Genomic DNA, 555,882 nt, shown 5'->3' with positions numbered 1-555,882 from the left:
TGGAAATGCCTGATGTGTGTGAAAATCTGTACCAAAGAATGTGAGTAATGAGTAGATGTGTAATTGCCCACGTGCAGATGTTGTGTACCCAGGCCTCCCCTGAGCTGCACCGCCCCAACAGCTGACTGCTCAGGTGCCATATAGCAGTGAATTACAGGAGAAGGACAGACAGGTGAAGGCCAGGACCCCAGGGGCAAACATTTAAAAGAGAAGCTCTAATTACCTGGCAGGTGGCGTGGAAAGTTACTGAAAGAAGGAAACGGCCCCACCCGCATGGCTCCCGGAGGCCGCCTTGCCCTGTTCCACACTTAGGGCATCACATAAAAAGGGAGTTTCAACACCCGCTCTCTGCTTGGTTCCAGGCTGCCTGCCTCAGCCCGTTCCTCCCACTTCATGCCATCCTGGATTTTATCCTTCCAACGTGCGATCTTCCTGGGCATTCTTTCATGTTTCAATTGTGTTCAGAGGTAAGGTCCTTGTACATCTGACACTGGTTCCTTCAAACCATGATTCTGGTTCCACCACCACCTGCTAGCAAGCTTTGTTTGGGTCACTTCTCTGCTTTCACATGCCTTCAGGACCACCACAGCCCCTGCCCTGGAGGGCTCCCTCCCGGCACTCTCTTCTCATGCTGTTGGGTTCCATGCACTACCCAGACCCTGCTGGCATCTGTATCTTCTTCCAGCCCAGACCTCTCTGCTGGGTACCAGGCCCCCATTCCAGCCTGGAATTCCAAATGCAGCTCAGAGCCAGCAGTCCAGCTGAACCCGGTATCTCCCCTTTGGGTTGCACCTGCTCCAGTCCCTCATCCTGTGAGTGGTACCACCAAAGACCTAGGTCTTATGCCAGAAATGCAACCCTCCTGGGCTTGCCCTTACTTCTTTCCTCCCATCCAATCAGTCACCAAGTAGTTCTCAAATCCGTCCTTTCCTTCTGACCCCCCCTCCCTCCAGGGTCCTCAAATTCACTCCGGCAATCACTCCTCACTGACCTGAATCTTCCTTCTTTAACTCTGTGGCTCCCAGACTGTTCCTTCTCAGATGTTAACCTAACGAGGTCACTTCCTTATTTCAAACTCTAACTGGCTCCTGGAGCAAGGGATGCTACAACGTAACATTCCAGATCCATTCATTCATTTACTCATTCAGCACTTACTTACTGAGGTCCTACCATCTGACGGGCACTGGGCTAGCAGTAGGTACACACTGAGAAAGAGAACAGACCTAGTGATATAATATTCAGTGAAATTCAAGGTCATCTGTGAATGGCTCTTCCATTCAGGTCCAGTTTAATCTCTCAATGTATCCCTGCCTTGTACCATATAGTCCTACCCATGACCTTGCAGTTCCCCAAAAGCACAACACCTCTCTGCCTTTGGTGAGTTGCTTCCCAGACTTGTATAGGCTTCCCCATTTCTTTGGATAATTACATTCTTCTTAACTCAGTTGTGCTCTCAGCTCCTCTTGAAAGCTTTCACTAACACCTCCCCATCCAACCCCTCTGGATTGACCTGCCCTTCCTCTATGCTCCAGCACCTGTGTTTACCTCTGTAATTGTATTCACTACACAGTGTGGTGACATAATTTACTGGCCTCTATTCTCTTTCACACACATACACACACACACGCTCCTTAAGAGATAATAATTTTTATCACCCGCACCCAACAATGAGTGGTACATAGTCAGCATTTGGTAAATGAACACATACCTGTATAAAAATAACACATCATTCTTGTTGTTGAGTTAGTATCATGTTTAATGCATTTATTTATATAATTTGTAATAACTGCAGGTAACTATCTTGGTCACTTTGGATGCAACATTTAAGAAACCATTGAGAGAGTAGCATTAAGTTAATCTGTTCAGTGCTTACTGATCAAATTTTTGTTGAGTGCTTACTATGTGCTAGGCGTTATGTTAGTACCAGGGATATGGCCGTGAAAAAGTTAGACAAAATCCTTCTCCTCATGGAGCTTGTATTCTGGTGGGGAGAGGTAGACTATAAACACAGAAGCAATTAGAAATCTCAGAGAGTGACAAATGCCATGAAGAAAACACAAGAATAACGTGGAAGAGCTTTTGTGGAGACAAAAGAAGGGAGCTCCACGTTAGGGAGACTGTTTTGAAAGGACTCTCTTTATCTCAACTTCCTCATGTGGGAGCTGGGAATCATAAAAGCACCTCCAGTGTCAGGATGCTTGGAAGATCACATGAGAAAATATGGATGCAGAGCTGACATTTCATAAAACATATCTTTCTTGCAGGGTGTTAAGCCAGGGAGAGGTGATTTAAGTTACACCCTGAAAGGAGCAGGTGGAGAATGGATCACAGGGCCAGGAGGGGTAGCAGGGGGATCACCCAGGAGGCTGTCGCATAGAAAAATGAAGGCTCTGACTTCATGTTTCTGGAAGCATATCCTGCCATGTGTCCCTGTGTTTTACTGACACTCTAAAGGCAAATTTACATCTCTATCTCCTGGGCATGAAGAGCCTGTTTGTGCCTGATAGAATGTGTAAGAACATGCTGTGTTTCCTACAGCTCACAGTAATCACACATGTTTCCTGTATCAAGTTCTTCTGTGACTGTCACACTCAGCAGTCATTCATATCTGGGTACGATTGTGTTTCTCTCTTTCTACTATTCCTTGCCTGTCTTCTCGGGGTTTCCATTACTATGTCTATTTGATTCCTTAGTATTTCACCATTTCACCTACAGTTTCCCAGAGTTCCAAGAAGATGCTTAGCCGTTGTTATATTTTTAAGAAACGTAAAGATTTGAGGAACTGAATAAATGAGAACACATACAATTCTTAGATTACGTAATTAGAAATGCACACGGTTCTTATAAACATGATCTACCTGTCACCTGTTAATGGTGAAGTGTTTGAATGTTAACAGGGTGAGATTTTCACGCTATCATTCTGGACTGAAGCATGAAAACTCCAAACACGTCTACCTCAGGGAACACAATAATATACATGTTTGTTGATGGAGGGAGGGAGGGAGGGAGGGAGGAAGGAAGGAAGGAAGGAAGGAAGGAAGGAAGGAAGGAAGGAAGGAAGGAAGGAAGGAAGGAACTAATTCTTGAGACTTAGTAGAACAGTAGAAGTGGAACGAAATGTCTAGGAAATATTCCCAGTGAAGCTGCTCCAGACCATCTCCGTCGAGATCTTGGGTGGCTTGGTTCCAAATTCTCAGCTTGGTCCTCTCTGTCTCTCCCTCACTCACTCACTTCCTTCCTTCCTTTCTTCTTTTTTGTTTGTTTTAGTTATACAAAATCATACCTGTAGGCTCTCTCAATGGCACCCAGTCCTCTCCCTAGAGGTAACCACTGTTTTTAGATTGGAATGGATACTTCTGAAATTATTTCTTTATATGTCTATGCATATATGATTGTATATGGAAAATACATGGTATTGTTTTGTTTTGATATAAATGTATCACATTGTGTGCATCATTCTGCCAATTGTTTAGTTTTCTCAAAGGTAATAATATGTCTTCAAAAATTCCCCAGGGTCACTATGTATAAATCTACCTTATTTTTTTTATTTTTTTATAATAATTTTTTATTACATTATGTTAGTCACCATACAGTACATCCCTAGTTTTTGATGTAAAGTTCCATGATTCATTACTTGCGTATAACACCCAGTGCACCATGCAATACGTGCCCTCCTTACTACCCATCACCAGCCTATCCCATTCCCCACCCCCCTCCCCTCTGAGGCCCTCAGTTTGTTTCCCAAAGTCCATAGTCTCTCATGGTTCATTCCCCCTTCTGATTACCACCCTTTCTTCTTCCCTTTCTTCCCCTACCGATCTTCCTACTTCTTACGTTCCATAAATGAGTGAAACCATATGATAATTGTCTTTCTCTGCTTGACTTATTTCGCTTAGCATTATCTCCTCCAGTGCCGTCCATGTTGCTGCAAATGTTGAGAATTCGTTCTTTCTGATAGCTGAGTAATATTCCATTGTATATATGGACCACAACTTCTTAATCCAGTCATCTGTTGAAGGGCATCTCGGCTCCTTCCACGATTTAGCTATTGTGGACTACGCTGCTATGAACATTGGGGTGCATATGGCCCTTCTCTTCACTATGTCTGTATCTTTGGGGTAAATACCCAGTAGTGCAATTGCTGGATCATAGGGTAGCTCAATTTTTAACTTTTTAAGGGACCTCCACACTGTTTTCCAGAGTGGCTGTACCAACTTGCATTCCCACCAACAGTGTCAGAGGGCTCCCCTTTCTCCACATCCTCTCCAATACTTGTTGTTTCCTGCCTTGCCAATTTTTGCCATTCTAACTGGCATAAGGTGGTATCTCAATGTGGTTTTGATTTGACTTTCCCTGATGGCTAATGATGTTGAACATTTTTTCATGTTAGCCATTTGTATGTCTTCATTGGAAAAGTGTCTGTTCGTATCTTCTGCCCATTTTTTGATTTGATTATTTGTTTCCCATGTATTGAGTTTGAGAAGTTCTTTGTAGAACTGGAACAAACAGCCCTTAAATTTGTGTGGAATCAGAAAAGGCCCCGAATCGCCAAGGAATTGTTGAAAAGGAAAAACAAATCTGGGGGCATCACGTTGCCGGATTTCAAGCTATACTACAAAGCTGTGATCACAAAGACAGCATGGTACTGGCACAAAAACAGACACATAGACCAATGGAACAGAATAGAGAGCCCAGAAATGGACCCTGGGCTCTTTGGGCAGCTAATCTTTGACAAAGCAGGAAAAAACATCCGGTGGAAAAAAGACAGTCTCTTCAATAAATGGTGCTGGGAAAATTGGACAGCTACATGCAAAAGAATGAAACTTGACCACTCTCTCACACCATACACAAAGATAAACTCCAAATGGATGAAAGACCTCAATGTGAGACAGGAATCCATCAAAATCCTAGACAAGAACATAGGCTGCAACCTCTTTGACATCGGCCGCAGCAACTTTTTTCATGACACGTCTCCAAAGGCAAGAGAAACAAAAGAAAAAATGAACTTGTGGGACTTCAAGATAAAAAGCTTCTTCACAGCCAAGGAAACAATCAAAAAAACTAAGAGGCAGCCCACGGAATGGGAGAAGATATTTGCAAATGACACTACAGATAAAAGATTAGTATCCAAGATCTACTTTATTTTTTAAAACTGCTACTCAGCATCTCAACATGCCATAATTTATATGTATCTTGGTGTAGTTAATCATTCTGATTTTTTTTGTAATTAATTACTTGGTTTTATAATAACTCAGTATCCAGTACAGCAAATCCTTCTGTGTTACTGTTCTTCTTAAGAGTGTTTTGCTGGAAGAATAAACATTGTTAAAATGTCCATACTACCCAAAGCAACCTACAGAATTAATACAATCCCTATGAAAATACCAACAGCATTTTTCACAGAACTGGAACAAATAATCCTAAAATTTGTACAGACCACAAAAGACCCCGAATAGCCAAAGCAATCTTGAAAAAGAAAAACAAAGCTGGAGGTATCACAACTCCAGATTTCAATTTATACTACAAAGTCGTTGTCCTCAAAACAGTGTTATACTGACACAAAAATAGACACGTAGATCAATGGAACAGAATAGGAAGCCCAGAAATAAATCCATGATTATATGGTCAATTAATCTATGACAAAGGAGACAAGAATCTGCAACGGGAAAAAGACAGTCTCTTCAACAAATGGTGTTAGGAAAACTGGCTGGCTACTTGCAAAAAATTAAACTGGACTGCTTTCTTACACTATAAACAAACTCAAAATGGATTAAGGACCTAGATGTGAGACCTGAAACCAATAGAAAACCTATAAGAAAACACAGGCAGTAATGTCTCCAACATCAGCCATGACATTTTTCTAGATATGTCTCCTGAGAGAGGGAGGGAAAGGGAAACGAAAGCAAAAATAAACTATTGGGACTATATCAAAATAAAGAGCTCTGCACAGCAAAGGAAATGACCAACAAAACTAAAAGACAGCCTACTGAATGGAAGAAGACATTTGCAAATTACATATCTGATAACGGGTTAGTATCCAAAATATATAAGGAACTTATACAACTTAGCACCAAAAAAAAAAAAAAATCAATTAAAAAATGGGCAGAAGATGTGAATAGACATTTCTCCAAAGAAGATATACAGATGGCCAACAGACACATAAAAAGATACTCAACATCATTCATCATCAGGGAAATACAAATCAAAACCACAATGAGATATCACTTTATACCTGCTAGAATGACCAGAATGACTAAAATCAAAACATAAGAAACAACAGTGTTGGTGAGGATGTGGAGAAAAAGGAACCCTCAGGTATTGTTGGTGGGAATGCAAACTGGTGCAGCCACTGTGGAAGATGGTATGGAGGTTCCTCAAAAAATTAGAAATAGAACTACCCTACGGTCCAGTAATCACACTACCAGATATTTACCCAAAGAATGCGAAAACACCAATTCGAAAGGATATATGTACTCCTGTGGTTATTGCAGGATTATTTACCATAGCTAAATTACGGTATAGCTGCCCAAGTGTCCATCAATAGATGAATGGATAAAGAAGATGTGAGATATATATATTGGAATATTCAGTCATAAAAATGAAATCTGCCATTTGCAACAACATGGATGGATCTAGAGGGTATAGTGATAAGTGAAGAACGTCAGAGAAAGACAAATACCACATGATTTCACTCATATGTGGAATTTAGGAAACAAAACAAGTGAGCAAGGGAAAGAAAAGAAACAAATCAAAGAACAGACTCTTAACTATAGAAAACAAACTGATGGCCACCAGAGAGGAGGTAGGTGGGGAGATGGGTGAAATAGGTGAAGGGGATTAAGAGTACACTTATCTTGATGAGCCCTGAGTAATATACAGAATTGTTGAAACACTATATGGTACACCTGAAACTAATATAAGACTATTAAGTACACTGGAATTAAATTTTTTTAATTTAATTTAATTATTTAATTTAATTTAATTTAATTTAATTTAATTTAATTTAAAAAGAGTGCACTGCTATTCTTGGTCCTTTGCATTTCTATGTTTCTAGGTTTTTTTGGATATTTTACACATCTATGATATCATCTATGAATAATGAGAGGGTTATATTTTTCTTTCCAATTAATATATCTTTTATTTCCATGTCTTGCTTTTTTCATTGGCTAGGAGCTCCGGTACAATGTTGAATAGGAGTAAAAGTGGACATTTTTATCTTATTCCCACTTTCAAAGGGAAATCTTTCAACATTTCACCAATAAGAATGATATTTGCTATAGTTTTTTTTTTTTTTTTGTAGATAAAAGTCATCAGATTGAGGAAGTTCTCTTCCATTCCCAATTTCCTGAGAATATTTTGTATGGATGGTAACATTTTATTAAGTTTTTTATTTTAATTCCAGTATAGTTACCATTAGTGTTATATTAGTTTCAGGTGCACAATGTAGTGATGCAACATTTCTGTACATTACTCAGTGCTCATCATGAGAAGTGTACTCTTTAAATGGATGACAACATTTATCAAAAGATTTTTCTGCATCTCTGGGATAATCATAGTTTCATTTGTTCATGTGGTAAATTACATTGATTTCTTTTCAAATGCTGTTTTTGGAGCTAATTTAATTTGATCATGAAATTATCTTCTACATAATGCTGAATTTGATTGGCCAGTGTTTGGGATTTTTGCCTTTGGCTTCTGGAGCATGATTGACTTGAATTTTTGTCCTTGTAACACCCTTGTCAGGTTTTGGCATCAAGGTTATGCTTTCCTCAGGTAACAAGTGTGGGATTGTTTTTCCTTTTTCTATTTTCTGAGACCATTTGTGTAAGATTGGCGTTGTTCTCCAAATGTTTGTGTGAATTCACCATCAAAGGCCTCAGGGACTAGAGTTTTCCTTGAGAAGAGGTTTTAAACAATAGTCCAATTTCTCTGATATTATTCAGGTAATATGTTTTTCTTGAGTCCATTTTGATATGTGGAACTTTTCCAGGAATTTCCCATTTTGTTTTTGACATAAAGTTGTTTCAAAACCTTCTCTTAAAAAAATCCCCTCTTGCCCTACGTCAGGCTCCCTGCTCAGTGGGAAGTCTGCTTCTCCCTCTCCCTCTGCCACTTCCCCTGCTTGTGCTCTTTCTCAAATAAATAAATAAAATCTTTTTAAAAAACTCTCCTCTTTTTGATGCCTATGGGATCTGCAGTGATTAATTTCTGACTCTGTGGTCTACTGTAAATACAATCAAGCCTGGGTGTTTACCGTCACAGAAACACCATTTCCTTTGCTGTTCCTCTCATCTGGAAAGCCAGACTTCGCTTCTCTGTCTTTTCAAATGATGCTCCGCCATTAAGGCCCCATGCAAGTTTCACGGTCTCCACGTAGAATTCGATGAGTGTTCTCATCCTGCACTAATTTCTTTCTTCTCTGGACATCTATATATTTTTATCTCTAATCTCTAATTTTTATCTCCAATTTGTTCCTAATCATACACTTTTTCTGTTTTATTGTTTTGTGCCCTCTAACCAAACTGTCTGTTCTGAAGGTCAGAGCAAAGATATTTTCAAATTCCCCGTGGCATTCAGATGGTGATAATTATACAGAAGGGCTCAGTTTTAAAAAATATTGATTGCGAGACTCATCCTATAGTTTTGTAAACTCAATACTGCAGAAATGTCACAAAAGGACTTTAAGAAAACTTTTAGTGATAAAACAGTAAGATAACATACAAGAATAGGAAAAGTAAAAGCACAACTGAAACTGTTCATATGCCAACCCTTGAATAATAAGAGAAGAGCATCCCTCTTCTACACCAGGGTCCACTGTCACCTCTATTGTCATAAAAATTAGTCTGAACTTAATAAAACTTGCATAGTAAAAGTAAAACAATGAAATTACAATTCATTTAAAAATGTAGAGAGGCAAATGAGCAAAATAAAACTAAAATAGGGAAGAAAGCTACTTCTAACTGGAACTAAGAAAAGTCCCAACCTTTTATTACAAATTCTGATTAATATTATCCAGACATGATACAATGTGGATTAAATGGAAAGACAATTCCAGGAGCGACTATACAATTCCACAGTGCATTACCCTAGTGCAAAGGTACAGGTAAACCTGTTTGGAGAGCCATCAGAGAAGAAAGAACACGAAGACATTGGGAATACTACCCCATTAGAGAACTTCATAAGAAGTTCTAGTTTTCATCCTTGTCTTAGTCTGTTCAGGCTACTCTAACAAAAATACCATAGACTGGGTGGCTTATGAACACCAGGAATTATTTCTAACAATTCTTGGGAAGTCCAAGATCAACATGGCAGCAGATTCAGGGTCTGAGGAGGGGACTCTCCCTGGCTCATAGAAGGCTGACTTCTTGCTGAATTGTCACATGGTAAAAAACGCCAAGGAAGTTCTCTGGGGTCTCTTTTACGAGAACGTGAATTCCATTCATAGGGGCTCCACCCTCATGACCTAATCATCCTCCAAAGCTCCACCTGCAAATACTATCACACTGGGGACTTGGTTTCAACATATGAATCATGGGGTGACATACGCATGCAGTCTATAGCAATCTTCATTGATATTTGTGAAAAATTTACATCCGTAAAGCAAATTACTACAAAAATGGAGAAGATATCTGGAAATTAAAAAAAAAAAAGTACATTGGAATAGCTTTAATGGGGATGCTGAATAGCAAAAAGAAATTCAATGTATACATAATTTTAAAAATTCTCCAAAGATGAAAACCAAAGAAATGGACACTTTAAGACTAAGATATGAAATATGAGTAGAAATCTATGAGAGTCAGCCACTTAAATGAGTTCCAGTGGATAATTCACTTGGAGGAAAGCCCATAATCAAACAAAAAAACAACCAAACAAACAAAAAAATTCCCAATGCTAAAGAAAGACTTGGATCTTTCCATCAAAAAGACCCACCAAGGGATGCCTGGGTGGCTCAGGTCGTTAAGCATCTGCCTTCAGCTCAGGTCAAGATCCCAGGCTCCTGGGACCAAGTCCCACATTGGGCTCCTTGCTCAGCAGAGAGCCTGCTTCTCCCTCTGCCTGTGCTCCCTCTACTTGTGCTCTCTCTCTCTCTCTTTCTCTGGCAAATAAATAAAACCTTAAAAAAAACAAAGGACTCACCAAACACAAGGCAAGAGTATTAAAGAAAACAGTCAATTTAATCTGACGAGATGAGATTTCTTTTATTTTCCCCATATTTATTGAGATATAATTAACAAGTAAAAATCCTGCATATTTATGGCACATAACATGATTTGATATAAGTGTACATTGTGAACTGATTACCACAATCAAGCTAATTAATACATCCTCTACCTCACACAGTTACCTTTTCTGGTTTGCTTGTTTTTGGTGAGAACACTTAAGATCTACTCTCTCAGCACCTTTCAGCTATAACAGTACAGTATTATTAACTGTATTAGCTGTTAACTGTACAGTCACCATGCTGTACATTAGATCTCCGGAACTTATTCATCCTATAATTGAAATTTTGACCACATCTCCCATTTTCCCCACCTCCCAGCTCCTGTTAACCACGTTCTACTCTCTCTGTGAATTTGACTTCTAAAAAATTCCACATATAAATGAGACCATACAGTACTTGTCTTTCTGTGTCTGGCTTATTTCACTCAGCAGAGTATCCTCCAGTTCCATCCACATTATCACAAAGATGAAGATGAAAATCCTGCACACTTGCAAACAAAAACAAAAGGCTACTAATTGAAGACTAACACTGAAATTCTCATCTGCAGTTCTCAAATGCTGTAAGAGTGAAAAAACCTGATGGAATTCTAGAACTCTGTTCCCAGCCAAACTAGGATTCACATACGATCATAAAAAGAAGACAGGCTCGGACATACAAAGGTTCAAATTATACACCACCCCATATTCTTTTTGAAGAAGTTGTCTAATCCAGTGACAAGGGATCAGAATAAAGATGACAAGAAAGGGAAGATTTTGCCTACGCTAAATTTAATAGGTAATATTTATTGAGCACTTAATATGGGTCAAGAGACTTTTGGAATGCAGGAAAATAGAGCAATCATATCCCCTTACTGTTTCTGAGAAAATTACTTAAGACTATATCAAATAATTAAGAAGAATCCAAATAAAGACATCAGAAAAAAAAAAGCCTAGTGTATAAAAATAATAAGAGCCAAATTTTATTAAAAGTCTTACTCTGATTCCAGTACTATTCTAAACAACTTTACATATATCATCTCATTTAACTTTCCCAATATCTTCACAGGTATGAATTATTATTATCCCCATTATACAGATGAAGAAATTAAGACATAAGAAAAATTTGCCCAAGGTTTACAGTCAGAAGATTGGCAAAGCTGATCTTTGGACCCATGAGATTACCTACACAGCCACTGCTCTTACGTATCTTTTTTACTTTGATGGTAAAAAATAAAACCATCTATTCAATTATTCTACGTGCTAAAGATATAGGAGTAAACAAAATGAAGTACTTATCCTTATCATATCTGCACTCTTGTGAGCACAAAGTCAACAAACATATATGTGCTATGAAGAAATACAATGTAGGGTAAAGAGTGAATGGAAGAAGCTGATCTTATTGATCGTGGTGATCAGAGAGGGCGTCTCTGAGGAGACACTAGAGCAAAGACCAAATGAGGTGAGGAAGGCTGCCATGAGGATATTGTGGGGCAAGTGTTCCAAGCACCAAAAAGGCAGACGCAGTCTTGGGAAACTCAAGAAACAACAGGAGGCAAGTATGGCTGGAGTCAAGTGAACGGAAGAGAAGTGGGAAGTGAAGGGGCAGAGGTACCAAGAAATCAGATCACCTATGGACACTGAGAAACAAACTGAGGGCTTCAGAGGGGAGGGGGGTGGGGGACTGGGATAGGCTGGTGATGGGTAGTAAGGAGGGCACGTATTGCATGGAGCACTGGGTGTTATATGCAACTGATGAATCATGGAACTTTACATCAAAAACCAGGGATGTACTGTATGGTGACTAACATAATATAATAAAAAAATTATTATTAAAAAAAAGAAATCAGATCACCTAAGATCTATAGACCATGGGAAGAACTTTGGATTGTATTCTAGTGTGATGAGAAACCAGAGGAAAAAATCACTCTGTCTTTGGTTTAGAGATAAGATAGTAGAAAGGCAAAAGGGAAAAAATCAAGACAGTTAAGAATCTATTGTGATATGGGGTACCTGGGTGGCACAGTCGATTAAGTGTCCAACTCTTGGTTTCGGCTCTGGTCCTGATCTCAGGGTCATGGGATTGAGCCCCACGTTGGGCTCCACGCTCAGCGAGGAGTCTGCTTATGTTTCTCTCTCCCTCTCCCTCTGTTCCTCCCCACCCTGCTCTTGCTCTCAAATAAATAAATAAATAAATAAATAAATAAATAAATAAATATTTTTAAAAGGCTCTTTTATGATAATCCAGGAGAAATGTGATGTTGCTTTGGACCAGGATGATATTAGCAGAGGGACTGGAGATTTACTTTGAAGGTAGAACCAACAGAATTGGCTATTGGATTGAATGTGGGGACTATGAGAGAAAGAGGGGATTCAAGTTTGATTCAAACATTTTTGACCTAAGAGGGTTAATAGGTTGCAATTCACAGAGAAGGAGAATACCAGAAGAAGATCAAATGTGGGGAAAGAATTAACAGTTTAATTTTGGACATGTTAGATTTGACATGCCTATTGGACATCCAAGTGGAGGTGTCAAATTGGCGAGGGGAGTTTAGAGGTCAGGATTGGAGATACAAATTTGAGAATTATCTGGGAAAGATGAGAACATATGTTATCATTTCTTGGGTATGTTCCTGGGAGAGAAACTTCTGGGTCATACAGAAACTCTGTGTTTAACTTCCTGAGGAACTGTCAAACTCTTTTCTACAGCAACTGTATAATTTATATTGTGATCAGTAATGTACGAGGGTCAATTTTTCCACATGCCTGTCAACACTTCTTATTGTCTGTCTTAGGTTATAGCCATCCTAGAGGATGTGAGATAGTATTTTGTTGTGGTTTTGACTTGCATTTCCCTAATGACTAATGATATTGAGCATATTTTCATGTGCTTGTTAGCCATTTGCCTATCTTCATTGGAGAAATGTCTATTTAATTCTTTGCCCATTTTTAAATTGGGTTATTTGTCTTTTTATTGTTGAGTTGTGATGGTTCTTTATATTTTCTGGATACTATATTTTTATCAAATAAATGATCTGCAGATATTTTCTCCCATTCTGTGGCTCTTTTCACTTTCTTGATGGTCCTGAACTTACAAAGGTTTCCCTTCTTAAAGATGGTATGAAAGCAATATGCATCCAACAAAAACTACACTTCAGATTTCTAATTTTGATCTTTTCCTGGGCTAGTAATATGCATACGATAGTCTCTCATACCTATTTTTCCCCCTAAGAGTTTTATAGTTTTAATTCTTACATTTAGGTCTTTGAACCATTTTGAGTTAAATTTTAAATGCAGTGTAAGGTAGGGGGGGTCCACTTTCGTTTTTTACACATGTGGATATCCAGTTGTTCCAATACCATTTGTTGAAAAGATTACCTTTCCCCATTGGTTTGTCTTTGCAGTCTCGTTGAAAATAAATGTATGTCCATAAAGTATGGGTTTATCTTGGGATTCTCAGTTCTGTTCCATTGTCTATGTCTATCCTTATGCCTACACCACACTATCTTGATTACACAGCTTAGGTTTTGAAATTGGGAAATGTGAATCCTCAAACTTTTTACCTCTTTTTTTTTTTCCAAAATTGTTTTGGGTATTACTGATCTCTTGCGTTTCTATATGAATTTTAGGATCAACGTGTGAATTTCTGCAAAGAGCCACAGCTGGAATTTTGATAGGGATCGTGTTGAACCTGAAAATCAATTTAGGCAGAATTGCCTTTCTCTGATCCACAATACAGGATGTCTTCCTCCTAATGTAAGTCTTCTTTCATTTCTTCCGCCAATGTTGTAGAGTTTTCAGGGTGCAAGCTTTGTGCTTTTGTTGTTAAATTTATTCCTAAGTATTGTATGGATGCTGTTGTACATGGAATTATTTCCTTTTTTAAAAAAGGTTTTTGTTTATTTATTTGAGATAGAGAGAGAGTGCAAGTGGGGGAGAGGGGCAGAGGGAGAGGGACAAACACACTCCCCACTGAGCAGGGAGCCTAAGGCAGGTGATCCCAGGACCCTGAGATCATGACCCAAGCAAAGGCAGACGCTTAACCGACCAAGCCACCCAGGTGCCCTTGGAATTATTTTCTTAACTTCATTTTTGAATTGTTCATTGCTGGCGTATAGAAGTATAATTGATTTTTTTATATTGATCTTTTCTTTTTTTGCAAGTTCCTTAAGATTTTATAAATACAAGACTTTTTCCCCACTTAGTACTTTAGTCATGGTTCCCTTTAGTTGCGTCTTTCGTAAACATATTTAACATAGCTGATTTACTTTGTATAATAAGTTCAATTTCGGTGTCTCCTCAGAGACTATTTCTAGGGACAATTTTTTTTCTGGTGTATGGGACCTACTTTCTTGTTTCTTTGCATGTCTCAGTTTTTTGTTGAAGACTGGACATTTAGAATAATATAATGTAGCAACTCTGGAAATCAGATCACATCCCAGGTTTGTGGCTTGTTTTGTGTTTGTTTGTCTGTTTTTTGGATTTTCTGCACTGATTCTGTAAAATGTATATTCTTTATTGTATGAAGCCACTGAAGTCTCTTATCAGTTACCTTAGTGGTCAGTTAATGATTCAAAAGAGATGATTCCTTAGATGATTGGAACCAGTAAGACTCCCAGTCATTGCCAAAAAGTTCTCTGTGTGTTTTAGGAGACACATTCAACATTTAGCCAAACACCTTACAGCTCCATCTTAGCCAGTGGGGAGAACTAGGGACTTCTCAGGTCTTTCCTAAACTCTCATACAGCCCTGTGCAGCAACATAGTCCTACACATTTGCATGGTCTTCTACATTCCTAGGGAAATGCTGGAGATTTTCAAAGCCCCCGGTGGACATCCATTCCTCAGCTTTTCCTTTAAGTCTTTTGGTTAGCCTATTGTTTGTCCCAACTTTATCTGCCACTGAAAGCGGCGGTGATGTCCAATAGTTGCTTCTGATTCTTTTCAAGACACATGCCTGGGGAAAAGGCTGTTTGTGCTAGATGAGCTCTGAGTCAGATCAAATAAAGAGAGCCTTGCAAATGGGGTCTTCCAAGGAACCATCAGACAGGTCAAATAATAACAATTTTCTAAGAATGGGGCTTTGAAGGGGCTCCAACCCCATTCTGTACCCTCCACTCCCCAGTGGCTCCCAAGCTGCTGGTTTTCACTGGGACTGCCTCCAAGGCTCTGGGATTTCCAGGCTGTTGCAGTGCTGGGAGGGTATATGGGAACATGGCAAGTTAAAGTGACACAAAGCTCATTGTTCTTACCAAGATTCGGCTGTTTTTCTTGAATAAATGCTCCCCAGATTGCTGCAAGAGACTTTGGTTAATTTCCAGAGTTCTGAAAAAGTTGATTCTGAGATTATTTGCTGAAATTCTTGTTGCTTTTATGGAAGAGAATTTTTGGAGGTCCTTCACCATTTTTGCTAATGTCTTAGAACTTAATTTTGATGGAGATTTTCAAAGCTCTAGAAGTGTGTCAGCTACATGTGATTATTGAACCCTTGAAATGTGGCTAGTGCAAGTTGAGGTGGGCTATACATATAAAGTACATACCGGAATTTAAAGACAATACAACAAAAAAACTTTTTTTTACTATTTTCTTCATAATTTTTACTTTGAATATATTGATATGATAATATTTCGACTAGCTTGGATTAAATAACATATATTATTAAAATTAATTTCACTTTTCTTTACTCTTTTTAATGTGTGTGGTAGTCAGAATTCTAAGATGATCCCCAATGTCATGTCCTCTGTGGCTGCTAGAAAATTTTAAATTACATATGTGGCTCTCCTTATATTTCTATTGGACAATGTTTGTCTAGAAGGGAAAAAGTACAAAAAAATCAATCTAGTAAAATAAAACAAAATAAAAATTAGAAGGAAACAGTAAGAAAGAATAATAAACAGAAAATATAAAACTTTGCTCCCAATCATTGGGAGCCTGGGTGGCTCAGTCATCTGCCTTGGGCTCAAGTCATGATCCCAGCCTCCCCCACTCCGCCCCCCTCAAGCTCCCTGTTCAGTGGGGAATCTGCTTCTCCCTCTCCCTCTGCCCCTCTCCCCTGCTCATGCTCTCTCTCTCAAATAAATAAATAAATAAATAAATAAATAAAATCTTTAAAAAATATATAAAACAGGATTAAATGGAATGAGACTGAACCTATTTGTTTGTTAGATTCTGTCTAACAGAATACTCTGCAGATATTGGGAAGCTGTAGCATTGTTCCTGGGAGTGTTATCTGGGATGGAGGTTTGAAGGCTGGAGCTTTACTGGGAAATACCCTCAGGTACAACACCTGTACAGGAGTAAAAGCAGTAGGAGGGGACAGAAGTAGTTAAACTGAGATGTGTTTGGAACAGGGGTCCCAGCTAATCCCACATGAAACTCTGGAGCTGGGAAGGCTTCAGAGGGAAGGCTGAGCCTCTATACCCTGCACTGATGGGCCCCTGAATGGGAGCTGCCCCCTGGGAGAAGGTGTCACTTTGAACAAGGGGAAAGCCTAGTGGAGGACTTAGCTGTGATCTGTCACCAGTCAACTTCCTGACAGCTGGGGAAAGAGTGCCTCGACTCTGAAGCAGGATCTGGGGAGCATACTGTTCCATCCACTAGAGAAGTTGTCTGCCGTACATTAAGTGAAAAAAAAATGGGTTATAGATAGTATGCTTTATATGGGAAGCATTAAAATATATGTTTATATAGAGACATTAGAAAGATTAGGAAAGATATACATCAAACTATTGAGAGAGACTCTTTTGGGGAAGATGAAAGGAAGGGTTGGCGGTGGCTGGAGTGGGGAAAATATGTACTTTCAGGTACTCTAATTTTCTTTACAATGATTATGTATTACCAGGGAATGGTGGGGATAAACATATGAAAATTGATGAAAGATTTCCAGTATGGGTATGCCTTTGGTGATCAACTGTGACACAGGATTCAAATCTCTGAATTAGATTTGCTTTCTCAACTTTGCCTCCCACATTTCCAAAGATTCTACAAATAGACAACAACCCCAGGTAGTTCTGACATTAAAGAGAATAATCCCACCTTCATTGAATTCCTACTGGGCCAGATGGCATCTGCCTCATTGTATAAACTTCATCTTTTTTTAGGCCGCATGTCTGCTTATTTCATCCGGCTGAATTATTCCAGTGACTTTTTTAGTACAAAAAAAGAAAAAAAGAAAAAAAAAGAAAGAAAAGAAAAAAGCAGCAGACATAAATTCAGGTCCTTGCACCACAAGGATGGAGTGTCTTCTCCAAATTTGGTTTTCTCAATCACCTAAACAAAGATAGTGGTTAGGGCCTCTTTTCATCCCGAAAGAACCATTAAGAGTTTTCCAGGCAAGGGAAAGCGTGACACCTTCCACCACCTATGTGGGCAGGGATTTATTTTAATTGCCCTATAAGCCTAAGTGACAGCTATTGAACAATCGATGTAGTAACAGGGGTCTACCAGTGAGAATGGACATAGGCCCTTGGGGAGGTGGGGAAGTGTCCAGCTAATAGTTGGTTGGCAACCAGCATGAAAGTAGTTCACTATTTTAACAGATTGAGATGTACCTGCCAAATAGCGACCCTGGGCACAGGTGCAAATGCAGACACATGGAGGGAGGGCAGGTCTCAGAGCTTATTGGACGAATGAATGGCTCCACATCCAAACTGACCGAATGCTTCTTCTCACTCAAGCTCTGGAACACATCAGGTGGATATGAATGCACATGGCAAAGTCATTCAACTATGACTCACCCACTTCCTTCCCATGATCCAACCTGAGTCACCAGCATCTGTAGGTTTATCACAGCACTTCGCTTCAGCAAAGATAGAGGTGCACAAAATAAAGGACAAACAACACCCCCTTGATCGAAAGTCCGTGTGTGAGTGTGTGTGTGTGTGTGTGTGTGTGTGTGTGTGTGTGTGTGTGTGTGCTGCTGTCTCCAAAACACCAGGAGTGGGAGGCAGGAAGAGGAGGGTGGGTTTTTTATTACACTTTAAAATGCCACCGGACTTGTGGTAAATTGAAACATTGTTTCAAGGAATTGAAGGTATTTCCAGGCAGGAGAAATATGAGATCAGTTTGATCACAGTAATGTTGACTTTAATTTTAACTAGTGTTCCTTGGGCAGAAATCTAAAACCATTGTGGACAAATGGATGTTCTAAAACACCTAATCGTGGGCAGAACACTAAAGGTTTAGGACGTGATGTTGCTCTTTATTTCAATACAAATGGGAATAAAGAACTGCACAAACCCCTTCTTTGCATCTCATCTGACCTTGGCCATTAGACCCGTTTTACAGGCTAAATCAGGCCACGAACATCTCCCCACTGGTCCAGCCTCCCCCTGGGTATCATGCTCCTCTCTGAGTAAGAACCTTCTCATTGGGTATCATCCTTTTGACCAGGTGCCCTCCTGCCTGAGTACTAACCTCCTCTCTGGGTACCACCCGCGTCTCTGGTTGCTAATCTCCTCACTGGGAGGAGGTGAAAGTGGCATCCTCCATTTCACAGATGAGGACGTGAGGACTCAGCAAGAGTAAATGACTCCATTCAACCTGAAGAGGACAGCCATGTGCCCGTACCCCATACTGCTCGCACATTCCAGAACCACAGGGTGCGGGTTCTCGGGATGCCTAGTTTGGAAGGAGTGTTTCCCTACATAACTCCCAGGTGGGGTGAAAGGTAAAGAGATGAGGTAGGTCAAGCCTGTATTGACATGCTTGGCACAACAAATGGCTGATGTTGTTATGAATCCAATAGAGAAGATGCTCTGGGAGGAAAGTCTCATCGAAACCCTGCTTAGCACTTTCCACACCAAGGCAAGTTTACAGAGTTGTTCCACCTCTTCCTTGGCATTAAGCCTGGGGGGCCTGTCCAAATATCTTCCTTTGCAAGGCTGTGCACCATACTTCCCATGGGGCCTCTACTTTTGTGCAAACTCATGCCCATACCACATGCTGGGCTCACATTCCAGAACTCTTACAATGGCATGGCAGGGAGAGGACTTGTACCACCATATGCAAAGAGGGCTCCCAGGCCAACATCTAGCCCAGCCTGGCATCATAACCAGTCACTGTCACTGCCAAAGGACCATCTCTGAGCTCCAGGACTAACTTTTAGGATGGATCCACCCCACTGATATTATACAAGACTTCTTTGGCCCCCAGAGGGTCACAAATGACAGCCAGGCTCTTGAGTTCCCAACACTCTCAGTACAGCCAGCAGACCAGGATTTATACAGATATAAACTCATCAGTTCCAATGATGGGCTAAAACATACATGGGCTCACATGAAAGGTGTATGTTTGGAAGTTTATGTGCTATGCAAGTATCACTACATGGGTATTATAAATGGAAATAAATGAGAGAAGTATTTTAGCAAGCAGATGAACCATTTTTTAAAGATCCATGATCTGAACAAGTGTGAAGATTGTGGGGGATAAACCAGTGGACCCCCAAATTCCAGATCCTCTTTCAAGTGTCAAAACTTGACTCACCAAGATCACATCTGGAAAACAACTACCTCTTTGTTCTCCAGCTTAACCTCAGAAGGCTTCTGGAATCTAGAAGGATAAGGGTTGGCAGTGGCCCTGGCACATTTTCCTTAGGTGAAAAAAACAAAGAAAAAAAATAACAAAACAGTCCCCCACCCCCACCCTGTCCCCAGATAAAACCCAGAAACAGATCCAGCAGGTTTTCCCTCCCCTTCCCTGATCCCTTTTCTCTGAGTGTTTTATCAACTACTGTAGTGGGCGGCATCTGGGCTACTGGTGTTTTTCTACTTACAGGAGTAAGAAAATTCCATTAACTGAAGAATAATATGGTTGACTGCCCCAACGGGAAAGGCATTCGGCATGCTGCGTTCTTGTTTCCTGTGTCCCTCTCAGGACGTGAGGTCTAGACTTGCTGGCTCCTGCTCCCCAGGTTGTCCAGGCCTCTGGGGTTGTGACTCCCACCCACAGAGAAAGTACAGTGCGTGCTAATGGGGAGCACAGGGACAGAGGGAAGAGAAGAGAGGATGGGGGAAATTAAGCAGGTGAACTATTTCCTTTTCAGGAAAAGAAAATAAGGGGGGAAAAAAACACAGGCACAAATCTGCATTAGAGCTCATGTTGAAGACTCTGGAAATACAATCAGGGTCTGGAACCATCCAGAAAGGACTCAGGAATTGCACCCACCAATGGGGTGGGGTGAATGACTTTAGTCTTCTTACTTGTTTGTTTTAATAGGATCAGCTTGCATGCTTCATTGGTGTAAAATGGTACAATCACTGAAAGAAATGGAGTTTCTTACAAAGTTAAATACACAGCTACCCTATGCCCCAGCAATTTCATTCCTGGGTATATTTACCCAAGATAAATAAAACATATGTCCACACGAGGACATACATAAGAATGTTCCTAGCAGCTTTATTCAGAATAGCCCCAAACAACAAACAACCCAGATGCATCAAGAGGTGAGTGGATAAACAATTTGTGGTATAACTGTACGATGGAATTATATCCATTCCCTAGTGTCACTGTAACAAATTATCACAAACGTGGTGGCTCAAAACAGTACAACTTATCCTTTGACAGTTTTGGAGGGCAGAAGTCTGACATCAGTTCTCCTGGGTTAAAGTCAAGGTGTGGGCAGGGCTGGTTCCTTCCGGAGACGCCAGGAAAGAATCTGTTTCCTTGCCTTTTCCAGCTTCTGGTGGACTCTTGTATTCCTTGGCTCGTGGCCCCTTCAAAGTGCACCACCTGGATCTGTGCCTCTATGGTCAGGTTGCCTTGTCCTTCTCCGGAGTTAATTCTCCCTCCTTGTCCCTGTTCCTGTGATTATGTTTAGGATCCACCTGGATCATGCAAGCTAATCTTCCCATCCCAAGAGCCTTAGCTCAATCACACCTGCAAAGTCTCTTCTGCAACATAAAATAAGATTCATAGGTTTTGGGGATTAAGACCTGGATATGGTTGAGGCCATTACTCAGTCTATCACAGGACTATACTACCTAGAAATAAAAAGGGATGAGCTGCTAATACACCCAACATGGCTGGATCTTGAAAACTGTTGAGTTAAAGAAACAAGGCAAAAAAAGGAAAGGAAAGGAAAGGAAAGGAAAGGAAAGGAAAGGAAAGGAAAGGAAAGGAAAGGAAGGGAAGGGAAGGGAAGGGAAGGGAAGGGAAGGGAAGGGAAGGGAAGGGAAGGGAAGGGAAGGGAAGGGAGGGAAGGAAGGAAGGAAGGAAGGAAGGAAGGAAGGAAGGAAGGAAGGAAATGTCTCTGAGTCCAACTTATGAAGTTCTAGAACAGGTAAAAACTCATCCATGTTGATAGAAATCAGAACAGTGGTCACAGGAAAGCAAGAGGATTTACTAGAAATGGACACAGACAACTTTCTGAGGTGATGAAAATGTTCTAAATCTTGACTGGAGAGTTGACTGCATGGATGTGTACACTTACGAAATGCGTGGAACTGTATGCTTTAGATCTGTGCATTTAACTGTATCTAAATTGTTCCTCAATAGACAAGAGTATTGAGGGAAAATACATAGCAACAATGGGGGGGGGGGAAGAGGACAGGGACAGACAAGCAAAGCCCAGTCTATGTAGGGAACACATTTCTCTTCCTCATTATCACCAGGACAAGCTCCCTGGCATGGAAAGAGCTGGACACAGAGGAGGGGTGTCAGCTATCCTATAGCCCCTTCTAAGCTTTCATGGTGCCCAAAGCCATTAGACTACTTTAGAAAAACTTATAAGACAAGACACCCAATGGAAAACGCCAAATCTATTGAATGCTTCCCTCCTCTCACAGGAAGTGAGAAAGTAACCATATTTTTTATATATCAACTGTTTTCACTTTTTGCACTCCCTACTAGAATTTGTACATATTTTTCTACACCTTTTACATTGTTGTCATGGCAGAGGGATCATTTACCTTCTCCCTTTTTCACTCGACATCCTACAAGAAATGCTTCCGTCCTGCTAGAGAGCCTTCCTGAACGTCCCTTTTGATCATTGGATGATAATATTTCACTGAATTGCTTGATATTTCACCAAATAATTCACTTAGCCTTTTCTTCCTTATTAGACATTTAGGTTATTTCATTTTTTTCTCTGATGGAAAACTAATAGAGCACTGATTGCCTTTTTCTTCTTTTAAATTATTTAAGAAGTGAATATTGAGGTAAGAAATCAAGAAGAAGAGAAAGGAACAGCGAAGAAACCGCTAGCCCAGAAGTTAGAGCTCGAGGAACCCCCAGAATTCTCCGGTCTAAAATCCTAGTTTTCCAGAAGAGGAAACCAAGCGAGGCCATGGCAAAGGAAAGGCCAATGCCACACTGAGAGCTGAGACTCACCCTCGGCGCTTCTGACCTCGTGCAGCGCTCTTCAGTTCAAACAAAATCAGCTAGCCACCCTCTGTCTTGCCTCCACAGCAAGCGCTGACAGGGACGAATTTCTCCTGTCGAAACTTGTCATAAAATTGCCTCCTGGGTCAATAGTGAGAGAAGGAACAAACAAACAAAAAAAGAACAGTTGGTCAAAGCCCACAATGTTAGCATGAGATTAGCGTTTAAGCTACCTTTTAACTCATCCATAAAAGAGAAATACAACGGAAAATGGAGAGAAGATACTTTTCTTTGCATTTGTGTGCTTGGGAGATAGGTGCTCTGGGCACACGGCAGTTAAAAATAAGAGATCGTTGCCTCTCAATTACTGTACTAATAGCAGGAAACCCTGCCATGATCATACCAAATAGACTAATGCAAAAATAATTTGCAAATGCTTTACATAATTTCCTGGCAACCACATTCACCTTCATAATTGTGTTTACCATAAAACTTGTTTCTAGAATAGTCATCAATCGGAACATAGAGAGTGGCTTGATCATGCTAGGAGGAAGGGGAGGAAGGGGAGAATGGCTATTTACAGTGTGCCTGTTCTATGCCAGGCAATAAACTAGACTTTACATATTCTTCCTCGTGGATTTTCATCCCCAGGAAATAGGAAGCTGAGGCTCGGCTGGATTAAGTAACTTTCCCAAGGTCACCCAATTAGGCCAAAGTCAAGACTCCATTCCAGCACTGTCTGAAGTGGAGACCCACATGTTTTCAAATCTACCAGGAAAACCAGATCAAATTTTATTCAACAAATATTTATTTATGTGCCATTTATTTTTCAAATCCTGTTTGCTAGGTAACAAGGGTATAAAAATAAATAAGAGAAACACCACATGTGGGTAGTACACAATTCTAGCAGATAAGAGTCAATCACACACAGTAGGTCACACATAAATATTTGATAAATGAGGGAATGAAGCCTCTCAGAGAGGTTTGCGAGGCAGCTCGCATCCTTATGTCAATGATAGACTGTTTAAATGCCAATTGGCATAGCTACACTCTCGATTGTTTCTTAGAGAATGTGAATTTCATGCAAAAAATATTCAGCCCTACTCTAAGACAAGAAGTATTTTGATTCCCATCTCCCAAGGGGGCTGCAAAAAAAGGATTAAATAAGGTGAGTTTCCTGAAACCCAGGCCAGGCTTATTGTGTTCCACCTGTTTGCCTATAATGAATTATAATAACCTAAGGGTCATACTTGTCTAAATAACATAATTAAATTCATGATTTCTGAATGGGGATTTTTTGGTTGTAAGTAACAAAAAAAAAACCCATATCACCAATTCAAAACTGTTTGACAATAGGAAAAGTTTATTATTTCTCATTTAGAAAAATATCTAGAGAAAGCACAGCCCCAGGCTGATTAAATTGGCCGCTTTGTGACATCATCAAGGACCCCAATTTCTTCCATCTTCCCCCTCTTTTATCCTCAACCTGTCAGATTAATAGCCTTCATAGTGTGAGCATAGCTGCCATAATTCCAGGCATCACACCCTGGAGCTGAGACTTGCTATGCCCTGACTAGTTTCATTCTTCTATTTGGGCACACAGAAAGACTACATTTCCCAGCTTCCCTTGTTGTGAGCTGGGGACAACTGACTGGATTCTGGCCAATGGGATGTGGACCAAAGGGAGGAGCCTAGCCCCATGAGTAATCACCCAGCCTCTTGCTTCCCCATCTATCCCCAAGGAATAGATGTGACAGCATCGCAGGGTGGAAGGAACCTGGATCCCCGAGTCTACTCTTGAGGAGAGCCTCTGACTCATTGAACAAGATGTAAAGGAATATAAGATTAGGCCACTAAACTCTTGGGCTGGTTTGTTCTAGCAGTAATTACCCTAACCCTCATGCCAACTTAGTAATATCCAGCAGAAGGAGAGAGGCAGTATCTCTCCTGAGTGATGGGTTCCTGACACAAGGGCTCAGTCAGGAAGGAAAGGGGGTGGGTGGGAGAAGCAATCACAACCTCTGCTACACCCCACCTCCAGATGGGCTTTATATGGTGCCTAACAATCTTCTGTGTTCCTTGTCAGCCCTCTTGGTCTGCCCATCGGCTGTTGCCAGCCTTCTTCTCATGTCTCAAAACTCCCATTGGCCCTGCCCTGCCCTGCCTACCCTCAGGATGGCCCTGCACTCTGGCCCCTAGAGGCTACCTAGTAGCTTAAGTGGCTTCCTGCATCCAAACCTCCAGACCCACCCATGCCTTCACCGAACTCACTGGCCCTCTGCTCTGGATCTCCACACCTTGCCCATTTAGAGACCCTGCTCGTAACAAATTCTTCCCTATCCTGTATTTTCAGAAAAGGTTTTCCTCTCTAATGACTATTTCCATCAGCCCTTTAATATGATCACATTCTCAAATTCAAAATAAAATCTCATGAACACCTTGTAGCCACTGCCCTCTCTTTTCCTTCCCTCCCTACCAGACTTTTTGATAGAGTTGTCTATGCTCAGTCTCCACTCCCCAGTGTCTTTAGCTCCGCTGCCCCCTGCAGCCTAGGGCTCCTCACTGTTATACCCAACCTGCTCTCACCACAGTTTCTTACGACTTTCTTGTCACTAAATCTGGAGGACACATTCCTTTCTTGTATTAGTTTCTCAGGGGGCTGTAACACACTGCCACAAATTACAGGTGTCTTAAAACAACAGGAATTTAATCTCTCACAGTCCTGGAGGCTAGAGTCCAAAATCAAAGTGTCAGCGGGGCCAGACTCTTCTGAAGGCTCTAGAAAAAGATCCGTCTTTGCCTCTTCTAGCTTCTGGTGATTGCCAGCACTTTTGGGGGTTTGGCTAGTAGCTGCATCACCCCAGTCTCTGCCTCTGTCTTCATGAGGCCTTCCTTGTATTTCTTGGTGCACAGATTTCCCTCTTCTTATAAGAACACCAGTTCTTATATTGGATTAGGGCCCACCCTAAAATCTAGTATGACCTCATCTTAACCTGACTACATTTACAAAGACTCTACTTTCAAATAAGGTCAATTCACAGGGGGTTAAGGCTTCAACATATTTTGGGGGAGATACAATTCAAACCCACAACACTTTCAGATCTAACTTGACCTGGCAGCATCTCTTGTCTCCTTGAGACACCGTTTATTCCTGGTCTTCCTTGGACCTCTCTGAAGGTTTCTGTTTCTCACATTCTTCATAGTCTTCTCTTCCTGTGTCCATCCTTCTAAATTGGTATCTCTCAGGGCTTTCCATGGGCCCCCTCCTTTTCTCACTCACCTGGGAAATCCCAACCACTCCTATGACTCCAATGACCATGTTATAGACCTGCATACACATACAAATGCTCACAAAACCAAAACATGTTCGGTTGAAAGGCTCATCCCGAAAACTCATCATCTTCATCCAAAACCTGTTCTTCCCATCATCTCCCCCATCTCATCATGGCACCACCAGGCGTGAAGCTTCTTGAATGGCCCTCCATTCCTGAGCACTGAGTCTTCCCTCTCCCTCACTCCCCACTGCCATCCAACCATTGAGGCCTATCGATTCTACCTCCCAAATACCTCTCCCTACGTTGCAGTTGTCCTGGTCCAGGTCACCATCACCTTGCTCCCTGACCATCATTAGAGATTTCTCATAGTCTCCCTGTCTAAAGCTCTTACTAACATTCTCACGTTAAGTACTTCGATTGTCCTTATCGTCCTCAAAACAAATTCCAAACTCTTGACCTTGGCTTATAAGGCCCTTTATGATCTGGCCCTGCCTACTCCTAGACTCATCTCTGTATATTCTGCCCTCATATGTTAATACTGTTAATACTCTAACCCAAACAAATGTCATAGACTGAATATTTGTGTCCCCACCCCCCCAAGTACGAAATTCACATGTTTATACTTAATTCCCAAAGTGATGGTGTTTGGAGGTAGGGCCTTTGGGAGGTGACCAGGTCATAAAGCTGGAGCCTTGATGGATGGGATTGGTGTCCTTATAAAAGGGACCCCAGAGAGCTCCCTGCTCCCACTGCCATGTGAGGAACACCGCGAGAAGACAACCAGCTACGAGTCAGGGAGCGGGTACTCGCCATTCACCGAATGTGCTAGCACCTGGATCTCGGACTTCCAGCCACCAGAACGGTGAGAGATAAATGTCTGGTTTTCGTTAGCCACCCGGTGTGTGATATTCTCTTCTAGCGGCCTGAATGGACCAAGACTTCAAACCACCTGGTCTTCGTGTCCTTGTCTTTGCTTATGCATATTCCTCACCTGGAATATTCTTTCCTGCCCTTTTGGCTGCCCATATCACACTTAACATTTCCTGTTCATTCACTCAGTAAATATCTATTGAGTGCCTACTATGTGCCACAAGCTATTTAAGGCACTGAGGATAGAGTAGGAAAAAAAGAGAATAGAATCTAAATTTATGAGCTTATACTTTGGCTGAGGGAAACAGACAGGAAGCATAAAGAAGCAGACACTGTGGAGTGTGTCAGATGGTGATAAGTGCTCTAAAAAAATTAAGCAGGAGAAGGGGATAGGGGTACAAGAGGGTGGGGGTTAGGTTTTTAAATAAGGTGGCTACCTCTCCAAGAAGATGACAGTTAAGCTCCATGTGGACCTCACTTCCTCCTGTAAGCCTTCTGGAAGTTTTCCAAGTCCAGGTTAAGTGCCATTTTTATGAGCTTCCATGCAGTCTCCAGCTCCTCATCACAGCACTTAACACACTCTATTTTCCTACTGACTTGGGAGTATCGACTGCAAACGGTGGGGGCAGGGAACGAGTCTGTTATTTCTTGTATACCCCCCGCTCCTTGCAGATGTTTGTTATATGTTTATTGAACCAATAAATGAATTGACAATTTCATTATTTACAAGTCACATGAAGAATTCATATCCTATTTCTAGTCATGTTGTGTTTGACAAAGCGCTCTCTCACCTGCTGTCTCGTTTCAGACAGGCAGGTATCATTGTCATTGTCCCCTTTTAGCGGACACTCAGAAAGATTACGTTTCTTTCCCAAGGTGGCACAGTAAGAGGAAACTCCAGTTGAATCTCTAGAACCAATGTGATTTCAAGAAAAAACAAAAACAAAAAACCCACTGCCTTCCTCAGTCATGTTCTGCAAAAACACAAACCACTAATTCAAGTACATTAACACTCCTCGGCCAACGGACATTTTTTTTTTTTATCATGAAGGGACCTCTCCTCCTCCCTGGGTTCCCCTATCCCCATCTCCCCAGAAAACTCTCGCCAAATGCTAAAGCCAACACGTTAACCCAAAGATAAAACCTTCTGGGATTCCTCTAGGTAGCCACTGCCTGTCATGCCCCAGGTCCTCACACTATTTTCCAGAACATTTACTATCCTTCTGCAAGTACACATTTAGCAGATCCATTTGGACAACCACAGAGCGGGGATCAATTGAAGTATTCTCATCTCTGGCACTTTTGAGCTGATGTCGCCTTTTCGGTGTGTTCATGAAAACATGTGGGGTTCATAAAAGCTGCAGGCAGAATTGCAGGCTGGAGTCAATTAGCAATAATTAATATCCTCTATCCATTGCCTGCCCCCCAACGGATAAAGTGTCACTCCATTTGGACACAAGGAACAGAGAAGGGGATTGGGCAACAAAACTCACTGTTTAACAACAACTCTACTCTGTGAGAAGGGCGGGTCCCCTTAGAGTGGTTGAGTCTCGAAGGCTTGAAGGATCGCGTAGTGGGGAAGTGAACCTAAGCTACTTTCACTTCAGCGAGGTGACGGGAGCTGCAGGCGGGGTGGGCCGCTTCTTGGTAGTTTTCCACTTGCTGCTCACACGTTCTTACCCTCTTTGGTTCTTTGTCACTTGGCCCCATAAAACCGCCCACTTCGGGGAACTTAAATGCTTGCTCAGGCCACCCACCAACCCAGTGGCATGTGGGGATGAGGGTTAGAAGTTCACATACTCTTCCCCTTTGTTTTCTTCTGCTACTTTCTGCATAAGCACCTCTAAACAAGCCAAATGGTTATCGTTGTTTCCACAGAATTTTGTATTATTGGTTTCCTTCCATCCTCCCATTCTCAAGGGGAATGAGGATCGGGGGAGAGTTAACCATTTGAGAAAGGGTTCACAGAATGAGTAGGCGCAGACAACACAAGTAAGTCTGGATGATTTGAAATGAGCTGCTTTGTCATTGAAGGGCTCATTTCCGCCCTGAAATACTTCCTCACAGTTGAATAGATAGTGCAAAGCATAAACACTCGTCTTTCTAGGTGGAAAAATTGTTCTCTCAGGAAGCTGGAAAATTCTTCTGTAAGTGTAGACATTTAGAGAAAAACAAGAGATAAGTGCCCTAATTCTAGTAACTAGGGAGGCTCGATTGGCTCATATGTTCTCACCTCCATCCCTGCTCCTCTGGAAGGTTCGTGCTGCTTACATTCCACTCCTGTTCACTCTCAAGGAAGAAGATGCAACCCTTCAATCGCTCTCCCACTTCTGATGCAGATCGCTCAAGCAGCTGGACGCCTTTGCAAAAAGGACTTTCATCATGACAAAAACGTATTACTTGCAAACAGAGCTGAGAGAAAAGAAAAACATTTTCTGTGATAGCTTTTCCTTTGGGTTTCTGAAGAGTGAGGAAAGTTTTCATTTTAAAAAAAAAAGCCATAAAGTTGTCTTAGGATGCACTCAACATAGATGAGGGAAGACAGCCATTAAAAGAAATTACAGAATGATAAACCATTATGATCCTCCACTGTTTTCAGAAGGGTTTTTCTTCCCCCAGAAACTTTTAAAATATCTAATAAAAGCAAAATGTTTTAAGTTACGAGTGGCTTTTCAGGAAGGTATCCCTTTACCTCAAGTGTGACTAAAAAAAAAACAAGTGAGTAAGATAAATCTGAATAAAAGCAAAGAAGTGGACCAAAGTGAATTACTTTCCTTCTCAGCTAGAGATTAATCTCAAGGGTTGTGCTGATCCATCATTCTTGGTGATGGTGGACCGAAGTCTACGGGAGTGTAAGAGACCTCATCAAGACAGCAGGTGGCAGAATGCCTTGGAATCGGGTGCTGGGTTCAAATCCAGACTAAGTCATTTCCTCTTTGTGTGCTCTGGACGGAATTACTCAGTTTCTCCTCTCCGAGCTCGCTCGTCTATAGAATGGGAATAATAATAATAACTGCCTGGTCCATCACAGATGTTGAGAAGATTAAGAGATAAAATGCTTAGAGACACAAACTGCCTAGTATGGCACCTGGTGCCTTTTAAGCCATTGTTAAAAGATAATCACCATTGTTACTACCGTATGGAATAGTCAGGAAATTGACAACTGCTGCACAGCACACGCGGTTTTTCCTCCTGTGTGCCAAGACTTGATGCTAAAGCATGTCGTTCAAGGTATTCCCTGGGCCAAAAACCAGACTGAACAGTATTCGTAAAATCATCTCTCAAACTTTCAGGGTGTCAGGTCACATGGCATGGTGCTCGGGGATAGGGAGAGAGCACTGTGGATTGGATCTTGTCTACCCCCAAATTCACATGTGGAATCCCTGCCCTTCCAGTGTGAGTACATTTGGAGACAGGGCTTTTAGGAAGTAAAGTGAATGAAGTCATAAGGGTGGGGTCCTAAAATAACAAGGATCAGTGGCCTTCTAAGAGGAGGAGGAGAGCAATCTCTCTCTCCAAGGGCATGCACCAAGGAACCTGAACTTGAAAGGCCATGTGAAGATACAGCAAGAAGGCAGCCGTCCACAAGCCAGGAAGAGTTCTGGCCAGCACCTTAATCTTGGAATCCCCAGCCTCCAGAACTGAGAAATAGTTGCTTAAGTCACCCAAACCGTGGTACTTGGTTATGGGAGTCTGCAATGACTAAGAGAAGAAGATGCCACTTTTTTCTTTCCCTGCAACCAGAAAATTGAAAACATGCCTTCATGGACAGAGAATGCCTCATCCTAGTCTTGAGAGACAGCCAAGTGTGCATAAAATATATAATGGTTTCATCGAATTTTAAAGAAAATACACCCAATCGCATTTTCCAGGTTAAGTAACTTTCACATGGGGAAAACCCTTCACCTCCCATTGGAGAGCCATACTTTGCACAGCAGTCAGCTGGGGACTCTGTTTTGCTGCATAATTCAAACCTGTAGGCAAGTTTGAGTGAGAAATCTACCTCAATGACTTTTACACGAAAATTCCTTGAAACTCCTTGAAAGCTCAGTGCTCTCCTGACAAGCTCTTCTGCAAATGATTCACAAGTCTGAAGACAGATGTTATCCTCCGTGATTAACATAGTTTCCCCAAGGGAATGGGCAATGTCCCAAGAGAGATAAAAATGTAGACAGAGAATGAGTAAATTCTGAAACATTCTAGAAATTTCTGCGGAAATGAGGTTGATGGCCATGGTTTTCTTTCCTCGCCAGCCCTACCTTAAGCAAAATGCTACACAGCCCTCAAAGAGGCGGCCACTCAAAGGCACTAGGCTAGGATTCAGGAGATCTGGGGCAAATCCATTAGCTCACTACATATTCATTAAAGGCCCCGTTATGAATTACGGCAGCATTACGGTAGCATTACGGTAAAGTGGTGAGGATCAGAGACGAGAGCCAGACTATCAGGTCAAGTCCTGGCCCTGCCCTTCACCAGGAAGTGGCTTGGGTGAGTCACTCAGTCTTCCCATGCCTCAGTTTCTTCAGGCGATGGGCTGGACTGAGAACAGTATCAGCTTGTCCTAAGTGTGTGTTTGCAGTTGTCATTGCTGCTCCCTGGGCCAGGGTCTATCCCAGCTACTGCCATCAACTCCCTCCTTCTGATACTTCATAGTTCCATGTGACTTTCAACAAAACGCTGAACTTGTATGTGCTTCATTTTCCCCATCTGTAAAGCGGAGACAGCAGCATCTGCCTCATGGGATTATATGAACGAGTGACATAATATACGCAAAGTGCGTGGTATAAAATAATTGCTCAGGGAATGTTTTTCTTGTCAATAGTGGCTACTTTTCTTTTTTCTTTGACTTTCATCTCCTCCCCTTGCACCCACCACCACTTAAGTATTTACTATGGAAAACCCTTCTTGGCCCCGGCCACAGACAAACCCTAATAATGCTCATGGGTTAGAAAGATTGCTCTCTTCTCTCCACGCGGATTTTCTCTTTCATCATCTGTGGTCATGGTCTTACACACACAGCACATAGTGGAAGTCAAAATAATCATCTAAATCGGGAATCAGAAAACTTTCTCTGTAAAGGGCCAGATAGTAAATACTTCTGGCTTTGCCAGCCATATGGTCTCTGTCACAACTACTCAACTCGGCTGACACAGTGTGAAAGCAGCCGTAGACAATTCGTAAATGAACGAGTATGGCTGTGTTCCAATAAAACTTTATTTACAAAAACAGGCAGGGGGCTGGAATGGTCCCATGAGCTGTCACTTTGCTGACCCCGATCTAAATTCATCCACGCAACAGATACGTATGTGTGCCTCATTTGTGGCGGGCCCTGTCCTGCTTGCTGGGGACATAGCTGTCAACGAAATAAGCCCTTGCCAAAAGCGAGCTCCCATCATATTATAAAAGCATTTGTTACTATTTCCCACAGTGAAGAGACCAAGTGAAGACAGTTTTCCAAAAGGGAATGATCATTTGTGTGAGATACTGCCAACAGTTTGCATAAACTGAGGACTGAGAATTGGCCATTGGCTTTGGCAATGAAGAGGTCAACAGGTGATAAGAGCAGTTTCAGGAGAATGGTGGGGACAGAAATCTGCCTAGAGTGAATTCCAGTTGGACAGGAGGCAGGGGGATGGGAACCATGAGGACAGAGAAGGAGAAAAGCACAGAAGTGAAGTGGGAGGTGAAGGGGACTCAGACTCAGGCTCGAGGAAGGGTGTTGCGGCGGCTGCTGTTTTAAAATGAGGAGATCAAAGCATGTTTGCAGAGAGAACGATCCAGAAGAGAGGGACAGTTGGATGTTATGACACAGGACAGAAGGAGAAGTGGTGTTCTAGGGGGTTGTTCCAGAGCGACAAGAGGACGGGGTCCCCGGTGCCCAGGGGAGGGCGGGCCTCTGCAAGGCGCAGGTGTATTTCATCCCTGGTGACAGGAAGGAAGAGCAAAGGGTACAGACTCCGTTCTGGGAGAATGAGACAGTTCTTTATTTTTTTTTCCCCCACTCAAATCAGAAGTATTATCTTCAGATGAGAATGAGAAGGGAAGTTCTGAGGAGAGATAAGAACATCCGAAGCAGTCATCTCAAAGGGCAGGAGAGTACATGGAACCAGGGCACAGAATCGCTTGGCAGGAAGCACTGAGGCGTGACCAGCCAGCGGGCTGGTGTTTTTCTCCAGCCACGGCCCCTCACGGGCAGAGCTTTCCCACTAGATCCCTGCTAGGCTGCTGGCCAGCCTACAGAACGAGTCCCTTCAGGTTCGTTGTCTACCTGTGGTGCAATCGGCCAAGTCCCGGGGGATGGCCTCAGGGGCACGAATCATATAGCCTATTCTCTCCGCTAAGTCTGGCTCTGTAAGGGGCCGTATGTGGGGTGGGGGTAGTTTCCTTAGAGGGATCCACAGGCATCAACTCCCAGAAGGGGGCTGAGGGACCGAATAATGGGCTGTGTGGTTAGGACTGGGCAGATTCACTTGGCATCGGGTGACCTTGAATTTGATGTGCCAGTGACGTCCAGAATAATATTCAAAGTGTCCAAGACACAACGCGGCCAGATTCTACTCTACTTTCAAAAGTTCTTGCACATGACTCTGTGCCCCGTGTCTGTAAGTAGGAGGCAACGCTAGGCTTACACTACCATCTCCTAGTTCTTAGTATGTACAAAACACTATGCTAAAATGTCTTATTTCGAGTAACCCTTAAAACAATCCAGCGGTAGGCATTATTGTTGTACCTGAAGTATGTGAGGCAGTATACCCAAAGTCACACAGCAGAAAGTAGCCCTAGGTCTGCCCAAATAGCACTGGGATGGACTGCAAATACCTCTGATTCAGTTAGATGTTGCATTTGACAGCAAGTAACAGAAACTCCCAAAATACCAACTTAAACAAATTAAGTGGGTCTTTTTTTTCCTATTGTAAAAAAACCCAGAGGTAAGCAGTGCAGGACTGGTAGGACAACTGCACAACACCCTCTAAAACTGCCGTTTCCTCTAGCTTTCTGCTAGCCTAGCCTTTGTTCATTGTTACCTCTTGGCTACAAGATGATAGCGCCGCCTCCAGCATTGCATCAGCATTCCAAGCAGAAAAAAGGTAAAGACGAGGACAAAGGTGCTGTCTTTTAAAGAGCTTTCTTGGAAGCCCCACCACCCCACATCCACTTCCATCTCATTAGTCAGAACCATCGTAGGGCCACCTGTGGCTAAAAATATAGAATTTTAACTGGATCCACTTTAATCCTAAAAAAAATAAAATAAAATAATGCCACAACTTCCACTGTTTCTCTAGCAGACCTCTTTGCCAATATTGCTAAGATCTTCAAGATTAGAAGAGCCCGCTCTCCAAAGTCATTGGCCACGCAGGTCAGGGTGACCTGAGCCAGTGTTCTTGTGCCGAGATGCTTCAAAGTCTTGTTTAAAATGTTTGGATCTCCATGAAGCCCTACTATATCCAAGTTTAGGAGGAGATTTGGATAGGAAGAGGGTTGATGGGCTTTGGTGTTGATAAAATCAGGAGTGCTGATAGAAGAAGTAAAGCTTTGAAAGCTTTGAGTCCTGCACCTGCTCATGATCACCACTAAGCAGCTTTACCTGGAGTACACACCAAAGGCAACGTCAGCCTGGCTGTGAATTTCAGCAAGCTCTGTTAGATGGGAAGGAGCATGACTCCTTCGTGGCACGAATACATGTGCCTGTGGCAGGCGTCCCTGCCTGGGCCTGTGTCCCTCTGTCAGCTCCCCCGTGTGCCCATCCTACTCTGAATCGATCTTTGGAACACAACAGGTATAGTCAGAATCTCACTGAGCCATCCCATCCTTAGAAAACCAGAGGAACCGAAGAATAAATATCTTGATTATCATAGGAGTAGGGGATCAGATCTAGGCACTAACACTTCTGATGTTCAATAAATATTTGTTAAACAGAAAAAAAAAGATTAGAAGAGCCACATAGTTAATATTACTAGAATGTTTCTATGCGTGCAAAGTGTGGTTAGGTCATGGAGAAGCTTCGACTCTTCATCCTAAAGAAAACACCAAACTTCTTCAGAAGAGCTAATTGGGTTTTTTATTTAAATTCAATTAGCCAACTTATAGTACATCATTAGTTTCAGATGCAGTGTTCAGTAATTGATCAGTTGCGTATAACACCCAGTGGTCATCACATCACGTGACTTCCTTAATGCCCATCACCCAATTACCCCATCCCCCTACCCACCTTCCCTCCCGCAACCCTCAGTTTGTTTCCTAGAGTTAAGAGTGTCTCATGGCTTTTCTCCCTTTCTGATAACTTCACATTCAGTTTTCCCTCCCTTCCCCTATGGTCTTCTTCCTTGTTTCTTATATTCCACATATGAGTGAAACCATGTGATAATAGTCTTCTCCGATTGACTGATTTCACTCAGCATAATACCCTCCAGTTCCATCTTCTTCGATGTACATGGTAAGTGTTCATCCTTTCTGGTAGCTGAGTAATATTTCATTGTGTGTGTGTGTGTGTGTGTGTGTGTGTGTGTGTATCTCACATCTTCTTTATCCATTCATTTGTTGAGGACATCTTGGCTCTTTCCACAATTTGGCTATTGTAGACATTGCTGCTATGAACCTTGGGGTGCAGGTGACCCTTCGAATCACTACATTTGTATCTTTAGGGTAAATACCTAGTAGTGCAATTGCTGGGTCGTAGAGTAGCTCTATTTTTAACTTCTTGAGAAACCTCCATACTGTTTTCCAGAGTGGCTGCATTAGCTTGCATAGCCACCAACAGTGTAAGAGGGTTCTCCTTTCTCCACATCCTCGCCAACATTTGTGTTGTTTCCTGTCTTGTTAATTTTAGCCCTTCTGACTGGTGGGAGGTGGTATTTCATTGTGGTTTTGTTTTGTATTTCCCTGATACCAAGTGATGTGGAGTATTTTTTCATGTGTCTGTTGGCCATTTGTATGTCTTCTTTGGAGAAATGTCTGTTCATGTCTTCTGCCCACTTCTTGACTGGATTATTTGTTTTTTGGGTGTTGAGTTTGATAAGTTCTTTATAGATCTTGGATACTAGCCCTTTATCTGATAGGTCATTAGCAAATATCTTCTCCCATTCCGTAGATCACCTTCTAGTTTTGTTGACTGTTTCCTTTGCTGTGCAGAAGCCTCTTATCTTGATGAAGTCCCAATAGTTCATTTTTGCTTTTGTGTCCCTTGCCTTTGGAGACGTGTCTAGCAAGAAGTTGCTGCCGCCGAGGTCACAGAGGTTGCTGGGCCAAGGTCACAGAGTTTGCTACCTGTGTTCTTTTCTAGAATTTTGATGGATTCTTGTCTCACATTTAGGTCTTTCATCCATTTTGAGTTTATCTTTGTGTATGGTGTAAGAGAATGCTCCAGTTTCATTCTTCTGCATGTGGCTGTCCAATTTTCCCAGCACTGTTTATTGAAGAGACTGTCCTTTTTCCATTGGATATTCTTTCCTGCTTTGTTGAAGATTAGTTGACCATAGAGCTGAGGGTCCATTTCTGGGTTCTCAATTCTGTTCCATTGATCTATGTGTCTGTTTTTGTGCCAGTACCATACTGTCCTGATGATTACAGCTTTGTAATAGAGCTTGAAGTCCGACATTGTGATGCCACCAACTTTGGTTTTCTTTTTCAACATTCCTCTGGTTATTTGGGGTGTTTTCTGGTTCCATACAAATTTTAGGATTTTTGTTCCAGCTCTGTGAAAAATGTCAACAGTATTTTGATAGGGATTGCATTGAATGTGTAGATTGCTCTGGGTAGCATAGACATTTTAACAATATTTATGCTTCCAATCTATGAGCATGGAATATTTTTCCTTTTCTTTGCGTCTTCCTCAATTTCTTTCAAAAATGTTCTGTGGTTTTAAGAGTACAGATCCTTTACCTTTTTGGTTAGGTTTATTCCCAGGTATCTTATGGTTTTTGGTGCAAATGTAAATGAGATCAATTCCTTAATTTTTCTTTCTTCTGTCTCATTGTTAGTATATAGAAATGCAACTGATTTCTGTGCATTGGTTTTATATCCTGCTGAATTCCTGTGTGAGTTCTAGCAATTTTGGGGTAGAGCCTTTTGGGTTTTCCACATAAAGTATTATGTCATCTGTGAAGAGAGAGAGTTTGACTTCTTCTTTGCCAATTTGAATGCCTTTTATTTCTTTTTGCTGCCTGATTGCTGAGGCTAGGACTTCTAGTACTATGATGAACAACAGTGGTGAGGGTGGGCATCCCTGTTGTGTTCCTGGCCTTAGGGGGAGAGCTCTCAGTTTTTCCGCATTGAGAATGATATTTGCTGTGAGCTTTGTGTAGATGGCTTTTATGATATTGAGATATGTTCCTTCTATCCCTACACTATGGAGAGTTTTAAAACAATATCCCTGATGAACATGGATGCCAAAATTCTCACCAAGATACTAGCCAGTGGGATCCAACAGCACATTAAAAGGATTATTTACCACGACCAAGTGAGATTTATTCCTGGGCTGCAGGGGTGATTCAACATTCACAAATCAATCATTGTGATACATCACATTAATAAAAGAAAAGACAAGAACCATATGATCTTTCAATTGATGCAGAAAAAGAACGAATTCACCCCAGAACAAGCAGTACCCAAGGCCTTCATCTGCTACACAATGCAACTACCAAAATTTATCCACCAATTGCCCAAGCCGTTCCCCAAGGATCTGGAATTTCACAATGGGGACAAGCACAATTCCATCCAGAGCTCATTACACCACTACCCATAGGAGCTAGAAAGACACCTCTTCTTCCTCTTTCTTTTTGGAAAGAAGACCCCTCTTCTTCCAAGAGCTTTTGCTTCCAAAGAATCAAGATGCTTTTCAATCAGTTTGCTTATGTATCTGGTGGGCTAACTCCAGTGTGTGGGTTAGTAAGTCTTAGTGAGAGCATCTCGCATTTGTTATGATTGATGAGCCAATATTAATAAAATTATCATTAACTGAAGTCCACAGTTTACCTTAGGACTCATCTTTGTGTAGTATATTCTATGGGTTTGGACAAATATATAACGACATTTATCCACCATTATAGTATCATACAGAATAGTTTAACTGTCCTAAAAATTCCCTATGCTCCACCTACCTCCTTCCTCCCCCCAGACCCCTGACAACCACTGATCTTCTTACTGTCTCCATTGCTTTGCCTTTTCTAGAATGTCATAGAGTTGGAGTCATACAACATGCAGCCTTCTCAGATTAACTTTCTTCACTTAGCAATATGCATTTAGGTTTTTTCTATGTTTTTTCATGGTTTGATATCTAATTTCTTTTTATCACTTAATAATATTCTACTGTCTGGATGCACCAGAGTTAACTTATCCTTTCACCTCCTGAAGGATATCTTGGTTGCTTCTACTTGGCAAGTATGAGTAAAGCTCCTACAAACACCCGTGTGCAGGTTACTGTGTAGACATGAGTTTTCAACTCCTCTGGGGAAATGCCAAGGAGTGCAATTGCTGGGTTTTATGGTAAAGTTATGTTCAGTTTTATAAGAAACCGTCAAACTGACTTCCAAAACTGCTGTACAGTTTTGCATTGCAACCAGCGATGAATGAGAGTTTCTATCACTCCAATTCCTGGACAGCACTTGGTGCTGTCAGTGTCAGCATTTTTTAACTCATTCATCCAATAAATATTTAATCTGCACCTAATTAATGTCATACACAGAGACAGTCAATCTCTTAAGTTGCTTAGAGTTCAGAATACCTTTAGGTTTAAAGTAGAAAGGTTTGGAAAGTACCGAATCTTTTTGATCAATGATTCTTCAAATTTCGTTGACATCTGAATCACTTGGAGGGCTTGTTAAAACAGAGATTGTAGTGGGCAGAGGAGGGAGGCAGGGCTCACCTCCAGAGTTTCTGATTCAGTAGCTCTGGGATGGGACCCAAGAATTTGTCTTTCTAACAAGTTCCCAGATGCTGCTGCTGCTGTTGGTCCAGGGACCACACCTTGAGAATCACTGCTTCTCAGCGGAAAGAAAAACCTCAAATGAGACTGCCACACCCTCCCTCCGGTACCAAATAACACCAAATGGGACAATCCCAACCTCCATATTAAACTCTGTTTTAGGGCTTCTGAGATATACCTAACCCAAAGGGAAAATTCATGACATCTCTGTTTTGTCTGCTCATAAATGACCTCAAGCCTCTCTGAAGGGGTTTAGTTTAAATCCTGTAGGTAAACAGAATGGAAAACCATTTGTCATTGTCTAGGGGAGCAGCTCTGAGGTGGGTAAGCCTAGCATGAGGGTCCCTTCTGGAACTTCAAGCAGATGTTGTTGTTGGAGGCTGTATTAATGCATTTTGATAAGCATGAGTCACGGGGGGGGGGGGTTGCAGCAGATGCCTTACCTTCTCAAGCTAGAGCTTGTGCTGAGCCACCAAATACCAGATGACCCCAAGATGCTTATTATTTATAGTTTACTTCTCAAAGGCAACGTCATCTGCAGGACAGACCTGACTGTTACCCCAGGAGTCAGGCTATTCCGTTGCTACTTCTTGGCTTCTTCCTTTACAATTTGTATTAATTATAACCTCTTCCGAATCTGTCCTAGAAACCAGCTACCACTCCAAGACAATGTTGCCCCAAGAGGAACACTATCTGTCATTACTATTTTGTTTGCCAGCATTTGTTGCGCTTGACTGTGCCAGACGATGTGCCAGGAATGCCACATGTCTTCTCCTTAGTCTTCCCGAAGGCCTCTTCCTGTTGGCATCACCATCCCCAGTCTACAGATGAAGAAATCGAGACTCATTGCAGGTAAGCCACTCATCCCAGGTCATTTAGCTAATAAGTAGCAGGGCCAGAATTCAAACTCAGGCCAGGCTAATATTACAGACTCTCATACGGAAGGGTAGATATGAGCAGAGCAACTAAGATATGGACTTAGAAGATGGGAGGTAAAGTCTAGAATCAAAAACAAAGACTGGGGTGCCTGTCAGTTAAGTGGGGTGGCTCAGTCAGTTAAGCATCTGCCTTTGGCTCAGGTCATGATCTCGTCCTGGGATTGAGCCCCACATTGGGCTCCCTGCTCAGTGGGGAATCTGCTTCTTCCTCTCACTTTCCCACTCCCCCCCACCCCTCGTGCTCTCTCCCTATCTCTCTCTCAAATAAATAAGTAAAATCTCTTTTTAAAAGTTTCTTAAATAAAAAAAATTTTTTAAAGAACAAAGACTTCTGTGAAACATATGTCCAGTTGGAAGTCTCCTTCCACCTTCCAATTACCATGGAGCTCTATTTGTGTCCCATGGAAAGAAATTCTCTTGGACCGTGGATTAATAGAATCATTTGTATTTCATTAGTCTTGCCTGCTTCAGATTCTTGTCCAAATTTAGAGCTGAGAAAGGTGTATGTTTAGGAAAAGGTGGATGGATTAAAAGCAGCCAAACTGAACACATTTAGCTCATAGATCTTGGCTTCTTAAACTGTTCTCTAACATAAGGATCCAGCGATCCTTGGAGAAATGGCTGATTCTAGGACTGGAGCAGCAAGTATACAAGATGAGCCTGGCACATAGTATAGTGCCAGAAACTAAGAGAGTGTTCCCCCAGAAAAGAAGAAAAACAACCTCATTATGGTGGGGACTGTCAAAGGGACATAGGAACCAACTGAACGAGTCTCCACTGACCAAAGCTGGAGCAATTTGAGAAAGAAAATAAAGTAATATTAGACTATAAATCCAAAGAATAGAGTCAATATCCACGAGTTCATAGTGATATTAATAACTGGTTGAATAAGTAGAAAGATTAGACAAATCACCAATGCAGAAGAATCCCAGATAATTTGTGTAGATATTCTAACTCTCAAGGTGGTCAGGCATAACTTTCTACTCCTTGAGTGTGGGCTCCACATCCTGACTTCCTTCCAGAGAGGACAATATGGGAAGAAAGGGAAGAGAATAACATTATAGTGAAATCTGACGAACACTCTCTCAGGCAGGTGATTAAGATCAACATCGACAGGGGCGCCTGGGTGGCACAGCGGTTAAGCGTCTGCCTTCGGCTCAGGATGTGATCCCGGCGTTATGGGATCGAGCCCCACATCAGGCTCCTCTGCTATGAGCCTGCTTCTTCCTCTCCCACTCCCCCTGCTTGTGTTCCCTCTCTCGCTGGCTGTCTCTATCTCTGTCAAATAAATAAATAAAATCTTAAAAAAAAAAAAAAAGATCAACATCGACAATGATAAGTCAGGTTGATAGTACGTGCCCTGGACAAAGCTTGATAAAAATGACACTTTCCCTTTGTGCTCTTCCTCCCCCAAACCCATAACCCCAGTCTAATCATGAGAAAAAACATCAGGCAAATCCTGATTGAAAGACATGCCACAAAATACCTGACCAGTATTCCTCAAAACTGCCAAGGTCATCAAAAACCAAGGAAGCCTGAGAAACTGTCACGGCCAAGAAGAGCCTAGGGAGACACAATGACTAAATGTGGTATCCTGGATGGAATCCTGGAACAGAAAAAGGACATTAGGGGGGAAAAAACCCACAGGAATATAATAAAAAATCATTAAAAAAAAAAAAAAGAAAGAAAGAAAGAAAAAAAACCCACAGGAAATATTAATAAAGAATAGATTTTAATTAGTAATAACATATCAATATTGGTTTATTAATTGTACCAATTGTATTGTATTAGTAAAAGATATTAATAATAGAGGAAAGTGGGTGCAGGGTGTTAATAATAGAGGAAAGACATTAATAATAGAGAAAGGTGGATAAATGGGGACTCTCTGAACTATCTTTGCAATTTTTCTGTAAATTTAAAACTATTTTAAAACTTTAAAGTTTATGTTTTTGAAAGGCCGTATCATGCCCTTAAGTAGGTGGGATTCCAGATCAATTACTGTATGTATGGGGACAAGGGGAGCCGTATAGAAAATGCAAAGCAAAGCTATTTACAGTTCTCAACATGAATGGTCTTTCATTAAGGATGCATTTTACTCATAGATTGTTATTCTAATAATGATTGCTACGTTTTCTTGGCCACATGGGTCAGTCTATTAGCTGCATAGTAGAGCTTAGCACAACTATCCAAAAAGCATAGATTTTTTCCTTGGAAAGAGCCAGGAAAGCTTAATGAGGAGTCCCCATCTCAGTTTCACAAGACCATTCCAGAGGAGGATTTCTGAAAGGGGCTCTCAAAGGGCTTCTGGTCCCATTTCTAACCTCTAGCAGAGCCACAACCCTGTCCCAGGCAGCCACGGCAGGTAGATGGCCAGGCACAATGGTTTCTGATTAAGGACTTCACTTGCCTTATCTGTGTTTTGATAATCATGGCTTATCACACTCAACATTTTGTTGAAAAGATGCCCTACAGCAGGTGGTCAAAGCAATGGGCCAGAATTTCCATAGTTCCATGAGTTCCCTATTTGACAGCAAAGGGTCAGTCCTGCCATATTCCCAAGGAGGCTGTTTGTGGGTCAAATCCATCCCGCCTCCTTCCCTGCACTGATCACAGAGAAACTGATCCCTGCAGATTGTGGTTACCAGGCTTGCAGGTGAGTTAGGCTTAAGGGGCAGCATTGGCAGGGGACTGAAGAGCAGGAAGAAGGGAAAAGCCAGGATATCTCTCACCTTCTCTCTCTGCCTCCCGGGGCATCTCAGCAGGGGATACATCTCCTGCATGGCTCTAGCTCTCACCAGACACGCCCACCAGGGTTGCTGGGTGACCCAGCTCCCCACTCCAGTAACACCCATCCTCTCTCTGACTTCCCAGTCTAGGGGACTAGTGGCCTCCCACTGTTGCTGACTTCTGGATTCCTTCGCTGCCCTCTGTTTGGCTTCTCAGAGATTTCATCACCTGCATAACCAATTCCTTCTATTAAATACCCTCTATTTAATATACTTAGATTGGATTTTGATTTCCTGTTTAAACTCTGCAGTGTCTTAAGACCAGAATTTTTTTCATTCTCATCCAGAACAAGAAAAGGACACACACACACACACACACACACACACATATACTTTGAAAGCACTTTGCATCTTTCTTCCTTATTTTATATCATAACAGTTAATATTTATTAGGAGCAGTTTGCTGAGATTCCTATCACTATCATCAAGTAGGGAAGTTGTAGAGGACCTGAGAGAACGATCTAGAGAAGCTGGGATGAACTTCATGTGATCTTCTGGCCCAATAGCACCAGCAAAATCATTATATGCATCTTCTCTAAAACTAACAGATTGTTTGGCTGCACACTTGCAGCCTGTCCATGCTCACACAGTGAAGAAAGCAATGATCTTTGCTCACTGTGATGTCTAAGGGCTCCGTCCCCATATTTCTAGGTTAACTAGACGAACTGCAAAGAGCACTTCCTTCATGGCTAAAGAAGAAAGATGTTGTGGCTGTGGATTAATATTGGCATCTTCATCTGCTCTATTTGACTTCATGCGGCCCCTAGATGCAGTGGCTTGGGGTTTTTAGAGAGCTTGGGTTGTTTTCTAGTAATTAAGAACTATTTGGTCGAAGGCCCATTTGTTACTTTGGGGCAGGTTTGCTTTCATTTGTTTTCATTGCTGTCCAATGTAATAGATTTTGCCTAAGTTAACCAGATAGTTTAAAACTAAAAAGTTTAAAACTAAAAAGTTCACTTGGGCAGTGCCCTGGGGGGAGCAGTCAGTTAAGCCTCCGACTCTTGGTTTGGATTCAGATCGTGATCTCAGGGTTGTGAGATTGAGCCCGGCGTCGGGCTCTACACTCAGGGCAGAGTTGGCTTGAGAGTTTTTCTCTCCCTCTCTCTCTGCTTCTTCTGCTCCTGCTCTCTCTCTCTCTCTCCCTCCCAGTCTCTCTCTCTAAAATAAATAAATAAATCTTTTTCAAAAAATTCACTTAGTCCTAAAATAAAGCAATTTGGATCCACCCAAATTTACCCCAAAATGATCAGTGATTTATTGGACTCCTTGCTAAATTGATCTAACATCAGTGTCCTTTCAGCAGAAAACATCACTCCAGATTTATGCATAGGGTAAATTTCAGAAAGCATTTTCTTTGAGGACCAGGCAACTCTTGAACGATCAAGTACACAGGAATCAGTCTATGAATACACAAGTACATCTATATTCATGGAAGACCATGAACAGCTTCACTAAATTGCTTTTTTCACCACTGAAAAACTGTTTGCTTCAGAAAAATGAGAAGTGCCACCAAATGGGTTTTATTGTTTTTCTTTTGCTTTTATCAACATGCTGCAATCACATGCATTGAAGGACAAATCCTTCCCAGAAGACACCGAGAAGCAACTTCTTAGAAATGCTGTTCGTGGGCAGATGATAACCATAACTGCAAAAGGACAAGATACATGAATCAATCAACAAAAGCAAAGGCTTAAAGTAGTCCCCGTCTTAGGCAGTTCGAACTTTCTCTGCAATAAATAGACACACAGCGAAACAAGTTTCCATGGCCATTAGCAAAAGGTAACCCATCTTATTCCCCGCTGCCACAATGTGCTGTGATGGATCGAATATATATGAAGGCTTTTTTACATCGAGCTGGCTCACACCTCTGGGGGTCTATTGGGATTGCCTGGCAGCTTGATACAAAGCAAGTTCTTGGCTCTAGTTCCCACGTACTAGGTAGGTGGTTAGGAGACCAGAAATCTACAACTGAAGCAGGTCCCCTCGATTCTGATGCAGAAGGGTCTCCAGATCATGTTTTGAGAAATGCTGGATGGGGCACTACTCAGGAGAAGACACAGCCCCAACCCTTGAACATAATACGTTTGGCGTATTTGACTTCTAACTTGACAGGTGCCACCGGTTGTACTGTAGTGGGATTAGCTGATGGAGAGAAAAGTACCTAAGGGCTGGGACAAAACGTTCCTCCCTTGGTCCGTGAGTGGTGGTGGCTCCCCAGTGCCTTTGCTTGTGTGAACCTCTTGTGCGGGTCCCTCGAGCACATCAGGCACTTTCACTCCGTAGGCTCTTCCAAGGAAGGAAAGGTCACTCGAAGGACAGATCACTTGCCTTCCTCGCCAGCATCCCTGCGGAGATCAAACAAGTATTCTTTGGAGTGTGGCTGGCACTCTGAGCGGGCCCAGAGGTCTCCTCTAGCTGGTGCCTAGACAAGGTTTGGCACATGGGCCAAATCTGGAATGGGCTCCTGAAAGCCAATATTGGAACATTGGTGATTGTCAGGAATGTCTAATTCCTTCCCCGTGAAGGGCGGCAGTGTTTAAAGAAAAAACACGGGTCTGAAAGTTGAGACATTCCACGCGTTATCCATATTCGTTGAAACTAGAACAAAGCCCCAGGAAACGCAGACGCCTCCCATCCCCGACACTTCGCCTTTTTCCCCCTGGTTATTTCATACAAATGCCACGGAAGCTGTTCTATAAGGACATACCACACGGCGGCCTCTACCAGGCCACTGTCCCTTTTCTTCTTGTCCAGCCTGATGCTAGGCAGAGGGAGGGGAGGTGTGGGAGTGGCAAATTAAACAAAACCTTTAAAAACAAGATGCTGGCTGGGATTTCCACCACACAGATTACGAAGTGGATAGGCATTTTAGTTTGCTAAATGAAAGGGCTAGTTTATATCTTCCCTGGATCATTTTCTAACCTAACTGCAGTGGAAACATTCTCAGAAAGAAAGACTTTCTTGTTTGTTTGCCCTTCATGGTGCCACTGGTCATCCCACACGTCGAAGCTGGGCGGTGATCTCCTTCTGCTGGGCGACCAGGCCAGCTAGCCGACTTCGTGAGGGACTGACCCACACCAGTGTTTCATTAGGGTCACAGTCACCTCTGAAGCCCTTGGGAGCATCCTGTTTAAAGGCAGACCACATTCCAAGCCCCTCTTCTGTGGATAGAAATGGTTCATTTCCCTGGTTCCAGCAGGGAACTATAGCTAAATGCCTCAAATCTATAGATGGATTGTTTGTTTGAGGTTTTGTTTTTGCTGTTTAAGCACCTAGCAATTTCCCTCTGAGAGGAAGCCATGAGAAGATAGCTTCCCAAGAACCACAAGGAATGCCCCACCACTCGTCCATCATTGAGTCTCTAACTTCAGTTTCTTTCTCATCAAGGAAAGGTAAGGGGGTAGGGCGCGGCCAGTGCCTGCGTCTCTTGAGATCCAAGGAGGCCTAGGCTCTCACTCCCCTGTCTTCCTTCCTCCAGGACAGCTGTGTGCAGACACACACCAGCCCTGGGAAGCCTTCACTGCTCGGTTTGCTTCTACCCACGTGATTGCTGGCAAGTTTCTGAGCTATTCTGAGCCTCCTTTTCTCAGCTGATAAAATAGGCATAGATAATTCCTCCAAGAATATGGAGGTGAACCCGATGAGGGAGGGAACGTAAAAAGGGTCTAAAGCATGGCTCTTCCTTTTGGTTTTGTCTTTTTTTCTGTGGGAGGGGACAGAGTCGGGGATGGGAAGGAAGTGTGGTTGTTGGCTTGTTACTCGGAAAGTCTCTTCATTAGCAAGGCTTTCGGGTGTCCTCCTTCTACCCACATCTGTAGTGACGCTTCAGCTGCCTCGCTGCACAGATCTGACCATCTCGATCTGAGCGCCCTGCACGCAGTCCAGAGCTGACCTTCCACGCAGTCTCTTTCTTTGATGGTGGTGATGATGAAACCATTTCCTGTGGAGAAGAATACAACCATGGTTCTCACTGAGATGACCTAATTTCCCAGAAACAGTCTTGATATGTATTTTAAATGTAAATAAAAAGCAACCTTTAAAATAGTCTAAGAGGGAACTTTAAGGGGTCTACAATACCTCTGAAATCAGATGAACGTTTATGTGTCCTTGTGTGCAGAACAAGGTTTCCGAAGGGAGCCTCTGCGGCTGCCCTTCCTATAAAAATATAATATGAGCATGTATGCAATTTAAAATTTTCTAGTAGCTGCACTAAAAAAAGAATTCAGTTAATTCTAATAACATATTTTCTTTAACCCAATATATCCAAAATACTATTGTTTGAACATGTCATCGATATAAAAAATTGTGAGATATTTTACATTCTTTTCTCTTTTTTTACTCAGTTCACATTCTAGCGTGTGTCTCAGTTTAGACTAGCCTCATTTCAGGTGCTCAAAGGCCACATGTGGCTAGTGGCTCCTATCTTCGACAGTGTATATCTATAGCTTTTTTCAGATTTTCACAACCCATTGATAAAAAGTAATGTTAACAATGTCACAGTGAACAGCGAGAGAGATTATCCCTGAAAACTTTCAAAACCAAGTTCTTGGTAGTCCCAATAACAATCCAAAGATCTCCTTATGAACTCAAAAAGACTTTCAGATAAATTATCTCATCAGACCCTCCTGACAACCCATGACGTGGACAGGGCAGAGGTCATTTTCTAGCATTACCGCTGAGAAAACTAAGGCTTAAAAACATTAAGTAACTGGCCCAAAGTCAAACAGCTAGAGGTTGGTGGGTTGGGAACTTGAACTGGGTCTTGGGACTCTAAGTCTGAAGGTCTGGCCAAGAAAGAGGCAGCTGCTTCCCTCTGTCATCAGACAGAGTGACAAAGTGGCTCTCGTTTGCATTCCCCACCAAATAATCAGGCCCACCGCTGCATCGCCCATACCTAACACAGCCCTTGGCATGGAGCAGACCCATGGCTCCTACTTGGGGGATTAAATTCTCCTGAACCAGAAGAGTGAGCCACACCAGATGCCCTCACAGTCATCGCCAAACCCCTCCATCTCTGAAACTTTCGGTGAAGCCAAAACCACAAAAGCCACCTACATGCTGAGTTGTCTTCGTCCAGCCTTTGAGGCCCTCTCATTCCCCAGCACACAAAATAGATCTTAGGAGTTTTTGTCTGGGCAAATAATCTTTATCATGGCTCTGTTTCAAAGCTCGCTGGCGACTTTCTAATGGAAATATACACCTTCAGTGGAAAATGCACCTTGAAAGTAGATTTGGTCTGACTTGTGATTTGGATGCTAACCTCCACCCATCCAAGACCACCCAGAGGAGCCCAGGGACCACCCTGGGAGCCTGGTGAAGCTGCAGTAGCAGGGAAACACCTCATTGCCCCTCCACCTAGCCAGCTGGAGTGGGGTAAATCACATAGACCTGGGAGTGAGAAAAATCCCTGACAAGCGTTGTCAGAGGATGGCTTGAAACCTTGATGGAGACACAGGCCTGTTCCTAGCTTCCCCCGGCTCCGTCTTCGGCTGGCCCCTGGCATGCTTCGACCCCCTGTCAGCACTGGCCTCCTTCCCTGAGGCTTTCTTGCCTCCCTGTGTGGCGGCTGGCATCCCACATCTGGTTACCATGCCAGGGTTTTGCAGAGAGACTGGGCCAGGTGCTGAGAGCTGCTATCTGCTCAGAGGTGTTAGGAGGCTGCAGTGAGGCAGAAATCCAAGACCAATGCTTTCTGCCCCATGCCCTCGTCGGCTTCTCCTTGCCAGCTTGCCACTGGGCACCAAAGAGGAATTTAGTGCAGGGGGTACAAACAAAAGTGTCTTCTGAACTTTTTGTGCACTCCTCAAATCAGACTGGCAAACCTTCCATAGCTCAGGACCCCACATGTGCCCCTACAAATGCAAACTGGGGTCCAACTGAGTCTTGGGCTCTTTCTGTCAAATGTGTCATGTTTTCATAATGCTTCTCCGTGAATTAGTTTTTCTTGAGAACACCCAAAATTGCATTCACCCTTTGGCTGAAATAACAGTTTTTTAAATAAGCCAACTGAGCTAAGTGCTGTAAAACATTCAAGATTCAGCCAGTTAATAACCAAGTGCCTCCCATCCTGATGTGTCAGAGTTCTAGGCACTGGAGATACTGAGAGGAGTCATTTGTAGGGTCTCTTGTAGAGGTTACAATCTAGGGTTTGGGAGGTGGGGGTGGGTAATGAGGGGACAGAAGATAAACAGGAAGACAAGTCAAACAGATCATCCTAAGAATCCTAACTGCTATGAAGACATTAAAACAGGATAACAGGGCACAGAATTATGTTGGGATGTGGAAGTCCACTTAGGCGAGCTGAGAAGGCTTTTCAGAAGCGATAACACTGGGGCTGTGGAATGAATAACAAGGAGCAGCCGGGCACACGGAGATCCAGGGAAGACTGTGTTAAGCAGAAGGAACAGCCAAGGCAGGAGTGAGCTTGGCGGGATGGGAGAGGCCAACATGGCCGCAGTGCGGTGAGCAAGGGGAAAGTCGCAAGGAAGGGTGTCGGGAGTCTTTAGGGACCCTACAGTGACACGTATGGATTTGATTTTAAGCATCAAGCAAAGCCATCGGAGAGCACAGAGCAGGAGAGTAATGTGAGCTCACTGTGGCTTTTCAAGGTTCATAGAGGCTGCCGCTGGGGATGGATGGGGGAAGGGGCGAGAAGGAAAGCAGAGCGTTGTGGTGGTCTCTTTCAAGGACATCCCAGTCTAGAGAAGGAGCAGGCACAAAATACCTAGGACTCGGGTCAGGGTGATCAAATGGAGCTTTAAAGTAAGGCTGGGACAGCAGCCAGTGGTTCCAGCTGAGGAGATGGTGCTGCGGTGGGGCCAAGCCTCGGGCTTCGGGAAGGCCACATCTTGAGTTCAGTCCCTGACACTAAGAGTTGCCAGACTGCTTATTCTCAGATTATTCCATGAGAAAGAAAGAAAATTCTATCTTGTGTAAATCTCTTCTTGAAGTGGGTGAGTCCCTTTTGGTTTTATCTCCCTCATGACCCCCAGCACAGACTACTTCTGGCATTGAACCAAACTAAAGCAACGCACACCAGACGGACGCCAGGGAGAGAAGACATTGGTGAGGCTGACGGATGGGGAACCAGCCTTTGTCTTGCAGCAAAACCTCCAGATGCTGGTGGAGGCTTTGAAGGGAGGCCTGAATATGGTCAGACTTTTCTGCCAGTCAGTTCTGGGGCACTGATCAGGTACACGGCGCCTGGTGTGAGGCTCCCTGCCTGCCCCCAGCCCCACAGAGGGGGAAGAGCAGAGAAACAAAGAGGAACCAGAAGAGGAAACACATGTCCACTCACGTGAAGGAAGGGACAGCAGCTGGCAGAGGAGAGCAGCCATTACCTTAGAGGAGGCAGGCTCCTTGTACCAGAACTGTACTTGTTTTAAGATTGGGTTAGAGGGAGGAGTGCTCCTCTGTAGAAGTCACTCATGTCTGAAGGCAACAGGACACCCGGGAGGCAGGTGGCAAGTGTACGCCACAGTGGAAAACAGATCCCATTGTCAAAAATTGCTGAAGAGGGGCAGACACTAGACTGAGGAGAAATGAAGATGGTGAAGGACAGAGGAGAAAACCCTTCTGTGGTGACCTCTCCCAGGTCAAAGAGCCACCCTTATAGGATGCAGTCCGAGCTTGAACGTCCCTCCGGGGAGCCCCAGCACTGCACAAGAGCATACAGGAGTCCTTGTCAGGAATCCTAGAAGCACACAACACACCGAGTGGAAAAGTACCAGTCCTAATGGTTGCGCCATAGTTCCTTTCCAGGTATTTCCTCTGAGGACTGGTCTGCCCCATCCCCCACAGGGAAGGGGAGAAGCTGGAGATAAGCGGACTCCGAGGTCCAAGGGCATGGGCCTGCACAGCAAAGCCACAGCAGCTGAGGGCCTTGGTGCCTCCTCTTCTCGTTTCTGGATGCCTCTCTTACCACCTAGATCTTCTCTGCCTTGTCCCTCTCTTCCTTGCAGCAAGGCACCCAATGTGGTGGCCATGCTCCAAACCCCTTCCAGAACAGTCTTTCAGAGCCTTCCTGTGAACGTCCATACTCCATGCCATAAAGGCACACCAGTCCTACTGCATATCTGTAAAGGCAGCCTATTCAAAGCAGTTCACTCAGAGCCATGAAAAGTCCAGAGTAACTCCATCGTCCCAGGACTTTTAACAATTTAACATAGAACCCCAGGGAACACAAGTGGGCCCCCAAATCAGTGCCTCAACCCAGGTAAGCCCCTCGAATCCCCTGTGGGACTTTACAAAATGAGGATTTTGTATTTCCACTCCCCATCCAGGTAAACAGAATACCCAGGGAAGGGGGTGGGGTGGGGCCAGGAACGTGCAATTCTCAACCTTTTTTGGAGGGATTCTGATGCCTGCCAAGGCTGAGAACCAGGGTTCTGAGGCAATGTCCAACAGATGCTTCGGAGCTCCAAGTTCTCTCAATCACAAGGTGTAAAAAAGTAAAACTATACCAACATACACAGAATTCACATAAAGAATTCAAGCTGCTGTTCCTAATCTATTCCCCCATCTCCCAAGGCTCCCCGCTCCTCCCTCAGGCCACCTGGGTATGGAGTCCAGCCCTTCAGTTTGGAAAAGGCAGTAGGGAGAAGAGAAAGGACAAAAGAAAGATACCGCTGATGTCCTTCAAAGGCATCTGCACCTGCACCTCTCTGCAGCCTCTCCCTCCCCAGAGACTGGCAATAAATCACTACAAATAAGTAGCGGCTATTGATAATTTCCTTCCCAATTAGGGCCATGTTTAATCTCTTCCTGTCAACCAGAATGGTCTGTGGACAAAGGATTTCTGATTAATTATAGCCATTGCTACCTTAGTGTTAGTTCTCTTCAAAAACGGTGTTTTCATTTCATTTTTATTAGTGAGGGTCAGACTCTCGAATCTCTTGGCAAACCTAAACCCAATCGATATATTTATTATACTATTGTTCCCCAACCTCCAAGTCTTCAAAAACCCAACAAATTATGGTCCTGCCTCTAAAAGGCCTTAATTAATTTGTTAGCAGGCATTCCCTGTTTAAGGACGTGGTCCTGAACAAGCACACAGAAGTCACAGGCCTCATATGTAAGTGTCGTTGAGTTACTCCCTGAACCTGGCTATGGCCCCTATCATATCTCAAATTTAAATTAGAACCAGATTTCCCATCAAGGCTCTCCACCATCAGCCCTCCCCCGTCTAAGTCTTCTACTTGTGCCTCCTCCCCCGATTTGTGGCTTCCTTTCCGTCTTCCTGGAATCTCCTGATCTCGCTGTGCTACCTGGCACACTCTCATTCATCCTTTAAGATGGAGACCTACACCCTCTGCCCTTTCCAGGAAGCGTTCTGGACCTTCTGCAGCAGGGTTTGCATCTTCTTTCTCTAAGCCTGCCTCTGCCAGAGCTCAGACATAGTGTCCTGGAATCTCTGCACCTCCCTGCAACTCTTCAAGTGCCAGAGGTGGCGGTTGGAGATGCCTGTATCCCAATTGTCTTGCAAAAAACCTGCCCATGGTAAGTGGTCAATATATGCTGGATGAATTGAGTAAATGTACAAATGAGAAAAGCCCGCTCACACAACTCAGTATCTCCTCCATCTTTCTCCACTTTCCTTCTTTTGGCCGAGAGTACCTGAAAACCCCATATACCATGAGGGCAGGGGCGGTGTCCATTCTGTTCTCTGCTGCATCTGCAAGGGCCCAGAACGGAGCCCAGCATGTTGTAGATGCTCAATGGGTACCTGTTGACTCTATGGATCAATCCTTCAAGCTTATTGCTCTAAAACCACGTCCTCCGCCCAGCTCTCTCCATTCCCCAGAGGACAGTCTTCTCCTCCTGCTTCCACATCCCCACGGAATGACTAAGTCAAACATAACAGAAGAAGCAAGAGGACACAAAAACGCACATCTGGATAAATCAATCATTTCAGGAGCTTCCTGTCCAAAAGTAGATATGCTCTGTTAATTCATGGGACTACTGCTCCAGAAGACCAAGGTGGGTGTCAGAATGAAAGCCACTTTCTATAAATCCCCGTTCACCAATTATCCTAGATTGATTAGGAATTTTGGTGCAAATATACTGGTTTAGAGCTTAGGTAAATTCTTCCAAATGTGATGCAGTCCAGAAATTGACTATGTACTTATTTTTCCCTTAAGCACACACACACACACACAAAAATGGAGTCCGCTGTACAAAGTTTGTGGGTATGAGTAACTATTAGTTATTATTATTAATCAAGTAACTATTTGAGTAGGTGGAAGAACAGGGTATTCTGCTCTGTTAAACATTGTGGTTGATAGAGAATTGCTGTTTACATCACTCATCCATCCGTAAGTTTCCAAGAATTAGAACACAATGAAATACACTTCACAGTAAAAATCTATTGAACGAGATCCAATCTTTCTTTGATGGTTACATGGCCTCAGGATCATTATCAGCAGCAATATCTTTTTATAAAAGGTATAGAGGCATTGCAGTTTTTAAAAAATCCATTTGAAAGGGTGCTGTGTGTGTTGGCTGGGCACACACTGCCCCTCCACACACATTGGGTCAGTCTGTATCTCAGTGCCCACCCTGTAATGATTTCATGTCCACAAACTCCAGTGACCCCTCATTACTGGCCTGTTTGCTAATAAAACCAGCCACTGAACCACCCCTCCGGCCCTCCCACTCCCAGACTCCGTCTCCTTGCAAATTCCAGTGGGAAACTCAATTGTTTTATTTTATCTTAGCTTTTAGTTTCCTCCCCCTCTATTTCTTTTTCTGAAGATTAGAGCCATAAAGGACTTTGGGGACAGCCAACAAGCCCTAGAGGGCCAAGGTAATCCTTTTTAAGGTTTAGATTAGTCCTTTTTAAGGCACCTGCATTTTGAGGGGTCTATCAGGACACAGGTGAAAAGATGATTTGACCATCTGCGTGCGAGGAGACAGGTAAAAAACTGGAAGGTCAATCTACTCAGACCTTGTAGTTAGGCTTGGAGTCCATGATAGATTCATCACAGCATGACTATCATGATATTTCCAATAATAACATCAATACTACTACTACTACTGACTATCATTTTATGAGGTAGGTGTTATCATCCCTATTTTACAGATGAGAAAACTGAGGCTCAAACAGGTTGCATATTGTTAGGATTAAAAGATAACAAATTAGTTTGCTGGTACTCAGACCCACCTGTGCGATGCCTAAGTTCAATGTCTTAGCTACTCTTCTCCTCTGAGGTCATTTTCAGCCCCAGTCTGTAGGTATTCGTGCACACGCACATTTCCCAACATTAGAGGCCATCTGCGATTATTTTGGCTGCCCAGTATCCCTGCATTTGGGCAATGCTCCATCTTCTAGATGCATCTTGTGGGAGGCAATCTAGAATGTTCTAGCGCAAAAGCTGAAAATGCTGACTACTTCCTTTCCCAGCCAGTCTTGCTGTTAGGGCTCAGCCCATCCATAGTCTGACTCAGGAGTGGCAACAGTGAGAAGCAGGGTGAGCGGTGGTCAGCTGGGGTCCTGGCTACACTCTTTGCTTCCTTCTGTCCTGTCTGAAGACTTCTGTTTAGCTTCATGAGCTTGGCTTGCCACAGAAGCCTGGTGGATACGCCAGCTAAGGGCAAGCATTTGACGCAGAGTGTCAATGGCCTAATTGTGTCACATGGGTACCTGAGGGTGGAGGGAAGCTACCAACCAGTGAGCCACTCCCGCCTCCACCACGGGACTCCTGGACTCCACACGTGACCCATGGTGCAAACAGTGCTCAATGAACTTTCCAAGGAGGACAACCCCTTTGAGAATCTGTAGGTCTTCTCGGGCGGCCGTAACAAAATATCACAGACCTGGGGGCTTAAACAATGGACATTTATGTTCTCACAGCTGTGGAGGCTGGAAGTCCAAGATCAAGGTGTCCACATGGTTGGTTTCTCCTGAAGCCTCTCTCCTCAGCTTAGGGATGACCATCTTCTGGCCACGTCCTCATATTCTTCCCTCTGTGCCTCTCTGTGTTCGAATAACCTCTTCTTATAAGGACACCAGGCAGATTGAATGAAGGCCCGTTGCTACAACTTTAGTTTTTAACATAATCACCTCTTTAAGGGCCCTGTCCCCAAATACAGTCACCTTCTGAGCTACTGGGGTTAGGGCTTCAACATATGGACTTGGAAAGCGAACTCAATTCAGCCTGCAACAGTGATTAGTCATTTCGTGTGTCCTCATTATACTTCTGTATATGTTCAATGTTAGCATATGTTAAGTGGGGATTATTGAATAAAGATTTATTACTCAAACATTGAAATCAGTATTTCATTCATCCCAACACTCACATGCATTTGCAACTTGCACTCGAGAAAGTAGGAGGCACATCGGTGTATGGACAACACCGGGTACACAGCCTGGGTCAGCCCCTCACAATGCCCCTCGGCTCCCCAGGGCGTGGCACCCAGTGGCTAGGACCTAGTGTCTGGTCAAGGTAATGCTCCAAAGTCCAAGCTGACTGCTGCACAGGGAAGTGTCGGAGTGAAGAGCAGCACTTCTTCTCAGCCTACCTGGCTGGCCATCCTGTGTATCCCCAGCTCCTCACATTCACTTGGGTCCGTGGGCTCGGACCCCATGCTCACAGCCCAAGCTCATCGTGAAGTCAGCGGCTGCCTGGAGACAGACTCCATCTTGTTCTCCTGTAGAGGCCATGTGTGCAGACACACTCACCTGTCAGCAGGCTAGCCCCTCAGCCACGTCAAGGTTTTGTCTGTCACCTGAGCCTGTGCTTACATGGAAAGAAGTGATGCCAAAGGGGCTTCGCTTTAAACAAGAGAAACAATAAATACGTTTGAGGAAAGGTCTAGAGGACAATTGGTAAATATCCCCATAACTGATCCTCAGTGGAATCAATTACCTATTTCTAGAAGCCTTGTCTTTCTTCTTAGTTTTAAATACAAGACACAATCCTCTGATCTGAGGTTAAACAGCAGACATCACCTTTTTCCCCGGAAATATCAGTCATGGGAGAATTGCAGATCCCCACCCTCCTGGGACCTCTGATGCTCCTAGCAGGGCCAACCGTCTCCCTGTCTTTTGGCAAATCATGCCTCCATGGAGGGTTCCTCTGGAAGGACATCAGATGCATAATCTCTTAAGAAATTGCCTCCGTCCAGAGGCTGCATCGAGACCTGAACTTGAATGCAGGAGAGCTGCATTAGTCTCGCTCAAGCTTACTGACTGTGGGGCCTTGGGCACGTCATGAGGGCTCTTTTCCACGGCTCTGCAATGGCGACAATGGGATCTGCCCAGTCCTACAAGGAAGCTCTTCTCAGAAGCAGATGAGGTCACATATGGGAAAGCAGCTGGGAGCAGCATCAAGCTCCCCAGATGTCTGCAGCCTCCCCTCTCCTTCCACAAAGTGCATCTTGTGGATTTTTCCAAGGTCCTGCCTGTCCTACAAGGCCCATCTTAGCCCAAGGCAGTGGGCAGCAGAGAGCTGGGGGCCTGGGCTGTGCACAGAGAAGAGCCAGGCTTGCTCTGCTTTGGAAACAGTCCTCAAGATCAGACAGAGCCAGCCTGACCTGCAGACACAGCTGCAGGTCACTTTCCTCCAAGGGTTAGAGGGATACATTTGGGAACCCTGCTCAGCTATGCCAGGATCCAGAGCAGGGTTGACCCATGGGGGGAGGCGAGGGTGTCCTAATAGAACCCAAAGTGGATTGAGTCCCAGTTGGTGTCATTTGCTGTGTGTATTTGCATTAATTGATACATACCAAGGTTGTGGGGAGAATTTTGTTGAGGGAGGAGAGTTTACAGGAGGGTTGGTTCTCTTGGTCTCAAGGGCTGGCTTTGAGCCCCAGTGGAAAGAAAGCTGCAAGAGTTTCTATTTTTTAACAGATGGTGGGAAGCTGGAGAAAATGAGTGAGATACAGGTGACGATGGGTATCTTAATCCATTTGGGCTACTGAAACAAGATACCAGCCTGGGTGGCTCATTAACAATAGACATTTTTTTCTCATGGTTATGAAGGATAGAAGTCCAAGAACAGGGTGCCAGCATGGTCAGCCAAGGGCTCTTTTGAGGGCGGCAGACTTCTCAGTGGAAGGGGCAAGGGAGCTCCCTGGGGTCTCTTGTATAAGGGCACTAATCCCATTCATGAGGGCTCCATCCCCATGACCTGATCACTTGCCTGAGGCCCCACCTCCTAATGCCATCAAATTGGCCAATAGAATTTGAATATATGGATTTGGGGCCAGCACAAACATTCAGACACAGAGCTGGTGAGAAAACCCTGTCACCCAAGGACTGTGCAGCTTTGGTGCACCCTGGGCTCAGGGACACTTTTGTTAACAGCCCTATGCACATCAATGTCACTGCAATTAGAAAGCTCCCTTCTCCCTCAGATTTTAGCTAAGGCCTACCGCAGATGTCACATCCTTCATGAAGTCTTTCTGGATCCCCCAAAGATGAACCTCCATGAGCACCTTCACCCCCATGTGCTTGGTTCCACCTCCTGAGAAGGCCAAGCACAGAGTCTGAGGACCCAACTTCTGATTCCAACTAACAGCAAGATTTTTGCACACGTTACTTCTTTTTGGACATGGAGATAATAACTCTTGCCAGACTTGCGTCTCAAGGTTGTTAGTTGTGAGGCTCGAGTGGATAATAAGCATAAAAATGCTCTGCCAGCTATGATGCCTTGGGCAATTGTCAAGTTTTGTTATGACCAGGCTATACGTTTCTTGAGGGCCCAGGGACACACAGGTTTTGCTTATCTTTGCATTCTTCATAACAATGAGCACCTAACCTGCTCCAAGTCCTGAGCATCTTGTTTGGTTCCCAAGGTGTGTAGTCAAAAAGCCCTAAGTCTTGACTCTCAAGTCCAAAGCCCCAGAGGGCAGTGAGCCCTACTCAGCAGGTGAGCACCTGTATACCTGGTGTTACAGGCTGAATGGGGTCCTCCCAAATTCATGTGTTGGAGTTCTAACCCCCAGGACCTCAGAATGTGACCTTGTTTGGGAATAGGGTCATTGCAGATGTAGCTGGTTAGATGAAATCACTCTGGAGTAGGGAGGCCCTAATCCAATATGGCTGGTGTCCGTATATAAACGGGAAGTTTGGACACAGACACGCCCACTGGGAGAAAGGTGTGTGACGATGAGGGCAGAGACTGGGGTGATGTATCTACAAGGCAAGGGACTCTGAGGAATGCCAGCAAGCCGCCAGAAAGGCCTGGAACAGACTCCCCCTCACAACTCAGAAGGAGCCAACCTGCTGACACCTTGATCTCAGACATCTAGCCTCCAGAGCTGTGAGAGAATCAACTTCTGTTGTTTTAGTCACTCACTGTGTGGTACTTTGTTACACAGCCCTAGCAAACTGATGAGGCCTGGAAATCCTGCTCCAGGATTCCCCGTATTTGCCAGACATGTCACTGGCCACAGGGTGAGGAGAAGCCCAGGAAACTTGTATCCAGGCTGTTCTTCCAGGAGCGTGAGCTCTCCTGAAGAACTCCCTACACAGCCCCACAGCGTATGTGGTGTGTGTGTGTGTGTGTGTGTGTGTGTGACAGTGTGTGTGTGTGGTATGTGTGTGTTGTGTGGTGTGACGTTTATGTGTGTGGTATATGGTGTGTATGTGTATGTGTTGTGTGTGTGGTATGTGATATGTGGTGTGTGTTGTACATGTGGTGTGTGTATGGAATGTGTTTGTGTACATGATGGTGTGTAGTTGTGTGTGTGTGGTGCGGGGTGTGGTGTGGTATGTGGGATGTGTGTAGCATGTGGCATGGTGTGCGGCATGTGGTGTGTGGTATACGGTGTGTGTTGTGTGGTATGTGCATGATACATGTGTGGTATATGGTGTGTGTGGTGTATGTGGTATGGTGTGTGATGTATGTGTGTGTGGTGTGTGTGCTGTGTGTGATGTGTGTGATATATCCTGTGTGGTGTGTATGTGGTATGGTGTGGTGTGTGAGACGTGTGTAGTGTGTGGTGTGGTGGGCAGTGTGTGGTGTGTGGTATATGGTGTGTGTTGTGTATGTGGTTTGTGTGGTGTGTGATGCGTGTGGTATATGTGGTGTGCTGTGCGCTGTGTGTATGTGATGTGTTTGTGTACATGATGGTGTGTGTGTGTGTGTGTGTGGTGCAGTGTGTGGTGTGGTGTGTGATATGGGGCTGGGGAGGCGGTGCCATGCTTGTCAGGGGCAGGAGCAGGAGCAGGGGAGGGGCCTTGTAGCCCGGGAGAGCTCAGAGACAAAAGATTTCCCCTCAGGCCACCTCCACCCCACCAGCCTTCCACCCAGGGCCCATCAAGGCAGACTTCTTTTATTTACCTTCCCATTGGCCTAGAGCAAAGAGCTAAGGAGCGAGAGGGAAACAAATAGTAATCCTTCTAGGTTCCTCTCCATCTCCTGTGCCTCTCCCTCCTGCCCCTAAACGCCAATGCCAAATGTGGGGTTGAGGGGAGCTGACATTTTCTTAGCAAGCAGCTCAGTTCTGGGCCAGGCAGCAAAAACCAGACGTCTATCTTCTTCATTGGCTGAAAAAAAAAGTTGGCAAGACAAGACCACACACACGAGAAGTAAAAACAGAATACTATGCTGACCCTGCCACTATTTATGCCTCTTCCCTTCCCCAGATTAGTATCTTTAGGTATAAAATACTGTGGGGCCTCCCAGCCGCGCCCACAACACAGCTTCAGAGACGGAAACAGAATTTACGTGAAAATGAAGGACACACATTTTGGGGGTCTGAGCGGCACCAGCAATGTGTCCTTTGCCTCTGGGATCTTGAGCTCAGCACAGACACTGCAGGTGACAAAAAGGCCAAAAGCCAGGCCTGGAGGCTGCTTCTGAAACGGACAGCCAGGCTCTCACCAGGACTTCTAGGCAAGGGCCCGCGAAAATTATGCAGCCTCACGTGCCAAGTAGTATCGCTCGTGCACCTGCATATTTTGGGCCTTCCCTCAGCCCACGGGGACTGTTTGCATGGAATGACCTGGTGCCACTGGGCCAGGGACAACTTTGTTTTTGAAAACATCGTTTCCTGTAATAGTTGGTGAAGAACGAGAAACCAAAAATGAAATGCCTCCAGGCACCAGAAACCCTCTCCTACCATGTTCCCCAGTCCAAGATGATTCTTGTCATGCATCACTGTCTCGTCAGCCTCTTCCCAAGGCAGGCATCCAGCCCCAGTGCTTTGGGCCAGACCTCCACTTCCGGGATGGATGGCGTTCTTCAAAAGACATCCCACCATGAAGGGCAGTGGGTTGTTTGGTCATCCAAGGCAGTTGTGGTAAGGATGGTCCGGGATAAAACGCTGCCATGTTCAAGAGGGCACCCAGGTACGTACTCTCACTCCCCCCCTGATGTGATCTAGAAGTGCAGCTCTCCTGGGCATTTTATCCCCAGGTAAGAGGAGAGGAAATGCAGATGAGGGCCCCAAGGTCAACCACAGACTGAGGGATCCTTTGACCTCACATTCTTCCCATACCTCTAGAACATTGAGAAGAAATGATAGATTTTCTTAGATGACTCAATCAGGTTGGCTGCATATAGACGAGTTACTGTGGGTTGCATGTCAGTTCCGAATTCATGGCCGATCGTCTGACTATGAGCTGGGGAGCCTCTTCCTCTCCCCTAAGGGACAGGGAAATGTTCTTTAAAAACCAGAGAGCTATAAGAGCCAGCCCACTGTGCACTGGGAGAGTAAGGGGGAGTGGGGGGAAGGTGTCTAGGACAAGAGAAAACCTGGAGGGACTAGCAGGCCCAGCACAGAAGAGTATGGAGTCACCAGAAGATGTGGGTGGGAGCAAACAAAGCCCCAACTTGACTCCTCGACCAGCAGGGCCAGGCAGGAGGCAGTGAAAAAGGACACTTGATTCAGATCAAGTCCAGGAACCATGGGAATTGTCACCACCCTGGCCACAGTTGCGCTCTGCCCCCATGACTGCCCCAGATGTTCTGGTCGACTATACCTAATGTCCTCACTGCCAGGATCAGAACTATGGTTCTGGAAGACCTTCCCTTTTTTTTTTTTTTAATAATAATTTTTTATTATGTTATGTTAGTCACCATACAGTATATCCTTAGTTTTTGATGTAGTGTTCCATGATTCATTGTTTGTGTATAACACCCAGTGCTCTATGCAATACGTGCCCTCCTTACTACCCATCACTGGCCTACAAACTGAGGGCTTCAGAGGGGAGGTGAGGGGGACTGGAAGACCTTCCTGAAAAAGTGGCCATGAGTGACCCAGCAGGAAAAGTCAACAAGGGGATAGGAGCAGATGGCCCGCTGCCTGCTCCCAGGTTCTCTGGCCAGAGCAAAAGAGATAAAGAGCAAGCAGCCGGCTGGCCCAGGCTGCCCCAGACCTGACCCAGGAGGGCTTGTTGCACCTAATAAATCAAGTGTGAAAACATCATCCAGGACAGAGTGAAAGCCCCATTGCTTTAGGGTGCAAAATGCTGCAGCTGCGTGGAAAACAGTTCAGCAGCTCATCAGCTAGTTAAACATAGAATTACCAATGACCCAGCAATTCCACTCCAAGGTATATGCCCAAAAGAATTAAAAGTAGGTGTTCCAACAAAAATTCATCCGGGATCATTCATAGTAGCACTATTACAATAGCCAAAAGGGGGAAATAACCCGTAGGTTATAGATAAACAAAATGTGGCCTATCCACACAACGGAATATTGCTTGACCATTAAAAAGAATGAAGTACTGATATGTGCTATGACGTGAATGAAACTTGCGAACATGATGTTAAGTAAAAGAAACCAGACACAAAAAGCCACATGTTGTATGATTCCATTTATATGTAATGTCCAGAACAGCAAAGCCATAGAAACAGAAAACAGATTTGTGGGGGCCTGAGGCTGTGGGTGGCAGAAATGGTGAGTTACCATTTGATGGGTATAACCCTTCCGTTAGGTGTGATGGAAACTTCTGGAAATAGAGTGGACGTAATGCCACTGAATTACACACTTTGAAGCAATTACAATGACAAAGTTCATGTTGTGTGTATTTCAACACAACGGGGGGGAAAAGGAGACAAAAAAAAGTTATCCAGCCATTTTCCAAATTCACAAAATTTGATCCACAACAGATTAAATGTTAGATTTCAAGCTGTGAGTCATTCTGTGATGTCAGACTTGCCTCATCTGGAAACAACATCACGTTTTCAGGCTCCACTCTGGAGAGACTGGCGCCAAAGCAGGACGGACGGTCCTCGTGAGCCTCATCTGAATTGCAATCCAGCAAAATCCTTTAGCTTGCCAGGACTCAGATTCTCCCTCGTGCTCTGTAGGAGATGGGGCCCTGGCTCTTCCCCTCCTATAGGAGAAGAAAATGAGACTCCTGGGGATGAGGGGCCCTGACTTGTCAAAGGTCACACAGCCTCTTGACATGGCTTCTTGGTCCCCATGCCTTGAAATCCCTGGCAAAGAATCACTGCCCTAAACACACACTACTCCACAGCAGGGTGCCTGAGCTCAGTGGTGACGTCAGAGACACTGGTGTTACTCTTTCTCCAAACCTGCCAATGGTGAGGGAGCCAGTGTGCCCCACAGCAGGGGGGCAGTGGTAGGAAATGAAGTACAGCTCAGAATCTTAAAACCAATTCTGGGGATATTATATCTTTTTCTTTCCCCAAGATTAGTCACTCGATTGCGTCCTTTCGAAAAAAATCTCAAGAACCCAACAGCTCTCAGATTGAACCATGTGATATCTACGTGTGTATGGATAGAATTTTGTCTCCCCTAAAAATATGTTACAGTCCTAACCCCTGGAAGCAGTGAATGTGACAGGTTATTTGGAAATAGGGTCTTTGCAGATGCCATCACGTTAAAATGGGGTCGTACTGGATTAGGGTGGGCCTTTCCCAATGACTGGTGTCCTTAGAACAAGAAGGAAATTTAGACACAGGAGGAAGGCAGGTGCTGATAGAGACAGAGGTTGGAGCGATACAGTTCATGAGCTAGAGAACACCAGGGATTGCAACCAGCCATCAGAAGCTGGTAGCGTCAGTCTAGGATCCTTCCCTAGAGCCTTTGTCAGGAGCATAGCCCTGCTGACTTCCGACTTATATCCTCTAGAGCAATGAAAGAATAAATATCCATTGTTTTACCCCCAGTCAGTGGTAATTCGTTCTAGCAGCCCTAGGAAATGAAGAGGGTAAGGAACACATGATTGAAAGTCGGCTGTTTTACATGGCTCCAGCTAATGGTTGTGCCTATATGGGTCACTCCGACTTCACCATCCACAAGAGGCTAAGCTGGCCTTGGGACAGGAGGCAAGCTGTCCTGGCCTGCTGGGCCCCTGGACCTGGTTGCTCATGGAACAGGCACCATCTTGGCACACTTGACAGGCCCTGCCCAGGCCTCAATCCTGGCACATTTTCTCTTTCTTCCCTCCCTCCCTTCCTTACTGCTTAGAACAAGAAAGTGACCATAGACAATACAGAAAAGAATGAGCATAGCTGGGTTCTTATAAAACTTTATTTGTGGACACTGAAATTTGAATTTCATAGAATTTTCACATGTCACAAAAAATTATTCTTTTAAAAAATTTTTCCGACATTCAAACATGTGAAAAACTGTTCTTATCTGGCCAAAAGTATAAAAATACATACAAAACTAGGCAGAAGGCTAGATTTGGCCATGGGCCATAGTGTGCTGACCCCTGCCCTAGGCAATCTCATTGGGTCCCCAAGGCTGAACATGCCAAATCCCTCAAATCCCCAACTCCAGCCCAGCCTTCTCTCTCTGGGTTTCAGATACCTCAGTCTATGTCCACTCAAATCTCTAAAGTCTGGCTTTACAAATGTAACATATTTTAAATACAAGTTCTGATTTCCCTCTCTATTTGAAACCTATCCCACCCCACTAGTCCCCATCTCAGCTAAAGGAGTCAGTGTTCCTTATCAGGCCAAAAATCTGTAGTCATCCTTGACTCCTCTCCTCTCCTCAAACTTCACATCCAATCAGTTTTCAAAACTTGTCAACTCTACCTTCAGAGTGCAGACCTGACAATTCCCTACTTCCTCTGCTTTCATCCTTGTCCAAGCTGCCAGCCCCTCTCAATCCATCTCAGGGTCTCTCACCCTCTATTCTCCATGAGGTAACCGACGGAATCCTTTTGAGTCTGAACACGCTGCCCTCACCCTCAATCCTACCTCCAATCCTCTGAATCCTCCCGACTGCTCTTAGGATAAAACCCAATACCTGCAAATCAAAGCCATGTGGAGAAGTCACTTCCCATTAGGATGGCTCCTACCAGAATATCAGAAAATGACAAGTGCAGGAAAGCATGTAAAGTAATTGGAACCTTGGCTCACTGCTGGTGGGAATGTAAGATGTTACAGCAACTATGGAAAACAGTATGGTGGTCTTTCAAAAAAAATTTTTTTTAAGAACTACCATGTGATCCAGCAACTCTACCTTCTGGGTACATACCCAAAAGATTTAAAGCGGAGCCTCAAAGAGATATTTGCATGCCCGTGTTTAGAGCAGCATTATTCAAAATAGCCAAGAGATGGAAGCAACAACCCAAGTGTCCATCAACAGAGGAATGGATAAACAAAATGCGGCGTACGGTGAAATAGTATTCAGCCTTGAAAAGGAAGGAAATTCAGACACATGCTACAGCATGGATGGATGCTGAGGACGTTATGCTAAGTGAAAAAGAGCCAGACACCAGAGGACCTACAAATACAGCATGATTCCACGTATATGAGGAACCCGACTCTAAGGGAGTCAAATCCGTAGAGACAGAAAGTAGAAGGCTGGGGGCGCCTGGGTGGCTCGGTCGTTAAGCGTCTGCCTTCGGCTCAGGGCGTGATCCGAGCATTCTGGGATCGAGCCCCACATCAGGCTCCTCCGCTCTGAGCCTGCTTCTTCCTCTCCCACTCCCCCTGCTTGTGTTCCCTCTCTCGCTGGCTGTCTCTATCTCTGTCAAATAAACAAATAAACAAAATCTTTAAAAAAAAAAAAAAAAAAGAAAGAAAAATGAAAAAGAAAGTAGAATGCTGGTTCCCAGGGGCTGGGGGAGGGAGGATGGGAGTTGCTGTTTAATGGGGACTGGGTTTTAGTTTTGTAAGACAAAAAGAGTACTGGAGATTGGTTGCACAACAGTGTGGATATACTTAACACTATCGAACTGTACACTTAGAAAAGATTAAGATGGTAAGTTTTATGTTATTTGTTTCAAGTCCAGTCCCTTCCATGTTTTCTGCACACCAACTTGATCTGGCCGAACCCCACGTCTGACCTCATTCCCTACTGCTCTCTCCCTCCTCCCTCAGCTCTAGTCCTTTTGGCCTTCCAGCTGACACTCTTCCCTCCACCTGGAATGTTCTTCCTCCAGATGTGCTCATGACTTACCCACCTACCCACCCCCTGCCTGGGGGGACCTCTAAAATAGCAGCCTCCTGCATTTGATTTTTCTTCGTGGCTCTTCCCACACTTGGCATTATGTTACAAGGGCGACTGTTTGCTTGTTCATTGTTTCTATCCCCTTTGTGAGGGCGGGGACTTTTTCTGCTTTGCTCACCACCCTATCTCCAGCTCTTGGCACATAGTAGGTGCTCAATAAGTACGATGTCTGTGGAATGACTTGAGAGAATGAATGGGAGCCCTACAATGCAACACAAGATGAGGGCAGGGTCCCCAGGAGCCTTGAACTACCCACTTACTGCTCAATACATCCAATTTCCTCCTTGGACAATGGGATCCCTTCAGATGCCTCAGAGACTGAGATGGCAAATAATGGAATCCTATATGTAAAATACCGTGAGCTCTTAGAGGAAATAATTATAAAATGTGTCACAACATACACACAGCAATGCTAATTGTTTGGAGAATAAAGATCTTTGTCCTGGCATGATACAGAAATTCAAACACAAGCTGTTTTTCCATTTTCTCCAACCACAAATGAGGCTGTTGGTCTGAGGTCAGGACACCAGGATTCTAGCACCATGGCCACCATATACCTGCTGTGTGACCTTGGGCAAACCACTTTCCCTCTCTGGGTCTGTTTTCTTTCCTACAAAAGGACCAGGCTGATGTCCCACAGGTCCCTTCCTACTTGAACATTCAAGCAACTTTGAATAGTTGTAGTTCATCCTGTCTTCAAGATTTTTGAGATTTTAAGCTCATATCTCACCACTAATTAATCAAATTCCTTTTTATTTCTTTCATCAGTTAGCAATGCAATAACAGAAAGAAAAAAAAAAGCCAATTCTACCCAGGAGTAAAACCACAATGATTCATGACTTGTTAAACCTAAATTTAACAGGGGAGGGGAGGAAATACAGAAGACTAAGGAAATTTACTGATTCTTGGAATAAGGAGTTTTGACTCAAAACTGCATTATTCACAGTAACATCATTCATCATAACAAGCTGCTGTGTTTTTCATAAGGGTGTAATATGTAATCCCTCAGACATTGAGATGATATTAGAATGATGGAGTCCCATCCTATCACTAAAAAAGGAGTCGCCTCCATCTTTAGGGAGACTGGGCATGGGTCTCAAGGGAAGGGCGCAGAGAAGAGAACTCTTCTGGGAGCACTTCCGGGAACTGGGGCATCAGGTGCCCAGGGTCAGGAAGGGGTGCTGTGGGTGCCTCTGAGCCCTTCTTCCACGAGCTCACAGCTGACTCACGGTCCACTGAGGTGAAACAGGAAGCAGGGCAGGAGGCCTGGGGCACCACGTGCTCAGAGACTGGGAGGAAGGTGGCAGGGACTTTCAGAGTGCAGCTATAGGAAAGTTACCAAGCGAAACCTGGGGACTCGAAAGAGTTCCTGTGCCTTCCTGAAAAACAGCCAGAAGCCACGTAGACCAAAAATAGATGAGTGTGTGTGTGAGTGTGAGTGAACGCGAGCACGCACGCGTATGTGTGTTGCAGGTTCCTGGTGACTTATAAAGACAAGCTGTGCCTCCCCCCAACTCAAATCCGCCCCCTCCCATCCCCTACACCATGCCCCCACCCCGTCCTTGCATGTCTGAATATGTCTGGCAGAGTATGAAGTGAGCCCCCAGAAGCTAATTTGCATGGACCAAGCGGCTCAGGTGAGCACCTGAAAGGAAGGGAAAGTTAGGCTGACAAGCTTGGCCACCCCCTAAAAAAATAAATAATTTCTATTATCAAAGGGGAGGGACCTTTATATTTACTGTCTACTCTGATCCTTGTGACCAGAATTTGTCCCTATGGGATAAAGCCACACTAACTACAAGTGAAAATAAAAGAAGTTGTTTTCATCCAAAATATAAAATACCGGCTCAAGCAGCTTAGGGGCCCATTGTCACCACCACCTCCACCTGTCACTCTTGCCCAGATGGCTGTGTGACCTCAGTTTTCTGAGAACCTCAGAGGATGCAGAATCATTCTGGCCCTCTGAGAACTCCTCAGCATTTTGATACAACAAATAGGCGTGGTCTTGGTTGTCTGAGGAAGTGACAATGACCTGTAAGAATCAGATAATTTCACACAGTTCTGTAGATAACAGAGGACTTTCCTTGAATGTGACTAAGTGCTACCAGGACAGGAGAGGAAAACCATGGTGGATAACTGTGGAAAGGTTATGTTCATGAACCCATGTCATGTGTTTTCTGGGCATACCCAGAAATAACTGGAGTTGGCCATATTTAGAGATAACCAGACGTACAAGAAAACATGATACCATGAGTGGAGCCAAGGGACAAAAGAAATATCTAAAAGATTTTAGATATTTCAACTACTTAGACACAGGCTAAAACATTTCTGGCTACTACATTCAAAGAAAGAATCAAAAAGCTTAAAAATTTTTGCAAGGAACTAGAAACTATTAAAAGGGTCACAAATTATATTTTTTAAAAAGAACTCAGAAAAGTGTCTAGATGTGAAAAATAAATTCGTTAAAATTAAGGACCTAGTCGGTAGTTTAACCACACATTAGACATAGCTGAAGAGAGAATTTGTATGCTAAAACCAAAGCAGAAGAAGCTATCAAAATTACAACATTTGCAGCAACATGGACAGGACTGGAGGAGACTATGCTAAGTGAAATAAGTCAAGCAGAGAAAGACAATTATCATATGGTTTCACTCATTTATGGAACATAAGAAATAGCAGGGAGATTGGTAGGAGAAGGAAGGGAAGAATGAAGGGGGGGTAAAGAGAAGGGGGAATGAAGCATGAGAGACTATGGACTCTGGGAAACAAACTGAGGGCTTCAGAGAGGAGGGGGGTGGGGGACTGGGATAGACCGGTGATGGGTAGTAAGGAGGGCACGTATTGCATGGTGCACTGGGTGTTATATGCAAATAATGAATCATGGAACGTTACATCAAAAACTAAGGATGTACTGTATGGTGACCAACATAACATAATAAAATATTATAATATGGGGATACAAAAAGATTAAAAAGACAGAAGAGAGGATAATAGAGTATATAGTGAGTAAACCTAATATGCATTTAATTGAAGTATCAGAAGGAGTAAACAGACAGAAAGTCACAGGAAAAAATGTTTGAATATATAAAATGATAGTTATCCAGAACTGATGAGAAACACTCAAGAATCCACAGGATCAAGAAGACCAATGAATCCCAACCAAGCAGGACAATGAAAATGAAATCCTCATTTTCAGAAAAAAGAAAGAAGAAAAGAAAGAAAGGAAGAAAATAAAAGAGAGAGAGAGGGAAGGAGGGTGGAATGGAGGTTGGAAAAGAGATTGCCTTAGTGATCCAAAGGGGCACCCGTACCCCGTTGTTTACAGCAGCCATGTCCACAAGAGCCAAACTGTGGAAAGAGCCCAGATGTCCATCGACAGATGAATGGATAAAGAAGATGGGGAAAATGAAAAAAATTTTTTTTTCATTTTTTTGATGGCTGAGTAATATTTCATTATATATATTATATTATATAATTATATATTATATAATTATATATTATATATTATATTATATAATTATATATTATATAATTATATATTATATATTATATTATATAATTATATATAATATATTATATTATATAAAATATAATATATAATTATATAATATATATAATGAAATATTACTCAGCCATCAAAAAATGAAATATTACCATTTGCAATGACGTGGATGGAACTAGAGGGTATTAAGCTAAGCAAAATAAGTCAATCAGAGAAAGACAATTATCCTATCGTTTCACTCATATGTGGAATTTAAGAAACAAAACAGAGGCTCATAGGGGAAGGGAGGAAAAAATAAAATAAGATGAAATCAGAGAGGGAGACAAACCATAAGAGACTTTTAACTCTAAGAAACAAACTGAGGTCGTTGGAGGGAAGGTGGGTGAGGGGAAGGGGTAACGGAGGGATGGGCATTAAGGAGCACATGATGTAATGAGCACAGAATGTTATATGCAACTGATGAATCACTGAACTCTACCTCTGGAAATAATAATGCATTATATTAATTAATTGAATTTAAATAAAATAAAATTTTTAAAAAGAAAGAGATTGCCTCTAAAGAAGCCATAGATACAATCAAGTGGCTTCTCCAAAGCCACAATGATCAATTTGTCAAAAGAAAAACCTAGATCCTCTACCCATGGAAAATATTCTTCCAAAATGACAGTGAAACTAACAAAAAGCAAGGGCATTCACCACCAGCAGATCAGTATCAAAAAGCAAGAGAAAACTAACCCCAGATGGAAGAAGCGCAAGAAGGAAATGAGAATTGAAGAAGAATGAACATCTTCATGTGAAAAAGTGACTGGCTTTTCATCATGTCAGAAGTGTGTTTGGAGCAACCTTAGCTCAGGCTCCCTCGCACATGAGCAATGGACTTGTAGGAGCCCTGGGCGGACCTCAAAGAGATGATGCAAGCAGACATCCCCAGGGCAGCAGGAGCTGAGCCAGCGAGGTCCATGTGGCAACTGATCGGGCCGGGCGGGCCATTTCCGGTAAGGTCCACAGAAAGCAAACTGGGTTCCCAGATACGAACCAAAAAAGAAAAGTCACAAGGACATTTGCCATTGCAGACACGGGTTTGTAACAAAGGTGAGGCTCTCACGACACCATCCAGGGTGCCCCAGGGTGGGAAACCTTGAGGATCTGTTTATTCAACATTGTTAGTAATCACCTAATCTCCCAGTAATCAATGAAGAACACTCCTCCCAAAGGGAGGAAAAGTCTGTAAATTCATGCAAGTGGGAGAAGACATTGGTGCGGAGCAGGGTGGCGGCCGCCCACGCGGAGTGGGGCAGCCACGTGCAATTTGGAGGGAGACATAGATCAGCTACAAATGGAGAGAAAGTCATGGGTAGAGGGTGGGAGCCAAGGATTACTCGAAAAATCTACCTTGAGAGGTTTGAGGTGACTTTTACTGAGATGAAAAATACAAAGAAAGGAGCACTTTTTAAATTTTTTGGACAAGAGCGGGAGAACACAGATTTGAAATTTCCATTTTAGACTTTTAAATCAATCAGTGACGCCTGGGAGACCTTGAAGTGCAGATACTACACCTGCCACCAGAGCCCGGAAACGAGGTTCAGGCTGTAGACATAAACACAGGGATTAAGGCACGTTGGAGGTGGGATTTAAGGCAGTGTTATGGATGAGGTCATCTAACAAACGTGTAGAATTTTACAATTTTAAAATACAGCTAATTAAAAAGAAGAAAATAATAATCATCATCTATCCACAGAGATCCTTACTTATAATTAGATGTTTAGGCACTCTAGAATTTTGATTTTATATATATATCAGATGGCAGGACAATATTACTGAAATGAGAAACAATGGCTTACCCACAATTTCCTTGTACCTTTGGTCATCTTTTCTTCCCTTCAAACTTTAGAGGTAGCATTCAGTGCCCATTTCTCAGGGAAGGGATGCAATAAAAGAAAATCTTCTGGTTTATGGGTGCCTAGGTGGCTCAGTCAGTTAAGCAACCAGCTCTTGATTTCGGCTTGGATCATGATCTCAGGGTCATGATCTCAGGGTCGTGAGATCCAGCCCTGCGTGGGGCTCTGCACTCAGCAGGGAGTCTCCTTTCCCTCTCCCTCTGCCTCGCCCCCTGCTCTTGCTTATGCATGCTCTCTCGCTCTCTCTCAAATAAATAAATAAAGCAAGAAAGCAAGAAAGAAAGAGGGAGGGAGGGAGGATGGAAGGAAGGAGAGAAAGAAAGAAAGAGAAAGAAAGAAAGAAAGAAAGAAAGAAAGAAAGAAAGAAAGAAAGAAAGAAAGAAAGAAAGAAAGAAAGGGGGGCGCCTGGGTGGCACAGCGGTTAAGCGTCTGCCTTCAGCTCAGGGCGTGATCCCGGCGTTATGGGATGGAGCCCCACATCAGGCTCTTCTGCTATGAGCCTGCTTCTTCCTCTCCCACTCCCCCTGCTTGTGTTCCCTCTCTCGCTGGCTGTCTCTCTCTCTCTGTCGAATGAATAAATAAAATCTTTTAAAAAAGAAAGAAAGAAAGAAAGAAAGAAAGAAAGAAAGAAAGAAAGAAAGAAAGAAAGAAAGAAAGAAAGAAAGAAAAAGAAAATCTTCCAGTTTAGAGTTTCTAAGAGACACAGAAAGGGCCAATCCCTAGATGATAGATTTGGAAGAACACCCAGTGAACAAGCATGTCCACTAGGTAAATCCTGCTGGACTGGGAAGAGAGAAAGGGCAAAGGGAACCAAAAGGTCTTAGATGTTGGTGGGTCCCAATGAGAAGGGCCCCACCCCAGGACAAACGTCCTTGTGGAATCTGATAGCAGGGAAGTCCTGGGCCTCTTTGCCCAGATAGCGCTCAAGAAGGGGAACTCAGACCCCAGAGGAGGAAAAACTGCCAGGTGAAGGGGCCTCAGCCCCCACTGCAGGGCAGAAGCAGTAGCGGGCACCTACACATGGACAAGAAACACAGAGCAATGGACTGCACAGAACTTCCAGCAGGGGAGAGACCCCCGGCAACCCGGGTGGACCAGCGACCATGGGCATGGACATGGACATCTGCAAGAAACTGACGGACCCCCACCCATGTCTTGGCACATCAAAGCCCCCGCAACATATATAATCCCAGGGAAAACATGGGAACCCTAAAATGACATGGAACGATGGGGGCTCAAAACAGAAGTTAAATTCAGCTAAGGAAGAATGACATGAGTTCTACTTGTACATGTATAAATAAACAACTGGAGGTGAGCTTTGCAAAGGGGTTGAGGATTCTGCAAGAGCAGGTATGGGAAGAAGTGGAAGAGGTACCATAATTACACGGCAGTGTCCCTCCTGGGTGGTGATGGGGCTTGAGAATCAAGGAAGGAGGTGGGGAGAGGACGAAGGCAGAGGGAGACACCAGGCCCACTCCAGTTCCCGGTATCCCGATGGTAATATTGGAGAGAACACCTGCCATGCCTGCCTCGCTCAGCAGTAAGCATCTAATAAACATTTACGGAATGACCGAATGGTAGGAACACACGCATTATGTGCATTCTATCATATCCGTACATAGTCTGTTAAATGTAATGTCATCGGAGAACAAAATAGAAGACTAATTTTTAAATTTAAATTTTAATTCTCAATCCCACCATCCCCTGAAATCAAAGCACTGAATTTTTCTGTGTTCCCTCCTGTTGTCATTCTGGATAAAGGGGGGAGCAGAACATGCAGCCAAATTTGTTTTCCTGAAAACGTTTTCCTTCCCTCGCAATAAACATTTGCAGTGACGGCCATTCGCCTCCAAGGGCCAAGCGTCTGGTGCCGGTGTCCCCACTTTTGCCCACGCAGTGGGGCCACAGCCTCCTGCCCCTGCGGGCCTCAGGGCAGAGGCAGCCTGTGTCAGAAGGACCCATCCTGGTCCCGACGCTGGCAGCACCACCCCTCCATCTGCAGTCCGGCCTTCTCTCCCCGCTCTGCACGGATGATCTTGGAGACGCCTTCCAGCCTCCGTGTCTGATGATCCCGAGCTGCTTTGACCCAAGTGCTGATTGTCACGGGGGCTGATTCCAAGCGCATGCGTCAGCAATGACGCTGACGTGTGAAGAAGTCCTCTCTCTCCCCAGGACGGGAAGCCCAGGCATTACAAAGCTCTCTGGCCCCAGCCAACCAACCAGCCCTGAGCTTACAGTCCAAAACCCCTGGGCTTTCCAAAAACAGAGGAGAAAGTCCTGGTAGGAGACCAGAGGGCAAGAGGTAGGGAGAAGCCAGTGCGTTCCCTTCCCTGTGCCCAGCAGCGGGGTCTTCACCAGCGGCTGTGGCTCTTTCGTGGCTCCAACTTCCACAGTCCAGGCCTCCAGGGGCTCCGGCTTCTGACAGTGACCTCAACCCCTGGGTCCGGCGGCTCTACCTCCTCCCTTTGTCCCAGCAGCCAAGGGGCGGTCACCATGTCTGCTGTTGCTAAACTCAGAGTTGTGTGATGGGCCCTATTTGGCTTCTCAGTTTCCCCGCCGATTCCCTGCATGATATTCTGTCAGCTGGAAATACTTAGAGGGCCTTCTATTTTCCCAGATGAACCTTGACAGAACACAGGGCTGTGGAGCCACTAGAGAAACCCAGACACAGCCACGCTCCCCCCAAGTCCCCTTTGGCCAGGTGACTCTGTGCCACCGGGAGGCCTTACACAGGGCCACCAGCTCATCCTAATTTGCCCAGGATGTTCCCAGTTTTAGAACTGGAGGGGCGCCTGGGTGGCTCAGTGGTTAAGCATCTACCTTCGGCTCAGAGCGTGATCCCAGAGTCCTGGGATCGAGCCCTGCATCGGGCTCCTCCGCTGGGAGCCTGCTTCTTCCTCTCCCACTGCCCTTGCTTGTGTTCCCTCTCACTGGCTGTCTATCTTTCTGTCAGAAAAATAAATAAAATCTTGAAGAAGAAGAAGAAGGAGGAGGAGGAGGAGGAGGAGGAGGAGGAGGAGGAGGAGAAGGAGAAGAAGAATGATGGAACTGGAAATCCGGGGCGCCTGCATGGCTCAGTTGGTGAAGTGTCTGCCTTCAGCTCAGGTCATGATCTCAGGGTCATGGGATCGAGCCCTGCATCAGGCTCCCTGCTCAGGGGGAGTCTGCTTCTCCCTCTCCTCCCTGCTTGTGCTCTCTGTCTCTATCTCTGTCTCTCTTTCTCAAATAAATTAATAAAATCTTAAAAAAAAAAAAAAGAAGAAGAAGAAGGAATAAATCCATAAAAGAGGATCAGAAGCCAGCAAGTTCCTGGTGCTTGGTATCGTGACCAGAGCTCTGGATGCAGGCTGGCCACCTGCGGCGTGTGACTGAGCAGTCACTCGAGCTCTCTGGGCCTGGTTCCCGGAGAGCGCAGAGTAAGTACTCCTATGCTCCACTTCGGCCACCCACCCCACCCCACCCTGGCGTTACCAGGTGCATCAGAAGAAGAAAATCTTGGAAAGCACCTGGAAAGGCAAGGAGAGGTGGACTGTGACCGTGGCCTCCCCTTACTCTCCTACAGTGACCGAAAGAGTATCCGTTGGGCTCAAGCAGTTCTACAAATAATGAATGTCTCGTGCTCCTTCGGTACGAATGCGCAGGTAGGTACATCCGAGGGCCATTCCTTAGCTCCTGGCTGGACTTGGAGGACCTACAGAATTCCCTGGGAGAGCCCTTCCTTGGGCCGTGCCCCTCTCCTGGCTTCCCCTCCAGGAGCACACCTTCGCCTCTCCTGGGGGAGAGGCCAGAGGGAGGGTGGTGATTCGAGGCTGCACACACTGGCCCCACCCCTGCCCCAGGGATGCTGGGGACTAATCTCATTTCCAGGATAATAAAACTTTATGGGGAAAGGGGATGAAGGAGAGATTAGTAGCCCACTGAGCAGGTAACCTTACCGCTTTCGTAAAACAAAAGATATCTGTGTGTCTTCTCTTCCCTTGTAACATCACAACTGCCTGACGGTCCTCCAGCTCGAACAAAGGAAGATGATGTTTGCAGCTGTGGCTGTGGCTTGGGCCCCAAATGCATTAAGACTCTTGATGGGGGAGTTTGGCCTGCCACATCCTGGCGTTATGGGGTAACCAGGCGCTATCTGGACTCTAAGCAGTAAAAATAATAAGCTTCCCGCTTGGGAGACGCAAAACCAGATCACGCTCCAAGGGGAGGTCATAAAGCCCTGTCTTCCCTGATGATGAGCATCTGGGTCCCTTTCTAGAAGCACCTTCTGCCTTCCTCTGAGCCTGCTCCTGGAGTCATCCTCTGTCCAGGGCCACTGGCCCCTACAGCCACCTCAGCCCCCGAGCGTGCCCCAGCCCACATCATTCCAGGCTCTGTCGTTCTTCGTCGGGTCCATCCAGGGTAGACACCAGCCAACGGGAGGTCAACTCCTTCCTTTTCCAGACTCAGTGACATTTATTGACTTCCAGTCTGTGTACTTCCACAAATGTTATCTTTTTCAACTTTGGTGGCCTTTAGAAGAGGGATTACTATCTTCATTTAACAGATGAATACGGCAGGCTGAATAATGGCCCCCAAAGATGCCCAGGCCCTAAGCCCTGGAACATGTGAACATTTCTTTATATGGCAAAACAGACTTTGCAGATGTGATTATAGATCTTGTAATGAATCCTTAATCTGAAGTATCCGGATGGGCTCTGAACGCAATCACAAATGTTCTTACAAGAGGGAGGCAGAGGGAAGGAAGGCAATGTGAGCCCTGAAGCAAGATGCTATGCTCTTGGCGTCGAAGACAGAGGAAGGGGCCAAGCACCAAGAAATAGAAGGAATGCAGCATTCGAAGCTGGAAAAGCACAGGAAACCGACTCACCCTACAGGCCCCAGCGGAATCATGATTTTGGCCCAGTGAAGTTGATGTCTGACTTCTGACCTCTAGAATTATAGGAGAAGAAATGTGCATTGTTTTAAGGCAAGTTTATGATAATGTATTCCAATGGCAACAGGAAACTAATACAATGAGCAAACAGAGAGGTTTTCTTGGACTTGTTTCAAGCCACTCAGCAGGTGAGGGGAGCTAGAATTCACACTTGGCCTGCTCTAAACCTCACATTGTTTCTGCTACCTCACTGCTGCTTCTGAGATGGCCGCAGCTCAGGACGTAATCATTCCCCATTTAAAATTAGTAGGAAGAGAGAGAAGTGTGAGAAAGAGACGTATCCTTGAATAGTATTCATTCCTCAAACTATCCATTGGAAAATTGAGAAGCACCAAATAAAAACTGGATGAAGACGGGTCGTTTTTTAAAAGATTTATTTATTTATTTATTTATTTATTTATTTATTTATTTGAGAGAGAGAGAGAGAGAGAGCATGAGCAGGGGGAGGGGGAGAGGGAGAAGCAGACTCCCCGCTGAGCAGGGAGCCCGATGCGGAGCTCGATCCCAGGACCCCGGGGTCATGACCCGAGCCAAAGGCAGACGCTTAACCGACAGAGCCACCCATATGCCCCAGTGGATGCCTTTCCTAAAGGAGACCTGAAGGTCAGCACGTCCCTATGAGATGCTGCTTCGCAGGTGCTGGAGCCCATGCTTGAGACCCATTCGCCTGGCATGTGTTGAATTTTCCCTTTCATTTTTAGCTCCTCCGAAAACCCTAGAAAGGTAGACTAGGAAGGCATCTCACTGAACTTGACAAAGAACCTGAGACTCAGAGAGGTTAAGGAACAGCTCAAGTGCTACAGGTTACAAAACCTGATGGGTCGTTATTACTTGAAGGGGCGAGGGAAAGCTTTTCTTACTTTCTTAAATTGCCTGATGGAAGAGCTACAAGTATCCGTCCCTTTATCATCTTCTGAGAAAACATTTGATCACGAAATACTGTGACTATGCAATATTTTTTTTTACATATGAAAACTCCACTAGACCCTATGCCCTTTAATAGAGCTGTTTTGACCTTAGCTAGTTTTAATAGGCTATATGTTGACATACACATACATGTCTGGTTAGATGCGTACTGCTTGGACATGATGCCGTCGTGTTATCGGAGGGATCACAGCACATCCTGTACCCTGGGTTGAAAGAGAGAAATAAAAGCAAAGACCCCCTAGCCAGAAGCTGACAGCATGTCAAAGCTTAACGTTGGGGACATTTCTGGTTTTGGCACCCTTACCTTAGGCAAAGTTCCCATGCCGCAAACACTGGGAAATGTAAGTTGGGAAGGTCCCTCTAGTTGATTAAACTCTCTCATTCTTTTCCAAGGCTCCCCCCCCCCAAATACTCTGAAATCCCCTTATCAGCTCTCATAACGACAACAGAAGGAAGCAAGCATTTTCTAAGCCCTTAATTCTATTCCTACCTAACCTCCCTCACTGTGTCAGGCTTCCTGTTTCTTTAACTCAATCCTCACCCCTGGTTGAAAAGCCACCAACACCTCCATCGATGCCAGGAATTCTCTGGGGCTGGGACTCACCTGGCTTGGTGTAATTAGGGGGTCGGGGAGGGGGGCCGTCTGAAGCCCACCTTGGGGTACCAGTGAGAAATCAGAGTAAAAGATTATTTATGGCACAGGTGGCCATCCTCCCCGCAGACAGGGTCCTGCCGATGTTGCTGCATGGCTCGGCTCACCGAGCCTCAAGGCCAAGATGTTCTTGTGAAATCTTTGCTCAGGCCTTGCACCTTTCACTCGGCAAATCCTTGCAGATGCCGATCGCACACCCAACAGACAAGAAGGTAGGAGTTTAAATAGCATGGCAGAGGAAATCTGGGGCCATCCGTAAACTTGAATTCCCTGAACCAGGAGACTCTGCCGAGGGAAACCTGCTTCTTTCATCACTGACTTCTCCTGGCAGAGAGCTCGCAGCCCAAGGAGGCAGTGGGAGTCCTACAGGCAAGAGAAGTCATCAGTTACTTTAGCGTCCCCGGTCTCTGTCCACAGGCAACAGTTGGAGGACATTAGACATCGTCTTCTACAACTTCTTCTACATCCTTGCCTTTCTGTTTCAAGTTGTTCTCTTGGGAAACACTGATCAAATTTTGATGAGCTCAAAGTACACACCACCTTAAACCCAGCTAAAATGCAGACATTCCCAGGTTTGCTTTGAGGAATCCACTGGACTGATGGTGACTTGTTTAAAATTCGGCAGCTATTCTATTTGGTTAAATTCAACAAATGCGTTGCCGAGGGGCCCTGTGGCCAGGCTCTGCAGAGCCCAGAGTCTACTGGTTGCCTCTGACCTCACGGAGCTCCCCATCTAGCTGGGAAGACATCACACGTGAGACGAGCTTTACAGCACGCGCTATAAATAGCAAGGGGATTAAAGGTAATCTAAGGGCCCGCTGCTGGTGCCGTTGCTGCCACTGCAGCAAACCGAAGCCAGAAAGAGAACCAAAGAAAATGCAGGAAATGTTCCTTGAAAAAAAAATAAATAATAGCATGGTGGCCACACACAATGGTGCCCAAGTTTTTTTTCCAAGTTCCAGCGAAACATCCATTCATTTTTATTTTGTGAGATTGAAGCAGTAATAGCTGGGTGTACAAAGAATTTCCTGTAGATTAATATGAAGCTGGAAAGAGTTGATAGACTGCAGGCAGCGATTTGGGCTATTAATCCAGCCAGTCACTCATTAACCCTCAGGAAGTTTTCTGTGCCAAAGTCATTATTATTATTATAAACTAAACCCCAAGCCCCAAATGGGTGTATGGCTACTTTTCTCTCCAGGATGCTCAGTGTCTGAGTCAGCCAGGGAGCCTGAATCATTTCCTAAACTCCCCTCTGGTACATGGGGACTTGGCTTCGCACAAAGCACTGCTGCTGCGGGAACCCAGCAAAGAGACCTTTCGAGACGTAACTACCGCTGTTGTATTTTTTATGAGGTCCTGAGCAGCCACGGCAGGTTGCTGGTTGTCCCCAAATTTCTGTCCCTCTACCCGGCTCTAGTGTTAACATTGCAGCCGCCAACATGGCTGCCTTGCTCAAGACTACATTTCCCAGCCCCCTTTGCAGTAGATGTGGTCATGTGACTAGGTAACTTTAGCAGAAGTGATGGGGGGGAGGGGGGTCCACACCTTGACCTTGCCCTCCAAAAATTGGAAGTGTAATTCCCTCCCTTCCCATTCCCAGTCCCTTTCCCCCTTGTCACAGCTGACAGGAGGCAACAAGAACTGGAGCAGAGAGACACAGTGATGAGAGGCACTCACTGAGGATGCAGAACTGACCTAGCAGTCTTGACCTGCTGACCTCTACACTGTTGCCTGGGGAAGAGATCAACTTCTAGTTTGGTCAGTCTTCTGCCTTGGTACTTGGGAATGTCTTTGTTCCAGCACCTAAGCCTGGACTCCTACAAATACAGTGACTACCGAGCCTGCCGTGTGGCCTCAGGTCAGGCCCCATCCCAAAGCCTAAGTCATGTTCTCATTCTTCCAGACAGTGGCTTTTATTCTAGCAAATATACTGTGGGGCACATGCCATGTAATGAATTATGTTTTCTGGGTTTTGTGGGGGTTTTTTTAGCATCATCTCATTGAATTCTCTTAAAAGCCTGATGTGGTGGGCATCACTGCTGCCCTACTTTAAACATGAGGAACCGAGGATGCAAATATATGAAGAAACTCGCCCCATGTTTTCACAAGCAAGTAGGTAGTGGAGTCAGGATTCAAGCCCAGGCGGTTACCTCCACCTCTTCCCTGTGCTGCCTCTAACCAGTGAGATGGCACGTTCACATAAACATTCCCTCTGGGGTCCAGATAAACATGCATCCCAGGTTAAACAAGTCCAGAACACGGTGGAACATTTGCTCCATGTGCATGGAACCCACACCCTCTTGCTCTTCTAAAGGCACCATTGATCAGTCACGCTCAAAACTCTTCCTGGTGGTTCCTCTGTTCTGCTGATTGAATTCCTATTGTGTCCCAGGCATTGAGTTTGACACTGGGGACATAAAAATGAATAATATGGGGGCACCTGGGTGGCTCAGTTGGTTAAGAATCTGCCTTCAGCTCAGGTCACGATCCCAGAGTCCTGGGATCAGGCCCCGCATTGGGCTCCCTGCTCATCAGAGAGCCTGCTTCTCCCCCTGCCCCTCACCCTGCTTGTGCTCGCTCTCTCTCTTGCTCTCTCTCAAATAAATAAATAAAATCTTTTTAAAAAATGGATAATATGATCCAGGTTTCAAGGAAATTGTCCTTCTGGAAAAGAAAAAGACTTGAATGGGTTATTTCAGTACAATGAATGTGGCAAATGAGAGTATGCATAGAGTGTCCCTGCGAACGATCACATTTTGCTCCTCCAGGGCCTCTCAAGCGGTAAAGAATCACGCACTTGGTACTTGGAGGGGAAGGTAAATAAAAGAACACCTGCTGAAACCCTGTGCTATTTCCTAATACACGTTATTTGATTCTTACCCTGAAACTAGGGGTATAATTTTATCCCCATTTTACAGGTGAGAAAAGTGAGGCCAACAGAACGTAAGGAATGTTCCCAAGTTCCTACACCGTGCGGCAGAGGCAGGATTGAAATCTAGGTTTGTCTGACTCCGGAGCCCACAGGTTGTTTTGTTTCGTTGGTTTTTGCTTTATTTTGTTTTGTTTTTAATTGAGGTACCATTGACATGGAACATGATCATTTCAGGGGTACAGCACGATGATTTGCTGTTTGTATATATTGTGAAGTGGTAGCATAGCAAGTCTAGTTAACATCGATTACCATACATAGTTATAAATTCTTTTTCCTTGCGATGAGAACTTTTAAGATCCATTCCCTCAGCAACTTCCAAATACGCGTGATAGTATTATTATCTATAGTCACTGTGCTGTATAGCACATCCCCACGACTTACTTATTTTACAAATGGAAGTTCATCCCTTTTGACCCCCTTCCCCCATCTCACCCTCTCCCCACCCCTTGCTTCTGACAACCACCAGACTGTTCTCTGTAGCCATGAGCTTGGTTTTTTGTTTCTTTGCTTTGCTTTTTAGATCCCACAAATCAGTGAGACCTTACAATATTTGTTTTCCTCTGCCCGACTTACTTCACTTAAGGTAATACCCTCAAGGTCCCATCCATATTGTCACAAATGGCAAGACTTCCTTTTCATGGCTGAGTAACGTCCCATTGCCTATCTAGGCCAAGTTTCTTCACCCATTCATCTGTCGGGAGACACCCGGGTTGCTTCCATACCTTGGTGATTATAAATAATGCCGCAGTGCACATGGGGGTCCGTATATCTTTTTGAATTCATGTTTTCATTTTCTTCGGATAAGTACCCAGAAGTGGAATTGCTGGATCATCTGGCAGTTGAATTTGTAATTTTCCAAGGAGCCCCCCTACTGTTTTCCACGGTGGCTACACCAATTTACAACCCTGCCCACGGCGCACAAGGGCTCCCTTTTCTCCACGTCCTCACCAAGTCTTGTTATTTCTTGTCTTTTTGATAAATAGCCATTCTGACAGGTGTGAGGTGATATCTCACCATGGTTTTGATTTGCATTTCCCTGATGATGAGGGATGTTTGGCACCTTTCATGTACCTTTCGGCCATCTGTATGGCTTCTATGGAAAAATGTCCCTTGAGATCCTCTGGCCATTTTTATTTTCTTTCTCTCTCTTCATCCCCCACCACCACCCCTCACCCACCGGATTTATTCAGATACAACTGACACCTAACATTGTGTACGTTTAAGGTGTGCAATGTGTTATCTGATACATTCAATATATCGAAAAATGATCGCCGCCATCGTTTTAGCTCGCACCTGCTTCCCAGCACATAACCTGTGGCCATTTTTCAAGCAGATTATTTTTTGTGATTGAGTTGGCGGAGTTCTTTATGTATTGTGGATGTTAGCCCCTTATCAGAGATATAATTTGCAAATGTGTTCTCCCCCTCAGCCAGCCGTCTTCTCATTTTGTTGATGGTTCCCTTTGCTGTGTAGGATCTTTGTAGTTTAATGCTAGAGCCTGTGTTTTCTCGAATGCTCCCGGAATAAGATATCCGTTGGTCCTCAGATCGGGGAATTTTTCTTCTCTCCAGTCTTCTGACTGGAACCCAAAAGGCCCAGAATATGGAAACAGCTAGGAGAAAGAGCTTTATAAAACATTCTTTAGAAAATGGGGCTTTGTATCAGTCTCAGAGAGAAAATGTCTCTTGTTAGCATGAGGAAAAAAGCCAAGATTATGGGCGATTGTTGTTTGCCCTCCCTGTTCCTCTGACGAGCCGCTTCGCCCAAGCCGATGTTGTTCTAGGGGGGCTGAGTCGCGGCGCCTTGCCCTCCGAGGGGGAGGTGACAATGGCTCAGGCCTTGGCCAATCGCAGTACCCTGTCACTCCTGCCAACCTGGAAGGCTGAGGAGCATGTGACCGAGCTGGGCCACCCAGCTCACCCACGGATCAACACGACGCTGCTAGGAGAAGGAGAAGCTCCCCTGCCAGTCTGGGCATCGAGCCATGGAGGCCTAGGGGTGAGGCCCCGCGTTCCTCTGGCAGGAGGACAGAGAAGCTGCAGCCGGAGCTGGAAGGAGTGATGCCTGGGAGAGCCAACCTGTGGTAACAGAGGAGAGGTGGAGAGACTCCCGGCCCGCTCATTCCTGAACCCACTCCCTGACTTTTCTAATGAAAGAAGCAACAAATATAAAACATCAAATTCTCTAGTGTCCTAAGTTGTGCTGGGTTCAGTTCCTTTTACTTGCCAACAAAAGCGTTCTTTTTTTTTTAGGATTTTATTTATTTATTGGATAGAGAGCAGGAGTGAGAGAGATCACAGAGGGAGAGGGAGAGGGAGAAGCAGACTCCCCGCTGAGCAGAGAGCCCAACGCGGAGCTCGATCCCAGGACCCTGAGATCACAACCTGAGCCAAAGGCACATGCTTAACCAAAGGAGCTACCCAGGCGCCCCCAAAAGTGTTCTAATACAATAGGGAAGGTGGGGCTGGGTGCCAAAAGCAAGCTCACAATAGAATTCAAGTATTTATTTTATTTATTTATTTCATATGTTATATTCTTACATTATATATTTATTATTACTTGTATTTATTTTTACCCTATATATAAAATATATGTTGGATATATTATTATCATATTATGTTACATATTATATCTTATGTTATATATGTTTCTTACATTTCCACTTTTAATATGTAGAGTTTTATAAATTCTGAAAATTTCAGGCAAACATACACACACACACACACACACGCGCGCGCGCCGTTTTTAAATGAAACCACAAAGACAAATGCCAAGGGCAAATATCTGGAACTGCCATCTTTTTATCTGGCTCCTATAGACTCAGTCTTTCCTGTATGTCCAATGTCTGGCCCGGGTTTTCAGCATGTAAGTGTCAGGGATACAAAAAGTAACTTCTGACTTAGTCTGCCAGCCCCGGCCCCCTGAGATGTCAGCTGTGTATACTTCAGAGTGTGAGATTCGTGTTTCCTGCTGAATTGCCATTTTTGTCTAAAAAACCCTCATTCTGTGATTCAAGACTTTTATTTTTTTTACTGAAGTATAATTGACATATCATATACTCGTTTCAGGTGTACGACATAGTGATTCGACAATTATATTCATTATGCACTGCGCACCATGAGAAATGCAGCTCCCGTCTGTCACCATACAGATCATGACAGCATTAGTGACTGTACTACCTATGTTGTCTGATGACCTGCGTTTACGTCCCTCTTCCTTCATAGAAAAGGTGTGACTCAAAATGGATTTCCTCAGCACGTCATAGTTCTCTAGAATCTGTGACCAGAGGTGGGACTGTTTTTCCGTTTCTATACCCGGGGCCTGGCTTACTGGGTACTCAACATCACGTGATGTTGTAATTCTCAAAGTACTTCAAGTCTGTGGAAGGTGAGTGACCATGATACGTGAGACTTGCTACCAGTGCACAAAAATCTTAATTCCAGTCCCTTCAGATAATTTTTGTGGAACGCTGGAATGACACACGGGGTGAATGAATGAGCAAGCGAACGAATGATCAACTCCCATTCCGATCAGTCAGTCGATCAGCAACCATTCACATTACCATCTGCTTTGCGAGCCCGCACATTCAACATTCCCTGAGCTATTAATTGAGTGCCTACTACGTGCCTGGCAGTCAGGACCGGCTCCATAATTTGGGGAGGGGGGGTCCCAGTGTAAAATGAAAACGGGGGGAGAGGCTTCTTCAAAAGTTATTAAGGATTTCAAGATACCAAGAGCACAGCATTAAACCAAGTGCGGGGCCCTCGGAGCACAGGGCGCGATGTGACTGCTCGGGCTGCCGCTGCAGCTGGCCCGGGAACTGGGGACACAAGGAGGACAAAACAAACAAACACTCCTACCCTCACGGAGTTCACATTCTAGCAAGAAGAGATAGACAATAGGCAAAATAAACAAGAAAACACTATATGGTAAAGAGGATCATTGGTGCTATGGGGGAAATGGCTGAGGAAGGTGGGAAGGGGGTCAGGAAAGGGGTTCTTTGCTATGTTAATTAGGATGATCCTGCAGGTGTGCAGTGAGGGAGGGCAGAGCAGCAGGAGGGGACACCAGAGGCGAAGCACCTGCAGGAGTCCATCTGAGCTCTTGTGATTACCCGAGTGACCTGCGGGTGGTGGCTTGAAGCAGGTGGGATGGGGACATGGGGAGAAATGGTCAGATTCCAGATGTATTTGAAAGGCAGAGCCCAAAGGACTGGCTGACAGACTCCATCTGGTGTGTGAGAGAGGAATCAGGGATGACTCCACTCTTTTTGGCTTCAATCATGAGAATAAAGTTGCCATCAACTGGGAGGCGAGACTGTGGGAAGGAGCAGTTGGGGCAGGAGAGGAGAGGTGAGGAGCTCAGTCTTGGACAAGTTACATCTGAGATACCTGTTCATTGTTCCAACGGAAGTACTGAGTATACAGTCGGAAATACGAATTTTGGTGTCGGGGGCGGGTGCAAGTGGGAGATACCAGCTTGTGCGTCTTCAGAAGCAGTGTTGCACGTTAAGAGGAGAGGACCCTGCAAGAGCTTCAGGCCACTTGGACAGGTAAGACACACACAGAAGCTTCTACCAGTACTGGAGTGCATGTGACTAGAGCAGGAAAGGGGCAAGACAATAATACAAGAAGAATTTGAAGTCAATCATCAGAAAATGAGCTCAGAATGTAGAAAGTGGCCATGGCCAGGCGTGGAGGGAGGAGGATGAGGAAATGAGACAGGTTGGCCTAGAACAAGTGACAAGAATTGTGAAGCCCAAGGGGCAGAGCTTGTAGGGCCCCAGGGCCTCTCCCTGAAAGCGTGCCTGCCCCCTCTCAGCCATTGGCAGTCCCATGATTATGATTCCACCTCCAAAACACCTCACAAATCAACCTATGTCTTTTCGTCTCCGTCACCAGCACCCCAGGCTCAGGGCTGCAGAACAACCACAAACTCACGTCTCTTACTCCCTCCCAATGCTTCCTCTCTTCAGGAGTACCTGGTCTTAGAATATAAATCACATTTTGTCACTCCCTGGCTTAAAATCTACTTATACATGGCTTCCCATAGCATTTCCACTGTAGACAACGCTCTTTCCCATAACCTACAAAGTCCCACGTGCTCAGGCCCCTGCCAGCATCGCAGACCACCTCCCCCTGGTCCTCTGTGCTGTGGCCACACTGGCATTCTCTGGTTCCTCGAAACAGGGCGGGTACAGGGAGGTGGAGACAAGTGATCCAGTGTGGATATATTAGGAAGGTAGAACCAAAAGGACTTGCTGAGAGACTGAATACTTGAAACTTGAGACTCCAAGAGTCTTTTCATGTAGGGTTCCCAGAGCCTGGAACATTCCCCATACTGTTCTCGTCATGTGGCTGGCTCTTTCTCACACTTCTGGTTTCACCAAGGTCTCTCCCACCACCTGTGTTTCTCTCACTCTCATCCCTGCACCCCACCATCTATCTCCCTTACGTCACTTTGTACCACTTGAAATGCTAGATGTACTTGCTTGTTGTTGACTTATCTTTTGTCTCCCACACTGGTCTGTAGACTCCATGAGGGCAAGGGCTATGTCGCTGTGTGCTGAGCTTCCCTACCCTGTGCTTGGCAAACTAACACATGATATACAGTTATATATACAGATATACTCTCTTACTTGCTACAATGTATTTGTAACCCCCAAATCAGTACTCAAGTGCCTTTATAGTCATTCAGGGATGTGCATGTGCTCTAAGCAATGAAAAATTTGAATCTCCTATGCACACATTCCCAGATGAGGCTGAACGAGGCGACATTTTCTTGTTTCCGCTCTTCTACTGTAAACAGTGTCCTTTTCCCGCTCTATTCTGTCCGGAAATATTTTCACATTTGGGATTTTTGTTGACAATCTCACTGTTTAAAATGGCCCCCAGCACCGTGCTGATGTGCTGTCTTGTGGCCCTAAGTACAGGAAGACTGGGATGCGCCTTATGGAGAAAATATGCCGTTAGAGGAGCTTCCTTCAGGCATGTGTTACTCTGTTGACTGTGAGGTCAATAATGAATCAACAATATATATTAAATCAAATCTCTTTAAACAGAAACACACATAAAACAAAGTTACATACTGGGTTGACAAAAATGTGACCAGAGGCTCTCAGGAACCTAACCCTGTTTTTCTCCTGGGGCCATGATTCAGTATTCACTAATTCCGTGTTTGCAAATGATGAGAATGGCTGGCATGTGTACTGAATGGTTATAACAAAGGAATGGATGGATGTCCTGGGCCTGTTCTAGGGAAGTGAGGCAAGGACCACCCTTAATATGGTCAATATGGGAGCAAGCAGGAAGGAACTAACTAAGCATTAATTCTTTGGTGGCTATGCTAGTGTCCTGAGAGACTCCTATACACCCATGCTGGACCCTGAGGGTCTATAATGCCTGTTACTGGAGTCAGAGCACAAGATGGGGGCTGGATCACAGAATAAGGTAGAAACCTAGCTAGGAAATCTGGAACACAAGGCCTGAGGTTTACTCTATGTCCCCAGAACTATTTCTGTGGCATTTCTGAAACTACCCCACAATGAAGACAGGTTTGATCCTAGTCAGAACTGGCAGCCCGTAACAATGAGGATCACGTGAAAACTTCTCAAAAGAAGTGGGTGTTAAGTAGGCCTTGATAATCCACTGGAGAGGAGCAGAGAGCTCACTATCCCAGGCCAAATGAATCATGGAAACTAGTGTTTCTCAAGCCTCTTGAGGCCAAAACCCACAGGAAGGACTACATTTTATACCCAGACACTGAAACAATACTTACCCTAACTACACACAACTCACTTTTTAAAAATTCTATTCTGTTCCATTCACTTCCATAGCGTTCCATCCCATTCTATTCTATTCTATATCATTTTATTCCAGTTTTAAAAAAAAAATGCTGGTCATAATCAATTCAGCTGATCTTACCACTTGTTAATAGGTAGCAAGCTGCAGTTTGGCAGTAAGAAAAGGCAGGGAAATAAGACGATGTACAGTCTGGTTTTGAACACCAGGTAAATCAATGTGGTCAATAATGGCTAACACTTACTGAATAATTCCTATGTGCCAAGCATTATGCGAAGTACTTTGGTATGATATTACCTTAATTCTTCAAAATAAATTCCTACAGTTAGGTAATGTTTTATCTACTTTACAGTTGAAGCCTTCTGAGATTTAAAAGAGTTAAGTTCTTTGTCCATGCTCAGCAGGTAGGACGTGGAATTTGAGATCTGGCTGCCTAATTCCAGATCCTAGGCTCTCGGCCTCTACACTTGTCTAGTTATATAGGGAGCTAGAGGGAAATAAGATGGGACAGTCAGATGGGGGCCAGACATCTTAAGATCTTTTATGAATTTGAGGCAAAAGGGAGGTTATGGAGATAATGTATTTTTCCAATTTCCTTTTATATTATAAATACATCAAACATATAGAGTATAATAGCAAGTAATAAAATTAAGTCACAGGTACCTATCATCTGATTCTACCATTTTATCATATTTCCTTTATATCTTTTCCCTTTTTTGAACCTATGTTATTATATTTAAACTGGGTTTTTTGTAAACAGCTTATATTTCGGTCTTCTTTTTATCCAACTGAAAATCTCTGTTTTTTTATTGGTATGTTTAGATCATTTACATTAATTGTAATTATCAGTATAGTTGGACTTAGGGCTATAATTGTAGTATTTGTTTTTCTTTTGTCCCCTCTGTTTTTGGTTCTGTTCCTTCTTTCCTGTCTTCTTTTAGATTATTTGAATCTTTTAGTATTCCACTTTATCTGTTCTCCTTTTTAGCTATATCTCTTCATATTAATTTTTTAAAGATTTTATTTATTTATTTATTTATTTATTTGAGAGAGAGAAAGAGAGAGAGAGAGCATGAGCAGGCGAGAGATAGAGGGGGAGGAACAGAGAAATAGGGAGAAGCAGACTCCCTGCTGAGCAGGAGGCCCCACATGGGGCTTGATCCCAGGACCCTGGGATCATGACCTGAGCTGAAGGCAGACGCTTATCCAACTGAGCCACCCAGGCACCCCTCTTTGTTTTAATTTTTTTTTTTAGTGGCTGTTCTAGACACTATGATATACCCCTAAACTTTCAAAGTCGACTTCAAGTTATTATTTCATAAGAAAATGTAGAAGCCTTACAATCATATACATCTTGTTTCTCTCCCCCTTTTCTATTATAACTGTTAAATGTATTATTTCTAAATATATTAAGAATCCCACTAATGTTATAATTTTTGCTTTATAGCATATTTAAAGAACTTAGAAAGAGGAAAAACAGTCTATTATACTTACCCAGATATTTACCATTTCCCTTGCTCTTCCTTGGTTCCTGAAGTTCCAAGTTTCCCTCTGGTAACACTTACCTTAAGCCTATAGGACTCCCTTTAGCATTTATTTTAGAGCAGGTCTGATGGCAAAGAATTCTCTTACTTTTTCTTAATCTGAGAATGTCTTTATTTTACCATCATTTCTAAAGAATCTTTTCTTTAGATGTAGAATTCTAGTTTAACAGTTCTTTTCTTTAAGCACTTTGAAGATGTTATTCTACTATCTTCAGGCCTTCATGGTTTCTGGTGAGAAATCCTCACTCATGTGAGTCATTGTTCCCTTATATATAATGTGTTACTTATCTCTGTCTGCTTTCAAGTTTTTTCCACTATATTTGTTTTTCAATGGTTTGATTAGATGTGTTTAGGTGTGATTCCCTCCTTGTTTATCCTGTTTAAGGTTTGCAGAGCTTCTGGAGACTACAAATATATATTTTTCACCAAATTTGAGATGTTTCGGTGATTAATTCTTCAAACACTTTGATTGTGCTCTAATCTCTTGCATCTCTCCATCTGGTGCTCTAACAACAGGGTGTTAGACTTTTTGATCTTGTCCCATAGTCCTCTGAGACACTGCTAATTTTTCAATAACTTTTCTCTCCTTCGGATTGGGTCATTTTTATTGATCTGTCTTCCAGTTCACTGACTCCATTCTGCTGTTAAACTCACTCAATTAGCTTTTTCATTTCAGATATTATCATTTTCCTTTCTAAAATTTCCACTGGGTTCTTCTTTTTACAGTTTTTGTTTCTCTGTTGACCAATTCTATCTTTCCATTTGACGGTGTTTACCTTTGTCTTATGGGCATGATTCTATCAGCTACCTTAAAGTATTTGTCTGGTAATTCCAACATGTGGGCCATCTCAGGATTTACATCATTGATTGTCTTTTCCCTTGAGAAATGGCCTCATTTTCTGGTTCTTTTTGTGTCAAGTAAGTTTGCTTTGTATCATGTATATTTTAAATCTATTTGCTGTAAGACTATGCTATAAGATTCAAAATCCTGTTTTAAAAAAAAAACTCTGCAGACTATTGATTTTGTTTTGTTTTGCTTTGTTTCTTGTTTTGTTTTCTTTTGTTTTAGCAGACAATCCACTCAGTTGAGTTCAGATCATAACTGCTGTCTTACCTTCTGTTTATGGGGTTCCAGGGCCAGGTCAGTCATCAAAGCCTTTGCAGTGCTACATTTGGGTTTGTCCTGGGCCTATGCAACTCTGGCCAAGCCCAGGGCTGGTGTTGGTTCACACACAGAATTGGAGGGTCTCCTTCTCCTGTCTCCAGACAAATTCTCTTCTCCAGAATTTGTCCACTTGCTTGTTTCTGGGACCCCTTTTCTCAGTCTTCTAGCCAGAAGGTGTAGTTTTTATCAGAGTTTTGGTCCGCAATGAGGCTTCCTTCAGATAAAAGTTGGGACATAAAAGGGGGGAAAGGAGAAATTCACCCCTGAATGGATCATTCTTCAAGTTTTGACTCCCCTCCTCAATCTGCCTGCTATTACTTTTCAGAATCCTCAGGTAGTCAGTTGCTCCTTTGTCCAGAGTTTCAGATGTAATTAGCAGGAGAGGTAGGCTTAGATTGTAAAGTCCATCTGGATGAAGACCAGGAACTGATCTTTCCTTTTAAGTAATTTTTTAAAAGCACTTCAGATACTGTTGAGGACTCTCTCATCCCCTTTTCTTCCTTCCAAGTCCAGAAAAACCCACAGCCTGAATTTGTGATTTATTTCTCCTGTGTGTTTTATGCTTTTAGTGTGTATATTATCCACAAATATTATACAGTACAGTTTTATAAGTTTTTAAACTTTACATAAACTGGCTTCATCATATAAATATTTAGTATATAGTCAACTTCTGTAAATTTTCCATATCTGCTTAAAAAGAATGTATCAGCTCTATAATTGAGTGAGGAATTACATGTATGAGTAGTGCTCAAGATTATGCATTGTGTTCAAATCTTCTACACCCCTACTAATCTTCTGTCTTCTTGTTTTGTCAATTACTATGGAAGGTTTGTTACAATCTCTCACTATAAATATAGAGAAATATTTGTCAATAGTTCCCCATAATTACGGAAGTTTTTGATATATATTTTTTTAAGGTGATCTCGTTAAGTCAATCCAGGTGGATGTATGTTAATGAACTGTTGCTTTAAATTGGTACAGCCACTCTGGAAAACAGTATGGAGTTTCCTCAGAAAGTTGAAAATAGAGCTACTCTATGATCCAGCAATTGCACAACTAGGTATTTATCAAAGGATACAAACATAGTGATTCGAAGGGGCACCTTCATCCCAATGTTTATAGCAGCAATGTCCACAATAGCCAAACTATGGAAAGAGCCCAGAAGTCCATCAACAGATGGATGGATAAAGAAGATGTGGTATAAATATACGATGGAATATTACTCAGCCATCAAAAAGTATGAGATCTTGCCATTTTTAATGACATGGATGGAACTAGAGGGTATTATGCTAAGCAAAGTAAGTCAATCAGAGAAAGAAAAATATCCTATGAGTTCACTCATACATGGAATTTAAGAAACAGAACAGATGAACACAAGGGAAGGGAGTGAAAAATAAAATAAGATGAAATCAGAGAGGTGGACAAACCATGAGAGACTCTAAACTCTAGGAAACAAACTGAAGGTTGCTGGGAGGGGGAAGTGGAAAGGGAGATGGGGTAATTGGGTGATGGGCATTAAGGAGAGCACTTGATAGAAAAAGCACTGGGTTTTGTATGCAACCAATGAATCACTAAACTCTACCTCTGAAACTAATAAATACAGTATGCGTTAATTAATTGATTTTAAATAAAATAATTTTTTTAAATGAACTGTTGCTTTTATCATATGTAGTGACCTTGCTTCTCCCTAATAGTGCTTTTATAATTAAAGACTATTTTGTCTGATATTGTTATAGCCATACTAGCTTTGTTTTAATTAGCATTCTCCTATTGTGTATTTCCTCATTATTTTATTTGCCGAGAGGTTGGGTCTGGGAAAGTCATGCCCACCTTTGGCTCAGCCCCAGTATTTCATCTGGGTTCCCCTTCAGAGTCACACCTCTCTGATGGGAGGACCAGTATAACCATGGGGTGCAGCTTGCACTTTTTGTGTCCTAATTTTCAAATAGCCCATGAGGACCCAGTGCTGTGCTCAGAGCCACCCAAAAGAAGGAAATTGTCATTGGCAGCCTGGGAAAACAGTTTTTTTTTTCCAGGGAGCTGGACTGGGCCCTGACGAGGCCATGCTGGTACGTTTTCTGCAGACGACTTCTCTGTGGTTGAGTGAAAAGGCTTTCACATTCTGGGATAGAATTGGGGCTTCTCTAAACTGGGACTAAAGAACAAGTGTGAATCAATGGCTTCTCTTCCTGAGAGATGCTCAAGCCATAACAACAAAAAGAGTTCATTGTTCTAGACTCTTCTGCGTGTCAGGCATTGTACATGGTGCTTTATGTAGATTATCTCATTTATTCTCAAAACAACCCTCAAGCATATATTCTTATCCCCATTTCTGATGAAGAGACTGAGGCTCCAAGGGCATATGACTTGCTTGAAGTGGCACAGCTGGGTGATAAAGCCAGGACTGAAACCCAGTACGTCTGACTCATGTCCTTGACCCAGTTTTCTAGATGTGAGTATTTTGTCACTGATCCTGGACGTTGAGTCACCTCTAGTGCACACCATGTCCTGCCTTTGGAGGTAGGCTTCCCACCTCTTCACGGTTTGGTGCCCCCATGGACCATTAGTGGGGAGAGGAGTCAGAGATGGATTGACAGAGAACCTCCCTGGTAAGATCTCCTCACTCACTTCCCTCTTCTTGGCCACTGATGCATCCCTCCCACTCCTTGTAACCAGGGTCTCCCAAGCACACTGGCCTGTCTGTCTCCTTCAAATTTACTTTGCTCATTGGTCTTCTCCCCCCACCTTTGACCTGCAGTAAACCTAGACCGATCCTTTGTTCCTCTTCCCAGGCTCCTAGAAGGAGTGGCACACCCAACTGGACCAACATGGCTTCCTTGGGCTCAAGATGAGGGCTGCCCGCTTGGCTCTTTCTGCACTGGGAATACCAGACCAGGAAGGCCTCCGCTTTCCTTCAGGGGAGATGGTTTCTCTAAGAGAGAACGGTATAGATTTGGGGGGGGAAAGGGTGGTACTTTAAATGTATAAAGTAGCAATTTGTACTAACTGAGAATATACAGCTCTTGCTTCATAGCTTTGGAGCAGAGGTAGCATAAAGCATGATGGAGTTGTCAGAGGAAAACCCAGTAAAGTCATCCTTCTGGGCTCCTGGGGCACATCCTTCATCTTTGCCAGGTCTCCAGTCAAATTCCAGGTTTTGATCACCACCAAAATCCTATAGTTTGTCAAAAGTTCCTACCATTAAGCCTTGAACAAGTTATAAGGAGGGACATCAGTCCATTGTAAGGCCCCGAGATAACTTTAAGGAAGGCAATAGGTACCATAACGGACCCAGAAGAAAGACCACTGGGGCCAGGAGTTTGAGAATTTATAACCCAATCCTATCACCAAGGGTCAACTCGGTGTAGCCTTTGGCAATCCACCTGCAGCCTGCCCCGCTTATCCACTGGGAGACGCGGGGGAACTATAATCTCTTACTGAACTACATGACGTCTAAAACGCCCTTCCAACTGGGAATCATCGGTGATTCACGCCATCCTTGTACTACCTGCCATTTCATAAACACTGTGGGCCAGGCGTATTGCTGCATTATCACACTCGGCCCTCCCCCAACAACCCACGAGGTAGTTTTCATTATCGTCCTTTTCAGCACCGGGGAGAGTAAGGTGCCAAGGTGCCAGAGCCGGCTGGGAGGAGGAAGGATTTGGATCTAGCACCAAAGCGGATACTCTTTCTTGTCCGTCACTCGGCCCCTGGCACTTTACCAGTTTACTCAGCTTGCTCCCCCTCGGAAGAAAGTGAAAGGCACAGACAGATGTACGCAGGTGGAAACCCTGCCCAGAAAATGGGCCCTTCCGCAGCAAATCTGCCATAGTGACTGGCCTGGCCAACAGCAGCCTCCAACCAGTGAGCACAGGGCCATCTCCGATCTAGAAAGAGGCTCCCTTTTGTCCACAAAGCGCTCCACAGAAACAATAATGCGATCACCCAGGAGACCACAGAACAAAGGGAAGGAGATAGAAACGGACAGAACAGGGTATAACTAAGACGCTGTACGGACGGAGAGGGAAAATGATTTAAAGGCAGAACACGCTAGGATATTTGACGTGCAGGCTTTTAAATTATGCCCACACTCCTTATATGAGGTGGGTACACAAATGAGTCTGTATTTTCACCTACGTCACATGTCCTGCTTTGCGACCAAGAACAATATTTGTGCTTCATGGGCTGCTCTGTGGTGTTTTATACACAGAATCACCTGGCACTGCTCCTGTCCCCAAGATGCAAATTAACGTTTTCACGGGGAGTGGGGGGGGGGTCGTGCAAGGGGAGCCTGGGGGAGGGGAGCAAGCGTGCTCTGCAGGCCACACTCCGGTGCTGACATTGCTGGGCATGATGGATGCTGCCAGCGCTGTTGCCTAGCAACCCAATACCCTTCAAGAAAATCCAGCAGTCTCGCTGGCTCGCAGAAGCAAGCCGGGCTGGTGCATCATGGCATCGGGCACGGAAAGATAATAATGGTTTTGTTCCAGTTATTAATAATCACTCCTCCTGACTTCCTGTATGGATCAACACACCTGAGGGTACCCAGAGCCGTGCATCAGGTTGGGGCTGGAAAAAGCCCAGGGTTTTTAAATTACCTCCAAATGGGCTTCAGAGAGTAGTGGAATTTTACTGGCTGGTCCCATGATGCTCCTTCAATCCCGGGCCCTTTCCACAACATAAAGGCAGATCTCCACAGCGTGAGTCACCAGCATACCTCCAGATAGTTGTTTGTCAGCCCTGTCATGAGTCATGCTTTCTTCAGCTTTCTTTTTTTCTCAAAACTGAAACACTTGACATTTTAGAATGGGGTTGGGGGAAGGCTTTTAAAAAATTTTTTGTCACTCTGTGGCTTTGTGTGCAAGCGTGGGGGTGTGTGGGAAGAGGTGAGTAATGGCTGCCTGAACAGGTAAACATGAGTGAGGTTCTCCACACCGTCAGTCGCCTGGGAAGCGATGGGAGTCTGAGGATGCAGTCATCTGTGTCACGGAGGAATGGGAACGCCCCTGGGCTAGATCCTAGGAGGGGACGATGCCCTGGTCGTCATGGTGCCTTGCACCCCTTCCTTTCCAGCAACCTGCTTTCTCGCTGCCTCCCCCAAGAAGAAAGAGGTCTGCTTCGTTTTGTGCGGCACAGATAACAGGACCATTGTAAGGCTTTAAGAAAAATCCTGCAGGAGATAACAAGCAACAAGGAAAATCAAGATTTCAGAGGAAAAAAAGAGAAGTACAAAACCAACACAGAAATTGTGTCAGACCAGGCAGATGGCAAGATCCCTGGGTTTGGGTTAATTGGTGAATTCCCTGATTCTGACGTTAATTGGGTGTGTGATGAACTTCTGCTTCTTTTGCATGGCCCAGTAAAGTCTCATCGTCTCTACGAAGTCCTCAGCCTCTTGGTCTTATTCACTTAGCATACTGTTTTCTCTCCTAAAAGGTGAACGCCTCAAAGTCAAGCACCCTTTTATGCATCTCTGTATCACGTCCACCTGGAGCCACATCCAATCTGTAGTAGATGCTCAATACATCTGCCCGTTCGTAGGAGAGACAGATAAACGAAAGAAGTCATTAACCAGTCCAGTAACTACATCCAATTAACCTCGCGGAGCCCCTGTTTGCTCACATGCTTAACGATATGCACTGTCTACTCACAGGAAAGTAACAAGGGTCTAGGAAACATTTTGAATGCCATACAATGCCAAGTCATTATAAAGCATTATTAGAAAAGAAAAGGTAGAGGCGCCTGGGTGGCTCAGTCTGTTAAGTGTCTGCCTTCAGCTCAGGTCATGATCCCGGAATCCTGGGATGGAGCCCTGAATCAGGCTCTCTGCTCCGTGGGGAGCCTGCTTCTCCCTCTGCCTCTGTCTGACGCTCCCCCTGCTTGTGCACTCTCTCTCTCTCTGTGTCAAATAAATAAATAAAAATCTTAAGAACAAAAAAAAAAGAAGAGGTAGTGATTATCAGAAGTGTCCCCAAAGTCAGGGATCAGGACCAATTCTACACACAGGTAAACTGGGGAAGGAGAAAGCTTGAGCTGATACAAAATACTTCCCCCATCAGGCTGGGGTGATGCTTGAAATTTCCAAAGCATTCACTTCTTTGGATTGAGACATCGCAGGTCCTTGCTAAAAATGTAAATGTTGTCTTGCAGCAACCGCATATTAACCCATTATTAACCTCGAGTGCTTCAGCTAAACTTATTAAGTCCACTTGCAGAGTGAAAGGGACGTGAGACAGGTAATTACTTTTTACTCTTTATTAGGAAAATGTTTAAACATACAAAACCAGAGACAATCATATAATAAACCCTATGTGTTCGTAGCCAGCTTCAACAATTATCGTCCTAAAACCCATCTTGTTTCATCCACTGCCCTCCCCAAACTGGATTATTTTGAAGCAAGTCCAAAACCTCTTCACATTTCACGTGTGCTTATTTCAGTACAAAGCTCTAAAATAGAAACACTGTTAACATTACCAAATGTAAGTATCATACCTTAAAAAAAAAGAGAGAGAGAGAGAGAGAAAAAGAAAGAAAAAAGAAAAACCACCACCGACAACAACAACAAAATAGAAAGAAACAATAATTCCTTAACATCATCAAATATCCGGTCAGGAGTTAGCATTCAAATAGCCCCAAGAGAACAGTTCAGTGTTGAGGTAAAAGTAGTGTTAGGTCCAGAATATGGCAGGGGCTGGGTCTAGGGCTCCCAGGGGAAGAAGGGGCCATGACGTGACTATCATCCGTTTCACTGTTTGTTTTGTTTTCCAGTTTCCCAACTGCCAAGATCCACGTAGGGGAAAGGACATGGAGGTGTAAGCCAAAATATGAATTACTCTCCCTATCAGCCAATGACACTCACTAGCTTCCCCCAGCTGTTATAAAAATAATTAAGAGTTAGGTTGCTTAACCCGGCTGGACGAGGGCTTGAGTAGTTAATCCCATTGTCAATTTCACCTGATTATAGATAAGCCAGCGGTACTTGCCTGAGCCTCGGTTTCCTTGCACAATGGAGGCAATAACAGGACGTACCACACAGGGCTCTTCAGAGAATTAAAGAAGATAATGTATGTAAAGCACTTAGAAAAGCTCCTGGCACAATAAACCCATAAGGAACACGAACTATTATATTGTTATTCGCCAGTCTCCTTGGAAACCAAAGCTTGGGCAAGCCGATGCTTGATGAAGAACCTCACGGCCTTATCATGGCCGCCGCCTCTGCATGACAAAACACTAAATCCGAAATATTTTTAAGCTAGTGTGCCTCAAAGTGTGCTCTTCACACCACCTGCCTCACTACCACCCCGAGATGATTATTTCAAGGTAGATTGCTAAACCTTCGGCTATTTTTAGGGACACTGAAGTTTGAGAACTTCTGCCTTAAGTTTGCCTGAGTGCTTGTACAGTAACTTTTCCGACCAGAGAAAAAATGGGGTGCCCGAAAGACAGTGCAGTGCGGCAGACGGGACCCGGGGCCTGGAATTAGGAGGCCAGCAGAGGAACTTGGCCATCCATTTACCTGCAGAATGGAACTGGTAACATCTTCCTACTGGGGCCACAGAGAGAGCCAACTGGGATCCTAAGGATGGGAAAACACTTCCCATTAATCAATGTGTGCTGTTACTTACTTATATTATTATCCCAATTCCGAGAACCTAAATACAGAATTCCTATTTGGGGCTTCCAAAAGCAGACCATGTGGTCTAAGGATGTTCATGACAAAGGACATCATTCATGGCAGTCTCATTCATTCATTCATTAATAAATATTTATTGAGTGACAATTCTTTGCCAGACACCGTGCTGGCATAAACCAGGGGAAAAACCGTCGCATTCCCTGCCTTCTAAGCACGTAGAGGGCTCTGAAGTACCCAAGGACAAAGAACAGTCAGGGAGAAACTTAAAGCTCACGAAAGTCAAGAGCTAGAAAAGGACCTTCATGGACACAGTTCTTTCACAGAACTGGGGGGGAGACAGAGACCCAGAGAGGGGAAGTGGCTCCACGCCCCCCAGGGAGAAGGTAGCTAGAAAGGCACTCATTTCTTAGTTCTCAGAACTGTCCCTCCTCTGTTTTACCCTTTCCTGCACCAAGAAAAGCAAAGAAGCAAAACAAATATTGAGTTGTTCTTTCTCCATGTCATCAGAATGAATCATTAGAGTTGACAGCAACAAAATTCTTCCCACTTAATGCAGTACTATTACATTTTCATTTTTTCATTTAATGTAAAAGCGGGTTACAAAACAGCATGCAGAATAGCATCTCGTTTTTGTGAACAAGGTGTCTGTGGCATACACAGAAAAATGGCTCTACAGATCAAAGATTATCAATAGCTATTCCCTAGGGGCTAAGATTATGGGTGCTTTTTATTTTCTTCCTTATATTCCTGGAACTTTCTCAGAATTTTCTTAAATCCTCTACAAGGAACACAAATTACTTCTGAAACAAATAAAAATGTTATTTCAAAAATAACACTGGGTTCTTTTTTTTTTCTTTTTTAAGTCCATGTGTTTTGCCTTTTGGAAACTAAATCTCATCTCATGAGAGGTTTCTAGAATCTTTTTGTCCAGATTACCTCCAAAAATTAAATGCAGTCTTCATTGTCCAATAAAAGAGATGTGATATAAAACAGTCACCTGTTGCCAGACCTCCTCTAAGATATGCCTTGGATTTATCCTGGCAAAGACTCATCGTAGTCTTGAATTTGGAATCAACTCATCTACAAATATTTCTTGAACCCTACCAAGTTCAAGAAACTGCATTGCCCCCTGTTCTCAGAGGTCACAGATGCACAAAACATGATGGGAGTCTTCAAGAAATTTGGGATTTCGCTGAGGAGGGAAGACATAAAAATATACAAAGTTTAGTAACAAAATGTGGTATTGAACAAAGGCGTGATGTTGAAAAGCTCACTGTGTGCTGGAATGGCAAAGACAGTCCGTCTAGGGAGCCGTGGGAGTCAAGTGGCAAACAGGAGATGGAGGGCAATGGGGAGCCATTGAGGGGTCTTTTTTAGCAGAGAGGTAACCTAAGATCTGTGTTTCAAGAAAATTAAGGTCTGTAGAATGTACAATCATATTTGAGCAGAGAAAGAGGAAAACAGCTGTAATGTATGTCAAGTGGAAAGAATGCGAGGTTTTAGGTCCAGTTCAGCCACCAACAAGGCAACTTTGAACCTGTCGTTTCTACTGCCTACGACTAGTTCCCTCACCTGACAAGTGGGAGAATGGATTAGAATCTCTAAGGTCCTTCCCAGCTGTCAAAAGTCTTTAGTTCCATGATCCATGCAAGACTTGCAGTGGTGAGGAGAGGAATGGTCTTATTCTAGGCCGTGCCTCTCAGACAGAGCTGCTAAGTCATCTCAGGCACAAACAAAATAAGGTCAGATGTTCCCCTCTTCCTCTTATTTTTAACCCCTTGGGTGGCTTTGCAGGAAATATTTTCTCCTTATGTTTTTTAATGAGATATAACTTACATACCATAAAATTCACCCTTTTAAAATAGACAATTTAGCAGTTTTTCGCATATTCATAAAGTCATACAAACATCACCACTATCTAAGTCCAGAACATTTTCATCACCTCAAAAAAGAAATCCCGTGCCCGTTAACAGTCACTCTCCACCCCACCCCCAGCCTTTGGCGACCACCACTCTACTTTCTGTCTCTGTCTATTTGCCTTTTTGTGGACATTTCATATAAATGGAATCATACGATCTGTGGCCTTCTGTGTCTGGCTTCGTTCACTTCTTTCATTCTGTTATCAAGGTCTATCCGTGCGATAGCATGTGTCAGTTGTTTCTTTTTATGGCTGAATAATATTCCATTGAATGGACAGACCACATCTTTCTGTTCATCCATCAATGGACATCTGGGTTTTCTCCACTTTTCAGCAGTGCATTAATGTCATGCTCTTGTTTTTCAAAGGAAAAGCTGTCACAAGAGCTGCCATTATTTGAATTTAAAAAGAAGTGGAAATTTGGGATGGGGGAGGGTGGTCACTCCCGGACAGCAACAAAACCATTTTCATCTGCAGTAACCGCTATAGACATTCGTTCTGACACCTTTTTCCACAGATACTACAGGGGTAAACAAAATAATTGTATCTCCAAAGAGTGTGTGACTTTAAGTGAAAATTTTTGAGCAGCAAAGCCCATTCCATGGATTAAAAAATGCCACAGGATTAGGGGATAATCTTTAGCTTTCATGTTCTGCCAATGAGAGAGAATTGAGTTTGTAGATTCCCAGGCATGACGGAAGTAGCGTCTCAGCCTATGTGTGACCTGCTTTTCACTCTGTAAACAACCAATTCAGACCCAGGCATTTCAGAGTTTCAGCATTTCTTCTCCTTTTCCCACAGTCCAGGCTGTTAATTTCCTCACTGTATTTTTAGGAGCAGAAAAAACATGAAATATTACTGACTTGTCAATATTCGTGTCACAGTATAAGACCCAAGATGACCTTGCATTTTCCTAAATCAAACTGAATGAAAAATAAGGCCAATAAAACATTTATCCCATTGACATGAGATCTCTGAATTCAGGCCTTCCTAAGTGTGGGGGGCTGGAGGGATGGGAAAAAAAATAAAACCCAGCTGTATGTTTTCTTCTTGTGGTCCTTTAATATAATTTCAAAATTATCATACTGATCAGAAAGAGAGTAGAGAGTTTGAGAGCTTTATCACCAAGGACAAACATGCACTAAGCACCTGTTTTGTGCCAAGAAGAGTGAGGAGTTCCATGGTCTCTTGTAATCTAATCGAAAGAGAGAAGATCTAGCCATTAAAAATCATCACAGTTTGCCAGTGGCTCTGGGGAGGAGAGAATGGGGAGTAACTGCTAATGGGCAGGGCGTTTCTTGTTGGCCTGATGGACTGTTCTTGAATTAGGCAGTGGTAATAGTAGCAAAACCTTGTGAATATAATAACCACGGAAACGCACATTTTAAAAGAGTATGCAAAGATATGGTATGTGAATTTTATCTCAATAAAATAAAAAATTGAAATCATGATAATGACACAACATACTATTTTTTTAAAAGATTTTATTTATTTATTTGTCAGAGAGAGAGAGAGAGAGAGAGAAAGAGCATGAGCAGGGAGAGTGGCAGGCAGAGGGAGAGGGAGAAGCAGGCTCCCTGCTGAGCAAGGAGCCCGACGCAGGACTGCATCCCAGGACCCCCGGGATCATGACCTGAGCCGGAGGCAGACACTTAACCGACTGAGCCACCCAAGTGTCCCGACACATCATACAATTAACAAAAAGAGTGAAAAAATATGTCTGGAGATAGGGTACAAGATAGGTCTTCTTTCAATCTTGGGTTTGGCTACTGAGCAAAAACTGTAGTAAATCTCCCTGCATTTGGCAAAGGCCTCCCCAGGCTGTTCCCACAGGGCCCAGGCCTCCCGCAGTTCTCAGCTTGTCCTGGCTCAACGGATGCCCCTGCCCACTGACTCAGTGGAAGGTCTCTTAACTACTTTGCCCCCAAGGATGTGTTTCGAGAGAATGCTGCCTGGCTTACAACGTGATTTGGAAATACGCTGCTGGCTGTGTTTTATGCATTTTATCAAGTGCTTTTAACTTTGTACTAGCTGGAACCATGAAGGGCACAGTGTTAGAAGGTTGAAGTTAAATAATAATTTCACACCAGAAAACGTTCAGCTGGGGCCACCGAGCACAGGCCGCCTGGGTGGTCAATATTCTTGAGCCCTGGAGGTGGCTTCACATCAGAAGACTGCTTTGTGGCCACTTGGAAAGTTGGGGGCTGGATAATGGAGCAGTTGAGCCCATGGACTCTTGGGAACAAGCCAACTGACTGGCCATGTAAGCTTCTACGTGTTAATTAACCTCACTAAGCCTCAGTTTCCTCTTCTGTAAAACAGGGATGATTGTATCTATAGGTAACCCATAGGTTTTTAAAGTAAATGAGTCTTCAGTGCTTGGAGGCATGGCTGGCATGCACTGGCCACTTAATAAATGGTGGTTGCTATTAGGATTATTACTACTTCTTGTGCTATTGCTCTCTGACAGTCCTTAAGGAAGGAAGGTGTTTGCTACATCTAATGTCCTTTGAGGAGGCTGGCAAACTGATTGCATACATTTTGATTGTCATTCCGCTTAAACCGTTGCATTCTAAAATAAGACAGTGTGGCTAAGGAGCGGGGGTCCAAGGAAGTTAAGTGGGGGAACTTAAGTGGAATTCCATGATGGGACCAACAAACCAGATTGTCACATTCTGACATTTTTCATCAGCTTCAGACTTTAAACTGTTTAAGCCCAAGTGCGCACTCCTCACAGGTTCTCCAAGGCCGGTCCGGGATGGTCTGTGTCAGAACCACCTGGGGTGCACTTGTTTAAAATAGGAAATTCCCAGGCCCTACCTAGAACTACTTCCCCAGAAGGCTCAAGGGAAGGACTCTGCATTTGAAGGAGCTCTTCACAGCCTCTTGGGCATACTGGAGGGTGAGAGCCACAGCCCTGGACTTGCCTTTGCAGCCCAAGTGCCTCAAACTATCAGTGCCAGGCACACGGAGGATGCTTAAGCCATCTTTGTCTTAATAAATAGAAAAAAAAAAGACAAAATAAAATTAATGAAAAAATGTAAGACTAAATAAAAATCATGAAAAAATAAACAGATGGATAGATGATGGATGGATGGATGGATGGATGGATGGATGGATGAATGGATGGATGAATGGATGGGTAATGGATGAATGAATAGATGGGTGATGGATGGATGAATGGATTAATGGATGGGTAATGGATGAATGAATAGATGGATGGATGGATGGATGGATGGATGGATGATGTATAGATGGATGAATGGATGGATGGATGATTGGATGGATGGATGAATGGGTGGGTAATGGATGAATGAATAGATGGGTGATGGATGGATGATGGATGGATGCATGCATGCATGGACAGATGAAGCAGCCACATGTATCTAGTTTCTTTGCTCCTGAATATCATGTTGTTCCTGAAGAGGAAACCATTAACATTTATTGAGAGAATTTTTCTCAGTGTAAAAGCAACATATGACTGATGCTTAACACTTAGAAAACATAGAAAAGCAAAAGAAAAGACAAACAAAAATCACCGCTCAGAGGTTACTACCCTCGACATGTTTGTGTAGTTGCTTCTGGTCTTCTGTATGATGCATATAAACACAGGACTGCTTAACAAAAATATCATCCTATTATACACCCAATACTCTTTGAGCCTGCTTTTTTTAATGTTTTTTTATTATATTATGTTAGTCACCATACAGTACATCCCTGGTTTCTGATGTAAAGTTCCATGATTCATTACTTGCGTATAACACCCAGTGCACCATGCAATATGTGCCCTCCTTACTACCCATCACCAGTCTATCCCATTCCCCCACCCCCCTCCCCTCTGAAGCCCTCAGTTTGTTTCTCAGAGTCCATAGTCTCTCATGCTTCATTCCCCCTTCTGATTACCCCCCTTTCTTTATCCCTTTCTTCCCCTACCGATCTTCCTAGTTCTTATGCTCCATAGATGAGAGAAATCATATGATAACTGTCTTTCTCTGCTTGACTTATTTCACTTAGCATTATCTCCTCCAGTGCCGTCCATGTTGCAGCAAATGTTGAGAACTCGTTCTTTCTGATAGCTGAGTCATATTCCATTGTATATATGGACCACAACTTCTTAATCCAGTCATCTGTTGAAGGGCATCTCGGTTCCTTCCACGATTTAGCTATTGTGGACAACGCTGCTATGAACATTGGGGTGCATATGGCCCTTCTCTTCACTACGTCTGTATCTTTGGGGTAAATACCCAGTAGTGCAATGGCTGGGTCATAGGGTAGTTCAATTTTTAACTTTTTAAGGGACCTCCACACTGTTTTTCAGAGTGGCTGTACCAACTTACATTCCCACCAACAATGTAGGAGGGATCCCCTTTTTCCACATCCTCTCCAGAAATTGTTGTTTCTTGCCTTGTCAATTTTTGCCATTCTAACTGGCGTAAGGTGGTATCTTAGTGTGGTTTTGATTTGAATTTCCCTGATGGCTAATGATGTTGAACATTTTTTCATGTGTCTGTTAGCCATTTATATATCATCATTGGGAAAGTGTCTGTTCATATCTTCTGCCCATTTTATGATTTGTTTATTTGTTTCCCATGCATTGAGTTTGAGAAGTTCTTTGTAGATCTTGGATACCAGTCTTTTATCTGTAGCATCATTTGCAAATATATTCTCCCATTCCGTGGACTGCCTCTTAGTTTTTTTTACTGTTTCCTTGGCTGTGCAGAAGCTTTTTATCTTGATGAAGTCCCACAAGTTCATTTTATCTTTTGTTTCTCTTGCCTTTGGAGATGTGTCATGAAAAAGGTTGCTTTGGCCTGCTTTTGTTTAACTTAACAATGCATTATGAATATTTTCTCAACTCGGGAAATTCTTCCTCACCATAATTTTATTTATTTATTTCTTTTTAAAGATTTTATTTATCTATCTGACAGAGAGAGAGACAGCCAGCGAGAGAGGGAACACAAGCAGGGGGAGTGGGAGAGGAAGAAGCAGGCTCACAGCAGAGGAGCCTGATGTGGGGCTCGATCCCAGAACGCCGGGATCATGCCCTGAGCCGAAGGCAGATGCCTAACCGCTGCGCCACCCAGGCGCCCCATCTCACCATAATTTTAGATGGCAGCATAGGATTCCATCACTGACATGCTATGATTTATTTCATCCCCATCCAGTCACTGAATGTTTAAGCTCAGTAATTAATTAAAAATGAAATGTACATGTAGATTCTAAGTCATGTCTTCAGTGGACAACTGTATGTTTTTAAGCTCCACAATTGATTTCAATCAGTAGCCAGGATTGATGGCTATTGCCCATAAAAGTCTACTTCTAGAATGTTCTCAGGAAACTTTTGGAGTTAAGACACAAATAAGGAAAATTGTCATACCTCAAGAATGTCAGCAGACCTGGATTATATAAACCCTGTTGATTCCAGGGTGCACAGCATTGTCACAGATGACAAGAGGAAAGAGCAGGTTCTATTGTCATCATCACAAGGGGACCAATGTGATTCAGTGCCTCCAAGATGGTACCAACTTCATTTCTGATGAACAACCGCTTGGAGAACGACACAGCGATGCTCTGCCAACTGGAATGATTTATTTTTATCATTTCTTTCCCTTTCATTACTTCAATTAGTTGCCAAGATATGACAGGAGGAGCTTGCTGCCTCTTTGGGGCTCAGATGTAGAAGAAACTCTTATAAATTTTAAGACTCAAAGATTAAAGAAAGCCCAGAGTTTATAAAATTATGTGCAATTCTGTGCTTTGGATTTTTAAACAAACACCTGTACCAGTTTCTTCTGGAATATAACAAAGGAAAGGTGACTTTTAAAAGTTAAAAACTGATTCGGAGGGAATTGGCAACACACCCTGGAAGGCAGGATCCGTCTTGGTTACCCTCATTCCCTGCAGCTCAGTGAATGGTTGTTAAATGAATTAATGCTTGAGTGAATGAATGAATCAAGGGATGGTCCTCTATTCCATTTTAAGCCACACAATAGATGGTCTGAACTACTCTGTTTTCCTGCAGCTTTGGTGTTAATTTCCAAAGACCAGCCCACTAATAACTCCCTTATTGCCTAAAAACACAAAATAAGCAGTGCTTTTATCCAGCCTTGCAATCTTATGCACAGGATCAAAATCCACAGAAATATGTCACCTGCCCATCTCTCCCCCACGGAGGTACTCAGTTAGCAAAATGAGAATCTTCAGGATCTCTTACCACTTCTGGGTCAAGGGGCCATCTGCAAGGTCTCATTAATTCGTTCCCTACAGGAACTGTGGCTGCCTTTAAACCCAGGGGTGGAAAAAGCTTCCTTTATACTCAAGTCACCTTGCCTGTAAGGTTCCCAGCCCCACGGGGTCGGCTGCAGCCACCGGGCCCACTGGTGTTCTTCTCCGTCTTCCTTGCACTAAACTGCACAGCCCCACATGGAGCCCCAGCCTAATCTACCAGGAACCTCAAAGCAAGCATTCCTCTCTGGGTGCTTCTTCACTGCGAAAAACAACAAATGGCCGCTCTAGCACCAAGTCTGATCAACACTCTGTTGGGCGGTACCTCCCACTGTGGGATCCAGAAAGATCACAGCTCTCCCCTGGGCGGTTCAGTATCCCGCTGTGCCCCACGTCTGCCCCTTCCAGTGTGTGTGCATTCCTTGCCCTGACTTTTACTTTCACTTTTACTACGGCCAAATAATTGTGCAAAGAAAAAAAATGGGTAATTTCCCCTTTTTTTATCATATAATTTCCCGTTTCCCACCAAGGTCCAACAAAGCCTCTACTGTTCGCACATTTTTATTTGCACCAAATATACATATACTCTTTTTTTTCTTTTTAAGTAAATGGTGTTCATTGCTTTCTTGTTTACCAGTATGTCCTGAGAGCTGACTGTCGCTGCAGGAAGTGTGAGGGCTGAGGGGGCCCGGTGAGGAGCTGAAGGAGCATTAGAGGGGCGAGCTTCCGTGGGTTCTAAGACCGGCTCCCACCCTGAGGTGTGTGGTGGGAACAAGAAACGGTACCTGCCTGAGCCCCGAAACACACGCAGCCTGCAGGAGAGCATCTCCCGGGGCCTGTTCTGTTGGTCTCACAATACTCTGATTCTCGCTGGCTGCGCGAGCACGGACACTGAGGTTTGAACAGGGAAAGCTCTAGAAAGAAATTGATTCTGAGGCCAGAGGCTGCGCCTGCAACGTGAGGAGATGGCTCCCCCCAGTGTCCATATGATTCTTCGGGAACCCGGCCGAGGCTAAGCCAGAGCAGTGACCTTGAACGCGGAGTTGTTGACCGCTTCAAGGTGGCCTGATCTACAGGCTTGGAGAAGAAGGGGAAGGAGGAGGCCGGTGCCCAGCGTGGGGGGCCAGTTCCCCCAGAGCCTGTCCTCCCTCTGTCACCTTCAGATTCTGGTGGTCAATGCTGCAGACCAGCTTTCTTCCAAACACAGCTTTCTCCAAAGACTCAAAAGGCCACCAAGCCTTTTTTTTTTTAATATGTTTTATTTGCTCTTTTCCTCCATAGCAGACGCACCAAACCCTAAAGATAAACAGTTAAAGTCATATAGTCACAGTACCTGGAATCCCATTGTCTATTTTTCTCAACATCTTTTCTTGTTCAAAGCCTGATCCTTTCCAGCCCAGAGGCCTCCTGCTGATTGCCAGGACCTCCCTAATACCCCCTTTAATGGGGAAATGCCCCAGACCTAAGTAGAAAGCTGCCAGCATCATTTTCCTGTTCTTAGGGTTAAATGCAAAGCTAGGCTACCTATGAAGTTCGAAAGCTGGGCTGCCAGCCTGTGGCCCTGAGAAAGCACGCGGCTCTGGTCTGCTACAAGGGATCCGTGCGTAGTTCTCAAAATAAATTCACTGGAGAAGAGAACAAAAAGAAAGAGAAAATTGATGCAGAATTCGGTCCAAGATAAAAAAAAAATACACGAATAATGGAAATATTTCCTAAGTCCTTTCAATGTAATAAAATGTGGGGGGAAATCGTATTACCATCCTTTGCCCTGAAGATACAAGCCTCAGTCTGCATTCTGCAAAGCTAAAGAAAATGGCCCGAGGCTGGTGGAGTCAATGCTGAAGAGAAACTTGGAAAGAAACCTTGGGAGTGCGCTGGTCCAACTTTGGAGGCTGGTCCTTCATGAAGCGTGTCCACTTCAAGCCATTCCCCTTCATGTCAGAAGCTGAGTGTTACCAGAAACTAGGACAGATGTATCTCTCCTTTATGGGGCACATAGGTAAGTGACAAGATCCTAGCATATCCCTTTTTTCTTTTCTGATAACGGTAATGACACATGCTCATGATAGAAAAATACAAAATGTAGTTTGTAATTTTTTCCCTCGGTGTCATTAAATGTTTTCCAATGTCATGAAATACTTTTTGAAAATCTCATTGTAACAGCTGCATGATGTTCCACTTTTAAAACCATTCTTTTATGCTAAGACGTGTTTCCTTTTTGTTCTGTTTTGTTTTGTTTTGTTTTAAAGTGAAACAAAATAGATGAACATACAGGAAAGGAAAAAAAAAAAAGAGAGAGAGGGAGGGATGGAGGCAAACCATAAAAGACTCTTAACTGTAGGAAACAAACAGGGTTGCTGGAGGGGGTAGGGAGATGGGGTAACTGGGGGATGGGCATTAAGGAGGGCACGTGATGCAGTGAGTACCGGGTGTTGTATGTAACTGATGAATCCCTGGATTCTACTCCTAAAACTAAGATTACACTATGTGTTAACTGACTAAAATTTAAATAAAAACTTGAAATACTTTTTAAACAGTTAGTATAGTGAACATTTTGCACATTAACCCTCATTCAGATTTCGGAGTTTCTGGGTCAAGGGGAAAGTCACTTCATTTGTTGAAACATGCAGTGGAGGGTCTCATGACCCCATGCGGCTGTTTTCCATGCCAGCATCCGGAGCCTTTGTCGAGGAACTAAAACTGTGAAACTATTTGTTTTGAATTGAAAGTCAGCGTAAAATAAAAAAGTCGAGATTTGACATTAAGGTTTTGCTACCACCGCGGCCGGGCCTAGAGCCTTGGGCAACTCCCTTTGACTCTATGGGCCACACCTACATTAATAATTTTTAAATAATTCAAGGCTATACAGAGGGAATGTATTATAAAAGCAGTATGCTAAGTCTTTTCCCTTCTTCAATGGAATAACAATTTTTTTTCCTTTCCAAATTCTCTGTTCTTTCATAGCAGAAAGTATGGCAGTCACACAGCCGGGAAACTGAGGCTGGCTGATGGTTCGCCAGGGTTTGCATCTGGGACCCTGGCCTGTTGCTGCAGTGTTTTGCCTGTGGTGAGAGTCCAGCAGACACCCATCAATCCAAGAGCAGGTGGAAGGGAGGTTTAAATGCAGAGACATCAGGCTTCAGGGCTTCTTCTGTGTTTCTCCCATACTCCAAATCACCGAGATGGAAGCAGTATACACTGATCAGAATCCCACGCTCAGAAATACATCCTGAGACCCCAAACTGTCATTTCCTCCATGAGCTGCTTGAACAGGATCCGAGAAGTTTCCACACCTACGAAATGGGGGGCTACCAGACTACCTACCTGAGACTCAACACGAAAATGAAACCATATATGTGGTTTAAATGAACCCTAAAACTCAAATAATTGCATTAAATAAAGCAGTAAATAAACTAACCATTAAGTAAACCCTAAAACTCAAATAATCACAAACTACTACTATGGTGACATCCAAGGGGCTGGAGGGCAGTGGGGGTAAATACAAAGACAGGAGAGGGCATCTCCCTGCTATTATGCAACCTTACAGTCTACTTACAATGATCAGTACAACTGAGGGTCTAGAATTTTCCAAGTATATTTGGCCCCAAAACTTTTGCTTTATATTACATCTAATAACACCCACACATTAGGAAACATGGGATTTGCGGTTTGATTTCACATAGAATGTAAGGTCTACAAAGGCAAGCACTTTGTCTTGTACCCTGCTGTATCTGCAGGGCATAGAAGAGATGGCTGCACATAATACATGCTCAATAAAATTTATATTCATTGCATAATGAATATATTCCCCTTTAAGCTAATTTGAAAATAGCCTCTGAAAATAGTTTGCACAGTAAAGTGAAACATGGGCTTTTATGCTCTGCTGGGAAAAGTGAAATAGGTTAAAACTTTTGAAAAGCAGAAAGTATGGTGAAAAGCAGCCCAGTGAAGAACTTTTAAAATGCTCTTACCCTCTCACCAAGTTGTGCTGCTTCTAGAAATCGATTTGGAGGTCATTCTAAGTATGAAAAAAAAAGTTTGCATTTAAGATGCTCAGGAGATGTAGTATTGTTTAAAATGGAAAAAAAAACACCTGAAAAACATCTGAATTATGTTCAAAAATCATTAAATAATTAAGATACAGAGTATCCACTTGATGGGTTATTCTGCAGCCACAATATGCTTATGAAAATTATATAACTTAGAAATAATTATATATTGTAAGCATGCATTCACAAACCACATATAACTTAGAATCCTTTTTTTCTTGCATTAAGGAAAAAGGCAAGAAACTAAATTATATACGAACTGTAATCCATATACGTAATAAAGACAAATGCAAAATAAAGAACTAACATTGAGTGCCACTCTGTCAGGCAATTGTTCTAAATACTTTACATACTTCTAAGTTCTTTATTTTCCTAATAATCTATAAGTCAGGTACTATTATAACACTTGTTATAATACTGAAAAAATGCTGGGAGAGAACACACCCGAATATTGACAACAGTTGCCTCTGAGTGATCGAAAAAAAAATTCGTTCCTAGCATTTTTACAAGTTTTTCGTAATTGTGAGAAAACTGCACTCTAAAAGGGTAAATTGATGAATTAATCTGTATTCCTATAATATATCTAAACATGAAAAAACTTTTTAATGGACCACAGGACCCCTTTATTTCAACCAGGGAACTCCGACCCGTGCTCTGCTTGCCAGTTCTCCGCTATAGAGGAGGGAAAAATAAGAGTAAACTCCATTTATGGTGAAATAGGTTAAAAATCGGCTGTTTTTATGAATGCAGAGAAACTGGCCAAGGCTACTGTTGAGTTTTCAGTTTCAATGTCACACTTGATCAAACCCCAAGATAATCTCAGATAATCACTCTGCCCTACCCAGAATCAAGAATTTAGGCACCAGAATCTCACACGCCCTGGCAAACCAACTAGTCAGTGGTGAGATGGGGGGTAGGGGGTGTGGAGGTAAAGGAGCAGTCAGGGCCCAGGCACTGGGCAGCAAGAGTTCGCAGCTGGAGCCGGAATACTCGTTTCTTTTTACACAGCGCAAGGAACTGCCCTCGATACATCCTTTGACGCAGTAGAAAAAAGGGGTAAACGATGCTAATAAAGCTAGTAATTAATGTGAAATTGACCATATGCCACCTATTTATCTAAATGGAAATTTAAAAACTAGGGACAATAAACCCAACCTCCAGTAAGAACCATTCAGTAACTCAAGGACTTCATCTTAAGGCGCGGTCCGAGCGCACTAGCTCAATGAGTCCAACCCTTAACACCTGCTTCTAAAAACCACAAATCCCAGCCTGACGGAGATCCCTGCGCCTGCGACGTGACGACCTACGCCTACATTTCCCAGCGGGCCGAGCGGCTACGCTGACGCACGCGTGCGCCTTGCGTCTCTCCCTCTAAGTCGGGTTTGACCTACAGCCACCCGGAGAAGATGGCCGCCCCAGCAGTGTCCGGGCTGTCCCGGCAGGTGAGAGAACGGAGGTCCTGAAAACTAGCGAGAGGATCCTTCCTAGGGTGAAACTTACCAGATCGCTAAGGGCCATGGGGTGAGGCCATAGCTGGGGAAGCGTGGCCGCCGTTCAGCGTTATAGGGCCCTGCGAGTGGAGGCGACGCAAAGCAGTTCAGGCGGCCCTGTCTCCACTCTGTGGACGCCCGCGGGGCAGGGGGCGCAGGGTGACGCGCGCCTGACCTTGGCGACCCCCGAGCACAGCCTCGGGAAGCACGTAGCTTGAGGAGCAAGGGAGAGGGAGGCCGGGCTTCCCTGGACCGCGAGGAAACGACACAGCCCACCCCCCAAGTCATTTAACTTTGTCGTTGTGGTTAAACCTGACAGGGGTCACCAATAATGCTAAGGGTTATTTGTAACATTTTTATAAAGACAATGAGACGGAAAAGTTTAAATGACTAGTCCTTGGCAGCTCAGCCAGTAAGGGGTAGGTAGGGCTGCGATTCGAACCCGCACAGTCACACAGAAGATGGAGTTGGAAAGAAAATTCGTGCTCTTTGTATTACATAACAACACTATGCTTGGCATATCATGACACCTTGCAATTTAGGTAAGTTTTCTATAAGTGACAAAGTCTTTTAATCCCCACAACCAGTTGGTATAATAGTACACAACAGAACTGAAATTATTTAAAGGTGACCTGTGCCCTTGCAGACTTTTTAGACAGTGGGTTCCGACTCTGCTCCTTGGCAGACAAGATACCATTTCTCAGAGCTAGGACCTGCGCTCACATCAGAGTGCCGCAATACTCCGGATTAATCTTTATTTTCCTATAGCATTTGGATTCAAAGAAAGTACATCTCTTGCACATCATGATGGGAATCTTCCCACTTTTTATTAAAATCCTTCCTCACGGGTGGTAATATAAATGCCAAAAATCTTGGGTTTTTTTGAAACCTGTATTTCAGCCAGATTTGTGTTTTCTCTCTTACACTCATGTGCTAGCTTCACCCTGTTCCTAGCAAATGAAGAAGTTGGTGGGAAAGCAAATTACCCAGGCAGCTAGGGATGATTCTCAGTGGGGAAATTTACTCCTAGATAATAAAGAGCAGCTCGTGTAGATTATGTGATGATACTCAGAAACTAATCATTTAAAATGTTTTATTATTGTTTTAAAGGTGCGATGCTTTAGTACATCTGTGGTCAGGCCGTTTTCCAAGCTCGTGCAGGTATGTCAGTTTTTGTTATTAATTGTAAAATAGATGAAACTGTGAGTCAAACAGCAGTACTTTTGTATAAGTACTACCTAAACCTTTCTGCATGATTTGTGGTTTCCAAAATGTGATGTATGCATGGGAGTAGAGAATGGAATAAGTTGAATGCCTGGTGTGTGACAGGCCCGTGCATAATCCTTGTGAGAATTTCTTAAAACCCCATTACAGTGATGGAAAGTAGCTGGTCCTCCTGTTTACAAAAGAGGAAACAGACTCTGGGAAAACCTGCCCAAGGTTACTCAGTTTGGTCTTAGAGCCGTACTGGAACTAAATCTTTCTCATTCAAAGCCTAAGCTTTCCCACTACAACCATATAGCACCGCCAAGCATATGTAGTCATATATTGATGATAGTGTGTGGGGAAAAAGCCTGTAGTTTTTTGTGAAAAATAATTCAAGCATCAGGCATCCAGTAAGTTGCTAAAGAGCTCTATTAAACTGAACAGTGATAAGGAGGCACTGTAGGGGAAATTTATAATGTTACTATGAAATATATAAAAATATACTTGTATATGTTTCATAAATACCTGATTTCTTGGTTCTAATGTACAAAACTGGCTTCCATCAGTGTTTAAAATCTCCAGTACTTGGAACTGATTAGTTACTGAGTTCAAAGGAAGCATAAGCTCATCTCAGAATTGACGTATCTGATTTATATAGAGCTGAAAGGGACACCCTGTTTCCTCAGCACCTCATTTTAAGATGAAAAATCAGAAGCTCAAAGATGGAGCGACCTCGCCAAGGAAACAGCCCTGATTTGTTTGAGAATTGCCATTCAGAATAGCTCTTTGATGACATATTTAAACTGTTTTGTGCTATAAATGATGTCATTTTTTTTAATATAAATACTTAATCTTCCTATTGGCAGTATGATGTTGTCTTAACTGATTTTCCTTTCCTCTTCCTCCCCTGCCCCATCCTTTTTTTAAAGCCACCTGTTCAGGTATATGGTATTGAAGGTCGTTATGCCACCGCTCTTTATTCTGCTGCATCTAAACAGAATAAACTGGAACAAGTAGAGAAGGAATTGTTGAGAGTGGCAGTAAGTAGCTTTTCTGTTCATTACTTACTAAATTTCCGTCGTCTGTGTTTTGCTTTAATTATTTGGCCACGTATCCCTAATGACGTATATCCTAAGAGAAAATGGACTACCAAAAAAAAGAAAAAAAACCTGTTTTCTGTAATCATGTTGATAGTGATAGTAGTGGGTCTTGTTATTCTGAACCTACTGTAATAGGTACAGGTGGGTACATATCAGGATATTAATATTAGGAACCAAGATTTGGGGCTAAGAGAAGAAATAGAAGTCACCTTTGAAAATCTGTGTTTGTATTTCAGATATTTCCGAAATAGTCTTTAGAATGTATTATAACATGGTTTACTAGGAATTTATTTTACGAATCCTTTCCTCTGTTTCAATTTTTATTTTATTCCCAAGATGTGAGAAGAAAATGACCAAGCAGAGCACGCTGGGCAGCAAAATTAGGAAAGGTCTGTGATGGTATAAGAGAACTGATAAATCATGAAGCTTACAGAGGAAAGTTTATTTTTACATTTTTATTAACATAAAAAGAATAAATTAATTGAATTAACAAAAGTCTACTATGTAACTTAAAGAGGAGAATCTCTGCTGTAATTTTAACTCCGTTTTCTAATTAACAAGTTCCTGCCCATTTTGTTGCTTGCCCTTCTCTTTTTGCTTTGTAGTTGGTCACCTCCACCAATAAGTTCTGGATTAAAGAAGGAGAGTCTAGTGTATACTCTCTCCAGAAAGAGTTTGGCTCTTTTTTTGGTTTTATGTTTTAAGAAGTTCTTGTATTTTTAATCCACTTATTTCTAAAGATTTTTTTATCTTACTGTTCGGAAGAAAAAAACCCTCACCGGCTAGTCATAAAGGATAATACTTACATATTTTGTTCATTTTTCATTTTAAGCTTTTTATCGGAACTTTTGTCCGAGCAGACAATAATGTTAGCTCTCTGTCCTGTCTTTGTCTAGTTATCTGTGCAGATCGCGCTTGCGGTCTCAGTTGGTGTGATTATGAGCCACACAGAGCCAACAGCCTTACTGTTGGAGACACTTGGGACAGGGGTGCAAGAGCAGGCAGGCTCTCACACAGGCATTTTTGGAGGTGATAATTATTGCCCGCTACTTGTCATTTATGCCCATTTTAAAACTGAACAGGGGTGTTCATAGTGGAGAGCATGACCTGGATTGTGGTCATTAGAATGGGATTTGACTAAAACCTGGAAATCAGTTAAGATGTGGAGACATAGAAAGGAGGCAGTTACCTTAAAACGCTATAAAAGACGAGCCGTGTTTTGGTCCTGAGAGAAAAGTGTGACGCTGCACAGATGCCCCAAGCTGCCCCTGGGTGATGCAGCAGAAAAAGATAAGAAACCTGGAAAACTGCATTCCCCTCACCCCAGAATGCTTTTCGTTTGTGTAAGTTTTTAGGGGAACATGTTGTTTCTACGGAGTCAATCAAATTGAAGTTTTAGCCTGACAAGTCACCTGATTAGAGACAGAATTCTGGCCAGGAGCCTGGGAGAAGAGGCTACCGGAGGTATTGAACTGAAAGGTGTGCAAATGGAAACAGCCGTTGTAGGTTCATTGAACTCTGGCCCGATACTAAGGGGAGCAAGGTGCTGGAAGCTCCCCTGGGTCACTGAAAACAGACATTTATGAAGTAACAAAATGGAGACACATGGTGTCTCTCCTGGTAGCTGCACACCCACTGTTTGTCCGCTCTCCCTCCCAGACTGACTGGGGCACCTCTGGAAACACCAGAGGTCTCACAGGGCTCTGTAAGAGGCAGGACAGAGTCAGGATCGGTCTGAGACGGAGAGGCCCCCAGAAAGGGCATGACGAGCAGTCCTCCTTTGCCTTTCGAGCACCTTTTTAGGTCCACACCTGAGTGTTGGCATCACTGGCCGCCTCATAGTATGTGAAAATCTATAAGTATTACCTGTATTAAATACGTTAACCTGTGCCGTTCATTGAATCTTTTGGCTGCTTCATTTTTTTATAATCTCTCCTAAAAAGCAAAAATAATTTAAGAAACTTTATAAAGTGTTTTTAAATTTTTTCAAGAAATATGATTATACCCTGTGTAAAATCAAGGTAACAGCGTATTCTAAAAGGCAATGAAAATTACTTGATTGTAAACTTCTCTTCATATGTGCCTGAGTGCTGATTTAATTAATGAAGTACATGATTCATAAGAAGGTATGTTGTGGCAGTTAGGATCATTTATGCTTTAAAGAGTTAAAGAAAATTTTTTTCTTTTTTGGTACTTTCAGCAAATCTTGAAGGAACCCAAAATGGCTGCTTCCATTATGAATCCGTATATAAAGCGTTCCGTGAAAGTGAAAAGCCTAAATGACATGAGTGCGAAAGAGAGGTTCTCTCCCCTCACATCCAACCTGATCAGTAAGTATTAGATCTTTTCCACCAAAGTCCCTGAAAATCTGCTGCTGGAAGTGTGGTCCATGGACCAGGCCCATCAGCCTCCCCTGTGTCTTGGCAGTGAAGCCGCTCAGGACGTAGCCGGCCCGCAAAATCAGTCTGCGTCTGAACCAGCTCCCCAAGTGAATTGTTTGTGCATTCAGGTTTGAGGAGCACTGTCTGAAGGTTATTAAGATGTAAGAAAGTAAAAATTAAAAAAAAAAAAGGTGTAAGAAAGTAACTGCAGTCAGTACGTTCAACTTGTGGAGAAGACCCCTGGGATTCATACCAAGGAAATGGTTTGTAGCCAGTGGTGGTACCGCCGTCCTTGAAGACGTTTGCATTCTTTGGTGCTTCTGGCTGGCTTTTGAAGTCCCTTGGTCAAGCAGAATACGAGCTCCAAAGAATATGTGTTCATGTCGTCATCTTTGAATATTGATACATGTTAATTTGCGGTTAGATTCCATCCAGACGTAGGAGATTCTCCTACAGGCTGCGATGAAGACAGCTGTTGCAGACCCGTGAGACCTCCCCCCATAGCCACCTTACTGATTGACATGCGAATCGGTGCTGGTTCTTTAAAACGCCGGATATGCTTTTTAAAATAACAAGTGGCATCTTTATTCACATTCCTGAAGGATGTTGAATGTGGCATGTTAAGGCCACAAATCTGAGTTTGCTTTTGAGGTGAATACAATACCTCATGAATAACCTGTTCTGAGTGAGTTTCATGTTGAGACCTTCCCTTTCCCAGATTTGCTTGCTGAGAATGGTCGCTTGGACAATACCCCTGGAGTCATTTCTGCCTTTTCGACCATAATGAGTGTCCACCGTGGAGAAGTGCCGTGCACGGTGACCACTGCTTCTGTAAGTGACAGCTTGTTGCCGCTGGATTTGCTTCGACACTCCATGCGTCACATATTGCATAATGAAAAGAAAAAAACAGGCTGAAATGCAGGAATTGGTAAAGGTGACTTGTCACTTAAGAGGTTTGATTCGGTTCTTAATTCCGCTCTGGAAGGGCCAGTGTGTATCTTCTTAGTGCCTCCCTCACCAGGGACTACTCAGAAGGACCAGACTGGGGTGAATGTGTCAGGACGTAGTGGTTTGAGTCATTTTGTAAATACCTTAGTGAGTGGGCTCCTGAAACTCGAGTGTCTCTTCTGTGGCGGTGCATAGGCGCGTAGGACACATAGGCCCTTTGATCTTGTTGCATTGTTGAAATGGGCTGTAATAACGGACACCATTCTTTTTTGAACCCTACTATATGCTAGGTACTTTATTATTTTAATATCAGAGTTCCATGTGAGGTAGAATTATCCTTATTTTATAGATGAGGAAACCCAAGGAAATGAAGTTGCTTGCCCAGGGTGACAAAACATGGAATCGGGATTTGAACATAGGCCTCTCTTTCAGAAGTGCGTGTTCTTTAAGCTGCACTACGTCCCCAGAATTAATTTTGTTGGTGTCTTAAATACCTGTTTCCTTCCTTCCTCCTCACAGCCTGTGGGGCTTAATTAACAGTAGAGGATGGTAGATTGGCTTGGAGTACGCAGCCCCTGACCTCGTCTAGATCAGTATTTCTGGTGTGTAAAAGATACTCTGATTTTCCAAAAGAGCACAGTTTCAGAGAGACATTTTAGCACGTAATAGCATTTGCACATGTATAGTTCCGTAGTTGGTGCCAGCGAAGCATGTAACTGGCCGAGAAGCATCACAGCTCAGGCCTTCATCCGAGCCCACGGGGACCGCACCAGCTCTCCCTGACGGGAGCCCAGACAGGGCTTCACTCGGCCGATGGTCACTCCGTCCCCGTGGCTAAGCTCTGGTACAGGTGATCAGAGATTACAAGGACATGATTTTTTTAAAGGGTGCATATTTTTGTAAAAGTTTTTTAGAACCAACTGTTGCTAATGTTTTTGATGTTGAAATTCCTTGGGTAAATAAGTTTCCACTGTTTAAAAACAAAAAAATTACTCCTTGATTAATGACTAAGGGCACAGACTATAGAAACAGACTAATTGCAAATATTGGAGCAAGTGGGACATCAGGTGAGTTTCTTAGCCACTCCAAGCGTCCGCTCTCCTACAGAAAATGAGAGAACGGCTAGCTGCCCAGAGTCGTGCAGATTCCAGGAGATAGCGGGTGTAAAATGCCTGGCACCTAGTACCTGTCTCAGCGGACGGTGTGCACATACTTCCAAGTTCTCTAGCCTGGGGACTGAGCAAATAATGTTTTGATTAAACACTAATAGACTTGGGACTCCTGGTGGCTCAATCAGTTAAGCGTCCAACTCTCGGGTCATGACCTCAGGCTTGTACAAGGCCCTGCTTTGGGCTCCACGCTCAGCGGGCAGTCGTCTTGTCCCTTTTCCTCTGCTTCTCTCCCCTGCCGCACATGCTCTCTCTCAAATAAGTAAAATCTTAAAAAACAAAACACTGATAGATTTTTACAGCACCACCCCCCCACAAGAGACATTGTTCTGTCTTTGCAAAGGCGGAACGCTTTTCTGCTAGCTTTTGGACTCCTGGACGTGGGGATGGGGAGCTCGGCTTGGTGACGGGTGAGAGGCCTCTACATCCTCACCCCCCCAGGAGTAAGAGTGGGGTCAGGAGGAGCGAACACAGGCTGGATGGCGGGGTGCTGGTGCTGTCAGTGTAGAGTACAGAGCTGGGCGCCCGGGCTCTCCCAGAGGCTCTGAGAGGGCGGGGCTGTGCCTCGGAGCTCCTGCCAACCGTGGGGCCTAAACGTTCTAGGACCAGGTTAACCTGCAGCTTTCAATCCAGGGAAATAGTAGCCTTGTGCCAGGCCCTCGGGGCTGCACAGAGAAGAGGCCTGTGTCCTCAAGCATTGTTCACTTCAGGGTTTTCCTCCTTCCTCCTGTCTAAGCGGTACTGCTCTTGCCGGGCAGCAGAGACGGGAGGGAGTGGCGTTTACGGGCATCGGCGAGGTGTTCCTGTGCGACAGGGCCCTGGCCGCCCCCCGATGGCTCCACGCGGAGATTCACCAGGCCAGTCTTGTCGGTGTGTGCTGGCGGATTTTCTTCCTTTTCTTTTACTATGGAAAGTTTCTGTTGTGCTTTATCTAAATTTAAAGGATGGTTTTGTCCCTTTTTAGCCTTTAGATGAAGCCACTCTTACTGAATTAAAAACGGTCCTGAAGAGCTTCCTAAGTAAAGGCCAAGTCTTGAAATTGGAAGTTAAGGTAGGTTTTTAATTATGTCTGGTGTGTCTCCTCAGGTTGTCTGACTCTGTCGAATGGCTATAGAAAGTGAGAAATTAAATCTGATGATATACTCAATTGCTTGCAGTAGGAATTTTACATTTTTGACTTAAATGATTATGGATTGCATTCACAATTTGACTTCTGCTTTTCTCTAGACGTAATTGTAACACCTTAATTTGTGCAATATGTAGACTTTTCAAAGCACTTTTTCATCTTTCTGTTTATCGATGAAATGTCCATGCTTTTTCACGTTTCCAACCTTTTTTCTTTTCTAGACTGATCCGTCAATCATGGGTGGAATGATTGTCCGTATTGGAGAGAGATATGCTGATATGTCTGCAAAAACCAAGATTCAGAAGCTGAGCAGGGCCATGCGGGAGGTTTTCTGAAAGTGTTGATTTTGTCAGTGAAGATTCCTAAACTTGGAGCAACAATAAAATGCTCCCTGAACAGAACACATTGTCTACTATCTTTTCTGAAGTGGAAATACAGGGAGCCTTCTTTTTATATTTTTCTCTCAGAATCCCCCTGGTTGAAAGGTTAAAGTTCCCATTGTTTGGAGATCTTAGTTTGTGTAGATTATTCTTAGGAATTTATGGAAGCTTGTATCATGAGGGAAAACAGTTAAGGGGCGCCTGGGTGGCTCAGATGGTTAAGTGTCTGCCTTCAGTCAAGTCGTGATCTCTGTCCTGGAATCGAGTCCCACGCTGGGCTCGTGGCTCAGCAGGGAAATCTGCTGCTCCCTCTCCCTCTGCCTCTCCCCCCTGCTTTCGCACTCTCATTCTCTCTCTCAGATGAATAAAATGTTAAAAAAAAAAAAAGAAGAAACCGGTTAACATTTATTGAGGCCTTTTATGCCAGGCACTATTAAGTCCTTAATGTATCTTATCTTACCTCATGTCCTTGGCCTCTGAGCCCAGAGCCTGGGAGGGGCTGACCCTGCAGGGGAGTTAAGGCACCAGCAAACCAGGCCCGTCACTGTCCTAGAGTTTCCATTGTCTGTGCCCATGTCCAGTCAAAGATACTGAAAGTGGTCCTCTGAGCCCCCAGATTCTGTGCCAGTCAGGACATGGGTACCACGCTCTCCTTCATGCTTACGGCTGCTGCCGAGCATGGACCAGCACCTGTTGCTGTGTCCTAAGGACCCGCGTCTGTCCGGTGGATTGGGTCCGCATGAGGTACTTGAGACAGGGCCAGCTTGTGCTCCTCTGATGATCCTAACAAGTACTTAAGTCCTGTACAGCTTGTTTTGACCCTAAAGTGATTCACCTATAAGGTGTTACTATCCTATTAAATATACAGGCATTAATGCTTTCTATAAAGGCTTTCAGATTCTGGCCGAAAAGATGTCTTCATTCTAGAATCTACTAGAAGAACGCCATTAATCTGCTAACAGGCATTCATCCCTCAATCCTCCTGGGGGCAGAGGGCCAGATGAAGGCCGGACACTCCGCAGAAGAAGCCAGCAGAATAGCCATCTCAACCCCTGTGAATGTCCTCAACCAAGGAATGGCCAGCAGTTTCGGCCCGGAGTAGGAAATCGGGGTGTTCTCTCCCGCTGAAAGCCGCTGTGCAGTGGTGGCGATACCGGTCACTGAAGCCACGGCTCTGGCTGAACTTCTGCCGATTCTCAAAGGCCTTTCCAGCCAACCATCAGCCATACGCGATAAATGTTAGTAGAGTCCTGTTTGCACAAAGGCGGTGGTAACACTTCTGCTTCTCTGTTGGTCATAGTTAACCTGTGAGGGTTGTCCAAAGGGATTCCTCGGAGACATACCTTTCCACGTGCAGCCATCACACTTCGGGTTGTGAAGTAGATCCTGACGGACTAGAACCTTTGGAGTACCTGGTGTGGGCCAGGCACAGCAATTTTCACTATGCCCCCACCACCAGAAAGTTCCATAAAGAAGGGGATAGGTCACCACCTACAGTTAAAGCTCACGATGTGGACTGCGGCCCTGCACCCTGGGACAGTAACCGGGTGGCTGGGAACATGTCCTGGGGCCACCCGGGGGTGTGCGTGCAAGGCTGCCCTGCTGCTCCCAACCTCGGGGGCACCCCAGCTTCTCCAAGCCTCGGTCTCCCCCCCCACACACACACAGGAGCGACAATGCCCACTCCCAGAGTAGCTGCAAGAGGGAAGCAAGACGACCAAGAATTGAGTAGAGGGCCTCAGAGACGTAAAGATGTCCGTAAACGTTAATTACTGGCTCCACCACCTCCAACTTCCCTGGGTCATCTGACCCCAGGGCTTGATGGATGAAACAGCACTCACCTGACTTGTGGTCATGTGACAAAGTCCATCTGGTACCTCCTGTGAAGGTCTCAGGGCCTCAAGGGCTTGTCCAGCGCTCCTGGTTCCTAACAGAGCATTAGGATAACTCTTGCTCCATCGGTCCTCCAGGGAGGCCTCTCCCCAGTAAAATACCCTTGGTCCTGGCCTACCCCCTCCCCCACATAGGGTGCAGCTTCGGAGATCACATATCTTACAATTTATAACAAACTTGTGATACAGGTGGGATAGACATCATCCTACTTTCAAATGAGGAAAGAGGTTGAGGGGCCCTGGGGTGTGCTCAGTGTCATGTTCTTGACCAGCTGGTGGATCAAGTCCCCGAGCCCAGGTCTTTCACCCCCATTTCGTGCTGGCCCACCACGTCCCTGACCTAAGCTTGCTTGGCACATGGCCTTCCATCACTGGAGCCACCAGGCAAAGCAAATCTTAGTTGAGTCCGTGTCCTTTCCCACTCTGAGAGGCTCTTGATTCACCCCTTAATCCAGGTCAGATCTTCCCTACATTTTCCCTCCTGTTGGCCTTCTAGAGAGAAAAGTTCTCCAGACACCAGTATCTCAGGTGCCTGTTCCTCGGTGCCCCTCCAAGAGAGTTCGGACAGCAAACTGATCGCCTCCCTAGAGCTACGCCCTGGTGGGCAGAGGCCCGACGACTGCAGCTCGGAAGTCCTGCAGGCCATGACGTGACCCGGGGCCATCCTGCACCCTCATGCTGGGACCCATGTGCCCTCCAGCTGGCACGACACTGCCCTCTTGGCGATCCTGCTCGTCTGAAAGTCTGGCTTCCTCCTGGCCACCCAGCTACATAATCACCTGATAGCGGACAGACACTGCTCTGAGGCCTCTTGGTACTTTCCCAGAACCTCCACATCCAGTCTCCAAACTTTGAGCTGGGCATAGGGCCACCCAGCTGGGGACTACATTTACTAGTGTCCCTTGCAGTATCTGACCAGGGAATGAAGTTCCAGCAGATAAGTGAGGGGAAGAAGTGATGTGTGGGTCTTCCTGGAGCGACCTCAAGAGGAACCAGCATGCAGTCCTCTCAAGAGGTCCCCTTTCCCTCTGGCTACGGGCAGACGACAAGGTGGGAGCTGGAGCGACCACACCCCAAGATAGAGCCTAGTGATTTAGAGCCCGGCCAGACCTCGGATCTCTGGGTTGTTAACAAGAGGGAGAAATAAACCTCTCTTGTTGAAGCCATGGGATGTTGGGTCTAAGTGCCAGCAGCTGAGTCTGTAACCTGGCCAGTACCCCCAGTTCCCCAAGCCCTGTCTGCCTTCGTCTGAGCTTGCCTCCTGACTGCAGCCAGCCCCACACAGCACTAGACAGAGCATCACACATGGAAATCACTCTAAAACCATAAGCTTCTAAGACACGTGGCAGCCAATGGACAAAATATCTTGGGGAGAACCTTTTGCTGTAACACTGCCCAAATCCTTCAGAGCAAATCCAACAACCTTCCTCCTGGTTAAGCACAGAGCAACAGGGGAAATGATGAAATGCTTCAAATACTGCCCTATGTGATCTTCAGGTCATCCGTGGATGACTCTACCCACAGATCTGTGTACTATGGTATTCAAACAAGGGGAAAATTGTAAAGCAACCCAAAGATGTAACTCTTCGGGATTGTTTAAATAAATTAGGATACATTCAGACAATGAGATTCTATGCAGTCCTTAAAAATCAAGTTGTGGAAGAATATATATATACACATGACTTAAAAGAAAGCAATCAATAAAATAGTAAAAAGAGTTATATAAATTATGTACTTGAACATTGCCTTGCATAAGGGAAGTGCTCGATGAATATTAGCTATTAAGTAGCATAAGAGCATCTTGGGGCACCTGGGTGGCTCAGTTGGTTAAGCATCCGACTCTTGATCTCAGCCCAGGTCCTGATCTCAGGGTTGTGAGTTTGAACCCTGTGTTGGGCTCGGCGCTGGGCATGGAGCCTACGTTAAAAACAAAAACAAAAAGAGCAAAAAACAAAAAGCACACAGAGCAAGAAAATACAGGAATGATGAGCATCAAAATGTTAACATTTATTTTTGTGTGGAAGAATATCTCCATTAACTGATTTTATTTCCTTTGTACTTTTCTGTGTTTGCTGAATTTTCAGCATTAACAAATATTTCTTCTATAATTAGGGGAAAAACAATAAATATTCTAGAATAAAATATTTCCTTGGTTATGCTGGCTCCTAAATTGGGTTAAATAGGTATCTATTCAATATGTTTTATACCAGTGATTCCTTCCACCCTCTGAGCTGTGCAAGGGGGACCTTGTCAATCTCAGAACTAAGTGTAGTTTGGAAAAGAAATGCATGTTTTCTTTGTTTATAATGAGATTTAATTTATTTTTTAAACCTCAAGAAACCAAGGGGAGAGCGTAGGATTTTTATGTTTATCAAAAACGGGGCCTCCTGGCTTAAAAGGGGTGAAGACACGCTATTTGAGTGTGCAAATTCTTTTTAGCGTGCTGTAACAATTCAACTGGTGTTCAAGCCAACCAGAGAGCTTAAAGGACTGGTTCGTATTCAGAGAAATCAATGATGAAATAGGGAAGAATTCCCTTAAAACCAGATCAGAAGAAAATCTATAAATCATACTGTAAAATTCAGATAACAACAAAATTCAGTGTTGGGTTTGCTAATGGCGTCCAGAGTTAAAACTCAAGGTTCTGAACACAGAGTTTTTTGTGCAGGAAACTTCTCGGAAAGCCAGAGTAATCCTCTGAAAATCTTTGTCAGACAATCTTAGCTTTATGCTCCCCTGTCAGCACCCTTCGTGTTTCTTCCCCTACATCTCACAGACTTCTCAAATTCTCAGAAGTAGTCAGTACTGGAAAATGGAGTTCTACTTGGTACTAACATCTGTCTGAAGAAAGTGTGGGAAGGGTTGTTAGTTTGGTCTGGTTTTTTAAGTTTGTTTTTGCATAGTTTTCCTTCCACGACTACGACCTTACCTGTGGGAGAAGGAAGTGCACAGGAAAAGAAGCCATTTGCAGAGCTATCTTGTTTCCTGTCTGCTCAGAAAGGAGGTGGGGCAGAAAGAACCCAAAATAATCCACCGTGACAGGGTTGGCTTTCTCATTTTATTCATGAACCATGTGAATTTAAACCATCCAGGTCAAAATGAACACAGAGTTGTTTTGAAGAGATTGTTCTTTTTAGGTTCAAGATACACAGGAATCGCAATCTGTACTGATTTTGCTACTGGTTTAAGAAAAAAAAATCAGTTACCATAGTCTGAATCAGTAAAATTTAACATTTCATACATAATAAGGTGCCAAAGGAACACTCAAACAGTAGAACTCACCTCATCTTCTTTGAAACAAACAAAAAAAGCAACCTCATGTTTTGGCCCTGCTTCATCAAACCTTAGCCAGATACATAATTCTACAATTTATACTAGAGTCTAATAATGTTTAGAACTCCATGGACATGACATATCAGACAATATAGTCTCCTTTTCGTGGAAAATTAAACAGTACCATTATTTGGCAACAGAAGTATATTACAGTCAACAGGACATCCATGGTGGGGTGGGGGGTGGCCCAGTCTCAGCCCCACCCCCACTCCCCACCAGGGAAGGGTTGTGAGGGGAGTGATATGCCACCAGCACTGTGACCCATTTGTCATTAGAAACACAAGGGACTCGTGTCGGACTGATACATTCTTTCCCAAACAGGTAAAGGCTAACCGGAGTGGCTTGTGAACACTGCTGGACAGGACCCTCGTGCTCTGGCTTTTTCTGTCCCCCGAATTTTCAAGACAACTGGGGCCCAAGAAGCAGCTGGCTGACTCATTCCCACTCACAGCCCTATTGCTGCCCCAGCCAAGAGGGCATGGTGCCGAGAAAGGTCAGCACCTGCGCTGGGCGGATGGACCAGAGCTTGTCTGGTTCTGTTGGCTGCCCTGGGATGGCCTCCCCAGGCCGAGCTTGAACAAGGAGATCTCTGAACAACTCCATCTTTGGGAATAGAGTTAGTTACATCCACATAGTTCCTCAAGGTGATTTGCAGGTTCCTTGTATGACTCAACAGATTCCAGGAAACTTCCAGAAATCACAGCTTCCCACCCTTGAAGTCCAAGAAATCACGTGGACTCCAGTGTTCCCCAATCTCAGGCTTATCAGAAAGGGACTCCAACTGCTGGTTTGCAGCATCAAGAAGCACACAGCTAACTGTTGCAAGACATGCTGAAAACCCAAGGCTCACACTCCCCGCAAATCCCTGCAAGCCATCGGCCCTACGGTTTCCACGGCAGGGACCCATACACAGGGACCCCCGTCTTCCCAGAAACTGGCTATTTTCTCTGCTGCGTCACTTCTGGTCTGTCAGGGGAGGCCGGATCCCCAGCTTGCCGCCTCCTGAAATGACTTCCAAATGCATTTCTCAGGGGCTTAGACATTGCGTTTTATGGGATTGTGTATTCCACCTTCCCACAGGGTGCCTGCAGGGACATTCCCGGTGGCCACTCTCTGCCCCAGAAGCAGCCTGGACTTCTGACCCTTTTCTAGAAAGGGGAAGGGGAGGAAGACCTCTTGTCCCTGGGATCTCCGTGAGGGACACAGGCATCTAAGAAGGCTGCTCTGCACTGCCTGTGTTGTGTGCCCAGAAGCAGCTTAACCCAGAAACTCCATCCTTCATTCTTCAACCCACCCAGCTATGCGACAGGTGGAGATGGTGAAGACGCCCCAGGAAATTTCATTGACTATGTGAACACCAAAGGGATATGCCGAATCTCTCCAGAGAGAAAGCTGTAGAGGGTGATCTGGAAGTCGGGGGGTGGGGGGGCTCCCTTCATGTTCTGAACTCTCTAGAAGGGTGTTTGGTTCAGTCTTGAATTCCTGACCAATGTGCCAGAACTCATGGGAGCTTCTGTGGCAAGTGGATCTGATGGGAAACAGGCTCTCAATCCTCTTGTCCTTCCTGACACAACCACCCTCCAGAATGTTACCTGTTCAAATCAGTTTTTAATGAAACACCAAGGTCCCATCTGAGGTCATGGCTACAGGATGCTTGTCATTTTTTCACACCACCCATTTCATTTCCATTAATCATATTCTCTGCCCCCAAAATGACTTCTTTGAATTTCTAACATATGCAACTTGGATTTTCTTTTGAATCTAAGAAATTTAGTTGGGCTGAACCCAAGTAATCTGATTAAGCATTTTCTACTCCTGGAATAGGTTTTTAATTTTTTTTCTTCTATAGTTCTATGCACTTAAATTAGATTCCTAAAATACTCTCATATACATACAGAAAAATAATCTCTCAATGACAAATCACATTTTACAATAACAAGTTAAATATTTCGACTACAGAATCCGTGTTAGTTTATGCAACATTGACCAGCGTAGCCTCTTGCATACCATATGTACATTTAGTCGGGGAGATTCCCAGAAACACACAGCAAACATTTCAAGACAAACCTTTTGAAGAGCATAACTTTTTCACATTATGTAGTGGAATTCTGCATTTTTCCTAGCTGGAAACTGTATCAAATGCAGAAAACCAGATGCCAAGGGCTGATTATCATACACAGGACATTTTTTTTGTTGTAGATTTCTCATCTATATACACGTATTTACACATATGTCGACCACCTATAGATGTGAGGGTACAAAGCTAATGCAGCTAAGGCAATACAACATGAATGAAATGATTGCCAACTTCCCCATCTACGCAGGGCTATGAAGGGTAGGAAGAAGGGGGACGGGAGGGTATAGACTTCAGCTAGCTGGGTTTCAGCTGACATCATCCGAAATTGGCTTCACAGTTCAAAGACACTTGGGCTATTGGCAATGTGTGTTTAAACGCATGTGTAAAAATAAATATCATTGCCAAAGATCCTGCCAGAATATCTGCTTTCTGACACAGTGACTACTTAGCAGATGACACTTAAAGGATGCTGATTTGTAAAATGCCCATCAAAATGTTCGTTCGTGAAAAATAATGCCAGCACAATGTTAATTAAATGCCTCCTGAAAATGTTTTCTGCGTTTTCAGTAGTGTGGAGGATTGCATTACATGGAGAAACAAAGCTATAGTTTGCTATTTCAGTCAAAGTGAGGCAGTCTGGTCCACAGAGATGAATTTTTGGAATGTCTGTGCAACTTTCCATCAGCATGTTTACTTAGCAAGCTTTATAATCCCAGAGGGACCTGGGAAACAGAGAGGATTATTGCTCTGTGTGTGTAGAAATGAGACTGATGTGCCAAGAGCCAGCAGAACTGCAAAGGTTTTTGGAGCGTCCCGCCCAGTGCAAGAAAAAGAAACAAGAAGTTGCCTTGTGAAAGCAAGCGCCAGCCAGCGCCGGGAGGGCGAATCAATTCCAAGATGGCTGCCTCCAGGAGCTGGGGTCTTCTACACGGCGGGGTGGGGGTGGGGGGGTCTTCTTTCCTGACCTCGCCCAGCTCCAAAGCCATCCAGGTGACCCTACAGGGAGAGCACAGCTGGGAAGCCCTGCCTCACAGAGGCCTGGGGACCCACAGCTCCCTCTCCAGAGAGTGGCCATGGACCAAGCAGCGTCCAGACCCCAGGGAAGGGACACGATCCCTTCTCCCAGCCTCCCTGCTTCTCCTGACTGTCCCCTGGTTGGTCCTTTGAAGGTAGAGGCTCCAAAAGCCTCCCTGTCATGCCAGGAAAGGGGAGAAAGGTCTTCAGTGGTCAACTGAAGGACGAAAGGAACGGTTTTATTTCAAATTAGTGGGTTATAGGCTCCAAGGCCTCTGGGCGCCTTGTGGCACGTCCTGGCAGAGCGGCCAAGAGGTGGGCAGGTGACTCCCGCTCTGGCCCTGGGGCACAGCTGGGGCCTGTACCCTCTGGTTTGTCTAGACCATTTGTGCTTCTATGAAATAAAAGCAGACATCTTAAAAAGTATTAGCAGCCCAGCTCTCCACAGCCTGCCAGGAGATTTCACAAAGAAGACAGAAGATGAAGCCCTACCTGCTTCAAGGACCAACTGAAAATACAGCGGGCCCAGGGCCAGCTTCCTGGGTGAATGATCTGTGCCATCACACGGGACCATGTGCTTACAAGGGCCCACGCTTAGTTTGATTCTCTGCTGCCACCACCTCCAAATTCTTAATAATTTTCAATAAGGGGCCTCAAATTGCCATTTTGTAGTGGGGACTGAGTGCAACCATGGGAATGTCAGACCTATCTGTTTCCTTGTTCAATCCACATATCTTCATTTCTCCTGGTGCACACACAAACACCAGACCACACACACACACACACACACCACAGTCACACACTCATACTATCCTCTCACATACCACACACTCATACCATACACACTCATACTCGCACACACACCACACTCTTGCACACATTCTCAACACACCACACACACTCTCACATACACACCACACACATTTACACACACACACCACACAGTCACACTCACACTCATACTCTCCTCTCACAGACTACACACAAAACACACACACACACACACACCACACACGCTCTCACACACCACAGATACTGTCATACACTCACACTCATACTCTCCTCACACACCACACACACCCCGTAGACATTCACACACATACCACATACACCACAGACCACACACTCTCTCACACACATACCATACTCACACCACACACACTCCCACACATATACCACATTCGCACACACCACATTCACACTCTTACACACACCATATACATACACATTCACACCACACACACTCATACCCTCACACACATACCCCACACACCCCACACAATGAGCTGCTGTGTCCCCCACCAGTTCCCTGCATCTGAAATTCAGGAAGTCCTAGTCTCCCTGGAGACTTTTATCCAATCCAAGTAGAGAAGACCTGACTCCTAGAACCCTTGTGGGACAGGGCGCCTCCTTGGGGAGGGGAGACGGGCAGTGGAGAACACCTCCAACTTACACCCGAGACCCCGGGGGGAGGGGGGCGCGGGGCGGCTGAATCTCAGGAGCTTTCACAAAGCAGATGCAGGAAAAGTGGGAAGGCTGAAGCCTCCGACCAGCCCCAGCCCCAGCAGCAGGGAGGGCAAAGGGTCACTAGGTACCCCCGGGAGCGCTGAGTTCCCGGCCCACGCCTGCCTCCAACGTCCTGCCCTCTCCCTCCTCCAGTCTCAACACCCTCGGGCTGGCCCCGGGATTTTCTTGAGAGCTCGGTCCCGGAGCCTCAGTAGGTGGAGCCAGCACCCCGGGATCCACCCGCAGAAACCCGCAGGTTTCCAGCAGGGAGGTCGCCCCCTGGTGGCGACAGTGGGTAGAAGGGTAGCCGCGGGCTCCTCCACCAGGCGCCGCCAAGCCACCGCGCCCCTTTCTCTGGTTCCCCCATCACCCTCCCTTCTTTTTAGATAGAGAAACAGGAGGAAGTCATTTGAGCATAAGAGGAGAAATGCAAAGGAACAGAGTTTTAGAAACACAACGACACAGGAATGTTATTTTTTTAAATGATAAAAGTACAAAACCAGTGTTCTAGAAGAAAGAAACCGCTATTCCTCCCACTGCATAAAAAGAAACCCTGGTTACTGGTTAGTTCTCAGGAAATATCAGAGAAATGCTCCATTTTTTTTTTACGGTTGACCAAATGAGCCCACTTCTGAACACAGTTTTACTCGGTGGGCTTTGAATACTAAAATAGTCACACTATTCAGATGATAGTAACAATAGAAGCTGGTAGAGAAAGTAGAACAGAATCCTGTTAGAAACAACTCACAAAACCCCTGACATACAGTAGGCGCAAATTTACCCTGCAATACAACAACAGCACATGGTCCCAAAAAATCCCTCTGTTATGTGTGTGTTATCTGGTCCCCAAGGCCAGAGTAATGAGGGTTCCTCTTCACGGAGGAACTACTCTGCCTGTCACTGATATAATTATTTAGAGGTGGAGATGAATTTTTACAAGCATTGGGTGTTATTTAAATAGCGTAAAATCAGATCCACAACTAGGCCACGAAACCACAGAGGCAGGCCCCCCCTGTCCACCTCCCAGTCCCTAGGACAGCGGCCTGAGATGGGGACTCCCCGAATGAACAGTATACTATTAGCATTACTGACCCTGTTACTAAGAGATCACAACCCAGAGATAAGACTTTCCAACGTGTTGGCATCTGGGTTTTAATGCTCCCAAGAGAGAGCTGTTAGACATTTCTAGCCTTCCTGAGGAGTAAGATTTCCACGCTTATCGGGAATAGATTCTGGCTTTTACAGATATCAGGTGATGTTCCTTAACTGAACTGGATGACCTACAAACACATTCTGGATCTGACACCAGTGAGGTGTGGGGAGTTCTAGAACTTTCCTTTCCTCTCGCTCAAATAAAGGGCTGTTTTCCAAGTACGATCAACATGCCGACTTGCTTTACAGGCTATGAAATGGCCCCCACACAACATGGCTCAGGGCACTGCCAGGAGAGTCTTGGCCGCTGACCCGGGCCATTCCCAGCAGGAAGGGGGATGTCGGCACCTCAGGTTAGGAAGAGAAGGAGGTGTGACTTTGACCAAACACCTCATAGGGCAGCTCTGACCACAGCGCCTGAGGGCTTCACCAGTCACTGGTTTCTGGTGCTGCCAACCATGTGTTTCCCCGGTAGGAACTCAGGTTCTTACACCGGAAAGCAAAGAAGGAACATCCAGGATCCTTTGTTTTCCTCACCCCACCTTCCAGCACAGGAGGCTCTAAATTAGCGAGCACGTGCACCTGGAGAAAGCAGACCCTCGGCCAACCTCACATTCACCTCAAGTCGGAAATGACCCCGCTACCTCTAAACTATGCGTGTGTCCTGTTTGAAGTGCTCCTGTCTGCAGGAATGTTCATCGCCAGCCTCTAAAAGAGAAGGCAGTCCACATAAAATAAAAGGAAAAAAGCACGTGAAATAAAATTTAAAAACCTACCAGCCGCTCCTGATGGAAATTCAAGTTGTTCTACACAAAATCGAATTTTGTTCTTATGAACCAAAAAGTCCACCCAACTCGAAAAAGCTGATTGGAGTAGAGATAGAGAAGGCTTTTTCTCCTCCTACAAAGCAGTGGCAAGCTCTAAAATATATCCCCAAATCTCCAACCTTTCTAGTAAAACCAGAAGCACTTCATCCATTCCTCCCGTGTTCTCCAACCCCATTGGATTCTAGAACGGTCAGTGGCTTATGGCTGCACCAGCCAGCGCCTAGAGAGACAGCCACCCGCCTGGTCTTGGACGGCAGACCTGCAATCACCTTTCCCCGGCGGTTCCAGCAGTTCATCCCCTGGCCCCAGTTTCTCAGACATCCCTGGTGACCCTCGCCTAGAAGAGTCCCCCTTCCAGAGTCAGGCCAGCCTGCGGTCTGAATGCACAACACCCTCCAGGCTCTCCTGGTTACAGCAGACCTAGTTCCAGGAGATGCTGCTGCCTGCCTGTCTGCCAGGGGACACAGTATTGGCCAGAGACACCCTGCTCCAAAGGGACTGGGATATGGTTTGTCCCTTCTGGACAGCTAGCCTACAAAAAGCCTGGTCCAAGGGCTCCTCAGCTCAGCACACAGCCTGTGAGCAGAAAAGCCCTTTGCTGGGCTAGAGGAGGTCAGAATGCGACTCAGAGAAGAGAAGCTTGCAGGGGCATCTGGAAGGCTGGGGTCAAGATGCCAGGATACAGTGGCCTACAGACACCCTGCATTTGGAAGCAAAGAGCTAGGAAACAGATCGCTTCTTGGAAAGAGACTTTTCATCTCTATGAAATGTAGCCCAGGCAGCCAAAAAGGCAGAAGGAGAAGAACAGAGGTCAAAGAGACCCCATGCGCTTGTCTACATGTCTCTATCCCCCCAACACAACTACTGGGGGCCAGAGGAACTCATCCATATGTAGGCTTGGTCGCAGTCCAGATTGCACCAGGGAGGACAAGGACAGCAATCCGGAATTACTACCCTGGGGGAACATCTCAGGGATACTCAGTAGAGTCACTTGGGGAAAAGACTCACATACTGCATTTTCATGCTACATGAATTCTGATCATGGGACTCTGGGAGTGGGGGACCTCACAGACCTAAAAGGGTTACAAGATGCTTGTCACTGTTCACATCACATTCTACCTGCGTCAACAGTGATGACCACCAGCACGACACCCGAAGAAAGCCAATGAAGAGAAGGTCTCCCTCCCAGAAGGAAAGGGATCAGAATAATGATCCAATACCACCCTGTTTACCCATCGCACACATTTTTTTCTCTACCATAGAACACGTCCTTCGTAAGTAGACTGCACAAACTGGATTGGTTATAGAAATAGGAAAGCGTGAGTTGTATGTCGATTTATAGATTTAATTTCACACAGTTTCTTGATAACGTCAGAAAATATAAACTTAAGTATTCTATATTTTCTTCTGGGGAGTGGTAAGCAAACGCATGCTTGAAGTTAAACTGGGTCTGTTAATAGTAGTGCTCAGTTGAAAGTTTCTAACTAAAGGGTGTGTCTGTTTGTCTTAAAAAATACTTGTCTGTTGTTCTCGATACAAAATTCTACGCTATCTTCAATAAATAAATAATAAAGTGTTTCTTCAAAGTATGAAATGTAAACTTTGTTGCCCTTTCTAACACACACTCTTTTAAAAATTGCTTGAAATACGTCAGGGCTCTTACAGGAAATGATGACACTATGCATTCGGTTCCCAGCAAAGTGGAGACCTGGCCACTATGTTGATGCTACCCTTTGTAAAGCACTTCTACAACCCTAGTGAAAGTCTAAGGACCTACAGTCAAAGAGTGCACCATCTAACACAGGAAAGCTAGCCTCCAGTACGAAGAGAACATGCAAAGAAGTTTCATGACCACGACAAACTGGGATTAGGAGGACATTCACATGCGAACAAAATACAACCCACACTTTTCATTAGCAAATCAAGTGATTATCTAGTTAACCAGCCTATCTCCCGGTGTTGAAGGGGGGAAAAAATCAAAGAACTCAAACCAAACAGCTTGGCACATGGTCATACACTCCCAACTCTGACAACAAGCACATGTATTTCCATTACTGAGAGGTTGGTTGTGTGTGGAAGAGGATGGGAGAGAGTCTTAGGTCTTCCTCCCCTGATTTGTGAGGCTTGGGTGCTCCTAGAGCCTTTCCACCACCACACAATGGCGTTCCTTCCCCTCTTTCCACCCCACTTCCAGACTGTCATTTTCCTTTTTCATGTCTTGGGGACGTCTTTCTTGGGAACATAGCAAAGACAGCTGCTGGAATTTTCCATGACAATCCAGATTCAACACATTCTAGTGAAAATAGGCTCAGAGCTGGTCACCAGCAATTACTCTTGTCACGAAACATCATAGGACCTCCAAGCCAAAGAGAATTTTCCAACCGGGCTGGCAACCAGGACCCAATGACATTGTAAAGTAGCCTTTCCAGGTGACCTGTGGTGATGTAATCCAGCAGAGTCTCACTTCATAGATAACAAGCTTTCTTAGCCATCTTCCAAGCGTGTTGGAAATCAAAACGGAATCACCTGATGGTAGCTAGTGATAGTTTTCATTGACATCTATCAATAAAAGACCTGGAGGGGACTGGAATGGCTCTAACAATGGCCCTACTAGAATCTTCCAGCTCTTCAAAGAGCTAGCACACTGTCTGATCAGAAGACCATCTCCCCGAGTGATCCTATCCAGGGCAGCATTTCAAACAAGGTCCCAGTGGGGGAATGAGATTCTGGAGCAGCGGCAGGACCCTCATAATTATTTCCAAACACACGAAGGACTGGGCGTTACAGATCAAGGGGCCTATTCGGGGACTGGTGGAGTTAAGAAATAGGAGCGTTACATGAGTTCTCCAAAAATACAGACATTGCATTTATAAATCTATTTTACAGTAACCAGACCCACACCTCAGGCCCAGGGATGGACCAGACTCCCAACTGAATCTAACTGGGGGCTACGGGATTTCAAAGCCCCTACAAGCCATGATGAGACCAGCAGTGAGGACAAAGGAAGACATCGTTTTGTTTCATAAAATGGGAAATTGTTTGGGGGCGGGGGAAGGATTGTCAAGAATTACTCCTAGAATTTTTGAGGGGCCTGTCTTCACTGTCCCATTGCCCTGTGGCTGAACGTCAAATGGTGGTCTTAGGTAAGCCACACCATGTCCAGATTGCACCTGCCGCCGCGGCCTGGAACGCTGCAAGCACACCCTGGGCCCACTCCCTATGGCTCATCAAACAACTGCAGGTCCAAGCGGACCACAATCTCTCCTGTGGGAACTTCGTGTAGCAGGAGACACTTTGTAACTGGACCCTTGGAACCCTGGTCCTTCTTGATGTCGGCCACACGGATCTCTGTCCGACCCAAAAAATCTGCAAGGAGAGAAAACACCCTGCTCAAAGAGAGAATTCCTTTACTTCAAGGCATGTGTTTGGCGTATTAGGAATTTCTCAGTGAATTGTTATATTCGCCCTTCTTCCAAAAGGGAATTAGTCTGTTTATAGGAATCCATGAACTACAATGACAGAGCATAATTTTTAAAAAGAGTACAAGGCAAAAAAAAAAAAAAAAGAGTGGGGACAGAGGTGAGCTAGAAGGAGGTAAAAACGCGGACTATGACTTTCCCCATACCTGGGGACCTCCAAAGGGCTATAAGCTTCCCGAGAGGCAATGCAACATCGGACATCCTGTCAGCTGCACAAAGATTGGAAAGTAATACCTCCCTGGGTTCAGAGGCCACTTTGTGATGTCACATCCTTTTCAGAAAAGTCAAGGATGGTGAGTGAGGGCTGGTCCTTCCTCTGCCTCCTGCACGTGCCAGAGAGCAAATGCGAGGTGTGCGAGAGGAGGACGCAGGCTGGGCGCTGCACGTGCTCCCAGAACTATCTTGACACCACTTTCCATCAAATATTGAGCGTCAGTAGAAGAGCAGATGTGAATATATTTGAACAGGTTTTAAATGGTAGGCAATTACAGGATGGTGTTAAATGGTCCTTCAGAGCACAATTCTTTCATTTATTCATTTAGGAATTATTTATTGGAATATACTACATACACTCCTGTACAGGAAACAGCCTTCTTTCAGGGTCCCATTTAAAACATGGGAATTGGGGGCACCTGGCTGGCTCAGTTGGAAAAGCATGCAACTCTTGACCTTGGGGTCATGAGTTCGAGCCCCACGTTGGGTGTAGAGATTGCTAAATAATAATAATAATAATAATAATAATAATAATAATAATAATAAAGCTTTAAAAAATAATTAAAAAGATAAGATGTGGGAATTTTTTCTGGTGGACAGATACCACTTTATTTTGTCCCTCTGCTCATTTTGTGGAAATAATTGCGGATGTAAAAACAGCACTAGGATTTTCAATTTATACCCTGTATAAGTCGATTCTATGTCATGATATTTCATTATTTAAAACAACTGTAACAACCATCCAAACCTTCACTTACCAGAATAAAAACTGACAGTGAAACACAGTAGGAGCCCAGACGTGAGAGACTGTTCTGGACTATGCTCTAACATTTAGCCAGCTACGTGCCTGTGTCTGGACCGCAAATACAGGTGCCTGACTCACAATGAGATAATTCATACAGAAGCATGAAAAGCCAAAAGTCACGTGGAGCAATTGAAGCCTTGCACAGATCATGCCGGCAGTAACCCCTCACTCCTCCCACTTAACTGCACTCTTTGAATATTATTAAATTGAGACGGTCATCTTTAAATGCACTGTCTGATTTTTATTGGGTGAGGAAGAGAGAGTTTCTTGGAATCGTTGGCCAGACCCCTGCTCTTCCAGGCTCACGGCAGAAACAGGAAGCTGGTTGGAGGAAAATGCATCCAGCGTGCCTCCAGTCCTTGGGTTAACCAGACCTGTCACCCAAAGGGCCCCGACTGATTCTTGCCACACCCATTGTGGGCTGATGTGCTTCTCGCTCAACCGGCTACTTTTATCCATTATCACTGCGGCTTTTGGCCAAGAACTCAAGGACTGGGCTGAGACTTTGGGGGATAGCCTTTGTTGGAGTCGCTTGCTTTGGGGAAGCATGGGGACATGATGGTCATTGTGTAGGGCAGCCGGGCCCCTCTAGACCAAGCACACTCTGTCCACCTTCTCCGAGAGGCCGCAGCATCGTGAAGGCCTCTTTCTAGGAGAAGCTGAGTCTTGTCTTATGTCAACCTCATCTCTCTGGAGGGAAGCCAAAAAATCCTGGGCACCAAGTGCCCAGATAGAAAGCAATTTACCCACGAAAGCTGAGCGACAGGGAAGGAGGAAGGACACCTCAGGGGGCCGTTGTCTACTCACCGTCTGGCGAGAACTGGTCCCTCTCAAACACAGTGATGCAGAGGACCTCCTGCTCCAGGTCTTTGATGAAGAACTGGCAGTTGGAATTCCACTTGGGATTCAGAGTGTCCTGGATGGTCTTGGTGATGTGACACTGGGAGCCCATGGTCACCTCACAGTACGGGTTACTCTTTCCTGAAGTGGAGAGAGTCTGCTCGACTTCTGCCTGGCAGCAGGGTCTCCTGGGCAATGCATGGCAGGGTCCTCGCCACGGTGGGCAGCAATTTCCCGTCATGCCCCTCATTTTTGCCCCCCCATTGCCACATTTGATAAATGGCATAAAATGGAGAATCTGGGGGCGCCTGGGTGACTCAGTCAGTGAAGCGTCTGCCTTCAGCTCAGGTCATGATCCCGGGGTCCTGGGATCCATCCCCATGTCTGGCTCCCTGCTCAGTGGGGAGTCTGCTTCTCCCTCTGCCTCTGCTGCTCCCCCTGCTTATGCTCTCTCTCTCTCTCTCTCTCAAATAAATAAATAAATAAATAAATAAATAAATAAAATCTTTTAAAAATGGAGAATTTGAGCAAAAACTCCTACCATCCAGCATCACACTTCAACTATGATACTCAAATATTTATAACACTTAAATCATTAGATCAATGGGCTTTAAAACTAGGCCTTTCCAGTCTCCTTGCTACAGCCCTAGACTGCATCACACCCACCGTGAAACGGCAACCACTCAGATCTCTCTGAAAAACAAAATGGTGGGACGGATTAAATTAAGAAAGAAAAAAAAAACACTCTAGGTTTTTTTAACAAGCGTTAGAAAAACCAATTCCGGAAGGAAATTTAGGGTCATGGAAATAGCCCATTTGACGTAAAGCTGGCTGGGGGGCTTACAGAAAAGGCTTCCACCACGACCCCCTGCTGGAGGGAATTTGGGGTCCTTACCGTGTGACCGACAGGGTTTCAGCTCAATGCCTTCAACAACGTTCACCATCAACCTTCCGATACCCGTAGCCCTTTGGGAGCGGACTGTGATGGTAGAAGAACGACACAGGGTGCCTTCGCTGAAACACCTGTCCCCTCCCTGTTTGCCTCAGAGCCCTTGGGTGTACCTGCCCCGCCCCGTCTCCCCTTACACACTGGCTTCCTGGCTCCTGGAATGTACTCTCCACCCTCACCCTGCACCCTGCTCTCCCTCTCCCCGACTGCCATCCCTTCTCAGGCCCCCTCCCCCTCCAGGCCCATCTTTCCAGCTCTAAGGACTCGGGGCCCAACCTTCGGTGCCCCAGCTTGGCCGGACACACAGGCCGTGCCGTGGAGCGATGCCTACCCAGGTATGCCTTCTCCCGCTTCTTCTTCTCAGTCTCTATATAGAGTTCGGAAGCAGCTTTGATTTTCTGCACCCAGGCAGTCCTTGGGAAGAGAAAGACAGAAAGGTGCCAAACAGAACTCAGGAAGAAGGTTTCAGGGCTGTTCCAGTTCCGTCTCCAGGATCCTGCCTGCTTTGTTCCTTTGCTCTTAACAACAAAGGCTGGGAAAGAAAGTCTGGTTTTGTGTCAAACGGTGCTAATGATTATTCCTTCCATTAATAAGGAAGGGATGAGTGACTTTTTTATTGATGAACTTGACACCTGCCTTGCCCTTGGCGTCCCCCACCCCCTTGGAAGAGAGATACTGTCCTGGAGATGTTGGCATGTAACTCCCTCCTCCCTTATTGAAAAGCATCCCATATTTGCCTACCCGAAGAAGGCCAGAAGGATCTCTCTCACTAAACCATCCCAGGGAAGGACAAAACATTTCGCAGAGAGGGAAGCACTTTACATGGAAAAGCAAACACACTCTGGGAGAAGCACTTTGGCATAATGCTTTCTCCTTCGTTCTTCAGAGACCCATCTGCAGGATAACTTGGGCCAAATTTCTTGCTTGGCACAAAGGTTCTTTGGAATGTTGTTGGCCTTGTGTCAGGTTCACCCTCAGAAAAGATCTATTTCATTTGGCTCTAGGGCAGAGTCTCGAATACACGATTGAAGCAAAATACACCCCTGCTCTGAGATCCAGAGCATCTGTCCAAGTGAGCCAGCTGAGGACGGGGTCAGGCTTGGGGGGGTCCTATCAATCCCCAAATCGCCTTCCCATTGGCTTCTGCCACCTGGGAAACCTTGGGAAACGTGATCTCAAAAAATGATGAAAATGTCTTTTAAAGAAATTTGCAAGCAGAATTAGTTTCAATTCCTTTTATTTTGAAAAACTCACGCCATGTGTTAAGCTTTTGAGAAGCTCTAGAGAAAAGTATGAAGACCTTCCTCCTACCCCCTCCAGCCAGAGGTTATGGTACTGCAACTCAAGAAGTGTTGGGACCTGCTGATGAATTAAATGTCCTATGTGTGTCCAGTACCCGGTGGGGCCCCGGGCGCCCGGGGCTGGGGAGGGGGTGGGTCTTACCTTTCATTTATGCTCTCGGCTCGGAGGGTGTAGACTCGGTCAATGTGGGAGATGTGGAAGATGGGCTCATCTCCAGAAGGGTCAGTGGGTAATTTTACTAGGACCTCATTCAGGAAAATCGGCTGAAAAACAATGCACAGGTGTTATAAAACCAGACTGGGACTCTGCGTGGTTCAGTGAACGATGAGTGCGTGTGAGCTTACATACGCACGTTCCAGTAAACTAAACTGAGTGTGTGTGTGTGTGTGTGCAGTTTTCAGTACGCTGGAAAGAGGAGGTGTGTGTGTCTGTGTGCGTGTGTGTGTGTGTGCGTGCACGTTCCAGTAAACTCTACTAGAAAAATGATTTTGTATTAATATCAACTTCATGTATTACAAACTATAAATAGGGATTTTTGCCTCCTCCATTTTGCAGGTGTTTTTTAGGTCCTTCAGGAGAAGAGCTGACCGGTCTGTTTTGGCCATAGCAAATCCTAATCAGCAGTCTCCCTAACTTCACCTCCAGCCAAGCCTCTGAAGACTCGCATACAAAGCTGCTAGTGATCCACGTTGTTCTTTTCCCCCCACAATCAGGCTAACTGCTGCTTCAGAGAAAATTCTTCTGTAAAAACACCCCCACACAGACAAATTTAGGAAAACAGTAGCCCGCGACATGAAGACACACAAACACAGCCCTGTACATAGAAGCAGACCAAACAAACAGCAGAGGGAAATTCTCCACACATTGACTGTTTAGACTGGCTTTTGCTGGAAAAGGTGAGGGGCACAGATGTTTCAAGCTATCCTGAGAAGTCTGGAGGCGGATCTCGGAATGTTTGGAAGGTGGGCGCTGGACGTCTAGTTTGGAGCTTTCCCACGCCGGCCTCATCCATAACCCTAGACCTTGAGCCCCGCCAACCCGGGGCGTGCCTTCACCTGGGGACCCATAGTGGCCATCTGGAAGCCAATGATGTTTTGTCAGTCGAGTTGAACATTGTTTCTCTTCTGAGAGTCCTGGAACTGCGTTGCCTTAGTTACCCTAAATCCCGGCTCTCCCCTCTGCCTTCTCCTCCATGGCATAGCCCCCAAACCCTGTTAAGACTGTGACTCCTTTTGGGAACTTTCTAGTCCCCCAAACATCAACCCTGATATTGCAAACTGGAATCGAACTTACTGTTTTGTACATTTTATACTGCAGGTTAGATTTGGGACTGAAGACTTTGTCAGTGCCAGAAGAGCCCAAGGGCTTTATGATTTGGGTCAGCAGAAGGAAGTCGTTGAAGAGGAAGCCATACAGCTCCTTGTTGCTCTTGGCCTTGTAGAGTTTCCCACTGTGCAGAAACTTGCGCGGCCCCAAGCAGTTGGTCACTGAATTGAACACAAGTTGCTGAGAAAGGAAAAACAAAACCCAAAGAAGACACGATGAAGTGAGGTTATTTTTTTGATTTTTTGTTCTTCTGCATCTGAAAGCCCAGGCCCCGTCAGAATCTGAGGCTGGGCCCCAGCAGGACTGCATCTGAGCCTCAAGTCAAGGACTGCTCTGAAGACGTCAGGCAGTGCCTTTCAGAGCCAAGGAGTCAACGTCAGTCAAAGACCCAGTTCTGGGGATCCCAAGTGTCCAGATGAGTCTTGAGTATAATTCCTACTGTGTTCTCCCTAGGGGTCTACTAGTGTCTCAGGGTGATTGATATGCCCCTCTCCCTCTTATTTATTGGGAAAGGGGATGCAGGAAGAAAATTCTGGGCCCTCTGCCACCTTGATGAGTATCTAGTGTGTCCCCAATGGGGGCAGAACCTGCTCCAGGGATGACTCCACACAGGCTCCAACAGTCCCTTGAGCTTCTGGAAAGTACCAACTACTCTCTCTACAATTCTACAGGACACATGCTACTTTCCAAGGTGTGGCCAGAGTCCGGGCCCCTAGCACGTGGGTGACTGCCAAACTCAGGGGCACTGAGTGACGCCTCAAAGCCTAGCAGAGCAGACACAGAGCCGGTGCACATCGAACCTCAGCCAACTTCCTTGGCCTGAAAATGGGAAAGGGACGCTCTTTTCCTGCCACGTCCCAAACCTTGGAGATGGCTCCAAGGGCTGCTGAAAGCCGGCTCCATCACCCCATTGGGCTCTATCACCTCATGTGAGCGGTTTCTAAAGGGGAAGAGGGAGACTGAGGCAGGAAAACGACCCCATAAAGACCCCCTTTCTTGGCAGCAGGAGGAGAGACTGAAGCAGGGAAAGGGCACAGCTGTGCCCAGGCAGCCATATGATCCTGGCAAGTGTCAGACCCCTCCCGGCCCCCACCTGCCCACACGTGGGCCCCAGGGGGAAGCTGCACCAGCAGCCTTCAAGGCCAATACTCCCCAGAGCCACAAACCCTGTAGATCTCCCTGAGGAGGGTATTTGTGAAGAAGTGACAGGGTTCACACCGCCTGTCCCCCAAGAGATGTTGGTGGCCAGCATCTCCCGCCATCGTGGGGGAAAGAATCAGCAGCGCCTCTGTGACTGGAGACCTACAGGCATCAGGAAGGGCGACCATTCCCCTCCACTCTTGGGTACAAGGAGGGAGGGGGGCCTCTAATCTCCCACCGAGGCTCTGAGAGAGCCCCAAAGACTGAAGGTGACACCCACAAGGGAGCCTACAGAGGTATTCTTTACCCTTTGCACTCTGAACAGGAGTCTGGAGATCCATTTTGCTCGCCAAGAGAGTTCAGGCTACTTGGGGACGGATGATGAATCCAGAGAAGGTGGCCTGAATGACGTCATCATAATTGACGTAAAGATGATGTCGTTTATTTGTCCACCTCCAAGTGTGGGGCCTCCATGAGGCCAGTCTAGCACTGAATATAGATGAATTGGGAACGGTCTTTACATTTCTCTATCTTAGGACAAGAATGCCAAAGACAGTATGTATTTGAAACTTAATCATGGGGATGAGTCCAGATCTGGGCCGGGAGACTTCTAGAAGCCAACACAGCCCCTGTCCCTGACTGCATGGTGAACACCAGACAGACAAGACAAAAGCTGGTGCACAAAGCTGAGGAAGACTGATCAGGAGGAAGGAAAACCCTCTATCTCCAAGAGGGTACACAAGCCACAAAACTCAAATGTTAAGAGCTTATTTTACACTTAATGTTTTCAGATGAAGACCCAGGCTTCGCCGAGTCTGCCTGATGGCGGCTGTGAGACCTGGGGAAGGGCCCCTTTCCAAAGAGCACAACCCCGAGTCCCGCTGCCCGGATTCAGGCAGGTGCGCGGTCTGCAGGATCGAGTTGAAGCTCCTCGGTGCTTGCTCGCCCTGCCTTCAACTCGCCCTAAAGCCCTAGCATCTCTCGCTCTACGGATGCCGGCTCAGGATGTGCCCTCCACCGGGAGGCCCGGCCCCTCGACTCCTTCCTGGACAGATATCTTCACCCTTCACACAGCCACGTGTCTCCTTCTCCAATGCTTCCCTGAATCTCCCTGTGACTGTCCCCTCCTCCCCAACTTGTGTTTCCACAGCACCCACACCTCGTTCTGCCTTCCCACTCCTTATACTTTGTTGTAAACACGGGGTTAGCCACCCCCACCTCATCTAGAACCCGAGGGAGGGCAGAGGTCACATCTTACCGATGTTCATGTCCTTCCTGTTTAGGACCGAGCCATGGCACTCGGGCAGGTGCTCGAGAAATGTTTATTGAGTGGACGAACGGATGAAAGCATAAGTGGGCCAACCAACCAATGAATGCCCCTGGATTGCGTATCAACACAGAATTCCAAACTGCATTTCCACAGGGCCGCTCCCACAGCTCCGTTTATCGCACACGTAATGCTGAAGACTGACAAGGCGGTGAGGTGGGCAAGGAACCCATGGGGTGGCTTCCTCTGCTAGAGACTGCCTTTGAAGCATTGGAAGAAGGAGGAAGCCACAGGGAGGGTGGATGAGGGGGACACATTCTGCCTGGGCATTTTGATAAACCCTAGTGAGTGTGTGCGTGTGTATGTGTGCACGTGTGCACGCACACACACATTCATGCAGAGGCAGAGAGAGAGGGAAAACAGGCAGAAAGAATCAATGAAACTAAAGGAAGGGTAAGTGACAAGAAAAGAATTAAATATTAGAAGAGAAACTCCTGTTTCTGGCAGTACGGTGGACTAGATACTCTGACACATCCCGCGAAAATTTTAAAAACTGAGTGAAACACAAAAATGCACTTTTTAAATGCAAGCAAAGTGATAAAATTATATAAAAAGTAAAAAAATGTGCAGAGGCCAAAAACAGAATGAAAATGTGAACTCCAGAAGATAAGCAAACCCCAAAGCCGGCTTCAGCCCAGAGAGTCTCTCTTAAATCTGGTGACCTTGAGCTTCCACTTCAAAGGTCACGTGGAGTGGGGGAGACGAGCGATGTGTGGAGGGCCCACTTGAGCGGAGGGATCTAACAGGAGACAGCCACAGAAAAACTGACTCCCAGAGGAAGGATGACAAGTAAACTCAAGCACAGAAGGGAGGAACAAGACTTACTTGTTTTTGACCTTGGCCTAAGTGGAATGAAAAAAAAAAATGCCCCTGAGAGTTTGCAGCCCTCACCCAAGTCCGCAACTACAATTCACACGGCAGTATGATCCCCAAACCCCTCTACATTTAATTTAGGGTGATGCTGGTAGCAATCCTCTCGGGAGGAACGCAACTCCAGATCTCAGAGGTCCCACAGATAAAGCTCCGAGGAACACGGAACTCACAACCAAAAATCACAGCACAAACAGAGAAGCGGGCATGCGCAGTGCCGGCTAGCAGACCCAACAGAGAGGAGCGAGCTCCCGGTTAACTGTAGATGCCGGAATTACCTGGTAGGGAATATGTTTAAAATGTATTCGCAAGAAAGATGAAAAGTAGGGCCACTTGTGCAAGAGCAAGACACGAGAGAGAAACCAGCGGATCTGACAACAGGAACGGAAATTGGGGAAATGGAAACGAAAATATAAGTCAGTGGACAGGTGCAGGGGCGGATAGGGGTCTGTGGGAGAGAGAAAGCGCACGCAGTGGCCTGGAGAGAACCACGCATGATCCCGCTCGCCCTCCTCCCCCCTGCTGGCTGCCCGAGGCTCAGCTTGGGATTGGGGGGCCGCCCGGGTCCCAGCCGGCGGGCAGCTACCTCCGACAGGCCTTCACACTGCACGTGCGCTTGGATCCACTCCAGCCGGTCCGAGTTCTCCTTCTCCCGCACCCCTTCGTTCACCTGCGAGCACAGCTCTTCCGCCTTCTCCAGGGCGTGCTTCAAGTGGCTGTGGTCAGGGTGGTTTTCGGGGGTGTTTTCCAGGATCTACGGAGGAGAACACAAGACAGCAGCCTCAGGCGGTGCGGGTGGGTCCCCCAGGGGGGCGCGGTTCTGGAGAGCCCAGCAGAGGCAGGGCACCTTTCCTGATGGGTGCCCACAGGGGGAGGGGCCGCTCTGGGCGCCCAGCTGCAGCCAAGACAGGAGCAAGACGCCCCCCTCCCTTGTTGGCCGGGTCCCCTGGGGAGGCAGGGGAATGCCACATTATTTAGACCTAGGGTTTTGTGAGGGCAGTGGCTGCAGCCAGGGTAACAAGGCGCCCTCAGGGATTTTCCCCTAGAAAATGCCTCTTTCCCTAGCTCGGTGCGAGCGTCAGGCTTCTGCGCAGCTCTGGAACAGCGTGCAAAGGGGTGGATCTGAGCTCGCGTGCGTTTTTCTGCACAGAACCCTGGAAGCCAGCGGTGACACCTGCTGCACTACCATCTGGGCTCTGCCGGGGAGCAGCGGTGCGTGGGCCAGTCCCCTAAATGTTCGGAGCCTCAGTTTCCTTATATGAAAAGTGGGGATGCTCCCTAGTACCTCCTTTATAAGGTTATCTGGAGGACTAAATGATTTGATATAGTAAAGCGCTTGGCAAAGTACCCGGCCCTTAGAAGGTGCTCAGTGAATGAGAGCCATGACCATCGGATTCTCGAAGGACTTTGGGGGCATTAAAAGCAGCGATGAAGAAAGGCCCCGAGCCAGTTTGAGAATGCACCGGGGGATGTGAGCAGTGCACCTGCCCAGGCCTTGTCCACACACAGATAATTCAAGTGGACCTAACCTTGAGTGATATCTCACCTCAAAGGTACCCTTTGGCTTAAAGTCCTAGGGAAGCACCTAAATTGACAAAAAGGCCCATTCTGGTCCTGCGTCCACCAGTCATCAACAGCCCCGCCCACGGGCCAATCCTGGCTGTACTTAAGATCCCTTTGGAAACTCCTGAGGCCTCATCCCTGACCATATCCCTCGGGGTGGGACTCCGGTATAGGAACTTTCTAGAATACTCCAGGTGATTCTAAGGTACAGCCAAGTCTAAGGACTATAGCTCTAGACTGGGAGCCCACACAGCTGGCTTGTGCAAATTCATTAGTTTTTGTTTTGGTTTGGTTTTGCTTTCTTTTTTCCCCTCAATTTATTTAAACTAAGAACAAAAAATACAAAAATCATTTACCCATTTATGCCACCCCCTACCCCTGCCTCTGGCAACTACTAATCTGTTGTCTGCATCTATGAGCTTGGAGGTTTTCTTTAATTAATTGTTTTTAAGATGCCAAATATAAGAAAGATCATACGCTATTTATCTTTCTATGTCTGAGTTATATCACTTAGGATAGTGCCCTCAAGGTCCATCCGTGTTGACACAAGTGGCAAGAGCTCACTGGTTGTTGGTTTTTTTTATGTCTGAACAATATTCTATTATATATTATACTATATACATACAACATATACATATATATATACATACACATATCACAATGTCTATCCATCAGTGGACAGTTAGGTTGTTTCCATGTCTTGGCTATTATAGATAATGCTGCAGTGAACATGGGGGTGCATGTGTCTTTTTGAATTAGTGTTCTTATTTTCTTCAGGTAAATACCAAGAAGTGGAATAGCTGGATTGTATATGGTAGTTCCATTTTTAATTTTTTGAGAAATCTACTTACTGTTTTCTAGAGTGGCTGCATCAATTTATATTCTTACCAACACTGGACAAGGATTCCTTTATTCTCCACATCCTTATCAACACTTGTTATTTCTAGTCTTTTTTTTTTTAAGATTTCATTTATGTATTTGAGAGAGAAATATTGAGAGAGAGGATGAGTGGGGGGGAGGTGCAGAGGGAGAAGCAGGCTCCCCGCTGAACACAGAGCCCAATGTGGGGCTCCATCCCAGGAGCCTGGGACCATGACCTGAGCCGAAGGCAGATGCTCAAAGAACTGAGCCACCCAGGCGCCCCTCTAGTCTTTTTTATACTAGTGATTCTGACAAGTGTGAGGTGATACTTCATTGTGGTTTTGATCTGCATTTCCCCGATGGTTAATTACAGAGAGCACCTCGTAAGCACTGTGTTGTCTTTAGAACAATGCCTAGTCAGATCCTCTGCCCATTTTTAAATCAGATTGTTGGGTTTTTTGCTATTGTATGAGTTGTATAAGTTCTTTATATATTTTAGATGTTAGCCCCTTATCAGATATACGATCTGCAAGTATTTTCTCTCATTCAGTGGGTTACCTTTTCATGATGTGACAGTTTCCTTTGCTTGCAGAAACTTTTTAGTTTGATGTAGTTTGTCTGTTTATTTTTGTTTTTGTTGCTTTAGTTTTTGGTGTCAGATTTGTAAAAAATCATTCAAGACTCTTGCTCTTGCATCCACTTTGAGTTAATTTTTGTGTACGGTGGTCTGGTTTCATTCTTTTGTATGTGGCTGTCTGGTAAAGAGACTGTTCTGTCCCGATTGTATATTCTTGGCTCCTTTATTGTAAACAAATTGGCCGTATAGGCATGGGTTTATTTCTCGGCTCTCTATGCCGTTCCACTGATCTATGTGTCTGTTTCTATGCCAGTATCATACTGTTTCAATTAGTATAGCTTTGTAATATAGTCTGCAATCAGGGAGTGTGATGCTTCCAGCTTTGTTCTTCTTCTTCAAGATTGCTTTGGCTAGTTGGGATCTTTTATGGTTTGTACAAATTTTAGGATTGTTCTATTTCTGTGAAAAATGTCATTGGAATTTTGAATGGGACTGCATTGAATCTGTAGATTGCTCTGTGCAGTATGCACAGTTTAAACTACATTAATTCTTCTAGTCCATGAGCACGAATATCTTTCCATTTCTTTGTGTCTTCCATAGTTTCTTTCACGAATGACTTGTAGATTTAAATACACAGGTCTTTCGCCTCCTTGATTAAATTTATTTCTAAGTATTTTATTCTCTTTGATGCAATTGTATGGGACCGTTTTCTTAATTTCTCTTTCTGATGGTTCATTATTAGTGTATAGAAATGCAACAGATGTTTGTGTATTGATTTTGTATCCTGCAACTTTACTGAATTGTGTATTAGTTCTAACAGTTTGCTTTGTTCTGTTTCAAAATGAAAATGGGTTTGTTGAGTTTTCTAATTGTAAGAATAATATTGTACAATATTCAATATTCAGAAAATTCAGAAAGTTATAAAGATCCTAAAAATCACCCATAATCTCCCCACCTGGAGAGAGCGTCTATGTCTTAGTCAAATACTCTGCCTACACACGCACACACACACGCACACACACACACACAATTTTTAGAGAATAATAACTGAATCATACTACCACACTACACTGCACAATTTTGCACACTGTTTTTCCCCACTTCGTAACAGTTTTGTCACATCATTTGATGTCCATTTCATGTGGACCTATGCCATCATTTTTAAGGATTCTACAATGTATCATTGTAAGATGAACTACAAGGCATTTCAATACTTCCCTTCCCATAAAACTTCATGTTGGTCCTAATTTTTCAATATTTCTTGGATTTTTTTTTTCAATAAATTCCTAGAGGTAGAAGTGTTGAGCCAAAGGGAATCAGCAGTCTGATCTGTCCGTCACCCTCCAAAAGGCTGACCCACTCTACCTTCGGCCAGCATCTTTGCCCACACTGGGGACCTACACTCTTTCCAATATATGCCTCTCTGGCAAGCCCAAAACAAGGCATTTTTCTTGTTTTATGTGTCTCTTTTATTACTAGTTAATTTAAGCTTTTTGTACATGTAGGGCATAAGTGTACTAAAGGGTAAAGCTAACATTTGTAAACGGCTCGGTAGGAGCCAGTACTTTAACATACACCACACAACCCTTTGCAGTAGGTACTAGTAGTGTCCCTAATTTACAGAGAAGGAAACTGACGCCCAGAGAGGTTAAGTAACTTAACCCAAGGGCACACAGCAGCAGTACTGGGATTCTGACCAAGTGTTATTTTATCCTGGAAACAACCTAGATATTAAGTAGAACAAATAAATTGTGGTAGATCCGTACTCTGAAAATATTTTTAAAAACAGACAGAGACCTCAGGGGCGCCTGGGTGGCTCAGTCAGTTAAGCGTCTGCCTTCAGCTCAGGTCATGATCCTGGGGTCCTGGGATGAGCCCTGCAGCCTGGCTCCTGACCAAGTGTTCTTTCCCGCTACTCGACACTGCCTCCCGGAAACATCTAGTTGTATATTTCACCTATTTTCCCATTGAAGTATTTATCTTTTTCTTTTTGAGCTGTAAGTTGCCTCACATAGATGATACATAGATACATAGCTATAGATAGATAATCTAGGGATATTTCAGTACCTACTTACCTGCAGTCTAAAGTGTGTTAACCCAGTTTATATCTATCATTTGTCTTTCATTGCTGTTCATTATATTTTGTCACACAGAAATTTTTAAGAGAAATGTTTATGCAAATAATATATTGACACATTTTTGATCTGATCTGAACAATACAGAAGTACACAGAGCAGGGGCGCCTGGGTGGCACAGCGGTTAAGCGTCTGCCTTCGGCTCAGGGCGTGATCCTGGCGTTAGGGGTTCGAGCCCCACATCAGGCTCCTCTGCTATGAGCCTGCTTCTTCCTCTCCCACTCCCCCTGCTTGTGTTCCCTCTCTCGCTGGCTGTCTCTATCTCTGTAGAATGAATAAATAAAAAATCTTTAAAAAAAAAAAAAAAAGAACTACATAGAGCAAATGTGAACATTCCCTTTCACTATCCTCCCCAGAGGTAACCATGCCAACAAACCAAAGGCCACCCCTTGAACTCCTTTTAGATGCCAGCTTTTTCTGTTTTACAAAATGAACTACACCGTAAGATTGCTCGTGAGGGTTTTTTTTTTTTAACTCAGTGGTATTTACTGGATGTAATTCCATGCTAATACATAGAAGTCTCTGTTTTTGTTTTTTAAGATTTTGTTTATTTATATGACAGAGAGAGGAAGCACAAGCAGGGGGACAGCAGAGGCAGAGGGAGAAGCAGGCTCCGTGTTGAGCAGGGAGCCTGATGCAGGGCTCATCCCAGGACCCCAGGATCATGACCTGAGCTGAAGGCGGACGCTTAACTGACTGAGCCACCCAGGCGCCCCTGAGGTCTCTGTCTGTTTTTAAAAATATTTTCAGAGTACGGATCTACCACAATTTATTTGTTCTACTTAATATCTAGGTTGTTTCCAGGATAAAATATTTTTTTAGTTATTACAATTCTAAATCTTTTAAATTTCTGTCCTTACTGCCATGTTATTCTGTCCTTACTGCCATGCTAAGAATTTCCCCACCTCAGCATCATAAACAATATTTCATCTTAGTACTTTTATGGTTTTTCACATGTATCTTATAACTGGCCACCTTTTAAAATTCTCTTCTTTGTTCCACTATTTTTCAGTTCATTCTCAGGTCCTCTAAAAGGCAGCAATCATGTTTCTGCAAGTAATGATAATTTGTTTTTTCCTTTTTAATATTTTTGACTCTCAGTTCTTTCCTTGTCCCCCCTCCTTTCCTCCCCCCGCCATTGGCTAGATCCAGAACACCTATTTTAAAAGCTTGTTTCCAGGGGCGCCTGGGTGGCACAGCGGTTAAGCGTCTGCCTTCGGCTCAGGGAGTGATCCTGGCGTTAAGGGATCGAGCCCCACATCAGGCTCCTCCGCTATGAGCCTGCTTCTTCCTCTCCCACTCTCCCTGCTTGTGTTCCCTCTCTCGCTGGCTTGGCTGTCTCTATCTCTGTCAAATAAATAAATAAATTCTTTAAAAAAAATAATAAAATAAAATAAAATAAAAGCTTGTTTCCAGCTCCAATGTGCAATTAAATATTGGGGGGTGGGAGAAATATTGAGCCAGTTAAATAGTAACTGTCAAGTTGGAAGAGGGGAAACAGTAGGTTGAAAGCCTGATTCAAAACTAATTTAACTCAGTCAAGGTGGCCACAGGGTACTTTGTTTTTTGTTTCTTTTTTTAAGATTTTACTTATTTATTTGACAGAGAGAGAGACAGTCAGCGAGAGAGGGAACACAAGCAGGGGGAGTGGGAGAGGAAGAAGCAGGCTCCCAGCAGAGTAGGGAGCCCGATGTGGGGCTTGATCCCAGGACCCTGGGATCATGCCCCAAGCCGAAGGCAGACGCTTAACGACTGAGCCACCCAGGCGCCCCCACAGTGTACTTTGTGGGACTGAGCTGGGGTTGGATGGAGGAGATGGCTTACGTGGAGGGGGACAGGTTACTATAAGGGGTCTGAGCAAATCAGTAAATGTATTGACAATAATGAGAGGCAGGTTTCTCATAGAAAAGAACCTATAAGTACAGAAAGGGGGAAGGCTAGAATCAATTCTGTGGTATAAGATTAGAACAGGAGGTATCTGTGTGAACTCATGGGTTTTAGTATGCATTATTATCTACACAGATGGATCTAGAAATAAATATAAATGTATACGTGTACACTTACATATATGTAAGTATGTGCATATGAATTTAACATACATACATGTATTTCCTGACTCTGCCACTGAGAGACCCACAGGGCAGTAACGCCCCAACAGCCATGAGCACACCAGCACCCAGATCTGGGTTTCTCAAGCCTCCATTAGAGGAAACCAGATCTAAAACCTCTCTCCAGGAGCCCCCCTGTGGTTATATAATCGCGGGCTCAGAGGCTATCTGAGTCTGCTCACTCATATTACAGGTAGAAACACTGAAACCCTATTTTTTTTTCTTTTGGTATTGGTTCCACGATGGCTTTTTGAAGATGGGTGGGAGGCCTGACATTTCCTTCTCTTTCTTGCTGGGAAGATTGAGGCCTGAAGGTATTATACCTCTGTTAGGAAAAGAACCGAAGAACTGAGCTTTCATTTTCCAACTTACGAGGGAAAAGCCACTTGGTCACATGGCTGAAGACTGTATATTACTAGCTCTTTTCACAATAAACAGCTTTCCTTTCTCAGTGACCAAGCGGATGCTTCCAACACCGCCCCGGCGTATGAGTCTACACAACAGATACCAGGTGCGTTGGTGGGAGAACGTGCCTGGGACCCCAGATCCCTGAAATGCTGAGAAAGCGTTCCTCTGCTTGAAAAGGCAAGACGGGTACTTACATTTTTAATGATCAGTGGGTATCTTGTTACCCGTTGCATAGGCTTCAGTATAAAACTAGACAGTGGCATCCCTTTACATCGAGGGTCCATCGCCAGCCTCTGAAATTCGAGAGTTTTTTAAATGTACTTAAGAAATCTGCAAAATCCAGTTAGTGACATCCACTCCCTGCCCATCACGTTGTCTCATTTATCTGGATAAGAGCGGAGGAGCCTGGAGTTGGAAGGGCCTGACCCGTGATCCTGGTCCAGGACGATGGAGATTGGAGACCCACCCCATCCCTGGGAAACACAGTCCCTTCCCTCCAGAGACGAGATTCTGGCTCTGCAGAGAATATTTCTTCTGGCCATCTGCCAGACCTTTTTACAGTCCCAAGTGTAAGAAGAGACACGAGATTGTAGAATTAGAATAAAAATTCCCCTTAAGTCCTAGAGATGCCAGAAGGACTGAATCTCGTTGTCTAGTTCGGATGGAGCCGGCACCTGCCCATGGGAGCCCCAGGCAGGTGGGGACGGTGGCACTGAGATGGGGGGGGGGAGGAACACCTCAAGTCCTGCAGGTTGTCCCCACCATAGACCACCTGTCGCTTTTGTGAACTTGACTGGAGGAAAGAGTCCTATCCCAAAAGATGATCCTGTCCTTAAGTCACAGGGACTATGGTGACTCAGCTCTCAAAGGCGCTGGCCAGGTTTAATGCCTTAGACATGGGCAGCGGCCAGAACCTTGGCCCCAGGTCCCGGGAAGTGTCAGCCCCCAAACCTGCTGCAGCCCTGAACATCATCATTCCAGGGACACCTCATACCTGGCAAAGGAGTGTCAAACCCCCACAGGGATGAGGTGAGGAGAGGTGATGAGGGAGGGGAAACAAGCCCTCTGTCCTGGGTGGTGTCAGCACTTCCCTCAAGTTCAAGTGCATCCAGTGATGAATTCATCCTGCCTTGTGCCTGGGGGTGGACCAGCCCTTGGCTGAAACCCCAGGTGGCAAAGCATTTAATGTTGAGAAACACCAGGGGGAAAGGAAAGAACAAGCATGTGGGGACGCTACGGTCAAGGAGAGACCTCACAATGATGATTCCACAAACGTGATTATTGGGGAGGAGGGAATGGCCCGCCCCCAAACGCACGAGGTGCAAAGAGAACCCTGCTGTTAGTATTATTGGTCTATTCACCAAAATACAACTGATGCTCAGCAAAAGTTATTTGATTCTTTTCCTGTTTTTCTTTCCTCTGGGCGATGTGGAGGCTGTTGGAGTGGACCAGTAGGGCCAGCGGGGTATCGCCCTGGCCAAGGCCAAGTCCCAGGGCCTGCAGCCTCCAGCAGCACGGGACCCGCCTCCTCAGATGTCCCTTGGGGGACACATGGCTCTCGAGACCCCTGTTATCCCCCGCGGCAGAGGTCCTGGCCTCCCACACTCACCCCCACACGCTTCCTAGAGCTTGAGGCCAACGACGAGAACCAACTGGGAAAGGAACAAAGGGCCCCTTGGGATTCCTGGCCATTCTCTCTGCAGGAAAGAATGGGGGGCGGTTGCTCAGACCTAACAGAATGGGGCTCCTGAGATGCACCAGCCTTGCTGGGCCTGACGAATCAGATGGAAGATTTAAATCTGCATCCAAATAACACGGCTAACACCCGGACCACACATCAGAGTTTCTGGGTGCAAACTGGCCCCTCCTCTCCAAGCCCGCCTCTTTGGTCACAGCCCCACCTGTCCGCGCCTCGCAGCCCCCAGGGCTGGGTCAAGACCTTGGTCCTGTTGGCTGTTTTTAGCGGGAATCCGCTCGCAGGCTTGAACGCGCTCCTCACACACCCACCGCCCTGCGTCAGCCACGGAGCGGCAGGGGCTTGGCTCAGCCTGCGCTCCTTACCTTGACAAAGTCCTTGAAGTCCGGGGCCTCGTCCGTCTTCTGCTGGATCAGGGCAGCCCCGTTGAGCTGACAACTGCAGAAGCGGATGTAAGGCTGCATGTGGGGCAGCTGGGCCGTCAGAATGTCCCCGATCATCTTCACGGGCATCTTCTCCCCCGACATCTTCTTGCGGACTCGCAGCGCTCTGCACGGGGACACGGGCAGTGAGCCCCTGCCTGCACAGCAGCCGGTGCAACGGGGCACACTTCTCGGTCGTACAGACAAGAATGTGTGTGAGGGGCACAGACCCAGGGCCGCTAAAGGATCTACTGGGGGACACAAGGGACAGAAGAGTAACACGTCTGGTGCTACAGAGGGGTTATCAGTGGGACACTTTTCTTCGGCATACTGGCTGTTGGCGGGTGCTGGGGAATCACGACCTCCCAAAGAAATCTTTGCTGAACGAGTCAGCATGAAAGATTACTTTTTTTTCTTATGGAGAAATAGGGAATTGTTTCTTTCGTAACTCAGACGAGGTCCCTGTGTCGACGTCTCACTCTATGGATTATCTGTGGGGAAAGTCCCAGGCCAGGATGGCCCCAGCATTGAGTCTGTTCCAGGCCAATGTCACCCGAGGGAAGCTACTGTTGCCAAGGGACATGGAGATTCATTTTCAGACGAAACAGAAGATAATTAAGAGGGTAAATCAACGGCCACAGAAAAATAATCTCATTATGTTCACCAACACCAGGTATAAATGGTTGTCTGTGCAGTTCCCTGCTTCTTCTCTGTGGCTAATTGGAAGTTGACTGGATTACAGAGTTCTGAAGAGAGAAGCCTATTTATATGATAATGGACCGACAAACCCAAACAATTCATCTCCTGGAAGCTGGGAAGAGACTGAAGGGGCTGAGAAGTGTTTGTTCTGGGATCCAGCTGCCGTCCGAGTGTTGAGGGCCGCCGTGAGAGCCAATTCTGTGCATCCCACCCTTCCAGCTCCAATACGTGAACTCCTAACGCCAGCCCCTAGAAGGGCACATCACTGAGTCTCTACGCAGCAAGGAGGGCAATGCGCTCTGAGGGCAGGACAACAACACTGGAGGCCATGAGTGTGCTCTGCCTCCCCCAGTAATGGTGGGTGGATGGATGGGTGGATGGATGGAAGGATGATGGGTGGATGGAAGGACGATGGATGGATAGATGGATGGATGGATGGACTGATGGATGGATGGGTGGTTGGATGGAACAGAATGGTATGTTATATGATTTTAACATAAGGTGGGGAGGTTGTTACTATAAATCCCTTTGGCTTTCACAGCCATGTTGGAGAAGCCCTGAGGTAAGGATATGGCTCTCTAAGAATTCCAAGGAAGCTTGTAATATTAGCATTACTAAAAACTTCAGACCACTTTGCCGTCTTTCTCCTACGTTTTTGACTAAAAAAATCCTTGGACTGGGCAAACAAGTCAAGGAGAGAAATTTTAGGAACAGTAAGTTATGTGGTCTGAACAGTTAGGAATTCCACCGCAAGCAGATGCCCTTGTAGGGAGAGACGCTGGTCAGCACTGGGCTTGGTATGTGAGGGCAGCAGCTTGATACCCTCAGGATGGCCAAATGGCCACCGCTCATTGAGGGGGTTGGTACAGAGTATCTCCCAACATGTAGAAATCTGCTCAAGGGTGATGTCACCCCCAATTCTGGGGGACCAGAGCCCTGCATAATCATGTTAGAAACTTGCTATGGATGGAAACAGGAAGAAATTCCAGCATTCTATCATTTTTGTATGAGGAGGAACAAAATAATCTTTCCCTAAGGGAATACAAGTACCACCACCCCTCTCCCCCACTTTTAAAAAACCATGGAGGAGACGAGGAAAAGAAGAAAGAGCACATGCAGGTGGCCATTGTCTTGAAGAGGCTAAACCAGGGCCTGGGTTCTGGAAGAACTTGCCCGGAACACACTCAACTTGTCCAACCAGGGGACAGGCCTGCAATCCGGCCCCGACTACGGACCAGGCACCTGTCAGGGCTGGGTCGCCGCCCCCTGGGATGTTCTACTGCATAGGCAGGACTTACAAGGACTGGGTCCTCATGGGTTTGAAAGGAGGGTGTCACTGGGCTCAGGGGTCACGTGACTCTGTCGCCGCAGCTCTAATCTCATCTGAAGTTTTCCCGGGTCAAGGCCCTGACCTGCCACAGTATCAATCAGCTAATGAACATTTCAAAGAGCGCTCAGTTGTTTGCTGGATGAGTGAGAGCTCCTGATCCCCAGAAGCCCACCGAGCACGAGCTGGCGTGTCTTAATAGGTCCTATGTGTCAAACCCTCTTTTGCACACATTGCTTATTCTCCCTATGGGCTGCTGGCATCCCCGAGGTGCAGAAACCGAGTGACTTGACCAAACTCACACAGCTGAGACTGACAGAGGCCATTCTCGAACCCAGGCGGTGTGACCCCAGAGCTCTGTAAGCACAGAGCTCAGGACAACAACAGGCCCAGCGCCCAAGCCCGCCTCCACGCCCCAGCTGCTCCCCACAGGCCCTGTCCTGCCTCCAGAAGTGGCTCCTGCCATCTTGACTTCTCGCTGCCGCTTCCGTGACCCTCTGCCCCTCTCCCTGCCACCACTGCTGGCATGTCCTCCGTGCCCGGCCTTTCCCTCCCGCCCCCTGGGCCCAAAGTTCCTGTCAGGAGAAGACAGGAACCTCCTGTCTCCCCACGCTGTCTCTGCCCCCGACAGAGGTCTGTTACTCTTTATTTTTGTTTTCTGCTTAAAATAAAATTATATCTATCTTGAGTTAAAAAGAAGGTCAAATACTTAGTTTAAGAACTTTTTCTTTTTTTTTGAGAAGTTCCTTCATTTTCCTCCAAGTAAGGAGGCAAGAAAGGATGTTGATTAAACACAAATAGTTCCCAGCACCTGGGTTTGCGCGGCCCTGTGTCTGGTCTGCGTCCCTCCTGCTATCATGGCCCGCAGCTGCTCTTAATGTGAAAAGGTTCTAGATCTTTCTGCCCTCCTCTGCTTCTTAAAAGCAAATTTCACAGCTCTCCACTCACCAGGAAGAACGAATCGTCCATTCTAACCCCCAACCATAGTAGGAAGTCCCTATGCCCAGTTAGCACCCCTTTATTTTCATTTATCTATTTCTTCTTTATTTCCAAAATCCCATGTCCCCACCCACCCACCCAAGTGCAAGGAGTCGCTGGCCCTTGGATCAGGATTGGCAGATAGATGGCTGCTCACCAGTGACCTTCAGGGGGACCTGCCTTAACTCCTCTTTACCCGAAAACACCTTCCTCTTTCAGCCTGCAAGGAGCCCTCAAATCTCCCTACCGTTGGGGTGATTCCTTGGCATGAGGAGGTTAAGTCTATGCAACAAAGGGATGTAGCGAAGTGTTTCCTGTACAATCTACAATGTGGGGGCTCACCCTATAATCCTTTTCATTTTTCTGTATGTTTAAAACTGTTCATAATAACATATTGACAAGAAAAAAAAAAAAAGAAATGGGGTCCCCGGGAGGCTCCTATTAAATATTGTATCTCGAATATGAAGACATGAGACAGTTCACCCGAACGAACTGATCAGGTCATCAGGGGAGTGGGCCGGAGCTCAGGGACACTGTCCTGGAAGACGGGCTCTGCCGGGAGGTTTGATGTGACCACGGTTGGCCTCCTCACTCCTCAGAATAACCCTGCACGCTCAACAAGGCGGGCACCATGACTGCAATTTTACAGGCCCCAAAACAAGGGGTCTGAGAGTTCATCTGCCCAAGGAAACCGCCTAGAACAAGTTAGAAGGTGCTGGAACCTGGACAAAAACTTAGGACATTTGCCTCCTGGTTCCACGTTCTTTCCATCGGGGGCAGGACTGGCTGGAACCTCCAGGGGGACAACCACAGAGCCGCCCAGGGCACAAGCTTGCCTGCTGTGTGACTTCAACAAGTCACTCACCCTCTCTGAGCCTGGCTTCCCCAGCTGAAACAGCACTGCGGATCCCACCTCTCCACGCCAGCAGGAGGAAGGAGCCCCCCAGCCTGGCCATGACCGAGCTCAAGGGAGGGGCTTCTGCTTCCCTGACAGGACGTGGGGAGGGTGGAATGAGGGGACAGCAGGAAGGTATGGGGAACACTGAAGCAGCACTTTCACTCGGGCCTCTGGAACATCGGACACACTTCCCCCCTCCCCAACCCCACCCCAAATGGCCCCCCAAGGAGAGGAGGGGTATATTTTCAACAGAAAACTCTTGTGTCTATTTCGAAACAACTAGGTCTTCAGCACGTGTAGCACAGGGCTTAACCAGGCCCCTTGCCCCCGGTGATAGGACAGCCCCTCTCCAAGGCCAGGGGGCTGAGCCCAGCACTTGGTATGGCCAGGCACGTGTCATCTAAAGACCCCCCAGTAATCACCGTATGCAGGAGGTATGCTTATCATCCCCATTTCACAGATGAGGACACTGAGGCCCAGAGACTGCAAGTGACTCGCCCAAAGACACAGCCAGCAGGGCAAGAGCAGGTGTGAGCCCAAGCGTGTGACCCATAGCTACACTCAAAAGCTTCCACAGCACCGTGCTCAAGGAGGAGGATGGAAATACTTTCTCAAAGCACCCCTGGGGGTCATCGCTGAGTATTTGCTTTCCAGAACATAAAGGAAGCAGATCTTGTATTTTTACTTCACCTTCACCCCTCTGTCCATCCCCCAACTGCTCCCGAACACACACTCAGGAAAGTGGAGACCTGAAATTACTTTATAAGAACAAGGCTCATATTTAGGAAAGAGCCCCTTCCTAGTTACATGAAGGTAGAGCTCGGGAACGGATGCCAACTCCCCCAGGCCGCGCTGCACTCTTGGGCCTGGCAGAGGGTGGCCGGTCTTCCCTGCTGGCTGGATCCCTGTGGACCTACTGTGCGTTCTTAGCAAGTCATGTTCCAAAGTACGGCCTGCTGGGCCCAAATCTGGAGGGTTCTGTTTAGAACGGGAAGGGGCCATGGTGAGGACATAATCTAATACCCTCACTTGACAGCTGGGAACAGAGGCTCAAAGAGGTAGGGCGAGGAGCTGGGCTCCAAACCCAGGTCTCCTGACTCCCGGCCCACACCTCCTCCCTGGCCCTGTGGCCGCCTCTGGACACTGAAGTGGGAATAGAATATCGACAGCTCCAGGCCAGCTTCTTGGAGTGTGAACATGAGGAAATGTTGGCCATGGGGGGCAAATGCTCCAACTGTTTTCCATCCTTGGGAGCCAAGAATGTCCCGAGAGAACAACGTGCACCCCAAGGTCTGCAGGTGGGCAAGTGGGGAGCTGGCCCGGGCCCCCGAGAGGGAGCCAGGACCGGGGGAGCCCCCCCACCCTGGAGACTCTAGACCCACAGTGACAGCAGGAACTTGGCGATGGACTGGGGGGTGTTTCCACGATGACAGACTGGGGGTGTTTCCGGAAAGCATCAGGGCAACAAGGAGCCATGGTGCTCGTGAGTGGAAATGAGCAGAAGAGGCAGAAGAAAGAAACATAGGGCGGCATGCATGGAGGACATGCGGACCAAGCCACACAGAGATGCTAGTGTGTGAGAGCCCAGGTTGGGGGGGGGGAGCAAGGCTGGGGTTAGGGGCAAGAGGCTTACTTCAGTAGTTTGATATTACACATAATCAGCTCCTTCCAGTTAACAAAAACCATAGCACCCTCTTTCTCTGTCAGCAGCTCAGACTCCATCAGGGGTTTCTGAAAGATCTACAGGTGCAGAAAACGAAGCGGTTCAGAAAGCAAACAGTTAGCTCACAACTCAAACACAATGCACGCAGCTCTGTTCTGAGCATGGAAGGGCCAGCGGGTGGCTGTGCCTTTGCGGGCTTCCCGCCTTCCCACAGCTTCTGCAGCAAACGACCCCTCCTCCGCCTGAGCCGCGGGCGGGGGGGGGGGCAGTCCCCATCAGGTCTGCCCTGTTTGACGAGGGAGGCCAAGCTGAACTCTAGAGGATGGGCCCTAACTCCAGCAGGACAAAGCTAAGAGGCCTGGGCAAAGTCACACATACTCTTCCTTCCCCATGGTGGAGGGTGGACATGGCTGGGAAAAGTGGGGGCTTCAAGATGCATGTGGGTTGGGGTGCCTGGGTGGCTCAGTCGTGAAGCGTCTGCCTTCGGCTCAGGTCATGATCCCAGGGTCCTGGGATTGAGCCCCACATGCTCAGCAAGGAGCCTCCTTCCCCCTTTCCTTCTACCTGCTGCTCCCCCTACTTGTGCTCGCTCTCTGTCAAATAAATAAATAAAATCTTAAAAAAAAAAAAAAAAGATGCACTGTGGGTGTGGGTGGCTCCTTCACGCTCGCCTGCAGCATCTGCTGCCTAGACAAGCCTCGGGCATCCCGAGGGGAGCAGCTGCAGGCAGCCAGCCCTCCAACAGGGAGCCTAGTGGGGGCTTCTGGCACTCCGCCTGGGCTGGGCTGGGCATAGGGACGGGCTGTGGGAAAGAAAGGAGCCTGCCCAGGCTCCAAGCTCTGTGTGGTTGGGTGACTCATGGTAAATCACAGCTTTCCGCCCAGCCCACCATGGGGAGACCCGGCCTCCAAAGGGGTCATTATCTACCACTGGAGGCAGGGTGTGCTTCTGAAGGTTCTTTAGAGATGACACAGCCTATCGTCGACATAAACGTGGCCGGGCTCACACTGTTCCCTGGGAGCCCTATTCTTTGTGAGCTCCTAAGCCGACGTTGAACCTGGCATATGCTGACCACTGCATAGAAGTGCCCCGTCTAAGGGGACAACACTCAAATCCTAGACCTCTGAGATTGTACATTTAGTGACAGTCAAGCATCTTGAGGAAGGGGCACCTTTTTTGAGTGAGTGCTAACACTTCCTAGGCATGAATGGTGGCCTCCTGGACCCGTAACCTATCCTGCCTTCCGTACCCATTCAACATGGGGCATCTGAGCGGTGACTGTCCTGGGTGTAAAGACTGTCCAAGGAGATGGTTGCACAGCTGTTAGGTGGTGCGAGGTGGGGCGGAGAAGGAGTTTTAAAACTATCACAGTACTTTTCGAACTGTAGAGTGACCCTGACATCCCGCTCTGTAAACCCCTGTCTGCCAATATGGCAGCTTCCCATGAGTATGGGCAAAAGGCTTCCTGGAAAGCAGGGGTTCCCAACTCTGCATCTCCCCATCCTTCTAGGCCGAGTGGCCCAGGCCTTTTGATAACTACTTGGGAGGAGAGACAAAATGAGGTGTTATCCAGGACAAGGGAGTGCAAGGGGACCTGCAGGGAAACATCTTCATCCTCAGCAACAGATTTTCCTCAGCGGTAATATGGACCGCTAGGAATAACTTGAGATATCGGCCAGATTGGTGGCCATTTTCAGATGGCAACCCTGAGGGCCGGGAGACCATGGGACCTGCTCTATGGCATCAACTAGTTGGTGGCTGAGCCACTGCTTCTCTGAGTAGTCTAGACTCTCAATCCCTGCCCATGTGTCTCCTTCCATACACCTCCTCTCGGACTCATTCATCCCTTGGCATGAGCCATCTCTGTCCCTCTATAGGGATGATTCAGAGGGCCACGGGTGGGAGTCGAGCCGTCTTCTCTTGGGTATGAATCTCCCATGTGATTTATCATCCAGATGCTCCCCACACGTCAGAAAATTTCTCAGGCTGAGAATCAGGGTGCTGTCCTCCTTCACAGAGCCCCTCCTCCTCTCCACCCTCTGCCCGTGCCCCCCGGCACACCCAGCACCCACCACTGCCGTTACCTCTGTGACCAGCTGGAGGTCATTGACGTAGTTCTCCTCTGTGACAATGAGTTCATGGATGTATCCTTGTCGCTTTCTCTCGGTTGGGGTCAACATATCCAAGAGGTGTAAGTCTGAACACCCTGGAAAACACAACCAGTGGGATGTTTCAGTCCAAGTCTAGGGAGGACCATACAGCTTCGCAGTAAAGAGCCCCAGGGCCTCGTGCCTGCTGGCCCCTGTGCTCTCACTCTAGCTGGGCAGTGGTAGGGGTTGAATTGTGTCCCTTAAAAATACACATGCAAGTCCTTACCCTCGGTACCTGTGAATGTGACCTTATTTGGAAATAGGGTTTCTGCAGATATAATCAAATTAGGATAAAGTCATACTCAATTAAGGTGGGCCCTAATCCAATATGACTGGTGTCCTTATAAGAAGATATCCAGGGGCACCTGGGTGGCTCAGTCAGTTAAGCTGGTTTCGGCTCAGGTCATGATCTCAGGGTGGTGAGATCGAGCCCCACCTCAGCCTCCGTGCTCAGCGCAGAATCTGCTTAAAATTCTCTCTCCCTCTCCTTCTGCCCCTCCCCCCTGCTTGCTCTCTTTCTCTCTAAAATAAAATAAAATCTTTACAAAAGAAGAAGAAGACATACAGAGACAGACAGAAAGAAGGCCATGTGGCGACACAGGCAAGGACTGGGGTGAAGCATCTACCAGCCAAGGAACACCAAGGGTGCTGGCAGCCATCAGAAGCTATGAGAAACACATGGGAAAAAATCACCCCTAAATCCTCCCAAGGAACAGGGCTCTGCCAGCACCTTGATTTTGGACTTCTCTCCAAAACTGAGAACATAAATTTCCGTTGTTGTAAGCCACCCAGTTTGTGGCCACTTGTTACAGCAGCCCCAGCAAACTCATACAGGCGGCAGGCTCCTGCTTCCTCCAAACTGCTAAAATAACTTAGTGTTCGAGAGAACACTAAGCAGCAATTGGCCGATATGTCCTGGGGCTGACACCATGCCAGGCGCTGTCCAAGGAGCTGTGCTTAAGGCTCACAGAGATACTATAATCATCACCATTTTACAGACAGGTTGACTCACCCAAGAGGCCTCAGCCGGGCGGGGGCGGGAGCCAAGAGTCGAACCCAACACTTTGACACCAGAAACTGGGCTGTACCCCAGAAACTGCTACTGTTGGGGCCAAGCTATAGGAGGGCCTCGGGTTATCCTGAGGTTGGATTTTGGAGAATGAAGTGGCTGTGCTGAGGCTCCTCACGGGCTTGGGGACAGGGCGGGTAGGTGTGGAGTGCATTCGGACAGCGCCTCGCAAACTCTGAGCCAGGTTGCGGCCCTGCACCCGTAGGGCTGAGCATCAAGCCTGCAGACACACAGGGAAACCCCTCCAGCGGCAGGCAGATGAGCACCACTGTGGCCCCAGGTGCCCGAGGGAATGGGCTCTGCTGACCCTACAGGGGGCACACACAGGAGATGGGCCTGCCCTTGCCTCTGCTCACCTAGCTGGTCATTTCGGGTTTTGTTTGCATCAAATGTTCTCAGGTTATCAGCAGAAGCTGCTTCATGACACAGGCACACTGGGATGAAGGGTGGGAAGCTCCGTTCTCGGGGGCACCCCTCATACAGGCCTGGACCCCCCTATCCAGGCCAGTAGGCTCTCCTCTCCTTTTTATGAGGGGTTCTTCGTGTAATCACAAAAAAACAGATTTGTCAAATAGACTGAGAGGTGGCCTGGGCATGAGAGGGAGTGAGAGCACGGAGTCCCATTCACTTGCTGTTCTCATACCATCTCCCCACAAGGGGGCGCGATGGAGCACGATGTGAAAACCCGGCCGCCCGTGGTTCTCAGAGTCCCCACACCAGCCCCGGAGGCGGGCAGCACCAGGGACCTCGTTAGAAACCTAATCACCAGGCTCTTGCGGAATGGACGACCTGGAGTTGGGGCCCTGGAATCCGACGCAACAAGCTCTCCAGATGATTTTTTTAGGCAAACTAAAACTTCGGAATCTTGCTCTAGACCGTCAGGGGTTTGTCAGAGTTTCCATCTCCCCCCTCGGTAGTTATTTGGGCTCATGACCCAGTCAATATGCTGGAAGCTTCTGCAAATAGAATGATCCCTCCGGGGCGAATGATATCACTGACTTCTTAGCAAAGGTTTTACTGTGCCAGAGATTAACTCCAAGGCTGGGTGCTTCCACAGCTCAGTCTTGTCCCCTCCCCTGGCTGAAGGCCCTTTCTAGAATGCCGCAGCTTCTCTTCCTGGAACAGGACAATTCCAGGATGGGCAGGCAGATGGATGCTGGGAAAGCAGCAGGGATGAGCCATCCTTATGTTAATACCCTCCACGCCCATCCGTCTAAGACCTCCCTGAAAGCCACCACAGCGTGGCCAAGCTGTCATTCCAGGGGGCCACAAGTGGAGCATCCGCCACTGGGCGGGTCTGCAAATGAATCTGGAACCTGGACCCTCTGCTCAGCCCCCCGCCCGGCCCAGCTGTTCTTTGTGGCTTGGGGCGTTGGCTGTGCTTTATTAAAACAACTGCTTCAACCATGAACTCTCGGGAAGGAAGCAAGTCCCGATGGCCCACTCTGTTCCCTGCGGCCAGCCTCTGCCCAGCCACCGTGCGAGCTTTGGCTTCTAGGAAGCAGCGTGATGCCGCCAATGTCTTTGGCTTTCATGAGCAAAGCCACCTGGGAACCACTCCTCAGTTCGGGAGGGAACATCTCCTGCGTGCCCTGTTCTCACCCAACCTTCCTGTGAGTGAGTCAAGGAGCCCAGGGGTGAGGCCATTTCTCCTTACAGGGCAGAAAGCCGTCCTTGCATGGCAGGGACTTGGATGAGCTCTCACGGAGCAGAGTCTCCCCTCGAATTTTCAGGACATTCCTTTCTGTGGGGATATTCGAATATTGTTTAGAGCTGCAGTTCTAAGACTCATCCCACAAACCCTGGGTAGCGCGGTTTGCCGGGATACAAACATCAGGCTCTGGACCCCGGCTGGCTCAGTCTTCTGAACATCCCCTTAGGTCACAGCTTCCCTTGGAAGATATCATGGATGCTGTACACTCTGAGCCCAGAAAACCCATGTGTACGACACACGCAACATACACACACATTTGGCAGACAATTTTATAAGGTTCACAGGCCCTCCTGAAGCTCGTTCGGGAACCTCATTCACTCATTCGACAAATATTGACTGAGGTCCTATGGTGAATTGGGCACTAGCTGGTGGGTGCTGAGGATTCGCCATGGAAGAGGAGCAAAGCCTGCCCGCCAGAGCACACAGCTGAAAACCTTGGGGTCCTCGGCGGGGGGTGGTACTTCTCCCCACAGGCTGAAGGTGGGACACCCCTCCCACCCAGCAGGCTGAGGGTGGTACTGACGCCCCCCACAGGCTGAAGGTGGTCCTGACCCCCGCCAAGTTGAGGCTGGGACCGCATTCACCCCCACCCCCAGGCTGAGAGTGCCATTCTTGGTTGTCCTAAGGACACCGGAGGGGATGGCTGGGATTGGGTGGGGCTGGACCAGGGCTGCTAGACGCCCTGCAACATACAGGACAGGGAATTGCCTGCCCCGATGGCAGGAGCCCCCCACTGAGAAACACTGGCGTTACTGGAAACTGACAACCGGACCAGGGCTACCCGCCGCAGCGCCGGTGGTGCGAGGGACCAGCAGGCACATTTAGAATCACTGAGGAATCGGAAATGAGGATCCAGGAAGAAACATAACAGGAAACGGCTTGCTTTGGATTTCAGAAGTTCTCCTGAGTCTTCAAGTTTTACGTGGTCTGGTTTTGAAGAAGCTCAGAGCCAAGCAACAGCAACAGCAGGGCTAGGGCGGACTGAGGCCGTAGGTCCAAGAATCCCAGGTGGTGGGGCCAGTTTGGGGTGCACTGGAGGTCTGTTGCACGTGGGAGGGTGGGGGGCAAGAGGAGCCCGCATGGCTTCCTACTCTGGGCAGCCCCGGCCTTCTGATCCATCCACCCGGCAGACCCATGTCAGAGCCGATGGAGCCCAGAGAAGCTGTGTGACTCTGGGCTGCTTGTCCCAACAAATGCCATCCCACGTCGTCCACCTATCAGCCTGCCTGGAGACCAGAGGAGGGCTCAGTTGGCCTCTCCAGGCCCCAGCACGCAATGAAAAGCAAAGATTTTGTGGGGAGATTCGTCTCACCACTGTAAGCCAACAATGTTGGCTTTGAATCGTCTTTTTAGCTACTGAACTGACCCGTACGATGCTATTTTAAAAATTCTTGTGGGTGGATGCCAGACCAAGAGAACCATTACAGACCTGAAACAGGCACTTTGAACTAAAAAATATCCTTTCTTTGAAAATTTAATATTTAGAAAAACAAACGAGTTTAAAAACTCCATTATTCAGAGCAGGGTAAATGGAAAAGACATTTCAAATAAAAGAGTTTTCTTTAAGGGTGGAGGGATATGGTCCTTCTCTCCTTTGGGAACCAGGATAAACATGGTTTGCTGGCTCCCTTTCCCGGTGAAAAATGAGAGGATAAAGTACAGCAAATAACTTTTCATGGGCATCTCGGCGTGATGAAGGGATTCTTATAACTAACTATAATCCACTCACAGCTGAAATAATATTGCAAGTGACTCCAGGCAGCTAAAAATGATCCCCAATTAGAGCCCACATAGAATTCCAAATCCATGTGCTGTCCCTTGTAATTTTGTGTAGTTAGACACATTTACAAAATGGAGAGAGCCGTGATACCCCCTTGGAAGGATTTGAGTCTGGGGCACTGGAGAGAATATGGGAAAGTCTTCCCCAGAAAAGCATGGTCTAAATAAATTGCTTTATTACAAAAGTAATACATAAACACAGGCTTCATGGAAACAGTTCAAAGGATACAGAAATACTCAGGGTAAAACCTGAGAATCACCCCTCTCCATACCCCCAACCATTCTACTTCCTTTCCCAACAAGGTCCATAATTTTAAAAAGCCAAACCAGCCCCCACGGCAAGCTGGCCACTGAGCAAAGCAAATAAGCAGGCTTTGCTCCTATTATGAACAGGCCAAGATACACTATAAGATGGTCAATAAATATTTATTAAGTTCCTATGAAGTCCAAGAGACACAGAAATGAGCAAGATCATGTCCTTGTCCTCAAGGAAACTCACAGCCCGGATGGAGAATCGACATGAAAATTAAAGTTAAAATAGCAGGCAACGGAGCCCGGGCCTGTAGGCTGCGAGGATGCTGGAGTCCGTAGGACTCAGAGAAGTAGACGCTCTTCGCTCCTCATCCTGAGTGAGGAAGGCTCCTGGAGGAGGGGGTGGGGGGAGGGTCTGTATCAGGGAGGATGGGGCCATTATTTTGGGGGTGTCAGGCCAGCACTCCAGGTAAACGCAGAGACACTTGGGAGATAAGGTGGGAAATGGAAGGGGATGAGGTGATGGGAAGAGGGAAGGGATAGGTGGAATGAGGGATAGAGACCAGGTGGGGAGTGGGAAGGGGATAGGTGGGAAGCACATTACATTACAAAGGTCATAATGCCAGAGGGACCGCGTGAGAAATCTGGGTACCACTCAGCAATACGGAAACTCAGGCAATGGTTTTTCATCTTTAAGGGAAAGGCTATACCAACGTCTCTGGGGACATCCCACCCAAATCCTCTGGCTAAGTGGCCCCGCTCCCCAGGATACACATTGGAGCTGGAGCTCCCAACTCTCCCGAAGGCTTCTTCAGGCTTGGCCTGAATGTAGGACACGGGAACCTCATGAGCCTGGTGTCTCCTGCCAGGTGAGCCCACACCCCCCAAGGCTACACTGTATTTTCCCGGGAAAATGAAGCTACTTGGGCTGCCTTCAACCCTTGAACAGAATGGCACACGTGGGATGGCTCGTCATATAGGAAGGCCACAGCGGATGTGCCATAAAGGAGGTCTCTCTGGTCAGAGCACATAGTCGCGCACCTGCAGCTGATGTCTGACCGCCCCCCCCCCACCCCATTCTCTCAGCTGTGAACTTGTCTGTTCCCGCCGTGCGGCTCTACCTGGAGCTGGGACTTGGTGATGAATGAGGCGAGCGGGGTCCTTGTCCTCGGGGAGCCTTGGTCTACTGGAGGCTCAGCATCCCATCCAGATGCCGGCTCTTCCGAAGTACGGCTTCCTTGCAGAGGCACCACTGCAAGCTGCCAGCCCCTGAGACCTCGGAGTGGAAGTCCCTGAGGCTGGATTTTCATGGGGGTCTAGAGTAGCTGGGGGGAGGGGCGCATGGAAACCTGTAGGGGGAGGTAGGGGAGGGCCCATGATGGCACCAAAGCCCAGGCCGCCTTGTCCAGCCTGTCCTGGGGACTCAGCAGCTCCCTCTGGGGCTTTCCACTCAGCCACACCAGGTAGTAACCCAGGAGCTTCAAAAGTCCCAACGTGGCTTCCAGATAAAGCGTTCTCCCAAGAAGGGGGCTCCGGTCTACGTGGGCTGCCAGGTAGTTTCGTGACGACTGAGAATTGGCAAAAATCAAATTACTCTCAGGGTTCAGTTCTTTCATAATTTGCCATTGATAAGAATATTGGTAACTTTGTCACGAAAGGCATAACACTCGTGGCTTTCTAGCGGACGCTGGAATCCCTCACGCGGCGCCAGAGGCCCTGCAGTATGCACTTGTTAGCTCCTTCCTGGCCCCGGTTCTGTTAGCACCTTTGTAGTCCCTCCTTCCTGAGCTCCTGCTTTCTTGTTTTCTTTTTTGTTTGGTTTTGTCCTGGCTTTTTTTAGATTTTACTTTTAAGTAATCTCCACGCCCACATGGGGGGCTCGAACTCACAACCCCGAGGTCAAGAGTCGCACGCTCCACCGGCTGAGCCGGCCGCCCACCCCCTGAGCTCCCGCTTTCGATGTGTGCTATCCCGCAGCATCTCAGGGATCCTTAGCAGCGGTCATAAACAGATCCGTTGGGTACACAAGGCAAACTGGGGCGTTACAAGAACAGACACATCTTTATTGGAATGTGAGGCAGTAGTTTGGACGAGAGGGACCAGGGAATATGTTCCAAAGGAGCAGGAATTTGACTTGGACTCCATCAGGCACATGTCAGGGTGGGAAGAAGTCATGAGGGAGCCAAGCAGAGGGAGTGGGCCAAGGAAAGGGGAGGCAGAGCAGAGTGCCTGGAGCCCCGGACCCAGGGGAGGGAGGGGGGAGCAGAGGCAGGGGTAACAGGGACGAAGGAAAGTCACGCTGAACGCTCCCACGGGCCCCACGCTTCCAAGCACTGCATGTGCGGGAACTCACGAGTCCTCACCAACAATCCTGTGTGGTAGGGCCTGCTGTTAGTCTTCCATTGAACAGACAGGGCAACTGAGGCACAGAGAAGTAACTTGCCAAAGCCTTGGCTAAACAACAGCAGGGGGAGTCCTACCCTGGACTTACTGCTCTGGGCCACCATGCCTCCTGCCTCGCTGGGAAGGTGACGTACTCAGCTAGAGCTGCTGTAACAACGTTCCAGGGACTGGGGGGCTCAGACGAGAGAAATGGAGTCTCACAGCTCCGGAGGCGGCAAGTCCAAGATCAAGGCACCCGCAGGGCTGATTTCTTCTGAGGCCTCTCTCCTTTTGCGGACACATGGCCATCTTCTCCTCACATGGCCTTTCCGCAGTACACAGTCGTCCCCTGGTGACTCTCTGGGTCCAAATCTCCTTTTCTCGGTAAGGACACCAGTCAGATTGGAGTGGGGCCCACCCTAAGAGCCTCACCTTACCCTGATGACCTCATGAAGGGTCTGTCTCCAAATACAGTCGTATTCTGAGGTCCTGGGGGTAAGGGGCTTCACCATGTCAATCTGGGGGTGGGGGACGCAGTTGAGCCCACGTGGGGAAGTACCGTCAAGGAGTCTGACCACCGGAGTGAGACGTGGACACTTCGGTCTTTGGCGGCAGAGCCGGGAGAGGCTCGGGCTGTTTTGGAAGGATCACGGCGGCAGCTGCGCGGAGTGGGGGTGAGGGGCTGTGGCCCTGGAGCCTGGCCGCACAGGGAGTCACCTGAGTGGCTTTTATCAACCAAGCGCCCCTGCGGGACCCCGGACCAACAGACCCGCCTGGCCAGGTGCGGCCTGGGCGTCTGTGATCCGTGAAGCTTCCAGACAGCTCCGACGTGCTACCCAGAGCGAGGACGACTGCATCGGAGGGAAGGTAGCCCGGAAATCAAGACAGCTGGTGGGAAAAGGGAGCGAGATTCAGAAACTAGATCTGTCCAGGCTCCCGTAGCGCGAGAGTTGTCACAACGGCTGAGGCGGGTCACTCGAGCAACTCGTCCAAAGGGAAATGATGGCTGTGACCCGGAATGCCGTCCCTCCGTCCAGGGTCCGGATGCCACCGTGTTCCTGGAGGCCACGCTCCACCACCTGACCCCCCACGCTCGGACCAGAGCTCGGAAAGTAGCTCTGCTCAGTGCCCCTGTTGTGTTGATGGGACAGCGGAGTCCAGAGAGGCACGTGACTTCTGCTAGCAGGAATACAGCCTGCGCTCTCGCTGTCCCGGGCGACGGAGACTCACAAGGAAACCAGCAGCTTCTCAAAGACTGGGCCCAAGGGCGGCCCATCCCGTTCCTCTCCCAGTGCATTCCTGCCACACCCGGCTGTGAGGACGCGCTTGTCCTTGGTGCCCGGGGCTGTGCGGGGCGGGCGGCAGCCAGGCTGGGGTCCAGGCGGCTGTGTCTCCTCTGAAAAGGACCCTCGGCTGACCAGTCCCGGGACCCAGCTCTGGAGATCCAGAGGGCCAGGCGGGCTCCTCATCCCAATGGAACTTTCTTCTCGAGGCTCTAAGAGCCCGGTCCCCTGCAGTCTCTCCTAACTTGGCAAACTGACCCCGTGGAACACAAGAGACCACCTGCGCCTGGGACATTTCCTGCTCATTGTCAGCAACTGCATAGATGTGCTCGGGTCCCTGCTTTCCCGGAGCCTCCATTCTAGTGGGGGAGACAGAAAACCAGATACACGCATCAATACATCATAGGGCGCTTACAAGAACGATGAATGACAATTCTTACGACTGATAAGCTCACGGCCGGGCCTCGGGTCTTCTCGTGGGAATTTATCTTGGAAGCCACGGTGCCTCCCCAAGCAAGGCCTTCGAGCCGCACGCAGCCCGGGGACTGAACGCCGATGGGTCCTCTCCTCAAAGCCTCATTGGGGAGGAAGGTGTGAGCCTGCAGGACAAGGGGCCGGTCCGTCACAGCTCCGGAGCGGCCGCCATGGGCTTGGCACCCCGGGGGCTACGCAAGTGTGCACGGCAGACCCTGCCCTCTGGTTTGGAAGCTGTGGGGGGGGACGGGGCATCCGCAAAAATCAACTACAAGGGGAGCTACCATCGCTACTCCTTAGTGCTGTTCCTGTGTCAGTCTTCGTGGGGTGCGGCCTGGTCCCCGGGGATCTCACAGTCTCGCGCAGGGGTGAGTATCCGTGTGTCTGGGCATCGGCCTCCACGCACTCTGCTTCACATGTGAGAAGTAACTAGCAGTTCGGCAAAGGGCTGAGTCGTGGTGAGTCGTGGAGCTGGGCTGGGCGGTGGGGAAGGGAGGAGGGTAGAGGTGGGAGGACGGAGGTGGGGCAGATGGGGCGGGCTGGGACCCACTCGTGGCTTCAGCGTGACCAAGGACCCTGCAAGGTGGTGATGGAGGGGAGGTGTTAGTTGGGTAAGACGAGACAGGCAGTGTGGGGTGGACAATGGGGGGTCCATGGACCCGAGCCCTGGGGGAGGGGGGAGATGAGGCTCTGGGAGGTTGAGTCACACGATCTCTAAGGTGGGGAAAGGCCCTGCGTCCATGCTGTCTGCACACGGCTCACCTCCTCCCCACCACAGGCCCAGCATGTGGGGACCAGTGATGAAAGTGGGCATCTCCACCAAGTGGTTTGGAGGTCAGAGGGGACAGTTTTCAAGAGGGCCACTTGGAAAGCCACTGGATCTCTGTTGGGAGCCATCATGGTTACTCGAAGGTGGCCGAAAGAATGTTAGCTCGGGATGCTAGCAACCAGCTCTGTAAGGGGCTCAGCCCGGGGCTTCACCTCATCAAGCATCAACGTCGCCTCCTGCAAACTAGAGGCCCATGTCCCCTGCACCTGCCACATATTCAGGTGATAGAAACCTGGAAAGTGTTTGGATGACAGCAGCCATCTATGGGTTTTCCATCAGCAACTCGGAGAGGAAGGCGCCGGCCAGGGAAGGCTTCCTTGAACAAGTGATGACGGAGCTACGCTAAAAATTGAGCAATGGGAAGGGGGCAGATCAGGCAGGGCCTTACAGCCCAACTACAAGATTTGAGGCATTAGCACCCAAGGACTGGGAACCCCGGGGTGATTGTGAGCAGAGCAGTTCCATTTTTAAAATAGCTCTCTGCCCACGGGGTGGAGAAGAGGCTGGAAGACAGGGAGCCTGGAGCAGGGACCGGTTAGCAGCTTAGTGGTCCTGACAGGAGGGGAAGAGACTCAGTCACTCTCAGGGCCTTTGCACCTGCTATTCCTTAAGCTTAAGACACTTTTCTCCCTGACCTTTGCAGACCTCCACCCCCATGTCACTTCTCTAGAGAGGCCTTCCGGGCCACCCCATCTGCCATGGCCCTGGCCTTCAGTCCCACCCTGGCCCATGCCATCCAGCACTAGCTGAAATGACTGCTATCTGTCTGCTGGTGGTTTCCTCTGGCTCCTACGAGCTCCATGAGAGCAGGCACCTTGTCTGCTCGTGTTTCCCTGAGCACAGCCCTGTCACCTGGCTCCATGTTCCTTGGCCTCGACCGTCAAGGAGTGGCCAGGAGATGCAGGGCGGCTGGGTCCCTCCTGGTCTCCCAGCAGCTGCTCCGGCCCCTGACTCAGCAGGGTGGAGGGGAGGGGCAGGGGAGAGAGGGGAAGAGGACGGGCAGGGGTACTTCTGCCTCTTGAGGGCGGGGTGGGGTGAGGGTTCCTACCACGAGGGTTCCTACCCTCCACTATGACAGTGGAGGGTCGTGCTGACGACTCAGACGTGTGGGATCTCCCCACAGTGGCCTCCGAACAAGGTCATGCCCCACAGGAGAGGGGTGTCCTGGCTTCACCTCCTCTGCCGCGACAGATTATAGGGTTCGAGGCGTGCTGGAGGCCTGGCACATGGAGCAGGCGCAGCCCAGACAGAAAGCTCTGGACCCTGAGCAGTCCCTCAGGGCGTCCGCGACGGGGCAGGAGAGAACTAATATCCCAGTCTTCGAGCATGCGGGGGGGTGGCTGCTCTGGAGACGGCGTTTTGGGGTGGCACCCCCTTGTGACACATGTCCCTTATCCAAGCTGTATGGTTGCTTAAAAACAAACAAAAGGACAAAAGAACGAGCTCCTGGCATGTTTTGGGGCTGAACGTTCCAGTCTTTGCTGGTGAGAGAACACAAGGCCCCAGAAGGCAGTGATGAGAAAGAAAGGATCCAGCGACCCAAGGCATCTGTGAGAGGTTTACTGTGGGGCGCTGCATGGGCCTGCCAGCACGGTCCACAGGCGTGACATTTAGAAGCCTCGCACATTCCATTTGCTCCGTTGGCCTCCCCGCCGCCAGCCATGTGAAACACAGGACAGCTTTTCCCGTTTGCCAAGAGTCTGCGGATGAGACCGTGTGCATGGCGCGTTTAGGGAACGTGAGGAAGGTGGTGATAAAGCTGCTTGCTTCAACACAGGTGGGCCTCCCACTGGTGGAGGAAAGGGGCTTTGATGTGTGCACGAATGAATGAGATGTCCGAAGGTTGTAAGGAAGCCGTCCAATCTTCTCTCTGAAATCCCTAATCTGCAAAACCACATTTTCCGTAACGTCTTCAAATGCACGCAACCCTCCACTGCCTAGATTTCTTGCAGGAAGCCAGTAACATGGACTCCTTCGTGCTCAGGGACCAGGTGCAAATGCCTTTTCTCTCCAGTGAGAATGAGCAGAAGGCTACGATCTGTGGGGGGCTTACTGTCTGTTTGGGGCTCTGACTGTCCCTCCATATGTACACGAGGAGCCTGAAGCACAAAGAGGTTAAGTGACTTGCCCACAATCACACAACTAGTAAGGGGCAGAGCTGGGATTTGAACCCATGCTCTGAACCACCACCCTGTATCCCTTCCTAGCGTCTCTAAGAGCCGAGGATACAGTTATGTTGACCCCTCCGGCTCCACTCTCTGCCCACAGAAAAAGAAAATATTCCAAAGTCTTCAGAGAAATGGAAGGAAATATCACAGTGAACTTGTACATTAGCTGTGTTGATATCTCTGGCGCCATGTTTTTCTGGCAGAGGCCATGAGCGCAAGCGGAGACGCTGTGGCCACCGCTCTCGGGCTGGCACCGAGGGCATCTCTGGCAAGGCCGTGTCTTGGGAAAACCCTGCTGGCGGGGTGGGAGGACTAGAAAGGTGGAGGAGGCTGTGCCCCGAGCAGCTGCCACAAAGTGCTGGAATCCAGCACCAGCCCCCACTGCCAGCGGGGGGGGCGAACCACGTGCGGGAAGAGGAACCTAGTCTCCATCTTTCCACAGCGGCAGCAGTGATACGCCGGGCAGCTGGCTCGGAGGGGCTGCTGTGGTCACGCGGTACAAGCCGGGGGGTGGGGGGGGGGTGGGGGGTGGGGGGGGTCTGGGAGCCGCCTTCGAGAGCGTCACTGTAGCTCCCAGAGCCTCAGGAGGGCCCACCATTCTCCGAGATCTGGACTTCAGGAACAATCCAGGGGAGCAGCTCTGCGCGCGCGAGCACACACACACACACACACACACACACACACACACACACCCTGTGCACAGCTTAAAATAACGATCTGAGGGAGTGTGTTTAGCCCCATTTTGCCCTGATACAGTCTTACAGCTGATCCTCACTTTTTACAAACAAAACCTTTATATATATTTTTGTGATTCAAATCCTATCAATTAAAAATGCCGGGGGAGTATTTAATTTAAAGGATCAAACTTTCTCCTGAGAGGTAAAGGAATAGCTACACCCCAGGAAACAGTCTGGAAATCTGGTTTTTCATGAGTGGAGTTTCCTTAAAGAAAGGCCCAAGAGCACTCTGGTTGATGTGAAATAGTCACATAAAGCTACCATGAACTTTGACCTTACTATGTTCCCCTATCCCACCAGATCCAAAACATCAGACATTTCGAAGAAGACGCTTTTTTTCCCTTTCTCTGTGCATTTTAGGACTGCTGGCAGTCAATGTAGTTTCCGTAAAAATTCTCTTGGGTATTTTTGGAACTAAAAAGAATAAATAGGATTAACGAATTTTGCTAGAAGAAAAAAAAATGAATATTCACTCTCGGAAATAATTTTCAACTGGCCAGGAAGCAGGGCTGTGATCGGGTAGGCCCGTTCGCAGCTGTCATCTGGGTGGATGCCACCCCCCACCCCATTTCGGGGGTAGACCTGGCCGGGACGAAGGTCGCCACACCCTGGTATCCCAGGTCCTTAGCCACCTTCCTAGACCAGATGAGCAAGACCCCAGGGGCAGCCCCCTTGCAAGGACACCTTTTGGGACGCTCACAGCTAAAGGGAAGGAAACCGCAGATGAACTCTGGTGTCCTTTCTGGGGGTGACGTGGTGTACCGAGAACGGAACCCCAGTGCTTCCCTCTTGTTCATTGCTCAACCCACTCATTCAAACAGCATTTCTGAGAACCCAACCCACTCCAAGCCAAGGTGATCGTACAGTGTACTGAACACGAATTGCTGTTTTATGGGTGAGAAACAGGAATACTGCGATTTCCTATGTTTCAATCTACTATTTAGAGGGTTTTCTTGAGCTGGTAATACCATGTTTGTTTTTTTCTTTTTCTTCAGATGGGATCAATGAAGGCATAGAGAGCCCAGTCACCATCTGCTCTGGGAGTCTGGATCTGCCCGATTCCCTTCCAGAAACAGGGCAGACACCAGTTTCCACCGTATGTGTAATGATGCAGTATTTTTTTTTACTTTACAAAGGAATGAATCCTTGCTTTAGATCAGCTTCTCCTGGACACCCTTTCATGCACAGGCGGTCTGGGCTTCGGCCCATCGGCCACCACTCTGTTCCCGCAGCTCCCTGGGCCCTGCTCTGTGCGGTGCGGAGAGGCGGCTGGCCTCAGGAGGGCAACGCAAAGCCGCAAAAGGAAGGTGATCTCATTTGTCCCCTTCCTGCCCGTGCCACTGCACCAAAAGTTCATTCATATGACAAATCAACACCAATTATGAAATGAAATGATTTAAGGGCCAGTTATTTTGGTTTAACAAACAACACACACACACACAAAATCTGCCATCTTTAAACTCTGGGGCCAAAGAAGATCCCCGGCATGACTTCGCTAATTTAATTAAAAGATGCCTTCCCTCTCTTTTATCCAACTTTTTGTTAACCAGATTCTCTGAGAACAGGACTGAAGTACTTTAGACCAAATTGCACGGTTTGGGGAATAGCCAAGAAGAATAAGATCAAGTCTAAAATATAGAACTAAGATTCTGGGATACTTTTTATGCTACAAATACAGAGCATGAACTTATTAAATGATTACATTTACTCAACAGTAGTTACCGAACAAATACGCAATGGCCAGTGGGTGGGACCAGGGTTTCTCAACCTCGGTACTGGTGACATCTGGGGCCAGATAAGCCTCTGGTGTCGGGGGGGGGGGGTGACACCACGCATCGTAGCACAGTTAACCGCGTCCCCAGCCTCCATCCACTAGATGCCAGCAGCACTCCCCCTGGTTGCAAAGCACTGGGTCACACGGATACTCTCCAATCAAATACAAACTGTATGGTTTGGGTGGGGAAAGAGCAGTGTCTTAGGGAACAACGTGTGTCAGCTTCGCAAGGCAGAAGGAAGCCTACAGAACGATCGACGGAGAGGGTCCTGTGGAGAGAGTTCACGGTGTGAGCAGCATTACCCACCTTGACAATGGGTCACTTCTAGCCAAACTCAAAGCTGGAGAAGAAACATTGGCTTATATGGGCGAAGGGGTCCTGGGCAAAAGATGGGGCTCGCTGCCGTGATCCTTGCTCCACGAGTGGGGGGGGGATGGTTGGAGATTTCTCCACCCACCTTTTTGACCTTTGCATCAAAGTCCTGACATCTGTACCCAGAACAGCCACTTCTCTTCCCGGCTGCATCTGGCCCCTACTGCTTTTAGGTCTCAGCTTAAGTATCACTTCCTCCCGGAAGGCTTCTCTGCCCCAGTCCCTGCTGCCGCCCTCCCTGCCCCATCTGCTCTGGGTGTCCTGCTCAGGGGTGATTTGCGTCCATTCCTCTGGCAAAGAACTTAGCACCTGACCACACTCACCCCACCAATGTGTACGTGGCCTGCAGTAGTTGGGTTTCTCCTTGTTAGAACACGGACTCCAAGAGGACAGGGACCCTGTCTCTACTGAGAACCCAGTGGGGCACCTCCCCCCAAATATTTGCTGAACTGAAGAAGGAAGTCACTCTTCAACTGAATGGCTGAGGAGGATGGGTAAGCAAAGCTCACGGTGGGACTCATCGCAAAGAGTTTCGTCGACGTGCACCCTGGTTATTTCTGCAAAGGCGACGAGACTGGCGTGTGTGAGGCAGAAACGGACGGCGACAGCGGTATGGAGGGCGTGAAGGTTCCCATCTCCACCCACATGTGCTGTCGGATGTTCAACAGACCCTGAGTACGATCCATTTTCAGAAAAATGTTTTATGCCCTGAGTCCACTCACGCACCTGTCAATGGATCAATGACGCATACTGAAAGCCCGAGGAGACAGTTAACCACTCCGCTGAGTGGCCGTTCTAGTCTTCAAAACCCGTCTTGTAAGGGGTAATCCTCTACTCCTTGACTGGGGAGGGGTGGGCAGCAAGGTGAGAGGGAGGGCCGTTCAGAGAAGACTCGGTGAGGAGCGGACGGGCTCTGTGTCTCAAAGCCCGAGCGTCCTAAGGGACACGCGGCCCGCTGGCCCCCTGCTGACATCTAGTCTGCCTGGTCCCCCCATCACCACCGGCAGGTTCCAACATCAAAACACAGAGACATTTCCGTCTAACTTTTACATGAAGAATTTAATTATCTATACACGGAACTAATTCAAAAGGGTGTATTACAGTTGTAAAAGCCGCAGGTTTATATATTTATATATCTTACATTCATATCCATGAAAATACTGAAGGGCGAGGAAACGAGGAGCAGCCCTCACCCCTGCACACGGGACTGGAGGAGGGCCTCACACACTTGCCAGCACAGACAGCTGCTCCCAAGGGAGATGTAAAAACAGAAGGTAACTGCAGGTTACAGAGGCATTAGTGGAAACTGGGAGACTGTGCTCGAGGCTTCCCCTACCCGGTCTCCTGTGCTGTCGGCAAATGGGCACGTTTATTGAGAGCTTCCAACTAGTGTTTAAAAAAGACACACACGGCTACAACACATCAAACACAGACACAGACCAGGAGCTCCGTTTCGTATTAATCTGCAGAAATCCCACAGTCTAGTTAAAAAATGTAAACATTGGAAATTAATTGCAGGGAGGCTTCTATACATTCTTTCTTGTCAAGAAAATTACTTGTTCGAAATAGGTCATTCCGTGAAAAGGAACGGGAATAAAAACGTCACATGACAGAGACTGAGACGAGATTGTGGGTGTTGTGGATTGTAACAACCTCAATGGTGTCGTCTACTGCTTTTCTGGTATGAAAACACGCCAAGTTAAAAACCCAAAACAGAAAACACCAACTCAACCAGATAAATCTGAGACCGAACAAAAACACAGGTGCTTTCTCATGGGGCTACAGGGTCACTGTGCAAAATCAAATTAACGCCGTATGATTAGAGCATCGTACAAGGTAGTGGCTTCTGCCGTGGAAAGAGCGAACTTCTTATGTACAGGATGTATTATTACATGCTCAGCAAGGTACATCTGATAGACGCAAACAAGCACAAACACCTTGTTTAATTGGGGTCGTTCTACATGTCTTTAAAAACAGATCTACTGAATTCCTCTGTATGTCTACTGCAGGGGGGGACACCCAAACTACACAATTTAGTTGATAACACTGGACAAAATGAAAAAAAAAATACATCAAGTCTCAGATTTATGGACATTTGGAACATTTTTTTAATAGCACATGCAGCATTCCTTGATAGTGGGTCTTTTTGCAAAACCGAAATAGCAAAGGAGTAATTTATTGATTTTTATTAAAAGGCTAAAATATATTTTTTAAAAAACACTTTTAAGACTATTGAAAGCACCTGTGCAAAGGTGGGGGGGACGTCAATTTGAGTCACTAGGAAAGCCACGAAAGGACCCACTACCCTGTGTATTTTTGTAAGGTTCGCTTCTATCTCTGTAAGTAATAGCCCCACATCGTCATCACATGCGACTAAGGTAAACTGAGGTAAACTGCTCTGCAGTGAGTTCTTCTACTCAGAAGGCAGTAGGTGATCATGCTGGAAGTCACATGATCAAGGCTGCATCTCCCATCATCCCTCTGGGCAGTGATATGGGATAGTGGGTCTCTTTGAGGACTTTCAAGCCTGAGGGGGGGATGGACAACATATGATTCCTAGAAAAAGGAGGAAAACAACACATAAGCAAAACAAAACAATGAGCAAAATTCAAGCTAGGAAAATGAGTCAGGCATGTAAACAGCATGGTGCCAAAATGATTAAAAGAAAAAAAAAAAGGAAAAAGTGGGGAGGGGAGGGAGGGGGCATGCTACAGAAGGAATGAAAAAAAAAAGAAACAAAACAAAAACCAAAAAAACAAAAAACAACCCCACAAGATCAAGTCTTGCATTACAGAAGGTCTTCAAAGAGACTGTCGTGAATGCGGCAATGGTCTGGCTTCCTGCCCTGCAAACATGGCTCAGCAGAATCAGAGCACTGCCGCACGTGTGACCGTGAGAAACCAGAGGGGGAGGCAGCGCTGCCGCCAGGGCACTTACATTGCTGGCTTGGGTCCGTGTCCGCGGTCAGCTTCACATAGTTGGAGGGGAAGAGCCCCACCTGGCCATTGACTTCTCCTCTCCACCAGTCGGGGTCATCCTTGTTGAGGACGTTGATGATCTGGCCCTTGCTGAAGGCCAGTTCGTCGTCGTTCTGGGCGCTGTAGTCGTACACGCCGATCACTTGGCACACTGAGGGAGACAGGGCCGGGTGAGGGCCGCGGGGCGCACACAATGGGCGGCCCGGGCTCCTTACACACTGCTGCGCGCTAGGGTCGCTTTCTCGGGATGGGACACCATTAAGTGGGTTGGCTCTGATGGGCTTTTGCAAAGCGAGGGCGAGGGCATAAAAACCAAGGCGACAGCAGGATTTCACACTAGGTCTGTAGCTGGTGTGATCCCTTCCTCTTTCTGATGTGTGCGCGTCAGCAGAAAATCTACAATGACGGCTGAATGCTCTCGAATCGCTTCTGTGTGAGCGGAGGGCCGCGCCCCTGGAATGCTGACTGCACAGGACAGCAGTGTATCCTGGGGACGCAGCCACACGGTTCCGCTTCCTTCCTTCTCCCCTCCCCGCCCCACTTTTTAAAAAGTGGGAGGCAATTAATCAGCTGATTGACCCCCACCCAAATCCAAATCTTACTGAAAAGTAAAATCAGTATTTTCTTCTGCTGTTATCTTTGTGGCTCACAATTTGGTCTCAAAGGAAGAAATCGCCCTGCTCACGAACGAATTTTCCTCTTCTCACTTTCCCTCAAACCTGTGGGAGGTTAAACTGCTTTCGTTTCCCGGCCTTGGCACACTTTAGATAAGTCCGCACAGGCAGGCTGGGCCTCTCATTAATCTTCCTCAACTAAGCTATCTATGGGGTTAGGCTTTTCACTGAAATCCTGAATCACTCTGGCAAATTATTTCTGTGGGTTTCAACCAACCTGATGAAGGGGCTCCCGCCAGGCCCCCCCGAGGGCAAGGAGGTCCGGCTGGCACCACCCCCTCCGCCCACAGCAGGCCGCAGTGCAGGCAGAGGCCCAGCTGGGGCTGGGAACAGTCCCGCTTTGCCAATCCCTTCATTTCTTGCAAAGACTGCCAAGTTTTAATCGTATTTCACTGGGGATGTATAGCACAGACATGAACGAAAATTCCACATTTTCCACAAATGCCACCCAAGAACCGGTGGCTTGAAGCCCTGAGGGCAGATTCCTGCTCCCCTAACCTCGCCCATCTCGAATATTACCCAAGCATCTAATTTGGTCTCCTCAGTCAGAAAATAGCCAACCGGCTCAGGCGCAGCGCCCTCTGTTCTTTCGAGTCCTTTAGGAGAGCGTGGGCAACATCCTGCCCATTCAGCGAAGCCCCCTCTGTTCGCAGGAAATGTCACAGGGAGTTATTTTAGTCTTCAGTGAGCGCACATTACAACCAACAGACCCCCGTGGCCTCCAGCTCCATCTCCTGACCTATTTAGACCCCGGACATTTATTTTTAGGAGTCCCTTTTTGTCCCCTCACCCCCTAGCCCAAATCCCAATTTAAATAGCTGGAAGGAAATCAAGAGAAAAATCTGGCTTTAATGCCATAGCATTCATGACTCCTTTAGGAAGACAGTTCCAACAAGGGCTCTGTTGTACCCAGAACAGCAAAGCTGCTTAGATACTTGGTCCTTTTGAAAAACATATCCCATATCACATCAGCTGGGGATCGGTCCCCGGCAAGTACAAGAAGTGTTTACAGCAGACATGAGAACCACTCTAAGACACTCCATGAGAAAGCCGAGTGGAAACACTACGGGGACCCGTGGGCCATTTCCAAGGAGAGTTCGTACGCTGCCTACCTGCTGGGAATGCCGTCGGCTTAGGCGGCTCCGTTGGAGTGATTTTGCTCGTCCCAGGGCTTAAAAGTTTTACGTAATTAGCGGGGAACCAGCCTATCTGGCGCTTCTTCCCACGTGCCTGGTAAGACAATAATGACATCAAAATGCTTAGAGGGTTCATGATCATTCAGGAGACAGGCTGCTTTGCAACACAGCACTTACACGGGTGTACGTAAAACTGAGAACCATCTGGTACGAACAGCAGAACCTCTGAGCTCCTATATTACACACTGAAAACAATCCAGCCAAGCCTGGGATGTGTTTGCACGGGCTGGACTGTGTGGGTCCCAGTTCGGTGTAACATGATATATCTAGCACAGAGCACCCACTCGAGTGGCACCAGCTCTCATGTGTGACTTCCAGGTGACATGGAGATGACGGCGAATGCCAACATTACATATGGATTTGAGCGTAACAGTGATGACAATGGTAATCAAATCCTATTAATAATAGCAGGTGACGCGTCCTGGGTGCTTCTGACGAGTCAGGCCCTGCACCCCGCATCCCACGTGTCTTTACGTGCACAATTGCAGAGGGAGAATACTAGGGCTACTCCCGTTTCCCAGATAAAGTGAGGCCCAGAAAAGTCCAGTGACGGTTCTGGGTTACAAGCCAGTTAGTGGAAGCCAATATTCACACTCGCGCCTGCACTCTTCTTATGGAAAACACGAGATAACACGCACGCAGTACATACGCAACACGGGGGGTCTAAACCTGACATTGTTTTCAAAGGGGCTGGGCTGAGACCTGCGATTCTCTGAGGTGGACGAGTCCAACTGGGAATCATGGGAAGCGCTATGAGCACCTAACTATGTCAACGGGAACAGAGAACTCACACACACACACACACACCCACACACACACACACACAGCAGCTCTAGAAGCAAGACTCCGGTCAGAACAGTTGCCTTCGAGGACAGTGGTGGGAGGGAGACCGTTCTCATCCCCCTTGGCTCACTTTTGAATTTTAAACCCTGGGAGTATATTACATATCCCCAAAATAAGAAAATAAAACTAAAAGAAAAGAAGACTTCCTCTACCTTAACTCTGCCCCCCCACCTGCCAAATTACGGAGAAGGAGCCATCTGGGTTACTTTTAGAACATGGATCAAGGTTCCCTTTCCTTGTGGTCTGACAGACTTCATGCCCTTGGCTCAATGACTAAAGCTTTTATTTTTACAGTGAATCCGCCCACGACTGCAGCCTCTCATTGGCGAGTCCCCACGTGCTCCTCTATCTAGTAGGCCACCATATGGTTTGCGATGACTTCACAAGGGCAGAACACAGAGCTCACTGACAATTTCTTCGTTTGCGTATCCACAATGAGAGAGCCTCTGGTTAAGGCACCGGAAGCCTGCCCGCACCTGGCAATACACCCATTTTCCTGTGGATTGTGAGAACTGTTCAAAACTCTCTTTTGAGCAAGGTGCTAGGAGGGTGAGGACAAAAAAAAATATGGTTACCGCCTTCAAAAAGTTGATAAACTGCATGCAGACGTAACAAATGTGTGTGAAAAGCTAGTGATATCAACATCAATATTAGACACCAAGAGTGGTGTGGGCATCGGGACCACCATGGCTCAGGGGAAGAAGATGTCACTTCTGGAAGAAGTGGGATGTGGCCAGTTCTGGTGGTGTAGCTTGGGAGGGGGGGGGCGGTGGGAGACAACCACTGGGGAGGCATGTTACTTCCAGTGAGGCTCTAGAGTCTGGGGGAGGGCTTGTTTTCAAGCGAGAGCAAATCACGGAATGAAATGAGGCTGGAGCGGAGAGGTCAGCGATGGCTGGTAAGACTAGCAAGCTCGGGGCTGAGAAGGGAAGAGGGGCATCTGTGGGCAGCCCCAGGGGACGACGCCAGCACAGGAGGACCAACAGGAAGTGGGTCCCAGGACCCCGGAGGTCAGATGCTTGAGCCAGGAAGGTGAATCTGGTCAGCCCCGCCAGCAAGCTGCCCAAGACAAGTTCAATCTCCGCCCACACTCTAGACTGTGCTGTCCATTCTAGCCAAGACACATTTCTGTAGTCCACTGGCTGGCCTCACGCCCTGCTGGCTCTTTATTTTTTAACTAGCTGCCCCACGTGCACAGAGAGGTACTTACTCTTCAGCTCACTACAGTATCCATCTTCCCTCCTTGACCAAGGTTTGCCTCGACAAAATGGTGAACTGAGGACATGGACGGAGACACACACACACACACACACACACACACACACACACACGAGAACTAAGCATGTTGTGATGCACAGACGTGGCTTTCGTACCACACCGTATAATTAACAACGGCACGCTCTGCTTCTATAATGCCATGACACGTGAGGACACTGCAGGCGTCCCCCATCATGACTTCTCCCTCTCCCAACACTCACTCTCAAGGCAGGAGTCAAGCAAATTTGATTCATCTTTTGAGAATCCTTAGCTCTCACAATTCTGCTACTGGCTGTCCGAAGCTTAGGGAACAAACACACAGATTCAGATGATGTGGCATCGCTCGCTCTCCAAGCACAGGACTAGGTGGTGCGGGGTTATGTTGTCCTTCGCAATGAAATCATAGCCCTTTGAGATTTCACATGTTCCAACAGGGACAGAAAATTTTAAACAAACAGAAAAGACACTAACTTGCAGCTCTCCTTCCCACCAACCGCCTGGGTTCTTTTTTCGGATCAAAATCAGCTGACCAGGGGCCAGGGTAAGCTGCTCGGGACCGGTAGCAGTGTAGCAGGCGATAACCTGCGCGATTTCTGGAAAACAAGATCAAACATCGAGGCGCAGTGTTACGGTCAGGAGAAGAAATTCGAGCAAGACGCAGCCACCTCCCGGGTTCACCGATGAAGGTCATCAAAGCCACTGCCCTGGGCTGGTCTTCTACTAAGTGAAGACGGCCCACTCAGTGGCCCCTGTTCCACGACCTACCATCCGGATGCGGCAGTCAAGGGCTCGGGGGATCTTCTGGTTCTGCTCTAGGACTTCCTCATCATCTCTCAGAACTTATTCACCAAACTTCCCTCCATGAACCCCATTCTTGCCCCCAATTCCCACACCTTCTGTCCCAGCCCCTCCCCCAACCGCTGCCAACGCCCTGCTGCCCACACACGCAGGGGTGGGTAAGTGAATAAAGGAACTCGAGGGGACCTTTCCCACCTGCCAAGTAAGTAGAAAGAGGAATTCTATCTTCTCCAGAAACTTTCGGGCACGTGGCGCTAGCTGATTTAGATGTGGCTTTAGACTCTCAGGCCCACCCACGTGACCATTTTTTCTGTGGCTCACATTTTGAGGGGGATCCTTGACTATCAGGTGGGAATCACGTAAATGCACATTTACTTTCATTTCAAGTTAAAAAAAAAGGATTGGGAGTTAAGAAGAGAATTTTATGCAAAAACAGTACAGTATAGGGGGAACAAAAAACGTAAACAGTTCTGTACTTTCCCTAAATGTTAAAAATCTCATAGGAAGAATTCCATCAGTACCACAGACTAGGCTCTGAAAAGTACATTTCTACTGGCACAGGAGGTCGAGTACGAAAAAACAAAATCCTTCTCTGAATTCTGGCATATCCGCGGTGACTGCTTTCAGAACTTCTAGAAGCAATACGGAACGAACTGTTCCAGTCCTCCACACTCTCTCCTCAGCATAACAGATCTTGAAAGAAAGAAGGAATGAGGGACAGAAAGCAAGAAAGAAAAGAGGTAAAAAGGCCCCCTGTACTTCCTCCTGCAAAGCACATTAGCAACCCCCTCTGACCCTGTTCTGCCATCAGCCGCGGGCCACCACACTAGGCGCGCCAGGCTGTCGGGGGGCAGGCCCGACCCTGCCAGAGGCTTTGGGGAGGTCAGGGGAAGCAAGAAAGAGGCCAGCTTACATACACCTTGGCCCTACTGGGAGCCCTCCCTGGGAAATCTGTGCTGGGGGTAAGAATTCTTCCCTCACGCGCCAAGGACTAGCTCTAGATTCCAAGAGTTTTTCGTCTGGAGAGAGTCCAAATGAGTGTCCTATTTGGCCTCAGATTTCCCCGCTCCTCAAAGGACCTGGCACGCACAGCCAGCAATCTGCCCCCAGCATTCTTTTCTGTCTTTTGTGTCCCTGAGCAGCTTGCTGGTTTCAGTACAAAGTTAAGCCCATCTGGACCCTTTGGAACGACAATTCAAAATGTAAAACACTCACAGTTAAAACAGAGATGGGACCCAGGGGTTCCAGCGGTCTGGAGTCTGACTAAAATCCTACAACAACCCAAGAACCCGCTTTTCCTTGTCAGGTAAGCCCACCTGGAGCTGAGCACCAGACCCAGAAACACCAGCCCCTTCTGCAAGCCTGCTGGGGACGCCCCCATCTACTGTCTCCTACAGACATGACAGCAAAAATGCTCAAATGACCTAGAGGAGGGGGACGTGCCATATAAACCATATTATTTCACATCTGCGTCTTTCCCCTTGCGTTCATGGTACTATTTGTAGAACATGTGATTTTGTTTCAATCAACTACAGCACTGAATTCAGAGGGAGGACTGTAATTTCGTACCTTCACTGGGTACCTGAGGAAAACCACCCCGTGGCTTCTAATTTAATGGAAACTCTACTTTGTCGCTCTTTGAAGCCCCGCCACTATTTCTGTCCTGGGACTGAACTGTGCTGTCAGGAAAGGAAATGAGCTTCCTGGACCTCCCATGAGGATAAGGATGCCGCGGCTACACCCCAATCTTAGAGCTCCATGCGTTATAACTTGCCACCACCTTGCCTGACTTACTTCTTCGCAACCCACGAGAACATTCTGTCTAGCGATGTCCTCACTCCCCATGTGTGAAGCAACAGCTAGAGTTCATAACCATGTACACACTATTAATGGATTCCAAGAAAAGGACAAACTCCAACCCCTCTTAAGAAAGATTCTGTTGTCTTCCTTTTAGGCGTCCGGCCCTCATGAACAAAGATTGGGAGCAACTGTCAATTAAATTCAAAACAGTGAAAAATAAGCATCAGGGTTTGTAACTTACCAGGTTTTTTTCCTAAACTCCCTGTTTTCCCAGCAGTTCCAGAGCCCTTAAAACAGAGCAAAAGGTCTCATTTGCACACTGCAGAGTTTTGGTCATGCAACTTAAAACATGATCAATGATGAAATGACGACACGAGCCCGCCCGAGCCCCCGGGGTCCCCTGCTCGTTCTGGGGAAACACAGCAGCACTGTATCTGCTGCCATCACATGGGGGTCAGGAAAACGTGGGGCAAAATAAGTACTTTAAACACACAGCTTTATCCTCTTCTTTAGAGAAAAGTGAGCAAAGGATGTGGCCCTGTAGCATCCCAGAGGGCTCAGGTGCAGCCTGTCCCTGGGTCAACCCCAATAGGGGGTGCCAGGCGAGGGACACTCTTGGTCTAGGTCCTGAACACTGAGCTCCTGCGTATGTTCACAAGGCTATTAAATATTTCACATATAAAAACTCCATGAGCCCAACACCCAGATTTACTACATAAAATATTAATATTTTGCTACATTTGCTTTAGCGCTTTCTTCTTCTTCTTTTTTTTTTAAATAACAGAAATAGCAGAGTGGCAATTCAAACATGCCTCCCCCCATCCTGTTCACCTCTTTATCCAGAGGCAGCCACTCTCCTGTGTATCCTTTCCGCCCAAATCTTACACTGTTAAAACACTGAAATTCCTCTACTCATGCCGGATGCACAATCCACAGAAGCAGACCATAGTTGTGGTGGGTATTTTTTTTTTTTTTTTGGCAACTATTAACCTCTCCAAAAGTGCTCTGGGGTTGAATTCCTTTATGGATACTCATGGAATTTTAAACCAGCCAAACAGGACAATAGGGGCTTGGGGCAGGACAGGGGCCAGACTGTAATCTGTCTTTACTTTTCTGAACTGATTTTCATTATTGAGTCCCTGTCTGGCAGTAAATTAAGTATTCCAATCAAGACAAAACAAAACGCTTAATAACGTAAATGACAGTTACTGTAAGAATAAGAACATGTCATTTATCTAACTTATCACAGTCCCTTTATTTTGGTTATGGAAATTTAATAAGCATTGCCCAGGGAAAGTTCGAGTTACAGCTTTTACTCTGATTACGATTTCTGTATTAACAAAATATATAATACCCAACTCCCTTGCTATTTTTAGGCTACATATCAAAATAAAGGAAAGCTGATGAAACGAGATTCCAAATGACCAGTTAACTTTCCCAGTATGGACGGAGAACACACTCCCTATAGTTCATAAAAGGAACAGGGCATTTGGCACCACACCCCATGATAGAGTCCACATAGCTTTAGTGTGTTCCCGCTTTCTTTTTAAGCAGGCTCTATGCCCAACGTGGGGCTTGAACTCACGACCCCGAGATCAAGAGTCACATGCTCTACCGACTGAGCCAGCCAGGTGCCCCAGTGTGCTCCTTTTTTAACACCAGAGCCAGCACATAAACTAAGACATACTCAGAGGGCCAGGTTCTGTCCTGGCACCCCTCAGGAACGCGGCGCAAAGGCTGCCGCAGGGTCTGTGCCACGGAACTTCTCCTACAGAGAAGGGAAGCCAGGACAGGACAACCTCTCCCATACCCAGAGGGGCAATTCTGCTATCGGAGGCTGAGTCTGGTTTTAGCAGGAAGTTTTCCTTATACACTGAACTCTTTATCCAAGGAGAATGAAAGAGCTGACTTTTGAGATTTTTTCATCATTGTGAAATACTGTAGCTAAATGTTTGTCCAAAATCTTTAGCACTGTTGATTCTTCTGTGGCTTGTATTTTAAGACCATGGTTGAAAAGCACCGTATAACTCGGCTTACCTTTAAAAGTGTCAGGTTTTTTTTTTAACGTACTGATTTCAGATGGGTTTAATAGAAAACTATAATTTATCAAAATACAATGTAAGTAATGGGTTTTGTCTTCATGCCTAGTAGTAAAAATTGAGTTTAGTTTTCGTTTTTCCCCTGTGCTCCTGAAATATCATCTGTAGGATTCTTACTGGATCCGACTGGATTCCTGGAGAAAAGCCCAATTCTCCCCTCTCTGCGTCTGCAGAGGACAATTCGCTGGCTGTCCTACCGGAGAGAAGCACTTTCTACCAGGCTTCTGCCAAATTCTCTAAGGGTAATAAGCAGACTCATGCAAAACCTTCCCTGGGCTGCTCTCAAGACCACAGCAAGGGAAAACAAAACAAAACAAAACAACCCCAAAAAACCAAAACAGCTACAATGACACTCCCTAAAAAAACAAAACCCAAGCAAAAGAAAAACTGCTCCTGGGGACTGCAGGGAAGGTGAGAAGGGAAGGGGAAGCACTGCAGCGTGGGGCCAGGCTCCAGGTCCCCATGCTGCAGGTACTGGGGCCTGGGACCCAGCCCAAGGTCCAATGAGAGAGGGAGCTCTGTCCCCCTGGCTTACACCTGAGAAAGCCAGTGTTTCAAAGAAACAGAAAAGAAAAGAAAAAAGAAAAAAAAAAAAAAAGAAAGCCAATTCTTGTTGGTTTATTTATGTGCAATGGGTCTGTTAAATGACTACACTGATTTACCCTGAAATTCTCCACTAACTGGAAATTAGCCACTATGGGACAGGCTCCCAATACTCTGGGGGTGGGGACACCCCACTGTTTCATTAAGCTCACACCACCTCAAGACCACTTGGACCAACTGGATTTTTAGGGCCCCATTTCTGATTTATAAGCATAACAGCATTTAGAATAAATTCAGGCCCTGATCAATGGGCCTGAGATACTAAGGCCTGGCCCAAAGTGTTAATCGATCTCTTAAATCTTAAGTCTTCTTAATGTGTAGGCAAAAATGTAAGTTTTAGAAACTCTCTACTACCCAATGTTCTGGGTCCCGTATCACCAAAATTCTTTTGTTTACATGGGCGAAATACTGCTGTGGGCCTTTCTGTGGGTATCCCAGATCAGTGACCCTGAAGAACTCATCAAGCACATTCACTCCAAATTCTAAGTCAGTCACATGCAGGGACAGAGATGAATACTGAACATTAACCCAGGTGACGCAGACCAGCCTCCACTCCAGCCCCAGGGAGTTCTTCTGCTTGTGGGAAGCCAAGGCTTACCCTACGGCATCAAATGACAAGTTCAAACAATTACAGGTCACTCTGTATTTGCTGTCAAGTTCCCAGAACTTAGCCAAACCCACCAAAGCGTTCCACCATCAAATACTGTGACTCCCCGCAAAGAGAATCACCACACAGAAAGGGAGAGGAAACAGTTAATGTGGGTTTACCTCTGAGTCTTTAAGCCTCACATAGTTAGAAGGGAAGACTCCGGACTTGTCGCCCACTGTTCCTGTCCACCAGTCACCATCTTTCTTGGTAACCAAAATCACATCCCCTTGCTGAAAGGTTAAATCGCCTTGCTCAGAACTCTCGTAAGTGTACATGGCAATAAATTCTGGTGGGGAGAAATATTGAGATACGGAGAGAGCTTGATTGTTTACAGAAATCCCAGACAGCTTTGCAAACGCAAGTTTATGAAAAAGGAAGTTAGGATAAGATCCATTCAAGAGAAAGGCTTGTCACAGATAAAACCGAATTGTAGGACACCCTGGGCTCCAAATTCCCCAACTGCACATAAACGTTCAGTAACTGCAGACAGGGGGACAATTCCTGTGAAGACCCAGCCATGGGAACAAAAAAGGCCAACTGCGGGTCTACCAACACTGAGTGCCAGGAGTGAGCTATAATTTAATGTCATGATTTCCTTTTAAGTGAAAATGGCTTTTACATTTACTTTTAACTAACATTTACCAAGCAGTCATGCTGAGCACTGATTCAGAGGCACTGACACACAGGGTCTTGTACCTACATCACATATCTGTATTTCCATTTTAAGGGCACCAAGTCACAATTTTGGGAAAGTTTTAGAGGTATAACCTTTATGTAAATTAGACACTGTTCATTATTCAAGTGCCCGAGTGAAAACTCATGCCCTTTTGTGCCATATACACAGATGGTCAGAAGCTGTTAAAACACAAAATAAAAGATACACGCTATTTAGTTAAAAATGGGCATCTTCTCTCTTGCTGTCTCTGCCAAATAAATAAATAAATAAATCTTAAAAAAAAACAAAAAACAAAAAACGGGCATCTACCTGCCATTCAGGTATACAAACAGGAAGCGTGGACTGATAATAAAAGTAATGTCTACTCGATCCCAGAAAATAAGCAAACCTTTCTGAACAAGTTGAAAAGAGATCTCAATTTCTTACATTTTATTATTCACGTCTTAAAGGATGAGAACTAAGGTTCCTTACACCTTGCATGGGAAGGGTGTGCGTTCCAGGGGAAGATTTTCTTTTTAATTACAAAGGGTCGATTTTACTTAGGCTCAGAAACCAAATCACACTCTCTGAAAGATCACTAGACACAAAATTCTAGACACTATACTACGTTCAGGATAAAAGATTTACAGCAAGAAGAACCTAGGTTTCTTGTTTCCACCTTTTCTCCATTTTATCCTAGACCTTTGGGTATTTTTAAAAAATAATTAAAAAAAAAATCACCATGTACCTACCCAGAAAGTTCATTTTTATGATGGATGATGCTTGTTTCTGGCTAAAACTTCAGATGGAACCCTTAAATTCAGAGCCTAATGTTAATTAACAGGCAGATTTAGTATGGAGGAATCCTTTTGGCTCATTTTAAGAGCCTCTGCAGGGGGTACTAATGAAAGCTAAAACAAACACAAAAAACCCCACAAAGCCCCCTAATGCGTGTGCTAATGTGGGCAGCTCCACCTCCTGGGAGAGCCCTCCAAGGCTTGAGGCAGCTTCAGCAGTGCCAGCCGGCAGGCTGGTGCCAGGAGCAACTGCTGGGGAGAGCGGACCCCACGGCAGACACAAGGTCATCCGACGAGCGAGAACAGAAGCCCCTCTGTCTCGAGTCTTCCAGCACGGCTGGCGCACACCTCCACGGTTCAAACTGGAAAAATGATTTCCCACACACGGAAATCAATCTGGCGGTTTTGCTAAGGACATTCTTTTTTCATTAATATATTCCTTTTCCTGATTTCTCCGTACTCTGACCCTTCCCTTTCGGTGTTGCTCTGTTACTTGCCCCTTAGCTCGAGTTCGGCCAATTAAGACAGGATCCTTGGCAGATCGAGACTTTTCCCAGTGATTCCTGCACTGAAAAGTCAGTTTCTCAAAAATGGATCCAAATGTTGAAATAACTTTCAAAATGGTTAAGAAACTTCAGAAGCGTGAACTCTGGCTGAACCTACGGCTGCACTGTAAGATACCAAGGAGACTGGAAAAGACTGTGGCTTTGCTTGCCCTGCTATGCATACAGGCATCTTCGAGGCTGCTGGACTCAGTGGGGACTGAGTGCGAACCAGGACATGGGACGAGGGACCCGCGGTGGCACTCAGACCCGCCTCCGAGACATTTACCACCGGGCACTGGCCATTCCCAGGCTGGCATTCTAAGACAAATCTATTTAATCTGGCGTATGGTTTACTTTAAATGTGACCGCCTTTAATGCAGTATGAATAAGGGGCTCATGAAAGTATGTAGACAGCTTTTCTCTGAACGTCAGCTGCCAAGCTCTCCCACGCCACTCCGGAAGGCCAGCGATCTCTGTCCTAGTGTTTCCTAATATTCCTAAATCATCTGACAATGGATGTAATAAATGTCAGGGGGGATTAGAATCTCTCTCTGTTACCCAACTTTAAACATGCGTGTGGTTCACCTGTGACCTCTGTAGTGAGGCCTCAAGGGACATGTTTCAAAACAAATCAGCATTCATCAGCACTGCTCCTCGATGAGAATGCTCCCCGTGCTAGGAAACGAAACGAAGGGGAAAGCAGACGCTCACTGACCTTTCTCTTAAACGCTTGACACAGACTCTCTGATAATCCTTTGTACTAACTTCCTACCTGAAGGGATGGTCTGTATGCCCACTTTACAGATGAGGAAGTGAAGGCATGATCAAGAGTACGTGGCTACTAGGTGAGAGCCAGGGTATAAACTTCGGCCCTCCGAGGAGACTTAACTGGACATAATACACTGAATTTGGGCAGAATCGTAAAATTTGCTTTATACAAAATTGACCACCCATGCTGTGTTTTTTTTAGAGTTTTTTGCCTCGTTCTGCTAACAGTGGATAAAACACTCATTCAGATGACTGATAAGAGTGTATAAACAGAACTCCGCTAATGATCGTTTTGGTGGGAACAGCAAAAACGGCATCCAATAAAATGCTGGATTTGTTTGGCAGTGATGAGGTTTTTATAGCTGTACCTATCAACTACAAAAATTTTTGCTTCTCAAATTCCTTTTGGAGAAGTAATTGTGTTACCGTGAGTCTGAAAGACCACTGAACCTTAATCCTTGCTGTCTCCACTGAAACAACGGTTTTCATACTTCTGTCTTTCACAAGGCATGCTGAGGAATTCAACACTCTCATGATGACAAACAAACTAAATCAAACACGCTATCTTCACAGAATTTACTTGAGGAACCCACGAAAAATTAGCACATAACTGGGTAGACCTCTGTTAGCTAGGAGCACGGACCAGACTTCTGGTGGAAAGCCCGTCAGCTTCGGGTGCTCTCGTCAATCAGATGAGAATGGCTAGGCTGAAGGCAGAGAAGACGGAGATTTTTACCACTAGAGCCTGGAATTGTGTGGGTTTCGTTCATTCTAAACCCCACACCATGTATCGGCATAAGTAATCCTCAGAATTATGTGACGAAGTAAAGACCAGGAAATAAAGCAATTCATTATTTGTGTCATAAACACTCCAAATGACCTCTTGAGGCCTAAACCATCTGGTGTGGTTATTTACCAGGAACTGAAAAACTGAGCTTTGAGGTGGCAGAGACGGCAGAGATCACCGGGACAGCTTTACTCGACTGCTGTCGTTACAGTTTTAACAAAACACTGATGTACGGGTCAGGGGAGAACCGGCCCTACTAATAGGGGAAGCAACGACCACAATTCAGCCACAGAGATGCTCTCAAAACTGGATCCCTGGCGACGCTGACGTGCCTGTTTCAAAAGCCAAAGGGCTTATGACCAACTCTCGTGACAAGATTCAGTGTTTAGGATCAATGTACGTGATCCTGTTTTGAAAGTCTCCGTGAAGTAGTCTGCTTCTGTGAGGATGGGACCGTTCATTTTACCTCAGAGCGGAGCACACCGAGCGTCCATCAGCATAGTTTAGTTTAAAGTGAAATCCCATCTCATCTCAAACATTTACTGTTTATGTGACGTGATCCCCTCCACCCTCCGGAAGAACATCATTTGACTCAGGTTCTCTCACCTTCTCCCGAAATGGCCGGCTTGGCTGCAGGCGAAGCGACTCTCTTCAGACTAGCGGGACTTTCTGACGAACCAGAGTCCATGCTGGAAGAGGTGGGAAGAGAAAGTACTTTAATTTTTATCTTCAAAGAAATGAATACAAATGACATTGACTTTCCTTTTTTTTTTTTTAAGCTGCTTAATGTTTAAAACTCTGAAGCATCCACAGCAGAAACAGGTGCACTTGGCTAAGTTAAAACACGGAACGTGCAACAGAGGCAGGATTCTGAGCTTGCGTTGTCTCTCAGCACCTGCGATGCTGGGTACGTGGCCTACGTACTGGTCTATTTCCAAGCATGAAGGATAGATGCTCATCCGCTATTTTTCTCTCTTGAAGCCCATAATTTGTTACAAGCACCTACATGATTGCAATAATTGAACTATAACCTTTAGGTTCAAGGGTCCATGCTCTAAGGTTCCTAACAAAAGAGAGAATGTGTTCTTCCCATTATTTCCCCAAATGCTTGGGGCCTCTAAGTCTTCCTCTGTATTTGGCATAGTACTGGGTACTAGACATGAAGAGAGGAATCCTCTCCAACAGATCCACAAGAACGTTCCAGGTCTCAGAGTAGAATTCCCCCTTACAACAAGTCACTGAAAAACAAGATATGCAGCCTTCCACAAGTGAAGGGAAAAAAATGACCACTTATTTGTCAGAGGCTGCCTTCTGCTGGCACGTACCCTAAGTTTTGCAGTTAGAGGAGCGGGAAGACAAAATTATCCTGCAGTCCCATCTGTGACTCTTAACCAATGCAAGCAATATATGTTAATGCCTAACATTGTTTTCATCTAATAGAAGCAGATAAACACAAAAATACCTTGTAGATTTCCTTATGGGCCCTGAAATGAGTTTCACGTAAGACTTGGGGAACCAACCCTTCTGACCTTGAACTTCTCCAAACCACCACATGTCTTGCTGTTCCAGGACGGTGATGACATCATTTTTGTTAAAATTTAAGTGGTTGTCTTTTTTGGCTCTCCAAGGATACAGGGCTTGGGCTTGTAGTCCCTCCACCTTCTCGCCCTTGTGTGGAAACACATAAAGGACCTCTCGTTACTCCGTGATCCGTTACGAACCCAGGTGACATCAGCGCCGGCACGACCGCTCCATTGCAGCAAATGCACACGGGCACACACACACACACACACACACAGCCACAAAGAGCTCTGCCTCGGTGCACCATGGGTGCTGGATCCGTCCCTTAGTAATCGCTTCTTTACAAAAGGAGAGGCAAAAACCTACCAGCCTATTCACAAGGCCATTGTCTGGCCATCTCAAACACCCCCTTTAAACAAACCAGAAGGTCGTATTTATTTTGTGGCACCCCTCCCCCATTTCCAAACGGATTTGGACATTTGGTGGAAGATTAATACTGGAGCAGAAATCTTATGGCATCTCAGAGGATAATGAACGGATGTCTGAGTTTAGGTGGACACAGGAAAATATGCCCTGCGTTGGACTCTGCTTGTTTTAGCTCCTTTTTAGAGACACGAGGTGTAAATCCATTGTGATCCACTGCAAACATCTGTATGCAACGGCAACGTGGGGTTACAGAGAGGAACGGAACGTCCCCTCTGCCTCCTCAAAATAATTTAGGTTAAAAGACTTTATTAACCATAAAGCCCCATAAAAAGGGACAGTACAATATTCTCAGCAAAGATTTCACAACTGATGGGGAAGAAAGAGGTACACACAATGACCTGTACCACCTGGAAGAATGAAGTCTACTACAAACAGGCTCCAACTAGTCACTGTGGGAACAGACAGAAAAGAGGAATGAATTCTGCCCGAGGGCAACAGGGACAATTTCGCAGAGGAGGCAGCACTGGAGTCGGGCCTTGAAGGGCGAGGAGGACTGTGAGAGCTAGGGCTTCCGAAGAAGAGGACTCCAGGCCGAGGGCACGGCACAGGCAAAGGGTCCAGGAAGAGGAGCACAGTCCGGGGGTGCGTGGAGCCTAGTTTCATGGAGGGGTGTAGTAGGAGATGAGGCTGGAAAGGCAGGGTGAGGCATTTATCATCTTTTTAAAAACTGTAACATGAAACCATTACAATATCTTAAGATAAATACGAAAAAAATACGTCAACATTCAATCATACGTGAAAATGGACAGAAACAAACGATAACGCCCAAAGACAGCTCATTCAGAACCAAGGTGTACTTGTCTTTAGAAGACTTTTTCCTATCGACGCTCGATTGTGAGTATTTATGTCAGGTCAAATAGCCCCAGGTGCCATGTTGTCACCTCTCCACCCCGGTCTTCTTGGGTCCTCACCTTAAACCTACGACCCCTCCTCTCTTCCATCTTGGCGGCATACCTCCTTCAAATCCCACAGATTCTCTGCCTCTCATTTTCCTCCCTTGGGCTCGCAGGAGCCCCCTGTCCTCACAGCCCACTGGCTTGTGGCTCTTCTGTGCTGTCTAGTCCTCCCAGCTGCTTCCATTCACTCCTCTGCCAAGCCAGGGCCCCAGGGTCAGCCATTTCGACTGGGTGGGCCCTCACTGGCGTCTCATAAACTCTCGCCCTGAGTCGCCTTCCCTGTGTCTGCCTTGTCAATGCTTCGGCAAGGACACATCTAAATAATCCAGCCTGGACTCAGCGTTGGAACCCTATGCGTGTCACTTACTAATTCGTGACTTGGACAACTGTTTCATCTCCCTAGGCCTCAGTCTCCACATTATAAACCAGAAACACTTTCTCTTAAAGGTTAAGAAAGTTTAATGCATCTATCCATGGTACTGCCGTGATAGTAATAATTATCGTCGTAGTAGCTTCTCTTTCTAGTCCCGGACTGTAAAGTTATGGCTGCAGGAGCTGAGACAGTGTAGGGGTGACCAGTTACAGATTCAGGTTAAATCCAGCCCAGAAATCCTTCACTCTTCTTGGCTGATTTTGAGAACTTGGCAGCCCTTACTGTCCCCTCCCAAGAGCACGGCCACACAGTACCACCTGGACTCCTTTCTCTCCCTTATCCTCCTCCAGTCTCTCTTCATCCTCCCTCTCCCAGAAGAAGAATCCTGTCTTCTCTCTGCACCCTGCATGTGGTTCCCACCCCCAACCATTACGTTCTTGGTGCCTGACTCGGTGGTCCCTTTCTCCCTGGTGCCCTCCCTCCGTGGTCACAAACCTCTCCACTCGCTCACTCTCTTTGCTCCCCTGTCCTTCGCGATCCCTTTATCCTACTCCTTCCCAGGTCACAGGTACACTCTTCTTGCCACACTGACTGCTCTCTGCCCTGGTCACCACCCCCTTTCTGCAAACAACCAAGCCGGGACAGAAGCAAAGAGCAAAGGGAAGGAACCCCTCGGGTAGCTTCTCCTCCTCTCCTGGGTCAGAGAACACACACACTCTGCCTATTTTCCACTTTCTTGCTCTGTTCTCTCTTTTTTGAAGCTCTCACATGTGGCCTTGGAGCTGATCTACGTTCCCACCTTAAACTGAACACATCTGCAATCGAGCTCCTCCCTCCAATTATCAATCACTTTCTCTCTGTGCCCCCATTTCTCTTTGAAGTCAAATCCTTTACTCAATCCCAGAGCGTTTTCCTTCCCTTTGGCTCCAACAGGAGTGTGACTCAGTCCTGTTTAGCGGTTGCTGCTGCCCCATGTCCTGTGCTTGCACCCCCGCCCCCCACGAACCTGTTCCAGGTCAGAAACTGTCCCCCGCCCCCAAATGCCTGCTCTGTTTGACTATTTACAGACATGTCATTCCTTTACCTTTACTGTATTAAGTCAACTACTGCTTTACTGTATAGAGTAATAATATTCATAAAAACTACTTTATCCTTTCAGAAACACTTCCTCAGTAGGGCATTTAAGAGCTTCCCATTCACCCGTAATCAGCCAATCTTTTCCGATATATACTCACTGGTCTCCCCAAATTGACTGGCCGGCCCAAGCTTTTCCTGAGACACTCGGCTCTCCTACCTTCGAGCCTCTCCTCACAGTATCTGCTGGCTGATAGGCCAGGCCGCTCCACTTCCGAATAAAATCTACCCAGGGCAAGATGCCATTCAAATGCCACCTCCTTGGTGAAGCTTTCCTGGTCAACTTGTGCAGGAGATGACCCTCCTCTCAACTCTCCAGGCTCCTTAACGCTACTGGGAAAACTCGAACTGAATCCACACTGCCACCTGACCCAGAGACATATAAATAACACTGTCCAGAAGCACTTGCCAAACGTGCTGGTACTGGGTACAGCGGGCTAGGTCTTCGCACTCCCACGGACTGCCTTTACCTGGCCTAAAACAGGAGACGGAGAGGACCCGGTGGCCGTGGCTGGAGTAAATGCTGATCTCTGCCGTAGCTGGCCGGCACTTGGGACAGTGAGCGAGGGCTGGGCGGCCCAGGCGTCCCAGTTGTCCGTCTCTGGCTTCTCATTCGTGCTGGTGGGCCACCTGGAAGGAAACATATTCCACCATGAGAAGTTAGTCCTTCCTACGTGCCAGCTTTTCGCCCACGGCAGGCGGAGACCCAGTACGTTTATGGGGCTTTCTAACGTTCAAAAACAAGACGGGGAGGAAAGAGCTTCCGACGTGGGCTTGAGTCTGGGCTTCACACCCTAGTGACGAACCTCAGGCAAATGACAGTAGTCTCTCCAAGTCTTCATTTCCTCATCGATAAAATGGGAACAATATTCTGCCACTCTGGTTCACGGTGAGGGTCCCATGACATATGGGACAGGGTCTCTCTGCAACTCAAGCACCAGAGAGGCAGCCTTGCATGATCACTACGGCCATTTGTAAAAGCGCCAGCGAGGCCAGCAAAAGAGAAGGTCTACAGCACGTGCGAAGCCAGCTTTGCAGCCGGCGCTTAACGCCGTCTCTCTGTCCCATCCACCCTGCGGTGAGTACCCGGCCACGTGCCCAGCCACCAGGGCAACGACAAGTGGTATCCTTACAGCAAACAGTCATGCTGGATCTCAGGGACAGTTTTAATTTTGTGATTTTTACAATGTTAAATAAATACATCTGTGTGAACATGAATCCAAATGTAATTTACTTTTTACATCTTTATAAGACATAAGGACATTTGCAAATCAAAAAAATTCCTTTGGGGGTGCCAGGGTGGCTCAGTCGATTAAGCGTCTGACTCTTGATTTCGGCTCAGGTCAGGGTCTCACAGCCGTGGAATCGAGCCCTGTTCTGGGCCCTGCATTGGGTGTGGAGCCTGCTTAAGATTTTCTCTCTCTCTCCCTCTCTAATAAAAATTAAAAAAAAAAAAATTCCTTTGTTAGACTGCACACCCTGATGCTGGGTGCCCATAATTACAGCAGGAGAACTGCACACCACCCATGTATCACAATGACTGGGTCCACAGCAAAACGAAATCCTAGAAAACACGGTATTTGTCTTCTATGTTAGCCTAGGCTTTAGTTTAAAGAAAGTCGGAACTTTTCAATCAAGATCAGGACAGGAAGGGAGAGTTTCAACTTGGAATCATGCTTAATGGGAGGCGACTTTTTAGTAGAGATTAGACAGGGAGGACCCTTCTGCACCTGCAACCTTTTACATGAAAATAAGAGGATGAAAACCTTGCTATTCCTTACATCCTTCCCTCCACTTACTCCACCCTGGTCACCATGCTCCTTTCTCCCCTCTGTTTGAGCCATCTGGTCTTTCTCTAGCATTACGTCTGGACTCCTGGCCTTCCATGTTTCTTCTGAAAGATGATTAGACTTGAAAAAAAAAATTAAGATACTTCTTACTCAGATCACTCCTACTTGACTGCTTGTCTAAAATACTTTTCGGGGGCGCCTGGGTGGCTCAGTCGTTAAGCGTCTGCCTTCAGCTCAGGGCGTGATCCCGGTGTTCTGGGATCGAGCCCCGCATCAGGCTCCTCCACTGGGAGCCTGCTTCTTCCTCTCGCACTCCCCCTGCTTGTGTTCCCTCTCTCGCTGGCTGTCTCTCCCTATGTCAAATAAATAAAATCTTTAAAAATAAATAAATAAATGAATAAATAAAATACTTTTCGACAACTGCACACGCAGATCATGGTCCTCTAACTGTGAGCATGGACAGCAGTTTCCTCCATCATTTCAAACCTCTGCTTACACACGTCTTTGAAGGCCATTTCCCGATGACCAAGGGCACCGCCCCGACAGCAGCCCAGAGCACATGTCGCTTCGCTCCCCGGTACGTGTGTACCAGACCGATGACAAAGGAAAGCTTTAGAGGAAACAGCTTTCTAGCTTGTCCAAAACCACATGACTGAATTCAATTTCTGTTTCTGACCAGCAAAGAAGGGCTGCTTACATGCAGGAAATGACTCTATGTGCTGACTGACCTGGATGTCAGATCATTAGGAAACGGTATTTCTCCATTTCTTCCACAAGAAGGAAAGACACAGACGAATTACTGAGCGCAGTGAGATGATAGGCTTGATGTCGCGTGTACCAAGACAAATGACTTTGGAGCGATGAGACCATCGGATCCAGGTCAGAGACCGGAATCCACGGTTTGCTAGCAGAGCGGTCAGAGAAAGGGGTACTGAAAATAAGCCCTATCCTTTCCGCAGAGGTACAGCCCAAAACTATGAAAAGGATTACTGAGCGAGGAGGTGAACACTCCTCAGAAAGAGCGTGTCTACACGTACGTGGAGCTGAAGTCAGCCCAGTTGTTGGGGGTCGTGGAGGGCTCTGGAGCGGTCACTGCCACAGGCGCGGGGGTCTCACGCACGGCCAGTTTGGGTGCAGGGGTGGAGGTCGGGTCAGGCCCGGGTTTGACTGGAGCGGGAACCTCATTTTCTGGGATTTTCTCTGCATAGTTTGCAGGGAACCATCCTGTCTTTCCTTTTAATTCTCCGCCAAGCCAGCCCGGTTCTCCAGTTTGGCTTTCATCCACCTGCAGGAAGAGTTACAACGTTTAACTAAAGTGGAGATAAATCAACCCGTAAAGACACCAAGCACCCTTCCAGGCCCAAGCCCTAAGCCTCCGTCCAAGTCGGATGGACACACCACACACGGATGCCTCTTCACCCTATTCTCGTCTCCTGAACAAACAGCATGTATTGTAATTCAAGTTCTCATTCTTTCTGCCTTTTTTTTTTTTTACCCCCCCCCCCAACTTTTCTAGCAATGGCAGTTAAGATAATGTGCCTGAAGTCCTCAGGCCCATAGTTGAAATTTTTAGAGTTACCCTGAATTGGAAAGTGATCTGACAGACTTCATCACTCAGGAGGTCATGTAATTATTAAAAAATAATCTGACTTGGGTTTAGGATTTAAAACTGAAAGCAAAGGGTGCAATCAACATTAATCAGTACTCTAAAAATCTCTAATAACTAAGTGGTATTTGTTCAGCACAGGGATAAGAAAGATAAAAACATGGTCTTAGATGGTTTCCACAGGAAGCAAAGCTGACGTTAAGCCATTTAAAAGCACTTCTTTAATTTTCTCATCATATATCTCATTTAAATTAAATTAAAGAGATTATTCATGGCAACGGTCAATTTTATTAAGGTCCTATGTTTTTCTTTTATATAAATTTAACTTCAATATCATAAAAGTGCACCTGAGAACACAGAATTCTGCTGTTTAAAATTCTCACAGAGGCTATTATATCAAGTGCTTTTAATGTTTGCATTTTAATTCTAACTTAAAAGGATCATTCAAAATCACCAGGATGGTTCTACCTATCTTTAGGAGTTACCCCCACTATTTTATGAGCAACAGGAGAACGACTTTGGAGGAAAATTACGTTCACTATTAGAAAACTATTTTCATTACTAAAAAAGGGTCTATCAGAGACCTTATCTTATTTTTATCCCTTAATATATACTGCCCGAGGAGGTAAAACATTGAACACTTCATCAGACATTAATGTTGCTTTTTAGAAATCACAGACATGAGTAGGTAGGATCGTAACAATGATTCTGGAAAAACAGAAAAAATACCAGTTTTCTAACTCATTCAAATATACAGTAAAAATATTAATATAAAATGAAGCCCCAAACTATGGAACCAAACATCTACTACTTGCATTCAGTGCAGAGTAACTGGAACGTTTATTAGCATACTTGAATTTTAAACATGCTTGGGATGGGGTGGAAAAAGTAGAAGTACATGGCTTACGACTTAACTCTACATCTTACTTATAAAACTTTCAGTAAGTGGAAGATGCTGGCACTCTGCTCCACCTTAAGGAGCCCTTACTGTCAGGGGTAAAAGCAATTTTTAAAACCAAGAAGTCTCCAAAAAGGAGTTCCCCAAGATAAAGAGCGATATTGCTTCAGAGGTTCTCTTTTTTGCTTTACAGTTCTGATATTCTTGCTAACGCTTACATCAGATGTGAACACATTAGCCACTTTTCATTCAACTCCCCCACACTGTTGTGTGCTTACGTTCCTTTTTCTGGGCAGCCCCAACTGTTTCTCTAGATGAGGATTTAAGATGACATTTTTTTCCACTTGGATTTTATGTGAAATGCAAATGGCTAAACGCCTTTCCTTCTTCATTTATATTTATTGGTGATATTATGACACATTTAAACATCACTACAGCTTTGCAATGGAAACACCTGTTTCTGGGCCAGATTGTGCCAGGGGCTCCCCAACTCCTCGGCAGGTTCAACAGTCAAGCTCCACCTCCTTCCACTTATTCTAGGACTACAGGTGATGTCAGGCAGGAGTGAGTGAGGAATGAACTTGAGCCTAAGACAGCGAAAGGTCTGATCAAGAGCAGGGCTCTGCAATTAGACTGGCCCCAATTTAAATACTAGTTCTACCAATTATTAACCAGGTGACTTTGGGCAACTTCCATCTCTTGGTGCCTCAAGTTCTTCATGTATCAAATTGGGATAATAGTACCTGTCTCATTATGGTGGCTACGAGAATTGTGAAATATTTAAAATACTGCCTGGTATATGAGAAGTGTTTTAAAAGCCACCTCTCCTGTTGTCCCACTCTAAATCTGTACTGAAGCTCTCTCATTTGGTCTTTTGTCCTGTTCTAAGGGCCTGGTCTTTACCCTCACTTCAGGGAACCAGTCCTGGTTTCCTGTATGGGGGCGCTCTCTGCTCTAGAAAGCTGCCTGGGACCCCGGGCCCTCTGTGTTTGCCTTATTGCCAGCAGCAATCCTTTAGGGGCTGGAGTTCAATCCTGGATCATGGCCTACCTGGAACTTCTACTGGTCTGTCCAAATAGGACCTCCTCAAATGTTCACTGCTTTACTCAATTATGTCCTATGTTTTACTGTCATTCCCTTGACACACAGGGTCTTATATGGTTAACAGGACTTTTGGGACTGACATCTGGAACTGGATCTGAAGCCCCATGGGGAGATCTAGCTTGTATCCCAGGTAGCTGATCACACCCAGCCCTGTTTCCCTGATAAGACAGAAAGCATGAGTCACTGCTGCAAGATGGTTTGTATAGTTAGGAAGCAGAGAAGGTACCACATCATTCTCTTATCTGTGCCAACAAGAGTTTCTCCATCCTTCAGGGTAATAATGAAATCAGTTTTGCCCTTTTAACCAAGGAAATTCACTGGTCAGCTTTGACCAAACAATAGTCTCAATTAGCCTGATTTGTTCTTATACGAATCCATTAATTTTAACAAATAACTTAATTTTAAGATTCTGAGGATAGAAGAAAAATTCATTCTTAACGTTAAACTAACCACTCAGAAAAAGCACAAAGTTTGTCAAAAGGAGAAACATTTCTTCCTGGATTTGGGAACCCTGGCCCAAAATGCCAATCCAATGATGGAAAAACAGTGTGTACAATCAGAACAGAACAAGAGTTCAGCATATAAACTTTTCAACAGGGCTGGCTATAATGTGGAGTTTAATGTATGTCAAGTAGATCCATCTATGGGAGGCTCTAAGTCAGGGGGATCTGAAATACTAACAACATTGGCCTTAATACACTTTCATTTCACCAGCCCCACTGCATTTGAGGTCATTCTGGTGGAACATCAGCAAAGAGGGAAACACAAACCTCAGATACTGCGTACGTGTCTCAAATGTTACCGATCTAGTCTACAGAATGTTAATATCCACCGTATGCTGCAGGGCTTGACTGCAACAGTCAAATGCACATGGCAGCTATGAGGTTCAAGTACATATGGCTAAGCCTGATAATACTCTTTTCTCAAGGTTTCTATGCTTCACGGCTGCCAAATACATCAGGTAGCGTAAGTATTCCTGAAATCTCTGACCTTGTCGCAAAGAGGGGAAAAAGAAATTCCCTCTCCCCTCACAAGCATGACACAGAACAAGGACAGCAAGGAGATTTAAACTGTGTACAGACTCAGGCCAGGTGGTGGGGCTGCCTGGGATGTGCTGAGGAGTACGGGGAGCAAGACACGGTTCATGCATTTGCTAGCTTGGAAATGCAAGGTTTTCCCCAAAACTTTTGGGTTAGAATACTGAAATTGTTCTCTAAAGCCCTAATCTAGAGTTCGTCAAATTTTTCCTCTGTTCTAACTACTCAACTCTGCTCTTGCAGCACAAAAGCAGCTGTAGGCAGTATGCAAATGAATGAGTCCAGCTATGCTCCAATAAAACTTTATTACAAAACAAGCAGGGGGCTGCACTTGGCCCACTCCTGGAATCGGATGTGTACTGGTCCCTCCGAACAGTAATGATACTATGACCAACTGTGACTAAACAAGCCAACCACCTCAAATGTTAAGGTTACAGAAATCAAAGGAAGGCAGGAAAGGAAAGATACTGACTATATTAAAAAAAAAAAAAATCTCCATCAAGAGAAAACAAGGAGAAACAATGAGTTTACTGTTACACGATTAACATCAAATTAGAAGATGAACAATTTTCAGAATGAATTGAACTGGTTGATGGCTGACAACCGCTAACAAAGTGTCCTTTTCTGGGATATGTTTCAGAAAGGACTTCGAATTAGTCTTGACAGGAAAAAGGCATTAGGTTAGACTGGTGGTTCCCAAAAGTGACTGTTTAACACAACTACCTGGAGAAGATACTGAATCCTGAATATGGAGAAAAGTGCCCAGAGTCTCTAGGGGTGAGCTCTGGGTCACATATCTCTTCTAAGCTCCCTGAACAGTTCTAATGTCCTCAGTCCTTCACCACCCAGACCTGCTGAGTCAGATGATTGGCCTGTGCTCTTAAGACAAACTTCAACAAAATGGCAGTGAGCAAAAGCCTTCTGATTTTTTTTTTTAAAGTAAGCTCTACACCCAACATGGGGCTTGAACTCATCACCCCGAGATCAAGACTCACATGCTCTTCTGACTGAGCCAGCCATGAGGCCCTCTTCTAATTTCTTAGGCTATTCCAATACACTATGGATGTCAAATTTGATCTATTCACCCTCCAAATATTGGGACCTCAGGATCAGAAGATAGGCCATCAATGTTCACAGTATTTAAGTCTTAGCTGTCAAGGTCAAACTCAATGACGAAGCTTCCATTAAGAAGTTCTTCTCTGAGTATATCGGTCCATTCTGATTCCTTTCTTCTTAAATTCCTAGCAGAGCTAGTAAGCATGCATGGAGAACTTCATCAGACGTTGGCTTTTTCATGTGCTTCTCCCTACTTTTCTAAAAAGATTTTAAACATCTGAATGGCAGATGTCATCTTCGATTTCTTTATATTATAAACAATATTTAGAATAGGACTATATACAAGATACCACTTTAACTTTGTTAACCGTGGGAAAAAATATTTTTTGGAGAAAACTGGACTGATAGTTAACTTCCTTCAAAAACAAGACTTTCTAAAGCTCCCGCCAAGACTGCTGATGTTAAAAAAGGAAACGTTTGACTTCTGAAATCTAACCAGGAATAGTCCGCTAATGTACAAAGAAGTCTGAGAAATGTGAGAATCTGATGACTATCGTGCTCACAAAAATAAGTGAAATCCTAATTATTCAACCAAGAGATTGATAGTAACGTTCTACTACCTATTTTCATGATCATATTTCTTTCTTTCTTTTTTTTTTTTTTTAAAGATTTTATTTATTTATTTGACAGAGATAGAGACAGCCAGCGAGAGAGGGAACACAAGCAGGGGGAGTGGGAGAGGAAGAAGCAGGCTCCTAGCAGAAGAGCGTGATGTGGGGCTCGATCCCATAACGCCGGGATCACGCCCTGAGCCGAAGGCAGACGCTTAACCGCTGTGCCACCCAGGCGCCCCTCATGATCATATTTCTTAACCTCAAACTTCAGAGAATAAAAAAATTGTTACTATCACATGTCAATTTCCCTTGGGTTTTTTTGCGCTGATTGTTAACCCCACGAAGATAATACAGTTGAATGCCATTTGGGGTGTAATGTTGCACCGTGCAGAAGACGACACTGCTGCTGTTCCCTCAGCAAACCAGTAAATTATGCTAAGCTGTATATTCCATCCTTCATGACATATCTGGCATGTCTGAGAAAAAGCAAACACCATTCCAGACCTGGATACTCATTCTGTTATACTTGTCAAAGTTGGATTTATTTTTAGTTGAGACACTTGTAAATATGAAAATAATAAAAAAGTACAAAAAAATTAAACATGAAAGCCGCCTCTTTACTGCCCAGCAGTAACCGATGTTGACGGTTTCATGTTTGTATTTCAAGAATTTAACCACACACATAAAAACATTCACATATACACACACACAGATTTTTATTTAACCAAAATACAATTATACTGTACATATTGTTTCTGCCTTTTTCTTCTTTTTTTACTGGTGAGCTTATCTGTATGTGAACTGGTTTTTTTTTTTTTTTTTTTCACATCTTAAATCTTCCTGCTCAGCTATACCATAATTTATTTAAACCATTCCCTTACTTATACGGGGCTATTCCTTTTTTGTTTTTACCAACAATGCTGCAGGCAACATTCGTCTACACATGTATTTGTGCATATGCCAAAATACCATCTAGAGGAGGGAGAAAAGCAGAATTTCTGGGTCAAGGGGAATAAGAATTTTAAATTTAAATAGGTATGGTCAAATTGCTTTTAAAATAGCTTGGCCAATGCATACAACCATGCTGACAGTGTGTATTTCATCTACTTTCCTGCACTCTTGATAAAGCTGGATATACCAAACCTTTAAACTTGCTCAGGTGAGAAATGAAAAATGTGATCTGGTTTTTTTAACTTGCATTTCCTGATCACCAATGAGATAAAGCCTCTTTTTGTGTATTTTTAATATCATATACTTTTCTTCATGTGTGAATATCTCTTCAGATCCTTGGACAAGTTTTGTAAGTTTTGGGTTTCTTTCATGTTAACTTTTGGGAGTCTATACATAATATGGATGTGTTCTGCAATATAGAAGTTTTAATTATTTTCTGTTGTCAAATCTGTCCATTTTTACCATTTATGGCTTCTGGTTTTAACTCAGAAAGGTATTTCTTTGCCAGGAAATTATTTCCATAGTCTCCTTTAAAATTTTTTTTTTGAAGAAATTTAACTTTTAAAGTTTAAACTACTTGGAACTTATTTTTGTCTGTAGCCGGAGATGGAGACTTAACCTTATAATTTGCCAAATACACAGCCTTTAAGTTAGTCCTTAAATGGAATTTAGCAAAGAGAAATCCGGTACACAAACTTTTATACCTTTTTTTTTTTTTAAAGCAAAACCTACCACACAAACTCAAAACATATTTTTACTGCCACGACAACACCCAAAGATATGTGTACTTACACAGAATCAGTGATTTAAAAGAAGGAAACATTTAATAAGATGCAGACTTCCTGACAGTTACACAGACTTACCCATTCCCCTTTAACCTCCACCAGGAAAGCAAAGGTTTGAAAGCAAGGCAAAATATGTTTAATGAATGTTTTAGTTTTACAGCACATCTCAACTCTATTCATCTAGTCAAGCTGGTGGTTAACTAGCCAGTTTGAGGAATAATATCATTTTAACAGGACTATGTTTCCAAAAAATAGCAATTATTTCTCGCTAAAGCACAGACCATCTAGAACACTTCCTTATTGTAACATCTGTAACACTTCCTTATCTCAAGAAGAGAACACTACTTTTCTGTACCTTGTGTTGCGACAAAACCCAGTTTCAAAACCATTAGGCTCTTTTTTTTTTTGTTTCAGTGTAAAGACACAACTTTGTAATGAGGTCCTCTCTGATGTCACATTGTACTTTCACAAGTTTTTTAGAGTCCCAGTATGGTATTCTTATATATTTTAACAATTCATACACTTTAAAAGCCACGATAGTTCAAAGACGAGGCAGTACGAGTGAAGTGCGTCAGGCCATTAGAAAACAGGGTGGGAAAGAGTCAGTGGTGAAGGAGATGCCTTGCACCACTGGAGCACTGTGCCCACGCCACAGAGAAACCAGCCGCTCTTTCTGTAAAGAGCAAGTGAGGCCGCACGCAGGCCGCACACACTGTTTGCTGAACGAAGGCTGCACTTTTTTTGAAGAGGGTTTGTTATTGTTACGGAGATTTTGCCTTCTAGAGAATCTGATATTTGGCCCTGACTCCCTTATTTGAAGCCCATGAGAATTTGAGAAAAAACTGTCCAAAATAAAGGGGAGAAAGGATTGAGATCTCTGAAGACCGAACACGTTGTTCTTTCTATATATTTTGGCTCATTAAGGATCGTATATTCTCCACACAGAGACCTGATCTATACACGCAAGATGAACGCGTGAGTGACAGTGCAATGATCTGTGCATTACCCTTGAACTTCAAAGATACCTACCGCTGGTACCACAACCACGTTGGTCTCAGTAAGAGTTCTTTTACAATTTGGAACCATTCCCATCTTTAAACAAACAAAAAATGCCAAGAGTAATGCAAAGTTTGACTACTTCTACAACTCTTAATTCTGAAGTTACTAACTAGATGGAAGAACTACTGTTTTCTTTTAGAAAATAATTTAGGTTAACCGCCTGGTTTTATTCTTTCCTAAACTGGTTACTACAGTTTGAGTTACAATCACACGATTATATTTAACTATTAGTATAATTAAAGGAAATCAACTATGACAAAGCAAAATTCTGAACTCTTTTATTTGCTCATTTATAGAGTAAGAAGACAGATTAACTGTATGTAATTCATGACTCTTCACACAATTCAAAGATCACAAAATTAAAGGGGAAAAAAGATGCACTGACCCAAAGATACAAAAGTGATCACTGGCAATTGTGAAAGTGATGATAAAACATTCTGCATTTAAAACTATTTCTTAAAGACTATTCATAGTATTTAAGTAGCAATTTAAACTCTGAAATTACCAGACCTTTACAGATCTAGAAACACGCTAAGGCTGTGAAAACAACCCATTTTCTTTAACACCTCTATCTTAAAGTGATGCTAGGATCCATTTCTAAATATCATCTTTCATTCTAATAGAAAAGGAAGATTGAGCCCATAATTCAAAAACCCTGGATTTCACACTCGGCAACAATTTCACGCTGTCAAATAAAGTGCAAGAGGAAGACAGATGCTTATCATCAAGAGAAAATTACACTTTGACCGGAGTCTTTCTTACCATTACTATATCTCCGGGCTGGATCGTGATCTCATCGTGACTTCTGGATTCAAACGGATAGAGCGCACGGTAATACACCACCTTTACGTTCTCCTGTGCAGAAATTGTAAGTGGGCCTTTTTCTATTTACAAAACAGTGGGGAGAAGGGAACAAAAATAAAGCATTACACGGGACACATATGCATGACAACAAGCCAAACAAATGACCTCTCTCCTCTGCTGTTGACCTGAACATCTGAACTCTTTCCATCTATTCAAGGAATTTCTGAAGCACACACTTCGTGCCAAAGGAGAGCCAAATCTGACGTCAGCAACTCAGATCCATCAGCGTTCACTGGCTGCGGCTCTCTGAACAAAGGCCATCCCAATGCTGACGGCAGTGAGGCTGTCTTGTTTTAGGTCCCCGAAGAACTGCCTCCTGGCTGAGGCTCCAGCTGTACACATCTGTAAAGCACCAGGACCCCTCTCCCCCACCTGGGCTGCCGAGTACAATGCAGCAGTTAGAATGTGACCCCCAATCTGAATCAGCCAAGAAGAAACCTCCTTTGGCAGGAAGCAAAGCAGCACAACTTTCCACGTTAAAAGACTTGTAAATGTTGCTATCTTTGGCTGCTGACTTCACCAATGATGATTATTACTGATAATCCCCAGGGAAGTTAAGTCTTCCTCTACATCTCCCAGGGGTGGGGAAATGAGCCTAATGACAGACCTTATAGGAAAATAATTTAGATTTTAAATAAAAATTTTTAAAAATGCACGCAAGTAGAAGACATTTTGACCTCTGATTCACTTGACAGTACCTAATCAGGGCCCTCTGAACTGTTTTATCCTAGTAATGTAGGTATTTAGCCACACATCTATTTTCTCTGAAAAGCAGGGAGGGCAAGGTATTATCTTCATGGAATCTGGGGCTGGATGAGGTGCAACACTTCCCACTGACCACAGGAAGAAGAAATCCTCATTTTATACTACGAGGAAACATAAGGAATCTAATTGCCCAAGATCGAGTACTGGTGAAATTATTTTCATATCAAAGAAAGCATTAAAACATAAATTTGCTTGCCAGCCTTTCTCCCTGGACTGCAGCCATCTGGATGTGGGGCCCGACTCCGAACCCCACCCCCATCTCTGCCCACGGTAAACAGGAAACAAACCTTACGGAACAGTGTGCTTCTTTCTTTCCTTTCTGTATACCAATAAAAAGCACACGGATAATCGGACAAATCAAATCGATATAACTTGCCATACAAAGGAAAAGGCAATCACTTTCTTCAATCACTTTCTTCAGCTGAGTACTATCTGCAAAGCTGCCCAGTATCATAGAGCCACATGGGAATCTTGAAAATACATCCTAGGTTGCATCTGACATAAGAGATAATGTTTTCTAGCGATTTCAAAGGCCTTCATTTTCCATATTTAAAGAGGCAACTTATGATCAAAGGGCAAAAAGAAAAAAAAAAAAGTCACAGTTTTCAAAAGGTCAAAAACACGGCTTCATGTAGCATCGGCTGAAGACAGATCAGTGTGGGCAAGGGTGCCCGAAACAGCACAGTAATTCCCAGAGAAAACAGCCAACTGGAGACACAACAGGTTCTTTCCAGATCTGGGATACAGATTTCTGGATGGGGCTTGGTAAGGAAGCTAATGCCATTTTTGTCTGCAAAGGCTCTGGATGCCAGCGTGAGAGGGACCAAAGGCTGGCAGGGTGGTGAAGGATTAAACAGGCATTTCATGAGCCTCGAGAATGAACATCTGCACTGTCTGAAAAAAGGACACTGGCCTTCTCACCCATCTCTGTGAAAGGAGCCAAGACAGGGCCTGCCTACACACGGGAATTCCTCAGGACGATCTGGCAGAGGAAACGTATTTGCTAGAATGACTTCCGCCCCTACTACCTGTGGTGGACCAGGGTGCCTGGACAGCTGGCTTGGCTGGTTCCTGATGCTGATGGAAAAGCCGGCTCATCTTGTCTTGCGAGTCCGGTTTGCTTTTTTCCTCACTGTCCTTCTTCTTGACGCTCTCCTCCCTTCTGAGCTTTTCTTCATCGTGGATCTTCCTTGGCCGCTGATGTGCATCGTCCTGCTGCGCGTGCTCGATCCACTGCTTGTCCCTCTCCTGAGCTCGTCTGTCAACGAAATGCTTGATTACAGCCAGGAAGCGACTCCCGCTTAACACTGCTGTGGGCGCTCTTCACAGAACCCAGAAAAACACAGGAAGAAGATTTCTGATGTGTTTTACCAAGTGGTTAGAAGACTAACAAAGAGACTTCTTGATGCTAAAACTGGTACTTCACTGCAAAAAGCTGTTAACACACACAGGAACGATGAGAGCACGCACCTAGACGAACACACACGTGGTTCCCCAAAACTGAAGGCGAAAGCAACAGAATCGTCTGAACCCTTTAGGTAGCGGCCATCCTGTTACTAAACATTAGTCTCTGTGCATTTTCCTGAACCTGAAAACTTCGTATTTGTCAAAGCAGCTGATGCGAAGGGACAAGTGCAATTAAATCTAGGCCCTGAAATCTAAGACGACCTCAATTGGAAGCCCACAGGACAGGACTGGGGTGATTTTGCTCTCACTGCACGATAGTCTGTAATATCAGAAAACACTTTAAAGAAACCCACGTGCAAAAGTAAAAAATACAGTGATAGTAATAACTAGTCCTCCCCCAACATGAACTCTATTACCCTTCACATCAGGGGAGTAGGTCCTATTAATGTCCCCATTTCTACATGGGAGAAAAATGAGGCAGAGATTTAAAAGGCCTGTCCAAGGCCACATGGCCACACCCGCCTGGGGTTCAATCCCAGGCAGCCCGGTTCTAGGCTCCACACCCTGAACTGCTATCCTGTGACATGGCCAACACACAGAGGTCATCTCCTGGAATTAGGAAACTGCCAAAGGAATATAATATAAACAAAGAAAGCTTGTATTAGCCATTTAAAAAATATGGTATTTATGTCTACCCTGTATGTATGTGAAAATTTAGTGGAATAAAATTCTTTAGCTTAAATCGTTAACATTTTACTTACTTTCAAAATATCTTTTAAGAAAGCACAAAAAAGTTTTTTGGAAGGGATCCCCTACCTCTGTCGTCATTTGTAACAACAACAACAAAAACACACAATAGAATTTGCTTAATATTTGCTACTAATAAAAGTCATCAGGTATAGTGTATAGCCATGTAATTTCTGAAATTAATTTTTGGATACTATTTATATGATTGAAAGCAGGAAAGCTACCCTTTTTTGTATTATGGTATTTGGAGTTGATTTCTACTCCACAGAAATGTTTAAGCTCAGTGCAGCACAGTGTTTTATCAACTTTGAAGGTTAAGGAAAGGATAGAGTTAGGGTTAATCAGCACATCCAAGAAATGAACCCTTGAGCCATAGCCCAAGAAAACCACAGAACAGTCCTCTAAATCGGTTAGAGACTCTACCCACCTGTCCACTGGTCAACTGTGCAGGTCCACTTGTACGGGGATAACTGACAGTACGGTGCTCTGAATGTATTTTCTCTTCCTTATGATTTTAACATTTTCTTCCTCTAGCTCGCCTTATCGTAAGAACACAGTATACAACACACATAACAGACAAAATGTGTTCATCGACTGGTTATGTTTCTGTAGGCTTCCTTCCAGTCAACAGGAGGCTGTTAGTAGTTAAGTTTTGGGGGAGTCAAAAGTTATACTCAGATTTCCACCTGAGCAGGCGGTCTGTGCCCCTAAGCCCCTTGTTGTTCGAGGGTCAACTGTATTACACACACCCACAACAAAATGTGCACTGCTCTGGGGAGCTGCACTGAGCTCGGCCCACTGAAGTCAATGCCTTCCTCGAGTTACGTTTCTTCATCTTTTTATTCTAATTTCAATAACCAATTTTTACATTTACAGTGCATCACTGAAATATTTGGTCATTTTTGTTTCCTGGAGTCAAAAATTAATTGAACTTTAACAAGCAAATATCCAGTAACAAAATCAGACACACCGAAAGTTAACAAATAAATTTCTACGACTCATGACAGAAAGTTACCAGTGAAAGTTACAAACCACAAACACAAATATTCAAACAAAGATGAATAAAAAAAAGTGTCTGGATCCTAAGCAGCAGCAAATTTTCTCGTTTTGTACTCAAGTTTAACTTGCAGTTAAGAAAAGAAGAAAGAAGTCGGAGTGGCACACTGTCAGTCCTACTGGAGAAAGCCTGTGCGGCGAGCACTCAGGGGCTTTGATTTCAAACCCAGCGCTCGGACAGCCACTGTTATTAAAAGGCTGTGAACTGGAAACGTATTTTGGTCATTGGCATGCAAACGAGCATACCAAGTGTCCTAATTTCCTTGTATAATTCCATTTATCTACATAGTAGTAGCTTGGGAGAGCTCTGGAAACTAACCAAAAACTTCAGGGGGTACTTATATATGCAAAGATTTATATACACATGTATTTGTGCTTGCGCGCACGCACACACACACACACTCCAAAGACTGAAGGCTCTTTCTGGTTAGTAGGTACTTGCAGAAGCCCTGCAAAGAATAATAAATACTAAAAGTTCCTTCCGGATGGGTCCACGATCCACAGTAAAAGACTCACCTTTGGGCTTCTTCTTTTTGTTTTTCTAATTCTATGATCTTTCGCTCTTGTTCCTTCTGTTTTAGACGTTCAGCCTCTATGGACTTTTGTTTCTGGAGCTGTTGCTTATTATGTATTTCTCTTAGTTCCTACAAATAATCAGGAAACAGTTCACATAAGGACACGAGGTGACAGGCATTTCCACTGTTTATCACAGGCAACATTTCATAGTGGGGAAGTCCAGACATTTAGGAGACTAACATCTCAGATTTGGAAAACCGAAAATCACTCCACATTTTGACATGACTGATCTCCAAGAGTTGTTCCAGGTTATATCTTAGTGAGTCGTAAAACATTACACCATCTCCCATTACATGCTTTAGAAGGAGCTTGCTAGCGACGGGTATTAGAGAAGCTACGTGGTTCAAGACTCGGCAACAGAAATGGATTTAACCAGCTTTAAGGTACAGTGATGATCAATAAAGCCCCAAGGGGCTTCGGGTAATGAAGCAACACCTGCCTCTACTGGCTTGGAAAATACACACCGCCTCCATCCAAACCTGACCTTCTTATGCTATGCTGCCTTAGAACAGATGGCCATCCCTCTGCTCCACAACCTGGACTGTCCCCACCAGGGTCTGTCTGTCTTCAAATCACACCCTTCCGGAACATCTTCTCTTGTGAAATCCAAGTGTGAAGCTGTCGACTTCCCCACACTAACCCATCAGTCAGGTTGAAAATAAATGTGATAATATGACAGTCACCATGTTGAACCCAACTTCCTCATTTGATATCAGTCCCCAGGAAAAACAGGGATTTCCTTAGCAGACGACTGAAAACAAAATGCATTTTATGATATTTATTTATTTTTTTTTTTAAAGAATTTATTTATTTATTTGACAGAGAGACAGCCAGCGAGAGAGGGAACACAAGCAGAGGGAGTGGGAGAGGAAGAAGCAGGCTCATAGCAGAGGAGCCTGATGTGGGGCTCGATCCCATAACGCCGGGATCACGCCCTGAGCCGAAGGCAGACGCTTAACCGCTGTGCCACCCAGGCGCCCCCATTTTATGATATTTAAAGTACTCGAGTCAGAACTTTAAACATCCCAAGTATAAATAAAGAAATGCCTGTTGAGCGAGAACTCATATAGGTTCCATACAGGAACCCAATGGTCACTAACAGATTCAGTCACCGAGATGCCTCCTGCTTGTGTCAACAATAAATCGGATGAGTCAGTATCCAGGAGAGCCAAGGATGCATTTCATTTTTTTTTTTTTTTTTTTTTTTTTTGGTCTGTAAGGGTACATTTCCAGTTGACTTCTTCGACTGGGTAACTAGGGTGAGTCCCCCGAGGTGGCAGCCCTGGGGTCTTTTTGGTGAGATACAAGAATTGAAGTAAGGTTTGCCCTGTCTTCTTCATCTTGTCCACTGGTTAAGCCCAAATGGGTAGGTTTCCTCCTGCCTTAAACTCCTACCTTTAGATTCATTCAGAGATGGAACAAAGGTAGAGCATTGTCTATAGAAGATCGGTGTTTAAATGCACTTATTCCTAGAGAAAAGCCCTAAGCATTACGTTAACCTTTTTCTGCTAGCTAGCCTGTTCTCAGGATAAAGTAAGAATGCAAAAACGAGTGTTTTATAAACCAGAAGTGACTTTGAGAGGTCCTAAGAGGGATCAGTGAGATAAAAGGAAAAGTTTTTAGGAATCAGGAGTTAGGAGGAGATGGTACTGAGGAGGGTGCTGGGGTGACAACTGGGGGAAGCAGGCACTGGAAAAGCAGGGAAGGAAGGAAGGGACTTCGGTGGGGTATCAGCAGATGAGACTGGGAATATCTAGGCAGGAGGCAGCAGAAAGAAGCAACGCTGTATACAGGGCATGCACTGGTGGACTGTACTCTATGGCAGATGCCTGGGAACGCGACTTGGATTTGATATTTTAGAGACAAATGGAAAACTGGGGCCACTTCCTATTGTTAGAGTAATTTGTACTTTTGGCTCCAGTTAATATCTCTATGTGAAAAGGAAAACTGCAGTGGGAGGATATGAAATCAATCTCTAAAGTCCTAAGAGAGGGACCCAAAAGTTGGGTCCTGCAGAGACAGCGATGGCCCTCTCCATCATTAGCCCAATGACTGAGGCCCTTTAAAAGGAAGAGGAAAAAGGGACTGAAATGTTTCCTTTTTTCCTTACTTTAAAATTTCATCTTCAATTGCATAAAATTCTTAAATAGGTTTAAAAAGAATAATTCATGGCAATAGACAATAATCAAAAGTACTGAACTGGGAACAAAGAAACCTGGATTGTGATCTCACGTCCCTGACATGGGCCAACAGCTAAATTAGAGTGGATGGCCCTTAGGTTTTCCACTTTAAGATCTGTTAAATTCTTTGACACTGTTGATCACATAAAAAAATTACTCCTTATTTATTTCAGTGTCTCTTATATTTAGGGTTTTATTCTTCCTACAGGAGTAAACCAGAAAGGCATAACTAGTAAGCAAAATAACCAAGCCGAAATTAAATACAGAGGAGTTAAGAAATGGCAGGGGAAGAGTGACATTTTAGTTTGGCGTTCAGGAGCCTGATTACATATTAAAATAGAAAAGCTGTTACTTTACCCAGGAAAAATGTATTTATAGGCAGAGTGATATTCAAAATATTTAACAACAGATACTGCACAAGCACTGGCCAAGTGGAATGAACACCGCCCGTGATATACCAATACACCCATGAAAAATGGCTTTACACTTTACCAAAGAATTACAATGCACATTTCCTTTCCATACAGAGCTCTACTGATTGAATGGTAACTTACAGATCATTAACTACCAAAGTCAAGACAGACAGCAGTAAAGCTAGGAACATTTTTGGAGGTACAATAAAATAAAAAGCAATAAGAAGTGAATTTAAAGAATCTATAGAAAGAAAATCACCTTCTTAAGACAATTTTTTTTAAAGATTTTATTTATTTATTTATTCAACAGGATAGAGACAGCCAGCGAGAGAGGGAACACAAGCAGGGGGAATGGGAGAGGAAGAAGCAGGCTCATAGCGGAGGAGCCTGATGTGGGGCTTGATCCCATAACGCCGGGATCACGCCCTGAGCCAAAGGCAGACGCTTAACCGCTATGCCACCCAGGCGCCCCTTAAGACAATTTTTAAAAACAATTTTTAAATTTACCAAATATACACGAAGGAAGATATTAAATTTCAAAGAAATTTTAAAAGCGCATTTATTTTTGAGGACAGCAGCATGCCAGGCCAGGCTGAAACCAACCCTAACTGTACAAATAAGCTACAGCTTCAAGTATCTCCAAGGAACTGGAACTTGAAAGGAGCCATAAAATCACAGATGTCAAATAAGGTCACAGAAGGCCCTGGCATCTCATGATCTAGACTTGACAGTTGCAAAGTTTTTCTATCGTTTCCTTTATCCAATTCAAATACTGCTGAGCACACCACTGCACAAAAATCAACACGCTGCAAACACGCAGGAATTCCAGGCCTTTCTCTCTTTCCTTGGACTTGGGAGTTTAAGATAAAGCAGAAAATTCATGATTCTGAAGCTTGATAAAGTCTGTTTTAAAAAGCTGAACTTCTGGAAAGGCGATCTACAGAATGAAGGACTATCTGAGCATGACGGGGGCCTTGTGAGGCAGAGTCCCTTCACGTGGGGGACAGAGGGTCTTGTACTGCTCTGTCGTTCTCTTTCAACACTACTGTTTAAGAGACTCGAGTGCAGTCACAGTTATTTAAAAGTACCCTTTTAATTCCTTCAGGGAAAAATTTCTAAGGGGACAAAGAACTCTAGTGTCATTAAATTATTTCTTTAGGAAATGACAGAACCATTGGGAAAAGTAGCTGCGAAAAAGCTTCGCGACATGACCTGTGTCAGCTTTTCCTGGTGGTCGACCTCATCAAAGTGACCCTGCACGTTCTGTTATGTCCTGTCACAGTTATTTCTCTATGATAATGAAGATAAAAATAGAACAAACAAGAAATTATTGAAACCCCAAATTACTGTTGTCTATAATCAATAACCCTACTACAGTTATGTATTTATTGGCTGGATATCCGTCTAGCAATATGGTATTGAGTACACAACTTTGTTCATTTCTCTTCTGTGAGTTCTACTCAAGGGTATGAGATGTTTTAGACAGATACAGTGTATGGTAATTTGATATTCTCTCCTAATACAGTATAATGCCTTTCTTAATAAAGAAGAAATAAACATGCATTGAAGAAGTTTGAGCTATGTGTCACAAATACCTAAGAAAAATAAAACTATAGAATGTGTAGTGAATGTAAATTAAAAAGATAAGATCTTTATTACTAATAATATCTCTAGAATTTGAAGATGTAACAAAGTTTCTTCGCTAGGGTCTGTGAATAAGCTTTGGCTCTGGGAACACTACAAGACAGCATGCAAACTGGGCAATACAGGCATTTTTCTTGCAGAGAAGGCTCAGAGTTTTTATTGCATTCTGAAAGGGGTCTTTGATCAAACACAGATTATGAACCACAATAGGGAGATAACTGGAAAATAAAAATTCTGTCACGTATCAACAAAGATAAATGAAAATAAGCTTGCTTTTAACTTTCTTCCTTCAACACATGGGGAAAAAAAATCACTTATTTCCCCTAAAGAATTAAGATATTTGTATCATAAAACATCTTTGGAAACCCTATGGCATACAGCCAAAGTATTTCAAAAGCAATATGCTGGACAAATTGAATACTCCAGAAGATTCAACTTGTTTAGCCCTAAGAAAAATGGCTCACTTTCAAATTTACTAATGACTGTTGTTTTATTGCTATGCAAGGGGCGCGGAATCACTTGACTTAAAAACTTTTGACTGTTTCTCCTTTATTTGGACTTAGAAACACTCAAAAATAAGTGTACTATGTGAAGTGGCATTACTGGAAATACAGAGAAGTGTCCACCAGAACAATATGTATGGGATGCCTTTTCATAAACATTACTTTCCATAAATGCTTCTGAAGAGACCAAAAAATTAACTAGCAATAGGAGCAGGAAAGGCTAGTAGTTAATGGAAATTTATGGCTAATCTGGTCATTTAATTTTTTTGAAGGATTACTCTGCTTCTTGATTTTACCTCAGGCTGTCTCTTGGAAACATGAGACAAAACAAACACACTTTAATTACTTGAAATTCATGAACTCAAGATTTTAAATAAAAATAAAACTGTTCAGGAAACATCTCTTATGTTTATAATAATCTTCATTCTATTAATATGAAATGGACCTAGGAAACTGATCTAGAGGCCAGCATCAAAAATGTCAAGGATTTGTTTTATCTCAACCTAATATACAGAAAGTCAAAAGCAGAAGTGCTCTTATATAAATAAATGTCACTTTATTTTTCACCCAGGGATATTATGTAGCACACAATATCAGAATTTTTAAAAAGCTTTTTGAGTTTTAAAATATCCCAAGTTGGGGCGCCTGAGTGGCTCAGTCGTTAAGCATCTGCCTTCGGCTCAGGGCGTGATCCCGGGGTCCTGGGATCGAGCCCCACATCAGGCTCCTCCACTGGGAGCCTGCTTCTTCCTCTCCCTCTCCCCTGCTTGTGTTCCCTCTCTCGCTGGCTATCTCTCTCTCTGTCAAACAAATAAATAAAATCTTTAAAAAAATAAAATAAAATAAAATATCCCAAGTAAGTGGTTGTGAAACAGACTGAAAGCCATTAAAGAAAGCCAATCAACAAACCCAGTGAGGACAGGGGAAATTGTATCTGCCTGGAAAAATCTGAAAAGTATTTCAAAACATAGAAACTGTACCCAAATCAAAGTAATCTAATAGTCTCTTCATCACAAAATTATAAAAAGTATTCCCTCTTGATGTATTAAAATGTGTGGAATACAAAGAAAAGTATTGATCAGTTATTTGAATTCTGAGAGGGGTATATTAATGTTTAAAAACGTATTTAAGTATTATTCTAAACCTGAAATCATTATTCAAATAGGAATTCCAGTTCCCCATGGAACAGTTGGTAGTCAGTCTTTCTAAGTGCTACTACGGGAGAGCCAGAGAGAATGCACTGGGACGTGTGTGCGTGTACAAGAGCGTGTGTGTGTGTGTGTGTGTGTGTGTGTGTGTGTGTGTGTGAAGGGGTGAGAAGAGAGGTGGACAGAAGTGGGGAGAAGAGCTAGAAAATCCTGCCCTCTCTGTAGGAAGAGCTAATTAAGAATCTTCACCCATGTCTCCCAAGAGGCTTTGGTATCTACCCTGCTGTTACCAAGAAGAGAAAATGGACTGTTTTGTCCTGAAAATCTGAGTTTTCCCAAAATGTCTCAGCTTCATCTTATAAATCAATAACCCATTATTTTAAATACAAGTTATTCTAAAGGATAAAACGGTCAAAGGCTGTGGCTAAACAAGAGAATAAAGAAAGAAAATGTTTTTTCAAAAGATTGAATTCTGCTTTTCTCCCTTTCCCAAATCACCTTTTGTTAAATATATTTTTTTAAGACCTCAAAAGAAAAATCCACACTATGAAAAAAGCCTCAACCAACCAAGCCTATGGGTGTGGCATAGAGTCTGGTACATACAACACCTGTTAATTATTTTGAGTCTCAGGCATGTTCTAATTATTTTTCTATATTCAAGGAATCTACATAAAGTTTCCACAATCACAAGTACATTGAATGAGAGAGTTTTATTACTTCTGTGCTGAACAGGTCTTTTTCAAAAGGATCATACACATAAAAAGAAAATTTAATCACGAACAAAATCAGGGACCAAACCATGAAACAGCCAAACATTATTCTATTAAAGCAATGTTGTTATTTTATTTGAGTTTACACCTATTTCTCTTGCTGTGTCTGTATCTCCTCTTTCTGAGTCTTTTTTCTTTCCTTCATTGTTTCCCCTCACATGCATTTTTTCCCCTGACGTCTCATTCTGTTCTGCAGTTTGTTCTCCAGCTCTTTTCTTTTTCTCCCTGGTTGCTAAACATTCTGCCTTTCACTGCCTTCGTAATGAATGAGCCTGCCAAGAAAGCAAGTGTCTGAAACCAAGAGCATAAAAGCCTCAGTTAAAGCAAAAACCTTATTTTCTATAACTGGTATTCTCATTTCAACATCAATTCAGTTCTCAGGAGCAACTTTTAAGACAGGTATCATATGGGTAGAATTTATATCTCTAACAGCCTCTTGTGGTCTAATTTAAGAAGTCTGGATTTCCCAAATATATTTAAAAAATACAATTCGTAATTCTGAATTAGTCCTACTAAATTTTGCTAAGAAATAAAATACTGTCTCCTTTCAGAATAGTTATTACTGACTATAATACGGTCTCCCATAGGATGGAAATATGCATGTAGAACCAAATCACGACTGAGTTGTCTTACAAAATTTTGCGGCCATGTGGCCAATTCAATGACCTATCATACTTGCTATAAAGACAAGACTACAGTATACAGTATCTTATCCAACTTGTAGTTCAGAATTTCCACCACCACACATATAATTTGTCAAGAGCAAAGACTCACCCATACCCCCACGATGTATAGTAACTAATCACTGACTTTGACAAGGAAGGCTTAGCACTTCATGGGAAACTCTATCTTAGACACTGAGCACTCATCTGAGCAGGGGAAACTGAAGCACAGAGGTGGAGACAGTTCATCACTCTTAGTGTGAGAAGGATGTGCATTGCCTGAGTAGGGCATGGAGACCTTTAGGAAGGAGTCTAAGTGGATGGCGCAGGCCAGGAGAACTGCCAGGCCCTGCAACGCTGCCACCTCCATTGCCAAGGACTGGAAGAAAGAAATGCTCTAATGTAAACGCCATTCACATTAGGACTTGTCCAGCACAGTGACTAGATGGGAACCAACAAGGACTCAAACTTTTCAGCGTGAAACAACGTCCAGCCTCTCGAGTGCTGGGTTCTCTTACGCAGCACACACCTGAAGCCTTGAAAACTAAACTACACATTACACTGCTGTCCTGTATCACAGCTAAGATATGAAAATATGGAATAGTAGGCTGTCCGTGCCAAAGAAAACTGGTACAGTAACTATCAACATTGCCAAGGGCAAGGAGAAGTCAAGTGCTTCTATCTGAAAAGTCCCTATAGGTAATGTTATGGACGCTTGCCAGAACCATAATTTTATACTTACAGGTAACGTATTGTATGTAAGAAAAACAATGATCAGAATGTCTCTATGTGCCCTTTAGGTACATAGCTTCTTCAAAAAATGTTAAGAGTTTTTGATTTTCATGTAAAATGAAATAAAAAGAGAAATTCACAGAGAATAATGTTTAAATTGATGTTTCTAGAAAATGAATATGAGAGGACTACTGATTTCTTAGTATGAAAAAATACTTGTTGCATACAGAGTACATTCTAAAAGCAGAAAAGTATGGTAAACAAATTGTGATCCACTGAATTAAAACTACTTTAAGAAGTACTAACTCTTGCTAACAACAATTACAAACAAAATCAATTATTCATGATTAAATCCCTGGTCAAATATTTCATTTCATCATCAGAAAGCTGAAATTCACTGTTAATATAAAAGGCAGCATAAATACAAAGGCTGCCAATCAGGGAATTTCTAGCACAAGAGAGTCAGTATCTCAGTGTGCTACCATTTCTACCCACTCCCCCCGCCACCGCTGCCCCCAAGCCCTTTCCCGTGGCCTTGCTACACTGAGATTCCTCTGCTCTTTTGTCAAATAATTCTTGGTTTGGGGTGATAAATTAGAAAGACGGTTATGTCTTGGGATTATTTTTCAAATATATAAATGTCACATCTATTAGGTAAATGTCTATAAAAATACATGGAAAAAAGGCCTTGTCTGAAAGGAAAGAATGAGCCCCTCAATTTCCAGATCGGGTAGAAGACTCTAGAGACCTTATGTTTCATATCCCTGAATCCGGAGCTGTTTAAAACACAACTGTAATTGTAAATATGCTTTACTGTTTTCAATATGTTGCTACCTGTATAAAACATATACCTGTTAACCTGACTGCAAAAGTAATCTTTTTCCTCTTTCATTAATGACTTGAGAACTTCCATCATTGGTTAACGGGTCTTAGGTAAGGAAGTAGGAATGTAATTCTTCCTCAAGTGAAGAAAAAAGAGAGACTCATAAAAGAAGAATGAATCTGAACTAGCCACTTGGTAGAAAGGACTAAATCAGACTGTATGTTTAAAAAAAAAGAGGGTGGGGGGGATGATAAAACATACCCACTCTCTAAACTCTTCTACAAAGAAACTAAATACATTTAAGACATCCTGATCACGGTCTTATACCCCCAGAATCTGGGGACTAGACATGACTTTGAGTTTGCATCAAAAGAAGCCAGTAACTTATTACAAGTAGTTGTCTACCAAAGAAACACGGAACTGATATTTGTTAACTGGAATCCTCGTTTGTGGAGCCAGCCACCAAATATAGCTTTAATGCCCTGGTCAACTCACTTTAAAATTCTGCATGCCGTAAGGTCCTTCTACCGTGTCACCACACTAGCCGATAATGAGTGAATTACAGCTTTCTCTCGGGGAACAATCTACATGAATATAAAATAAAACTGCCAAGTCCTACTTTTTCTTCTGTCCTCTCCTGCTGGTCTCCTTCTGGGAGGGGGAGGTTTTGGGTGTAGCAAGTTCACACCATCAGATAAGATGTGTGAAATGACTGGGCAATCGCCAAGGTTTCACTCCCAGCAAGACAGAAGTAATTCTTGCATCATCAGTGCGAATGCTGTAAAGGCACTGATATATATCAAGAGAGGCACTGAGGAAACCCCAGGGGTCAGAATGCTGGTTCTCCTGGTCTGTCTCATCATACGAGAATGATAGTTACTGATGAATGCGCGCTCTAAAGTCAGGGGGAAAATGCCTCCTATTTTCCAACGTGACTACAACAAAGGAAAGGAGGCAGGACATACTCGAGAGACTAAATCTTAAATCTGCCTCTAGAGTTGTCTCGATCAAATTATAAATTTTTCGATGCTTCAATTTAACCATTTCTGCTTTTGTTTCACCAGACAGGAGAGAAATACTAGAAATAATCACTGTAAGGCACTAAAACGTATTTGTTAAGGCCTCCAAATCGGCTGTTAAATAAAACAATAAAGCTGTACTGGCTCATCATTTTTCATTCTCTATATTAAACTTAAAGTTAATAATGGAAAACCAAAATAAAAATGAAGACAGACAGCAATGTTCTTATTTAAAAATGAGTACACTTGGGGAAAGGAATAAAGTGGAAGGATGGGCTGACGTAGCCTTTGTGTCAGCAGCTCTAAGTCGAGGCAGCATGACACACAGGAAGAGGGACTCACGCCACCTCGGCAGGGAGTTCTCTTCGGCAATGGCAACAGCATTCCAACAGGCCAAACGTTCCATAAATAGGCTAGGCATTTGGGAAAAATCACCCACGGCAGTGTCATCCTCTAATACATGAACTTTGCTTTGAGAGTCAAATTGCAAGAAAATGGAATCTTAAGATTAGGGCAGAAATCTGGGCTACTGCCTGGGTTCAGAAGAGAGCCCAATATTTAACCGTTTGTGCTCCAAGGGACTACTAAAAAGCACTGTGATCATGTTCTTCTTGCTTGAGACAGTGACAAGTCACAGTGAGAGTTAATGTGAGCATTTTTACTGTGTTTAGTCTTGAGATAGAGAACTCACAGCTCTACTTCCAGGACTCACATATCTCATATAATCAAGTATGTACAAGTGTGGGGCGTACCTATGTGCACACACACACACACTCACACACTCTCACACACACACACACGAACATAGATTCCGTGTAAGAATGAAAGCAAAGAAAAGCACTAAGTTGGCTCAAATAATATGTCCCCTAAGAACACTTGCCTGGTATTGTACAATTGAGAAAATTTCATTACCTATCACTCTGGGGGGAAAAACAAGCAAAAATAACTCAAACTCAGATGTCTGAACAATTTGGCCTAGAATCTCAATTCAAAGGCCAACTAAAAATCACAAATATGCTTTCCAATCTTTTCCTATTTTTAATAATAAAGGGATTTTCCTTTTTCCAGTGCCAAAAGCAAAATTAGCCAGAGTTAAGTATAAAGGATTTTGAGATGGAAAATGAAACAGTATTTGAAAAAAAGTGGGAAGGCCATTTCTTATTAAGAACATAACTGATTAAAAACTCCTATATTTACTTAAATCGACAGTGCACGTGCTCACTGTTAGTAGGACATTAACTGCTTGCATTCTGGTTCTATTGTAAGAGTCAACGGTCTTAAGATGGTCAAGTTGTGAGGTTAAATCAAAGGCACCAAACCCAAAGGAAGCTGCCATAACCACTTTCACATTCCCTAGGAGCGCTGGCATTTTCCTGAATTTTACCACGTAAATGTGACAAAACCATACACCACTTTTGTCACTGAGACAAAAGCGATACTCCATTAAACAATAACATTTTAAAATGTGAGGTAACAAAATAAAGATTTACCTTCGAGAACAATCTTAAAGGTCAGAAGTGGCAGAAAATTCTTAGTTTTAAAAGAGAGAAAACAATCCCTTTTTATCAGTCTTCAAAGAATAAAAGACAGACTCTTTGGGAGCCTTGCTTTCGGACTTCAACTTGATGTAGTTACCAACAGACAAAAGGATGGAGATGTAGAAAAATGCCATTCCGGTTAAAGACGGACATCGTGTGGGGGCCACTCACTCACTTTGATTTACAGATGCCAAATTCACCTTTAGATGTTTAAGAGAAAAGTGCAATTTGGACTGTGTACTATTCATTTGTACGTATGAAGGTCTGCAGGAAGGCTGACAAGCCAGCCTCATACAGTTTTCTCCCCGGAATTAAGTAACAAAACTCATCATCTGGCCAGTAGAAAAACTAAAGGGTAGGACGTATATGTGGGAACGCAGAGAATGGTTACCTTCAGCTGATTATTGAAAATATCAATCTCCTGTAGTTTCGATCTGGTTTCTTTCTCAACTTCATCCAGTTGGTCTCGTAGCTGCTGCCGACCTAGTTCTTTTGCTTCTAAGGCTCTTTTGAGTGTGAGAAGTGAATCTCCTGTTTTAGAAAAACATTGCAAGATGAGAAAAGCAAACTGGCAAGGAGGAAAATGGTTTTTAATGTTCTCATTTCACGGAAGGAAAGTTGGGCCAAATGAAAAGGAAAAGGCCAACTTTAAAGCAAACACCTACTGTGCAAACTGTTCTGTTGAACTTGCTTGAGCTGGTCATTGAGTATCTGTTTTTCTGGAATAAGTCTTCCGAGCATTTGCTGAGCCTCCTAGGAGAGAAGGAGGAAAACAACAATGAAGTGACAGGGAAAACTACCATGTCTGCATTCCACATACAGGCTGACAGAAGTCCGTTTTCTCGTCCGTCAAAGACTCATCCCATCTCATCCCAAATCCTATATGTAGAAACTGCATTTAATCACCAGTCAGGTACTTCTTGCTTTTTTTGACAAGCAATTAACTATTTGCCAAATGCTTTTCATCGAAATGAAGTTAAGACAGTTATAGCTCCCTTGAGATTTCATAAATTTTTTTTGACTTGCTGCCTATTTATAAGCTTTCAAAAATGTACTTTAAGTACAACTCAGCAGAGAAAACCGAAAGTATCGATCTCTCCCTTGCACTTACGTTTGAAAGGATCAAATGTAAATGCAGTGACTCTGTTGTTCGTATACCAACTGCGTAGTTTGCATAGGAACTACTCTACTCTGAACTGCGATACATAATAGGACTGAACTGAGGTTTACCACACACCTGAAGATGGAAAGAGAAATCAAGACGAGATTTCTAACGACAGAATCTTGGCTGCCATATATGTTTTTCCACCACTGAGAATGGACCTATAATTTTAAACAGGTACACAAAAGTCTTGAACCAACAGTTTTTTACCTGATATAAGAAAAAAACTAACCCACACTGTGAAAGGCTATCTGGAGTTTTCATGGATGACCTGTCAAGCACTGTATTTGCTTAAGTTCAGCTGAGATTATCCTATACAGTTTCTACATAGTTCGGAAAAATGACAGCCTTTCCAGCTGAGAATAACTTGACTTTCATTTTTACCTTGATTTAAAAAAATCTCATTAAGGGGGCACCTGTGATGAGCACTGGGTGTTGTATGTGATGAATCCCTAAATTCTACACCTGAAACTAATAAGCATTGTATGTTAACTAAGTGGAATTTAAATAAAAACTTGAAAAAAATCTCTATGCATTGGTTTTTGGTTTGAGAAAATAAAAATGCCTTAATTGAAAATTTTTATCAGAGGCTAAGAAGTGGTCTTTTTTGGAACAACCATCCTTAGATTCAGACTGGCTTGTATGCAATAAAGCTTTGTGTGCCACAAGTCTGAATAGGAGAGAGATAGAGCTCAACAGAGAAGATCTGGAAGCATCTTCTCATATGAATAATCCACACCACACCCGTTTCCCCAAATCTGGATAAAACAGAATATACAATTCAGCTTGTTTCCCCAAAAAGGCCCAGCCAACTGAGCTTCTCCTAGTCTCCTCCCTAAATTAAGGAAAGGCCTCTTACCCAACCCCAAAGTTTCTTTCCTTTACCAAGACAAACAATGACACATCAAGATGAAACCTAGCTCAGATCACTGAGACTATTTAACTTATATAAACATCACTTTTAAATGCAAATCTTAAGTTTCTAAAATAAGTTATAAACCAACATGAAGGGTTACCTGACTCATCTGCACAGTAAGTATCTGCTAATAACAGTAAGGGAAAGGAACCAGTATCTCATAGCCTATGATATACCTGGCCTTCTTCAAACCATGTATTATTTTTCACTTCACTACTTTGTCAGGAACCCTAATTTGTATTTTATTATCAATAAGTGAACATACTAAGTATCAATCTTAAATAATAAAAAATGTGGTCATAGTGCATTCAATGAGATAATAAACACGTGGCCTTCACTCCTAAATTTTCCAAGAGAATATTTTATGAAACTTCTCATAGTTAATGAAAGACATATAAAAAAATTACCATATAGAAGAATATACTTTAAAAGGTATATGCACTTTTTAATACGTTCAAACAATTTCTAGCAGTGAACATCTGATACTATTTACAGTATAGGTCATATCCTAATATCTCAAATTGATTAGGACTTCAAAGCGAATGAAACAATAACTGACAGAACTGGAAGGAAAAAGGAAAAATTTACAATGATAGGGCTTTCAACATCCTCTGGCAGCAGCTGGAAGAGGTCACAAAATCAGTAAGGACATAGGAAACACAAAAAACACCATGAATCAATTTGCTCTGATATTTATGAGACACTCCACCCAACTACAACAGAGTACATATTCTTTACAAGTGCACATAAAATAGTCACCAACAATCATATTCTAAGCCATAAAATAAGTCTCAGTAAACTTACAAAGATTAAAAATAATTGAAATCATACAGAGTATGCTCACAGCTTGTAACATAAATCAGAAATCAGCAAGATATGGAAAACAATCAAAATATTTAGAAACTAAGTAGCATAATTCTAAATAACCCATCAAAGAAGAAATGACCAAGAAAATAAAAAAGATTTTGAACTGAATGGATATGAAAACACATTAAAAAGTTGTGCAGGGGCGCCTGGGTGGCTCAGCGGTTGAGCGTCTGCCTTCGGCTCAGGGCGTGATCCCCGCGTTCTGGGATCGAGCCCCACATCAGGCTCCTCTGCTATGAGCCTGCTTCTTCCTCTCCCACTCCCCCTGCTTGTGTTCCCTCTCTTGCTGGCTGTCTCGCTCTGTCAAATAAATAAATAAATAAAATCTTAAAAAAAAAAAAAGTTGTGCAATATGGCTATGAAAATGCTTAGAAGGAAATTTATACCTTAATAAAATGTTTACATCATAAAATTAAAAAAGGTCCAAATTCAATAATCTAACCTTCCTTTTTATGAAGGTAGAAAAAAGCAAATTAAATTCAAAATTAGTAGATGGAAGGAAATAATAAAGAGCATAAGTAAATGAAATAGCAAACAGATATACCATAGAGAAAAATCAATACAACCAAAAGCTTATTTAAAAAAAAATTAATGAAATCAATAAACTTCTAGCTAGATTGATGGAGAAGAGGAAGAGGGGAAAGGAGAGGAAGGGAAAAAGGAGGTAAAGTTGAAGGGGGAGAGAAGATACAGATTCCCATGATCAGGAATGAAAGAAGTGACATCACTACAGATACTACAGACTTGCAAAGAATTAACAGAATATTGCAAACAACTCTATACAAATAAATTTGACAATTTAGATGAAATGAAAAAATTCAAAGATACAAATCATCAGACTCAAGAAGAAACAGAAAATCTAAACACCTCTGTATCTACTAACTACACTTTGCTATTAAAATCCTACCACAAAAAAGACTCTAGGCCCAGATGGCTTCACTGATGAATGAAAATTTAAAGGAAAAATACCATTTCAACACAAACACTTTTAGAAAATGGAGAAGGAAGGAATACTCTCCAGCGATTGTCTTATTTATTACCCTGATACCAAAACAGGATAAAGACATTACAAGAAAACTATAAACCAATACCTTTCAAGAATTTAAATTAAAAGATATTTAAAAATAGCATACTGGATCAAGTAAAATATTTTTTTAAACGGTAATACACCATGACTAAGTATGGCTTATCTAAGGAATGGGAAGTTGGCTTAACATTCAAGTTTTAATCAACGTAAATCACCATATGAACAAAATAAAGAGAAAAAAACATGTAAACATCTCAGTAGATGTGAAAAAAAAATTATGACCCGATTTAGCACCCATTTCATAATTTAAAAAACCCTCAGCAAAAAAGGAACAGGAGAAAAATCCCTAACTTGAAAAAGGACATCTTAAAAAAAAATAAATCTATAGTTAACATCATACTTAATGGTCAGAAATTGAATGCTTTCCCCTTAAGATCAAGACTCTTACCATTTCTATTCAACATAGTACTGAAGCACTCACACACTGCTGGGGAGAATGTAAAATGGTACAACCAGTTTGACAGTTTCCTATAGGGTTAAGCATATATTTATGTGACACATTAATGCCACTCCTAAAATTAAACCAAGAGAAATAAAACATATTTCCACATCAAGACTTGTAATTAAATACTCATTGCAGTTTAACACAAAAGAGTCTCAAAGTGGAAAGAACCTAAATGTCAATCAAATGTCGGGTGAATGGATAAACAGGGAAATACGACTCAGTGATGAAATGGAACAAACTATTGATTTGCTCAGAAATATGGATAAATCTCAACATCATCAGGCTGAGAAAAATCACAAACTTCAAAAATGGTCATCTTTCATGATGATACACAGAACAGTATCTACATGAATCTGAGCCCCTCCCCCAGCTCAACAAGTTGAAACTGAGCCAGGTGATATAATGGCAACTCGGTGGTCAACTTTGGATACATAATAAAATGAAAGTAGAACTGTGTATAGCATTCCATTATGTTACCAACTATTTGCTATCCATCTATCTCTGGAACTCCCCCTAGAATACTGAACTGCACCTCCTTATTGTGACAATCACAGTAAAGCCAGTCTCATGAGTGAACTACAGGTCCTACATAATCCAATCCCCGCCAGCTGCAACCACAGTGGTCTCCTTGCTATAACCACATCCCAAACACAGGTACAACGTCACAATGGTCACACTGCTGTCTCCCCACCCTCAGCTTGCTCTGCCAGACAGCCATAAAACATCGCTGCTTCTCTTTCAAGTCTTTGCTCAGATGGGACCCTCACCGAGAAGCCTGTCCTCACCACCTAATTTAAAATACTGCACTCAATGGGGGTCCTGGGGGGCTCAGTCTGTTGAGCATCCAAAACTCATGGTTCTGGCTCAGATCATGATCTTGGGGTCATGAGATCAAGCCCTGTGTCAGGCATTGTGCTCAGTGCGGAGTCTGCTTGAGATTCTTACCCTGTCTCTCCCCAAATGAATGAATGAATGAATACATAAATAAATCTTAAAAAAAATAAAATAGAAATACTGCCCTTGGGGCACCTGGCTGGCTAAGTCAGTGGAGTGTGCAACTCTTCAGGGTTATGAGTTCAAGCCCTACGTTGGGTGTCGAGATTACTTAAAAACAAAATATTAAAAACAAACAAAACTACTATCCTCCTTCTCCCCAGGACTCTTTTCCTCGTCACTCTCTGGGGCACTTTTCATAATAGAGTACACACCTGACTTTTTTTGTTAGTGTCCGTCTGCCCTGCAAATAAAAGGCTCCATGAAGGCAGGGTTCTCATCTTTCCTGTTTACTGCTGGACCCTCAGTGCTTCTGAGAGCCCCTGGCCTGGCACTCAGCAGTGCTCAGCAAACATGTATTGAGTTTGTTTACTTGACAGCCTACTTTTCAGACTTTTGTCTACTTCATCTTCGACTCCCAGCACCTAATACATGGTAGATGCTGGATGCTTGTAGGAATAAATGAGTGAAATGAATGAGAGGAAAAGCAGGGCTTGTAAGCCTAAAAGCATTTAAGGGATATATTTGCTCACCTGTAATTGTTGCTGTAGGTGGGTGATTTCAGCAATTCTCAACTCTCTGGATTTGTTTGTACTCTCAATTTCTTGCCTTTGCGTGGTCAGTCGACACCTGATATCTTGAAGTTTTCCTTCTAGTTGATGCTTTTTATCATTCTTTACCAAATGAAAAATTATTATTGTTATTACCAGTTTTAATGGTTCAGGGTTAGAAGACAGTCGACCCTTGAACAACACGAGTTTGAACCACACGGGTCCACTTACACATGGATTTTTTTCAATAAATAACAGTGCAGTACTGTCAATGTATGTTCGCTTCTTTATGACTTGAATAATAACTTCTTACTTCTAACTTACTTTATTGTAAGAAAACAGTATATGACACATATGTGTCAACTAACTGTTTATGTTATCAGTAAGGCTTCTGGTCCACAGTAGGCTATGAGAGTTAAGTATTAGGGGAGTCAAAAGTTATACAAAGTGCTCTGACTGCATAGGTTCTGCACCCATAAGCCCCATGTTGTTCAAGGGTCAACTGTATTTCCAAAGCATAATCAAACTTGACTCACTAGAGCTTCTAATTCAAATTCCAGAGTCTTTTTCTTTGCTTTCAGTACAACTATGTCTTCTTGTTCTTTGTTTCTTTGATTGAGTAGTTCTTGTCTTCGATTCCGTTCCCATTCAAGTTGTCGTTGCCTTTCAAGTTCTCGCTTTGCAGCCTGTGGCATTTACAAACAGACAACTTATTAATTTTTTAGTCCTGACATGATACAATGTCTCTTAATAAATGTAACATCCAGGAAGTCTTTTCTTTTAGGGATAAAATGTTACACACGTTGCAAGAACTTCTTTTTTTTTTTTTTTTTTAAAGATTTTATTTATTTATTTGACAGAGATAGAGACAGCCAGCGAGAGAGGGAACACAAGCAGGGGGAGTGGGAGAGGAAGAAGCAGGCTCATAGCGGAGGAGCCTGATGTGGGGCTCGATCCCATAACGCCGGGATCACGCCCTGAGCCGAAGGCAGACGCCCAACCTCTGTGCCACCCAGGCGCCCCAAGAACTTCTATTACAAAACAGCAAAAACAAAATTTATACAAATATAGTATTCCTTCTATGGGAAAAAGGGAATATTTAGAAAAGCTATTATAGTTAGATAAGATGAGGACACACAGGATTCATTTCATCATTGGAATTCGATTGTTTATGCCTTCAAGAATGTTTGAAGTGATAAAAAAAAAACCAACTTTCTCATTTACTGACTCATAAAGAGCAAGAAAAATGTCTTTAATCTAGTAAAGTCAAACTAAGGCCCCTAGAACAACACCAAAAAAAAAAAAAAAAAGACTTAAAAAAACAGCCCCCCAAACAAAAACTTTCTTCTATGAGAAATTACTTATCTCAAGTTTTAAAAGTTTGCAGCTCCCCACCCCCGCATCATTCATTTTCTTTTAACACAGAAGCTTCCATAATTTCTGTGGGAATGTCCACTCTCTTCATTTTTTTAAAAGATTTCATTTATTTATTTGACAGAGAGAGAGAGAGCACAAGCAGAGTGAGGAGCAGGCAGAGGGAGAGGGAGAAGCAGGCTCCCCACTGAGCAAGGAGCCTGACGTGGGACTCTGGGATCATGACATGAGCCAAAGGTAGCTGCTTAAATGACAGCCACCCAGGCGTCCCTGTCCTCTCTTTAAAACTGATTCTGATGGCCGCGGGGTAAAAACACATCCAGAGCACCTGGCACTCTTTACTATAATTGCTTCTTAGGTACCTGTCCTCCAACTACCCTTTGGGCCTGGAGGACAGGTGAAGTTCCTAATCCACAACCACTCTAGAGACTACCGATGCCTGGCACATGGTAAATGACTACTGAGTAATTCTGAATAAATATTCTAAAGTGTCTTTACAAAAACAAAGCAAAACATCGAGAAAGGGAAAGTGGTCTATCTTTTGGCCGTCTGTTCTGGAAATTAAAACCCTGTTAGTATCTGTTTGTGTCTTCCTGAATAAAGAGCGGCTTATTGCTCTAAGTTTTCTGACGCCATAACAGAAGATGAAACCAAAGTATTGTGTTTTTATAAAGAAAAATCTCCCATATATAATATATTTCATTCACACAAAAGAATCATGGCACTGCTTCTGCAACAATATGCTAAAGTTGGAAATTCAGACGAAAGATTGGCTTAGCTCCTATCCTGGTGTGGCGCCAAATTTATGAGGCCTTCCATCAAATATAGTGACTATTTCCTACACTTTTTAAAGTGGAAAAAAAAGGGCACAGAACAATTAGTATAAGCCCACTACAGGGGTTAAAAAAAAATTGCACTAAACCCCCACTGTCTCCACCATATAACCTTTAATATTTCTACATACCTATATAAATGTAGAGAAAAAATTCTGAAAAATTCTTAACTAATATCAGTGGATTGTTACGAGACTGTATTATCAAAAGCCTGACCATGAATGTTCTTAGCAACATTATTCATAATAGTCAAGAATGTCCAAAACAACTCAAACATCCATCAATGGATGAATGGATAAATACAATGTGGTACATTTGTGTAATGGATTATTATTCAGTCAGCAAAAGGAATAAAGTATTGATTCATGCTACAGCTTGGGACTTGAAAACATGCTAAGTGGAAACGAGACACAAAAGGTCACATACTGTACGATTCCACGTATATGAAATGTTCACCAGAGGCCAACCTATAGAGACAGGAAGTCAATCAGTGGCTGCTGAGCACTGGGAGGAGAAGGGGTGGGGAGTAACTGCTTTATGGGTAAGAAGTTGCTTTTTGAGGGAGGAAAATGCTCTGGAATTAGACAGTGGTGCTTGTCACACAACTTTGTGAATAAACGAAAACTACTGAACTATAATATAAAAAGAAAAAAAAAAGACTGCATTCATCGATCACTTGAGTAACTAAGAAAGAAGGGGAGCAAGAGTACATGTGCTCATGGTTGGCTCCATAGCTACTGACCTCTCGTCTCTCGATTTCTTTCCTCCTCTCCTCCTCTCTCTGACGTTCTAGTTCCCGTTGCTTTTCCAGTTGCTTCTCTAACTCCAGTTGCCGTTTGCGCTCCTGCTCCTGGCGCTCCCGCTCTTTGCGCTCCTGCTCGGCGCGCTCCAGCTGCGCCAGGCGCTCTTGCTCTTTGCGCTGCTGCTCCAAGAGCGCTTGTCTCCGTTTCTCCAGTTCCAGATTGCCACGTTCGAAATTCTCACGCTTCTTATCTTCAAATGTTACTTGAAAAATGAGAAACAGAAAAACGTTGAAAAGTCCTGATCTGCAACATACTATTTCAAAGGAAAATTCAATGGCACATTTGAAAGGTGTAGTATAAACGCCAACCAGAACTCCCCAAGCTTCTGTCCTGCCTGTGCCTCGTGGATAAGCAGAACGACACCAAAAAACTATTTTTTTGACACCAGAAATCTTTTAGAAGAAATACTTCAGTAAAACTGCAGGATACAACATCAATATACAGAAATTGGTTACATTTCTATAGACTAATAATGAACTCGCAGAAGGAGAATTAAGAAAACAATCCCACTTACGATGGCATCAGAAAGAATACCTAGGAATAAATTTAACCAAGATGGGGAAAGACCGGTACACTGAAAACTATAAGACGCTGATGAAAGAAAATGAAGACATAATTAAATGGAAAAGTATTCCATGATCAGAACTGGACTGGAAGAATTAATATTGTTAAGGGACACCTGGGTGGTTCAGTCGGTTAAGCGTCTGCCTTCGGCTCAGGTCATGATCCCAGGGTCCTGGGATTGAGCCCCGCATCGGCTCCTGCTCAGTGGGGAGCCCGCTTCTCCCTCTCCTTCTGCTTGCTACTCCCCCTGCTTGTGCGCGCTCTCTCTCTCTACCAAATAAACAAATTTTTTTAAAAAAAGAATTAATATTGTTAAAATGTCCACACTAACCAGAGCAAACTATAAATTCAATGCAGCTCCTATCAAAATTCCAATGGCATTTTTCACAGAATTAAAATAATTTTAAAATTTATATAGAACCACAAAAGACCACAAATAGCCAAAGCAGTCCTGAGAGAAAGAAGAACAAACCTAGAGCTATCATGCTCCTGATTTCAAACTATACTAAAAAGCTATAGTAATCAAAACATTATTATTGGTATAAAAACAGACACAGATCAATGGAACAGATTAGACAGCCCAGAAACTAACCCATGCTTAAATGGTCAATTAATTTACAATAAATAAGGCAAGAAAATACAACGGGGAAAGGAAAGTCTTTGCAATAAATGGTGCCAGGCACCTACCACATGCAGAAGAATGACACTGGACCACTTTCTTCTCGCACCAACACAAAAATTAGCTCAAAACAGATTAACGATGTGAATGTTAGACCTAAACCATAAGACTCCTAGAAGAAAACATAGGCAGTAAACTCACTGACGGTGCTCGTGGAACACTGCTTTTTGGAAAGGACTCCAAAGGCAGTAACAATAAAAATAAACACATGGGATTATGTCAAAGTATAAAGCTTCTGCATAGTGAAGGAAATCATCAACAAAAGAAGAAGGCAACCTTCTGAAGGGAGAAGAAATATGCAAATCATATATCTGATAACAGGCTAATATCCAAAATATATTTTAAAAAAAGCTCATACAACTCAACAAAAAACAATCTGGTTAAAATATGGGCAGAGGCTGGGGCACCCGGCCGGCTCAGAGGAGCATGCAATGAGTTCGAGCCCCACACTAGACACGAGATTACTTAAATAAATTTTAAAAACTTAAATAAATAAATAAATAAATGGGCAGAGGATCTGAACAGACATTTTTGCAAAGAGGCCATACAGACAGCTAACAGGCATGAAAAGATGCTCAACATCACTCATCATCAGGCAAATGCAAATCAAAATCACAATGAGATGTCGTCTCACACCTGTCAGAACGACTATTACCAAAAAGACAAGAAATAACAAGTGTTGTTGAGGCTGTGGAGAAAAGGGGGCCCTCCCACAGTTAGGAATGTAAACTGGTGCAGCCCCAACAGAAGAACAGAAAAACAGTAGAGAAGTCCCTAAAAATATTAAACAAACAAACAAACAAAAACTGCCGTAAGACCCACCTACCACCTACTCTACTTCTGGGTATTTACCCGAAGAAAATAAACGTATTAATTCCAAAAGATATCATTACAGCATTGTTTACAATAGCCAAGACATGGAAACAACCTAAGTATGAATCGATGGATGACTGGATAAAGAAAACGTGGTATATATACATGCATTATTACTCAGCCATAAAAAAGAAGGAAATCTTGCCATTGAGACAACATGGATGAACTCTGAGGGTATTATGCTAAATAAAATAAGTCAAACAGACAAAGCCATATACAATATGATTTCACTTACATATGGAATCTAAAAAACAAAACGCAGACACAGAAACAAAATGGTGGTTATCAGAGGGAAAGGGAGTTTGAGGGTGGGTGGAGAGGGTGAAGGGGGTCAACTGTATGGTGACCACAGTAACACCAGACTTAACTGTAGCGATCATTCTGCAGTGTGTGCAACATTGAATTATGTTGTACACCTGAAACTAATACTATATACCAATTCTATCTCACTTTCAAAAAATCCTAAATTCATTGCTAACATACTCTCCCCTCAACTTATAATCTTTCTAGAACAGCAGCTCTGCATCACCACCAACCTCCTTTCCTTCGATATTACTCTATGCTTTTCCTTCTCCATCACCCTGATGAAGCAACTGACCCCCATCTCTCCCTCCCTCCCTCTCTCCTCTTAGCTGGTAAATAAGACGATTTTGGCAAGCAGAGGTAGGAAGGTGAGCATCCTGTGCTCCATAATGAAGAACAAACTGTGTCCTAATCAGTATGGAGATACCATTCCGTAAATTATTTTTTCTAATCCATTTTTCAGTTTCCTTCTTTGAGAACACCGATTATGAATTTTTGCCTTATTTCCCAGGCCAATCCTTTTTTCTCTAACCCTTGTTAGCATTCTGTTTACAACCATTTAATTTTCCTTTTAAAAGAAAAAAAAATCCAAGGGCTCCTTCTTGGGTGGCACAGTCGGTTGAACTCCAACTCTTGATTTCAGCTCAGGTCATGATCTCAGGTTCGTGGGGTCAAGACCTGTGTCAGGCTCCACACTCCGTGCCAGTCTCCTTGAGATTCACTCTCTTCCTCTGCACCACCACCACCCTGCAGCTCACACATGCACCCACTTGCTCTTGCTCTCTCCCCTTCTCAAAATAAATAAATAAATAAAAATTTAAAAAAAATCCCACCCTCCATGTCCCTTATGTTTTCAGCGTGTCTCTCCAATTTCGTGTTTGCGTCACATGCTTCTCCTTGGAACCAACCCCAGACAAGAGAATCTCTCATCGCCCGCCTGTGTAGCACGTCATTCCCATTGTTCTCTATTTCAAGAACTGTCACTTCACTTTGTCTTGAGATCCGTGGCTGTGAGCATCCTTTCTTGGCTTCCCCCTACATTCCCCGTTTGGCCTTCAAGCTTTAGAAAGACGTTCCTCACACATTACAGTCATGGAGGAGAGATCAAACATGGCAAGCGTATTTTGGTTTTCTTGTCCTTCTTGCTCCTTTAGTGATTGCACAGAAGGCAGCATCCGTTTTACTCCGCCATCTTAAAACTCAAAGTCCCCCCAACCACAGAAAGGACTGAAGTAATGATACACGCTAGCTACGCTGTGGGTGAATCTCAAAAAGAGGAAGAGAGAACTTTCTCTACTTCTCTCTTCCCAGGTACACACATCAAGGAAAAGTGATATGAGGACATAAAAGAAGGCTGCCATCTGCATGCCAGAAAGAGAGCCTCACCAGGAACCAAACTGGGTGGCACCCTAATATAGACTTAATGGCCTCCAGAATTGTGAGAAATTCATTTCTGCTATTCAAGCCACCGAGACTACTGTATGTTATTATGGCAGCCCAAACTAAGCCACTGAATTGCGTATTTTTAATGATCAATTTTCTGCTATGTGAATTTTACCTCAATTAGAAAATATCTGGAAGTCCCTACACATCTTAGTTCCAATACCTGGCCCTATTTCTGCTACATAGGAGGCAAATAATAAATGGCTACTGAAAGAAGGAATGAATGAACAAAAATCTCTGATGATGTCACTTCCTGTTCAGAACGCTAAATGAATGTTTAACACCAAGAGGAAAAGCAAATCACAAATTCAAAGGATTCTGTCCTTATTTGCCTGAGACTTCATTCCCATTCATTCCCATTATGATCATCCTGAAATGTTCTTCCTTTCCAATTGTAATGACCCTATTCATCTTCAGTCTCAACACAACTGTGACGTCCTCCACAGAGATCCATACCTCGTGCCTTTCCAGTCTATGCCAACCAGCATCAGTACACTCTGCTCTCCATCTATAACACTGTCTTTAGGGATTTATTGCACTTATATTCTGCTTTGATGATTGTTTGTTTGGATGCCCTAAATCCTCAATCATATTATAACCTTCTAGAGGGTAAGGGCCACGTTTTTAATATTTAAATTCTTCACTGTACTCAACACACTGCTTTGCATAAAGAACATATTTTTTTTAAAGATTTATTTTTTTTGAGAGAGAGAGAGAGAGTGAAAAAGCAGTGAGAGGGACAGAGGGAGAGAATCTCAAGCAGACTCCCCACTGAGCGCAGAGCCTGATGCGGGGCTCAATCCCACAACCCATGAGATCATGACCTGAGCCAAAACCAAGAGCTGGACGCTCAACACCCCGAGACACCCAGGCACCCCCAAGAACATTTTCAATAAGAAGTTTATCAGAGAACAAAAACTAATTTAGTTTGAAGAGGAAACTGGAAGAGCTAGTGTCCTGAGCAGGTCAATTAACCACTGAGCACTTCAAATGCAGCGACATGACACTGACAAGGTATTTAATAAAAAGAGTCTCCATAATAAATTTCATTTGCTTCTTAGTATCAATTATCATCTCATCATTAATAATTCTAGCCACCTTAGAATATTTTAATAGTGTGATGGGTTTATTATTGTAAATGAGGGCTTTTAAAAATAGGTTCATATTAAATTTAAAATAGCTTTCTGTCATTAAGGAGTTTCCAATTCTCTTATAACAACGTGAGAAAACACTGTAAGCAATTTCACATTCTATTTCTACACAGCTGATTGAGCAAGTACTATTAAGGTTACCAATTTTGAGTGTTTTATAAATAACATTTATGAAATTTTTGTTTAGTGGTAAATAATCAGATTTCAATTTAAAAGTTAGAATAAGGGTACATTAGCAAAGTACGTAGTGTTCATATTTCTCTACATATATTCGAATCCCAAAGCATAGTAAGAGTGTCTCCTTTCGGACTAAGGTCAGTTAAAGGAACACAGCAAGAATGTCAGAAGCTAAATTTATTTTTACCTCCATCTTTGCCTCAGAGGTAGAACATCTCTACTATGATGTAACTCAAACATAAAGACGGCCTTACCAGGTAATTTCTTTTCTAGCTGTTGTTGTTCATCTTCTAAAACTGGTTCCTCTGGTAACCTCTGATCGACTGCAGTCGAGCTGATGACAGATATGCCACTGCCGGATCGAACTCGTCTGAAATTGTGGAAAAAAAGAAAAAAAAAGATTCATATAAAGCTGCCTTGGTGGAACTGAGCAAACTATGGAAAACAACTGTTAAAGAGTATGCCACATCATGGAGTAAATTTCATTTATAGTGAGGAAAAGATAAAGATTTGGTCCTCCTTATTTACAAAGAGTTTTTAAAAAATGAATAGGTGAATGTCCTCAGACTCTTGAGTGCCAAGCTTGTTCAAATGTTTAGAATCACCCCCCAGATCAGGGCAATTCCAAAGGACTGAATTAATGCATAATCATCATGTGCTCTAGAACAGTGCCTGGGTCACAGTCAAGTGCTCCCTGTTGTCACCCCTGCCCTCTTGCGGAACAAGAAATCCTCCGAGAGAAGATGAGCAGCTCAGCTGAATGAGAGCACCTCTTTTCCCTTTACAAAGTCTTTCTATCCATTTTATCTCATAATAAACACATGAAATATTACACTTTCCAGTCCCTAAAACGAATCACTTAGTTTACTGGTTAGTTTCACCTTAAGCCTTGCTCTTTTGAAACGATCTACCTTTTTGTTAATGCTTTTTTATCAGCTTGCAGTCTTGTGTCTCTTGGAGTGATTCGTGCAGCTGTCAGACTCTGCAGACAAACTGCCCAGCTACGGTTTCCTCTGACAGCCACAGATTTCTCGGCTCGCTCCATGTATGCACTGACAGCCATGGCACCGTTTCTCTTACTTTTATGGGGATCTATGCACCCCACCTCCCTACCAGTCTTTGAGGAAGCAGGACAGAAATTCTTCTTTGTGTTTCTTTTTCTGTTTTTTGTGCTTGTAAGATTTCATATTTGTCTTTTAAAGTTAAAGCCTTGAGACATCATTGTCTTGGCAGGGAGGTGTGTGTGCTGTGTCAATGTAGAGGATAGCAGTCATGTACATTCCCCCCAACTGGACCTTGGTCTATTCTCTTGACAACTCCACTGAAACTGTGTTTTTGCGGAACTTTGATGAGATAGAGTGGTACAAATATCGACAACCTTTTGATGTTTTACTAATAGACTATTACTACCTTAAAGAACAGAACAGGCTCCAGATTCACACAGGACCTAGATCAGTAGGTTTTCTTGAATTCATGGATATTTCATTTACTGGCCAGGAATAAAAATGACTCACAGATACACAGCCAACAAAGCCCAGTTTGAAATTCACATACCAAATACACAACTTCTTATAAGAGCCAAACGTTCCTTACCTAAAGGAAGGTGGAATGTACTCTGGAGGCAGGACAGGTGGTAGGGGTTGGCCGGACATAGCGACATCGATTAGGTGCATAGCCAAGATAAATTCTTCTGCTGTGAGTTTTCCATCTTGATCAATGTCAGAAAGATTCCTATTCAACAAAAAAGTTAACCATATTCTAGTTTCATTCTAGTTTCATGAAAATGCATGTGTGTTACTATTCACAAGTGATTGAAATGTTCTGTTTCCTTATTCTGACTCTAGGCCAGTTGAGTCTCTCTGTGCCTCGGTTTATAAAAATAGTACCTATTTCATAGTACTGCTGCAAAGATAAAATGAGACAATCCAAGTTGTTGGGATGGTGTTCACCATTCAGCAAATGTTAACTATGGTTATAATTATAGTCTTCTCAAGCCTTGCCAGCCCATTTAGAACATATCATACTCACATTCTATGTGTCTTTAAACACTGCGCTCGGCAAACTATCGGGTCAGATAGTAAACATCCAAGCTTAACAAGACATGGTCTCTATTGCACTGAATTCTGCCCTTTTGGCAGGAAAGCAGCCATAGATACATAAATAAACGGGCGTAAAACCTCATTTGCAAAAACAGGTGCAGGCCAAGTTCTACTCATTTAGGTTAGCTGGCCAACTGCTGATGTAGACCTACAGGGTGGATCTTTCTGGACTTTAGCCAGACTTAAGATGTTTGCTGCTCCTTAGTCTCAAGATTCAGTGGCTACCATTCCTCATCATCAACTTGCCCTAGTAGCTAATGGGAGTAAACAGATTTTTCGAGCAAGTCTAAGAATGGGATTTTACTTAATCACTTCTGGACACCAAGAGAATGCAAGATAACAAAGCTGTTCACCAGAATGCCAACAGGACAGCTCCACTGGGAAACTGGCTTTGCTGACAGCATAAATCAAGAAATTCCTCTTAAATCTGAAATTTCCTTCGGTGGCATAAACCAGTTTTTACTAACAGTATAATGTCTATGCAATGACATCTGCCCTTTCTAGAGTACAGTTCTGCAAGTTTTGATGGATTCAGTTGTGTAATTGAATTCCGTTGTGTATCACAATATTTAGAACAGTTCCATCACCACGCAAAATTGCCCTGCATTTCTTAGTCACCCTCTTGCCTTGCCCACAACCCCTGGCAACCAATGATCTCTTTTCTGTCCCTCAAGCTTTGCATTTCCCAGATGCCTGTTCTTCCTCACCCTCTCCTCCTTCCCATCCCCCATTACAGCTACTCCCCGGCAAATTCAATTAGAAGGCAGGTGGAATTCTTTTCCCCTCTATACTTGTCTAAATAGTGGTTGTAAACATTTAATTAAAATATCTTTTTATTGTATAGAAAGGGAATATAATAACATTCTAGTAGGAGAAGACTCAAGTATTTTTTTCAAAGAGGGCAGGTTATAAATGAGATACTTAAGCATTTCAATATACTCTAGTGTCATGAGAACACCAAAAAACTACCAATCAACCTCCATAAATGTTAGATCTCAAGTTTACATTTCAGAGGGCCCTAGGATGCTGGTACATACCCAGACTTAAAGACATCTGGATGTGTCATATTAACTGCTCTATTATGTTTATTACCTGATTAGTTATTATTATTCTATTTCAAAGGAAGACCCTTTAATACAAAGCAGAAGGGACCAGGATGGGTGAAGGGACTAGCACCAGAGTGTGACCACTTATGAAGCAACCATATCAACGGGCCCTTTGGCAAAATCATGAACCTCAAATCATGCAATTAAAGTAATCAAAAGCTATTAAAAATTCTTAAAAAATAGGGGCACCTGGGTAGTAGCTCAGTCAGTTAAGTGTCCGACTTTTGATATTGGCTCAGGTCATGATCTCAGGGTTGTGAAATCGATCCCCACGTTGGGGTGTGTGCTGAATCTGGAGCCTTTTAAGATTCCATCTCTCCCTCTGTCCCTCTGTCCCTCCCTCACCCTCCCTTCCTCCTTCACTCTTTAAAAAAAAAAAAAATGCTTGGGGCTCCTGGGTGGCACAGCGGTTAAGCGTCTGCCTTGGGCTCAGGGCGTGATCCCGGCGATCTGGGATCGAGCCCCCCATCAGGCTCCTCCGCTATGAGCCTGCTTCTTCCTCTCCCACTCCCCCTACTTGTGTTCCCTCTCTCGCTGGCTGTCTCTATCTCTGTCGAATAAATAAAATCTTTAAAAAAAAATAAAATAAATAAATAAATAAATAAATAAATAAATAAATAAATAAAAATGCAAAATAGAGATGTTTATGTGCCTTCTGATGAAAGTACACTGTAATATCTCTGATATAGCCTTGCCAAAAAAATCAAACTTGAATCTGATGAGTGGTTCTCATGAGTGGGATGACTTTGTACCCCAAGGGCCATTTGTCAATACATGGAGACATCTCTGACTGTCACAACGGGGGTAGGGTCACGTTGCTGGCATCTAGTAGGTGGAGGCCAAAGACACTACTAAACAACCTGCAATACACAGAACAGCCCCCACAACAAAAGTTATCGGGCCCAAAGGGTCAGTAGTGTTGAGTGGACAAACCTTGCTCAAGATCCAATTACTGATCTACAGGAAACACAGGAATAAATTAACACAAGGATGCAACCACCAAAAGACAGACTAGAAGAAACTACAGGATAAACAATCTGGGTTTTTCTTTTTGGGGAGGGGGGGCAGTAGGGAACAAGGGGGAGTATATAGAACACTTAAAAGATGTGTCAACCAACTGATGCAAAATGTAGATTTATTTTCATCTGATCTGAACAAATCAACTACAAAAAATTATGAGCCAATCTAACGAATCTGATCACTATCTGATTAACTTAATGATAAGAATTACTATTAAAAATTTTTGGTGGGGGGCGCCTGGGTGGCACAGCGGTTAAGCGTCTGCCTTCGGCTCAGGGCGTGATCCCGGCGTTATGGGATCGAGCCCCACATCAGGCTCCTCCGCTATGAGCCTGCTTCTTCCTCTCCCACTCCCCCTGCTTGTGTTCCCTCTCTCGCTGGTTGTCTCTATCTCTGTCGAATAAATAAAATCTTAAAAAAAAAAATTTTTTTTTGGTGGACTACTGGTATTACAGTCCTCTTGAAAAAAAATCCCTATCTCTTTTGGAAATACAAGCTAAAATATTTGCAGATGGAAATGATATAATCACTGAGATCTGGCTTAAAATAATCAGGAAGGAGGAGGGGAGAACCAGGACTAGTCACAAGTTGAGACTTACTTTAAACTGTGTTATGAGTTCTAGAGAATTCATTAATCTCTCTGCTTTTGTATGTTTCAAAATCAAAAAGGGGAAAGAATAAGAGAGGTAATCATCACAGATCATTGGAAAATTAAGCACAATTCCTACACATCCCCACCTTTAAATACTGTATTAATCTGAAGACCCAAGAAGCCATACCAATTTAAGCCACTTTATACAAACCAAGGAACTTTTCATTCCTTACCATATCGAAGCCAGCTGAGCCTGTGGCAAACTTGATTGCATAAGAATAGTTCTTGCTTGGGGACCTAAACAGAAAGGGGCGGGGGGGAGAGAATATAAAGATGAATCAGCAAATCTTCACTGTCCAGGAAGACCAGTGTTGTGCACATAGAGCACTATGCAATCTCATGCAATCACAGTGCTTTAAACAATATTTGCTACTACCCAAGGGGCTTTTTCAAAAGGAAATTAAGCCCCAATGAAAAGGGAAAAAAAACAAAGCACACCACAGCATCTGGCACATACTCAATAAATTCTTGTTAAATGGATGTTTCATGAAAAAAGAGTATGTAAAAGATGAGCATTTCAAAACGTAACCTGCCCTTTTCTCCAGATTATCATCTCTATTTGTATCAGGCTTCTATTTACAAAGCTCAAACTTATTGTCTCTGAACTCAGCATCTTCTGCCGCCGCCTGCTGCCTCCACCAGGACCACGATCAGAGAAGAGTCAGAGAATCTTAGAGGAGAAAGGACCTTAAGAGAGGACAACTCCTGTAACCGTTTCATTACAGACTTAAAAAAAAAAAAGGCGGGGGCGGGGGGGGGGTCTTGCTCAAGGCTGCACAAATGGCTTTTATCACAATCATTTCTTATGTTAGCAATAAAGAATGCCTGGAATTTCAACTCTGCTCTCCAAATCACCTCTCGTTTCTTAAAGTACTTGTAAATATCTTCACCTCTGGCATGAAACTGGGCTTGGCTAACAGATAAAGTTTATAGTGGGAAATTTTGAGTGTTGAAATAAACCAGTGTTAGGGAGAGAGACAAATATGTCTTCTATCCATCACTGACCCTCAAGGTGTGGTCCCAGGATGACCGATGGACCAAGGAATGAAGAGTTGTAACAGTTTTGTTGGGAAGATTGTCATGTATAAATTTTTGCTTTTAGCTATTTGATTTTTCAAATGGCACCTCATCAAAAGACACAAAAGTGGATGTGTTTTTGCATAGCAAGCAGTATCTGAGAATCACCCCCCAATGTGTCAGCACAGGAAGTGCCCAAGAACTTGCCACGAGACTCGGGCAAGCAGTTTCCTCATTAGTTGGACCGTTTTCTCCTTTCAGATGTCCTTTTCAAATTTACAAGTCTGTGCTCCATCAGATAAGGAAGTATAACATGGAGTTTAACATAGGGCTAGCACATAAAAAATGCTACATTAATGGTAGTTAATATTATACACAATATTCAAACTTTGATTTGAGAGTCAGAAGCAGCTAAACCAGCGGAGCCACCCAGGTTCCCGAGCTCCAGCTCCCTTCTAATCATCCCCCTGACCAAGTGCACCCCAACTTCTAACAGCACAGTGTGCCCTTGTTAAGTATGGCTTATTTTGTTCCACATACTGCATGTAGTTGTAGGACATTAACCCTAACTGCTGTGTGGTATATCATTTTGTGACTATGTAACAATCTATGTATCCATTCTGTTGATGGGCATTCGGACAGGTTTCAGTTTGGGGCTATTATGAACAATGAACCTTCTAGGTTTTGGCAAACATCATATACACATTCCTGAGGAATGAGTGTGTGTATGTGTGTGTGTGTCTGTGTATTGGGAGTCTCTAAGAAGCAATCTTTTTTAAAGTACTGTGGAAGCTCTCCAAGTTCTGTGGTATACTGGAATGAGGAAAGTCCACTGATCATTTTGTTCAGTCTCTAATATTGTACGTAGCATGTCGGAACATTAAAGCAGAATTAGCAAAACTTTAGTGAATGCTTTAACTGATACTCCTCACAATTCTCTCCACTTCAGAACTACATAAAAGGAGGTTAGTATTTCACCTACGACCAATAAAAAGTGTAATAATAACCAAAAAAACTAGTCCTGGACCTGGATGGGCAGCAGGAGATTTGGATTCCAGTCCGGACTCTTCCTACTCCCTATGGCTTCTGACATTAACAAAAGTACTTTCACTCTCTAAGAGTAAGTTCCTTCCTCTCTAAGTGAGGGAAATGATGTGGAACAGTGACCGGTAAGCCACGGCCACAGGCCATACCTGCTCCCGCTTCTGTTTTGTAAATAAAGTTTTCTTGAAACACCACCATGCCCATCATTTGAGCTGCTTTTGTACTAGCATGGCGCAGTTGAGTAGCTGTGACAGACAAAATGTAAGCCTAATATGTTTATGGTTTTGTTCTTTATAGAAGAAGTTTGTTAACTACCACATTAGAAGACCACAACTGTCATTTGCAATTCTAATACTTGACTCTGTACATCCTAAGACAAGGTTGTGAAACATCAAAATAGATCACCAACACCTAAGATGGCCTCTTAGCATAACAGAACAGCATAAAATTGAACTCTTGAGTACAGAAGCCTACATCCATAAAGAGGTATCAGTTTTGGGGTATTGGCTTTTATGGAAACATGGGGATAAACAGAAATCCCAAGTTCATAAGCCCTACTATGGGCATCCATGTTTTCATAGGGAAGCACACACGGGAAAGACAGAAATAATTACGTGAAGTAAATGCTTTATCTCAAACAATGCCTAACACTTTAGCTTTTGTCATTAATATATGACTAACCAAAGAGCATATTCATTGTTTCAGAATGCGAGATTAATAAAATGCCTCTTTGAGGAGAAGGCTAGCAGTGATAAGACTGCCAGAATTCTACAGCTACTTACATAATCTTGATTAAAGAATGGGCTCTATGTTTTTACAACTGTCTAAGAGCGTGTAATAGCATACACATCAAGTTGTGAAGGAACGAGGGGGTACCCACCTAAACAGGTGTATCAGCTAAATGAACCCAGGTAATCAGGGGGGCAAAATGTGCCACTGCTAGGTTGGCTTCACTTCCCACAGTGGACAAGCTCGTATCACAAGCTCTGACAGTAAGTACACAGAGAAACATGAGCAAAATCTGCTTTTTCAACTATATTTCAAATTTTACTGTCTACCTCACATATTAAAAGTTGTAAATATTTAAGTGCTTGCATCATTATCTTTGGGAAAAAGACACTGTACTTCACTTATAAAACACAGATCCTACCAAGAAAGAGGACTGCTACATCAATATCACATCTGAATACTATTTTAATTAATTCACAGCAAACACCAACAATGCTTGGAAGAATTGTTTTCAGATTTACTGACAGTGTAGCTCTGGGTCTGATGGAGCTTTGGCGTGAAACAGACCATGCTGAATTATACTTAAACCTATACTCCTGAATATTCCTTCGGTGCCTGTATAAGCTGGACTGGTTTCCCATGGTATGGATAAAAATGACAGCTATGTTTTAGCACAGAGTGTGGCGTGGCATTTGAAAATTTGTGTTTAAGTACAATTTGCTCCCTCAGACATAAATATATACTTATTCGAGAAGACTGCTAAGATCCCTTATTAGGGATAAGGCTCAAGATTAGATCAGACCCTTCCAAATCTCACCCAACCCTGATATTTTTTAACAGATGAACTTTTCTTTTGAAAGTAAAATACTGCAATTGTAAGTGAAAGCACAAAAAAAAAGATAGTAAGAGTCAGAAATTTAAAGCATCTTTCTCCACTTCTGGAAAACTCACTCCTCCTTCCTCTGTACTTGTTAAAGGGCAGTCACATTTTTTCCCTTCTCAATGTTCAAATCAGAGGTCTCTATTCTCCTTATTAAAATTATACTTTTCTTTCTAATTCTCTCATCAATTTTGAGCGTTTAACCCTCATCAGAAACGCTTCTGAATAGTATTCTAAAATCCTTTCTACTGATACAGGTAACAGAATCTTTTTTTTTTTTCTTTTTTAAATCCCTGGAGTTCATATAACTTAACTCTGACCTCTTGCACAAGAAATAAGATCTAACTAGGTAAAGTGACCTCCAGCTAGTTAAAGTGGCAGAGGCAGGTTCAAAACTCTCCAACCAATTACCTTCACCCCGCAAACTGCCTTAAACACGGGCTCTTTGAGCCGACAGTTCCAAGTTCATGTACAAAGCTGGACTTCAGAACCTGAACCGGTTTGGGTTTACAGCAGTGTTTCTTTGCTAGGCTCTGATTTGCATACTAGTGGCGTCCAATGTTCAGAAGTTCCATTTACCAAGAAGGTCAAAGCCTGAGGCACCAGGGAAGAAACTAACTGTGGCTTATCAGGAAATGAGAACTCAAGATAAGAAACACAACGAAAACCCTGTTTGGAAAAAAAGCAAGGCATTTGGAGACTATCTGTGGTCCAACATCTGGAAGCAATCTGCATTTGGAATCAAAATCGTATTTCATGAAATTAATTCTCATTTGTAAATACCTGTTAAGTGTCCACTCATAGTTTTGTCATGACTATTGAATAACTGTCTGTATTTCAGTCTGGATGACTGAGGGACAGCCCACTCTGCCACCGGAGGGACACTGTGGGGAAAAAGGATGAACAATGAGGAACACATTTAAATCCTTTAACAGCAGTAAACTAAGAACTTCCCTAGTAGACAGCTTTAACATTTTATTCACTTTCTAATCAGTACTTCTGGATTTTCTGTAATGAGTATTTCCGTATTTTAAGGTTAGACTCATTTCTCTCAAAACAGACATGCTGGTTATTTTTCCAGAATCAAGGGTAAACACAGCAGACCAAGTGACTGCTCCAAGTGATAGATACGATTCATAATTTAAAGGTTCTACAAAATATGGAAAAATCTCCTTGTCCCTGAAGTGAAAGACTAACGCCCAGGCTTTTCCAAACTTCTAGAACAGTTCTCTTTCAGCTTAAAAAGCAATGCTGATACAAACAGATAACTGCCTTTAAAGGTATTCATTCTTTAATATTTATAACTTTCTATTTAGCAAAATACATTAACTCCTTAATGAAGGGAAATCATTTCATTCTGTCAAGTTTCAGTTCCCACAAATGGAGAGAGAACAGAACACGTCCAGGGTCATGGCAAATCAGGGGAACGATAATGGAAGGAGCTTTGCTTTCTTGCGTGTAATCCCATGCTGACCTTTCCCTGCCAATGTGTAGCAACTCTGACTCAAGGAAACCGATACCAGCAGTCAGTGGGGTCTACGCCTCCTTAGTGACCAGGTCTCAGGGTAGTTCCACACAACTATCACACTGGTACCTATGGCTTCTTAGAGCCTGGTGTCTAAACAGGGCAATTTAAAACACAAGGGCTAAGCTCTCAGTAAAATCGGCATTCCACTTCAGGACAGATTACAACTAATGTCCCATTTGCCATTTCCTTGGATTTCAATAAAAATATTTCATGTGTAAAAGCAAAATTTTAATTATAAATTAAACCTCTTAGTCATTATTTATATATGTTATCTATGCACTTATACTCACAATACACACTTCGTAAAGTATAGGAAACAGCTCCCAAAGACTTGGAAAGTATCTAATTAAATTCACCTTTTCAAATTATTATAAATTTCTTAGTAAAAAACACTTACCAGGGTCGATTCTGCTGTGAGTAACTCTGCAACCCTCTCATTTTAAACTAACTAATATTTTGCTGATTCCAACTCTTGCCTACTTGTCAAAAGCTAATTATCTTTCTCTCGCACCCCAGGAATATAGGGTGTTACACACAGAAGCTGCTTCAGATTATACTTATCAAGTCAAAGTTTTCTGCTGAGACTTTCCTGAAAATTTAAATGCACTAAAAACCTCATTAACAGGTAACCAAAAATTAGATGACACATTCTAAAAATTTGCTGGAAATTTAAATTATTAAAAAGACGCGTACCAAAACAACCCCCCAAACCAGCTGTCTTAATCGCAATAATGTTTGCTAATACTGATTATTTATTCATTCTTATGTCACAAATCAATTTTAAGGCAGATCGGAAAATCTCTTGTGGAGAAGCACAGAAAACTCAAAACTTCAGCATGGTAAAAGAGAAAGACTGAGAAATAAGGAATTCAGTGTTAGTTTACATCTCAGCTCTAAAATGTAAACCGTGAGGATTCTAACCTCTCGGGGTTTTCTCCCTCATTCACAATTCTGAGACAGTATCTGCTGTGGTTCTGGGGGCTGAGTGGGATTAATGAGGTGTTTGGCAAATAGATGCTCATTAATGTTCCTGAATCTTAGGAGCAAAACCTTAATTGAGTGGAACACAAGTATCTGTATACCATTAACTCAAGTTTCTAGAGCACACTTCCTGGTTAGGAACTCAAGCCTTAAAATCAGAAAGAACTCAGTTCAACTCCTGGCTCTGTCACTTCTGAGTTAGGCTATTTTGGGCAAATTACTAATGTCTCTGAGCTTCCTCCTTATCTACAACACAGAGAGAAGAATCAGTCATCTTCTAGGGAAGATGGTGAGTATTCCAAGAGCTAATGTGCATAAATCAGCATCTGGCATGGTGTTCTTCAGTTTCCGATTTCCTTTAAATTATTTTATAAAGGGTTATAAATTGTTCAATTATATTCAACACACTCTTTTCTTGAAAGTGGGAAAATGACTCGATTCACTTAGGAAAGAATTCTAATGAGGAATGAAACAAGAAAAGATGGAACCATCTTCATTAACATCCCCTTTTAACTGCAAAAGTTTTGAGATGGCTTACAAAGAGACAACTTTTCATCCTAGTGCAGCAGTAAGGAAGGGGGAAATCAGAGGTAAAAAATAAAAATAAGAAAATATGACACCAAGATTGGTCAAAACATAAGCAGTAAGGTCATATCAGCTTTGCCAAAACTGGGCCATATATTTGATTAGTAATGACTGTCCACTAATCTGAATAATTCATTTCCTAAAAGGTGGTTTTAAATAAGGTTTCAGTAACAATTCAGATTCCATGAGGTTATCTGAGAAAGAATAAAAAATAAGGCAAATTGTGGCTCTAATCTTCATCTAAAAAATTTTATATATAAACTTTTAAATGATTAATACAAGAGTTCATTTTCCCCTCCTACCTGGAGTTTGATTTCAATACTTTTTTTTTTTAAAGATTTTATTTATTTATGTGACAGAGACACAGCCAGCGAGAGAGGGAACACAAGCAGAGAGAGTGGGAGAGGAAGAAGCAGGCTCCCAGCAGAGGAGCCCGATGTGGGACTCGATCCCGGAAAGCCAGGATCACGCCCTGAGCCGAAGGCAGACGCTTTAACGACTGCGCTACCCAGGCGCCCTGATTTCAATATTTTTAAACATTACTAAAACTGGTACCTATTTGTTTTCCCCATTTAAAAAACAACACCCAAAGCTTTTTGAGAAAATGTCATTTTCTTTATTTATCATCTCTGTAACATGTAAGTGATAAAACCTGGTAACATTACCCAAAACTAATTATTGGCATCCTACAAAATAGAAGATAACAAAGAAGTAGCTAATTCATTTTCAGTTTTAGGAGTTAATCAGATAATGGCTTTAACTCAAGCACACTTACCTAGCCACATCGAATGACTGTGCCTTCTGTAATTTAGTGTTTAACTGGGACCCGGGACCAGATCTACTAAAGGAAGAGCTCTTTGGCAACGTGGCTGCTGTAAAAATAAATGTTGAATAATTTTAATTCTACAAAGAAAAGAAACATTTCCCTACTAACGAAAATGAGAAAACATAGTCACCAAACCTGAGGCAGAAATCATTCTTCCCTTATCACCCAGGACTCAAAAAGAGTTATTCCCTCTTCGCTCCCTGGCCCTTGCCAAAAAATTTTCCAGATTTTCTCATTCCTGCTGAAAATCACCTTCCTGCATAGAAATATGTACAATCCATGGATTTAACTCTTTGTTAAATGTTTCATTATCACATTTTATGGATCTATCCCGACAGTTAAAGAAACAACAGCTTAAATACATAGGATATGGCATTTCCTTAACTGTGCTGAAGGAGCGGAAGTATTAGTTCCAGATGGAAGAGCATGGAAGTCAGAGCCTTGCAGTCCTGGCCACACAACATGGGATGCTAGGGAGGGTCAGCCATTACGCCTGATTCTCATTCGGGCTGGATAGCAGTGTGCCAGGAAAAAACTCTGAGTCTTAGCCCCAGCCCCCTCATTCCTGCCTACTGTCTTGCAACATTTGCCATCAGCCACAAAAGAAAACAAGGCAGAGCACGAGGATTCACAGATACTACTGGAAAAGCAACTGCAACAACTTTCTCAGCTGTCATCACATCTGTGGACATGGTCACGAATGAAAGGTGAACTACATGGGACAAGAAAATCTTAAAAAAAAAAAAATTGTGGCACATTTAGATTCTTTGGCTATAACTTAAGATCCTGATAGATATAATAAATGCACATAGCTGGGCAGAGAAATAATGATTCAAATATAATCATTACCCATGGCTAAAACCGAGGCCATTCTCACTACTGAATTATGCAGACACATCCAAAGTACTTATAGGAAAAAAAAAAAAAAAAACTTCCTCGGGGGGAACCTGGGTGGCTCAGTCAGTTAGGCATCTGACTCCATTTGGGCTCAGGTCCTGATGTCAGGGTCGTGGGATGGAGCCCCAAATCAGGCTCCACGCTCAGCACGGAGTCTGCTTGTGCCCCTCCCTCTGCTCCTTCCCCTGCTCTCTCTCAAATAAATAAAATCTTTAAAAAAAATACTTCCCCCATTGGATAAGAATTTACTAAGATTTGTAGACCATATTTACAGTTTATGCTTTCTTTTTTTTTTCTAAAGCTTTTATTTATTTATTTGACAGAGATAGAGACAGCCAGTGAGAGAGGGAACACAAGCAGGGGGAGTGGGAGAGGAAGAAGCAGGCTCATATTGGAGGAGCCTGATGTGGGGCTCGATCCCATAACGCCGGGATCATGCCCTGAGCCGAAGGCAGACGCTTAACCATTGTGCCACCCAGGCGCCCCTACAGTTTACGCTTTTCACTAAAGGGAAAAGGTTTCAAGTTAAGTCTCAAAATAAAATTAACTACACCAGGAAATTTTTGATCCTTCCCTTCAATGAAGCAAGCAGGTAATACTCCATCCTTAATGTATCTAACCATTTAATAAATTTCCTTTCCTGTTCCGCCTGATTCACTATGCCTCAAAAATATAAATAAATAAATAAACAAACAAACAAACAAACAAACAAAAAGGAACACGCAACTTTCCTTTTTCTCCCCAACATAATCCTACTTCTAAGGGAATGGCTTGTTTATCAGCAATTCATAGCAGCTGAAGAAAAGTAGTAACTGACACATGGGAAATAGGAAATGTTCAAATACTGCTCAAACTTGACTTGCTCTTGTCAAGCCCTGGAAAGGAAATTACGCTCTTGGTTTTAGCTGCTGAGTTCACCTTTGCCCATGATGGTACCAGAGCTCCATCATTTCATTCTCCTTTACTTCTCCCTGGCCTAGCACAGCCCACTTAATATGTCGGAAAAAAGGAGATGTTAAATTTGAAAAAGGAAGATACTTTCCTCTGGAACAAAATGCCACTCAAATATAATCAGAAAGTGAAGACAGAAGATTTAGCAAGAAGGAAGAGTAAAACACACGTTGTAAAAATTCAGTCTGTCGATTCAGCAGGTCACGTACCAGGATGAGCAAATGCAGACAGAGGTTGTATGACAGGGGGAGCCCCGTTAGCCAGGGGAGGCACTGCTGCTGTAGGAACAGAAGATACTAGAGGTGGAGACATTCCCACAACTGGAATGGATCCCATTGGCACTGGAGCAACGGCTGTAAGTGGTGGCATGCTGGCGATACCTCCTATACCTAGGAAGGAAAAATCCCAACAAAATTCACATGGAATCACTTGTCCACTTTCAATGATAACGAATCCAAGAGTGTTTAAAGAAGCAAATCACTTCCCAGTTGTCATATAGTTCCATTTAAAATATAAATTCAGAAAAAAATATGTATATACATTCAGATTAATCATTTTGGAGAATACTAAAAATTATGTCAAGGATCAGATCATAGGGGCACAAGACCCAACTCGAAGAGAGACCTACGGGCCAAAGTTGAGGATCAGTAAGAATAACTGTAATGAATGAAAGCCACTAAAGGGAATTAAATTTATGAATTCATATTGATATTTTAAAACAAACAAAAATCCTAACTGGCCATCACAGGTAATAAATTTATTCTGAAAACTAGTATAAATAAAGGAGGAAGAGAAATCAAACATCCACCCTGCCTTTCCTTTACATACTGAACCTTAGAGTCACCAAACATTTGATGGGCAAATTTCTCTATACAGAAGTATTCTAACCAGAGGGAAGAAAAGATAGAATTAAATAAATATTTCCTTCCTTTTTTGTTTCTTTGTCTGAACCTGTGATATTGTGACCTAATAAGAAATACGTATCTGGTCTTTGTCCCTGGTTCCTGGTTCCTGGCAGAGCTCCTAAAACCCTTGTGATTTCCTGACTGTCAGGAACATCTTTTGTTACAACATTTGGTCTTTGCCCCTGGTTCCTGACATAGGAGCTTCTAAGACCCCTAGAATCTCTGGAGTGGTAGAGTGTCTTTCTGTATTCAGATAAGGTGCCTTGGTGGCTGGGGGCCCCTAAACAGATGCAGGACAGGAGGTAGTCAAGGGAATGACCACGGCATTGTTCGTGGGGTGCAACTATCGATCCCATCCCCCCCTCCCCACCTCCACAGAGACCTCAGGGGAGGGTAGACGGGCTGGAGATTGAGCTAATCAATGGCCAAGGAAAGATGTAATCAAGCACACCTATGTAATGAAGCCTCCATGAAAATTCCTACACTATAGGGTTTGGCGAGCTTTCAGGCTGGAAAACACATCCACGTGATGGGAGGGTGGCACACGCCAACTCCATGGGGACAGAAGCTCTTACACTCAGGACCTTTAGGGGCCTCTCCCTCATACACTCCTTCATGTGCCTGCGCATCTGTATGTATCCTTCGTCACATCCTTTATAACGAACTGATAAACCTAAGTGAATGTTTCCCTGAGTTTTGTGAGCTGTTCTAGCAAATTACAGAAAGGGGAAGCAGGGTGTGGGGGAGCCTCAGACTTTGTAGTCAAGTCGGACAGAAGTATGGATACCCTGGGGACCGAGTACTGGTGACACAAGTGTGAAGCGAGGGCAGTGCAGTGGGACTGGGCCCTTCCACCCTCAGAATCTGACGCTCATTCTAGTAGTTACCATCAGAGCTGAGTTTAATTATAAGATAATAAGTTGGTGTCCAGAAAATTGGAAAATTGGGTGGTGTGGTTCTTCTGGACACAAAATTCTAGGCTTAGTCTTTCCTTGATAATCCTAAATATGTCACTCCATTTTCTTCTGAGATACACCACTACTGTAGCAAAGTCTGAAGATATTCTAATTTTCTTCCCCTTGTAAGTCATGTGCTTCCTTTTTCTACATACCCCCAATTTTTTTTGTTTTACTAGAATTTATCTTAGTTCTGGTTTCTCCAGACCGATATTCTCGAGCACATGATATCCTCTTTCAAGTACAGTTTCAAATCCTTTATTTCCAGGAAGTTGTCTTCAACTAGTCTTTACCCTTTGTTCTCTTCCCTTGCTTTGGTTTCCTTCTTTAGGGACTCCAACTACCTTATATTCAATTTCCTTTCCCTTTAATATTGGTCACTTTTTCTCAAATCCTTATTATCTCTTGTTAATTTTGTTTTTATTCTTGACATCTTCCTCTTTTCACCTTCTGTTTCTCTTCTGATAGCATCTCTTGTAGCTTGGTCTCCATTTCTGAATTGACTTTTTCTTTTTTTCTCCTTTCCTGAGTTCTGTCGCCTTATTTCTGAGGCTTTAAAATTCTGATCGTGTTGGTCCTTCATGACTTGTGTCATTTTCTTAGTATTTTTTAGCTTGTTTTGAAATCGTAGATCACTGGGGTGCCGTCATTAATCACAGGGGCATTATTTAGCTCTTTATTCTCCTTTTTCTAATAAAAACTTTGTGTGGGATTTGACCATGCCTGATACTGTCTGTCGCTCATTTTTATGTGAGCCTTGCTTCCTGGGATTTCCAGCCTCTGTTCTCCACCCCCACGCTGGTCTGGACCTTCTCCTCCTTTTGTGTCTGTGTCGCTGCCCTGCTCAATTTTGATTCCACTCCCAGTCATTTCTCCTCAGTGTGGGGATCTGTCACAAGTGGAAGCCTTGTTGGGCCAGCTTTTAAATAGCTGCTACGAAGATCATCATCCTCTTACCAACTGACTACCTGTCCTCAATGAATATTTTCTAAATATTTCTAAAGAAATGCATCTACTGGAGGCTGTTTTGGATACCACCTCTCTTGACTATGCTAAGTCTTAACTCCTGAAATTTTCCCACCTCTCTTCAACCATTGGGTTCTCCCTCTTCTCTAAAAATGCAGGGGCACTTCCCATCCTAAACACACCAGTCTTCAGCTGACTTGCTCCTCCAGCTTTTTCTCCCCCTCACAGTAAAACTCCTTCCTCTTCCAAGCCTCCAAACAGGCTTTTGTCTCTGCCATTCCAAGGAAACTGCTTTTCAAGGTCATCTTATCAAATTCAATCACTTTTCTGTCCTATTCTTCCTCAATCTCTCCCAAGCAACTCAAACAATAGAATGCTCCCTCCTTGAAAAAAGTTTTCTTAGCTGCTAGGACACCAACCTTTCTCTTGCTTCCTCCCTTTTATTACACCTTTAAATGTCACAGCGTGGCAAGGCTTGGTCCCAAGTCTTCTGCCTGCTCTTGCTACACATCCTATATTCAAATTCTCCCAGAGCTAAAGGATCCCTCCTCTGAAATCCAGACCCATGGATTCATATGCCTCCTTGGAAATCCACTAAACCCCTCACACTTAACAAGACCAAAGCCTGATTTACTTTTCCTCCAAAATACAGGATATGATGAATCTAATCCTAGCCCATCCTCCACATTGATTATTACCACCCAGATCTAAATCTCCATTACCTCTTGCCCATAGCAAAAACCTCCTTACTGTTTCCCCTGATTCTTCTTTGGTCCCCCTGCAATCCAGTCTTCAGATAACAAAGATTATGCTTTCTAAATGTCTGTAAACCATGTAAACCCCTACCAATAAGCTCTCTGTAGCTTTCCACTGAACTTAGAAAACAATTCGAACTCCACAGTTGTTTTATTAGGCTCTAAATCATCTGGTTCTTGCCCTACCTCCTCATTTGTAAGGCCTACCAATACCTCAGCTACCGGTGCTCTCATTTTTGTTTCTTGCCCAAATCAACTTCATTTTTGCCTTAGGACCTTTGTTAATTGCTGTTTCATTAGCCCAGAATGTTCCTCCCTTAAGGTCTTCACATGGCTCTCATCTCTAAGTCAGCTCAAAGTCATCTCTCCAAAGAGAATTCTGCCCCGATAACTTTCTCCCATCAGTGTCTTTATCATATTACCATTTTACAGAATTCATTGTACTTATCTTGCCTTGAAACTGTTCATCTACTTGCTTACTTTCCCCAACTTAACAAGAAGCTTCATAGTTGCAGGAGCCATGATGTCTTGACTTACCAATGCATTCCCAGCAATGAGGACACACAGTTGGGGTTTAAAAATAATGGTTTAATCTGCAGCGCCTGGGAGGCTCAGTTGGTTAGGAGTTAGACTTTAGATTTCAACTCAGGTTATGATCTCAGGGTTGTAAGACTGAGGCCTGTGTCAGACTCCGCATGGGGCATGGGGCCTACTTAAGATTCTCTCTTTAGGGGCACCTCGGTGGCTCAGTCGTTAAGCGTCTTCCTTCGGCTCAGGGCGTGATCCCAGAGTCCTGGGATCGAGCCCCGCATCAGGCTCCCTGCTCAGTGAGTAGCCTGCTTCTTCCTCTCCCACTCCCCCTACTTGTGTTCCCTCTCTCGCTGGCTGTCTCTCTCTCTGTCAAATAAATAAAGTAAAATAAAATCTTAGGAGAAAAAAAAAAGATTCTCTCTTTAGCTCTCCCTTTGCCCCTCCCCACTCTAAAAAAGTAAATAATAATAATAATAATAATAATGTTTTAATCTAATAAAACCATGGGATCTGGCAAAAATAAAAAAAAATTAAACAAAAGACAAACTCCCCCTGAAACAGCTGGATTCATAGTCAAAAAGGAATTATTCTGTGTGTAAACACACTGAAGGAAAAAGATACAGGCACACTCACAGAATTTCCTGGAATACAGCTGACTGCCCTTAGGCAAGTCATACTATCACTCACTACATCCCCTTTTCCTCTCCTTCACAGAGGAAAGTTGAACAAAATAGTTGCTCAACCCCCAGCTAGCCTAAATTCCCTGTGTTAACACGTGCCTCAGCACCCACGGAGACCAGAAACCGTGGAACAGTCACGCTCCATGCCACCCACATGGTTTGATGAGAATGAAGGTGGGAAGAGAGAAGGTAGTAAGGAAACCAAGAGCCTTTGAAAAACTATTATGTCTGGCCAGGCTGGACCTCCCTTTTAAGGAATATGGTCTTAAGCAAACCGTTCACCTTCTTGGAATCTCGGTTCTCTCATTTGTGTTAACAGAGCTCCTAATTTCTATGGCTTTTAGGGTTATTGTTGTGACCAGATAAAATACAATACATGAAGGTATAATATGAAAAAGGGCTAGGAAATGCATGGTCAGAGAATTTTTACTAATAACTATAAAATAATGATCCTAGTAACCAATGATTTTCTTCTCAAGCAGCCACAAAAGAAGTGTAAAAAAAAAAAAATTATCTTGGGTTGAGCTGAGAGGTGGAACTAGAAATACTAGCAAAGGTCAGATGTTTGAGCAAAGCTAAGCAAACCTGGTTAGGACACAACGTACTTTAACTTCTCTCATGTTCTGGTATTCCCTGGTGATTCGCCTCTTGAAAATAATTTACTGAGGATGTTGATGTGATGAAAAGGAGGGGGGAGGAAAGGCAGTGGAGAAGCCCCGGGGAAGGAGTTCAGGACTGACTGGCAGAATGGTGACTCAGAAATCCCAGGTTCCCTTGGAGGCAGGGGCAGCTGACTTAAGCAGCAGTAAAACCCCCTGGGTAAGCGAGGCCGCAACCTCAAGGAAATAAATCAGCAGTGACTCTAGCGTTGAAAGTCTTGTTGCAGAATGGAACAAGAGAAGACATATTAAATGTTAGATGAAGAATCACTGAGCCCCCGGGTTTGAGGGGAAAAGAGGAAATGGGATGCCTCTGGTTATTTGACGCTCTGTCGTGCCCCCCCCCCCCCCCGCCACGTATCTTCTTGCAGCACCGGAAGGGAAGCCAAAAGAAAACCAAATACCCTTTAGCTCTTTTAACCCAGGAGTCCTGACCAAAGGTTGGCTACAGGGACCTTCAGAGATTCAGAGCCACTTGCACTTAAATAAGATGACTAACTAAGGGCGGAGGGCTGGGAACACACAATGGACAAAGCTGACCAGGGCCCTGGTCACGTGGAGCGGACTGTACGTACTCTTCACCTCCGCTCTTCCTAGCCTTTGCTCCTGCGTGATTCCCTGAGTTTCTCTTTTCTGATCACTACCCTTCTTGCCTGACCCCAAAACTGCACCCTTCCCCTTATGACCACAAGTCTTGTGGCGAAACCTCACCAAAATAAAGGCAATGCATAGTTTTTAACAGTAAATCTATTAAGTAAAACCACAGCATTTATTTATCTCAGCTTATCATTAATTGTATCAGAGACAACCTGCATTACTATTCACTGCCCCCTCCCAAACCTACTTCACCTTATCACCTGTCATCAGATCCATCAGGAGGAAGAAAGGGGAACTCTAGCCACAATTTCTGTGTTTTGTGAAAACTGTCTAAGAACTTTCTCATGAATCAGATATTAGATCTGCTACTGTAATCTTCCAATCAACCTAAATCATTAAAGTCTAGGGTTAGAACACAGAAGAAATCAGAACTGATCTTAATCAACTAATTACTGATTAGTTTTTAAGAAAAACATCTGGCTAAAAGGTCTCTTTTCATGGAATTGTGTTTCTAACTGAGATAACGTTTATTTTTTTCCTGCTTCATCTTTGTTCCAAGACAGAATCTAATGTGGCCAGTTGTCTCAAAACTATGAATTTAAAAATATATTGCTAGATACCATTATCCAGAGGAGCTATTTATGCGCAGGGGGAAATAAAGAGGCTATGGAAACAGAAAGCCAAAAGGAAGCATGTGGCACTGCAAAGGGTCCTGGATGCAGGAAGAGCAATAAAAAGACCGAAGATGCAGGAGCAGACTGTAAGTGTATTCCGTTTACCCTGACAGTCTGGACCTTTGCTTTCACTTGATTACTAGCATCTGTTAAAAAGAAAACCACAGGACCCAAATGGTGTCACTTGGGCCAAGTCACCAAACCTGGGGCTCGATACCCAAGCTAATGGCAGAGTCAACCTCCCCTAGCAACACTGCCTTAAGCAGTCACAGGGATTTTCGGATCAGCACCAGTGAGGTCATCTGGCCCATGGGCCCTCTCCATCCCCCAGAGGAAGATGAGATAATTAACCTGACAAAAACCCCTGGCCTTCCACTCCAGGGCAAGTGAGTGATCTTGCCAGGTACAATCCTTTCTTTTCTTTCGCTAACAATTTTCTTGCCCCACCGACCTTCCTGTAAAAACCTCCTATTTCCCACAACTCCTCTGAGCTCCCCTCCACTTGCTCCATGCGAAGTTGCCCAATTCAAGAACTGCCTAATAAAGCCAATTACAATTTCAAATTTACTCAGGTGAATTTTTGTTCTTTAACACATGCTAGGGTGCGAATGTGAACATGGTCTTCTCCTCCAGCACTAAGTGCCTGCACAGGGCCAGGACCATCATTTTTTGGACAGAACTGCCTCCTAGAATATCACAAGGCTACAAACAGAAAAGGGGAAAAATTATTTCTAAGATCTACAACGAAATATAGGAACCAAGTCCTTTTCAAACTTACCAAAGGCTGGTGCACTAGAAATAGCGACGGGTTGCTGTTTCATGACAGGGGGAAGTGCGGAAGGGAGTTGATATCCTTGCAGCTTCAGTTTGATGAGTTTCATAGCTATGGAAAACTCCACTTGATCCATTCGTCCATCATTGTTCATATCAGCTAGCGCCCTGCAAACCAACATCGAGGGCGAGGAATGACTCTGACCATAAAACCACCTAAACCACCCCTCCCACCCACACTAGTCAGCTCCCTTCATCCTGGGGCAAACAAAAGAGAAGAAAACCAAGTAAACCAAACCAAACCAAACCAAAACTTGTTTACCAAGCTGTAGGGAGTAACCTAGGATTACTGACAAGGTTTTGTATGAAAGTAAAATACTCTCTATTGTGTTATTCTTTACTTATAGGACCCATGAGGTAATTTTCAGTCTGAATGGCAGGACATGCACTTTGGATATCAAACAGGATTCTTTTTGAGGTGGGGAAAAATGTTCTAAAATGGTATAGTGGCCATGATTGCACGACTCTATGAACACACTAAAAACCAGTGAATTATACATTTAAAAGGGTGAATTTTATTGTGTGAATTATGTCATAATAAAGATGTTAGGGGAAGGGGCACCTGGCCGGCTCAGGGTCGTGAGTTCAAGTCCCATGTTTCCTCTAAAAAGATGTTAGGGAGATAAAAGTAGGAAAAGAGAGTTTATTTCTATAGATACTTGACTAGATGGCACCAAGTCTTCTGAGGGGTTCTACGAACCGCACCATGGAGACATGACACGTTAGGCTACGATATAGTTCTATTACCTTTAAACCTGTGAAAATTAATTAAATGAGCTTGCACAGGTAAAAATGGTAGTCAGACATAAATGGTCAAGTGTAACTTGCAATGACTGTCTCCCTCCCCAGGTTTTCATTTTTATTTTTCCTTTCTTTTTTTTTAATTGAAGTAGATTTGATGACGTTACATTAGTTTCAGGTGCAATGAGCTTTAATGCATATTCTCTCAAAGAAGCTTAATAAGCAAAAGAAAACGTTTGCAAGTGGAAACGACTTTATGCAAACCACAACTGTGCATATTCACATTTAACCTCTTTTTCAATTTTTTTATTTTTTAAATTAACATATAATGTATTATTTGTTTCAGGGGTACAGGTCTGTGATTCATCAGTCTTACACAACATCCAGCGCTCACCACAACACATACCCTCCCCAATGTCTATCACCCAGCCACCCCATATCCCCCCCCCCCCCCCAGCAACCCTCAGTTTGTTTCCTAAGATTAAGAGTCTCTTTGGTTTGTCTCCCTCTCTGGTTTCATCTTGTTTCATTTTTCACCTCTTCTGCATGAAAAATGTTCATCCCTTGGGGTGCCTGGGTGGCTCAGTCAGGTAAGTGTCTGTCTTTGGCTCAGGTCATGATTTCAGGGTCCTGGGATCAAGCCCCATAATGGGGTCCCTGTTCAGTGGGGAGCCTGCTTCTCCCTCTCCTTCCTGCTCATGCTCTCTCTCTTGCTATCTCTGTCTCTCTCTCAAATGAAGTCTTAAAAAAAAAAATGTTCATCCAGATTTCATTTCTTTTAGTCTAGATATTAAAAATGTTAAGATGATTTATTTTTTTAAACCAATTTATTTTATTTGAAACAACAAATGATAAGACCAGCTACTCCAATTAAATTACTATGACCAGCCGTCTTTTAAATGAGCCACATCTAGGTAGTGTCCAAAAAAGACAATTAGGTTTCAGAGAAAATTATCCTATATTGCTGGAGTTAACTCAAGGAAAGAAAACATAAAACACAATGACAAGCATGACACACAACAAAGAGGAAAAATCTCTAAAAGCTGTGAGTCAACACTATCCGTTTAGAGAGTAAGAAAAAGTCTTCAAGTGAGAGATGGGCTACAGAAACCACGGCTGTGCCTCAGGAGGAACAGACCACGGCTTTCCCGCAGTCGAGGATCCCCCTCAGCAAACACCAGTGGAGTCTGAATTCCACTCACCAATAGTGAGCCTGAGGGTCACTCTGCATATGGATCTTGGTCACTTGAATTCATACAAGAATTGCTCATTCACATCCTCTGCTAATAAGTTTTCTGATGGACTACGTGTCTTTTTCTTGTCAGTTTATAAGAGATCTTTACTGTTTACCTGTCAATTGTTGATTTTTAAAAAATTTATCATTGGTCTGTGCATAATTTCTTGTAAGAAATTCTACATTTTGATACCATATGATTTCACTTACATGTGGAATCCAAAAAACCAAAACAAACAAAATAAAACAGAAACAGACTCATAAATGTCAAGCACTGTTATACACTTGAAACTAATACAATACGATTTGTATTAACTAATCCAGCCTCTTCTCACAGAACTAAAAAATATTTTTGCTGTATATTAAATGTTCATATAAAGTGATACCTATTTCTGGATTACCTAGTCTGAACAATTCCCAGTTCAATACGACAGTGATCTGATCACACTGGCTCCAAGGTACGTTCTGGTAACTGGCAAGACTTGACTTTTCTTAGGCCGCCTGGGTGGCTCAGTCGGTTAAGTGTCCGACTCTTGATTTTGGCTCAGGTCATAATCTCAGGGTTGAGAGGTGGCGTGCCATGTCAGGCTCCCTACTCAGCACAGGTCTGCTTGTCCCTCTCCCTCTGCTCCTCCCCCCACTTGCTCTCTCACCCTCTCGCTCTGTCTCTCCAAATAAATAAATAAAATAAATAAATAAAAGCTTAAAAAAAAGACTTCTTTTTCTTAAATTTTCTTTGGTTATTCACAGATATTTTTTATGTTCCCTATGAATTTTAAGATCATTTATCTACTCTACAAACAACCCTACTGCGATCCAAGCTGCAACTGCATTAAATAGCCCACCAAAGACAACAGCATGTCTGTCCATCTGTTCAACGTTACAAATACTTCTCTTTCATAAGATTAGATCACTTTTGGGGCACCTGGATGGCTAAGTTGCTTAACAGTTGTTTAAACATCGGACTCTTGATTTCAGCTCAGGTCGTGATCTCAGGGTTATGGGATCGAGCCCCCCAGCGAGACTCCCCACTTAGCAGGGAGTCTGTTTGAGATTCTCTCTCTCTCTCTCAAACTCCCTCTGCCCCTGAATACCCCCTACTCTCTGTCTCTCTTTCTCTCTCTAAAATAAATGAAAAAGAAATATATTTTTAAATTAGATCACTTTATGTAAGTAATTACTTTTCTTTTTAAAGAATTTTTTAAAGATATTATTTATTTATTTATTGAGAGAGAGAGAACTCAAGGAGGGGAAGGGGCAGAGACAGAAGGAAAGAGAGAATCTCAAGGAGGCTCCAACTGAGCCCGGAGCCCGATGTAGGGCTCGATCCCACGACCCTGAGAGAACATGAGCTGATCAGAAACCAAGAGTCGGACACTTAACCAACTGAGCCACCCAGGCGCCCCAGTTACTTTTCTTATGAAATGTATTCTTAGGAGTTTTATCATTTCCATCACTATTTTAAATGCAACATTTCCCTGTTTCCATCTTTCGGTGTTTATTTCAAGCATAGAGAAAAGTTTTGCTTTTAATAATCATTTATGCAATATTCAGCTATCTTACCAAACTTCTATAAATATTATTTTTTTAACCTAAAATCTCTTAGGTTTGTTAAGTATACTATTACACAACTAGCAAAAAGGAGTTAACTTTCGTTTATAATATTTATACACTTCCTCTTTTTTATTGGTCTTACTGCCTCTAAGACATCATTGAATGTGTGAGCACTCCGCTAAGTTCTGGGTTTCAAAGAAAGAGCTGCAGTGTTTCATTGTTTAGAATAATATTTGGTAGGGGCGCCTGGGTGGCACAGCAGTTAGGCGTCTGCCTTCGGCTCAGGGCGTGATCCCGGCGTTATGGGATCGAGCCCCACATCAGGCTCCTCCGCTATGAGCCTGCTTCTTCCTCTCCCACTCCCCCTGCTTGTGTTCCCTCTCTCACTGGCTGTCTCTATCCTGTCGAATAAATAAATAAATAAAATCGTTAAAAAAAAAAAAAGAATAATATTTGGTAGTGATCTTTAGAAAGTAACCTGACATATTTAGAAAGTTTCCTTTTTACATATTAGAAATGGTTACTATATATATATATGTGTGTGTGTGTGTGTATATATATATATATATATATTTTTTTTTTTTTTTTTAATCAAATGCCTAGTCGGCATCTGCTGATTTGATCACACTTCCTTTTATCTGTTGCTGTAATACTGAGACAATGCCTTGACTCTGAACCAAACTTGCACTCCTGGCATAAACTCAAGTTGGTCATAGTTTTAAAAATATTGTCGAATTTTATTTGATAAGATTTTGTTTTGATATTTGCATCTATATTCATAAATGAGACTGGTCTCTGGTTGTTTTATTTTTGTAACTATCAGGTTTTACAAAGGAAGTTAAATAAGTAAAATGAGAGGGTCAACTTTCCGTCCTTTGCTAAGTTTTTCTAAAAAGATATTCAGCTATATCAAATGGTTCTCAGGGAAAAAAAACTTTCCAACAATCAACATCAACATGCATACTTAAAAAAAAAATCAAACAGATAGGTTTCCACCCCCTATTTCCAACATCACTGCCCCACCCCCAAAACACATTTTCTAATGAGAAACAAATATCCAATGTGGGATAATGACTAGTTGGGGGAGAAGAGACTTTCTAGTACTGTAAGAGTTCAATTAGAAGAATTTCATATTTCTAAAAACCTTCCACTGAAGCGTCTCAGTGGGAGAGGAGAGGAGACATGTAATTCTCAAGTTCCAGGTGCTTGACTTTAAGCCACCCACCACAATCCCATATTTTTTTGAGAATTTTGCATGATCTTTCTTAAAACTTTTTTTTCTTCAACTAACAGAACGTAAGTGCTGGGACTCATTGGTAGTGATATCTCAAAGGACTTTATGCAAATACAGTAGCTATTGCTACAAAGCTCATTTCTCCCTACTCCCCTCTTCCAATGAAAAAGCTGCAACTCTAGAAGAACTGAAATTCTATTTCTCAAGGTTTCCCTGAAAAACAAAAACAAAAAAAAGACCTCAGCTCTACAATACACTTTCATCTCCCATTTACAGTTTACTCATTTCTAATAATCCCCCCAAAAGATGAATCTAAAAGCCCAGGAATCCAAAATTAAATTCACTGAACTTCCAAAGTGAAAAAACACATATGCAAAAAACAAGCTTAAGTCAAACAATTCTTGTATACAACTCTTACAAACAAACTAGTCTTAAATACATAGCGCACATACATAGCAACTGGCAGGGCTGAGATGAGAAGGGGACCACGGGGATGCCGAAATCTTAAGGGACAGATAACCCATGTATCCCTCTCATGCACTGTAGGTAGGGAAAAGTGCTGCAACTCCAAATGAAGGGAAATCTGGCAACATCTACAGAACGACCTATGCATTTACTCTTTGACCTAGCAAATCCACTCATAGGAATTTACCCTGAAGATACAGCAACGATATAAAAATATTTATGCTTTAGCTCATTCATTGCTACATTATTAGAAATAACTGTAATGCACACACACAGAAGACAGCTTAAATATACTGAGGTGTATCTTCTATAATGAGTACTATGTAACTGAAGGAAAAAAGAGAGAAAGACATCTCTATGGAATGATACCAGTGATTTCCAGAATGTGCTGTGAAGTGACAAAAGCACAGAACAAAAGAACATTTAAAGGCGGTAAACTTTAAAAAGAAGGAAGAGGAAATAATTAAAATACAGATACACATGATATATTATTAAGCTTTTTTTCCCCACAAAAATAAACAAAGGAAGGACAATAAGAAACTAATTCAGTAGATGAGCACAGGCACGAGGGGACAGCATGGGGAGTGACACTTCTCTCTGCATTCCCTTTCTGGTACAGTGTTGGCTTTTGGAACCTGTTAATGTGTGACGTATTCAGAAATAAAATTAAGTCCACAGACAAAGGAGACGCCTAAACTGAATAAAAACAAAAACAAATCAACCCAAGCATATTTTAAGTAAATCGCATATGCACACGGGAGGCATGGCAGACTACTTCATGTATCCTCAGTCTAAAACCAACCAGCAGCATGAATTCCCGGGATGGTGTGGGCAGCCGACCTGAATGTGGCAACGCTGAAGGGACTCTGTGTTCTACGATTAAAGGACAAGACCCAGGCTCCGCTCATGCACCTCATACCCTGCACTGCAGCTGAAAGCCTGTGGGTCTTCAGAGGCCATCTAACCACAGAGGCTGCCCTCAGGACACTCATGTCTGACTGTAGGATCAATCCAGCCTACGCGCTCATTCATTCATTCACATTCGTTTGTTTTTTAATTCATCCAACAAATAATTTTTGAGGGGGGCACCTACTAAAGTCTACGCCCTTTCTAGGAATTGGTGTGAGTACTGTGAAAAAGACAGAGAAGGTTCCTGCCCTCACAGAGCTCATATTTTAGGACAAGCAAAACTAATCGAATTCTTGCCCATAACGGTTAGTGCTGTTCAGAAATAAAATGAGGTAGTGGGAAAGAGAAGACAATGGGTAGGAGCAGGTGGGCCGAGGGAACTACTCTAGATGAATGGTCAGGAAGTACTTCTCTGAAACCAGAAGGATCATCGGCCAGCTAGCTGTGTGAGGACCTCAACGACTGGCATTACAGATCACAGGAAGAGGAAATGGCAAGTGCAATGCCCCAGAGGCGAGAAGGAGTCTGGCCCATTTCAATAGAGAGAAGGTCAGTGAAACTGGAATACAGAAATTAGGGAGGAGAGGGGTGCAAAATAAGAGAAGATGAAAAAAGGCAAGAACCAGCTCGGGTTGGGCCTTGGAGCCTAGACAGGACTTGGGGTTTTCTTCTCAATGGGGAGTTTAAAATGGATTTACTTTTTCCAAAGAGAGTGTGGGTACTGTATGGAGAATGAAATCTAAAGGGGCAAGTGTGAGAAAGACTCCAAAGGAAATGCTGACGGGTGGGCCCAGGTGGGATGACAAATGAGGACAGTAGCAACGGAGACAGAAAGAAATGGCCAGAATGGGGAGAAAGTCTGTAAATGCAACCAAAAGAATGCGCTGATGGACTGAACGCATAGGGTAAGGAAAAGAGAGGAATCATGTGTGGCTCCCAGCAGCTGGACAGATGCTCAGCCATGAACGGAGGAGGGCAGGGATGAGGGATGGGGGAGAGGGGAACAAGAGTCCAGGATGCCCTTTGTGTGTGTGTGAGTTTAGCAAATTGATCTTGTTGGGGGCTGAAGGTTCTTCTGACATATACACAGAAGCGTCCTAAGAAACTAGATGTTATACAGCTGTTGGCCCTGCCCTACTCCCCACCCTTGAACAGATCACCAAGCTGTTCTCGTATTTGCGTTTATGTCTCTGGCCTTCTCTCTCAGGTCCCACACCCAGGTGGGCCTCCCTTCCCCTCATTTCTCTCCTTAGAAGCCTCTAATCTCCATTTCTGTGGCTCGTACTACCTCTGATGCCAAAGCCTTCTTCATTCAGCCTCTTTTTATTTCCTGGACCATCGAGGCTCCTGTCCACCCCCTTCTGCTTTCTTCTCTTCCCTCTGTACACCAGGCCAAGGTTGGAACAACTTCAAGTATCCATAGTTGCCAAAAGGATACAGGATATTTGCCAGTTTCCCTCCAGTTCCTTATTAGTCAGACAATTTCTAGGAAGCTATACCATCTTTGGCCAGTTACACTTTGGTATTACACACACTGACTTGACTCCATCCTCTGAGAAATCAGGTTTTCTTGTATTATTAATTGGAAATTGGATTGGATAGATAAGTAGCCCCAAACTATCAGCAGGTTACAGTTTAAAAGTTCACAAGCTAGGGGAGCCTGGGTGGCTTAGTTGGTTAAGCATCCGACTCTTGATCTCTGCTCAGGTCTTGATCTCAGAGCAGTGAGTTCAAGCCCTGCATGGGGCTCCGTGCTGGGCATGGAGCCTACTTAAAAAAACTGATAGATAGATAGATAGATAGATAGATAGATAGATAGATAGATAGACAGACACATGTTCACAAACCAGCTAAATGGAATATAGTTTCTACCTGGACCCAAAATTGTACAGGTGTGCAACACATATCCCCCAGGAGTCCCTATCACTCATGTATTCGCACCGAGGTCCACAGCAAAGAAAGTAAGGCCCAGAGAGACCGAAACTATTATAGTTCCTAACTCTCAATCCCAAATTCTCTTCTTGCCCACATGACCGACGAAGGGACTGCCCAAACCTTCAGACTCAAACCCGTTCCTCTTTCTACCAAAAGGGGCACTGGCCTTCCCTGGGACCCCACCAGAAAAACAGTAAGAGAACACAAGATTAGCATAGAGACAGGGAGTGAACACTATTTCATTAGATCAACTGTTATTATTTATACATTTTAAACCTAACTCTGAAGAGGTGAAATACTGCTCAGGGTTACTAAGTGAGTAAGTATCAGAGGTAGAGCTGAAAGACAGATCATACTCATAATTTTCACTACACTATTCCATCATCTTAGCAGGACCTCTGTGGTTCATGAAATCTATGATTCCTCAAAGATATTTCTTTTGGGAAAAGATACTTAGAGGCGTGCTTCCTTCCCTGCAATAACAATTCTTGATAAAAGGAAAACACGCCATCACAAATTTATTTAAGAAAATGTCAGAAAAAATTAAAGACAAAGAACAGTTTTGACTCAAGCAAGACTGCCAATTCATCACCTTTGTTGTTAATAAAAATTTTCACTATAAAAATAATAAGTTGGAAAGATGACCTTAATATGCTTAGCTAAAAACTGTCTGGAAAGCTGACAACTAGCTTAATTGAAAAAAGTGAAATTTACTAGATGATACGTTCTTTCTCCATTACGCTTATTACCATGTGACAATTTTTATACTGCTATTAACTATATCCCTTCACCAGACTCCAATGTCTATGAAAGCACAGGTTTTGTCTATTCTGTTCACTGCTGCATCCCAAGCACCTATAATAGTCATTGACCCACAGAAGACATTCAATAAATATTATTCCACTGTTGAATGAATAAACGTAAAGTGAGATTTTCTTGCAGCAGATATGCGTCATAAAACTGCTTCTTGAATGAACACTCATAAATTGGGACTAGGACATAAAAGCAGCATTCAATGGAAGAAGTTATGCCTGGGTAAGGAAGGCTGTAGTGAGTGACCTTGACTGCTGGTGCAAAATACAATCATAGACCAGAACACATACCAAAAGAAAGCTTCTCACGGTTAACACAGATGTCACGTGTCTCTCGAACTTAAACTCAGTCACTTAACTCCCATGTCAGTGCCCCTGTGCTCACATGAGCATGAGTTCTTGCTCTCCCCTCCACCTCCCCACCCCTAGCAAACCTTTGACTTTATTTTAAAAGCAATTCCAAAAACCTGGGTTACGTGACTTTCCCAGCTCAACATGGATCAGAAATAAAAGCTAGAAGGGCATCATAGGAGGCGGCCCCCCAACTGGAAGAGACGGTCTGGCAGCCAGTATGCTGACAACCAGGAAAAAGAACAAAAAGCCAACACCAAAAAGAAGCGCAGGAATGTGGTATCATTTAGTTTCAATTCAAATTTACCCCACACACACACACGTGTGTGTGTGTGTGTGTGTGTGTGTGTGTGTGTGTGTATTTCCCAAGAGAGTTTTGTTATTCAGAACACAGTAAAGGATTTTCATACTGATGACACTGGTAATCAAGCTTGGACAACATTCTGCAGACTCTGCTTGAAGGCCCCAAGGGACTATGTCAATCTTTATTAATTTCCATTCAATTGTAAGAAAGGTTGATCATTTTGGGAGACAAGCAATTAACTGGACAATTTAGTTATGGGGATTACCCAGTCCCTGATGATGACAGCAGGTACTGTTTTGGGTTTTGTTTGGAGGGCCCCAGACTAAGTCCTTTATATACAGTCCTTTATATACTCCTAATTTTCTCAACAATCCTGTCAGGAATATACATCTGCCCATTTTCTAGACTAAAAGACAGAGGTCAGAGAGGATGAATATATGTTCAAATCATAAAGACCGAACGTAGTGCAACTGGGATTCCAACACAGGTGTATGACTACAAATCCTGTCCTCTTTCTACTACACAGCGAGCCACCCCCACAACACTAATAAACCCTGGAAATGAAGTATTAATTGCAAGAACCACACGGTGTGAGCAAAACGTGACTTCTTGGCAACAGACCTCAGCATGGCAAGACCAAAGTCATAATCCAAAAATCCAAAATTATATTTCCCACTCTTTTATGTATATGTCCCTTTGTCTCCTATAGGTTCAAAAGACTGAATGCTTATTTGTGATAATCAAGGAATTCAACAGTATTTATCGCGCCTTCACCTCGTACAACACTGTAATAAACACAAGCTATTTCACTATTCCGCGGGCTGTTTCAGTACTAGCCCTCAAATATTTTCCTTACCTCGTGGTCAGTGAAAGATACAGAACGTTGCATTATAGAGCAAGAATTGTGGGACATTCACAGATGAGTATGGGGGATGCGGATGAAGCTACAACAAATTAATGAGAAAATCTCAAAATACAGATTTCTCCACTAGAAATTCAGTTTTTTGACAGTGTTATCCTACAAATGTCACCACTTTTTCTTTTTTTTCTTTTAATGTTCTACATCGAAAGATACTTTTCAGAAGTATTCTCTGGTAAGGAGTAGTAAAGTATTTCAGTCTAGAAATTTATGTTCACCTCCGAGATCTTAAGAAATCATATTACTAGAATATTTTACCTCCTTCTGCTTCTGTGAAGTCCCAACTTACCATATCTGTGCTAAAACAGGCTGAGGTAACCCAGATTGAAAAAAAAAGTTTCTAGCTTGATCACCTGTAAATTAAATGGAAAAAGTTTTAGAAAAAACAGCTGACAGAGAAGAAATCTTCTTAGGCAAAATTGCAAACAAAGGAGACTAGTAATTCTGCAAATACTGACTTAAATATACGATAAAAGCCAAATGGTAAGTCTCTAGGCAACAGTAAAATGAACCCATCAGATTCACTGACGAATTCACTGACTTTAGAACTTAACACTTTAAAAATTCATCTCAAAAAACAGCCTATCATGCGCATGGGTAGACTGTCCACTTTAATCAATCAGCTATTAAGTAAGAGAGGAACAGCTACACATATGACAAAGCACATCTATGGGAACCCTCAACTGATGACCCATACTTCTACTTTTTTAAGTTTTCTGCTACTCCTAATACCTACACTTCAAACTGTCAGTGCTTTGACTACACTAATGGGGAAAAAGTGACAATGATTACAAGATTCACATCAACAACTAAGAATTAATAATTTAAAGAGAATTGTGATACACACACACACACACACATACACACACACACACAAACAAGTCCCCAGGAAATCTAGATCCCATTTTCTCTAAAGCTATCTCCTAAAGAATAACCAAACGGAAAAGATAATAGAAAAGTCAGGGGCACCTGGGAGGGCTCAGTCGGTTTAGCAACGGACTCTTGGTTTCAGCTGGGGTCATGATCTTGGGGTCCTGGGATCAGCCCCCACGTCAGGCTCAGTGCTCAGCGCAGAGTCTGCTTGTCCCACTCCCTCCTCCTCTCACCACCCTCCCTCATCAGCATGCGCTCGCTCACTCTCTCTCTCACAAATGAATAAATAAATAAATAAATCCTCAAAAAAAAAAAAAAAAAAGGCAAAGTACAAAAGGAACTTTAGGGATACAGCAATAAGAGAATTCTGTGTTTTGTTTTGTTTTAATATTCAGAATCTGTTCATTTATTTACATTTCCCAAACCAGTTCAAGATCAGAATTAAAGAAGCATTTTAGCTCAAGGACCACAGTCCATTGGTTTACTACCTAAAGAATGTGGTCCACTGACCTTTACCAATTCCCATCAGTGATATGTCCAAAACAAGTGGCCTGACATCCATGAAGGGATGGAAACAGGTTTGAATGCAGTATAGGAAAAGCGACCGATAAAATACAGGCTCAAGGCTAAGGCAGATGTCTCCCTGGGTCATATGTACCCACCTTAGCTCTGCGTAATAGATTTTCCACAGATCTATGCATTACCGATAAGTAAAAATATAAAAATACTGATTCCAATTACCAGTAATAAATCCAGATATTGGCTTTAAACTATGGAACTGTTGATCATGCTTTGCTCTTTCCTCTACAGTTATGGCCCAGATATCCAGGCTGCCTATAACCCAAAGAAAAGACAAATTATTCAATGCAAAAAGAATAACAAAGTGCTCACATGTACTATTTCCCTAGTACTTTCAGATTCTTTTGTTATGTTATCAATTCCTTGATTAATTAACACCTGTTGGTCCTTGGAAGTTATATATATAAGTTAGAAGATAAAGTTAGAAAATTAAAAGTAAAACAGACCAAAATAAGAAAGATACTGGCACAAATTCTTTTTTTAAAAAACTTGTCGATAATCTTATAGTTAGGAGGAGAGTATAGAGACATAAGTTAATAGCCATTTATTTACGTAAACTCAAGCAACAAACCAATTTAAAATTATATTCTCAGGTGTTTTAAATGTCACAGGAGAAAGTTATGAATGAAGCAGAGTTTCACAATTCGTATCACAGGTGAGTCCATGAAAATCTTTTTAGAGTCACAAAAATATTGAAATACTGGATTGTAGTGATGATTACACAACTCTATAAAGTTACTAAAAGTCACTTAACTGTACAGTTTAAACTGGTGAATTTTATGGTATGTGAACTATACCTCAATAAAGATGTGTAATGGGTATCCTGTAAAATGGGTATCCTGGGAAAGGGAAAGGCAAACCAAAGAGAATGGGATTTGGGTTCTCCTGCAGTTTCAGTTCTAAGACTAACCAGATGTCCCCTCACTTCTGAGATCTTCCTCGCTTTCATCCTAAGCCTCCTCAGTGTCATCAAAATAATTTTAGATTACGTAGATGGAAGACCTTCAAAAGTTCAGATACTCCCCGAAAAGGTGGCAACAGGCAGTGTGGTATGTTTCATACAAAATGCGAATGTGACCAGCACAAAAGCAAAATGTCTGAATGTCACACCTCCCCTCTCTACGTTGTCTGGTCAGACAGTGACAGGAAGGGTGGATTCAGTCAGTTGCTGGAAATGTATTTACTGGCTGCCTCGTACGTGCCAGGCACTGTGTCGGACATCAGAGACACCACAGCGTCTGAAACAGAGAGCATCTCTTTACTCAGAGGCCTCGTAATCCCACAACTTCTACTGCCCTGTTGAAATTCGTCCCTAGAATGATAAACTAAAGCAAAAGCAAAAACGCAGCAAAACAACAAAACACAAACCTGCTCAGTAACTAAAAAGAGGGACAAAAATAAAACAATAATGCTCATGGCTGTGGAAAGTTTGCAGGGTTCTGTACTGGAATTCCACAGGGACTTCAAAAGATGTTAAATCAGAGGGTGGTGATCTGTGCCTCACTCTCCTCATGACTGGAGTAGACAGTTGCCAAAAGGCAGCCATAATAACGGCACCCTCTCTTTAAAAAAAAAAAAAAACTTGGCCAGTAAGCACAACTAGTATTTAACACTTCCATCATAATATTAGGAAAAAATACCTGAAAAAAAAAACATTTTATGCAGATTTATATGTTTTAAGCAGATGGAGGTAAAACAAACAAAAATGTCCTGCTTCCAATTCAGGCTTCGGGAAAAGTAGAGAATAAATGACTCAGTCACTTCAACAAATACAATGTGAAGAGAAAACAGTGAAAGGCAGAGGAGACACGTGAACTGAGAGCAATGTCTGGACCCTAATTTGAACCGACAAACCATAACAAAAAAAGGTCTGAAGACCATCAGGGAAATCCTAACACTGACTTGACAGCTGAGGATATTAAAGAATTACTGTGAATTTTGTAGGTATGACAATGGTATCATAGTTATGTCTTTAAGAGTGTTCACATCTCCCAGAAACACATGCTAACATATTTGTGGGTGAAATGAAATGGTGCCTGGGAGTTGCTTCCAAGGAATCCAGATGAAACAAATTAAAAAACAGGGTTCAGAGGGGCGCCTAGCTGGCTCAGTCAGTCAAGCATCTGCCTTGGACTCAGGTCATGATCCCGGGGTCCTGGGGGTTCCTAGAATCGAGCCCCGAGTCAAGCTCCTTGCTCTGCGGGGAGGCTGTTTCTCTCTCTGCTCCTCCCTCCTGCATGTTCTCTCTCTCTATCCCTCTCTCAAATAAATAATCTCTTAAAAAAGGGGGGGGGATGCTTAGGGTGCCTGCCTGGCTCACTCCGTAGAGCATGCAACTCTTGATCTCAGGGTCACTGGGCATGAAGCCTACTTAAAAAAAAAGAATAAAGGAAGGAAGGAAGGGGGAAGGAAGGGGGGAAGGAAGGAAGGAAAGAAAGAAAGAAAGAAAAAGGTCTCGAATATATTAAAAAAGGAAAATCTTTGAACTTACCTCCAAAAGGTGTTGGAAACTGAGCCATGGTTCTGTCGCTTTTACCTTGCTAATCGACGCCTGTAATTGAAATACAACATTTAAGTTTCTGAAATCTTCATTTCCTATTTACTTACGAACACACTAACATGCTGTCTTTAATGACCAGACACTGAGAGCAGTGCCAGCGCTAGGGAACAGCTCTACAAATCTAAGTCAGAACCGAGGGGTTCATTCATTCATTCATTGTCTGCACCTTCTTAGCGCCAGGTACCATGACAGGCACTGGGGACCGTTGATACAAGACTCTCCGGAAACAAGAGGCTTTCAGACTGGTGAGTGACACTATTAGCTCATGACAGCCTGTTAGATCACTACTGCTGTATTTCTTACTCTTTAAATACGTGCGTTTCTGCGCCATCTACATATACCAGCCCATCTGCCTGGTGGTTTGAACAGTGGCTTCTTTAAATGAGCACGTAGTACAGGCTGCACGCTGTTGTAGGTGCCTTACAGCCCCTGTGCCTTCATCGTCACAACCCTACGAGACACAAGGTATTTCCATCCCCTTACTGCAGAGGAGGAAAATGAGAATGAGATAAAGTGATTTGAGCAACATCACACATTTGGTGGCGGAGCTGGACTTGAGCAGGCCCAGCAAACCCCACAGCCTGTGTTCCATCCCTGAACAACACTGTCGGCCAATTTTACGAAAGGCCGTAAACAATGCATACGGTACTAACGTCTGTCCAGAATACCAAATATCAACCCAATGCTCCAAAATCCCCATGAGGCATTACTCGTTCATGAACAGCCAATGTAAAACCAACCCCATCTTCTTACCCAACAAAAAAAAATCCAAAAGTAATGAGTATCATCCTTACACTTAACAACATGGTAGATGCACACAGTTAAAAATGAGTACTAAATATTCATACACTGAACAATTTAGATCCATTTCGATTGATAGTCTCCTGCCCTGATACTCTTCAATTTCATATTCTAATCTGTCCGTGGATTTTTTTTTCCAATTATCACATTTTTAAACTTCCAAGAGCTCTTTCTTGTTCTCAACTCTTTATTCCTACCATGCTGTCTTTTCTTTTAATGGACACATCATCTTTTACTCTCCTGTTTTGTTTTGTTTTTTTTTTTTACCGGGGGAGGGGAGTGGGGAGGGAGTATTTTTCTTTTTCATTTTTTTCTGTTTCCTTCATCATTTGATTCCTTTTCTGTTTGTTGGCTGATTGTTTTGGGTCTTTCTCACTTTTGAGGCTTTCCTCATATATCTGGTGATCCCTGGCTGCTCCTTCATATTTACGAGTAAGGCACTAAAAAAAAATGGGCATGGATGGGCTTCTGCGTACTATGTGGTCAGATGTGCCCAGTCACATTTCATTGAGAGACTTCCAAACATCAGCATGCAGAGGTCTCTTTGCTGAAACTGCTTACTTTTCCCAGAGAGAAGTATACAGGAGGATGCTGGGTTTGGGGGAGGAACAGACAAGAAAGGAAGATGTGAAGGGGCCTACACTTCCATGTGTATACGAGCACATGCGCTGTTTATCTTCAGCCTCCAGCTTCACCCTTCTGGTCAGCACTGTCTCTGGTTCTAGGAAAAATGGGACTGAAGAAGTCACCTGTCTGCTGGGGATGCAGGAGAAGACATACCAAAAGATCTCAATATAAGAAAAAAACCAAAAGATTTTTAAAGAACTTCCATGTCACAGCTGTAAAACTGACCTCTGTTTTTGACCCCTACCAAACACTCTGAAGCCTGTTCAAGACATTCCTGGGGCCAGCTGTCTTGTCCCCCTTCTTTATCGGCCCTCTGTAGGCACTTGGTTGCACCTTTCTCTGAACTCAGTTACCATTCCATTCACTCTCTGATTCCAGAAAATTCTTAAAAACTTTTGCTCACTGTCTTCTCCACTGTTATCTTTCTCCCTGTGAGTTAACAGCTGCTATGCTTCCTTTGTGATCACTGCAGACTTTATGGAAGAAGAAGAGAAAACATATGTGGTCAAGCAGCGTATTTAAGTCGGGGGGGGGGGGTCCTCTGGCTCTAGTTCTGAAGTAGATTACTTCTCACTGCCAGTTCTCTTTAGAAACTATAACTGCTATTCTCTTCTTCCACTATTTCTCACTCAATGCACTGTGTACGGAAGCTTGATAATTTTCCAAAAAATTTTTGTAAGATTTTATTTATTTATTTGAGAGAAAGAAAGAGAGTGGGAGGAGGAACAGAGGAAGAGGGACAAGCAGACTCCCCGCTGAGCATGGAGCCTGACTTGGGGCTTAATCCCAGGATCCTGAGATCATGACCTGAGCCAAAATCAAGAGTCGGACTCTCAACTGACAGAGCCACCCAGGCGCCCTGATAATTTTCCAGAAAATTTTAATGTCTTTCATCTCACTTCATCTTCATAACACTCTTTAAACTGACAGATCATACCTGCTTTTTGTTGAGCTTTACAAAAGCAGTAAGCTCTTAGTTTTAAAACCATAGTAAGGCAAGTATTTCATATACATAACATGAGAAAACATTCTGTTCTGTTCTACTTCCCTTCTTTACTATTTATTGCAAAATAAAGAAAAGTAATTGATTTATTGATCTTCTTGGTACCCAGCCACTTTACCACATTTTCTTATTGGTGCTAAGTGTCTCAAGATGAGTCTTTCCAGTATTCTAGATCCCTCTCTGGGAACAAGGAATTTAAGCTTACATTTTATGTCCAAACCAATAAAGCTAAGCTATACAATACCTGGGACAGCAGGAACTTTTATATTGCCCCTGACTTTCATGCTGATGGTTTTGGTATTTCATAACCAATGAAACAGGTTAGGAATAGTTATGTTCACTATTGTGTTTTGGTAAATAGCTTTCCCCACATTTGGCAGTTTCCTTTTATTCTCAGTTGATTTAAAATTTTCATTAGAAATGGCTGCTAAATTTGTTCAGAGTTTTTTTTTTTTATTATTTAATAAGTTGATCATGTATTTCTTTTTTAAGTAGCATACTAAATTATAGTGATATATTTCCTAATACAAATTATCCTAGAATTTATGCAATAAACCCAACTCAGATATGCATGTTACTCTTTTACTACATAACTAGATCCAATTTGCTCATATTTTCTTCAGAATTTCTGCTTAAGAAAATGTTATGCATAATTCTATGCAACACAGAATCGAGAGAAAATGGATATATTTCTACCTTACTATAAATTTCCACAATGATCTTTTAAAAAGGTATAATACATTTAATAGACCAAGAAATAAATGGAAATGTAAAGATTTAACAGTAAAAAGATCCAAAGAAAAAAATAATTTTAGGGGTGTGTTTGAACTAACCTTCAAGGAACAAATAATTCCTTTTACTAAAACCATTCCACAGGGGAGCCTGGGTGGCTTAGTTGGTTAAGCATCTGCCTTAGGCTCAGGTAGTGATCTTGGATTCCCAGGATCTAGCCCCACAATGGGCTCCCTGCTCAGCAGGGAGTTTGCTTCTCCCTCTGCCCCTCACCCAACTTGTGTTCTCACTCTCTGTCTCTCTCGCAAATAAATAAATAAAATCTTTTAAAAACTAAAAACTAAAACCATTCCACAGAGAAAGATCAACTAGTCCTCAATTCAGATTATGAAATTAGCATCATCAATACTAAACTATAATCATGAAAGCATAGACTATTATCACTTTCCTGTAGATATAATTATATACCTCACTTTAAATCTTTTACAGCTATTTTGAGAGACTCACAGTCGGACAAAGTAGAACAACTCCTATGGTCCAAAGTATATTTTAATCATCAGCAGCTCCTTGGCAAAGCATTTAAGAGTATTTGCTGTTCACCACCCTTCCTAGAATTCAGGAAATAATTCCCCACCCTCTGTGAACCTCTTCCGCAAAAGCTTTCACCTATTAAGAGCAAAGCTGGACAAAATTTGTCTTCTGACCCTTCTAACCTCCCTCTGACTCCCCTTTATCTCACATCCATTAGTGACAAAGGAATGCACTGCAACCCCAGCCTGTGTCCTGCACTTGTAAACTAATGCCCTTCTGTCTCTTTCCTCCTAGTTAAAGCCCTGCTCCCTAACTGTCACTGGTCTCAGCGAGAGATGGGGAAGGAATGGACCAAATAAAAACTAAGCCACTTTGAGGTATGAAGATGTACCTTCCAGACTTATTTACTAACACAGAAGTCCAAATGCTGGTTTAAGGATAAGATCGGAATAGTCCCACATACATTTCTTTTAACCACAGGGACTTCAAATACCATTCACGACTAGGTTCTCCTCAGCTCCTAGGGAACCCCAGACAAAGGTAGTAACACAGAGATGAAGCAAACAGACCAAACCTTGCAATACCACCTTCTTTTCAGTTCTATGCTACACAGACAAACCATGGTGATAAAATCCTGGTTCAAGGTATTTTGTTCCTACTTTTATATATATTGGTTTACATATTATTATAATTTGAAAAAATAAAATAATTTATTTAAAAAAATATCACATACCCAAGATTTCGAAATGTCAAAAACCAGAGTTCTAGTTTGGCTAAAATAGTATATGCCCACTACAGTCCCTCTGTTCCACTTAAAACTAAAAACGGGGCAAAACTTTAAAAAGTAGGGGCACCTGGGTGGCTCAGTCGTTAGGCGTCTGCCTTCAGCTCAGGGCATGATCCTGGCATTCTGGGATCGAGCCCCACATCAGGCTCCTCCGCTGGAAGCCTGCATCTTCCTCTCCCACTCCCCCTGTTTGTGTTCCCTCTCTCGCTGGCTGTCTCTATCTCTGTCAAATGAATAAATAAAATCTTTAAAAAAAAAAACTTTAAAAAGTAACTCCCTGAGGACAATAAGAAAAAAAAGTAGACAGATCTTAGAAGAGAGTCAAAACCGGGGCACCTGGGTGGCTCAGTCGTTAAGCGTCTGCCTTCAGCTCAGGTCATGATCCCAGAGTCCTGGCATCGAGCCCCATGTCCAGCTCCCTGCTTCTCCCTCTCCCACTCCCCCTGCTTGTGTTCCCTCTCTCGCTGTCTCTCTCTGTCAAATAAATAAAATCTTTAAAAAAAAAAAAAAAAGAATAAGAATAAGAAGAGAGTCAAAAGCTACCCCCATTTTTGTTCACTTTTCTTTAGCAGCTCTGACCCAAGGGTGGGCCCAGACACGGAGTTAACACAGTGAAGCGGAGGACAAAGAGTAAAACTCTGATAGAAACCCAGTCTTTGTGGCCAAAAGAACAAATAAAAATGGCCTTTATGGGCACCAGAGTGTAAGGATCACATATTTCTAAAAAATGAACTCACACAAGACTCGGGCTCACACCTGAGCTGCAGGACAAAACAAAAGGAGCCCAGCAAAAAAGTCCTGAAAACTGATCTGACAATGGAACCTGTGTGTGCAGAGAGCACACAGAACTTGTAGTTTGAACCTAATCAGGATGAACACCTGCTAAAACAAACAACGGCATTGTGCAGCGGATTAACACAGCGCCCAGAACCTAACGAGAAATTCACAACATCCAGGATGTAATCCAGAAGTACTCGACATATAAAGAACTAGGAAAATCTCACAAATTCTCAAAGAAAGGAAAGCCTGTAATCAACAGATCCCAAATCCTAGATGATACAAACAGTGAAATTATCACAAAGACTTTTTAGAGCAGCTACTATCCCGATGTTCCATGAGGTAAAGGTAAACACAAATGAAATAACTGAAAATACGCAAGGTCTCAGCAGAGGAGAAAAAACTAGTTTGAAAAGAATCAAATGGAAACTTTAGAGAGAAACTTAGACCTTCAAGAATGAAGGAAGAGCAACAAATGGTAAATATCTGGGTAAATATAAAATTATATTCTTTCTATAATTTTCCTTAAGATATGCAGACTGTTGAAAGAAAATATTGTAATACTGTCTACTATGGCTTTCAATGTATATAAATGTAATACCTATGACAACCTTAATATAAAGGTCCATGGGGTAAAAGTAAGGGACTTACATGGTTGCAAGATTTCCGCATTTTATTTGAAGTAATATGATATTACCTATAAGGAGACTATGAAAGTTAGATAAATACATTTAATCCCTGGAGCGACTACTTAGAAAAATAAAAATAAAAAACAAAGGAATATAGCCCAAAAGTCAACAGATAAATGAAAATAGAATGTTAAAAATTACTCAAATAATTTTAAAAAGGCAGAAAAAGAGGAGTAGAAGAACAAAAAACAGGACAAGCAATAAGATGGCAGATCTATTTCTAACATACCAATAATTACATTAAATGTTAATGGTCTAAATACTAAAGAAGATGATAGCTGAGGGAAAGAAAGCAATGTAAACAGGTGCGCCTGGGTGGCTCAGTCGTTAAGCATCTGCCTTCTGCTCAGGGCGTGATCCAGGTGTTCTGGGATCGAGCCCTACATCAGGCTCCTCCTCTGGAAGCCTGCTTCTTCCTCTCCCACTCCCCCTGCTTGTGTTCCCTCTCTTGCTGGCTGTCTCTCTGTCAAATGAATAAATAAAATCTTAAAAAAAAAAAAAAGCAATGTAAACAAGTAGAAGGAAGGAAATAATAAAAGATACAGGCATATATAAAAGAAAGTTTTTTTTTTAAAGATTTTATTTATCCATTTGACAGAGAGAGACAGCCAGCGAGAGAGGGAACACAAGCAGGGGGAGTGGAAGAGGAAGAAGCAGCCTCCCAGCAGAGCAGGGAGCCAGATGCGGGGCTTGATCCCAGGACCCTGGCAGACGCTTAATGACTGAGCCACCCAGGCACCCCTAAAAGAAAGCTTTTAAAAGACAGACAATAGAGAAAAATTAATGAAACCAAAATCTGGTTCCTTGAAAAAAAATAATAATAACCCTGAGACTGATTAAAAGAGAGAACAGAAAATCAGATCAGAATTACTGTTAATCCTAAACACATTAAAATGGTAAGAAATACTAAAAACTTTATGCCTACAAATTTGACAATGTGGATGAACACATTTCTTGGAAAATAAAACTTACTAAAATTGATTCAAGGAGAAACAGAATATCCATATATTCCTATGCTTATTAAAGGAACTGATTTTATTAATAGAACCCTTACCAGAAAAGAAAACTGCATTCTCAGATGGTTTCATTGGTGAATTCTATCAAACATTCAAGGAAAAAATACAAAAACTATGCAAACTTTTTCAAACAGAGGGATCAGTGCCCAATTCATGTTTTGAATTGCCAGAATAAATGACAGATATTACCTCCAAAAAATTATAAGACAAGATCCTAAGGAATATAGATGCCAAAATCGTTAAGAAGGTATTAAAAATTTAATCTTAATAATATACAAAAAGGATAATAAAACATGACCAAGTAGGGTTTATCCCAGAAATGCAAGATTTCTTACCATTTGATAATCAGTTAATGTAATTTACCATATCAAAAGAATAAAGCAAAAAACCCCAATATGATCATTTCAATAAATGTGGGAAAAAAGCTTTTGACAAAAATTCAAACCCAATAATGATAAAAACTCACAGAAAACTAGGATTAGTAGGAAACTTCCTCAGATACAGGGCATCTATGAAAACCTACAGCTAACATCATAGTTAATGGCTTAAGACTGAATTTCTTCCCATGAGATAGAAAGAAGGCAGGGATATCTGCTTTTACCACTCCTATTTAACACTGTTCTGGAGGTTCTAGCCACTGAAATAAGGTAAGAAAAACAGAAAAATAATAGCTAAAAAGACTGTTAAAGAACAAAATGAAACTCTCCCTACTTACAGAAAACCCCAAGGAATCTACTAAATATATTAAGTAAATTGGGCAAATTCTGATTTTGCAAAGTGATGTAGCAAAATTGAAAGATAAAAGGTTAGTAACATATTAAAAAGCAACTGAATTCTCACATACTGGAAACAAATAATTGGAAAGTGAAATTAGACAATCAATCCCATTTACAGTAGTGCCAAAAAAGGTAAAAGTCCTAGGTATAAATTTAACAAAAGACATCCAGGGGTGCCTGGCTGGCTCAGCCTGTAAAGCTTGCAACTCTTGATCTCAGGGTCCTGAGTTCAAGCCCCACATTGGGTATAGAGCTTACTTTAAAAAGCAAACAAAGAAAAGACATCCAAGGCCTCCACACTGAACACTATAAAATACCAGGGGGGAGGGGATTAAAGAAGACCTCCATAAATGGAGAGATATACTAAGTTCATGGATTGGAAAATTTAATATTGTTAAAATGGCAATTCTCTCCAAATGGTTCTGTATATTCAATGCAATTCTAATCAAAACTGCAGCAGGCTTTTTAGTATAAACTAAATAAGCTCATATTAAATTTACATGGAAATGCAAAGGACCTAGAATAACCAGAGCAGTTTTTAAAAAGAACAAAATTGGAGGACTTACCCTACCTGATTTCAAGATTTACTATGAAGCAACAGTCATCAAGACCTTTGGAACTGGTGTACAGGGAGACATACCAGATCAATGGAGCAGAAAACAAGAGTTCAGAAATAGACTTAACACAAGCTTGGTGAATTCATTTTTAGTAAAGTAGCAAAGGCAGATCACTGGAGGGAAGAAAAGGCTTTTCAACAAACAGAAGTGGATCAACTGGATACCCATGTGGAAAAAAATTTAAAAACACTGATCCTAACTTCATATTATACACAAAAATTAACTCAAAATGAGTCAAAATTTTAAAATTTAAATTTGAACTAATTTAAAACCATACGGTTTAACATTAAAATTCTAAAAGAAGGGAGAACACCTTCATGACCCTGGGCTAGACAATAATGTCTTAGGGCACAAATAAGTATGATTTATTTACCAAAAAAACAGGGTGGGTGGGGGGTGGGCTTCATCAAAATTAAAAGTTAGCTCTTCAAAAGTACCATTAAAAAGACAAAAAGGCAAGCCATAAAGCAGGAAAAAAAAATTTGCAACACAATCATCAGACAAAGAAACTATATTCAGAATACATAAGGAACTCTTACAACTTAAAAATAAGAAGATACATTTGCCTATGGTTCACCATAGCTTGCTTATCCTGAATTGTAATTCTGCTATCTCCAAATAAGCACTTTTTTTAACTTAAAAAAAAAAAAGTCAAACAACTCAGTGAGGAAATGGTCAAAAGATGTGAACAGACACTTCACAAATTAATTTACAGAAACAGCCAACAAATACATGGAAAGATGCTCAACATTATGAGCCATTAGCAAAAAAAAATTTTTTTTTAAAGATTTTATTTATTTATTTGACAGAGACAGACAGCCAGTGAAAGAGAGAACACAAGCAGGGGGAGTGGGAGAGGAAGAAGCAGGCTCCTAGCGGAGGAGCCCGATGTGGGGCTCGATCCCATAATGCCGGGATCACGCCCTGAGCCGAAGGCAGACGCTTAACGACTGGGCCACCCAGCAACCCTGAGCCATTAGCAAAATTAAACTGCAATGACATGCCAATGTATTTCCACTGGGATGGTAAACCTGAAAAAGACTGACCATACCAAGTGCTAGCACGTACTGCTGACAGCAATGTAAGATGTCACAACGTCATGGAAAAATATACTTTTCTTAAAAAGTTGTGCAGGGGTGCTTGGGTGGCTCAAATGCTTATAAGTCTGACTCTTCATCTCAGCTGGAGTCTTGATCTCAGGGTCATGAATTCAAGCCCTGCACTGGGCTCCACACTAGGTGTGGAGACTACTTAAGAGGGGGGAAAAAGTTGTACAGATCCATTTGGATCTAGCCACTCTAAATATTTAGTTAAAAGAAATGAAAATTTATGTCCACACAAATATTTCTATACATTCATATCAGCTTCATTTTTAAGAGCCAGAACTAGAAACCCAAAAGTCAATCAACTGATGAATGGATAAGCAACTTACAAATAAAAAGGAACCAACTGGTGGTACAACCCTAACATGCACGAATGTCAAATTATTATCCTATGCAAAAAAAGCCAGGGGTGTGTGTGCGTGTACAGTATGACTCCATTTTTGTAAAAATTCTAGAAAATATAAACTAATCTATAGTGACAGAAAACCAGTCAGTACTTGCCAGGAGATGGGAGTAGAGGAAGGGACAGATTACAGAAGTACAAAGAAGCACAAGGAAACTTTGGGGAACGGTGATGTTTTCACAGGTACATGCATATGTCAAAACTGATCAAATAACACACACGTAGTTTAGTGTAGTTCAATTATATCTTGATAAAGTTGAAAAAAGTCACAAACCACAGGTACAAAATCCCCTATGAATAAAAGCCAAGAGTTCTGCAATCCTAGCAGCTTGATACAAATTAGAATATCTATGCTGACTATCATGTGAGAGAAGTACCCATTCCCAACAACTCCCAACAAGCATCTTATAATTAAAACAACAAAAAGGCAACTTTAAGCCCTATTTAAAAACTTACTTGAAGAGACAGAACAGATGATGAACAATAAGGCTTTTGAGCAACAATGTTTAATATAATTAAATGGCAGGTCTATAATTGTGATTATGAATCCTTAATAACATTATTTAGTAAGGATGACAGAGAAATTTTATTTTTAAAAAGTTTTTTTTTCTTTCTTTCTTTTTTTTTTTTTTTTAAAGATGTGGGGTGGGATGGGGCATGGTCTATGCTGAATGAAACCAAGATGCTTTACTAGAAAATAGGAAATACTCATCTTAATTTCACTATATCCAGCGTATTTTGTAATGAATGCCCTTTACTAAATACACAAAGACTAGTGGGTTTTCCAAATAACTTTATGACCAAATAATAAATACATGTAACAGCTATATTCTGATTTTCAATTTCACTGAAGTGGGGATAAAAATTTAGAAGTATAGAATAAAAACTAGGTATTCTTAAAAATGCCACCAATTAAAACCTGGTCCATCTCTGTAAACACAGATCAAATTCTGCATATACCCTAAGGCAGATTAAGTGAAAAAATATGAACAAAGTATCCTTAAGTATATAAACAAAATGTGAATACAATGTAAGAAAAGATATGAAGGCTCACAGAATCACCATTTGGTTTGTGTGAGGAAAATATATATACCCCTAGAGGCAAATTAGAAAGGCTTTTCAGGAAAAAATTAAAACTGCATTCACTGCATAACTCTAAAAATAAACTAAAATATATAGTTAAAACACAAATTTAGAATGATGAGAGAGACGTAAACTTCAGTCCCTCCATCTCTAAAGTAACAGCATTTGGCTAGATATTTTATGAAGGCCTCTTCATTCGTATTTCCAGAGCACAAATCCTTTTTAGATGTAGCCAAATTTTCAAATATTAAGATAACTGAAAAAGCAGTCATTTTTTTTTATTGTCATGTCTGAGCATTAGGGTATTTAATATTTTCACACGCATTTTTGATCAGATAATCATTCCTATTTAGATCTTACTTGAAAATAAGCCTTTATACCTTTTAAAGACTTCCTCTCCAAAGTCTTACTCATTTACTCAGGAAAAGATTTTCTTCCCATGGACAACATAAAGCAATATACTGACCCAACACATAAACGACAGGCTTGTGTCAGTAATTTTTATCTTCTTATTGGGGCATTTCAAGATTGTCTTAAAAGAGCTGATTTCTTAAATGCTTTTTTCATTCAAATGACATCATAAAGCTCTACTCCCAGAATCAGAGATAATGGTCTACACGTTACCCCAAAATTATGGAGTCGGCTTAGGTGAGGAATTATTAGTATGATCCTTGCTATTAAGAAGTTAACAGGGGCGCCTGAGTAGCTCAGTCAGTTAAGTATCTGACTCTTGGTTTTGCTCAGGTCGTGGTCTCAAGGTCGTGGGATGGATCCCCGCGTCAGACTCTGCACTCAACTCCAAGTCTACTTTGGATTTTCTCCCTTTCCCTCTGCCCGTCCTCACTCGCTTGCTCTAAAATAAATTTTAAAAAATCTTAAAAAAAAAAAAAATAAGTAGTTTACAATTGGGGCGCCTGGGTGCTCAGTTGGTTGAACATCTGACTCGATTTCGACTCAGGTCATGATCTCAAGGTCCTGGGATCGAATCCAATGTCAGGGTCTAGGCTCAATGGGGAGTCCACTGAGGTGTCTCTCTCCCTCCCTCTCCCTCTGCCTCTGCCCTTCGCCCCACTCACACACGTGCACACTCTCTCTCTAGTAAATAAATAAATCTTAAAAAAAAGTCTACAATTAACTCCTACAACTCAATAGCAAAAACACAAATAATTCAATTAAAAAATTAAGCAATCTACAGATTCAATGCAACCCCCATTAAAATATCAACAGCATTTTTCACAGAACTAGCACAAATAATACCAAAATTTGTATGGAACCATGAGAGACCCCAAATAGCCAAAACAATCTTAAGAAAGAAGAAGAAAACTGGAGGTATCATAATCCTCGATTTCAAGATATACTACAAAGCTGCAGTAATCAAAAAAGTATGGTACTGACAAAAAAAAAAAAAAAAAAAAAAGACACATAGATCAATAGAACAGAGAGCCCAGAAATAACCTCATACTTATATGGTCAATTAATCTACAACAAAGGAGGCAAGACTGGGGAAAAGACAGTCTCTTTAATAAATGGTGCTAGGAAAACTGGACAGCTACATACAAAAGAATGAAACTGGACCACTTTCTCACACCATACCCAAAAATATACTCAAAATGGATTAAAGACCTACATGTAACATCTGAAACCACAGAACTCCTAGAAAAACACATAGGCAGCAATCTCTCTGACGTCAGCCTTAGCAACATTTTTCTAGATATGTCTCCTCAGGCAAGGGAAACAAAAGCAAAAATAAACTGTTGGGACTACACCAGAATAAAAGGCTTTTGTACAGCACAGGAAACCAACAAAACGCAGGCAACCTACTGAATAGGAAGATATTAGCAAATGACATACCCAAAATATATTTTAAAAATATATATACAACTCAACACCAAAAAAATCTGATTAAAAAACGGGCAGAGGGTCTGAATACACATTTTCCTAAAGACATAAGACAGCCAACAGACACATGAAAAGATGTTCAACATTACTAATCATCAGAGAAACGCAAATCGAAAAAATGAGATATAACTTTATACCTGTCAGACTGACTGGAATCAAAAAGACAAATCACAAGTGTTGGTGAAGATGTGGATAAAAAGGAACGCTTCCGTACTGTTGGCAGAAATATAAACTGGTGCAGCCACTACAGAAAACAGTAAGGAGGTGCCGCAAAAAATTAAAAACAGACATACCGCATGATCTGTAATTCCACTTACTGGGTATTGACCCAGAGAAACTGAAAACACTAATTTGAAAAGACACACACCCTTGTATTTACAGCAGCATTATAATAGCCAAGATATGGAAGCAACCCAAATGTCCATCCACAGATGAATGGATAAAGAAGATGGGGGGTGTCTTACAAACACACACACACACACACACACACACACACACTGAAATATAATTCAGCCATAAAAAGAAATCCATTTATGATAACATGGATGGACCCTTGAGGACAATATGATAAGTGAACTAAGTCAAAGAAGGACAAATACCACATGACTTCCCCTGCATGTGGAATCTAAAAAAACAAATGAACAAACAAACTCTGTTAAATATAGAGAATAAATTGGTGTTTGCCAGAGGGAAGGTAGATGGGAGGGATGGGTATAATAGATAAAAGGGATTTAAAAGACACAAACTTCCAGGGGCGCCTGGGTGGCACAGCGGTTAAGCGTCTGCCTTCGGCTCAGGGCGTGATCCCGGCGTTATGGGATCGAGCCCCATATCGGGCTCCTCCGCTATGAGCCTGCTTCTCCCTCTCCCACTCCCCCTGCTTGTGTTCCCTCTCTCGCTGGCTGTCTCTATCTCTGTCAAATAAATAAATAAATAAATCTTTAAAAAAAAAAAAAAATAAAAAAAAAATAAAAGACACAAACTTCCAGTTATAAAACAAATACATCACAAAGATGAAAAGTATAGCATAGGGAATACAGTCAACAATACTGTAATAACATTGTATGATGACATGATGGTAATGACACTTATTGTGGGAAGCAATGAATAATGTATAGAGTTGTTGAATTAATATATTATACACCTGAAACTAATATGACATTGTATGTTAAAAACAACAAAAAATGGGCAAAGGACCTGAATAGGCATTTTTCCACGGAAGATATACAGATGGCCAACAGACATATGAAAAGATACTCAACCTCACTCATCATCAGGGATATGCAAATCAAAACCACATAAGATAGGACAGCTATTAACAAAAAGAGAAGAGAGAACAAATGTTAGCAAGGATGTGGAGAAGAGAGAACCTTTGTGCACTATTGGGGGGAATGTGAATTTGTAGATCCATTATGGCAAACATATGCAGTCTCCTCAAAAAATTGAAAACAGAACTAGTATTATAATCCAGCAATCCCACTACTGAGTATATACCCAAAGGAATGAAATCAGTGTCCCAAAGAGATGTATGAACTTCCATGTTTACTGCAGCATTATTCACAATAACCAAGATATGGGAAACAATCCAAACGTCTGTCAGTGGATAAATACAGAATGTGGTATATATATGTTCATACGTGAGTATGTGTATATTATATTATATACACACACAGACACACAATGTAAAATTATTCAACCGTTTAAAAAAGGGAGGAAATCCTGCTATTTCAACATGGATGAAACCGAGAGACATTTTGCTAAGTGAAATAAGCCAGACATGGAAAGACAAATACCATATAATCTCACTTACATGTGGAATCTGAAAAAGCCAACCTCATAGAACCAGCAAGTAAAATGGTGCTTGCCAAGAGGGAAGGAGAAGATGCTTGTCAAAGGATAGAAACTTTCAGTTATCAAACGAGTTAAGTTCTGGGGATCTAATATATAGTACGGTGACTATGGCTAATAATACTGTATTCTACACTTTAAATTTGCTAAGAGAATAGATCTTAAGTGTTCTCACCACACACACACACACAGAGTTAACTATGAGGTGTGGATGTGTTTAATTAGTTCAACTGTGGTAATCACTTCACAATGTACATGCATATTAAATCATCACATTGTATCCCCAAAAGATATACTACCTCAATAAAGTTGGGGGGGAAAAGGAGTTTACAATTAAATAGGGGATGGAAAATATACATCAAAAATCTGTGTGTGTGTGTGTGTGTGTGTGTGTGTGTGTGTGTGTGTATGTATACAGAGAGAGATGTAAGCAACATGTAATAATTAACTAAAACTTTGTTAAATGCTTATGAATACATATGATCTGTATTAGCCAACTTCATCTTATGAACAGCTCTATGGGTTAAATAACATTGCTCTCCCATCTTACAGATGTAGAAACTAAGGCAACAGTATATACAAGTAGGAAATGGAAGAAAAGGGAGTCAATTTGGTTTTAGGGCACATGATCCTAACCTCATTTCTTCAGGATTATGAACTTACTGGAACAACCATGAAGTCGTTAGCCTGGTAAACCAAACAGGGTGGAGCTGGGAGGTGGGGAGTAAGGGGATACTGTTCCAAGCAATAAAAGCACTAGAAAACAAAAAGGAGGCAGAAAGGGAAACCAACTGTTTGTTTTTTTTAAAGTGTCAGAGCAGACCACAGAGGAAACTGAATGGGAGAAATACGTCTGACAGAATTTTGCCATATAAGTCCAAGGAGCTTTTACTTCTTCTATAAAAATGCAAAGCTTCCTGAAGTGTAAACATTTCTCACACAGAAGCCTGAAGTTATGTGTGTGTGGGGGGGGGGGGTGGGTGTATGTATAAAATATAACAGAAAGCCCAGAGCAGCAACAACAGAAAGAAAGAAAGAAAGAAAGAAAGAAAGAAAGAAAGAAAGAAAGAAAGAAAGAAAGAAAGAAAGAAAGAAAGAAAGAAAAGAGAAGAGAAAAGATAAAAGAAAAGAAAAGAAAAGAAAAGAAAAGAAAAGAAAAGAAAAGAAAAGAAAAGAGAAAACCAAACAAAAAATGAGGGAAGGCAGTAGTTCTATCCATAGGATAGGATTTCAGTGGCGTTCCTCAACAGAAAAGCAGGCACCTACCTAGGGCAAAGCAGAGAAGGGCGTGCTTCTGTCTAAGTGTCTGGCCTACTGCCTGGGAAACAGCAGGCAGGACTGTTGGCCTTGGAGGGCACAAAGCTCACTCACCAGCACAGCACTAGCTAAGGCAGTGGGTAAAGCACCTGCACTTCTTACAGGCACAGGGGAGACCACTACATAGACAAATATGGCCTGTACTGTCCTACATTATCAACAGCCTCAATTTATATTTCCTTTTAGTCCTTTCCCTATAAAGATACAATTGTTCCCTTCTTTTCCCGCTTTACATTATAATATATGCTTTACCCAAGTTATTTTAAAGCCTTTCATAAACATGTTGCTAGAATTACACAGTAATTTTCAGAGTGAGGCAAACACTCCTATATTTACATATAAAAAATAGAAAAACACGCAGACTAAATACTGAGCAATCAAGAAATAGGTAAAAAGTCATTTTTTAAAAGTTCGGATGAATGTTAGGATGGTTAAGCCAAGGGCTAGAATATGTTTGAGCAGAGTCTTTAACCTTTCTTCATTTCAGCTTCAGAAAGAGTGAATTATTGAAAGCTAAAGGAATAAATACCGAACCTTAATTTCAGTATTCACATTAAAATCTCAAATGTTGACATACTTAAAGTAGAAGACCTCTACAAATGTGTATTTATAAAATAGGAAGACCATTCTTAAAACATTTATTAAATGTCATTTCACATGGAAAAGAATTATATTGAAAGAGGTTTGGTATTTGATTTCCAATGTTTTATTATCATAAAGGGAGACTATTCAGAAAATATGAAACGATTTCAAAAAAATTTAAAAACATACTAACAAATACTAAAATCAGCAGTTTAAAAAAGGCTAAATTTAACAAGAGAAATAATATTTTTTGAGAAATAAAATTTCTAAAGTCTAAATTATTGGCATAATTTAAAATGTTACTTTATACTAAATAATTTATCTGAAACATCTTTAAAAATAGGTATGTTATACAATTCTTTCAGATTTCCTGAAGATTTGAAAATATTTTAAGGTTTTTTTTTTTTATGTTCTAACGTTTTTTTAAATTAAAGAGGGGAAGGGCATGAATGAAAACAAGTATGGGAGATGAAATGAGGCAATTAAAATAGACACTCATGGGGCGCCTGGGTGGCACAGCGGTTAAGCGTCTGCCTTCGGCTCAGGGCGTGATCCTGGCGTTATGGGATCGAGCCCCACATCAGGCTCCTCCGCTATGAGCCTGCTTCTTCCTCCCCCACTCCCCCTGCTTGTGTTCCCTCTCTCGCTGGTTGTCTCTATCTCTGTCCAATAAATAAATAAAATCTTTAAAAAAAAAAAATAGACACTCATTCACAGAAACAGGAATCTTCACAATTATGTAATTCAAATAATCAGCAGATTTCTAATATACCAAAACAGGGCTAATTTAGGATTTAATGACCTAAAGAGCAAAAGGAGATTATGAACATACAGTATCAGTTTTTCACTTAATTACTGACCACTGCCTCACAAAAATCTTGTAATCCTCTTACATAAATAAGGAAAGGTTACAGGAGGGGTGAGGGAGGGGTCAGGCAGAGGCCTGGGTGGTGCCACAAACACTCCACTGACCTAGGTTACTGGATTCATAACCCAAAAAACACCTGGTCTCAGTATTTTAAAATGTACTCTTGGTAGCGAAGGTATTTTACATAATGGAACATTTTTAAGTCAATCAGCCTCACCCCTCCTATTCCTTAAATTTACAATACTCCAGCAGTCCTAGGTTGTGGATAGCCACATTTTGCTGCCAGAGAAAGGCAAGCTGGTTGGAAGGTATCAGGCTAGAGAGGTAAGGCAACAAGAGAACTATTCTTTTCTCATATTTAAAAATTTTGGCTTGCATTTTAACAGGTCTATTGTCTACATTCAGTTCAATGAGTTCTTTCCCAATATGCAGCTAATTTACTTGAAATAGATTTTCATGGTACTAAGGTAGTGAACTTTAAATTCATTTCTTATAAAGAAAATTTTTTTTAATTTTGTTTGAAATCTGTTCAAAAGGGGGCACCTGGCTGGCTCAGTCACTGAAACATCCTACTCTTGATCTCAGGATCATGAGTTCAAGGCCCACGGTGGGTGTAGAGATTACTTTAAAAAAAAATTAAAATAAATAAAAATGTTAAAAAAGAAAGCTGCTCAAACGATTTAGTTTTAGGTTAAAGGGCTACAGGATGGAAAGGTACAGAATAGAAATTTTAAATTTCTAGAAATTCGGCATCAAGGAAATATTGAAAAGAAAGGAAAAACATCAAAATGTAAGAAAAGAATGAAAAAATAAAGGTATTTTAAACACCTTTAAAGGGTATAAAAATATCCTCAGGAACATAAAAAAATATGTAACTTACACTCTACTCATATTATGATACTATCTAGTATTTGAGTTATGAACAATCTGGTTTTAGGTATTTTTCTATGCACCTTTATCCCTCATCTAGAATAATAAAAATTAAAAGGACTCACTGAAAACTGTTGTCCCCACATCTTTTCCTTTTGGAGGTTTTTATATCTCCAAAAATTAAAAATTTAGAAACCCTTAAAAAAAAAATCAAAGGAAATCTTTCTCTTATTTAAAAAAAAAAAGTCTGCAATGAATGGAAACTAGAAGAGCCCACACCCATGTTCTATAGGGAGTCTTACAACAAATCCCACTCCTGTGAAAAGTGTTTGAGCAGGAGATGAACACAAAGCAGGAGCTGCCCTATAAGATTACACATAAAGGCAGGATGTACACAAAGCCCTTTTGAAACATACAGAAAAGGTACTGAAAGCCAAACAATAAACAGACAAAGGAACTGACAAATCCCAAACATATAGCCAACCTGATCAATGCCAAATTGTCATGTCTCAAGTCATGGGCCTCAAATGGGGCTTCTACATGTGCTGCTGTTTCAAGTAGCACGGGATGACCCATAAGGGACGTCTCGCTGGTAAGATTTTAAGACCGCACGAAGGGTAAAGAACCTGATAAAAAGGAGAACCTTATTACTAAGTTCAAAGAGACCTTGTCAACTTTCTGTCTGAAAAGCTGTAGTGAATATTCATGCTGTTCTCTAAAAAGGGAATAGGCATGCATCCCAGATTTTTGTTGTTGGGGGAGGCGGTGGTGGCAGGGGACAGAGGTGAGAAGGGGACAGGTCAGGAGTGACCAGTGGTGAGGAATCACTGTCAGGCCCAGCTGTCAGCACATTACTTGGCAACACTCACTGGCATTTCAGACTATTTGTCCATTTATTCCAGCTTACTTTCCACAAAGAGAAATGCCCCAGTAGCTGGCCTTTAGAGCTTCAGTCAACAGATTTTAACCTCTATTCTTCTAAATTATCCTTACGTTAATATTGGCAATGGGAGAGAATTCATCCCAGAGTAATAAAACCAAAACCTAGCTACAAAGTTAAAAAACAAAGGGCAGGAAACAAAAAGCCTTGAGAAAGGAATTTAAGAGATAAATGGAAGATAACTGACCCCTCCTGGATGCTTATTTCCACCTTTTGACCACCAACTAACTGCAGAGTAACCTCTGAAAAGTAAGTCATTAACCATAGCTTGTCTTTTTAAAGAAATCAGATTCTAGAGCACTACAGCTGCAGATAGAATAACCATTCATAAGGGTTCAATACAATAAATGAGCGACTTCATTTATTCCAGAAGGTTCTACATTCAAGAGGATCAATAAGAAAAAAAAATATTTCAAGGTACTGAAAGCTAAAAAAGTAATTCCTGGAAGAAGCATATAACGCAAAACTAAACAACAAACAATAGTGCTAAGAAACAGGAGTGGGAGAAAAGCATTTCAGATCAAACTTTTATTTTAAATACAAAACACGGAATTACAAGATGATCAGCCAAATAAATGAGATTATGCAAATTTAACTTATTTTGAACTCACATACTTTTCAGTACCCTCTCAAATAGAAATTAATAAGGACCCCAAAAAAGGAAATTTCACAGGTAATTATAAACATTTTGTCACATGGAAAAAATGTAATGATCCAGGTTAAACGGAGAACAAAATGTTGTCATCTGCATCATGTGGAAGTATACTGTCACTCAAAAAGAAACAATCTAAAGTCTTAGTTTTCTTCCAAATAAAAACTTTAGCTTCCACACATTACAGGCACACGCTCCCTTAAAAGAAAACATTAAAATAATGTTTCCATTATTTTATTTCTTCCACGCTGCAGCACATGAACTGGTATCACACTTGTCTTTAAGTCAACACACTGTACTGGTTTACCACTCTCACCTTTATCTCTAGGTAATTAACTTGTACACCTCTAAACACAGCCAGCAACCAAGCCTTGGTATTATCAGTTCACCTGCGGGAACAGTGGAAGGCTAAAGCAAAGGAAAGGTTTAGAGAGAGCCTTCAGCTTAAGGAAAAAAGTCAAGAAACCACCCAGAAAGCGCCAATGGTGCAAAATAACATTGCAACGCTGAACAGAGCAAGAAAGCACGAAGGCCTCCTGCCAGATTTTTAAGCCTGCTTCAACAAAAATAGTGCACCAGCTGCATCTGGATAAATTAAATATGGGTTTATAGATCATAGTAAAAGCAGAAATGAAACCTATGCATGCTGTGTTAAAAAAAAAAAAAACCAGCTGCTAGTATTTATAAAATGCTCTACATCTGAATGTATTCATCAACACTGAATTGGCTACATGGAAGCCTTGATAATGAAAACAACTGAGAACCCAGCAAACATTTCACATCTTTGACATCTTCACGGATGTACTGCCACAATGGATGGCAATATCAATTAGACCCTCCCGTCCAACACAACTAATTCCCGATGCCAGCAAGTGGAAAACTCAATGGAGATGCGTTTTAATCCCTTAAAGAGTGTTTTGCTAAGAACAGTTAAAGCGTTTGCCCGATCAGGAGATAAAGGAAATCTGCACAGGGACATATTGCTAATCTGATCCACACAGAGATGCTGGCTGCCTCCCGCTATAGTTGGAGCTTATTTACCAATGTGTAAAGAATGGGCAAAGTCCAAATGAAAAAGCCTGACCGCAACATCAATGAAAAGTCACTGAGTGTCATGAATGAGAGCAAAGGACAATGCGGTCACTAATAAAACCAACTGCGCCCTGCTAGGTGACCCAGGACTTCTAATGCAGGATAAGATTTATCACCACTAGGAAGTTTTAGGACTAAAAAACCGTTCAATAACATTAGCATCACTAAAACACTAAACAGACTGTAGCTAACAGAAAACCAGACCGTTTTAGAAGGCAACAGATCCATGATTCAAAACTAATTTCACTTCACTTGACTGAGATACACTGAAATATATTTAAGCCTTTCTCAAAGGCTGAAAAGAGTCGTGGTCATCATTTGCTGAAGATTTCACTAATTTCTTTAAGTAGATCCAGCTGTACCACTTAAGTACAGAGAGGATGTTTGGAAGTTTCTGTTAGAAAGAATCACAAATACAATGTGATGTGGAATAAAGCTGCAAAAGAAGAAAATCCCAGATTTTCTCAGTTTCACATTCCCTTTAAAAAGATTCAACTTCTACTTATAATATGAAAAACTTGGTAGAAGCCAATTTTATAGTCAAAATGTGGATCGCAGTTCATCTAGAATTCCAATTTAGGCACGTCTGCACGCTTAAAGTTGACTGTATTTAATTTCAATGTTGCGAAATCCAGTAGTGCTACTGAGCTCTATAATTCCAAACAACATTCAAAAGATTTTGAAAAGATAACTATTGTTACTGAGGAAAGAAAAGTTAATTCATTCAATATGCACTTCACTGAATAACATTCCTCTAGATGTGGACATTATAAAACTAACCCTTCATTCCCTCTCCAACAAAGCTTTTCTTATTTTCTGGACATCCCAACTTTTAAACGGATCTTACACAGTTTCTGTCTAAGGGAAATTTTACTTGAGAATGTGAGCCAATTTACTTAAGGTCAACTCAGCTTGGAAACTCACCACAAAGGAATGAAGAAAAGCCTCAAAATAAATAAGTATATTATTGCAGATTTCCAATATTATTAGCCATATAGCAAAGAGAGACCTGTCTCACACTGCTGGTGGGAGGGTGAACCCTAACAACTCCTCTGGAAAGGAATGTGACAACATATGCATCAAGAGGGGGAAAAATGTTCTTACCCCTGTACCCAATAATTCAATTTCTGGGAATCTGCCCTAAGGAAATTATCCAAAATGCAAAGATAGATATCCAAAAGGTGTTCGCTGTGACTTTATTTTGAACAATTAAAATCTGAAATAATCTTAAATGTCTGATAGTATAGGAACATTATTAATAGTATAGGTAAATTGTGATGTTATAACGAATCTATGGAATGAAATATGTGATCATTAAATTAAAAATGCTCATCAAAAAAAAAGTTTAGAACTTTAGACATATTATTATGTCCACCGTGTTGTTCTTTTCCAAAAATGCTCTGAGAGAAGAAAATATACCAAAAAATTAAAAGTTGGATTAAAAGTTGTAAATAGGGGTGCCTGGGTGGCTCAGTGGGTTAAGTATCTGCCTTCGGCTGGTGTCATGATCTCGGGGTCCTAGGATCAAGACCCAAGGAGGGCTCCCTGCTCAGCAGGGAGTCTGCTTCCCCCTCACCCTCTGCCCTGCCCGCAGTTCCTACTCTCACTGGCTCTCTCCCTCTTTCATGAATACATAAAAAATCTTAAGGGGCGCCTGGGTGGCACAGCGGTTAAGTGTCTGCCTTCGGCTCAGGGCGTGATCCCAGAGTTCTAGGATCGAGTCCCACATCGGGCTCCTCCGCTGGGAGCCTGCTTCTTCCTCTCCCACTCCCCCTGCTTGTGTTCCCTCTCTCGCTGGCTGTCTCTATCTCTGTCGAATAAATAAATAAAATCTTAAAAAAAAAATCTTAAAAAAGAAAAGAAAACTAAGTGAAATCACACGAAAATGGTCATGTTTCACTTACTAGCATGTTGAAAGCAGCTGATTCATAAAGCTTCCAGGATAACTCACCCATTTTTTACGAGCTTTGCAGAGAAATACTTGACCAATTAATGTTTAAAATCACCTTTTATGTTCAGAACATCTAAAATCCTATTTTTTATATTTTCTTCCTGTGTGGCTATATTTCAATAGGTAAGATCCAGAAATCTAACTGAAAATGTTACTGTACTGAACAGAATAGAAAACAGAAATGTATACAGTCACCCCATCTATCTGAAATTCTAATAAAGCTGCTCAGCATTAAATGTCACTCTGTATTACAAGCTGAGTATGTTGCTTCAGTGGGCTCCGCAACAGCACTGGCAGCAGTGAGACCACAAGTCATTCTAAAATAAAAGCAAACCTCTATTGATTCTCACAACAGGTTAGCAAAAATTCACTGAGCGGTCACCAAGCAGGGCACAGAGGCCAGAAGACAGATGATCGACAGTTTAAAGCCATCAGATGGAAAGCATCCAGGGAGCACCCAGCTCTGGGACTTACTGCTTCTGGGCCTTTTGTGAGTTGCTCTGGCTACTTCTGAGCCTTAGATTCTTTATCCATAAAATGCACGTCACAATAGCACCTAACCGAAAAGGCTCCTAATGACGAAGAAACTCTCCCTACCACATTTTAATGAGGTTCCTCCAAGCCCTCTCTTGCCTAGGCCTTGGCTTTGGCCCCGTCCTGTCTTCAGTCTGCCTAGCTCAATTTTAGCAAGAATCCTGCTAAGTCAGTTTCATGAGAACCCCTCTCCCCCGATATTTGATCACACCCAGGATGTGATCAACTTCCTCATCCCCAACCTTTGATGGGTGAGTTTTTGGCCTGTCTGTAGCCAGAATCCCCCCCTTGATGTCTCTCTCCTCTTAGTAATTTTCCCTCCACTGACCCTCTTCGCTCGGCTCCCTGGCTATAAACCCCCACTTGTCCCTGTGTTCAGAGGTGAACCCAATCTCTCTCCTCTATTACAATAGTCTTGAATAAAGTCTTCCTTACAATTTTAGTAAATGTCAGAATAAATAAGGAGGATTCAGTAAGTTTTAATGTAAGTAAAAGGCTTAAAACAATGTTTTATGCACTTTTGTTCAGTGACAATTGTCAGACAGTAAACGTAGCACAATAACTACCTGTTTTAATGTTACACTGCTCTGCTTAAATAAAATGACTATTTATTACATGACAGTTATGTGATAAACATAAAAATCCAAAGACAGAAAGATATAGGTCCTGCCTCAAAGAGCTCACATTTCAAGCAGGAACAGAGAGCAAACAAATAATTCTGGCACCGTGTGCTTCACACAACAACGGACAGCAGGTCAGGGTACAAAGGCAGCAGAGAAGAGAAAATGATGAACGGAGCATGGTAGAAAGGTCAGCAGCCAGCAGATAGGCTTTGGAGAATGGAGATAAGTTTGCAGAATCACTGCCTAGGTTGAGAGTGAACACTCGGGAAGGAAGCGATCCCAAGGACAAGGGTTAAGGGTGGAGCTGGCACTAGACCCTGTCCCACTGACAGACCTGGACAAGACAGGTACTTAAAGATTTCACAGGAATGTGTCAGGACCAGATTTACCTTTTCTAATTTACTTTGCTCCCTCCCCACCAGGTAACAAAGCTACTGGATTTGGGGAGGGGCCAACTGAAACCCAAATAGGCGCACATTACAGAACTGGCAGGAGAAAAGTAGACAGTACACATGGAGTACAAAACTGAAAAGGGAAAAAATTGAGCCTGAACAGTTTGTAGAAACACATCAAGCAAAGACATCCAAAATTAATGTCAACATTAGGCAACCATGAGTATTTTATTTATTGCACAACTACTACAGATTGGTAACTATTTACTAGTGAACTATTCTTACCAAAGAATTGAATTTACCTACCATCTGCAGATTTCTGCCCATGCTGCCTCTCTGTCCTCCCTTGCCCTGGCTAATAACTCTTGCCATTCTAAACTTGGGCCCCCTGTCTTGTTTAAACCCTAGAATGGTTTAACTGAATCTCTGCTCTCGTTTCTTTTGCCCACTCTTAGCTTAGGACTGATTCATGTTAATTGCTTGTTTACCATCTGTTTCTTACATCTGTTACATGGTTTGGCTTACATAAAAGGCATACAATGTCCAGTGAATGAATGGGTTTTAGAATGAATGAAGTAAATACTGAGAATTCCATGTGATCACCCTTCTATCTTCACGGGTTACCTGCATAGATTGAGAACTAAACAAGGAGTCTTTCCCCAGGGAGCTTCCTGCTAGAGTGTAGTACTGCAAATGTTCAGGAACCAATTTCAATTCAAAAAACACACACAAAGAAAAAAACAAACAAAAACAAAAAGAGAGATAATTTTAAAAGCTGACTCTGACTCCAAATAATGTTTCAAGGAATTCAACAGAAGTGAACTACTATTTTCCTAAACTTCACAGGATTATATTAGTCATGTAATTTTCTAGTCAGCGATCTGGAGTTCTGACAGAAATATGTAAAATATAGTCCAACTAATGAAGCAGATGCTTAAACATATGTCTTTTTGAGTAAAAAAAGTCTATGAATTAGAACATTGATGACTTTTTTTACTTTAATAACATACACAAGGTGGCTTTTTTTTTTTTTTTTTTTTTTTTTTTTAGATAAACTAGGTAATCATATTCCAGAAATGTGGTATTTTGGGGGCAACAATAAAAATGCTTAGGAGTTGTTCTTTATCTACACCCAGCACAGATTTTTCTTAGAAACAGTCTTTATTTCTTTGGCCTTAAAAATCAAACAAGTTCAGTTTAACATCAGAGGCTTCCCTGTTTATTTACTCAGAACCAAAGTAGGTTATCACTGTTTTTTAAGAACCTTTTAAAATAAAGGCGGTTGTCACAGCATGCCAATTCAAGTTGTATGATATAATGAGGGCTACTGAATAACATTTCATAATCCACTGACAACTGTCCCTATCTACATATCTGGAATGCTGTCCTGAGCAAGTCATCTCATCTGTTCTTAAAAGTTACTCGTTTCCAGCTGGAACTGATACTAACCCTTTGAGTTGGTAAACATAACAATGTAACAGAAGAGACCACCCTGTGAGAAAAAATCAGTCCTGTTCCCCGGAAAAACTACCAGCCCTACTCCAAGTTCTACAAATTAGAAAAAAATCAAAACTTAAATATATCACAGATTATCTCATACTAAAAAGGAATCAGTCCCTATAAGCATCCCAACGAAGGAAAGAAATTGTTTAATTACTAAGGTTAAAAGTCTTTAAACTTAACTAAGTATAAGACTGACCAGCTATTGTTAAAAGAAAGTGAGTATTCTGTAAAATATACATGAAGCATGTCCAAATGGTGCTGAAAAATCAGCCATATTGGCCACTGACAAAACAACCCAAATGAGCTAAAGAGAACAACTTTACCCATAAACACACAATGAGAGTCTAGGAAAACTGGAGAGTCTAGTGGCTGGCTCTAGGGTCAGATCTGCTCACTTATTAGTTCTAGGACTCTCTAATTCATTCCCCCTATGTGAATAATCTCATTCCGATTTTATTAGACAGCACTCATCTTCCCTGTAGTAGTTAACAACCAGATCATCCATCCTGAAATTTAAGATACAAAATAGAAAGAGGGAAATGAAACAAAATTTGAGTTCAAGGCAGTCAGGCAACAGGCAAATGGATTCAGACTTCCCAGTCCCAGAGAGCAAAACGTGTCACTGTAAACAGTAACTCTACCCTGAAAGTGGAGAGGCCAGAAAGATAGGCAGGCAAGCACTTAGCACAGTTCAATTGCCTTGCCATTAACTTAGCCATCTATCCAGACTCATCACTGTGTACTAAAATTAGGACCCAAGAATGCTTTTATAGCATACCAGCTGCTAAGAACATTAAGAGAACAAATTTCAAAATATGTATCAGAACCTGAACCCAAAAAGAGAAAAAGCAATGTATGTTTCTAGTGTCAAAAGCACAAACCAAGAAAAATGAGATGTTAATAACACCTTGCTTTTATATAGCACCTATCTGTGAAGCAGCTCAAATATTTTTGCAAATTAAAAAAATATCTAATTATAGTACTTCTAACAACATCTCTGTGAAATAGGTAAAATGTAAATATACTTCTGTTTAGCTACTGAAGAAAAGTAGAGGCATATTTAATCACTCTGAAAATTAGATTCCTGATCGAGCTGAGTCCAGTACTTCCAGCATCCCAAGTCAAAAGCACTCTATAATGCTAACAATGTAAAATATAAAAGTGAACCCCACAGTTACCTGTGTTCAAGAACTCAACTCTAAGAATCAACAGGGCAAAACTGGCTTTAGTTTTAGAAGGAAAACATTTTATTTAATCTGTTGAATCTATTTTTTTTTAGGAGTAAATTGAGAAACTATCATTATTATTATTAAAGCCACTTGACATTTTTCAGAAATCACAGAAAAAGTTAAAATTCTACTTTCACACTAACCAATATAAACTGAAGCTTTATGTCTCATTCAAAGGACAAAAGGAATTTAGTTTAAAGTGCAAGGTCAGGGGCGTCTGGGTGGCTCAGTCATTAAGCGTCTGCCTTGGACTCAGGGCGGGATCCCAGGATCCTGGGATTGAGCCCCACATCAGGCTCTTCCGCTGGGAGCCTGCTTCTTCCTCTCCCACTCCCCCTGCCTGTGTTCCCTCTCTCGCTGGCTGTCTCTCTCTGTTAAATAAATAAATAAAATCTTTTAATAAATAAATAAATAAATAAATAAATAAATAAATAAATAAATAAATAAAGTGCAAGGTCAACATACAGGAAAAGCACACTGGCCTGGGAAACGATGAGTCAACTAATACTTGCAGATCTCAGGTACTTGAAAGAAAATTTTATTTTGCCTCAAAAAAGGAATTAAATTGTCTCACTATTTGGCAAGGACAAAAGATCACCTGTAAGTGTTTTATTTATACTTTTTAAGAGCCATTATTATGGGGTACCTTTAAAAGCCGGTATATGATTACAACATTAAGGCCACTTCCTTAATATACTGAATATATCTAACTCCTCTCGAAGCCAACTCTTGGTGAAATAATTCTTTCTTCCCTTCAATACTATTTAGATAAGGAACAGCCAAAACAGTACAGGATGACTAAACCTGAACTTGCTACAGGAATTTCCAAACAGATAAGAACTTAAGAACTTTGCAAATACACCCCTATTTGAAAGACAAGAGAAACTTGGAGAAAGTAGCCAATGAAAGTATGAGCTCCTTTCTTAAAAGGTAAACTCTTCAATGCTAAGTCTGTCTTATAAATTCTATTCAGCCCTTGGCGTCTGTGGTAACGCCAAGAGGGAAAATGGCTTCGTCTGTCGCTATCCAAAGCAACTCACTTTAATGAAATGATATGATGTCTAGAATTTGCTTCAAAAGGATCTGGAGTGGGGCCTGGAGGGACAGATGGAACAAAATGGGCCAAGAGTTAACAGCCACTGCAGCTGGATAATGGATATGGTTCATGGGGGTTAAACTCCCCCCACTTTTGTAGGTGTTGGAATTTTTCATAATGAAAGGTTAAACGGAGAAAGAGAAGAAAGCTGGTTTTTTAAGAAAGTGTCTCTGAACCAGCCGATTTTTGTAAGCCACCAGCTCAGGAGTTACTCACCTGAGAATTCAAAAGGAAAGAATATAACTAGCATGTAAAAAATTCTTTAGAGTTATAAAACAATCGAAATAACCCTGTAGTTTTCTGTTCACACCAGAGTAAAAAGTGGACTTAAGAAATCACCTGTCTCTAGCTTGGTAAGTTTTCTCCCGTTTATGTCACTGCAATTAAGTGTGATTTAAGAGAATGACCGGTTATTTTTTTATTTCATCCTAACAGACACTTTTTCTGAAATTTAATCAAAGGGAATGATGGGATACCCTACAGAAATTGTTTCTACCCACAAATCCAGACTTTAAATAAAGCTTAGCAAATTTTAAACCATCCTTCTCATCCGTTTCTAGGAGCTTACCTTAGACCAAACTAAATAAAGCTCATTTTTTAACATATTACCTATATCTTAATAAATATTCTCATAAATCATGCTATTCCATCTTTGGAAAACTTCATTCTTTTGGATCCTGCTAAGAACTGCAACACAAAAGAGACCAAAGTCCTGACTGCCTTTTATTCAGCAGACTCGGTAATTCAGATGAGAGCCATCAAGATCTCTTTAGTCTCCATAAATGACTGGAGACACTTGACAGTGAAGATTAACGTCTGACCTGTGAGTTGACCTTAACAATGGACACTTTTCTTAAAGGAGATACATGCCAGATTAGATAAGTAGCCACATGGAAACTCAAAGTTATTACTGAGTCACATTTCTTTAGGAAGTTATCAGTGTGCTACTAACACAGAACTAATCCAAATCCTTTATCAGAACAGAGAAAATTAAAATCTCGATGGGAAACAAAGAATAACTCGAAGGGCTCTCATCAGTCTCTAACAGCTATTACATGGGGACTCTTTCTCTCTTTGATCCAGGCAGCCTTACTTAGAGGCATCTGCTTCAACAGCAAACACGCACATTATTTAAGCTGTCACTCTGCACACACTCCTAACCTCTTTGGCAGAGTGAACGATTCTAAAGTGGATAGCAACCGGAACAACTTAAATAGAGAAATTCATCAAAACTCAAAAACTGGCCACTGAGCTGAGTCTACACTCAGTATTTCAAAATATTTGGAAATTACATTAAGTACCAGGAGTAATTCCAAAGAGTTTAATAGGTTAATTCATGTCATCTGCACGGTAACTTTTACAGCCCCAATCAGCGCTCTTTATAAACAGACACAAAAAGTACCTTTTAGTAACATAGAAAGAATGCAATCTGTGCATTACAGGAGACAAACCAGTTCTCCGATCTGTACTGAGACAACAAATATTTCATGCATTCACCTCAGCAGGGAGGATTTCCCTTGCATTGGGAAGGGCCAAATAGCTCAAGATTCAGCCGCGTTGCCTGAGCTCAGAGGGAAGATGATTAATGATTCAGAAGAACAAGGAATGGTGAATGTGTTCGGTGGCTTGCCTACAAAAGATCAGCTGCCGCCTAAAAATGCTTCAACCTTAGATAAAGCAGGCACTTGAGACATAGGTTCAGGCAGGGGCTAAGTTCTTGAATGACTCACATTAAACTTCTCCAGGGTATCAGTCACAAAAAGATGATAGGACTAAAACCAATTTATTATCAAGTTCTTGACTTTCAGGTCATTCAAAAGACAGTGCAAATTCCAAGACAGGAACAAGTGATCTCTGAGCAACAGAAAACGAAAAAAGGAAAAAGGGAGGGGGGGAAAAAAAGTAAAAGAGCTTCATTCTCCAGGAGCTGGAGTCTGAGAATCACGTCCGTCCCTTAGTTTTCAGGCCTACACCTTTCACCACTCTTCTGCTTGTTTCCGTTCTTGCTGTGGTCAGAGAGGGGACAGAAAGAGGGGGTAACGTTTGTGACTGAGTGAACAGCTCATATGGAGGAGTCCAGACTGGAGAAAAGAGAAAGAGAACAAGGAAAATTACAATTCATCTTCTATTACTTATCTGTGTCACCTACGCCCCATAGAATTGTTGGTTCACAACACTGGAAGTGAAGGAAGAGATAACGGCGAAAAGGAGAAAAATAAGTGATTGCAGTAGAACTATCAACATGGCACTGTTCAAAAACTACATGGAGAAAAGAAAGAAGGAAAAGGAATTATAGTAGGGTATATAATAAACATGATCAGTAGTGTTCCTGAGTAGCCAGACAGAAGATGATCTCTGCCTTGCTTGTATTTAATACACATTTTTCAAATTTTCTAGGAAGATCATTAAAAAAAATTTTTTTACAGCAAAAATTATCACCCAAAAGCAGTTTTTCATTTAATATAAGCAAGGTGCTATTTATAGGAACTACTCTATAAAATGGTCTCAAGAGAAGCTACAGAAGGCATTACAATGAAAAGAACTACTTTATTATTGTTAGAAGTCTTTGCCCACTAATTCAATAAACGTTTGTTAAGAAGCTATCATGTATTTGATCCACTATCGGCTGAGGTCCCAAAAATGGTAATAAAGACATTCACTAGTCAGTTCTCATTTCAAGGGGCTTGAGAGCACAGGCTGCAAACCTTCCTGCCCCACTTCCAACTCTGAACACCCCTCAAAGTAGGAAACCTTTCTGTAATGTCACTATATCCAAAAATATACTCCAACAGACAATATTATTATCAAAATATTTGTTGCTCTTCCCTTAACAAATCCTTCCCTACCTGCCCATCCCCCCAAGGGAGTACACCTCTTGTCCACTGAGGCCATGCTTGACCAAGTGACTTGCTCTGGCAATCAAGTGTGAGTAGCAGTGGCATATGCCACTTTTGAGCGGAAGCGTTGGGAACCTTGGGGAGGTTCTATCATGGCTCTTTTCACTCCTTCATACCGGGTCCTGGAATGAAGCCCACAAAGGGCATTAACGTGAAATTACGTAAAGTTTTGTTGTTGTAGTTTACGGAGATTCAGGATTGTTACCATAGAGTAATTTAGCAAAAGAGGACTAATTCATATGCCCCTGACAAAACTTCTGACACACAGAAGAAAGCCACACCCCAATGGGCAGGAGGTAGAAGAAAATAACCTTCTCCCTAGCTGTGCCCACTCCGCAGTTTATAACTTAATCTTGTAAGAGACAAATGATAACACTTTGGCCCCTACACTGAGCAGTCACTTGCCCACTGCTTATTTTGTTTTGCTTCATTTTCTCCCCAAAAGTCTGGGCAGGCCAACCTGCTGCACTTTAAGTATGTGGAGACCACCTCTCATTCAACCCTTAGACATATGAAATTCCCTTCCTTGAAAAAACCCTCAAAAAATGGCGCCAATGAAAATACTCCACAGGACACAAGCTAGCAAGAAATGTCCAGAGGAATGAAATCTACCCCTTCCCTTTGAAATAAATGGACTCTAAGAATCATTATGTTCTACACCTGAACCTGATATAACATTATGTGTCAATTATATCTCACTGTTTAAAAATTAACTGTTATTTTTTAAATTAGAAGATTATCTGCTTTAGAAACAAAATGCAAAAGAATATTATATCTATTAAACAACAGGCTGCTGTGAGGACAGCAGGCCAAGCTAACTAGAACGCGCCTAAAATAAAGAGATTCAAGTATGAATAAAGATCCACCATAAAACACAAAAAGGAAGAGTCACTAAATTAATAAAGCACCATTTCAAGGAAAAAGCTACATGTGATATAAAAAAAATTTATTTTCATAAGATGTATAATCCACAATGAAAACAACAGTTGTAAAACTTCACACTCCCCATACTATAACATGAAAACACATATAGCAAAAACAAAAGGCAACCTCCTTGTACTTACTGGTTACAATGCAGAAAGTAATAAACCTTAAAACACAACTAAGAGGAGTTCCTAATTAACACAGTAGCCAAACTACACGTGAACTGCCATAGGACAAGTGTCACAAAAACCTATTCGCTTAGGCAGCAGCAACCTGGTACACACCAGAATTCCAGGGCAGTGCGGAGTTAAAAAGGAAGCAGAGTTAAGTCATAAACTCGAGTGTTTACAATTTAATGGGGAAAAAGAAAACACAAAAATACTATGCATCTACATATATATCAAGGGGAACATACACTTATATGAATAACACACCTGGAACACAAATATTTACACAATAAAGCTATATAAATGCTTTGGCTTGGGATTCAGGAAGCACTCTAAAAAGAGTAAACATAAGAGGATAAAATCTCATAATCTTCCTAATTATAGGATAAAAATAATCTATGGTATGCAATTTGGTAGGTAAAGAAAAAGTACTCTTGGGCAAGAAATGTTTAAAATCATATGCTGTTCTCATGTTCACCCCTTCAGGAATCATACACCAACATATTTAAGAAACAAATGGAATACTCTGACAAACGTCAAATTAAAAACCTTTTTTAAAAAATTTAAATTCAATTTAATTAACATATAGTGCATTATTAATTTCAGAGGTAGAATTTGGCGATTTACCAGCTGCACTAAGCCCTGTGCTCATTCTAAGGCGTGCCCTCCTTAATGCCCATCCCCCTGTTACCCCATTCCCCACCCTCCTCCCCTCCAGCAACCCTCAGTTTGTTTCCTAGAGTTAAAAGAGTCTCTTATGGTTTGTCGCCCTCTGTTTTTGTCTTATTTTTCCTTCCCTTCCCCTATGTTCATCTGTTTTGTTTCTTAAATTCCATAAAATCTTTTCTTTTTCCTATATCCTTAAATTCCTATCTTCTAAGGAAATTATCTTCAAATTTTTGTTAACCTAGAAAATGTTCTGTAAACAAAACCTCACACGAGCTCAAGATATAAAAGCTAAGCTGCTCTAAGTGTAGGTTGGGCCACAGGAAGACAGCAGTTCCACAAATGGTTACCCAGTACCAATGACCAGTACCATGAGCCAGGCACAGGGCTATGGGTAGGGAATTTGAGAAGGGAACAAAACAGAGTCCATGCTCTTAGGGAGCTTATATTCTAGGATGCGGAGACAGCTAATAAATAAGTAAACAAATAAATATGATCATTTCACATACACAGACCCACTCCAAAGAAAATGAGGTAGGTGATGACCTGAGGTGGTATCTGGGGTTTCTTCATGAGCCTGGGTTGTCAAGGAAAGTCTCTCTAAGAAGACACTGGGGTATTTTCTCGGTGGCTCCAGAGAATGTTCAGCCAATGCAAAGATCCAAAGAAAGAAAGAAAAGAAGCTGTTCAAGGAATAGAAAGAGGCCAGGTTAGCTGGTAGAAAGTAAATGAGGGCAGTGTAGAAAGGAAATTGGAGAGGCAAGAGAGGCCAGACCGCAAGGAACTCTTAAAGTGAGGTTTGGATTTTAAGTGTGGGAAGTCTTTGAAAGGTTTTAAGCGACAGAAGAACATGATCTGATTTATGCTGTGAAGTTACTGTGGGGAACAGACTGCAGGTAAACAGGAGTGGAATCAAAAAAACCAGCGAGGAGGTCATGGCAGATACTCATGTGAGACTGTGGTGGTGGCCGGGACTAATGTTTTAACTGTGGAAGGGATGAGGAGGGGTCAGATTCAGGATGTATTTCAGCCAGAAAGCCTACAGAACCTAACAATGGAGTTAGACAGAAAGTGAGTGGAAGAGAGGAATAAAGGACAGCTGTGACACTTCTGTGCTACACACCTGCATGGCTAATGGCACCACTTAGTAAGATGAGAAAGGCCTGGGGTATACAGATTAGGGTAGGGACAGTATTAAGAATTCTGTTTTGGGGCACCCGACTAGCTCAGTGAGTGGAGTATGCGACTACTGATCTTGGGATGGTAGGTCTGAGCTGCACCTTGGGTGTGGACATGACCTAAAAATAAAATCTTAAAAAAAAAAAAAAAAAAAGAACTGTTTTGACCATGTTAATTTTGAATGGCCTATTATTAGCTACTCGAGATCTGCCTAGCAGGTGCCCGGCTGACCATCTAAGTCTGTAGTTATAGGGGGAAGTTGGAGCTATAAACGCCCACATACTTGCCCAGCTCTTCCCTACTCTCCCACTTCTATATTCCCATGGCAAACCCTTTAAAAGCCTTCCTGGAATTCCCAGTGCTCTTCAGAGCAGTGTGAAAACTTAATGCTTATCTCCAACTTGCTACCTAAATTTGCCTGTTTGCATAGTGTGACCAGAATAATTAAATGTTAAGAAAATGTATTACCTAACAAAACAGCAAAAACGAAAAAAAACAAACAAACGTAAATCACATTTGCTCACACCAAAACGAATTACAGATGGTTTAAAGATTCCAGTGAAAAAATGAAACCATGAAAGTGTATTAGGAGAAAATCAGGGTTAACATTTTTAAATCGTGGAATTTTCTTGTTTAACATCATGGGAAAGAAATCCTTACAAATGGAAAATAATGATGGATGAGGGGTTTAAACACTTCTATAAAAGAACAATCCCACAAATTTTAATAGCAAAAATGAAATTGGTCAAAGTATCTGAAGCATTTGACATAGGGAATTAAAATCCCGAAGTATAAGGAGCTCACATAAATTAATAAAAAAGATTAAGTCCAGAAGAAAGCATGGCAAGGACAAGGGCAAAAATTCAAAAGAGAAGAAATATAAATGAGCAATTAACATAGGAAAAAAAGTGCTAAGCTTCTTATAGTCAAAAGAACGGAATTAAAACGAGGAGATACTGTATTTCACCTATCAAGCTGGCAAATATTAAAATGGCAATGAGCGTAGACGTGGAGCCTGGGCAGTAATTACCAAGCCCTTTCTGAAGGTAATTTGGTAAAGTGTATCAGGAGTCTTACATTTTACATACTCTTTGACCTACCAATTCCACTTCAAGGAATTCAGGGGCTATTTGAAAGATTTAGTTATAAATTATGCTTATCGGATTAGGATTCTCTGTACCTAAAAAAAGTTGCTTCAGAATTACATCTGATGACACAAAAAGATACTGCATAAAAAACTTAGGTAATAAAACCCTATGGTCAGGATAATATGTATCAAAGTATCTTTGTATCAGGAGATCTCTAATAGTAAAATTGCAGGATGCTAACAGAGGTTGTGTCTGGAAAGATTAAGGGTTCTTTATGATCTTCTTCTTTTGTTATAATGAGCACATATTGTTAGATAATCAAAACTTTGAGGGAAAACAAAATCAAAAGTCCTAAGCATAAAAGAGATATTGAATGGAAATTACCAAAAAAATTAACAGAGTATCTTCATATGATAAAATTATAATTTAAGGAAATTTCTCTTTGAGAACAGAAAATTTTCTGTATTTATCAACTTTCCATTGTGAACATGTATTACATTACTCTTATTTTTTACTTATTTTTTAAAAGGTAAAACAAACTTTTAAAAACTAAATTATTCCCAATCCTCTTTCACTACTTAATTTTAACAACCATTACAACTACCACAGGGTATTTTTAAGGATTTATGACCATGTTTTCCTTCTCTTCTATTGTAAGTTTTTCTTTCTTATTGTAATATCTTCAGGGAACACAAACACGCTGGGCCCCATCATCTCCCTCCATATTCTCGCCTGTAGTTGACCGAAAACACTTCAGCCCAGTGGTTCCCAAAGTCTGGTCCCTGACCTTCCTCATCAGCATACACAGCAGGCTAGCTGGACATGCAAATCTTGGCCCCACCCCAGACCTAGTGACTAAGAAACCAGGTGGGCACCAGCAACCTGTTTTACCATAGTTCTCCAGGTAATTCGGATGTACGCTAATGGCTGAGAACTACTGTTTCTGCCTCTACGCTTTGGGCCTTTCAGAATTCAGAAACTCTCCTAAGAGAACAGTCCAGGCGCGCCTGGGTGGCACAGCGGTTAAGTGTCTGCCTTCGGCTCAGGGCGTGATCCAGGCGTTACGGGATCGAGCCCCACATCAGGCTCTTCTGCTATGAGCCTGCTTCTTCCTCTCCCACTCCCCCTGCTTGTGTTCCCTCTCTCGCTGGCTGTCTCTATCTCTGTCAAATAAATAAATAAAATCTTAAAAAAAAAAGAGAGAGAGAACAGTCCAAATCATTTTTCAAATTAAATTATTCAGAATTCCAATAGTAACACATTAAAACATTCAAGGGGACTGAACTGTTAAATCTAATATCTTAACGGCTAAAAACAAAATTTTCAAAGAAAAAAAAATCCACAATGGAAGAAAATCATACCTGTAACGATGTCTTAAAGGTACCAACGAGTCCTAAAGACATGGCTTCAAGGCTTCAACAGCCTCTGAGGTAAACACACCTGGCTTAAGGAACACTCTACATGCAAACTCATTTAATTACACGTGTCAAAGGCAGGGCTGCATAATCAGACAATTACCCAAAATACTGAGTAATAACAACATTCAAGCCATATCTAAATACAACAATCAGGTGTGCCCAGAACTGCAGAAACATCTTTATCCTGAACTAATGAATGACCCCATTTGAGGTAAGATCTACTGAGGTTTGAGATGGTAATTAATACAGTCATTCTCCTGTGATGGAGGTATAAGCATAACCATGACAGAAAAAAAAGTTTATTCACAGTCAGATGGGGTGACAAATTTTTGCCACATCCATTTGTTCGATGGATTAAGAGTCCTGAGCTAACTTGAGACAAAAAAGGGTGTGTAGGATACCCGTCCTGCCCTCCAGAAGCCTGCAGTCCACTTGGATCAGCAGGGGCCAAATACCAGACAGGGATCTCCCTCTACCCTGGGGCAGGAACTTTAAGGACATTACCTCTAATTCCTGTCAGAGACAAGAAACTGGGAGTTTGAGAAGTCAGTCACCTTTCAAGGCCACCCAACTCCCTACAAATCCAGGCTCTGTTCTGACCCCTCCATCCTTGTCCTAAGGTTAGCACCACTTTCAATGTCAAAAGGAGACAAGAGTATGCACTGTTTGCACCTTACAAGTGATTATGCTAATTTTACAATCCAATCAAGAATAAACATGATGTTATGAATTTAAAAGAGAAGTACGAATTAGGTAAAATCAAGCAGCATCAGCCAAGTAAAAAATAGTTTCTAAATGATTCCGCTTTTGAATGGGAAAAATTACCTATAGAAGCATCAGAAAAGGCAAGACAAAAATGGAACAAAATATTAATACTGATTATATTGGGTGGTGAAACTCCAGACATTTACTCTTTCTTTTTAAAATTCTTTTATAATGTAAGTTATTTTTAAAATGATGATCCAACATTTAAAAAAAATTTTTTAAACCCTGCCAAGATTCCATTAATTGGTGGTTCTCAATAGGTGTGTACCATTCTGCAGTGGAGGTTGGGAAATGTGTAGTATTTTTGGTTGTCACATTCACTGGAAGACGCCACTGGAATTTAATGGGCTGCTCAGGGGCGCCTGGATGGCTCAATCAGTTAAGAGTCTGCCTTCAGCTCAAGTCATCATCCTGGGGTCCTAGGATAGAGCCCCCCACTCCCCCCGGGGAGTCTGCTTCCCTCTCTCCCTCTGCCGCCACACTCGTGCTCGCACTCTCAAATAAATAAATAAATTCTTAAACAAAAAAAAAGGAATAGGCTGCTCAGAACAGTCCCCATGCAATGAATCATCCCACGTAACTTACTAATGTCTCTAGACATTCCTGTAGGGGGGTATATCCATTTATAATTATCTGATCCTAGAACCAAATTCCATTTTACATATAAACACACAAGACTTTGTCCAAGGTTTTACCATACATTCAATCTGCTAAGAGTATAATTCAAGAGAACACCGTTTTGAGTTTTGCCAAACATTGGCAATTCCAGCAAAGTCGGGTCATTACCTGTGATGCCTTTCTGCACATCTAAATCACCTCCCTAGCATGCATCTGCAGCAGGTGCGTCTGCAGTAGGCATCCCACCCTCTGTGTCTTCTGGTGGAGTCAGGCCTGAGCGAGGGCACACTCAAACAGCATCAATTACTTTGATTTCTCTTTATAAAAAAATTAGGGCGGGGACGCCTGGGTGGCTCAGTTGATTAAGTGGGAAACTTGGTTTTGGCTCGGGTCACAACCTCAGGTCCTGAGATCTAACTTTGCCTAGGGCTCTGCACTCAGCGGGGAGTCGACTTGAGACTCTCTTTTTCCCTTTCCCTCTGCCCCTCCCTGCTGCTCATGCACTCTCTCTTTTTTAAAAAAGGTAGTTAGGGCATTACACTAATGGTTTTGAAACTGTGTATATTCAATTTCATGAGAATAACAGAGGCATCAGGAAAAGGGAGTGCTGGGTCTGACAAGGTTGAGAGTTTGCTGCCATGAACACAGGAATGTACGCAGTGAATGAGAATCCAGGGGGACTTCTCTTATGCCAGGCATTAAAGAAATCTGCAAAACTGCAAAACAATTCCACTTTTCTCACGGTGAGTCTTTGCTTTGAAAATTAAAGTTACTGCCATTAAAAATGTATGCTAACTTGTAATGAGTTTATTCATTTTAAATGAATTCATGAATGAAAAGGTTAAAAATGAGTAGTTTCTCAGGTTTAATTTTAATGTGGGAAATCTCAATAAACAGAAGCTATGTAAACAAAAGCTCCTTGGGGGTCTTCAGTTGTATGAAGGGGTCCTAAGAGGAAACAGCTTGAAAGCTACTGCTCCAGTGGAAAAAGAGGTGGGAAGGGGGGCGGCAAAGGCTGGGGCAGGATCTCAGGATCGGGGAAGCAAGTACTAAGCCGGATCAGTAGTGTGTGATCACAAGGGGTTTAAGGAATTCAGGATGAGGGATAAGCTTTTGACTCGGGCAGCTGAGTAACTAGGAAGCCACTCGGATTTTAATACCATAAACATGTTATCTTGTGCAATAAAAAAATTAAAAGATAGAAAATAAATCCACGAACATGAAAGCTTAGATGAAAATACTGCCAACAAACCACCTTTTTCAGGCAGATATAATAATAGTTAAAAAATATCTCCTTCTCTCCCTGCTTCTGATCTATACAAACAACCTATAACTGTATTGCACTCCCCGGCCACCAAGGATGGAAAAGGAGCCTTGAGAGGGAACGTGGGCTCTCCTCCCTCCCATTGCCGGGCCCCCTCCAATCAGCATCTTCAGGATTCCAAGCAGTATTATTTTTAAGGATTCAGCTCCAAAAACTTTTTTAAAGTTTTAAAGTTTAAAGCAGCAGGAAGGAGGGACCATCTAGGGCCCCCTCCCACATTTCTGCTGGAACTCCAGCGCAGGCCCTGGCTCTCTGGGCTCCACTGGGAGGATCCAGGCCTGCCTCCCGCAGAGCTATGCTTCACCCACCAGGGGTTCAGGACAGAGTAACGGATATGGCTACACAGGGAAGAAAATCTTTTACTGGAAGTACAACTGGAAAGGAAAAGTACCGTAACGCCCAATCGTTAACACTAACAGAGCATCCCCTTCACACAAACTGTGTGGAACACCCCCGGGCCCCATCCCAGTATGGCTCTTGGTGCTGGAAAGGGACCCTGTGGTATTAAGACTGATAATAGGAAGTGAAGACCAAAGAGGTAGGAGGGCAGACACATCCTCTATTCCCAGTGCAGATTCTTGTCGACAGACATTCTCCCCTTCCGGTGCTAGGCTAGAGGCCTGGCTTATTGCTCTTGGCAAAACGTCTACCCAGCCCCAGAGAAGACAAGCCTGAAGGGGCCCGCACCAAGGCCAAGTTACCATCATAGAGAGGTACCTTGATTATTTGAATCCCAAAGGCCCCTAGCAGCGCCAACATTTGTTCCTATTTAGTTCTAAGTTCCTTAAAGAAAAAAAAAAGGTTTGAGAGAGAGAGGCACTGAGAGCAGGGAAGGGGCAGATGGAGAGGGAGAAGCAGACTCCACACTGATCAGGGAGCCCAACCTAGGGCTCAATCCCAGGACCTGAGCCAAAGGCAGCCGCTTAACCGACTGAGCCACCCAGGCGCCCCAAGTTACTTTTCTAAAAGGGTATCTTTTAATATCCTCCTCACTTCAACTTTTTCCTCATTTCTAGTTGGTAGTAAAAGCCCTCAGAGAAGTTCCAATGGAGTAAGTGCTTACCTCAAAAACAAGAGACTAGGAGAAAACTGTTAAAATCTCTTTTGTTCCAAAGGGCTACAGAAAAGGGAAGAGACGCTCTTAAGAGGCCATAAGCTGAGCCAATCTCTAAGAAAAGAAATGTCAACTACAAAACTGGACCAGAAGCACTCTGGGCATGAATTTGCCTCCCCCCCCCCCCAGCTCCCCAGCTCTCCTCCAACTACATCTTTGCTGGAGCCCTTGCCTTAGGCACCAAACCCAGGACCCCTCCCAATTCCACCAACACTATCATGCAATACAACTGACCAGAAAACAACAGGGTTGGAACTGCATGGGTCCACTTATATGTGGATTTTTTTCCCATACAGTACAATACCATAAATTATTTTCTCCTCTATGATTTTCTCAGTAACATTTTGTTTCCTCTAGCTGATTTAAGAATACAGTATATAATATATATATAACATACAAAATATGTGTTACTAGTCTCTTTATATTATCAGTAAGACTTCCAATCAACAATAGGCTATTCCTAGTTAACTTTTCGGGGAGTCAAAAATCATACGTGGATTTTCTACTATGCACGGATTGGCACTCCTAAGCCCCTCTTTGTTCATGTTGGGTCAACTGTACTACAAAGAGGTAGAACTGTGAGCCCTCCAAGTGGGAACTTCCTACGTGCATTCCCAGAGAGCTAGTACTATACACAGCACCCGGAGATGAGAGAGCATACAGCATAATGATTAACAGTGCAGACTCCAGCCAGACTGCATGGGTCCTAATACCGGATCTGCCACGTTCAGGTTGTGGGATCATAGGTAAGCTAACTAACCATTCTAACAATACCTATTCTGCAGGGTTGTTGGGAGGATTCAGTGAGTCATTACATGGGAAAACACCTAGAACACTGCACGTAGTAAGCACTCAGTAAACATCGGTTGTTATCATTCTTCGAATGTATCACAGATTATAAAAGTTTGGGGGAGGGGACGCCTGGGTGGCTCAGTTGGTTGGGCGGCTGCCTTCGACTCAGGTCATAATCCCGGGGTCTTGGGAGCAAGCCCTGCCTCAGGCTCCCTGCTCAGCGGGGAGTCAGCTTCTCCCTCAGACCCTCCCCCTGCTTGCGCTCTCTCCCTCTCTCAAATAAATAAACAAAATCTTTTAAAAAATAAAAAAATAAAAGTTTGAGGGAACCAAATATGATAAAGTTAATCACCATATGGAATATCATTCCTATTGTAAAAGGTGTTCAAATAAAAAAACCATAAACTAAAGCAGTCACTGAGATCCTTTTCCTAAACTGGACACTTACAGTGTCCCGAAAAGAATACCCTCGTTCCAGACCTAATAATCTCTTGAGCAATAAAGACATAAAACCACCACACGCTAAAAAAAAAAAAAAAAAAAAAAAAGTCACTTGGCTATCTTCTCTCCATTTTCAAAAATGCATAACACAGGCACTTCACACATAATTTTTTGTTATCAGCACATAACATTTTCACTAAGACACTGGTTCTCTAAATTTCTGACCTCAGGACTCTTTTATATCCTTTAAAACTTGAGGATCCCAAAGAGTTTACCTTAGAATCTTTTAAGAAACAGACACATACAAGCACATAACCCATTAGCCACTGAAGAGACGATGTCATAAACACCGTACAGCTATTGGAAACCTACACTGTACACTCACAGGAGAGGAGAATAAAAAGGAGAAATAACATCTTACCTATCACCATGAAAAAACCTGAACTTGCAGACCCTTTAAAAGTGTCTCAACGAGAGCCAGGCGCTCCAGACTACACTCCGAGAACGTCTGCACTAGGGAAAGAATGGATATCAAAATTCTCCCGGCTCTCGTCTTCTACCTCTTCTAGATCCACACAAAAATAATGATACATTTCACTGAACTATACATGAACTGAAAATGATCCCATCCTAAAATTACAGAAAAAATGGTTTAAGAAAATATTCTGACAAAACTGCCACTAAGGTAAACTAAATGTTACATCTAATTTCTTTCCATTTTTAAAATTATAAATAGAGGAACGCCTGGCTGCCATGCAGTTTCTTCATCTCAGGGTTGTGAGTTCAAGCCCCACGTTGGACATAAGAACTTGCTTAAAAATAAATTAAAATAGGGGCGCCTGGGTGGCACAGTGGTTAAGCGTCTGCCTTCGGCTCAGGGCGTGATCCCGGCGTTATGGGATCGAGCCCCGCATCAGGCTCCTCCGGTATGAGCCTGCTTCTTCCTCTCCCACTCCCCCTGCTGTGTTCCCTCTCTCACTGGCTGTCTCTATCTCTGTTGAATAAATAAATAAAATCTTTTAAAAAATAATTAATTAATTAATTAAAATAGTGAATACATATAACAAAATTACCATTTTAACCACTTTGAAGTGTATAATTCAGTGACATTTAGTACATTCACCATTTAATACATTAATACCATCACCATCTAGTACTGGAACGTATCCATCATCCCAAAAGAAAAACCACATATTCTACCCCCAGCAACTACACATCTGCTTTGTCCCTACAGATTTGCTTATTATGAGTATTTCATCTAAACGTAATCATACAGTACATGGTCTTTTGTGTCTAGTTTCTTTCACTTACCATAACGTTTTCAAGGTTCATCCATTTTATTGAAGGTATCATTCATTCCTTTTTATGATCGAATAATATTCTGGTGTATGCATATACCACAATTTGTCCACTGAGAAACAAAAGCTGATTGACATTTGGGAGGGTTTCCACCTTTTGGCTCTTGTGAGTGATGATGAACATTCATCTACAAGCTCTTGTTTGACAGCTGTTTTCAATTCTCCAGGGTATATACTTAAGAATGGAATTGCCAGGCCATATGATAACTCTATATTTAGCTTACTGAGGAACTATAAAACTGTTTTCCACTGCAACAGCACCATTTCACATTCCCACCAATCACATATAAGGCTTCCAGTTTCTCCATCTTCTTGCCAACACTTGTCATTTTCCTTTTTTTTTTTTTTTTATGATAGCCATCCTAATGTGTGTGAGGTGGCATCTCAGTTTTGATTTCTATTTCCCTAATGACTAAATGCATTGTTGGCCATTTGTATGTCTTCTTTGGAGAAATGCTTATTGATGTCCTTTGCCCATTTTAAAAATTGGGTTGTTTCTTTTTGTTGTTGGATTTTAAGAGTTCTTACATCTAATTATATTTCGTAAGTGCATGAAAGCACTTTAAACCGACCATGCATCCAGTCCTCCTCTCTCTACCAAGCTTTAAGACAAATGCCAACCTTCCACATGACAAAAAGAGTGACTAAGAAATTAAAAGAGGTCACAGAATCAACTGGCAACGAGGCTATAAAACACCTTCATTTTTGTCTTAAATTATAAATCCAGGACTGGATCACAGATGATGATAACGACGGTAGGGGCGCCTGGGTGGCTCAGTTGGATAAGTGTCTGCCTTCTGCTCAGGTCGGGATCGCAGAGCCCTGGGATCAAGTCCCACATAGCTCCTGCTCAGTGGGGAGCCTGCTTCTCCCTCTCCCTGCCACTCCCCATTTGTGCTGTCAGATCAATGAAATTAAAAAAAAAAAATGATGGGGGCGCCTGGGTGGCTCAGTCGTTAGGCGTCTGCCTTCGGCTCAGGTCATGATCCTAGAATCCTGGGATCCAGCCTCGCATCTGTCTGCTTCTCCCTCTCCCACTCCCCCTGCTTGTGTTCCCTTTCTAGCTGTCTCTCTCTTTGTCAAATGAATAAGTAAAATCTTAGAAAAATAATAAATAATGATGGTAATAGTCCTTTCTTATAAAGCGCTTACTATTTAGCAAGGCACGGTGCCAGATTTTCACATCCTCCCAACCACCCAATAAGGCAAGAACTATAATCCACCCCATCTCACAGATGAGGAAACAGAGGTGCAGAAAAGTGAAATCGCTGCCTTGTGGTTATGCAGTCAACAGCTGAGCAGTTTTGCTTCAGAATCTGTGCTCTTAATCGGTTTGCTATCCTGCCTCTCAATCATGAAATACCAATAAATCTTGCTCAATGACCTAACTCAGGACTCTAAACAAAAATGCTAGTAGCTACATTTTGATATGTCACTTTCAAGTTCCAACCCCCACCGTCTGCACAAATCTTTTAAGTAACTCTTGGTTCTAGAACTTGCCTCTTAATCAGGTTTAGGAATGGCACGAAGAAGTAAACCCCAAATCAGATGGGTGAATGCCATCTTATCACTCCAACTGGGATCCTTTCTAACATGTCTGAAACCGACAAAAGACTACTCACGATATTGTGACTCAGTTGTCTATTTCCAAGAGTGTCTGCAATGCCTTTTGATAGGAATTATAAGAGGTTACAGTTACCAGCAAAGGCAGGGATTAAAGGCCCATCTAATTCAAAACCATAACTTACCATATAATTATATATCAGTTAATGGTTTTGTAAACTACATCTCAAACTTGAGAAGAAATCTAGAAGGTAATGTATTTCATAACAAAACCAACATGAACACAATTACAGGCATAACTGCTTGATAAATCCAGCATTGCTACAACTGTCTAGAGGTACGGGACCTCAGTATGTGAAAGAACTTTAGGCCCGATCTAAACAATCCTTTACAAACAATTCCTGCTCCTTCTAGAATTAAAAGGCAGACTAAAAGCCCTGATATATGCCTACATGATAAATGCTCATTTATACCAAATTTCATTTCATAATGTTATAATACTCCTATTTCTGTGGTAATTCAAGAATTTCTTATTTAAGTTCAGCTACGTAATATGTCATTTGTAATATGTTTTCGTTACGATAAATGATAGCAAACGTGAAGGTTCTGTTTTCTCATCTGTAACATAATGGTATTTACCATATCTCAAAGAATTACAGAAAATAAATTTAGGTAGGACATGTCAAAGTCTCTTGCAAAATACATGAGACATGACAGGTACTCAGTAAACATTCCTGTGTCTGTGTGAAGTCATGGGAGTGAGTTAGATAATACCAGAAGCCATTCTAAAGCAAACTCTACATAAGCTAAGGGCAACTTTGATTACTTATCTAAAGGTCACTTATCTGATGAACTCTACCGCAGAGAACCCAGAATCTAGGTGATACCAGGAGAGCCTCCTGAATAGGAAAATAGGTATCATTTGTACAGTTATAAAGGAAATCAGGGGGTGCCTGGGTGGCTCAGTTGATTAAGCGTCTGCGTTTGGCTTAGGTGATGATACCAGGGTCTGAGATCAATCCCCACCTTGGGCTCTCTGCTCAGCGGGGAGCCTGTTTTCCGTCTCCCTCTGCTGGCTGCTGATCCTGCCTGTGTGCTGTCAAATAAATAAATAAAATCTTGAAAAAAAATAGAGGCAATCAGTTTATTCCTTGGGCTAGACCTAATGTCACTTCTGATGGCAGAAGGCTCTGTGGCGCTCTCTCTGTATAACCTACCACCTATTCTCTGAAATGTCTCATTGAATTAGGGCTGTGAAGGTTCAACATGCAAAGCACACAAACATGAATACACTTAAGTCACAAGAGAAATGTAAAATACTCTTACCGCGGGATTGGGAAGTTAAGAATTGCAAACCAGAGAGACTTAGAAAAAGGATGGAAAGAGGTAGTGTCAAAAGTCTGGGAGCAGGGTGGGACTCAAAGGGAAAAGGACTAAGAGCTGGGGCAGGGCATCCTCCTGCCTGAGCCCCAGTCTGGCCCAGAAGGATAAGCCAGAGACGAATGGCAAGAGGCAGAAGGAAGAGGGAAGAGCAACATGCTAGGCTGACGGAAATGAAATGTGAAGGAAGGGAAGTGCATGTGACAAAAGGACCACACTAGGAGGTGCAGGTGGCCAAAGTCAGGAAAGGTAGGGTATATAGATGGAAAATACGAGCAAGACACTAGAAAGGTCAACAGGGATGGAGCATGAAGCACCGTTAGACTGGGTGCAAAGGTTTAGATTTTCTCCTATAACACAGCAATTCTCAGTGTGGCCCCTGGATCCCTGGACTTCCCAAGACCCTTTCAAAGGGGACCGGAAGGTCAAAACTACTATCTTAATAGTGCTCAGACATTATTTTCCCATTTCGTGGTGTTTATATTCGTAGCGATACAAGGCTGGGTTAGCTGCTACTGCCACCTTAGCAGTGCCACCAAACTGTCATGTGCCTGGGGAAGCTGCTGCTGCCACCTTAGCAGTGCCACCAAACCTGTGGTCATGCTGTCCGCATTGCCACACACGTTAAAAAAAAAAATCAGTTTCACTTCAGAATGTCCTAGAGAAGTCATTAGAAATTATTACTTTATTAAACCTCAGCCCTTGAATAAATGTGTTTAATACGTATGCAACTAAAAGGGAAGTAATCATAAAGCACTCCTATGGCACACAGGCAATGACCGACGTCTCAGAAAAAAAACACACTTGTGCAAACTTGTTGTAAACTGAACTAGACATGTTTTCATGGAACACAATTTTTACTTGGCAGAACAACAACAGAAAAACTATACTTATTCAGACTTAAGTGTTCAGCAGATGATTTCTCAAAAATGAAGCGAACCTACTGCTTTGCGGAAAAACAGTTGTTGCTAATGATAAAAGTTGAGCTTCTGGGCAAAAATGTTTTCATTTGGAAAACTAGTATCGGGCATTTGCCAACATTTCAAGAATTTTCTATTAAGATGGGTGCTAATATCTTTTTTAAGATTTTACTTATTTAGGGGCGCCTGGGTGGCGCAGTCTGTTCAGTGTCTCCCTTGGGCTCAGGTCCAGATCCCAGGGTCCTGGGATGGAGCCCCATGTTGGGCTCCCTGCCCAGCGGGGAGCCTGCTTGTCCCTCTGCCTGCCCCTCTCCCTGCTCCTGCTCTCTGTCAAATAAATAAAATCTTTAAAAAAATAAAAGGTTTTATTTATTTATTTGAGAGAGAGAGAGAGAATGAGTGGTGGGGAGGGGCAGAAGGAGAGAGAGAGAGGGAAGCAGACTCCCTGCTGAGCAGGAAGCCCTATGGGGGGAGCAGGGGGGGGGGTTAGTCCCTGGACCCAGAGATCATGAACTGAGCTAAAGGCAGACACTTAACCAACTGAGAGCCACCCAGGCACCCCAAGATGGGCGCTAGTATTAACAAATGGGATGCTGTGGTATTGTTTAATGAAACATATCAACATTTGAAAGATCTACATAACTCAGTGAAGTAATATTTTCCAAATGAACAATACATGATGTTACAAAATCACATAGGAGTAAAATACCCATCCAAATTGCAAGATGAACTAATGGATTTTTTTGTAAGGCAGTATGAAAAGTTCACTAACATAATTTCAGATTCCGCATTGCAACTAACCCTGAAGAACCTACCAGTGTCAAATTTTGGTTTAGTATCAAAGAATAACCACAGTTTTCTGAAAATGCCATCAAAAGACTCCTCGTTTTTCCAACTACATATCTGTGTGAGGCCAGATTTCTTTCAACTACTTCAACCAAAACATTTCGCAACTGACTGCAGGAACAGATATGAGAACCCAGCTGTCTTCTATTAAGCCAGACGTTCAAAGAGGTTTGCAAAAATGTAGAACGATGCACTCTTCTCACTAAATGTTTTTGTTTTGTGAAACAGTTTCCCTAAGTCTGTTATTTGTGTAGGAACGTAATGGGTTTATTACAGATATTTTCAATAAATTAATAAAATACTTGGTAAATCTCTCAGTTTTAATTTCTAATCTGGCAAATAGTGACAGATTAAAAAAAAAAAAAACCCGCCAAAAGAAAAGCTCCTCGAGGTCCTCGATAACTTGTCAGAGCATACAAAGGTCCTCATACCAAATTTCGAAACCTGCCAACACAGCCGATGAACACACAGGGAAAGATGTTCTCCCGAGGCAGCAGGTGGACAAACATACTGCTCTGGCAAAAATGGGTGGGTTCACACTGAACGGGTTAAGCCCAGACCAACCAGCAAAAGCAAAGTGGTAACGTGAAAAATAATGAAATTTAGGGCTAAGACAACAGCAATGGACACAGAGGGAAAGAGATGAATTCAAAATGATGGGGTTCTGGAATATTGGTGAGGTTCGGTGGGGTGAGGTCCAGGTCCGACCACCAAGAAAGAATTCTTGAGACCTCTTTGGTGCAAAAGGTGGTTTATTTAAACACAAGGACAGGACCTGTGGGCAGAAAGAGCTGCTGCCCTGGGTTATGAGGGGTGGCTGATTATATATTATGGGGGTGGGGGAGGTGAGGAAAAAGGGAGGTTTCAAAAGGATTTTCATGTTAAAGAAGACTCACAGGATACCAGAGGCCTTGCCACTGTCAAGTTATGGTTGTTATTCCCTGTAGAAAGGAATTAACATGAAGATAGTCAGGAGCTTCCTGGACGAACTCTGCCCCATTCAATTATCTGTCAGTGGGCTATAGGTCAGAAGGACATTTAATTGTATCTACATTTCTTTCTGGAAGCTAGGTTATTGATAATAATCCTTTGTTCTTGGGGCGCCTGGGTGGCGCAGTCGTTGAGCGTCTGCCTTTGGCTCAGGGTGTGATCCCGGCCTTCTCGGATCGAGCCCCACATCAGGCTTCTCCGCTGGGAGCCTGCTTCTTCCTCTCCCACTCCCCCTGCTTGTGTTCCCCCTCTCGCTGGCTGTCTCTGTCAAATAAATAAATAAAATCTTAAAAAAAAAAAAAAAAAAAAGGAAAGAAATCCTTTGTTCTTGTAGATCACTAAGACATTTGTCAACTGAGGGAGACTCTGTCTTGCAGGATTGTGATCTCCGTAAAGTTAACTCTTTTTCCTTTCCTTAGCTTTAAGGCAACCTGGAGTGCCTGAGGAATGTCACATATATCCCATCTGGGGTTGGGGGGGGTGTTGTGGGGTTAGGTCCTCAGCTTGCCTTCTGTTCCTTCATCAAAAATATGTTTCGGAGGGGGCGCCTGGGTGGCTCAGTCAGTTGGGCGTCTGCCTTCTGCTCAGGTCTTAGTCCTAGGGTCCTGGGATTGAGACTCATGCGCTCTAATAAATAAATAAATATCTTAACAACAACAACAAAAAAGATGTTTGAGGCAGGAGAATTGACAGAATCTAGCAACCAACCTCAGAATCAGACAGAAAAAGTCCAGGCTACCGGCTTGCACGGCTAACTTGCAACTGCCTGTCCACATATTTGGTTTACAGACAGGTACCAGAGAGATCTAAATACTGTAGTAGTCTGACGGTCAGTTTTAACAGCTCTCTGACACCAACTGAGTGTCTTACAATTCATTTCTGATACTATCTCCCTGGAGTTAGTACAGACCCCACAAGTGAAGGGCTCAGTCCCACTTCAGTCACCTGGCTCAAGTCTTCGGTACCCCCCGAAACCACCAGTACTTCTGGGGGCAGCCTATAAATTCGGGGATTCCCACAATCGCCACCCTCCCCCAGGCTCGGCAAGTCACTGGAACTACTCACCAACTCGGGAAAGCACTATACTTGTAATTAGCTTTATTATAAAGGATACAACTCTGCAACAACTGAATTCAAGAGACGCACAGGGAAAGCATGGGGGAGCGCCCTCTCTTCTTCAGGCAACTGTGGTGCCCACCTGGTGTCGTTTTGGAAAGTTGGGGAGGCTGGGGTCCGGAGCGGATGGCCAAGAATTCGTGAGACGTCTTTGGTGCAAAAAGGTGATTTTACTGAAGCACAGGAACAGAGCCCGTAGACAGAACAGCGGCAGCAACCAAGGTTGTGAGCGCAGACTGGTTATATACTTGGGAGTTGGGGGCGGTAAGGACTTTCATATGCTAAAGAAGACCCTCAGGATATTGGAGGCCTTGCCATTGTCAAGATAAGGTCTTTTCTCCCTCTAGCAAAGCATTAGAGTTTGCAGGAAGAAACTGCCTCAAGTATTTGTCGATGGGCTGCAGGTTATGAGGAGATTTTATTTTATTTACATTCCCTCTACCTTTGTTTCCCACCGGCAGTATGGAGGGAAGGGTGATGGCAGGGCTCCAGGAAACTGAGTCTTTGGGTTTCCGGAAGTTAGGTTATTGATAAGAATACTTTTTCTTGTAAATCACTAAGAAATCTGTAAACTGAGGGAGACTCAAGTCCTGCAGGACTGTAATCTCTGTTAGCTAACCATTTAGTTTTTTCTTTCCCTTAGTTTTAGGAAAGCCAGGAGTGCCTGAGGAGAGTCACACGTATCTCCCCTGGGGGAGGAGGAGTTTGTGGGGTGTCGGCCTGTGCTTTGTCCTCAGGTTGCCTTCTGCTCCCCCATCACACCTACCCACACATCCAAATGTTCACCACACCAGGAGATGCCCAAACCTCACCATTCTAGGAATTTTATACGGGGCTTCATCAGATAGGCACGACTGATTAAATCACAGCCCCCCCCCCCCCCCCCCGTGAAACTCAATCTCCAGTCCCCCTCCCTTTTTGGGAGGAGGGGGCTAGAAGTCACTTCATTAGCATAAACTCTGGTCAGGTTAAAAGGGACTCATTTTGAATAACAAAAAACCCTCCTACCACTCAGGAAATTCCAAAGGTTTCAAGAGCTGTGTGTCAGGAACCAGGCACAGAAATCTCGCTTTTTTTTTTTTATTATTATACCAAAGAGTACCTGACATAGTTATTGATATTTAGTAGGTACTCAATAAATAATTGCTGTAGATAAAGGGTTAGAACTCAGAAGAAAAGACAGAACTCCAGGTATACACAGAAAACAGAATTTTATTCGTGGTAGCTAAAAGTCTAAAGAGCGGAGATAACAGTCCTGGAAGAGGGTAGAAATAACAGCTCTAGAGAGAGCAACATAACAAGGTAAGGAGCCCGCAAAGGAGAGAAGTCCTAGATGTAAGAGAGAGGAAAATACACAGAGCATAAGGCAGGGAAAACCAAAGTAGAAGAGTGTTTCTAAAAGAAGAAATGTGTGGAGGGGTGCCCGGCTGACTCAATCAGAAGAGCATGCGACTTTTGATCTTGGGGTGGTGAGCTTGAGCCCCATGTTGGGTGTGGAGATTATGTAAATAAATAAAACTTTAAAAAAAAAAAGATACGAGATAAAGAGACGAGTCAAAAGTCAGAGGAAGGTCAAGAAAGCGAATGGACGGAAACTTGTGCACAAGATTCAACAATGGAGGGGCAGAAGCCCAGTATGACCAGTAACAGAAACAAAGTAAAGACACCCAACAGAAAACTACTCTTCCAAGAAACATGGCTGTCAGAGGACGACATGAGACACCAACAGGTAGAGAGAGTACAGAATCAAGGGCAAGAACCTGTGAAGGATGGGGCAAAGGAGGCAGAGAACAAGCTTAATTCAGACACCAAACCCTGTTATACGTGCCTTCAAGGCCCTGCTCAGTCTGGCCTTGTAATCGGGAGCATGTGAAATAAATTACAATAGAGCATCTTAAACATACGTGCAATGTATTTTTCGAGATATCATCAGTTCTTGCCACTTATTGTAATCAGTCTCTTAAACAACAACAACTCTCCATGTTCCTGCTGGCAGCCATGGTGGCCTCCTTCTCAAATGTGCTGTGCTCCTTCATGGCATGGGCCCTGCTCCCACGCTGGTTCCTCGGCCTGGGAAACAACTTCTTTTCCCTTCCCTGATTAACTCTTGTGCCTAACTCAGACCCCCAAGTACAGGTCACATCTTCCCTGGACTTTAGACTGGATCCGGTCCTCCTGAACGCTTTCTTTATAGCACTTACGACAGCTGGAAATCATTTATTTATGCAGGGTGGTGGTGTGGGGGGTTGCTTTTTTGTTTTTTCGGTTTTGTTTTGTTTTGTTTTGTTTTTTGGTATGTATATCTGTCCCAGTAAAATATAAATAGATTGAGGACAGGGAGCTGTCACTACTGTCCTCCTTGCTCCTACCTCAGCACCTGGCACCCAGCAGTCAAGCAGGACATAGCTGTGAAGGAAACAAGAGAAAGAGAATGGCACGAAGTCTCAGAGGAAACAGAAAAGAACAGCACCCAGAACCCAGGGAAGGGAAGGGGACACCCAGCTCTTCCTTCTCCCTCTTATCGCAAGAAGCAAAGAGTAAGCGTGAGTCAGACAGATTTACAAGAGCTACTTGGGAAGTGGGCAGCAGTCCCAAACAGGAGGCAGAATTACTCCTGAAAATGAAGGTTCAGATGCCCCGGGGAGGGAAGCTTGAGGGAAAGGGCAAATTTGTAAGGAAGGGAGAGAAAGCTGAGAAAGACTACTTCGCAGGTCACAGCTGGGTGGGGAAGGAAGTCCACAAGTTTGTATGCTTCTCTTCAGCCAACCAACTGTCCGCGGCACAAACACAGGAAACAGAGCACAGATAGCTGGGTTGGTCTAGTGATGGGGGTCTGCAGGGTAGAAATGACAGAAGGACAACAGGACGAGGGAATCGCTGACTTGACACGCTCAGAGTTCCAGGTGCACAGAGAAGGAACTGAAATCAGGAGGAAATGAACAACCTGAAATAAAGGGAAGAAGGACCAGGAACTAGAGTTTCTGGATGGAACTGTGGTAATCGGGAGCATGTGAAATAAATTATAATAGAGCATCTTAAACATACGTGCAATGTATTTTTCGAGATATCATCAGTTCTTGCCACTTATTGTAATCAGTCTCTTAAACAACAACAACAAATCTCAAAAATAGGCCCATCCCGTTCTAACAAAGGTCAAGTTGCTATCTTTCCTGAAGTCTAACGAAAAAAAAAAACACAGATGACTGAAGAAAGGATATCCCTTTCCAGCTCCAAATTTTCCATAGTAGATACATGTTTTTCCAGCAGTTCCAGATGAGAAGTTTAAAAAGCCTCCGAGTATGAGCCAAGACAGAATGCTAACATACCTTAGGCGCTGAGAAAATCTGCAATTACAGAAGCTGCCAAAGTGGTGACAATAATGCCCACAGTTCTAAATTTAAGGTGATCTAACCAGACTATAGATGAGTCTTCCAAACTTCACTCTATTCAGAGAAATCACAGAATAGTAAAATATATTTAGTTCTAAAATGAATGAGAAACAACACAAATTCTGAAGGCAGTACACTGACCATTTAAATTTAAAAAGCAAACTTTATTGAGAAGAATGCTCATATATACTTTTGGTTACTTTGATGTCTTTGTATCATTTTATTAAAGGCGATCACTTAAAAGAAGAAAAGGGGTCACCATCAGCCCCCTACCATATGCTGTTTATGATGAGCGTGTTGGGCATGTGTTTGCCTGCTCAGCACTTTCTTTTCCCAACTGATCCCATTTTCCCTCCTGTTAATTCCAGGAGTTTCGGTACCGACCTCACCAAACAGTACAAAAGATGGACCCAAAAGCCCAGGACAGCCAATGAGAGCCTGAACTCCCCTGCCGGAGGACTGGTTCAGGCACGTGTTCAAGCCAGGCCAGTCAGAAACTTTGGACTTGACAGGTATGTGACTCAACACATTTTCCTTTTTTTCTTAAGACAGTTGGCAAATAAAAAAGTTCAGACAAATATCGTTATAAAGAAGGAATATTATAGCACTGAATTTTGTCTTCCTTCTACTACAATCCTTTTCTTCTCTTCCCTTCACTTTTCTGTTTTCCCTCCCCACCCAAATCCTTCAGATAACGGACTACGAAAACTAAGCACTGAGTTTTTAGGATATCACCATGAGGCAGAAAGCTAATCTAAGAGAATAAACCTAGTCGCAGGTAAATTAAGCTGTGACTCGATTTCTTGGTATTTAGACAATAAAGAGTCTGGTTTCAGTGGCTTGAACAGAACACACTTCAAACTCGTTCCCTACATGGACACAATACTGTATGCACACTGCGAATATCTCTAGTATCATTTTTTTGCATGAGGCCACAATGTTCCATGTATGTGAAGGGAAATAACACCACTGAAATTCTAGGACATTTGGAAGTACATTCCAAATCTCTTCCTTCCTGTTTTCTCTCAGCTGGAGATCTGAACTGGTTTAAAAGAGGTGAAAAGTGGCGTCCATATTTGCAAAATGGCCTTTCTAATAAAATCATGATTACGGAATTAAACTGTGTACTTCTGTGTTTCTTGCAATCCCTAATTTTCCATGTTATTATTACATGGAAAAAATAATGAAAAATCCATAACTTCCTCAGAAGAAATGTAAGAGACAAGGTAGTATTATAAAAAGAATTCAGTGCTGAGAATGAGGATGTCAATGGCCGTTAACAGTAACCCACCTCAACTGGCTTAAACCAAAAGGACCAGGAACAGAAATGCAGCCAGCCCCAGAAATGAATGAAGAGAAGGTTTAAAGCTTTCAGACTCAGGTAGTGTTCTCTCTTTCTGCGTCTCTCCAGATACGTGCTTTATGCTCTCCACCTATAAACCACCTTTCTCTGTCCCCAAACACAACAGTGGAACATAACTACCTTGAAGTCCCAAGTATTTACCCCATGGCCATGGGCATGTGAAGCTCCAACCCCTCTGTCCAGGGCCCAATTTCAAATTTCCAGGAAAGGAACACTGATGGGGCCAAACCTGGTTCAATCCTCTGTGTCTTCTACGGGGAGGAAGAAGTCGGGGGGGAGTGGGTGTGTAGGTTAAAAGACAGTTAAACGATTTGGGTTGGGTCAGACACTCCAAACATCCCCATCACACAGTCCCAGCTTTGTACTTGTTTTTATCATCATCTAAGGTCCACCTTAGACTTTTGCTAAGAGTCTAGAGCTTAAAAGAACTTAAGAGAATTAAAATTGAATTTAAGGGATCAGAGGGTAAGGAGCATTCACCATGGTTTTGGGAGTTCACGTCAATAATAGAAGCTAAAAATAAATTATACATTCTAGAAATAAAAACTGTCTTTTAGAAATATGATGGTCTATGTGGAAAACCCGAGAGAAATGAAAAAAGCCATAAGGTCTTAGAGGGCTGAGGTTCTGTCTTGGTTCAAGGTTGGACATCTAGAGCAATGCCTGACGTAGAGCACATGCTCACGTTCACTGAGCCGCTGACCAAACTCAAAACTTCCCAACTACCGAACGTCCAAATGGGTCACAGGTGTGCTCAGGGTAGTGCTACCCTCCATTAGTGCTAATTACCAGTACTAATGTGGTATCAGCTGTATAGGATATTAAAAAGGTTGAGAACCACTGAATAAATGACCAAAAGACTCCTGGAACTCAGAGTTCTAGCAAGGTGGCTGGTTACCAGGAAATCTGTATAAGGCCAAGACGTATTCAATAAATGTTCAAACTCATTGGTAGTAGCAAAAAATGCAAGTTAAAACAAACAAAACTAAGATTTTTCTTAAATGGGATTACCCAATCGTGGTGAGGGAACACAAAATAGGTACACACCGCCAGGGGAACACAGTGGAGAGAGGCCGTGGGCTACTGAGGCTTGGAATATATTCCAACATATTAAGTGAAAAACACAGGCTACACAACTGTATGTACTGAGATTATAAACTGGTAAGGCAACAAAGACTGAATTCAGCCCTTGGGTATGCTCTGTTTGAAGCCCAGTGTGTTTATAAAAATTGTGGCCCACATAAAAATTGGGAGATTTCATATTAAATCCGTATTGCTGGATTTCCAGCTTCTCTTGAAGAACTAGAAGGTAATAGTAACACCAACATGCATCCTCCCAGGGCCACGAATAAGTAGGCTGACCGGCCCCAGGTTGCCCCAGCCATGGACCATCTCCAGTGCCCAGGTCCCTAACACACACCCCGCCCCCAGACTGAGAAGCTCACACACCCAACTTGCTGAGAAATTTGAGCAGGCTCACCCCTCACAGCGTATGAACAGTCATTATCGCTGGATAGTGACAGTCTAGGTCCACTTTTTTCTTCCCTCATCTATATTTTCAAAAGTTTCCTTCAATAAACACGTATTGCTTTTGGAGTGAGGAAAAAAAACACGTTATTTGTTAAATTACCAAATCACAACTGCAATATCACTTCATCTAATGAGACTGAAACAACCAAAGATAACAGAAAATGACTGTGGTTTAAAACTAACTGAACTAAGGAAGTAATGTAAGGTTACAATTACAGCAGTATTTCCCTCCCTTTGATACTAATTAAAACACCAGCTTGGACAGACAATACCAGCGTTTACAAATTACATCTTCCTCAAAGTTTACAGCTTCCACAGATACTCGAGTCACAAAACACCTATTTTAAGGATTCATTTTCCTATATTTAAAGTTTCTTTTGCCAACAAACATAAACAATTTTTATTGGAAATCTGTCAATTAACTTAATGTGTAAAAAGTTAAATAATTCCTGACCTTTATTTTACATTACTTGATTTGGTTTGATCAATAGTAACAGTAGTTTCATGAGAACTTCAAAAAGTTTCTACTAATCACCATTCATCGCACCCCATCTCTGAAACCTCAAAGAGTATCTTCATGGTAAAGAAAAACTACAAGGCTACGTAGAAATGTCAACATCCACAGATGACAAAGTAGAGCCAATTCAACATTTCTCTGTTCATCTCCTACAAGGCACTCCCACGCCCGTGACATCCAGAGTGATCTTTTTAAACAAAAGCAAATCATGGGACTCCCCTGCTTAAAACTTACCTTAGCTTCCTACTTGCACCAACTGAATAAAATCCAAACCAGTCCCTGTCTCCTTTATTCCTCACCCGTCTCTCCAGTGCTCACCGAACTCAGGTGACCCTGGCCTCTAGACAATCAGGTCCTTGAACACTAATCTACTCAACATGCCAACAAGCAACGTCCATGGTGCACCAGGCACTGTTCTAGATCCTGGGGATAAAGCAGTGAGCAACACAGACAAAACTCCCCGCCCTCCTGAAGCTTACATTCTAGTAACCTCTCTACCACCTTTACTTCCTCCTCAATTTCTGTAATCACTTGAAGAATTTTAAAACAATTAAAATGACTGTGTTAAAGGTATCTGGAAATAAGCAGTACTACCTATAATAATTTTAGTATCATTTACTGACTTTGTTTAATAGTAATTATTTATCGTAAGCAAAGGAGAGAAGAGAAATAAAAGAGTGGGACCTTTACTCAGTGAAATGGTATATACCAGGAATGGGACTGATTTGTCAATTTTTCAAGCTTTCTCTCATACTAGCTATACAGCTAAACTAGCTGTTATATGTCAGTGACCAAAAGGTAATATTTCAATTCTGCCAGAATGGAGCAGTTGAATTTAAACAATTCCAGAAACTGAAAGACTACTTGTTTTCAAAATCTTTTATCTTAAGTTTACAGAAGTGGATTTTTATAAAACAGTGGAGCCACAATGAACAGACTCTTACTACAGATAACATACAGAAATGGTGTGTGTGTGTTTCTACAATGACTTATAATACAAAACACTGCCCTTGTTAGAACAATGTAACCGCTCAGGAAATTTGCCTCAGAGAAAAGTAATTAGCCCTAGACACATGCACACACACAAAGACAAAACAAATGGATCCCACAAACAACGTGTTTCCAATGCTTTTATCATAAGAATCAGTGCCCTCCTTGGGGCACCTGAGTGGCTCAGTTGATTGAGGCTCCGATTCTTGGTTTCAGCTCAGGTTATGGTCTCAGGGTCCTGAGATTGAGCCCCACGGCGGGCTCCCCGCTCTGCGTGGAGTCTGCTTGGAATTCTCTCTCCCTCTCCCTCTGCCTCTCCCCCACCTCTCCCCTCAAATAAATAAATAAAATCTTTAAAATTCAGTGTCCTCCTTAACTAGGATGGTTAAAGCATCGCACTAAAAGCCACTTGGCTGCATTCACTTCCACGAGCTACATCCATGTCTTGCAAATCCGTGATGAACAAGACCATCACTGACAGAGACACAAGGCAAATGTCCATTAAAGCAAGAGGATCGAAAGCACTGCCCTCCTGTAATAAGGAGAGGACGTTTCATTTTAACCACCAAGGATAAAAAAACAACAACTACTGACCAACTGCTACGACCTTGTTATTTTCACAGTCCTATTCAGCTGAATCCAAAACTCCATCACACCCCTCAGTTCAACTCCTGGCTCTACCACTCAGCCAAGAGTGAAGGGTACTCGGTACTATTCCCACACCACCTCGGTGGAGCCCCACACTACGCAATAGTGAGAACGGGTTTTAGCGACCAGCTTAAAACGGAGCTGTGGCAGTCCTCCCTCAGTACAAGCAAACTCAGGCCAGAGAGCTAAAGCCCAAACAATTTCACCAATGCTCTCTCTGGGCAGTAAGCTAGTAAGATAAGCGGCCGATTATTCATTCTACTAGAAAAAGGTCCAAAGAGCACTAATGAATTCAAATAGATTCTCCTGTTTCAAATTCACCTTGTTAGAGGGCCACAAAATGTTAATGATATTCCACCATCATATTTATTAATAGAACGGTTGTGTTTTGTTTTGTTTTGTTTTGTTGAACAATCTCCCCAATGGATCCGTGACATCTCTCTCTCAGTGAGGCCTTCACATTCCTGAAGTGAACTTCCACAGGCCGCTTCAAATCTCCAAACTGGCCAATGCGGGAATGTTTGGACAGACTCCCAGCTGTCTCCCTGATCATACATCTACATGTAGTCCTTTCCAAGGCAAGGCCACGCATTACAAGTGAACCGTCTTTTCAAATTTCACTAGTCTTCTCTGGGACTCTAACCCTGCTTTTCATCAGGGGCACTTTCGGAAAACCACCACATTGGAAAGGATAACAAGGATAACATGCTCCGAGAGATGAACGTTAGACAGTAGACAAGGCTTATTTGTGAGCTAACTTACACAACTCACTTTTCAATGAGAGGGACTCAAATCTTTAAATTAATACACATCAGGGAACCTCTAGGTTATTCCAAAACTGAAATCAGAAATGTAAAAATACCCTAATGTCTATAAATCGTGTCCAGGGAACAGGCAGTCCAGCGCTGTGACTGAAAGTCTGGGCTCCGGAAGTACACACCTGGGCGGCCACTTGCTGGCTCTTTACGTTCCTTCACTGCTGGTACCTCAGTTTCCAAGGCATATTCATCTAAAAAAGGATGGTTTTGTGAAGATTGAGTGAGTTAGTGTTTATCAAATGACGTAAAAGGACTTGCTAAATGTTAGCTGTCACTGTTATTGGTGTACAAATTTTCTGACTTTCCAGATCACACTCCTGAACACATCACATTAACATCCCTTTCTTCCTCCTAAAAATAATAATTCACTAGGTTTGTCACTGGTTAAGTCATTCCCAAAAAAAAGGAGGGAAGAAAACAGAACTCTCAATCAGGACGGTAGAGACGTAAATTGCTACAACCTTTCTAAGTGGCAATATGTATCAAAAAATCTTAAAGTTAGCATATACTGTACTTTGATTCAGCAAATCCACTTCTAGAAACTTATGCTACAGAAAAAAATCTCACAGGTATACACAACGGTGTATGGAATAGTCACTGCAGAGTTACAACAGTGGGGGGAAAAGGAAACAAACTAATAATGTCTGATAAAAATTAATTGGTTAAATTATCACCGTTGTATGAAATGGAATCTTCAGTTATTATTACTATTATAACTGACAATATAGACATGGAAAGATTCACGATAACATATTAAGCCAAAAAAAAAGTTACAAAATAATCATGTATAGCAAGATCCCATATTTGCTACCAAAAATTGTATATAAAAAGCCACATGAACACAAAAAAAGAGGTTTTGGAGAGATACATGCCAAGGTAGTGGATTTATGAGTATTTTATAGTTTTTACTTTTCTGTATTTCAATTTTTCTACCATAAAGATGCAACTCTTTACAAGGGATATGAACTGATAAGCAGTTTGGTTCTGAAATAGACAATGAAGCTAAAAGTGATGACAAGTTATCTTTATTTAGAAAAAAACTTAAATTTACATAATACTTGATGGTCTATTAGATACTTTTAATGGCTAGTTATCCAATTAAAAATTATACATATTTAGTATCAAGAAATTAGCAAGAGACTTCAAGCGATGGATTTCTACAATCAAGTACAGCAGTACAAAAATTAAATGGGTTAGTTTTTAAGTTTTATATATTTTTAAATACCCCAATTCCTTATCATCATCATAATTATCATTTATTAAATGAACATATCTTAAGAACTTATGTAAGCACTCGTAAGTATTTAAACTTAACCTACTATTATCATTCCCATTCAGCCGAAAAAACTGAGACATTGAAATGTTAAGGGACTAGATCAAAGTCATAGACTATGCAGTCAAACCCAATATCCTCTAGAAATTTTATTCCTAACTGTTCAGCACTTTCAACTATATAACAGAAACTGTTATTTATGCGGCCCTACACTGGATTCTGAAAGAAAGGAATGAAGGTCATATTTTATTAGCCTGAAAAATGAAATTGGAAAGCATACTAATTTTCTGTATTTTTTGTAAACCAATTTTTACAGCATTATTTGGGCTTATCATTGCTTACAAAACGGTATTTTGAGATAGTGATAACATACTAATTTACCACTACACTGTGACTTAAAATTTTGAGTCTCTTAGCAGTATTTTGATAGGAGCCTTCTTTCCAGTTTGATCTCCTTGAGCAGTCTATGCTGGGAAAGGTTCTCTCATTTCAGAGCCAACCAAACTTACAGAAATGACTGGGCATAGTACATGTGGCTCCTAATTTATAAAATCAGTGACTAAGTAATAAGATTTATTTTACAAGAAAAGGTTTTCAAATGTGGTCTCATTGCCATGTTATTCACTCATAAATATTTAATGGCGTTCCTCCAGGCACTATTCTAGGCGCTGGAGATAGAATGATGTGCCGAAATCTCTGCTTTTCTGAAACCTTTATTATAGGTGAATTATCTATCTGAAGGTCGTAGTCAGTTTTTCATTAACAGCCTAAGGTATAAAACTTGGTCTGTTACTTAAAATATCTGCTGTCTACTTCAGGAGATGGTCCTAGGAGATGCTCAGAGAGAAGGAAGCAGAGCGTCAGCTGTTCTCCAACTAGACTATCCCAGGAGAAATTCCTGCAGAACTTGTTTAAAAAACCGATTCCAGGGGCGCCTGGGTGGCACAGCGGTTGGGCGCCTGCCTTCGACTCAGGGCGTGATCCCGGCGTTATGGGATTGAGCCCCACATCAGGCTCCTCTGCTGTGAGCCTGCTTCTTCCTCTCCCACTCCCCCTGCTTGTGTTCCCTCTCTCACTGGCTGTCTCTATCTCTGTCAAATAAATAAATAAAATCTTAAAAAAAAAAAAAAAAACGATTCCAGGGCCCCACCTCCAAGAGTTTGATTCTAAGGTGAGGTGACAAAAAAACCTCTGTTTAAACAAGAACCTCACATAATGCTGATCTAAGTGATCTGAGCTCCGGTCTTTGAGAAACCCACCAGTAAGTGGAGCCATTCAGAAGGAAATGATCATTCAGAAGAGAATAGCTCTATGGCAGTGGAATTTGAACTGAGTAACATAAACCCAACCCTCATGTAATTAGTTCTGTATAATTCACAAATCCAGCAAATTAAAAAGATGAGTAAGAATGGAGCAATTTACCAGCACCTCCTCCTTAATGTCTTATGAGATTTGAATTTGCCTCAATGTAGGCATTTGATGCAAAGATGAACTTCAGTTCTACCAACAGAAGAGATAAGCATTAAGAAAAAGGAAATTTCTAGTCAACTGCAAAAAAAAAAAAAAAAATGCTAAGAGGGACAAACATTTCACAGAACTTGCTACCACTCATTTTATGCCCTATTTCACAATGCTTAGTATCTGAACAATCCACAGGGTTCCAAAGTACATCAAAAATTTGTTCATTTCCTCTCCTACTCAGGCAGAATAATAATAATAGAGTATTGTGAAGGTGCCATGTGCCTCAGCAATTTCAACAGATACATTCTTAGATAAAGAAATACCATTTTTTAAAAAATCTATCAGAAATGCTCCTTAGTGGAGCTACTTCAAATAGTTTTAAATAGTTTTAATGCCACCACTAAATTAGCGTCCCTCATTTCCAATTTAGATTACTTAAAAGTTCCTCGGTTCTTTACCAACCTGCTACAGAAAAAATTCCCTTCCATTTTAGAAATACGTGCATTTTTAGTTATAACAAGCAAACACCCATCAGTACAACATAAATATGTCATGTAAACCAGAAAAAAAAATTTAAGGAAAAACAGCATCTTGTTCTGAGAGATCGGTAGAAATCCTCACCTTGAGGGAGGGTTTTAAGTTTCTGCACCTTAAATCATCTAAAAATAAAGGTACCCAGACAAATACATCCCTCCCATTTTAGAGGTTAAGAGTAGCACTTCACAAACCAGCTGGCCTGCTGGGTCCTGGCCCCAGTTCCTAACCTCAGATCCTGTCCACTACCTACCTAATCCATGAGAGATCCCTGAGCCTGTTCTTCATCCGTTCAAAGGGATTAGTAACATTGCCTCTCCGTTAACCGAATTGAGATTTTCCAGATGCATCTGTTTGTATGGTATTTGTTTTTATTATCTGTTCTTTTTATTGTACTTGCTTATACTATTTGTACGTTTGACCACGGAAATAGCAAGAGGAGGATGCCAGGAGATAAGCACAAAGAAACGCATCTGTCCGGAGTTCGCATATATTTAAAATTTCAGGCTGGTGCTGCCTTCAGAATAGCACTGATGATGACAAAGTTCTAAAGGAAACTTTCATATTAAGAGGCTATCAAAAATCTCCACAGCCTCCCACCCAACAGAAAAAGACGCTAATTTATTTCTTCAAAAGCAAAGCCTTCTTCAGTCTGAATCACAACAAAAGATGCCCATAGGAAATATTATCTGCGAAGTTGTTTTCTAATCCAAAGGCAAACAGAAGTAAAGGAAGGTGCAACGCATTCCTCGTCGGTTTCCTTTTCCTGGGGATTCTGATTACATTTCCTCGTTCAAGCAAGAAGAGACCGCAATTGTGCCCTGGGTCCACACCATAAGACCGTGTCTGTGCGTAAAGAAGGGAAGGAGAAGCAGCAGACCCCGGGGACGCGCTCCCACCGAAAGGAGAGCCGCTTTCTGTTAAATACCATCAGAGTCAGCCCCGGCGGGACGACTTAGGGCCAAACGGCATTGACTGCCCTTCACTGACAGGGATTTTGCAGGCACACGACAGAGAAAAAGAGATGAGCCGGAGACTCGAGGCCCGAGAGAGAGGCGGGCGGCGCGATGCCGCTCCCCGCGAGCTCCGGATCCCCGAGAGGCTGGCGGGGAGGCGAGGCTCGGCCAACCCGCCACGCTCAGGCGGCCGAGGGCAGCGAGGTCAGCCCTGGAAGGGCCGGCCGCCCCCACGCCCCCTGGGGAGGGAGGGACCCCGCTCGGCCGGCCAGGGCTGCGGACGCGCATTCAGCCCGAAGCCCGTCCAGCGGCCGCCACCCCCTCGGCCCGCCGCGGCGTCCTGGCCTCCCGGCGCCGGCCAGCCGGCCGCCCCGCCGCCACCCCCGGGAGGATGGGGAAGGACGAGGCGCAGGAGCGGCCGGTGCCGCGCCTCCCCGGCGCGCGGCAAAGGCTGAAGGGCGGCCCGAGGGACGCGCGCCGGCCCGAGGGACGGGCTCCCGGGGCGGCCATCGCGCCGACCCCCGCCCCCGCCACCTCCCCGTCCAGGCCGCCGCCGTCAAGCCCGCTCCTCACCTCATCTCCAGGCGGGTCCGCGCTGCCGCCCCAGGGACAAATCAGTGCAGCTCACTCGCCGCGGGGAGGGACGCAGGAGCCGCAGCCCCGCACACCATCCCCGCCCGCCTGCCCGCCTGTCCGTGCGTCCCGGAGCCCGCTTGGGATTCTCCCTCGCGAGCCGCCGTACTACGGAGCAACCAAGCTGCGCTCCCTCCCCTCTCCTCCGCTCTTCTCTACCTCCTTCGCTCCCTCCCTCGCTCCCTCGCTCCCACCTATCTCCTCATCTCCCTCCGCTGCCTCTCCCGCCCCCATCCACCCCTCCATCTCCGCCCACAGATGGGTGGGAACGGACAGTCCTCCAATCGGAAGAAGGGGTCCGCACCTCCTCGCCGCCCCCTACCGCTACCCCCGCCCACCGCGGGAACGAGGGAGGAGGTAATTCAAAAAAAAGGAAGAGGATGGAGTGACAGCCAAATCAACCAATCAGTAAGCGCAAAGGGGGTAGGACTAGAACTGCCTTTTCTCCCCGCCCCCTTCCCAGAAGGCGTAACCTAAAGCTTCTTGCGGGGGGATTTCCCAGGTGGGGCTTATGGAGATTTTGTTCCACGGTTTTGGTGCATCTCTCCGTTGTCGTGAGAGGCATTAGTTAGGATGCACTCAACTAAATTAGTTACAAAAGGTTTTAAACGAGAGAACAGCGTAGAAGCGAAAAAGAGGCGGGTTACAGTCCAGGGAAGGCGATAGGGCACACGGTTGGAATGAGGAAGGGTGTGGTCTTTAATGAAAATTTGCATAAAACGGAACCTATCCGGGAGATTACCATTTCGCCCATTTATTGGTAGCCCCTGGCGCGACGCTTCTCCTGGCGGAGCATTCCGGGAGATGTAGTTCCGAGTTCGGTTGCTATGGCGTTCTCCACAGCCTCCGGTCGAAGAGTGACGAGAAGCCTGACCAATGGGAGCAGCGCCTGGGCCAGCGGGGACGGGGCCCTCTCCAAAAGGACTCCAAGGTGGCGGTGGCGAAGGCGCAGGCCGTTGGGGCGGCTCGGAGGCAGGTGAGCCCCGGGACCCCGGTTCTGTGTCTTGGGAAGCGGGGCTTTGTGCTTTGGACGCCTCGAGGAACCGTGCAACCCTGGGGTGAATGGTGGTTGGTGCTGCGCCCCAACCCCAGACCTCCTCGGGCCCAGGCCTAGCTTAGCGGGGGCCGCTGAGGGGCGGGAAAGACTTGACAATTTCCTGGTCCTTACAGGTTTTGATTGTAGGTTTTATCTCAGTTTGCATCTCCCTCCCTTTATAGAAGCAAAAGTCAAAGGTCCCTTTCAGTGAATCTCCCAGGTTGGATTTTTGCCCCCAGCTTTCTTTTTGTTCCTATAATTTGCGTTTCTTTTTCTTTCTCCCGTACTCCTCTGCCACCGCTCTTTCCTCCTTCACTTTCCTTTTTCGGTGAACAATTACCTAAAGCAAGTGTATTCTCATTTACGTGATTATACGGCCGGCTTTGCCGTCTTAAGAGAAGCAGCGAAAAACCCTGGAGCTGTGCGTGAGAATCACCTCAGAAACATGTTGAAGTGCAGATGCTGAATTTGTAGGTCTGGGCGGGGCCTGAGACTCTGCATTTCTCACAAACTCCCGAGTACTGCTAGTCCACGTTCTGAGTAACGGGGAGTTCTACATCAGCTCTGTTCGATACAGACATAACGCGAGGCGCTTAATTTTAAATTTTCTGGTAACCACATTAAAAAACATGAAAAGAAACACGTGAAATTAATTTTAACAACGTTTCGTTTAACCCAGTATATCCAAAATTTATCATTTCAACCCATAATCAAATACTTTAAAATTGAAATATTATAAATTCTTGTATTTGTTATACTCTACGCCCAACGTGGAGCTTGAACTCACAACCCCGAGATCAAGAGTCGCTTGATCTACGGACTGAGCCAGCCAGGCGTCCCAGTTCTTTTTTTTTTTTTTTTTTTTTTTAAGTGTCTTTGAAATCTAATGTGTGTTTTACCTTGACGACACGTCTCAGTTCTGATTAGACACAGTTCAAATGTTCCTTAGCCACCTGTGGACTAGTGGCCACTGTTACTGGACTGCGCAGGTCCAGGAGGTATAGGTGTCCCCTGCAGAAATTAAAAGGTGTTAAAGCTCAAACGGTTGCATGTAACCAAACCCTTTGTTGCTCTGCGAGATGGGCCTGGGAACTACTTTAGAGAGGCTCTCTGCCCAATTTGCAGAAATAATAGTAAAAATAGCCAACACTTACCGAACGGTTATTTTGTGACAGGTGTTGTACTGAGTGCTTTGCTGGTATTGCTTCTTTACAACAACCCTTGTAGGTAACTACTGCTATATTTTGTAGATGTGGAATCTAAGATCTAGAAGGTTGAGATTGAGTAGCCTAAAGCCATACAGCCAGCAATTCAACCAGGATTCAAACTTGGGTCAGTTTTGACTTCTAAATCCTGTCAACCACTGCAGTGTATGATTATTATTTTTTAATCAATAATTTTACTTCATTGATGCCTCTGCTCCAGTTTATGGCTGATGAAATGCTCAAGTTGAAACAGAGAGGGTTTCTTCATGCAAGGTCAATTTGCCTATCAGTTGGAGTGACATACTTTGGTAGTATTATAAATATTCCATGCTATATATATATGTATATTTTTTTTTTCAGTAAGCTCTCGCCCTACATGGGGCGTGAATTCAGGACCCTGAGATCAAGAGTTGCATGTTCTAGGGGTACCTAGGGGTCTTGGTTGAGTGTCCAACTCTTGATTTGGCTTGGGTTGTGGTCTCAGAGTGGTGGAATGGAGCCCGGGGTTGGGCTCTGCACTCGGCACAGAGTCTGCTTGTCCCTCTCCCCCTGCTCATGCTCTCTCTCTATTTAGCTCTAAAATAAATAAATAGTCTTTTTTTGAAAAATTTGCATGCTCTACCGACTGAGCCATCTCCATGCTGTATTATAAATCTTTCTTTAAAAAAAATTTTTTTTTTTATTTATGAGAGACAGAGCGCGTGCACACATGTGGAGAGAAGCAGAGGAAGAGGGACAAGCAGACTCTGTGCTGAGCGCAGAGCCCGACTCAGGGGCTCGATCTCACGACCCCAAGATTATGACCTGAGCTGAAACCAAGGGTCGGAGGCTTAACCACTTGAGCAACCCAGGTGCCCCTCCATGCTGTATTATAAATAATATAAGATACTATTTCCCCAGTACTGTATCCTGGGCAGTAATGTCTTGATTCATTTGTGTACCACTCTGAAGAAAGAGGAATGGGAAAGCTTGGAAATTTCTAAAATACTTCACTGTGGTGTCACAGTGTTTTTTTGGTTTTTTTTTTTTTTTTTGTGGTTACATCTTTTTATTATTATTATTAAAAATAATGCTTACTCCTGTGAACTTTACACTGAATATTTCAAAGACAACATTATGATTTTTCTAGGCCTGCTGAATGGTACTGTGCTGAGCTAAGGTGAGTTTTATGGTTAGAAGAGCAAAAATACACATATCTACACATGCTAAAATACAATATTTTGCAAAATAATTTTTCCTATTTTTACACATTGTTAAGAAAGACACACCTTGTAAATTATTTTCTCTTCATTGTGGATTTATTAGTAAATATTTAATCAAAATCACAATTTCTTTTTTGCTTCTGAAGCAAGAAATGGTTTCTTAAAGATTCTGTAGTAGATTGGAGAATTAAATAAGCATTTACAAACTGCAGGAATGTTAGTTAAAAAATGATTGTTGAAATCAATTGGAGAAGGGAGAGTGTGCTAGAGATTTAGAAAGGACCCCTCCATTGCTTATATCCCTCATCACCCCCTGCATTGTCCCAGTGTCCCATGACTAAGCTAGCGTAAAGAGGAAAAGGTCATTCATCGCATCACACCATTGCCATAATCAGAAGAGGCTGTAGCTTTAATATGGTCATCATATCCCCCATCCTCTTCAACTGATGCTTGGATCCTGTTTATGAAGCCGCTGTAAATGTGTATCCAGCCTCTGTTTAAATCCCTCTAGTGATAGGGACCATGCAACTTTCATGAATTTTCCAAAGTTTTAAATTAAATACCTAAAATGTGAAAGTAGAAAGTTCTTGGGGCACCTGGGCAGCTCACTTAGTTAAACATCCAACTCTTGGGGCTCCTGGGTGGCTCATTCGTTAAGCGTCTGCCTTCGGCTCAGGGCGTGATCCCGGTGTTCTGGGATCGAGCCCCACATCGGGCTTCTCCGCTGGGAGCCTGCTTCTTCCTCTCTCACTCCCCCTGCTTGTGTTCCCTTTCTCACTGGCCGTCTCTCTGTCAAATAAATAAAATTTTTAAAAATCTAAAAAAAAACAAAAAACATCCAACTCTTGATTTGGGCTCAGATCATAATCTCAGGTGGCGAGATCAAGCCGGTGTCCAGCTCCACTGGGCACAGAGCCTACTTGGGATTCACTCTCTCCCTCTCCCTCAGCCCCTCTCCCCCTCCCCAAAGAGAGTTCTTATAACACCTGTTATTAGCTAGAAAAGCTTTTCAGGGTGTAGCCAGGTGTGAGCCCTATCACAGTGTCTTCTGTTCCCATCTTGTCAGGAGTTTTATGCAGTTAATGCAGTTGTATGCAGCAAAATGCCTGTGTACTAACTGTTTATGCGGAGTGTCCTTAGAATACACAGATTCCTAGAGACCGTTGCCTACACAGTGAAGAGTTGTCCTCCAATTGTTACAACCATGCATTTACCTCCCTCTTTAAGAAGCAGAGGGAGCTGGGGCACATGGGTGGCCCAGTGGGTTAAGCATCTGCCTTCGGCTCAGGATGGAGCCCTGCTCAATGAGGAGTCTGTTTCTCCCTCTCCCTCCCCCTAATCATGCTTTCTCTCACTCTCTCTCTCAAACAAATAAATAAAATCTTGAAGGAAAAAAAGCAGAGGGAACTTACCTAGTTAGGACTACCATTCTCCACAACCTGCAACATAATGACTTGAACCAAAGCTCCAGCTAGTTACTTTGATTATGCTAACCAAAAATTTTAACCAAATAGTTGAGCATGTCGTTTGACATATTTCTTTATCTGATATGTGGATACTTATGAAAATTCTCACAGATTAAGAACATTGTTAAAACTTAATATTAAATCACCTCTTCAATGTAACTTAAGAGTTACCCCCTCACAGTCCAGCTGGCTAGTATAATAATGTTGTGCACCAGTCCTGACACGATGATGAACATATGGGGCCAAATTTTGTTGAATTCATGTTTTTTCTGTAGCCTACTGCTTGACAATATATCCTTGATTTCCTTAAAAAGAGGGTTGGTTAGAAATACTGTAACTGGGGGGCGCCTGGGTGGCACAGCGGTTAAGCATCTGCCTTCGGCTCAGGGCGTGATCCTGGCGTTATGGGATCGAGCCCCACATCAGGCTCTTCCGCTATGAGCCTGCTTCTTCCTCTCCCACTCCCCCTGCTTGTGTTCCCTCTCTCGCTGGCTGTCTCTATCTCTGTCGAATAAATAAATAAAATCTTTAAAAAAAAAAAAAAGAAAAGAAAAAAAAAGAAATACTGTAACTGAATCCTGACCCCAAGTGGCCACAATATTGCAAAGTTTGTATTGGGGACTAATAGGAATGTGAGCATATAAGAGTTTGGACTTTCAGGAATTAAGATTTCCATAGATGGATTGAATGAGGGGAGAAAATGAAGCCACCCAGCAGTGTGTGGCCATCGTTGAGGCTTGAGGCATTTCAATGTTAGCACATCCCTTGTGCTAACACCCATCAAAACCAAAAATGAACAGGTGAGCCAGGACATCATAAAGGAAAAGGAAATTTGGGTCAATAACCTAATACAGAGGGAGGAGTTATGATAGGCTCTAAAATATCCCTGATGACTGAAGATTAGTACCACAAAGTGTTGTTTTGGGAAAAGATGACTCCAGTTTTGTTTTGTTTTGTTTTTAAAGATTTTATTTATTGCATACCTGGGTGGCTCAGTGGGTTAAGTGCCTGCCTTCAGCTCAGGTCATGATCCCGGGATCGTGATCCCAGGGTCCTGGGATCGAGTCCTACGTCAGGCTCTCTGCTCAGTGGGGAGCCTGCTTCTCCCTGTGCCCCTCCTCTTCCCTCTGTCCCTCCTCCCTGCTTGTGCTCTCTCTCTCAAATAAATAAAAATCTTTAAAAAAAAAAAAAAGGATTTTATTTATTTTTAGAGAGATTGGGGGGGAGGAGCAGAGGGAGAGGGACAAGCAGACTCCAAGGAGCACAGAGCCAGGTGTGGGGCTCGATCCCACAACCCCAGATCGTGACCTGAGCTGAAATCAAGAGTCAGTCGCCAGGGCCACCCAGGTGTCCCAAGATGACTCGAGTTTTATGTCTGTTGAATTTGAGCTAGACCTGATACTCTCAGAACACTTTTGGTCTGAAAGTGTAGATAAGGAATAATCTGTAGAGGTTTTGTTTACAAGTATTAATAGATGAGCTCCTTGAGAAATGAAGTGTAGTAGAAGACCAAATGGAGTCCACGCCGCTGTTATAATGAAGATGAAACCATTCAAAGTTTCTTTCCATTGGCTTTTTAGAAATCCCTTTAAAGATCAGTATTTTTATTAACTGCTTTCTTGAAGCATTATATTCAAGTGTTTGCACCAAAAATTATTTAAAATAAGTGTCTTTGGGTGCCTGGGTGGCTCAGTTGGTTAAGTGTCTGCCTTTGGCTCAGGTCATGATCCTGGGGTCCTGGGATGGAGCCCTACACGGGGCTTCCCTGCTCAGCCTGGAGTCTGCTTCACCTCGTCTGCCCCTCCCCACCACTCATGTGCTCTCTGTCTCTCAGATAAATAAATTTAAAAAAAAAAAAAAAGGTATCTTTTAAGATTTTTTGTTAGGATTTTATTTTTAAGTAATCTCTACACCCAACATGGGGCTTGAACTCACAGTCCCAAGATCAGGAGTCACGTGCTCCACCGACTGAGCCAGCCAGGTGCCCCAAAACAGGTGTCTTGATACTTGCTTCTCCAGATTTTTTAATAGGTTTAATGTGTGACCATTATAAAAATTTAAAGTATTAAAAACATAATTCTCAATTTGTGGACTTATGTCAAATATATTTAAAATCTGATGTACCTGAAAAAAATATAAAATCTATGCTTTTTATAGGGCATATTAGCCTATGTTTTTAAACAGGTTTATTTTCATTTAAAAGTTTTATGTAGCACTTTTCACAAAGTTTACAGAACATATAATTTTGAAGTTTTGCATGACATTCATTCTTGGAAATGGCGCAAGTATTATATATCTCAATTTATATTTTTATTTTATAAAATATTCAGCTATTTCGGGGCACCTGGATGGCTCAGTCAGTTAAGCATCTTGATTTCAGCTCAGGTCATGATCTCAAGGTTGTGGGATCGAGCCCGGCATCACTGCTAAAGATTCTCTCTCTCTCTCTCTGCCCCTCCCCTTCCCTCTCTCTCTCCCTCTGTAAAAAAATTAAAAAAAAAAAAATACTCAGCTATTTTATTTTCTGTGTGCAAATATCTTCACATTCGATAAAAATTTTACTAAATAGTAGACTAAGTGTTCCATTTAATCTAGACCAGCGCCTGAGAAACTATACTGTCCATTCTACCATTTTCTTAATGTTAAGAATTCAGTATTCCTTTTGGTGTTCTGCAAAACAAGTAAATAACATTTCCTCAATTTTCTCCTAGCCACTTTTCTAAAAACACTTTTCTTTCTTCACTTTGTAACTTTGAGGATATTTTTGTTCCCACGTGGTTTTTTATTGGACCAACTAAACTACTTTTTTTCCTACTAATCAGGCCTATTTTATTTTATTTTTTAAGATTTTATTTATTTATTTGACAGAGAGAGAGAGACAGCCAGCGAGAGAGGGAACACAGAAGGGGGAGTGGGAGAGGAAGAAGCAGGCTCCCAGCAGAGGAGCCTGATGCGGGGCTCAATCCCAAGAACCCCGGATCACGCCCTGAGCCGAAGGCAGACGTTTAATGACTGAGCCACCCAGGTGCCCCTAATCAGGCCAATTTTAACTTAATTTGGAGGAACCATTTAGGCCAATTTGACTAAAAATGTTGACATTATTGTGTATATAATATTTGCTTTAGGGGGCACTGGGGATACAAACAAGCCTTATCTTCTAGAGTCTTTGAAATTGGAGCACATGCTGTATGAGGTTCATGTGAATGGTAATCTGGGAAACATGCTATATGTTTTAAGATGCATTGCACAGGGGCGCCTGCCTGGCTGGCTCAGTCAGAGGAGCATGCGACTCTTGATCTCTAGGTTTTGAGTTCGAACCCCATGTTCGGTAAAGAGATTACTAAAAGAAGTAAATAAACTTTAAAAAAAAAAGAAAAAAAAGATGCATTGGGCAGAGAAGACAGTGGCTTCCAGAATTACTTTGAAATCAAGGTGTTGATGCAATCGTTTCATTTTTCAAAAAGGAACTACTAGTAGCTCCAGACTGGAAGGAGCAGTGATTTCTTTATTTAATAATAATAGATATTGATTCTTCCAAGCAATGGCTGGGAAAACCTTCTAGTTAGTAAGCAAATAAAGTACGGTTTTGTTTGTTGGTATGTAACGAAATCTGGAAGCATGGAACAGATACGGTAGATTGCGTGTCGCTGGGTGTGATTTCAGAGAAGGAGTAGGACTTGAGTTGTATTCAGTTGGCAGAATCTGTAGAGTAAGTTTGGCACAGTCTCAGAGAAAAAGCAATGCCTGGAAGTCCTGAGACCGGGATGACCAGATGGTGTGAGGTCACACTGACCAGCTCAGAAAGAGAACGTGTGTTAGAAAGACAGGGGAGTAAAGTAGGTTAGAGACAGTGAGTATGCATTTTAGACAGCCTTGAAAACCAAGCAGAAGAGGTTGGATTTAAAGTTGTAAGGAGGGGCGACTGGCTGGCTCAAGTTGGTAGAACTGCAACTTTTGATCTCAAGAGTTGTGAGTTTGAGCCCCACATTGGGTGTGGAGATTACTTAGAAAAATAAAATAAAATCTTAAAAAAAGAATTGTAGGGAATACATAGCTGCTGTATCTATGCTTAGATCTTTCCCCTCTCCCCTGCCACCGCAGCCAACACTGACGTACACACACCTGCAACCAAACAGATAGAATTAATATCGGACCTACCTCTACCTCTGAAACTCATAATACGCTATATGTTAATTAATCTAAATAAAATTAAATTAAAAAAAATAAATGTCCAAGAAAAAAAGAATGTTCTTAATAAGATAGTTTGTAAAAGACCCAAACTAGAAACAATCAAATGTTTAGTGGAATGGGTAAATAATGATTTAATCACAAAATAGAATATAGCATAACAAGGGTGAGAATGAACCACAATACAGGAAACAACATAGATGATGCTCACAAATGTAATATTGAGAGAAAGAAACCAGACATGAAGGAGTATGATTTCACTTGTATAAAGTCAAAAACAGACAAAACTAATCTGTTTGAAACTTGGGATGTTGAGTATCCTTCACAGGGGAAGGTGGTGACTATAAGGGGAATGAGGAAACTTCTGGAGTTCTAGTGATGCCATTTCCTTGCTGTGACATGGCCATATTCACTTTGCAATATGCAGTGAGCTATACATTTAGGATCCATGAACTTGGCTGTGTATATTTTATTCTTCTATAAAATTTATATTTAAAAAAATAGTCTTGCCATCTACATTGTTGGTGGGAATGCAAGTTGGTACAGCCACTCTGGAAAACAGTGTGGAGGGCCCTTAAAAAGTTAAAAATTGAGCTACCCTGTGATCCAGCCATTGCACTACTGGGTGTTTACCCCAAAGATACAGACATAGTGAAGAGAAGGGCCATATGCACCCCAATATTCATAGCAGCGTTGTCCACAATAGCTAAATCGTGGAAGGAGCCAAGATGCCCTTCAACAGATGACTGGATTAAGAAGTTGTGGTCCATATATACAATGGAATATTACTCAGCTATCAGAAAGAACGAATTCTCAACATTTGCTGCAACTTGGATGGCACTGGAGGAGATAATGCTAAGTGAAATAAGTCAAGCAGAGAAAGACAACTATCATATGATTTCTCTCATCTATGGAACATAAGAACTAGGAAGATCGGTAGGGGAAGGAAGGGATAAAGAAGGGGGGTAATCAGAAGGGGGAATGAAACATGAGAGACTATGGACTCTGAGAAACAAACTGAGGGCCTCAGAGGGGAGGGGGGTGGGGGAATGGGATAGGCTGGTGATGGGTAGTAAGGAGGGCACGTATTGCATGGTGCACTGGGTGTTATACGCAACTAATGAATCATCGAGCTTTACATCAGAAACCGGGGATGTACTGTATGGTGACTAACATAATATAATAAATCATTTAAAAAAATAAAAATAAAATAAAATAAAAAAATAGTCTTGCCATAGAATTATAGTTGACCCCTGAACAAGTCTGGGATTAGGAGAACCAACCTTCCAAATGGTTGAAAATCTGCAGATAACTTTTGACTCCCCAGAAACTTAACTACTAATAGCCTACAGTCGACTGGAAGCCTTATTGGTAACAGCACATATTTTCTATGTTATATGTATTATATTCTGTATGCTTACAATAAAGTAAGCTACCGAAAAGAAAATCTTATTAAGAAAATCATAAGGAGGGCCTCAGTCGGGTAGGCGTCTGCCTTCCCTGCTCAGTAAGAAGTCTGCTCCTCCCTCTCCCTCAGCCCCTCCCCTTGCTCGTGTTCTCTGTCACTCTCATTCACTCTGTCTCTCAAATAAATAAATACAATCATTTAAAAGAAAAAGAAAAAAAATCATAAGGAAGAGAAAATACATTTACAGTACTGTACTATAAAAAAAAAATCCATGTATAAGTGGACCTGTGCAGGTTGAACTTGTGTTGCTTAAGAGTCAGCTATATTATGAAAATTAAACAATTATGGAATCCTTAGAGATGCTTCAAGAAGTTCACAGAATACAGGGGCACCTGGGTAGCGCAGTCGTTAAAGCATCTGCCTTCGGCTCAGGGCGTGATCCTGGCGTTCCAGGATCCAGTCCCACATCGGGCTCCTCCGCTGGGAGCCTGCTTCTTCCTCTCCCACTCCCCCTGCTGTGTTCCCTCTCTCGCTGACTGTCTCTCTGTCACATAAATAAATAAAATCTTTTAAAAAAAAATATCTTAAGAAGTTCACAGAATACAGGTTTAATACTTCCATTAAATGGTTTATAAACTGATACAGAAGAATCAGGGGTATGATTTTAGTGAGTGTCTTGACTGTTCACTTTTTCTTTTTAATGGTCTTTTTTAAGATTTTGAAAGCCCTGGGGCGCCTGAGTGGCTCAGTTGGTTAAGCATCTGACTCTTGATTTCCGCTCAGGTCCTGACCTCAGGGTCTTGATCTCAGGGTAATGAAGTCCAGCCACGTAGGGCTCTGGGCTCAGCAGGGTGTCCACTTGAGATCCTGTCCCTCTGCCTCTTCCCCAGCTTGTGTGTGTGCGTGTCCCTGCGTGCCCACGCACTCTCTCTCTCCCTCCCAAATAAATAAATAAATCTTAAAAAAAAAAAAAAAAAAGCCTTGAAAGCCCTTTAAATGCCACCTTTGGTAATTAAAATTGAGGTCTGTGGCCCTCGTAAAAAAATATTTAAGTACAACTTGTAATTTTTATTGAATAGCAAAGTGAAATGAAGCACCAGCTCACCTTGGTGTGAAAGGTTGAACTGTAAGCCCATTCTTAATAAGACATGTACTCAGAGATTGTTGCATATTCTCTTGTTTGACCACTTTCAAGAATTATTATCTAAAGTTTTTGTTTGAAAACTACATTTATAGTTGTCGTTTTATCCTTTGTCAGCATTATTTTTCAATTTTTGCTTTCATTTTAGTCTGGAAGAACATTTTATTTCATGTTTATATATATGTGTATGAATTTTTTTTAGGTGACTATGAAAGGCTTATATTTTCAGAAGAGTTCTACAAATGAAGAAATAACATTTGTATTTCAAGAAAGGGTAAGAAAAATGGTTTAATTATTAAATGAAAAAGGTAGTTTATTTTCTATATGTAATAGAACCAGTTTTAAATACCTATTGTATGTTATTTTGAGTGGAACCGAGTAAAAATTACTTAAATGAAACTTACAAACTCCTTTAATCTTATGTGGAAATGGTGCTCCATATTATAGTATTAGCTATTTTTTTTAAAGAGTTTTTAGTTCCTCAGGGTGGTGGTATAAAACATATTAGGAAAACAGAATAACCTTGATAGTCTTACATGCTGTCAAATTAACCCAGCATATTCAGAATACCACAGTAAAGTGACTATTCAGATTGTAGCCATATTTCAGAAAATATTTCTCCCATGTTGTAAAATGGAAGAGGTGGAAAATCATTGTTTTCCACACTAAATTCTGAGCTTTCCAAAATTATCTCATTTGCTAAACTCTAAATTATCTCTTGTTTTTGCCCACTTTAAGAACAGGTAGTAGAATTTTCATATAGTGGTGATCATTTGAAAGGTTCGTGGCAAGCCAAAATCATTCCACTGTTAACTTAGGACCCAAAACTGAGTGCTGTATTTATTTCATGGTAGTAATAAGAATTTCTGAATCATGAACACAATCCAGTTTTTCTGTTATCTTTTACTAACTCCAAAATTAGGTCAGGAGTCGAAATCTCAGACAGCTTGTCTTCTACCACTGAATCAAGATGAAGGTCTCAGAGGTTTGATTGGGTCTTGGGAAGAATCATGTACAGGTTCATACGATCATGAGTAAAATCCACACATTTATCGATAATATTGAAGATCTCTATAATATCACCAAATACTATCAAATCTGAAACTTTTAAAAAGAGATACTCCCAGACTATTGTATTCAAGTCAAATAAAACAGTGATCTCTTTGACAGGTTGTAAGAGGGACTACAAAAGTAGCTATTCTTACCCAGCTTTTGATCTCATTTTTGGGCATCAGGAGTTGAGGGGAATATTTTAATTATTGGCACCAGGATATGGTTATTTGGCAGAAGTGATACTATATTTAATAAATAGTACAGGTGGGTGACATTGAGTGCCTGAGTGTGAATGATTCTTTGCCTTTGAAGTTATATCTAGCTGTGGAATAGTGGGGTAATTAAGATCCATTAAGTTTGTATTTTGACCCCAAAATCCCATGGGGCATGCTGAAATGTCTAAGACAGATGTTAAATAAGGTAAGTTAAATAAGAGAGACACAGGTAACACCAAGCAACTTCATTTATAGCTTAAGAAAATTCCAAAATCATTGAAGGCTATATGTCATGCATATAAGGATATCCCTGTATGTGTGAAGATTTGATGCTTTGAGATTGTTTAGATTGAAATAAAGTACAGTATTTGATGCTCTCCTTTTTACCCCAAAAATTTATTGCCTACACATATATCCATGTCGGTATCTATGCATCTTTAAAATAACTACTGTAAGGCTTTTTAGACATTTTACCCCAAAATTCCCCTTCTATTTTCTTTATTATATACTATGGAATAATTATTTGTGGCTTTTTCAGTTAGCTGTAAGATTTGGGGTCTGTTTAGTTTTATTCAATTATGTATTCAATTATGTTTTCACAAAAGAAAGGCATGTTCTCAAAGGAGTGTATTATTTGGTTCTAGGAAAATCTTCCTGTTATAGAAGATAACTATGTGAAACTTCAAGTTAAAGCTTGTGCTCTGAGCCAGATAAATACGAAGGTATGATGCTTTTATTTTGACCAAAAGTCAAATGAGAGTTTCCTGGTATATTTAGTGTACAAATATATAATGATAACTGACTTCTGACTGCCAAAAAATTAGCATCCTTAGAAGACTAAAATAGCGGGGCACCTGGGTGGCTCAGTCGGTTAAGCGTCTGCCTTCCGCTTGGGTCATGATCTCAGGTCCTGGGATCCAGGTCCCTGCTCAGTGAGGAGCCTGCTTCTTCCTCTTTCTCTGCCTGCTGCCCCCCTACTTGTGTGCTCTGTCAAGTAAATAAATAAAAATCTTAAAAAAAAAAAAAAAGAAGAAGAACAAGACTTATAAAATAGCTAGGGAAAAAAATGTAATGTCAATTTGTGTGTTTCTGTATTACTATCTAACTGAAGTCAGACATTTTATATTATATGAAAATATTTTATAAACTCCTTTACATTGTGAAAGACTAAGAATTTATAATTACTAAGGCCTATTAATCAAGGAAGAAATTACTTTTTTTTTTTTAGATTTTATTTATTTGAGAGAGCACAAGCAGGGAAGGGGCAGAAGTGGAGGGAGAAGCAGATTCCCCACTAAGCAGGAAGCCTGACATGGGGCTTGATCCCAGGACCCTGGGATCATGACCTGAGCCAAAGGCAGACACTTAATTGACTGAGCCACCGAGGCGCCGCAAGGAAGAAATTACTTTCATAAATATAGTAAAAATAAATCTAGAAATCTAATCAGTGATCTATTAACTATTCTGTAGGTATTTCTAGTTAATGTCTTTAGAAAGGGTTCATATTCTTGTTGTCATTTCTCTTATTCTCTCTCTTGCTCACACTTACACATCCCCGTGCTCATACCACCTCACAGTAATCGTCCATTAGTGACAGGAAGTACATGAAAAGTCTTCAAATAGTAAATAAAGTGTGGTTAAGTGTGTCATGATAAATAAAGCAGGTCCATTTACTCAGTTTTGTAAAAATTAATGCTGTAGTTTTATTAGACCCTTAACTTCCTGGATTATAATGTCATCATAATTTCTAGGAATCTAAAACTTTTCTGCGATAGTCACATTTAGGAAAATTACAGAACAAGGTCGTAGGTTTCCATTGGACAACATGAGCATGACTTGAGAGGCAATTAGTCAGATGCCTTGAAATCCTTTCACCAGAAGTGCTAGTACTTACTACTCCTTGTGTGCCAAGTTGTATGTTCAGACCATCCAAGGTGTTGTTTTTAAAACTATGAAAAATTCATCGACATCCCCAGTCTCGGAAAATTATCTCCACTTCTAACAGAAAGAAAGTAAGTTAGAGTAAAATCAATTTAATGAAATATTGCCCAACTAGGAAACATAATGGTTATAAAAACTGTGTAGTAATGTAAGAAAATGCTTGTGTTGGGTGAAGGATGCAGGATGCAGTTGTTTTGTTTTTTTAAGATTTTATTTATTTATTTGACAGCAAGAGAGCACAAGCAGTGGGAGGGGCAAAGAGAGAGGGGGAAGCAGGCTCCCTGCTGAACAGAGAGCCTGATGTGGGGCTCCATCCCAAAACCCTGAGATCATGACCAAAGGATGCAATTGTGACATGACTAAAGCTCTGTAAAAGTCTGCATGAAAGAAATTGTAGAACACCCCATATTTCCATTGCTATGTCATAGGAACATCTTAGGAAAAACATAAAGTTCCACATTGAAAGAGAGACTTTTCTGGCAATCACATATATACAGGAGATCAGAAAATTTTTAAATAAAGGAAATATACAAAAGAATTACTTCAATTTATTTTTGTTGTGGTTCCTACAATCCTCTATCTTAAATGTGCCTAGCATCTTTAGTATTATTATAAAAGCATAAGTGGCAGGAACTTAAACTATAGGTCTTTGTACACCCTGCCACTTTAAATGTCAAGTACGTAATTGGTTCGGAATCCAATGAAATACCTCTTAAAAAATAATTTATCCTGGGGTGCCTGGGTGGCACAGTTGGACCGGCATTCGACTCTTGGTTTCAGCTCAGGTCCTGATCTCAGGGTCGTGAGATCAAGCCCCACGTCAGGCTCCACGCTCAGCACAGAGTCTACTTGAGATTCTTTCTCTCCCTCTCCCTCTGCCCCTCTCTCTCTCAAAAAATAAATATTTAAAAAATAATAATCTATCCTTTAAAAAAAAGAAACTTCAATCTGAAATTATATGGCAGTTTCCCTTATGTTATCTCCATCACTTTTTCCTTCTCTTACCAAAGACTTGTGAGAAACACTGAGATGATGTTCAAAGATGTGGGAATGGAGAACTTTTTGTTCTCACTGGCTACATCCCCTTTATTCAACAATGTCCTCTCCAAACTCCCTTCACCCCACAAGAATGAAGTGACTGGTAAAAAGTATTTAGTCAACCAAGCAGAGTTTTGGCCATAATTTCCCTTCATATATGGCGAGTAAAAATGCTAAACAAAGGATATTAATGGTGATTTGAATAATAAGACTGATACCTAAATTCTACAGATCAACTAATTGATCAGCAAACTCTTGGTTTCCTACTATAAAGAGAAACTTACTTTGTGAAGTTATTTGCTTTGTCTTAACTCCATAAATTAAATCATACTTGCTTTTTCTGTGGTCTGATTTTTGCTCTTGCCTTCCTTATGAGAAGAAGCTAGGATTTATTCTTAACAATAAACAAATCTTTTTCATGATTTAGCTTCTGGCAGAAATGAAGATGGAGAAAGATTTTTTTCCTGTTGGGAGAGAAATTGCTGGAATTGTGTTAGATGGTAAGTTTATAGATGTAAATATCTGTACTTATTTTCTAAGATGAAAGAATTAAATGGTAGCTAATTGGTTTACCACGACATAAAATTATGTACACTTCCTCAAATGTGAAATTTAATTATACAGAAATGTTTCCATTTTTTAATTAAAAAGAAAAGTGGAACTCAATTCGTGTTTTTTTTAATTTTTATTTATATATTTTTTAATTGGTGTTTTATAATTAAAAAGCTTACTAGAGTTTAGTAGATATTTGGGGATTATGTGTTTAAATCCATGAGTAATCATATTCAATGGAATGACCAATGTTGTTCTTTTTATAATGTTTACAAACCATAAATTACTTGTGTAGGTTGGCTTTGGGCCAGAATTTAAATAGTAACTACATTCATACTCAATTTTTTAAGTTTGCCTAAAATTAAGCACTTAAAAGCAGTCTGCTCATGCAAAAATGGGTCCTGGAGAGAAATAAGTGGTAAGATTTTATGATGGCCTTAAGTAAAAAAAAATTTTTTAAGTTTTATTTAGTAAATAATGGTCTTAACATGCAAGACAGTAAGCCTAAGTATTGGAGATAATTTGTTTCTATATAGACCTACTTACACAGTCGGTGCTTTTAGGTAGTTCATGATCAGTCAGTGTATTTGCTCTTTCTGCATATGTGAATGAATGAATGAGTAGGCAGGGTGGGTTAGACTGAGTTTTACCTGTGATTTTAATCTAATATATTTGACTCTTTCTCAGTGTTTTCTTCAGATACAGCTAAATTATACTTTCATTTCTTCTTTCTTATGCTCAGACTGAAGGAAAATAAAAATAAGAATTCTAATAGAACATGATCATTGTCATGTCATTTAATTCATTCATTTGTTTATTTACACCACATTTAATGAGCACTTGCTAAATGCTTGGAATATTAAATGAGACAAAGTCCCAGCCCTCAAAGAATTTTACTATCTAGGGAAAAGACAGATATATCCACATGAGCAGATAATTATGAGAGCTCAGAAGAGAGCTACCCAGCCCAGCCAGAAGAAACAGGAAAGCCTTCTTGGGTACAATAACCAGACACTAAGGAGAATCATACTCAGCACAGAGGATATCATGAACAAAGACCAAAGCAAGTAATAATGTGATGTATTGTAAGAATTACAGAGTTTGGTGTTGGCCAGAGCAAAAGCAAAGTTCTGGGCAGGAGTCAGAGGCAAGATACTTGACAGCAGAGAAACATTTTGTCAAGAAAATTCTCCTTCAAAAACAGCAGAATAAAAGATAACAAACAAAATATTTTAATGATATGAACACTGATTCCTTACCTCCAAAATATGAGGCAGGAGGGTAGACAAGGGCCAGAGCCATAATGAGCCTCATATATCAGATTGGGTTTTAGGCACTTTTGAGGCTGTCGGCAAGAGGACTGGTCGGGTCATAGATTAACAGGCAAGAGATAACAAAGTCCATAACCTAGATAGCAATGGCAAGGGTGTGTGTTGAAGAAATACTAAGGAAGTCAAATCATCAGGACCGAATAATTAACTAAAACAGGAAAGTAAAAGCAGGTTTAAGAACCCGGAGTGATTTACCTGATTCTGGTTAAGGAATGAATTGATGCCACTAATTGAGAAGGGAAAGGGGTCTGATTTGGAGGAAAACGGTGACTTTAGATTCATACTTGTTGAGTTCAGGGTACGTGAGTGACATCTCACTGGAGAGTCTATTAAGCAATTGTATGAGTTTAAGCTCAAAGGTAAGAGAGTTCTTGTTAAAAATGTATATATTTGAGAATTGTCCGCATGTCATTTGTATTTGAAATCAGAATTGATGAGCTCACTCAGGGAGAGAGTAGAAATAGAGGAGTCCACTCTTTGGGGGACAACTGAAAGGAGTGTGAAGGAAGCCAATTGAAAAGGATCAGAGTGATCCCAGGAAGACCGGGGTCAACAGCTGAAGGGAAAGGGAAAAGCACAATGCATCAGCAGCCAAAATTATTGGGGCATGGTGGTGCAGGAGGGATCCAAAGAAAGAGCAAACTGTGAAAAGAGGATTTGGAAGTAGGAATATCAAACTTAGAGTTGCTTGAGGAGTACCAATAGATGAGCTCTGGAACCATCTTGCCCATAGCCAGCCAAAGAGGCCACTTCCAGATTCCCGGCTTCCATCTTCCTTCATTACGTTACCTTAGTTTCATTGTCTGTTAAATAGGAATAATAATACCTACATCACGGGTTAAATGTGAGGAAGATCAAATGTGATATAGCAAGTAGGCACTCAAAAATGTTTGAGTTTTTCCTTTCCTTTCTTCTTGTTACTATTTGAACAAAAATATTCTAAAGAATTGGCTGATGGTGGAGGCTCTTCCTCTGCATGTGCAGAGAAAATGTAACCATCATTTCTGTGTAGTTCCAAGAAAATTCTTGACACTGGTCTGCATATATTACTATAATCCCAAATCAAAGTAATTCTATGCATGACTCTTACCAGAATCTGCCATTGTATGTCTGAGGTTCTATACCTAAAATAATGATAGGAAATTGGGCTCACCACAGGAAGGGTGGAAAGCAGTGTAATCATCGTAAGAGCTGGAGAGTGGATTATTTTCCTTTATTCCTTCATCCTTAGCTAAATAGATATCCTCCTCTGTGGTGTCAACAGCCACATGGCCCAGATTTGAAGTGATCTATCCCAGAGTCTTTATTATTGACTATCAAAATGTCCTAGAAATTCTTGGCCTTTTCTCTGAGTTAGTGACCTTTTTATAAACCCATGCATTTATTTTAATAGTTAAGTAACGGTGGTATTAAATAACCTCACAATACGAATTGTTAATTTTCTTCCCTCTTTAAGTTGGAAGCAAGGTATCATTCTTTCAACCAGATGATGAAGTCGTCGGTAAGTTATGATTTATAAGCCTGTTGCAAGTCATCTGTTTTGCTGTCATCTCTTCTTTTTCTAAAACAATGATTCATGTTTATTGTGTGCTTTGTATAGAAGGATACATGTATCCTGATTTTTATAATTTGCTCATAAATATCCATTGATGAAGAAAATTGGGAGTTTAATCTCAATAGCAGAATATTTAAACTTTCTAATATTTGACTATTGAACAATATTGTAGATAGAAAGATGACCATAGTTGTTACTGTGGTTGGTGCAGCCCTTTCCTGACAGGACCCCAGTCTATAACTAGACTGTGGATTCTGGAAGGCGCAGTCGCAGGTCACCTGCTTGAAGACCACTGACTGGCTCAGCTGTGCGGAAACTCCACTCTCCATATCCAGCTTGCATTTCACAGAGCTGCTCCCTCTCATAATACCACTCTCATAAAACCAAAAATTTACTGGAAACCCTTAGTTTATTGGTTATTTTAAAAATCCATAGTGAATACTATTCTGCAAATACATATATCTATACTATTATATCCTAAACAGTCACACAAACATAAAATATGACTTTAGTAGTAGTCTTGAAAATTACCATTTTTGTTATGGAAAATATTCATAGGAAGACACTTAAACTTAGAAAATATTTACTTTATGGTATGCTTGAAGTTGTTAAGAACAGATTTGTAAGAAGGTTTTCATCAGCTTTTTATGGTATTGCCTTTGACTCATGTATTTTTTTGGAGAATTTATTATTTCTGTCTTTCTTATCTTTTTTATTCATCCAAGACATCAATGACACTGTGTTACACAAGTGGCCAAAAATAAAATCAGACTAGCATAGAGGAAAATGGGATTTTACTGGAAGCATCTTATAGAACCAAACTATGGGAAGGTAGCTGTGCATCAAGGACAATTTTAATGAGGAACCCAGGTGCCCCCAAGACTCTGACTTGGCTCTGTACATCGGACACCATCTTTACCGTCACTCAGAGGTGATAGAAGAGGGAGAAAAAGAAAGATAGTATAGGCGATACAGCGTTCGTGACAAAATGAACTGTCCACTTCCCTTCCATACTTTTGAGGTCTCTCCCTTCCCCACACCAGTAATTACTGGAATCTTCCTCAAAACTCGAGTGAACAAAATGTAGACTAATACTTAGTGGCAACTCATTAGGAATGAATTCATTATGGGATTATTTCCCTTAAGTTTCTCCTGTTAATTTCTAGGAATTCTGCCCCTGGATTCTGAAGACCCTGGACTTTGTGAAGTTGTTAGAGTGCACGAGCATTACTTGGGTACGTGCCAGTCTTTTGCAGCTCACGTAAGTCTTGCATCATTGATGTGTGTGGTGTTTCGTAACATCGCGATGTTTTTGCATCCACCTTGCGTAATAAATGTTGGCTGGTCACATGAACACGGCCAGCTTATATTTAGTATCCATAAAATTCATACTCAGACCAAACAGCGTATAGACCTTTAAGTTCCACTTCTACTGCAGTGGTAAGAGGTTTGAAAAGTGGTTTCTTCCTTGGCTCTGAAATCATATCCCTGATCAGAATTTTTTTTTAAATTGAAGGACAGTTTGGCATACAATATTACATTAGTTTCAGGTGGAGAATTTTTTTTTTACTTTTTATTCTTGGTTATTAGTTGAAACTAAAAATGTATAAAATCTAGATAATATGTGTAGAGTCTGAGACAGGAAAGCATCAGAAACACTTTCCTTTGGTTTCTATTGCTAATATATTTCGACCCGTTGTTTAGTTTAACTAAATATTAATTTTTAATTTTTCCTATGGTAATTTACTTCTTGAATACTTAAAATAAATATGAACATACACACTCTTCAGGAAACCATAGTGAAAAGATGCTGCATCTCCTTAGTAATCAGGGAAAGGCAAATTAAATTAACCACCTCGGGATACCATTAAGCATCCACATGACTGACAAACTCTGTAAAGTCTAACCGCCCCAAGTGTTGGCAAGGGTGTGAAGCCGCGGAACCTTTTATGCGCCAGGAGTGTAAATTGATTCAAATGCTTTAGAGAAGAGGGTACCTGGCTAGCTCGTCAGTACAGCGTTTGACTTCTGATCTCAGGGTTGTAAGTTGGAGCCCAATGCTGGGTGTAGAGATTACTTAAAAATAAATAAATAAATAGGGGCGCCTGGGTGGCACAGCGGTTAAGCGTCTGCCTTCAGCTCAGGGCGTGATCCCGGTGTTCCGGGATCGAGCCCCACATCAGGCTCTTCCGCTATGAGCCTGCTTCTTCCTCTCCCACTCCCTCTGCTTGTGTTCCCTCTCTCGCTGGCTGTCTCTATCTCTGTCGAATAAATAAATAAAATCTTAAAAAAAATAAAATAAAATAAAATAAAAATAAAAATAAATAAATAAAATCTTAAAAAAAAAAGATAATTTAGTATTATCTAAATAAAGGTAATGATGTATATACTCTAGGCCTAATAATTCTACTGGTAGTTTTGTACCTCCCAGAAACTCGATATGGCCCAGTAGATAGGCACAAGAGTTCCTAATACCATAGTTTATAACTGTGGAATAAAAATGGAGAAAACCTGAATAAATATTCTTCACCAGGAAAATGGATAACTAAAGATATTCCTAGATTGTAATTCAACTTAGCAGTGAAAGCCAGTAACAGCCAGACATCAAGATGGACGAATCTCATAAACTGTTGAGTAAAGGAAGCAAGTTGCAGAAGAATACAATGTGTTACCATACATTTCTATAAAGTTCAAAAACATAAAAAGTTAAACATATCTTATTTAAGGATATAAAGAAAACAGGGATGAAAAGTCAGGTGTAGGCTTACCTTTGGGGGCAGAAGAAGAGGATGTGATCAGAGTGGATCCACGGGACTCTGGTGGTGCTACCAATCAGCTGTTTCTTATGCCAGGATTTATGTTACTCTTCATACCTTATCAGTAGGTCAACATGTACTCTTTTGTATTCTTGAACTATTTCATTAAAATTTTTCCTGAGTTTATTCTTAAATGATATAATCCCTAATCAGACTTTGTGGTAACAGAAAGCCAAATTGGATTTTGGACTATTAAAAATAGTTAATTTATACATTTGAGTCTGTACAGTAATTTGAACTAGGCTAGCAAATCTGTGGCATTTTATTTCTAAAATTGCAAACTGTAAATCGTTTATATTTAACTTAATGACTATGTCTAATATTCCCAAGTAATACTATATTATAAAATACTATATTATAAAATAATATAAAATACTATATTATAAAATACTATTTTATAAAAAAAAATTGATTTCAGGGGCATCTGGCTGGCTCAGTCGGTAAAGCATGCAACTCTTGATCTTGCGGTCATGAGTTCAAGCCCCATGTTGGGGATAGAGTTTACTTAAAATTAATTTCAAAAAGGCATTTTTCTGGAAATCTGAGATCTGTGTATATTAAACCTAGCAATGGAGCCAAACACATGTCTTCCTTTGAAAGATAAAGCTCACTTTCAAATACCATGCTGTGAAAGTTCGCTGATCCATAGTTATTTTGATATTACACATTTTGAAAATTGAGGACCACCACTGGCTTTTTTACAGGTAACTACTATTTTTGACCCCAGAATATATCCTTGGGCCTTATTTCACCTATTCTTTTGAGAACCTTGTAACTGTGGAGTCAACTGAAACCTTTCATTTGGATTCCCAGGCTTGAATTTTGACTAACTCTCCCAAACTAAATTGTTATAGAACATTAACTATTGAAAAAACAAACCAAAAAAGGCCCAATCTATCTTTCTTTCTTTCTTTTGTTCTTTCTTTCTTTCTTTCTTTCTTTCTTTTTTTGCCCCCCCCCCCCAGATTTGGCATAATTTATACACATTTCCATCATGTATTTACCAATTGTTTTTTACTAACAGCTTCATTGAGATATCATTTACATACCACAAAATTCACCTTTGTAAATCATACAATTCAGTCATTTTTAGTATATTCACAAAGTTGATCGACCCTTACCACTAATTTTAGAACATTTCATCACTCCAAAAAGAACTTCATTCCCACTGGCAGTTATTCTCCATTTTCCCTCCTCAGCTTCTCAAAACCACAAATATACTTTCTCCTTCTATTGATTTGCTTATTCTGGACATTTCATATACATTAATCTTGCAATATGTGGTCTTTTGTAATTGTCTTAATTCATTTAGGTCATGTTTTCAAAGCTCATGCATTGTAACATCTATTCATATTTCATCACTTTCAATGGTTGAATAATACTTTATTGTATGAGCATACCACATTTTGTTTTTCCATTCATCTATGATTAGATATCAAGGTTGTCTCCCCTTTTTTTTGGCTATTATGAATAATGCTGATCTGAACATTGGTACAGATTTTTGTGTGGATATATGTTTTTATTTCTCTTGGGTATATACCTAGCAATAGAATTATTGAGTCATATAATAACTCTACATTTGGCATTTTGAGAAACTGACAAACCCTTTTCAAAATGGCTGCAACATTTATAATTCAACTAACAGTGAATGAGTGTCCCAATTGCTCCTCATCCTCACTACTGCTTGTCATTTTCTGCCTTTTTAATTTTAGGCATCCTAAAAGTAATATCTTGTTGTGATTTTGATTTGTATTTCCCTAATGACTAATGATGTTGAAAAATTTTCATACTTCACTGGACATTTGTATATCTTCTTTGGAGAAATGTCTGTTCAGATCCTGTGCCCAGTTTTCAAATTGGGTTGTCTTTTTTATTGGTAAGTTGTAAGAGTTCCTTACATAGTCTAGATATAAGTTGCTTGTCAGATACAATGATTGTAAATATTTTCTCCTATTCTAAAGGTTGCCATTTCATTTTCTTAATGGTATCCTTTAAAGCACAAAGTTTTTAAAATATTGATGGATTCCAGATTATTCATATTTTCTTTTGTCTTGTGCTTTTAGTATTATTTCTAAGAACCCATTGCCTAAGCTAAGTTTACAAGTATTTACACCTATGATTTCTTCTAAGAATGTTATAGATTTAGCTCTTATGTTTACCTCTATGATCCATTTTGAGTTAATTTTTGTATATGGTGTGAAATAAAGGTCCAACTTTGTTCTTTTTTTGCATGTAGATATCTAGAGTCCCAGAACCATTTGTTGAAAAGACTCTTCTATACCCACTGAATTGTTTTGACACTCTTGTTCAAAATCAATTGACCATAGATGTATAGATTTATTTCTGGACTCAGTCCTATTCAGGGGATCTATATCTATTTTTATGCCAGTCAAAATTGCCTTGATTACAGTAGCTTGGGAATAAGTTCCTTTTCCTTTTTTTATTTTATTTTATTTTATTTACTTATTTGACAGAGATAGAGACAGCCAGCGAGAGAGGGAACACAAGCAGGGGGAGTGGGAGAGGAAGAAGCAGGCTCATAGCAGAGGAGCCTGATGTGGGGCTCGATCCCACAACGCCGGGATCACGCCCTGAGCCGAAGGCAGACGCTTAACCGCTGTGCCACCCAGGCGCCCCTCCTTTTCCTTTTTTTAAATTTAAATTCAATTAACATATAATGTATTATTAGTTTCAGAGGAAGAGTTTAGTGATTCATCAGTCTTATATAATACCCAGTGCTCATTACATCACATGCCCTCCTTAATGTCCATCACCCAGTTTCCCTATATCCCTTCCCTTCCCCTCCAGTGACCCTCAATTTGTTTCCTATGATAAAGAGTCTCTTATGGTTTGTCTCCCTCTTCAATTTCATCTTGTTTTATTTTTTCCTCCCTTCCCCTATGATCCTCTGTTTTCTTTCTTAAATTTCACATATCAGTGAGATCATATGATAATTGTCTTTCTCTTATTACTTATTTTGCTTAGCATAATACCCTCTAGTTCCATCCATGTTGTTGCAAATGGCAAGATTTCATTTTTTTGATGGCCGAGTAGTATTCCATTGTATATGTATACCACATCTTCTTTACCCATTCATCTGTCAATGGACACCTGGGCTCTTTCCATAGTTTGGTTACTGTGGACATTACCGCTATAATCATTGGGGTGCAGGTGCCCTTTTGGATCACTACATTTATATCTTTGGAGTATATACCTATAAAGAACTTATCAAACTTAACACCCAGAGAACAAAATCCAGTCAAGAAATGGGCAGATGGGGCGCCTGGGTAGCGCAGTCGTTGAGGCGTCTGCCTTCGGCTCAGGGCGTGATCCTGACGTGCCGGGATCGAGTCCCACATCGGCCTCCTCCGCTGTGAGCCTGCTTCTTCCTCTCCCACTCCCCCTGCTGTGTTCCCTCTCTCACTGGCTGTCTCTCTGTCACATAAATAAATAAAATCTTTAAAAAAGAAAAAGAAAAAAGAAATGGGCAGAAGACATGAACAGAGATTTCTCCAAAGAAGACATACAAATGGCCAACAGACACATGAAAAAATGCTCAACATCACTCAGCATCAGGGAAATACAAATTACAACCACAATGAGATACCACCTCACACCCATCAGGATGGCTAAAATTAAGAAGTCAGGAAACGACAGATGTTGGTGAAGATGTGGAGAAAGGGGAACCCTCTTATACTGTTGGTAGGAATGGTACAGCCACTCTGGAAAACAGTATGGAGGTTCCTCAAAAAGTTGAAAAAGTTACTGTGACCACTTGCCTTTAGGCAAGACACTGGGCATGTTCCAACTACAAAGCTTCTAAGCCCTGTTGTAGCTCCAACATTTTGTAAAAGAGGAAATCATTTCAGTACGTTCCCTGAAGATTTGCAGAAGGAAATATTCAGTTTAGCCCAACTCTAGTTTAGTTTCTATTAATTCTTCAGTGATTTAAGATTTTATTTATTTATCAGAGAGAACAAGCAGGGTAAGCGGCAGGCAGAGGGAGAAGAAGGCTTCTTGCTGAACAGGGAGGCCGATGCAAGACTGGATCCCGGGGCTCTGGAATCATGAGCTGAACAAGGGCAGATGCTTAACTGACTTAACCATCCAGGTGTCCCTCGTTAATGATTTTTTAAATGGACGTTGAGCACTCATCACCTTCAGATAAGTCTCTTCTTTCACCAAACCAAACAATGAGGTTCCAAACAACTTCCCCAAAAATGTCTTATTAATCCTGCCACAGAATATTAAAGATAAAGTTAAGAAGTTGAGTGAATCGGGGGCGCCTGGGTGGCTCAGTCGTTGGGCATCTGCCTTTGGCTCAGGGCGTGATCCCGGAGTTCTGGGATCGAGCCCCACGTCAGGCTCTTCTGCTGGGAGCCTGCTTCTTCCTCTCCCACTCCCCCTGCTTGTGTTCCCTCTCTCGCTGGCTGTCTCTCTCTCTGTCAAATAAATAAATAAAATCTTTAAAAATAAATAAATAAATAATTAAATAAATAAAATAAAAACCAATTGCTTCTCATTAAAAAAAAAAAGAAGTTGAGTGAATCGTCAGGTTCTTTTGTGCCTTCAGTTCTTAAGCCATTTATGTCAAACATAAAAATAATTTTTTCGTTCAAAATTTCATACACATTTTCAGCATGATTTTTTTGGGCCTAAGGAAGAAAGAATTAAAATTGTAATGCTTGGGTTTGGTGTGCTGTTATTATGATCCCTACCTGGCTCTTTTATTTATATTTCAAGTTTTTTATAACATAATAAACTCTGGTGGACCACCTAACACAAAAGCAGGGATCTCAACATTAAACCACATGTTACCATGCAATGTTAGAGCCTTTGCTGTCTAAGTGTAGTTTTATCACTGTTAGCTTTCTTTAAAGGACTACCTGTTCGCGTTGTGTGGGTTTTTTTTTTTTTAAGACTTATTTATTTATTTTATAGGGGTGAGGGGCAGAGGGAAAGAAAAAATCCTGAAGCACACTGCTGAGCACAGAGCCCATTGGCGGGGCTCGATCCCACAACCCCAATATCACATCTGGAGCCAAAACCAAGAGTCAGACGCTTAACTGACTGTGCCACCCAGGCGCCCCTACATGTTTGATTTCTTAATGAAAATATAGGTAGTCCCAGTTCTTGTAACGGAACATGTTCCCCCCAAGATATAAGTAAACTGTAGGTGCCTTGAATGTGCACTGCTAGAGAAGTGCTTTACAGTCAGACATTCAAATTTATTAGCTATGTGAACCCAGACAAATTAATTACCCTGAGTCACATTTTATAATCAAGAAAATTGGGAAAATAGCTATCTTAAAGAGTTTGGTAAAGAATAAAGTACCATGTGTGAGTGACATCACCTGGTACTCTATTTTAATGACTCGCTTGTCTGAACATTTTCAACATACATGCATGTGTGCGCTCTCGCCCTCTAGATGGCACCAGTTAGTTGGTACATGCAATGCTGACTGTCCTGGACTACACCATCTCAACTTCAGAGGGAAAATATTTGAAAGAGCTGGTCAAGACTACAAAAGTGTAGTGAAGTTGATTTTAGGGAAAAAGAGAAAGGATTGCTTTTACTGGGAAAAAATCACAGTGTACAAAATGAAAACCTAAAAATTAAATAATTAAATGTATTAAGGAATAGCTTAATGGTCAGATCAGATAGAGCTCTTTAAGCTATATTAGAAGTTTGCTTTTGTTTCAAGTGCAGTGGAAACCCATTGATGAACTGAGCCAACGTCAAGAGTCAGTTGACTGAGACACCCTGGCGCCCCGCCATTGGAACTTTAAACAGAGAATTGTTAGCATGTTATGTGTATTTTTAAAGATCATTCTGGGGGCGCCTGGGTGACTCAGTCAATTAAGCATCCGACTCTTGATCTCAGCTCACGTCTTCATCTCAGGGTCTTAAGTTTAAGCCCCGCATTGGGCTCCATGCTGGGCATGGTGCCTACTTAAAAAAAAAAAAAAAAAAAAGATTCTGACACTTCTGTTTTCAAAAAACACCATTAGGGAGATTGAAAAGAGAAAATAATATTTTAATACATGAGCAATTCATCTAGAATATATTTTTAAATTCCTATAAATCAAAAAAAGACAACACAACAGAAAAATTGATAAAACACTTGAACAGTCTTTCACAAAAGGAATTCCAGGTGGCCAGCAAACACAGAAGGGTGCTCAACATTAGCAGTCGTGAGGGAAAAGCAAGTTAAAATCACAGTAAGAAACCATTACACACTCCAATGATTAGTAAGAATGTATAATCATGCTGGGGTTGACAAGGATATTCACAGTAACAGGAGCTCTGTTACACAGCTCTGGGAGAAGGAATTCACACAGCCACTTGGGGAATATGTAGTCAAGTCGAAGGTTGTACATCTGCGACCTGGGATTTCCATTTACAAGTACTGCCCTAGAGAAAACCCGTTTGACAGCATAACACTGTCTTTTATATGCGAGCATTCTTATTACGGGCACAAACTGGAAACAACACACATCCTTGACTGGAGAGCGTATCACCAAATGAAAGTGTTCTCACATAGTGGAATGCCATAAAACACCAGAAAAGGCACAACATCCACGTTTACAAAACAGGTGTGTCTTAAAAACAATGTTGAAGGAGAAAAAGCAAGGTAGAAAAGAGTGCATGTTGCATGATTCCATTTAGATAAAGTTGCAAAACAGGCAAAACTCAATTACATTGTGTGGGAATGCATGTGTGGGTCATAAACGATGAAGGTGAACAGGAACTGAAGTTAGCATGGTAGTGACCTTGGGTGGCAGAGAAGAGGCTGGGGGCGGGGGGCTGTGCGTGCACTCTCTTGACCAGGATGGGGATTACTTGAATATTTGCTTTGTATTTATCCACCCATCTGTACTACTGTTACATGTACTTTTCTGCATGTGTTTTATTTCACAGTATAATGTTTAAAAAATGCACACACACACCAGCACCTAGGCTGAGGGTGCATTATGTGTGGGCAAGAATGGAATTAAGGAAACCAAAATATAGGCAAAAGTAACAGGAGTAGTGGCTTGGACCAGGGCCACAGTGGGAGCGGAGGTGGCGAGAGAGATCCAGGAGGCAGGAGTAGTAGGACTTGCTAATTGGTTGCTCCCTCTTGTTCTTTGTGACAGTTCACAAACCAGAAAAGGTTAAATGGACAGAAGCCGCTGGAACCATTCGGGATGGAGTACGAGCGTATACAGCTCTGCATTATCTTTCTCATGTCTGTCCTGGAAAATCCGTGCTGATCATGGATGGAGCAAGTGTAGGTGCTAATCGTTCTGCTAAGACATGGATCAGAATCCACTAGACTTGGAAATAGGCCATCCGTTTGCTAACATAAATCTTTGCCAATAGCTTATTCACTGCCATTTTGTTAAAACAGGCAGCTTTTATTAATAGGAGATAAAAGTGAGACTTAAATGTGTCTAGTTTCTTACTACTTTGAATCTGTTTATACATTAAAAAAGCAGACAAGCCATATTTTTATGCCTGTTACACAAAGCCTGAAATAGCTCATGAAATCTTTGAGGCCGTGCCCCAAAACTCCCTACCAATTTTGTGTATCCCTCACATTTACATTTATGTTGATGAGGTGTTGCAGTTATAGACAGGTCACATAAGATAAAAAAATGTGCTACTGTCAACACATGACATGTGTCAGCAAAAAAATAGTTCAAGACACTAAAAATACATAAAAATAGATAATAATCTAAACATGTTACAAAACTTGGGGTGAATTTTTGTAGTTTTATTTCCTGTGTGGCTGTTGATGAAAATGCTTTTATTGCCTGCTTTTCTTTGCAAACAAAGGCAGAACTGTCTTTGGCATTGGCTTCAACCTGATGTCCAGCATCAGGATAGTAGTGTTTCCCTGAACTTAGCCCTCAGGTCAGCAAAAGGATGGAGCTTTTGAGAGTGCTTTGATCTTTAAAGAGAGATAGCTGGACTCACACATGTATGTGAAATTGGCTTAGAACATGATGCTGACAAGGCCCTTAAAAGCCCATTTTTCCCTTTCTGAGGCCAAGTTTCTGAATGCAGCCCTCCATCTTGAAATTATGCTCAACAGTCAGACTGGGTGAGAGCACAGGTGGTACGTACACCTTTCTGCCACCACTTCTGATCAAGAAAGTCAGTCAAATGTCTCAACCTGGTCCATATATTTTTTCTTTTTCTATCAGATAATACTTAAAAATATAGGAAAGTAGCACTAAACTATGACACTTTATTAAATAGCCTATAAACCAAGTTAGATATGGCCTCTGCCTTATATCTGTAAACCCATTGTGTATTTTTTTCTACACAGGCACTTGGTATGATAGCTATTCAATTAGCACACCACAGAGGAGCCAAAGTGATTTCAACAGCAGGCAGCCTCGAAGACAAGCAATGCCTCGAAAGACTTAGGCCTTCTGTAGGTGGGTAATACTACTCAACAGACTTTACAACAGCAAATTGTGAAGAGAGATCACCTTAAAGACTGTCCTCATAAAACAAAGTACAAAATCCCAAATGAGAGTCACTGTTAAGATGCACTTAGTATCCATGCCAAGTCCAAGTTTACCTAAGTGATAGTCTTAATTGTTATTCTTTTTAAACCTGCATTTCTCAGTGTTTTTTTCTTTTTTTGCCCTGTTGTTATCAACTTACCCAAGTTTGAATTAGCTGAACTATGACACAGTTTAACAATACCTGATGCCTCTTTGGTTTTATTCAATAAATCAACATATGTTTGCATCACTCTGTAGGTTTCTCAACCTCTTTTACTCAGTGATATACCTCTAAAGTTGTCTATTTTCTGTGATATGCTAAGAAGGGAGATGATCCACTTAAACAGAAAACACAGGTCAGATATAGTTTATGATGAACAGGATATGGTGGAGACTGGGGAGACCTTGAAAAGATTGAACCTAAGGACCTAAATGTCAGACCTGAAACTATAAAAATCTTAGAAAAGAGCACAGGCTGTAATTTCCCCGACATTGGACACAGCAACTTTTTTCTAGGTGTCTCCTGAGGCAAGGGAAATAAAAGCAAAAATAAACTATTGAGACTACATCAAAATAAAAAGTTTCTGCAGAGCAAAGGAAACAAATCAACAAAACTATAAGACAACCTACTAAATGAGAGAAGATATTTGCAAATGATATCACTGATAAAGGGTTAATATCCAAAATACATAAAGAACTTCTACAACTCAACACTCAGAAAACTATCCAATTAAAAATGGGCAGAAGACATGAACAGATACTTCTCCAAAGAAGACATACAGGTGGCCAACAGACACATGAAAAGATGCTCACCATCACTCATCATCAGGGAAACACAAATCAAAACTACAATGAGGTATCCTCTCACACCTGTCATATGGCTAAAATCAAAAACACAAGAAGCAAGAAGTGTTGGCAAGGATGTGGAGAGATAGGAACCCTCATGCACTGTTGGTGGGAATGCAAACTGGTGCAGCCAGTGTGGAAAACAGTATGGAGGTTCCTCAAAAAGTTAGAAATGGAACTACCCTCTGATTGAATAATTTATCCAAAAAATATGAAACAATAATTCAAAGCGATACATGCACCCCTTTGTTTATTGCAGCATTAATATTTATAATAGCCAAGTAATGGAAGGAGCCCAGATGTCTATCAACTGACGAATGGATAAAGAAGGTGTGGTACATATATACGTGGAATATTATTCAACCATAAAAAATGAAATCTTGCCATTTGCAACAACATGCTAGAGAGTATAAAGCTCAGCAAAATAAGCTAGTCAGAGAAAGAAATACCATATGATTTCACTCATGTGGAACTTAAGAAATGAAACAAATGCACAAAGAAAAGGAGAGAGAGAGAGAGACCAAGGAACAGACTCTTAACTGTAGAGAACAAATGGATGGTCACCAAAGGGGAGATGGGTGGGGGAATGGGGGATCTTGATGAGCCCTGAGTAATGTATGGAACCTCTGAATCTCACTATATTGTACACCTGAAACTAATATAACACTATGTTAACTATACTGGAATTTTCTTTTTAATTAATAAAAAAAAAATGCTCAACAAAAAGTGAAAAGATTGAACCTATCCAAACAACAACACAAATGGAAAGGAAAAAGAAAAGAAACTGAAAAAAGTGACCAAGAAGAGGAGAAAGAGGAATGGAGAAACTGACAAATGAAGAGACAAGAGGCTGAGCCAGAGTGTAAGTGAGGGCAAGCAGGAAGGAGAGGCAGGCTCGTTGAGTGTTAATATGAATGATCTGCCCTGAAGTCCTCAACAACCCTGTGTCAGCAAACCAGGGAGCAGCATCTGGAGGATTTAACCAGCTTGTCCAAGGAACTATAACTAGATTGGAGTGGCATTTGAACCCAAGCCTGCCTTACATTAAAGCCCATGTTACTTCCATTGTTATCTTATGCCTCTGGCAGAGATAACCAAGACATGGAAGAAAGGTTAAGGCAGGGACTGGAGAAGGAGGAAAAAATGGAAGAGATGAGAAATGGAATGGAGAACTGGGAAAAAAGCATGAATAGTATTGTTGAAGGGAGAGGTTTCTTACTGGTTAACCCTGCCCTTCCGAAGTGCTTCAGTCCCCTTTCCCTTGTGTCCTCCCCACTTCCACCCTGCCCCCCACATCTTAGATCACTGTTGTTCTGCACTACCAATCTTAGCCTGGCTGAGAGGAATTCTCTTTTACAAGAAGGTGCTAAAAGCTATGAAAATGAATTATAAACGTGAGTCTTCATTTGCCAGTTCAGATGCTGAGATTTTTTTTTTTTAATCTCATTGGCTGCTTCTATTGCGATAATACTCTAGAAATAGTATAGTTTTCACTAACTGCTCAAAGTAATGTTTTTCCCTTAACCTTCAGGATTTTTCTTCATTTTGGGGAGCAAGCGGGGAAGGGAGCAGGGGGATTTCTATGACTGAAAAAGGATAAAACAGCCTCTAATAGAGATAGAAGTACCATATCACACAAGTACATTTTTTTACATTTTAGCTCTAAACTATTAAATCTAAACATACTTAAGAAATTGCTTAATCAGGGTGCCTGGGTGGCTCAGCCACTAAGTGTCTGTCTTTGGCTCAGGTCATGATCCCAGGGTACTGGGATCGGGCTCCCTGCTCAGCGGCAAGCCTGCTTCTCCCTCCACACTCCCCCTGCTTGTGTTCCCTCTCTTGCTGTCTCTCTCTCTCTGTCAAATAAATAAATATAACCAAAAAAAAAAAGAAATTGCTTGATCTTTCAGTTTATGCCTTAGTATATATGTATCTCTGTGGTTTACAGATTCTCTGTTCTGACTATATATCTTTTAGCAATAGGGAACAGTCCTCTTTTTCAGTAGACCAGCCTTGGAACGCATCATCCACAAAATGTTCAATATTTTTATTTTATTGAATATACCAGTCCCTTCCTTTAAATTGATCCTTAATACTACTGAGTTAGAAAAAGTAAAATTTAGATCCAGTAATTGTTTGAACCACTCCATACGTTTCAGAGAACAGATATTTATTTGCTTTTCTTTTTCTTCTTCTCCGATTTGTTTGTGTTGATCACATAGAGAACAGTACAATTGCCTGACTTCCTGTCCTTTACAGCCCGAGTCATCGATGTTTCTAATGGGAAAGCCCACGTTGCTGAAAGCTGTTTAGAAGAAACAGGAGGCCTGGGAGTAGATATTGTCCTAGATGCTGGAGGTGGGTACTTTACTAGACCAGTAGTCTGGGTCATTTTTGTAGTGTGATGGATGCATTTAAAAAAAATATATATATATATATATACCAGGTAATAATTATTACCGTATTTATTAAATTGATGTCATGTTTTGTTTTTAACCTTTCTATTTAAACTGGAGCTTCTTGAATCCCACAGTAAACACTGTCTGGAAGAGAGAGCATGCTTACCTTTAAAACACAGGCACCGGAGTTTAAATGATTGTGCACAAATGAACAAACATCATCATCTCAGTGGTTCCCAGATGATACACATTTGTTCAGCTCTCAGCCAAATGCTTAGTTCTGCTGTGTCTGGCTGCCCTCTCTTGGGTGGCTGACTTCTGCAATCTGTGTTTGGAAAAAGCACAGAATTTTGTTCCATTTTTACCTTCCTTGACCTTTTGTTATTTAAGCAGTATCTATTTAACACCTAATCTGTACACACGTAGGTAGTGCCATTGCACGGAAAGCATAGGATTCACAAGCCTGCAAAGGGATTCTGTTCGTACTTCGTTACGATTTCTCTTCTGTGATGGGAATCATAGGAATACAGCTGTGACCATCTTAATGTGTTTCTTTTTAACCTGTATTTTCAGGACTTGAAATTAACTCAGAAAATCACTTCTTGGCCTGTTGGCTAAGATCAACTGTGAAAATTAACTCAGAAAAATCTTTCAGTGGAAGTGAATGTGTTCTTCATTAACTTTTCAAGTATACATTTCAATAGTTAGTGTATGACTTTCTTGAGTCTGTGAGTTCCTTAATCAGAAGTCAACGTTTCCCAAAGAATTAAGCTATCAATGTTAGGATTAAAACTATCAATCTTAGTTATGTGTTATGTTACCTTACCTGGTTTTCAAATGAAAATAAACTTTTGTCCTTTGTTATTTCACTTATAATTGAATCCAGAGTAAATTTTATGACCAGTTTTAATGCAAAAAGTATATTTTAAGGTATCTGAATACATTGTGTTATTTTTTTCTAAGAAAAATGCTTCCTCATTCCTATATTAAAAAGTAAAGAGGACTAGTTTGAAGAATAAATTTTTGCCAGATTACTATAAAATATATTTCTTGTCTCTCTCTCTCTCTTTTTTTTAAACTATTCCCTTGTAAGTGAGATTATATAGTAAAGATGATGAACCAGCTGTAAAATTACAACTACTACCACATAAACATGACATCATCACACTTCTTGGTGTTGGAGGCCATTGGGTAACAACAGAAGAAAACCTGCAGGTATTATCAGAAACAATAAACCATTACTATTACACCGAAAGGATATAATTAACAAAGAATAATGCCTAAGCCTTTTGAGGCAAGATGTGAAGAAATTGTAAATTCTGAATTATACCTTTTTCTAAAGAAATGTAGCTTTCTTTTTTACTTTAGATACATGTTGGCCAAAATGTAGAAAATAGTGCCTAATAGAGGAGTTATTCAACTTTTATTTAGTGGTTTGAAAGAAGTGACTTCTGAATTTTTTAGTAGTATTTCCAATAAGATTTTTTTTCTTAGTAACAAACATTGTTGACATATACTTAAGCAAAATATTTCTATACAAAATTATGACAATTTCCCATTCACATTGGAATTTATTACATTTCTCAACAGAATTCCAATTTTCTTATCATGGTTCATATGCAAATACCATAATCCTCATATATCAATCTTCACTAATTTTCTAACATCCTCATGAAGATAACTGGTGAGTAACAGCCAGAAATCTCACTCTCACACACACGCACACACTTGTGCACACAGACACGCACGCACACTCATGCACTCATGCACACACATACACACACGTGCGTGCACACAGGCTACCACTCCATCACCTCTACGTAAGGCCCTGCATCTGACCTTGCTGTTTCATCATTTTGGACAATGAATTAGAAAAGAAAACGTTACAGTTTACAATATTGTTATTAAAGTTTGTATACTGTTTATTCGTGATTTGGATATTTAATTTGCATAGAAGTTTTTCTGGCTCAAGATACCAATCATCTGTCTGCTATTAAGCTCACAGTCATTGATCAGTCTTTGTGCATTCTATCCAAGTTGGATCCTCCAGATAGCCATTGCCTTTTCCTCAAGGGAGCAACGGTGGCTTTCCTTAATGATGAAGTTTGGAATTTATCAAATGCGCAACAGGGAAAATATCTTTATATCCTTTTTATCTAGTAACTTGAGTTTCCGGCTTGAAATTTACCATGTTCTCTCATTAAGTTCTTTAATTATGATAATTGATAATAATAATAATAATAGCTAACTTTCATTGAGCATGCCAAACAGTGTTCCAAGTGCTTTGTAGGTATTAATGTATTTAAACATTAAAACAGCCCTATGAGGTGTGAGTACTGTCATTATCTCTGTCTCACAGGTGAAGAAACTGAAGCATAGAAAAGTTAATACATGTCCCAGGATGCAGCTAAAAAGGGGTGGGACAGGAATTACCCAGGCAGTCATGCTCATTTGTGAATAGGGAGATAAACCACAGGATACATGTAAAATTTTGTTTCATTTTCAACTTGGCATTACAGAAATTACACATCCCCTTGAAAGGCTTAATCCTTACTCTAAACTGTGATGGTTGCTATTACGTAAGACATTGCAGAATGCTCATCTGCATTTAAGAGTTTGTGGGTTGTTGTAAAATTAACAGTGCTAGAAAATCTTCAACAAGTGAAGATGGGTTTGATTTTTTTTTTTAATGGAATTCATTCAGAGAAAAATCTGGCGAATGAAGGCAAATCATTCCAGTTTTGGTGAAAGTAACAAAATCTTGTCTTGAAAATGTGAAAGCAGTTCCAAAAGAGTGGTCCAAACCTCTTTAGAGCAGGGTCAAACTTACAAATAAAACTTTTTTTGCTAAGATAACTGTTTTGAAGGCAGTTGCCCCTGCTAAAAATTTTAGTATATTGGATAAAACATAAGTTCATGTTATTCAATAGAGTATATCTGTGTGAAGAAAGAAACTTGCTAGCCTTAAGTTTGTCTCCACTGAATATCATACTTTGCTTTTGTTAAACGTGTGTAGTTTTATACACATGATACTTACAAAGGCCCACCTCCTCTAAAAGCAATGATCGAATTAATTCAGAGCTTTCAAATAGGAGTATTTCATTAGTATCCTGCATACATTGAGTTGTAAAAAGTACGTTTCAAAACCAGAACATCCCCTTCATGTAATGAATGTGTGAGTTGAAAGTATTTCTGAATAAATATTTTTCTTTAAATTTGGAAAACAGACTTAATCTTTAACTTTCTAGAAGAATTCTTTAGATTTAAATTTTAAGCAACTTAATTGCCCACTGACATTGTCATTATCAAGAATCTCATGGGACGTTAACAGCAGAGAACACCATGTGTTAAGAGTAACACTAGATAGGGGCGCCTGGGTGGCTCAGTTGTTAAACGTCTGCCTTCCGCTCAGGGTGTGATCCCGGCGTTATGGGATCGAGCCCCACATCAGGCTCCTCCGCTGGAAGCCTGCTTCTTCCTCTCCCATTCCCCCTGCTTGTGTTCCCTCTCTCGCTGGCTATCTCTCTCTGTCAAATAAATAAATAAAATCTTAAAAAAAAAAAAAAAGTAACACTAGATAGTGTGTGTTGAATCTTACATGTCAGGAGCTAGGCTGGCTCCTTTGCCTACGTTACTTAATTCCCTCCACACACACACACACTCCTAGAGTTTCAGTTGGCATTTTCACTTAACAGAAGTAGAAAGTGGATTTGCAGTATGTAGAATATTCTTTAGGTCCTCTTTAAGAAAATCTTTAAAATGGCTTATGTATCTACTTTCTAATTTACATTTTCTAAAGTCCTGAATTCTCAAGTCCCAAATCAGACTCTAGTCCTCACTTGTGCTAAGCCCCCCTCAGTCAGTTCACATGTGAGCCAGTTGCTGCTTGTGATTTAACAGACCTCCTTCCAACTGTGTGATTATATGCCGTATGTCATTCTCTAGTACTTGCAATTACATAGACTCTCAGTCCTAAAACTGTCATTGCAATTAAATGACTCAATTTTTTTCTTAATTTTACACTTATTTTTTGATTCTCTTAGTGACAAACTACAGTTTGTTAACTTTTCTGCACACAAATTTTGAGCCAGTTAACAGCCAGTTTAGTGAATAAATGTGCACCTAACATAAGAGATACAAGTGCTAACATTGTTTTTAACTAAAAATATCATACATAGTGCTAGAAGGAAAACCTGACACCACTGCACTCCTACCCGCTTGGGATAACACTAGTCATTACTTAGTACGAGGCATGAGGCTTGCTGTTTCTGCCATTTGTCCTAACTTAGAAGTGTAGGCTCTGTTATGTTTCCACTCCTCTCACATCTGTTCCCCATTTCCCTGTTTTCGAGGTAAACGTCACAGCTTATAGAATTTCTATAACTTGAATTCTCAATTTCTGAGAGTGCTGGACTTATATAGGTGTCCTGCCTAACATCGGCTATTTATTGACTGGTTTTGTTCAATTCTCTCTGTTACATTGCCACCTTAACAATCTTTCCAGCTACGTATCTTAAAAGATGTGATGGAGAAGCTATCAACTGGAGTCTTTAGGTATGCTAAGTAACCAAATCATTGTTTATTTTTTCTATTCTCAAGGAGGTAAGGCAAGCATTTCCACTTGTTTCAGTTTTCGCAGCATACCTGTTGCCTCCGTATTTTGTTTGGAGAAATAGCTGCTCTTTAGTATTTGTCAAAGTTTATCTTGTGATACACCAGTAAGTATTCCCTAAGATAGAAGTGGCTCATGAGTTCTCCTTAACCCATTCCACACCACGCCACACCACCTTTGCTTTTCTCATCACCCTTCCCAAAGTGATGTGAAATAACCCGTAGCTTGAGAAGAGGGAAAAGTACAGTTTTGTTTAAGTTGGATCTGGGAGTGGATAGTCATTTTTCCCCATCAAAACCTAACCGCTTTTAACAGTGGAAATACTAATGGACAAGTTTGTTTGGATTATTTAAAATAATAGGATTGAGGCACCTGGGTTCCTCAGTCGATTGGGCAGCTGACTTCAGCTCAGGTCATGATCTCCAGGTCCTGGGATAGAGCCCCAGGTTGGACTTCCTGCTCGGTGGGGAGTCTGCTTCTCTTTTTCCCTCTCTCTTTGCCCTTCCCCCTGCTCTTGTACTCTCTCTCTCTGTCTCTTAAATAAATAAATAAATAAAATCTTTAAAAAATAATAGAATTGAACTATAGCAATTGTCACTTACCATCCTGTTGTTCTACTCATCTTTACCTTGTCCTAACTTTATAATAATTTCATTCTTCCTCAGGCCTCAGCTGGATGAACCCATTCCACTATATGAGGCGAAAGTTTCCATGGAAGTTGTTCAGAAAAATCAAGGAAGAAAAAAGCAAGTTGTTCAATTTTAATTTTGTTCTTTGTCAGACCGCAGTTGGATAAACCCCTTCCAGTACTTGAAGCCAGAGTTTCCTTGGGAATTTTTTAAAAAGTCAAGGAAGATAAAAGCAAATTGTTCAGTTTTCCTGCTATGAGTCAAGACGCTCAGTTAAAGTTTTTAAGAAGTATTTGAAAAATTATTGTACAAATGGTCAATTCCGTAATTAATATTTAAAGGGAATATTCTGAAAATCTTTTCTGCTTGTTTCTATACATTTGCCTCTGTTATAAAATTCTTCCCGTGAAGAAAATTGCTTTCAGGAAAAGTCACGCTGCTCTACTGATAAAGTTGTTAGTCTTTTGGTTTGCCGAAATACCGTTATTTCTTTTGTATCAACTCCGTTCTCAATATCTTCCTTCCTTAACAAGCCTTTGCTATCATAATTTAATCATTTGAGTTAATATTTTCAAGTCTCAAAGGATTTAGTCCATAGACACTTTAAAATTTTTTCAAGCATTCATTTATTTCAGGGTTTCCTCGGGATCAAACAGGACCATCACCGTAACTTGCCAGCGGCAGCAGCTGCAGCGTGTGCGGGGTGGAGAGGATTGGGGGGCTGCAGTGGCGATTCGTGGGCAGGGGTCTCGGAGGCTGCACTTGCTGATTTCCTGCCGGGATTCTCTATTTTCGGTCAGGGGTTGGAGGCGAAGGCCCCTCCCGTCAGCTCTAGACCTCGCCACTGCCCTCTGTAAGCTTAAGAAGCAGCAGCTCAAGTGTGACGTCTCCTTTTCATCCAAGCGCCACGTCCTGGGCTCATTACCTCTGTGCTACAGCTCTGAATAGCGGTCAGCTATTTCGGTGCCAGACTGGGCAGTGCACATCTGTGCCCCGGACCGGGGGTTTCCCCAGCCACTCGGCACCCAGGACCCAGGGGCAGCGCGGGGCAGCAGACGGGACTGGACCAGACCGAGGGGTGGGGGCGGGGCCTCGCGTGCAGCCAGCGTCGCTTGCGCTTGCAGCGCCTCAGGGGCGGGGCCACGTCGGGGGCGGGGCCGGCGCGCGCGGGAAGCGCCGGCGGGGAGGCCGGCCGCCCCCTCTGCGTGAGCCGCGCGTTATGGCCCTTTCGGTGCCTGGCTACTCGCCCAGTTTCAGGAAGCCTCCCGAGACTTTGCGGCTCCGAAGGAAAAGGGTCGGGAGCCTCGGGGCGGCTGCCTCACCCGGCGAGCAGCCCGAGCCGGCGCCCCGCCGCGCCGCTCTGGCGGCCGGGCTGCTCCTTCGCCCGTTCCCGGCGGCGGCGGGCAGAGGCGGTGGCGGGGGCCCGACCGCGGCCCGCAGGAACCCCTTCGCCCGCCTGGACAACCGGCCGCCGGCCGCCGCGGAGCCCCCCGACGGGCCGCCCCGCGGCCAGCAGGAGGCGCAGGGCCCGGTGAGTGTCTCGGGCCCGGCAGGCGAGGGGCTCTCTCAGTGCGGGAACTCGGCTGTGAATTAGGGCAAGTTCTCGCTGTGGAAGGGAAATGGGCGCGGGGAGTCGTAGCCGTCGCGGTCGAAGGGCCCCGAGCATTGGGAGGGGCTGCTCTGAAAGGTGGGCTTTGTGTGGAGTGCGCCCCGCGAGCGGCTCCGTCGGCCCGTCCTGAGGGAAGCGTAGGGAACTGGGGAGCGCCTCGGCGGTCCAGCCCGAGGGGCCGGGTCGGAGGAGCTTGGGCCGCGGCCCCCTGGGGTTAGAGACCTGTGGGAAGACGGTCCGAGAAATCCTGGAACGACTCATCCAGGAAGTCCCTGGGAAAATTACAGGAGACCCTCCTTCCCTGCGTGATTCAGAGCCTCCCTTTTCACGCGCTCGAAAATATTCTGGAGATGGAGGAATGCTGAGGAGTCCTGGGGTCCGAATTTCCTAGCATTTTCTTACCCCAAAGCCTTTTGAACTTTTGAGATTTCTACATCAGTTATTAGACGCACAGATCAGCGGCCTTACCCCGCCCACAGACCAATAGTTCTTTGATGGTAAAGTTCCGACACAAAGCTGAAACACTGATCTAGTGATTTGCATGTGAATTCCTGCACTTGGCATTTATTGAAGAACTTGCTTGCCGGTGAGGCTCTGTACGTATTTAACGCAAACTCCAGCATCACTTAGGATTAAAAAAGCACCGTTGTTTCCCCTCAGTTTTTAGATTCTAATCAGGAAAATGATTTGCTGTGGGAAGAGAAGTTTCCTGAAAGAACAACCGTTACTGAATTACTCCAGGTAATAGTTTTTAAATGTTATTAGAATGTATATTCTTATAATCTAAATTCATACCGCTCAAACATTTACTTGGAAAATCGTTTTGCCAAGAGTGTTGAGGGAGTGAGCATTTCTGCCAGGGTTGAAAAGATGGCATCAGCACCCTAATGGACTTTATATGATATAAAAATGATGTTTCTGATGTTTCCAACGCTGGAGTTGGTGTAGATAAAGGTTCTCCTTCTACCTCCAACTGTTTTTACACTGCTCCTCTGTGGGTGGTCACAGCTCCAGCTCATCACTTCACACTCAGCTGCATTTTGAACTTAGTCTTTTTTTTTTTCTTTCTTTTTTTTTTTTTTTTAATTTGACACAGAGAGAGACAGCGAGACAGGGAACACAAGAGTGGGAGAGGAAGGAGCAGGCTCCCAGCAGAGCAGGGAGCCTGATGCGGGGCTCAATCCCAGGACCCTTGGATCATGCCCTGAGCCAAAGGCAGACGCTTAACGACTGAGCCACCGAGGTGCCCCTTGAGCTTAGTCCTTAACTGAATCTTCAAACAAAATCCCCAAATTACCTCCACAGGTTGTGGCATATCACTGAACCCTGCTGACACCACCACAACACGCACTCTTGCTACCATTCCTAGGGTATTCCTGTTGCGATAGTTTAACAGAAACATAGTTTGTCCTAACAGGAGCAGGCTGGTAGAGCTCTCTAAGGCCCACTCTCCTTTTCATGTAAATAGACAGCTTTCACAGGGTCTGTGAGAAATACTTCCCCCCCAGGGCTGCCTGGGTGGCTCAGTTGGTTAAGCGACTGCCTTCGGCTCAGGTCATGATCCCAAGGTCTAGGTGCCCCGCTCATCAGGGAGCCTGCTTGCCCCTCTTCTGCTCCCCCTGCTTGTGTACTCTCTCTCTTTCTCTCTGTCAAATAAATAAAATCTTTAAAAAAAAGAAAAGAAAAAAGAAATAGTTCCCCCTTACTTGTTATTTTTTTATGATGTCACCTCAAAGAATCACAGTAAAGTGGAAAAAATTTATTTGAAAGGACAGCAAAACAGTTCGGAAGGAAATTTTGAGATCAGGAAATGCCTTTTACATATGGTCTCTTAAGATCCCTGCCTAAGTTACCTGCAGGAGCTGCTTAGCCTAAACTCTGGTTCCAGAGTTTGAGAGGCTTAGAAGGTGCTTTTTAAAATACTTGGGGGGCCCCTGAGTGGCTCAGTCTATTAAGTGTTTGACTCCTGATTTGAGTTCAGGTCATGATCTCAGGGTGGAAAGATTGAGCCCCGGAGTCAGGCTCCTCGCTCAGCAGGGAGTCTGCTTGAGGTTCTCCCCCTCTCCTCCTGCTCCTCCCCCACAAAAATAAATAAATCTTTTAAAAAATAATAAAACATTTGGAAGGTTTTTACTTTGACAGCAAGATCAATAGTAGATTTTAGGGTTTTTTTAATTATGATCGTGGAAATAGTACATGCTTCCTGTAACTAAACTATATAGAACTATATGTAAACTAAAAGGTAAAATGGGCCCTCCACCGCTACCACCCATAACAACAATAAATCCCAGCTTCCCGGAGAAAACCACTCAACAGTAGTGTAACTCTTTCTGGAATGTTTCATCGTGTGTAGTATATTTTCAGTGTTATTTACACAGTTTATAAAATTTTGACATTTCAGTGATCATGCTAGTTGATCAAAGGGTTTTGTTTTGTTTTTGATACTGTACTAATTTTTGTGTTCTTTGTTTTCTAAAAGACTCCACAAGTATCATTCTCCGAATCTGATATTCCATCCTCAGAAAGTACTGAGTTACCTGTGGACTGGAGTATTAAAACTCGACTCCTTTTCACCTCTTCTCAACCCTTTACTTGGGCAGATCATTTGAAAGCCCAGGAAGAGGCTCACGGTGTCATCCAGCATTGTAGGGCAACAGAAGTTACTTTGCCTCAAAGTATACAGGTAATTCTGAAGGAAAATGGTTATGTTTTAAAGTAACAATTGTAAAACATACTTCCTTACAAAATGTCACAGATACTTCGTCCTATTAAGTTTTTGTACTGACATTTAGAGACACAAAGACTTGGGAAATTTTGTATTTCCTAAATGGTGCTTTCATGCATTTTTTTCTGTCAGATTCAGTAACTGCCCATTAAATTTAGAGACCTGTCCTGCAAATTAGTTCATGTTATAGGCAGGAATTGTTTTGAACTAAACCATTCTTCTAAGGCCTTTTGAGAAAGAAAATGGAAAGATACGAAAGGCAATTGAAAAGGCAGATTGGTTATTCTACTGATTTTCGGATATAATGTGTATTCTTTTTTTATACACACTAATTCTTGCTACCTGGTTGATAGTTTGTTGTAAATATGGTAGTAGAGTTAATAAGTTCTAGAATGGTTTTGGAGAGATGTCATTGCCATGTTCTCAAGCAGCTCATCAACTCAAACTAGGTTAAAAGTGATTACCTAAAAGAGGCCTTGGTACATCTTTTTTAATAAATAAATCAGGATGATTTTTAATTCACATTACCCATTTTTACTGGCTACTATTGAAACAGTTGTGAAGGGAGAGGGGTTGAACATAGTATTACCTACATACAATATAAATCCCCACCCAAACCACCCCCCACCGTAACAACATCGTCCTTGTTCTCAGGAGAGCTGAATGTGCCCATCTGTATTCAAGTCTGCCTTCTGCTGTGCGTAACAAACAATAAATGCTGGCAAGAATAAACTACATTTTAGCCCCTGTAACAGTTATTAATACTTTCCTATAGGAAGCAGTAAAAATTCTGAGAATAAGTGGTATGTTCAGTGCTTTTTAATGAAATTTTATACTTCTAATGTGCAAAAACTGTTCAATATCATCTCTGGATCTTAGGATCCCAAACTCTCCACGGAGCTCCGTTGCGCCTTCCAGCAGAGCCTTATCTACTGGCTCCACCCTGCCTTTCCTTGGCTCCCACTGTTCCCTCGCATTGGAGCTGATAGAAAAATGGCTGGAAAGATAAACCCTTGGTCAAATGATGAAACCTTGCAACACATTTTAATGAGTGACTGGTAAGATTAAAAACTTGTGTATCCTAATAGTGAATTTTCATTTTATCAGTGTTTTCTCCTTACCTTATTTTCGATGTGGAAATGTGTAGTGGTAAAAGGATCTCTGTGTCCTTCTGACTTATTTTTTCTAAACTGTTAATAACCAACATTTAAATTGTTCCCTTTTTTTTTTAACTCTTATTCACTCTTCATGCAATTGTGGAATTACGTGTAAATGTTACATAAATATATACAGACATTGTCTTATGTTATTTCTTCTCAGTGGCTGCTTCCTTTCTCATCAGCAGAAGCTGCTCAGAGGAAAGTCAGCAGCCAGTTATCAATTGTGTTTTGTTTAAAGAAAAAACGTTTAGTGTTTAAGTGGTAAACACTATTCGTTAAAGTATTCAGAAGTCATCAGTGAGTCTCATGACCAGTTTTCGTCCTGTAAAAGCCAAGTTATTTATGTAGTGGCAGAAATTAGAACCATTATCTGTAATATTTGTGTTGTGTTTTCAATCAAGTGAGTATCAAACCGAATTATAAAAAACTAAATTTTAGATGTTAAGCTAAATACGTAAAAAATCTAAAGAAAATTTTGCTGCTTCATAGGTCTGTGAGCTTCACTTCTCTCTATAATCTGCTGAAGACAAAACTTTGCCCATATTTCTACGTTTGTACCTATCAGTTTACTATCCTGTTCCGCGCAGCAGGATTAGCAGGAAATGATGTAATCACAGCTCTCATATCTCCTACAACTAGAGGCATAAGAGAAGCAATGAAAAATGAAGGTAAAACCGTTGGGTTAAAATGAGAATACCATACTGTATATTAATTACTCTCCTTAAGAGCTAAAATTTGAATTGTCTTTGTACCAGTTGAATTGTCTTTTACCAGTTTTACCTGTATTTTTTAAGTAACATCTTCTTTATTTCTGATTTTTTCCCGGCAGTGACTTAAGCTGTCCCTTATGCATAGCTTTAAGTTAATGGTATTCCCTTCTCTGATCTGACAAACACATGTTGAGCTGTAAGGTTCCTATCTGAATATACTCCTCTGGAAAGTCCATGATAGTACAAATTACCCCCTTTAATAACGATTTTCCAACTGTCTCAACCATTAATGATCATGAAATCTATTTAGTAGGCTCAGTCAGCACTTTAGGAAAGAGTACCACATGTAGTGAGAGTATGTATTGTTTCCTGAACCTTTTGTTTGAAGCGGGGGGGAGGGGGGTGTGGGGGTGTGTGCGTGTGTGTGTGTGTGTGTGTGTTTGTTTTGTGGGCTACTGTCAAGAAAGCTTGAAAGCTACTGCTTTAATCAAGTGTAAAAGCTCCAATCTTCAGATTTCCTACTCTATAAAAGTAGGGCACACTCGTTAAGTTCTTCTAGATTATATTAAAGAAAACTCAGTTATATATTTTTTTTCTCACGTAGGTATTGAATTTTCTCTGCCACTAATAAAAGAAAATGCCCATGAGAAGAAAAAAGCATCTGGAACAAGCCTGGAACAGAGGGAGTACGTGACTAAAATCAGCTTTTACGTCACCTAAGGCCTTATGGACTCAGTGTAGTTTTTTTATAGAGGGAACAGTTTTATGAAATGGAAACTCTAACTCTAACAATCTTCTAGGGAACAAGTAATCAGTGATGAGGATGAAGATGAAAGTTTTTCCTGGCTGGAAGAGATGGGTGTGCAAGATAAAATTAAAAAACCAGACATACTCTCTATCAAGCTGTATCCTTTCAGTTGTGTTACCTACAGCTGGTTTTCATTGAATTAAGTTAGTGAGCTATGTATGTAATATTGACTGACAGTTTTGACTATAATCTTAAATTATCTTAAGATCATATTTAAACTAATTCTCCATCATGACATTAAATAAACTCCCTAAGTACCAGTAAACCATGAACAATTATTACTGAACTATTTTTTAAAAATGAAAACATTCCATATAGAGCATGTTTTTGACTAGAGAAGAAACTAGTTTTTGTTAGGTATCAACTTCTAGCAAATTCAGATGGTCAAAGAGAAATCATTTTGATTTAAACAGATGAGTTATAATTGCAGCAGAGTGGGGTAGCAAGAGCTTTTCCAGTTCGGAATGGGAAGAAAGGGTCCCAGGTGATTCAGAATCAAGATGACTTTTCCATTGGTATTGGATTTAAATTTGCAAGTTCCTTGATTGTCATTTTCAGACGTAAAGAGAAACATGAAGTGCGAATGGATCACAGACCTGAGTCTGTTGTGTTGGTGAAGGGAATGAATACCCTTACGTTGCTGAATTTTTTGATCAACTCTAAGAGTTTAATTGCTAGCTCCGGTCCACAGGCAGGACTTCCACCAACCCTCTTATCGCCTATAGCTTTCCGAGGTGCCACAATGCAAATGCTTAAGGTAATGAAAAGGAAAAAAGAAAAATTCTACACTAATCCTCATAAGCTAGCCTTTTAAGAAGAAATCAAGAACAAAGTCTTGATTTGTTTTTAATAACTCCTATCATTTTGTATGGTGCAGATTTTGTCTTTGTTTTCCTCCCAGTAAAAAAATTCGTTGATACGAAGGTACATCAAAAGAATTACATGAAAATATAGTAATTATATGAAATGTTTTAATTTGATTTGCATTAAAATAATTTTTTCTGACTGCATAAATGGCAACAAAAGCATTTTGCCATATGGAAAAGTTGCTTAATCTCCTTTTGTCTCATTTCTTAACCATTGAAAGAACCTAGCCAAGATTGTTATGTTAAATTATTAATCTCAAAACCTGAATCATGGATAAGTGAAAAGAATAGCTGTATATCCATAGTGTTGAAAAAAATTATGCGTGTAAATACAAAATACATAATGTTACTAGCAATAGAATTTTTATTTACTTTTAAAAATAGAATTTATTCTTATATTTATTTGCCCAATATTCTGCATTGAAATATATTACTGAATTGGGATGGGAGGTGGGTAAAAAGGGGTGAAGGGGAGTGGGAGGTACGTGCTTCCAGTTTTGAAATAGAGTAAGTCAGGGGAATGGAAGTTAGCGCCTAGAGAATACAGTCAACGGTACTATAATGGCTTGTACGGTGAAGGATGGGAGCTACGCTTGCAAGCACAGCATAATGGATAGAGTTGTAGAATCACTGTTGTACACCTGAAAGTAATGTAACATTGTGTGTCAACTCTACTTCCATTAAAAAAATTTTTAATAGGGGAACCTGGGTGTCTCAGTTAAGCGTCTGGTTCAGCTCACGTCTTGATCTTGGTCGTGAGTTCAAGCCCTGAATTGGGCTCCACTCTGGGTATGGAGCCTGCTTAAAAAAAATTTTTTAATAAAGTGTATTACTAAATCAGGATACCATATGAAAAATTATATTCTCTAGAACATGCTTAAAACTGAGTCATAATTTGGAGATGTGCTACAGGTGGAGAATTAACCCTTTTACTCCTATAGCATTCTTTCGGTGTCTTGTGAACTACTTCATGCTGTGATCTCAAGTGTAGTAGCCGCTGTCCCCGTACAGCGCTGTTACAGTACCACTGACTGCATTCGCTCTGTGCTGTACCTCGTAGTCCATAACCGGTGAAGAGGAAAGCCCAAGTGAAGTTACTGAACAAGTCTTTAGCTGGGGACAAAAGCTTGAGAGATGGTGACCATAATTTTTTCTTTAAATTTTCTTGAAGGCACGAAGTGTAAACGTGAAGACACAAGCTGTTTCTGGATACAAAGATCAGTTTAGTTTGGAGATTACGGGTCCTATCATGCCTCATTCTCTACATTCTGTAACGATGCTACTCAAATCTTCACAGAAGGGATCATTTTCTGCTGGCCTGTATACACACGAGCCAACTGCTGTATTTAATATCTGCCTGCCAGTGGATCAAGTACTGGATAAGGTAAGTAGACGCTGTAAGCATTCATTGTAGCTGGTTTCCTCAGATGGAATTAAGTGATTTACAATGAGCCAAACTTGTGTCTCAGGTTATTAAACTGTACTATTTATCAATCCGAATTACGAAGATGAAGGGATAAGACTTGGATTTTTTTTTAGGTAAATTTTATGAATTTAGGTTGTTGTACTCAACAATGACTAAAGAACTTCCCAAAAAGGCAAGTTATGTTCACGGCCGTCTCAGATCCAGAACTTAATAGTACCTGATTCTTTCATTATAAACAACTATGGGTATTTAACCAGTATTTGCCTTTAATTTTGGACATAGTTAGGTTTTTATTTACAGGTATTAAGACCTTTAAAATTGCCTCATGCTTTTATCATTTGCCAGACTTCTGGCAATAACCAAATTTATTTGTGGATGCTGTTGTTATATGTGAAAACTTTTTAGAGTCAGCTTCTGTTGTCAATGAATTGCCTTCCCCTATAAACAAATGAGTAAGGCAGGTATTTCTCAAAAGTTCCAGTGGTAATTATTAAAATCTGAGTGTTCACGGGTGCCCCGCTGACTCGGTAGAGCATGCGACTCTTGTATCAGGGTTGGGAGTTCAAGCCCACACTGGACATGGAGCCTACTTTAAAATATAAAGGGGAACCTAGCTGGTTGAGCCAGAAGAGCATGCAACGCTTTCCAGGGTCGTGAATTCGAGCCCCACGCTGGGTATAGACATTACTAAAAAAAAAAAAAAAAACTTTTAAAATATTTTTAAAAAAGTAAAATCTGAGTGTTCGAAGACTGATGTGCTTTTTAACTAGAGTACAAATTTCCACAGGAGACTGTTCATGAGGAACTTGCTAACTGTGGGTTGCATCCTAAGACTCTGGACCAACTTAGTCAAACACCAATACTGGGAAAGTCATCTTTAAGGCATGTGGAAATGAGTGACTACGTTTATAATTGGAGATCCTGAACACCAAAGTAAGCCTAAAAGGAATCTTTGAGGAAAAAGCCTTCTAGCAAGGAAATTCAAGATTGTTATCCCTTTGGCTCTAAAGTTCATTTTGGAAGTTAAAGGAATATATAACTATCTTTTAAAGTATCAAATGTTTATAATCGTTAACCTTTTACATTAATTTTTATTACATGTGTTAAGCAGGATTGATTTTGAATCAGCATTTTTTAATATTCTGATTAGATTGTTCAGATACGAAGATAACTCCCCACTTTTTAAAAACATCAGTAACTTGAATGAGACTTCTAGACCCTTACAACCTAATCATAAACTTAGTAGAAAATGGAATGTCATGAGTGTGTTTCCTTGCAAATGGGAAATTGAAGCTAAATTCCCATCAGTTACCTCCTGGCATTGTGACTGATGGTATCAGGGCAGAACTATTTGATGAATCACCTACAACTATACGCAGGTTCTAGCTTTATGAAGGTACAAATGTAGACAATAAGTGCTGAGCTGATGATTATTTGTCTACCTTAGCTGCTGTTTTCCTTCTGATTTATAATTTTATTCTCAAGTATATTAAATTTGGTTTTTTAATGCATGTTAATTCAGATAGGGGTATTTTGTATTCCACATAGAATAGTGTTAATAATTGTAATGTATGCTCAGCTGTCGTGGTGTAGTACTTAATGCTCCTGTAGGTGTGTGGGTGTGTGTGGGTGTGTGTGTGTGGATGTGTAATTCAAATTTTCTTAAAAATAAAAGTACTTAGAAATCAAAAGCATTGGGTAAAGAAATAACAGTATTTAGCGAAGAAGTATGTGTTTACTTTATGATCCAAAAAATAAAACACCACATTTATTCCAGAGAAGTTTATATTTGGGCCTTAAGCTTTTGAAAATAAAGTTTAGAGACATAGCATTATGAATACCACTGTAATACACATGAAATATTCTATCAGACCCTAAAAATTAACATAAACTTAAACTTTCTCATAGTCAACAAAATAGTGGCTGGGTGCCGATTTTATTAGATAAGTTGGTTACAGCATTTTAATTATCATTTAACGTCTATCTAGGTGTAGCTGAAATTCAAAATGCACATCAAAGTAAAACTATATCACAACTCAATGCCATACTAAATGTACTTGGCCTCTGCAGTAAATTCTAATCGGACTTCATTTTGACTCCCTTCTCATGGCCCAAGTGGCTTTGATGGGAACGCAGGACTTAGTGCAGATCATCACACAACATAGCACTTTCTTTTTATAACCTCTACAAAACTTTAAGGGGAGATGGTGGCATTAGCCCTGTGGAACAGATCTTGCTTGATTACCTCAATAACACTGGCCCAGTATCTGTCCAGCAGAACCCATTGTGAACTAGTACAAGGTGCACAGCCCTTCACTGATTACAGGCAAGTGTTACAGCAGCCTAGCCATAAGGAAGGGAGGTTACATCATAGTACAAAATACAGTATAAAAGCGTTATTTAACATTCCACACTGAAGATTACGGATGCCTTCAAACAATCGTTTGGATGTTAGCCACTTAAACAAATACATCACTAAGGTAAACAATATAAACATACCAAAACCCTGTATGGTTAAATACAATTTCCATGGTACAAAAATCAAAGCCTGGAGATGTTTGTACAGATTGCTTTTTACACAATGTCTTAAATTGCCAAATATTTACAACATTAAAGAGGAAATACATTTTGATGCAGAGTAAAATTATCTGAAATGATTAATATAAAACCTCAATCTATCTACGTGAGGCACTCCTGAAGCAAGTGGCATTAGCCATGAGGTCCTTTGGTACAAGGCCCATTGCTTGAAGAACCACAGTAGCTGCTGTGGCTTTAGCATGCTTCTTATTAGGGCTGGCAAAGCTGGGCTGGTAAGCGCTTCCATTTATCAATACCTATTCAAGAAAAACATACAATTGGGCTGGTAAGGGCTTCCATTTCTCAATACCTATTCAAGAAAAACATACAATAAGAACAGCATCAAACTTTAATATCTATTAGCTTTGTATTTTTTCACTAAATGCTAGAAAAATAATTTACAAAAATATAAAACCCACACTATGTAAGTCAAATTAATCTCAACCCAGAAGAAGCAAATCATTTGGAAAAAGGGACTGCAAATTAAGAGCAGGTCTCCAAATGGGACGGGGGGGGGGGCAGGGAATGGAGAAATCTCTGATAAAACTACTAAATTAATTCCCCATGTTCCATTAGAAAATGTCAACAAATTGTTCACCAGATTTTGCCCACATCTTTCCCTCCAACATTTTTGAAAAGCAGGATATTAACAGGTCATATTAAAGTATACTTAAATATTTAAAAACCCCAAAACCCTACCACTTCTACCCACACACATATATTCACTCCCAACCCACAATGTATCAATCCTGTGACCATACAATGCTTATCCCTCACCCTCTAAGTCATCAAATTAATAAGGGTATACAATTAATGCAGAAATTCATATTTACCCTAAAGAGAAAATGTTTGCGATGATCTGGGCCACTATCATGGACCAAGAGAAATTCTGGTGGTTGCCACCTTCTCTTATTACAGATTTCCATCAAAGCAGACACAGGATGTTTGCCTGCAGAGAAAAAAATAACCATTTGTTAATTATTTCCACTATCTGTGGCAACAAATTACGAATTCAAGGTGGGGATGGGACAAGAGGAAATTAAAATGTACTCTCACCTGACAGATCTTTCATTGCAGCAGAGAAGTTTCCGGACCTCTTTTGTGCTCTTTCTCCTACTGCAACAAGACCTTTAAAATAAAAAGCCAATGTTCACTGAATAAACTCCAAAGCATCATTTTAAATTATAATATACAATGATTCCCTCTGTAGGAACCTATGCCTTCCAATAAAATATTCAACTCCCACTACCCGATTTTCATATAATTTGATTTGTCTTCCTGTGTTTCAATATATAAACCTATATACTTATACGTTCATATACCTTGGTATTAGAAATTGTATAAAAAATCAATGTTCAGAAAACACAAAAACCTAACATATGAATATATCTATAAATTAAGTGCCACAGTTAACATGCCCAGGACTGTTTCTTCAGAAGTTTAAAAAGTAGTGGCTATTTATTACAAGCGATTTCTAAAGGCTTCCCATCCCTTAAACACTGCTCAGTTAATTAAGTTCCCCAAAAGGTGAGGATTTTAGGTCACACACCCCAATTAAAAGTGAGAGGGTGTCTCTATAAATGGGAGCAAACAACCCCTTTCTGACTTATCAAATGAAGATTGCTCACAGAAGACAGACGATCTCACTTTTCTTCCAACCAATCACCTTTTATGACACAAAAAAATCTATTCAACTTGTGTAAGACAATGTCAATGTGACATCAGTACAATGTCCTTTTCTAATTTAATCTAGAGTTTGAATTAATGCTAACAGCACAGGATGATTCTCATGCTGTTTCCAGCCTACTGGACCACCATTACAATAAATCCCTCCAATTTGAAAAAAAAAAAAAACAAATGGCATCACAGTATTCTATGTGAATGACAATACAGAAATTCCGATGCAAGACATTTTACAAGACACACAATTTGGTCCAAGCTGGTTGGTTTCCAAATTCATTGATACAAAATAATTTAACAATAGTATTAACTCCAACTTGCCTTTCTGATTGCAAAGATAAGGAAACTTCCAGTTCCGAACTTTCCAGTTCTTAAAAATGAGACTTATACAAGCTATAGCAATCACACTGAGCTGACAGCCCAGTCCCATCTGATTCTATGGAAGACATTATTCCAAGGAAAGAAATTATTTAAAAGTACCAATTGGCTGTTACCAATGAGCACTAAGTGTATACATACATATGTGTATATATGGTTTTTGTTTTTTTTGTTTTTACGTGACGGAGCAACAGAGGAGGAGAGAGAATCCCCAAGCAGGCTCCACACCTAGTGCTACGCCTAATGCTAAGCCTAATGCAGGGCTTGATCTCACAACCCTGAGGATCACAACCTGAGCCAAAATCAAGAGTCAGATGCTTAACCAACTGAGCCATCCAAGCACCCCTCTAAGTATGTTTTTAATACTTAGCAACTGCATGCAGGCTATGTATACTGATCTCCATCTGAGTAACAAAGTACTAGGAAAGATAAAAAGTTCCAAGGTGCCCCAAGCACAAGGTAATAGGAAGAGCTGACACTGCTGTCAGCAACTGGTCTACTATTCTCCAGCCCCACCCAAGAAAACTCAATTACGGAGCTTAAGAGGGACATGCCAAACGGGTTTATAAAATGAAGACAAAACAGCACTCTTAGAAATAAGGAGAATGTATGGGATAAAATATCAAAGAAAGGAAAAAAATACAACCTAGAAACAAAGACAAGTATATATTCCCTGTTGAGAGAAAACAAAATGGGGATACCATTTACTAACACTGAAATCCAGTTGGAATTTCAATGACACTGATAATCTGCACATTTCCATAATATTTAGCAACTAACATAAGACCACCTTTTAGCTCAAATTAGTGACTCCATCTATATCTACAAAAGCTGCCACAAATGGGTAAAACTTTTGTTTCCTAACAAAAAGCTGTAGATACGCTCTAGTTAAGCATCATGGACATCGATATGTAGGAGGGTTACTTTGGGGGGGAAAAATAAAATTTATTTTAAACAGGAGCCTGGCTGGCTCTGTCGGAGCATATGACTTATCTCAGGGTTGTGAGTTCAAGCCCACACTAGGCAAGGAGCTTACTTAAAAAAAAAAGCAGGATGGTGATGAAACCCTAAATATTAAAGGAGGTATAATCAACATTCCCGAAACAATGTGTTACCTTTTCGGTCTGTCTTAAAATCAACTAGGATAGGTTCCTTATTTCCTTCTTTGTTTTTTCCTAATCCTTCTCCTTCTCTCCAGCCCATCTTTCTCATCAACACGGCTCCCATTCCTCCAGTTACCGGGGCTGCTCTTAAGAACTGATCCTATCCAAAGAAAGAAAGGTAAAATGTCCCCATTTCACAGTTAGAATTTGACTACAAACTCAGTGTAACTTAAAAAAAAATCTTATTTTACTTCTAGGTCTGATACAACAATTAAATTTAAATTTCTATACTTATATACATACTGTAGTGTGGATGTTCTAATTATTTTCACATTAACATAATAGTATTTTGAAAGTCAAATAAGGCAAATAAATGGCAGTTTAAAACAGTGGCCCTCATGCCCCCCTCCAAAAAAAAAATATTAGAACACTCCTGTTTTCGTCCACTATTTAGGTTCACTGGTATCTCTTCTTAGCTTGCAAAATAAAAAGAAGGCAATGTTAAAACAGTCAATAATATTAATTGTCCCAGGTGTACCTAGTTAATGAATAAAGCCCAGAAATCATTTAGAAATTGTTTGGACACTGAAGAAGCATACTGTTAACGTCCCAAGTTTTCTTCCCCATTCTACCATATAGCAAGTAAAAATATTTTACTTAGAAAATCCCTATGAAGCAAAAGGTAACTATTTATATTTACACAGTAAGAAATGGACAGTCACATAAAATACCCTGTCATTAAACCAAACTGAAACTGAATTCTTTTAAAACCTAGCGTGATGTTAAAAGACTTGTAAAAAACTCCTTAAGCGTTTACATACCTAGGCCTCGGTGGCAGCAGTGTTGTGAATAGTAGGGCTGGCACTGACCGGGGCAAGAAGACAGCTACAAGGATTTGGCCCTGAAACAAGTTTCCATACAGAGGGGTGAAAGTTCACAGGTTATTCTGTGAACAGTCATCTCTCTTGTATCCAACCCACTGAACCATAATTTCCATCAAAGCAGCAAACCACTTAATGTCACAAGATGCACAACTCTATACATTAGCATGGTCAACAGTCATTTTCACACATTAAGAAATAAATGGGCGATGCCTCTATTTTAAAGGACATCCATGTACACAAAACAAATGAATTCTACTGTTGATCTTTATGGCCATTTTTTTTTTTAATTTGTAACATCTCCAAATCCTGCTTTACTTCCCCTTGTTATTAAATTTTAGATTTACATTCTCTAGCAAATATATAGCAAAAGTCATTAACTTATCAACAGAGGGAGTCAAAACTTTTGGCAGCTCTGGAGAGAGTATGCATTGTTTCCTGTATTGATAAGTTAATACTAAATTTTTAAAATCTTGTTTTTACACACAGTAGTAAAACATGTGTATCATCTTATTTTTTTTCCCCAGCTTTGTAAATTATATGCTGGGGAGAAAGCATGCCAATGATGTGTGACTAGACATTAAGTTCAACAAGGTGCTCTGATGGAAGGAGGCAGCTGTGGAGGTAAAAACATACCCCTGGTTCAGTTCCTTATTTGGTGCAGGCCATGCAGTGTTGATGTATAAAGAGAAAAGTTAGCTGATGCTTGGATATCAACTGCCTTGTTGCTACACACCTAGAATGACTTTTACTTACTTCCAGGTTCATCCGCCCCTCTTTTCCAGGCAACACTCCTAAAAAAAAGGGCAACTGTGCAGATAGTATAATGCAAATCCCCAAATAACCCAGGCTTCCAACTCGGTTTCCACTCTCTACTATCTTCATGTTTCTTTACCCCAGTGTGTTTACAGTTCACCAAAAAGCTGCTTAATCTAATGAAACTATAATAGTAAACAATACCCATAGGGTCATTGTCCAAATCATTTAATTCTAGAAAATAAAGGTTCTTTGAAATCAATTACCAGTTAAAAATGTTTTACTGACAAACAGTAATAATGGTAAAACTCTCATTCTTTTTCATCTAAGAATATGCTGCAACAAACTAAAAAGAATACGGAGAATGCTGGCATTCCATGGGGTTTTTATCATAAAAGAGAGTGTTGGGCTACAGCAAGGCAAGAAAAGCTGTATGATCACTGAAGAAGTTTTCTAAACGCAATAAACAGACATTCTGTGATATTTGACAGTGAAGACAAATGTTAAATTTTCAGCTAATGACTTTTCCACATTTTTATAAATGTTCCTTTCATATCAAATGCAATGGTTCTTCTGTTAACATATAAATGGGAGTTTTTCTGAAAGCACAGCTTTCTTATTAAAAACTTCTCTGATGAACACATCTCATATTTATCAAAATGACTTACATAACATTTAACATGATGTGAATTATTTAAAACCTGTCAACTGCCTACAAGACTGAAGTAAAAAAAAAAAATTAAGGGAAAGTTTGCAGGGAACTAATTTAATCATTAAGAGATTAATTTTTGCCAGTTATATTAACATGATTTTTAGAACTATATAAGCATTATGGATCAATACTTCATTATACAAATGAAGTCCAAAATTTTGCAATGGAATAGCATTCAGAAGTTTCTACCTAACAATGTACAAGACTAATTTTTATGTGCCTAAACATCCACATAGAGCTTCCAGTCTAACTTCCTGAAATACTGAGCAGTCAGCTTCAAGATTAAATTTTATTAAAGGATTAAAACTATTCAAATAGGTGTATAATTATAATTCTTCCCAATGAGATGAGAGCCTTTTTCAAATACTACGCAAATTTTTAAACACTGTAATATAGTTAAGTCCAAAATGAACTCAACATTTAAATTATTCTGCTAGATTTTCATTTTTTCCAACACCAATCCCTAGTAAATTACAAACAAGTTGTAAATTTTTCATAAATCTGACCATATACTCACTATACACCTATTATTGCAACTATCTCCCCCCCCAAATGGCAGGCAAACTGAGGGTGTATCATGTTTTATATTAATTTGTTAATAAAAGGGTCATCAGAGATAATGCTATCAAAACTGAAATACCATGAGATTAAAAGATCCAAAGCAACCAAAATCTCATTTTGCCAAAATTCAGTTCATTTCCTGGCAATCATAGCAATTCTTCATAGGTGCCCGTCACGCTACTGATTACCACCCTGTGAAGCAGTAATAAGGACTTGTCTTCTCATGACACTTGGAGACTGAAATTCCAAGTAATTACTTGCCCATGATCACAAAAGCAGTCAGGAGCACAGCGGGATAAAGAAACCTTCCCAATCCTTTAGACCACGAAGCCTCCCAGTTTCAGCACTGCCATGCTGCCAGTACTCCTGAAACAAATTTCCCATCACCCATCCAACCAAACCACATCCCTTCACCAGAAGGCATTTCTTTAGAAAGCCCTTCTTAACCACCTAAGACTCCCCCGACAATGAGGCAGCCGTAGGTGGAGTTCACAGGTCTCATTGCAGGAAGCTGAAACCAGGAGCACCTACATCTTCACAGCACGAGGCGTCCGTCCTCTCCCTTGAATTTAGGTCTTATTATATCCTGTTTTTTTCATGAGATCAGTGGTTCTCAAATTGAGCCTGTGGATCACCAGAGGCCACCAGGGCCTAAATGGTGGTCCACAGATAATATCCTCTGTCCCCACCCCACCCCCTTCACCACCGCTTTAGCACTGCCCACCCCCCTCCCCATACACACTCCAGCCCTCCTCCCCAGCCTTCCAGTCCCATGGCAAAATCACCACATGCAGTGCTAATACTGGGGCCTCCCAACCAACTTGCTGTAACCGGCAGCTGACAACCATAGGGCTCGGGGGCTGGAGATCACCAGAGAGGTGAGGAATAAGGGCCAAGAGAGCTTACAAGAGGGCACAGGCACTAAGGAAGGGGAAAGAAGGACAGAGGAATAGAGAAATGGAAAAACTGGGATGGTAAGAGGGCTCTTGGGGGCAGTGATCCACCAAAAATAAACCTGTAATAAAGTATCCCATGATGAGAAAAAATTTGAGAACCACTGCTTCGAAATCATTAGATTAGTAGTCCAACAGGAACTGTGGAACATTCTGAACAGCACCTGAGATACACTGTTAGCATTCAAAACAGTTTTAAAAAACCACCCCCCAAAAAACCAGCAGCAGCAATACAGAAATAACTTGAGGATATAAACTGAGCGGCTCTTAAGCCGTATTTATACATTTGCCATTGTCTCACAAATCAGGTCCATCTTCAGTGTCCATCCTAGAGTATGCACACATAGCAAATTTACTCACGAACTTTGGTTAGTCACTGGCCTCTTCGTGAATTTTTAATACAACATTTTCTTAAAAAAAATCTTAACTTTGTACTTGGCCACTTTCACATGTGCATTATGTCGTGTACCTTTTTAATCCAGGCCTGGGCACCAGTATTAGCCAACTGTTCTTGTGTCAGAACCTGTACTCCCGTACTTCCGGTGAACTGACCAGGAATGGAATTCAGCTGAGCCCAGGCATCAATCTGAAGAAAAAAAAGATGCCTCAATGAACTAAGTATAATTACTTACCTGTCAAAATCCCACTGTTTTATTTCACTACATGAAATGGAAATTTATTTCATTCTTGAAAAGGCTAAGTAAGACTTAAAACTTCAACTTTTAAACCAGTATGCTGAATTTACACATATTTAAAAATGTTTTCTTAAAACAGTCCACAGAAGTATTTTGGTAACATTCAGTGGGTCCCACTAACAAGATCTGAGATGTATTTCTAACAACTAAAAAGCATAACTGTAATATTCATTCTTCAAAATACCACAGGGATACATGAACATAGAAAACAGTTCATACAGCAAAAGATCCCCGCCCTCTGCTTATGTATCATAATCACCTGAATTTTTAACTACCTTCTTTGTGGAATTAGAAATCCAGAATAAATTCAAGAGACAGGTTGGAGTAATAAATACAGGAAATTGTTCAAACACGTAAAACAGCTTTCTTTAATAATTGAGCACTACATTAATCACTAACATTTATTGCGATGGTTAAAGAATTAGCTGTCAGTTCTTCAAAGTAGATTTACTGCACTGGTATTGTCAGGCAGTGTATTTCCTTATCTGTCTGAACGTATATTTACTGTTTCTATACAGATCTACCAAAGGAATGTGAAGACAAATGGAAAAGCTGTCCACTGTTAAAAAAGTACAGACTCTGGACTTGGACTGCCTAATCACTTTTTTAAATTTTAATTACACTGTAGTTAACGTATAGCATCATATTCGTTTCAGGTTGACTAACCAACCACCCTTTAGTCAAGTTTCCTCCGCCAGGAATTGGGAAATCATAATAGTACCTACATCTCACAGGGCTACTATGGGCACATAGCTACTTTTATACACCAGATTACAAACTCTATTTAAGGGCAGGGAATTTTTTCTATTTTACTCTCCTAAACAGTTCCTGCCACATAGTACACAATAAATACTTACTAAATGCATGATCATGCCCCAAATCACTTTCATTTAAAATAAACTAATAATGCCAAATTATTTATTTCCTTGGATTTTTAAGATAAGGACCTACATTTCAATAGCATGCCACACACTTTGCTTATGTCACAACTACCTAATTAAATTCTCATTTAGACATTTGAACTGCTACATACCCGTTCCTGCGCTCGATTTAACATGCTCATGGCTTCAAGGTCAAATGCATTCTCACTGAGTCTTTTCTGAGCAAGTGCCCGCTCACTCATTGCTGTTGAGATGTCCACAGGCTAAGAAAGAAAACATAGATAATTATCTCAAATTACGATAGACCCCCTAAATTCTAAAAACTGCTATCTTTAGCTGCTACATGTCAAAAATAAAATAGCAGTCTTACAAATTAATAATCTTGCAAAGTACAGAAAAGATGCCAAAAAGTAAAGGAACCTTGGAAAGTAGACAAGGATTTAAGATAAGTTACAAAGTATCAAAGGCAGCAGTTGAACCCAACCCAAAATTTCCTATTTTCTACTTTATCAAATTAAAATCACAGAAAACTGCAAAGAACTTAAAACTCTCTAGCCTTCACTAACAAGTCATTTACAAAAAATTGAGAAATTCGAAATTTTGAACTATATTTTTGAACTGTTAATTTTATATGTATTAGCAGTTTTCATTTTACCTTACTTATCAGCATAATGTTCAGAAGCAATAAGCAAGGTTCTTGAATAAGAGAGCAGAAAACCACTATCGTTATCAGTGGTCTCTCCTTCACTCATCCACACACATCTTTTCACCTTCTTGCAGATGCTCAGGGATAATTTGGTCTTAAGAACTCCACTTCTTCAAAAAATATTAAATAAATGATATTTTTGTTTTCAGTTTATATACATTAATGACTCAAATTAAAATACTTCTGTAGGGGTACAGAACATGAACAAAAACACTTAAAATGAGGTATGTCTGAATGCCTTAGGTCTTCCTTTTCAAAGCTCACACCCTACCCGTAAAAACGTCGTGCTAAAGAGGTGACTTTATGGTTTAACTTTTTTAAATGTTTCATAATGTCCAGGAAAATTCTTAAAGGGTAATCTTTAGAGCAAATTCCCAATTTATCAAATCTGTGGAAGGCTCAACTATAAAAGGAAAATCAAGTATTTGATGTTCTTTGTTCTAATGTTAAGAGCTCACACTGACTTTTATCAACTCACCAATTCTTAATACTTTTCTTCTAACACAACTTAACCCATTAGTATTTCCCAGTGATTGCACCCAAGAAAATTCGTTTTCGGAAAATGTTTATTTGACATGGGAAGGTTTTCCTATATTCATTTACAAAGAACGATTATAGGTACTGGATGGGTAAGACAAACATAAGGAAGTCAGTAAGTTAACAGCTAAGGATTTTTCTTAAAAAGCTAAGTAAAGGCCACCTGTAGTTTAACTGTGTACTGCCTATGAAATACTTCTTCTAAAATAAAGACCTATGTTGTAGAGAAAGATATGTGACCATGAGAGAATAATTCTATCTCAGGCATAAGGATTACTAATCTTCCTTCCCCTACCTTCAGAACCGCTTATTCTTCTATCATTCTTAGTTATCTTGCTGAGTCACCTCATAATACTCTTCTAGCAAAATTAAATTTTTTCTTCCATATTCTTATGTATTACCTTCTTAAAACGAAAGCAAAACCAATCTGAACTCATCCTGTAATTGTACTGTTTACCGAACTCACAAATGAAGGATCTTTATTTCTTAGTCAATACAGTAAATTACCCACACTAATTAGAATACGTCTGGGGTCTATAAAAAATAATCTAAGCAAAGTCACAATTAAACACTAAAAACTTTAGTGTCTTCACTTTTTACTTCAATTATAGTTCTGATCAACTGCTAGCACTTTAAATGGGAACCCAGATATTTTAGGCTGAAATGTACATTCCTTTAGCCCATCTTAGAAGTTTCCTAAAATTGTTAAGTAGGATTACGGATGTAATTTGAAGGCCCACCAGATACATCTCAAATACTGTTCATTAAGCTTGCCTGAATTACTTTGGGTAGAAGTCTATGAATTTTTGAGGATGTTTAGGTATAAATGGGTTTTCATTCCATAAAGTCTACGCTTATAGGAGATAATGTGGAAAATCTATCTACCCATCACCCCAAGCCCTGATTCCCAATTTCCACCTATTTCTAGAATAACATTTTCCTAGAATAAAATTCTTCCCAACTGGAAAGCAAATGAATTCGCCTTTGAATCTGTCCTTCTAAAAACCTATCTTCATACTTTTTTCTTCTTAGGTCTTTACTGAGTAAGCAGATAACCTAATTGTCTCGTCATTTTTCCCCCACGATGAAACTTCATTCAGATCTCAGTAATAGTTTGTTTACATCTCATGCTAAAATTTTAATATAGCAACCTTGATGTTTAATATAAATTTACTTTAGATAAAATTACAACTGTTTTTTTCCTGAAGTAACACAATTTCATTTACTCAACAGGCTTACCAAGTGAGCTGCAAGTTCATGTCAAAACCTTATTACCAGATAGTAATCCATTAATTTTCTATTCATATTTTTAAATGTGAAGAAATAAAATGAACCGGGATTATCTTAACCTCTTAAGGATCCTCAAGAGTATGAATCAAAAAGCATGTCTCCAGGTTTTCAAGGTAATCCAAGATATACAAGAATGCACAAAAAGCCAAATATAACCCCCAAAGCATTAATACTCAAGGACTAGACCAAATGTTACATGTCAGTATTAAAATTCTCATAAAATATCAGAGCTATTCTCTACAACACTGACCAACATTATTTTGTACAATGACAGCTAATGAGCACTTGAGAGCGCCCAGGGCAATTAAGAAACTGATTTTTCTTACGTGGCCAGTGACTACCACACTGGACTATATGGTGTGCTTGCGTATGTGTCTATAAACAGTATACAGTGGATTTAGTGGATAAGGTGAACTATAGAGCCTTAACCATCTTTTAATGTTGCTCAAAAATAGGAATATGTGAAAGGTACCACTATGATGCTTTTTAAAAAGCCCTTCTAAAAACGAGGGGGGAAAATATTTACATCTCATAGAATACTATTGTCAAGTTGTCATCAACAAGCCTTGTTTCCCGATACACTACAGATTATAAAGTCTAATTATGATACTACAGTAATATTCTAAGTATTATAATGGGGGAAATGTTTAATTTCCTTTAGGCTAGGATTTATTCTAAGAAGTAAAATCTACATAAAAGTATTCTGAATTATAATTCCAGTTTTCATCTTAATAAAAACCTATCCAAGTTATTTCATCTCTCTACTACAGCAACACAGCAGACCACTTCTTCCATAATCCAAAAAAGTGTCAGGAACAATGAAATTCATAATATAACATGCATTTCATAGCCCAAGTTATAACTGTGTACCTTCTGTATGTTCCTCATTCAAAAAACCCTAAGTCAAAAAGGAAAAAAAAACTCCTAAGTCAATTTACTTCCCCCTTTTGTCAACTCAATTGTTTACATAAATAGAATAATTATCTTAGGTATTTCTTAGGAAGTCAATGAAAGGATATAAAAGGGCTAAAAAGAATTACTAGGAGGGGTCAGTCATATACGGAAAATAAGCCCTGTAATATGAAAAATTATTTTCTACAAACATAATTTGCAGGTATCTTAAAAGACAGTATAAAAGGAAACTTTTAATTTTAAGAACACGGAACCAAGAAAATGCATCTGACTTGTATGTAAAATAGGATTTTAAAATACTTAGCAAAAATTAAGAAGTTACAAAGAGGTTCATATAGTAAAGAAGATGACAACTACAAAAACAAAAGCCACACGAAATACAGAATATCTCAGTTGTCATGTGTTGGTTTTTAAACCATGAATTATGAATCTTTTTATTACATCAAATAGAATTCTCTAGTATAACTCTTATACATTTAATCTGAATAAACTACAATAAGAAAACAAATAGATAACCTATTATATGGTTCAAAGAAATTCAGTGTTAATTACCGAGGAGAATCTAAGGAAAGAATGAATGAATGAATAACAAGGCTGTATTTAACCATTGTAGCACTGCCAGGACCCGTGTGTTTAATTTTCAATTAAAACTTACATCATACCCCAAGAACTAAGCTTTCCTAAACTATAAATTTAGAAATTCTACACTTAAGAGAACTGTAGCTCCAATGGGATGTGGAAGTATTTTTCAATAAAACAAACCAGGCACACTGCCTACCTCTGGACCTCTAAACATTTATGATTAATAGTAAACCCAAGGAAATTTTACGTCAAAGATTACATTTAAATCTTCTACCCAATAAGCCTCTAATTTGATTACCAAGAATTAATGCCCCCAAGGACAATTTTTTAAATATTAGTGTTCCAACATTTTTGATTTCACTGTTTATGTATCAAATTCACACAAATATGGTCAAAGTTCTGTAGTCACTCCTTACTGAGGATGCTGCTGGCTGGCTTCTGGGTAGGAAGACGATGCTATGGCAGTAAGGCACAGTCTGATGAGCTGATATTCCATAAGACACAGATTTATGTTGATCCATCCACATCTATCCACTCACGCTTATGTCAAAGAGCACTCATGTGCAAGACAATTGGTGGGGTTAAGGATTACAGCAAAGCAGAGATCAAATCTGTGATCTTTGCTTAAATGTTTTACGCTCAAAACTAAAAAACCACAAACTCCATTTATATTTATTAAAATGAAAAAGACTGATAGGTTAAAAAAAATACTATTCATTTAAAACAGTGACCATTTGAAAGAACTTTCTTTTTACTCTATAAAAGCCTTTATTTCAACCCCGACAGGGAATCAAAAGGGTCAATGATCCCATAAAATGTCACCAATAGTATTCCACAAACGTTGGTATATAGAACATAATCTTACAAATATATTTGGCAAGATACAGCTAAATAACTAGAACTAAAACATTTTATACTGTGACCATTTCCTTGAGATGTTTATTACGGTTGTTGGGTAAAAGTAGAGACCTAAAGCAAAACAAAACCCTACTTTTTCCTCTTCTAAAATTTTGGGATTGTATCTGCTTAAAATTAAAGTTAACCTACACTTTTTTTTTCAGTCTGATCTTCTAAGAAACTAGCTCAAAGAGTTCTGATATCAAATAGTTGTATATGTACCCTCCCATAGGAGAAATCCACTGCGTTAAGCCCTCTGAACTTTTTCTCCTGCTTTCACGAAAGACTGCTTAATATAAAATTCGAATACCCAACTTTCCCCCTGGATTTCTTTGGAATAATTCCCCCCAACTTTTAAAACCTGACAACCACTTTGGATGACAGACAAGGCTAAGGCACCACATTGTCAGTGTTAAGAGTGAAAATGGCAGAGTACTGAACTTCAGATATATATATAAATACATATACATAGTCTCAATCAAAAAGAAACATTCATCAGGATGCACTAAACACTTTCCCCATATTCAACTAAGGTTAAAATAGTTATGATCACTTCTTTTCTCAGATAATCCCTTGGAATTTTTCAACATTTATAGGGCTTCACTCAGCTGAAAATTTTTTCTCATATAAATATTATGTTTTTCCCAACTCTGTTAAATGCTTCATCTGCAAATTACTAAAAGCATATGTATCAAAATTTCTAAGTAAGTCTGTCTGGCCCTCTTATCATGATTTATACTCAGCTACTACAAGATTTAAGTCAATTGCAAATGTCAGTTAACCTTTCCCTCTTGAGATGTGCAGGCAGCCTGATTTGGGGATTAGCAACTGAGCTAATCAACTGATTTTACTAAAATATTGTCCAAACCTACAATCCCTTTCTCACTGGTGATATAACTTGCTTCAACTGCTGAATCCCATGTAAATATAAATCATCACTGGGGACTTTAAGTTGCACTAAGCTAATTATCATGTCCGGCTTCATCCTATAGAACCTGCTCTCTCTTAAAATGCCACAGGTCAAAAAACACAGTGAAAATGTCACCTGTGAATAGCTCAGGGGAAAAAATATACTATCAAAAGATTTCTGATTTGGGTTCTGTTCACTTTCTGATTTTATAAACAAGAGGATTTGTTTATTTGTAATAACGGAGGTGTTTAGTGGAAGATGATATGGCCAATGAAGGGAACCTGAGTTGGAGAGAACAGGTCTCTCTGACCTACGTATTCCAGAACTGCAAGAAAAGAAGTGGGGAAGAAGTCCCACATTGTAAGGGCATCATATTATCTAGTCCAGTTCTTGGACAAATGTCTGGGCTTTGGAACCAAGGGCAAGAGGTGATAACTAGTCTATAGTATCATTCAAAACTCCCACCCCCCCTAGTCAGTCTCCACCCTCCCAGATCCCCCAAGCGTGATTTTGCACAACAAGTTAAATAAAAGTAAACTGTTTATTAAAAGATACAGCAAAGGTACAGATACAGAGATACATACAAAGATACAGATATATATATATATATATTTACATATATATACAGTCTTGCTGTTTTCATGTGCACTATACTTAGCAGCACATTATTTAATCAGGCAGCATTTTAATGGGGTTGTTTTGACACTTGGCGTTATTACTGCGTCACTTTGACAAGATACAACTATAGCCTCATGGAAATTTCAAAGTGTGAATTCCACTTCTCCAACTTTTAATAGTAGCAAAGAGGGGAAGGAGAAGGGAAATGGAGTACCAAGGCTGAGCATTAGGTTAAACACAAGAATTCCAAAGGGCCAAGGTAGCACAGGGAAGGGAAAATGATTAAAGGCTATCTGACAAACAACCCAGAGAAATCATTATTTAAGGGCAATGGGCTATGTATCCAAGATGCTCACACATCAGCCTACAATGACCTTTTCCAATCCAGTTCTTGTGTTGAACCTGAGGATCTGCCTCTCTCTGCTCAATCCCTCCACCCAGTAAACTTGCTACCACCAAAATCTAGAGCTATAGAGCCTTGAAGCAAAACGGGAAGCTAAATAGTTGTACCTTGGGCTACCTTCCCATAAGTGCAAGGAGGGCCCAATGTTGGGTAGGGATGTGATAACACTGTTCTCTGAAATTCGATGCTTTTCACTTTGTGGCTTGGTTCCACAAAGTGAATTGCATCGAGTTACTGTCAAATGAGAAGCTGCGGGTTGTTTCATCTGTCGTCTAACCCGGCCCTGCCGTTTAACCCGGCCCTAAGAAGAGTGAAACAGAATCCAAATCAGATATAAAGTAACAATAAAATGGGAGATTCAGGTATTAAAAAACAAAAAAACAAAAAACACGATATTCCTCTTACTTACCTCAGAGGGCAAATTGCTGCTGAAAACATTATCATCATCTTTGTTTTCTTCACCATTTTTCTCTACAGGAACCCATTCTCCATAAACACTATCTGCTTCTTTTTTTCGATGCTGAGATCCAGATGACACAGGAAACTCTTTTGTTAATGTTACCTGGCTTTTTGGTGGAGTTGGCTTTGCTGCAGCAATCTAAAAAATAATGTACTTCCTTAATTAAAGCTCAAATGATTTTCAACGTAATCTGAAAATAGTTTTGTTCATTATTTCTCACAGTATTTAATCCAAAAATTAAAATATTAAATTCCATTTGAGTTTTATTTAAATAGTCCCTATGCTCTTTCACCAAACCATAAACACTAATACTCACATTCAAATTGAAAAAAATGGGTTTGGGTTCACTGAGTTTAAAGGGATGATGATAAAAAGGAGGTTCTTCTTCCTCTTCATCCGAAACATGAGGCTTATTCACTATTACATCATCATCTTCTTTACTCTGTGCGATCTGTTTGCATTTCTTAAAAAATAAAAACAAAAAATAAATCTTACACTTTATATGGAATAATATGCAAGTTTTTTAAAAAATCAAAACCACATAAAATCAACTTTCAAAAATAAAACAAGCTTAACAACAGGTTGAAGATAAGTAACTTATTAGCTATTATTTAAACACACTCTAGCTGGTCAGTCAGTCAACAACATTTATTGAGCACCTACTATGTGCAGAGCACTGTACTGGGCACTGTCCAGGGAATACAAAAAAAAAAAAAAAAAAAAAGAAGAAGAAGAAGACATGGTCCCTGCTCCCAAGGAGCTTACAATCTAGATCAAGAAACAGAATTACATACACATGAAATAATTGAGGAACGCTTTTACAGAGCAACACAATTAACAAGTGCAAACTGATATAATACAAACTGAGTACATAAGTGCTGAAAGAACAAAAGCTTAAGAGAAAACAGAATCAGGCAGAATTTGATAATCAAGGGCTATTCCTTGAAGAGTTCTAAGCCAGATTTTTATAGTTAAGAACAAGGATTGGCAGGAAAAGAAAAAGAGAGTCATCCTAGTTAGATGGTGATAAAAAGGTGAGAAACTTATTGGAGGAACAAGAGGGCTGAAAATGAGGCTTAAAAACATATAGGGAAACACTACGCGTTCACAAGGCTTTAGATAAGGAGCTTAGAGCTGATAAGCAAGTAACAGAAGCCTTTGCTAAGTCCTTAAATTAAAAAAGTTGTAATTCATATTGCAATAAAGAAAACAGATTAAGAAACTATATGAACCCCTAAATGCATGGCAAAATAAAAAATCTGAAACTTCTGCAACTGGGTTAGATGGTAATTGTCTCTCCATAAATGTTTTGTAGGCTGAGTCTCTAAAGGAACAAAATTCAAGAATGAAAAATAAGGCATGATGGAGAGGGTGTTAACTGATGAGGTCTGACACATAAAGCAAAGTCCATTCCTTCCTGAGAAGCTAAGGAATAGACTCCATTACCTGGCTTTATAAAAAGGTCAGAATAAATTTGGGTGGACTTGTCTATACAACCAGTAGAATTTGTCATATCCATCATCAATTGAAAATGTTACAATAGGATAAAAAGCTCAATTGGCCAAAAAACAGAGTATATACCAAGCTTGTAACCAAGGGGAACAGAATATATTGACAGTGGAAGGCTGGCATAAGGCTAGCCAATAACAAGTTTCAATATATGAAACAGTGTGATATTTCTGGATCCTAGCAGCAATATTTCAGCGTCCTCCCCCCCCAAAAAAAAACCAATAATAATAATAAAAATAATATTAACAAAACAAAGCCAAAAAAAGCCTCAATTGAAAAGATCAAATTCTTAAAAACAAAAATAAGTGTGTTTAAAATATATGTTACTGCCAAAACCCGAACCGCAGGAAGAACTGATAATGGCCGGCCATTATCACCAATGGCTGGTACCAAACAGCCAAAACCCGAAATGTTGATGCGTAAGAAGTTCCTTTCAGGCAATGGCCAGCTATTCTCATTAATTTCCAAGCTCCGGTGGCAAAAGATCATTTCTGAAGATTGTCTGTGTCTTTGCGTATATGCAGTATACTCGTGGCGATCAGTGAACACGTCGTGAATGGAAACGAAACTGTAGGCGAGCTTCTGCGTGTTGCTCACTCAACACCTCCTCCATTCAAACGAACCGTCCCACTCCTCAGTCAGTTTGGCTTCTAAAACTGGAAAGCAAAAGTAATGGGAAGTAACTTTTAGCTAGCGGAGCTTAGCCATCCCGGATAATGGCCTGCTAAACAGAGCTTCTGCCGCTGCCACATCTGTATTTCGGGTTTTGGCCACTCGGTGCCAGCCATTATCAGTTCAGCCCACAATTCGGGTTTTGGCACGCTCCAGAGTCAACATCACTGAAATAATCCATTTAAGAATGTAAACAAATTCTGTCTAGCTTACCTCAGTTAATTCTTCTATAGTAGCTCCTCCTGACTTTTTAGCAACTTTCTCTTCTATTGTAGGTGGAGGTGCAGGCTTTAGGTTTGGCGGTAAAGGAACACCAGCCTTAGCACACATGGCAGCTGCATTAGCTTTGGCTATTTCAAGTAATTGAGCCTTATCTGAAAGAGGAAAAATATAAGCAGTTTTCCTATAGGCTAAACACATGTTGTATTATCTAAAATCTTATGTGGTAACAAAATTAAAGGCATCAATTTTCTGCCCTAACATATAGCTGTGATCAAATCACTCCTTGGCTAAGTTTAAGTAAATGACTCCAATAAATTGACATTTAACTTCCCATTCAAATACTATACAAAATAGCTAAATTATACAACAACAATCACTCTACTACATACACACACACACACACACACACACACACACACAAATGGCAGAGCCCTCTTTATTTTCCAAAATTATGATGCCCTTAAAATTACTTTCCTTCTAATCTCTGACATTTTAAATCACTCTTTAAGCCCAAGTTCAAGTGCCAACTCTTCTAATAGGCCTTAAGTCAGAATTTAACACTTCTCCAATGTGCTCCCCAAAGTGCCTTACCTATACCAGTACTTATATCACATTCTACTTTTTTCGGAAAGTTACTATTTGGTAAAAGAGACATATATTTTGTTTTTGTATCTTTATGTTTTTATCTTCTCATTTTATCCATGTCTCCTCTACCAACTTGTAATCACTTCAAAGATGTAATTCAATGAATAAAAAAAGAACTCAATTTTTGTTGAACTGAATGCATTTTCCCTTATTGTTCTGTTAGGGCCTTCTTCAGACAATCCTGACCTAGAAATGTCCAATCTACTAAGATAATGATAAATTATCCATTACTACTGCCAGGTAGTCATGCACTTGATCAAGTTTTAATCATCCCTGCACACTTAAATCAAGAGGAACTAGAGCACTATACTTTTAAAGGCAGATTATTAAAATACTAAAATCATTTTAACAAATTTAACTGTTTTGCTAGTACCACCCACCCAGCTAAAAAATAACTCCCCATGTGCAAAATTCCCTACTCACTTCCGTTCTTTATCCATTGTACCAATCAGAATAACCTTCACACAGATTTAACAGTTCTGTGTTGCCATTTTCAAACATGTAACTTACTTAAAAAGAGACACTGTAATTTTAGGCTTATTTGCAAGAATCTATGTTGGAATATATATATATGTTGGAAATCTATGTTGGAAATACATACAATAAAACAATCTGAGCACATACCAGCCTTGTCGTTAACTTGTACTATCTCTAGTTACGGAAGATGACTGAAGCAAACTAAAACTCTGAGTATGAAAACACCTTGGTTCTAATACGCTCCAAATACAGGTCTTTTAAACTCTAATTATAAATGTACTTATCCCTACACAATTTCCAAACACAAGCAAATCTAATTACCGTTGACCCTTGAACAACGAGAAGGGTTAAAGGCGCTGGCTGACCCCTGTAGTTGAAAGCTTCATGTAACTTTTGACTACCCAAAAACTAATAAGTCTGTTGACTAGAAGCCTTACGGATAACATAAACAGATTAACACATATTTTGTATATGTATTACACGCTATGTGCTAAAGGAAAAAAAATTTAAATAAGGAAAATACACTTACAACACTACTACCTTATTTATCAAAAAAATCCACATATAAGAAGACCCATCCAGTTCAAACCCATGTTACCCAGGAGTCAACTACAGAAACTTAAAGACAGAAATACTTATTGTAAACCAATAACCCAAAATATTCCACCTGACTCAAAGATCAGAAGAAAAATTAAGTCATTCTCTACTACAATGCCATTAAATTTTAAAATGACTTACTCAAATCTGTCAGACGTTTAGGTGATCTGCCTCTTTCAGAAGACCTGGATCGTTTACGACGGATGGGAGATCTGCTAAACCTTCTTCTCAAGGGTGTTCGTGATCTCCTCAATCTTACTGGTGAGATACTAAAGCTTCGTCTCCTTACCACAGACCTTGATCTTCTCCGGCGGCTAGGGGTACGGCTCCGGCGGCTTGGGGTGCGGCTCCGGCGGCTAGGGGTGCGGCTCCGGCGGCTAGGGGTGCGGCTCCGGCGGCTTGGGGTGCGGCTCCGGCGGCTTGGGGTGCGGCTCCGGCGGCTTGGGGAAATACTAAAGCTCCTCCTCCCCACAGATCTAGATCTTCTTCGACGACTAGGAGTGTGACTCCGACTCCGACGACTTGGGGTACGACTGCGAGCTCTAACTGTTTTCCGGTTATCCCTGGAACTTGATCTTTTTCTTTTTCTTTCCCTGGACTTCGACCTGTGCTTTGGAGATCTTTTACGCTTCTCTTTTGATACAGATCGCCTTCCCCTGGACTTTGACCTTGACCTGCTGCTCCTCCGCCTGCGTCTTGAACGGGACCTTGAACGCGTTTGAGAGCGATGAGACTTGGACTTAGATGATCTCTTCCTCGCCCTAGAACGAGATTCGCTGGTACGCTTGCGTGATTTGTGTTCAGAAGACTTGGAACGCTTGCTTCGAGATCTTAATGAAGAGTCTCTTTTCTTCTCTTTCTCACCCTTGTCCCGGTTTTTGTTTTTCTTGCTTTTCTCATGTGTGTCCTTAACTTTAACAAAAATTTCATAATCATCTTTTTCCTCTGAAGAAGACTCTGAAGCTCTTTCTGGTATACTGATTACAACTGGACTGGCAGCAGATTTGTCACGTTCAACCTCACTTGCAAGCAAAGGTCCTTCAATACCAGCTCTAAGGCTTGTAAGACGTTCCATGTCCTTAGGAAGTAATGGTCTCACTAAATCTGCTTCATTAATATCATCAATATTGGCAGAAAATCCTGAATCAGGCATTATCTCTTTAGTAGGGAGAGGTACTTCTTTATCTTCTCCACTACTCTCTTTAGGACTGAGAGCAACTGCTAATGTCTGGTCACAATCTTTTATAGATAATGGTCCTTCTGCATCCTTAGTAATGAAGTTATTAGATGGTAAATCAAGATGAATGTCTTTAGCAGGCAAAGGTCCCTCTATGTCTGCTTCACTACCCCCACTAGGGCTAGTGGAAATTATCATGTCATGTTCAGTATCTTGAGTAGTTAAGGATACTTCAACATCATAATTACTAACTGAACCAAGAGCAGATCCTGTGGCAAACTCAATACCCTTACTAGTTCCCATTGCATCAGGTTCAAGAGCAAGGGGACCAGCAGAAGATAGAGTTCCTCCATCAGCTTCACTAACACTAGAGCAGGTATCCAATATTGTGCATTGCTTAGTCTCACTGATGGACAAAATATTCCCTTCACCAATTTCACCAACAGCACCAGTGCTGGCAGCAGACACTGTATTATGTTCCATATCTTTAGCAACTAAATGATTATTTATATTAAGGTCTATATTTGTACCATGTTCACTTTCATAAGGGTCATTCTTCAGGTGTCCTTCGGCATGTGGCTCATCATCTGAATGCATGGGAATCTCCTGTATGCCAATCTCTGGAGCAAGACTTTGATCACCAGATAGTAAATTCACTCCTTTGATAACATTAGACTCCAATAGCATTGGTGTAGACTCTAAAACCATCTCAGTTGGTATTACTTGGGTCTGCTCTGAGACAGTGACAGCAGGCTCTGAAATTATCACAGTGGATTCTTGGAGAGAAACAGATGGTTCTGAAACAACTGCATTAGGCTGAGGGACTGACACTGCTGGCTCCAGGACAGGCACAGTAGACTCCAGGGCAGAAACAACTGGCACAGGAATGGTAACATGCTCTGACTCGGCCAAGGCCAGGGTCTCCGGGACAGCCTCAGCAGGTGGGTCTGGAACAGCCAAAGCTACTGGGTCAGAGACAGCCACAGCTGCTGGGTCTGGGATAGCCACGGCTGAGGTCTCCAGGACAGCCACAGCTGGGGGCTCTGGAATAGTCCCAGTTGGTGGCTCTGGAACAGCCACAGCTGGGAGCTCTGAAACAGCCATGGCTGGCAGCTCTAGAGTGCTCTGTGATGGCTCTGGATTAGTTGCAGCTGGCTCCAAGAGAGACAGAGACACCTCTGAGGCAACATGTCCTGAAGCTTTCATGGAATCAAAGGTTTCTGCTGTCTCAGACATAACTGAAGGCTCTGATGTTAATACAGTTGGTTCAGCTGACATTATGGGAGTTTCAGATACCACGTAAGTCACTGCTCTCTCTGGAACAACTTGATGTTCTTCTGCTACTACAGCAGACTCTACAGGTGTTGATGTAACCAAAGACTCTGGCTCTAATGGCTCTGGAACAGTCACAGCAGCCTCTGATGCTAACACAGAAGGATCCGACACTGAATAATTAGCAGGCAATGCTGAAGGCTCTGAAATCTCACTCTGACTCACAGAAGGTTCAGACAGCGACACAGACTCTTCAGGAGGTAATGCTGGCACCTCAGTAGGCCAAGTATTTTCAGCTGTTAATGCTGACTGCTCAGTAGGTAATGCTGGACCCTCTGGTGGTTCCTCAGGAGGCAATGGTGGTGTCATTGGTGGCTCTTCAGGTGGCAATGGTGGCATTGTTGGAGGCTCTTCAGGAGGCAAAGGTGGCACCATATATGCCTCCGTGTATGTATCAGTATAAGAATCGGTGTAAGAATCAGCTGCCATAGACATCATTGAACGATCAGCAGTGTAAGATGACATCATAGATCGGTCAGCTGCAGAGTACGATGACATCATAGACCGGTCAGCAGCAGAGTAGGACGACATCATAGACCGGTCGGCACCCATGGACATCATAGATCGGTCAGCCATTGGGGACATCATGGAGCGCTCGTAAGCTGACATCATAGAGCGTTCATAAGCTGACATCATAGAGCGCTCAGCCATAGGGGACATCATAGAGCGCTCATAGGCTGACATCATAGAGCGCTCATAGGCTGACATCATAGAGCGCTCAGCCATAGGGGACATCATAGACCGCTCATAGGACATCATAGAGCGTTCATAAGATGACATCATGGAACGTTCTGCAGCATAGGACATCATCATAGAACGTCTAGATGCTAACATCAGGGGTCTTGGTGCTAACCTATACGGCCTGGGGGCTATTCTATAGGACCTGGGTGCTATCCTATAGGGTCTAGGTGACATCCTGTAGGGATCAGGAGTTAGTCTGTAGGGATCATGGCCTAATCTATAGGGGTCTTGCCCTAACCTGTAGGCATCATGACCTAATCTATAAGGGTCATGACCTAACCTATAGGGATCCTGAGCTAACCTGTAAGGATCCTGAGCTAACCTGTAGGGATCAGGAGATTTTGAACCCAACATAGCAGAATCCTGGGTACTAGATGCTAACATCTGGGCATCCATGGTACCAGATGCCAACATCTGAGCATCCATGGTGCCGGAGGCTAACATTTGAGAGTCCATAGTGCCTGATGCTAACATCTGAGAATCCATAGAGCTAGTAGCTAACATCTGGGAGTCCATGGTGCTGGTTGCTAACATCTGGGAATCCATGGTGCTGGTTGCTAACATCTGGGAGTCCATGGAGCTGGTTGCTAACATCTGGGAGTCCATGGAGCTGGTTGCTAACATCTGAGAGTCCATGGAACTGGTTGCTAACATCTGGGAGTCCATGGAGCTGGTTGCTAACATCTGAGAGTCCATGGAGCTGGTTGCTAACATCTGGGAGTCCATGGAGCTGGTTGCTAACATCTGGGAGTCCATGGAGCTAGTTGCTAACATCTGGGAGTCCATGGTGCTAGAGGCTAACATCTGGGAATCCATGGTGTTGGACGCTAGCATCTGGGAATCCATGGTGTTGGACGCTAGCATTTGGGAGTCCATGGTGTTGGACGCTAACATATGGGTCTCCATGGTGTTAGAAGCTAACATATGGGATTCCTGGGCCATCAAGGGATCCACTCCTACTGTTACAGAAGTCTCCCCCACTAATGTAGTAGGCAGCTCCTGTGCTACCGTATTATAGGATTCCAGCGCTGTCGTCGAGGGCACCTCCAGGGACTGCGACACGGTCATCGTTGACAGCTCCGTTGTCACCACAGACTGAACAGAGATCTCCAGCGCCACAGTTGCCACAGGCTGCCCAGGCAACTCTGGTGCCCCAGGCTGCCCTGGCAACTCCAGCACCCCTGTTGCCAGAGGCTGCCCCAAAAGCTCCAGTGCTCCAGCTGCCCCAGACTGCCCCGAGAACTCCAGTGCCCCAGTTGCCATGAGCTGCCCAGGCAACTCCAGTGCCCCAGTTGCCACAGGCTGCCCTGACAACTCCAGTGCCCTAGTTGCCGAAGGCAGCCCTGGCAACTCTGGCACCCCAGTCACCGAAGGCTGCCCTGGCAACTCCAGCGCTGTCGTTGCCACTGGCTGTCCTGGCAACTCCAGCACCATCGCTGCCTCAGGCTGCCCCAGCAACCCTGTTGCCGTTGTCACCTCAGGCTGCCCAGGATGTTCCACCGTTGTCATCCCCACAGGCTGCTCCAACTCTGATGTCGTCACAGGTTGTTCGGTCAACTCCATTGCTACTGTTACCGCAGGCTGCCCTGGCAACTCTACTGCCGCTGTCACCGCAGGCAGCCCTGGCAACTCCTGTGCCATCACAGGTGGCTCTGGTACCTCCTGTGGTGGCTCCAAACCCACGGATGGTGCTGGAAGCCCTGGCAATTCCTGCGACAACTGTGGCACTGATGTCGCAGAGGGCCCCGGCAACTCAGGCACTGCTGTCGCAGGGGGCCCTAGCAACTCAGGCACTGGGGTAGAAAGGGGGCCTGGCAACTCTGGCAATGGGGTAGCAGAGGGCCCAGGTAACTCCAGCACTGGAGTCACAGGGGGCCCCTGCAACTCCGGCCTGGAGGTCGCAGGTGGCCCCGGCAACTCCATCACTGAGGCCACCGACGACTCCGGCAGCTCCAACGCTGTGGTCTTGGGCAGCTCCAACAACTCCTGTGGTCTTGTCATGGATGAATCTGCAATCTCCGATGGTACCTCTACAGGCTGCTCTGGCAATCTGAGCCCTTCGGTTGCAGATGACTCTGGAAAATCCATTGTTGTTGATGTGCTTGGCTCAGGGTGCACCTCGGTAGGTATCTCGGATGATACCACTAGGGTTTCTGATGAATCTAGCCCTTTTGCTACTGGAGGTTCTAACATGATCTTTGATTGCTCTGGAGATGTCATCTCCAAAGATTTCAACACAGGCTTCATTTGATACTCCATTGACATTGTTACAACTGGCTCAGGTGACTTTAGCACTACTGTTGTAGTAGGCACTGGTGCCGTTGTAAAGGAATCCAGAATCTTTGTCATGGATGGTTCCAGCGTGACTGCCACAGACTGCTCTGACTGCACTGAAATTACTGATGTTGATGCAACTGACAGTTCTGCAGTTTTTGTAGCTGGCTTCAGAGTTTCTAAGGTGTGTGGCTCTGACACCTCCATTGATACCACAGGAGGTTCTAACACAACTGCAGGAGATTCACTGGTCTCAGAAAGGCCAAACGCTCTTACAGGATGCTCCAGTGCCATCGCTGAAGGTTCAGTATCAAACTTCAAAAACGAATCCGATTCTAAATCTATGTTCCCATCATGATGTGATTTTGCCTTTGATTCAGATTCTTCTGGCTGTCTTTTATACTTTTTTTCCTTTTCTTTCTTCTTTTTCTTCTTTTTATTTTTGTGCTTTTTATGCTTCTTTGACTTTTTGGTGGGAATTTCATCAGTAGGATCTGTTTGTACAGACACACATCTACTTTTTCTGGAGGCCTCCTTCAGGTCTGAAATTTAAAAAAATTAATTTTGTCAAACATTCCCCAAAGTAAACTTAGATAATAAATCACATAAACAAAATTTACATTCCATGTTAAAACACCATAATGTAATGTTTCTCATTACAGTTACTGAAAAAACTATTTTCAATAAACTAATTATCTAAAGACTGAAACTTTTCCATTATTTCTTTCTATAACTAAAGTCTAGGTTAAAAACAACTTCTCAATTTATCACAAAAACTTAAAAGTCACATTAAAATGTTTTACTAAGCTTATTTACAACTGTTTTCTTCAGCTCTCAAATTATAGCAAACTACTTTCAAACTACACTTACAAAAGAAAATTTCCTATTATCAATTGTTAAAACTCCTATAAAAATACACACATTAAATGATTTTTATGACTATTTAATAAACCCTATTTATACAGGTAACAACATGGCACTGGCTCTGGAACAGACGGTCTGCTTTTGGATTCTGAATCAATTACCACTCACTAGGTGAATGGACTTGGTGAAATTACTGACACTGTGTCTCCTAGAGTTAAAGGACAAAGTGAGTTAAAACACAAAGCACACTGAACAATGCCTGGTACGTAATAAGCCCTCAGCAAATGCCAGTGATTGCTTTCATACAGTATACAAAGGGCTGAACTAATGAAAAGCATCAACATGAAACTTGAATTTTATCTCAACACACCCATGTTACATTCTAATAAAAATACATTTTCCTTCAACACTTCCAAAATTACTAAAATAACCTCCTTGATGTTTCCATTTAAAAAATATGTCACTTCAGGAAAGAAAGTCTTATACCCCTTTACATTTAAGAACTCTGCATATCTGAAAGAAAAAATTGCTCGTTTTCTACTTTACAACTAGACTAACTTACTCTAATGCCAGTATCAAATTAGATAAATTTTAGTGATCCCAGAAAAGCTGATCAGAAATCCATGCCACTGAGATTATGGAAAAAATGAATTAATACATGACAAGATCCATTCCAAAGCAAAACTATTTTCTATCTCTTATTTATTATACACCTAATGCTAGTTAGCTAAGTTATACTCAAGAAAAAGTTGCTACACCCATGAATCTAAGTATAGCTGAAATCTATGCTGTTTTCTTTTACCATATCCTAGATCAAAAATAATAAAAATAAAAAACAAAACCCATTTCCAAAACTGTAGTTATTTTTGTGATCATAAATCTTTAATTTCTAAGCATCAATTAATTCCCAAAACACTAATTATCAAAGCGATGATTCCTCTCCATTCATGAACTTTCAAAAGGAATAGATGCAAAAACAAGGCCATCTCTGAGCTTGGGCTTTAAAATAAAACCTCCCAGAGTTTTAAAATCATTACAAATTTGGTCCAGGCTCCTGAACCTTCCAAAACGGACATTTACACAATTGTTCCATGAAAACCCACATTCAAAATCCTGGTAGAGGTTCACTACAAACTGAATCGAATAAAGTTATATTCCACCAACAAAGCAATCAAGTATCAATGCTCACGTTTCGGTACAACTGTATTTTCAAAGACAACTTTAAACAAAGTCTTCAATTAAATAAGCTAACCTCTAACTTACTGAAGTTTTATAACTAGTGAACATTTTTAAATACCCTGCAGTAAAGAAATAATACCGTTAACTATTTAAAAATCTTAAAGTTTTCAAGATAGCTGATTCTCTCCAGCTTACCTGGCTTATATCGTAGTTCTGTATCTAAGACCCCAGAAAGTACTTCCTCTATCTTCTGAACTATTTCTTCATTTGGGAGGCTCCTGGCAGAGGCAGCTGCATCACCTGCCTGGTTTCCTTCATTAGGTGTATTTGTTTCACCATTGAGCTGGCCTTCACTCCTTCCACTTGACAAGAAAAGTTATCAAAATTCATTAATACTTCTACCACACCATACAATATTTATAACTCAACTGATTAAAATAATCTTATGTTGTTCATACATTTCACCATTTTTGCATTTTTCAGATGATACTCCCCACCAGCAGTACTTCCTTCACTCTATCTAAAGTTGGTACATTTTCATTTTTACACAATTTTCAGAACTATGAAAGTTAAGAAAAAAAAATTTTAAAACAGCTTTCTAACTTTTAAAAAATAATACAATATCCCCAGAAATATAAACTGATTTAGATTTGTGTTACTTGTATATTTATCTCAGGAGAAAAAATAGTAAGATCACAATCACAAATCCAAACAAAAATATACCACGTGACATACACGGTACACTATACCATTCTAACATTATGATAAAAGCTACAACCACAATAAAACCACGCCTGGGCATGGATCACAACCACCATCAACAGTATCAAGGAACAGTTAACACAAACACATTGAGTAGAAAGGGTAAATTGTAGCCTCTGATCAGGTTTAGACTGATCAAAGTTATTGAAATACCATGAAGTTTAAAAAGAAAAATACATTTATACGATTTTTACCCATTGATCAAGAATCCTGGTTATTTTCTGATGTTCAAAAAAACTCATGGAAAACAAGTGACTTTTTTTACAGCAACAGTAAACTAATATAAACAGTTTTAATGTGTTTTCAATTCACAGGGCCAGAAAAATCTTGACGTGAGAGGCATGTCATTTACACTATTTTTGTGTAAGTAAATAAAATTGTTTTGAAAAATAACTTCAACACTTTCAATTTAATTAAAATTAGCTAACAAAACAGATCACACAATTATGCTCCACTACTTGATGAAAGTCTGAATGGTCAAAAATCAAAAAAAATTTTCAGTAGTTAACTGTTATTTGGGAATACCTGATTTTCTAATACAAGTCACATAACAATAATTAACATTTACTAGTAATTAGAGTCATGGGTCTACATTTCTTAACTCATTTAATCCTAACACAACTCTGTGATTAGCACTATCATTCTGATTTTTATAAATGAGGAAAATGACACACAAAGAAGAAACCTAACTAAAGTTCACGCAACTATTATGAGGTGAAGCTGGTATTCAAAACCAGAGCTCCTACTTAACCACCATATACTTATATGTATATATATAAAATAGCTATCTTTACTTAAACGTCAGTCTTCTTACCCGAACTAATATATGTAAAAACAGATGAGAAAATACGGCAAATATAGCTCACTGAAATGACAAGCCAAATTTTGTTTCTATACAGATAATGTATTACGTATTATTTGACAAGCTAAATATTCCTCTAATTAGTTTATCTAACATTCTTTTTAGACTTTGTTTCTGTAGCTCTTTTACACTTTTCCTAATAAGTGCTTACGCATACATGATCACATTATTAGGGCATGGATGTAAAACACAGAGAAGTACAACTTTAAAGTCGGTAAGAAAATAATCATCTTAAAGCTACCAAACATTTATCTCAGTTACTAAAAAGGAATGAAAATTTCAAACCACCTCGATACCCAGCAATACGTTCCAACAACAGAATTCTATGAAGCCATAAAAAAAAGTCCCAAAGACAACCGAAAATGTGAAAAAGACACACTTTTTCACAATCAGGTGAAAAAACACAAAACAAGATTACACTTCACAAAATATGTATGTGCATCTGTGCACACAAAGAAAAAAATGAACATAAAGAATATTATGTTGTGGCTTTTCAACTTTCTCATTTATTTTTTCTAAAAATTTTTATAATAAAACACTTGTTTTTCAAATACAAAAACTGATTTTTAAAAGGTATAAAAAACATTACAATAAACAAACAATCATCACTTCAAATTATTAAAGTTTTCAGAAAAAATCATATTCCTTTACCTCTGGACTTTTCTCATCACCTAAAATCACTAACATATAACAAAATTTTAAACATCAATGAAATGAGTGAGCGGATATATTTCCTGCTTAAACAATATATCCTACAAAAGTAGTAATTTTAACGATACTATATACCATTGCCCCAATAACGCCATGTTAATTTCAGCGCGTAATTTACAATTGCGTTTTCAAATTCACGTATTGCTCTTACTCTCAACTTTTAAAATGTATCTAGCAAAAACATTTGAACCCGGAACAAATATTTAGGTTATATAAGGCAAAAATACTCAAAGACAACCACGAAACAACATGACCAACACCATTTTCCTTCCTCGGTAAACAGCTATTTCTTTGGAAATCTCTTCCTGTTCAAATTTTGTGGAGCCAAGGCTAAACTACGTAAAGTCCATGAGCAATGGTAAAAGTAGCGTGTTGGTCATACATGTCAATTGGGGCGGGAGAAGCAAAAAAAAAAAAAAAAAGACCGAAACACAAAGCCTACTACCCACTTGCCAAATTGAGAAATTACTAGTAATTCAAAGTCCCCTTCCATTCTCACCTCAAACATTTCATCAAAGTATCTAATATTAATTTGTTAGCTGCTTTAACTTCGATTTCTAATCCATTAGAATGCTGCCTGGTGGAAGCCATAGGACACCAGGGCCCAAATAATCTAATTAAAGGATCCCGACCCCCCAAATGGTCTGAAGTGTGCAATAATAAAGCGGATTTAAGATTACTCAAGAAACGGCCGTTAGAGACCCTTTCCGGTCATAGGCACCGGCCGGCGAAATCCGCGGAGGCGGAGAGGGGGAGGGGAAACGCGGCGGCGGCGGCGGAGGAGCTGAGGAAGGAACTAGGCCCGTCCCTGGTGGACAACCAGGCCTACAAGTAACTAAAAGGGAAGAGATTACCAAACGGAAAAGAAAAATAAGCATCTTAACTCGGTTCTAGAAGAGGGACTCTGGGGTTACCTCGGAAAAGGCGAAGTTCCTCGCTGGAAAGGGAGGGAGCGGATGGGGGGGGGGGGAGGGCCCGGAAAATGGATCCCAGGCCCAGGCGGGGCTGTAGCGGGGCCTGAGGCGAGGAACGACGGCGTCTCTGAAGAAAGGTGCTGTGGAAAGCTAAACGGGGCCCTAACGGTCCCTTGGGAGCAGAAGAGTCTGGGAAGCGTTTACCTGGAAAGCTCCTGTTGAATTTCCCGGAATTTACTGACCACGAAAGACCTAAAAATCTGCTCGATGTTGGTCGCCATGGCGTCCGCTCCGTTCTCTCAACTCCTCCTCGCTAGTCCTCCAGGCTCCCAGCATGCCTCGGGAGGAGGCGCAGCGGCCAATTCCGTCTCTCGGCGTCCTGATTGGCTTCTGTGGGAGCGTCCAGTCCGGCACGCTCCGCCGCTGGGCCAATCAGTGAACACGGCCCAGTTCTCCTCCGCTGTTTCTGAGCGGCTAGGGTAGAGGTGCTGACGTTTGCGCCGCGCACGACTGTGTCCGCCATGTTAGTGACTGACGCAGGCGCCATTACAGGAGAAGTCTCTCTTGAGGCGCCTGTGTCAGCTTGTTGTTAGTCTCCCAACAGTGTTTGGAGAGGCTTAAGAGGCTTACTAAATGCTCAAGATTATATAGCATGAGAAAAGGAAGCAAGAAAGGCTACGTGGTTTGACACGGGGCCTCCGCTGTTTCTGGGTGGCGCCAAGTTGTGTTTTGGTAGGGAGATGCATCCGGAAAAGCATTAATCAGCGCCCGTCCCCACTGTGGTGCGAATAAGAACACATTTTTATCCCCATCTTTTTCCCATGGCATCCCATAATCACTTCCCTCCCCCCGTCCTTTTTTTAAGCACTAGGCCAGAGGCCTTAGGCGGCCTGCTGTTCAAAGCCTGGTGCATTCTTAGTCTCCTCAGGATACCAAGCGGGTCAGCTCTGACTCGTTACCAACACACAATTAGCTGATCGTGGGTTTAGCATTTTGGCGCTCCCCTTCCACAGAGCTCTGAAGGCTCCCGAGGAGGAACAGAAACGTTACGTGGCGCCTCATACTAAAGTGATAAACGCGCAAGGTCCTGGTAGCTTAACTATGGAGTAAGCTGAGGCCGCGCACAGGAGCCAAAGGCAATCACACTTGATTACCTCCCTGCGGACACCACGGGCCGCGCGCTGACCAATGGGGTGGCGCAGCCGGCCGCTGGGCGGGGCGGGCGGGGAGAGGCGCGCGCCGGATTGCGCTGGGCCGACTTCCGGCGCGCGACTGGCGGCTGGGCTGCGAGCGCGCCGAAGAGCGTGCAAGTGTGAGCGGCCGGACCGCCTTGTGGAGGTGCAGAAGCTCACTCCGGTTTTAAGTAAAGTACATTTATGCTTTGATTTGGGGACTTAACATCAGGAATTGGATGAAACTGTAGAAACTGGTTTCGCTGTAGGAATTCTCGTCTTGTTTTTAAATGCTGTGGGTGGGGGTTCGCCATGTGCTTTTCCCTTCTTTTAACTGAGGTTTACGTTGGATCTTCCACTTTCCCTGCCATATAAGATATCGGGCCTTTTTGTATCTTTATACCTTTTTTAGGTCACAAGCCTAAATTGCATATTTTCTCTTTATGCAAAACCCAGTCTGTTAGCAGACTTAGTCCACTTCTGTAATTGGTTTCTGCTTTATATTATTCACCAAGTCCTTTGCAGTGGCTTTTCCTGGCTCTTATTCTCGTTTTAAATTACCCATTTAGATGACTGAGGCCCACGAAGGTTAAGTTACTCAGGGTATCCCAGCTAGGGGCAGTCTCTAACCAAAGCACTTTGGAGGCGAGGCCTCCTAACTACTCCTGGTGCGGATTCCTGCAGGCTGAGGGCTAACGCTGTTTCTGTGATCCACTGTAGTAACTAGGACAGTTTCCCTTTAGTGCCCCTCTTGTTCAAAGTAAGTGTAATTTTTCTCTAGGTTTCAGAAAAAAGTCTGTTCCAGATATTTCAATACACGTGGCAGGTTTTTTCCATTAAAATAGCTTTTGCCTCTCTGAGACAATAATTGAGCAAATTTTTTTCTTCAAGTTTTCAGTGATTATAATCTCAGTTGTTAAGAGTATTCGAAGCAAAATTGCACACATTGGAATCCAGACTTTACTTCCTCTTAGATATGTGACCTACAGCAAGTTATTTAACCTGATTGGACCTCAGTTTCTTCTCTGTAAAATGAGATGGCTGTTTTACCTCACAAAATCCTTTAGATTATGTGAAGTAATTCGTGAAAAGTATTTAAAATAGCATCTGGAATAAAGTAAATGCTCAAAAATTGTAAGTGTTTTGTATTATCAGCTTAAAGTTAAGTATAATCCTAGCGTCACACAAGAAGTTAACTGATTTCAGTTTTCTGTTTTAAGTTTGCCTTCTACATGATGAAATGCCTTCTAGAGATTAGTAAATTCGTGTGACAGAGTATTTCTTTGGTTTTTCTTTGCCTGTTAGTACTTCTTCCTGTCCCTAATGCATCAATTCATGTAAAAGTAACAAAATATTAAAACATTTACTACTGCTGAGTGTCAGAAATTATATGAGGTGTTTATAAATGTCATTTCCCAAAAAATGTCATTTCAGTTAACCTTTATGTAGCCTCTTAAGGCAAGTTCTCCTATTTCCATCTTTTAAGATGTAAAGAAATTGAATTAGAGATCGTAAGAGCTTAGCCAAGGTCCCACTGCTCACTTGAGTTGAGATAAGTATTGCATCCATCCTGCTAAGAATCAAATGCCAGAGCCAAAGTGAGACATGTTCAAGTTTGATTTTGCCTTCTCTACCAACTTTCTAACATATTACACTGACTTCTTAAATCAGGAGTTAGCAAACTATGGCCCTTGTGCCAAATCCTTCCTGCCACCTATTTTTGTACATCTCACCAAATAACAATTTTTACATTGTTAAATGATTGGAAAAAAGGAAGAATGATATTTTTATGATACGTGAAAATTATAAGATATTCAAATTACAATGTCCATAAATAAGGTTTAATGAAACACACCCATGCTTATTCTTTATAAGCTTCTAGTAGCTTCTTATCACTTAGAGCAGAACATAGGCAAACTATGACCTACCACCCACTGCCAGTCTATGTAAGGCTTTCCTGTACATTGCCGTGTTAATCCATCTCTGTATTGTCTATGGCTGCTTTCGTGCCACAGCAGCAGAGTTGACTTGTTACTATAGAAATTGTATGACTCTCAAAGGTGAAAATATTTATTATCTGGTCCTTTACAGGTCCCAGTCTTAAATATTTCTTTCATCTTATAACTTTAAAGTCTATTATTTAGGGGCACCTGGGTGGCTCAGTCATTAAGCATCTGCCTTCGGCTCAGGGCGTGATCCCAGAGTCCAGGGATCGAGCCCCACATCAGGCTCCCTGCTCCACTGGGAAGCCTCCTTCTTACTCTCCCACTCCCCCCGCTTGTTTTCCCTCTCTCGCTGTCTCTCTCTGTCAAATAAATAAAATCTTTAAAAAAAATAATAACTGAAGTCTATTATTTATAGTATCACAAGGCTTAGAAGTGGGTACTTTAAACTTGGGGTCTGAATTTGCAGTATTAGGATTCATGTTTAACTGAGGCTTGATGATTATAAATCTTTTAAGATTTTTTTTTTAATTTATTTATTCGACAGAGATAGAGACAGCCAGCGAGAGAGGGAACACAAGCATGGGGAGTGGGAGAGGAAGAAGCAGGCTTATAGCAGAGGAGCCTGATGTGGGGCTCGATCCCATAACGCAGGGATCACGCCCTGAGCTGAAGGCAGACGCTTAACCGCTGTGCCACCCAGGCGCCCCTATAAATCTTTTAAAAGTGGGAAAATGAAGCCTAAAGAAGGGTGATTATTCATAGTTTTGTTTTGTTTTTTTTTCAAATCAGGTAACAAGTCACCATTTTATTCCTTAACCTAACTCTAGGCCAGTCTGCCTCATTTTTAAAATACCTCCCTTTGGGCGCCCGTAGGTAGAGCATGTGACTCTTGATCTCAGGGTCGTGAGTTCAGGACCCACATTGGGTGTAGAGATTACATACATGCATACCTCCCTAATCTTTGTGAAGTATGGTCATCTCAAATTATGAGCCCTAATTTTTCACAAATGAATCTTTGGGATATTTACATTTAAGTATTTAGAAATTGTGATTTCTTAAGTATGTGCATTCTAAAATATCAACTGTGGTTTTCTTTCTGCAGCTTTTATTTTCCTTTTGAATTCCTGTTTTGCAGACAGAGCAATGGCAGCCCGAGTACTTGTAATTGGCAGTGGAGGAAGGGAACACACACTGGCCTGGAAACTTGCACAGTCTAATCATGTCAAACATGTGTTGGTTGCCCCAGGAAATGCAGGCACTGCCTGCTTGGAAAAGATTTCAAATACTGGTAATCATCTTTTAAAGTGGGGAGTAATAGTTAATCATTGTAAATGATAAACTGTTAACTATATCTGTTCTGTATAAGGTGGATAGCTATTCAGATCTAAATGTTTTTCTTAACCTTAAAATTCATGTGGTAATTTGAATACTTGCCTAAGGTTGTAAATTTTAGGTATCTTGTTCAGAGTGTGGCATTTCTTTATCTTAAATTACTTTAAACGTTACAAAATATACCCATTGAAGAAGTCATAAGTGCCTAAAGTTAAAGGCAATCTAATGTGTATTTTTGGAAATGAAAACTTGAGCAGTGCTCTTAAATGTAAGATTTGGCAGTTCTGAGTCCATAATAGACCTCAACCTTTATCTCTTTCACTGGTAAAAGTGAAAAAATGATCAGTTCTTATGTTACATTAAGTTCTTTAGTGGCTTCCTATAGTAGTTAGAATAAAACTCACTCCTTAACATTCTTGCCAAAGCGCTTTGCGATCTGGCTTCTGCCTAACTTTCCAGCCTGATATTTTATATTCTTTGTTTTCTTTTCACTATGTTCTGTCCATGCAGTCCTGCCAGTTTCCCAAACAGAGCTGCCTTGAACTTGATATTTGTTTGTTTCCACCCCTAGCATGACTGGCTCCTCATCATTCAGGTCTTAGTTTATATGTTAACTCCTCAAAGAGGTCTTTCCTGAAGTTTCTAAGTAAAACATGCCCACCCCATTTCTTTTGTTTTCAGTCATGAACCATTATATGTATTTACTTTACTTTTCTATTGTCTATCTCCTATCTTCATTTCCTTGCTAGAACATAAGCTCTAGAATGTAAGCTACATGAAGGCAAGGAACACTTCTGTCTTGTTTTTGCATTGTGTGCACCATGCCTAGTACCCTATATGGCACTTAATATTTACGGAGAAAACACAGACCCAACAAGCCACAAATTGGGAGAAAATAATTGCATGCGTAGGACCAAAAATAATAAAAAGATAAATAAGAAAGTATCTGCTTCCCTGGGACCTTAGCTCTGTGGGTGAGGTATTACATGTGTTTATTGAAGAACTGGTAGATTCTATCTAGATATAGTGATGTTACACAGGCCAGCCCATGAAAATCTCCCAAGATTGCCATGAGACTGCTACCACTTGCAGCAACAGGTTAGGTGTGTCCTCTCTCTCTTGCCACTCTATTGTACAGAGATTGTTGGTTCTGCTCAGCCCAATTGTGTTTGCAGATACTAACCCAGAGTGCATGGTACTCCATCCTTAGCCTACTCAGGCAGCTCCTATAGATTGAGAACTCTAGTCTTTCTGCACTTACCCCAACACACCAGAAATGTCACAGAGTAGTTTAAGACTTCAGCCAACTTAAGAATGGTGGTCCAGATACAGTGAAATAGGAGGATGCCTATAGAACCAACACAGGCTTAATATGTGGTTGATCCTGCTCCTAGTTATTTAGAATTCCATTGAGAAAATTTTCCTGGCTTGTAGGTTGAAGTAAGCTAGGTCTTAAAACTGTCGTTCAGGGGGCACCTGGGTGGCTTAGTCAGTTGAGCATCAAACTCTTGGTTTCCGCCCAGGTCATGATCTCAGGTTCATGAGATCAAGCCCTGCTTTGGGCTCTGCAGGGAGTTGACTTCCCTGCGCCCACCCCACGTCCCCCCCGTCCCCACCACCGTGCTCGAGCACTCTCTCTCTCAAATAAATCTTTAAAAATAAATACATACGGGGCGCCTGGGTGGCACAGCGGTTAAGCGTCTGCCTTCGGCTCAGGATCCCAGCGTTGTGGGATCGAGCCCCACATCAGGCTCCTCCGCTTTGAGCCTGCTTCTTCCTCTCCCACTCCCCCTGCTTGTGTTCCCTCTCTCGCTGGCTATCTCTATCTCTGTCGAATAAATAAATAAAAAATCTTTAAAAAAAAAAATAAGTACATACATACATAAATAAAATTGTCGTTCAGTTCTTAGCTTACTCATCTCTGCACAAAGACCCTTCCAGCTCAACCAGAAATAGCCTCTTAGTTCACCTGATATCATTAGATTTGCCTAATGTGTTCACACTTGGTTTGGTTTTTTGTTTGGTTTTTGTTGTTGTTGTTGTTTGGTTTTGCTTGCATATTTTTTACCCGACATTCCCATATAAGCATCCTAAGCATAGAGACTTTGTGTTAACATCTTAAGTCAGTGACTAGCACAGTATCTAGCACATAGTGGTCTCAGTAAATCTTGAGTAAATAACATTAAAAGGCGGTTTCTGAGTATACTCTATGGGACATTTTTTGTTTACAGTCAATGTGACATGAATACAGTAGTCAAGAAAGTACTTCAGTACCTCTTTGGGAAGCTTCCTGGTATTTTCATCTAACTGGCTATAGTAATCAAAGACTGAGCTTTGTTGGTTAGCCTAATGCAGTATGCTCTGAATTTCTAATGGTAAAACTATCATCTGTACCCATAAAAGAAAAGCAATAGTTAATAAGCATTTCAAAGTATAGTACTTATTTTTCAGCATGACTGTTAATTTAAAGAATGTTTGTATCAAGTGAGGTGGGGTGTTTTTTCTATTCACAGCCATCTCGATCAATGACCACACTGCCCTTGCTCAATTCTGCAAAGATGAGAAAATTGAATTCGTAGTTGTTGGACCAGAGGCACCTCTGGCTGCTGGTAAAGTTCATTTCTACTTATTGTTACAGTATATGCACTGCCAACAGGAGCTTAGAGATCATCTAAGCCAATTCATTTTGCAGATGAGGGTTTCTACTATCATACCACATTGGAAAAAGAGCTTTCACCTTAAAATTTATGGGTTCTACATTTTTTTCCCTGACGCATCACTAATGTGATGAATGAAAGAGCAAATTTGCAACTGTGGAAAATCTTTTAAATGTTTATATTCTGCTCTGTTCTGGTGTCCATTTAATAATCATATGTTTGACGCTAACAAATACAACTTTTGCTGGATTTGATCCTGTTATTAACGTTTTTGTTTATATTCCATAGACAACATGAAAAACTTATTCTCTGCCACTACTCATCTGCCTTATGCCAATGTAGATTTAGTCTAATCCTGATTCTTCAGAGTCAAAAGGCCCTACAGAGACCTTGGTTCACGTAAAGCTGCTCATTTCCGTCCATAGGAATTGTTGGGAACCTGACATCTGCAGGAGTGCGATGCTTTGGTCCCACTGCAGAAGCAGCTCAGTTAGAGTCCAGCAAGAGATTCGCCAAAGAGTTTATGGACCGACATGGAATCCCAACTGCACGGTGGAGAGCTTTCACCAAACCTGAAGAAGCCTGCAGCTTTATAATGAGGTAGCTAGAAGACTGCCTGTGAGGGCAGTTGTTTTGTTAGGATATTTAAATATACAGGTCACTTTTGTGTCACAGATTTATAGTAAGGTAATCATGGCGGAAAAACTCATGCTGCATAGGTTGCCTTTTTACATTGTCAAAATAGGATGGGACTCTGTGCATGTATACTTGTACAATCTTGCGGCTTTGCAGAAAGAATATTTTTAATATTACTGAAGAGTTTCTAGGGGAAAAGATACATTTGGTTAAGCAGTCATGCACTTCTCTTATGGTCAAACTAACACAGTGGCATCTTACAACATAAAGGGTATTGATTCTTTCATAAATAATTAACTGGATTGAAGAGTCATCACTTGACCTTCTGCCATTGCCACTTAGATCTAAATCTTAAGACTAAACATTCTTGTTCTCTGTTATATCAAAAATATGAAGCAGTTAATAAATAGACACGTGCCTTTGCCCTTTTTTTGTTGACACTTCTCCCTTTTACCTGGTATCTTTTCCTTTTAGTTGGGTCAATTTCATTCTTTATTCATTCTTCATCCTACAGGGTTTCTTAGACACTGAATGTTATTATTTCCTTGTAGCCAGATGCCTTGGGTAAGTAACAATTTTGTTACTTACTTTGGGTAAGTCTCCTTCTAGATCTCCAGTCCCACCCAACAGAAGAAATTACCAAGAACAGTTTCATCTGTGTACTTCCAAAAATGACTTGCGTATCCATGCTTATGATGGTCTTACACAGTCACATCTTCTACTGGAATGAGAGTACAATTCTCTGCTTTGTTCTTTAGTATCCTTCCATACTTAGACTGTACAACGGCTTTTGTCTTCCAAAGGTGTTGCCTGTATGATCTCATGATAAGTGAAAAAAGCAAAATTGTATGTACCATATGATCACAACTATAAAGGAATACATAGGGAAGAAATCCCGGTGAGAAGTATATCAGAATGGTGTTGGTATAAGTAATTTTTTTTCTGCTTTTTGGTGGTTGCTATAGCACATCATTACATCTCAGAACACTTTAAGCTTTTGAATTTGAGGATTTATTGGATATTGAAGATTACTGTCTTCACAGTTCAGACTTCCCTGCTTTGGTTGTGAAGGCCAGTGGTCTTGCGGCTGGAAAAGGGGTGATTGTTGCCAAGAGCACAGAAGAGGCCTGCAGGGCTGTACAGGAGATCATGCAGGTAGGTTGTTCCTCTGGAAAAGTCACACTGTAATGGATACTCCTTAAGTTCATGAAATATTGCTCAAGATAAGGAGAACCTATCTAACAAACACACAGGTAAGTTGTTTTTTATAATGCCATGTATTATACTCCATCTCTGTAAAAGGGTTTTTACAGATCTACACTGATGGCTAAACCACCATGCTATTCTTTGGAAGTGAGTTCTAGCATGCTTTGTTGACTGCTACAGAAAAGTAGTAAATCCTCAGACTACAGTACCTTCAACTTCTCAACCATCCATGGAGACCAAAGTATTTGTCTTTTGTGTCCCAGGTCTAAGAGAAGTGAAGCAATGAATTAATATACTTTGCTTTTACCGTCCATTTTGGTGGTTGTTCTCCCTTATAGAAATCTATTTTCAGGGGCGCCTGGGTGGCACAGCGGTTAAGCGTCTGCCTTCGGCTCAGGGCGTGATCCCGGCGATCTGGGATCGAGCCCCACATCAGGCTCCTCCGCTATGAGCCTGCTTCTTCCTCTCCCACTCCCCCTGCTTGTGTTCCCTCTCTCGCTGGCTGTCTCTATCTCTGTCGAATAAATAAATAAAATCTTTAAAAAAAAAAAAGAAATCTATTTTCAAAGGCATCCCCTAGTATAAGGGTACCAGGCAAGCATATCATAATTATAATCAGACATAAGAATTAAGTGGTAAGGGTGAAAATATCTTTTTTCTGTTACATGTTTGGAAACTGAAAAGCCAGATCCCCAGAAGAGTGTTAATGATGTGTTCATTTCATCTGTACCAATACTGGCTCTGCATTATTGCCACTGTCAAAATAGGAAACATTCATATGGGGCACCTGGCGAGAGATTACTAAATAAATAAGCTTTTAATTAAAATAAACTTATAAATAAATTAAGTTTTAATTTCTTAGAAGTTTAAGTAATCTCTACGCTTGACGTGGGGCTCGAACTCATGACCCCAAGATCAAGAGTCACATGTTCTGGGGCGCCTGGGTAGCGCAGTCGTTAAAGCGTCTGCCTTCGGCTCAGGGCGTGATCCTGGCGATCCGGGATCGAGTCCCACATCAGGCTCTTCCGCTATGAGCCTGCTTCTTCCTCTCCCACTCCCCCTGCTGTGTTCCCTCTCTCGCTGGCTGTCTCTCTGTCACATAAATAAATAAAATCTTTAAAAAAAAAAAAAAAAAAAAAGAGTCACATGTTCTTCCAACTGAGCCAGCCAGGCACCACAAATAAATAAACTTACAAAAAAAGGTGGGGGGGGGCATTCATATGTTCCTTTGAGGTTCTCAGAAAAGGAAAAGGAAATTACAGTACCAGTGAATTGGTTCATAATACAAATGGTGAAAAATGACAACAGCCCATTGAGTAGGGGCGCCTGGGTGGCACAGAGGTTAAACGTCTGCCTTCGGCTCAGGGCGTGATCCTGGCATTCTGGGATCGAGCCCCACATCAGGCTCCTCCACTATGAGCCTGCTTCTTCCTCTCCCACTCCCCCTGCTTGTGTTCCCTCTCTCGCTGGCTAATAAATAAATAAAATCTAAAAAAAAAAAAAAAAAAAACAGCCCATTGAGTAAATATTAAAACCCTTTTTTTTTTTTTTTTAATATACAACAAGGATAAAGCTTATGGAGCAGCTGGAGAAACAATTGTCATTGAAGAACTTCTTGAAGGAGAAGAGGTGTCTGTATGTATATCCATCTTTTTGGCTTTTATGGAGTATGAGAATCTGGTTGCTTCATCTGAAAGCATAAACCCAGCACTTAAAAAGGAATTTGTATATGTTTAGTATTTTGAATGCAAGTGAGAAAAGAATTTATCCTCTTTTAATCATGCCCTGTATAACAGTAGAGGACTTGGATTTTTATCACATATTATTTAAGGGGGGGTAAAGTTGAAATATTTCACTTTGAGAGTAGCTTGACTTTTTTTCCTAACTGGCTCAAAAATTACGGATCCTTCAGAAATTGAGTATGCAAGATATTTTGATTCCTGTTGTAGATAGCTTAGGCTTATTTATGTTTCAACTCACTTAAAAAGAATTCTTTTTTTCCCTGAGAAGAGTTAAAGTACATATGGTTCCCTTTGTTAAATTTTTTTTTTTTACTTTTTGCCATTTAAGATAAATGGGCTATTTTGTTTTCTCTACAGTGTCTGTGCTTCACTGATGGAAGGACGGTGGCTCCTATGCCCCCAGCACAAGACCATAAGCGACTGCTGGAGGGAGATCACGGCCCCAACACAGGGGGAATGGGAGCCTATTGTCCAGCACCTCAGGTACTTCCCAGAGGCCCTGCTGAAGTTCATTAGTCATTATTTAAGTCTTCTCAAAGAGCTCTTGGACCATATTTTTCTGTCTGTTTTCTGGACATGATATTACTAATCAGCAATTTGGATCTCCTGTTAAATGAGATGTATCTCTTCCAATCTCACTCTAAAACCTTTTCTAAAGTCTGAAGAATTAAGCGTGGATTGAACAGATCCTTCTAGGTCCTGCTCTCTACACACTATATTTAACCCATGAGAGCCAATTATAGTCTAAAATTATTTTTTATTCATCTTTGGATATCCAAGGTCCAGCACATAAGTGCTCAATAAGTGTGTGTGTCTGTGTGTGTGAAACAGAGATGAATTGAGAACCAAGTCCAACTATAATCTGTTCACGGTCTCTGTACTTCATGGTGGGTACATAAAGTATGTTTCCAAACAATTTCTGGACAGTTTTTCTAAGAACTCTGCATTGGGTGTCTTATAAGTAGAACTAGTATTTCAGAAACTCACCCATTCTTTTCATTGATGATAGTCAGTGCCTTATACACATTTTTCTTAATTAAAAGATTAAAAACAGGATTTACCTTAAGCTATAACTGCTATTTAGGAAAAGTGATTTTAGTTTAAGAACCATCTCTAGGGGCGTCTGGCTGGCTTAGTCAGTGGGGCATGTGACTTGGTCTTGAGGTTTTGAGTTCAAGCCCCACATTGGGTATAAAGATTACTTAAAAATAAAATCTTTGAAAAATAAAATATTTTTTAAAAATAATTATCTCTAAGTCTAATTTTTATGAAATAGGCATAGAATATACCAGAAGAATACAAAAGGGCCTCAAGGTGGTAGAGGAACTTTTTTCATTTTTATTATTATGTTGTAGGAAACTATTTTTAGCGAGTTTTAAGTGTGTACATGTTTGAGAATCTGTAGGTTTAGCGGTAAAAGGTGATTTAACATTTAGTCCTGAGATGGCAGCTGACACTGATCAGTAAATATATAATCTAGCTTCTTCTTGTGATAATTTTTATCTCTCAGAGGTCTTTCCTATTTTATAAGAATAAGACTGCCTACTTGATAGGGTCAATGTGAGGATTTTAAAAGCCTATGAATTTAAAGTGCTCAGCCTATCTGAGGTAGTAAAAAATAATAATTCTCACTGTCCCCTTTCATTGTCCTATATGGTACTGCTTACAAGATGGTTGTTTGGGTTTTTTTTTTTTTTAAATACCCGGTTACATTTAAATGTTTCTGTATGTTCCCCAGGTTTCTAAGGATTTGTTACTGAAAATAAAAAATACCATTCTTCAAAGGACAGTGGATGGCATGCAGCAGGAGGGAATGCCGTACACAGGTGAGCGCATTGATGTCATTGTGGACATTATTCATAGAGTGACTTTACACCTTGACAAAACTTCCCCAGTTTCTCTTTTTTCACCAGCTTTTAACTGACCGTTGTTGTAACTTTTGCCATGGTTAGGGCAGAACCTCGAGTATTTGTGACTTATATTCTAATTTTCAGTCACAATACAATGTTTCATTATATTTTGTTTCTGTTTCTGTTTCAATGAAGGTGTTCTCTATGCTGGTATAATGCTGACCAAGGATGGCCCAAAAGTTCTGGAGTTTAATTGCCGTTTCGGTGATCCAGAGTGCCAAGTGGGTAATAGTTAAAGATAATATAAAGCATTACTTTGTAGATGTGTGTTTTTTAATCTCAGCATTTGTCAGCCTCAAAATAATTACCTTTAAGGAATATATGCAAGTTCTGCTGGTATCTCAGTAAATACGCTCTCTAGAGAGAACTAAGATTTCTCTCAGTTGCCATGTTGATTATGTTTTTCCAGGTGATCCTCCCACTTCTTAAAAGTGATCTTTATGAAGTGATTCAGTCTACCTTGGATGGCCTGCTCTGCACATCTCTGCCTGTTTGGCTTGAAAACCGCACTGCCATAACTGTTGTGATGGCAAGTAAAGGCTATCCAGGAGATTACACCAAGGGTGTGGAGATAACAGGTGAATGAATATCTGAGAACAAAAGTTGGAATTACAGTGTGACAAGTGACCAGCATTACAGTAGACCTTCCTCCCATGCTATGCTCTGTTCCTTTTAGAGGTGTAAGGCCATCAGAAACCTTTCAGGGGTTTTTTAACCATGTTGGATGAGGGTGTGCAAATACCCAAAATTACGGTATTTAAAGAACTGCCATCCATTTTCCTTCCTGCGCAAGGAAGACCTATATGGGCCTAGCCAAGTTTCCAGAGTATCACTCAGTGTGCCTTTCTCTTCCATCCTCCAAGAGCCATGAAAATAAAGGGAACTCATAAGAGTCAGAGCACCATTAGTAGAAACTGCATCAGATAAATTTCAGAGGCATGATCACAACTAGACACCCCACCTCCTGGTTGCAGCATACCCCATAGTCACTTGGATGACAGAATTAAAACAGTTTTAAAACTATAGCCTTCTCTTATTTCTTTTCATAAGAAGTGAGGCATCTCTTGTTAAATGATGTTAAATAAAACAGTGTCTTAAAATGCCAAATAAGTTCTAGTGCCATAAGTCCAAAGGCAGACCTTCAAGATCCCCAGCAGGTTACAGTTTGGCCTCCTTCAGGACCCCAACAGTGTGTTTTTTTCAAACACCCTAGTTCCTGCCTTACCCAGATGGTAAGTCCATTGCCCTGTGAATCCCAGTCGTGGCACCTGTGCAGTTAGGAATTGATTGCCATTTTTTTTTTAAGATTTTATATATTTATTTGAGAGACAGTGTGTGTGCACACGCACACTTGCATATAAGGTGAGCAGGGGGAGGGAAAGGGAGAGAATCTCAAGCAAACTCTACACAGTGTGGAGCCAGATGCAGGGCTTGATTTCACAGACCCTGAGACCATGACCTTAGCCAAAATCAGGAGTGGGATGCTCAACCAACAGAGCTACCCAGGCGCTCCTGATTGCCTTTTAAAATGAACAAAGAGAAGGGATAGAATCACAACCACTTATATTGGTGAAATTTCCCTAAGATTGAGGTGATAAGTGTAATAGTCATTTCTGAGACAGCAATATTAGGTATTCCCAATACCAGTAGGTACTTGGGTACATATGACTGATGCCCCTGTGTTATAAAAACATCTAGGGAAGACCTGTGTTAACAAATTACCAACTGTGATGCTAAAAGAGAAGTGGTGGCCAAAAAAGACAAAAAACATATGAGTGGGGTGTTGTTGTTTTGTTTTGTTTTTGCCTATGTTGGTCACTTGAGAATGTAGGAAATGTGGTCTAATGATATTTTAAGTGTAAAATTATGTATGAAAGCATAATTCAAAAGAAAATTAAGCTAGGGATTTTAGATTGGGTTTTAAAGATTTTATAATTGTTATATTAGGTGAAAGATTAAGAATATATTTTGCGCTACAGCTCTATTGGTTATTTAAAGAAGAAAGAAAGAAATTTGTATGGCTGTGATAAAAAAGAAATTCCTTTACTCACAAGCAAAAGATGTGATCAAGTATAGGTTTTATTCATTGATGTTTAGGGATTTTTCTTTTCTTTTCTCCTCTTTTAAGTTTTAGTTTTTAACGTCCTGTCAGGAGAGAATAACTGCAGCTGACCCTTGAACAACATGGGTTTGAACTGCACGGGTGCATTTATACATGGATTTTTGTAGAGTACAGTACTGTAAATGTATTTTTTCTTTCTTTTGACTTTGTTAATAACATTTTCTCTAGTTTACTTTAAGAATATAGTATATAATATATAAAACACAGAATACACATTAATCAATTGTCTATATTATTGGTAGGGCTTCTATTCATCAGTAGGCTCTTAGTAGTTAAGTTTTGAGGAGTCAGAAGTTATACATGGATTTTGGACTGTGAAGGGGGGTCGGTACCCCTAACCCCGGCATTGTTTAAGTGTCAACTGTACATTTAAGTCTTAAACTTTTTGGGTTTAGGTTCTTTTTTTTTCTCCCCCATTGAAACAATAGTTCTTACATGAGGTTATAACACAGGTTAATGATAATGCAGCTACCACCCTAGAGCAGACTGTTCTTAAGAGAGATGGTCTATTTGTTATCTGTTGCTTTATTCCTTCCTGATAGGATTCTTGTGAAGATTCATTTAAGTGAAATAAAAGTCTTAAAAAAACTTGGGACCCCCTGGGCGGCTCAGTCGGTTGAGCATCTGCCTTTGGCTCAGGTCATGATCTCAGGGTCCTGGAATCAAGGCCCACATTGGGCTCCCTGTTCAGCAGGGAGTCTGCTTCTCCCTCAGCCTCTGCCTCTGCTCCTCCCCCACTTGTGCACTCTCTCTCTGTCCCTCAAATAAATAAAATCTTTAAAGAAAATAAGCTTTAAAAAAACTTATGGAAATTATAAACCACTTCAGAAGTGTAGACTGTTGTTATTATGTAAATGTGCTCTCTTACAGGGTTTCCTGAGGCTCAGGCTTTAGGACTGGAGGTGTTCCACGCAGGCACTGTGCCGAAAGATGGCAAAGTGGTGACTAACGGGGGTAGAGTCCTTACAGTAACAGCCATCCGGGAAAATCTTAACGTGGCCCTTGAAGAAGCCAAGAAAGGACTAGCCGCTATAAAATTTGAGGGAGCCATTTACAGGAAGGACATTGGCTATCGTGCCATAGCTTTTCTCCAGCAGCCCAGGTAAATTTCTTACTGAAGTGGTTCGGGCACAGCTTCAGAACTGATGTAAATGGCTATATAAAAAATTCTAGTAACCGTATACTAAGCCATTCTGTAGTCTTTTCTCTCTATGGGACTGATCTGATTTTGATTTGCATGTAGTTTGAATCAAAACTAGTTAGAACAATATTCAAATGGGGGCACCTGGGTGGCTCAGTTGTTAAGCATTTGCCTTAGGCTCAGGTGATGATCTCCAGGTCCTGAGATTGAGCCCCGCATCAGGTTTCCTGCTCAGCAAGGAGTCTGCTTCTCTCTCTCCCTCTGCCCCTCCCCACGGCTCGTTCTCTCTTTCTCTCTCTCTCTAATAAATAAAATCTTTAAAAAAAAAAAATTCAAATGAAATGGGAAAAGCTTTGTGGTAGCTGTTTGTATTTGAAAAATTGAGTAAAATCACAGTGATAGTAAGGACTTTTTCACCTTGTGTATTTTAAATATATACAATCATTTGTCAGTTATTCATCAATAAAGATGGGGAAAGATGGTTTATTCCTTGAGTTATCATATATTTAAATATTACTGTTGTATTTTTATCTTAGTTCCTAGTTTTGTCAAAGAATTCAAGATGAAAATATTGGCCATCTACCTTTGCAAATTAATTTGATTATACTGTAAATTTTGGCAGTCTCACTTTGTTACTGTGTTTATATTTATTACTGAAATGTATTTTTTGATCCCTTATTAATTTGTTAGCATGTATAACTCTTCCTTTGTAAAACCAATAAACTATTCATTGCAAATGTGGGTGTTGATTTCTTAAGTATATATCACAGTTACTGTTATTCATTGAGTTTGTCTATGAGAAGTAAATATGTTTTAGGACAAAATGAGAAATTTTTAGCAACTTAATTAAACTTAATCGTTTTAACTAATAGACAAATATTTAAAGTTTAAATGCTGGAAATTTTTTAGGATTAAGAACATTAAAATACCATGCTAAAAGTTTTATTTTTCACTTTAAAATAACTAGATCCCATTGAAATGACCAATTGCAAGGGACTGTGACCTTAATACTAATCTGAGTTCGTAAAATTAAAGATGAAGAAAATGAGAGGCCACAATACCAGCTGCTACCTGAGGAAGGTTTTTTTTAAATCAGTAGAACTGGGGCGCCTAGGTGGCTCAGTCGTTAAGCGTCTGCCTTCAGCTCAGGTCGTGATCCCAGGGTCCTGGGATCAAACCCCACATCGGGCTCCCTGCTCAGTAAGCCTGCTTCTCCCTCTGCCTGCTGCTACCCCTGCTTGTGCTTGCTCTTGCTCCATCAAATAAATAAATAAAATCTTTTTAAAATAAATAGAACTTTGTTTCCTTTCTGAGCATGACCCCAGACTGCTAACTTCATTGGAGTTAGTTGCCAAATCCCTCAACTCTTTGTAGCCTGACCCCTTGTTTCTAATAAAATTTCACATATTTCTTCATGTATCACTACATCCCAGTAGGCCAAAGTACTCATGTTTGTAAGGCAAGGCTACTGAATTCCCAGTGCTATTCATGAACTTTAGATGCACCGCTTCAACATGTTGGCCGTATTTAGAAGAGAATAATGCACTGAGTATCGTTATCTGCTTTTGCTTTTTCCAATATGTTTTTATCTTGTTTCTTGCTGTCTTCAGCTATAAGGAGACTTAATTCTCTACTGCATTAAGAGCCCAGTTTCATTATTTAGGGATTTCTTTGTAGAATGGGTATAATCCTAATTTTCACTTTTTTTACTCCCATTTTGGCATTCCTTTCCTTTGCATACCAAAATTAAACAGTGAAATGTTGTGGCAAAATACCAGTATATCTAGCTACCTGTGAGAAATAAGTAAGGGAAGTAGTACTCAATAGTGATACAATTGAATCAACTGAGGAAGTATTTAAACATTCAGTTTTCAGTTAAATCAAAATCTATGGATGGGGCCTGGCACATTCGTATATATAAAAGTCTCTTCTGTTTTAAATGAAATCTTTAAATTAATTTTCCCTGGCATTTAGGTGATGTGTTTATTTTGTTTAATTCTTTAGGGGCCTGACTTACAAGGAATCTGGGGTAGACATTGCAGCTGGAAATATGCTGGTCAAGAAAATTAAACCTTTAGCAAAAGCTACCTCCAGACCAGGTAAGTCAGAGCCTGTCCTTTGCTAGTTTAACTTTGACAGACATTGTGAATTGATTTGCACTTTGTAGTTTACTGAGGAAAATGTTCCAAATTAATGCCAGGTTGCTGTTAAGTCTTGCCCTATTTAAGCCAAACCCATGGTCTTCTCCTTTCTTGTCTCTAATATTAAGGAAAGCATTCTTATCCATGATCTTAAACTCAAAAAGGTATGTCTGCCCCTTTTGTATATAATTATTTTCTTGATCAGTTCTTTGAGCACGTTCTCCCATTCTCCCCCATTCTCAGGAAAGGCATCTCTTACTGTAACCATGCTTATGAAGAAATGGCTTGTATATCCATGTTTAATCCTTTTAAAATGCAGCAGGTAATTAATTTCCTCCCCATTAGGCTGTGATGTTGATCTTGGAGGTTTTGCTGGTCTTTTTGATTTGAAAGCAGCTGGTTTCAAAGATCCTCTTCTGGCAAGTGGAACAGATGGTGTTGGAACTAAACTGAAGGTAATTAGATACCTATGTGATTGATTAAAGGCCTTTTGTGACTGATGGAAGAGAATTTACCATATATCAAATATATATTTTTCCCTTCTTGACGTATATGCACTGAAGAGAACCATATCAAATAACCATAAAATATGGCTAAAATATCTACGTATTTCTAAAAACACAATGTTGTTGAAACTATATCTGGATGGAAGGGTTATTGGAGGGGATTAAATGTGATACCTTTGGGGGCACCTGGGTGGCTCAGTTGGTTAAGTGTAGAACTCTTGATTTTGGCTCAGGTCATGATCTCAGGGTCGTGGGATCCAGCCCTGTGTTGGGCTCCATGCTCAACAGAGAGTCTGCTTGAGATTCTCTCCCTCTGCCCCTCCCCCCACTCCCACACTTGCACTTTCTCTCTTCCTCTCTAAAATAAATAAAACTTCTTTTGGGGGCGCCTAGGTGGCGCAGTTGTTAAGCGTCTGCCTTCGGCTCAGGGTGTGATCCCGGCGTTCTGGGATCAAGCCCCACATCAGGCTCCTCTGCTGGGAGCCTGCTTCTTCCTCTCCCACTCCCCCTGCTTGTGCTCCCTCTCTCGCTGGCTGTCTCTGTCTCTATCTCTGTCAAATAAATAAATAAATAAATAAATAAATAAATAAAGACTTCTTTTAAAAAGTGGGGGGATACTTCTGGGGGCGTCTAGGTGGCTCAGTCTAGGTGGCTTAAGCATCTGCCTTCAGCTTAGGTCATGATTCTGGAGTTCCCAGATGGAGTCCCATGTCTGGCTCCCAGCTCAGTGGGGAGTCTGTTTCTCCCCCTCTCCCACTCATGCATGCTCTCTCTCTCTCAAATAAATAAAATCTTTTTTTAAAAAAATTAAAAATGGGGTACTTTTGGATCAAGTGGCTTATCAGAATTTAATATTTTATCTTTAGGTGCTTGGAGCAGCTAGCCAAATAGCAATAATATTTATTAGCCTCCATTGATAAACTGACAAGGTGTAATTTGGAGCTTATTCTTTTATGTGGACGTTTTATGTATTGTGCTTCTTTAGATTGCCCAGCAGTGTAATAAACATGATACCATTGGTCAAGATTTGGTTGCAATGTGTGTCAATGACATTCTGGCCCAAGGGGCAGAGCCCCTTTTCTTCCTCGATTACTTTTCCTGTGGAAAACTTGACCTGAATACAACTGAAGCCGTTGTCGCTGGAATCGCCAGAGCTTGTGGAAAAGCTGGATGTGCTCTCCTTGGTATGACCTTCCATTTTAATCACATGTCCTTCCTCTTACTGTATTTTAGCTCTATGTATAAAGGTGACGAGTACTAATAAAGCTAAGAAGAAAAGCTATAGATTACATGATGAGGTAAATAAAATATTGATAACATTACCTGAAGAAAACTTAGATCCTGGTGCTCTCAAGCCCCTCCACAAGGGTTACTCCTAAACTGTGAGCCAGGCCTTACCTTTCTTCCTGATCTTTGTTTACCATTTCCATCCCCATCTTTCTCAAGGTCCTCATGGACAGACACGGTTAGGGGTTATTTCCTCCTTACTGGCCTGCAGCAGCAATAGATGATTCCTTACATTCTCAGGCTTAAGCATTATTTTCCAGCAGAAGTAACACGAAGAATAAAATGTACCTAAGATTTACAGAAATATTGCTTAAATATGTATGGGAACTTTGAGCAAAATGAATTGTAGGTTGACCAAGCAATGAAACTACCTCTTTTATATTAACCATTTCTACGGACACACTGTCCCAAAAGTCAAAATGACCCTTTCAGCCATCTTTTAGAACAGTTTATAATTTGGAGTCTGCCTGCCTAGACCCTGTTTTTACATATGACCACAAAAGTGAACTATGCCGTACCTTTTAGGCCAGGGCATTTGGATTTAAGCAGACCTGATCAAATCACTTCTCTAAGCCTGTACCATTCCATCTGGAATATAGAGTGATTATAAAGATCAAATATAAATGAAAGCATTTCTAAAATTAAACTGCTGTAGAAATGACATTGTATTCAACCAAGCATTTGTTCTTTGAAGATAATGCTGTTTGGGGGCTACACTTCTCCTTTGTGGAAATTAGTACTGTTTCCCTTGAAATCACACGTGGTTGAATGTTCTGTTAGGCAGCTAATAGAGTACATTTTTCTTAACACCTGCAGAGTATAGCCACGTGTTTAATTGTTCATAATAAGAGTAGGGGCGCTATGGGGCGCCTGGGTGGCATAGCGGTTGGGCGTCTGCCTTCAGCTCAGGGCGTGATCCCGGCGTTGTGGGATCGAGCCCCACATCAGGCTCCTCCGCTATGAGCCTGCTTCTTCCTCTCCCACTCTCTCTGCTTGTGTTCCCCTCTCTCGCTGGCTGTCTCTATCTCTGTTAAATAAATAAATAAAATCTTTAAAAAAAAAAAAAAAAAAAAGAGTAGGGGCGCCTGGCCGGCTCAGTCAGAAGACCATGCAACTCTTGATCTTGGGGTTGTGAGTTCAAGCCCCGTGTTGGGTGTAGAAATTACAAACATGCATACACAAAGAAACTTGGAAAAGACAGTACCTGGTGTCAGTTCTTCCTAGACAGGTTTATAAATATTATGTGATTTTTTGGCTCTCGTTTTATTACCCTGCCAGGAGGTGAAACTGCAGAGATGCCGGACATGTATTCTCCGGGAGAATATGACCTAGCCGGTTTTGCCGTTGGTGCCATGGAGCGGGATCAGAAACTCCCTCACCTGGAAAGAATCACTGAAGGGGATGTTGTTATTGGAATAGCTTCATCTGGTCTTCACAGCAATGGATTTAGCCTTGTAAGGAAAATTGTAGCAAAATCTTCTCTCCAGTACTCGTCTCCAGCACCTGAAGGCTGTGGTGACCAGACCTTAGGTAAACACCCTCACATTTAAATTTTCCTGCTTGGAAATAATATGAGCAACCACTTAATAGGTTTAGTCTTTCATTAATTAAAATGGAATGAATTACCTTATCCTATAATTACACTGCTTGGACATTATCATAGAACTGGCCTGTCTACAGGGTCAAATCATTCTCTGTTTCAGAATTGTTGTTTTCATATGCTTTGGTTTTACATTCATAAGCTAAGTTTTTGTCTTATCTCTCCAATACGCAGGGGACTTACTTCTCACTCCAACCAGAATTTACAGCCATTCACTGCTACCTGTCCTACGTTCAGGACATGTCAAGGCCTTTGCCCATATTACTGGTGGAGGATTGCTAGAAAACATTCCCAGAGTCCTTCCTCAGAAGTTTGGGGTGGATTTAGGTAAGATTGCTAAAAGGAACTTTTGTTCAGAAAACCACTTGGAGGAAAAATGCATTATGGAAAAAAACTATGGGTAGTTAGTGCACTTGTAATTATATATATGGGGAAAAAAACTTTTTTTTTTTTTTAAGATTTTATTTATTTGACAAAGAGACAGCAAGAGAGGGAACACAAGCAGGGGGAGTGGGAGAGGTAGAAGGCTTCCCACCGAGCAGGGAGCCCAACTCGGGGCTCAATCCCAGGACCCTGGGATCATGACCCAAGCCGAAGACAGATGCTTAATGACTGAGCCACCCAGGCATTCCTATATGGAAAATTCTTAATTGTTGGGGTTTCTCAGAAAAAATAAGACTGACCTTTCTACCTCTTTTTGCTTTATTAGCTAGCTTTATAAGGCATAAAATCCTCTCATGTAATTGACTTGTATAGATGAAATGCTGTGGGGGGGTATGAGAGGTTGGTAATCTCAAGCTCTATCAAGATGGAACCAGGAACATGCCAGGAAGGGAAATGGTAGCCTGTGCAATGGATAAAGGGGACCCAAACCAAGGCATAGAAGGGAGACAAATTTGAGAATCACTTTGTGCTTAGAAGGAAAAAGAAGTCCCAAGTTTCTCGTTAAGCAAGTGAATGGATGGTAACATCCATAACATAGGAGGAAGAGTAGATTTGGAGTAGGAAGTGGGAATAGTTTTGTTTTTTCTTTTCAAATATTTACTTATCTATTTATTTTTAAAGACTTACTTACTTATTTAAGAGCAAGAGTGTAGGAGGAAGAGCAGAGGGAGAGCTCAAGCAGACTCCCCAATGAGCCCAGAGCCTGACGTGGGGCTCAATCCCAGGACCCTGAGATCATGACCTGAACCAAAATCAAGAGTTGGATGCTTAACTGACTGAGCCACCCAGGCGCCCCTCTTTATTTATTTTAGAGGAGTGAGGGAAGTGCAAGTGCTCTCAAGGCAGGGGAGGGGCAAAAGGAGAAAGAGAATCTCAAGCGGACGCCGCACTTAATGCGAAGCCCACCTTGGGGCTTAATCTCACAACCCTGAGATCAAGGTCTGAGCTGAAATCAAGAGTCAGACACTCAACCACCTGAGCCATCCAGGTGCCCCTGGAATAGTGTTTTAAATCTTCAGTGTGTTTATTGTAAGGTGTCTGAGAGCAGAAGTTGCTATCAGGCTGAAGTTAGGTTTGGTGTTCATATGCAGATAGTAATAGTTATAGCCAAGAGAGTAGGGGGACTACAGATTGTTCCTCAGTGGTCTGTCTATTTTAAAGGTTGACAGTGGTAAAATTACTGGAAAAGAACAGTCAAAAGCGGGGAGTGAACCATGTAAAAGTATCGTGAACTGCAAGGGTTTGAACATGATACTGGTCAGCAGTGTCAGGTACAGCAAAGAGATCTAGGATGAGAACTAGAAAGAAGCCAGTATGATTCAGTCAGCTCAAAAAGCATTTCAGTGAGTATAGATCCCACCCGACACATGATTGTGGGGGGAATGGGTGGCAGAGATCTAGGGACGTGAATGGAGGCTGCTATTTGAAGAAACTTATTGGTAAAAGGGAAGGGGGAATCGTTACTTATATTCATAGCAAAATGAGCAAGAGGGTTTTCCCTCCCTGTTTTTACAGGGTAAAGAGACAGAGGAAGTGCTCCAACTATCATGGTCAACTAATAGACATTGGTTTGAGGGAATGGAAACTAAAGAAGTTCATATAAAGTAGCCCCTTTTCCCCATGAAGTAAGAAGGGCTTAGTGAGATGAGCAGACCAGGAATGAGGGCTTGAGGAAAGGAGTAAATAATAAAGTACACTAGGTCAGAAACAAGAATGAGACAATAAGCAGCCCTGAAGATGAAGGTGAAGCTGGTTGTGTGGTTTTTCTCCCAAAGTACAAACACGAACCAAAAAAAAAAAAAAAATTGATTGAGTTGATCCAGTCAGACTGGCCAAGTGGAGGGTCACTCGTGAGGGGAAGCAGCTGTGGGTGCACGTGAGTAGATTTGCTGAGCCGGCAGTAGAGTCAGAGAGTATGTGAAGCTGAGCAAGAACCCGAAGAGTCAGAACTAGGTTGTGATGTCGAGGTGATATCACCATATTCCCAACAGCCATTGTAGTTGAGTCACACAAATGTCTGTGTCCCAGTAAAAAGGAAAGTCAGGCCCTTACATCAGCCTCTGAAGTTTCTTCTAGGAATCATACTCCAACAACAGATTTAGGTAAGGCGTTTTCAACATTAAAGTTGCAACTGCTTATATTATATTCCGGACATATCTGATCATTTGTAGAAACTAGGCTCTTAGCCTGTAAGGATTTATTTGTTTTTTTGTTTGCTTACAAACAAATACTTTGTAAATCATTTTGCTAAAATGAGATCATAGTTTGGTAATCTATTTGTTCTGCCATTTACTATATCGTCGATATCCAGCTGTCACAATAGCATCATTTTTGAGATGAGTATTCCATTTCTTTATGCATATACCACTGTTTGGTTTTATGTTGCTGTTGACTTTTGACTATTGCTACAACAATGAACATCATAGTAGTAAATCTTTGGAGCTCAGCTTTTAAGAGTGGACATTCCCAACTTGTAGAAATGGAATTAAATCCGATAGAGAAGGTTCATAGACATGCAATGCTCTTTAAAAATTGTATCAACTCTAGAGCGTTGAAGAACTGACTGTCCAGGGCGCCTGGCTGGCTCAGATAGTAGAGCATGCGACTCTTTATCTTGAGGTCTTGAGTTCGTTCAAGCCTCATGTTGAGGGCTTACTTTAAAAAATAAATAAAAATAAAGAACTGATTATCCAGCAGATACACCAAATTAATAAGGGGAACTGATCGTTAACCCTGTTATTTAATAAAAAGCTAAATCCATAATGGCTTCCCTTTCTTAGGAGCATCATAAATAAATACTTAACTTAGTATAGTTTGGCAAGTCAGATCCCAAAACTATAGATTCCCAAGAACTATCCAAATTTAAATTGTATGTGTGTTGTGTTTATGGCTTTACTTAAAAATTTTTATGAGAGATTTTTGTTGTATTATAATAGACCTAAATCTAAATTTTAAAGTAAATATGGAAAGGGGTACCTGGGTGGCTCAGTCAGTTAAGCGTTCAACGCTTGATTTCAGCTCAGGTTGTGATATCAGGGTCCTAGGATTGAGCCTTGTATTGGGCTCCACGCTCAGCCGGAAGTCTGCTTGTCCCTCTGCCTGCCCCCGCATGTGTGCTTGCACACCTGCTCGCTCACACTCTCTCTCAAATAAATAAAATATTTTTAAAAAATAAAAATAAATATGGAGAGACAAAAGGATATTAACCTTTTATATAGCGTAACTATTTTTAAATAGTGGATACATTTCTTGTAAATCTGTAACATAAGCCACCTAGTTTTGCATCATACATAGGGTGCATTTTGGTCATTGTTAAGACACAGCTTAACATTCACAAACCTTTATTGGAATTCGGCTGGTGACACAATTAATCCATTAAGGGATTTCTAAGAATTTAGTTAATGCAGCAGAAAACCTCACTTAATTGTAAATACTGGCCAAGTGTGTCAGCAAAAATGTTCTTGATATCTGAGGTACAAATGGATCCCACCCCACAATTGGGAAAGGCCAGTTTATAGTTCTGCCCTATATAAAATAGCAGTGCTGCTTGTAATTTCCACAGCTTTGTATATATGCATACATTATATTTTGTGTGAGGCAATACGTTAATCAGACAACTCTTGCCTGTTTTCAGATGCCCAGACCTGGAGGGTCCCCAGGATCTTCTCGTGGTTACAGCAGGAAGGACACCTCTCTGAGGAAGAGATGGCCAGAACATTTAACTGTGGGATTGGGGCTGCCCTCGTGGTATCAAAGGATCTGACAGAGCAGATTCTGAGGGATATTAAGCAGCACAAGGAAGAAGCCTGGGTGATCGGCAACGTGGTTGCATGTCCCGAAGGTAATCACTCCTTGATTAGTTGTTCTTAGGTATATAACCTGAAATACAACTCTACCCTGCCTCTGAATCTGTGCCCACCTTTTGGTCTCGCCCTTGCTATGGCAGCTGCATTTACACAGCTGCAACATGACAACACCAGGCTGGTAACACCACATTTCTCTTCATTTCTGCCTTAGGGCTCTGACACCTCTGTGTAGTAGTCACTGCACAACTACTGCCCACAGGACAACCCTTAACCAGTGGGGTGAATAAATACCCATTTTAGGGATAGAAGAAGGGAGCAGTTCTGAGGCGGAGTCTTCATGGTTCTTTTGAGGGTCCCAGTGGAATCAAGCCCCAGTTGCCCACAGTGGTGACCAGTTTAATAACACACTCCTATATTGGCTGTCCATATCACTTTTCCCAGATCCTCCCTCTGATTTCCTGGAATCACTTCCCAGAGTAATCTTCTCACAGGCAAGACGTTATCTCGGGCTCTATTTTGTGATTCAGTTAAACTCAGGGAATAGTGAAGCGAGCACCCTGACAAGTGCTGTGTATACTCAGGACTGTGTTAGAAGTACTAGAAATTAGCAGAGTGGCAGAAAACCCACTCCGATTAGCTAAGAGATGCCAGGGCTTACCGATTATGTCTGTGTCTGCCTTTCTTCCTTTATTATGTAGGTTTTATTTCAAGCAGGTTCTCCAAATACCAGAAGGATGTCTTGAGCCCATATCCTTGAGCTCACATTGCAATAGGAAAGAAAGGCCCTCTCTTCCTCAACATCCTGTATCGAATCTTTGAGTGGCCTCACTTGGGTCACGTGCCTCCCCTGAGGCCTGAGATAGTGGCATGCTGTGGCTTTTAGTTGAAGTAGGTAATTATATGTATTCTCTTTCAGGAAGTTTTTATGAGTGAGTAACATGAAGTAATACAAGTCTGTTCTTCATTTTAGTCCTTGCATGTCTTATTTTCAGAATGAAGTATTCTCAAGTTTTCATAAAATATTTTCTTTCCATTATTACTGTTAATTCACAGTTGTTCCATTCTTATTTATTGGGTGTTTTTGAATTGAAGGTTCTCCTCGTGTGAAAGTCAAGAATCTGATAGAAACCATGCAAATAAATAGATCAGTATTGGAGAATGGCACCCTGAAAAATCATTTCTCTGTCCAACCAAAAAAGGCAAGAGTGGCTGTCTTAATATCTGGAACAGGTAAGATATGCCTTCCTCTTTACTATGGGGCTGTAGAAATGCTCTTTCCAGGTTCCTGGGTGGCTCAGTTGGTTAAACATCAGCCTTTGGTCCAGGTGCTCCTGGGATCAAGTCCTGCATCGGGCTGGGCTCCCTCCCTGCTCAGTGGGGAGTTTGCTTCTCCCTCTGCCTCTCCCCCCGCTTGTGGTTGAGTGCAGGCTCTCTCTCTCAAAAATAAATTAAGTAATTAATTAATTTAAAAAAGAAATGCTTCCCCCCCCCCCGCAAAAAAAAAAAAAAAAAAACCTCCTTCTGATTGTGAGGAAGCTGTCAGTAGAGCAGGGCATGGGATCATTAAGGACTATTTGTTATTCTGTGTCCTCAGTCTTTCTACTTTTCTCGGGCTTTTGAGACACCTAAAGGAAGAGTAGAGGGTATCAGGAAGATGGTTGAAGAAAGAGAAACTGGAAAAGATGGAAAATCCAACTTTTGCATCATAGCTTTCTAGTTAAAAAGTCTTAAAACAGCTGACTTTTTTTTTTAATTGGTAATAAGAATATGAAATTTATTATTGACTTATGGATAGAGGGGTAAAATAATAAGAGTGTCGTATTCTCTCAGATGAAGATAGCATGTTTTTCCCTCTGTTGTAAGTAACATTGCCATGAACATCTTTGTAAATAAACAGTACATTTCTAGGTATCTGCATATCTAATTATTTCTTTAGGATACATTCCTGAAAATTTAATTGCTTTCCAAGTACATTTTAAGGTTTCAGTATACTTTAGGCCCAAGTTGATGGTAAAGCAAAGAAACCGTTGTAAGGGTCACAGTGGTTTCTTCTTAGGAAGGTTGATTTTTGAGGGCATCTGGCTAACTCAGTTGGTAGAGCATGTGGCTTTTGATCTCAAGGTTGTAAGTTGAAGCCCCACGTTGGGCTAAGAGATTGCTTAAAAAAATTAAATCTTTAAAAAAAGATTTTTCTTGTTTAATTAAGCAGCTTATTCCTCACCAGTCAGTTTTTAAATTGTGTTACACTCTTTCTCTTTCTGTGCTCAATCATAAGATACTGTTTTGCAGGAGCAATTACATATCCTAGAACCGAGAGTGCCTACGTTTTCATAAGCTATTAATCCATTATCCCAGGAGAAAGGGAGTTTAAAAGCCTCACATATTTTGCCAGTCTTTTCTAAGACATTTCTTCAGAAATCTTGACCATTCGCTATACAAAATGGAACATACCTTTATTAAGAAATTGGAGCTTCCTGGGGCGCCTGGGTGGCACAGCGGTTAAGCGTCTGCCTTCGGCTCAGGGCGTGATCCCGGCGTTATGGGATCGAGCCCCACATCAGGCTCTTCCGCTGTGAGCCTGCTTCTTCCTCTCCCACTCCCCCTGCTTGTGTTCCCTCTCTCGCTGGCTGTCTCTATCTCTGTCAAATAAATAAATAAAACCTTTAAAAAAAAAAAAAAGAAATTGGAGCTTCCTTGTGTGTTTCTCTCTCTTTCAGGATCAAACCTACAAGCTCTCATAGACAGTACTAGGGAGCCAAGTAGCTGTGCACACATTGTTGTTGTTATCTCCAACAAAGCCGCAGTGGCTGGCTTAGATAAAGCGGAAAGAGCTGGAATTCCCACCAGAGTGAGTTACTTTGAAAAGTGTCTTTCTTGCAGACTGTATTTAAACTCATAACCTGCCCTCCCCACCCCCTGACAAGACCTCCATCTGTAAGGGCAAGTTGTTGTTTGAATTTCTGGATTGGGGTGTGTATTGGGCTTGCCTTTCTACTTCATCCTCCCCATTCCTTAATTCTTTATATCAGGTGTGTCTTCATGAGAAAGAAGGGAAGTATGGTCTATGTACAGGTTGAGTTTTAAATCGTTTTTGGTAAAAGTTGTGCTTATCTTTTTCTGTTACAGGTAATTAATCATAAATTATATAAAAGTCGTGTAGAATTTGACACTGCCATTGACCAAGTCCTTGAAGAGTACTCCACAGACATAGTCTGTCTTGCAGGATTCATGAGAATTTTATCTGGCCCCTTTGTCAGGAAATGGGATGGTAAGCAAAAACTGTGTGACACCACATTGAGAAATCTACTGAATGCAAATTACAGGGTCATTAGCTTCCCAAACAATCCCAATGGTGAAATATTTACTGGCCCGTTTTAACACAGGTCATAATTTAATTTCCTTTGCCTCGGCTCAGAGAATGACCCAATGATCATTTTATCCTGTGCTTTTTATCAGTTTTCTCTGGCCTGCTGTATTAATCACTTTTTCTAATATAGCTTAGGTTACTCACATTACTGATATTTCATCTTCTGAATAGATATTCAGTAGAGACATTTTTACTTGTGTAGAAGCAAAAGAAAGTGATTCCCTATATCCAAAATGAAGAGTCCGTCCTCTCTTTTGGAAGTGTAGACCGCCACACATGGCAAGGAAGGCATTGTTCCTGGAAAACACACCTTGTGTTATTGCCCTTTCCACTAAAGTTTTGACTGCATCCTATTGCCCTTTTTGTGCACCTGTTTGGACAATAAATGTATTCCCTCTCCAAAGGGTTTGTGTTGTCTTAAGTGAATGTGGTTAGACAGAATCCTTGTGGTGTAATGTAAAACTGGCAATGCCTGTGGTGCCATAAGGTGCACACAACTAACCAGTCTAGCATCTGGCTGGTGGATGTGCCACTTCGTGCTTAGAAGTCAGGCACATATAGACACCATGCAGGAATCTATCTTTCTAATAGTACGTGCCAGTGACAGGCCGAATTTTCTTCAAGATCTCTATGATCAAGAGTTGACCCCCCCATCCAACTTTCAGTCACTGCAGACACCTGTGCGTGTCTTCAGTTGTGCAAGGCAGGAGCTTGCTGCCGCCAGGGCCTCATGGATGAAAACCTTTATTTCCCTTTATTCCATTTCTGCCTTTTACAAAGAAACACCCATCCCAGAGAAATCGTGCTACTCCTGACTACTGATTCTAGACAGGAAAACATATGTCCTTTGGTAGAGTACATAGGATTTTTAAATTCTGACCACTGTGTTTTTATTAATTTCCAGGGAAGATGCTCAATATCCACCCATCCTTGCTCCCTTCTTTTAAGGGTTCAAATGCCCACGAGCAAGCCCTAGAAGCTGGGGTCACAGTCACTGGGTGTACTGTGCACTTTGTAGCTGTAAGTATGTCTTTTTCTACCAAAATATTATTAGTGTCTATATGTAAATTATACTAGCTAGAAATAATGTTCAAAACTTCTTCCTTCTGCAGGAAGATGTAGATGCTGGACAAATTATTTTACAAGAATCTGTTCCAGTGAAGAGAGGTGACACTGTTGCAACTCTGTCTGAAAGAGTGAAATTAGCAGAGCACAGAATATTTCCCGCAGCCCTCCAGCTGGTAGCCAGTGGAGCTGTACGACTTGGACAAAATGGCAAAATTCATTGGGTCACAGAGGAGTGAAGCCTCCGAACCCGGGAATAGAGCCAGTTCGGAAAGAAGTCTGGTGATTTGGATGGTGACTTTCATCATGGACTCAGCCGAGAAGAGCAAATGCTAAAAAAGAGGTCTTCACCCTCACCTCTGGCTGTTTTGTTTAAGGAACAGAGATTCGTTAAAAACAAGACCGGTACAGCATGTCTAGGACCCACGTGTGTCGCCTCCACTGGTCTTTAAGGGTTTACCTGTTCTGGGCCTTCTTGTTCATAATCAAGTTGGTCATTCAGAATTCCTTTCACTTTCAGGCAGACAAGATACCAAAACTCTTAGTCGTCTTCTTCTGAATGATACTGCCTCCATTTTTTATAGTTTATATGTGCTCTTACTAGAGCACATTGAAGAGTTAACCCACAAGGCTACTAAGTTAATATCTCTCCCCTATATTATCTCTCTGTACTGGTTTGAATTGAGACTTCTCTACTCTAATTATCCTGATCATAATTTAGTGTCATAAAATTTGTGTGTAGTTCCCATTTCTGAGGGATAGTGTACTTTGTGCTTTGAAATATCATTAAACATCCCTCTAATTATTGTCAGTTTCTATACTACCCAGATTTTAGCTTCATTGTTATTCTTTGGGTTATCAACATCCATACTTCTATAAATATTAGAGGTTAAAGGGAAAGGTTTGGTGGCGTCTAGATTCAAACCTATGACTGAGGCATGTTACTCATCCTCTGTGTCTCTGTGTCCCCACCTACTAATGTAGGCAAGTGGTTGTTTTGATAATTAAAGTAATACGTGCTTGGCCCAGAGTAGGCACTCAAAGGTCAGCATTTATTTCTTAGCTCGTCCCAGTTATGAAAGCTCTTGTAATTCACTGTTCTTTCAACAAATATATCTCAAGCATAAAATTGAGAATGGTGATAAATAGAATATTGAAAGTGTGGTAGGTACTGTTTGGGAGGAGTGAGGGCAAATGGAGGGCAATCTACCCAGACTACTAAAGAGTATAATGGCACTGCATGTGTTTTTCCACTCTGACCATTCATTTCTGAACTAGATATGCAATTCTGAAACTGGGAGGTCTAGATTGCCCTACTAGGCACATGTACGTGACCCCAAGCTTGGTACCACTTTTCTCCCGTAGCGGAGCGAACAAGGAATGGCCAACCAGCCCAAACGCAGCCAGCTATCCCTAGACTACTGGGCAGCCTTCAAGCTCTGCCTGCCCATCAGGAGTGTCCCTTACTGGAAGGATAACCTGGAGGCCCTGTTCAAATCCTCCCTTGGCGTTTAAACTGAACACCTAACAGCAAAGCAGTCATTTTATACAGAAGATACAAATTCTAGCCTTACAAAAGGAAAGAGGAGGGGTGTAAGAGGAGAGGCAACTTCACCAACAGACCCTAATCACTGCCTCTGGTGCAGGTAGGTTTCCCCAGACCCAGACAGCTGGCCAATGACGTCACCCTTACTCACACTGACTCTAGTCAGCAACAGCCATCCAATTGGAGGTTCAGGTCCATCATTTCACATAGGTCCCTTTGCTGTAAAAACAAATTCATTTGTTCTGGAGGGTTCACTCGACATTAAAGACCTATTACAGACATGCCAAACATTGTCCTATGAAGTTTATAGAAAGTTAAAAGATACAAAGGAAAATGTTACTGGTGGATAAAATCACAAGCTGTAATAAAAGTAGAGGCTAATAGGGGCTCCTGGCTGGTTCAGTTGGTGGAGCGTGCGACTTGATCTTGGGGTTATGAGTTTGAGCCCCATGTTGGGTGTAGAGATTTCTTAAAAATAAAAAATTAAAAATTAAAAATTAAAAAGTAGAAGCTAATAGTACCAGCATGCAAGTTAGAAAAATCAATGTAAGCTTATGACTTTAGAAATATAATTTTTTAGCCCTTACTCTGATACTAATTTCCACCAAAAGGAACATGAACTCCATGTAAGGTTATTGAGTCCATATCTTGGGATAAGAAGAATCAAAATGTGTCTGAATTATCTGGTAGCCAGAAACCAAAAAACATTTGAAGATAGGGATGATACTGAAAGAACAAGGGAATCATCTTCAAGGGTGTCCTGCTGTCTAGTTTGGGATAAACAGTATTATTTGGACATGATGAGTATATGAGCAGCCATTAGTTCATAATGATACTCCGAGAAAAGGTCATTTAAGTTATGAAAAAGCCGATACAAAAAAGGCAAAGACAAGGTTAGTATTTTATTGTAATAAATATGGACATTTATCTTTTATTGTAGATGACTCTATATACACGGGAATAAAACAGATCAGCCTTTGGTCACACCTTGTAGTTCAGGTAGAAAGATTGGGCGGGGGGGGGGGGGTCCAACTGTTACACAACGCTGCTGTTCATAACCAAGGATTCAAGTGTGAGTTCTAAAACTAGCCAAAAGTTCTACAGAAGATGGTTAATTTCTAAGAGAAACTTTATGGTCTCTAAATGTTCCTTCTCAGTTTTTTACTTAATTCTTTTTAACTGCTATACAAAATTCTTCAGTAACTCAAGTACAACATAGTATCTAATCATAATAAAGTTTAATAACTGATACAGCTGCTAGACCCTCATTTTTTTCACCACAGTTCTCTCGGCTATTCTCTCTCATGCTAAGGGAGCAGAACCACAGCCAAAATCTTGGCCCCAGAAGGAGACTATCAAGGATGCTGCTGCCAGGCCACGTCAGGCTCTGCTGGCCCCACTTCTAGTGGGCACCCCATCTGCCGTGTCCCCACAAGTGAAACGCACTCTGCCTGCCTGTGTCTCTGGGTCATTCGTCCAGGCTTAAAGTCCCAGGTAGGATGATCCAATCGGCCAAGTTTAGGTCCCCCCCACCACCTCCCCAGCTCACAGCCAGGGGTCAAGGGAGAACAGGAATATGGCCTCGCACTCTGGAGAGTGTGACACTGCCTCTCACACAGTGGTGGGTGCCCTTTGCGCGCTGAGGGGATTCCCATGCCCAGGAGCCGCCGTGTGACAAGGGTCCGATCCCACAGCTCGAGTGACCAGTGCAGCTGCAAGTAGTTCAGGAAGATGAATAAAACCCCAGTTGTTTTTTGAGTTTTGGGGTTTTTTTAAGTTCATGTTCCTATTAACACTGACAGTTCCTCTAGGCCTGTCTCCCTGCGCTGCTTTTTTACCAATTACCTCGGTAACATAAATTCTTGCCTCCTCCACTGCTGTTTAAGAGACAGGCTCTGATAGCCATCTTCCGCTGACCATGTCCGCCTTTTATTTACCACAACATAAGGCCATTTTCCTTTGTCTGGAGCCAACTGGTTTTTAATTTTTTTAAATATTTATTTATTTAAGTAATCTCTACATCCAATGTGGAGCTCAAACTCATGACCCCGAGATCAAGAGTCGCACACTCTTCCAACTGAACCAGCCAGGCGGCCCTGGAGCTGATAGTTTAATTAACATTTTTAAATTAATTTGTAAGAAACAATCCAAATGTCCATCAGCTAATGAATCGATAAAGAATATGTGGTCTTTCCATACAATAGAGTGTTACTATCACTGAAGGAAATGAAGCACTGATACATACAACATGGATGAACCTTGAAACATGCGAAGTGAAAGAATCCAGTCACATATGACCATATCTATAATTCCATTGATATGGAAGGTCCAGAAGAAGAAAATCCATACAGACACAGACTAAATTAGTAGTTGCCCAGGGCCATGGGGATAGATGTACTCTGAGGGTGAGGACTAAAGGATACAGGGTTTCTGTTAGGTAAGGAGAATGTTCTAGAATTGATTGTGGAGATGGTTGCATGACCCCATGGACATATTTAAAGCCACTCAACTGTATTTTTTAAATGGATAAACTGTGTGGCATATGAATTATATCCCCGTAAAACTGTTTTCCAAAACAAAAGCTACAACTCCTAACATCACTGTAAAAACATTAATTCAGGGGCACCTGGGTGGCTCAGTTGTTAAACGTCTGCCTTCAACTCAGGTCATGATCCCAGGGTCCTGGGATCCACTGAGCCCTGCTGCAGGCTCCCTGCTCAGCAGGAAGCCTGCTTCTCCCTCACCCCCCCCCCCCCCCGCTTGTGTTCCCTCTCTCATTGTGTCTCTCTGTCAAATAAATAAAAGCTTTAAAAAAAATTAATTCATAGTTTTGGGTTTTTTTAAGATTTTATTTATTTGTGAGAGAGAGCACTAGCAGGGAAGGGGCAAAGGGAGAGGGAAAAGCAGGCTCCCCGCTGAACAGGGAGCCTGACAGGAGGCTCCATACCAGGACCCTGGGATCATGAGCTGAGCCGAAGGCAGACACTTAACCTAACTGAGCCACCCAGGTGCCCCTAATTCATAGTTTATTAAATACATCACGATTACATTTAATCCGATGTTATAAAATACATCACACATTTAAAATACTTCACATTCAGGGGATGTCTGGCTGGCTCATTCAGTCAATGGAGCATGTGACTCTTGATCTCAGGGTCATGAGTTCAAGCCCCCACATTGGGCGTGGAGCCTACTTTAAAAAAATAAATAAAATTTTAAAATAAAAAATCCTTCACATTCAGAATATGATGTCACTTAAATGAACATAAATAGAACTTCCATGCTTTGTGACAGAAATCATATTAAAGTTTGTCTTTCTGAACCGCAATCCTAATCCTCAATCCTCCATCTGTTAACCTGGTAATTCTCATGGGTAAATTTAGTACAAATGCTAACTCCTGAGCCCCACCTATATTCTAAGCATTGTGATAAAAGCATGAAGATTTAAATATTCCCAATTTCATTTTTTAAAAAAAGGTTCACACATTGAAGTATTTGTGGGCACTCAGAATCAAACAGCATTTTAAATTTTTCTGCACCACTAAACTCCAAACTTTTACAGGAAAAAAATGTTTTGTTATAGCAATACCACTCAATCCCTTGACTGCTTCAGTTATGTGCAAAAACAAAACAAGATCTATCACCAAAAATCATTTTAAATTAAATATTCAGCTGACAAATCTATTAGGTCGTCCTTCACTTTTGTTGAAAGCCAAGTATTGAAAACCTTCCAGATTTATAAAGGATTTATTTTGCTTTCTCAGCAAAATTAGCCTTTTCCGGTGTGCCTTTGTTTGGTGCCCTGAGGGTGGTCACAGCACCCTAGTAAGAATCAGGATGTGTGCAAGGTGTGCCTTTCTTTTGCAAAATGAGGGAATACTGTTCAGAGGGAAGTGGGACTCCTCTGAACCTTCAAGGATTGTGACTGACCTCCCGGATACCACTCCTAGCTCATTAGCTCAGAAAGGGAGCTTAGGTTCTGGAACTGAATGGGTAGGAGAGTGTAGACAATTTAGGTAATTAGAGTGCACAACTCACAGAGCTCCGCAGCACTAGCATACTTGGCAATTGAGTGAGAGAAAGGCCTTCAAAGGAGCCTGAAAATGAACCAGCAGTGCAGTTGGGGGCCCAGGAGAGAGGGATGCCGCCGAAGGTATCGGAAGGGTGTCTCAAGGAACAGGGAATGAGCTTCTGCTTCCTTTCTCCTAGAGGCCAAGTTAGAAATAGCTACCACCGCCCCATGATGCACCTTTCAGCAAGCCAGAAAGCCCAGCATCTTACACCCATTCCCTTGCCCCGAGGCTCTGGGGCCCCAAGCGTGCTCGCCAGAATGCAAAACATCCCTGATAGCCCTGAAGGAGGCGAGGAGGAGGCAGTGTGCGCCTGGAGCGAGATCTGCAGGACAGGTGCGTCCAGCCAGAGGAAACTGAGGACACTAAAGCCTCCACTTTGCTTTTAGAGTTTTCCATCTGGGAAGCCACAGTTTAGGATAATATTCCTGGAGTCCACTGAACGAACGTATGAGGATCACACAACCTGGGTATCGGTCTGCTCAGGCTGCTGTAACAAAATACCACAGACTGGGACTTACCCAGAAATTACTCTTTCACGGTTCTGGATGCTGGACGTTCAAGATCAATGTTTCTAAGGCCACTTTCTCACTGCGTCCTCACCTAGACTTTCCTTTGTGTGCACATGCATTCCTGGTGTCCCTTGGTGTGTCCAGATTGCCTCCTCTCATAAGGACACCAGTCAGATTGGATTAGGGGGCACCCCAGTGGCCTGATGTTAATTGCTCCTTTAAAGGCCCAATTTCCTATTTCCTACATTCTGAGGTACTAGGGGGTTAGGAGGTTCAACATACAAATTTAGGAGGGGAAAAAACAATTGAGCCCCTAACAGCTATTATCTCCTCCCAAAATTTGTGCCAGCTTTCAGGCAGCCCTTCTGAGACACTGAGAGCCATGAACGCAGTGGCATCTCCTGGCCACTAGAACAGCCAGCCTGACCGCCATCGCGGCTTGGCTGTTGCTAGAGATCATGTTGAATAAGTGAGAGTAAACACTGTGGGGGTTCTCTGTAAATATTATTTTCTTCAAAAGAATGCTGGGATTTTTCTACATCGATACATATTGTTAAGTGAAAAGGGTAAAGGAAGGTATGTAAGTATACTGTGCTTCCATTTATATATTAAAGGGGAATGGGAGTAAAAGGGCATTCTTTTTTTTTTTTTCTTTCTTTCTTTGAAAGGTAGAGAAGTGGGGAGAGTTAGGGAGGGAGGGGACAGGGCAGGGGCAGAGAGAGACTCTTGAGCAGACTCCCCGCCAAGCACAGAGTCTGACATGGGGTTTGATCTCACAACCCCAAGATCACGACCTGAGTCAAAATCAAGAGTCAGATACTTAACCAAATGCACCACCCAGGTGCCCCAAGGGCATTCTTTTTTTTTTTTTTTTTAAGATTTTATTCATTTACTTGAGAGAGAGAGTGCTTGAGCATGAGTTGGGGGAGGGGCTTAAGGAGAGAGAGCAGCAGACTCTCTCTGAGCAGGAAGCCCAACATGGGGCTCGATTGCAGGACTCCAGGACCTTGACCTGAGCTGAAGGCAGACACCTACCAGACTGGGCCACCCAGTGGCGCCCCTGCAAGGCCATTCTTATGTGTTGATTATTTCTGCAAGGACAGCAGCTGGTACCATTGCCTCAACAAAAGGAGGGGAACAGGGATGAGAAGGGAGATTTTTCAGGTATATTTTGCTTTTTAAAACTAATACTCAATTTATTAAAGTTACACATTCAAAACTCAGCTTACATATCTTTTATTTTATTTCTTTAAATTTTATTTACTTTAAGTAACCTCTATGCCCAACATGGGGCTCGAACTCACCACCCCAAGATCGGGAGCCACATGCTCCTCTGACTGAGCCAGCCAGGCAACCCTATTTCTTAGTAAACATTAACCATTATTGTTAAGGGGACTTTGGTTAATAGTTGACTCCATTGACACATGAAAACACTTGAGGCTGAATTTTAAGTTTTCTGTGTTTGTTTTCTTTCGCAATACTTTTATCATCTGACTTAAGAATTCTCTGAGCATTACTTTGATACCTTGAAAACTTATAAGTTGATGGCTAAAATTCTCTTAGATATGCTGATAATATATGTAAACTTAGGAAGATTTCAATTTTTAAAAAAGATTTTATTTATTTGAGAGAGAGAGGGAGACAGTATGAGCAGGGTGAGGGGCTTTCCACTGAGCAGAGATCCCGATGTGGGGCTTGATGCGGGGCTTGATCCCAGGACTCCAGGATCATGACCTGAGCCGAAGGCAGATGCTTAACCAACAGAGTCACCCAGGTGCCCCAGGAAGATTTCAATTTTAAATCAAAGTCTAAATCACTTGGTTACACATTTTCAATTTTAATTTATGACTGCCATAAGATTTTATTACATATGAATTTCTAAATATTAAACTATACAAAATACTGACTATACTCTAATTTCTTAAAAATATTAACACTTAATTTTTCATTGAGATAGAATTCATAGTATAAAATTCAACCATTGAAATACAATTCAGTGATTTCTACAAAATTGACAAGGTTGTACAACAATAACCACTACCTAATTCCAGAACATTTTCATGACTCCAAAAGGAGAACCCTGTCTACCTGCATTCACTCATCTTTAGTATCTGGCTTCTTTCACGTAGCATGTTTTCAAGGTCCACCCGTGTTGTAATGTGTATCAGTACTTTATACATTTTTATGATGGAGTAATATTCAGTTGTATGCATATGGTGCATTTTGGTTTTTGTTTATCCATTCTTCAGTTGATGGACACGTGGTTATATCTACTTTTGGCCATCATAAATAATGCTGCTATGAATAGTTGTATACATGTTTTTGTGTGGAAGTGTATTTCCAGTTCCCTTGGGTATATACCCTGGAGGAGACGTGCTGAGTCACGTGACAACACCATGTTTAACTTTTTGAGTAACTGCGGTTTTCTTTTTCTTTTTTTTTTTTAATTTTATTTATTTATTTGTCAGAAAGAGAGGGGAGAGAGAGAGACAGAGAACAAGCACAAGCAGGGGAGTGGCAGGCAGAGAGAGAAGCAGGCTCCCCACGTAGCAAGGAGCCACATGCGGGACTCAATCCCAGGACCCTGGGATCATGACCTGAGCTGAAGGCAGACACTTCACCCACTGAGCCACCCAGGCGCCCCTGCGAACTGTTTTCTACAGGGGTTGTTCCATTTTACATTCTCACCAGCAATATGTGAGGGTTTTGGTTTCTCCTCACCAACACCTGCTATGGTCTGTCATTCTGATTGCTAAACCACTATGTTATCAAGGATGTGGAGTAACAGGTATTCCCAGATAGGCTGGAGTGCAAATTGATTCATCCTTTTCTGAATATAATTTAGCAAAATTTGTTTATTCAGAAAATACACTGGCCCCTTTCCACAGCTGTACCTAGAGATTGGGCTCATTCTCTTTCCAGGCTGCAAAGCGAGGGATGTTTCATGATTTATGTTTCCAATCTCCTGTAGTTATTTGATCCCACCCTTTAAATTATTTTAAAATTTTGTTTGTTATTATAGTGATTCAAAGGAAAATCTTAGACTCCCTCTCTTAAGATTTTCAGAGGTAAACAAGATCCTAAAGTTTGTGTGAAACATTTTTATGCTGAGCATGGCCTTTTAAATGGACAATTTATTGATTAAGAACATTCTGTCATTGCTACTTATGTATTTTTATTGTTAATGGTTTGGAGTAAAAGATGTTATTTTTCTTACTTAGCAGGATTTTACTTCTGGACCTAGAGAAGAGAAAGGAATTGTTTTGTAGTTTAACTCTTTGATAAGCCACGTGGGATCAGGAATGAGACAGACACCACCATCTCCCCAACACACACACATGCTTGCAAGGCACCCAGTTGAAGATAAGAAATGATCCTTGAAAGGCTGGGTGAAGTGGCAAACTTCAGTGCTTCAGTGCTTCCTGCATGAAGTGCTGAAACTTGGAGTGCATTTTAGAGAAGACAAGGCAGGGAGAAGCAAGGAGATGAGAGGTGTAAGGTACCTGACTGGGCCTGGGAACAGAACAGGTATGTGCTGGCAACTTTTAGGAAGTTTTCCTTGGTGGCTTTGAATGGAACCCTCCCTTCTGTGTCCTCTAAAAAATCTTCAATGAAATGTCCATTTTTATTTTGTTTATTTATATTTTTAAAAGATTTTATTTATTTGACAGAGAGAGAGAGTGAGAGAGCACAAGCAGGGGGAGCAGCAGAGGGAGAGGGAGAAGCAGAGTCCCTGCCAAGCAGGGAGCCAGATGTGGGCTCCATCCCAGGACCCCGGGATCATGACGTGAGCCAAAGGCAGACACTTAACCAACTCAGCCACCCAGGTGCCCCTGAAATGTCCGTTTTTCACTGATTACTTTATAAAATGAAGAAAAGAGCCCAGGCCTGCCTAGGGCGGAACGACACAGGAATGAGGCTCCGAAGAGTGTTACTGGGAAATGATTTCTTGTTCTTAGTACTTTTGTCAGCTGATGATTTGGACACAAATAATACATTTAAAAATCTACTAACTGACTTAACGAAGGTCTGGTACTTCTAATTACATTCTGAAACAAATTCCTTTCGGAACTGAGGTGGTTATTTTAGAAAGCCACATGCCAAACCAGTATGCAAACACTCTAGCACTTTCTTTCCCTTTTGCAGCATGTCATCATGTTTGCCCTCCGGATAGGGAGGCTTATAGGAAAAATCTTGCACTAACTGTGCAGATTAAATCTGCAGATTTAAACTGGCAGAAAAATCTGCCACAAACTGTGTGGCCTTGGGCAATTGTGACCACCAAAATGTTCCCACCATTTTGTGTTCTCATGAGGGTTCCAGCTTCTCCACATCCTGGCCATCGCTTGTTATTTTGTTTGGTTTTGTCTGATAGCAGCCATCCTAATGGGTGTGAGGTGCTCTCTCACTGTGGTTTTGATTTGCATTTCCCTAATGATTGGTGGTGCTGAGCTTCTCCACATATGCTTGTTGGCCATTTGTATATCTACTTTGGAGAGAGGTCTTTTCAAGTCCTTTTGGCCTATTTTTAATCCACTGAATTTTTATTTTTTTTTTTTTAAGATTTTATTTATTTATCTGACAGAGAGAGAGACAGCCAGCAAGAGAGGGAACACAAGCAGGGGGAGTGGGAGAGGAAGAAGCAGTCTCCCAGTGGAGGAGCCTGATGTGGGGCTCAATCCCAGAACTCCGGGATCACACCCTGAGCTGAAGGCAGATGCTTAACGACTGAGCCACCCAGGCGCCCCACGGAATTTTTAAAACTATTTTTATAGTTTTATATAGTTGGAATCATATATGGAGCCTTTTCAGATTGGTTTCTTTCACTTAGCAATATGCATTTAAGGTTCTTCCTTGTCTTTTCAAGGCTTGATAGCTCAATTACTTTTTATCACTGAATAATATTTTATTGTATGTATGAACCACAGTTTATTCATTTACTGAAGGACATCTTGGTTCCTTCCAATTTTTGGCAATTATGAATAAATTTTTTAAAAAATTACGAAGTACCTAAACAGAAGTTGCAAGAATACCAGAACCTTCCAAATAACCTTTACCCAGATTTTCCAATTAGCATTTCACTCTATCTGGTTTATTGTTTGCTCTCTTTCTCCCTTGCTCTGTACATGCATTTCTTTTTTTTTTTTTTTTAAGATTTTATTTATTTATTTGACAGAGATAGAGACAGCCAGCGAGAGAGGGAACACAAGCAGGGGGAGTGGGGGAGGAAGAAGCAGGCTCATAGCAGAGGAGCCTGATGTGGGGCTCGATCCCATAACGCCGAGATCACGCCCTGAGCCAAAGGCAGACGTTTAACCGCTGTGCCACCCAGGCGCCCCCATGCATTTATTTCTAAATCACTGGAGAGTAATTTGCAGACATCATATCCCTTTCTCCATAAATATTTCAACATGTATTTCCTAAGAACAAAGACAGAAACACTCGCTCACTGTAGATATCTCCCAGAGTAGATAATTAAACCTCGCTGTCAAGTAAAGAACAGAAATTATGTGATTCTTTAATTTCACTTAATATAAGAAATGTTATTTATTTAAGCAGGAAGGGCACCTTCAAAAAGAGTTTGGGCAACAAACTGCATTTATATACTCATTTCCTGTGCTCTTCTATTCAGGATAGCATGGACCGAATGATCTAGTATCACCTCACTAGAGCTGAGGTGTCTCTGGATGACGAGCCCTAAGACAAAAAGGGCATTTAGGGGGCATTCCTAGGGAGTGGGCTTTTTGAGCGGAAGCCGCCTCACATCTCATTACAAAGCTGTTTTGGAATTCCATTTGCCTTAAAACCTATTCTCTCTATAAAGCATCTTGGATGATTCTCTAGCAAATAGTGTTAATGTGACAGTTTTAATGTGTTTAGAGTTTTATTGCTCAAATCTTTGACAACTGGTAAGCAGTGAAAGGAGGAAAACCCTCCATATACTGGTCTTTTTTTTTTTTTTAAGATCATATTTATTTGAGAGAGAGAGCAGGGTGAGAGGTAGAGGGAGAAGCAGGCTCTCCACTGAGCAAAGGGCCCAACTCAGGCCTTGATCCCAGGACTCTGGGATCATGACCTAAGCCGAAGGCAGACACCCAACTGACTGAGCCACCCAGGGGTCCCCATATACTTACTGGTCTTTTTAACTTATCACAACATCTAGACTGACTATAGTTAACAATTTTGTACTGTATACTTGAAATTTGCTAGAGGAGTAGATCTTATGTGTTTTTACAAGGAAGGAAGGAAGGGAGGGAGGGAGGGAGAGAGAGAGAGAGAGAGAGAGAGAGAGAGAGAGAAAGAAAGAAAGGAAAGAAAGAAAGAAAGAAAGAAAGAAAGGAAGGGAAAGAAAGAAAGAAAGAAAGAAAGAAAGAAAGAAAGAAAGAAAGAAAGAAAGAAAGAAAGAAAGAAAGAAATATACGTATATATTCACAATATATACGTATATCAAATTATCAAACTGTACACCTAAAATATATAAAATTTTTATTTGTCAATTAGACCTCAATAAAGCTGGACACAAATTCTGAAGGGTGAGAAAAGCAGAGAGTAGCCATGCTGTAAAGTAGTGATTTCAATAAACATGGTGAATAAATGTAATATGGGTTAGAAACAATTCAAATCTCGGTTCCCAGACTGACAGTGTGCTTTTGTTTACCCCCCAGTGGCCTGCAATTAGCTGGAGGTATAGACATTAGTCACAATTTCAAGTAACAGAAAGTGCTCTGGATCAGCACCAGTCAAATTCAGGCTCAAGTGACAATTATAAATCATCACATTAATTCCATGCCAAAAATGAAAATCAGGGGCGCCTGGGTGGCACAGCGGTTAAGCGTCTGCCTTCGGCTCAGGGCGTGATCCTGGAGTTATGGGATCGAGCCCCACATCAGGCTCCTCTGCTATAAGCCTGCTTCTTCCTCTCCCACTCCCCCTGATTGTGTTCCCTCTCTCGCTGGCTGTCTCTCTCTCTGTCAAATAAATAAATAAAATCTTTAAAAAAAAAAAAATGAAAATCAAACGTCATGGGTGGGAGAGGGCAGTTTACCACTGGTCAAGTCCCACAGATGCTGTGTGTGGCCCACACAGGAAGGTTTGATAACTGGTTTACCTAGCTGGGAAGAGAGAAAAGGAGAAACTATCCAAATGAATGTGAATCTTCTTTTCCATGGTACCTTTCCCTAATCCCCCCTAGACTGTAGAGTATTGTTGTGTTATGTAAATTAACCCACTGCTTCTTTAAAAGCTGCAACTCTACATCAAACTCTTTTTAAGAGATTTTATTTATTTATTTATTTATTTGAGAGAGAGAGAGAGAGAGAGAGAGACAGAGCACCAGTGGGAGGGGGGCAGGGGGCAGGCAGAGGGAGAGGCAGGCAGGGAATCCAACTCGGGGCTTGATCCCAGGACCCCAGGATCATGACCTGAGCGGAAGGCAGACTCTTAACCGACTGAGCCACCGAGGTGCCTCAGCATCAAACTCTTTCTTCAGCAAATAGTTTAAAAATGAATGAAGATGGCACCCAGAGGGGCGTCTGGCTGGCTCAGTCGGTAGAGCATGCAACTCTTAATCTCAGGGTCGTGAGTTCAAGCCTCACACTGGGCGTGAGGCCTACTTAAAATAAAAAAATAAAAAATAATTTAAAAAAGAGGCCACCCAGTAAGGAAAGCATATTCACAGTGGTTCTAGGAACTGTAGCTCCAGAAGTTACCATTTGCAAGCGTCAATGGACAATACGTGGTTTTAGGATGCAGACTGAACCATAAGTCAAGCTTCAGGAAGTGTGATTTTTGGTTACTATGGTAACTTACTGGCAATAAATCAACTTTTTGCAGTTATCACAGAACCAGCAAACAGAAGAGAAGAAAAAAAAAAGACATGATTAAACAGAGCCCTTGGAGCTCCTGGCTGGCTCAGTCGCTGGAGCCTGCAACTCTTGATCTCAGGGGAGGGAGCTCAAGCCCCACACTGGGTGTAGCGATTACTTAAAAATAAAATCTCAAAAATTAAAAAAAGGAAAGAGTACATAGAGAGAGAGAACGGGAAAGCAAATGTGGCAACTCTTGGTAGATGAACCAATACCCAGAAACCGGCTACCTCCACATTTCTTATACATGAGAAAAATAATTCCCTGAATCAGTTAGATAGTTCGCATTTTGCAGCTGCAAATGTTCTTAATGGATTATTCAGCCAACTCCAATTCACCTTCTTCAAGTACAGAATCACACTATAAAACTGACTCTGAGAGAAATGGACGTAACAGTTCTAGTAACTTACAAAACGCACTTAACTACATGGTGATAAAGTATAGTAACTCCTGAAGTGCAAACATCAAAACGAGATTTGTGGTAAGCGCTTTGTAAAATACAAAGTGCTATACAAATATGAGTAGTTTTTAAAACTGTGTTTATGCTTTTTTTCCTACTTTTAGGCTGTGTTTAAGATGTTGGCCAGAAAAGTTAACACTGCAGAAACACTATTTTGTTTCACACAGAACTCTTTAAATTCATTGTTTGCTATTAAGGAAATCCCTCTGCATCAGTATTTAAGTCTTTCTCTGTGCAACTACACAGGAGGTAGCAAATTGTTACACTGTCTATAATTCAGAAGCTTAGAAAGGCCAGTACCTATTTCTGGCTCCTTTTAGGAGGCATAGTTATAATAAAATACATTGCTTAATGCTCCAGATATCGTGCGAACTGGCTTACATACTTTGTGTAACTCTCACAAAATTCAGTGCGTTTGATACATTTATTATTTCATCATCTGTAAAATGAGGAAAATAACTACACTTATCTCATATGGCTGTTCTAAGGATTAAAAGAGACTATACATAGGGGCGCCTAGGTGGCTCAGTCGTTAAGCGTCTGCCTTTGGCTCAGGGCCTAATCCCAGGGTCCTGTGATCGCCGCATCCAGCTCCTCAGCTGGGAGCCTGCTTCTTCTTCTCCCACTCCCCATGCTTGTGTTCTCTCTCGCGCGGGCTGTCTCTCTCTGTCAAATAAATAAATAAAATCTTTTAAAAAAAGAGAGAGACTAAACAAAAAACACTTAGCACAGTAGCTGGCAAAAAGTAAATGCTAAATATACATTTACCATTTATTGGTATGGTAGCCTTATTTTACTGGTAAACAGACACAGAGAAAAGCAATTTTCTGCCTTTTTCTATCTTTTTTTAAATACCTCCCGTTCAGGAGGGGGAAAGAGGAAATCCCCATGACAGTGGCTGAGCTTCAAAGCCAGGAGACCCCTGTTTTTATCTGAAGCTCGACTGTCCTCACCCCCTTCCTACAAACGCCTGGCTAAGCGAGGTGCTCAATGAGTACTTGCTGAATTAACGAAAGACTAGGTTTCTAGCCTGGGTTAGCTAGATCTTTCTGGGTTGGATAGAACTTTCACGTCTCTGGCTGGTGCCCCATCTGCAGACCCGGAAGAGGACGTTCAGGTCCTGTTCGGGGAAACGACTTCGTCGTCCCTTCTCAAAAGCAAGTCACCGAGGGCCGTCACCGCCGAACCACTGTGACTTCAAAGGTCCCAACCTACACTCACCACTCTCTGCAATGGAGTCTGCCCGCCCTGGTTCAGGCCATCGCCACATTTCCACCGCCCCCGCCTCCTTCCGGGAAGGCCCTGGCGCTCCGCACTTCCTCGCGAACTACACCTCCCACAATCCCAATCGGCCGGACCACCCCCCCCCCGGAGGTGGGAGCGGAGGCGGGGCGCATCGCCTGGGGCGGGGCGGAGCCTTCTGAATTGTGCCGCTTGTGTGCCCCAGGGTAGAGTTCGTTTTAGGAGAGATTCCTGGGTTCCCTGTTAAAGTAGGACCTCTGTCCCGATTAGGTCCGATTCTGTCCTCCGTCCCCACTGTGGTCCCCTCAGGGTAAGACGACAGATGGTCCAGTCCAGCGGAGACACTCCCCCCGGGCCGCTGCGAGACCGGCAGAGCGAAGGGCAGATCGCGCACGCATGCGCGGAGGCGCAGCATGGGGGCGGGAGCCGCTAAGCCCCTTCCCCAAGGCTGTGAAGGTGAGTAGGGGGCGGGGCGGGTGTGTCCCGTGTCAGGACTGACCACTGCCCCGCATTGGCCCACCTTCGGCTCAGCCACCACCGTCCCAACTCTAAAAGCCGTTGACCCCAACTGTCCAGAAAATAGGGGTCCCCAGGAGCTCAATTTTAGCGTTTGTACATCAAAATCCCACTCCCAATTAAACCACTTCTGGCATTTCATTGCCATTATCTAGGTATGAGTTGTTCTCTTCTACGAGACCATGCGTTTTAAAAAATAACAGCAAACGTGTCGGGAGGGCTCACCTTTCATCTTGGTTTTCTAGCATGTGGCAAGCAGCTCCTTCTTGGTAAAGTAGGGAGCTTAAAGTCCGTTGGACACTTGCTTCTGTTCAATTTAGTGTCAGACTGGGTACATACTTGTTCGTGTCCTCTGGTTCGTGCATTTTAAGTCTCATGAGAAGACTCCTTGAGCTGATGAAGACAGTATTACACTGAAGATGCAGTGGAGGTGATGAAGTTTATAATCTGCGAGGGGTACAGAGAATTAAGCAAGCACCTTATTGTGCCCTAACCCTAACCATTTTTCTTACACCTTGCTGTGTGACCGGGTTAAGTTGCTTAACCCTCTGGGCCGACAATTTCTCATAAAATGAGAAGATTGGATTAGCTCTCTAAGAACCTGTCAGCTCTGGAAATTCTGTGGTTGCTTAGTGAGGAGTAGAATCCAGATTATATCACCATATGTTAATACGAAACACGATCAATTTCCATTTCTCTGCTAACATAAGAGAACTATAGCTATAAGCATTTGACAGCAGCATTACAAAGAACTGCCCCTTATTGTACCTGTAATTTCCTTATTGCTGAAAATATGAGACTTGCAGATAATACAAATTTCTTCACTGTATATTTGTTGTCTGTTTATAGACCATCACTAGGAAGATCTCTGGGTATAATTATGAACACGATGTATGGGACAATGGCTCAAATCTTAAGATCTCATCTGATAACTGTTTCGATCATATCTAATAGAATGAAAATGCTCCCATATCTTCGTGTCATTAGAAATAGAATGATGTCAACTCATAAATCCAAAAAGAAGATGAGAGAATATTATAGGCTGCTAAATCTGGATGAAGGATGCTCTGCGGATGATGTCAGGGAATCTTTTCGTAAGCTTGCCAAGCAATACCACCCAGATGGGGGCTCTAGTACTGCGGATTCTGCAACATTCGTAAGGATCGAAGAAGCTTATAGGAAGGTGCTTTCCCACGTGCTAGAACAAACAAATGCCCGACAGAATAAAGTTGAAGAAGCAGAGGAAGAAGAAGACAAAGTCAAATATAAAACACCCCAACACCGGCATTATTTAAGTTTTGAAGGTATTGGTTTTGGAACTCCAAGTCAACGAGAGAAACAGTATAGGCAGTTTAGAGCAGACCGTGCAACCGAGCAGGCGATGGAATATCAGAAGCAGAAGCTGCACAGCCAGTATTTTGCCGGTAGTTTAATTGTTAAAGATGTAAGACAGAGTAAAGAACAAAAGATAACTCAGGCTATAGAGCGTTTGGTGGAGGATCTCATTCAGGAATCAATGGCCAAAGGAGACTTTGACAATCTCAGTGGGAAGGGAAAACCTCTAAAAAAATTTTCTGGCTGTTCATATATTGATCCCATGACTCACAACCTGAACAGAATATTGATAGATAACGGATACCAACCAGAATGGATCCTAATGCAAAAAGAAATAAAGGAAACCATTGATCAACTAAGAGAGGCGATTTTAGTGTCAAGGAAAAAACTTGGGAATCCAATGACACCAAGTGAACAGAAACAGTGGAACCAAGTTTGTGAGCAGTTTCAAGAAAACATCAGAAAACTCAACAAGCGAATTAATGATTTTAATTTAATCGTTCCCCTCCTGACCAGGCAAAAAGTCCATTTTGATGCGCAGAAAGAAATTGCCAGAGCCCAGGAAGTATATGAGACCCTTATAAAAACAGAAGCAGTGACCGATAAAAACCCAAACAACACTGATCAGGGAGAAGGGGAGAAAATACCTGAAGTCAAGACAGGTTTTTTTAACTGGATGAATATGTGGAAATTTATTAAAATATGACCACTTAAATATTCACAGTACTGCCCCACACCATTTTCAGTTGTGCCGACATCACACACAGAGGCTGAGATTTATTGCTGTGCCGAGTGAGAACTGGAATATCAGTTGAGAGGTGAGAACTGCGAGTCTTTGTACTTTTCACCAAACGAATCCCATCTCCAGTGATGTGTGAGTGAGAAAGCTGTCAGAAACTGAGCCTGAGAAACGTTCAACCAGCTTTGCTCTGAGGATGTTGCAAGAAAAGGAGAGAACTTCTCGGAAAACAATTGAACCCATTCTGGAGTTTAAATGTCAGTTATGGGTGAAATGAGTTAGGACAAGGACTCAGACTGGGAATCATGTAAAAGGGATCCCAAAAAGTCTTAGTGCAGTTTTCAGCTCTAATAAAAACAGTTGCCGTTGCCATCTTCAAACAGTTACTGAAACAAACAACAAACCTTAAAAAGTATTACAAAAATCACAAAACTAAGGAAGTATGGACTGTAGGCAAGCAAACCTTCAAATGATGAATGTTTTTTGCAAGCTTGCTGCGTTTATATCCCTAGGGTTATTGAAGCTTACAACTGTTCTAAGACTTTTGGGACACTGTGGGTGGAAATGTTACGATCAGGAAATTAGCCCATGGAGTTACTGCACTCTTCCTTTTTTATAAAGACCTCTGTGGTACTGAATAATAATAATAATAATAATAATAATAATAATAATAATAAACCACAAAATACCTGAGTTGTATTTTTTCCTGCCTAACTTCATTATCTTGGCTGTAGAAATCCATCAGCCAAGCTAGTTGATATAGCTGTTCTAGAAATAGACTCCCATGGCCACTGTTAAAGAGTTTGGGTGTATTTTCTACCCTTTGGGGGGTAAAAAAAAAAAAAAAATCCTTGGGCTAAGTGGGAACTTAAGGTCTCACTTCTGGCTTCATTTCTAAGTCTACCTGAAGGTTCTCTGTGTCATGTTTCGGATTCCCCAGGAGCTTTTTCCATATGAAAATCTCAGTGTAGAGGGGCGCCTGGGTGGCTCAGTCGTTAGGCATTTGCCTTCAGCTCAGGGCTCAGAGTCCTGGGATCGAGCCCCATATCGAGCTCCTCTGCTGGGAGCCTGCTTCTTCCTCTCCCACTCCCCCTGCTTGTGTTCCCTCTCTCGCTGGCTGTCTCTCTGTCTGTCAAATAAATAAATAAAATTAAAAAAAGAAAAAGAAAAAGAAAAAGAAAAAAATCTCAGTGTAGGGATCTGATTTCCGGTCTGAAGAACCTTTTCATAAACAAAAAGGTGTCTGAATTTTGCACCAGTTTGCACTTTTGGCAAATGACAAGAGATTGACATTCATGAGATTGTTGCGTTCCATCCACTTTCAGAAAGTCTGACTTTTTTAGGTTTGCGTAATTGCGTAAGCCGCAGAATTGGGCAACTAGAAGAATACAGAGAGTGGTCAAATGGAGCAGATCTGTTTCCTTATTTAACTCAGAGTGCTGGCTTGTGGATGTGGTTCAGAAGGGCCACTTGCCACTCTGATTTTGAAAGAACACGTTATTTTGTAAAGTGCGTGATGGCTAAATAAAACTACATCTTCAAAGGAAATGTTAGGACTTGCTGCTTAGATGATGGGGTAATTAACTGGTATAAGATGTGATTATTTCACTGAATGAGTTATGTGGCTTCTGCAATGATGGCATTACTCTAAACAAAATTGTGAACAGTAGGAAATATAGCTACATAATAAGAACTATAGTTATTAAACATTTTAGAAGGCTGTGGTTCTGTGAATCTTGTTAAGCATGGGAATTAGATGTATGACACCTGGTTGCATTGCAGGAACATAATACAAAGGAAGGCATCTTCAGTACTGGATAACGCAAAGGTTACCAGACAGCACTAGTAAATCCCTAATTTCAGCACAGCACACTTTATGTTTGTAAATGTTGTCTGTATTAATAAGGTTAATAAAGTTCATTTTCATGATTATCCAATGGTCCCTTGTTATATAAACAACTACTAAGAATAATAACCGTATTTTTGGCTGATGTCCTGAATAAATTTTTTTTAGCTTTTTGATTGATGATATAAAAACTGTGAACAGAGATTATTCTTGTGAAGAAGGCAAATTCGCTTATGGAAAAACCGATTCACTAATTTAAGGAACTAAATTTCAGGCCAGAGAAAAGATTTTGGCCGGTTTGTCAGCGTTTGTTGAATTGTGATCCGACGCTTCTCTCTCCTCTGAGGCAGCCTTGACCTTTTCCTGTTAGCGTTTCACCTTGCAACTTTGCCACCTTTTCAGATGTGGTAGTACCGTCCAAACTCATTAATTGGCATGGATCAAGCTCTGCCTGATTCCCAGCCTTGCATTTCAGGCCTCCTTTCTTCAGACTCTGGTACCAGGACCCTGGTCGGACACCCTGAGGATAGAGCCTCAGATCCCAGTGACTTCGGGCTCCCGGCCACGTGAAATGTTTTTTGCCCTCGTTCTGTGTACCTGAGGCTGGCTTGGTACCTCAAGGCTCTAGTTTTCTGTTCCTCGATAGAACAGATAGAATTGCAGTACTACTCCCTTTCAAGAGCTCTGCTCTTGGGGGTAGGGGGCCTCCCAGAGATGGGAGTCCCCTGTGACCTTGTCTGTATGATGGGGGCCTGCTACTTCCTGACTTACTTCCTTGCTGCCAACTGCCTGGGACCGCCATCACTGGGACCCAACCGCCATTTGGGACATTCTCGGTACCCCAGGCACCCCTCACGCTGATTTGCCTGTTCCTAGAAGTGTTGGCTTTTCTTTTTGATGATGTGTTGTTCGCTCTGCATACATTTATCGGAGTCCTGAAAGGGAATCCACCATTCCGCCATCTGGATGACCAGAAATCAGTAACTGAGGGGGGTTCAAATAGACCCCTCAGCCCCAAATGTAACCCCCAAATATTCATGTTGCTTGGTATTACTGGTGCCACCACCCTGGTTCCAGGCAGGGGACACTGGCCTCCCTCTCCTCCCCCGGCCTAAGGGCAGACCCACAAATATGGCATAGTACTTCTTATCCAGCTGAGACGAGACTGGAACGTCACCATACAACTTGCCTCAAGGCTTGGGATGCCATCAGCAAAGGGAAGGGAGTCCCTGGGACAGGAGAACCTGGCCTGTGGCCCTCCCCAGTTTGCCTGTGAGCCCTGTCCCCAGCCGGCTGTAGAGTGGCAGAGCCCCCTGTTCTCCCACCTCTGAAAGAATCCTCAGGTGCCCACAGCACGCTTCCACTCCCTCAAATCTAGATTTAGGAAACTAAGGACTAAGGAATTCTCTTTCCTGCCAAGACCAATTTCAGAAGTCTGGCTTCCTCTTTGAGATGACTGATGTATGCCACTGTCCCCCAGCCCCCCTACATGACAGGTCCTACATGAAAGTCTCAACAGGACAGATATATCAAATAAGCTTAACATTGTTATAAGAGAGACCTACTCTAAATAAAGAAATAAAATCTTTAAAAAAGGGGGGCGGAGTGCCCGAGTGGCTTAGTTAAGTATCTGCCTTCAGTTCAGGTCATAATCTCAGGGTTGTGGGGAGTCTGCTTGTCCCTCTCCCTCTGCTGCTCGTGCTCTCTCTCTCTCTCTCTCAAATAAACAAAATCTTTAAAAAAAAAAAAAAAAAGGAGAGAGAGACCTACTCATAGCTGCGGGGCAGGTCCTTCCTGGGGTACCTCGAGGACCACCTAGCAAGGAGCCTATGGTCCCGTGTGACTCAGCCTTAGAATTTATAGCTTGCGCAGTTGAGCCCCAAACTTCTCAGAGAGATTTGCTTAAAGATGTGCTCGCTGGCTGTTGTACTTTTGGCTGCGTCTCATCTTCCGAACGGCCCGTATTGGTGTGTGTCACTCAGCTAGGGAGGATGTGGTTCCTAGCACAGGAAGTCAGACCTTCGATGCTGATCTCAACAGGAGAGAAGATTCCTAATTTTCTTAGATATGCTCAAAAATGGGCATGCGACCTAGGCTCTGCCGAGACCTGTCCTTGGGAGACATGGTTCAGAATGAAGCAGGGGAGGAAATCGGCTGGCTCTCTCTAGAAGTTCCGCTCAGCCGGTGCGGGAAGGTGGTGGCTGCCAGGTGCACGGAGAAGCGGCATCAGTGTCACCGGCCGCGGGGGCCAAGTTACCCTAGTATGTGCCCGTGGCCCGCGGCAGCTTTGGTGTTTTCCTCAGCAGCTCAGCTCCTCAGTGTTGTTTTAGGCATTGTTCCTCGAAACAGCCTTGCACCCCTTTCTTCGGCCTTCCCCCAAGTGCCCGTGCCTTTAATAAATCCCTTTTCTGCTTAATGCAGCTAGAGGAGGGGCTGAGCCCTGTGCCTGAGCCGGATGAGATCAGGAGACCCTCACGGCTGTGGGGTACACGGCAGCTACAAGCTGCATTGTGGTGCGGGGGCAGTGGACTCCCATTAAACTCTCGCCTCTGCCACTTCGTAGGTGTGTGATCTTTTTTTTTAAGATTTTATTTATTTATTTGACAGCGAGAGCACATGGAGGGGGAGTGGCAGGCAGAGGGAGAAGGAGAAGCAGGCTCCCCACTGAGTAAGGAGCCCACTCTGGGGCTCGATCCCAGGACCCCAGGATCATGACCTGAGCCGAAGGCAGTTGCTTAACTGACTGAAACACCCAGGCGCCCCTGTAGGTGTCTGATCTTGGGCAAGATACCGAACCTCCCTGACTTAGGGATTAGTCAGGTGTAAACACTCAAAATGATCGCTTCTTGTGAGGAGTCATTGAGATATCATAGGTAAAGAGTCCAGCACGGCTACGGACGCAGGACGAGCACCCTAAGTATTAAATGATGTACGTTGTTGTGCTAACAAAATAATAAAGAGAAGCTTTTATTGTTTTTAAGGTTTGTTTAAAAAATGTTCCATAAGGGCGCCTGGGTGGCTCAGTCAGCGGAGTGTCCCACTCTTGATTTCGGCTCAGGTCATGATCTCATCGGTCGTGGGCTCCAAGCTCAGCACAGAGCCTGCTTGAGATTCTCTCTCTCTCCCTCTCCCTCTGCCCCTCCCCCCGTGTTCTCTGTCTCTCTCTCAAATAAATAAAATCTCTTTTTAAAAAATATCTTATTTACTTGACGGAGAGAGCGAAAGAGCACAAGCAGGGTGAGCAGCAGAGGGAGAGGGAGAAGCAGAGTCCCCGCTTAGCTGGGAACCCGATGTGGGACTCGATCTCAGGACCCTGGGATCATGACCCAAGCTGAAGGCAGACACTTAACCTACTGAGCCACCCAGGAACCCTTAAATAAAATCTCTTAAAAGAATGTTCCATAGTTCTTCTCTCGGGGGAGTATTGGTTTCAAGGCTGATCTTGCTAGTTCCAGTCAATTTCCTGAATTCACTGAAACCGTTCTCCGACATGCCTTCAGCTAGCAGGAGGCATTAAATGAAAATGTAGAAGAAGCCAGTCAAGAAAGACCACATATTGAGTGATTCCATTTATATGAAAGGTCCAGGGTAGGCAAGTCTCTAGAGACAGAAAGTAGAGTTGCCTAGGGCTGCAGAGTTGGGAGGAAATGGGGAGTGACTGCTAATGTTTAGGGGTGTTCTTTTGGAAGTGATAAAAATAATCTAAAATTGATTGTGGTAACGGTTGCACAACTCTGGGAACATACTAAGAACCACTGAATTGTGCACTTTAAATGAGTGAATTTTATGGTACGTGAAAGCTGTTTTTTTGTTTTGTTTTGTTTTAAATTAAAAAGTAAGAGAAAATGTAGAGCGGTTCTGCGTTTGGTCGGTTGCTTGCTGTTCTTCTATAGGCAAGAAATGTGCTCAGAAGCATAAAGAGTGAGAGAACTGTTTTAAATCAAGCATACAAATGACAGCCAATGTTTTAAGAATTTAAATTTAGATGCTTTCACATCTATAGCAAATGTTGATTAATGTGTACACATTTCTGCAAAACCCCACAAAACTGTGTTAGTATTTCCAGGCATTTGCTACAGTGTCTCTTTTTTTTTTTTTTTAAGATTTTATTTTTTTTAAGTAATCTCTACACCCAACATGGTACTTGAACTCACCTCCCCGAGATCAAGAGTGGCACGCTCTACTGACTGAGACAATCAGGTGCCCCCCTTCGTCTTTCTTACAACAAATAGATACCCTAACCAAATTGAGCGGTGGCCTTACATAAACAAAAATTCACAAAGTGGAGAAAATAGACAAAAGCAAGCACACATTTTGTAAAAATGATTGAAAGAACATGGTCTTTAATTACATATAAAAACTTTTTTTAAAGACTTTATTTATTTATTTATTTATTTATTTATTTATTTATTTATTTGAGAGAGAGGCAGAGGGAGCATGAGTGGGGGGAAGGACAGAGGGGGCCTTTGTTGAGCGCAGAGCCCACGGTGGGGCTCCATCCCTGGACCCCGGGGATCATGACTCGAGCTGAAGGCAGACACTTAACTGACTGAGCCACCCACATGCCCCACATATAAAAAGTTCTTATTCTAAAACTCAGCAGGTGATTAGGGTGTAGATACCCCAAAGTTCTTTGTTTTGGAAAAAATCTATTTTGAAATTTCACGTGTATATAGTAAGAAATTCGACTGATGCAAAAGGATAGACAATGAACAAATGAGTTCCCCTTTATCATCCCAGACCCCTTGCTCTGCACCGCGGCCCAGACCCAGGATTCCCAACCCTACTGCCCAGATCTAACCACCATCAACAACTTCTTGCGCATGTATGCTAGTTTTTTTTTTTTTTTAAGCGAATGACTACAAAATTAGTGGCTTAAAGAACTCAAATTTATTGTCTTACAATTCTGGAGGTCAGAAGCCCAATGTGGATCTTACTGGGTGAAAATCAAGGTGCTGGTGGGGCCTCATTCCTTCTAGAGGCTCTAGGGGAGATTCTGATTCCTTGCCTTTTCCGGCTTCTAGAGGCCGCCTGCACTCTTGGTTTGTGGTCCCTTCCTCTCTCTTCAGAGGCAGCGACAGTAGGTAAGTCCTCCCCGTGTCACATGACTCTGACCCTTACAGGACCCTTGGGTTACCTTGGTCCCACCCAGATCATCCAGCATAATCTCCCTGTTTGAATGTCAGTCAATTAGCAACCTTAATTTCCTTTTGCGAAGTAACATAACATATTCACAGATTCTGTGGATTAAGACATATTTGGGGGAGCCATTATCCTGCTACCACAATATCCTTCCAAAAGTTTAGGAATATAATTTACGTGTGCACACGAACACACAAATGTGAACACACTCTACGTGCTTTTCTTCTCTTTTTCTTCACCGGTCTCTTAATACGTCTTCAGGATCTTTCCAAATCAACACACCCAACTGCATTGCGCTATCTGTTAAGCCTGCGTGAGACTGTTGTATGTTCCCACGGAAATAAGAACTGATCCATACCGAGCAGATGATAGATAGCAGTGCGAGGTTACGCAGAGAGAGACCCTGAGGCATAGAGACAGCAGATGTAAGCTGGGGTGACCACGAGTCAGGACTTAGATACGGCGTCACGGTGCATCCTAAGGGATGAGGTACAGGGAAGCTGACAATAGCTCACTCTTGTTGAATGCTTTCCTTGCACTAACTAATCCTCGCAACAATCCTATGTCATAGGTACTATTATTAACTCTTTTTGAGAGAGGAAGAAACTAATGAGGCACAGAGAGGTTAAGTAACTCGCCTTGGGTCACACAGCTAGAAAGTGTCAAGGGTGGGGATTTGAACCCAGATTGTCTGTCGTTGCTCTGCTTCCAGATCCTTTTTTTAACTTTTAAAGATTTATTTATTTATTTATTTATCAGAGAGAGAGAGAGAGAGAGAGAGAGCATGTGTGCACACAAGCAGGGGAACGGCAGGCAGAGGGAGAAGTAGGCTCCCTGCTGAGCGAGGAGCCCAATGATGTGGGACTCGATCCCAGGACCCTGGGATCATGACCTCAGCCCAAGGCAGATGCCTAACTGACTGAGCCACCCAGGCTTCCCTCTAGATCCCTATCCTTACCCACACACTATGCTATGGTGTTGGCAGAGAGGCTGTTGGAGCAGATCACATGGTGAAGGCTTTTGCAATGAAGAGTCAAGATGCTGTGGTTCCTGAGGCTGTCTTGAATTCAGTGTGTCTCATCGCTGGACAGTCATTCTTGTCCTTTACTTGCCTCAAGACTCCTGCCTTCCTGACTGCCCCTCACACCATGAGCAAGAGGCAGAGTGATGCAGTGGTAAGGGAATGGGGCTCTGGAGCTTGGGAGACTGGAAGTCAGATTCAAGGTTGGCCACACACTAGCTATGTGACCTTCTGGAATTTCTGTCTCCTCATCTGTCCAATGAGGATACAGTTGACCCTTGAAGAGCAGGGGTTTGAACTCTGTGGGACCACTTATATGCAGTACTGTAAATGTACTTTCTCTCCCTTACAATTCTCTTAATAACATTTGCTTTTCCCTAACTTACTTTATTGTAAGAATATAGTATATTCTTTGTATAGTATGTGTTAATTGATTATTTATGTTATCGGTAAGGCTTCGGATCAACGGTAGGCTATTAGCAGGGAAGTTTTGGGGGAATCAAAAGTTATACGGGGATTTTTGACTGTGTGGGGTGGGGTTGGCGCTCCTAGCCTCCACATTGTTCAAGGGTCAACTGTAATCAGACCTAACTTGCAAGAATAGTTGTAATCCTTAGAGGTGATGAGTATGAAATGCTGGGTGCAAGGTGAAGCCCTTACTAGGAACTCAGTAGTTCTCAGTGGCCACGTTACTGCCCCCAGAGGACATTTTGGAAATTTGTGGAGGAATCTTCAGACAACAAAAGGGTTGGAGGGGCACTACTGGAAGAAACTCTATTTTGCGCATTTGGACTAGTACGTTGTACTGGCTAGTATCTGTTCTGATTGCCTGGTAGGTTCGTGCAATCCTAATTGTGAAATATTTCAAATATCATCTCGGACCACAAACATTTAGGAGGTGGAGCGTGGGATGTGGAGTGTTTGCAGTGCAAGTAACCAAAAAGAGCAATTGTTCCATGTCTTGCAACATTCAAACACCTCACCAGACATTCGCCTGGGTGAAAAAAATCTGTTTATAATATACTAAGCCTGGAACAGAATCATATTTTACATAGAAACACGATATACGGGGTGCCTGAGTGGCCCGGTCAGTTAAGCGTCTGCCTTGGGCTCAGGTCATGATCTCGGGGCCCTGGGATCGAGCCCCACATTGGGCCCCCTGCTCAGCGGGGAGCTTGCTTCTTTCTCTCCCTCTCTTGCTCCCCATGCTTGTGCTCTCTCTGTGTATCAAATAAATAAATACAATCTTTTTAAAAAATTAACACAACATACTTTTTTGGGCATGATTTAAAATACACTATTTTTTTCACAAACGCAAATACTGTAAAAAATGTACTTTTTTGGGGGCGCCTGGGTGGCACAGCGGTTAAGCGTCTGCCTTCGGCTCAGGGCGTGATCCCGGAGTTGTGGGATCGAGCCCCACATTAGGCTCCTCTGCTGTGAGCCTGCTTCTTCCTCTCCCACTCCCCCTGCTTGTGTTCCCTCTCTCGCTGGCTATCTCTGTCTCTGTCAAATAAATAAATAAAATCTTTTTTTTTTTTTTAAGATTTTTTATTTATTTACTCAACAGAGATAGAGATAGCCAGCGAGAGAGGGAACACAAACAGGGGGAATGGGAGAGGAAGAAGGCTCATAGTGGAGGAGCCTAATGTGGGGCTCGATCCCACAACGCCGGGATCACGCCCTGAGCCGAAGGCAGACGCTTAACCGCTGTGCCACCCAGGCGCCCCCCTCACTGAGGGTTTAACTATAAGCTCATGAGAAATCCTGAGCCGGAACAACTTAGCTAAGTTGCTTCCAGGTTCCTGATCCTTAGACATTATGTAAAATAATAAATACATGTTTGATGCTTTAAGTCGCTAAGTTTGAGGATAATTTGCTACATAATAATAGACAATAGAGTAGACATACATGAAACTCTATAGCCTCATCAATTTCATTAATAAGCATTGCTTTAAAAATATTTCATATAAGCTACCCTTCTAGTACAAAGAAAGTCAATCTATATTGCAAAAATTACATGTCGAAATGATTTATTAATTTGGAGGTCACCTCTTGTGTTTCTGCCTTATCCTATTCCATCTCTAGCAGCCTTCTACCTAACTCCTCTATAGCCTCGTGTACAACTGAGTCACCGGATTTTCTTCTGACCCGTCTTCTGTTTGTGTTTCCCATCAAAGAATTTATCTTCATATCAATCTTTTAAACATTGGTGTCTGAGGATATCCTTGACCTAGAGTACTTGCAGTACTTCACCACTACCTCTTCCTGGACCATAACATAGATGATTTTTATTTTATTTTATTTATTTTTTTAAGCTCCCTGCTAGCTGTGGAGCTCAGTGCAGGCTTGAACTCACGATCCTGAGATCAAGACCTGAGCTGAGATCAAGAGTCAGACACTTACCTGACTGCCACCCAGGTGCCCCACAGGTGATTATTTAGACAGGACACTTATAAAACAGTCTGACTCATTTGTGAGAGTATCATGCTTCTCATTTTCTCCGTATGTGTCTCTATTTCTACTGAGGTTATGTCTCCATTTTTTTGTTTTAAAACTAGGATTTTGGGGCACCTGGGTGGCTCAGTTGGTTAAGCATCCAACTCACGATTTCAGCTCAGATCATGGTATCAGAGTCATGGGATTGAGCCCTGTGTGGGGGCTCCGCACTCAGCAGGGAGTCTGCTGAGTTCCCCCCTCCCCCTCCCTTTGCCACTCCCCACCAGGTGCTCTCTCTCTCTCTCTTAAATAAATAAATAAATATTTTTTAAAAAGCACCCTAGGGTTTATGGGGTGCCTGGGTGGCTCAGATAGTTAAGCGTCTGACTCTTGATTTCTGCTCAGGTCATGATCTTAAGGTCCTGGGATAAAGCTCTGTGTGGGGCTCCCAGCTCAGTGTGGAGTCTCTTTCTCCCTCTGCCCCTCCTCCTGCTAGTGCTCACTCTCTCTCTCTCTTTCTCCCTCCTAAATAAATAAAAAAGAAAGAAAGAAAGAAAGAACGAACGAACGAACCTTGGGGTTTTTGTTTTGTTTCGTTTTTTACTATTCTAAAAAGCTGGTTTGAGGTTATTTTTCCTGTTACTTGCAACTGAAGGGGCCAACTGATAAACACATACACAGAAAGAAATGTCTCCTCTTCTGCTATGTCATATGATCCTCCAAGCTTTGGTATCATTTCCCGTCTAAAAACCAGTCTTTCTCCCAAATAAATGACGCTGAATACCCACCCTTTCAGGAGAGGGTCATTTCAGATCCACAGGACTGAGATCTTAGTCTCAAGATACCTTTATCCAAATACAACAGTTCTACTGACTTATGTGAAGTCTTCTTGTTACACGACCTCCTAACTTTATGGAGGAAGAGACAATATTTTCAGAAGTACATGTTTACACATATGCTTTAGTCTTTCAGTTTCTGCATTACACATTGGGTGGGAAGTGAATGCCACTGCAAGTTGTTGAGTAAGTTCATGAAGCAGCCTTGAGAAAATAAGACCAAACCAGAACCCATGGGACCTAGCATGAAGGACAGCTTGGATTGTTCCTCTCTCTTAGTACGTTTGAGCTGACTGGACTGGATTCTACCTGTCTAGTTTTAAGTGAAGCAGTCTTTTAGAACCGTCCTGGCCCAAGCTTGAAAAGATCCTGAGGTCACAAAGACTCCAGATTCTAGGAGGGCCTCTCTGAGGTTCTTAGGGAACGGGAATTTAAGAAAACATATGCTTAGGTAGCTACATTTGAAATGCCGACATTGAAATGCTGACATCAGTGACTTAATCCCAATACATTTCAAATGCCCATATTTTTGAAAGTATTTCATATATATATATATATATATATATATATATATATATATATATATATATAACTCTCTTTGTAAAGTAGAGGTTTACAGAATGAGAGAGAAGCTAGCTGCATTAGCTACTCATTTCTGGAAAAGCAACTGAAAGCACTTACATCCTCAGGACAGGTCAACAGTAATATCTTCCTTCAAACATGGAGGTTAGCATTTTCTCACAGATATTCTTCTGTAAAAAAAGCTTTAAAAAATCTTGGGAAATCTTAAAATACTTAATACTTTAAAAAGTGATGAGATTTAAGACTATGATAGAAACTACTACCTGTCCTCCAGTATCCATTCTTTCTCAGTACCAAAGCCCTATTTTCCAGCCTTTCTTGACATGAAGTGTAGCTAAGTGACAAGGTTTTTGCCAGCAGGATAAAAGCAGAAATGATATGTATAGGCAGCCTTTGGGAAAGATTTTTAAAGACAGGGGGTGTAGGGGCGCCTGGGTAGTGCAGTCGTTAAGCGTCTGCCTTTGGCTCAGGGCGTGATCCTGGCGTTCCGGGATCGAGTCCCACATCAGGCTCCTGGGCTGGGAGCCTGCTTCTTCCTCTCCCTCTCCCCTGCTGTGTTCCCTCTCTCGCTGGCTGTCTCTCTGTCACATAAATAAATAAAATCTTTTTTTTAAAAAAAAAAGACAGGGGGTGCTCCCTTCTTCTGCCGGTTGTCTTTTCTTCTGCTGGTTGGAATGTAAGCATAATGGCTGGAGCTACAGCAGCTCTCTTAGATCATGAGGTGATACTGGGAATGTAACTGGATATCTTCCAAATGCCCATATATTTGAAAGCATAAATAAATACATGCGTGACTCTCTTGGTGAAATAATGAGGCTGGATCGGTCTCCATGAAGTGTCAGACCAGCTCTAGACTAACTTTGGACTTTTTAAACATAAGAGGGAAATACCAATTTTTGTGTAGGTCACTGTTATTTTGTGGTTGTTTTCCCATGCTACTCGCAGCCCTAATCCTAGTACAATAACCAAAAAGAAGCAAGATCAAAAACCTTATTTTAAAAAAGTCAACTTTCATAAGTTAATAAGTTTCATAAGTTATATGATTTGACCAGTTTTAAGATTGCACATATTTCAAAAGTAAATTATTCAACAAATATTTACTGTGGACTAGATCCTAGTACATGTATCAGAATGATGGATAATGTAACTATAAATGCATTACTTGCCAAGTGACAAATATAAAAGATAGGAAAATAGTATCCATGAATATGGGAACTGAGGGATAGTGGGAAAATAACACAAAGCAGGGATTGCTCCTCTGACATGCATAAAATCTATAGGAGTAACAGGGATAGAAGAGGATGGCATGTTGTGATAAGTTGGGACACAAAACCTTTTTTATCATCATACCACAAGTAAAAAACTTAAGATTCCCATGGCTAATACCTGGATTTACAGTGTCTTTTCCTCCAAACAACTAAGTGGCATTTTATATTCTGTAGGAAATTTAGATGGGGCTTTCAAAAGTTGGTGAAGTTATGCTGAAAATTCAAGATGCTGTGTCTTTATTTTTATTTATTTATTTACTTACTTATTAAGTAAGTTCTGTACCCAAGGTGGGGTTTGAACTCACGACCCCAAGAGTCGCCTGCTCTAACGGAAGAGCCCGCCAGGTACCACAAGATGTAATGTCTTTAAAGGAGACAGTTAGTGTTGGCTAATTGAATTTAAATTAAAAAAAAAAGAAAGAAAGAAAGAAAGAAAGAAAAGAAAGAAAAAGAAAAGAGAGGAGACAGTTGTAAGACACCTGACTATAAGGAAACCAAAAGTCTGGGTGGATAAAGGCATCAGGACAGAATTAGAAGCCTTGTTGTACTGTGCCGGGTACCTCGGGTAACAGTACTAGTTGGTAGTCTTGGATGAGAAACTTCACTTTCCCAGGCTTCCATTTCTGAGTAGTGGGGATTAGAAAAGGGCATCCCTCCAGACCTTCAGGTCCTGAGAACCCTCTTCTGGAGCACGTGCCCTACTATGGGTAGCTCGCGTGGCCAACGCCGCTGGGCCTATGGGCAAAGCGAGTCCCTGCCCTCTGGGTCTTGAGCTCCGCGCGCGCGCGATCTCACGGATGCCGCACTTGAAGTCTGCTAGCAGAAACGCTGCGGTGGGAACCGAGCCCCAGTTGCGGTCTGGAAGAGAGCACTACCGGTCAGGTTTACGCGGCCGCAAGTCCTAACGCGCAGAGTCAGCCGACAGCTCCCGGAGCCGCAGAATCGCGGTACCCTCGCCCCGCCCCCCGGCGCCCCCGCCCCGCCCCCTCGGCCACTTGCTGCGTGCCGATTGGTCGCTGCGGTGCGCACGGCGCCGCGCCCCGCCGGCGCCCCTAGCCTAGCTCCCGCCGTCCGCTCCCGGCTCCCGGGGACTGAGGTGCTGCTGTGGACGCCGGCCGGGTCGGGGCGCAGCCGCCACCTCCTCTGCGCGCGCGCTCGGGGTCGACGTGGGTGTCGGGGCGGCCAGGTGAGTGCGGTCGGTCGGTCTCGCGGCGCGCGGGGGGCTCGCGCCCGCCGTACGCGCGTGGAGAGGCGCCCCCGGCCGGCCCGGCCTGCGCTGTGCGGCTGCGCCCAGCCCGGCCTCTCCCGCGCCCGGCGCCGCCCGGCGGAACGGGCCCCCGGAGCGCCGGGGCAGCCTGCACACCGGAGACCTCCGCCGCTCGCTCCGGCCCGGCCCGCGTCCCCTTGGGCCGACTGTGGCGGTGACGCAGGGGTATCGGCTCTCTTCCCGGTCGGGCCGCACCGCCGCGTTACCTGGCCGTCGATTGCTTGTCTGGGAGGTCTGGAAGGTTCCCATCTCGAGCCTCTGGGCTTCCCAGGGCTGCGGGCTGGGGAGAGAGGCGGTGGACGGCTCGCACGGGGAGAGTGGGGGCGACTCAGGTACTTCGTCGCCCCTCTCGTTTGCTCCGAACCATTGCTGGGAACATTGTCAGTGTTCGGTGGACTTTCCCGACTCTGGCCTTAGGAGAGTCAGGTACAGAGGTGGGAGGAGGAAATGCTAGAGGCTTAGCATTCTTTTGGCAATTAATCATAAAGTGTTGAGTGTCCTTTTAGGTAAGTGGCAGCAGAGAATGCCACTGTGGCAATGGTAGTTGTGCTGGGGAAAACCATTTTGGCTTTTAACCAATAAATTGGGTTCCGAGTTAATCACTGAAAGGTGCTTAATCTCAAATGTCAGTATATGCTCTTTTTAAAGCCAAAGCAGTGATGAGATCGACTGTGCGCATTCCCTTACTGCTGTTAGTGCCGGGTGAGCGTGTGCGTGTGCGTGTGTGTGTGTGTGTGTCTCCCTCCGTCTGTGTGGGGGCGGGAGTCAAGCCTCCGATTCGAGTAAATGTGTAATCACCATGATGCCTCTCAAAGACAATTTCTCTTCTCGGAGTGTCCCACCTCTTCTGTCAAACTTCGTCTACCTGTACCGTGAATCCCTTTTCTTAACAATTCCCAAGGTTCTTACTGCCAGGCTTGTCACACGTCTTTTCCCATCATCTTTAGTCTCTTATTTGTCCTCTTGTGTTTCAAATCCGCTTAGGTTTCAAACGTAGAACACACGTTAAACATTTTTACCGATAATAGCGCTGCAGGACTCTTCACTCTTAAAATGAAAATCAGAAGTTATCTTGAATACCGATGCTGCAGGAAAAGCAAGTTTAACGAGAGCAGTTGGAGGATGTCGTTTTCCTCTTCCGGAGACACGCCCTCCCCTCCCCACCGGCCCCCTAGCCTCAGCCCACTAGGATTATTGCAGCCTTAACTGGCCGATCTTGAATGAATTCACTTTTGGAGTCCAAGGTAAAGCATTTATCTGATTAGTTTATCCTTATTTGCTATTTTTAAATGGTAAGAGTAATATCTCTAGGTTATAAAAAAGAAAATTTTTTGACATTACAGACTATCAATTGAACAGACAGCACAAAAGTGTACCAAGTAAAAAGTGCGAATTCTTTGTTCACTTTTCATCCTTTATATCCTCAGTTCCATTCCCTAGGAAGAGATCATCCCATAAGCCTTGGGCAGTTGACTTATAATATCAGAACACGTTTCCATATATGTATGTGTGGACCTACCTCATTTTTAAAATGCTGCATAGTATGCCATTGTTTAGATGTACTCTAATATATTGTATTGGTCCTGTACTGACGTACATTTTGGATGTTTCTGGATTTTAGCTGTTAAAAGCCTTGTTGCGTGAAAATCCTTTTGCCATTGTAGGGTAAGTTTCAGGTAGATAATTTAAATAGATTATTGTACTTCAGTATAATGTGAGTACCCTTTTCACCAGGAATCATTTTTATAACTTAAAAGATTTTATAATTTAAAGGCAGTAGCTAAATTTGTTCGTTTTAAGTGCATTTCTTAGAATCTGTGTGTCCTTTTATATTTAGAGACTGGATCAAGAAAATTTTGAGGACCTACCTAAATAATGGCGAATTTTTAAACCTTGTTTCCACTTAGTGGTATTGACTTTAAGGTTATATTCATTCATTTGATTGGCTTGGCAGGAATAAATAGAGAAGGCCTTCAGGAAGAGATTTGTGAACAGACATATTTTGTGTACTTTGTCCTATGATAAGCTCCTTGCATATCCAGTCATAACAAATTATTTTTCTCTTTTTTAAGTAAGTTTCTTTTATTGTGAAATGTATTGCAGGTACAAACAAAAAGTGTGTAGAACATACAAACATACATGTGTGTGTATATATATTTATATACATATGATAAAATGTGATTTTTATATATACATCTGTGATATATATTTAAAGAATATGATTGCTGTGATCATTGTATCTACCATCAGATTAAGAAATGAAACATTCGCGTCTTTCTTCCAGAGGTAGCCTCTATTCTGATCTGTTAATCTTTCTTGCTTTTTAAAATAAGCTTTACACAAATATACACATATACATATATATTTACACGTGTACATAAATGCACACACACAGCAGACACATACATACATACCCATCCTGAACAGTATAGTTGGTTTTGAATGAATAGCATTAAAACAAAATCTCACACAAATAGATAATGAACATGTTTCAAAGTTTTACTTAACTGTTATAGAGAGTGCCACGAAAAGCTGGTTTTAAGAGAATTTAAGGAATATATGTAGTCCGCAGGGAAAGGAATGTCTGAACAGAATTGCCGAGTTAGATTTAATTGGTTAATGTTCCACACAGCAATAAAATCATGATGCCTTTGGGATTACTCTTTTCTACCAGGCTAGAAAAATCATAACACCTTATTAATTTCTCTAGTTAAACTCAAACCTTACAGGACTATAAACTGTGTCTTTATTAACAGTGGGTTTTTTGTTAAATTAATAATTAGTTATTATTAATTATAGTTATTATTAATTATAATTAATTATTTCCCCCAGAGTGCAGATGAATTCCAAACAGGCTTATTAGAAAATACTAGAGCTTTCTAAATTTGAGATTAAAATTTTGTTTCATAATTGTAAGCCCAGACCTGACCGTGTAAGGAAAGGACATTATTGTCACTATTAGATGAAGGTTTCCAGGAAAAGATGAGCAGAACAGAATGGCTTCAGCTTCCCTGACTGTGTACAGGAGGCCTTTCTGAGGAAGTTAGTGGGTAGTGTTATGAGTGAGTCCTAGGAAATGGGCTTTACCACAGTAAGGGCTTCTGGAAAGCTCTAGTGTGGATCACATACAGGCACACCTTGTTTTATTGTGCCTCGCAAATACTGCCTTATTTGTTTATTAAATAAAGTGAATGTTTGTGGCAGCCCTACGTGGAGCAAGCCTGTCAGCACCATTTTTCCAACAGCATTTGCTCCCTTCATGTCTCTGTCACATTTTGGTAATTCTTACAATATGTCAAACTTGTTTATTATTGTATTCGTTATGGTGATCTGTATGACTTGCTGAAAACTCGGATGATGGTTCACATTTTTAGCAATGAAGTATTTAAAGTATGTACCTTGTTTTCTTAGACATAGTGCTATTATACACTTCACAGACCACCGTATAGTGTAAACAGTGCTTTCATAAGCACTTGGGGAACAAGTAAAAATCATTTGACTCATTTTACGAGGTTATTCACTTTATTGCTGTGGTCTCTAACCGAATCTGTAATACCTCCGAGGTCTGCCTGTACTGGAAGGACAACAGAAGTGAGAGAGTGAGCGGCTCTGTATTTTCTGCTGTTTAGCTCACGTGGCCTGCCTGCAGCTACCAGGGTAGGTCACAGCAGAGCCTTTCTGTGAAGGAAGTGAGTGTCCTCTGCCGATGCAGCTGCAGGGCTTGGAAGGAGAGCAGGAACTGTATCACCATATGCTCAAGATCAAGCCAAGCCCAGCCGAGCACAGATAGGAATCTGGGCCAGGTTTCGGGGCACTCAGTCGTCAGGTGAAGACGCTGGTCTCGCAGCTGGGACATGCCTGCCTCGGGTTACACTACTTCAATCTGGCCTGGTTGTCCTCCTTGTCTGGGGCACAGCTGGATTCTCTTTAGTTCTCCTGTGTCGGATCTTTCCTGTATCCTAGATTCTCTCCCTTTCAAGAAATGTTTTTATTATTGAAGTATGACATACAATGTTACATTAGTTTCAGGTGCACACCATAGTGGTCTGACAATTCCGTACGTTACTCAGTGCTCGCTGCAGTAAGTGTAGCTACCATCTGCCACCGTACAATATATTATCGACTCCCTATGCTGTACTTTTCATCTCCCATCTTATTTATTTTATACCTGGAAGTTCGTATCCTGTATTCTCTTTTCTTGATTTATTCTCTCTAGTGGTGCTCAAACTCTAGTAGCTTCTTGACAAGCAGAGTTACATTTTTTTGGAGACCTTGCCTGTCTGAATATGTTTCAATTCTGTACTCATACTTCAATGATACTTTTACTAGTAATAGAATTTCAGTTGAGGGGCGCCTGGGTGGCACAGCAGTTAAGCGTCTGCCTTCGGCTCAGGGCATGATCCCGGCGTTATGGGATCGAGCCCCAAGTCAGGCTCTTCTGCTGTGAGCCTGCTTCTTCCTCTCCCACTCCCCCTGCTTGTGTTCCCTCTCTCGCTGGCTGTCTCTATCTCTGTCGAATAAATAAATAAAATCTTAAAAAAAAAAGAATTTCAGTTGAAAATAATGTTCCTTCAGTATTTTGAAGTTATTGCTCCATTGTTATCTGCTTCCAGTATTTTTTTTTTTTAGAAAGGGAGGGGGAGGGGCAGAGAGAGAATCTTAAGCAGGCTCCATGCCTAGCATGGAGCCCAGTTCGGGGCTGGATCTCACAACCCTGAGCCAAAATCAAGAGCAGACACTTAACCGACTGAGTCACCTAGTTGCCCTGGGGATCTAACTTTCTTTTTTTAATTTTTTTTTTATTTTTATTTTTGTTTTTAAAGATTTTTATTTATTTATTTGACAGAGATAGAGACAGCCAGTGAGAGAGGGAACACAAGCAGGGGGAGTGGGAGAGGAAGAAGCAGGCTCATAGCGGAGGAGCCTGATGTGGGGCTCGATCCCAGAACGCCGGCATCACGCCCTGAGCCGAAGGCAGACGCTTAACCGCTGTGCCACCCAGGCGCCCCCTGGGATCTAACTTTCTAACTGCTTCCCCCAGGTCTTTCCTGGGTTGGTTCTCAGCTCTCCCTGCTGCTGGCTTGGGCATTCAGCTTTCTTGGCTGTGCTAACTCAGTCTGTGCTAACCACTGCCTATCTGCTTTCCAGCTTTCAGAATTTCATTGCTCTTGTCTCCTCTTCTGTTCTCCATAGCATTAGGAGTTTCCAACTTTTTAAAAACTCTCTTTATTATAGTTTTAGTGAAGCTTCAGGAGGGAGCAAAATGAGATGCTTATGTGCAGTCTGCTGTCTCCACCTAAAGCAGTAATAGTTTTTCTGGACTGAAGAATCATAGCAGTGTTGCCAGGAGCAGAGTGTTTGCTCAAAGCAATCATATGTATGTGAACCTTCTTTTTGGTGGGGAGTGGTTGATGGCATTGAATGATCACACATGCAGGACACAGCTTTTATTATTAAGTCTCACTTTCTGGGTGGCTCAGTTGGTTAAACATCTGCCTTTGGCTCAGGTCATGATCCCAGGGTCCTGGGATCGAGCCCTGCATTGGGCTCCGTACTCTGCAAGGAGCCTGCTTCTCCCTCTCCCTCTGCCTGCCACTCCCACTGTTTGTGCTCTCTCTCTGTCAAATGAATAAATAAAATCTTTTTTTTTTTTAAGATTTTATTTATTTATTTGACAGAGAGAGAGAGACAGCCAGCGAGAGAGGGAACACAAGCAGGGGGAGTGGGAGAGGAAGAAGCAGGCTCTTAGTGGAGGAGCCTGATGTGGGGCTCGAACCCAGAACGCTGGGATCACGCCCTGAGCCAAAGGCAGACGCTTAACCACTGTGCTACCCAGGCGCCCCGAATAAATAAAATCTTAAAAAAGTTTCTCACTTTCTGAGAGGGGTGCTGTCATCACCCCAGTTTACATATCAGAAAACCATAGCCTAGGGAGGGTTTTTTTGTTGTTTTTTTTTCCCTAAGATTTTTTATTTATTTATTTGACAGAGAGAGAGCCAGCTAGAGAGGGAACACAAGCAGGGGGAGTGGGAGAGGAAGAAGCAGGCTCCCAGCGGTGCAGGGAGCCCTATGCGGGGCTTGATCCCAGGCTCTGAGCCAAAGGCAGATGCTTAACAACTGAGCCACCCAGGCACCCCAAGCCTAGGGAAGTTTAAAACTCAAATAGTGCTGGCACATAGCAACTGTTCCCTGAAAAGAAGAATGGAAACATGAACCTGGTCAAGTAGGTATAGCTGGGAAGAGGCTGGATGTGGGAATGGGCCCAAGGCATTTTTTTGGGGGAAAAAAAAAATTTTTTTTTTTAAAGTAAACTCTGTGCCCAATGTGGGGGTTGAATTCACAACCCCAAGATGAAGAGTTGCATGCTCTACCATCTGAGTTATCCAAGTGCCCTCAAAGCCTGTCCTTTTCACTGCCTCTGTGTGGTTTATGCTGGAAGGTGGTAGTTGGTACTTCAAAGTGTCCATGTCCTTTGAGCCTTTTAGGAATAATCTTACTATAGACCTCTTCTGAACTCATTTTAATGCCTTTGCTTTCCCAGTAATGCTTGTGAAGAGGCTTCCCTTTCATCTGTGTGGGTTAGAAGCTGTGACCCTGGAGACAGTTTATCTGAACTGGGGAGGAGGACATTTACTGAGCAATCCCAGAGGATGTAAAGATGCCTCAGTAGGGCTTCTGCCGGAGAGCCTGGGTAAACACGGCCTCAGTGAGTGGCATTTTGCCATGGCTGGAGCGCTCGTGGATTATGTAGCTGTCGTCTGAGTTTAGGTGGCAATTCATGATAGTAAGACTTCCTGTTTTTTTCAACTTTTTTATTACAGAAAATTGTGAGCATATAGAAAAGTTCAGCAGTGGATTCAACATTTTGCCCTATTTGCTTTATTATTTTTCCCTCTGCTTAACCATGTGATAGTATGTTGCTGATATTGACACTTAACCCCTAAATATGTAAACATGTGTCTCCTAAAAATAAATCATTCTCTTACATAACCACAATTCTACCATTATCCCACCCAAGAAAATAATTCTGTAATACCTTTTAATGTCTGACCTGTATTCAGATTTCCCCATGTGGCTCAGACTGCTTTAAAGAAATTGTTTTTGAAACTAGAATCAGTGAAGGTTTATACATTTCACTTAGTTTGTTAATTGTATGTTTTGACATAGTTGAAATTAATGATAAATGGATTTGACATAGTTGAAATCCTTTGAAGTTTCTGGTTCATATTGCTGTTGGAGACTGCTTCATTACAGTCTAGATGGTGATGCTTAGAATCTTAGCAATGGAAGAAAGGGACCCTTGAGTGAATTTGGAGTAGTGATTCCTATGGTTTACATGGGAAGTTTGGTGTGTTTTTTTTTTAACCTGGGAGGTTTTAAAAAGTGGATAACTTGGGGGCGCCTGGGTAGCGCAGTCGTTAAGCGTCTGCCTTGGCTCAGGGCATGATCCTGGCGTTCTGGGATCGAGTCCCACATCAGGCTCCTCCGCTGGGAGCCTGCTTCTTCCTCTCCCACTCCCCTGCTGTGTTCCCTCTCTCGCTGGCTGTCTCTCTGTCACATAAATAAATTAAAAAAAAAAATCTTTAAAAAAAGTGGATAACTTGGCATTACTCTTGACTTTATGATCTTTGGGGGGGGGGTCGCAACTACCTTTTTATTTTTTTAACTCCACAAGTTACTATGAAGTTCGCTTCATACTGCTCCACGGACTTATGTTTGGGAACCACTGACTTAGTCTACCTGTCTCATGGGCCAGTGTCACAACTTAAAGAATATCAGAGCCAGTACTAGAAGCAGGGCTCCTCGTGTTCTTTTTTTTTTTTTTTTTTTGTAGACATTATTTGAATACCATTTGTTAAACATACACACAAAGTAATTGCTCTGCAACATGATGTACTATTATTGAAGCAAAACAAAAACTCGTGAAAGCATTTATGCTAATTCCGCCTAGAGAGGGAAATGTTTGATGTGTGTCCTGAAGGTTGACTTACAAGTTTGCCTGTAGACAAGAAATGAAAGGGGCATTCCAAGAGTGTGTGTGTGTGTTTAATATTATAGGTATATATTAAATTAATATAGCTAATATAGATATGTATTATTGTATCAGATATATAGTATATATGACCATATATTATATATTATGTATCTAATATAGTAATACATATCTGTAGTAGGTTTGTGAAATATCTGAATATATTTATGTCTAAATTAGATATATAAATATAAACATATGAAATATAAATATAGCCATAGACAATTTAGCAGCTTGCCCCCCAGTAGGTATTCATCAAGTACTGGCTGCCTTCCCCCTTCCGTTTCTTTGTGGCTTTAGGTATAGTGTCAAGATGGCTGGAGGTATAGTGTCAGGATAGCAGGAGGTAAGAAGACTGTGTTAGGGAAAGATTTCAAGCACCCTGTACATTTCGGAATTTATCTCACTAGCTGTTAGAAGTTTGTGAGTGAATGGCATGATCCAATCTGAGTGTTAGAGAGGAGAGGAAATTCTGGCAGAATATGGACTGGGGAAGGCAAGGAGGATGATTTTAAGAAATAATATGTTTGAATATATTGTCACAGCAGAACTTATTTTCCTCACCCAAATGATGTTTTTTATTACTAGCTTTTACAGATTATCGGTTTCACTTGTTTCTTTTTTTAAAAAAGATTGTATTTATTTATTTGACAGGGAGAGAGCGAGCACAAGTGGGGGAGCGGCAGGCAGAGGGAGAGGGAAGAGCCAGCTCCCTGCTGAGCAGAGAGCCCAGCATGGGATCATGACTTCAGCCAGAGGCAGATATGCTTAACCAACTAAGCCACCCAGGCATCCCCAGATTATCAGTTTCAATAAACCTAGGTATAAAGTTGACTCTTCATTTTATAACAGGATGAGACATGTATGCATTTCACATTTTGAAAGCTATAATAGAGTCAGTCATTCAGCAAATATTTGAGTGCCTAGCCTCGTGTGCATCAGGCACTGTGCTAGACTCTGGGAATGCCACAGTGAGTGAAAGTGGACTTAGACTGTCCTTCATGGAGCTTACTCTCTACAGGGGTGGTAAATATTAATCAAATAATGAGATTAATAATGCAATACTAGGGGATTAGGAAGTCGTGAAAGTCAGTATCATTTCTCACTTAGATATTTCAGTAGCCTGTGGACTGGTCTCTCTCTTTCCACTCTTAGCCCTTATAGTCTGTTCTCCCACAGAAGCCTAAGGGAGCCTTTTAAATGTACATCACTCTACGCAGCACTCTCTTATGGCTCTCCATTTCAACCAGTAAAACCAGAGTCCTCACAGTGGCCTACGAGGCTCTGTAAGTATCCTCTCTTATGGCTCTCCATTTCAACCAGTAAAACCAGAGTCCTCACAGTGGCCTACGAGGCTCTGTAAGTATCCTCTCTTATGGCTCTCCATTTCAACCAGTAAAACCAGAGTCCTCACAGTGGCCTACGAGGCTCTGTAAGTATCCTCTCTTATGGCTCTCCATTTCAACCAGTAAAACCAGTGTTCTCACAGTGGCCTATGAGGCTCTGTAAGTATCCTCTCTTATGGCTCTCCATTTCAACCAGTAAAACCAGAGTTCTCACAGTGGCCTACGAGGCTCTGTAAGTATCCTCTCTTATGGCTCTCCATTTCAACCAGTAAAACCAGAGTCCTCACAGTGGCCTACGAGGCTCTGTAAGTATCCTCTCTTATGGCTCTCCATTTCAACCAGTAAAAACCAGAGTTCTCACAGTGGCCTACGAGGTTCTGTAAGTATCCTGCCTTGGCTCTGTTACCTCTCTGATCTTGTTTTCTCCTACTTTCTCGTCTCACTCACTCTGCCTAGGCCACACTGGCCCCCATGGTGCTACTCGAATACCCAGACACTGCCTTTGGGTCTTTGCCCCGCTCTTGTTCTCACTCACAGATACCTGGAGGACTAATTCGCTCCCTACCTTCCAGTTTTTGCTTAGCTAGTACCTTCTCAGTGGAGCCTTCTTGACCACCAATTTGACATTTAAGCTGGCCCCACTATCATCTGTACCCCCATAGCTCCTTACTCTGCTTTTTTTTTTATTACTTTCTAATAACATGGTATCTAATTTACTTTAAAAATTGTGTTTATTGTCCCCTCCCCTCACCAAGCCCCACATAGCCAGTGCTTTTTATCTGTTCGTTGATGTATATTATGTGTCCAGCACCTGGTGTAGACATTGTAAATAAACATTTAATGAGGAAGAGAAAGCTGATATTTGAGTGAAAATGTGATAACTAAGCTGCTGCAGTGTGAGTAGGTGTTAATGAGGTGAGCTGGGGATGGAGAGGTATCAGACAGGGGGGTGGAGGTTCTAGATGAGGTAGTTGAGCAAGTATGAGGTACTAAAAGAGAAACCAGGATGACTGGAGGAAAGAGTGTTATAAGAGGAAGCTGGGGCCGGTAAGGACTGGGCCGGACTATAGACTTTTGTTTTTATTTTTATTTTTTTTGAAGATTTTATTTATTTATTTATTTGAGAGAGAGAATACACAAGCAGGGGGAGCGGTAGGCAGAGGGAGAAGCAGACTTCCCACTGGGTAGGGAGCCTGATGCGGGGCTCAGTCCCTGGACTTGGGATCATGACCTGAACCAAAGGCAGATGCTTAACCGACTGAGCCACCCAGGCATCCCTTTTGTCTTTATCTTAAAATAAATGGGAGGGAAATTCAAGGTTTTAAGCAGGAGGGAAATACCAGATTTGTGCCTTTTTAAAAAAAAGTCATTCCAGGTGCGGTATGGAGGACATATTGTTGGGGGCAGGAGTGGATGTGGCTACATCAGTTGGGAGGCGGTGGTAGTTGAACAGTACTCAGGTCAGGTGGTGGTGGAGGTGGAGCAAAGTTAGGAGGCATACTCACATGATGGATTGGATATGAGGGGGAAGAAAGAAATAGCAGGGATGACACCTGGGCTTTTGGCTTGTAAAACTGGATGGGTGGTGATTCATTCATTGTAGGGAATCCCGGGAGAGAATCAGGTTTGGAGGAGGAGATCATGAACTCAGGTCCTGATATGTTGATTTGAGGTGGCTTTGAGACAGCCAGGGGATGTCATGCAGGCAATGGGATGTATGGATCCGGGACTGGCGATTTCAGTCTGCGAATCAACTGCAGAGGGAAGTAATGGAGGGGAGGATTCGCCAAGTAACCCACATTTTGAGTAATTAAAAGTTGTTAATAAGGATGTTCCTGGGGGAGATTATATAGTTGTAAAATTAAAGTCTCTTGAAAAATCTATGCTCCCTGTCCTTTACTTTGGTTTTAGAGTTAAATCTTTTACCCAAGTTGGTGGTACTTACTACATTTTATTCTTGTTATATGTGATTTATAGGTCAGAAGGCAAATAAGCCTTCTCTGAGATAAAGTATATAAGATGTCTTTTCCAGAAGTACTTAGATCTCTGAATAATTCATGCTGTTGGATTTTAAGGCCTATAAAATATTCACACTGTGAGTGTCTAGAAACCAGGTTTATAGCAAACCAAGAAGAAAAGCTATGCTTCAGACTCCTTTGGCAAGATTTGAATCAGCAGCAATCACCACAATCATTGTAGATCTCATCGGACTGCTTTCTTCCATTTCCAGATGGTCACAGTGTTCCTCTGAATTCAGTCTGTTCCTCTTCCAGCTTGTTCTTCTTGGTCTCCTCACCACAGGCATTGGAACAATAACTTTCTCTTTATGAAATCTGAGATGGGGGAAATACTGTGAAGCTCTCTGATGGCGGGCGGCAGTATAGTGTAATCGGTCATGAGCACGGATTTTGGAATAGATTTGAATGAACTTCAGCGGCAGTCCTGACTTTCCTCCTTGCTCGAGATGTTAACTATTCTCTAAACCTTTTCAGTAACAGAAGATAATAAGCGGGCCTGCCTTCGAGCATTTGTGAGGATTGAAGGGAATAGTCCCATGAACGGGGTTTTTCTGAGGCTGGCTTGGAGTGGTCTGTAAAGAGCCTAGCACCTGTACTAATTAGCTAGTAACTAATTAGCTAGTCGTACTAGTAAGAGTGGGGAAGACAGAGGTTTTATTTTTGTTTCATTTCAGTCAACTTGTTTTGCTCTGGCTCTGTAGACCTGGTATCTTGAATGATATTTATATTTTGTTTTTTATTTTGTTAATCTGATTTTTTTGTAATGGATTTTTTAATGATACCAATTATAATTTAGTGTAACAAAATGTTCATTGATTTCTCTGCTAGTTCATAAATCTGACAATGAGGGCTGTTTTATTCATCTTTATTTTCTCCACCATGCCTTTCTCGTAGGAGGTGTTCTGTAAATATTCAGCACATGCTCTAGAGGAGTTTTGTGCTGATTAAATGCCATCATACCCATAGGTCTGCTCTAGTGCCTGCATACAGTAGTTCAAGGAAGGAAGGACGGGAATCAGAGACGAACACTGCATCAGGCCTCAGTCCTCCTCCACATCTTTTCCCTGAGATACCTTAACTGCCCGGTAACTTCAGTTACCACTGAATTACTGTGAGCCTCTAATCTGGTTTCTGTCTTAAACCACTCTTTCAGGGGTGTCTGTACATCTGTCTTAGGTCATTTCTACCTGAATATCTTTTAGTCCTTTCAAATACATTATGCTCAGATTCTCCTCTCCCATTCTCCCTTTCCTGTTTTAGCTAATGGTGTCTCCCTATCCACCAGGAATCCATCATCATTCTTAGCTTCCCCCTGCCTATGGATAATGCCACTTTAGTAGTCCTCAAATAAAAACCCTTTCTTTGGCTTGTACCAGTATGGCTTCAGTGTACATCCTTATTCTCTCCCTGTCTAGAATGACGGCAGGTGGCTAATATTTCTCTTCAGTCCCTCCTCCACACGGTTGCTGCTAGCATTATCTTTCTAAATCACAGAGATGATCTTGTCACTTCCCTACTTACAAGCCCAGAATTTTATTCCTTCTTTTTCATCTGCCAAACTCTTATTCGTGCTTCAGAACCCAGCTAAGTTTGCTCTTCCTCTGTCCAACTTTCCTCAGCTCTTCCGGGCAAGTACTGTCCTTTAACACTGTATTTCATATTTCTGTTATAGCACTTTTACACTGCAGCTAATAATGTATGTGTATTACAGCCCATATTGTAATGCAATTATTTGTTCTTCTGACGGTGTTCTAACTAGACTGTTCTCTACATTGATTTTCTTAATCGTTTTTTTGGTTTTTTTTTTAAAGATTTTATTTTTTTTATTTGACAGAGATAGAGACAGCCAGCGAGAGAGGGAACACAAGCAGGGGGAGTAGGAGAGGAAGAAGCAGGCTCCAAGTGGAGGAGCCTGATGCGGGGCTTGATCCCACAACGCCGGGATCACGCCCTGAGCCGAAGGCAGACGCTTAACGACTGAGCCACCCAGGCGCCCCACCTTAATCGTTTTTATATACTCACTGCCTAACACTAGTTGCATTTAACAACTAGTAGAGAGATGGCAGAACAGACAGATGGTAGTGTAGAAATTTGATTAATGGGGGGCGCCTGGGTGGCACAGCGGTTAAGCGTCTGCCTTCGGCTCAGGGCGTGATCCTGGAGTTATGGGATCAAGCCCCACATCAGGCTTCTCCGCTATGAGCCTGCTTCTTCCTCTCCCACTCCCCTTGCTTGTGTTCCCTCTCTCGCTGGCTGTCTCTATCTCTGTCGAATAAATAAATAAAATCTTTAAAAAAAAAAAAAAGAAATTTGATTAATGGAAACATTTCTGAATTAGATGTTATTTGGGACTTTGATGCGTATGGAAATTTCTCAGACCATGTTTGTATGTTGAGATGTATAGTTGTATTCTCTTCTTGGTTTTGCAAGTGTCCTTGGGTTTCCTAAACTAAGTTTTTGGAAATGAAATTTTGAGAGTTGAATCATTTAAAATGCCCTCTGAAAAGGATTGCTGTTTCCTTTTATAAAGAGTTGCCTCTCTTAGTAATAGGAATAATTGCTCTCTAATATATTAGATCTGACTTGTGGGTCAGACCAGTAATCCATTAGTTCAGTTCACTAATTTTTTTTTTTTTTCACTTGGTACCAGGGGCAGTTTTGTGAGAGAACCTACCAATAATTTCCTTGACCTCAAAAAAGTCCTAGTTTATTAAAAGCAGTTACAGACAGGGGCGCCTGGGTGGCACAGCGGTTAAGCGTCTGCCTTCGGCTCAGGGCGTGATCCCGGCGTTCCGGGTTCGAGCCCCACGTCAGGCTCCTCCGCTGTGAGCCTGCTTCTTCCTCTCCCACTCCCCCTGCTTGTGTTCCCTCTCTCGCTGGCTGTCTCTATCTCTGTCAAATAAATAAATAAAAAATCTTTAAAAAAAAAAAAAAAGCAGTTACAGACATATTACATTATACAAAGAGGTTTCTCAACAGGCAGGAAGAATCAGCACTTCATTGTGTTAATTATAACTTTTGAAATTTTTGTATTTACAAAGTGATTCATACTAAGAGCTGCAAACTTTGAAAATAGACAAAAAGCAAAACAAACACGTGATCCTATCACCCATATATATAGTAATATTATAAAAGTATCAGTGTTTGTTATTCTGGTATTTCTACTTATGTATGTGTTTTTATATGTATATTGGTAGTTCTTTTTTTGAAAAAGGAAATAATGCTATATATACAGTTTTAATAACCTACTTTTTTCACTTAGTGTTAACTGTTACCATTTACTTGTGCCATTAAATGTTTCTCAAAAATAGATTTTTTAATGTTTGCATTAATAAACTATTTTACTGAACTATTTATTCTATCATTGAACATTTAGGTTTTCTCTAAGTAATCCTTGCCTTCTTTGAGTCTCCAAAGGCTTGTTATCTTAAGTACCTGTACTTGTTTCCACTTTAAGCAAGGGAGACAGTGTTAGGAGTATTGTCAGTTTATGTTAAATCAGCACTGTGTCATGACAAATATGCTTATCTTTTGGTGAATATCAACAATAAAACTCATATGAAAGTCATTCGTCCCAGTTGAGAGGGTTCATTCCTAATAGACTAGCCTTTTCCCCTCACTTTCCTCTTTTAAATGTTTACCATAGTGACTGGGCTCTTGGTGGCCTTGGCTCCTTTTCACCTTAAAGCTCTTCGTCTGGTTTCCTGTTAGGACTCTGTGAAACCCAAGTCCTTCATGAGGTCAGGGTTAATCTGCAGTGTGATATGGCCTTACCTGTTGCTCTCCAAACTTAACTCCAAGCCAACCTGCCCCACTAACTTACTGTGTCTCAGGACATCTCTGGTACCAGCTAATTCTTCCTTGCTGGTACCAAAGGGATCCAGTGGCTTTGTATATAATTTTCCCTCTTCCTCCTCTATCTCTTTTGTTTCTTCTTAATCTACTTAACTATACTTAGCTTTTAAATTTTAGTATGTTTTAAGATTTTAGCAAGTGTTCCCTCTTCATAGAGGCTTTCCCTGATCACCCTTTATAAAATAGGTCTCCCCTTTATTCCCTGTTAGGATCCTGCATGTTTCCTCCATAGTAATTATTTGTATTACTTCGATGTTTCTCTGCCTCACTCCATCCCTGACCCTCCAGTTTAAGCCCCAGAAGGGAGGAGATCATGACATTTCAGAAATCACTGTATGCGAATAGCTATATATTTTCTGCTTCTAGAACTATTTATAATTAGTTTAATATATGGAAAATGAATTTTATAATTGGAAATAAGACTTTTAGCTTAGACTTGTCTTAAATTCATGGTGACCTTCCCTATTAACCAGTTAATATTTAATCTTTGACGATAATTCATTATCATATCTGCAGAATAGTGATAAAATGTGCAAGACTTCAGTGTAGCTAAAGGATATCTGAATGATAAACTTCTAAAAACATTTTGTGGGTAAAATTGACACACTGTAAAACACACAGTTCTTAAGTCTACACTCCTGTGACTTTTGATAAATGTATGTACCTGTATAACCATTATCCCAGTTAAGATACAGAACATTTCCATCACTGCCCCCCCCCCCCAATTCCCTTGTAGTCAGTCCTTACCCCCTATAGGCAAGCACTGTTTTGATTTCTGGGGCTGTCAACTAATTTTGCCTCTTCTTAAGCTGCATTTAAATGGAGTTCTACAATATGTACTCTTTTGTGTCTGCTTCCTTTCACTTAAGTCATGTCTTTGAGGGTTTCCTTTTTTTTTCTGTGTGGTTGTATATATCAGTTCATCCTTTTTCGTTGCGGAACAGTATTCCGTTGTCTGAGTCAATCATAACTTGGTTTTTTGTTTTTTAAAGATTTTATTTATTTGAGGGAGAGCAAGAGATAGCACAAGCGGGGGTGGGGGTGGAGCAGAAGGAGAGGGAGAAGCAGACTCCCCGCTGAGCTGGATCCCAGGGCCCCAGGATCATGACCTGAGCTGAAGGCAGACGCTTAACCAACTGAGCCCCCAGGCGCTCCCTGCATTATCACTTGTTTATCCATCCATCGTTGATGAACATTTAGATTGTTTCAGTTTGGGGCTGTTATGAATAAAACTGCTAAAAACCTTCTTCTCTAAGTCTTTTTTACGTGTGGATATGTGTTTTTACTTTCCTTGGCAAATAGCTACGAATGGATTTGCTGGGTTATAGATAGGTTTATTTTTACTTTATAAGAAACTGCCACCAGAAATATATGAGATTTCCACTTGCTCTACAACCTCACCCACATTTAGAGTTGTCAGTCTTTTAAATTTTAGCTGTTCTAGTGGGTGTGAGATGTTATTTCATTAATTTGCACTTCCCTGATGACTGACAATGTTGAATACCTTTTTATGTTTTTCTTGGTCATTAATCATCTTTTTAAGTCTTTTGCCTATTTCAAGTTTGCTTAAGTCTTTTGCACTTTTTATTGCCTACGTTTTATCTTGTTATTACTAAGGTTTAGTTCTTTCTTTATTATAGATCCAAGTCCTTTGTCAGATATTTGCTTTGCAAATACTGTCTCCCAGCCTGTGTTTCCAGTGTTTGGACCTTCTATGAAGAATGTATTAATTATACTTATTTTTCAGAATAATTGGACACATTACTTTAGATTTAGAGGTATTTCACCTCAATCCATATTTAAGCGTATTATTTGAAAATAGAACTAACACACTGTTTAGAAATAAATTCATCTTTGTGGACATGTTATACAGTGTTGTAATTTTTGCTTCACATAGTTATCTTTTAAATAAAAGAAGAAAAGATCACCTTTTATGTTTATCCGCATAGTGATCATTTCTGGTTTTCTTCATTTCTCCCTGCAGATCTTAGATTCATCTGGAGTCATTTCCCTTCAGCCTGAAGAATTTCCTTTAGCATTATTTTTAGTGCACATCTAGTGATGCATTATCTCAGATTTTGTTTAACTGAAAATATTTTTATTTTATCCTCATTTTTATAAAAAAGCTTTATTGAGATATACATATGATAACATTCACCAATTTTAAGTGTACAATTCAATGAGTTTTTAAGTATATTTACAGAGTTGTGCAGTCATCACAATCCTATTTTATTTTTTAAGTTTTTATTTATATTCATTAGTGTACTGTTAGTTTCAGGTGTAGAATTTAGTGATTCAGCACTTCCATACAATATCCAGTTTTCGTCATGACAAGTGCCCTCCTTAATCCCCATCACTTATTTCATTCTCCCCCCCCCCCACCTCCCCTCTGGTGACCATCAATTTGTTCTGTGTAGTTAAGAGTCTGTTTCTTAGTCTGTCTCTCTCTTCCCTTCCCCTGTGATGGTCTGACCACAGTCTAATTTTAGAACATTGTATCCATTAGCAGTGACTCCCTCTTCCACTCTCCCCCACTGTCACTAGGCAACCACAAATTTACTTTCTGTCTATAGATTTGCCTCATCTGGACATTTCATATAAATGGAATCATACAAGATGTGGTCTCATGTCTTTCACTTAGCATTGAGGTTCCTCTGTGTTGTAGCATGTGTCAATACTTCATTCCCTTTTATTGCTGAATTTGTATTCTGTTGTATGATATGCCACATTTTATGTATCCATTCATCGTTGATGTATGTTGGGTTGCTATACTTCTTGGCTATTATGACTAGTGCTGCTATGAACATTTGTGTTCAAGTTTTTTTGTACATGTATCTTTTTATTTCTCTTGGGTAGATAGTAGAATGGCTGTCATATTCCCTTTTTAAAAATACTTTTATTTTGAGAGAGAGTGAACGGGTAGGGGTGGGAGGGGGAGGAGCAGAGGGAGAGAGAGAATCTTAAGCAGGCTCCATGCTCAGCTCGGAGCCCAACTGGGGGCCTGATCTCATGACCCTGAGATCATGACCTGAGTAGAAATAAAGAGTTGGATGCTTAACTGAACGAGCCACTCAGGTGCCCCTATCATGCTCTCTTCTGAAGAATATTTGCACTGGATACTGGGATTGATTACTTAAAAAAAAAAAAAAAAAAAAAACACACACTTAAAGAAATTCTTTTCACTGTCCTGGCCTCTGTTGAGAAGTCAGTCATTGTGATAAGTTGATCTCCCCCCCGCCCCAAACTACCTCAAGTGTTGTGTTTTGTTTTTTAATTTCTGATTTTCAGCAGTTTGAGTAGGTTATTTTCTCTCTTTAACCTCTTTGGAGTTTGCTGAGCTTCCTGGATTTATAAATTAATATTTACCACCAAACTTGGGAAATTATCAGCCATTATTTCTTCAAATATTTTTTTCCTCATTCTGTCTTTTTCTGGGACCCAGTTAAACATATATTGGATCAGTTATTAGTGATCCTCTGTTCATTTTTTTTCCTCAGGAAAAAAATATACCTTAAAAAAAAAATCCCTGTCCTTTAGACTGGATAATTTCTTTTGATCTTTCTTCAAGTTTACTACCCTTTTCTTCTCCTATCTCTAATCTCCTGTTAAGCCCATTTAGTTAATTTAAAATTTCAAAGAATTCAGTTCTAAAATTTACATTAAAAATTATCTGTCCACTGAGATCCTTCATCAGTTTAGTTACTTAGACCATGTTCCTTATTAAGTCTTTGAATGTGTTTATATTGGTAGCTTTAAAGTCCTTGTCTGCTAATTTCAATATCTGTGTCTTTTGGGGTCTTTCTCTATTGACTTCTTTTTCTTTACTCCTTGGAAATAGATCACGTGGTTTCTGCTTCTGTGAATGTCTAATAATTTTTTACTACATATTAGACATTGTGGATGATACATTATAGACACTCTCGCAGTTATTTTCATCTGAAGGGTGTCAGTTTTTGTTCTAACAGGTGGATAAGATGCTGGCTGATCACCTTGAAATTGTAGACACTTGGTTTTACGCCTTATTAGAGTAATGCCAAGGTGTTTACTGATCTCTGACTTGGTGGAACTCAGGCTCTAAAATACCTTGTGGTGGTCACAGCGGAACTCTGCTGAGTTCTTTTAACCTTCCAGCTATTTTTTTTCTGCTGAGTTTCTTGGAGTTTCCTCCATGGGTGTTCTGTTTGGGGGGTTAGTCGGGTATTTAAAGAGAGTTTATATTAAAGTGTTTGGGGTTCCTTCCCGTAACTCACCCCTTTCCAAGCTTTCCTCTCTCAGTTCCCAGCTGCTCTGATAATCCTGAACTCCATCCTCTTACACCTCAAACCAAAAAGACGATGGCATTTTTGTTCAAGTTTTAGCCGTGATGCACCAGACACTCAACCGGGCTGGGAGTGGGAGGCTAGGGGGTTCTTCAGGGCAAAAAGCTATATAAAAGTAGGTGTTACTCATGGTGTTTTCTTTCAAGGGTAAGTTCCCTCCAGTTTCTGCCTGCTTTTCAGCACTCTTCAGTGCTTTCATATGGTTTTTCCCCCCTTCCTTTTTGGAATTTAAGGTGTTCCTGGATCACCTCATCTGAATGTACTTTTTCTGAAAATTCTCACAACGTGTTGTTCCCTTACAGTTCTTTACGCACATGATTTTTCTCCTTCCAGTTACTGATTCCTTCATTCCTGATAACTCCAAAACTTAGTCGGTTAAAACAGCCATTTTGTTATGCTTCTGGTTGACTGTGGGTCAGGAATTGGTAAAGGGCACAGCCAGGATGGTGTCTCTACTCCATATATCTGGGGCTTCATTGGGTAAAGCCAGAAGTCTGGGTACCAGACGGGGTGCAGTAGCTGGAATCACCGAGAAGTGGCTACTCCCACCTCTGGCAGGGAAGACTGTGTTGGCTGGGAACCGTGGACCAGAACACCGGTACGTGGTCTCCTCACAGCATTTTGACCTTGGATTTTTTACCTGGCAACTCAGAACTCTGGTACCCGTGTTCCAGAGAACCAGTTAGAAGCTGCATTACCTTTTACTATCTAGTGCTAGAAGTCGTATGGCAGAAGTTACATAGCGTCCCTCCCTCTACTCTGTTGCTCAGCCAGTTTTTATTGTTGGCCTGAATTCAAGGGGAGGGACATAGATTGAGTTTTCGGTGAAGTGGAAGGGTCAAAAGAATTTGCAGACGTGTTTTAAAACCATCAGGCTGGGGTGCCTGGGTGGCTCAGTCGTTAAGCGTCTGCCTTCGGCTCAGGGTGTGATCCTGGAGTTCTGGGATCGAGCCCCACGTCGGGCTCTTCTGCGGGGAGCCTGCTTCTTCCTCTCCCACTCCCCCTGCTTGTGTTCCCTTTCTCGCTGGCTGTCTCTCTCTCTGTCAAATGAATGAATAAAATCTTAAAAAAATAATAAAAAATAAAACCATCAGGCTCGTTGAGTAAATAGTAAGCTCCCCCTTGTGTCCCGTCACAGTCCTACTTCCATGTCAGTAGGTATTCGTTGAAGTATTTAATTTTTCTTCTTAACTCTAGGTTTGCACTGAAAGCAGATTTCTGTTTAAAACTTTAAGAAAGGAAAAGAGATTTCACTTAACATTTCCTCTGAGTGATTTTTTAAAATCTTTTTATTTGTAGAATACAGAGTTTAATGAAAGAACCTATGCTTAGGGGGTGAAAATGGCAGGCTTCCTCGATAATTTCCGTTGGCCAGAATGTGAATGTATCGACTGGAGTGAGAGAAGAAACGCCGTGGCTTCCGTGGTGGCAGGCATATTGGTAAGTGAAAAAGCCTGGCTGGTGACATTTCTGCCTCATGCTTTGCCCTGAAAATTAATGTCGATTCCTTTGGGCCATGAATACCCTTTTAGAACTGTTTTATTTCACTGTTACTTTGTATGAATAATTAGAGTTCTAGATATGACTGAGCAAAACATGGTGGGCCCTGGGTTCGTCTGACTTTGTAAATTTATAAACTTAACATCTTTCCTTCAATTCAAGCGGTAATACAATCATCATAAGCAGTAGCATTTTTAAGTTACTGATACAATCTGTGTAAGTCCCATAAGCTCATCAGAGGCTCAGAATTTGATAACAAATAGTGTTGTGACTCCGCGAGATTCAGGGTGTGGAGACAGCAGTAAGGACCTGAGGCTACATTAACCGAAGCTCTTCAGTGCTCTAGGGAAGGGACGCCACCCCCGTGTCCCCAGGAGCCGCTCTAAGGGGGGGGTGAGGCGAAGAAGTTTGTGGAGGAAACTCTTGCCTCATCTTCTTCCTAACATTTTTTTTCTTTTTCAACTTTTTATTAGAAAACACGTCAAGCATATACAGTCAACAAAAACAGAATGGCGTAAAGAGCCCTGCTCACCCCTTGTTCTTACAGCCCAGCTTCAAAACAAATGACGACACATCTTGCTTTAGCGTTCCTTCATCCGCTCCCTGCCCTCACTGCATTTCTGAAGCAAATTTCGGTATCGATTACATTTAGAGAATGTATCTCATTCAGTATACAGTTCTATAACCTAAATCCAGTAGGAAAAAAAAATAACCCAGAGCAGGAATTAAAGATAATTGTGAAGCTTCTGCTTTTTTTTTTTTTGCTCTTTGTGGTCATCTCACCTGTACTTCATTTATCCATGAAATTTTTTAGAAGCTTCTCTAAGTCTTTTCAGTGTAGTTTACATAGAAACATGACATTTTACAAACCGATGCTCGGTCACTTCCACAGTATTTTTTTTTTTTTTTAAAGATTTTATTTATTTATTTGACAGAGATAGAGACAGCCAGCGAGAGAGGGAACACAAGCAGGGGGAGTGGGAGAAGAAGAAGCAGGCTCATAGCAGAGGAGCCTGATGTGGGGCTCGATCCCATAACACCGGGATCGCGCCCTGAGCCGAAGGCAGGCGCCCAACCGCTGTGCCACCCAGGCGCCCCACTTCCACAGTATTTAATCAAACTGCATAATCGGTTAAAACTATGGCAGGCTTAAACAGTTTGGGAGACACGACTGCTGACCTTTGGTAAGCATACAGCTCATTTGTGGATGCAGAAGAGGTTGGGCACACACACACACACATATATATATATATACGCGTATGTATATATATATATGTGTGTGTGTATATATATATATATGTGTATATATATATATATATATATTTTTTTTTTTAAAGATTTTATCTATTACCTATTTGTCAGGGAGAGAGCGAGCACAAGCAGGGGGAGCGGCAGGCAGAGGGAAAGCAGGCTCCCTGCTGAGCAAGGAGCCCGATGTGGAACTCGATTCCAGGACCCTGGGATCATGACCCAAGCCGAAGGCAGACACTTAACTGACTGAGCCAGCCATACTTCCCAAGCTTGGGCATATTAAAAAGGAATGTTCTCTAGAGAGAATGAAACACATCAGGCAATCAGGAGCTGGTTAGCTGGAAGTTAGTTAAGAGAGCTTCAGGGGTGCCTGGGTGGCTCAGGGTTAAGCATCCGACTCTTGATTTCAGTTCAGGTCATTATCTCAGGGTCCTGAGATCAGGCCCTGCGTTGGGCTCTGTGCTCGGCTGGGGGTCTGCTTGAGATTCTCTCTCCCTCTGCCCCTCCCCCTGCTCTTGTGCGCATGCCCCCCCCCAAATAAATCTTTTAAAAAAGAGAGCGCTTCAGTGCATGTAATTATGGTGGGTAAAAGAAGCAGATAATTCATTCTAGATAACAAATTTTTTAACTTGCATTGAGAGCAGAACTTCAGAATCTTACACAGATTTGACTAGGTAAGTTCACCTCAAATGCTATCAAGGGTAAGTAAACAAGGGATTCTTCTTTTTTCTAGTTCCACATCCAAAACTCAGACTAGAAATACATTATGTTTCGTTTATGTGATCTGTAGAAATATAGGAATATTAAAGAGCAAGTAACTTCATGCTGAGCCAAGTGTTAGTGTCATTTTAATGACTGGGGCTCTTGCGCAAGTTTTTTACAGGTTGGTGGATAATGATCGACGCCGCCGTAGTGTACCCGAAGCCAGAGCAGTTGAACCACGCCTTCCACACGTGCGGTGTGTTCTCCACATTGGCTTTCTTCATGTAAGTGTGAAGGTGATTCTTAATTCAAAATCATTTTCCAAAAAACGTGTTTTCCTTATAGTTTAATGCTATCTGGAATAACCTTTTAATCGGTGGATTCTTCTGTAACATGATAAATATATATATTTTCCCCCATTTTATTAAGATTTTTTAATCAAGAATGAGTGTTGAATTTAGTCACCTATCTTTTTAGCATCTGTAAAGATTATCACGTGATTTTTCTTCTTATACTATTGTTAAACTGTGTTGTTACTGTACTTTTTCAGTCCCAAGATTATTTTTATATTTGAATATCTCTGAATATGAGAGTGTTTTTTATGGTCAGTTTAACTTATAATTATAATTGATCGTGTGTGTGTATATATATATTTTTTTATTTTATTTTTTAAGAGGGAGGGTGGGGAAGGGCAGAGGGAAAAGGGAGAGAGATAATTTTTTTTTTTATTAAGATTTACTTGAGAGAGAGAGAGCATGCACGCATGAAAAAGGGGAGAGGGGAGCAAAGGGAGAGGGGCAAACAGACTCTGTGCTGAGCGGACTGAAGCTCGCAACCCTGAGATCATGACCTGAGCCAAAATCAAGAGTCAGATGCTTAACTGACTGAGCCATTCAGGCGCCCTGAGAGAGAGAATCTTAAGTAGGCTCCATGCCCAGCCCAGAGCCCCACACGGGGCTCAATCTCACAATCCTGAGATCATGAGCTGAGCCAAAATCGAGTTTGGATGCTTAACCAGCTGAACCACCCAGGCGCCCCACAATTGATATTTTTTTCTTTCTTGGTAAAAAAAAAAATAATCGTGCACCTTAAAAAAATCAGTGGCATCTTAGATTTAATGAAGTATGTTACATTTCTAGATTTTTTTTAGTAGTGAATCATTCCTTGAGTATTGTAACACATGGAACTTTTAGCATGAAGTATAATTTGTTTTTTTAATGTGGTGTTTGACTGTGTTTACCAGTAGCTGGGGGGGAGGGCACGATTGGCCTCTAATGAGATTGGTCTGTGACTTTTCTTTTTTATTAAATCATTTTTGGGTTTATCTGTTAAATCTCATTTCATAAAAGAGTTTGGAAACCTTCTGTGGATATTTTTTATTAATTTTAAAGACTATGTTAAAACATTAAGATTCTGTAATTGCCTTATACTATGAAGAGTTATAAAAGTTAAATGTGCAGGTGCCTGGGTGGCTCAGTCTGTTAAGTGTCTGACTCTTGATTTTGACTCAGGTCATGATCTTAGGGTCATGAAATCAAGCCCCCTGTTGGGCTCCATAATGGGCGTGGAGCTTGCTTAAGATTCTGTCCCCCACCCTGCTCGTTCATTCTCTCTCTCTCTCTGTCTCTAAAAATAAATAGATAAAATATTTCAAAAAAAGTTAAATTGTAGAAGCTGGAACTATTTATATCCATTAAGGATGCTGAGAAGAGGCTACATTTCTACTATAAACGCATCTTGCTCTAACAAAAATGGCAAGAGAGGCTGAGTAAAGTGGGCCCGTTTATTATACGGAGATCAAATGTGTGACTTTGAGAAATGGATCAGAGGAAATCGCTTGACTTTTAACGCAGAGAGGAACTTAATTCTTGATTGTAATGAGAACCTTAAAATGTGATGACTCACACTGAGTCATTCGTGTATAAATGTAAAATAGGCGAAGTAATCAGAAAATCGGCCCCTCTTTCATAATCTCTGGAGACAAGCGATAGTAATTTCTTAAAATTAAGGATGTTTTCTGGGTGTAGTTTAAGTAAAGAGTCCTGTAACATTTCTATCCACTAGGATATCTGTTAAGTTAAAAGATACGTTCAGTTATTCAGATACTGACTTGAATTAGGAAATGTTTCTCTTTAAATGATATGTAAATATCTGCGACTGTTTTAGCAGCATGAGAGTTTACTAGATGATTTTGTGTTGTTCCAGGATAAATGCTGTGTCCAACGCTCAGGTGAGGGGGGACAGCTATGAAAGCGGCTGTTTGGGAAGAACAGGTAAAGGCACTTTGAGTTGTTCATGTGCACTGGCAGAGAAGGATTTAGCAGCAGGAAAAAAAAAGTCTCTTTATATAGGACTAGTTATGATTAGATAGAATTTTTTTATTAACTTTGAAAAAAGTGTTATTTAAATCCTTAACGAAGTTAAAGTTAGCGCCAGAAGTACTATTTTAGTCGTGTTTTACTGCTCATGGTCTATAAATAGAATGTTATTATAGAAAATCAATGGCTCTTGGGTTCCAGGTTACTCCCCCTGCAAAGCTAATGATGGCTTTAGGATTTAATTAATCGATTACTCAGTTTTGTCATGGAGTTACTTAGAAGCTCAGCTAGTTTAGTTTGTCAGGGTATTAGTTTCTCTAGCCAACAGAAAGGTGATTCTCCTTTTTTCTCTTCTCAGGTATGGCTTAACCCCTTTTAGTTGTTTGTCCGTTTTTTAAATCTTCATTCAGGTCATTGTTATAGCAGGTGTATGCAAATATGTGACTGTCTTTGATATGCATACCAGGTGTATGCAAATATGTGACTGTCTTTGATATGCATACCATGTATTAGGTTAATAGTGTTTCCAGTGTTAATGCGTTCTTAAGACAGCTGCAGACATGAGCGAAATCATAAAGCCTATTCTTCATGCAGGTGCTCGAGTTTGGCTCTTCATTGGTTTCATGTTGATGTTTGGGTCACTTATTGCTTCCATGTGGATTCTTTTTGGTGCATATGTTACCCAAAGTAAGTATTTATTCCTCCTTTATTTCTTGGAGAATCAGGTATGTCTTGTACATTTCGCTCAGTCCATCAACCCCACCTGGAGTAAGATTTAGTGTACCTGTTCACTTAGCTTGGAGATACATAAGCTGTTTCATAGAACTTCTCAGTGGGATCCTTGAGTGCAGTGGGATAGCCTGGTTGTGGAGTCTAAGCCACCGACAAGACCCGGTAACTCTCGGCCATCTCTAGAGTGTCTGATTTCCTTCCTTACCCTGGACAGCCAGGCTCTATACTAGAGGTCCGTTTACTGAGGGTTGTAAGTGGTAAAGCAGGAAACCTGTAGAGATCTACAGTCCTTATACATAATTCTAAAACCCACAGAGTGCTGAAAGTCAGGTTTTTCATAATCAGCTTGGCAGCAAAACCTGACCTAAGTTGGCAAGGGGCTCCTTATGGTTATTCCATTGAATAAGTATTCACATGTTTTCTTGCTGGAATGTGGTTGTCTTTGATTGTGGATGCTGGTGCAAACAGGGCTGGGGTACTCTATAATATTTATGCCCTGTGTTATCATGCTTAAATGTGAAAATTTTTGAATTCCAAAACCTACCTTGCCTCAAGGATTTCAGCTCAGGGATACAAACCCCGATATCTTTTCACTGATACCTCCTCTCTCCAACCCAGCCTGGAATTTTTCAGGCATTGTTGCAGGAGAGGTTTTTAGGGGTAAGACTGAATATGTGTGTGTAGCTTTCCTGCAGAAACTTGCTGCTCACTCTGCTCAGTGGCGTGAGCTCACAGTGCACCATTCTGAGTTTCACGGCTGCTCCAGGCACCGTAGCTTTCCTCCAGGGTGCGGTCGAAAGGCAGGACCCAGTCCCAGAAGAACCTGTTCTCCCTTCACTCCAAAGAAAGGAGTCTGTTTCAAATAACACGTCACACCATTTACTCATCTTCTGACCCCTCTACCCTCAGAATCTCTTTGTCACGCTGCTTAACTGTCACCTCTCCTTGTCCCTACCCACAGCTGACCTTTTAGTACACTTGATAGGACCCCTTCAGTTCCTAGTTCGATCTTTGGAAACTTTTGTCTTTCACTTGGCACAAAATAAGTCAGTATGAGTGGTTGACTACTGTTTAAATAACACTGCTCAGGGGCGCCTGCTGGCTCAGTCATTAAGCGTCTGCCTTCCGCTCCTCCGCTGGGAGCCTGCTTCTTGCTCTCCCACTCCCCCTGCTTGTGTTTCCTCTCTCACCGGCTGTCTCTCTCTCTGTAAAATAAATAAATAAAATCTTTAAAAAATACATACATACATACATACCACTGCCCATCAAGTGTACCGAAAGTGTATTATTTTTAGGGGCACCTGGCTGGCTCAGTCAGGAGGATGTGGACTCTTGATCTCAGGATTGTGCGTTTGAAGCCCCACATTGGGTGTACAGATTACTTAAAAATAAATAAAGTGCTATTTTGGTTAATTAAAATACTAATGGAGTACAGAGTTCTAGTATGAAGCTTATGTGAAAGAAAGTGCTTTTTTTTAAAAAGATTTTATTTATTTATTTATTTATTTATTTATTTATTTATTTGACAGAGAGAGAGAGAGAGAGAGAACACAACTAGGGGGAGTGGCAGGAAGAGGGAGAGGGAGAAGCAAGCTCCCTGTTGAGCAGAGAGCCCGACGTGAGGCTGGATCCCAGGACCCTGGGATCATGACCTGAGCCAAAGGCGGATGCTTAACAGACTGAGCCACCCAGGCGTCCCTGAAAGTGCTTTTTTAAAAACAGCTTTATTGAGATGTAATTTGCATATCAAGTAATTTACCCATTTAAAGTATATGTTTCAGTGTTTTTAGTATATTTAGAGTTGTGTTACCATCGCACAATCCAATTTTATTTTATTTTTAAAAAGATTTTATTTGAGAGAGAGAGGGAGAGCACGAGTGCGGGGAGGGGCAGAGGGACAAACAGACCCCCCCTGAGCACGGAGCCCCCCATCCAGGCTCGATCCCAGGACCCTGAGATCAGGATCTCAGCCGAAGTCAGATGCTTAACCAACTGAGCCACCCAGGTGCCCCACACAATCCAATTTTAGAACATTTAATCACCCCAAAAAGAAACCCCTTACCCATTAGTGGTCACTTCCCATTACCTTTCTCCACCAGCCCTAGGCAGCCACTAATCTACTTTCTGTCTTTGTTCATTTGCCTGTTCCATATAAATGGAATCATATAGGGAAGTGTGTTTTAAGCTCACTCTATCCCTGACTCTAAGTGCTATTACTGATTTCCTTGGAAAGTCTGCTTAGTTACTTCAAGAAACAGGTGAAACTTTCTAGTTTCTATTATGAAAACGGGTATAAATTATCATTTCTGGAAGGTGTGTAGGGAAGTATTAAGTTTGTAAAGGTTGTGCACTCATTGGTTGCATTTTAATTTTTAAAGAACTAGTACACATTGAGAAATTTCTCAATTATGGATTTCATCTTTGTATTTCTACAGCAATGCTCATTATATGTACTTTTCTGTTTATAAACTGAATATGCTTTTATGTCACAGAGAGCATTTCTAACACATATTTCAAATCTTTTTCTGTACAAATTTTCTTGACCTATTACTAATCATAATAGCAGCTAACATTCATATAGCACATTATGGGCCAAGCGCTGTTCTAAGCACTATGCGTGGTCATACATTCCTCACACTCTGTGGGTAGGTGCTGTTATAATGCCCATTTTACCGATGAGGAAACTAAGGACATAATAAGGTTAAATAATTTGCCCATGGTCATACCTTTAGTCACTTGGTAGAGTAAAGATTCACATCCGGGGATCTGGCTCAGACTTGGAGCTCTCGACCATGCTGTTGTGTTGTTCGCTATGATATCGAAAGCTGAAAATTGAAGGTTTTTTTCATCAGGTCTAGTATTTTTAATTGACAGGTATAGTTTTATAAAAGTTAAAACTTCACAAAAACTTAAATAGTTTCCATTTTTTTTCCTCTTCCTTTGAAGATAGTAACTGTTTCCTGCAGGGGAGATTCAGTGAAAGAACATGATGATGAATTAAAACGATCCTTTTTGTATCTGTCAGATTTGCACAATAAAACTCTTGAATTCATGAAAGAAAATAAGTGTACAGACTATTAAGTCCTCAAGAATTTAATGTGTACCTTTCTAACATTTTGTATTTCTATGCAGTAGTTCCCTCCCCCCCAAGGCTCCCCATGATGTCTGAAACCGTGGAGATAGTACTGAGCCCTATGTATACTATGATTTCCCCATACATAGGGACCTATGATAAAGTTTAAGTTATAAATTAGGCACAATAAGAGATTAACCACAGTGACTAACAATAAAATGGAACAATTACAATAGTATACTGTAATAAGTTATGTGAATGTGGTCTCCCTCTCAGAATATCTTACACTGTACTCACTCTTCTTGTTCTGGTGATGATGTGAGATGATAACGTGTCTGTGTGACGAGATGAAGGGAGGTGAGTGACGTAGCCATGTGACATAGCCTTAGGCTACTGTTGACCTTCCGATGATACATCAGAAGGAGGATCGTCTGCTTCTGCATCTTGGCTGACCGCGGATAAGTGAAACCTCGGGAGGCGGACCACGGAGAAAGGGGAGAGTGCTGTATTGACCCTGGAAAGTAAAGGGAGGGGCCACTGCTTCCTCAGCAGCTCTGGCGCGGCTACAAGCATAGCAGTTACTTTAGACAAAAAAACCTAGGAAGTTCACTGTCTTTATCCAGAGTGAGAACAATCCTTTGGGGAGAACGCGATTGACATTTTCTTCCTTCAATTTCATTATAGCTTCCTTAGCGTTAATGAATAATAACCATATTTTATAGCATACAGAGCATGTCACCATGAGTGGCACAAATACTTCGTCACTGCCATTTGCCTTGTGTAATCTTCTAATCCGTTTTACCTTGTACGTGCAGATACCGATGTTTATCCAGGACTAGCTGTGTTTTTTCAAAATGCACTTATATTTTTTAGGTAAGTTGCCTAATTTATTTTTTTATTTTTTTATTTTTTTGGTGCAACTTGGTGGTTTTATTAAAAAACGGGGACAGGACCCGTGCGCAGAAAGAGCTGCTGCAGTTGCCTGATTTCTTAACCACACCTAAAACATTTAGAGAAATGTCACTTCATTATAAGAGCAGCATATAGGATGTATAAATTCTTCGAATTAGTTACAGTGTATAGAGCTTCTTTGAAAAGGTGAAAATTCCACTATTGTATAAGCGCGTACACAAACCATTTCACTGGGGTCCTGCTATGAGCTAAGAGCTCAGAGCTCAGCCAAATGATTTATATGTATTACCTTTTCAATTCCCATGTAATTGTCTTAAGTACTTACTACTTATAAACCAGGCGGCGTTCCCGTTTTATAGATGAGGAGATGAGGCTCAGAGCCTACTTAAGGACAAGTAATCGCAGAGCTGGGACTTGAACCCAGACTGCTTCCATAGCCTGTTAAAAAACCATATCAGGTATCTTTATTAAAAAAAGAAAAACAGAAATCAGAATTAATACATATTATGCGTGCTATATATAAAACCTGGTTTGGAAATTGGATTTTTTTTTTTTTTAAAGATTTTATTTATTTATTTGACAGAGATAGAGACAGCCAGCGAGAGAGGGAACACAAGCAGGGGGAGTGGGAGAGGAAGAAGCAGGCTCATAGCAGAGGAGCCTGATGTGGGGCTCGATCCCTTAACGCTGGGATCACGCCCTGAGCCGAAGGCAGGCGCTTAACCGCTGTGCCACCCAGGCGCCCCTGGAAATTGGATTTTTTTTTTTTTTAAAGATTTTATTTATTTATGTGACAGAGAGACAGCCAGCGAGAGAGGGAACACAGCAGGGGGAGTGGAAGAGGGAGAAGCAGGCTCACAGCGGAGGAGCCTGATGTGGGACTCGATCCCGGCACGCCAGGATCACGCCCTGAGCCGAAGGCAGACGCTTTAACGACTGCGCTACCCAGGTGCCCCTGGAAATTGGATTTTTTAAATAAGTTTTTAAGAAAACTAAAAGTAAATATAAAAATAAAACAACATTAGAAGTATTTTTTAGGGGCAGTCTTTTGGAAAAAAAAAAAAGAGAAAAACCCTACAATGAAGCTTGTGGGGCGCCTGGGTAGCCCAGTCAGTTAATCACCCGGCTCTTGATCTCAGCTCTGGTTGTGATCTCAGGGTCGTGAGTTCGTACCCTATGTTGGAGCCTACTAATAAAAAAAGTATGACGCTCATATGCTATGCTTTTCAGAATGAATGTCTTTTAATGTGAAGATAAGTATTTTAGGCATCCATTTGTAAATTCATACCCCCCCAACCTCGCGGAATCATTAGACTGTAAGCCTTGAAGCGCTTTGCTTTTGTCACTGTTTTTAAGCAATCTGATTATCGTGCTCACTTCGGCCGCACCTATATTAATCTGATTATGATGTGCTGTGATGTAGTTTTCTGCATATTCATTCTTTTGGGGGTTCATTGAGTTTCTTGGGTCTGTGTGTTTAGTTTTCATCGAATTTGGAATCTTTTCGCCATTATTTCTCAAAGACTTTTTCTGTTCATCGCACTGTCCTTGGAGTCCAGTCACATGTATACTGGGCTGCTTGAGTCACCCCACACCCACGAGTGCTTCGTTCTTTTTTTGTTTTTGTTTTCTGTGTGTATTTCATTTGGCATACTTGCTACTGTTACATCTTCAAGGTCACTCAAAGTGTCCACTGTCACTCGCATCCAGGGTACCTGTCATGTCAGACCTGTGTTTCATCGCCGTTGGCTTGATTTTGCACATTTCTCGTTAACATGCTTACGCTCTCCTCCACCTTCATGGACGTATGACGTATGTTTATAACCATGTCAGTGTCCCTCTAATTGTGTCAGTTCTGAGTCTGTTCTTGTTTCTCTTTTCTCTTCATTTTGGGTCCTTTTCCTCCCGGTTGCTTCTTCACATGCGGCCGGTGGGGGGCTGGATTTTTTGGCATTCCTTTAAACAGTTTTGAGCTTTGTTCTGGTGCACTTAGGTCACTTGGAAACAGTTTGGTCCGTTTGAGTCTTGCTTCTTAGCTTTGGAGGGCGGACCTAGAACAGCTCTAGTCTAGGCCTGAGGCGACGCCCTGCACGTGCCGTGGATTCTGAGGTGGCCCACTCCGCTCAGGAGGCTGTGATGTCTTCCCAGCTCTGCGACAGCTCTGGGGAGTTGTTCCTTCCCTTTCCTTGGGTAATTTCTTCGCATTCATCTGCTGACCAGTACTCAGCAGAAGACTCAAGGGGAGCCTCCTGCCCGTTTCCTGCGCTCCCTCACAAACGCCAGCCCCTCTGACCTCCCTGAACTCTCAGCTCCATTCCCTCTGTTAAACTGCTGTGCTCTGCCCTCTTACTGCACCGTGGCCTGGACGCTTGTGGCTTTGAAAGATGTTTGACGGTTTCTGGTGTCTTGTGATCGTGTTTCTTGGCATGTGACCAACAACCTTCTGGGGATACAGTCAAGTTTTCCTAAAGACATCTTAGGTACTCTTCATTTATTTGTTTTATAAGATTTTTATTTATTTATTTGACAGAGAGAGAGAGCACAAGCGGGGGTGGGGAGCAGCAGAGGGAGAGGGAGAAGCAGATTCCCTGCTGAGCAGGGAGCCCACTGCGGGGCTTGATCCCAGGACCCCGGGATCCTGATCTGAGTTGAAGGCAGATGCTTCACCGACTGAGCCACCCAGGCGCCCCAGGCACTGTTTAGAGATCAAACTGAAATTCAGATTCAGCCCTTTGTGGGGGTAGATGAGACCAGGTAATTGACAGTTGGACGAAGAGAAACCTTGCACGCGGACAGGCGTGCGCTGGGCGGACTGGCTGCTGCGTCAGCCGCGCCCTCTGCCCAGAGCCTGGCGAGTTGAGCAGCCCGTTCGGTGCCTCCTGTCAGTAGCAGAGCGCAGCTCCGACGTCTTTGGCCACTCTGCCTCTGCTTCCTTCCCAGCTGGCCCTCCCACCCACTGGCCACTCACTTTTGCAGTTTCTTAAGGCTCCAGTCCAGGCCTCTTCTTCCTTCCAGGTGGGCTCCTTTATGCTCAAGACTTCGATTACGGCATATATGCCGACGAGTCACAGAGGTCTGTCTCCACGTCTGAACAGTGTGTCCAGTTTCCTACTTATCTTGCGTGGCTGACATTTCAAATCCAGCACCTCCAGCATGTCCACAGCTCAACTTCTGGTCTCCGCGTGGCCTGCCTCTCTGCTCCTCTCCCACTTTCCCCCCGTACTTGGCTGAGATCATTCCCACTCTTCTTTCAGATCTCAGTGCAGCCACCACTTTTCCGGGAAGACCTTCTTGACCTCTCTAACTCCGAGGATCCTTCTATTCATTCTCTTGTCACCAGGTGCATCGCCTGGAGAGCATTTTTTTGCTGTTGGAATTTGATTGTCTGCCTCAGGCTCTCAGCTCTCTTCGTGAGCCCTGTTGACCTTGTTTTGACTCGTACATTCCTAGCACTTAGCGAGAGCCTGTGGCCTACCCAGGCGTCCGGGTACAGCAATTACATGGAGAAGGAACAAAGAATTGCTGCGTGGTCTATTTTAGGATTCTTCAGTTACTGTAGAAACCCTAATGTTGCCGCTCTGAGAAATGCCCCTTTCCCTTGCAAGTTTCCGATCTGATAACTTTCCAGGCTGTACGAAAGCGTATTTAATCGCGCTTAGCCATCAGGGTCAACAACCCGGTACAAAGCAACCGCATTCGGGGTAGCACCACCGCGGGCTCTATGTTTAGAAATCAATACAAAGGAACCAGGGAGGCACCTGGCAAAGCATATTTAGAAAATGAATTCTTTGTTGCTCGTTCGCGGGCATTGTTTCCTCACGACTTGTTTTCATATCTTTCTAGCACTCTGATCTACAAATTCGGAAGAACTGAAGAGCTGTGGACCTGAGAGCGCTTCTAGATCACGTTTCCTTTTGTTTTATTTGTAGATAAGTTTTTTCTCTCTCAACGTAATTTACACATTGCCAAATGGGATAGATTGTACATTACCTGTTTTGTTTCTTTATACTTTTATGCTCTGAGTTTTGAAATAGTTTTATGAAGTTTCTGTCCTTTTTTAAAATAATTGAATAGATTGTTAATATGTACATAGTACAAAACTATATAGATGGGATGGTGAGTATCGGTTTTTTATTCCTGAAGAGCCAGGGCCGTGTCTTCATGCCATTTTAGAAGTTTTAACTGTTCTGTTTTAGTATCTTTAATTTCAGAAGATGTGTGCAAAAAAAAAAAAATAGCTCCATGTATCTGAAAAAAGCACTGAGCCATTAACAAGGGTATTTCAGCAAGTTGTAATTTATTTTGGCTTAAAAATTAGATTTTTTTAAAGGAAAAATGTTTGTTCTTATGTATTAAAGAAGTGGACTTTTATATGAAGATTTTTAAATGCCTGAAGGACTAGTTTGAAAGCCTCTTTTAAAAACAATTTCTCTAACATGACTTTATTTGAGGAGGCATAACACGTGATCAGATACGCTCAGTTGTATATGGTTAATGTGAAAAGGCTTTGAGGCAGCTCAGCAAAATGCTTCTTGTAAAAGCAGCTCCAAAGATCTAATGGGGTTCTCTTGGCAGGCTGTTATTTTCTGATATTACAAAATTCAGCATCCAGCAAGTTTGAGACAACTGCAGTTTAAAAGCATGAACCATATAACAAAACCTGGAATAATTAGTTTCAAGATAAAGCACTTCTTCCCAGAGGGAATTATTATGACCTAGTGAAAAATTAGGCATTTCCTCCACTTAGTTACCAACTCCAAGTGTCTCTCTCTGCACTAGCTCTCAAACTTTGGGTGAACTCTTCCTGTAAAATAGATCTTTAACCCGAAAGCCCATAATTCCAGTCGAAACCTTCTTTTGCTGAATTTGAAACACTGTTTGTGCACCGTGTGTATTCCTATGAGAGTCGTCAAAGGGAGGGTTGGGTCACTGTTGCTACCTTTCTTGTGAGACAGGCTTTGTGTTGCACTTTTTTCCTTCAGAGGGATTTTATAGACCTTTTGTTGTAAGACAGAGTCGCAGCAATGGTATTAATATGCAGCTTCTAATGCAAACCTTATCTTGCTTTACCCTCTCTGCTCTCTGAGAGGACCTGCCGCGCACAGAGTATGAAACGATTGTGGAACGCTGTGCCTTTGTCTAGACACCTCCTTGTTTAATGACTTCTTCCTGTGGTGTTGTTTTTCCCCCCAAATGTCAGTAAACTTTGTCTCGCTTCCAACAACTTGTACAACTAATTACTGGTGGCCACTCTCTTGTAACGTGTTGCAATAAATACTACTTCTCACACATTCTAATATCGTGAAATCAGTTGGAGAAAATGAACCATAAAAATTGGCTTGTTGTTCCTTTTCAGTTATTCAAGTGGACCCGGTCACAGAAGCAGTTTATCTTTGTGACAGAAAGAGAAATACGTTCTACTCAGACTTGTAAAATGCTGGTAGGAAGGCTAGCGAAGGGCGTGCCGGAAGACCTCCTGAAATAGTGGCTGTTTTCTCTCTTCTTGACTCTGCCATGAATTTATTTTGTAATTGTGAGCAAATCACTTAATTTTCTCTGTTTACTCACTTAAAAAAAGGGGGGGTGATAATGTTCATATCCACCCTTACAGATATTGTAAGAAAAGATGGAGCCCTTCATAATAATTAAAAATATGTGGGGTGGAGGGAGGGGTGCCTGGGTGGCTTTGTCAAGCATACGACTCTTCATTTCAGCTCAGGTCATGATCTCAGGGTGGTGAGATCGAGCCCCACGTCGGGCTCCACGCTCTGTGGCAATGGCTTTAGATTCTTTCCCCCTCTTCTTCCCCCTCTGCTCCTCGCTGCTTGTGGGTTCTCTCTCTCTCTCTAAAATATATAAATAAAATCTTAAAAAAAGATATGTGGGATTCCCTTAGTAGAAAGCTCTCCCGGTTACACAGGTTCAATGGTTCTTGAATCTGAGTGTCTTTTGGTGTTGGTATGTAGACCAGTATTACCAGGCGAAATTTTTCCATTATATAAATTTTGACGTGTATTAACATAATGAAGCAGCAGGGTTAAAGAGGGAAAGGTCGATGTTATCAAGCCACATAACATTTGCTACTTGAGTGAGAACCCCACCCAGGTGTTTGACATTGAACTCAGGTTCTCAACATTTTTCCACAATGGAAGGCTTTTCCATCACAACGTCAACTTCATTGTTCCATTTTAGATTTAATTGCTTCATATGAAATAACCTCTGCCAGTCTTACGAATTAATCCCAATTTTTCCTGCACTCTCTTGTCCTCACACTGTCATTTTGATTGTTTAAAGTTTATAAAAGTTTGGGGTTACTTTTAGACGATCTCAAGTAACAGCTTATTAAATCCTGAGGGAGAAACACCTGATGCTAATTTTATTCTCTGAATAATTAGTCGCATTTTGTGGTTCGCTGTGCGTGCAGTTCGGTTAGAGCAATCTCCTCACTGTGTCTGTTCAGACAGGAAAACTTGAAGTAGAAACTACTTGAAGCAGAAATTATCGTTTGAGTTACTTTGTTGATTGTTTTTCTTATTTCTTTGATGGAAAACAAAGGACTAGCCTAGAGGATCTGATAGGTTCAGTGCTTTTCTGAAGAATGATGGAGGAAAATCAGGGTATGCTTATTCAATCCTGGAGTAGATCTTCACCTTAACGGAATTGTGGCAATTTCTGCTTTCACAACCCATTCCTATTTTCCTAAAAAGAGTCTTTATGATAGTTCCATTTTATTAAAAAACGAGCTCAGTTTTATTTTCTTTGATATCTAGACAGCCTTTACTTTTCTTAGTGACCTTTCCCCTCAATTTCATTATGAACAAGCCCAAATATTTTCTTCACCCTTCTTTTCCCTTTCCCTCCGTACCTTCAACTTACAAGCTTTCCAAATGTAATTCTCGTTGTTCAACATAGGTGGGTTTATTTATTTTTTTATGGTTTTATTTATTTGTCAGAGAGCATAGGCAGGGGAAGCTGCAGGCAGAGGGAGAAGCAGGCTCCCTGCTGAGCAAGGACCTCGATGCGGGGCTCCATCCCAGGACCCAGGGATCATGACCTGAGCCAAAGGCAGACGCTTCACTGACTAAGCCACCCAGGTGTCCCAAGATAGGTGGGTCCTGTGAAGTCTCCCCAGCACTGAATTAGCAAATGGTGGCTCATAGGGGAGATACAGGGCTAGGTTAGCCTCTGTCACGTTGTCCTCAAACCATCAAAACGTAACCTTGGTTCATGTGTGTCTGTTGAAAACCACCGTATTTAATATCACTGATTCATTACCCTTGAGCTCAGAACGACTGTATCACTCATGCCTGAAGGAAGCTTGTCTGCCCCGGTGTTCTTTCCGGAAGGCCCATCCCAGCCCGCTTGTGCTCAGGAACACAAGACAGCACTTGAATACCGTGCGGGGGGTGGGGGGGAGCTGGTTGGGGGGGGAAGCTGGTTCACGCGGGAACATCAGCAAAACACCGGAATGGGAGAAATGTGCCGGTAAATCGAGGGCAAAGGGCCCTGGGTCACAGCATGAGCGCTGAAGCAAGAAAAAGGCAGAGTTGCCCGGAGTCCATCTCGGTTGGGTCACGCCGGGCAGGTGACTGCGTTGGGGGCCCCTCTACGCATGTGCGCCCGTGGCCTGAAGGTGCCCGAGTATGGATGGGAGAGCGACAGATCAATATTTTAGCAAGCGGTCCGACTTAGAACTAATGAACATCCGCTGTAGCTACAGAGCGCCTGTTGCCCCCATTTTCCTCCAACACCGTGTTCTTTTCCCACCATCATTTCTCTCTCGGCCCATTTCTTTCCTCGCTCCATGCTCTGCCGCCGGCTTCCCATGTCAGGGCCCTGTTGCTTAAGGCCGTCTCCCTGCTCCACACTGAGAGCTGACATTTGCTGATGATGTTTGCGGGTGGAATCTGAAGCCGGCCTCACCGAGGCCCGCCCTGTCCTCAGAGGGCAGGGAGAGACCAAAGAAAGGCTACTCCAGGCTGCTAGGTGGCAAGCAAGGGTTTTTTTTTAAATTATTTATTTTAGGGAGAGAGAAAATCTCAAGCAGACGCCTGTCTGAGCTTGGAGCCCCACAAGGGACTCGATCCCACCATCCTGAGATCATGACCTGAGCAGAAACCAAGAGTTGGCTGCCCCACCAGTCAAGCCCCCCAGGCGCCCCAGGTGGCAGGTTTCATAAGCAAGGGAACTTGCATACGAGGCTCGAGGCTCGTCTGGGGCAGCAGCAAGATGGACGGATCCCCGCCCCCGCCCCAGCACCACATCTGGAAAATGGATAAAGAGGCCCTGCCCGGGTTCAGTCACGTGCACCACACAGGTGTTCCCAACCCCCCTCACCATCTCCAGACCGTGTCCTTGGAGCAGTCTCCGGGAGCGGGAAAGGCCAGGGGAACCCACATTCCAAGGACGGGGAGGGGGTGACGAGGCTCCGAGGGCTGGGGTCCAGCTCTCAGGTCAGCTGGCAGCCCCATCTTTTCAGTAACCTTTCCCAACAAACACTGCGTCCTACATGTTCTCATTTCACAGCTGGTTTGGAGGTGGGGCCTTCTGTCTGGAGAGGTTAAGTAACCCGCCCTCGGATGGGGGTCCCAGCTCAGGCCCTTCGCTCCTGAGTGCGGGGCCCTGCTCTTCCCTCAGCTGCTGTTCCCCACGCCACCCCACAACACTGGTGGTCCTTGAGAAGAGCAGGTGTCATGGTCAAAGAAGCTCAGGCAATCCTTGGGCTGAACCAGCATAAAACTTTTTTTTTCCTGTAAAATTTTTTTCTTTTTAAGATTTTATTTATTTGAGAGAGAGAGAGCACATGCAGGTGAGCAGGAGGAAGGAGGGGCAGAGGGGGAGGGAGAGGGACAAGCGAACTCCACACTGAGCCGGGAGCCCAAGGTGGGGCTCGACGCCATGACCCCGAGATCACAACCTGAGAGGAAACCAAGAGTTGAGGACAGAGAAAGGAGGAGGAGGAGTTCCAGTGGCACTGTTACCAGAGACTTCCGGTTTGGGAGTTGGGGTTCTTGGGGAACCATTTATATCTAGGTTGGTTTACTTCTCCCTAAACCTGGCCCCGCCACGTGTTAGCTCTGTGACCCCAAGGCTGTTTGCATGTTGGGAAGTGTTGTTTGAGAATGAACGTGATCAGGTGCCTAGCTTCGTGCCTGGAAACAGTTAAGCGCTCAATAAAAGGGGGCCCTTATCTCTCCCGCAGGCCTTTGCCTGCGGGAGGGATGTTTCCTTCCTCTTTCTTTTTTTTTTTATTTAACATTTTTTTATTATGTTATGTTAGTCACCACACAGTACATCCCTAGTTTTTGATGTAACGTTCCATGATTCATTGTTTGCGTATAACACCCAGTGCACCATGCAATACGTGCCCTCCTTACTACCCATCACTGGCCTATCCCATTCCCCCACCCCCCTCCTCTCTGAAGCCCTCAGTTTGTTTCCCGGAGTCCATAGTCTCTCATGGTTCATTCCCCCTTCTGTTTACCCCCCCTTCATTCTTCCCTTCCTTCTCCTACCAATCTCCCTGCTATTTCTTATGTTCCATAAATGAGTGAAGGCATATAATTGTCTTTCTCTGCTTGACTTATTTCACTTAGCATAATCTCCTCCAGTCCCGTCCATGTTGCAGCAAATGTTGTGAAATCGTTCTTTTTGATGGCTGAGCAATATTCCATTGTATATATGGACCACATCTTCTTAATCCAGTCATCTGTTGAAGGGCATCTCGGCTCCTTCCACGATTTAGCTATTGTGGACAATGCTGCTATGAACATTGGGGTGCATATGGCCCTTCTCTTCACTACGTCTGTATCTTAATCCATCAAAATCCTAGAGGAGAACATAGGCAGCAACCTCTTTGACATCGGCCACAGCAACTTTTTTCATGACACGTCTCCAAAGGCAAGAGAAACAGAAGAAAAAATGAACTTGTGGGACTTCATCAAGATAAAAAGCTCCTTCCTCTTTCGATGGCTTTTAGCCTCTGGCACAAGGTGGCGTCCTACCTTTAAGAAAACTGTCAGGAGTCCTTTGGGTTTTGCTTGCTTTCGAGCCTGCCTGTGCTTATGTTTTCGTAGCCGCTTAAACACAGCTGTGTCATCTTACATAGGGTTTTCAGATGGTCAGCTATGCTTCTTCGAGGTATTTTAAACTTCTACAAGCAGGTGTGGCAGGGGCCTTTCAGACCCTCAGGGATGATGCAGAGAGCACCCGTCTTTGATTTGGGAGCACCTATTCCAAGTGCCAAAAAGTGTTCAGGATGATGTTAAGTGTATTTGCCTCCATTCTGAAAGCTGTGACTTTATTTAAAAAAAAAATTTTTTTTTAAGATTTTAAGATTTTTTTTTTAAGATTTATATTTGAGAGAGAGAGAGAGAGGGCACGTGCGAGCGAATGCACCAGCAGGGGGAGCAGGAGAAGCAGACAGACTCCCCGCAGAGCAGGGAGCCCGATGCGATGCGGGGCTCGAGGTGGGGCTCGATCTGAGGACCCTGGGATCGTGAACTGAGCCAAAGGCACACGCTTCACTGACGGAGTCACCCAGGCGCCCCAACTCAGAGAATTCCTATACAACCTTCAGATTCACCCAATATAAACATTTTACATTTGCTTTAGTCTATTTTTGTTTTCTGAGATGTTTGACAGTAATGCTGCAGGTGTGATGCCTTTTCACCCTTGACTATTTCTGTGTCCATCTCCCCCAGCCCGAAGTGCTGTACATACAATACCAAGGTCAGGAGGTTAACACTGATACAGCACTAGGCACCGTATCCAAATGTTGCCAATTGCCCCGCTTCTATCAACGAGCGTTTTCCTGTTCCAGAATCCAGTCCCTGAGCATACAGTGCTCTTGCTCGCGTGTCCCCTCAGGGGCTCTCGGCTGAGCAATTCGTCATCCCTTGTCTTTCATGACTCAGCATTTTTGAAGCATGCAGACCAGTTCCTTGTTTTGTAGATTGCCCCTCAATTTAAGTTCGCGTGATGTTACCTCGCAGTTACAGGTGATGTGTTTTTGGCAGGAGCACGGCAGAAGCCCCGTCTGTCATGTTTCAGTACTCCTCTCAGCGACCACTGACACTGTCCCCTCCCGGCGGTGTCCAGCTGCTCTCTTCTCCTTTGTAATTAACTTAGGTAACCGGTGCGGACAGAGACCGATTAACTTAATAAATAGAACAAACTCAGATGTGTTTACTAACAGCAGTATGTGGAGTCAAAGGAAAGTAGGTGGCCCTGGGACAGGACAGATGGGATGTACATGTGTGTGTAGTGAATTATAATCCTTCCCTTACATATATAAAGCTTCTCATCCGCTTGTAGATAAACCCAGATGCGGAGGCGGGCCTGGCGAAAGAGGAAGGGGGTCCAGCCGCACCCTGAGATCTGCTAGTGTTCAGTCCCTTACGTCTCAGTTTCTCTAGGGCCAGAGCACGGCACTTTCATCGTATATGAAAATTGTGATATTATGTCATTGTAAGAAGGAACAGTCTCATAGAAAATGTCTGGAAAACAGTAGAAAGAAATTTACATTACCATCTAAAGTGTACTGGTGGCATTTGGTGTATACTATGTTGTATTTATTTATTTTTAAAGATTGTATTTATTTATTTGAGAGAGAGCACAAGCAGGGGGAGGGACAGAAGGAGAGAGAGAAGCAGATTCTCCGCTGAGCAGGGAGCCTGACGTGGGGCTTGATCTCAGGACCCTGAGATGATGACCTGAGCTGAACACAGATGCTAAACCGACTGAGCCTCCCAGGCGCCCCTGGTGTATACTGAGTTTTAAATCTGATTTTGCAGGTTAACATGGAAACCTCAGCGTTACTTTTGACAGTGTTGCATGAGAAAATTCTAAGTCTCAAAGGAACCAAATGTATTTTTGGAACTTCAGGGGCTTACCAATCAGGATTATTAATATTTGCTGTGTACATTTGTGATCTGTGTATGTACATGTCAGTGCTAGGGTTGTGCACTGCACAACCTCTGCAGTTGCATGTATGGCCTTGACTTTGCTACATAGTCATTGGCGAGGGGCTGGCCCCTTGAGAAGTGTCTGGGGGACCCTGGAGGTACACACAGTCATATGAAGCTTCACAGCAACATTTTAGAAAGGAACTAGTTAAGAAACCTAATGGTATAATTGATTCATTGAATTGTGTGCCAGCCCCTTACACCTGCCCATTCACGAGGACCTCGGCGTCCTATCTGGACTCATCAGCTCTTCAAGGGTTTAGGCCTTCTCTATAAAAAATATACTTAGTACCCACACCGACTGTATCAAACACCTGAATGCAAAAACGAAACAAGCCTAATTCATATTCAATATAAATTGTTAATTCATACCACTATTCAGTAACAAGGAAAAATATTTAATATCTTTTGTAAGTGAGTTTATGTTTTAACGAGGGGTGTGTATGCAAATAAGCCTTGGGGTCTGCCTCTCCCCTTTTTTTAATGATTGGGGGGCCCAGAGAAGCCACTACGGCCTGTGTTTCTACCCTGGGATGGAATTCTAGGCAGCGCGGCTCTCTGTCTTCCCAGGGTGCAGATGAAGAGCCAGCACTGCCCAGAGCCCTCTGCAGCAGCGAGCGGCTGACCCCACAGCCGGGTCACTGGTACCCGCTCCGACCAGCTTGCGAGCTTGCGAGCGCTCCCCGTGCAGCGGGCCGTCTTCCCCCACCACCGCTGGAAGCGAGGAGGAAGGAATCCCTTCTCCTGCGCTCCCATCAGCGAGCCCTTGCTTCTTAAGAGGGTCTGCACTGAAGAGCAGGGGTCTGACTGCATCCTGGGAAATGCCTGGCTGGATTCTCACTCCCACCAGACGGCAACGACAGGTTGGGATGCTCACATCTAAAATATAGGCTTTTTGGGATACAGCAAACTGATTTTGGGGGGACCCTGGGGTGCATCAAAGGGGTATCTAGTTGTTTTCCAGTAGCCAAAGGAAGCAAAACAAGTGACTACGCAGATGTATTAAAACACTGGGGACAGAGGCGCCTGGGTGGCTCAGTCGGTTGAGCATCTGCCTTCCGCTCAGGTCATGATCCTGGGGTCCTGGGATGGAGCCCACGTTGGGCTCTCTGCTCAGCGGGGAGTCTGCTTCTCTCTCTCCCTCTGTCTCTGCTCCCCACATGTACTCGCTCGCTCTCAAATAAATAAAATCTTAAAAAACAAACAAAAAAACCCCACTAAGGACAGAAATAAGTGATTGTAAATGAAATAAGAGTCACAAAGGCGGATGCCCCAAGCGCCGGCCAGAGACTGGGATGTTCCCAACACTGGCGATTGCTGGGTGACCTGGCAGTGGCCATTTCGCCCGTGCCTTAGCCCGTGTCCTACGGATCCAGAGAAAGTCGTCTTCCTCTGCACCACCCTGCCTCCGACTCCTGCCGGGACTCCCTCCCCCACCCCCATGCCCGGCGGCTCCTCCCCCCATGGGCCTCAGCACCACCCAGAGTAACAGGGGTCCCCCAGCCGCCTTCCTGGAGGCGAGCGGCACGGCCGGGCACCGTGGGGCCCCCAGGGGGCGCTATGCTCAGCGCAGGAACACCGGACGCTTGGGTTTGCTTGGACAATTGGTCGCGCTTGAAAGCGAAGTGTCTTGGAAGTCGGATGTCTGATTCACAGAAACATAGGGCAGAGGTGGCCTTGTTCCAACGAATCCATCATCTCTGGGCGCCCTATTCGTGGTCGAGGGCCCACTCGCCTCCACGGCCCTGCACACTCCTACATTCTGCCCCCAGCCTGCTCTGGGACACAGTCCGTAAGGTGCTTTGTGGAATATACGCGAAAATTCAATCCCTCTTCTCCCGGGTAGTACGTGAGCCCCGAGTAGGAGAATCAGCATCAAGCGGCGTCTTGCAGGGACATTTAAATAACGGGAGTGGGTCCATTTTCTCCTGTACAGTGAACAGTTCATGGGTGAGATCAAGGGGCATCAGATACTTTTGGGAAAGGGTCAGACAGGAAATATTTTAGGCTCCTAGGCCACCTCAGTTCTGCCCAGCGGTGCAAGATCAGCCAGCGATGGTACAGCCAGAGTGAGCACCACTGAGTTCCAAGCAAGGTTTATTTACAGACACTGAAATTTAAATTCCACGTACCTTCCATGTGTGATGAAATACTATTCTCTTGATGTTTTTCCTCCTGACCATTTAAAGGTGTAGGAAGTATTCTTAGCTACGAATACCGGGAGCAGGCTGGACCTGCTGAATGGCCTGCAGTGTGCCGTGTCGTAAATGATTTGAGAAGATTGCTTCTGACTCATTTTATGGTTACTTAGCTGGACTAGAAACTGGAAGTCCCGAGTTAGCGTAAGTATGAACTCCACTGACTAGCCCTGCCTGTTGCAAAGCAGAACCAGGTGGTTCGGGGGAAGATAAATAGAAAAGGAGAATCTTCCTCAACCAGCTCCTGTCTTTTCCCCCTGGATCATAGGCCAGCCCCCCGCCTCCTCGGGGTGTTCACCGAGTTAGGCGGTGGAGTGGGGCGCAGAGAGACAGCGTGTGCAGTGTTACTGGTACCCTCTCCCCTCTGATGCAGTGACGGGGTGAGCCTGGCCCCACACAGCCCCTGGGAGCGCTGCTGGCTCTGGGCTTGGCCTCCGAGTCTGTCGTGAACTTAAGCCGCTGCCTTCAACTAAGAAGGGCCTTTCTGGGCCTGAACCACACTGACCTCCTGCTCCAGGCCGCTGGACAGATTCTGCCCCGAAGCCAGGTCAGCCTTATCAGAATCTGGTCCCCGGAGCCAACCTGCTGGCCCCCGAGCCGCTGGAACCAACTCCCTTCCACACGGGGGGGCCCACAGGCGCTTCCTAACAGAACTGACCTGTCCCCCTTTCTGTGGGGCTCAGACTCTGAGCCTGCTTTCTGCAGCATACATGCATGTCCTCCTACCCTCCCGGGGCTTCACCCCATGGCCCCAAAGAGGAAGCTCCTCTCTCTTAAATCCCTTCCAGGATCTGAGGTATGGGTTCATAGTCTCCACCTACCAGCTCTTCCTCCAAACCGGTCCCGACGAAGGGGCACCTAATAGATGCTAAGAGTCACAGAAACGGATTTTTAATCCAAAGCCTTTGAACCAAAGAACCTGTCAATACTTACAGGATCAGAAGACGCGCATGCCCAGTGGGTATCCCCTGGACCGTCAGCGAATTCTCTTTCCTGCCTACAAGCCCCTGCCTTCGTCAATACACGAGTCATCTCGGGCGACGTGCTCATGCAGCTTCTGAAAGTCCCCTTTATACCTTCCTAAGGGACCAAGGGACACACGTAGACAGTTTTCTCTGAGTGACCATGAAGCCTTGGGAGCTCAACTGGCTGTTACTTAAGAAAAAAGAAATTTAGAGAGAGTCATCTTAAGTTGACACTTTGTAGGAAAAAAAAACAAACAACTTTGCAGAGATGGAGGCCAAAATAAAGAAAGTAAAGTGGAAAAGAGAAACTTCACACTGACTTTTAAAAAGTTAATTACACAGTCTTTTATTCCTAGCTTGAAAAAAAAAAGCCTTAAGTCACTAGGAAACTATTTACAAGACTAATCACATTTTAAACCGGGTGACTGGATAGGAAGAAGGGCCACTTAATGCCCCTTCTTGGGACAGCCTGGGACAGGTGACATGATCTGCCCGAGGGGCCGCGTCAAGGAGAGGACCCCGTGTCCTGGCTGCCGACGAACAAAACGTCCAAGGCGTGCCAGAGCCGTTTGGCTAACAAATGATTACATGTCTTTTTAGTGTTTAAGAGAAATCTTAATTTTTCTGGGATATCTCTGTAGAATCATTCTAGAAACTTGTATGATTAGAAAACTCTTAGTTTAAAGAAAAAAAAAGCTTGGCGCCCCCATGAGACCCGTTACGTCTTCTCAGACACTGATGGGCCTTTTGAGGACAGGAATATGGGATTCTGGGCTCCAGAAAGTCCTGACAGGAACACCAGCAGCTTCATCGGCTCAGAGCCCTCATCCCACAGGCTGGCAGACCGGACCAGAGTTTGGGTTCAAAGTGCTTTGGGGAGCAGCTTCTCGATCCTTCTCTGCAAACGAAATGACGGACACAGAGTCCCAGGCATCATCCGTTGGTGACATGTCCTTGTCCAGGGCCTCTAAGATAGGCTGGCTCGGGTCCTTTAAATACTTGAAAAGGTTGAAAACCAACAGCGGCATTAGTTTGCAGTTCCACACAGACCTTCTGCCGACGTTCAGGCGGCACGGCCCTGCCTTACTCCGGCGCACCTCCCTACCCTGACCCCCGCTGAAACAGCTTCCCGAACAAGAGCTCCTCCCGTCAGCAGTAACCTTACCAGGAATCGGAGGGCCAACCATGGTCACACCACACCTCGGGAAAAGCACGGTGTGACTTCCTGCCCTTGGTGCAGGCTTGGGGACTGTTCTGCCCCAAGTGGCTCTGGAACTCTACCTTCCCAGTGAGGGGGCACGAGGGGCCTCCAGTTCACCCCTCAAGGGAGAAAAGGGGGACAGTCGGCCAGTGTTTTCCTTAGCCCCTCCACCTATCCGTCACTTGCACCTCACAGAACACACACCAAGCAGAGAAGCAGGGAGAGACGCAGGGGGCCTCATGGTGCCCCCCCACCCCCGCCCGTTCCCTCCGGCCTCTGCTCCAGGCTGAACCACAACTTCGCTGCTGAGTGACCGAGAAAACTCCTGCCTCGCTCTCGGACGTGCCGAGAAGACACCGAAACACACAGTGACTGCGAGCTGACTGATGACAGGAACGTAAGCCAATCATGTGCGCTTCTGAAACCTCAAAAATACAAGTGAAACCTGATTCATTTTTCTTGTGTAACTTCAGTGCCCTTTGGTATCTATTTTTCACACTTTCCCAGGAAAGTGAACCGAAAGACTCTTGTTCTGGCTCCACGCCCCAGAGGAACAGCTAGTAGCAAATTCACTTCAGAGGGACCTGCTGGGGGTTCTTCTGTGGGAGAGAGATTCATGCAAGTAAGATTCTGAGACCCACTGAGGCTGTTAGTGTGTGAAAACATTAACCAAGGAAGGTTTGGGGTGGTTGTTTTTTTTGTTTTGTGGTAACACTTAACATGAGTTCTACCCTCTTAACAGCTTCTTAAGCGCACCGTGCAGTACTAACCCTAGGCCCGATGATGTGCAGATCTCCAGAACTTACTCATCCCGCGTGACTGGAACTTCATGCCCGTTGAACAGCAGCCCCCTGGGTCCCTCTCCCCCGGCCCCCAGAAACCACATTCTACCCCTGCTTCTATGAGGTGGACTATTCTAGAAGCCTCATGGAAGTGGAATCACGCAGTATCTGTATGGAGGGTCTGGTGGGGAACTTCACGTGTAATTTGCGTTATGTCTGGGCACTTTACCTCAGGCAGATGAAGGAAGATAAGGGACTCCAGCTCTTTCTAGAAGCATGACTCTTTCTCTACAGACTTGGACCTTACATAACACCGATTCCTTCTAGATGTAACAGAGTAAGATTCTGTTTCCAGTACCTTTACCCCAATTTTACTGCTAATAAACCTCTAGAAACAAATACTTTTAAAGAATCTTCCATCAGCCCCCTTGGAGGGCTTGGCCACCTCAGGGAGCCTCGGGGGCACGGGCTGTGCAGGAAATCAACCTCCCACGAGACTCGGTCCACCCGTCTTCCTCAGGTCTTTCAAGATACCAGTAACATGCAGCGAGCTCTCGGCGTGCAAGGCTCTGCACTGACAGCCGGGGTGCATTTACTCCAGAATCCTCCTAAGTGCGCAGCTCACACTCTAGATCCCTGTCTTCACTGCCTTCCCACCCTCTGCCAGGCGTCCTGGGGGCTTTCTCCGCAAGGCGCAGGTCTCACGCGCTGCTACAGGCCATCTCTTGGCCACGCCAGGACACCTTGTTCACCAACCTCATGCCATTAAAAAAAATTGTTTTAAATTGTGGTGAAACACACATAACATAGAATTTTCATCTTAACCATTTTTAAGTGGTATAAAATACATTCGCATGGGTTGTACAGCCCTCACCACCATCTCCGAACTGTTCTAATTTTGCAAAACTAGAACTCTATCCCCCATTAAACACTAACTCCCCATCTCATCTCCCCCTCCCCACCCCGACCACCCCACTGCTCTACTTTCAGTCTCTGTGAATCTGACTCCTCGAAGTACCTCGTTAAGTGGGACCACACGGTATTTGTGGTTTTGTGACGGGCTTATTTCACCTAGCGTAATCTCCTCAAGGTTCGCCCGTGTTGTCGCCTGTGTCAGAATCTCCTTTCTTTTTACGGCTGAATAACATTCCGTTGTGTGGATAGAACACATTTGTTTATCCATTCATTCACTGCTTCCACCATTCGGCTGTTGTGAATAAAGCTGCTATGAACATGGGTGTACAAAGAACCCTGTACCAGGTGTTTTTTCTCAAGTAGGCTCCACACCCAGCGTGGAGCCCAACGTGGGGCTCGAACTCACCACCGTGAGATCAAAACCTGATCCAGGGGCACCTGGGTGGCACAGCGGTTAGGCGTCTGCCTTCGGCTCAGGGCGTGATCCCGGCATTCTGGGATCGAGCCCCACATCAGGCTCTTCCGCTATGAGCCTGCTTCTTCCTCTCCCACTCCCCCTGCTTGTGTTCCCTCTCTCGCTGGCTGTCTCTCTCTCTCTGTCGAATAAATAAATAAAATCTTTAAAAAAAAAAAAACAAAAACCTGAGCCAAGATCAAGAGTTGGACGCTCAACCGACTGAGCCACCCAGGCGCCCCTACCCTGTACCACTTTTAACCCCACTCTCTGTGTCCATGGCTTTGTCCACTGCCGCACTCCTGGGCGTTACCAGGGCCCACGGAGGGCTGACTTGTCACCCGCTAGATATGTGCACACGTACCTCTTCGATTTGTGACGGGATGCTCGGCGGAGAGTGAAACCAGTATTTTACCAGGCCTTTGTATCTCAGGACCAGAAAGAAACAGGCCCCCGCCAGCGCTGACAGCAACAGAAAGATGCCCACGGCAATCACGATGACTTGTTGCAGCCTGGTAGTGGCTTAAAAAGATGACGTGAGAGTGAACAAGAGGCCCATCCCGCACACGACACAAACACCAGGTCATTCTTCACCTGCCAGCTGCTTAGACGCTGTCCGCGTCCTCGTGCAGTGCACACATACTGTCCCTCCTCCGCCCAGCCTCACGTGCTCGAGCGCGTAACTAGTAAAAGCAGTCCCACAGTCCAGCAGTGTTAGCTCCCTGGTGGCGCTATTGCCGTGGGTCTCAGCATGAGCTGGTTAGACCTACTTGCACGCTGGCTTCTCGTCCCTTCTCTCTGGGTGCCACCCCTCCTACCACCCTCCACCTCGTACCAGCCCCGGGTTCACTACTTGGGGAGGATTCTTGTCCCAGCTCAGAAAGGACGCAAGAAGGCATGTGTTACCATCCATTGTTGTTTCGTAGCAAGATACGTTGCTTAAATGTCCGGGCCTCGAGATGTTGTAGTGCGTCCAAATCAGATGTGCCCTCACTTGTAAACAGTATTCTCTCAAGGGTTTCAAGCCATTCAACACGATGGAGTTGCTCCTGAAAGGACCTTCAACCTACGTAAAAAACGCCAACAGGCACATGTGAAAATGACCCAAAGAGACGAGGTCGAGCTACTTCCAGCTCTTCCGATGTTTCCTCAAATCCACAGGGAACACCAGCACCAAAGAACAAAGAGATTCTGTTTGAAACAGTCGCTGGCTTGCAGTGGACACATTTTATGTGTGAAATCTGGTGAACGGTGTGGAGAAAGATGCCGATGGCTTCAGAGCTGTGTTCCTGGCTGTGGGGACGCAGAGGGCCTACTGTAGCCACGGAGGGTCTGCCACCGGCATTTAGCAAATCCCAATGTCTGGGATGACATTTTCTCCTTAAATGGGGCGCCTGGGTGGCTCAGTCAGTTAAGCTTCCGACTCTCGGTTTCAGCTCAGGTCATGATCGCAGGGTGGTAAGATCGAGCCCCACGTCAGGCTCCATGCTCAGTGGGGAGTCTGCTCATCCCTCCCTCCCCCCTGCACTCTCTCCCTCTCTCTAAAATACATAAATAAAATCTTAAAAAAAAAAGTGCTTCAATGCCCAGCGCGTTTACTTTAAATCATTATTTTGTACTTCACGGTTAATATATTCAAGATACTTCGAGCTGGTCAACGAACAGAGAAAAATAATCATCATGGGAAATAATGTTCCTTTAGCTCTGAGTCTGCTTTTAGTTTTAACTGAAATGTGCTGATGCCTCTGACAGAGTTTTGGTCAACATGATATCCGTGAGTTATATAATCGGGACACAGCTGGATCCCAGACTCTCGGAGATTCTGTCTCCTCCCCACATCTAGTCCTTGCTGCTGCCTCCCTCAGCCTCGTCCACCCCCTCTGGATCCCTCTAGTCAATGGCTTCTCGCTCTCCTGGGCAGTTGCCATTGTTCCACAGGGAAAGGAGGGACAGATATATAGGATATATGTTTATATATATAGGATATAGCAGTACGGGATTTCTTACAAGGGGATTGCTTTCCTATTTTGAGATGTAATAGAAAATGCTACAGGGGCACCTCGGTGGCTCAGCCATTAAGCATCTGCCTTCGGCTCAGGGAGGGATCCCAGGGTCCTTGGTTCAAGCCCTGCATCGGGCTCCCTGCTCTGCTGGGAGCCTGCTTCTCCCTCTCCCACTCCCCCTGCTTGTGTTCCCTGTCTCACTGTCTCTGTCAAATAAATAAATAAAATCTTTAAAAAAAAAAAAAGAAAAAGAAAATGCTACAGCCATTGAGTCACATATGCTCAGTAACACAGAGATGAAGCTGTTCTGCTGTTGACCGAAAACGGGCGGATTATTCAATAGTATGTAGAGAGCAGCTTATTTTTAAACATATAAAATAATCATTATTTGGAATAATGGGATCATCGATGATTTTTTTCCTTCTGTTTAATGGTGACAGACTGCCAGGGTAGAGGAGACAGATTTTTGCTGGTGATGCCACATAAAGCAATTTTTTAAAACATTTATTTATTTGAGAGAGAGAGAGAACAAGTGTGGTGGGGGAGGGGCAGAGGGAGGGAGAGAGGGAGAATCGCAAGCCGATTCCCTGCTGAGTGTGGAGCCCTACTAGGGCTCGATCCCACGAGCCAGAGATCACCAGCTGAGCCCAAACCAAGAGTTCGGCACCTAACCGGCTGCACCATCCAGGCACCCCACCGCGTGAAGCAATTTTAAGTACAAACTTCCTTTGGGGGTGACTTCAGCCACCAGTTGGCATTACTAGAATTCAGAATCACAGACTACAGAGACACGAGACCACTGTCCTGGGAGGGCCTGCCTGCCAGGCTAACCATAGCTGGCATCTGGGAACTTGGAATCCTGAACGGTCCCTGCCATTCCCTAACTAATGTCGGCAGCTTGTGGTAAAAACGTTTTCTGTGCCAAACACCTGCTGTCTTAGGAGTCTGGAATTTTGATCTATGCTGGGGACAAGAGGCCTGTATTTCCAGTAAAACCCCTGGGCACTGAGTCTCTGCTAAGCTTCCCTGGTAGACAACATTTCACGTGTTGTCACAGTTTGCTGTTGGAGGAATTAAGTGTGTCCTCTCTGAGTCTTTCGGGGAAGGTTCTTGGAAGCTTGTATCTGGCTTCCTCTGGAGTTTGGCCTGTGTGCCTCTTCCCCTTGCTGATTTTACTTCATGTTCTTCTTCTATAATAAACCATGGCCATGAAAGCAACCATATGCCAAGTCCCATGGGTCCTTCCAGCAAATCTAGGGGCTAGTCTTGGGGACACAGACTCACAGCAGGAATGGAGATATTTTGGTGGCTCTCAGACTCATTTGAGCCCTAAAATCTTTTGTTCACAGAAGTCCAAAGTAGAGCTGCTCTGGTAGACAAGGGAGAAAGGGGAAACCCTTCTGGAATCTTCCAGGCCTTCTCTATTCCAGTTGACCAGATCTTGACCTCTTGATTCAGAGAAATGGTTAGTTCTTTTTTCCCCTTGGGTTAAGAGTCTATTCTTCAGTGAGTTTTGCCTTCCTCAATGTTTTAAGATTCACCGTAAAGAAATGAGGAAGAAGTACAAATGTGAAGTATGTGGGAGAAGCTCTTCAGAGCCTGGGGGTGCCTGGGTGGCTCAGTCGGTGGGGCGTCTGTCTTTGGCTTAGGGCAGGATCTCGAGGTCCTGGGATCCCCGTGTGGGGGAGCAGGGAGCCTGCTTCTCCCTCTCCCTCTGCCCCTCCCCCTGCTTGTGCATGCTCTCTCTCTCTCTCTCTGACAAATAAATAAGTAAAAACTTAAAAAAGAAAAAAAGAAAACAACTGCCAAGCATGGAGTCTGGGCTCGGACGTCTCCGCACCGATGTGCTAGCTGTCAGCTGCTGACCTTGGGCAACTTACTCAACCCACTGGTTTTCCTTCTCTGTGAAAGACTTAATGAGAGGATGTATCTAAAATGCCTGGCCCAGGGCCCAACTCAAAGGAAGCTCTCGAGAAACACAAGCTCTCATTATTATAAAAAAACTATAATCACCTTAAATTTATACAGCGATGAATGTCAGTTATATCACCATAAAACCGGAAAACAAAAAACACAACAACAGTTCTAAGACTGTTGAGTTTGGGAAACCCTGAGGCTTACATAGATAATAAAACCTCACGATACTCAGCTTGGATAATCAGGCACTGCGGACGACTGAAGGCCAGCTTCTTCCCTTGTACTTTGTAGGGCTGACCAGGCCCTGCCCGTCTGACGCATCTCTGTCAGCCTAACGGCCCGCCGCAGCCCCTCCTGCATTTTTTTTTTTTTAAGATTTTTTTATTTATTTATGTGACAGAGAGACAGCCAGCGAGAGAGGGAACACAAGCAGGGGAGTGGGGGAGGAAGAAGCAGGCTCCCAGCGGAGGAGCCTGATGTGGGGCTCGATCCCAGAACGCCGGGATCACGCCCTGAGCCGAAGGCAGACGCTTAACCGCTGTGCCACCCAGGCGTCCCCCCTCCTGCATTTCTGACAGACCCTAGCACCTGCAGTTCCCCAGACGTCCCGAACCTTCCCCCACCCTCCGTCCTCTTCCCTACAAGGCTCTCTCTCCTCGCAGTAGACTTTTTGCATGTCCACATACGTTCTCTTTGCAAATCACTCAAACCAAAGCAATTTCTATAAACCTTGCAGACTGCAGGGGTGGATTCCTTGTTGTAGAAACAGGCCCTCTAGAACCTTCTCCAGGCTTTTGAGGGCCCCAGGGGCTCTGTGCATACCCCAAACAACGGGGAATAACGTGCTGTCAGGCAGAGAGGGGCCTTCAGAGCCACCTGGCAGAAGGCAAGGCTCAGCATAGGGAGCAGAAGCTCAGGTCTTGAGGGGAAGGATTAAACCCGATTCAGGGCTCAGACTCTAAGGCAACACTGAGATGCTCTGTCCTCCTTGTCCAGTTTCAAGTTTACTTTCTTTTGCTCTATCAGGAAGTCCAAAGGAAAGAAAATCAACACAAAGTAGAAAAATGCTCTTGCCTTTTGGATTCCTGCCTTTTCCCAGTAATGGACATAATACTGAAAAGTGGCCTTGGAGGCAGGGATGTCGAAGGGAGAGGAGAACCTGACGATCAGGGAACCTTCTCCTGGGGTCACCCAGACGTTCTCAGGAGGTCCAACGGTCACTGAAATACAGTAACGAACACAAACACAAAATATAAATATATACACATATATATGCTTTACATATAACACAATATACAATCTTTTTTTATTTTTTAATTAAATTCAATTAATCATCATATAATGTATTATGGGTTTCAGAAGTAGAGGTCAGTGATTCATCAGTTGCATACAACACCCAGTGCTCATTATGTCACGTGCCCTCCTTAATGCCCATCCCCCAGTTACCCCATCCTTCCACCCCCCTCCCCTCCAGCAACCCTTATTTTATTTCCTAGAGTTAAGCATCTTTTATGGTTTGGTTCCCTCTCTGATTGCATCTTGTTTTATTTTCTCCTCTCACACATAATTTTATATAATATACTGTGTGTGTACACACACACACACACACACACACACACACATTTATAAATGCAATGAGATCGCATTCAGGCACACAAGACTCCCTGACACTGCTCTGGGCACAAGCTTCACGTGGAAGGCCACGGGGCAGGAAGCCCAATGCCAGGGGCTTCTCATCTTCGGCGGCAGGAGGGCCCTTGCGGGAGTCCACGCGGTGGCCTAGAGCCAGTCTCTCCACCCCCCCACCCCCACCCCAGGACACAGCTTCCATGCAAAGAGCGAGACCCCCAACAGGCCAGTACAGGAGCCTCCCAGGCTTAAAAGCCCCAAGAGCCAGTATCTCTTAATGACAACAGGAAGAAGTTTCCAGAGTCCCTGCGAGGGACACGCGCAGTTACAAGAACTGCCGCTCTCAGCTGAAGACATGGCTCCCTAACAGGTATTTAAGAGGGCCCCAAGGCAGGTGCCGTTTGTCAATCAGGGCTCATTTTGCCATCAGCGACGCCGCCTAGGAACCTGGCTGCCAGCCACCTTGATCAGGTTTCCAGAGAAACAGCTGGGAGGTTAACCAAAGATCAGATTTTCGTGCAGAGGGGGACAGGATTTTGTTACCCTTACCTACCACCTAGCTCTTTTGTATATTTATTTTTAATATCCATTCCTATAATTTCTTTATAAATGAACAAAAGTGGTATTAATAAACCTTTAAATCTGCGTCTCCCAGCTTCTTGTCAGACTACGTTTAAATGTAGTACCAGAGCGATCTTGCCGTCGGAAGTCTGTTCGTTGGAGCTTTTCATATAGTTCACGGGACAGCCCAGGACTGTGAGTCAAACACGTTATAAAGGAAGGGTTCCAGCATTTATCAGACAAGCACTTCAGACTGAGAGTAGCTTGGGCTACAGCGATGGGAGCTGAGCACACGTCAGCCTCGGACTTTACAAGTGAGGGGCAGGGGACGACTTCCCAGCCGGGAACCACCGGGGAACAGGGCTGCCCCGCTCAGGCCGGGAGGACAGGGCTGCTGGCTGGCACCGGACAAGTGACTATCCCAACAGGCCCTGCTTCCGTTCCCGGTCCTCTTCTCCCGGGCCAGGGCCGGGGACCGCCATTACTCTCTCTTTTTTTCTTGACTAATTCCCACCTAGATGACATTGCACAGCTCAGATGTGTGCTGGTTCTCTGCACAAGGACAACTGACTTGTCCGCGGTAAATGCCCAGCTCGCGGGGACTGCACTGTCTGCTCTCTCCATCCCGGCGTCGTCCGGCACAAACGGTTGATTGCTCTTCTTAGTTTCCTATTGCAAACGATCCCGAGCAGGAAGGGGAGGGAAGATCCTAACAACAACTCATGGCCTCATCACCCCGACTTTTACCCACCGTTGAGGTCATGGCCAATTTTGTTCCCCTCACCCCCTTTGCCCTCAGGCCTCCACTCTCTAGATTATTCTGGATTTCATGTGTAAATACTCCAGTATGAGTCTCTAAAGGATAGGACACCCTCCCCCCTTTTAAAAACATAAAAATACCATGATAACACCTAAGATAAACTAAAAATAATTGCTTACTAGATGGTCGAATAGCTAGACAGTGACCACATTTCCTCAACGGTCTTCTACCTCTGTTGAGTTTGTTGGGATCAGAACCCCATACTTTGGTTGCCTAAACCATGAACACCAAAGAAACCTGGGACACAGCCGGCCGGGTGAGAAATGAACCGCGTGAGGAGCGGATGTACAAACTAGTATCTGTCAATTCTTATGCCCCCTTCCAAGTTCTGGGAGCACATCTGCTCGTTCAACCAAGCTTTACAGCGTATCCACGAGGGGCCAGGCACTGTTCAAGGCCGAATGAAAGTCTTTCTTGAACATAAAGGAAGTTGTGCCAAAGGGATGAGGGTGATCACTGAAGCCAATAAGCTAGTGTCCCATCCAGCCCAGAGGTCAGCAAACTCTTTTGGTAAAGCGCCCTAGTAAATTAGGCTTCGCGGGCCAGGCAATCCCTGTTGCAACTGTTCAACTCTACCGCTCTGGCTTGAAAGCATCCACAGACCACACATTATTAAAAGGTGGTGAAACTGTGCTCTAATAAAACTTATTTACAACACGTTGGTGGGCCGGCTGTGGTCCACAAGCTGTGGGTGGCCAGCCCCTGGTCTAGCAAATCAACTCCTCTAGCGCCAGGCTCCATGCTCAGTGCTTGGGTTTGACCATCATACCCACCTGTTTGCTGGCTGTGTGGGGTGAGAGACAGGACTGGGGTGCATGGAGTCCGCACCGCTCAGTGAGGAGTAAAACGAAGAAAGCCTGGAAATGATAAAGGACGTTTTACAGCCAAGTTCTCTTACCATTCCAATAGTACAGGAACCAAGGCACCGTCAGCCAGGGGGAAACCAGGTCCTGCGCCTTAGCTCGGACGCGTAAAGAGACGTTGAAAAACAGTGGCAAACCCTCTGAGAGGCTGGATGGGGTGAAGTTACACTCTGTCTTGGTGACGTTCATACAGTTCACACCTATGTCGTCGGTGTCGTACCACCTACTGCCAGAGAGGCTGCAAAGGAAAACAAGACTTTCACTTCACAGACTTCCCTCTTCTGCCACATCCAACAGGTTCCCCAGAGCCGATGTTTTAAAAAGCAGCTTTACCGGGGCGCCTGGGTGGCACAGCGGTTAAGCGTCTGCCTTCGGCTCAGGGCGTGATCCTGGCGTTCTGGGATCGAGCCCCACATCAGGCTCCTCCGCTAGGAGCCTGATTCTTCCTCTCCCACTCCCCCTGCTTGTGTTCCCTCTCTCGCTGGCTGTCTCTATCTCTGTCGAATAAATAAATAAAATCTTTTTTTTTTTTTTTAAAAAGCAGCTTTACTGAGATGCAATTTGTGGACCAAAGAATCCGCCCAGCGAAAGTGTACAACTAATGATTTTCAGTAGCTTCGCGGGGTCGTGCAACGTCACCACATTCAATTTTAGGACATTTTTATCATCCCCCAAAGAAACCCCATACCTATTAGGAGTCACTCCCCACTGTGCCCTAACCCCCTGAGCCCTAGGCGACCATTAATCGTCTACTTTGTTTCTACAGATTTGCCTCCCCTGGACATTTCTTATGAACAGGCTCGTAAACCGCATGGTCTTTTCTGATCGGCTCTTTCCACTTAGTGTGTTTTCAGGAGTGACACATGTTCTAGCATCAGTACTTCACCCTTCTGATGGCCAAGTAAGACCCCAGCATATGCTTATAGTACGTTTTGTTTCTCCATTCACCTGCTTTGGACGTGTCGGCTGTTCCCACGTTTTGGCTGTTGTGAATAACGCTAAGAAATACTCACAGGCAAGTTTCTTTGTGGACATAACTTTTCAATTCTTTGGGGTAAATACCCTGGAGTGGGAGCTGGTGGGTCACACGGTAACTCTTGTTTATAACTGTCTTCCAAAGCAGCTGTACCATTTTACGTCCCCAGCTGCAGTGTGTGAGGGTTCCAATTTCTCCACATCCTCATCAACACTCGTCATTATGCCTTTTCTTTATTATTTATTTATTATTATTTTTACATCCTAGTGGGTGTGCTGTGGTAGACCACTGTGGCTTTAAATTTGCATGTCTTTGATGAACACTGATGTTGGACCTCTTTTTATGTATTTATTGGCCATTTGTATATCTTCTTTGGAAAACTGTCTCCTCAAACCCTTTCTCTGTACTTTAATTGGGTTGTCTTCTAATTGTTGAATTGTAAGAGTTCTTTATATATTCTGGATGCAAGTCTCTTATCAGATTTTTCCCATTCAGTCCTGCAACTGATTTTAATTCTTTAAACTAGGCCTCTGGAGTCAAAGTCTTAGGAAAGAGACTGCATTCATACAAACCCCACTCATGCTTCCTGCTAGTGTGGAGTTTGTTCTAACCTACAGCTGTCCATTTAAAGTCTGAGTCACCCTATGAAAACCCTGCCAAATACAAGGCCACATAGTCTTGTAAATGCCAATGCATTCCCCAGAGTTCCAATGCCACACCCCCCCATGGGACTCTACTCTCCAGCTTTGGTGACAGACTTGAGAAAAACCAGGGAGGTGGCTGCTAGAAACCTCAATGGGGGGCAGTAGGCGGCGTGCTCAGTAGAGACAGGCCATGCCCCCCTAATCCCCCACCCCAGCAGCTCTGGCCTAGAAAGCAAGGCCAGCGGAGACAGAAGAGAGGAGGCTGGGGATCACTGCCACCAGCTTGCACACACCACACGTGGTTCTAAGTGTACCTCTGACCCTCACTGGAGACTTCTTCTGTCAAAGTGGCAAGTGTCAAGACGAAGGCCACTTCAAGATACATGGCTATGGCTTCTGTGGAAGATGGCTGCCCTACTCATATTACCACCAAGCCCCGGGGGCCCAGACCCTACTACAGAGAGGGATCCCCAAGCACAGGCACCCCTTCCCCCCATCTTAGGTTGGGGGCGTGCTTCAGAAGGGGTAAGTAACGTTTAAAAAAGTTACACAGTGGGGCGCCTGGGTGGCACAGTGGTTAAGCGTCTGCCTTCGGCTCAGGGCGTGATCCTGCCCTTCTGGGATCGAGCCCCACATCAGGCTCCTCCCTTGTGAGCCTGCTTCTTCCTCTCCCACTCCCCCTGACTGTGTTCCCTCTCTCTCGCTGGCTGTCTCTATCTCTGTCGAATAAATAAATAAAATCTTTAAAAAAAAAAAAAAGTTACACAGCTACTTAGGAGATACTCTAACCTTCTCCCCGGCAGATCCCAGCTGTTGAACTTGGGCAAAAGGCTCCCCACATTTCAAAGGCTCATTTCCCGATTTAGCAGGGAATGGGCCACTCCTGTTCCCCATCCTCCCCTCTCCTCCAAACTTGGCCCTGTCTCAGAACTGCTTTTGAAAAATGTTTCTCCGCACAGGGGTCTAAAGGGGGATAAACCATCCAAATTTAAATGACAGCTGACACATGACAGCAGTTTCAGGGGGAAGAGTGAAAAAGGAAGCTGCGTTCTGGAGGCCGCCTCCCCGTCTCTTCGCAAAGGGGACAAATAAGGGGATGTTGGCCCCACTTCAACAAGCGCAGCCTTGAGCGTGGCCCCGCCCATCGCCAGACTCTGGCCTCCTGACCAGGGTGTGTCCGGGCACCTGAGTCTTACCCCCGGAGTCACGCGGGCTCCCCCTCGGCTACATCAGGGACTGCCTGTGTCCCTGAATTTATCTCAGTTTGAAAGCAGCCCCCATCATGAGAGGGAACCCAGCATAGTGGTTGAACACCTACACTCCGGAGCCAGTTACTTCGCTTGTCCGTTCCCTAGTCCCCTTATCTATAAAATGGGGATAAATTATGGGATTTGCCTCCCCGAGGGCTCATGAAGGTTGAACCAGCCGACATGTAAATCATTTATTCCACAGACGGGCAACTGTGGACGTCACAGTTCAGTTCTGTTAGGTCACTTCCAAAAATGGCCAGTGTCCCCTCTGATCCAGCAATTCCTCTGCTACAAATGTAAGAGAACAATCAGATGATTTATGTACGAGGACACAAGCTGGTGACCGTCTACACCCGTGAGTGGGGAAGCTTTAAATACATCATGTGTGATGCCTCATCCAATAAAACGAGCAGTAGAAATGTTTACACAGAGCTCATTAGGAGAAAAAGTGTTCATACACTTAACTGTTTGGTTGAAAAAAAAAAAAAGGAAGAAGGACCCAAACGCGTTAACCGAGTTTTGTTTCATTTTTACGCATACACCGGCACATTTTCAAACCAAGTGCGTTCATTTAGAAAAAAGTCTAGAGAGAAATACGCCAGAAGGAGAGTAGGGATTATTCTTGGGCTGCAGAGCACTAGGTGGTTTTAATTTTATTCTTTTTACTTTTCCGGGTGTTCTAGCCTTTCTGTAAAGAACACGTGTTACTGTTAAAATCAGAAAGAAAAGAAATGAAATGAGAAAACGTTTTCAGAAGACTGGGTTGGTCAGGTCAAGTTTTTTTAAGGTGAAATCTCCAGATTTTTTAATGTGGGCACTAACTGATAAGGAAAAAAAAATTAAACACCATGGGCCAAACACAGCCTGAAGGCCAAGTCTCTGCAACCCCTGATTTACACCTGCAATCTTCCCACAGTGCTCAGGGTAATTCTGGCTTTGGCTACTGTACTACCAGAATGCAGGCACCCTCATTTCTAATTACAGTAACGCTTTACTGTAGAGAAACAGGATGGAAAAATTTTAAGTCCCACAAGCCTCAAAATGAAATTATTTCATGTCACTAAAATGTACCAAACATGTACAAGTCTCTAAAAACAAAACAAGAGCAAAGGCCCTCCTCTCATCAATTCTGCGATTGGAAAAGAAAACAAGACCTGCCCCGGTTTCAGTTTCTCGTTACCCCTCAACTTTTCCAAACAAGGACGCTCACATTCACCCCATCCTTTGTTTCTTTTACCCAAACCGACCTCTATCCTGAGAAAATATCTCCAAAATGCTTTCCAAAAACGAAACGAAGTCAACATGTTAGTCTGGGAAAGGAAAGCGTCAAGGGCTTTAAGGAATATTTCTACTATCTCCTGGTGCTCTGCTGACCCACAGATGTACCCCCCACCCCCCCAAGGCTAAGGAATGCTAGTCAGGATATCAGCTGTGACTTCCTGTCACCGAAATCTTGTTTAGGTCTACAACGTCATGTTTACTGAATGCTGAGAAAGGCCAGCTTTGAGGGCACAAAGCCCCATGCTGAGGAGCACTCAGTTTGATGCTCGGCTGTCGCCATCTTGAAATTCTCAGTAATTCTGAACAAGGGGTCTTGCACCATTTTCATTTTGCCCACGGCCCCACAAATTATGCAGCTGGTCCTCATGGACTGGTCCAGTAACTATACGTATACTAGTACTTGCTTGAGGAAGAGCTAAATGTTCAGAGATAACCCCTAAACCTGGGTTTAGAATCTATTTTTATTAAGCAAATGTTGTTACAATGGACAAAGGTGAAAAAGAAGTCACCGGAAACGTACTCCACTTACAAACTAAGTGCCCCTAATTCTTCCAGATTCCTTCCCCGTTCTTGACCACAGATATGGTCCAAATTTTACACAGTTGCCACTGCTCCCAGATGACACACAATTATCCATTTTAATAGTTGCCTCGTGTTCAACTACTAGTTCACATGATGAAATCTGGCATTTTTCTGCTGATGGACAGGAATGTATATTCAATGTATATCTTTTTTTCTTTTTTTAAGATTTTATTTATCTACCTGAGAGAGAGAGAGGGTGGGGGGCAGGAAGAGAGACTCTGAAGCAGATTCCACACTGAGCACAGAGCCCGACGCAGGACTCGATCCCACAACCGGGAGATCGTGACCTGAGCCGAGACCAAGAGTTGGATGTTTGACTGACTGAGCCATCTGGGCACCCTATTTTTCCCCCTTTTTCTGCTGGGGCCTGTATTACCCACGTAGGGGAAAAGTCACGTGGACATTTCCGAGGCGCTCGCTATACCGTGAGGGACTCCGCTGTAGGGGGGCTGTGCTAACTCACCCACATCCGGCACCATCCTCCTCAGCCACACTCTCCCAAGCACCGAGCATTACCATTCCCTTAAATGTGGTGTAACTGGGAATATAAAATGACTTGGCCAATAATTTTAACTTTGTCTTCTCTTAACCCATGTAACACGGTAAACACGTAACAACTGAGGTCTTCGATTTTGCATTTCTTCTTCCCATACATGTTTCTGCTGCATGCCAAGTGATGATAAACCGTGAAAGTGGGTGAGACAGAGAATGAGGGACCAGAAGAGTGTGCGAAATGGAAAAACCCCTTTTAGAAATCGAGAATTAGTAGTAATTAAGTGAATACATTCCTTAGTAGGCCAAATCTGGCCCGTAAGTTTCGCTAAACCAGATTTTCAAAACTTGAAGAAGATGAAGGCTACAAGTGCCTCCTGCCCTTTCAAGACAGGAAGCCCTCGTGTACGAACCTCTCCTGAAACCAACGAGAGAACAGTCTCCCCCGCCAGCTAAGACGCCCTGTGGGTAGACAGCAGAGCGTCTGACCCCAGTGCTGCCAAAGCCTTCACGTGAGTGGGAGGTTGTGAAATCTCTGTCCTTGGAGATTTAAAAAGTACAAGAGAACTATCTGCTTCCAGTGGATCTGCCGGCAATCCTGCCAAGAGGCAAGCCCGAGCCGCCGGCCCTGGGGCTCCCCGCGCCACTCCCCATCAGGACGCCAACAGAAAGATCCAGCTTACAATGTGAACTGCACCTGGTAGACCACCGGCCTTGTGTCATTGCTCAGGGACCCCGGCTCCCACCTCAGAACCTGCTCGTTGTTGTACAGGCGAATCTTCGGGTTTCGAGGAGCTGGCAGCTGGGAGCGAGAGTCTTGAAAGGGGCAGGGAGAGAGAGAAGGGGGCGGAGGTGAGAGAGAAGGGGAGGGTTACAAGAGAAAATCCGATTACAACACTATTTAAATGCACAGCATTAAATCATTCCCACCATTCCATTTTCGTCAAAGTGCAGAAGTGGTTATTACCGGTGTCCCCAGGCATGTCCCCTCGCCCCTGCCTTTGACGAAATACGGCACCATCGCCACAGTCCGTGGAAGGAAAGGGAGGCTTGGGGCCTACAGATTCCAGTTCTCATGAGCGGGGCCTGGGTGCCGGAGTCCGGCTCAACTAGAATGTGTGTTCTGTCTTTAATAAGCATGTGTGGATGGGCAGCTTAGGCTGACAGTCTGGGCCTCACTCTCTTCTTCAGGAATAAGGGGTAAAGAGCCGTACAGCCCGTAAGTGAACACTGCATTGGTGGCCACGTGACATGCACTCGCCCCAGACTAGTCTTAGTACCAGACTTGCATTGGTACCAAGGGAGCGTCTGGTAAACCTCCACACACACACATGCACACACTCACACGCGCACACCCCAAAGCGGGTGTGCAAAGCCCAAAGGCACGTGGAGGGTGAGACATGTCCTTTGGGCTTCGTAAGACTTGCGGTGTTTCTCAAGGACCCCCAGTATCACAATCGCCAAGGTACCGCTTAAAATGCAGATCCCCAGGCCACCCCCCAGGCCAGGAAATCCACATTTTCAACAAGCTTCCCAGCTGATTCTCAGGCACCTGAAGCCTGAAGGCTACAAACAACAGAATAACACCTGCCCTGGGGGAACTACCACCCATGTCAGAGTCCCCCTCCTGAGCCCAGCCCCCCCCAGCAGGTACTTCACAAGACTGTGCTGGAGACCGCAAGCACAGGAGCCTTTTCTCTTGCAAGAAAACACAATTGTGACGGGACTTTCTCTGAGATTGAAAGATGAATGAGAAACGCCCAGGAGGTGGAAAGCAAGGTTTGAAAAACATGCTGTTCCAGAATTCAGAGCAGGAAATTCAAACCATGTGTTTTCAGTAAACGGATCCAACCTCGAAGGGATCCAATCTGGAAGAATGGTGACCAGCTCTTCTGAAAGATGCGTTACCAGGGGTCTGTGTTCACTTGTCTACTTCCAGAATGCCCACTGTCTCCCGAGCTCCAAGCTCAGGCTGGCCTTCATTCCGGATCCTTATTCAACCAGCTTACCAACACTTCTGCCAATTCACACCAGGGAAAAAGGCAGGCAGGCTGGGGCCGCCTGGAGGGAAGCTGCTTGGAAGGGCAGGCCCATCTCTGCTCGCTGTGGCTGCTGTGTGTGGCCCGGCAGGTCCCAGAGCGGAGCTGAGGACTGGAGGCCTGCCTCCGGGGCACGGTGCAGCACACACACACACACACACACCCCCGCCCGCCCCCGGGGGGGGGGGGGAGGCCTTCCTTAGGACCAGGAACTCATTGGGGGCTCAGAGACCTCCATTTACATTCCTGATTCAGTGTCCTATGGATGCTGAGATGAAGCAGCACCAATTTAGGGTCTTAAAACAACCCAGCTGGATCGCTTCCAGTCCTGGAGAGCAGAAGTTTGAAACTGGTCTCACTGGGCTAACGTCAGCGTGTTGGCAGGGCTGTTTTCCTTCTGGAAGCTCTGGGGCAGAAATGGCTCCTTGCCTCCTCCAGCTTCTAGAAGCAGCCCACATTCTTTGGCTCTGACTCCTTCCCCCAGCAACAATGGGCTGATTCCTTCTCTCTCTCTCTCTTTTTTTTTTTTTAGCGATTACCCATTTATTTATTTTTCTTCAAAAGACATTTTTTTGAAGATTTATTCATTTACTTTAGAGACAGACAGAGAGAACCCGAGCAGGAGGGGCAGAGGGAGAGGAGAGAGAAACCCAAGCAGACTCTGCACTGAGCCCAGAGCCTGACACGGGTCTGATCCCACGACCGTGAGATCACGACCTGAGCCGAAATCAAGAGTCAGACATTTAACCGACTGAGACACTCAGGTGCCCCCTTTTGAATTTTTATTTAAAATCGAGTTAGTTAACATACAGTGCAATATTGGTTTCAAGAGGAGAATTCAGTGATTCACACTTAGGTCTAACACTCGGTGCTCATTACAGCAAGTGCCCTCCTTAATGCCCATTCCCCATCTAGCCCAGCCCCCACCCACCTCCGTCCATCGACCCTCAGTTTGTTCTCCATTGCTAAGAGTCTCTAACGGTTTGGTTTCTCTCTCTTTTTCTTCCCCTTTGTTCATCTGTTTTGCTTCTTAAATTCCACATGAGTGAAATCACACGGTATTTGTCTTTCCCTGACTTACTTTGCTCAGCACAACACACTCCAGCTAGATCCACATTGCTGCAAATGGCAAGATTTCATTCTTTTGGATGGCGGAATAATCCACTGTGTGTATAGACCACGTCTTCTCTACCCATTCATCAGTCGGTGGACATCTGGGCTCTTTGTACACTTTGCTATAGCTATTGCTGCTATGACCCCTGGAGTGCATGTGCCCCTAAGAATCGATATGTTTGTATCCTTTGGGTAAATACCTAGTAGTGCAATTGCTGGATCATAGGGTAGTTCTATTTTTAACTTTTTAAAAAATATTTTATTTATTTATTTATTTATTTATTTATTTATTTATTTATTTATTGGGGTGGGGGAGCAGAGGGAGAGGCAGAGGGACAAGGGGAGAGAGAAACCCAAGCAGACTCTGTGCAGCTCGGAGCCCGACGTGGGGCTCAATCTCACGACCCAGAGATGATGACCTGAGCCCAAATCAAGAGTTGGATCTCAAGCAACTGAGCCACTCAGGCACCCCTCTATTTTTGAATTAATGCCATACTGTTTTCCAGAGTGGCTGTACCAGCTTGCATTCCCACCAACCGTGTAGGAGGGTTCTCCACATCTCCGCTGGGCCATCCTCACCAACATCTGTTGTTTCCTGAGTTGTTAATTTTAGCCATTCTGACAGGTGTGAGGTGGTATCTCATCGTGGTTTGGATTCGTATTTCCCTGATGATGAGTGATTTGGAGCACTTTTTCATGTGTCTGTTGGCCGTTGGTAGGTCTTCTTTGGAGAAATGTCTATTCATGTCTTCTGCCCATTTCTTCTTTTTTTTTTTTTTTAAGATTTTATTTATTTGGGGCGCCTGGGTGGCACAGTGGTTGAGCGTCTGCCTTCGGCTCAGGGCGTGATCCCGGCGTTACGGGATCGAGCCCCACATCAGGCTCCTCCGCTATGAGCCTGCTTCTTCCTCTCCCACTCCCCCTGCTTGTGTTCCCTCTCTCGCTGGCTGTCTCTATCTCTGTTGAATAAATAAATAAAATCTTAAAAAAAAAAAAGATTTTATTTATTTATGTGACAGAGAGACAGCCAGAGAGAGAGGGAACACAAGCAGGGGCAGTGGGAGAGGAAGAAGCAGGCTCCCAGTGGAGGAGCCCGATGTGGGGCTCGATCCCAGAGCACCGGGATCACGCCCTGAGCCGAAGGCAGACGCTTAACGACTGTGCTACCCAGGCGCCCCTTTCTGCCCATTTCTTAACTGGATTATTTGGCTTTGGGGTGTTGAGTTTGATAAGTTATAGATTTAGGGTACTAGCCCTTTATCAGTTGTGTCGTTTGCAAATATCTTCTCCCATTCCAGAGGCTGCCTTTGGTTTTGTCGGCTGTTTCCTTCGCTGTGCAGAAGCTTTTTATCTTGATGACGTCCCCAATAGTTCAGTTTTGCTTTTGTTGCCCTTGCCTTTGGAGATGTGTCTAGCAAGAAGTTGCTGCAGCCGGGGTGGGAGAGGTGGCTGCCTGTGTTCTCCTCTAGGATTCTGATGGTTTCTTGTCTCACATTTGGGACTTTCATCCATTTTGAACTGATTTTTGTGTACGGTGTGAGAAAGCGGTCCAGTTTCTCCAACACCATTTCTTGAAAAGACTGGGCCGACTCCTTCTCAGGTTGCCACCTCTCTGGTCTGACTCTCTTGCCTCCCTCTTCCATCTTCGAGGACACTTGTGATGACACTGGGCCCACGGAGCCCTACTATCCAGGGTCATCTCACCATCTCAGGATCCCTGGTCACACCTGCCAAGTCCCATTTGCCATGTGAGGTCACACAGCCACAGCCATGGTGCCCTTCACCATCCCCCCGTCTCTGGGGAGGAGCTGTCTCCCGGCACCCCCATCTCTGAGATCCAGGCATTCAGCTAAGGAAGGAAGCACCAAGGGGCCAAGCAAGAAGGGCGGGCTTCCACCCCAGCTGACAGGTGGACCAGAAGAAAGGATTCCCCGTCAATGTGGCGTCTCCAGATGAGCCCTCTACTTTCTTCAGCTTTCGTTTTCCTGAGGTGACCCGCAGTTTTACTGACATTTGACTTTCCTGGAATCCCCTGTCTTACCACATTCAGAGACGATAACAAATCTTAATACTGAGGGTTTCACAATGAAGCACCAAAGACTGCCCACTCATTAGCAACTGCCTCGTCACACTGCCCTCTGCACCTCTCAGAAGGCCGTCCTTGAACTGCCTCGCCCCTGCACCACAGCCCCCATGGGGCCCTCCTTGTTCCTGGGAAACTCAGCCTGCCCTTGCCGCTCCTTCTCTGGAACCGTCTTTCCCGCTATGCCACAGCTCTCTCCCCTACTCCCTTTAGGTCTTTGCTCTTACTAGAATGGTTTCCTGTGTAAAATGCCCAGGGTGCGGGATCCCCTGCCCCTGCCTGACTCGTCTGCGTGGTGCTTGCTCACCACCTGGGTCCTTTGTTTACGCCACAGTGCTTAGGAGCATGGATTCCAGAACTAGACTGCGAGTTCAACGCTGCATGCTCCTTAGGACGTTGGGCAAGCTGTTTAACTTCTTTGTGCCTCAGCTGTCTCATCTGTATAATGGGTACAGTGCAGACTTCATGGTGTCGTTATGAGGAGAGAACGAGTTAGTTTTATGCGCGGGGCTGAGGACAGGGCGAGCACCTTGTGATCCGCGCCTCTCCTCATTGCTAGTGGTTTATCGACAGTGTCCCTGAACACGAGAGTGGGGGGCTCCAGGAAGGCTGGGCGCTGTTGGATTTGGGGACTGTTTTATCCCCGCTCCTGGAAGAGCAGTCACTCAGGATCGGGGGAATGACTGGCGTGTAGCCCAGCAGCGCGCTCGCCTTCAGAGATTACATAACCGATTTCTGGTCCTCAGCAGTGCGTTCATCCACTCAAAAAGCAGGCAGAGCTTAGGCTCCCTTTCTCCTTGCTTGCTTTATGCTTAAGCTCCTCCCTTTTGTCTGCTCTCTGCTGTGGCGGGGGTTGGGGGGGGTGGGGATGGGGGGTGGGGACAACTCTGGGCTATGCCTTACCTGCTTGGCTCCAAAGAGTCAGCATTTTTAGGGTCATAGTGCCTGCTGTGAAAGGTGTCCTTAAGGGCTCAGTGGGAGGAGAACAGAACCTACAGACGAAGGGCTTAGGCTGGAATCCTGATGCTGTGATCTACAAACAGAGACCCTGCCAACACCCCGCGGGGCCTCGGTGTCCTCCTGCATCGTGGAACCATGCCACCTCTCCCAGAGTCGTAGTGAGGGGCAAACACAAGATCGCAAATGAAAGGCAAATTAGACACTCTAAGTAAATTTCTAAGACATGACTATTTCAGGGGCTCCTGATTCCGCATGATAGGGCTGCGTGTGCAGGTGGCGAGCAGCAACCAGTCCCCCAGACCCCGCCTTCAGGGACCAGCAACAGGGCACCGAGCCCCATGCTGAGCACTGTATCCGATGGTCTGACCCCGATGTAGACAGAAGACTGCCCCCCCCAAAGATGTCTGTGTCCTGTGAATACATTAGGTTACATGGCAAAGGGGAATTGAGGTTGTAGATGGAATCTAGGTTCCTCATCAAAAGACCTTAAAATAGGGAGCCTATCCTGAAATAGCTGAGTGGACCCAATGTCATCACAACAGTATTTCTCTGGAAGCTGGAGAAGGCAAGGCAACGATTCTCCCCCTAGAATCTCCAGCATCCCTATGACACCTTGATTTTAGCCCAGTAGACCAGCACCTGACTTCTGACCTCCAGAGCTGTAAGATAATAAACTGATATTGCTTTAAGGCTCTAAGTTGGTGATCTGTTACAACAACAGGAACTAATACCTTCCTGGAGGTGGATACCAGGGCTTTAATGACACCCCAGTGCCTACAAGACAACAGCTCACAGAGTAGGGTGTACAAAGTTCCACTCTCCCATCTGTCTCCGTGGTCTGTGGGGCAATCACTCAAACTATTCATGGTAAGAAGAGATAACGTAGCTATCACCTGTGTGAAGAGTGTCCTGTGCTCCCCTCGACCACAGCTCCTCCTGTGCCCCCTTCCTGCCCCGCCCATGACCTCTGATCCACCCTGCATCCAGGCATTTGAGACTTGACTCGTATTTAAGAACAGGCTATCCAAGGTCTCAAAAGGATAGTGTGGTTAAATACATCACACACAAAGGGGCACCTGGGTGGCTCAGTTGGTTAAGCATCTGCCTTTGGCTCAGGTCATGATCTCAGAGGCCTGGGATCAAGTCCTGCATGGGGCTCCTTTCTCAGCGGGGAGTCTGCTTCTCCCTCTCTCTCTACCCCTCGCCCACCCCCATTCATGCTCGCCCCCCCCATTCATGCTCGCCCACCCCCATTCATTCTCTGTCTTTCTCTCTCTCTCTCATTTGCTCTGTCTCAAATACAATAAATAAAATTTAAAAAAAACCCACACATCACACAGATAATAAAATAAAGTACACTAAAATAAACTAGTATTAAAATTAATCATTTAATCTTGACATCCAAAGATCCTTTAGGATCTCTCCATGGATGGGGCGTTATGATGAACATCAATGACCCTGCAGGTGAGGAGAAGTAAAAAAACTTCCCCTGAATCCTCAGCCATTACCAGGAAGTTGTTCTGGTCAGTAAATCCTAAACACCTGCTTATTTACCTAGACCATTTGTCTCTTCCCATAAAGGGCAGTATTGCTTCCTTGAGAGTAGATGGGGCTATTACCTACTTGAAAAGAATGGTGGAGAAAATAAAGACAGAGAATGTTTATAAAACCTTGTCTGACCTAGAAGAGTGGCCTAATAAATGCTATTGTATCATTTTTAGTTTGCCCCCAAACATGCCAGCTACTTAAGTAGTTTCCACTGTTGAGGTGATGGGCAAACAAGAGTTACTTAACGCAGGAGTGTCTGGGTGGCTCAGTTGGTTAAGCATCCAAGACTCTTGATGTTGGCTCAGGTCACCATCTCAGGGTTGTGAGCGCGAGTCCTATGCTGGGCTCCATGTTCAGCGGGGAGTCTGCTGCTCTCTCTCTCTCTCTTTCCCTCTGCCCCTCCTCCTGCACTCTCTCTCTCTCAAATAAATAAATCTTAAAAGAAAAGAGTTACTTAATGCCCATTCATTTGCAATGGTTTTCGTGTGGTTGGGCATTTACAGTCTTTCTCAGCGGTCTCTCGGGGCATTAGAGGCTCTGGATGGTCAAGTCAGCAAATCACGGTCATAAAGTTCTGCGGCACAAGTACCTTCCCAATCTACTGCAAAACTAAGCATTAGGTACAAATACAAAGAGAAATCTCAATTCTTCAACATCCAGGTAAATGGCCAGAGAGTTGATTTACTGCACTTCAGTGGAGTTAATTAATTTTGAATCTAAAGCAAATGGCCACTGCTTAAAGCATTACTACTGAGGGGAGCAAAATATGCCACCCTGAAATATGTCACTTTGGCATGTTGATTTTTTTTTTTTTTGCATGTTCATTATTTGGAATTAAAGTTACTTAAAATATAGTCGGTGCAAGAAAGACACTCTGACTTTCCTTTATGTCCCTAAAAGCAAGAAATAAATCTCTACTGTGAAGGTATCCTCCCTATAGCAGGAGGGTAAAGGGCATCTTTACTCTGAGACAGGGAGTTCAAGGCTGAGAAACCCTATAAACGAACTTTGTTACTTCATGAATTTGCTGCCCGAGACTCAAGCTCCCTTGTTTGGTTACACCTACGCAAATCTTTGTTTCTATATCTAAAAGGTATGAAAGCTGCCTGCTTTGGTCACTTCTTCAAGTCTTTTATTTTCATAAGCTCCTGTAGGTACAAAATTAAATCTGTTTTTCTCCTGTTACTCTGTCTCATGCCAACTTAATTATTAGACCAGTCGAAGAACCTAGAAGGCAAGAAAGGAAGTTTTCCTCCCCTACACTACAATTTAGATCAGGTCCAATATTTTAATATGTTACCCTTAAAACAACTTTAAGGGGTAGATATTACAAGTTTTCCTTTTTAAAAATTAGTTTCCAATACTTCACTTTTTTCTGACCATAAAAGCAATCCATGATTACTGAAGGACAATTGTGAATTATGAAAAAGCATGGAAATTTTTCTATTACCCATTTACCATACAACCATTGTTAATAGTTCTACTCTGTGCTTTGACTAATGTAGTTTCTCTTAAAAATATCCCAGTTAGTTTTTTAATGGCTTATTATAAAAAAATTTCAAGTAGTCACAAAAGAGATTAGCATAATGGTGCTATTTTTCAAAGGATCTATGATGAAGGACCAGTCTCTTTCTTTCTTCTTCTTTTTTTGGGGGGGAGGATCGACAGGGGGGGAGAGAGAGAGAGAGAATCTTAAGCTGGCTCCACACCCAGTGGAGCTGACGTGGGGCTTGATCTCGTGACCTGAGCTCAAATCAAGAGTCTGACGCTTAACCAAATGAGCCACCCAGGTGTCTCCACACCAGTTCCTCATGCATCACACAGACCCAAACTTCGGCAGAATACAATAAAAGATAATTAATAGAAGGAGGGCCTGGCCTTAGATGTTGGGGCAATGTCAAATTGCAAAGTTTCTAAATATTTCTCTCCACACCAGATCATGGCAGAGAAGTCACAAATACTGCACAGACCCCCATGAGGGAGGGGTACCTCTAGTATAAAGTAACCACCACTAAGCCCACCACCCAGCTCAGGCAGTTACCAACATTTTGCCAAAACCCAGATCCCAGCTGAAGGAGGCCCAGGGACGGCAGAACAGAGATTGCTCAAGACGTGAAGCTGGGGAGGGGTGAGATCGGGATTCAAATCCATCTGTCTCAAAGAAAAACAACCATTTGGCCAGGAGCACACACCCTCATATGCAAGGCTCCCTTCATCAAGGAGCTATGGAATTCAGGGGCCTTTCTAAGTGATGCTGGCAGAAGAAACAGACCTAAACCACACCCTGAGCTTCACAAGGGCGAAAACTTATAATTCTTGAGACTATTCAAGAGCTCCCCAACCTAGGACAGTCTGTCCCTGGGAAAGAACCAGCAAAACACCTTCCTTACTGAGGTCTTCTTTACTTTTCTCGGAGTTTTTAGATTTGGCTTCTAAGTATGGGCAGTTGGTGTCAGAGGGCAGAAGGAGACTGACCCAGGGGAGCGGCTGTCTGGGTGCGGGAGGAGCGGGGATTAAAAGTCCGCTTGCGTTGACTCCCTGCCGCCAACACCAACACGAGTGGGGGTCCGGGCACTTCTGAGTCCCGCCCGAGTGCTGCCCACCCCCCATCTGTCCGATCCTGGGCAAAGCAGCATCTGGACTCGCGCACTATCAAACACACCCCGGCCCCAGCCAGACTGAGTCACATTTCCAGCCTGCGGCTGACCTCCGCTGCACGGAAGGAAGGCCCGGGCCCCGCTCCTAACTCGGGCCCCCGGGGAAGCAGGGGCTGCGGTCAGCCGGGCCAGGAAGAAGAACCCGGGGTGGCAGAGGCAGCCCTGCGTTCCCGAGCCCAGCCTTCGCTTTGCCTGTGTTGACGCGGAGACGCTCGCGGACCTCGGCCGCACTCGGTTGCAGGGAGCGGCGGCGCGGGGGTGCGAGAGGAGGAGCCGCAGTGTGGCCCGAGGCGCACAGGGGCCCAGGCGGCGGCTCCTGCCGCGGAGGGACAACCCGGGGCCGGGACGCCGGGAGGGGCGACCGCCGCCCCGCGGCTGCCCCAGTGCCCGCGGGCTCCCCGCCCAGGGACTGCCCGGAATTCCCCGCCGTCCAGCCCACAGCCCAGCCCCGCGCCGGGCTTCGCGCGAGCCCCTCCTCCACTGCGGGCTCTCCGCACCCCCACCACCCCTCGGGGCTCCCCGCGGACCCCCAGCCCCTCGCGGCGCCCCTCGGGTCGCCACCCGCCGCGACGACGCCTCCTCAGGCCCGGCTTACCTGCCGGGAGCGCGGGGGCGCCGCGGCCGCCGAGCAGCAGCAGCAGCAGCAGCGACAGCAGCGACAGCGGCGGCGGCGGGGGCCGCATGGCCCGGGGCTCTCGCGCCGCAGCCTCGGCGGCGGCTCTGGGGACAGCCCGGCCCCGGCGCGGGGTCCGCCGAGCGGCTCACGTCGCCGCCTGGGCGGCCATGGCGAGCGCAGGGTGCGCGGGGCCCGCCCCTTCCCGAGCGGCGGCGACGCGGCCCCGGCGGCGGGACAGCCAGGCTCGGCCGCCGCGCCCAGGCCGGCCCCTCCCGGCGCCCGCGCCCCGCCCCGCCCCGCAGGCCGCGGGACTTTCCCGGCGCCCAGACCCGCGCGGGGGGCCCCCGCACTCCCCGCGGCCCGGAGCGCCCGGCGCGGCCCAGGCCCGGGGCTCCGCGGCCGGCCTCCCCGAGCGCGGAGCGGGTTGCCTGGGCCCGGCGCAGACC

At 42.8% G+C, this 555,882-nt stretch overlaps 9 protein-coding genes and 1 pseudogene across 26 annotated transcripts; 7 read left to right on the top strand and 3 right to left on the bottom strand.

Annotated features, from left to right (window-relative positions):
* Positions 1-34,051: 34,051 nt before the first annotated feature.
* On the top strand, positions 34,052-34,234 carry LOC123784382 (ATP synthase F(0) complex subunit j, mitochondrial pseudogene; annotated as a pseudogene).
* Positions 34,235-110,196: 75,962 nt separating this feature from the next.
* Positions 110,197-118,693, top strand: ATP5PO (ATP synthase peripheral stalk subunit OSCP). The gene is made up of 7 exons (XM_045785571.2): positions 110,197-110,314; positions 111,473-111,523; positions 112,498-112,608; positions 114,869-114,998; positions 115,768-115,880; positions 118,131-118,217; positions 118,514-118,693. The coding sequence occupies exons 1-7, from the start codon at positions 110,279-110,281 to the stop codon at positions 118,625-118,627; spliced, it is 642 nt and encodes a 213-aa protein (XP_045641527.1). The 5' UTR covers positions 110,197-110,278; the 3' UTR covers positions 118,628-118,693.
* A 4,907-nt stretch (positions 118,694-123,600) lies between these two features.
* Positions 123,601-338,413, bottom strand: ITSN1 (intersectin 1). 5 transcript variants are annotated; one of them, XM_045785563.2, is made up of 40 exons: positions 338,169-338,413; positions 333,416-333,562; positions 274,141-274,200; positions 271,812-271,904; positions 270,487-270,550; positions 259,687-259,847; positions 252,395-252,574; positions 250,287-250,383; positions 247,201-247,301; positions 242,921-242,984; positions 239,464-239,601; positions 238,125-238,240; positions 232,620-232,882; positions 230,207-230,356; positions 229,653-229,793; positions 224,315-224,402; positions 224,041-224,180; positions 212,158-212,285; positions 209,460-209,689; positions 207,565-207,686; positions 198,730-198,977; positions 196,373-196,532; positions 192,955-193,160; positions 192,099-192,181; positions 188,060-188,226; positions 184,831-184,876; positions 182,463-182,584; positions 179,808-179,925; positions 177,981-178,172; positions 160,144-160,265; positions 158,030-158,136; positions 152,438-152,621; positions 150,571-150,669; positions 143,311-143,478; positions 139,355-139,567; positions 138,203-138,324; positions 137,091-137,173; positions 136,706-136,789; positions 135,778-135,951; positions 123,601-133,839 (listed from the first exon to the last, which is right to left on the bottom strand). In XM_045785563.2, the coding sequence occupies exons 3-40, from the start codon at positions 274,166-274,168 to the stop codon at positions 133,691-133,693; spliced, it is 5,151 nt and encodes a 1,716-aa protein (XP_045641519.1). In that variant the 5' UTR covers positions 274,169-274,200; positions 333,416-333,562; positions 338,169-338,413; the 3' UTR covers positions 123,601-133,690. The 5 variants fall into 5 exon arrangements, with proteins under 5 accessions (XP_045641519.1, XP_045641520.1, XP_045641521.1 ...); XM_045785564.2 differs by having other exon boundaries at positions 333,494-333,562; XM_045785565.2 differs by lacking the exon at positions 333,416-333,562 and having other exon boundaries at positions 338,169-338,412.
* Positions 338,414-339,100: 687 nt separating this feature from the next.
* On the top strand, positions 339,101-377,841 carry CRYZL1 (crystallin zeta like 1). Of its 3 annotated transcripts, XM_045785561.2 has the most exons (14): positions 339,125-339,204; positions 341,599-341,628; positions 350,077-350,148; positions 351,787-351,864; positions 354,549-354,621; positions 357,461-357,505; positions 358,726-358,794; positions 367,516-367,649; positions 368,694-368,805; positions 371,983-372,081; positions 373,216-373,337; positions 374,160-374,265; positions 376,631-376,676; positions 377,400-377,841. In XM_045785561.2, exons 3-14 carry the CDS (start codon positions 350,083-350,085, stop codon positions 377,497-377,499), a joined length of 1,050 nt encoding a protein of 349 aa, XP_045641517.2. In that variant the 5' UTR covers positions 339,125-339,204; positions 341,599-341,628; positions 350,077-350,082; the 3' UTR covers positions 377,500-377,841. The 3 variants fall into 3 exon arrangements, with proteins under 3 accessions (XP_045641516.2, XP_045641518.2, XP_045641517.2); XM_045785560.2 differs by lacking the exon at positions 341,599-341,628 and having other exon boundaries at positions 339,101-339,204; XM_045785562.2 differs by lacking the exon at positions 341,599-341,628 and having other exon boundaries at positions 339,124-339,204; positions 376,627-376,676; positions 377,400-377,537.
* A 155-nt stretch (positions 377,842-377,996) lies between these two features.
* DONSON (DNA replication fork stabilization factor DONSON) lies at positions 377,997-401,393 on the top strand. 3 transcript variants are annotated; one of them, XM_045785557.2, is made up of 11 exons: positions 377,997-378,894; positions 379,633-379,713; positions 381,452-381,655; positions 382,577-382,755; positions 383,347-383,525; positions 384,172-384,253; positions 384,368-384,472; positions 384,934-385,132; positions 386,413-386,625; positions 387,455-387,600; positions 400,321-401,393. In XM_045785557.2, the coding sequence occupies exons 1-10, from the start codon at positions 378,583-378,585 to the stop codon at positions 387,590-387,592; spliced, it is 1,692 nt and encodes a 563-aa protein (XP_045641513.1). In that variant the 5' UTR covers positions 377,997-378,582; the 3' UTR covers positions 387,593-387,600; positions 400,321-401,393. The 3 variants fall into 3 exon arrangements, with proteins under 3 accessions (XP_045641513.1, XP_045641514.1, XP_045641512.1); XM_045785558.2 differs by lacking the exon at positions 400,321-401,393 and adding an exon at positions 393,814-394,912; XM_045785556.2 differs by lacking the exon at positions 400,321-401,393 and having other exon boundaries at positions 387,455-388,358.
* Positions 388,435-420,452, bottom strand: SON (SON DNA and RNA binding protein). Of its 6 annotated transcripts, none has more exons than XM_045785550.2 (12): positions 420,302-420,452; positions 417,044-417,210; positions 409,423-415,347; positions 407,554-407,714; positions 405,476-405,622; positions 405,109-405,297; positions 397,997-398,107; positions 396,738-396,854; positions 392,418-392,565; positions 390,301-390,372; positions 390,078-390,193; positions 388,435-389,501 (listed from the first exon to the last, which is right to left on the bottom strand). In XM_045785550.2, the coding sequence occupies exons 1-12, from the start codon at positions 420,376-420,378 to the stop codon at positions 389,343-389,345; spliced, it is 7,389 nt and encodes a 2,462-aa protein (XP_045641506.2). In that variant the 5' UTR covers positions 420,379-420,452; the 3' UTR covers positions 388,435-389,342. The 6 variants fall into 6 exon arrangements, with proteins under 6 accessions (XP_045641506.2, XP_045641507.2, XP_045641509.2 ...); XM_045785551.2 differs by having other exon boundaries at positions 389,358-389,554; XM_045785553.2 differs by lacking the exons at positions 388,435-389,501; positions 390,078-390,193; positions 390,301-390,372 and adding an exon at positions 393,227-393,306 and having other exon boundaries at positions 392,421-392,565.
* An 874-nt stretch (positions 420,453-421,326) lies between these two features.
* On the top strand, positions 421,327-451,418 carry GART (phosphoribosylglycinamide formyltransferase, phosphoribosylglycinamide synthetase, phosphoribosylaminoimidazole synthetase). 3 transcript variants are annotated; one of them, XM_045785547.2, is made up of 22 exons: positions 421,327-421,460; positions 424,351-424,503; positions 427,061-427,156; positions 427,630-427,804; positions 428,884-428,995; positions 430,613-430,681; positions 431,146-431,271; positions 432,527-432,614; positions 432,834-432,919; positions 433,108-433,276; positions 435,691-435,922; positions 437,966-438,060; positions 438,448-438,557; positions 439,594-439,792; positions 441,174-441,425; positions 441,670-441,822; positions 445,574-445,780; positions 446,838-446,975; positions 448,463-448,593; positions 448,872-449,013; positions 450,017-450,132; positions 450,225-451,418. In XM_045785547.2, the coding sequence occupies exons 2-22, from the start codon at positions 424,359-424,361 to the stop codon at positions 450,414-450,416; spliced, it is 3,033 nt and encodes a 1,010-aa protein (XP_045641503.2). In that variant the 5' UTR covers positions 421,327-421,460; positions 424,351-424,358; the 3' UTR covers positions 450,417-451,418. The 3 variants fall into 3 exon arrangements, with proteins under 3 accessions (XP_045641503.2, XP_045641504.2, XP_087717896.1); XM_045785548.2 differs by having other exon boundaries at positions 421,346-421,465; XM_087861770.1 differs by having other exon boundaries at positions 421,347-421,460; positions 424,318-424,503.
* Positions 451,419-466,060: 14,642 nt separating this feature from the next.
* Positions 466,061-470,394, top strand: DNAJC28 (DnaJ heat shock protein family (Hsp40) member C28). The gene is made up of 2 exons (XM_045785546.2): positions 466,061-466,328; positions 467,238-470,394. The coding sequence occupies exon 2, from the start codon at positions 467,269-467,271 to the stop codon at positions 468,427-468,429; it is 1,161 nt and encodes a 386-aa protein (XP_045641502.1). The 5' UTR covers positions 466,061-466,328; positions 467,238-467,268; the 3' UTR covers positions 468,430-470,394.
* A 12,248-nt stretch (positions 470,395-482,642) lies between these two features.
* TMEM50B (transmembrane protein 50B) lies at positions 482,643-517,132 on the top strand. Its single transcript, XM_045785545.2, has 7 exons — positions 482,643-482,782; positions 503,733-503,873; positions 506,058-506,170; positions 508,092-508,159; positions 508,799-508,891; positions 512,825-512,882; positions 516,765-517,132. The coding sequence occupies exons 2-7, from the start codon at positions 503,775-503,777 to the stop codon at positions 516,808-516,810; spliced, it is 477 nt and encodes a 158-aa protein (XP_045641501.1). The 5' UTR covers positions 482,643-482,782; positions 503,733-503,774; the 3' UTR covers positions 516,811-517,132.
* Positions 517,133-528,370: 11,238 nt separating this feature from the next.
* On the bottom strand, positions 528,371-555,667 carry IFNGR2 (interferon gamma receptor 2). Of its 3 annotated transcripts, none has more exons than XM_045785543.2 (7): positions 555,416-555,667; positions 545,167-545,236; positions 539,231-539,433; positions 536,397-536,542; positions 532,309-532,468; positions 531,767-531,924; positions 528,371-529,048 (listed from the first exon to the last, which is right to left on the bottom strand). In XM_045785543.2, the coding sequence occupies exons 1-7, from the start codon at positions 555,501-555,503 to the stop codon at positions 528,875-528,877; spliced, it is 999 nt and encodes a 332-aa protein (XP_045641499.1). In that variant the 5' UTR covers positions 555,504-555,667; the 3' UTR covers positions 528,371-528,874. The 3 variants fall into 3 exon arrangements, with proteins under 3 accessions (XP_045641499.1, XP_045641498.1, XP_045641500.1); XM_045785542.2 differs by having other exon boundaries at positions 545,104-545,236; positions 555,416-555,666; XM_045785544.2 differs by having other exon boundaries at positions 545,118-545,236; positions 555,416-555,495.
* Between the last annotated feature and the right edge of the window lie 215 nt (positions 555,668-555,882).

Source organism: Ursus americanus, chromosome 4, assembly GCF_024610735.1.
Source record: "Ursus americanus isolate L20-20 chromosome 4, mUrsAme1.1.p, whole genome shotgun sequence".
Classification (NCBI taxonomy): domain Eukaryota; kingdom Metazoa; phylum Chordata; class Mammalia; order Carnivora; family Ursidae; genus Ursus; species Ursus americanus.
This window is presented reverse-complemented; position numbering and strand designations above follow the sequence as displayed.

What these genes read in the sequence shown, in the direction of transcription:
- ATP5PO (XM_045785571.2), top strand. Translation starts at nt 110,279, where the DNA reads ATGGCCGCCCCAGCAGTGTCCGGGCTGTCCCGGCAG. An exon ending in TGTCCGGGCTGTCCCGGCAG is followed by an intron (nt 110,315 to 111,472) that starts GTGAGAGAACGG and finishes ATTGTTTTAAAG; the next exon opens with GTGCGATGCTTTAGTACATC. An exon ending in CCTCACATCCAACCTGATCA is followed by an intron (nt 114,999 to 115,767) that starts GTAAGTATTAGA and finishes TCCCTTTCCCAG; the next exon opens with ATTTGCTTGCTGAGAATGGT.
- GART (XM_045785547.2), top strand. Translation starts at nt 424,359, where the DNA reads ATGGCAGCCCGAGTACTTGTAATTGGCAGTGGAGGAAGGGAACACACA. An exon ending in TTGAAGGAGAAGAGGTGTCT is followed by an intron (nt 430,682 to 431,145) that starts GTATGTATATCC and finishes TTTTCTCTACAG; the next exon opens with TGTCTGTGCTTCACTGATGG. An exon ending in AGCTGGATGTGCTCTCCTTG is followed by an intron (nt 439,793 to 441,173) that starts GTATGACCTTCC and finishes TTACCCTGCCAG; the next exon opens with GAGGTGAAACTGCAGAGATG.
- SON (XM_045785550.2), bottom strand. Translation starts at nt 420,378, where the DNA reads ATGGCGACCAACATCGAGCAGATTTTTAGGTCTTTCGTGGTCAGTAAA. An exon ending in GCAGCAATTTGCCCTCTGAG is followed by an intron (nt 398,108 to 405,108) that starts GTAAGTAAGAGG and finishes TTTCTTTCTTAG; the next exon opens with CCTGTGGACATCTCAACAGC. An exon ending in TAAATCGAGCGCAGGAACGG is followed by an intron (nt 396,855 to 397,996) that starts GTATGTAGCAGT and finishes TTTTTTCTTCAG; the next exon opens with ATTGATGCCTGGGCTCAGCT.
- ITSN1 (XM_045785563.2), bottom strand. Translation starts at nt 274,168, where the DNA reads ATGGCTCAGTTTCCAACACCTTTTGGAG. An exon ending in GGCACCCTGGTCCACCACAG is followed by an intron (nt 207,687 to 209,459) that starts GTAGTAGGGGCG and finishes TTTTGTAAATAG; the next exon opens with AAAAAGGCCCACTTACAATT. An exon ending in GGACCAGTTCTCGCCAGACG is followed by an intron (nt 133,840 to 135,777) that starts GTGAGTAGACAA and finishes CTCTCCTTGCAG; the next exon opens with ATTTTTTGGGTCGGACAGAG.
- DNAJC28 (XM_045785546.2), top strand. Translation starts at nt 467,269, where the DNA reads ATGAACACGATGTATGGGACAATGGCTCAAATCTTAAGATCTCATCTG.
- DONSON (XM_045785557.2), top strand. Translation starts at nt 378,583, where the DNA reads ATGGCCCTTTCGGTGCCTGGCTACTCGCCCAGTTTCAGGAAGCCTCCC. An exon ending in AGAAGCAATGAAAAATGAAG is followed by an intron (nt 383,526 to 384,171) that starts GTAAAACCGTTG and finishes TTTCTCACGTAG; the next exon opens with GTATTGAATTTTCTCTGCCA. An exon ending in CCACAATGCAAATGCTTAAG is followed by an intron (nt 385,133 to 386,412) that starts GTAATGAAAAGG and finishes ATTTTCTTGAAG; the next exon opens with GCACGAAGTGTAAACGTGAA.
- IFNGR2 (XM_045785542.2), bottom strand. Translation starts at nt 555,503, where the DNA reads ATGCGGCCCCCGCCGCCGCCGCTGTCGCTGCTGTCGCTGCTGCTGCTG. An exon ending in CGCCCCCGCGCTCCCGGCAG is followed by an intron (nt 545,237 to 555,415) that starts GTAAGCCGGGCC and finishes GCCCCTTTCAAG; the next exon opens with ACTCTCGCTCCCAGCTGCCA. An exon ending in GTTCCTGTACTATTGGAATG is followed by an intron (nt 536,543 to 539,230) that starts GTAAGAGAACTT and finishes ACTGTATTTCAG; the next exon opens with TGACCGTTGGACCTCCTGAG.
- TMEM50B (XM_045785545.2), top strand. Translation starts at nt 503,775, where the DNA reads ATGGCAGGCTTCCTCGATAATTTCCGTTGGCCAGAATGTGAATGTATC. An exon ending in TCCACATTGGCTTTCTTCAT is followed by an intron (nt 506,171 to 508,091) that starts GTAAGTGTGAAG and finishes GTGTTGTTCCAG; the next exon opens with GATAAATGCTGTGTCCAACG. An exon ending in AATGCACTTATATTTTTTAG is followed by an intron (nt 512,883 to 516,764) that starts GTAAGTTGCCTA and finishes ATATCTTTCTAG; the next exon opens with CACTCTGATCTACAAATTCG.
- CRYZL1 (XM_045785560.2), top strand. Translation starts at nt 350,083, where the DNA reads ATGAAAGGCTTATATTTTCAGAAGAGTTCTACAAATGAAGAAATAACA. An exon ending in CATTTGTATTTCAAGAAAGG is followed by an intron (nt 350,149 to 351,786) that starts GTAAGAAAAATG and finishes ATTTGGTTCTAG; the next exon opens with GAAAATCTTCCTGTTATAGA. An exon ending in GCAACAGGGAAAATATCTTT is followed by an intron (nt 374,266 to 376,630) that starts ATATCCTTTTTA and finishes CTTTCCAGCTAC; the next exon opens with GTATCTTAAAAGATGTGATG.